The sequence below is a fragment of the Tamandua tetradactyla genome, chromosome 6, assembly GCF_023851605.1.
Source record: "Tamandua tetradactyla isolate mTamTet1 chromosome 6, mTamTet1.pri, whole genome shotgun sequence".
Taxonomy (NCBI): domain Eukaryota; kingdom Metazoa; phylum Chordata; class Mammalia; order Pilosa; family Myrmecophagidae; genus Tamandua; species Tamandua tetradactyla.
Window position 1 is genome coordinate 26,788,844 of NC_135332.1, and position 545,924 is coordinate 27,334,767.

The 545,924-nt window shown below is 47.0% G+C and overlaps 18 protein-coding genes, 6 long non-coding RNA genes, 4 other non-coding genes and 3 pseudogenes across 68 annotated transcripts; 14 read left to right on the forward strand and 17 right to left on the reverse strand.

Annotated features, from left to right (window-relative positions):
• Positions 1-4,012: 4,012 nt before the first annotated feature.
• Positions 4,013-16,137, forward strand: CCR7 (C-C motif chemokine receptor 7). The gene is made up of 3 exons (XM_077164454.1): positions 4,013-4,126; positions 11,002-11,051; positions 14,177-16,137. Exons 1-3 carry the CDS (start codon positions 4,117-4,119, stop codon positions 15,251-15,253), a joined length of 1,137 nt encoding a protein of 378 aa, XP_077020569.1. The 5' UTR covers positions 4,013-4,116; the 3' UTR covers positions 15,254-16,137.
• A 26,985-nt stretch (positions 16,138-43,122) lies between these two features.
• On the forward strand, positions 43,123-43,313 carry LOC143689215 (U2 spliceosomal RNA). The gene has a single exon (XR_013178674.1). It is a non-coding gene; the product is annotated as a U2 spliceosomal RNA (small nuclear RNA).
• Positions 43,314-49,525: 6,212 nt separating this feature from the next.
• On the reverse strand, positions 49,526-51,364 carry LOC143685898 (uncharacterized). Its single transcript, XR_013176790.1, has 3 exons — positions 51,078-51,364; positions 49,864-50,042; positions 49,526-49,707 (listed from the first exon to the last, which is right to left on the reverse strand). It is a non-coding gene; the product is annotated as an uncharacterized LOC143685898 (long non-coding RNA).
• Positions 51,365-69,125: 17,761 nt separating this feature from the next.
• Positions 69,126-73,562, forward strand: LOC143685899 (uncharacterized). Its single transcript, XR_013176791.1, has 4 exons — positions 69,126-69,380; positions 71,144-71,234; positions 72,326-72,414; positions 73,255-73,562. It is a non-coding gene; the product is annotated as an uncharacterized LOC143685899 (long non-coding RNA).
• On the reverse strand, positions 71,140-71,242 carry LOC143689207 (U6 spliceosomal RNA). The gene has a single exon (XR_013178667.1). It is a non-coding gene; the product is annotated as a U6 spliceosomal RNA (small nuclear RNA).
• A 5,184-nt stretch (positions 73,563-78,746) lies between the features above and the next one.
• On the forward strand, positions 78,747-96,319 carry TNS4 (tensin 4). Of its 4 annotated transcripts, none has more exons than XM_077164456.1 (13): positions 78,748-79,544; positions 79,727-79,968; positions 85,293-85,710; positions 86,834-87,258; positions 89,380-89,466; positions 89,789-89,914; positions 91,151-91,243; positions 91,352-91,429; positions 92,375-92,446; positions 93,335-93,503; positions 94,146-94,214; positions 94,460-94,486; positions 95,027-96,319. In XM_077164456.1, the coding sequence occupies exons 2-13, from the start codon at positions 79,854-79,856 to the stop codon at positions 95,166-95,168; spliced, it is 1,821 nt and encodes a 606-aa protein (XP_077020571.1). In that variant the 5' UTR covers positions 78,748-79,544; positions 79,727-79,853; the 3' UTR covers positions 95,169-96,319. The 4 variants fall into 4 exon arrangements, with proteins under 4 accessions (XP_077020570.1, XP_077020571.1, XP_077020572.1 ...); XM_077164457.1 differs by having other exon boundaries at positions 79,730-79,968; XM_077164458.1 differs by lacking the exon at positions 78,748-79,544 and adding an exon at positions 83,418-83,578 and having other exon boundaries at positions 79,854-79,968.
• Positions 96,320-99,667: 3,348 nt separating this feature from the next.
• On the forward strand, positions 99,668-101,537 carry LOC143686605 (splicing factor, proline- and glutamine-rich pseudogene; annotated as a pseudogene).
• Positions 101,538-111,417: 9,880 nt separating this feature from the next.
• Positions 111,418-122,448, reverse strand: IGFBP4 (insulin like growth factor binding protein 4). Its single transcript, XM_077164459.1, has 4 exons — positions 122,071-122,448; positions 115,098-115,255; positions 114,400-114,534; positions 111,418-112,694 (listed from the first exon to the last, which is right to left on the reverse strand). The coding sequence occupies exons 1-4, from the start codon at positions 122,417-122,419 to the stop codon at positions 112,560-112,562; spliced, it is 777 nt and encodes a 258-aa protein (XP_077020574.1). The 5' UTR covers positions 122,420-122,448; the 3' UTR covers positions 111,418-112,559.
• Positions 122,449-123,114: 666 nt separating this feature from the next.
• Positions 123,115-156,818, reverse strand: LOC143687472 (uncharacterized). 5 transcript variants are annotated; one of them, XR_013177544.1, is made up of 6 exons: positions 156,705-156,818; positions 155,727-155,796; positions 134,116-134,353; positions 128,576-129,944; positions 127,598-127,906; positions 123,115-123,974 (listed from the first exon to the last, which is right to left on the reverse strand). It is a non-coding gene; the product is annotated as an uncharacterized LOC143687472 (long non-coding RNA). The 5 variants fall into 5 exon arrangements; XR_013177543.1 differs by lacking the exon at positions 123,115-123,974 and having other exon boundaries at positions 127,478-127,906; XR_013177546.1 differs by lacking the exon at positions 123,115-123,974 and having other exon boundaries at positions 127,478-127,906; positions 156,217-156,817.
• On the forward strand, positions 123,216-133,888 carry LOC143687473 (uncharacterized). Its single transcript, XR_013177548.1, has 3 exons — positions 123,216-124,169; positions 125,594-125,694; positions 133,399-133,888. It is a non-coding gene; the product is annotated as an uncharacterized LOC143687473 (long non-coding RNA).
• LOC143687471 (high mobility group protein B2 pseudogene) lies at positions 136,091-137,326 on the reverse strand (annotated as a pseudogene).
• LOC143689138 (U6 spliceosomal RNA) lies at positions 153,295-153,401 on the reverse strand. The gene has a single exon (XR_013178604.1). It is a non-coding gene; the product is annotated as a U6 spliceosomal RNA (small nuclear RNA).
• Positions 156,819-157,021: 203 nt separating the features above from the next.
• On the forward strand, positions 157,022-181,938 carry TOP2A (DNA topoisomerase II alpha). Of its 2 annotated transcripts, none has more exons than XM_077164460.1 (35): positions 157,022-157,186; positions 158,058-158,213; positions 158,409-158,499; positions 158,807-158,870; positions 159,916-160,061; positions 160,276-160,373; positions 160,597-160,809; positions 161,647-161,820; positions 162,022-162,123; positions 162,234-162,371; positions 163,792-163,930; positions 164,650-164,807; positions 165,029-165,154; positions 165,445-165,555; positions 165,697-165,802; positions 165,894-166,003; positions 166,248-166,340; positions 166,748-166,862; positions 166,966-167,087; positions 168,418-168,566; positions 170,175-170,406; positions 170,559-170,693; positions 170,818-171,018; positions 171,203-171,398; positions 172,639-172,730; positions 172,826-172,990; positions 173,116-173,199; positions 174,071-174,253; positions 174,652-174,742; positions 178,524-178,676; positions 178,916-179,039; positions 179,138-179,181; positions 179,729-179,869; positions 180,313-180,515; positions 180,826-181,938. In XM_077164460.1, the coding sequence occupies exons 1-35, from the start codon at positions 157,166-157,168 to the stop codon at positions 180,952-180,954; spliced, it is 4,605 nt and encodes a 1,534-aa protein (XP_077020575.1). In that variant the 5' UTR covers positions 157,022-157,165; the 3' UTR covers positions 180,955-181,938. The 2 variants fall into 2 exon arrangements, with proteins under 2 accessions (XP_077020575.1, XP_077020576.1); XM_077164461.1 differs by lacking the exon at positions 157,022-157,186 and adding an exon at positions 157,206-157,347.
• Positions 181,939-185,848: 3,910 nt separating this feature from the next.
• On the forward strand, positions 185,849-190,524 carry LOC143687476 (uncharacterized). Its single transcript, XR_013177549.1, has 3 exons — positions 185,849-187,420; positions 188,411-188,616; positions 190,342-190,524. It is a non-coding gene; the product is annotated as an uncharacterized LOC143687476 (long non-coding RNA).
• Positions 190,525-192,621: 2,097 nt separating this feature from the next.
• On the forward strand, positions 192,622-194,476 carry GJD3 (gap junction protein delta 3). Its single transcript, XM_077163040.1, has 2 exons — positions 192,622-192,724; positions 193,555-194,476. Exon 2 carries the CDS (start codon positions 193,559-193,561, stop codon positions 194,474-194,476), a length of 918 nt encoding a protein of 305 aa, XP_077019155.1. The 5' UTR covers positions 192,622-192,724; positions 193,555-193,558.
• Positions 194,477-199,785: 5,309 nt separating this feature from the next.
• RARA (retinoic acid receptor alpha) lies at positions 199,786-243,011 on the reverse strand. 12 transcript variants are annotated; one of them, XM_077164472.1, is made up of 10 exons: positions 213,573-214,118; positions 213,406-213,477; positions 213,032-213,194; positions 208,024-208,172; positions 206,555-206,696; positions 204,485-204,645; positions 204,021-204,197; positions 202,966-203,170; positions 201,997-202,155; positions 199,786-201,410 (listed from the first exon to the last, which is right to left on the reverse strand). In XM_077164472.1, the coding sequence occupies exons 5-10, from the start codon at positions 206,664-206,666 to the stop codon at positions 201,193-201,195; spliced, it is 1,032 nt and encodes a 343-aa protein (XP_077020587.1). In that variant the 5' UTR covers positions 206,667-206,696; positions 208,024-208,172; positions 213,032-213,194; positions 213,406-213,477; positions 213,573-214,118; the 3' UTR covers positions 199,786-201,192. The 12 variants fall into 12 exon arrangements, with proteins under 12 accessions (XP_077020587.1, XP_077020581.1, XP_077020579.1 ...); XM_077164466.1 differs by lacking the exons at positions 213,032-213,194; positions 213,406-213,477; positions 213,573-214,118 and adding exons at positions 222,169-222,708; positions 242,905-243,011; XM_077164464.1 differs by lacking the exons at positions 213,032-213,194; positions 213,406-213,477; positions 213,573-214,118 and adding exons at positions 222,169-222,708; positions 235,251-235,524.
• Positions 243,012-245,227: 2,216 nt separating this feature from the next.
• On the reverse strand, positions 245,228-265,780 carry CDC6 (cell division cycle 6). Of its 2 annotated transcripts, none has more exons than XM_077164476.1 (12): positions 265,679-265,780; positions 257,734-257,923; positions 256,548-256,829; positions 256,224-256,423; positions 255,810-255,985; positions 255,090-255,196; positions 254,538-254,677; positions 253,933-254,033; positions 252,709-252,773; positions 249,403-249,605; positions 248,849-248,989; positions 245,228-248,549 (listed from the first exon to the last, which is right to left on the reverse strand). In XM_077164476.1, the coding sequence occupies exons 2-12, from the start codon at positions 257,909-257,911 to the stop codon at positions 248,460-248,462; spliced, it is 1,683 nt and encodes a 560-aa protein (XP_077020591.1). In that variant the 5' UTR covers positions 257,912-257,923; positions 265,679-265,780; the 3' UTR covers positions 245,228-248,459. The 2 variants fall into 2 exon arrangements, with proteins under 2 accessions (XP_077020591.1, XP_077020590.1); XM_077164475.1 differs by lacking the exon at positions 265,679-265,780 and adding an exon at positions 258,745-259,046.
• Positions 259,079-274,614, forward strand: LOC143687481 (non-histone chromosomal protein HMG-17 pseudogene; annotated as a pseudogene). Its single transcript, XR_013177551.1, has 4 exons — positions 259,079-259,206; positions 268,521-268,742; positions 269,838-269,913; positions 273,787-274,614. The product of XR_013177551.1 is annotated as a non-histone chromosomal protein HMG-17 pseudogene (transcript).
• On the reverse strand, positions 266,939-318,855 carry WIPF2 (WAS/WASL interacting protein family member 2). 5 transcript variants are annotated; one of them, XM_077164477.1, is made up of 8 exons: positions 318,747-318,855; positions 285,885-286,016; positions 280,209-280,341; positions 278,189-278,305; positions 277,187-277,846; positions 268,723-268,932; positions 267,302-267,403; positions 266,939-267,049 (listed from the first exon to the last, which is right to left on the reverse strand). In XM_077164477.1, the coding sequence occupies exons 2-8, from the start codon at positions 285,945-285,947 to the stop codon at positions 267,009-267,011; spliced, it is 1,326 nt and encodes a 441-aa protein (XP_077020592.1). In that variant the 5' UTR covers positions 285,948-286,016; positions 318,747-318,855; the 3' UTR covers positions 266,939-267,008. The 5 variants fall into 5 exon arrangements, 4 of the variants coding, with proteins under 4 accessions (XP_077020592.1, XP_077020594.1, XP_077020596.1 ...); XM_077164479.1 differs by lacking the exon at positions 318,747-318,855 and adding an exon at positions 318,597-318,728; XM_077164481.1 differs by lacking the exon at positions 318,747-318,855 and adding an exon at positions 318,580-318,728.
• Positions 318,856-331,143: 12,288 nt separating this feature from the next.
• RAPGEFL1 (Rap guanine nucleotide exchange factor like 1) lies at positions 331,144-344,359 on the reverse strand. Its single transcript, XM_077164482.1, has 15 exons — positions 343,486-344,359; positions 340,571-340,649; positions 339,585-339,720; positions 339,272-339,369; positions 337,459-337,571; positions 337,062-337,229; positions 336,233-336,330; positions 336,000-336,122; positions 335,276-335,454; positions 335,078-335,168; positions 334,486-334,536; positions 334,079-334,166; positions 333,780-333,844; positions 333,371-333,425; positions 331,144-333,114 (listed from the first exon to the last, which is right to left on the reverse strand). Exons 1-15 carry the CDS (start codon positions 344,003-344,005, stop codon positions 332,990-332,992), a joined length of 1,989 nt encoding a protein of 662 aa, XP_077020597.1. The 5' UTR covers positions 344,006-344,359; the 3' UTR covers positions 331,144-332,989.
• A 3,132-nt stretch (positions 344,360-347,491) lies between these two features.
• Positions 347,492-366,678, reverse strand: CASC3 (CASC3 exon junction complex subunit). 3 transcript variants are annotated; one of them, XM_077164484.1, is made up of 14 exons: positions 366,338-366,678; positions 365,917-365,944; positions 365,521-365,558; positions 357,991-358,173; positions 357,752-357,903; positions 357,032-357,208; positions 356,157-356,842; positions 351,788-351,852; positions 351,362-351,476; positions 351,020-351,118; positions 350,547-350,761; positions 349,881-350,003; positions 349,669-349,732; positions 347,492-349,233 (listed from the first exon to the last, which is right to left on the reverse strand). In XM_077164484.1, the coding sequence occupies exons 1-13, from the start codon at positions 366,566-366,568 to the stop codon at positions 349,709-349,711; spliced, it is 2,136 nt and encodes a 711-aa protein (XP_077020599.1). In that variant the 5' UTR covers positions 366,569-366,678; the 3' UTR covers positions 347,492-349,233; positions 349,669-349,708. The 3 variants fall into 3 exon arrangements, with proteins under 3 accessions (XP_077020599.1, XP_077020598.1, XP_077020600.1); XM_077164483.1 differs by having other exon boundaries at positions 347,492-349,238; XM_077164485.1 differs by having other exon boundaries at positions 347,492-349,238; positions 357,991-358,149; positions 366,338-366,676.
• Positions 366,679-368,973: 2,295 nt separating this feature from the next.
• MSL1 (MSL complex subunit 1) lies at positions 368,974-381,170 on the reverse strand. Of its 3 annotated transcripts, XM_077164488.1 has the most exons (10): positions 380,956-381,073; positions 380,333-380,428; positions 377,446-377,669; positions 376,034-376,416; positions 374,079-374,126; positions 373,567-373,631; positions 372,519-372,586; positions 371,982-372,106; positions 371,744-371,816; positions 368,974-371,331 (listed from the first exon to the last, which is right to left on the reverse strand). In XM_077164488.1, exons 3-10 carry the CDS (start codon positions 377,646-377,648, stop codon positions 371,241-371,243), a joined length of 1,056 nt encoding a protein of 351 aa, XP_077020603.1. In that variant the 5' UTR covers positions 377,649-377,669; positions 380,333-380,428; positions 380,956-381,073; the 3' UTR covers positions 368,974-371,240. The 3 variants fall into 3 exon arrangements, with proteins under 3 accessions (XP_077020603.1, XP_077020601.1, XP_077020602.1); XM_077164486.1 differs by having other exon boundaries at positions 380,333-381,169; XM_077164487.1 differs by lacking the exon at positions 374,079-374,126 and having other exon boundaries at positions 380,333-381,170.
• Positions 381,171-398,396: 17,226 nt separating this feature from the next.
• On the forward strand, positions 398,397-406,054 carry NR1D1 (nuclear receptor subfamily 1 group D member 1). 2 transcript variants are annotated; one of them, XM_077164491.1, is made up of 9 exons: positions 399,783-400,107; positions 400,532-400,576; positions 401,725-402,060; positions 402,336-402,424; positions 402,527-402,671; positions 403,046-403,689; positions 404,004-404,189; positions 404,707-404,917; positions 405,556-406,054. In XM_077164491.1, exons 2-9 carry the CDS (start codon positions 400,549-400,551, stop codon positions 405,753-405,755), a joined length of 1,839 nt encoding a protein of 612 aa, XP_077020606.1. In that variant the 5' UTR covers positions 399,783-400,107; positions 400,532-400,548; the 3' UTR covers positions 405,756-406,054. The 2 variants fall into 2 exon arrangements, with proteins under 2 accessions (XP_077020604.1, XP_077020606.1); XM_077164489.1 differs by lacking the exons at positions 399,783-400,107; positions 400,532-400,576 and adding an exon at positions 398,397-399,042.
• Positions 406,055-406,274: 220 nt separating this feature from the next.
• On the reverse strand, positions 406,275-429,177 carry THRA (thyroid hormone receptor alpha). The gene is made up of 9 exons (XM_077164492.1): positions 429,048-429,177; positions 418,287-418,645; positions 415,814-415,881; positions 415,142-415,242; positions 413,130-413,277; positions 412,280-412,485; positions 411,152-411,298; positions 410,328-410,586; positions 406,275-409,689 (listed from the first exon to the last, which is right to left on the reverse strand). The coding sequence occupies exons 2-9, from the start codon at positions 418,337-418,339 to the stop codon at positions 409,439-409,441; spliced, it is 1,233 nt and encodes a 410-aa protein (XP_077020607.1). The 5' UTR covers positions 418,340-418,645; positions 429,048-429,177; the 3' UTR covers positions 406,275-409,438.
• Positions 429,178-435,024: 5,847 nt separating this feature from the next.
• Positions 435,025-470,725, forward strand: MED24 (mediator complex subunit 24). Of its 5 annotated transcripts, XR_013177552.1 has the most exons (28): positions 435,025-435,088; positions 435,471-435,659; positions 435,744-435,826; positions 443,778-443,816; positions 444,128-444,201; positions 444,551-444,783; positions 444,928-444,984; positions 446,426-446,537; positions 446,732-446,882; positions 448,116-448,229; positions 448,767-448,814; positions 449,258-449,340; positions 449,640-449,726; positions 450,202-450,313; positions 450,822-450,964; positions 453,597-453,634; positions 454,079-454,161; positions 454,546-454,724; positions 454,839-454,938; positions 455,230-455,405; positions 456,810-457,074; positions 457,481-457,662; positions 457,862-457,952; positions 458,365-458,464; positions 459,365-459,445; positions 459,732-459,880; positions 460,057-463,274; positions 465,773-470,725. XR_013177552.1 is itself a non-coding variant. In XM_077164494.1 (27 exons), the coding sequence occupies exons 2-27, from the start codon at positions 435,530-435,532 to the stop codon at positions 460,171-460,173; spliced, it is 3,027 nt and encodes a 1,008-aa protein (XP_077020609.1). In that variant the 5' UTR covers positions 435,025-435,088; positions 435,449-435,529; the 3' UTR covers positions 460,174-464,009. The 5 variants fall into 5 exon arrangements, 4 of the variants coding, with proteins under 4 accessions (XP_077020609.1, XP_077020608.1, XP_077020611.1 ...); XM_077164494.1 differs by lacking the exon at positions 465,773-470,725 and having other exon boundaries at positions 435,449-435,659; positions 460,057-464,009; XM_077164493.1 differs by lacking the exon at positions 465,773-470,725 and having other exon boundaries at positions 460,057-464,009.
• On the forward strand, positions 453,891-453,994 carry LOC143689311 (small nucleolar RNA SNORD124). Its single transcript, XR_013178753.1, has one exon. It is a non-coding gene; the product is annotated as a small nucleolar RNA SNORD124 (small nucleolar RNA).
• CSF3 (colony stimulating factor 3) lies at positions 461,875-464,684 on the reverse strand. Of its 2 annotated transcripts, XM_077164498.1 has the most exons (5): positions 464,517-464,684; positions 464,204-464,358; positions 463,656-463,763; positions 463,382-463,528; positions 461,875-463,020 (listed from the first exon to the last, which is right to left on the reverse strand). In XM_077164498.1, exons 1-5 carry the CDS (start codon positions 464,527-464,529, stop codon positions 462,856-462,858), a joined length of 588 nt encoding a protein of 195 aa, XP_077020613.1. In that variant the 5' UTR covers positions 464,530-464,684; the 3' UTR covers positions 461,875-462,855. The 2 variants fall into 2 exon arrangements, with proteins under 2 accessions (XP_077020613.1, XP_077020612.1); XM_077164497.1 differs by lacking the exon at positions 463,656-463,763.
• A 2,021-nt stretch (positions 470,726-472,746) lies between the features above and the next one.
• On the reverse strand, positions 472,747-485,145 carry PSMD3 (proteasome 26S subunit, non-ATPase 3). The gene is made up of 12 exons (XM_077164499.1): positions 484,758-485,145; positions 482,002-482,192; positions 480,136-480,273; positions 479,307-479,443; positions 478,169-478,359; positions 477,912-478,015; positions 475,354-475,468; positions 475,128-475,247; positions 474,890-474,993; positions 474,484-474,639; positions 473,411-473,461; positions 472,747-473,208 (listed from the first exon to the last, which is right to left on the reverse strand). Exons 1-12 carry the CDS (start codon positions 484,975-484,977, stop codon positions 473,131-473,133), a joined length of 1,605 nt encoding a protein of 534 aa, XP_077020614.1. The 5' UTR covers positions 484,978-485,145; the 3' UTR covers positions 472,747-473,130.
• Positions 485,146-485,965: 820 nt separating this feature from the next.
• LOC143687493 (uncharacterized) lies at positions 485,966-525,382 on the forward strand. Of its 5 annotated transcripts, none has more exons than XR_013177556.1 (4): positions 485,966-486,106; positions 497,149-497,283; positions 501,667-501,786; positions 505,619-505,798. It is a non-coding gene; the product is annotated as an uncharacterized LOC143687493 (long non-coding RNA). The 5 variants fall into 5 exon arrangements; XR_013177557.1 differs by lacking the exons at positions 501,667-501,786; positions 505,619-505,798 and adding exons at positions 524,248-524,342; positions 525,194-525,382 and having other exon boundaries at positions 485,967-486,106; XR_013177554.1 differs by lacking the exons at positions 501,667-501,786; positions 505,619-505,798 and adding exons at positions 486,818-486,933; positions 525,194-525,382 and having other exon boundaries at positions 486,047-486,106.
• GSDMA (gasdermin A) lies at positions 501,496-525,706 on the reverse strand. Of its 2 annotated transcripts, XM_077164500.1 has the most exons (13): positions 525,651-525,706; positions 525,090-525,286; positions 512,182-512,298; positions 510,560-510,778; positions 510,209-510,389; positions 507,595-507,760; positions 506,701-506,797; positions 506,159-506,206; positions 505,195-505,215; positions 504,416-504,570; positions 503,863-503,977; positions 503,073-503,146; positions 501,496-502,500 (listed from the first exon to the last, which is right to left on the reverse strand). In XM_077164500.1, the coding sequence occupies exons 4-13, from the start codon at positions 510,771-510,773 to the stop codon at positions 502,258-502,260; spliced, it is 1,314 nt and encodes a 437-aa protein (XP_077020615.1). In that variant the 5' UTR covers positions 510,774-510,778; positions 512,182-512,298; positions 525,090-525,286; positions 525,651-525,706; the 3' UTR covers positions 501,496-502,257. The 2 variants fall into 2 exon arrangements, with proteins under 2 accessions (XP_077020615.1, XP_077020616.1); XM_077164501.1 differs by lacking the exons at positions 525,090-525,286; positions 525,651-525,706 and adding an exon at positions 512,812-512,917.
• Positions 525,707-534,597: 8,891 nt separating this feature from the next.
• On the reverse strand, positions 534,598-535,449 carry LRRC3C (leucine rich repeat containing 3C). Its single transcript, XM_077163267.1, has one exon. It carries the CDS (start codon positions 535,447-535,449, stop codon positions 534,598-534,600), a length of 852 nt encoding a protein of 283 aa, XP_077019382.1.
• Between the last annotated feature and the right edge of the window lie 10,475 nt (positions 535,450-545,924).

Below are 545,924 nucleotides of genomic sequence, written 5' to 3' on the forward strand. Positions count from 1 at the left end.
GATATCCCATGTGTATGGATTGGAAGATGACAGCGCTGCCCAAAGCAATCTACAGATGGCAATACTGCCCCAAATTAATCTCCACAATCAATGCAACACCTATCAGAATGCCAGTTGGCCTAATTGAAGAAAATGACATGCTGATCCTAAAATTCATATGGAAAGGCAAGGGATACAGAAGAGCCAAAACAATCTAGAAAAAGAAGAACTAACTTGGAGAACTCAAATTTATCAATTTCAAAACTTACTACAAAAGCTACAGTGATCAAAAGAGTGTGGTACTGCAATAAGGAAGGACAGATCAACGGAATAGAATCAAAAGTCCAGAAATGAACACCTACATTTTTGGTTAATGGATTTTTGACAAGGGTATTAAGACAATTCAATAGGGGAAAAATAGTCTTTTTAACAAATGGTACAGGAACAACTAGATATTCACCTTGAAAAAAAAAATTCATTTGGACCCCTACCTCACACCATACACAAAAATAAACCCAAAATGGATCAGAAACCTAAATGTGAAAGCTAAACCTATAAAAATCTTAGAAGAAAACAGGGGAATAAATCTTTGTGAACTTGGATTAGGCAATGGTTTCTTAGATTTAACACCAAAGAATAAGTGACAAAAGAAAAATAGGTAATCAAAATACAGGGGTGTTTGAACAGTGAAAAAAAAGTATTTGCAAAGTCCCTTTGGGTGAATGGCAAGAAAGGGGGAAAATTCAACTTTCCCATGTGTAGAATTCCTGATATTCTCACAAGCAGTGGGGACAAAAAAAAAAATAGAGGGGTAAGAAGGACATTGTATTTTAGAACTTCACCTACTCTATGAGACTAAAGGAAGAGATGTTTATTTTGTCCAAAACCTAAATTTTCTGTAGTACATAATCTAACTCAATCTGTCTGGATAGATCATTTAAACAACCCAAATACAGGGAACCCAGAACGGGAATGAGGGTTTGTAATTTTATATAGTTTAATGTAATGCCCAGACACATCCCACAGTATGTTGAGTAGATAATTAAGAAGTATTGGCAAGGCAATGCAACCATGGCTTAGTGGCAGAATTCTTGCCCGCCATGCCAGAGACCCGGGTTTGATTCTTGGAGCCTGCCCAAAAAAAGTATTGACTGAGTCCCTTGAGGGATGAGAGAAAAAGTATGGAACTATTAAACTTCCCCACCTGGGAAACCCCTGATACTGTCTCAAATATTACAGACCCTCAAGTCTCCCCCAAGGAGGCTTGCTCTTATGAAGCATATTCATATAGCAGAGAAGCTAAGCCTACCTATAGTTTTATGCCTAAGAGTTACTTCCTGAGAACCTCTTCTACTGCTCAGATGTGGCCTCTCTCTCCTTAAGCCCAATTCTGCAAGTAAACTCATTACCCTACCCCCTAGGTGAGACATGACATCCAGGGGTAAAACTCTCCCTGGCAACGTAGGATATGACTCCCAAGGATGAGCCTGGCCCTGGCACTGTGGGATCAACAATGCCTTCCACACCAAAAGGGGAAAAAGAATTGTAACAAATAAGGTACCTGTGGCTAAGAGAGTTCAAATAGAGTCAAGAAGCTACTGTCATACAAGCTTCAGCTAGATATTGTAATTTATCATGATTTGCCAACCCCCAACCAAAACCATTCCTGCCAACCCTAAAGAATACCTAGGGCTTTATCTGATATTCTACAAAGGCTTCAGGCACTATGATTACTTTCCAGAAACCTACAACCTCCAGATAGGTTCCTGGGCCATTAAGTCCTGAAACCCAGAGGGTCCAGCCTCTCCAGAGCATCAACTAGTTCCATCCCCCTATCCTATATTATTGACACCCCTTTCCAAAGTGAAAAAGTTAGAATGGGCATAGCCCAAATACCCCTAAGGATAGGGAGAAAAAGCAAAGGAAAAGGTGGAGTTATAACAGAAAAGATAGGATTTAACAAATGACTATGACTGCTGAGTCATTATATTGATATTTCTTTTAGTCTCCAGGGCCTTGGAGCAACTAGAAGGAAAAACCTAAAATTGTGGAACTGCAACCCACATCAAACCCTGAAATCTGTTCTATAACTAATTGTTATGGTGTGCTTTAAAATGGATTGCTTTCACAATACTACCCAATTGTAATGCAATTATGTTAAAACACTGAATGAAGCTGCATGTGAGGTATAGGTTTTTTGTTTTTATTTGTTTTGTTTTGTTTTCTTTCTATTATTGTTTTAATTCTTATTCTGTTGTCTTTTTATTTCTTTTTCTAAATCGATGCAAATGTACTAAGAAATGATGAATATGCAACTATGTGATGTTATTAAGAATTACTGATTGTACATGTAGATTGGAATGATTTCTAATTGTTTTGTTAATTCTTTTTTTAATTAATAAAAAAATAATAAAAAAAATGGATTGCTTTCATATGTATATGTTATTTTTCACAGTAAAAGAGAAAAAAATAGGTAAATTAGACCAAAACTTAACATTTTTGCACTTCAAAGGGTACCACCAAGAAAGTGAAAAGACGACCCACAGAATGAGATAAAAGATTTACAAATATTATATCTGATAAAAGATTTGTATCCAGAATAGATAAAGAAAGCTTACAATTCAACCGTAAAAGACAAATAACCCAATTAAAAGTAAGCAATGGTTTGAATAAACATTTTTCAAAAAAATATATACACATTTTCAATAAGTACATGAGAAGATAATGTCACTGGTCATTCAGGACAGGCAAATCAAAACCATAATGAGAAACCACTGTGAATCCTCTACAGTGGCAGTAACAAAAAAGACAGACAATATCTAGTGTTAGCAGGAAAGTGAGACTTTTATACATCGCCGATGGGAATGTAAAATGGTGCAGCCACTTTGAAAAACAGATTGACAGTTCCTCAGAATGAACGCAGAGTTTCCATATGACCCAGCAATTCAGCTCTTACGTCTATTCCCAACAGAAATGAAAACATGCCGACATAAAAACTTGTGCACAAATGTTCATGGCAACATGTTTCATAATAGCCAAAAAACATGAAAACAACTCTAATGTCCATCAACTGACGGTGTTATAACCAAAATGTGCTCTATCTATACAATGGATTATTATTTGGCCATAAAAAAGGAATGAAGAACTGAGACATGCTACAACATGGATGTACCTTGAAAAGATTACACTAAGTGAAAGAAGCCAGATATGAAGGCCGCATAGAGTATGATTGATTCCAAGAATATGAAATATCAAAACTAGGCAAATCCATAGAGACAGAAAGCAGATTTGTGGTTGCCAGGGTGGGGGAGGGGCAATGGGGAGTTACTGCTTAATGGGGCTGGGGTTTTCTTTGGGGATGATGGAAAGGAACTGGAATTAGATGGTGGCGGGAGTGGCACAACTCTGTGAATTTACTAAAACCATTGAATTGTACACTCTAAAAGGGTGAATTTTATGATGGGAGTATTATCGCAATAAAGCTGTCATAAGAAAGGAAAGGGAAGCGGGGAGGGAGGGTTGGGGGAGAAGAGAGAGAGGGAAAGAAGGGAGGGTGGGAAGAAGGAAACATCTTGGCATCTTTCTCCCCTCCTACCTTCCAACATCTCTCAGTCCTCAGCCACACCTAGCCAGAAGCTAGAAGTCAAAGTCATTAAGGAAATGAAATCCCTGTGACACTGAGTGAGGCAAGGGGAAGACAGGGACACTTCTGCCACTCTCCTCTGACTCCCCAGCACCTAACCACGTCCTGAACAAGGCATGCATGCTCTAAACAGCCCCAGCCCCTTGCCTCGGATGGGCCCCCCGTCTAGGCTCTGCCAGGCTACAGAAGGGGCTTTCTGGGTGATGCAAATGACCCATGAGTCAGGGCCCCTTGGCCAGCAAGGGAGGCTGTCGTGCTCTGTCATCCTTCTCACACCCCAGCTTGTGCAGGAGAGACCCCTGGGAGGGTGGTGGGAGGGTGCTGGGAGGGTGCTGGGAGGAGCGGGGTGGGAGGGACAGGGCGGGGAAAAGGGAGGCTCTGCTCACAACTTAAAAGGGGCTCGTACCACTTCCTCCACAGACAGGGAGCCACCAGCCAGAACGTGGGGCCCCGACACAGCTTTCCTGTGTGGTTTCAGCCTCCCAGAGAGCGTCATGGATCTAGGTGAGTGATCTTCTAGCGTGAGGACAAACAATACTGGGGCCACCTTGATCTACCTTGACCAGGAGGTGGGAGGTGGAAGGCATGGAGGAGCCTCCCAGAGGAATCGGGTTCTGGTTTGGTGTTCTCAGAGTGTCACCCTGGCCTCCCCAGGCGGGAGAGAACGCACCTGTCCTCCTCGACCAGGGGCGGGCAGCTGCTGGTGCCAGTAAGGAGAAGGGGGCTGAGGCGTCGTCTTTCTAGAACAATGGGGTCTGGAGAAGGTGGCAGGGCTGGAGCTGAAGGCAGGATTCTGGTCTGGACAGCACCTGTTCTCATCCCAGCTTGTGATGGGTGAGGTCCTCCGGGGACCAGATTCATCGAAGTGGACATTCACCTCAGAGAGCTCAGCTCCCTCCGTTCTCTCTCTCTGATTGCCCCTTTTCTCTCCTGCTAAATAGGGGTTAGAATCCCTGTGCTCTATGGGCAATGAGGAGCAAATTAAAGGTGACTGCATTTTGTGACCAGTAGAATGTGAGGTATATGCAAGCTGGGGTTGTTTTCTCTCTGTTGCACATCCCACCAGGATTGTCAATCCCTCCAGCAGAATAAGGGGGGGGTGGGCAACATGAGATGGGACAGGAAGGGTCAGTCGGCTTGGAGAAGACATAGCCAAGGTCTCCAGCGCAGCCCCCTGCCTCTGAGTAAACCTCACAGCCTTCTAGCAAGAAGAAGGACTTAGAAAGTCCTTCCTCTGGTCTAACCTCCATCCCCTGTAGGAGCCAAGGGTTAAAAAAAGACCTGCAGAATTTGTTGGAAGCAGCTGGCCTCAGGATAGCGGCAGTAAACCGTGGGGATTGTTATGTAGAGCAGTCTGGGAGGAAGAGATTGTTTACCCCAAATGGTTATGCTAAGTATGAAGAGCACTGTAAGATAAGGACTTTGCTCCCTCAGGAAATGCCTGCATATCTATTGACATCCTGTGGTATATAACCAGGATCTGGTTGAGAATAAAGTTGTCTGATGTCTGATGTAGAATTAAGCTTCAGACCCCCTGAACCCATTTGTGTCTGTCTTTCTTTTCTTCCTTTCTTTCTCTCTTTCTCATCATTCCTTAATATCCTTCGAGCTCTGTTTCAACAGGAAGCGACAATCCCCCATTGTTCTACCTCGACTAGAGAGTGCATAAGGGAGTACCAAGCTTTAGGGCTTTATCCAGCCTCAGCCACCCCATTTATAAATCTCTGCTGGGGAATCAGGCCCAGGCGGAGGCTAAGAAGGCCGGGTTCTTAGATGGCTCATTCTCACCAGCAAGCAAAGCACCACGGCGGCCTCAAAGCCACAAGGGGTTGGCTTTAAAAAGTGAAGGTTCCCTGGCTCACCCTGTGCTGTCCTCATGCCCCTCCCCACCACACCACAGCCTCCTTGCCTTTATCTCTGCCTTCCCCACCCGTCCCCCAACCCTGGACCCAGCAAACAGCTGCTCAAAGCTTAAAGTGGCCTCACATCCCCACCCACCCACCCACCAACTGTGAACTCCTGGAAGGCAGAGTCTGTTTCCTTCATTTCTGCATCCCCTTCATCTCTGCACCTGGGCAGAAAATGTTTGTGGAATGAATGAGTGAATGAATGAATGAATTGCACCAAAAACTCTGAATAGATTTCATTGTTAGAAATCTCTTCCAAATGCCTCTCCTCCCAGTGCCCTCTAACCCCACCCCCCGCCCCCTACCCCCACCGACCCACAACCCCAGAATGCAGATGTCACCCACTGGCGCCTCTGTGCTACCCCGCGGACCACCGGGAAGGAACAGGGCGCTGCCTCGGGGTTGTGACAGCCAGGCCCCCGGGGGTGAAAAGCTCCCGATGTGTAGTGCTTGCCAGTCTCCATATGGTGTGAATTCTCCCACCACCGCTGCCTTCAAGCTGTCCACATGACTGAGTGCGGACTTGTGAAGAGAAGTGCACGTGGGCTCCCGGGAGCCCTGGGGAAGGCGGCTTAGCACACTGAGCCCCCTCCACCAGACGTAGGTTTTGGGGTGCTAGACTCGTGGGCTCTGACACAGGGGTGAAGGGTGATCTCCGGCCCGGGAGGAAGAAATGCTCTCGCTGCCTCACTCAACCCGAGAGAACCCCAACGGCTGAGCCAAGATTACTGAAAAGAGGAGAAGCCACTGAGGAGCTGTGCTCAGATGGGCTCGTGGCCGTTGCTGAGCCGTTGGTGGAGTGGGTGGGACAGCAAGGATCTATTTTTCTTTCTTCGTCTGCCTAGCAGGGAGCACGAGGTGCGTGAGGGGGCAGAGTTTCTGTTACACAAAATGAAAACTCCCATCCAGGGCTGAGCTGACCTTTTTCATGATTTGAATGAGCAGCCCCGAGGTGCTACCCCCACCCCCCTCCTTCGAGAAACAGGACCTAAGATCACCACATTTCATAAAAGCAGGAAAAAAAAAATGAACCTGTGAGAGACTTGTCTTTTATAGCCTGGTCAGAAAGGGAGGCAGAGAGGGAGGTTGAAGGAATTCGGGGCCAATCCCTTCTGGCCACCTGGGAGCTCTGCTGGGGAAGTGGGGAATGTTGCCACTTGGGGTAGCTGTTGGAGAACTCTTCTTAACTGGGTGCTTCCTTTTATTCAACTATCATTGGTTGAGGAATTAAGGGATGATCAGTCTGGTGGAGGGAGAAAGACACATGTCAATAAACCTCTATGACAGAGTGAGATACAACACTGATGGGGATAAGGGCAAGGTGGCTGCAAAGCTCAGAGCAGTGAACAGGGAAGCATTTAAGCTGGGTTTGAAGAGTGTATTGGACTTCACAAAACAGACGAGGAGGAGCCAGGGGACCAGCAGATGGCAGGGATGGCAAACTCTATGACCCCCGGAGGCCAACAAGGTAAATGAGGGAAGGGGCATAAGAAGTGGGGAGTGGATGAGGGGTGGAATGAACCAGAGCGTAATTGCCCCACCTAAAGGCACCCACACCCAATGCTTTTTAAAAATCCCGTGCAGCCAAGTAGAATGTCCTGGGGGCTGAATTCAGCCTTCCCCGATGGCCAGCTCTGGTAAACATGATAGAAGCAAGAAAGAAGTAAAGGAGAGGTGAAAGGGACAAGTTGAGCCAATCTTTAAGATTTTCTGCAGCATTGCTATGGCGTTTGGGCTTTACCCTGAAAGCAGTGGGGAGCCAGCAAAGATTTTTCTTTCTTAGTTAGATGAGGTAAAGGATGAGATTTAGTTTTGGAAGGAGTTCTGTGACAACAAAGGGGTGGCAAAGCCATACGGCAGCGGACCAGCTTTAGAAGCAATCAAACTGGATGGCTGATGGGGTGTGGGAGGGTGAGGAGTTCCTCACAGCAGGTTCTTCAGAAATGCAGGGTGAGACAGTAGTGAAAGCCCAAGTCTCACAGTTCCAGTCAGATCCATCTCTTAGCAGCTGTGTGACTCTGGGCAAGTGACTTAACCTCTCTGAGCCTCTATTTTCTGGAATATAAAATAAGACTCACAAAGGGTGGCTCACAGGATGTTATGAGAGGGAGAGACATACAGATGAAAAGGCAGCACAGAGGAGTGGTGAGGACCTGTGGTTTCTGGAGTCAGGTGAGCTGGCCTCAAAGCCTGGCTCCAATACCAGCCCTGTGTGGCTCTGAGAAAGTCACCTAATCTTTCTGTGCTTCAGTTTCCTTGTTGGTAAATGGGGACGGTAGCAGCACCTACTTCAGAGGGCTTTTTAGTGAGGATAAAATGAGATGGTACATCTGAATGGCTTGGTGCCTAGGGAGAGCTCAGAGAATGTGAAAACAGTATCCTTTGTCACTGGATAAAGCAGTCGATGCCACCATGAGATTCAACTAGCTCTCACTGATCCCTGGCTATTGTCTGTAAAGGGGTCCCCCAGTCCTCTCACCTTCCCTCCAGATTCCCTATTGCTTCCCTGCTTCTTCCCTCCTCCTCTCCCTGGCCCACCCCGCAAAAAAGAGTAAGTTGGGCAGGCAGATGAGGATGTACCAAGAGGGAAAGACTTGGGGTGGTCTTTGGGGCCTGCTGATGGGCCTCCATGAGGCTCCCCGGGTGGTTTGGAGGGCCAGGAAAATGTGGGACACGGAATCCAGGGATTGGGGGAGCAGCCGGTCAGCATTCCCCTCCTCCCAGGCAGGGAGAAAGTTTCCCTTGCCAAATACTCCAACTGGCATTCTGGGGAATTTTCTTTTCATTATGATCGATCGATCCTTACCGGCAACTCAAAAATTTTGTAAATACCCAACACCCAGGTCAACCACTCCTTAACCCATGAGATTTCCAACTGAACGAGTCCCACCCTACCTGCTGCCCAAGAACAGTTACTTTATGACTTTCCAACTGACGAGATGGTCTGACTCATCGCTGCTGGCCAGGGCCCTCTGCCACCCGCCAGAGTTCCCCCAAGTTCCCCAGCCCAGTCACCTTTCTTGAAAACAGCCTGTTCCGGTCCAACATAACCCCTGACCATCCACCATCTCCAACACGCCCCGAATGAGCAATCACAAGCACGTGCGCGCGCACACACACACACACACACACACACACACACACACGTTCTCCCACCCCCACCCCCCGGGGCAAAGGGAATGGAGGGGCCCAGGAGCAGGGGCCATGGAGTAAAATAGAAACACTGTTCTCACTCCTCATATTTCACCCGTTGCGACTGATCAAAACCTTGAGGTTTCTCAGTTCTCACTGACAGTCAGAGTGGGCTTTCTCTAGAGTAACCGAAAGATATTTACGTTTTAAAGAAACCTCGAGTGCTGAACTGCAAGATGAGTCAGTGGGGAATGGGCGGGACTCCAGACTTGTAGAGAGTGTGGTTAGGGTGGGGTATGGACTCAGGGGCTCAGGGGTCATGGGGTTCTCAGCAGGGAAAGGGGAAAGGCTGTGAGGGCAGCCACGATGCCGCAGACGCCATTCCCAGCCCAGGGTTGCAAATACTCAAGGGCAAGCTGGTGACAATGGAAGGTGGGTGGCTGTCCCAGAAATGAAATGAAAGTTAGGAAGGCAGGTGTGAGTAGATGGTGGAGGGCTTGACAGCTGGGCTAAGCACGGGGCGGGGGGGGGGGGGGGGGGGGGGGCTTCCTCCTTCGAACTGGGTTGAGCCCCTAAAGATTTAGCTGGAGAGGGCTACAGGGAGTTGGCATCAGAGTTCTACTTTAGGAAGAGGCACCTAGCTGTCGCAGGAGAAATGCCCTATTCATTTTGTGACTTGATGCCCTTCCTTCTTCGCCCGGGGACTCCTCACGCAGAATTCCTCCGCCTGAGACACATCCACTAGAGCGCAGCAGCTGCAACCCGGCCGTCATGCCATGAGCTTTCCAGCAGGTGGTGCTGTGTCCCAGGACACGGCATCTCTGGCCTGGGAAGCAGGGCCCTTGCTCCAGAGGGCCCCCAGCCTCCAAAAGATGCTTGAGGTAGGGTGGCAGGCACATCCCTGTCCCTACTGTGACCAGAGCTGCGACGGGCCCGCAAGTCCTGCCCTGGCATCCGTCTGTGCTGTATGGGCCAGGCCCTGGGGAAACTGAGGCCCCATTGTGGGGAGGGAGATACAGGGGTGAAGAAGGACCTGCTCCTGCCCTGGGGTGTCCCGAGATGAGGTAGGAATTCTATATCATCACCAACCAATGGTCCTCATCGCTCAGCCTGCAGGGGAAGTCTGGCCCAGGGCTGAGCCACAAAGCACGGAGCGGTCAACAGTCTGTCCTCAGCCCATCTGGGTCTTGCACTAAACTGGGGTCCTGGTCTCATGTTCAGAGCCATCAGGAGCCTCCTGATCTCCAGAGCGTAGCCAGGGCAGGCAGGGTCCCTGTGCAAAGCTGAACATGCTCCTTTCCCCAGCCGCCTCCCGAGGCCTTGGATTAGGAGACTAGTCAAAGGAGAAAAAGCATATACAGGCACCTCAAACAGAAAGAAAAGTCTAGCATTATCTTAGGAACAGTCTTCATCCTGCCGTGGGCCACCTTGATGCTGTCTCTTGGAAGAAAGCCAAGCAAGGTATATTCGTTCATTCATGCCCTCATCAGGACACAATTCCCGGGCACCTCCTCCATTCTGGGCCTGCCCTCGCTAAAGGGGAGAGGTCCCTGCTCCCAGGGCAGGCCAGGGGCTGGAACGGACGAACCGCCAGGCAGTTCTTCAGGAGAGGTGGCTGGATGAGTGGTGTTGGGAGCTGGTGGGCCCCCAAAGCACTCTCTCTTCAGGCGGGTTAGTAAACTCACTCCTGCACCCAGCCCTGTGAAATCGCCCTTTTCCCCTCAGCTGGCCTTGCTCAGAAGACACTCAGGGCTTCACACGGAGCTGCCCGTGCGCCTGGGCGCAGGAGAAAAGCCCCCCAGGCCTGTGGTTCCCAGCACCAAAGCAGTGCAGCACCCAGATGAGCATGTGCTCATGCACATACACACGTGCACACACACATGCGCGCACACACACGTGCACACATACACCCGCAGGGCCTTGCTTCTTGCACAACATGGAGTGGGAGGGGGACGCTCAGACCCAGCATCCAGCTTCAGTTGAAGCTCAACTCTGAAGGGTGATCTTGACTGGGGTGGACGTTCTCTCTCCAGAAGAGGCCAAGAAGGGTCAGGAAAGGGTGGGGGCGGGATGTGAGGATGGGGGCAGCTGTCCTGCTTTCCGATCCTGTTTCTGGGAATTTGGAGTGGAGGAAGAAGGCAAGGAGGTGAAGGGCGACGATGCCGGGCAGCAGGCCAGGTGTTCAGAGGCACAATCTGGTTCTGATGTTCTGTTTCGGCAAACACAGTGCCTGGAGCCTGTGATGAAACTTCCCAACAGCGTCTTCCCCCTCTCCTCCGCTTTCTTTAATAAAAAAGTTGGCCCTGCCAAGCAATAACTTTCTTGCCTTGTCTCCTGCAGGGAAACCAAAGAAGAGTGTGCTGGCGACGGCTCTCCTTGTCGTTTTCCAGGTGAGGTTTCCTGCCAAGGGAAGCTCTGTTCCCTCCTCCACTGCCCCCGCCCCAAATTCACACCCCCCCCCCCCCCCCAAGCAAGGGATTCTGGCAGAGGAGCTTCTGGCAGAGGAGCTGGGCATTCGCTAGGAGGCAATAAAAGAGCCAGACACAAAACCCACCTGCCATGCATTAAGCTCACCGCCGCCACTCTCCATCTGCAGATGTCCACAGATGTTCTCTGGGCTTCCTTTACTCCATTTAAAGCAGGAAGGAAAATCAGTTACCACTCCCTTCCCCACCCCACCTCCAACATACCCCACCCAGGTGACAGAAAAGTGAGCTCTGTCTGAGTTCTTAGAAGAAGAAGAGCTAAAGAAAAAAAAAAAATCAAAGTTTTATATTTAAGGGCACCAGGTTTGCACACATGAGCACATCCACATGTATAAAACTTTGCAAGTGAGCTGAGAAAAGAGCCCCTTGTCTGGTGGCCTGGTCTCTGTCTAGCCTGTCACCCAAAACTCGTCCGCCTACCCTGTCATAGGCCCGGTTCTCTTTTGGAAATAGAGACCCACCTGAGCCCCACTGAGAGAGGGAAGGAAAGATGGAGACCCAGGAATGCTGGGGCGGGGGGAGGGGGGTTACACACTTTGACCGGGGAGCAAATTCTCCAGGAACAAAGGTCCCCCGGCTTACAAGGCTCCGCTTCTCAGTCACAGAAGTGGAGACGGAAAATCTGCCCCCATCAAGTGCCAGAATTAGAAGAAACTCTAACTTGAGGAGTCCTCTCCCCCCATTTAATGGGTGTGAGAGTTGCCCCGGGGGGTGAGGGGGACAGCTGGAGCAGAGACTGGTTGGAAACGCAGTGCTTCAGCATCTGGCTCTTCCCCAGGCCTGGAGGCCAGAGGGGCAGCTTTCCAGGAGCTCTGGCCAGAGGCAGGCCCCGAGCTGGGCACAGATCCTGAAACCCCATCCCAGAGGACCCCCGGAGCTTGGGCTGCAGCTCACAGCCTGGCCCCCCTTCCCCCCACTACCACCACTCCCTCCCCTCTCTCCCCTGTCTCTAAGACTCCAGAGGGATCAGGCTGCTGGCTGCCCAGGCTGGAAGGTTGGGAAGGGGATGAGGGACAGCTGCGGCTTGTTCTCCGCTTTCACTTGGGGTGGGGTATGGCTCAGATAGGGCAGGATGCGGTGGGGCTGTGGGCTGCAGACGCCTCGAGGCTGTCCGCCAGTGGTGGGTCTGGTGGGGTGGGGAGGTGGCGGTGAGCAGAGGAAGAGAGGAGAGAGGAGGAAGAGAGAAGGCAGGCCTGGGTGGTAGGGAGCACACTTCATAGAGGCTGGGGACATTGCTCTCCAGGAAGGTCCAGAACGCCCTGGGTCCAGGGACCCCCAGGCCCTACAGCCTTGGGCCTTTCCATGGGTGGGAAGAGAGCAGCCAGCCGCTGCCATCCCTCCCCGGCTGCAACCGCGCCCAGACCAGGGGAAAGGGGCTGCCACGGACTTTACTTCTCAGGGAAGCAGCACCCAGAGAAAAGGCTCCTGGACATGGTTCCTTCCTCCCCCTGCCCCCAAGCAGGACAGGGATGAAAGTGGGAGCTTGGAAGTGAGCGACAGAGAACCAGCAAGTGGGAAGCCTGGAAGTCTGTGGCAATGGGCAATCACATCACTTGCTTACGCTCCCTTTCCTCACCTCTAAAGCCCTCCAGCACCCCAACTGTAGGGCAGTCCAGGGTGGAGCTGCTCAAGCCTGCGCTCCCCTTGGCGGGCCTTCCCCACCCCCAGCTGGCACTAGCCATCTTTGTCCGCCCCCCTCCCTCTCCTCCTCCTCTTCTCCCTGCACACAGGGGCGCAGGCAGCTGTGCACCCTCCTCATTGATAAAATCACAGCGGGCTGCCTGAACCTTCACCAGGCCCTGCAGACAGGCTAAAAAAAGCCCTGAGCAGCTGAGCCGGAAGAGACAGCGAGAAAAAGAGAGGCTGGGGGCGGGTGGGGGGAGTGGAGAGGGGGCGGGGCGGGGGGCGCAGCATGGAGGGAGAGTGGGAGCCAAGCGCCGCACTTCCTTCGTGGTGCAGCTGCACAGGTCGCAGAGCCAGAGAGGCCCTGGGACGGGGCGCCCGCAGGACGCCTGCAATAGTCCCAGTGCTCCGGGTCCCCGCAGCGCCCGACCCCGCTGTGCAGAGGCGGCGCCGCCACTGGCTGCCGGGACCCAGGTCGCTGTCCCGGCCCCTCAGCACTCATTACAGCAGCGCGCCCCAAACCCAGGCTTCAGAGCCTCTCACAGGGAGCCTGTGCCCTCCTCTCTTCTCACTCCAGCACCTCCTCCACCTTGACCCCAAGGTGGATTTCTCCTCAAATGCTGAGGCATTTTATAGGCCCCTGGGAAGTCCCCCCTATCAGGTTCTGAAGGGGGCTCACAGAGGAAGGCCTGCATTCCCACTCTTGGGGAGTCTCCAGGGGGCAAAAAAAAAAAAACCTCCCTGTAGATGAAGGGTTGCACGCCTCTTCCAAAGGACAGCACAGTCCTCCTGCTACTGAGCACCCCAGGTGGGCCGGACCCCGGCTGAGCACCTGTGTCCTGAGCTCAAGTGTCTCTCACAAACACTGGGCCAGATAGTAGCCGTCTCCGCCTCCCAGGTGGGGAAACTGAGGCTTAGGGAACGAGGCGTGCTGAGCCAGCTCCGGGCTCCCCTGACCCGAGAGCCCGTGCTGTTCCCAGCCCACACCGTGCAAAGGCAGAGCTGAATCTCTCCGAGTTGACTAAATCGTACCCTTGCCACCTACTAGAAATGCAGCATCCGGGCCCCGCCGCAGCCTCCTGCGTCAGAATACGCGCAGAGGCCCCCCACCCCTCCCCACGCCCCATGATTCCTATTCCTAGTCATTGAAATTCCAGAAGCACTAGATTTCGTAGGAAAGAAGCGCCTGGAGGGTAGAGAAGAAAGCAAACATTCCTGGGTCCCACCCCCTGAGAGTCTCACCCGGTAGGTCTCGGGTAGGTCCTGAGAATCTGCATGTCCAACAGGCTCCGCGGTGACGCTGATGCCACTGGTCCAGGGACGGAGCCAAAGCTCTGGGTCCTTCCAGGCCCCCAAGGTTTAGAACCACCGAGCTAAGCCGGGTCATGTCCCCTCCCCCTCCCCAGGTATGTCTGTGCCAAGACGAGCCCACGGACGACTACCCGGGAGACAACACCACGGTGGACTACACTGGGTACGAGACGGTATGCTTCAAGAAGGACGTCCGCAACTTCAAGGCCTTGTTCCTTCCCATCATGTACGCGATCATCTGCCTGCTGGGCCTGCTGGGCAACGCGCTGGTCGTGCTGACCTACGTCTATTTCAAGAGACTCAAGACCATGACAGATGCCTACCTGCTCAACCTGGCCGTGGCGGACATCCTCTTCCTCCTGACCCTTCCCTTCTGGGCCTACAGCGCGGCCAAGTCCTGGGACTTCGGCGTCCACTTCTGCAAGGTCATCTTTGGCGTGTACAAGATCAGCTTCTTCAGCGGCATGCTCCTGCTTCTCTGCATCAGCATCGACCGCTACGTGGCCATCGTGCAGGCCGTCTCGGCCCACCGCCACCGCGCCCGCGTCCTTCTCATCAGCAAGCTGTCCTGCCTGGGCATCTGGCTGCTGGCCATGGTGCTCTCCATCCCGGAGCTGCTGTACAGCGGCGTTCAGAGGAGCAGCAGCGAGCAGGCGTGGCGGTGCTCCCTCACCACCGGGCACATGGAGGCCCTGATCACCATCCAGGTGGCCCAGATGGTCGTGGGCTTCCTGATCCCGCTCCTGGCCATGAGCTTCTGCTACCTGGTCATCATCCGCACCCTGCTCCAGGCACGCAACTTTGAGCGCAACAAAGCCATCAAGGTGATCATCGCCGTGGTCGTGGTCTTCATCGTCTTCCAGCTGCCCTACAACGGGGTGGTCCTGGCCCAGACCGTGGCCAACTTCAACATCACCCACAGCAGCTGCGAGCTCAGCAAGCGGCTCGACATCGCCTACGACGTCACGTACAGCCTGGCCTGCGTCCGCTGCTGCGTCAACCCTTTCCTGTACGCCTTCATCGGCGTCAAGTTCCGCAGCGACCTCTTCAAGCTCTTCAAGGACCTGGGCTGCCTCAGCCAGGAGGGGCTCCGGCAGTGGTCTTCCTGCCGGCACACCCGGCGCTCCTCGATGAGCGTGGAGGCTGAGACCACCACCACCTTCTCCCCGTAGGAGGCTCCTCGGCCAGCACCAGAGGGACCGCTCCCAGGGCGGCAGGGAGCAGGGGTGGTGACTCGGGACCCCAAAGCTGCTGAGGGAAAGGCACGTCTGGTTGTGGAGGTTTATTCCCGAGGGAAAGCCCGTGCCTTGGAAGTCAGCTTAACCCCAGCTTAACCCTGGCTACCTCCACCAAGGCTGAGAAGAGACGTGGCTGATCGGCTCACACCAGAGCCAGCAACTCACCCAAACCAAGTTGTTGTCCCTCCAAACCAAAAACCTGATGCTCCAGAAACAAGTCACACCTCCTGGAGTGGAGGGGAAGGGGTTGGTGAGAGCCAGGGTAAGCCGAGGTTGGCTGGCAAGTTCTCTGAATATACTTTCTTCCAACCTAGAGAGGAGTCCCCTCAGTCCAAAAGCTGAGGCAGAGTCTTCCAGAAAACAAGGCTTTGTCCCAAACCAGAGGTGGTGGACAGCCTTTTTGGGGCAAGGGGACGTCAGGGGGTCAAACTAACTTTCTCTGATTCTCGCCCCCCACTCCATCTCTCCTTTCCCCACTGTCCAAGCCCGCAAGAAATGGCAGCCCCCAGACCAGGTCAGCTCATCCAGCCCGGCCCAGCCGTGGCCCCCCAGCCAGGGCTCTGGGAGGGATAGGATGTGCTCAGCCCTTCTCAGGCCTGACTCTGCTGGATGGGAAGAGAAGAGAGGGCAGGGAGAAAGGTTAGGGGAAGGGATGGACTAGGGTGCTGGCTGCAAAGGCCAGTGAGCTTTTGTTTTTCCCCTTGTTGTTTGGACAGAAAAACTCCCATCGTGTTCTGCTTTCAATTCATTAAGAGAATTGAATAAAAGTTTCCCCTTGAGGAAACAACAGCTTTAAAAGAAAGGAAAAATATTTTGTAAATGGCAAATGACTGTGTTTGCATTTGGCAATCCCCTGCGCCCCCGCCTGACCACCCCCACTTCACCCCCCTCCCTCCCCAGGCTGCTTTCCTCAGAGATGCTCAGAGGTCTTCGGAGCTAGGTTCTGAGGCGATTCCAAAGGCCCAGGCCCAAGAGGCAGAAGGAGGTGGAGAAGGGGGAAGACAGAACATCCACCTTACAAATACCCTTCCAGAGCTCACGGGACACGCCCAGGCCTGTGCAGTCAGCAGCAACCCAGAGACACCATCTGAGCAAAGGCTTAGAAAGACCCCAGTTGTCCGGCCACCTCTGTGACCGGGAGCTGTCCTGCACCTCTGCAACATTTGCCCCCTGGTCTGTGCACCTGCCGGAGCTCATCCTAAAACCAGAGCCCCAGATGCTTTATCGATCCCCTGGATCTTCTACAAGTGGGGTTTGGAGAGATGTCCTTTCACTGGGCTCAGAGGCCATGGCATCCTGGATTCAGGTGGGGCCAGGAGTTCTGTGACTGGGGCCTGGGGGTGGGGAGGGCTGCACATGGAGTGTAGCTTCAGTGGATAGAGAGACACTCCTTTACACACACACACACACACACACACACACACACACACACACACACACACACGGTGTTCCCAGGCCTTCCAATCTCCGGTGGGAAGAGAATTTTATTAGACTTAAAGGGAGGTAGGGGGAGAGAGGAAAGAAATGGACAATCCTGGCATCTGGGATTAAAGGGAGCCTGGGACAGGTTGCACCCCTTGCTGGATGCTCAAGAGCCAGGACCACTCACGAACCCCGTACTGGCCACTGTAACAGCAATGGCCCTCCATGGTGGTGGTTGGGGGGGGGCAGCCACTCCCCACACAGGCCAGGTGTCCACATCACTTGTTGCCTTGACACACGCCCAAAGCCCTGACTTCTCCAAACCTAGCACGGCCAATAGCTCCAGCCACCGGGTGGCTGAAGGCTGGCTGAGACATGCAAAAGGTGATTCCATCTATTTTTCTGAAGTGAAAGAGAGCCTCGTTGAAAATGGAGGCAGCCTGGTAATGAAGCCTGTTCTCTAATCTCGTAAGCATGGTCCTGACCCTGCACCGCAGATGCACCGGGCAGGGGAGGTGTGTCCCTGGGCGCCATTCGTCTGCCAGCCTCCACGTCAGGACTGGCGCCCTGAGAGCCGCGACCCTGGCACGGACCTGGCAGCATGAAGGCGCAGCCTCGATTGTGTGGTGCGAGCCCATGGGGGAGGGGCAGCGGGGGCACGCGTGTGCCTGGGGGAGCCACCCACGTGCGAGCAGCCCGCAGGCTTGTGCGGTCCTAATGAGGTTAGGGATGGGAAAACAACCCTCAGTCCTGAAGGGGAGGCATGTCAAGGAGCATTCGTGGAAAAGGAAGTCAAGCCAACCATACAAACACGCCACCCCGGCTTCCAATACATTTTTCTAAAATAACTGGACATCTCCAGATATTTACAGAGACAACAAAACCCCCAGCAACGTTAATTCCCCTAAGTTGTATCTCCGAAGTTCTGGTCTCAGCTGCCAAGTCCCCAGCTGGCCTGTCCCCTGCCCCCTTGCCCAACACTCTCAGGCACCAACCCTGAGCTTGGGGCAGAAGGGTGGTCTGGGAAGCAGGGCCCACTGAGGAGGTCCACCAGGGCTTCTCTCCCTCTTCTCTTTCTCATCCAGTACCTATGACTGCTTCACCCCTCCCACCCCCCCCAGGTTCGTGGCCTCCAGTCTCTTGCAGTTTTCTCCTTCATTCCATTGCCAGCCCTTGTCCTCCCTCATCGTTCCTGGCTGCAACTGCAGGCCAAACCCAAAGCATTGCCAGGCCATGAATCTGCTACAAGCACCACACCTCCTGAATCATAGACTCAGAGAGCTGCAAGGGACCTCAAAGATCATTCCACAGATGGGGAAACTGAGGCCCAAAGGGAGGAGCTGAATTGCCTAAAGAGACATCACAATGCAGAGCTACAGGATCAACTTGCTTTGGGAGTCCAAGGGTCTGGCAGGGTTTCAGGAGTGGGAGGGGACGGGGGGGGGGGGGCAGGGGAGCAGCAGAAGCTCTGGAATCTGGCCGGCTTTGAATATCATCTCTACTCTTTCCCAGCTGTGTGACCTTCAGCTGTTGCTCAACTGCTCTGAGTTGATTTCTCAACTGCAAAATGGAGAGGATTTGGATAAACACTTAGCACAGTGCCTGGAATGTAGCTGTTGAGTGTAGTGGCAAAGAGCACAGTCTCTGCAGCCAGAATGCCTGATCTGAATCCCAGCTCTACTGTTTGGGCTAGTTACTTAACCTCTCTGTGCCTCAGATTCCTAATCTGTATAATGGGCACCTACCTCCTAGGATTGTTGTGAGGATTAAATTAATTTATAGATGTAAAATACTTAGAAATCCTTATGGAAGTGTTGTTGGGTAATCACTGAAAACATGTTCAAGAACTAGTACTCCCCTACTCCCCATAAAAAGTTTACCAACTACAAGGAAAACAGAATTCAATTCCTTAACCCCATCTCCAGCCCTTTACACTTTGTAAAATTGAGCCAGAGGGCAACTTTGCAATGTTAGTTCTGTCCTTCCCAACCATGGTTCAGGTGAGTCATCTGAGGCTCAGAGAGGTAAGTCACTCACCTGAAGTCTCTCAGGAGCTCTTGGGAATGCTTCAACTTGAACCCAGTCCAAGCTCTTCTCATCAGATCCTGCTGCCCTTACTTGTGCATCTGCCCCCCACACTCCCACGCTCCTCCTGGGCCAGCTAATTCTTCCCCACCGAGACCACCCATCCTGCCCTAGCCGGGGGCTAACGGAGAGCCTCCCCTTTCCCCCCACCAGCTCCTGTCCGTGCCCGTTAGTCTGGGAGCGTGAAGTGCAATCGAAATCTGGCAGCAGGGCCCAGAGGAAATCAGGTAACTGATCTTTTTAAGAAATAAAGATAGGCCCTCTTCCCTGGGAGTCGGGTTCTCGGTGGGATTTCTATGTCGAAGGTGAGCAGGTTGAAGGGAGAAGAAATGTGTATGGGAGGGACTGGGGATTAGGGCAAACGAGATGGGAGAGGCTAGGGGAGCAGTTCTAGGTGAACAGCAGAAAGCAGGGGGAGGTGGGGGAGTGGGTTCTAGGGAATAAAAAGCTAGGGTTGGACACAGAGGTTTTCTTCAGTGGGTAGAGAGCCTGCACGAGCACACAGCCTTACCAAGCCTCTCAGCCTCAGGGGGGAAGAGGGGCTTTGTTAATCTTAGACACAAGTGGGCCCCATGGCCCTCTTTGGGAAGAGGGGGGGGTTAAAATGGCCAAGTATTCTTGGTCTGAGCCCCTAAAAAATAAACACAGGTTACAAAAAGGTGGGGGGAGGGGGCAGTAATTAGAATATGCAGATTCAGAGTCAGAAACTAGAATATAGGTTACCCGGCGCTGGAGTGGGGGTGGGGAATAGGTAGTTAGTGCTTAACTTGTACAGAATTACGATTGGGGTGATGAAAAAGTTTTAGTAATAGATGATGCTGATGGCAGCACACCATTGTGAAAATAATCACCACCACGGAATTGTATGTTAAAAAGTAGTTAAAATGGGAACTTGGAGGTTATATATATGTTATAAGCATAATTTAAAAAAAAAACTGTAGAACCACACATACAGCACAAAGAATGAACCCTAATGTAAACGGTAGACTTCAGTTAATAGTACAATTATAATTGTATTGTTTCATCGATTGTAACGAAATTACCACACTCACGCAAAGTGTTAATCAAAGGGGAAATGTGTAAGGGTGTATGGGAACTCAGTACTTTCTGCATGGTTTTTCTTTAATCCATAGAAACAGAGGGTTCTCCCTCTCTTCAGCCCAGCAACCCTTAAGGCTTCAGAAAAATGAGGTGACCCAGCTCCCTCTATGGCAGCCGACCTCAGAGAGGCCCCCAGCTCCTCACAGAGGCCAATGGAAGATTCATTACTTCCGACCAGTCATTTGTTTTGTCTTGGGCACAAAAAGCTGCAGAGAGACACAAACACAAGGGGTCTGTCTGCAGAAAATGTAACACCGACTACTCCAGATGAACTGAGCTCAAGTGATCCCGTGTGAAATCTGAAAGAGGGCATGCCACTTTTCCCAAGGGCTCCTGGCGTTGTGTCTCTGCATGACCCAATTCAGGCTTCCCCACTGTCCTCAGGGTCCCAGCCTCCCATTTCACTTGGAAGATGGATATGAGGCCTTATTTTTGTCTGTTGTTCACTGACCCCAGGGAATTCGCTTGCTGGACTGTTCTGCGTGTCCCATCAGTAACCTCTCCTGCAGTTTGGCCTCCAGGTTCCGATCTCTGGGTAAATAAACATTTCCCTGCCCGGCCAGGGCGGGATCAGGCTTTGCTGGGTTCCGACCAGGTACATTTCCTCACAGTGCAGTCACTCCTGAGGTCAGACACTGAGGCCTATCACCTCGAGGGCAGGTGAGGAAAAGTTCTTGCCCTGACATCCCCTTGTGCCTGTGTCAGAGCTTGCTTAATACAGATAGTTTATATTCGTTCTAAGCAAATAACTGACAATGTGATATTCAACAGATGCTGCGGATGAAATGCCCCGAAACCCAATATTTCCCAATGTTTATAAAAAGGACTGGAAATGCAGGTGCGTTTATCTTGCCTGGATTATGCAAACTGCAGTCAAATGACTGAAGCGGGAACATGATCACAGCAAAGGCCCAGCAGGTGGGTCTTCAGGCCTGGAGGGTGTTTTCTGTGGCCTGGCCGGGGGGGCCTGTGGCACCAGGGAGCCTCCCCTGGTGGACCCAGCCCTGCCTCCTGCCGGGACGGGCAGGTGTCCGCTCTCAGCTGACTCCCTGGCCCCAGCTGTCTTATCTGCCACCTGCCCTTCTCCATGCACCCTGTTTCAGGGAAGGCTCAGCTGCCTAGGGGTGCTGCTGGTAACCTCTGGACTTGAGACTTTGGGGTGGGGGTGTGTAGACAACGGGTCCTTTGTGCCTCCTCTGTTGAGGAAGACATCCTTCTGCCTTCATCTCCCAATAGAGACACGTACCTAGACCCTTGAGTCTTTTGTTAAAGGCAGAACTTGGATTTTTGTCCAGGAACTGCACCTGCTCTGCTCCCAGCCTCCTTCCCGATACCCACCCATACCCTGGAGAGGCTGTGGATTGACAAGAGCCTGTGAGCGCACCTTGCTAGGGTGTCAAACCGAGGTGGGCTGACAGCAAGAGGAGTGTCACAGAGCCTCAGGGCAGGAGGAAACTTCAAGGAGGTGGAGAGAGACTAGCATAGGAGGGGGGTGAGGTTAACACTTATTGAGTGCCTATCATGTGCCAAGGACTGTGCTAGGGATTCTGCCTCCCACTGAATTCCTATGATGGCAAAGGAGGAAACTGAGGTTCAGGGAGCTCAGAGAACTTACACGAGGTAACAGCAAGCCATAGCAACCACAACTTTATTGGGATTTTATTATGTACGATACGCTGTACAAAGTATCTTGTCTTATTTAATCCTCACAACTCTACTTAGAGATGAGAAACGAAGACTCAGAGAGGTTATGTTACCTTGTCAAAGTCACACACCCACAAAGTGACAATTCTACTAAGTGATTTCAACCAGTTCTAACTGGCCTTCAAAATCCATGCTCTTGCTATGCTACTACACTGTCCAGCTAAATGGCTTTTTATTCCTTACCAAGGGTTTCTGGAACATCTACTTTGTGCCAGGAATTATGCTAAGTCCAGCCAATATTTCTCAAAATCTACTGGATATAGAGCTCTGAGAGGAGGAGGGAGCATCAAATCGGACACACAGAGACCCCAGCCACCAGGAGAGATGTGCCCCCCACACCCCAGCCAAACAGCAACCAGGCAGTTGCCTGACCCCCTCACCCCCAGCTCTTTGTCTCCCTATGTCCCCTCCTGGGCTGTTTCTCACCCAGGGCTGCTCCATAGGCCAGACCTGCAGGACGTGTGCTGCTGGGGGACGGTCGGACACACTCACTGGGCAGCATGTGTCCTCCTGCCCTCCCTGGGCCTCCATCCCTCTGCTGTGAGCCGAGGGGCCTGGACCAAGGGACCCTGCCCATCCCCCCCAGCCTTGATGAGCCCCAGGTGCCCTGCTGGGTGGTGACAGGAGCCCACATTCAGCCGGGCAGGGCTCTGGGCATGTTGCTGCCTGGAAGGGGTGCAGGGTGGTGGGTGAGGGGCCAAGGAGGCAGCTCCACCCCCAGCTGCGGTTTCTGGCAGGGCCGCCGAGCCAGCAGGTGGGGGAAAGTGTGTGTCACCCTCCCCACAAAGGCAGTCAGACAAAGGCCTCCCGGGGCACTCTGGGAGCAGGCGGCAAGGGCGCCCAAAATAAAACACACCTTTCCTTTGAGAGGCACCAGAAGCTGCTGAGCGGCCTAGAGTCCTGGGGATGGGGGAGGGGAGGGGGGCTCCAATTGCAGGCTCGAGCACACAGCCGCACGCACACACACAGAGTCCCATCAGGCGAGCGGGTCCCGCCGCACAAGCAGCCCACACAAATAGATGCTCAGCATTTACCCAAGGAACCCCGCTGCACGGAGTCACACCCCTCCAGGCACACGCAGGCCAGCAGTCCCCTCGTATGCACACATACCAGCAGATCCCAAAGGGACAGCCACAAGTAGCGTTCAACACACAAACAGCTCCCGTGCAGTACATTGACACAATTCCAATGGACTTCAAGTGGGGAGGGGGGGAGGGGAGGGGGACAAAGCACTGGGGAAGGGGCGTGGTGGGAAAACAGATGCGTTCCCTCTATCCCCAGACAGCCCCGCGGGCTGCAGCCTGCTTGTCTCCTCGTTCTCGGGGCCACCCACCCATCCCTGCCTGGTAAGAGAGGAATCAATGACGAGGGGGCAGGGCACGGGGTGCTGAGAAAGAAAGAGCAAGGAAGAGTCTCCAGGCGATTTAGCCCCTACAGCGGTCCCAGGAGGAGTGTAGGGGGTCTCAGACACGAACGAAGAGCAATGTCCCGTCCTCCCCCCAAGCACACTCCCCTCCTCGCCCTCAGACAGGGAGGCAGTCAAAAGACCTGGGTCTAACCCTCCACCCTGCTTCTGACATGTGGCCTTGGGTGAGCCATGGAACTTTCCCAGCCACAGCTTTGAGGTACCCTCAGATGCTGCGGCCTCGCCTTCTAGATTTTCTGCAGCACTCCTCCTCTGGTCTCCGTGTTCGGCCCTGCAATCTGATTCTTGGTTCAGGAACTCCAGCACCACCCCCCACCCCACCCCTTGTTAATGGCAGATGCTCAAAACACCTAGTTCTCACCTCTCCCTTCACTTCCCAGCCAGATGAACTTGGGGGGGTGGGGGGGGACATAGTTCAGCCCCCACCCTCCCTCCGCATCCTCGGCCCTCTCCAGCCAAGCAGGACTCAAAGGCCTGAAACTTTTCCTGCTTCCTCAACTCTCCTCCACAAGCCCTGACCTTTCCTATTTAAAACGGTCCCACAGGTGGGCCACTGTGGCCCAGCAGGCAGAGTTCTCACCTGCCATGCCGGAGACCCGGGTTCGATTCCTGGTGCTTGCCCAGGCAAAAGAAAAAACCTGTCCCAGGCTCCATTCCTTCCCTGAAGGCCCAACAATCTGTTAGGTGATGGGAGACACTAAGGGGTTCATCGGAGAAAAGAATCAGCATCTAAGGGATGCACTTCCCTGCCCCCTTCCAATTGGGAGGAAGCGGCTGCCAAAAGAACTTGTGACTACAGCATGGGTCACCCAGATGCCCCACAGCCCTCCCTGTCACCTTTGGGGGTAGGAAACCCAGGCACTAAAGGGTGAACTGATCTGGGCCAGCGGCAGGGCTGGGGGTGTGGTCTTTCTGATATGCCCCCTCCTGGAGGCAGATAGAGGCCAGCCCACTCCCTGCCCTACCCCCATCCCATCTGGCCGCCGCAGCTGGTGTCCCTTCCCCAGGGGCGGGGAGCAGCCAGGCTGGTGGGAGGCTGCTCCCCAGGTGCCCCAGTCCACCCTCCGGGGGTGGGGGGGGGAGGGGGCAAAGCAGGGGAGCTGGCGGCTGCGTTCCCCATCCTGGCCTCACCATCAATCATCTGTGTCCCTTGGACGGGGCCTCGCCCTCCCCCAGCCTCAATTTCTCTGTTCGAACAGGCACATTTCCTAGAGCTGTCAGGAGAATCGCGTTAAACAAGATAGTGGCTGCGGGAGCGCTTTGTGACTGTAAAGCGAGGTGAGAACAAGGGCTTTTTGTTTTTGGGTTGCTTGATGATGCCTATCCAGGAAACCACCTTAGGACAAGGCCTCGCCTTGCACAGCCTAAACAAGGTCTCCCGCCCACACGGTGGTCTCTGGGGAGGGTTACGATAGATACCCTTCCACCTGGAAAGGTGGAATATTCTACCCCACCCCCAACCCCCCCGTGGGTACCTCTCTCAACAGGCTAGGGGTTACATTTGCCCGGGAGGAACCAGTCTCTCTCTTTACACCTGAGGACAGAAGTCACAGGCTCTGTTTACATCGTGAGGGGAGCGCCCTCGCTGACCCCAGGTGCCCCAATATCCTGCGGTTCCCACAGGCCCCCCACTGCAGCCCTTTCTGACCGCAGCTCCTTCCAGAAAGGGAGGCTTCCGGCACCACACGTAGCAGGGACAGACTGATTGGCCGGCCCAGCCCAGTGCTTGACACATCACAGGTCAAAAGATGCTTGTCGAATAAATGTATGCAAGGTGGTTTTGGGGTCTTCCCACACCCTTGATTCATGAGTTTAAAATCCCCCCAACTGCCCCCTGCATTGCTGTTAGACACGCCAGAAGCCAGGGTGCCCTCTCAGAAATGCTGCCCTGGAAAAGTCCCCGATGGTAAGCAGATGTCCCTTGCCCTCCACCGTCCACCACAGCCTGCTGAAAGCACAGGGACCCCTGCCCTGTCATGGGCAAGCCCGCGGACCGATGCTGTTTCCATGGGAACTGAAACCCCAGTTTTTCCCTCTGACACACTTATAATTTCCAGCCCGCTGTGAAATGTCAGCCTCGTAACCCCATGGCTAGCTGTTCCTCGACTGTGTCCAGCACAGGGCAGCTGAGCTGACCTGGGAGGTCACAACCAGGCCTTCCTCCAGGAAGAGCCTCCAGAGGCCATGGGCGCCGTCCCCCTGCCTCCGCTCTGTGTGGTGTGGTGCTCGGCAGGTGGGTGGAGCCAGAGCTAAGTCCTTGACCCTCCCCAGAGGAGGCCCAAGGGGGCGGGGGGGTGGGCGGGGAGCTCATTTCCCGTAAGGAGTGGGAGGGAAGGAAAAGGTCTCAGTCTGGCAGCCCGGGGCCCAGGGAGGGCAGGCAGCCAAAGGGGGAACTGACGGTTTCTGGCTGCAGGGGGAGGGGGCGCTCTCCCAGCCAGGACTGTCTGAGCCTCCGTGTGGAATCAACCGGGGAAGCAAAGGTGGAGCAGGGAAGAACTTGGGGAGATGGGGGCCCCGGGGTTGGTTGATGGACAAGGCAAGGGTGAACCTCCGGACAGGGGTGAGAAGAGGATGTCACATCCCTGGCAAGGGGATCCTTGCCCACCCCACCCCACCCCCGCTGCTTCCCATCCGCCCTTAGGGCCCGGGGGGAGACCCTTCCCCAGCAGAGTCTAGAGGTGACCGCAGCCTCCAGCGAGACCCTGAGCCAAAGGACCCAGCGAAGCCGCCTTGGATTCCTGCTCCAAGGAGGCCACCTCCTACTACCCGCCACCTGGGGGCCAATAGGGAGTTTTGTCTTCAGCTTCTGGGAGGGGTGGCCCAGGGGGCTGCAGACCCCAGAAGGGCAGTCTGAGACCAGAGGTGGAGTCCAGTTGCCTTGGAACCAGCAATTTGACCTCTTTCTCTCTGAGCACCCTCGAGAGCACAAAGGGACAGTAACAATGACGTCCGCTCTCACCCTCTCCAGGGGCGTGGTGGGTGACAGGGGGATGCTGGTGTGAAAGTGCTCAGCCCCCCGCGATCCGTCGGTGTTATCAGTCCCCCACTGGTTCAACCCAGAGTCTTCCACACTTCCCACCCCTCTGCGGAGCTCTGGGCCCCCCTTTTCTCCACCCCAGGTCCCCTGATTCCTCATCAGCACCCATCAGGGGGGCTTTGGACCCGGCTGGGGGTGGGGGTGCGGCTGAGGCAGTGAGGAGAGGGAAAGGAATGCTGAACAGGGAACAGGATGTGGTTGGCAACGTCCTCTCCCCAGATGGACAGCCGTTTCCGCTGCTTTCAGGGGACCCCATAGCCTGGGGTGGGGGGGTAGGGGGAGCCTGGTGGCTCCAGACCCCAGCCCTCACCGTCCTGCCCCGGGCCTTAAGCCATGGAGCTCTAGTGAGCCTTGTGGTTTACAACAGCAGTCAAACCGCTGACCTGATTTTCTGCAGAAAGGAAAAGATAATAGGGCACCTCCACTCTGGCGCCACACACACACACACACACACACACACACACACACACACACACACACACACACACGAAACTTTCTCTGTCTCCCCCACAGGAACCCAGCCCTGGGAGGGAGAGGCCAAAGCGTCTTGGCTGGGAGCTTCCTCGGGGTACAGAGCTCAGTGTTTACCTGCTGTCAGAGGCATGAGTTCCCGGAGCCCTCGTGCGTGCGTGGGCACCCCCCATCCCCACCCCTCAGGGACCGCGCCTACGCTAGGGTCTGGTTTCTGTGCAGTGCTGCCTTCCCTCTGGGCAGCGAGCTCCTGACAGGCTAGCCTGTGTTCCAGGTCCCTGCAGATCCCCTGCAGCTCCTGGTACTGTGCCAAGAGGTCGTTGGTGGAAATGCTCACAAATAAACAAATGCCTCCCATCCCTCCGGTGTCTCCAAACCCAGCATCCGACAGGCCTCGAAAACAACATGGGGCAGATTCTGTCACTTATTAGAGATAAGGTCTCCCCAAGCTAAATTCTGAAGACTGCTAACTGTTCTTGTTATTAATCACCCTCAAAGGGCAGCCGCCTTCCTGCACCCGCCGGGCACAGTGCCCAGCTGAGCAGCTGAGTGGACGCTCCCCTCGCTCCTGGCCACCCACACAACACGTGGCCTCAGAGATGCACCGAGTGGCAGAACTGGGAGCGACAAAGGGCTGGAGAGGAAAGTGTCCCGCTCAGAGTTCTCAGCCCCCCGACTGCCAGGCTCCACCTTCACTACTCGAAGTGTGGACCCCCGACCCTCATCAGCATCACCTGGGAGCCTGGGACTTGCAGACTCCGAATCTGCAGAATCAGAACCTGCCTTCTAACGAGACACCCAGTCCATTCCCGGCCCAATGATGTTCGAGACTGGCCGCTCCATCATGCTGGGCTCGGGCGGGCCTGACCTTCCCAAGCACCTGGTCCAAGCCTCATGCCCAGGAGAGACGGGGGCAAGTCCACCACAGCCACCACTGCTTCCTCCTCCAGCCGAACGAGGCGGATGTGGGGGACGAGGCCGTGACCTCGAGGGTCCAGCTGCCTGCACTGAAGACAGGCAGGATGCACCCGCCCCCAGGCTCACCCTCCAGCCCCTGCCTCCTGGGCCTGGAGAAGAAGCCCCATGCCCTCTCCCACCTCCCAACCCCACCTCCACTCCAGCCTCTTCCAGGCTTCAGTCTTCTTGAAGCAAGGGGAGCCATGATGGACCATGGACAACATGCCAGGCCTCTTCTTGTCTGAATCTCCAAGGCCATCTGGCTCACCCCCTCTCCAGGAGCTGATGCTCACAGAAGTGACCCTCTGCTCCAGTTCTGCGTTCCTCTCACCCCTGGCTTGTGTCCCCTGGCTAGCTCGGTTCCTGAACCCCTTCCTTGGCTCTCAGCTCCAGACCAGTGCCCAAACTTGGACCTCTGCTCCCTGCCACAATCAGCACTCCCACTAAGCCTCAGCCGGCTCCTGGGGAGGGAGCTGCATTAAGAGGGCTTGTTCGGCTGAACCCGAAAATCATGAACAGCTATCAACACCTCAAGGGTGTGGATATCATTGATTGGTTCTGGTTGCTAACATCTCAGTGTGAATTAGTGTACTGGCTCTTTTTCAACTGGCAGACAAAGTGGGATGGGACACCGGGACTGGGACAGTTCCGTTTGGATAGGAGACATATGGCCCCCAGGAAGGGGAAAGCACAGGCCTAGCTTGTTTCCAGCCCTCTCTTTCCACTCCAGGGGCCACTCTGCCTCACCTAGCTCTCTGTGGGTCTCTCTTCTCTCTGCTTGATGTTTCCTTCAGGACTACAGCGCTTTAAAAGCAGACCGGACGGGCCACGAGGGCTCAGCAGGCAGAGGTTTCATCGCCTGCCATGCTGGAGACCCGGGTTTGATTCCTGGTGCCTGCCCATGCAAAATAAAAATAGGAACCTGACATCACAAAAAGGTTTTGTGAGGTTTTACTGCATGCATAGTCTTCTGCTAGGTGTGGGAAAGTGGGGCCATCTCCCCCCAAACACCTGTCAGATCATTGGCATGTAGAAGTCCAACCGTAGCAAGTGTAAGCAAGACTAGGAAACAAGGGGAACTTTGGGGCACTGCTGGTCGGAGTATAGATTGGTTTAATCACTTTGGGAAAATAATTTGGCATTTTCTAGAAAAATTGAATCCTGCTTGTAGTTACATTAAAAAAAAAACACTTGACATGATTCTTGAGATCAGCAGAGTCTCCCTGCTGTTGAGTCCTCTGGCCCCTATAATACATAGGGTCAGTGCTACCCTGGGCCCACCTTCTGCACTGCCCTGAGGCTGTAGGATCACTCCACGGGGTGAGGGCAGCTGGAGGTGCGTCCCAGATAAAGAGCTAGGCCACCATGGCATTTTCATCCCTCCCCTGCTCAAAAACCTTGCAAGGCTCCCCATTGCCTGCTCAATGAAATACATATCTTTCATTCAAGCCCTCCTCCAGCTGACCCCATCTATCTCGGTGGCCCCATGACGTCCCTTCACACCTATGATTCAGCTCAACTGGACTGGTCTATGTTCCCCCAATGAGGTCTGCATTTTCCTTCCTCTCTGCCTTTGAATGTGCTCCTTCTCCGTCCCTGCCCCCCACCCTCGAAATACCCTCCCGGCATCCTTCACCTATCAGAATCCTACATTTCCTTCATGACCCCTTACAATTGTCACCTCCTCCAAGTAGCATTTTAGTGCAGCCTCTCCGTCCTTTAGTTCCCCGTAGGTCTTGTGCCTCTTTAGTAGCACCTCACAAATTCAGTTCTCTCCATAATGCCTCATTCCCCTGTCCCCCATTCTGCCGTAAGCTCTTTGAGTGCAAGAGTCCTGTCTTGCTGCTCTGTGTCTCTGCCCTGGTGCCTGGCACACAGCCGTGCCTGGGACACCTGTATTGACTGGACTGTCAGAGCCTCTCTCTGGAGCAGGCCCTGTACCCAGAGGACTGGGGCGGCTCGAAAGGAGACTTGAGTTTCCTGGGACGCGGGAAGTCCTTGAGCAACACTGCACCTCTCCAAGGCTGGTGGAGGTGCCAACTCTGTCACCGGGAATCATAAGAAGTCTGGAAACGGGGAGCAGAGCCAAGGAATGTCCCACCCACAGCATCTGGAGCTACTTCCTTCCTGGAAGGAGAACAAAGCAGAGAGAGGAGATAAAGCCTCTCCCCGAGAGGAGGGATGTGGAGGGCTGGGCCTGGGAAAGGAGGATATAGGTGCTGCCAGGTGACATCTGGAGCCCAGGGGAGGTGGGAGGCCCCAGGAAGCAGGGTGAGGATGGGGTCCGTCAAGGGCGCCTTTCTCTTTCCCCTTCTCCTCTGCTCCTTCCCTCCTCCCCTCTCTGAACCCTGACTTTCCTCCCCCACCCTCTTTCCCATTCTCCTTCCTACCCTCCTCTTCCCACCCCCCATCTCTCCCTTCTTTATCCCTTTATCCCTATCACCACCCCCACTCCAGGGGCTCCACTGCTGAAAGACCACGCATGACTCCAATTTTCCACCCCTTTATCTTGACGTTTCAGGCTCTTCCGAGTGGGTTCTGCCAACACACCTTCTCACCCCTTCCCGCTTCAGACTCCCACCACCACCACCACCACCGGGTCTTTCCCGCCTCTTGACTCTGTTCATGTCACTCCTCAGCCTGCAGTGACCTTCCTACCCCTGGTTTCTCGGTCTCACGCTCTGGAAATCCTGCCCTTCCTTCCAGCCCCCCCGCCCCACCCCCTGCACCCCTTCTCCATGCAGTACCACACCGTTCCCGGGTCAGAGGACATCCCGCCCCCTTCCTCGGCCCCCAGTGCGCATTCACCTCTTGTCCAGCGCTTACCACGCTCCACCTTGGCGGGGAATAGCAATAACGGTGACAGTAACAGAAATCTTTGTCTGCCGAAGCATCCTACTTACCTTTCCACAGTACATAGAGTTGACACTGGGAAGCAGCTGCCCAGCCAGGGGCTATCTTTCCCAGCCTCCAAAGCATTAAGCCATGGAACTGGTTCTCGACAGTGAACTGTGAGCGCTTCCAGGCTAAGGCAGTGAGAAGCTGACGTGCCGTTTCCACTCTCTCTTCTACTGGTTGGATGCTGATGGCCAAATTGTCCTTAGAGGTGAACATGGCAGAGCTGTCGGCAACCTGGTCTCCGAATGGGCCCCACTGCCAGCTTGGTGCTTCCTTAGACAATCACAGGAGTAGAAACAAACTTCTATTGTCCCTAAGGCATTATACATTCTTGGATGTGTTTGTTATAGCTCCTAGCCTCTCGTGACCAATACAAACAGCTACCAGCTTTATTGAGCACTTACTATTAAGGAGTTTTATATTCATTATCTCAGTTAATCCTCCCAGCTCTTCTGTGAGGGCACGCCACATTTTATAGATAAGAAAAGAGAGGCATGGAAAGGTGAAGTAGCTTGACCAAAGTTACTTGAGCACAGAGCCACCTTTAGTGAGTTTGGTACATGCTGACATCCTCCCCAGAACATCGTCCCTGCGAGGGTCAGGCTGCTGGTGTAGTCACACCTTCCCCGCCTGCAGAGGCGTCTAACCCACAGTAGATATTTTGTAATGTTGTTGCTTCTTCGCTCCCACTTTCTGCAAGCCTGCTAGCTCCACACATGCTGGGGGACCTGCCAGGTCCCCCACGACGCATATATCAACTCTAATCCTCACAGCAACCCCGCTGATTGTGAAACAGGCCCTGGGAAGTGAAGTGACCTGCCCAAGGTATTCCCAGGGGTGCCCAGCAGACAGGCATGGAGGGAACTGGGTCTGTGTCTACACTCACCCCCACTCTGGCCCCTCCCCAGGCCTCCCTTGTCAGGTCACCTAACCCAGGAGGCAGCGCAGGGATTTCCAGCAGGGGCAGCATTGAGGGTGGAGGAATGAGTGTGTGTGTGTGTGTGTGTGTGTGTGTGTGTGTGTGTGTGTGTGTGTGAGCATGTATACGGGCCCTACGTGAGTGTATCAATGTTTTACTGCTTTCCACCCCTCCATCTGGTTTTCATTGCTTCAGGGAAGGGGTGGAGCAGGACGAAATAATGGAAGAACAGAGAATTCCTCATACTGAGGGAATACAAGTTGAGAAAACATCAAAGCTGATTGAAACTGTAAATATCATGCCCCCCCGCCCCGCACCCCCCCACCCCCCCCCCACCCCCCCGCTTAACCCCAGAGAAAACTCAGCCCAAAGAAAGGGATTTGCTTGGTGACTCCAGGTTAGTAACCTGCACTTCTAAAACGTCCCCTGTGCAATTTGTACCAACTCCTCTGGCCCACAGCTGGGGAGGGGCTAGAGCACCCAAAAGTGTCATGGCTCAGTTCATGTCACCCCCTCCAGGCAGGCTTCCTTCTTTCCCCACAGCATCCCTCTCACTCTGTATTGCAGTGGCTTACTCACTTTTCTTTCTTATCCACTTGACTATGAGGGCAAAAACACTTTCTGTCTTGGTCGCTGTTGCCTCCCCAGATCTTAGGAGACCTAGCGCATAGTAGGCTCTTAAAAGGTACCTGTGGAACTGAATGTCCAAATGAGTGAATGGATCATCAGAGAGATTATTTATGTTACTACGTGAACGGTGACCTCAAGTCTGCACCGTGCTCCCACTTCTCAACCATGTAGCCCCAATGCAACCCCATAGGACCCCTGTGACAAGAAGGGTGGCGTCAAGTTTGCCCACACATGCACACACTTAAACATGTGCACACTTACACACATGCTGACCTCCCTGAACATCCCATCTGTGAATATCTGTTAGTGTGTATAAACTAGTAGACTCAGCCCCTTCCTTTTAGCCAGCAGGAGGGTGCTATTTCCTGTTCAACCTGCAGAAGCAGAGACCTCCCCCTCCGCCACCCCCAGCCCGGACACAAACACACACACTTTGTCCCCTGCACCTGCAGTGCTGGCTTTCCTTTATAGCTGGGAGAGAACAGGGGAGAGCCTGCTGTCCACAAGGGGGCATCCAAAGACCATGGGACTCATTGTCTCAAAGCCAAGATGACTTACTTGGCTTCAGAGAGACATGGAGATCCCCAGGAAAAACTGGGGAGCCTGGTTGGGGGTGTGCCTGGCACTCAGAGGAAAAGATGGTCAGTCACTAGAGAAACAGACCCTAGGGCAGGAAACCAAGCTCCAGGGTCATTAAATAATAGAAATGGTCTTAATAATTTCCCTTACTATTTATTTATTGAAAGAAATTAATATTTCAGAAAGATTAAGCAACTTGGCCAGGGTCCTCATTGGGGAAGCTGAACTACCCTGTCCGTAGTTCACACTGTTAACTACTCTCTGCTTCCTTGGCATGAGACCTTCAGACTTCCTGCTTAGCCTAGGACTCTCCACCGTGGGCTCCACCTCTCTAGCCTCCGAGCCCCTACTGGTGCTTTCTGAAGGGCCTGGAAGCTGATTTCCTGGGAGTAATAAGTAGGAACTAGCCCCACGTACGCTATAAATTGTTGATGGTGAGTTGGTGTCTTACCTTCCTGGCTGCTAAAACAAATGACATCCAGTGGGTTGGCTTAACCAAGGGGAATTTCTTGGCTCATGGTTTAGAGGCCAGACGTCCGAAATCGAGGTGTTAGCAAGATGCAGCTTTCTCCCCCGAAGGCTGGTGTTTCTGTCACATGGTGGCATCTTCTTTTTCTTTGGGGTTCCATGGACTTCCAGCTTCTGGCTGCTCCCTGTGGCTTCCTGCCTGTGTCCAATTTCCTTTACTTGTTAGGATTAAGGCCCACCCTTCCTCACCCTGGTGACACCTTAACCTCTTCAGATGTCCTAATACAGATGGCTTCACACATGGTCGCTGAATCATTGTAGACAGTCCTTTTTGCTTTCTAGTGTGGTGGGGTAGGCAGAGGGAAATACCTGAAATCTCTGAACTGTGACCCAGTTGCCTTGATCTCTGATAATGATTGTATAACCTTTATCTTGTGCCTCTAATGCTTTTATTTGTTTGGGGTTTTTTTTTTTGTTGTTGTTAACTTGTAAAAGTTTATTAATGTAGATACCAGGGTCAGCAGATGTTTTCTTTTCTTTTCTGTTATATGTTTTTATTGTAAAAACTTGGCATACAAACATTCCATACATGGTGTACAATCAATGGCTCACAATATCATCACATAGCTGTGTATTCATCACCATGAGCGTTTTTTTCTTGAACATTTGCATCACTGTAGCAGATTAAATAAAAAAGAAAAAGCTCATACATACCATGCTCCTTACCCCTCCCTCTCACTGACCACTAGTATTTCAATCTACTCAGTTTATTCTAACCTTTGTTCCCCTATTATTTGTGTGTTTATTTATTTATTTATTTTTTGCCTGGGCAGGAACCAGGAATTGAACCCAGGTCTCCTGCATGGCAGGCAAGAACTCTGCCTGCTGAGCCACCGTGGCCCACACTATTTGTTTATTTTTTATCCGTATTTTTTACTCATCTCCATACCCTAGATAAAAGGAGCATAAGACACAAGGTTTTCACAATCACACAGTCACATTGTAAAAGCTATATCATTATACAATCATCTTCAAGAAACATGGCTACTAGAACACAGCTCTACAGTTTCAGGTACTTCCCTCTAGCCAATCCAGTACACAATAAACTAAAAAGGAGATATCTATTTAATGTGTAAGAATAACCTCCAGGATCACCTCTCGAAGTTTAAACCTTCATAATATGCTTTAAATTCAGGTAGTGTGAGGCCTTCCAGTTCATTTTTCTTTCTCAAGATATTTTTAGCTATTCAGGGCATATTGCCCTTCCAAATAAATTTGGTTATTGGTTTTTCTATTTCTGCAAAGCAAGTTTTTGGGATTTAATTGGTATTGCATTGAATCTATAAATCAATTCAGGTAGAATTGACATCTTAACTATATTTAGTCTTCCCATCCATAAACACGGTATGCCCTTCCATTTATTTAGGTCTTCTGTGATTTCTTTTAGCAATTTCTTGTTGTTTTCTGTGTATAGGTCTTTTGCATTCTTAGATAAATTTATTCCTAAATATTTTATTCTTTTGGCTGCAATTGTAAATGGATTTTTTTTTCTTGACTTCCTCCTCAGGTTGCTCATTGCCAGTGTATAGAAGCACTACTGATTTTTCGGTATTGATCTTGTACCCTGCCACTTTGCTGTACTCATTTATTAGCTCTGGTAACTTTGCTGTGGATTTTTTAGTATCATATCATCTGCAAACAGTGAGAATTTTACTTCTTCCTTTCCAATTTGGGTGCCTTTTATTTCTTTTTCTTGTCTAATTGCTCTGCCTAGAACTTCCAACACAATGTTGAACAACGGTGGTGACAGTGGACATCCTTGTCTTGTTCTTGATCTTAGTGGGAAAGTTTTCAGTCTTTCCCCATTGCAGATGACGTTAGCTATGGGTTTTTCATATATAACCTTTATCATGTTGAGGATGTTCCCTTCTATTCCTGTCCTTTGAAGTGTTTTCGTCAAGAAAGGATGTTGAATTTTGTCAAATGCCTTTTCTGCATTGATTGAGATGATCATATGATTTTTCTGCTTTGATTTGTTGATATGGTGTATTACATTGTTTGATTTTCTTATGTTGAACCATCCTTGCATACCTGGAATGAATCCTACTTGGTCATGGTGTATAATTCTTTTAATGTGCTGCTGGATTCGATTTGCGAGCATTTTTTTTGTTGAAGATTTTTGCATCTATATTCATTAGAGATCTTGGTCTGTAATTTTCTTTTCTTGTGGTATCTTTGTCTGGCTTTGGTATGAGGGAGATGTTGGCTTCACAGAATGAGTTAGGTAAAATTCCCTCCTCTTCCCTCTTCTTCAATTAGACCAGGATTGGCATTAATTCTTTCTTGAATACTTGGTAGAATTCACACATGAAGCCATTCTAGTCTTGGATTTTTCTCTCTTGGGAACTTCCTGATGACTGATTCAATTTTTTTACTTGTGATTGGTTTATTGAGGTCATCTATTTCTTTTCGAGTCAGTGTTGGTTGTTCGCGCCTGTGCTGGTTTAAAAGGACTTGTGTACCCTAGAAAAGCCATGTTTTAATCTCAATCAGTCTTGAGAGAACAATGGTTTCTTCTAATCCCTATTCAGTACTATAGGTTGGAAACATGATTAGGTTATCTCCACAGAGATGTGGCTCAACCAACTGCGGGTATTAAACTTGATTAGATGGAAATGTGTCTCCACCCATTCTACATGAGTCTTGATTAGTTTACTGGGATCTTATAAAAAAAGAGACATTTTTTGGGAGAGAATGCCTTTAGAGAGTGACGAGAAAGTCACAGCAGAGCCGAGCAGAGCCACGTGGCCTAGAGAACCACAGAGTCCACCAGCCAGCGACCTTTGGAGATTCTGAGAGAGCAGAGAAGGATGACAGAGCCATGAAGCAGATTCCATCAGTCAGTGACCTTTGGAGATGAAGGAGAGTGCCCCTGGGGGAGCTTCATGAAGCAAGAGGCCTGGAGAGGAAGCTAAGTGATGATGCTGTGTTTGCCTGTGCCTTTCCACTTGAAAGAGAAACCCTGAACTTCGTCGGCCTTCTTGAATCAAGGCATCTTTCCCTGGATGCCTTAGATTGGACATTTCTATAGACTTGCTTTAATTGGGATATTTTCATGGCCTTAGAACTGTAAACTTGTAACTTATTAAATTCTCCCTTTTTAAAAAGCCATTCCATTTCTGGTGTATTGCATTCCAGCTGCTAGCAAGCTAGAACAATGCCTTTGTAGGAAGTTGTCCATTTCATCTATGTTGTCTAGTTTATTAGCATATACTTATTCAGTATCCTATCATTACCTTCTTTATTTCTGCAGGGTCAGTGGTTTAATCTCCTCTTCCATTCTGATTTTATTTATTTGCATCCTCTCTCTTTTTCTTTTTGTCACCCTTGCTAAAGGTCCATCAATTTTATTTTCTCAAGGAACCAACTTCTGGCTTTGTTGATTTTCTCTACTGTTTTCATGTTCTCAGTTTCATTCATTTCTGCTCTAATCTTCATTATTTCTATCCTTTTTTTGCTTTGGGGTTAGTTTGCTATTCTTTCTCTAGTTCTTCCAAGTGAACAATTAATTCCTCGATTTTTGCTCTTTCTTCTTCTTCTTTTTTTTTGATATAGGCATTTAAGGCAATAAATTTCCCTCTTAGTACTGCCTTTGCTGCATCCCATAAATTTTGACATGTTGTGCTTTCATTTTCATTTGCCTCAAGATATTTACTGATTTCTCTTGTAATTTCTTCCTTGACCCACTGGTTGTTTAAGAGTATGTTGTTTAGCCTTCATATATTTGTGAATTTTCTGGTACTCTACCTGTTATTGATTTCCAAGTCCATTCCTTTATGATCCGAGAAAGTGTTTGTATGATTTCGATCTTTTTAAATTTATTGAGACTTGCTTTGTTCCCAGCATATGGTCCATCCCTGAGAATGATCCATGAGCACTTGAAAAAAGGGTATATACTGCTGTTGTGGGGTATAATGTTCTGTAAATGTCTGTTAAGTCCAGTTCATTTATTGTATATTCAAATTCTCGGTTTCTTTATTGATCCTCTGTCTAGGTGTTCTATCCATTGATGAGAGTGGGGAATTGAAGTCTCCAACTATTATGGTAGATGTGTCTATTTCTCCCTTCAGTGTTTTCAATGTTTGCCTCATGTATTTTGGAGAACTCTGGCTCGGTGCATAAATATTTGATTGTTATGTGTTCTTGTTGAATTGTTCCTTTTATTAATACAAAGTGTTCTTCTTTGTCTCTTTTAATTGTTTTACATTTGAAGTCTAATTTGTTGGATGTTAATATAGTTACTCCTACTCTTTTCTGATTATTGTTTGCATGAAATATCTTTTCCCAACCTTTCACTTTCAACCTGTTTTTGTCCGTGGGTCTAAAATGAGTCTCCTGTAGACAAAGTATAGATGGGTCCTGTTTTTAAATCCATTCTGTCAGTCTGTGTCTTTTGATTGGGGTTTAATCCATTAATATTTAGTGTTATTGCTATAAAGGCAGTGCTTTCTTCCATCATTTTGCCTTTTGGATTTTATATGTCATATCTAATTTTTCTTTCTTTTTTAACCTTTACTGATAGTCTTCATTTCTACACTCTTCTCCACACCTCTCTCTCCTGCCTTTTCCTGTCTGCCTCTAGTGCTCCCTTCAGTATTTCTTGCAAAGCCAGTCTCTTGACCACAATTTCTCTCAGTGTTTATTTGTCTGAAAATGTTTTAATTTCCCCCTCATTTTTAATGGACAATTTTGCTGGATATGGAATTCTTGGTTGGCAGTTTTTCTCTTTTAGAATCTTAAATATATCATACCACTGTCTTTTCACCTCCATGGTTTCTGCTGAGAATTCCAACCATAGTCTTATTGGGTTTCCCTAGTATGTGATGGATTGCTTTTCTCTTGCTGCTTTCAAAATTCTCTCTTTCTCTTTGGCATCTGACAGTCTGATTAGTAAGTGTCTTGGAGTATGTCTATTTGGATCTATTCTGTTTGAGGTACCCTGCACTTCTTGGATCTGTAATTTTATGTCTTTCATAAAAGGTGGGAAATTTTCAGTGATAATTTCCTCCATTAGTATTTCTCCTTCTTTACACTTCTCTTCTCCTTGTGGGATACCCACAAGACATATATTCATGTGATTCATGTTGTCATTCAATTCCCTGAGACTCTGCTCCTATTTTTCCATTTTTTTCCCTATATTTTCTTTTGTGTGTTGGATTTCAGATGTCCAACCCTCCAGTTCACAATCCTTTCTTCTGCCTCTTCTAATCTATCATTGTGGATTGCCATTGTTGTTGGTTTTTTCATCTCTTCTATTGTGCCTTTCGTTCCCATAAGTTTTGTGATTTGTTTTTTCAAACTTTTGATTTCTTCTTTTTGTTCACCCAGTGCCTTCTTTATAGCCTTCCTCAACTCATTGATTTGATTTGTGATGAGATTTCCCATGTCTGTTAGAACATCCCAAATTAGTTAGTCCAACTCCTGAATATCATTTGAGTTGTTGATTTGTTCCTTTGACTGGGCCATACCTTCGATTTTCCCAATATGACTCATCATTTTTTGCTGGCATTTGATTTCCTTAATTAGTTTATTCTGGAGATTGCTTTCACTCTTTTACCTATGATTTTCTTGCTGGATGGCTTTGTTCTCTATCTGTTCTTTGACATTCAGTTCAACTTATTCTAGACCTCTAGTGTAGGTTCTGTTTAACTGATCAGAATTTTTCAGTTCCTGTTTTTCTGTCTCTTACCCTGCCTATAGGGGGCCCTTTTTTTTTTTTTTCGAGAAGGGTCTATTCAGATATTATAGACTCCAGTGAGATTTTTCCAGACTGGACTGGCCTCCATCTCAGTAGGAAAGAGTCACCTGCATCGGTTTTCCCTGAGGGTGAGACCCAGAAGGTTGACAGAGTTTCCTATGAAGCTTCTAGACTCTGTTTTTTTCCTATCCTGACTGGTATGTGGTGCTTGCCTGCCTGTGGCTTCCCACCAGTGTAAAGTGATGCGATACCTTTAACTTCAGCAGACTCTCCCTGCTGGGGGTGTGGTTGAGACGGAGGAGGGGTTGTAGGCTGGCTTTAATTACTTTAGTTTTCCAGTCTCTGGGGCCTGAATTCCTTGAGGGAAGGATTCCACTTGAGCTGACCCCACCTTTCTCTTGGGAAAGGTACAGCTTCTAGGGAATTAATTCCTTCTACCTGACTAGTTACTTTGTCTCAGACAAGCTTAATTCCACACTTGCCTGGGGCAATTAGAGCCTGAGAAGCCCTGCAGTTGTATCTAATGACAGTTCTGTGTGGGGTCTCAGCCAGTCCAGCTTGTCCAGACTGGTGTACACTGTGTGTCCAGTCACTGATGTGGTCCCAGCAGTTGTTCTGTACTATTCCTAGCTATTTACTAGCTGCTCTGGAGGATGAACTAAATTCCACACCTCACTAAGCCATCTTGCCCTTCCCATCAGCAGATGTGTAGGTTTTTTTTTTTATTGGTATGCTGTGTGATGGGAGTTACATTTCATCCTTTTTCCATGTAACTATCCCATTATCAGCACCATTTGTTTTTGTTTTGTTTGTTTGTTTGTCTTTGGTGGGTTTTTTTTTTTTTTGAGTGCATAGACTAGGAATTAAACCCCCATCTCTCACATGGCGGGTGAGAATTCTACCACTAAGCTACCTGTGTACCCTTCCTTAATGTTTATTAATGAAGGGCCTTGGGTCAGCCAGAACTAACCCACCCCAATTCCAAAGTTATCTTGGCAATCATTTGAATCTAACCAAAATAGACCCACCTGACTTGTGCAGTAACTTAGGCTTTAACCTATAAGTCACCTAAACCTCCACCATTTTCTTACATACATTCTGTGCCTAAGCATGTAACCAATCTGCACGTGCTCAATAATTAGATCACCTCTGATCTAATTATTATCCTAAAACCTGCCCATCTTTGATACTACAAAATTATCAGAATTACTGCAATTCAGGGAAACAGACTTTTGGGCCACTAGGCTATCTGCTCTCCTGCTTCGCACCTAGCAATAAATTCTCTCTTTGAAACCCTGTATCCCAGGAATTGGTCATTTGAGTCATTGGGAAGATAATTCACTACCTTTGTCCAATATCAATTGGTGACTATGGTGGGACCAAAAGGTCCTAAGAAGCAAGGAGTCTGCCTGCTGAGATTCTGGGACCCCAGGGAAACAGGGAAGCACAGTAATTGAGTGTTGTGTGGCTGCTGGGTGTTCTCTAGTCTAGAGGCTCAGCAGTCGGGTTTTTCTCTGTTCTGCCTGCTCTCCAAACCCTTCTGGTGCCTTAAAAAACTTCAAAGAGACAAAGCGTTTCCGTTTCCAAGTCCCAAGGAGTAAAAGTGGATGGGGAAGTTTGGTGGTTCGAGTCCCCTAGACCTGGGCTTGAAGGCCTGGGTTTTGCTTCCAGAATGCTCCCCCTTGCTCTGACCTCGTCACCTTCTGTTTCCTAGGCACCAGTCTGTATGGGGTTTGAGGCCCTGACCTGAGTTTATCTGTTGAGCACACTCCTGGAAAATAAATAATCCAACAGTTAATTGGTGTTAAATGAAATTAAGTAGGCCTGTTTCACCGTTAATTGGTGCATTACCTAAGTATAGTAAGCATTTAATGCCTGTTTAATTGTTAATTGGTTTGTGATTTAGATATAATGGCGCCTGTTTAATTGTTAATTGGTGTGTATGGTCTAGTTACTCATTGGTGTGTTACTTAGATGTACAGTAAGTTTTAAGTGTCTTTAAATTTGTTACTTGGTGACTTAACAGCATTCATATTGGCCAAGTGTTCCTAATTGGTTACTGATTACAGAAATTCTTTCATATAGGAACACTTGGGCTGAATTGAAAAATTGGAAAAATTTTAGTTACGAACCTAGGAGAAAAAGGTTTACTTCTGTAATACAATCTGGCCTCAATATGATTTAGAATCAGAAGAGAAATGGCCTGAGAATGGCTCTATGGAAAGAATACTGTATTACAGTTAAAATTGTTATGCAAAAGGGCAGAAATGGGATGAGATGACATATTCAAATCTTTACTTTTTGTATTTCTGTGTTTCTGTGTAACTAACTCTCAAAAGTATTTTTGTGTTTCTGTGTAACTAATTTTCTATTTGTCTGCCTGATGTTCAATGTATATTCTCACACCTCTGGGTGGTAATAGCAAATTAACAAAGAGTCTTCAAGAGTTCTATTCTAATTGCTTAAAAATAAAAGGGCATATATATATAAAATATATAAGTTAGTACTTCTGAAGTAAAGAAAGAAAAGATAGGAAAGAAAAAGAAAAACCCTCCAGGTAGCAAGGTTCAAACCTTAGTTTTTGTAATTACTGTAAACAAACTTGGACATCAGAAATAAACTGCCCCTGGAATTTCTCTAAGCTACCAGAGGGCTGCCTCAGGGAAAAGACCAAGGCATTTCCAATTGTCCCGCTCACAGATTTAAGTGAAATAGATCTAATAATTGGAAATAATTAAAAGAAAGGCATAGAATCTCTCAAATCCTACTGCCCTTATTTACAACTTTTAAAACAAACTTCAACAGGCCAGACCTCATTTTTTCCCCCTTGTCTCACCTATTCCTACCCCAAGGGCCTAATCACCAAAAGCAGCTATGAGGAAAAGGCTAGATTTAGAAAGATGGGGAGGTATGGTTTAGAACTCTTTCAACTGGGCCTGGAGATTGGAAATGGTAGGCATAGAAAAAATGTTTCAGAATAGGCTATGCTTGTTAAAACTATTTGCTTTAAACATTTTTTAAATTGTAAAATATAACATATATATAAAGAAAAGAAAAAAAGCAATGATTTTCAAAGTACACTTCAGCAAGTAGTTACGGAACAGATTTCAGAGTTTGTTATGCATCACCATTATTTCAGATTTTTTCTTCTAGTTGCTCCAAAACACTGGAGGCTAAAAGAAATATCAATATAATGATTCAGCAGTCATATTCGTTGTTAAATCCTATTTTCTCTTTTATAACTCCTCCTTCTCCTTTGATCCTTCTCCCAATCTGTAAGGATCTTTAAGCAATGCCCGTCCTGACTTTTTCATGTTGAGAAGGGGTGCTGACATGAAAGGATAGGGGGATGTAATTAGTTGATAATCTTGGAGAGGCTGGACCCTCTGGCTTTCAGGCTTTATCTGGCCTAGGAACCCTCTAGAAATTATAGGTTCCAGGAGAGCAAACTTAATGCATGAAACTTTTGTAGAGTCTCAGTTCTAGCCCCAGGTATTCTTAACAGTTAACAGGAGTGATGTTAGTTGGGGGTTAGCAAACCATGGCAATTAGCACTATCTAATTAGCTGAAGCTTGCATAAGAGTCGCCTCCAGAACAGCCTCTTGACTCTATTCGATCTCTGTTAGTCATTGAGGCTTGACTTTATTACACTTCTTTTTCCCCTTTTGGTCAGAAAGGTGTTGTCAAGTGCATGGTGCCAATGCCAGACTCATCTTGAGGAGTCATGCCCCATGTTTTCAGGGAGATTTTCACTCCTGAATGTCCTGCCCCACATAGTGGGGAGGGTAGTATTTTCCTTGCAGAGTTGGGCTTAGAGAGAGAGGCCACATACTAGCAACAAAAGAAGTTTCCTGGATAAAATTGCTTTTCCCAGTAATACTTTTGCAATGGTAACCATAGTAATCAGATAGTTATTAAAATATGAATAATCTTGGGATAGGAGCAATTGAATAAGATCTAACTGCCAAATTTCAGGGAGCAAAATGAAAGGTCTTTGAGAACTATGGAAAATTTTTCCTAAATTTAGGCTTGGGATGAATTAAACAATTGCAGTATATTTTCCAGAGCTTGTAGTCAATATACTTTAAGATTGTTCATAGTTTTAGGATATTATGAAAACAAGATTTTTTTTTTTTTACTCTCCAATAGAAGGAATAAAAAAAAATGCAGCTACAAAATTGCAGTGGCAAAATCTAGCACGATTCCTACTTTTATGATGACTTCTGGAATTGAACAAATGCAATTTTTTTCCTACTTAAGAATGTTCTCCCTAAATTTAAGCTTACTTATAAAATAAGCTAACATTATAAGTACATTCCCAAAATTCCTCTTAAAAAGAGCCTAACTATTGCTTCTCGGCCTTTTGGCTAAGATCAAGTGTAGTATCTGTTCTTATCAGTTTAATATCTGATACGTCCTCTATCCGAGGACAATATATTAAATGGATTTTTGGAGCAAGGAGATGGAATAGGAGCTTGCTCCGTCCACTCCATGCATCGACCTGGTATTGCAGTACTTCCAGGAACGGTGCACCCCCTCCTCAATTGTGGTGTGAACTGACAGACTTGATTTTTCCTTGTTCTTCTGCTTCGCTTCTTTTCTTTACCAAACTGGGATGTCTACAGCTCTCTTCGTGTTTTTCCCTCTGAGCTGCTTGTACGGTCGTTTCTTCTTCGTCTCTTTCTTTCTTTTCTACTGACACGTCCTTTATTCGTGGCGATGGCCAACCCAAGTTTCGCGCAATTGGTAAATAAATGCTAGGAAGTGAAAAAAAAGAGCCTAACTAGACAGGTTACATAAACTGAGCAATGTATCTGGTAATAATAACATTTACATAATATGATAAGATGAGAATATGCTGATGCTTCCAATATATCCTGTTTAAGAAATCAGTTATGCCTAGTAAGAAACATAAATGAGGTTTTTTATAACCTTGATCACCTGAATTTCAGAGGATCTGGTTTTAAATTACTTTGCTATTTATTACTTCAGTATGTGGAAGAATTTGAATTAGTAGTGGCTTTGTTAATGTCAATCAGAACATTTTTGTTAGTAAGTATCCTCATGACTATGGAAGGCATAATTCTTTACTTCAAAGAGTTTATATTCTTGTTACATTATACGTGTACCAGGGCATAGTATAAGACAGTAGTAATAAAGGAATAAAAATGTTGGAAGAAATTAAAAAGCAAATAGATAAAGATTGACCTAAGAAGATCTAATATAAAAGATGACACTTGCAAAACCTTTAAATAAGAAAGTAGCATTGAATAAACAGAGCCCTAAACTAATTTTTTTAAAAGCCGTAACTTAATTTTATGAACTAACATATTCTTGATGTTATTTAGTATTTGGGAATAATGTTGAGAAAATTTGAGGGTTTTTCTGGATATGAACCCCTTAATTATTGAAAAATTGATAATATTTCAAACTTGAGCTCTTCTGATCTTTGAAGGAAGTGCTATATTAGACTGAGAGATTTTAGACATATTGTAAACTAATAACTTCTGTGTTGGAAAGTATAAAGTATATAAAAACCTGGCTGTGTTCCAACCCCAAGCATAAATTTCTTCCTTCTTCCATTGTTTTATAGTATCTCTGTCTCTTCTCCCCTTCATGAATACTGTAATTGGAAGGAAGTATACACATCCACAGAGCTTTGTGAATTTGTTATCAAATTTATTTCTGATTTTATACAGTCTGGATAAATAAAGAGTATAGATGAGATGGATAGTATTTTTAATATTTTCCATGCCAGGTGATCATATTTTCTGATTTAATATCAAAATTTCTTGATTAAAGTGAATTTTGTCTGTTGTAAAAAAAATTGTGAAAGTGAATTTTGTTGGTTATTGTAAAAAGTTTCTGAAAGTGTATTTTGTTTGTATCTGACTACGGCCCTGGATGGGTATGGAAAATTGTAGGAGGTTTATGAAAGTGAATTCTGTCATAGTCAATGCCGACCAAAATTTGATAAGTCTGTTTATAATATTTTTTAAAAGCTTTTGTGTCAAACTGTCTATTCATACAAAACTAAAGCTTAGTTTTCTCTCTGTTAAAATAATTTGAATTGTTAGTCTGCTCTTAATGAAAAGTTATAAAAGTTTTTCTTAACCATCTGAGTACTCTGTCTAGAAGACAAAGATTTTATATCAGAATAATAACTTTGTTAACATTTATGTTGACTTTATCATCCTATATTTCAGAATACAAGTCTTCTCACTTTTAAAGGGAAACTGTTACAAAGGATTTGTTCTCTCACCTTGTAAAAGTGAGGTGTTAAAATAGTTTAACATATTACGTAGGAGGTGTTTGGGAAGTATTAAAATAATTAAGAGGGATTTTCTATCTAAATGTATATGGGTAAAATGTTATTCATATATTTTGAGATTATATAAAAATTCCTAAAGACTTGACATGTTCTCACTGTCCCTGTTATATCTTGATACTGATCTGTATATTACACAATGGATGTTGTTAGTTATAGTTTTAGTTATTCTTAGAAAAAGGCTACAGAGAATAGAAGCAACAAAATTTACTTGTCAGTCATACTACTCAGCTCTAATAGTTCTCTAAAAGTATAAGTGGTCAGCTATAAGTCTTCTGACTTCACCTGCCACAAAAAAAGGGACTTTAAAAGAGAAGCAAGACAAATATATAAATTATGTCTTACCTATTAGTTAACATAACTCTGGTAAATGTGTAAAGGTGAAACAGGACAAAACCTCTGCTATGATTTGTCAATATAAGACAATTGTCAAATGTTTTTATTTTGGAAAGCTTCATTTAAAATGCTTATAAGAAAATTAGGGCATTTACTAATTTTCACATTTATTCTTGAGCTTTAACTGATATTTCTAAAATCTGAGATGCTTTGCTGTTTGTATAACCTGGTCATTCCCTGGTACTTTAGGTATCTGTGTGACACCCGAGACTCAGCATTAGAGTTTGCCTGCTCTGGAAGGCAGCCTTACTCCATATAGCAATTGTAAAAAAGCTGAAAAAGAAATCAGACTTCAAGTAAAGTGTGAATGAAGCTGATCTGGTTAAGACTAAGGTAAATCAGAGTTCAGGGAAAAAGATTTTTTTTTTCTGTACTTTAAGACTCTAACTTCTATGTGAAACCAAAAGAAGAGATGTTTGTTTTGTCCAAAATTTACATTTTCTGTAGCACACTATCTAATGTAACCTGTTTAATCAGTTTATTTAAATAATATACTTCAGCTTTATTTGATATGGAACCTAGAATAAGGAATAAAATCTTGATATTCTGTACAAGTTAATATTGTACCATGATGCATGTCAAGTATTATGGGCAAAAAATGAAAAAGTATTTGCAAAGTTCCTTAAGAGACTAGAGGGAAAGTGTAACTATTAAACTTCCCTTTCTGGGGAATTCCTGATATTCTCTTAAGCAACAAGGGCTCCCAACTTAATAAGCCAAGCCCTCAATCTTGAGGCTTGCCCTTATGAAATTTATTTCTTTAATGCCAAAGCTGAGCCTACTTACAATCAATGCCTAGGATTCAACCCCAGAGAACTTCTTTGTTGCTTTAACGTGGTCTCTCTCTCTCTGAGCCAAACTCTTACCTCCCCTACTACAAGGGACATAACTTCCAGAGGTGTAAGTCTCCCTGGCGATGTGGGACATGATTCCCAGGGATGAGTCTGGCCCAGGCATCATGGGATTGGTTAACCAAAAGGGGAAAAGAAATAAATAGAGTTTCAATGGCTAAGAAATTTCAAATTGAGTTGAGAGATCATTCTGGAGTTTCTCTTATGCAAGTTTCAACCAGATATCGCAAACTGCCACAGTACAGAAAGCCCCAACCAACTGTGTTCCTGGAAACCCTAAACGTACCTTGGCTCTATAAAAGTTTTACTTATCTAGTTTGTTTTTTGGAGACTTAAAGGTTCCATATTGTTCCAATGCCAGATAAGCTCTCCAAGTACCAGTCTCTCCAAGAACAGCAAACCATTTCATCCCTCTGTCCCAAAATCTTGACACCCCTTTTTCAGCCATGAAGAAATTAGAAGAGTCTTTGTCCAGATATCTCTCAAGATTGAGAGATAATTATCAAATGAGAGGCTGGAACTGTAACTGAGAAATTAGGACTTAAGGGATGATTATGATAGCTGAATCATTGCATAGATAGTCCTTTTTGCTTTCTGGTATACTGGAGTAGACAGAGGGAAATGCCTGAAATCTCTGAACTGTAACCCAACTGCCTGGATGTCTGATAATGATTGTATTGCCTTTATCTTGTGCCCTTGTTATTGTAAACACCTTATGACTAACCATCACTTGTACCCAGTTTATCCAGTTTCTCAACTTTGGAAACTTGTTATCACTAAAGATAGCCCCTAATGTATTTTAATGAAGGACCTTGGGTCAGCCGAGAATTAACCCACCCCAGTTCCAAAGTTATCTTGGTAACCACTTGGACCTAAGCAAAATGGACCCATCTAACACGGGCAGTAACTTAGACTTTAACCTATAAGTCACCTATTTCTCCACCATTTTCTTGCATCTGTTCTGTGACTAAGCATGTCATCAATCTGTGTATGCTCAATAATTAAATCACCTCTAATTATATCACCTGGAGCCATTGTGCTCTTACCCTAAAACCTGCCCAACTTTGATACTATAAAATTATCATAATTACTACAGTCCATGGAGACAGATTTTTTTGGCCCCTAGGGCATCTGCTCTCTTGCATTTCACCCAGAAATAAACTCTTTCTCTCTTTGAAACCCTGGTGTCTCAGGCATTGGTCATTTGAGTGCATCAGGGACAGAATTCACTGCTTTTGTCCAGTATCAACACCCAGGAGTTCACACCCACGGTACCAGGGGTTGGGACCTGAATGCACCTTTTGTAGGGGACATGAATCAATCCCCAACAGTTGGCATAGAAGCTCTGGGAAGCAATAAAGCAATTTCTAGCAAAAACCATAAAGCTGTTTCTCCTCCTTTGATCCAATAATCTCATTCGTGGGAGTTTATTCCAAGGAAATAATTCAAACAGAAATCAAATGTTATCTGCAGAAATGTGTGCACCGAAGTTCTCTAAAGGCCAAACACTGGAACCACAATAGGGAAGTGGTTTAGTAAACTGTGAGATGAACACAATGGAAAATCCAGCCAGAGACCACAACTGTATGACTGATGAGGACCATGGAAAACGCTAAGCTCTACAGTGTATCACCATCACACTCATGCTTAACTAGCTTATTCAACTAATCACACTTATCAGAAAGAGAGAGAAATCTCTCTTCTCATGTTCAGAATAGACTCTTTCCTTCTACTGCCCACAAAGAAGTGAAAGAAATCTGAAATTAAAAAAAAAAAACTACACTAAATAATTCTTGACTTTCGTGTTTCAAGGCCCCAGCTCCTGATGATTTACAGGATTTTCTGAGAGTGATTTTGATTATTCATGATTTTTACCTTTCAGACTGTACTTGTTATTAAGTGATACAGTTATTCATATTAAATTCCGTTAAAATAACTGGTGGTGTTTCTGTTGTTTTGACTGCACCCTGACTGATACACCCCTGGACCCTGAGTATGTATCACCCCCATCATGATAAATGATCAAAGAAGATTACAGAATGAGTGTGCTGGCCATGATTTCAACTTGTGTAAATATATCTGTTAAGATGGTGACAAATATGGCTGGCCTTTCTCAATCATACTTTATACCAGTTATCTATTGCTGCATAACAAACTACCTCAAAACTGAGTGTCTTAAAACAACAACACTTATTCTCTCACAGTTTGGGTGGGTCATGGATCCAGGTGGGCTGAGCTGAGGCCTCTGCTTCAGGGTCTCTCGTGGACATCAATCAAGGTGTCAGCTAGGCTGTGGAAAGCAAGGCTCGACCGGGGAAGGATCCACTTCCAAGCTCACGCAGGGTGGTTGTTGGGAGCTCTGGCCGACATGGTCCTGCCATAGCCATGTGTCAGATGGCTGGTCATAGCCATAGCAACCCAGGGCTCAACCTTTGAAAGAGGCTTGGTGGGAGGGTGGAGGTTGGGAAAGGGCCACAGGCGCTGCTCTGAGGGCATGCTCATTCCTTTTAGACCTATTTCTTAATCAGCCCGAGGCCTGGCCAGATGTGGCCTCACCTACTTTCTCCAGGCTCAGCTCACCCCTTTCTTCTCTTAACTCTCTGCACTCCAACCACACCAGCCTTTTCTCTGGCTTCAGACAGACTAGATTCTTTCCCTCTTCACTGCATCTGCTTGTGCTCTTGTCTGAATTTTCCTCCCTGGCCCAAAGCCTCACCTGCCTAACTCCTACCGAGAGTTCAGAGTTCAGCTTGGATATCACTTCCTTGCAGAAACCTTCTCTGAGCTTTCAGACTAAGCCAGGTCTCTGAGGAACACGGACCACCTCTCCAGAGATTTCTGATTCCAAACAGGAGTAGCATTTCTAACAAGCTCCCAGGAGGTTTTTTTAAATAGGGCAAGTTTGGGAAACTCTGCCCCTCATCACAGGCACTCTTAGCACCCTCACTTCTCCCATCCTACTCCTCACTTTTGGAATTGATTAGTTAGTTCTTCCCTGTGGGCCCCTGAGGGCCAAGTCTACATCTGTGTTTTCAACTTGGAGTGTCCCAAGTCCATGGGGGAGAAGTGGGGAAGGGAGAGGGCAGACGGGAGGGAAATGAACTGCCCGTGCAAAGCTGGGCTGGAGGGAATGAACACATGCTTATGATACAGGAGAGAGACAGGCTCACCTGGTTCTAGGTAAGGCTGCTGCAGCAGGACATCCAGTTTCCAATAAAAACCCAGGATTCTAGGAAAGGGCCAGAGGTCCAGAACTAGGAGAGATCTTCTACAACTTCCACAGACACAAACCAGAAAATGAGGATCCTTGGGCTCTTCTCCATATGGTATGGTTTGCCCCACTGTTTGGGATGACAACTGGGAAGTTCAAGGTTTAGGATTACCAGATTTGGCAAGTAAAAATACAAGATGCCTCATTAAATTTGAATTTCAGATAAATAAAATAAAATTTCTGCAGTATTAGTGTGTTTCAAATATCACATAGGTGTCCTATATTTTATCTGGCACACTTACCGAAGTTATGAGTTGACACTGATGCACCAAAGCTGGGGTCCATGACGCTTTCAAGAGTTTCCTAGGCAGAAGAATAAATTCCTAGGGCTTTCCTCTCCAAACATGCCAGGCCTAAGCCATGAGGCTCCGAAAAATGGGGGCAGATACCAGTGTTATGATAGTTCAACATTAGAAGCAACCTAAATACCCATCAAGAGGAGAATGGATAAATTAGGAATCAATTCTTAAAGGAAGGTCCATTATGGGTTTTGAGTGACAAATAAGAAAAGTACAGGGGAAAAAACATGACTCTCTTTTAATCTTTAAAAAAAATGCTTAGATATGAGTATCTGCGTGTGATCATCACTTATTCATTAACTCAATCAGCAAATACATACTGAGTACCCACCAGGAATACAAAAGTGAATAAGGAATATCCCATCGCTGCCTTCCTGGAGCCTGCAGTTAAGAATACAAAAACTCAGAAATGGACAGCACAATACTACCTAACTGTAATACAATTATGTTAAAACATGGAATGAAGCTGAATGTGAGAATGATAGAGGGAGGAGGGCTGGGGGCACAAATGAAATCAGAAAGAAAGACAGACAATAAAGACTGAGATGGTATAATCTAGGAATGCCTAGAGTGTATAATGATAGTGACTAAATGTACAAATTAAAAAAATGTTTTTGCATGAGGAAGAACAAAGGAATGTCATTACTGCAGGGTGCTGAAAATAGATGGTAACTAATATTTTAAAATTTTAACTTTTGTGTGAGACTAAAGCAAAAAATGTTTATTTGGTACAAAAAAAAAAGAAAGAAAGAATACAGTGTGTTGGGAGGACACACATCCACCCATTATTTCTATTTGCAAACGGGCTTGGTGGAGGAAAGGGAAAGACTGTTTCCTTTTATTTTTTTCAGTATTGCTTGAATTTTTATAACGAGCACATATTAATTTGTAACCTTAAAAAAATCTTAACTTTATTATTATTTTTATTGTCGGAAAGGCCAGCCCTGTGAGGCGTCTTTGTTATGTCCTCCTGAAAATACAGTGGCTGCGACAAATTGAATAACCAGTGGCACCATCTTGTGTAGCTATAGAATCAGCCAGAAAGGCTTTCTATGAGTGTGGATAGATGAGAATTAGTAGAATGCAGCATACAATCCAACCATTCCCTTATTAAAATTTTATTCATTTTAAAGAATGAAATACTTGAAAATGTATACCTTTTTGGGCACTCATTTGTTCTCTCCCTCCTACCAGGATGGCAGGGACGTTCCATATGGCATTCAACACACACTAGGCACTCAATAAAAATCTGTTGAATGGACTTAAGAACATCAGATCCTGGATGGTCCCTGTAGATCATCTTGTCAAACTCCCTCACTTAATAACTAACAAAATTGAGCCCTGAAAGTCAAGCCATAGAGTAAGTTAGTGGTAACCAAAACTAGAAGAGCCTCTTGTCTTTCAATACAAGCTCTTCCCTCTACCAACACAGAAAACACTAACGTCATTTTATAATAATATAAAAAAACATATAAACAACGAAACTTAGAGAAGTACTCTCTAATCATTATCCATTCTTTAAACCACTGTTTTCATCTAACCTTGGCTTTTACTACCCAGCCTAAACAGTCGACAGATGTTGGGGTTTGTGGGTGCTAGTTAATCACACCCCTTGCTTACTCCAAGTTCTGATTAAATTCAGAATAAGTCATAGGGGACAAGTAGGGATTAAAATGTCAGCTTTATTGCTGGTCCAGATGGATTGGAGCATATGGCGTAGACCCAAGGCCCAAATGGGCTTCCTATTCTTTCTCCCCTGAATTGAACTCACCCACCCACTCTCGGCAGAGCAGCTGGACTATTGAAGTTCTCCCCAAGCAGGGGCTGGGCTTGCCCGGGTGCTCATCGCTGGAGAGGCAAGAGCAGAGAGAGCACATGCAGCTTGCAGTCAGGTCAGTCCCAGAGAGAGAGCCAGGAACAGGCTGAACAATGCATGCTTGTTGCCCCTTTCCCAACCTCACCACCCCAAGAGGTCACTCCTTCCATTGTGAGGAACCAGTGAATGGGGTACCAAGAGGGTCTAAATGTTTCCTTCCAATACTTCCAGTATGTGGTAAGTTTTTGTTTTATAGGCTGATAGGAGAGTAGGGATGGGAGAAAATTGCTCCCCTCAGTGACGGCCTTCATAAACTCTAAATACTTCCAGGCTCCAGGAAGGAGCTCTGAAGTTAAAAGTTGTATCAGTTGAAAGTGAATTTGCTGAAAATAGAAAATTGACCTATAGTAACCTAACGAATAAAGGATATATTTTTCTTACATAACAGAAATTCCAGAGGCAGTTCTGAGTTGGCGTGGTGCTCCAGAATGCCACCAGGCACCCAGGGCATGTCGTTCTGCTCCACCATCCCCAGCATGTGACTTTTTCCTCATGTTCACAAGACAATTGCTTAACCTCTCGGCATCTTGTCTACATTTCAGGCAGGAGGAGGGAAGAAGGGCAAAGGAACAGCTAAGTCTGTCCCTTTATATCAGGGAAACAATAGTTTTCCTGGAAGCCCCACCCAGTAACGTGTCTTTCCATTTCATTGACCATAAGTGTGTACCTGCCCCATCTGTCTGCAAAGAAGCCTATGAAATTTAATTTTTAACTTGGCCAAACTGAATTCTGTTAAACAAAGAAAGAAGAATGAATATTGAATACAGAATGGCCGTCACAAAGGTCCTTAATGAATCTACTGAAACAATGAAAAAAGAAATAAAAAAATAATGTCAAATACTTGCTTTCTAAAAGGGGTTGAGGTCATTTTTTGGCAAACCTTTGAAAACAAGATTATTCCCTGTTCTAGTTTGCTAGCTGCCAGAATGCAACAGACCAGAGACAGATTGGCTTGATAAAAAGGGATTTATTTCATTAGTTCTTCAGAGGAAAGGCAGCTAACTTTCAACTGAGGTTCTTTCTTATGCAGGAAGGCACAGGGTGATCTCTGCTGGCCTTCTCTCTAGGCCTCTGTGTTCCCACAACTTTCCCCGGTGCGGCTTATTTCTGCATCTCCAAAGGCCTGGGCTGAGCTGCGAGTGCTGAGATGAGGTATGCTGAGCTGCTTGGGCTGTGCTACGTTGAGCTCTCTCATTTAAGCACCAGCCAATTGAATCAAACATAATTCATTACAGCAGGCACACCTTCTAGCCGACTGCAGATATAATGAGCAACAGATGAGGTTCACGTGCCATTGGCTCATGTCCACAGCAATAGAACTAGGCACCTTCACCTAGCCAAACTGACACCTGAATCTAACTACCACATTCCCTGTGATGGTATTTTCAGGACATAAAGAGACAGAAAACTTAGTTCACCTTACATATCTGACATAATACTGAATCCTAACCATAATGAAGAGAAAGCACACAGTAAATTATCTAATTAATTGACTGATTAAAACCACATACCAAGAAACTAATTTACTAAACTGTCAAAAATCCCAGTGCTTTCCCCTTTCTTGGTTTCTCCTTTGTTTTATTGCAGCCTGCCCTCCAGTTGCTGCTAAGTAAAGAGCTTGTGGGAAATGAACTTTCTTAGTCTTCATGTATCTAAAAAAATCTTTGATCTGCCCTCATACCTAACAGATGGTTTGGCTGCATATTGGATTCTAAATTGAATGTCATTTTTGAGGACACATCTCCATCGTCTTTTGGCATCCAGTGTTACTACTGAGGAATCTGGTGCTTTTCTGATTTTCATCCCTTTGTGGGTGACTTTTTTTCTCTCTGGAAACTTTAAGGGGCTTATTTTCCTAGGTATTCTGAAATTTCAAAATATCGTCAGTGTTTTTCATGCTTGGGGCTTGATGGGCCCTTTTTATCTAAATCTTGAATCTTTTTGATCTGCGAAATTCTCTTCAATTATTTGTTTGAAAATTCCATCCCCTGCTTTCCCTCTTTTCCCTGAAATGCTTATTGATCAAATATAGACCTCCTGCTTTGATTTTCTGTCTCATCTTTTCCTCACACAATTTTCTTTGCCTTTTTGCTTTATTTTCTGGGAAATTAACTTGTCCTTAACTTCCAAAACCTCCACTGAATTTAAATTATATTTTTAATGCCCATGGGCTTTTTTGCTCTCTAATCATTCCTTTTAAATAGCACACTGTTTATGATTTATAGATAGGGTTTTCTTGAATTCTTTGTTTAAGCTCTCTTCTACTTATGACTTGTCTTTGTTTTCTCAGAGGTCTTATTTTAAGTTTGTTTGTCTTGGTCTATCCATCTCATATTTCAGTCTTCCTCAAATAGCTGGTGGCCTATAGTTGCCCATTCTATTTAAGAATGAGGCAGTAGAAAAGTTTCCTGGAAACTTTGTATGCATGGATAAGAGGAGAAGAATGATGGGCTTTGTTTCAGAGTGAAATGGTCTTTATACTTTGGAACTCCTAAATGTCAGCCTGCACTGTAATTTGCTCTAGGATGCCATCTTAAAACTCAGCTGCCCTACTGTTCCTCAGTTTGATTTCTTTAAAGAAGATGCTTCATTTGGGGAGAAGGGAAAACGTGGGGGCAGGGCAAACCTCTGGCTGAGCACTCTGAATGCAAGGGTCTGGGAAGATAATTGTCCCATTTATAGACTTTCAACTAAGCCCCCTATTGTCAGTTACATATCCCTTTCCCATAATCTAATGCACCCAGCATATTAAATCCCAAGCTTCTCCAGGATTCTGTGGATAGGTCAGCAATCTCCTAGGCTGCAGACCCTGCCACGTGTATTCTAGTCTGCAATTTCCTCTGTCCTGCTTATTCAGTCAGCACTCCTCCATCGAGCCACTATTCCAGAAATGTGTTGAGATTTCTCTTGCCCATAGATGCCTCTTCCACCAATTCTCCTATTTGGTAGGACTTATATGTTTTTTATTTACTACTAAGACATTTCTGAAGGAAGAAGAAATTAGCCCATGTGTGTTTAGTCTGTCATCATGGTTTGGAAGGAAGAAGAAATTAGCCCATATGCGTTTAGTCTGCCATCTTGGTTTGGAAGTCCTATCTGCTTGCCATGGAGGGTGGTACGCATGGGGGTGTGCTCTCTTTTGCAATTTTATATGGACAGAATTGAACAGACAATGCAGAGCTATAATCGTTCTAATCAATAACACATTTACAAGAAATATTTAAAAATAGGCACAGAGGCCTCTCTCTCTTGGCCGACACAGCAAGCAAACTCAATGCCCTCCCCCTCTCTACATGGGACATGACTCTCAGGGGTGTGGACCTTCCTGGCAACATGGAACAGAAATCCTAGAATGAGCTGGAACTCAGCATCAAGGGATTGAGAAAACCTTCTCGACCAAAAGGGGGAAGAGCAAAATGAGACAAAATAAAGTGTCAATGGCTGAGAGATCCCAGAGTCCAGAGGTTATCCTGGAGGTTATTCTTATGCATTAAATAGATATTGCCTGTTTAGTTATGGTGTCATGGAGAGGCTGGAGGGAACTGCCTGAAAATGTGGAGCTGTGCTCCGGTGGACACGTTTCTTGAAGATAATTGTATGATGATATGGCTGTCGCAGTGTGACTGTGTGTTTGTGAGAGCCTTGTGTCTGATGCCTCTTTTGTCTACCTTATCAATGGACAAGGTATGGATTAAAAATAAATAAATAATAGGGGAAACAAATGTTAAAATAAATTTAGTAGATTGAAATGCTGGTGATCGGTGAAGGGGAGGGGTAAGGGGTATGGTATGTATGAATTTTTTTCTGTTTTCTTTTTATTGCTTTTTCTGAATTGATGCAGATGGTCTAAGAAATGATCATGATGATGAATAAAAAACTATGTGATGATAGTGTGAGTCATTGATTATATAATAAGAATGGAATGATCATATGATAAGAATATTTGTGTTTGTATGTGGTTATGTATCATAAATAAAAAATAAATTAAAAAAAATTAGGCACAGAGACGGAAGAAAATCTTGATTTATGTTTGAATATTTTAATAGTTCCTCTTCTCCACTTTATCCTGAACTACTCAACATAACCCACTCTCTTCAAGCTATTTCCACCTAACACCTTCTCCACCTCTTAAGTTCTTACTCATTCTTGAAGATTCACCTCCAACATCCCCACATTTACAAAGCCTTCCCCAATTCTCTAGAAGGTTAACTGCTCTGTCTTTTGTGTCCACCCCCACCCTGACATGCACCGGTTCACACTTTTATTGTAGCTCCAATCTCTCTGCAACTTTGTGCACACATCTGGTAGCAAGGGGTTCCTTCAAGTCTCAGTGCCCTCACCTTGTTCCTCAGATTCCCCTTGGCACATAGTGGGCACTCGATAAATGTTTATGGACCCAAACTGAATTGCAACAAATTGAACTGGATTATAGAGAGCCTTAACCAACTGCCGGGCTGACATAGGAAAATGAAGCTAAGACCCAGATGGACAGATTCTAACTTGTCCATAGTGCAAGCACCTTGTTCCTTTCTTGCAGGAGTTTCTGAGAGATTGCCATAGGATCTCCACCCCAGCCCTGATACTTTGCCAAACACAAGTAAACACACTCAACCCCACGAGACAGAACCTTGGTTTGGCTTGGCTCGTGCCCCACCCCACGAGACAGAGTCAGGGAAGAAAGACACTTGGATCAGACAGACATCACCTGCATTTCTGGGAACCCACTGGGTAGGGATGGGATGTTTCATTCTCAAGAATGACATGTTTAGCTCTGGGGCTGGGCTGGGGCAGGACTGGGGCAGGATACTTTCCCTGTTCTTCTTCTCTTTCTCTCCTCGGGCAGCAAACATCTTGGGCCCTGACGTCTCTTCCTCCTTCTCTCCCACCTCCACCTCCTGCCTAGACAGAGTCAGATCATTAGTCAGGCAAATATAGAGATACGATATAATCTGTGAGCAGGACCCTATTCTGGGGCCTCGAGCAGCGCCAAAGCGTGGAAGAGACACAGTCCACACTGGGAGTCATTGATCTAATGAAGAATGCAAAATCCCTGCCCTCAAAGGGCCCCCTATCTAACAGGGGAGACATCAGGTAATCCCAGCCCTCAGGGAGCTCCCAGGCTGATGTGGTCAAACCCACGCTTGGGGAACCCCCAGTCCAATGGGGGGCACAATGCACGAGCACAGAGACAGCATCCAAAATTGAGGGTACACAACACCCGTGGTTCTGCCTACTCTGACCCTCCTGTATACCAAACATCTTACGTAAATACCACTTATATGGACATCATTCACATGGTCCAGTCTCAAAGCTGTGTCATCAAAGACGACAACCGGAAAATAATCATTTTAAAATAACTCAGTCTGGTTGGTTGAAATTCGCAACCCTGACAAAGGGGATTCAGGGATCACAGCACGTTCTGGAATCTCCCTTCTCTCTCCCACTCTTTTCCCTTACACATTGCAGCTGCTCCCAAACCTCCCTCCTCTCTTAGTCCTGCCCCTGGCCCTTCTTTCCTGTCTCTTTCCTCCTGATTCTGTATCACATGTACCTAAGAACTCTTCTGACAAATCAGCACCCTCCTTAAAGAATGAGGGAGGCAAAAAAAAAAAAAAAAAAAAAAAAACTGAGGAGGCTTTTTTAATTACTTTTTTGTTGTTGTTAATTATAAGTAGGCTTTTCTCTTTTGTTCTTTAAGTGTTTTAGTACAAAAAAAGAACATCTCAGAACCAGACTGATGACTTATTAACAATGAAGCATGATATAAAAGAGAACCCCCGTTTCATAAACAAGACTATAGTATAAACAGACATGAATGGACGTGAACGCTTTAAGATGAGGTGCAAACCCTAAAATTTTTTACAACGTTCATACATGACCTCTTATCTCTAGCAATAACATTTGTATAACGACATATAAGATGTTTATACCTATTGGTTAGATTCTTTCGACTCAAAAGTTAAGCAAGAATACTGACGAGGTAGTTTTGCCAGTGCAAGGTGAGAAAACATTTTACCTTGCTTTGTCTTTTTCCCTCAAAATCTGCAACCCTTTCCTTTTGTTCTCATTTTCTCCTGAATCTGCCAGGAGGACAATGACTCTTTTCGAAATGAGAAGCCAATTCTCAAATCTCCAAGAACCAGTTTCCCCCACATGGAAATGCTGTTTTTAAATAACCATCTCAGGGTTTGTGACCTGGGCAGTCCCCACGTCGTTTCTCTCTGTCTTGAAGATGAAATAAATTCTGGCTCAACGGAGACATGCTAAGACCTGGCCAGCAGTTGTGGGAATTCAACCTATTTTCTCCTTAAATTCTATTCATGCTTTGATGATGGTCATTTCTACAGTAACCCAAGAATATTGATAAATACCCTCTCCTTGCAAGTCAGGGATGGCTTTAAATAATATATATATATATATATATTAAAGCCAGAAATAAACATTTGAAAATTTCTAGCTGGCCCGTGAAGCTGCTCACTGGGTACTACAAGCTACTGCACCTAATTCCTCATGTTTCGATTCTATTTCATAAAATCAGCACATCTTAGACCGAATGTTCTCAAATGGGACACTCACTCGCTGATCATTTTCAACCTTCCACACACATATTATCTCATTTAATCCTCACGCCAGCCTCACGAGGTTGGCCCTATTATCCCTATTTTATAGGTGAGGAGACTGAGCTTAACCAGTATTACTTGGTGGGGGTCAGGCCGTTCCTAAGTGGTGGAACCGGGGCTTGAACCCCTGTTCTCAGGGGTTCCCCAACCCTCTAGGCCTGCACAGAGCGTGGCGTGATAACTGAAGGACCAGCAGGAGCACGTGACTCCGGGCCCTCAGGGGATGCCCTATGGCAAGCATTTCCCAGGGCGTGCCGAATTTTTCTTTAATAACTCAGGAAACGTGTGTTTGCATCTGTGGGGAAGGAACATTCCCCTGGGCTGTGCCCACTTCCTACCTGCGGCTCCCGGGGTGGGAGGACAGGCCATGAGGCGCTGATGCATCCTGAGGAGGCACTGGGAGGACGAGGAAGCCGCCTGGAGGCTCTCCAAGGAGCAGAGTGGGCTGAGAGTGAATTCCCTCGTGAGCATCTTGTTAACAGGATGTAAAAGGTCTTCACAGCCACATCTCCTTTGAGCCTCCCTCCAACGACACGAGGCTGGAGGGGCAGAGAGTGTGGCCCTACCTGACAAGTTAGGAAACTGAGGCCCAAGGAGGCGTTATCGCCATAGAGGAGACAGGGCCAGGCGTGAACCCGGACCGTCTGCCTCCCCCACCCAGACCTCACTGCAGCGAGGAAGGCGCTGGCACTCCTGCCTCCTACCCCCACCTTCCCCAGCCCACCCAAAAGCGACGCCTTGGACAAGGCTCTGACACGTAACCTGTCCTTTCTGGGGCCATCAAGTGAGTGGGCCCTGGACGTCGGCTCCCTGGGGCTGGCCAGGGGGACCCTCATCGTCCTGCACGGGAGGGCACTCGGTGGATGAGGGGGTGCGGGTGGTGGCTGGCAGCCTGGGGGGGGGTGCACCCAGACCCTCCTCCTGCTCTGCGCCAAACCAATACCGGTGTAGCCGGACTTGTCCCTGCCCTCTTCGCACCTCCCTTTCTTTGTTGAGCAGGAAGTGGGAATCTGTCACGCTGCAGGGGGCGGGGGCCGGAGGATGGAGCGGCCCAGCAGTTGCAGCACCCACCTCCGCCACCTGGGTGCCCACCTCTGCCACCTGGGTGCTCACCCCTGCCACCTCCCCTTCAGCGGGATCAGCTTTGACTTCCCTGGGTCCACACTTACTAGCAAGATTCTGTATGAGGAAGAGGTTCTGGTAGCCTGCCTTTTTTCCCACAGGTATTCTTGAACCGGGTTTGTTTGCAATCCTTTTCTGCTGCTTGTATTTAAACAATGATTGTTTCCTGTACCTCTAGGAGGAGGTTCCTAAGTAGGAGAAGGAGATGGACCAGAGGAGCTGTTCTTTTCCCTTTTTTCTTTTCTTTTTTCACCTTCATTGCTCCCGGGCTCCCTCCGTTTCCTATGAGAAGTGTCAAAATCACGGTTCTCTATGAAGCCACCGCCACTGCACAGCCCCACCACACCTGAGCATCTGAATCTTCTCTCTCTTCTACCCCCAGGGGTTCTGCCCTGCCCGATTTGGATGCTATTCCCAAGGGCAGGCTACATGCCTGTCCACAGTCCTTGAAGACACAGGCTGCGCGGGGCCCTCTGATCTTCCCACAGCCCCCAGGCTCCCTGGTCCCTGGTGGTTGTCATGCTGTTGTCTCCCAGCTCCACCCGGTATCAGGGACTCCGCTTAAAATATGTTGGCAGTTAACTCCCTCTCCTCTGCCTTCGCCACCTCTGCACAGGCGCTAAACCCTACTGCAGACATCCTATTCTACCAAGCACCTGGCCTGCATTCTGAGATGGTTAGTGTGGCACCCAGAGGTGATAAGAGCAGAGCAAGGAATGGAGGCTGCCCCATCCCCAGCCCACGCTGGAGAGAAGCCTTCCCTGGCAGGAAGGGGGGGGCCTGGATTGGATGACCTGGAGCTCAGCTCAGGGGACCCACGGCTGGGCTGTCACAGGAGTCTGCTCTCCCTCGGACTTCTGCTAACAGATGACACGGCAGCTCGTGTCCTCTCTGTGCAGGCCTGTTGACAGGTAGCACGGCAGCATGTGGGGTCAGGTGGGGGGCTTAGGAGGGAGCCAGATAGAGAGGAAAGGCAGACAGGAAAATCCAAAGACCACCCCACCCCCACCACCCCCTACCCAATTCCGGGCGGGTGACAGCCTGGAGACCACGAGACCTGAACTTCACGGCGGGGGGGGCGGGGGGGGCTGGGCTTTATGGGGTGAAGTGGGCAGTGTGGGCTCTGCTGGGGAAGTACCCTGGAGGACTGCCTGTGATTGCACAGCCTGTGCTTGCCCAGCCCAGGGACCGAGCACCCCTAGAACCACCGGCAGTCCTCGGCATCCAGAAGAAAGATGGGAAGGCAGGCGCCGGGTCCCCGAACGCCCACCCCCCACACCCCCATCCCTACATCAGAGAGGATCCCTCAGAGCCCTTTTGGGAATATGCAGGGTGGGGGGGGTGGCAGGGAGGTTGCTGGCAACAAGTCTTGTGGAAGCCCAGATCTGAAAGCAAAGAAACACGCCTGTCCTCAGGGAGCTCCCAACCAGATGGAAAAGGCGCAGGCTTGTCCACGGGGAGCCTCCCACTCCAAAGTGGGGAACAGAAGCCTGACGTAGGGCTGGGGACAGGATGTCAGGCATGCTCACCGAGACACCCCAGCTCTCCACAATTCCCTCCTGCAGGGCAGGACGAGGGCCTGAAGGTAGAGGGTGGAGACACTGGTGAGTAAGCAGGTTTATGAAAGACTGTACCTCCAAGGAAAGTGAGTCAGAGGCAGGAAGAGCAGAGGGAGAAAGGAGGCTGCTGGAAGCCTACACTCCCCCAAGCCACTGGGTGGGAGGTGGGTCAGACCCCTGTGCCGTCTTGCACCTTCAGGCTCCACTACTTCTAGGAAAGGACATTTGCAGGTGGGGACAGCCCCTCGGTGGGGTTCAGGGATGATCCCTGGGACCAAGAGTAAATGACTGTGGGTAAGAGGTAGGGAAGCACCTGCCTTCTCTTCTGGTGGGAGCTAAAGCAGTGTGCCTAGGGGTAGCAGGGTCCTGCCTCTGTAAATGCACCACGGGACACACTCCATGGGACCTGCGCCCTCTGAACTTCCCCAGTGTCCTGCACTTTCAACCTGGCTGCATCTGCTTCCAGCTGGGGGCGGGAGTGGTGGTGTCCTACCAGGAAGACTGAGCTGCCTGAGGGCAGAGCCCTGAGCTGCACTTGGCACAGGGCAGTCTCATGGTAGGTGTGTAAAGAGTATTGAATGTACAAATTATCTACTAAATAGTGTATTTCTCAAAGCCGGTTACCTCTCTGCCTCTCCGCTGCACCTTCACCTCAGAGCTAGTCTCCTGGTTTCCTTACTTAGCCACCATCCACCCCACCCCAGCCCCCATCCTTTGACCATGCTACAGACAAAGGATTTTCCAAACCCAGTGTCATTGACCTTCATCCAATGCTCTGTTGCACCCCACTATTCTTGGAATAAATCCAAAATCTCTAGCACCAGCCACCTCTCCAGCCACCTCTCCAGCCTCACAGTCCCTGTAAAGATATTGTTTGTGTTCCAGCCACACTGCTCCCCTCTGCTCCTCTTGACCACTAAGGCTCCCACCTCAGGACCTTGCACTTGCAGTTTCTGGGCCACCTGGCAAGCCCTTTCTCTCTCCTTTGCCTGGCTAGTTCCATTCTAATCCAGGTCTCAGGTTGATTGCCCCTTGGGGAAGCCTTCCACCCTCTCCCAGAGGTATGCCCCCATTACACATCCTCAAGGCAACCTCAAATTTCCCTTTGTGGCATCTCTTGCAGTTTGTCATTATACATTTGCGCAGCTGTTTCATCCATGCCTCCCTCCCACCCCAAGACCACCAGTCCCTGTAGACAATGCCCAGCTCCAGGCCTAGCCGCTCCAGGCCAGAAGCCTGGAGCAGAGACACACCTGACCTAGGAATTCCTTGCACCTCCAAGGGCTGGGATTTGGGAAGAACTTGACCTAAAAGGTCAGCCCCAACCTGGTGCCAAAGATATGGGGAGGAGGAACTCAGGGCACATACTCACATGGAAAGAGAAACTTGAGGACTATTTGGAGAGAGAGAGATAAGGTGCCCAGAAAGCAGGAAATGAGCTATAGGAGCTGTTGGCTGAGGCAGGGCAGCTTTTAGAATTCAGGCTGCAGATCAAAGCCACAGGAAGTGGGCTGATTTCTTTCAGCACCGGAAGAATCTGATCAAAGCCATACTTTGTGAATGTTTGGGTGGGGTAGGCAATTCATTCACTTATTCATATGTATTTGTATGGTCATTCAACAAATATTAATGGAGTGCTTTCTGCACTGAGCTATGCCCTGGGCGTACAGTGGTGAGTGAAGGGGTCCAGGTCCCTTTCTCCTGAGTATTTAGCACCTAGTTTAGCGTCTAGAGCAGTTTTCAAACTACAGAACTCCAATCCATCTAGTTAGTCACAATCAGCATTAAAAAAAAAAAAAAGACACCTAGGGCAATATATAAGATTCTACAAAGGTTCTATGCACTAGGGTAACCCTGGACCAGATAAGTCCTGAAACCTAGAGGACCCAGCCTCTCCAGAGCATCAGCTATTTCCATCTCCCTACCCCATACCATTGACCGCCCCTTCCAACATGAAAAAGCTAGAATGGCCGTAGTCCAAACATCCCTAAAGAGAGAGATAAAGATCAAAGTTGATGGTGGAGCTATACAGAAAAGGTAGGGCTTAACAAATGAGTATGATTGCTGAATCATTAAATTAATATGTCCTTTAGTATCCAGTATCTAAGAGCAGCTAGAAGTAAAAACCTAAAATTGTGGAATTGTAACCCATGTCCAACTCTGAAATATGTTCTACAACTAATTGTTGTGCTGTGCTTTGAAATGTATTGCTTTTTTGTATATATGTTGTTTTTCACAAAAAGAAAAAAAAGTCAATTGTGATCATTAAAAATATATACTTATTCCTCCTAGCCTCCTATGTTCTGGAGCAGCTAGAAAGAAAAATCTGAAATGATGGTATGGTAGCCCATACCATGACAAACTCTGGGATCTGTCTTGTCACTACTTGTTAAAGAGTGCTTTGCAAAATATTGCTTTTTTCTTTCTTTGCTTTGTAAATATGTTATATTACACAATTTAAAAAAAAGGTTAAAAAAGAAAAGAAAGAAAGAAACAGAATAGAATAGGATATCAGAGCAACCCACATACTAAGGATAAGCATTGTTCTAGTTATATATACGTTATATGAACTGGGTCCCAGCATAAAATATATTTTTTACTGTGGGTCACAGTCAAAAAAGTTTGAAACACACCAGCCTCAACATTATTTAAATAATTCCGTAAACCTATAACTTACTCCAAATCTTTAATCCCAGCCCTAATTTTTCCTCCAGTCACAAAATCCTTATATCAGTCAACTGTCAACTGGATGTCTCCCTTTGGATGTCCCACGAGCTTCTCAAATCATCAGGTCCCAAACTTAGTTCTTACTACCCTGCATCCCCACCATCAGGCCTGTACCTCCTGTTCCTGCATTACGATGCATCGTACCCCCAATTAGCCAGTCGCCCAAACCAGAAGCCAGCTCCCTTCTCCCCACCTCCCACAACCAGCAATCACAACACCCACCCACACCGACCCCCCAATCCTGTCCTCTGCTCTCAACACAGCTGCCCGTCCTCTCCCCCTCCTTTCTGTCACTGCCCCTCTCAGGACACCAGTTTCTCACCACCCCTGCCCACCCCCCATCACTACATCAGCCTCCTGGCTACCCCCCATCCTCCATCAGGTCATCCCAGAGGCAGCCCCATGTGAACTACCCAAAGCACAGATGTGATTGTGTCCGCCTCTGCTCGATATCCTTCAATCCTCCCCGCACCCCTGAAGATCAAGTTCACGCCCCTCTGTGTGGTGTAGAGGCTTTCACGTTGGCATCAGTCCCTCACCCACCCAACAACCCCACGCCATCACTACCACTGTCCCCACCTTACACACTCCACAACTGTTCTCAGTTATTTCCAATTCCCTTACACACATCCATTCCTTTGCACTTGCTGCATCCACTTTATAAACGCAATGCCCTCTGCTTTGTCCATGTGGCAAATGACCCTTGTGGTCTCAGCTCAGGCCCTGCTTCCTATGGAAAGCCTACCCTGGTTCCCCCAGGCTCCCACGGGACTTTATGCATCCTCTATGGAGAGGCTGCCCTGACGTGGTCATGGTTTGGCCACAGAGCTGCCTCCCTGCTAGACTACCAGCCCCTTGCTAGTCAAGGGCATTCATTATTTCACTTTTGCTCTCCCCGCCCCTAGCACATAGACTGCCCCCAGGAAACCCTCCTTAAATAATTGCCAATCCAATTAAGTGACTGGGTCCACTAAGCACAGCCGGATGGTGGCAGAGCTGGAATGGAAAGCTGAGTTCTTTCCCACCCTCCCTCCTTTGCTGAACGGAGCCACCCAGTACAGTGACACATGCATATTAAGACAAGAGCCCTCTGGAGCTGCCCTTCACCTACCAGGGTGGCACTCCTACCCCCCGCCAACAGACCCTGTGGGGACAGGATGCACCAGGCCATCCACCCTCTCTCAGGACCAGAGGCAGGATGAGGCCAACAGACAGGCTTTAAATGTGGGCAAAGCAAGGAGATTCTGTCCCACTGGGCACAAAAGATGGCTTTGACTTCACGGCTGCTGGGCTTTACCCAAGGGCCAAATGACCAGAGAGAACATCAGGGGATAGAGCTGGTATCTGCCTGGGGGACTCCTACCAAGTTGCTTGGGGTCTGCTCCTGCTCAAAACTTCAGCGCCCCAAAAAAGCAAGCAGAGGCCAGGTTGGGGACCCAGTGGGAGGGCTCTGCAGAGAGCACAGCTGTTAGGGGACTGCTGCCCTCCACCCGCCTCTGCCCTTAGTGATCGCAGGTTGGGGAGTCCCTTCACCTTCCTCGGTTTCCCCACCTGTGAAAAAGGAATAATACTAGCCACACCGTAGGATGGCTGGGAGGAGAAAACACGATGAATTATTTAAAGTGTCTGGAGTGGTACCTGCCCCATAACGGATGCCATAATCGACATGGCTCCCTTTCCCTGATACGGGAGATGCCGGTGAGCTCTTGGTGCCTCTCCAACTCGGCCAGCAGAGCCCAGCGACTAGAATTTCTGCCCTTGCTCACCTCCCGCCGTCCCAGCCAGCCATCAAGGGCCTGCTCTGCGGCTTCCCTCTCGAGGCACAGCTGAGGGCCGGAGTGGCCCGGTGAGCGTGGTTAGCCTCGGACACAGCCACCCATGATCCTGCCACCAGAGGGGCAGAGCCCAGACTCAAGTCAAGGCCTGGGGGCTCCGAGTCCTGGGCTCTTGTCACAAAACAGCTGACCCCATGTGACGCAGGCACAGGGCTCACAGCCCACTCGTTGTCCAGCCACCACCACCACCCCCACTGTCCCCAGGCAACCCCACTGCATTCCTGTGGTTTGGGGTTTGCTGGTGTAGTGGAGGCAACCAAAGTCTTGGCACCCTCCCACCAGCAAGTGGGGAGGGGGCTCCAGGGGCCAAATTCCTCTTCAAATGAGATTCCCGTGGTTTGCTCGGCTAGGCCATCTGCAGAGCCGAAAACAAATAATGTAGAATTAAATTTCCCCGTAAAACAGCCTTGGCTAGTGAAGATCTAAGCCTCTATTTGGGTGTGGGGCTGATTGCTTTGCACAGTGCCAGGCTGGGCTCCCTCTACCTTCCAGGCCCAGTGGTTGAGCAATCCCAGCTCCTGAGGCCACGTGCTCCTTCCTTCCCCAGCTTCCCAACCCTGGGTGACCTCAGACCTGTTACCAGAAATTTCCTCCAGATCTTTCCAGACTTGGCTGGGGTAGCCTGACTGGAGACAGCTAGGAACCCCAAAAAAGAAGCATCCTCTGGGGACCAGTCTATGCCAGCTGTGTGTGATGCTGCTGCCGGCGACGGGCAATGTTGCAGGATCAGGTTGCAAAGACTAGAGAGCGTGGTGAGACTCACTGTCTCCCGGGTCCCCAGGCCTCAGAGGCATCTTCTAGAGTCACAGACCTCAAGGAGAAAGGGACAAGGAAGCAGGGCTACTGGTAGACTTCCCTCTACCCTCCCCTCCCCCATCCTCAGCGCAGTAATGCCTTGGATCCTGGAAAGAAAGGCCCTTGCAAATGTGGCAAAGCCATATAATGGAATATTATATCGCCATAAAAAGGAAGGAAATACTGACACATGCTGCAACATGGATGAACCTCGAGGACATTATACCGAGTGAAATAAGCCAAAACACTAAAGGCTATGCATAGTATGATTTGATTTACGTGAAGGGTCCAGAAAAGGCAAATCCATAGAGACAGAAGGCAGATTAGTAGCAGCCGGGGCATGGTGGGGAGGAGGGGGTTTGGGGAGTAACTCTTATTGGGTCCAGGTTTTTCTGGAATGATGAAAATGTCCTGGAACTGGACAGTGGTGATGATGACGCAACACCGGGCACGCACTAGATGTCACCAATGGTAACTTCTATGTTATACGTGTGTTACCACAGTGAAAACGAAAAGAGAAAGCCTCTGCCCTAGTTCCCAGATACAGAGAGACCCTGCTCTGGCCCTCCCCGTGGGCTGAGGAGCCTGTCGGCCCAAACTACCTACCAAAGCTAAATCTACCCGCTCAACTATGGTACATCTTGCACAAACAGTCCCGATTCTCTTCCCTCGGTTCGTTCTCACAAAGGCAGACCATGCCTCGGGCCAAAGAGGCAGGCTAGGAACAGCAGGGGAATGAATGGAATTTGGCGTGTCCGGGCCGGGCTGTCCCCACTTTCTAGTACAGGACGGACTTGGGGATAGGGAGAGAAGAAGGGTCAGACCTCGGACTAGGGACTGGGACCTAAGGGGCTTCCCTCCCCAGGCAGTTGCCTTGCAGCACAGAACTCCAAACTGTCAGAGAATTCTAAACTTGACCGTGGCTCTCCAGGTCATTTCAGTGATATATGTGTCAAAGGAGATGGATAGAACTTATTTGCTGTAACAGTTTACAAGCTTGATTTTTGACTTTTGAACATTTAAACTTGTGGTATCTGGGTTTCTGTATTTGTTTTCTATCACTGCATAATAAATTATAAAGCCAGAGCCAAAGTTTGCTGGCTTAGAATACTCGTTTTTTGTAGCTCACAGGTCTGGAGTTCAGAAGCCCAGGTGGGCTCAACTCTGCTTGCGTTTCCATGCACAAGGCCAAAATCAGGTATCAGAGGGACTGGGCTCTCATCTGGAGGCTCTGGGGAAGACGCCACTTCCAGGCTTATCGGGGTTGTTGGCAGAATTCAGTTTCACGTGATAGTAGCTGAGCTCTCCATTTCCTTGCTGACTATTAGCCAGGGTTGCTCCCAAATCATATCCTTCTCAGGCTTCAAATCTCTCTGACTTCCCTTCTCCCACCAGAAGGGAGAAAATTCTCTGCTTATTCAGGGCTCACCTGATTGGGTCAGACCCACCTAGATGGTGTCCCTATTTTAAGATCAACTGACTCAGTACTCTAATTACATCAGCAAAATCTTCCCAACTTACTAGATTAGTATTTGATTGAGGAACCAGGGAACAGGAATCTTGGAGCCAGAGGTAGAAGGGGATAGGGGGCAGGAATCTTTAGAATTCTGCCTACCACAGCCTCCAGGTGTAATCTTTCCACAGGCCTTGAAAATGTCAGGGGAGTGGGGGAGACACGCCAGATGGGGTCAGCTTTTTCCTGCCTCAAGACTTTACTCCTGAGAACTTTGCTTAAACTAAAGCACCCACCATCCACCATTTTTCCTTCAAGGTCAGACTGAAATGCCACCTCCTCCATGAAGCCCAGGCAGAATTTGTCTCCCCCAGGAAGCACTTTACTTGTGCCCCTTCTCCAGCATGCGACCCTGTCTGCCCTGGGTTACAGCAGGGAGATCTGGGTCCTCTCCCCCCATTACACCAGGGGCAACTTGGAGCAGGAACCACCTGCCAACGGACATTGTGCCAGGCCCATCAGGGTCCAGAGAGATGAATCAAACAAGGTCCCTGCCTTTCAGGACTCCCTCTCAGTCTAGCAGGATAGATGAACCTAGTAATAACAACTACCATTTACCGACTGCTCAGTCTGTGCCAATGACAGCATATGTCTTATGTCATTTAAACCTCCAAATACCCCCTTGACATATGTACATTTTACAGGTGAGGAAACTGGGGCTGGGAGGCATTAAGCAACTTTCCAAGACACACATGGCCTCTCAATGGGAGTCCAACTCCAGAGTCCAAATGTTTAACTCCTCCATTATGTTGCTTCCCCAAATCTGGTGACACTGGCCCTGCCTCTGGCCAGCAGGCAGGAAGAAAGCAAACCCAGGGGGCAAGGACCAGACCAGGGCGTGCCCATGGTTTACATCTCTTCAGCCACATCCACTGGCCAACACTCAGCCCGTGGCCCCATCTCACTTCCTGCAGGTGAAGCGGAGAAATACAGTCTCACCGTATTGCCCCGGAGGAGAGGGATTCAAATTTAGGGAACACACGTCATAGCCTCACCCTTTGGCCACATGTGGCTCCAGGGGTGGTGTGTGCGAAGAGCTGCCCGGTGTGGGTAGTGACAACGGAGCTGCGCTCACTCAGTGGGCACAAGAGGGGGCATGCCAGCCGAGGGCCAGGAGCACGCGGGCAGGGAGGTCCGAGAGCATGGCGTGTCCTCTTACTCACCCGCCAGGCTTGGCAGGAAGACTTCTCCTCTGATGAGCTCACCTTGGGCCTAGGGCCACGCAGGAGCGCACGGTCCCCGCCCTGACGCTGGCCAGCGACCCTCTGCAGAGGGCCTGGCTGCCTGGGTCATGGTTGCTCTCGGGCAGGAGCAGGGCACAGGCGCCAATGCCCCCGGGAGTGTCCCTACGTCTTCCCTACCCAGGGAGAACGAGAGTTACAACCAAACAAGGGAGGCACGAGGGCTGCTGCGGTAAGCCCCCAGCCTGCCTGCGGCATGCCTGCTTTTGGAAACAGGTGGCTGGTTTTCTTTTCAGGCTTAACTCTATGGTGTAAGAATCAGCGAATTATGTTCCCAGGCTAAGTACAAAGGATTTGGTTCAGAGAGCCACAGCTCTATCCCAGGTCATAGCGATCTCAATCTGTCTGACTGGCCCGATTCCATATGTGCCCTGAGGGAAGAGGGGAGGGGGGGTGGTATTTGTAAAAGGCTGCTTTGGGCCGTCTAGTGAGACGTATGCTGGGACTCACTGGGAGACAGGGCATCTGTGCTGCACCCTGAGAGCACAGAGCAGAGGTCAAGGCCCAGACCCTGTGCCCCAGGAGAGCAAGTGTTCCTAGGGCCCCAGGACCCTGGGCAGCAGGGGTGGGGGCCCGCACTAACCCCCTGCATCACCTCACACACATGTGACCTGAGTTTCAATCGGGCTCTGTCACCACGCCTGGGGACCCTAGAGAACCACCCCCTTCACCCCCCCACCCCCGCTGACCCATCTATCCAGTGAGATTTGGCCTCCAAAGCAAGGTGCACATGCCCAAGGGTAGCACAGAGTGATTCACTGGCACGTAGGAAGAAAATGCTAGAATGTCTATATTTATACACTTACGTGTATTTCTGTCTAAAAGTAAGAAACACATTCAACTCTACCGATATTGACATATAGTTAACCCAGGCATCCTCGTTCAGTCTGCTCGTTGGCCAGTCATATGCCCCTGCCTTAGTGGATTTCTGGAGGGCAGTGAGGTTGCTCCATCAGCAGAGAACCTGGGGGTGGCACCAGCACTCGGTTGCTCATTAATCCTGACATGATTGCCGTTTGCATATGCCCAGTTCACTGGAATTACAGATTATAATGTCTGATTTAAACTAAATTACCCTTCCTTTAAAAAGGACAAGTGGCCTAAAAAGATTTCTGCAAAGAAACAGCAAGAAAATAACAAAGATTCCCCTAATCCTACACTCTTGTCTGACATATCGCAAAGGAAAAACAAGGGGTATCTATTGAGTGCTACAGCAGAGATTTCCAAAACTGAAATCTGTTTTCATCAGGGTAAAGGAAAATTTAAACAATTGGTAAAGAAATAACTGTTTTGGAAGAAAAATGGTATGATAGAGCACTTAGAAATAAAGTTGGAAAGTACGCCCATTGTTAGATGATTTTGTTGCTTGTGTGTTCCCTGTAAAGCTTTGTGTGTTCCCTGTAAAAAAAAAAAAAAAAAAAAAACTCTCCTATCCACCCTCTGAAAAGGACCCAAAAAAGAATTTTTTAACTTGCTTTTAAAATCTTCCAAATGAAGAGTTTGAGTGGGTTTAAATCCATTTGCTAAGAGTATTAAAATGCAACATATTCTGATTTCTTTGCAAGAACAACTGATTGACATGCAAGAAGAAAATTTGGGAGCCAATTTTGAGCAAAACCTTTGCATAATTGGTGGATGGAATTGAAAATAGAAAAATGAATGCCATGACTTAATAAGCTGAGCCCACAGGGCACCTTGTTTGTTGGCTATAGGAATCTTCGTGAGACCTTTTTCAGCTGTGATAGCTATTAGAATTGAGTATCGAAATAAACAGAATTTAAAACCAGATATTCAATCATTGTTCCACAAAGTGTTAAACCAAGATTTTCAAAAATAACGAAGTACATTCAATCACATTGCTCTCATTGTGCGAGCAAAGATTTTGTACAATCATTAAATGAAATGCCATAAAATTACTTTACTTTTTTTTTGCAGATATGGAACGCTTCACAAATTTGCATGTCATCCTTGTGCAAGGGCCATGCTAATCTTCTATCATTCCAATTTTAGTATATGTGCTGCCAAAGTGAGCACCATAAAATTACTTTAAAATGGTATTTCTTTTATATTTGCTGTCATCTTATTTATTCCTGCTTCTATAGTTTGGTAATGTACACAATGTAATAATGGACACAATATATAGTTTATACATATATAAAACACATGAGGTTTTATAATGTACATATATGTGTGCGATGTGCATACTAATAAATATTCATGTATGTAGTTCATGTGTGCGGTGTATAAAGTTCATAAATAGATATCAAGGGTAGCTGCTCAAATATGTTTTTGCCGATAGGATGTGTGCACAATAAAGTCTGAGATCACGGATGTCAAAGTGCCTAAGGGTCCCTCCAGCTCTGTCATCAGGGTCTGCAGGGAGGAGGCATTCATAAGAAAGGTGCTCCGGGATTGGTCCTCACCTGCAGTAAAGGGGGTGCAATGGAGTTTCGGGCATGTGCATTTTATAGCTAAGGGGTCCAGACAGAGATGAGTGAGAACTGTGGTGGGGCCCCACCACCTGAGGGCAACCCCAGCTTAGTGGCCAGAATCCCTTTCCCTATGGAACAAGCAGGAATTTATTCCTCTCCTCATCATCCCTCCATTGCAACAGGAAAGCAATGACTCTCTTCCTGCTCAGAGGGGAATCCAGAGGTCATGAGAGGGTCCCTGGACCATCACAGCAAATTGGGGATGGAGTCGAAGTGTGAATGCAAGTGCTCAGAGGGTCAGGTCTGGCCTTTTACCTGCTCTGCTTCCTCTGGACCTCAGTGCAGAGTCTGGTGTTTTGGTCACCCAAGTTCTCATGACTGTCTCTGTTGGCAGTCCTTCCTCCTACCAATTTCAGATGGCATTCTACAGAAGACTAGAACGGTCAGGAGGCTAAACACCCAGGTCAGTTCTCTGCCCCATCATAGCAAAGAACATCTCTCGCAACCTTTGGTATCTGCCTTAGCCCCAGCAAAGAGCAAGGCCCAGAGAAAAGCAAGGCTGCAGCTCTGCCACCCTCTTGGGAGGCTCAGACCCCTTCTGAAGGGAAGTGATGCTTCTAGGGCACAAATGTGTTCATGTCTTTCCCTCCTTTCTCCTGCCCTGCTTTTAATCTCCCTTGTCCAGAAAAATCCAGGCCTCCACCCCTGGCCCAACCCACCTTCAGGAATCAGAAACCACATGAGCTAACTTAAGCAGAAAGGAATCTGGCGCAGGTAATTCCATGCTTACAAAATCCTTGGGAAGGCTGGGGGAGGAGCCTCCAGTCACACCTGCAAGAACAGCTCCCTGGAAAACATGGCCCAACCGACCCACTAGGGGAGCTGCCCCTCTGGGGCCTTCAGGAAGGTAGAGAACCAGGAGCTGCCCCCGCCACCATTAACTGTGACCCAAATCAGGAAGCCATGTAGATAACGATTACCAATGAAGTTAGAGAATGGATGCTAAAAGGCAGCTGCCAAAAACAAAAAACCAGCCAAGCTCTCCACAACCATGCTTACCAGCAGCAAATAGCCAAGCAGCAGAAAGAAAACGCTCCATCTTCCAAATACCTCCCCCAAGTCCACGCAGCTGACAGAGCCTCTGGCATAACCAGAACTCTAGCAGCCAGGGAGGCTGAGAAACACAGCTTGCAGCACCCAGCCCCTCTAGCTCAGGAAGCTCGCCAGGAGAAGGGTGGGGGAGGCCAGGTGCTGTGCACACACCATCTCTCCAGATTCTCCTCCCAGGACTCTTCCCATGCTCATCCTGCGTTCCACTCTAGTGTTGCTGGTTCCCACCCCCACTTTGAATACCCCTCCTCAACATGAGATGCTTTTCCTGGCTCCCTGGGGCAGGGGTTTCTGTAGCACGAACCTGTGCAACAGAAATACAATGTGAGCCGCGTATGCAATTCTAAATTTTCTAGTAGCCACGTTTTAAAAACTGAAAACAGGTGAAATTAATTTTGAAACCATATTTTATTTAACCCAATATATCCCAAATGTTATCATTTCAACACGTAACCAGTACAAAAATTATTAACGAGATAGTTTGCTCTTTTTGTTTTCTTACAGAGTCTTTGAAATTTGAAGTGGATTTTGCAACTAGGGCACATCTCAGATCAGACAAGCCACATGTGACAAATGGCTACCATAGAGGGTGTCACAGCTGTAGCCCTCTGACTGCCTGGACACTCGCACCTGCTGGGATGTACTGGCCTTGTTTACTTCTGAGTGTCCTGCACAGAGCACGGAGTATAGGCTCCTTGGAAGCCAGAACCTCCTCCCATTTATCTCTGCTTCCTAGTGCCTTAATACAGCAGGTGCTCAATAAATGCTTTCAGTAGATGAATACTGAGGTTCTCTACCGGAAATAAAAACCCTATCAGAAATACATTTTATTTGCTTGCTTATTTGCTTGATTTCCCCTCTTCTTTAGTGAGAGACACACTAGTACTTCAAAATAAAAAACAAGACCCCCTACTCTCAGGAGGGGTAGGTGCCCCCATCAGCCAGGGAGAGGGTGGGTTTTGAAGTTCTTGGGGAAGCTGTGGGAGGTGGGGGGAGCGGATGGGGCCTGGGGGCAGCTGAGGCTGGGATCGGGTTTCCTTGGACGGGTTACTTGGGAAAAAGCAGTCAGATGCCACCCAAAGCCACCAGCCTTCCCTGGCTCTCCCAGGCACAGGCCCGGCGAGGCTGGGGCTCCTCTGGCCCGGCCCGGAAGGTCTGCTGTGAAGGCGAAGCCATCCTCAGGGCCGTCCCAACCCTGTGACCTGCCCCTTCCACCCTGGAGAGACCCTGCAGGCCGAGGGTGAGGCTGCTGGGGTGGGGGGCACCCTGGTTCAGAGCAGCAGCCACCCCGAGGCTCAGAGACATGAGTGCTCACCAAGCCCCGTGCCAGCGGGCAGTGTGGACACATGGCGCCCCCTTTCCATGCCACCATCTAAAGGAGATGCCTTTTACAACCCTGCTTAGTTATCACCCTCCAAGAACGTTGCAGGCACAAGGAGCTTTAAGGCCAGAAGCCATGTCACGAGGACAGTGGACGTCATGGGGACACTGGGCAGCCCATTCCTCAGCCACCCCCCAGTTAGCCCCTGCCGGGATCACCGCGTGTCCCTGGGAGGGGGCTCTGCCAGCCCCCCAGTCCACACCAGCCTGCCTAGGCTGGCTCGGCCACCACTGTCTTTCCGCCACATGGCTGACTGGCTGGAAACCCCCACGCCCACCCCCGCCACCTGAGCGCAATATGCTTGGACCAGAGGAAGTAGGAGCCACAGAGAGGAACCACTTGAACTCTGGACCTCCTGCCATCGCCCCCACGTGGAGCTTCCACTCTGGGACCCCTGAGAAGGACACCCAGTTACAAACATGGAGGACCCTCCCGAGGCCCTCCAGACGCTCAGTGCCTCCTCCGCTGACAGAAGCCCCATTCCCAGCCAAAGGACATCACCGGGAAAGGAAAAAAGGAGAGAAACCAGGGTCCGGGCCCAGCCGTGGTTCCAGTGAGCCCCTGCGCAGGGGTCTCCCACCCGTGGCTCTCTCTCTGTCTGCCTCTCTCTCTCTGCCAGCCCACGGCCCCTGTCCCCGCTGGCACGTGGCTGAGGGTGTCCCCAGCACACCTCAGTGCAAGCAGCGCCCCGCCCCAGCCAGGCTCCCCCACACCAGAGGGCCAAGCGGGACGACTGGGGGCGGGGGGCGCTTACATGTACCTGGCCCCAGGCCACCACCCAGGACCTCACCTGCCCTGCCCAGCTGGCCGTCCCACCTGAGCTTGTAGAAATCCGTCTGGAGGGGCGGGGCCTGCAGGCCGTCAGGGCCACGTGGAGGGCCCCAGGGGAGGGAGGGCGGGGTGGGGACAGCTCTTAAGGCGGGCTGCAGGTGAAGGCGCCTCCCATCACTCCTCACCTGGACTTCGGAGCACTCTGCATCCCACCCGCCTCCGTGGACACCAGGTAGGCGCCCTCACTCTTTAAGAGGAGAGGGGCACCCATGCCCCCCTCCAGCCCTGACTCATTTGTCCTCAGCTTCTCCATGTCTCTTAGGGCCTCAGAGTGAAGGTGGAAAGAAATGGGGAGGAGGCTGTGGGTGCGCACAGATCCTGGAATGCAGTGCTTTGGGGGACCAAATCTGTACAGATGAAGGAGCTGAGGCCCAGGGAGGGGAAAGTACAGGCCTCGGGCCTCCCAGCCCCGCCTCAGAGGTCCACTCCTGGTCTTCCCTGATCCTGCGGGTCCCTGTCCCCTCTGCCACCAAGTACCGCACCTGCTGCGGCAGGTCCCACTTGGCTGGGTCTGGGAGGAATCAGCAGCCCCTCTCCTTGGACGGGGCATCAAGGGTGGAGGGTGTGGCTGCTGAGATAAAGTGCTCTTTTGGGTGATTCAAGCTTCACCCTCACCCCCCTCCCACTCCCGCTCACCAACTTGGGCTTGTAGGAAGGACAGAATAAGTCCAGAAAAGAGGTTGGCAATGAGATGGAAGAGGGGATTTGCCAAGGCACCAGGTTCCCACTGCATCCGAAGGTCTTGGGAACAGAGAGAGGTTTGAGTCTGAAGCGGGGAGGTGGGGGGTAGCCATAAGGACAGAGCTGGCAGGAGAACTCCCTACCCCCTACAGGCACCCCCATCCCTATACCAGGGACCCTCCCCTATCGTTTAGAGCAGGAAAGAAAGAGCTAGAGGAGTATGAGGTAATGGGGAAGGGGGCCGGGGGAGAGGGGCTGGCACAAAGGAACGAGGCTCAGCCTCTACCCTGGGAGATCCAGTGGTGGTCCCGGGAGCACCAAAACTGAGAAGCATTTGAAGAGCCCAAGGGGCGGCTTAATCCCTGGTCATCCCACTCAGTTCTAGAATCACAGAAGGCGCAGAGATGAAAAGACACTTAAACCTATGAAGTGGCAGCATAGGGTGAGAGCATGGAACTGGAGCCAGGATTGCCTGGGTGCAAACCCCAGTCCACCACCTGCTGGTTATATGAACTTGAGCATACATTGACCTTGACCCTTAACCCCTCAGCCCCGCAATAGTACCCACCTCACAGAACTGTTGGGAAACTGAAATGCGCACATAGAGTATCTACTATTTTTATGTCTCCATTATCCAAAAAGGGAAACTGAGACCCAGAGAGGAAAGGACGCTTGTCCAGGGTAGCACAAAAGCAGCACCCAGATCCTGGGTCTTGGTCCTGGGAAGAGAGCCAGTCCCCAGGACATGTGCTCTGTGAAGTCAGTAACCCCACCTCTTCTGCAGGCCCAGCCAGAAAACCGTGAGGTTCGCCAAGATCCGGTCCCAACAAACCCAGGTCACTTGGAGTATGTAGGGGAAAAGCCAGGGCTCTGTGTCCTCAGTTGCCCCTGGGAAAGAGCACGGAGGCCCGGCTTCCTGCCACTGCCATTTATAGACAAGCTTCCCGCACCCGGGATGTGTTGCCCGCCCCTGGGACCCAGCCAAGGGGAACTCTGGCATAGGGCCTGCAGAAGCCACAGGGGCCAGTGGAGGCGGGGGGGAAAAAGAGGAGCTGCCTCTTCTCAGTAACTTACTGCGCCACTTTGAGCAAATCACACCCCTCTCTGGGCTCTGGTGTCCGTCTGCATTGAACTCCTTGTGGCATAAGGAGGTGAGAGTCCAAAATCCCACAGCCTGGTTTGAATCTAGTTGTGCAGCCTACGCAAATTTTTAAACCTCTGGGCCTCAGTATTTCTGTCTATAAAATGGGCTGGCAATAGGGTTGCAATACTTCCTAGGATGGTAAGACGGTTAAATGTCAGTACCTGGCACATGGTGAGCTGTTTGTTATTATTTTATTATTATTATTATGAGGGTATTGTACTCTCTGAGCCCTTATTTCTTTTCTTTTTTTTTTATTTTTTTAGCTGCAAATTTTATTGAGATATATTCACATACCATATAATCCATTCAAAATATACAGTGTCTCACAGTGTCATCACTAGTTGTGCAATCATCAACACACTCAATTTTAGACCAGTTTCATTGCTCCAAAAAGAAAAATAACATAAAGACATAAAAAAAGAAAACCCCAAAACACCCCCTACCTCTTATCCCCAGCCCCATCATTGACCCCTACTGTTGGTGTGGTACACTTGTTACTGTTGATGAAAGAATATAAGATATTACTGTTGAATATAGTGTGAACCTTGCATTACATACATTCCCTCCATATACCGCTTTATTATTAACTCTTTGTACAAGTGTCATACATTCGTACCAGTTCATGAAGGAACTTATTTATATTCATGGTGTTAAACTTAATATCACCTCAAGGTTCACCGTGTTATACAATCCCATATTTTAACCTCTAGTTTTCCTTCTGGTGATACACATGACTCTAAACAACTATTTTCAACCAAATTCACCCAGAATTCACTTAAAATCCAGTAGTTTAAATTTGCATTAAAACCCTCTTGTCCTCAAGGCTCCTAACAGAACTGTTGAAGCAGCTGCTCTAGTACCGGGCGGGTCCTTTTATGTTTTTGTAATTATCCTGCACCCACCAAAAATAGTTTCATCTCAGGAAGAAGGAAGGTTCGGTGGTATTGAAAACTGCTGCTGAGGAAATGCAAGCAGCCTAATTGGGATTCATAAATCGACTTTTCAACAAGCACAATTAAGAATTCTTATTGCAGGCCAGTTTGAGATCAAGAAAGTGCTGTTCACAGGGGCAGCTTTTATATGGCTTTATTTAATGGGATTGAAGACTTGGTTTGATCCTGGCATTTCAGTTAAGTCAGGAGGGGAGCAAGTCTATGAGCCCTTATTTCTAAGCAGTATTTAGAATTATCCAAATACTTTCACAAGCAGCATCTTGTTGGCTCCACACCACTCTCTGGGCGGGCACAGAGCAGGAATTCTTTCCCCATTTTGCAGATAAGGAAACAGTCAAATAGTAAGGAACTGTTTGGGCTGGGATTTGGAATCTAAGTCTATATTCATGTCACTTGCCCCAGGCTGGTCTTGAATGCCTTTTCCTATCCTGGGGTCTAAAGCAGGTGATGGTGGGGGCATCTTGGCAAAAGGCAGAGAAGCAGAGTCGGGGCACACTGGGGTGTGCAGGCAGCGTAGCTCCAAGCAGGCAGTGGGAGTGCAATCAACATGTCCCAGGTCCACACAGTTTTTCAGGTAGCCTCTTCCCCAGCCTCACCAATAAGAAACTAGCCTGTGGCACAAAGTTTAGACAATGGGAAAAACTTTCCGAAGCAAGGTAGTGAGGCAGTTGGGACATCCCTTTCCCAGATGAGCCCCTGGGGAGTGAATATCCTCTGATGATGTCACTCTCCTGCTCAAACTTTTCTGTGGCTCCTCATTGCCCTCAGGGCTGAGTCTTCCCTCCCACGCTCAGTGTACAAGGCGCTGCAGGGTCTGGCCAGCCTGGCTCCTCTGCCCCCTCTCGCCCTCCATCCACCCCAGGTGTACTGTTTCCTGAACGTTCAGTGATGCCTCATAATTACTCTTGTCAGGTGGGCCTTCTCACACACTATTCCCTCTACTCTGAATGCTGCCCTGCCTCCTCACTCCTACCTGCGGTGCCTAGCTAGCTCCCATTTTACCTTCTTGCCTCCCTTTACATATTTCTTCCTCCAGGAAGTCCTCCATGATTTCCTCACCAGGGCCTACAAAGCCCATCTCTTCTCCTTCAAGACACTAGTTATTACTGCTCGCCTGCGTACCTGCCTATTTCACCAACCAGATCACACGGAGTAGAAGCTAAGTTCATAGACCCTGACATCATATGGCCTGGGGTCCATTCCTGCAAGTTACTTACCTCTCCATGTCTCCATTCTCTTATTATAAAATGGGTTGACAGTAGCTCCTACCTCACATAGTTCCTATGAGGATTAAAAAGGCGTTATGTGTAAACAGGAGTGCCTGCGTGCATGGTAATTACTCAATAAACACTAGCTTGTATTTATTCAATGCCTGGGACATAATAGATATTCAATAAACATCTGTCAAAGTTACTTTATTTAATAATCACTTGTATAATGTGTATTATATACCAGGCACTGTTCTAAAACTTTTACAAATATTAATTCATCTATAGATAAGGAAAGTGAGGCACAGAGAAGTCAATTAAGTTACCCAAGCTTACGTAGCTAGTAAGTGGTGGAGCCAGTAATGCAAACCCAGGCAGTGCGGTTCTAGAACCCATGCTTTTCAAAAAATAGATAAGGATGTTTGTGGGGGAGGGAGGCAGGGGCTTCGTCTATACAAGTTACTCAGTTCCCACTTTCTGGCCTCTTTCAGATGCTGGAAACTCCTGATTTGGCAGGTGATATCTCTGAGATGCAAGTGAGGCCAGTTGGAAGTCGGAGATAACCCCCCAGGATCACTGCCCTCACCATGTCGCAGGTGATGTCCAGCCCCCTACTGGCTACAGGCCATGCGGTATGCTTAGGTCCCTGCGAGGAACCCCGGAGGGCCCTGCACCAAGCACCCAGCCCCAGCCTGCCACCCCAGTATCCTTACTATACCACGGAAGGCTGGGGACACCAGACCCTGATGGTCCCTACGCCCTGCAAGGGGCCCCCCAGCAGGCCCCAGGCGCCACAAGCCAAGGCCAAAGCCAGCTGCCTCCTGCAGTCCCCCAGTGAGCAAGCCTCAGGGGCGACGGAGGACATTGCCTCTTTTATCGACTTCTCCCTGGAGAGCCTCAACCAGATGATTCTGGAACTGGACCCCACTTTCCAGCTGCACCCGCCAGGGACTGGCAGCCCCCAGGCTGCCCAAAGCACCACCTCGAGGAGAAAGAGGGAGGAACCTCCTGAAGCCTTGGGTAAGGAGTCGGGACATTGTACCAAGAGAGGGGCTTGGGGACCAGACTTCAAGAAAAAGAAGCACTTTTTATGGAATCAGGAGCAGGGGGCACTTTTCTCTTGGGAGGTGCCCTAAATGTGTCATTTAACCTCTCTGTTTTCTCTTGCTATCCAATTCTATTCTCAGAAGAGTTTAGAAAGTGATAGATATCTGTTTTATAGGATTCTTATGAGAATTTAAATGAGCTCACGCATATGAGTATTTAAATAATGCATGAGTATAAGCAAGGGCTCAATAAATGTGGGCTCCCTGGATCCTGCTCTTTGTGATGTCTCTAAGCCCTAACTGGGCCTCTGAAATTTTTGTAGGATTTCTTTCTGGGCCCCTGTCCCTGTTTAGGGGAATAACTCTCTGGGAAGAGAGACCCAAGCTGGGAGTCATGAGGCTAAAGAGACACAGAATTCCATTTGTCTGGGGCAAGAACTCTGCTGTGTTCAAGAAATGCTGTGCTGTTAAAAGTTACAACGGGGGCAAAGCAGCAGTGGCTCAGTGGCAGGATTCTCACCTGCCATGCCAGAGACCCAGGTTTGAGTCCTGAAGTCTGCCCATGCCAAACAAAAAAAAAGTTACAGTGGGTTTTTCTGGGTGGGAGGAGGGGATGGGAGCACCCACTTTATCGAGTGCTTCCTGTGTACCAGGCACTGAGCCAAACACTTTATAGATAACAGAAACTTTAATCCTCCCAATCCACCTCCGTGGGGTAAAGATGTTCATCCCCATTTTACAAATGAAAAAACTGAGGTTGAAGGGGTTGAGTAAGGAGCCAATCTAGCTGCTTATTTCGGTTCTTTGTGTCTTGGATTCCTCGTGTGTAAAATGGGGATAATAAAAGTTCTTACCTCAAAGGCTACTGCAGGAATTAAAAGAAATAGAGTTTGTTGGCTACTTATCACAAACCCTGGTTCACTCTATGTCATTAGAAATGATGGCTGTTTTATTACACATTGAGGTTGAGTCTAGGACCAGCCCCAGGGTGTATTCGGACTCTGGGGTGGAAAGGAGCCCAGCTCCCAGGTCCCCTGGCATCAGCTCCTGGCCTCCAGCCTCCCTTCCGCCTCCCCCTGATGAGCATTGCGTGCCAGGACTGTTAGAGGAGCCTCTATCCCTCAACAGTCTTTCCTGCTCGTCAAGGCCAGTCACGGGCACGTCACTGCAGGGCTGGCGTCTGGGGCCTAATGACGGTTGGCAGGCACCAGCCCTCTAACGCTCATGCCCCAAGGCCGGGGTTTCATGTGCTTTGGGCCAGCTGGGGCCAGACCAGTCTCCCTGGAGCAGCGTCCGCATGCAGGAGGTAGAGGCGGTGACAATCTGCCCTTCCTCCAAGCAGCTGATGGGCAATAGTCTGAAAAACGGTCAGTTTTCAGATGCCTGGGCACAGCCTGCCATCAGGAGGACGTGTCCACCCAATTCTGGGAAGCAAGGAGCACAAGGGGGACGACAGTGGTCGAAGGGTCCTGACAGAGCTGCTTCGCTCTGCCCAAGACACTTCTCATGGGATAAAAATCATCCTCTTTCATGACCTTTGTCTGGACACCTCCAATGCCCGGGAGCTCCTTGCCTCCTGCGGCAGCCCAGCCAGGTCAACGTCCCACTAGGTAGTTCTCTACAATCTCTAAAAAAAAAAAAAACAAAAAGCCAGTGCTTGCATGTCGCTGTGGTCCTCTGTGCCCTTTCTCATGCGCCACAGCCTCCCCAGACCTGCTGCCCAGACCACTGCTGCTGTAACCGGGTCTCACAGGCCGGTGCCCATGCCTCTAATTCTCAGCAGTGTGGTGAGTTTTCAAATGGCTGCAGGTATTTGAAGTGGAAGACCCACTCCACTTTGCAGTCTCATCCTTGCAATTTTTGGGGGTGTTGACGGAAAGGCATTCTGTCGTGTGCTAGTGGATGTCGCTGTTTCTCTTATGTCCCAACTTGGCAAAATTAAAAATTAGACATTGGCAATCCTATATTGATTCCTCCCCTAAATCTATATATTTATAGAGCGAGGTGGTTGGGTTTTGTTTTGTTTTGTTTTGTTTTTAACTAGTCCATGTAATCCACTGATCCCAGCATACCCTGTGAAGAAAATAGTAACTATTTCACAGATGAGAAAACCGAGGTTCCGGGAGGGGAAGCGATGGCCACAGTTGCACAGCTAGTTAACAACAGGGCCAGCCCTCCAAGCCAGGCTGCTGGGCTCTGAAATCTCCCTTCTTCATCTGCTTCTCTTCCTTGCAGCTAGTTCCCACCCTCTGGAGCTTCCTAGAATAATCTGTTGAGAGGCAGCCTGCCAGCTTCTCATCTGACATCCAACCTCCCCAGTTCTCACAAGCCTTCCCCTGGATTCCAGGCCCCTGCCCTCTTGCCTGCCTTCCTTTAGAGCTACTCTGGGATCCATAGGGAACATGCCCTCCTAAAAGCAAAAGTCATACCTCTTTCTTTAACCTCCCCCAGCCACATCTTTGGAACAGACCCCCACAGTTCATTTTCCAGCATTTTCTACCAAGCAAGGCTGTTTGCCAATCCGAAGAGAAGGGTGTTTAATAACTGTCTCCCTGCCCCCCACCTACATGCCCTCCCTCCACCCTTCTGGCTGATTGCTGGCGCCTGCACCCACCCAGGACTGCTCAGACTTGCCCCACAGGCCTGTAAACAGAAGCTGCACCCAGGTGATGGGGGGGAGGTGCCTCCACCTCCTCCAGGCACATCCACCTCAGGATGGCAGCGGGAGGTGACTCAGCCCCAAGACACCTCCTTCCCACCCCCACCCTGCTTCCCTTGATTGACCCCCCAAGATAGTGGGTCTGTGGGTGACACAGCGAGTAGGGGACCCAGAGGAGCTGAGTACCTTCTTGCTGGGAAAGGCTTTGGGAACAGGGTCCCAGGGAGTCTCTCTTCCTCCTGGAAGGGGCCCCCACACAGAGCACAGGAGCAAGAGTCCACTTCCCCCACTCCCCAGCTGTGTGACATTGGATAATCTACTTAACCTTTCTGAGCCCTGAATTCTCATCTGTTATATGAGATTTAATAATATTTCTTACCCCAGTACAGATGTTATGAGGATTCAAACAGCTAATGCAGCCAACAATTTTGGAAGGGTGCTGGCACATAGCACTCAATAAATACTAACCTTTATTCAAAACTGTTACATGTAAAGTGGAAACGATAATGCAAACATCATTTATTAAGATTCATCCCCTAGCACAATGCCAGTCTCACAGTGAGAGGGCACAATTTTTGCTATATTCCCACTTTTCTCTCAGCCTGTTTTCTTCTCTGTAAAACCTGTGCCTGCTTTGCCTAAGGCCTGTTCTGAGGTTCAGAAGGAATGATGGGTATAAATTATAAAATCCTATAAAAATAGAAGTCATGCTTGCCAACCTTCCAGAAGCATCCACCCTATTTCCAAGATCTTTTGTCTTCCAGAGCCCACAATACAGTGCCTGAAATATCCTCCTCTCGCCCTCATCTTCCAAAGCAGAGGGAGCCCCGACCTTCGCCAGAGAGACTGCTCCAAATAGCTCGTACTGCTCCAAAAAGGCAGGCAGGCAGGAGGCACCTTGAGGCCCACATGTGCCAGGCTCCAGGTTCCATTTGTTGTTGTATTTAATCCTCACTACCACGTTGGGAGGTTGGTTTTGGATCCGTACTTTGCAGATAAGGAAACTGAGGCCCAGAGAGGTTAGGAAAGTTACCCAGGGCCTCCTGACAGGAAAGTGGCAAGGCCAGGACCCACACCCAGGTTTGTCCGACTGCAAAGCCAAGCCTATTCCCCCACCCCTGGCACGGCAAGCCCAGGTCTGCCCTTCAGCCCCCTCGTCTGATGCAATCTGCCCCACTCCCCAGCCCGAGCAGGCTCAGACAGAGGCCGCGTCCGTGAGCAGGGGCAGAAGGCCCTACCCAGGTACGGGCCAGGGCAGGTTGGGACTCCACGGTCATGACAGGGGAGGGCTGGGGGTGCATGTGCCGGAGCCCAGGAGCGGTGGGAGGTGGGCAGACACGAGCCGAGGGGGCAGTTCTTCATGACTCTGTCCCAGTTTCTGTCCTGGGGAGCCAGAGCGGGACTCACAGCCCTCCAGAAGGGAGCAGCTTGTGAACCCCTATCTCCCCTCCCCTGTGCTGGAACAGCTCTGAGGTCCACTCCCTCCCAGGTCAGGGGGAAGGGGTTCTAGCCTCACTAGGGGAGGGACCGCAGGGCACCCCACTCCAGGGACCACCTCTGTTGGAGGAACAGGGTGCAGGAAATCCAAGAGTCCTGGATGCTCCGACTGGGGGAGGCCCAGAGCACTGGAGTGAGGGTCAGCCTCCTGGTGGATGTTCCATAACCATTCATTGTGCAGAGGTCCCCGGAGAGCTCTAAAGCACAGCTTCTCAAGCCTCGCTGTGCACCCAGTTCCCTGGGGGCCTTGTAAAAGGCGAATTCTGATTCAGTGGCCTGGATGGAGGCTGAGGGTCTGCCGGTCTGCCCAGCTCCCAGCTGAGGCGGTGCTGCTGGCTGATGGGCCACAGCAGTGAGGCTCTGAGGCACGGTTCCAGTCTTGGCTGCACATTGGAATTACCTGGGGGGCTGAAAAACAAAGCAAAACCCCGAGGCCTGGGTCCACCCCGGAGATTCTGATTTAAGGGGCAGGAGGTCTGAGCAGGGGAATTTGTCAAAGTTCTGCAGATGATTCCAGTGTGCCACTGTGGTGGAGGACGCCTGCCTGCAGTGGAGGCACAGACATAGTGAGCAGCTTTCACACACAGCCCGAGTAATAGAGGCATCCCCAGATGGCACTGGCACACTCTATTAAGCAGTCATTTCAACGTGGGGACTGGGGCACAGACCAAGGGGAGCTCTCCCAGTTATGAAGTCCCTGCTTATGTGCCAGGCACCGTACTGTGCCACCTACATTCAGCTCATTTCCTCCTTACTGGGACACCATGACCTAGGGGACAGCCACATCATTTACAGGTGTGGAAACTGAGGCTCTAGGCAGCAAAGTCATTTGGCCAAGCTCTCTGTTAGTAAATGGTGGAGCCAAGCCTTGAACCCAGGTCTGTCTGACCCCATGGCCTGTGCTCACTCCACTGCATCTCCCTGCCCTAGAGAAGATGTCACAAGAAGGGTGACATTGGAAGTAGGCCCTAAAGGTGGACCTCGGTGCTTAAACCTGATTCCAACAAGCCACTTCTCTCTGGGCCTCCATTTCCTCATCTATCCAAAAGAGGAGGACTTGGGGGTCTTGAAGCTCCTTCCAGCTTTGCTGCCCTGAGTCCAGGTTCCTGGTTTTCACCAATACTTTGCTTCTCTCCCCAAAGAGATAAAGTACATCGAGGTGACCTCCACCAGATCAAGGTGCCACGATGGCCCCCAGCACTGCTCCAGCCCTTCTGTCACCCCACCCTTCGGCTCCCCCAGCAGTGGCGGCCTCCTCCTTACCAGAGACGTCCCCCGAGAGACACGAAGCAGCAGCGAGAGCCTCATCTTCTCTGGAAACCAGGGCAGAGGGCACCAGCGCCCCCTTCCCACCTCTGGGGCGCCCTCCCCGCATCCACCTCCTTCCCCCAGCATCTCCATCCCTTGCACAGGGAGCAAGGCCTCAGGCCACCAGAGCTTGGGTTCCCCACTGGTGGCTTCTCCAGGAGCAGGGCCGGGGGGCCTGGCCCCACAACGGGGCAGCAGGGTCTCCGTGCTGTCAGCCAGCCCAGTGTCTGATGTCAGCTACGTGTTCGGAAGGTAGGTCATGCCCACTACAGATTCTGACATTGCGCCCTCCACCCCCGTTCCTGTCCTCCTAAAACACTCATACACACGCAAATCCTAAAATCATAGAGGGACACCCTGCTCTGAGCAAAATCTGGTGTGCTCCAGAAATGAACGAGTGAATGTTCTCGCTGTAAAAGACATTCAACGATTTGGATCTCAAGCTTTCCTCAAGAATTTAGAATATGATTCAATATACAAAAATCTTGACTCATTCCTACATCTTGAGTAGAGAGCTGTTGCCTTAATGAGGTTCACCTGTTTCCTTTCCTGCCCTAAGACAGCCCACCTCAAGGAAGGTTTTTTTTTTTTGGTTTTGTTTTAAAAGCCAGAACACAGAATCTGGGGGCCTGAAAGGAACATTTAGGAATAAGAATGAAAAGCCTCTTTTCCCCTTGTTGCTGGCAAAAGTTAGGGGAGGAAGGCAGAAGACCTGCCTGGCCATTATTTACAAGCGTCCCAGCTCTGTTCACTACAAGCCTCACAGCAGAACCACGAATAACTCCCCCCAGTCTTGCCCCAAAGACCAAACCACAGGACTTCTGCCCCGCAAACCAACTTCAAAGCCACTGTGCTAAGGCATTCCCTGGCAAGGAGACTGGTGGTTCCACTGCCATGCCCACTGGCATGGACCCCTGGGCACAAGGAAAAGTCTGGCAGGATGCAGAAGCTGGCCTCCATCTCATCCTCCAGATGGGGACTTCCTCCCACATCAGCTGTGGACATGACCCGGCCCAGTAGGTCCAGCCTGACTGCAAGGACCTTGGCAGAGGGGTGAAGGGCGCCCAGGGAGGAGCTGGCATAACTGCTCAGTCAAATCTGCCTGGCTGGGAAGACGGAATCTGGTCCAGCCTAAGCCCACACGGCCTGCAGGGGTCAGCTCATTGGTCATTTTAAATGGCCAAAGATCCTATAGTCCAGGGACATTTCTGTATCCTTCAGCATCCTTTGGGGAGCAGGCAAGCATGCTCTTTGCTCTGGGCTGTGGAGAATGGGGGTAGGCAATCTTCTCTCTGACCAAAGCTACAAAGCTCTGGCCCTTGACTATTCATCTCTAACACCCTAACACCCTGTCTGATGCTTTCTCCCCCTGCAGCAACCAGTCCCTCCTCTACTCCAGCATCTCCAGCCATCAGTCATCTTCTAGATCCTTGGAAAGCCCAGCCAGCTCTTCCTCCAGCCTCCACAGCCTTGGTCCAGTGTCCCTGTGTGCAAGACCCAGTGACTTCTATGTCCCTGGCAATCCTGCTCCAAGCCTGGGCCAACCTAGGGCAACCCACTCCCCAACACTGGCCAAGGAGCATGCCAGCAGCTGCCCCCCATCCATCACTAACTCCATGGTGGACATACCCATCGTGCTGATCAACGGCTGCCCAGAACCAGGGTCCTCCCCACCTCAGCAGACTCCAGGACCCCAGAGCTTTGTCCGGCCTGGAGTTGCTTCTCCCAGCAACCCCTGTCCAGCCATCAGAAGCCACTGTCAGACACCGCCGGGTGCCTTCCTCAGCACATCCCCGGAGGGTACGTTGGAAGCCAGTATAGCTGGTGTTGTAAGGTTAAGGTAGGGGGAATAACCAAGCCCCAGTGGGCTTCTTTGACAGCCAGTCAACACATTTACTGGGTACCTACTGTATGCAAAGCACCGTGCTTAGCTGGTGGAGACACACAGATGGACACAGTCTAGAAAGAGAGACAAAAATCAATAATCACTACAGAATAGGATAAACAGAGTTCAGAGGTGTTCTGACTCTTATGTGGTCACAGAGGAAGGAGTGATTCTTCTTTCAGTCTGGAGAAACTGGAAAGGCTCCTCAGAGGAAGTGATATTTGAGCTGGATTTGGAAAGTGGAACAAAAGTTTATTGCCCTAAAAGGAGAGGAAGGGGTGAGTCCACAGTCATGACGGTGTGGAAACACATGGCACATTAGGAAATGACTGGAACGCTGGGTGCAGAGTAAGGCTGTGAAGGTAATTTGGGGCCAGATTGTGAAAGACCTTGAATGCCAAGCGTCAGAGTGGATCTTACCCTTTGGGCAGCAGGAAGGGGGTGTCCTCAGATTCTCAAATGGGAGTGGTGGGGTCAGAGGTACATGTTCAATAGATCACTCTGGCAGCTGTTGAGGCAGATGGACTGCAGGAGACCCTGGGCAGAGAGAGCAGTTGCTATTTGGTCCTGTTTGGCTTCGTATCATGATATGGTCCAGCCAAGCTGTAATGAGGGCCTGAAGCAGGGCAGGGTAGTAGGGGGGCTGGAGAAGAGGAGACAGAGCCAGGAGAGCTGCAGGGTGTGCAAGCAGCAGGCTTGATGATTATCAAAGGAGAGGGAGCAGGAGAATCAGTCATAACTCTGACGTCCATGGATGACGAATGCACAAGGGTGGGTACAGGGTAACAGAGACAATGCATTCCAATTTAGACAGCTGGAAACCACAAAAGCGCAAACAGCCTCCTTCCCGTAGGTCTGTGACTGCAGGCATCCAAAAAGAACAAAACTAACCAGAACCCAACCCAGCAAACGCAGAGTCTAAAACTGAGCTCCCACTGGCTGCACATCTCCCAGGAGCAGAGCCCCTTGCCGGGTCAGCAGACACTGTTCCTTGCTCCCCGCCTCACTTGGCATCTTTGGCCTGAGACTTCCCAGCACCCCCTTGGCTGTGACACACACAGGCCACAGCAGTGATAATGGGCTATCACGGTACCTCCCGGAGGGGTACAAAACACTCACTCCAGCCCACCCACTGCTGTCTCCCACTCAAGGAGCCATGTCAGTGTGAGCAAGAGAAGATAGCAGGATAAGCAAGCCTTTGAATCTGCTCTGATCATTTTCCTAGGACAAATTATTTGCAGATTTTAGTACTTTTTTTTTTTAAATATATTGAGTTACTCTCAATTAGGCACAAGGCACCTTTTCAAGATGCCAAAATTGAAAACCACTGCTCTCTGCCTTAGGGACCCAGAAAAGTGGACATTTTAACACCTCAAAGAGCACATCTATTAAGCCCAGAGATTTTCCCACCCTGGTTGGGGGATGCCCCCTGAGACCACTAATTACACAGGGAGAGATGATTGGCTTCTGCAAAATATTCTCAATACAAAATTTTTAATCTCATAGGATGTTGGAGTGTTAAAGACCCTCAGAGGTTGCTTGGTCCCCTCTGGTCTCAGGAACTGAAACCGTTGTCCCAAATCAGAGTCAAGACAAGAATCCAGTTCCCCTGACCTCCGAGCCCAGACACTTTTCCCGCCCAGATCTACTCTTTTCCTTTCCTCCACCTTTACTTTGATTTTCTTTCCCAAACTGAATATACCCATTAGGATTATTGAGGAGGAGGAGAGTGTGAAATCAAACAAATGATGCATCTGAGATTCCCTTCAGTCTCCACTGGTCAACACTGGATTTGAGAAACTGTTTCTCATTAGACTGAGGTTTCATCTCTTCGCTTTTGATTCATTACCAAGTATACAAGCGAGCTCCCAAGTCCTTGGGGCACCAAGCCCCGGAAGTTTGGGTCAAAGTGGAAAGGGTGGTTTGAATGGGACCCCTGGGCAGAGGAGTGGGGGAGGCGCTCCACTCCTCTAGTCGTCCTCTCTCAACTACCCTCTGTCCATCCTACAGGGTCCCCCTTCTCTGTTTGTCTCTAGGTCCCCCCAGGGACATGCAGCCCACCATGAAGTTTGTGATGGATACATCCAAGTACTGGTTTAAACCGAACATCACCCGAGAGCAAGGTAAAAGGAAGTACTGGGTTTCAGGGGACAAGAGACCCAGGAATCCCATCTGGGTCCTGCACTCAGCATCAGGCTGACCGGGCCTGGGTCATGGTAGAGGAGAGAACGGCAGGTGGGAGGGACCCAGGAAGACGGTGCTGTTGACCTCATGACCTAAGGAAATGGGAACTGCAGCAAGAATGGCTGAGATTAAACAGTAGAAAGGACTTCCCGGGAACGAAAGGTGATTCTGCAAGATCTGCTCCATGAAGACCCCATGGGGCTGGGGGAAAGAAGTATCTAGGTAGGGCAGCACCTTTCTCTGACCCAAGGATTGTTCCAGCAATCGAGCTGCTGAGGAAGGAAGAACCAGGGACTTTCGTCGTGAGGGACAGTTCTTCATACCGAGGCTCCTTTGGCCTGGCCTTGAAGGTGCAGGAGGTCCCCGCGTCTGTCCAGAACCAGGCAGGTATGCATCCGTCTCTGTGCTCATGTAAGACCTCTCTGAGGCCGCAGGGTGTGATGGGCTCCTGTGATGCCAACTAACTGGCAGGATAACCTAGGCCAGTCTCATAGTGACTCCTGTGAGGAGAGCCCACCTCAGAGCTCTCCTGGCTGCACCAGCACCAAGGCGCTAGAAGAAGCTTCTTTCACTCTGCCTTCCCCAGAGTCCCCCAAATCTGTTCTGGCCACTGGGACACTCTCATTGAGGAAGATAGGGAGGAGGAAGGAAGGAGATCCCAGCCCCTCTCTTCGTAGCTCTTTTCTGGGTACCCACCTCTGTCCGCACTGGACTCATCACGCGGGAACCTAGTGTAGTAACGTGTCTGTGAGATAGCTGATCATGTGTGTGTGATAGCACATCACGTGGATGTGTGCGTGACAGCTTATCACGTGCTTTCCCGTGATCTCCCATGCTCATCTCATAACTGCACACACATTTATGGGGCCTCCACCAGTGCCAGACACTGCTTAAGACACCAGGGGTACTGGTGAAGAGAGAAGAGTCCGACACAGACGCCACTGTTCTAGGAAGATGGATGCTAACACATGTCAGCACAAGGTACCTGAATCATAGCCCCTCACCTTAACCCTGGAACTGCACCTCCCGTTCAACAGATGAGTAACTGATGCACCAAGGGTTCGTAAGCGATAGAACTAGGATTAAAACCACAACAACAAAACAAAACAAAAATACGCATTTCTATTGCCCTACATCTCTGCCTAAGAAAGTAACTTCTGTTGTGGTAGGTTATCAAGAAAACCTTGTCAGAGGCAAGGAGCCCAAAGAGAAGAGGAAGAAGCTGTGGGCTGGTAGGAGGCAGAAGGGCACTCTTCAGCCCCCCTGGGGCCAGCCTAGCTCCAGCAGGCAGGAGCTGGTGGAGAATCATAGCACCTGGGAGGGGCTGGGTAGGGGAAAATCAGACTCAGGAGCTGAAATTTGATCTAAATGTTAATCAGGAACCACCTCTGAAAGTTCCTGAGACCAAGGGAAATATTTCCTGAAGGGAGAATTCTTGAGCAAAGACAATTGGCACCTCCTTTGTAGGAAACCCTGAAGATAGGATTCTTATCTGTGGTCCTACCCAGAGGCAGGGGGATGGACAAGATAACCTCTGGAGGGACCCAGAGGAAGGGAGCTGGTATTGCGTCAGCACTGCTCTTTGCAACTCCCATTGCATATATTCTCTCTTCTTCTGCCCAGGCGAGGACAGCAGTGACCTTATCCGACACTTCCTCATTGAGTCTTCTGCCAAAGGGGTGCATCTGAAAGGAGCAGATGAGGAGCCCTACTTCGGTGAGCCTCTCCAGCCTCCAGGCCCCTCTTCAGGGCCCCACCCCCTTCTGAGGTGGGAGGATGTGCCAGGGAAGCTTGACTTATGCAGGGCTGCCCATTTCCTTGCAGGGAGCCTCTCGGCCTTTGTGTGCCAGCACTCCATCATGGCCCTGGCCCTGCCCTGCAAACTCAGCATCCCGCAGAAAGGTGGGTCTGGGGATAAGTGTCTCTAGACTACCCCTCAGTGATCTCTTCTCAACTCGTTCGTAAATGATAAATTATTCTAGTGTCACAGTTGAAAGTGTGTGCTCTGAGGTTGGTCCACACCTCCACTAACTGGCTATGAGAATTTGAATATGTTGACCTCTCTGAGCCTCAGCCATCTATAAAATGGGGCCAGTCATGATGGTGCCAATTTACAGGATGCAGTGGGCTAGTGCAGGTAAGGTTCTTAGCACAGAGCAGATGTTTGACGCTGGTTTTCTTCGAGCAGAAGAGAGGAGCATACAGAAGCCTGCTTGGAGAGATTTGCTTTTTTTCCAGGTCCAATATTTATTGAGCAGTACTCACTCATTCATTCATGCCACACCACATCCCCATGAAACAGACATTGCTGTGATCATCCCCATTTCACAGATAAGAAAATGAGGGTTCCAGGCATTCAGTAACTTGCCCAAAGGTACACAGAGCCAGATCCGGAACCCAATCAGGACGCCCCTTCCTGCGCTTGCACTGGTGGAGTAGGACATCTCAGGGGTTCAGGGGAAGGAATCAGGGCAGGTGGAGCCCCTGTGGGAATCATGGGCGGGGGGGAGGGGGGGGCGGTGCCCTACTTTCTTCAGAGGAAGGCCTGAGTTTGGGGTGGGGTCCAAAAGAAGTGAGGAGGTTGGGGCCTGTAAGGACAAGGTCAAAGCAGCTGTCAGGGAGCTGGGGGTGCTGAGGAGGAGGAGGAGGGATCAGCTGAGCCAGCCAGCTGAGTTTGGGGAGCCAAAGTGGCCCCTGATGCCTAATTATGATAATCACACCTGGTTTCTCAAAAGAGTAACTTCCAGGAGGTGGAGGTGGAGGTGGGAGATGTTCAAAGGGATTAAAGGGGCCCTTCCATTAAAGAGGGGTTCATTCACTCCACCCTATTCCTTTAACTTGGCTCAGAATTGGGAGGTGGCGATGGGGCCTCCAACCTCTCTACCGACAGCCCAGCCTCCTGCCTGAAGAAATCTGCAGGTGAGTGTTACGGGGGTGGCCTGGCTTGGCTGTACTCCCCGCCCCCCGGGACGCCACCCAGCATGGCGCACGCACGCGCACACACACACACACACACATATGCACACACGCAACACACACACACATGCGCAGGCCCACACATGCTTTCCATCATAGCTTTATTTCTGCATCTTAACAAGGTGCCACATTCCTCCCCCTGCCTATAAAGCAGGAGATGAGAGGCTGCAGGCAATAGGCCAGCAGGAAAGTGGGGTAAGAGAGGAGGAGGGGTTAGCAAGGCTGATGTCCACCCTGCACACACAGGCGCTCTCTGATGTGCTGGGGTCTCCCCAAGTCTGAGCCACTTGTTCTGGAGGTGGTCTCTGGATCCGGAAGCCTCTGTGGGGTGTCAGGTCCCAGTTCTAGGACCCTCTCCATGGGAAATGGTTCTCCTTCAATGCCCTGAGGCCAGACACAGGGCAGCACTTGTCTCAGTGACAGCTCCTATCCTGTGCCCCTGAGTGCAGTGACCACTCCCCACCTCCTGTCTTCTCTCCTTTTCCTCTTCCCTGAACCAGGGTCCAGGGGCGGAGGTCAGGGTGCAGCCATGTGGGCAGAAGGAAGGTTGACCTGAACCCCCCCACACACACACAGGGCAGTATTTCTCGCCCACACCCTCCCCTATATGGGGGCCAGGGGCGAGGGCAATGCAAAACAAGGAATGGTCCCAAAGGCCCCTGGGGCTGGCCTCAGATTGCAGTCACCCACGCACCCCCTGCCTGGTATCTCCAGGAGGGGCAACACAGGTTTCCAGAAGAAGGAAGTCCCCCTCCGCTCCCACTCTGGCTCTGGGCAGAGGGAGGACGTGGATCCTGGCAGGGGCTCCAGCGTGCTGTCTGCATCCCACAGGCTGCCACGCCCTGTACCTGAGCTCTGTGAGCGTGGAGACCCTGACGGGAGCCATGGCCGTGCAGAAGGCCATCTCGGCCACTTTCGAGAGGGACGTCCTCCCCACGCCCACCGTGGTCCACTTCAAAGTCACGGAGCAGGGCATCACCCTGACTGATGTCCAGAGGAAGTAAGGGCCTTGCCTAGCCCTGGGGCCGCGGGGCAGGGCAGGGTGGAGCTGGAGGGGATGGAAGTAGAGTTCAGAGTCTTGGGCCTCGTTGAGTCAGTGTTGTGCTAGTGACTCCAGACAAGTTCCCTGTCTTCTCCGGACCTCATGCCAGTGACCCCCTGCCAAGTTCCCCCTTCTCTGAGATTGATGGAGAGGGGCTGCCACTCTTATTCATCGGCCACTGATTAGGTCTGCGCCCATTGATGGACCATCATCTGTAGGTCGGACTCTGGTGAACCAAGGAACGAGGTCTCTCCTATCCCAAGCTCAGAAATCCACAGCCAAGCAAGAGGCTGGGCACTTTCCAGGGGGAAACAAGAGATGACTAAGATGTCATTTCTATCCTCAAAAGGTCAAATGGCATAGGAGCTGGGGGCTAGAAAATCCCAAGGAGATGACACAGAGCAGGTGCACTCCACGAGAGGAGAGAAGCACAGACGTGCAGGGCCCGGCAGCAGGAAAGGTAGCGAGGGTTGTAAGGAGTCTCAGAGGCTTCTTGAAGATGGGGCATCTGAACTTCATGGCACCAAGAAACAATAGAGTCAGAGCCAGAAACTGGGACAGGGACTCACCGGTTCCCCTTCTCTTCCTGCTTCTTCCCAGGGTTTTTTTCAGGCGCCATTACCCCCTCATCACCCTTCGCTTCTGTGGCATGGACCCCGAGCAACGGAAGTAAGTTCTAGACTCAGCCAAACTGAGATGGTCACCCAGGGCCTAGCCCCACCTTCCAACCGGGCCACCAAGGTTTCCTGCAGAAGGATTGGGGTCACAGAGAGCTTGTGAACCCCAATGAGTGAGGGGCAACAGGTGGGGCATGCAGGGGTGGGGGCATAGCTGGCCAGTCTTCCTTCTACTTAGCTGGAGGCCCGTGGGATGAAGCAAGACCTGCTCATGACTCCCTGTGTTCTTCCCCACAGGTGGCAGAAGTATTGCAAACCTTCCTGGTAAGGCCTTTCCCAAGCAGGATCCTCTTCCCTCAGTCACCAGAATAGGTGTCCTTGCAACAGGTTCTGAACCAGCATGGGGCGGGGGAGGATTAAAAGAGGGAGGATGCCCTATCCTGACCTTTGGAAGGCCATGGTTTTGATGAAAGAGCTCACAGGGAGCTCCCAGTCTGTAAGGAGAGATTTGGGTCCTATCCTCAAAGAGCGTTTAGACTGATGGGGGAAGCATGAGCCTGGGAGCCCTCTAACCTCCAGGAGGCCCCACTCTTATGGCCAAGACATATCCCTGTCCTCAGGGAGCTTCCACTCTGATGGGGGATACCCAGGTCCTGTTCTTCATGCAGCCCCCATCCTAACTGTGGGGACGCAGATCTGACATTCAGGGATGTTCTAGCCTGACATCGAGAGCAGCCCCACTCAAAAGGGGTGTGGAGCCAGGCAGGTGGGGGAGGCAGAGAAGAATGCCATAGAGACTGGGTTCTCCAGAGCCTGCTGCCTCCCTGGGCCCTGCCTCTCACTCAGGCTGTCCTCTCTCCCCAGGATCTTTGGGTTTGTGGCTAAGAGCCAGACTGAGCCACAGGAGAACGTGTGCCACCTCTTCGCAGAGTACGACACGGTCCAGCCAGCCTCACAGGTCATCAGCCTAGTAGGTGCTCTGCTACAGGACGCAGAAAAGATGTAGGAGGAAGGAGCTGCCTGTGCACCGGCCCCTGACAGCCCGAGAGGTTTTCGAGGCACCCACTTCCATCCCCTGGACAAGGGGCTTGTGGCCACACTTATGGACCCATCCACTGAACTTGAGCAGAACAGTACCAAGTTGAAACCCATTGCGACCTTCAACGTGACCTTCATCCAGACCTTCCTGGGCCTGGTTCCTCATCTGTAAAAGGAATCCAAGAGGCAGCATCTGCTGGTCTTCTCAGACTGTGGTGTGCATCTTTTGCAAACTCTCCCTGTGATTCTGAACCACACCCACGTCTGAGAACCCCTGGATGAAAATGACCTTCAGACTTTATCAACCTGGACATTTTGTCCACTGAAACGACAGTCTGAGTTAGAGACCAAATTCGACCTGTGGTCCATTCCATGGCAGACGGCAGGTGCTGGGTCAGCACCCGTGGAGGACCTTAGCCTGGGGCTGGTCAGGGAGAGATTGGTATGCAAAGGCTGAGGACAAAAGGAAGGATGAACTTATTCTAGCTCCCTCTATATCTGTTCCTTTCCACACTTGCCTAGTGCCTTCCTGGGAAGCTGTGCTGGTTTGAAAGGATGTATGTCCCCTAGAAAAGTCATATTTTAATCTAAATCCCATTTCATAAAGGCAGAATAATCCCTATTCAATACTGTGTGTTTGAAACTGTAGTCAGATCGTCTCCCTGGAGATGTGATTTAATCATGAGTGGTTGTTAAGCTGAATTAGATGATGACATGTCACCATCCATTTGGGTGGGTCTTGATAAGTTTCTGGAGTCCTTTATAAAAGAGGAAGCATTTTGGAGAATGGAAGAGATTCAGAGAGAGCAGACAGAAATACATAGCCATGAGAAGCAAAGCCCACCAGCCAGCGGCCTTTGGAGATGAAGAAGGAAAATGCCTCCCCGGGAGCTTCATGAAACAGGAAGCCAGGAGAAGAAGCTAGCAGATGATGCTGTGTTTGCAATGTGCCCTTCCAGATGAGAGAGGAACCCTGAACTTCATTGGCCTTCTTGAACCAAGGTATCTTCCTCTGGATGCCTTTGATTGGACATTTCTATAGACTTGTTTAATTGGGACATTTTCTTGGCCTTAGAACTGTAAACCAGCAACTTATTAAATTCCCCCTTTTAAATGCCATTCTGTGTCTCGTATATCACATTATGGCAGCCAGCAAAACTAGAACAGTAGCTATTCCCAGGACAAACCTGGATCTGACCTGCCAGGATTCTGTAGGCCCACGTGGCTGTGGTTGATGGGCAGCTCCGAAGTGGGGCTTGTCCCATGTCAGAGACAGTCCAGCTATCCTTGTATTCTCCGTATCTCGATCTCTCCCCCTCTTGAAATGAGTAACAGACATATCTTTTGTTTTGACTTCTTCGTAAGCAAGTGTCCTACAGCTATCACAGATGCCCTGATGCTGCTGGTAAATCGACAGATGGGAGATGAGAGCAGGGAGAGCCCTGTTCTGGAGAGCAGATACAAAGACCAGCTCTCTCTGGCTCTCTTGCTGAGTTCCCTCACCAACACACACACACACACACACACACACACACACACACACACACACGCACACACGGACACCACCCCCCCTTCCAGATGTGGCGTCAACTGGCCTGATAGCCACAGGGCGGCAGCAGAGAGTCAGGAATCCAAACAGTCACCCAGGAGGCTTGGAGAAGCTGGGAGGTCTTTCTTGTCTCCCGCCCAGCCCCCAGAAGCTGGAAGCTTTTTTCTATCAGACCCGGGGTCCTAAGGAGGCTCGAGGAAGAAGCCCACTTTTGCTGGAGAAGGAACAAGTGCTCAGCCCCTCCCAGCTGCAAATCCTGCCAGAACACCATTAATCTTAGGCCAAGATTGGGCCTGACAGGTTGATTTCAGTTCAGGAAACCAAACCAGACGGAGGCAGACCTGGGCTGAAAGGACAGGCTGAGACCAGCCCACGCAGTGCCACATAGTCAGGCCCTGCCACCTCCCCCAGGAGTCTACAGAATGCCAGACATTGCTGTCAAGGTCATATTGCCAGGCCCCAGCCTGGGGGCTGGGAGAGCCCCCATGTACCATACCCACAGGAAGCGGCCGTAGCTGCGATCACGAATAATAAAATCTCTGTCTTTGCACAGCAGTTGGTTCTGAGGCATCCGGGGCTGTGCCTTTGGAGGTGGAGGCCAGCACAGGAGAAGGGGGCCTGATTGGCAGGTGGTGGTATGTGTGTGTGTCTCATTCCAGGGGGGCCATACTCCCTCCCCCACCTCTGGCTCCAGCAGTACAGGCTCCATTGGCTCCCACTTCGTAAATCAACGCTTAAACCACTCCAAGTTCCCCACATGCCCAACACACCGTTTTTCTTTCTTCATGACCCCTGTCCTGCTACCCTGGCAGGAAAACAGGGTCCAGCATGCCCTAGGGCCCAAGGGGAGTGTGCATGGCAACCCTAAAGGGGTCACTAAGAAAGCTCAGGAAAATCCAAGGCTCCGCTCAGCCTCCTTGAGAGGTGAGGAGATACAGAGAAAGGGAGAGTCAGGAAAAGTCCCTGCACCCAGATGGCCCCAGGCTACCAGCCCAGACCTAGAGAACTGGACAAGAGCCTTCTCATCCCTGGGATGAGACTTTTTCCCCCTGATGTCTATTGCCTGGCAGACTCTCCTCTCCGGTCAGCTGAGGGTCCCTAAGCAACACCTCCTCAGACCTGTTCCAGACCCCAGTGCAGCAAGGTTGGCATGACATGAGAGGGATGCAGGGATTGTCCCCTTTCCTACGGATCCTTAGTGACAGGAGAGCCCCTCCTGTTCAAGCTAAGCTAAATGACTCAAAGGCAGGGGTGCCTGGTGGGTCTGTGAAGAGACCTTGCCAATGACCTTCAACCACACTGTTGGGTAGGCCCTGCCTCCTCACTCACTGCCCAGCTGCAGTTCCAGATTGGGGGGTCCTCTCGACCCATTGCCCAGACCCTGAGGCTCAGCAGGACAGAGTCCACAGAAGGTGGCAATCTCTGCTCCTTTTGCTGTAGCTCGTCCTTCCTCCAGATAGATTTAGCAAAGAACTTGACTTGACTTGCAGAGCAGCCAGCTCAGCAAGTGTGGGAAGAAGAGGGGAGCAGAGGGAGAGAAAAGGCAGTCACCATGCCAAGAGCCAGGAGAAGGGGCTTCACACCCATAAAGGGACATCCCAGGAGTTTTCTCCCCTGGAAGCTCCAGGCTTGTGCAATCCAGTGTTTAACAACCCCCCACCGCCGCTGTCTCTCTTCCTCAGACTTTCTATCCCCACCCCCATCTTTCTCTCCATCCTTTTCTTTCTCCACACATACTACCCATCCTTCCCTCCCTCACTTCTCTTCTCCCTCTCTTGCCATTACTCCTCATCACACCGTTCTGCCCACCCTCTTCCTCTTTCCAGAAAAACCTTCCCTCCCTCTCACTCTTTTCCAATGTAATTCCCTTGCCCTTTCATCCCCAGGTGGCTGGGCCCCCAGCAAAATCCAGGAGCTGCTGGGGTTGGTGAAACAGCAGGAATGTGGCCTCTGGCACTGCCCGACAGCGTCAAGCCCAGGTCCCCCCCTCCTCCAAACCCCACCTCCTCTCTGGCTACAAAGTGACCCCTCCAGATGGCTGCAGCCTTCTCATCCCTGCCCACACCTGACCTGCTACCTTCCCACTCTCACCTCCCACTAAGGACTGAGACTCACCTCTGCTGGCACACCTCCAGGCTCTTATTCTTAACTCTGCCCCGTCAGTAGGCTCAGGACTTAGAACCAGGGCAGGGGTGGTAACTTAAGGGCTTCTGACCCAAGGACTTGTGCCCTGATTCATGCAACAAACATTTTCTGGCCACATGCTTTGTATGCACAGACCAAAAAAACAGATAAAAATGATAGTGCTATAACAGAGGTTTATAAGTGCCATGCAGGACTGGCAGGAAAGGTAGAAATAGGGAAAGATAAACTTTACCCATTTGGAGGGAATGAGTGCCGTGTTAACAAGGACGTAACATTTGAGTTGGGTCTTCAAGCATGAATAGGAGTTTGACACGCAAAAAGGAGAAGCAATCAACTTTTATTGTTGCTCCTATGTACTAGGTATAATGTTGGCCCATTACACATGTTTAATCCCATTTTTCAGATTGGAAAACTGAAGCTCAGAGGGTTAACTTGCCTGTACTCACAGTGCATGCCCCCTCCATAGCTAGTAAATGGCAGAGAAATAACAGGATTCAAGATCCATGCCCATTCTACTACCTCAGCATTCTCAAACAAGCTGATGAATGAAAAGGTATACCACGTGCAATATGGTATATGCACACGGATATGAAAAGGTGTACCGTGTACAATATGGTTCAAGTATGTAGTACTCAAGGAAAAAGAAAGCAAGGAAAAGAGCCTTGCATGCTGAGAATGTCTAAGGAATGAAAGCTTGTTGAATGAATGAATGAAAAAGGTTGGATTCAGAGCCACACGTAGCACTAAGAAGGTTGCACAACATGCAATCGTACATGGCGGCCTGCTTGGGCTTCGTTCTGAAGGTAATGAAGAGATATCAGAGGCTTTTCATTTAGGGACTAATGGACCAGATTTGTGCTTTTAGAAACATGACTATGTGAGCAGGAGATAGGATCTGAGGCCTGGGTTGGGGAGAAGGGTGATGGAATGAGGAAGCTGTGAAGACTTGGAGCTCAGGCCAGAAAAGGGAGAAGAACCTAAGAAGAGAGGATCTCACCCTGAGACATACTGGGGCAGATTTCTTGACATGGGACTGGGTCCCTGGTTCTTTCTGACTCTCTGCCCCTCCTCCTGCAGCACCCTACCCCAGCCATGTTCCCCACTCCCAATGTCACTCCAGTCTTGGCCAGTCAGGCGCCCTCAGCCCCAGCAGAGTAAACCCTCCACTGCCCCTGAGCCCTTAGAGCCTGCCAGACCTTATTTTGTAACTCTGTTTTCTGGAAGGCATCTCAGCTGTTCACGTCTCACTGGCCAGATCCATTGAAGGGAGCCAAGTAGAGCTTTGGTTTGGAGCAGGCCTGAGGGGCAGGGAGACAATCCAGGAGGAGGGAACCCAAAGAAAGAGAATGAGGGGGGGGAGGAGAAGGGAGAGCTATGTACTCATTCATTCATTCATTCATTCATTCCCTCATTTAGGAAATATATGGTGAGCATCCATGTGAACAGGGTGGAATTAGGACACTGCGGCTTGGAGGGGAGTCTGCCTGTGCCCCAGGGAAAGATGCTATTCTCTCCGATACAGCATTCAGATTCGACACCCCATCAACACTAAGATAGGACATCCTCTTTCCCTAATTCACCCAGGACCCAGTGGCCCCAAAGGGGGCAAAATGCCAGGCAAGCCTAAGCCCAGCGGTGACCTGGGTCTAACCACTACTGGTGTCCATCTCAAACCATCACACCCAAGCAGGGGGAGCCCCGTGGAGGCTAGCACCACCACCAACCCCACCACCCACAGCCCCACCTGGGGCCCCCATCCGGTGGACCCGGCAGCCGCAGCGAAAAGGTCTCCAATTCTGAGAGATTTAAAGTCAACTTGTCTCTCTTGAGGAGGCCTAGAGGGAAAACTTACAGCCGTTGTCAGTTATTTGTTGATATCACAGAAGATGAATTCAAAAGACTGTTGCTAAATATAAGGCACCAGGAGAAGTTTTTATTAGCAAAGGCAAAGGATATGTATTTATTAAACTGGAATCTAGAGCCTTAGCAGAAATTGCTAAAGCTGGACTTGATGACACACCCATGAAAGGTAGACAGCTTTGGGATCGATTTGCCACACACGCCGCTGCCCTTTCCATTCATCTTTTTCCTTATGTTTCCAATGAACTTTTGGAAGAAGTCTTTAGCCAGTTTGATCCTATTGAAAGGGCTGTTGTAATTGTGGGTGATTGTGGAAAATCTACAGGGATAGGCATTGTTGAATTTGCTTCTAAACCAGCAGCAAGAAAAAGCGTTTGAATAATGCAGTGAAGGCATTTTTTCACTGATAACAACTCTTCGTCCAGTTATTGTGAAACCACTTGAACAATTAGTGATGAAGACAGTCTTCCTGAAAAACTTGCATAGAAGAATCCAGTGCAACAGGAGAGAGAAACCCTTCCCGGTTTTGCCCAGGATGGCACCTTTGAGTATGAATATTCTCAGCAAAGAAAGTCCTTGGATGAAAGGGGAAAACAGCAAAGGGAACAAGTCGAAAAAAACATGAAAGATGCAGAGGACAAATTGGAAAGCAAGATGGAAGATGTCTATTATCATGAGCATCAGGCAAATCTTTGGTGCCAAGATCTGATGAGACCGTTTTCCGGTGCCTGCCCATGTTAAAAAAAAAAAAAAGAGAGAGAGAGATCTGATGAGACGCCAGGAAGAATTAAGATGCATGGAGGAAATGCAATTGAGGTAAGAGGAGCAACTGCGTTGAAAGGAGGTAAAGATGATTCGTCAACATGAGCTGGAAAAGCATAGAGCCACCAAGGAGAGGAAAGCCACAGCCAAATGGGCTACATGGATCCAAGAGAAAGAGCCCTGAGAAGGGGTGGGGGGGAGCAATGAACATGGGAGATCTGTATGGTTCAGGAGGCCAGAAATTTCCTCCACCTTCTGGTGAAGTCAATCCCGGAGTTCCACCAGCAACCATGAGCTGTTCCATGATCAGAAGTGACATGAACACTGAGCACTCTGGGCAGAGGTGCAGGGCCTGTGCGTGGACAGGGTCCTGGAGGCACTGGGCTGGCACCCCAGCAGGAAATGGTGGAGGGAGAGAAGAGTATGAAAGGCCAGACAAGACAAAGCAACAGCAAAGAAAACAATTTTAGATGTGATATCTAGCTTTCACTCCAGCTTTTTTTTTTTTTTTCTTGTTTAGGTACCAACCTTTTAAATTCTTGCATTTTAGTAAGAGCACTAACTTTTTATGGATATTAGCAGTTAATTGACCGAATATTTGTAAAAACGGTCGATGTGAGCAGGTAAAATTATGTAATGCAGTGTTGGAAACAGGAGAAAATTTTTCTTCCTGTGTTTTTTTTTAACTGTATGAGAGCCTCAAGTTATGGCAGCATATCTTGTCCTACTGAATTCCCAAAGTGCACTAATTTTTTTTTACCATGTTTCAAATAAATAGAAAAATAGTTATAATATGGAGCTTCAACTTTCCCATTCATGCGTCTATGCATATTAGGCTAGGTATTCTACTTTGAAAGCATGAGAGTGTCTAAGCCTTTGAATGGCATATGCCATTTCTGGAAAATGAGTTTGGAGACTAAGCATTGCTTTCTACAGATAATTGTCCCCTTGTTGTAAAAAGAAGAAATGCATGTTGAAGCAGTTTCATGATTTGATTTGTTTGACATTACAGGAAGCAAGATGGTGCTAAGTATTTTTAAATGGTTATATAAATAAAGCTGAGCTGTAAACCTTCATTCAGGATGTGTATTAAAATTATGGAATGGATGTCAGAACTATTGGTACAAGAGAAAAGATAGATTTGGTTAAATGGATCTTTTATGGCCCTAAGATCTATCCTTCCTTGAAGGTTTTTGATGCAAAAGTGTAAAGATCATTCTGTTGATTCCCCCATCTTGTTTTTTAAAAGAATTAAAGGTTATTAAACATGGAGAATAAATTGAGATTGTGGGAAGCCTAGAAGACATATTGGATGGGAATGCTGGTTGTCTCTGCCAGAGCACTGTTCGAATCTTCATTTATAGGAGGAGTCTCCTAGGGATCTGCCATTGGGCGCTCAATCCATGCCAAGCACTGTGCCACTGGAATGGAGCTCCGTGAGAAACAGGCGAGTCCCCACCACCTAGAGCTGTGCCTGGCACACATGAGGCCCACAGTGTTTGTTGGAAGCTTAGCCATGTGTTATCACGCTTATCCTTAGCAACATGATGTAAGTATCCTCATTGTATAGATGATGAAACTGTGGTTTAGGAGAGTAAGTTGCCCAGGGTCCAACTGTAATAAATGGAAGAGCTGGGATTCCAGCCCAGGCAGTCTGGACCCAACCTGGGTAACAATGAAGACAATGAAGGTGACCAGCAGCCACTTGGAACTGAAGTGCGAGAGGCCATCAAATTCCACCCCCTGACTCCAGGCACAGGATAGGGTGGTCTGCCACTCCATGCTGCCAAACTCTTCTTGTCCCCTCGGGGATTAACCACCCTCTCTACCAGGTCCCTAGTCCCAGGCAGCTCAGGCTGTTGGAAAAGACGTCCCTCCCTCTTTCTGCCTGGAAATTGGCACCATCTTCCGCCCAGAATCCTCCATCAGCATCAAGGATCAAAATCAAATGCCTTCTTTAGAAGAATGGGGAACCCCAGGAAACCCTTCCAGCTACTTGTGGGAAGACAGGAAAAGGGAGAGCGGAAGGTAAAGAAGTAGAGAGAGAAAAAATGAAAGACAGACGAAAAGAGGCGGACAGAGCCCACAGAAACAGACCAGGAAGAGAAGCAGTCAAGAGTGTGACCCACAGAGAGAGCAGGGTGGAGGACAGAAAACCCAAACAAAGGCAAATTACCAAAACCCATCCCCATCCCTAAAATGGAGCAAATAGGGCTTCTGGGTGTGAGGGGATAGAGAGCACAGGAAGAAAGCAACTATGGGTCACAGGAGCACAGGCCTTGGAGATAGGTTTGCCAGAAAAACAACATTTGGGACATACTTATACTAAAAAGTTATTCATTATTCATCTGAAATTTAAATTTAGCTGGGTGTCCCATATTTTTATTTGCTAAATCTGGCAACTCTGCCTGGAGATATATTGATGAATAAAACTTGTTATAAGCTCATGGGGCTTATAAAAGCAAGGGACAAAGATACAGAATACTCATGCTGTGAATGCTGAAGTTTGTGTGTACTGAGAAGATGCACAGGGGCTTTGAGACTGAATACTTGAGAAACCTAGTCAGGGAAGTCAAGGAGGGCTCCCCTGAGAAGGATGATGGCTGAACTAAGAGCTGGAGGAAAAATAGCAGGTGCAGCTATGTGGCTGGAGGAGGGGTGTTGGGAGCACTGTGAGCAGAGGAACCACCACACACAAAGGCCCGTGGGTGGTAAGGAGCACGATGCAGGTAAGGACCTGAAGGACAGCCAGCAAGCCTGTGGCCACAGACAGCAAGGGGGCCTGCGGGGCAGTGGGAGCTGGTGACGTTGAAAGGGGTCAGGCCACACCAGACCTCCAGGCTACATTGGTGATTTTGATCTTGACTTTCAGAACAGCCCAGTGAAGTAAAAGACGGAAAGGACCTGGCTCACATTTTAGTAAATCTCACTGCTATCGTAGGATGAACTGCTTGGGGGTTGTGCAAGGGTGGCCATGGAAAGCCTTGCAGCAGGCAAGGGGGGTGATGGTGGAGGCTGAAGCTAAGACCCTGGTGGGGGTTATAGCAGAGAAGGGGAGAGGGAGTGGAGTAGAAAGATATTTAGAAGTGACATTTGGCTGAGGCCTGATGGTTGGGAAGGAAACAACCTTGCAAAGAGCGGAGATGTGAGTGATTCAGACAGAGGGGACAGCATGTGCAAAGGCCCTGAGGCTGGCATAAGTCAAGACTAAAGAGCTGGAAAACAGCAGTGGTTGGGTTGTAGCATGAGCCTTGTAGGCAAATGTAAGACATGAGATGGGAGGCCTCTGGAGAATCGTGAGTAGCTGCATTGGGAGATCCCTTTCTGCTACCTCCCTCTACCCCCGAGTTCAGGCATGGTCCGCTTCTCCCACCCTGGCTGCCTAGTTTTGTTGTGCTCAGCTGTCCCTTGGGTGCTCTTACATGTCATAGCTCCATCCCCTTTCATTTGGCGTCATGGCTCTTCTGCATGGAAAGTGCACGATCTTCCTTCCACCCAAGTGCCAGTCCTTATTTAGCTTCACCTTTCTGGTGCCTGACCATTTGGTTCCCGTCCTATTTGGGTGCCAGAAGACACACACACACACACACACACACACACCTCTGCTGGAAGATGTTTGGGAGAGAACCCAGCCTGAGTTCTAATCTGCTTCTGCCACAGCCCATTGTATGCCATCAGACAAGCAAGCCACAGACCCAGCCAGGCTTCAGTGCAATGGACTGGACCAGAGGAGAAGACCTTGAAGGCTTCTCACAGCCCTGATTTTCTTGGGAGTGACCTTTCTCAGCCAGCAGGCTAGAGCCATCCCCTCCATCCACCCACACACTCCACTCCTTCTCCCCCACCGTGACACTGCTTTCCCCAAAGCCTCCTGTGTGGTCCCTCCCACTCCGCCACTCCTGTCTCCCATCCAGAACCTCGGCATCTGCCTCCTGGCATCCTCTGCTCTGCTCCCACCCTGGGCCCACTCTACACTTTGATTGCGATTACCCTCCCTTCCTCGGCCAGTGCCTAGAGTCCCTCACAAGGCCACCGTCTGAAGAGACGGCCCACAGCCCGACCAGAGGCTGGCCCTTCCCCAGCCTGTAGGGCCCTCCCCGTCCCTGGAGGCCCCAGACATCCATCCCTACGCAGGAGTTTACAAGATCCGTTTGCATTTTAAAGGCAATTTCCCCACCCACCCCCACCCTACCCCCCCACCTTCCATCCACCCCACCCCCCCACCCCGCCACTGAAAAAAAAAAAGGAAACTTTTCAAAGTTTTAAAGCTCGGGTTTACATTTTAATATAAACCCCTCTGGGCCTGTTGCCTAGGATTTAGGAATCACACCCTCGCTTTGCTTGTGGGGGAGGGTGATTTGTCTTTACTGCAGCCCCTCTCTGCCTCCCAGTGCTGGGGCTAACCGGCAAAGACCCCAGAGGTCTTCTGGAAGTGGAGGTGGCCGTAGACCCCAGGAGGTGCAGGTTCCGGGCTGGCCCGGCCTGACCCCTCCCACTGCCGGCCGATCAGACCAGGGTCACCAGGCAGTCACACGTCAGTTTGAATGAGAAGCCTTGAACTGAGGCTGAGAAATGAAGTTGGGAAACAGCTCAGCCGAAGGCAATTGGGCCTTTTTTTTTTTTTCATGGTTTTTGGGGAAAAAAACCTCCATTGTCCAGCTAACCTTCCATGATGCTGGAAAATTGAATTTATTTCCTGAGCAGTCTGGTCCAATTTCCCCTGGGTGGGGAGAAGACGAGGCTGCCTTCTCTGCTGCTCCAACTTAGAAGCTTCTGGCTTTGCTCAGAGACCAGGATCGCAGAGGCTGGGACTCTGAGCCCGGGCTCTGCCTGGCAGCCCCCCGCCCCTGTGCAAGCCCGTGAGGAAGCACCGCCAGCCCCCAACCGTCCCATGACAGAGAAGCTTTTATCTGAGCTTCAAGTTTCCTCATCATTTTACTCTCTCAGTGACCTGGGTTTGCTAGGCAGCTGTCTCAGCCTTCCCTCACCCACTCTGGCCGTCCATGGGTGCCCCTGTGTGTCTCCCAGCCCCCACCTCTGTCTCTAGGCTCTCCAGGACAAGCTGATGGAGGTACAGCTGTAAAGCATTTGTGCTGCCGCCAGGCTGGCGGGGAAGCCATCTGCAGCAGCATAACTGCCAGGCCTGAAATGAAGGAAACCCTGGGCCCCCGCCCCCACCCCAGGCCCGGCCCCCAACGCAGGAGCCTCTTGGCCCACAAAGACCAAGGACTCAAGGGGTGAGGGAGTGACCTGGAGGCCACTCTGGAAGGCTGGGGGCTCAGTTTTTAGCCCCCTTTTGGCAACCTGAGCTGAGCTTCAAGGCTGGAATGGGGTGTGTCTGTTCCCAGAGGCCATCCTAAAGTAGAGGCTTGTCCACCGAAGCCTCGAAGGAAGACCTTTTCCTCCGCTGGCCATCTCCCCACTACCACCCACCACGGGCTAATTTAAAAGTTTCCAGGCCAATAGCCTAAAGAGTGGAAAGACGGGAAAGAAGCGCCCTCTCTCTCCCAGCCCTAGAAAATGGGATCTGCCCTCCACCCCAACTCCACTTCCCCTGAGTCAATACCATTTGTCCCCTCCTGGGGGAGGACACTGTGCATGGGGCCGGGGTGGACAGCTCAGACAGGGCTCTGGCCACAAGCAGACCCATCTGATTCCAATTAGTAAAGCAGGTTTCCAGATTGCCAAGGACGTATGGGGGAGGGAGGCCACAGAGGACAAACCCCCCAGCACCCCCTCTCCCAGAATGCAGCCCCTGTCTCATTTGGTTTCCTTTTGCCTTCCAGATGGGCCTCATATGCACAACCACTGGGAAACCTTAAAGGAAACTTTAAGGCACACGGGCCCCCCTTTTCCTACTCAATAGTCTGACCCCAGGCCCCAGACCTCTGTCCATAGTTAGACATTAAAACTACAGAGGAAGGAAAAAGAAGGGAAAACTGAAGGAAAGAACACCTAGAGGGGAAGAAAGGGCTGCAAACATACAGAAAGTCAGAACAAAGAAACCATCAGTTCCCAACTGGATCCTATTCTAACTGGGGAAACTGAAGCCCAAAGAAGGAAGACTAGTTGAATGCTTATTGGTCATGGCCCTGAATTATCCCTACTTGGAGGAGTGAAGGGTCTTAGCTGCCGACCTCATCCAAATTACAACTAGGTGGAAGCAAGATTCTGGAGAAGTCCGCCCTCCCCATCCAGAGCCTGCCCTGGCTCCCCCCAGCCTCACCTACCCAGTTCCAGCCTTTCTTTCCAGGCCCAGGGTTAAGGATACAGGCCTGAAAAAGCAGTCTCCCTGGCCATGGCATCTCTGGGCCTCAATTTTCCCATCAATAAAATGGACAAGGTTATCATTTCCCAGCCTATGCACCCCTCCCGCCCCCCCTCCCCCAACACACACACAAAAAGGACTGGGTTATATACAACTGGGTTAAACAGTATTCTGTAATGCCCCAACCTTTCGTTCCAATTGTCCTGAACGAGCCTAGAAGCTTCCCCTTGGCCTGGGTGGCCTTTAGGAAGGAGGTGCTGACCCCCATTTCAGTAATCAGAGCTGGCAAGGGGGCCACAGAATGTAGGGACCCAGCCAGTCATGGAAGCTGCTGATCTCCATCTCTCCCCCAGCAACTGCACTACCGCCCCCACTCAAAGCAATTTGTCATGCCCTGAATTAAGTGATTCCAACAGGGGTTTAATTTCAGTTTAATGGCTCTGTTTTTATGTGTAATTAAATACCATTGCATGGTGAAAATATGTTGTTTGCACTTTACAGACTGTGTAAGGGCCCAGGAAGCCAATCCCAGGGGGGTTTAACTAGCAGACTCCACTAGCCCCGCCCCCAATTTGGCTGGAATTGTCCAGACCTTGGGGAAGGGAGCTGGGGAGCTGGGAAAATGCAGAGAGATGAAGGGAGAGGTGGTCCTGGTGGTGCCTGCTCACTCAATAAATCATGTTTCTAATTGTCTGCAGCACCCCGCCTTTTACTCACCCACCCTAACCCTCCCCACCTCCCCACCCCCCTACCCCGGGCCCTGTGGTGGAAAGAGGCAGGTCACTCTGACAGCCAGGATCTAATTAGACCCTTGGCGGACTGGAGTTCTGTCTGCTTGCCCCCACTGTGCCCAAATGGCTGCTCCATTGTTTCTCCTCCACTTGTCCCCATTATCTCCCCTCACCCCCTTGTGTGTGCCTCTTCCCCATTGTCCTTCTCCCCTACCCCCACCGACTCGCAAACTGCCTCTCTCCTCCCAGCTGCCAGCCTGCATCCAACCCACCATCTTGACTTTCTCTTTCTAGGTCAGAGGCGACATTGCCATAGGGGTCTGGAATGCAGGGGGAGTTTCGCTGGCTGGGAATGTTTCAGGGTTCTGTTCCCCCGGAAGGAGGACTGAGAAGTCGCCCCGAGTCCTACGTGCCTCATGACATTCCTGGTGCAGCTTGGTTGGGGAATCTGGCCCAGAAGGCAGAGGGGTTGGGACAACCAGCCTTTTCCTGGAAGGAGTTGAAGGGGCAGCAGTGGAACCTCAGGGACCTCAGGGCTCTGGTAGAGGAGGGGCCAAGAGGCTTGGCCAGTTCACGGGAGATTGCTCCACCTGAATTGGATACTGGAGTTACTCCCAGCCCCCTTTTCTTCTCCCCACCCCACCCCCACCCTGCCTTCAGTGAAAAGCCGACATCAGGGCTTGATCTCCACTAAGTTGGGAAATAGAAACCACATGTCTAATGTAGATCAGTACCAGTGGGCTAGGGGATCTTGGCGGGATGCCCCCAACCCCCTGCTCCAAGTCACCGTGTGTGGTGTGTGTGTGTGTGTGTGTGTGTGTGTGTGTGTGTGTGTGTGTGTGTGTGTGGTGTGTGTGTGTGTGTGGTGTGTGTGTCTGTGTGGCTGGGGGGGGGTTGCTTTGAATAACATTTCTTGGGGAGGCAGGGAAGAACACTCAAGGACTCCAGTTCCTAAGTTCATCCAAGTAAGGTGGCTCCACCAGGACAAGAGTTTTATCCTCACATCCTCCTCCCCCCCACCTCTGCCAGAAGTGCTAGCATGGGAGCTATAGTGCCCACTTGCACATATTTGGAGCCCAGGGTGGGAGGGCATAGGTACAAAATAGGCCAGGACTTCCTACAGAGCCCAGTCCTTCCCAGGGTGAACTTACTTGGAGACACGGCCCAGGACCATTCACTTCCTCTGGCTTCACAAGTGGTGGAGTGTACCTACACTGACATGGAGTTGCTTTTTGTTTCCTTCTTTTTTGGATACTTAGGATCTGGGGCTCCAGGACCATGGGAGGCAAGCGATGGGAGCAGGGAGAGAGGGCGTGTTTCTGTGAGATATAGAATTCCCCCTCCCAAAAATGTATGTTCTCCATTCCCTGGAACTAGACAGCACCTCCCCCCCACCAAACTGCAGTGGGGACCCCTCCTGAGGGCCCACTCATTCACTCAGGAGGGAAGCACCTACTGTCTCATTCTCTCTCTCCCCTTGTATCACATACCATATAGATATTCACACAGACACATATACGGATTCATACACACCACAAACACACACACATACACATCTTAACTTCACACACCCACTCAAGCACGGCACCAGGTATACATACTTACCCTGAAATGCCCATGCTTTCACTTGTGTGTCAGATAACACTTTGCTATATTCACACACACACACACACACACATCACAAATACATATATATCACAAAGGCACACCCTAGGCCATTCATATAGCTACTTTCCAAGAAGATCCTGCTTTTTCGGAAGTTCATGAAAAAAAAAGAACCTCCTACCACCCACTGCCAAGGGTGCAAACAGGGAACTGGGAAGGGAGGCTGGGAGCAAGAAGGGTTGGAAGAGATGCTTTCCCTAATTTGGCCCAGGGACCTAAAACTTAATCTTCACCCTCCACCCAGCTCCGGCCAACACCTGTCTTGGCATCAGCCCCAGAAGGTGTCTCTATGAAGAGTGGCCCAGAGGCCAAGGGAGCAAACCTCAGCATCTCTTTGTTCTTTATCTCCTGCTGCTGGCAGTGCCATGCTGCCTTCAGAAGACCAGATGGCTGTGAGATGGTGGAGAGACAGAGACTGAGGCCCCAGACACAAGATGCAGACAACAAAGGTACCAGTGCAGAGCTGGTGAGTGTGTCAGGGGCTGGTGAGTGTGTCAGGGGCTGGTGAAACTGAGAGGCCTGGAACTGGGTGAGAACTGGGGCTAAGGCAAATTGGGTGCAGACAGTCTGTAGGCTGTGCCTGAGACCTCTGCGGAAGGGGCCTCCATCCAGGAAACAAGCTGACCCCTGAAAGTATCACAGCAGTGGGGGGTGGGATGGGAGATAACTAGGAATCTAGAATCCAGTTCTACCATGTGAACACAAATTCTGAGGCTGAGGCTGGCCCTGAAAAGCCAGCAAGGTCAAGGGTGCCCCCACTCCCAAACCCTCAGAACTAAATCTCAGCACAATCCCCCAGTCAGGAATCTAAGCAGCCAGAGTTGTGGAATGTGCTGGAGAGTCTGCCCCTTCCCCTAATTGCAGGGAAGTACACCCCCCTCCCCGCCCCTCCAATTAAATTAATAAACAAATCCAGACACAAACCCAGTCTGCCAGATGCCCTAGTAATTGCCCCAACTCCACTGGCCCAACAGGGCCGTCCTTGGTCCCTCTCTCCTTTCTGAAGCCATTTTTTGCCCACCAGGAGTCTGAGCACAGACAGCATTGACATAAGAGATGGGGAGCCCCCTACGAAGTGGCCACATGGGAAGAGGGTGAACTGGTTGGCCCTTTGCAGTTCTTTGACCACGCAGGGCTGGTATGAGGACCACGCATTGCCCACCTCCCCAAAACTGTCCCCTCTCTCCACCCTGTATGCATTCCTGTCCCGAATTATAAATAAATCAACCAAACACAATTGTCTAGACATTTTTTGTTTTTCTTCTGTTTTGTTAAAAAAAGAAAAGACATCATGGCAATTGATAGTTCCCTAAGTCTCCTTCCATCCAATCAAGCCTGAAAATGCCGAGAGGGCAATAAGAAAGTACGGGGAGAGAAGTGTAGGGAAAGGGGGTGGGGTGGAGACAGAGCCACAGGTGGGGAGCCACTGGAAGGATAGAATCATCCTTGTAATTTGGTGGCAGAGACCACAATGGAGTGGAGAGTAGGACTCCAGCCAAGCCCCTTCTTTCCCCTGCATGTGGGCCCTCACCCTCCCGGTACATTCAGTCTAATCTAGCATTCTTTTCTCCAATGCTGACTGCTCAAAGAGATGAACCCCACCTCCCCAGCCCTCTGTCCTTCAGGCCTTTCTTGGACCCTCTTCCTTCCCCACAGCAGGGTCTCCACTGCCAGGCAACCAAAAAGATGGTATCCCACCCCAACCCAAAGGTGGGCTTGTCTCTGAAGGTCATTCCCCTTGGAGAGACATGGGGAAGAAGTGTAGGAGAGACCGGCAAGACTTAGCTTTGGGAATGGGTCTGGTCTCATGACCACTGAGCACGTGCTACCTCATACTTTCCTTATAGCCCCCAACTTCTGACTAGATTGAGAAGAGGTGCCATCGTCAAGGTGCATGTCTACTATCCTCTCTCCTCCCCTGACTCTGGGAGTGAGATTTCTCTTCTCCCGCAGGCCTGTGCTCACCTTGTAGGAAAGGCCCCCACGTGCCAAAATCAAAGGAAGTCAGAATAAGAGTCCCCGGGGCTGAAAACTAGAGCTGACAGGTAGTATGTGGTCAATAAATGTTTTCAGATGGCTGAATGAATGAATGAATCAATCAATCAATCAATCAATCCAGGATAAATTTGGAAAATGCCAGAGCTCCCCATTGCCACTCTCACACCTCATGAGCTATCTAAGCCCAAAGAGGACACCCAGGCTCTGGCTCACCCCAAGAGTTATACCCATGCCCCCAAACACACATACACATATACCCAGAGGGAAAACTTCTGGACCAGAGACAGAATTGGGACTCAGACCCAGGCTCTGGGTCAGTTCTGCAGCCTCTAGGGGATGGGGATAGCAGAGGGTACTGAGCCCCCTGCCTGCTGGCAGGGCTCACTTGCGGAAGCTATCAGCCAACTGGTGGCAGTCCAGCTCCCCCTTCGGCTCCAGGCCTCCCGGAAGCTTCACCCCCGTCTTCCGGTCCACACACCAGCACTTGCCACGCTGCCCATCCAGAGCTGGGTGACACTGCCAAGACAAGGGCTTGAAAGGTCAGTTCCCAGGCAAAAAAAAAAAAAAAAAGAGATCCCAAGTGGCCTGCCCCAATCCCAGCCTGGTCCCAAGTCAAACAGTTGCTCCAAGAGAGCCTCTGAAAGCAGAAGTTCTTTCTTGATATAGGTCCCCTGAGCTCAACGGAGTAGAGAGAAGTAGGATAAGAAGAGAAGATCCAGAGAGATTCTGGAGGCAGGGCCCTAAGACATTTCCATAGCCCAGCTGGAAGGAAGACTAGAGCCATAGGATTTAAAGGTACAGCTGGATTTGAAAGACTGAGGTTCAGGGTGGAGATGTCTCAGGTGTGTGTTCTGATTGATTTGGGGACTTTGAGAATGGGAATTTGGTTAAGAGCAAGATCCTAGTGAGAGGTAAGGTTAGGATCAGGATAACAGTTGCAGCTGAATTAGGAACTATGACTAAAATGTGAGTTGGGTGAGGATTAAAACACTGGTCAGAATAGAAAGACTGAGGTCAAGATCATAACAACTAAAGATGGGTTAAATTTTGGGTCAGAATTAGGTGAAGGACAAAAGTGAATTTCAGAGTCAAAGTTGGAGTGCAGCTTGGGTCAAGACTGGTCTGGGGGTAAAAAGCCTAGTGTCAGGACTTTCGCTGGGATAAAAATTGGGAAAAGGGCAAAATTCATGTTGGGATAAGGGAGATAGGCTTGGCACAGGTTTGGCAGGACCCTCTTGTTCCTTTACTCATTCTGTATATCTCATGCCCTCTCCTCATGCTATCCTGGGATATGCAGACCCAGGAGCAGCACTTCTCCTCTTAGTTAGGCCTCTGCTTGCCCAGCGGCAGCTGACTTTGTGGATTTATCTATAGAGCATGGAGTGGGAGAGTGTGCATGACTATTCCCTTAAAGAGGTGGAGAAGAGCTGGGTCATACCCAGCAAGGGGCACCCTAGAACACTTCCCTGATCTGCTGCCCTTCCTAACAGGCCTGACCTGAAGGGTCAGAGATGGAGCTGGAGCAGTCCAACCTTGTTGTATATCCCAGCCCCCCGGGGGTGCAGGGGACCCAATGTGCCAAAGGCATAAGGGAATACGGAGGTGGGTGCCTTCCTGTCTTCTCTCCTGTCCCCTTTCTTCCTCGGCTTTCCCCCAAAGTTCCTGTCTCCAACTGTCAAGGATCTGGCTTCACCTCCATCCTTGCTGTACCGCAGGTGGTTTTGCTGCTCAGCTTGGGGGAAGGGGCAGGCTGAGGTTCCTCCTTGACTCCTCATGACTTCACCCCTCCCTCCATTCACAGACTAACTCTCAAACATTCAGTAACAAAGGTAAACTACTCATGCGGTAGCTAGAGTACTGGGAGATAGAAGCTGGCAGAGGTGCTAAGGTCTACAGCACCAATAGTAAGTACAGAGGTAGTGGAAACAGCCTAGGACAGGGAGGCAGGATAACTGGTTCTAGTTCAGGGTCTGTCATTAACTTGCTGTGTGACTTTGGGTCAGACTTGACTACTCTCTGGGTCTCTGTTTCCTCATCTCTGACATGAATGAGGTGGACAAAATCTTGATCAGAATCTAAATCTGGGGTAGGGTTCAGGGAGGGTTCAGAGGTTTGGTTTAGGTTGGGGAGCCTCCTCGTTCCTGAGATTTCCAGCCTGGACCACCCTGTGGAGAGACCAGAAATGTTCCTGCAGCCAAGGCCAAAACCAGCTGAGACCCACCTGCTTGGGGTGGAAGTTGCCATTGCGGTCACAGTTGGGAATAGGGATGATGTAGAGGTCCTCGTGGGTGCGGCTCTGCGAGGCGGCCAGCCGCTCCAGAGCCCGGTGCAGCTCACTCTGGCAGGAGCCCTGGGGCTGGGGAGAGGATGAAAGTGCTCAACAGAAAGGAGAGAGGCAGGAGGGCTAGGACTGGGGGTCAGAGTGAAATGGGCACTGAAGACCCTGAAAGGAGGGACAAAGCTGGAGGAAAGGCAGGAAATAAGTAAGGGGACCTGGTGGGGAAAGGGATTGTGAGAAACCTATGGAGAAGGACAGGGAGGGGTGATTTCTAAGCAAAATAATATAATTAACTTGTAAGACCAAGGAACAGACCCATCAAAGAGGACATTAGCCAAACCCTGGAGCAGTCCCAAGGCCCTTTGCTATGGCCAGTATTAATCCTTTTGTTACCGGGAAGGTCTGGGATGGGGGATCCAAGAGAAAGACCAAGAAACACCAGGGGAGACACTGGAAAGGAATTTTGATGCCATATACTGAGTGCTGATTCCATATACTTTGCACCCAGTAGGCATCCAAAGAATGTTTGCTGAGTGCACACTGTGTGGATCTGGAAGTGGTGGTGATGGCGATAGTGTGTGCGTGTGTGTGCGCGTAGGTGCGCCTATGCACATGCACACTTGTGGATCAGAGGTCCTCACCACAGGCCGGGCCTCTTCCCGAGGCACCCCAGCGACCTTCATCTTGCCCCCGTTGGTGTTCCGATCTCGCAGTTTGGCGAAGTGTTTCTGCAGGCACCTGCGGTCATGGGCGCTGCAAGGGCTGAAGCTGTTGTTGGGGTGGTCACCCTCATCCTTGTCTGCAGTCAGGCCGAGATGAAGAGAGGTCAACACCAGAGAACAACAGAGCATTGAACCAACCCTCAGGTCCATTATCTTGGGGTTCATCCTTCAGCCCGACACTGAGTGTGGGGGTGGGGGGGATGATAGCAACCCTCCATCTCCTCCCCACTCCCCTCAGGAAAATATTCCTTCTTGAAGTCCTTGACTCGTCCCTCACCCCACCCAATCCAATCTTCAGATGAGTCACCAGCTACAGCTGCCCAGATGTCAGGGGGTTCCCCTGGGCCCTGCAGGGAGGTCTAAGACAGGCAGGTCAGCTCCCCACTGGACCTTATCCTTCCCTACCTTCAGCTCCTCCCCCCATCTCTTCTCCATCTGTTCTTTCTTCCTGTCTTCTTTCCTGCTCTTTTTCATATCTGGCTGAACACGCAGGGTATCCCCAGGGCTGTCAGCTCTGCTAACTCTCTCGCAAATGGCCAAAATCACAGTTTCCATGAGTGATATGAAATCTGGCCAAAAGGCTCTCATATTGGCTGGGTGGGAGAGAACTAGGAGTGGGTGTGTATGCCTGCAAATGAAAGTGCATGTGCGTGGCCCCAGGACCAAGTGAACACCCTCACACATCCCTTCAGTTCTCCTCAAGTCTCTCATCCATAGCCTTGAGACCCCAGCCAAAGCCTGTGTCTGTTATCCAGAGCCAGGAGAGGGGAGGTGATGCTGGACCCTCATCCCTCCCTGGGATCTCCTGGAGGCTCTACATGAACCAAACAAAAAAACCCATCCAGACATCCAGAACTATAGCTGCTGTTCCTCACTCCAGAGAGCCAAAACTGGAATATAGAACTGAGCTGGAGAAAGAGGCCAGAATACCTCTCTACAGAGGAGAGCCACCTATGAAATGCTCAGTCTTGGCAACTCTTTGCCGGTCTGAGTGCAAGGCCCCAGCCAGCATTCCAGATGTTGGCAGCCGGACAGGAGGTTACATCTGGTTTGTGTCAGGATTTTTTTTCCTGAGGAGTTAGCAGGTTCCTCCACACATGGCAGCAGTCCCAGAGCTGCCTCTGGGTCAAATGGTATTTTTTACCCTCAGCCAAAGCTCAGGGGGTAGTTCTCTTTTGATTCTCCTAATCTTGGGGGCATAGAGGGAAGCATGTGGATAAAGAGAAACCTGACAAGGAGGAATCTAGACCCTCAGAAAGTCTTCATCAAGATTCTACACTAAAGGTTATTTATAAAATTAAGTCACCAAGATTGGGAAGGTTTTGTCATGGGTAAAAAATTGGCCTAGAAAAAGGAATCAAAAGAAGGAATAAATGGAGCAGATAGATGTGATCCATCTTCTGGATATTTAACACCCAAAGACAGTCCACAGAGAGGACTCTGGTCCCATAGATTACATCAAATTCCTGTGAGTCAACCAAGGCAAAGACACTATAGCAAAACCTCCCAGCCAGTGTGGGTGGCAAAGGAAGGAACAGACAAACTTCACAAGTCTAGGATTGTCCCAGGGGAATATGAGAAGATGGACCCTGAGCCCTCAGTTAGGGACCAAGGAAAGATCTGGATTCAGATTCTTCCCTGAAGCTCCTCCCAAGGAGCCTCTTTTGCCAAGGAGGTGGGCCACTGACTCCCCCATCTGCCACGTTGCTTAAAGCCACAAGGCTTATGGATTGGGTCATAGCATTTCAGGGATATAGGCTGGGGCTGGTGAAGGGAGAGAAGAGGGAAATGGAAGACCTAAAGCAATTAGAGGCTGAAGCTACATGTGAACAAAGGCCCAACCATGTCACCTGGGAAGAGTTAGAAAGGACCACCAGGTTGTTGGCCAACTCCAACACACTAACTTTAGGTGGCAACCTTTGAACCTGGAAAGGTTTTATTGTTTTGCTTTGAGTTTGCTTTATTTTAATGACCACAAAGGAAAGCACTACTTTGCACAGCGACACTTGTTCCCCTTGGCAAATGAGTAGACTGCTCTTGGGTTTGAGGTATAAGGAAGTCTTCTAATGAATGGGGCTGCCTCAGAAGGTAGAGCGCTCCTGCCCCTGGAGGTGTGAGGTCAGTGTGATAGAGGCCTCAAGAATCAAATGACATCTGGAGAAGGAAATCAACCACAGCTATGCTTTTCCATAGTCATTTCTAAGTTCACAAATGACTAACCATTAGGGGATTATTAATGAATATTTGGGATATTTATCCCTGATTTAGGAGATACCATTGAGGACAACTGGCTACTCTCAGTGAAACCTGGGGTTTGCATGGGGGGGGGGCGTGAGCATGCAATAATAGCTTCTGTGTGTGTATCAGTCTAGCCCTATGTCACATAGAAGAGGGTTATCTTGGAAGAGTTGAGCAGGCCCCTTTCATGGTTTCCCCGGGTACCAAAAACCCTCCCATCCCTACCCCCCATTTATCCCAAGCTCATGCCTAAACTGAGAGTAGAACATACCAGATAGGTAGAGCAGCCTACTTTTTACTCCTATGGGGATGCAGGGACACAGAGTAAATCCATATCTGCCTACTCAAACACAAGCAGGCTGGGACAGGAGAATTACAAACATATACAAACAATCACATGTCCAGGCACGCACTCGTCCATGAATACATACCCACGTGCACTTGGACACTCTGACCCTGCCCTGGTCAGAGACACAGGCCCGGGGCAGGACACACTGACTTTGCCAGTCTCCCTGCACCATGGCTTGTTGACTTTCCATTTAATCTGTAACTTTTCCTTGCCCAGCCTTGCTCAACAGGCAGACTGAGGTCTTACCCCAGGACCCACCCCTAGGCATTGGGTTTGGGGTGGTGAGGGTAGTAACCTAGGGGCCCTTGAAAGTGTTAACCTTCCCAGACACAAAACTGGCTAAATATGTGCTGTTTCCCTGCCTACACAAGAGTTCAGTCACCTGGTGTGCTCAGGCAGCTACTGCACTCTGGGAAGACCCCAATGCCTGTGGGTCCCTACCCCCCACCCTCCCGCTGAGTGGGAGTCAGAGTCACACTTATGCCCTAGAAAAATGTGACCTCTGAAGGGTTTGTTGGGAGGCGGGGCTTCCAAGGTAGACCAGGTCATCTCCTCCCACCCCCTGCCTGGAGCCAGGCCCACTGACATCCAACCACAGAGGAAACCTTGGTCTTTGCTCCAAAAAGAGAGGAAGGGAAGGAATTCAGAAAGAGAAGAGGCTTCACAACTTTGGCACTACCAGCTGCAAAGTTTGTGGTGAAAGCTGAATGATTTCCTCTTTCTTGCTGTCTTATTTCACCCCTATGATTTCTCCTCAACCCCAGCCTCCTCCCCTTGCAATACACGCAGGGTGAGGCCATGGGCTGAGCAGTCCCAGTCACCCAGACACAGAAGTTTCAGCCATGATCTGGTGGGTTGTCTACCTACCCAGCAAAAAAAAGGACTATTCCTTCTTCCCCGGGCTCTGCTAGAGGAGCCAAGACCACCCAAGCTAGGCACCAGGCCCACTCTTAGAGGTCTGAACCACAGGGTATCCCTTCACTACAATGCCATGTGCCGGCCTCCAACTAAAAAATCAAGTGAGGAAAGCTGGCCTGTCCTTTCCATGGTATGGCAGCAAAAGGTACCAAAGTCCACTTCACCCCACCCAACTCCTCTGAACATCCCCCAGCTTTGCTCCCTCGCTATACAGTCCCCAAATTTCCGGTGCAGGGAGAGGATTTAAGTTGAAACTTCTTCTTCATCACCATCCTCATCATCACTTTAATTTACTGAGTTCTTATGCCATGCTAAATATACTAACCCTGTGAAACAGATCCCATTATCATTCCCATTTTACAGATGAGGAAACTAAGGTAGACTGGATAGAGGGGAAGGAGGAGGGGCTTATCTCTGCAGCACCTGTGTCTTTAAGTGGAAAGACTCCTGATACCCAAGGCGCCGATAATTCTGGCTTTGCCAATACTAAAGAAAAAACGTCAAGCAGCAATGCTCCTCTTTCCTCCCTCCCCCAAGGCACAGAATTTCTGGGAAAGCTCTATTCCCATGACATGACTGGATTCCCAGCACCGAAGTAGGGGAGACAATATTTGCTGCATTGACTAAAAATTAACTCAGTCTACATATTCCCTGACACTCTCCCAGAAGGACCCAGACCTCAGTTTAAGAACTCCACAGTCCAAGCACTGCTCTTCCACAGTCTATTCCCCCAGATTCCATGAGTGGATGGTCAGTACCATTGATGCGGAATGTGTGGAATTCTGACGCACATGTTCCACCCCCTCACCTCTGGTGACCTCCTGTGTTAATTCACAACCTGGTTGCTGTCTGGCTCAGGAAGCTGGGGCAGGAGGGCCAATGAGGGGTCACAGATGTGGGGGTGGAGAGAGGCAGGAGGGGTCAGGGAAGCTGGAGATGGAAGGGGAGGCCTGCCCCTGGGACAAAAAGGAGGCAGCTGGACTATAGCAGCCACAAGGGACACGCCAAGTGGCTGCCCTCCCCTAGCCACCTACTGAAGCTCAGCCTCAAGAGGAGAAATCAGAAAAAGCCTGATATCCCCCTCCCAAAGGCAGGCCTCCCCTTCCATCTCCAGCTTCCCTTACCCCTCCTGCCTCCCTCCACCCCCACACCCCTGACCCCTGACCCAGCTTCCTGACCCAGACCCAAGTCTTGGGTCCTAGGAGAGACAGTGGCTTATGGACAGTGTACAGATAAAGAGGAAAACAGGGATAAGGTCAAGCCTTGCCTCACCAAAACCCCTGCAGGGCTGATGCACAATGCTAGGTGGTACCTTTCATATGATACACTTGGCCCAGGACAAGACAGGGGTTACTTTCGTGATGACCAGAAGGTGAGTGGACATGGGCATAGCTAGCCAAGGAGATACCCAGTTTCCCTAGAATCCTCCAGGCTTCCCCTTTTCCTTCCCCAGATAGTTGCATCCACTTCATGGATGGAGAACAAAGCAAGGAAGGAACGGGTAGTGTTAGAGACCTAGGTTCTATAATCCAAAGTAGACCTAAAGACACAAAATTCCTAGCCACCTCTTAAGGCCAGTTTGCATGGAGGCCAAGGGGCAATCACAAACAATTCATGCCATAGCCCCCCAAAATCCCTTGAGGATCAGATTTTCCTCCACTACAGGATGGGGTGTTCCTACCCAGCCAGGGAGGAAGGGGTGCCCAAGACCCACTGAGGGCTCTTTTGCCACAGGTTCAAGCTGAAAGAGGTATCTGGTGCCAGAAACCCACTGGCCAGTGAAGGATGGAGATACAAAGGGCATATGAACCCTTTAAACCCAGGGAGCCCAAAGGCTCAGCCCTTGCTCTAGTCAAGTCTCTTACCAGTGTCCCTCCACTCCCACTGACAGGGACTTCTCTGCTCCAGTATCAGCTACTGACTCTGCCAAGACTCCCCTTTCAGATACGCTGGGTGCCAGGCGATATTACTCTTAGAATGCTTTATGCTGACCCATCTTTCCCGGCCCAAGGGCAGGAAGGCAGAAAAGCCCGAGACCCAGACCCCTGGGGTCCACCTCCTTCCTGTTTTCCCTGCATCCTGCTCTCCTCCAGCTAACAAGCTGCAGAGGATTGAGGAAGTGGAGCGGTCTGGGACCCAGGACAGGAAGCTAGGGGCCAGAGTCCCAGCATCCGGGCTGCAACAATGGAAGTTTCAAGCACTAGGAAAAGAGACAGACACGAACAGAGGCACATAGAAAGCAAAACAGAGTCAGAGAATGGAACAAGAAAGAGACAGAGGTACAGAAAGGCACATACAGAGAGAGATATTCTGGAAGTAATAAACACAGAAACAGAGACAAAAAGAAACAGTGACAGACACAGAGAGAAAGAGCAACCTAAAGAGACAGATGAAAGTGAGTGAAGCAGAACAGAAACAGGAAAATGGAATAAGACAGAGAAAAAGAAGTTGATGTTGAGGAAAAGAATTTAAGAACATTAGTGAAACTAGAGATGGGAAGAAAGCAAAACAAAAGAAAAAGAGAAAGAAGGAAAGAAACTGAGAAGAATCTTAAGGGGGAATGGAGAGAGGTTCACTGAGAAATGGAAAAAGAGAAAGTGTAAGAAGATTAGGGCAAAGGGCCCTCTAAAAGTTCTATCTCTCTCTCTCCTCTCTTCTCTACTCTCTATACCACATCTGTTAGTTTTCTGCAGCTCCAGGCTGGGAGCCAAGATGGGCTTCTTTCCTGCCACCTCAAATGGCACCTGCCAGAAGAATGGAGCAGGGTACCTGTTACGAAGGCAGGTGGAGATACTCAGGCCTGGCAAAGAGACCCTTGTCATCTTACTTCCTCTCAGACAGTTAGGTACGCTAGCAGGTGGCTTTAGGGAAGGGCAGCTCTGAGGCCGCTCACCACCAAAGCCCCTCTAATTTGCAAGGCCCGCTCCACCCCACCTCAGTGTTAAAAGTCGAGGTCCTGGCTCCTCAGACCCCTGAAGTTTCCACCTGCAGCCAGAGTAAAAGGAAGTCCCTGGATCTGGAACAGAAGGCTGCACCCACCCTGAAACGCCCATCCTCTAGTTAGCTGACTCTAGACTGCTGAGTAGCAGGCCATCTGGACTGGGTCACTTAATTCACCACTCTTGCACCAGCATCCAGACCTACCACAGGGATAGCTCTTCCAAATGGGCACCCCCTGGGAGGTGTGAGCCAGCAGGATGGTCGAGTCTCCCTCTAAGATGGAAACAGGCTGCTAGAGACTGTAGCAGTTTCCTTGGCTGAGCAGGGCTCATACCATTGGGACCCTGCCACGTGCCTGCCTTCTCCTTCACTCACAGGGGGTTCTCAAGGTTCTTCCAGGCCAACTGTTGCATCAGGGTGGGGGTGGGTGAGCCAAGGGCACCTTACCGGAGGGCTGCAGGCTTTCCTGGATGGCCTCGATCTCCGCCAGCTCCATACACACGCCTTGCCCATGCATCAGGGTGTGCAAGGGTTTTTCCACCCCCCGGGGCGGGTAGCAGCGCAGGCCGGAACCGCAGCGCTGGGTATACACCCCACAGGGCATCCCCTTGCTCAGGGCACAAGTGGCGCAACAACCGCAGCCGGGCTCCCGCACAAGCTCCTCGCAGCCCACGGGGGGGCGGCAGCGTGCCAGCTTCTCCTCGGAGCAGGGCGGGCAGTGGATGGCTTCGTCGCCCAGGCTCGGCCCGGGCCCGGCGGCCAGCAGCAGGGCGGCCACGAGGCAGAGGGCCAACATGACCGGGCGAGGACGGGGCGCGGGTGCGCGGGCTGGAGGCAGGGGCACACGGCGGCAGCACACGGCGGCAGCACACGGCGGCGGCTCCCGGCGCGCCGGGAGGACCCGAACGGGAGGGCGCGGGGAGACGGGGCGGCCCAGCTGGCTGACGGGGACTGAGCCAGGGAAGTTAGCAAGCGGGCCGGAGGGGAGCAAGCCTGGCCGCCGAGGCGCTGCGCCGCATCCTCCGCCCGGCCCAAGCAGAGGACCGCGAAGGGCAGGGGGCTGAGCGGCTGCCCGAGACCTGCTTCCCCGGACTTTATACCGGCCCCTGGCCACACCCCCAGCGCCTTCCCAGAGGTGGGGGAGCCCGGGCGGGCGAGGGGGAGAGGCGGCGGTTAGGGGAAGGGGGCGCTGTCCTAAGTCTTCGCCGCCGCCGCCGCCGCCGCCGCTACAACATCTGAAAGTCCTTTTCTGCCGAAGAAGGAAGCTGTGCAGTTTGGAAGTCGTGGCAGGCGCCGAGAGCGGCTCTGAACCGGAGCCGGGGAAGGAAGAGGGGGAACGAAGGAGCTGCTCCTTGGCCCCCTGCCCCGACCTTGGAGGATTCTTCCCTAGCCGTACCAAAGCCGCCCGCAACCCGCCCTCACCCCATCCCTCACCCCTCACCCACCTACACTTAGAACAGGACCTTCTAGCCAGGACTCCCGAATCCGCGGATTGAGTTTCCCGGCCCAGAGTCCCGTCCACCCCCGTCTCAACCCCTGGAGACCAAATGGGGTAAGGTGGGGAAAGGGGCACAAGCACCCAATGAGGGACACGGAAGCTCCCGAGGATCCTCAGCCGTTAAAAGGCTCGGTTCTGTGTCCCCATGCCTTCCCACTTGCCCTTTCCAACCCCACCTTCATCTCCCCAGGGCTTATTTGGGCCTGAGTCCACGCTGCTTCCCCAGAATGGAATCATCCACACGCCCAGGACTGGTGCCAAGTCCTGTTCTCCTTCCTGGATATTTGCTCCTGCAGCCCTGGAAGGAGGTGACTGGAGAAGCCTGCCTCTGTCAATGTACAAGTTGTGCATTGCACAACTCCAGGGGGCACCATTCCTCTTGCATAGATTTGTAGATTTGTATAGCTCTTGTGACAGTTTTCCAGTAGATGGCAATCCAGCGTTTTTAGGAAGGGGTGCTTTTTTCTAATTCACACCGTCTTGCTTTGAGGCTAGGGTTGGGGTTGACTAGCCCCTCTGTGGCATCCCTGTTGCTTCCTGTGTGGCTTCTGGGATTAGGAGGGAGCCTAGAGTAGTATTTGCAACAGGAACCCATCTCTTATTTTCCCTCTCACGTTCTCCTAATACTCAACGCTACAAAGGTTTCAGCTACACTGGAACCCTACCCAGGGTAAGGATACCTGGCCAGGATTTTTTGGACTTGGCTACCTAGAAAGCAGACAGCCAAGTTGAAGTATGGATCTGAGATCCCTTTTTCTTCTTCCTCTCCCAGGGCAGAGGAACCATCTCCTGTTCCTTTCTGAAGTGCAGACTAACCAGGTAATAGGTGGAAAGGAGGAGCTGGAAGCTGGACCTGTAGAAATAAGACCAAAAAGTTGCAAACTAACGGCACCTACTGGCGACCATCAAGACTGCAGAGGGGCTGGAGACTGATCAGGGCCTGAAGAATGTGGGATTCTCTTCATTCGTCCTCACAGACGGACTAGGGTCCTTCTGCCGACTGAAGCCAAGAGAGGTGTCTGGAGACAAAGCAGGATGATGGGTGCAGGTGGGCGTTGGAAATCCAGAAAGGTTTTCAAATGAAACAGATGCCCACACCTCCACCCTAGCACCACCCTCACACCCCTTTAGGGCCCTCAGACCCCTCCCCTCCCTTTCTGGGATATTTCCAAGGAGGCAGGGGAATGAACAGGAGGCCTTCCAAGCACCTCCCCACCATTCATGCAACACACGTTTACTGGACACCTACTCTGTACTTGGCTTTGTAGTAGATGCTAGGGATACAGAGATGGCCATGACTATTCTCTGCCCTCAAGGAACTTACTGCCTAGTTAGGGAAGGCAGGTATGTAAATAAAGTAAGTCCCAGAAATGTGCAGATACCCTGGCAGGCATTTATATGGGGCACTGTGGGGACCCACAGGCACCGGTGGTCAGTTGTACATCCAGAACACAGAAAGCCTTCTTTGAGGAGGGGACTCTTGAGCCAACCATCTTTCATGCTAAAGGGAAAAGCACTGATTGTTAACATCAGACTGATCTGGATTCTAATCCCAACTCTGCCACTAGACTCAATGAAGAACTTCAGAAGAGTTCCTTGAGCTCTCTGGGCTTCAGAATCCTCATCTGGAAAATGGGACTAGTAATGCCTGCCCTATGGCTTTGCTATGAGATAGATGGATGGATTAATGACTGAATAGTAGCCTGTGCAAAACTCCTGGCCCTGAGTAGGCACCGAGTAAGCATTTGCTCCCTCCTTTCCATCTCTTGCTAGAAACTGTAACTTCCACATGACTGAGGACCTCCTGATGGCAAGACCTCTGTCTCCCATACCCCCAACTCAGACTAGAGGCTCTTGCCCAGGCATGAACTAAGCAGTGGCACATCAGTATGGCTGCATCCCTATGAGGGCCCCATACTCAGGGAGACTCTTTCGGCAGATCCAGTCACTCCATAGATTGTATAACACTGAAGGAGGTCTGGTTCAGCCCAGTCTGAGAGATAGAGCCTGCGTCCTTCCCTGAGGACAGGCACTTCCAGAGATCAGAAGAGCACTCAAGTAGTTGGGCTGGCCGGAATCTCTGGTCCAGCCAGCGTAGCTTCTTGCTAGCTTTATGAATACCTCCCCTTTCTCAGCCTCAAATTTACCATCTGGTAAGTGGAGTAGGGAACTCTTTGAATTGTGAGATCCCTTCCAGCTCTGGCAGTCAAGGAATCTGTCCTTTTGCATGGCCCATGGCAGACTGGCTCCCAAGCCTCCAGAGTCTGATTTAGAGGCCGATTGGCACTGACTTAGGAAATGCCTCCATTTCCTCATCTGCAAAATGGGGATAATAAGCATACGTATTGCATAAGATTGTTGTGAGACACTATGTACGTGTGGGTTATGAGTGCTAACTTCCAGTTGGAAATTGAATCATGTCTCCCAGAGAGGGGGAGTTCAAATCTTAACTGATCTCTTTCTCATTGGCAGAAGCTTGCACAGGATATGAGCCAGGTGAAAGATGTTGGGCCCTGTGAGTACTGTGTCACTGCCCAAAGAGGTGATGAGGCTCACCCAAGGGCACACAGCTGGTAAGTAATCAAATGAAGACTTACGCTAAATATATTTACAACCTGCTACAGACTTAGCCCCTTGTGCCATGCTGCCTCTCCTGCCTTAGCTGTTGCTGCAAGCCCTGGGCTCAGGACTCAGGGAAAGTGGGGTTGGGGGTAGAAGGAAGTGTAACCTGGGAGAATCTCCCCAGAGGACACTTGCAAAAGTAGAGCCACAGAGGGAACTCTGAGCAGAGAGAGGCAGATGTTGGGGTGAGAAGATCATTTGCCCTGCCCTACCCTGATAATTGCTAGGTCAAAGAACAGGGTTCCTCTGAGCCTGACAGATAAGTGACTGCCTAGAACAGACCCCTTTTCCTTCCCCCATTCCATTGTTCTTTCCCACACTCCAGGCCTTGCCTTCCAGCCCTAGGGAATAGAGTGCTACTTACCCCTTAGGAAACCCAAAGAGACTTTCCAAAGACTACCTACCCCTTTGGAAACCCAAAGATCCATCAAGAGACCTCTGAACCCAGAGGCCCCCACCACCACCACAAAAGGGCTATAGGCTTAGAGAAACCTCATAGCAGAGTCTTCAAACCAGTAAAACAGCAGAAAGAGGACCTGGGATCCAAAGAGGTATCTAACACACAAAGGCACAGAGATCCTTATTCTCCAACTGCATGCCTCCCCTTTTCCCTTCTGTTTGTCCTCAGCTTCTCTTTCTCATCCCATCATCCCATGTCCAGAGTCTTTATGCTTCATTCCCTCTCTCTTCCCCACCTCAACCGACTTCACCCCAGCCTTCCTCTTCTCCTACCCAGGAAGACATCTTAGCCTGAGAGGCTACCCAAGCTTGGTGGTGACCAGACACTGTAACCCCAGTAGGGAAAAATGGGAAAGAGTTCCCAGAAAGGGTGAATAGATTACAGGAGAGGTAGGGGGAAGGGAGCAACTATACATGCCTCCATTTCCTCATCTGCAAAATGGGGATAATAAGCATACCTATTGCATAAGATTGTTGTGAGACACTATGTAGCATGTGGGTTATGAGTGCTAGCTTCCAGTTGGAAATTGAATCATGTCCCCCAGAGAGGGGGAGTTCAAATCTTAATCCAGTTTCCTGTGGGTGTGAACCCATTTGTAAATAGGACCTTCTAAAGATGTTATTATTAGTTAAGTTGTGGCCAGATTGAATCAGGGAGGATCTTAAATCATATGACTGGAGGCCTCATAAAGAGGAAATTGCAGACACAATCAGAGAAAGCCACAGGAAGAAGAAGACAGAAAGGAGAGAGAGGTCACCATGTGACTAAGGCCTGCCATCACCAGAAGCTACCCACTCTGGGAGAAATCATGGCCTTGCCAACGTATCACTTTTGGATTTGCAGCCCTCAATACTGTGAGACAACAAATTCTTGCTGTTTAACCCAACCCATTGTGTTGTATTTGTCATATACAACCTGCCCAGCTCGGGCAAGCTAAGAGACTTCATTTAATAAATAACTATGAAAAAATATAGTGGGATACCACTAAACTCACAGCAGGTTAGTAAAAATTTTAAGTGTTGACAATACCAAGCATTGGCAAGGATATGGAATAAGGCGGCTATTATATAAAGCTAAAAGAAAACAAATTTGTACAACCACTTGGAGCAACCATCAGTTCCTCTCCTAGATCTATAGCCACACAAATGTGCATGTATGCATTCCAAAACATACAAGAATCTTCACTGAAACATTATTCATAATTGGCAAAAATTGGAATCATTAGTTGTTCTAGTTTGCTAGCTGCCGCAATGCAATATACTAGAAATGGAATGGCTTTTAAAAAGGGGAATTTAATGAGTGGCTAGTTTACAGTTCTAAGGCCAAGAAAATCTCCCAATTAAAACAAGTCTATAGAAATGTCCAATCAAAGGCATCCATCCAGGGAGAGATACCTTGGTTCAAGAAGGCCCATGAAGTTCGGTGTTTCTCTCTTAAGTGAGAAGGCACATGGCGAACACAGTCATGGTTTCTGTCTTGACTGGAAGGGCACATGGCAAGCACAGAGTCATCTGCTAGCTTTCTCTCCTGGATTCCTATGTTATGAAACTCCCCAGGAGGCATTTTCCTTCTTCATCTCCAAAGGTCGCTGACTGTGGACTCTCTGCTTCTTGGTGCTGCAGCATTCTTGCTCTCTTCAAATCTCCTTCATTCTCCAAAATGTTTCCTCTTTTATATGACTTCAGAAACTTATCAAGACCCACCTAAAAGGGTGGAGACATGACGTTACCTAATCCAGTTTAACCACTCTTGATTAAATCACATCTCCAGGGAGATGAGCTGATTACAGTTTCAATCATACAGTATTGAATAGGGATTATTCTGCCTTTATGAAATAGATTTTGATTAAAACAGGGCTTTTATAGGGTCCATACATCCTTTCAAACCAGCATATTAGTAGAATAGATAAATCTATCTTTGTACAATGAAATACTCTATAGCAATGAAAAGAGTGAACTGCTACATTCAACCACACAAATAAATCACACAAACATGTGGAACAGAAGATTACTTCTGGATGACTCTATTTATATGAAATTCAAATACAGACAAAACTAACCCATGGTTTTAGAAATCAGGAGATAGGTTACCTTGAAAAGAGTGGGGAGTAGTAAATGGGAGGGATCTTATGGAGTGCTGATAAAGTTTATTAATTGGTTATATAGAGGTATTCACTATGTGAACAATCACTGGCCTAAACATTTCTTATTTCGGTCTTTTTCTGTACATACATTTTGCTTCAGTTTGCTAAAGCTGCCAGAGTGCAGTATACCAGAAATGGTTTGGCTTTTAACAATGAAGATTTATTAAGTTACAAGTTACAATTCTAAAACAATGGAAATATCCAAATTAAGGCATCAAGAAGAGGATACCTTCTCTGAGGAAAGGTCAATGGCATCCGGGGTTCCTCTGTCATGGGAAGGCGCATGGCAACATCTGCTGGTCTCTCTCTCCTGGGTTCTGGTTTCATGACTCTTACTCTCAGGTCCTGTTGGTCCTTCTTGCTTCTCTTGGTTTCATCTCTCTGGACTCTGTCTTTTATCCTTATCAGGAGCTCCAGTAAAGGAGTAAGACCCACCTTGAATTGTGTGGGTCACACCTCCACGGAAGCAACCTAATGAAAAGTTCCCACCCACAATAGGTCTGCACAAGAACGGATAAAAAGAACATGATTTTTCTGGGGTACATAACAGCTCAAACTAGCACAACATTATTTTTCAATCTATTATTAAACTAGGTTTTTGTTTATTTTTTTAAAGGGTGCTGGCTCTCAAGTCAATCTTCCCAGGCTGTATTCCTGGCAGTTGACTTAGGATAAATCACCACACCTCTCTGTCCCTCAGTGCCCTCATCTTCCACTTTAAGTGAATATTGTATAGGAGAGTATGATGATTAAATTAACGAATCCATGTAAAATGCTTAGAATTGTGCCTGTCACATATTAAATGCCTAATGAATTTCAGTTATTAGCCATAACTAGCCAAATGAATGAGATTAAGAGTCCTAGAGCCAAAATGCCTACACTGAATTGTGGCCTTGCCATTTACGAGCTCTGTGGCTTTGGTCAAGTGACCTGCTCCATCTTATCCTCAAATGCCCTCAGTTAAAAAAGAGGAATTGTATCAGCCCAGGCTAATATGACTGTGCAAGAACCTCCTGAGACAATGCATGTAAAACACTGAGCATAGTGTCTGGCACAGAGTAAGTCTTAATACATGTTAACCATTATCCCATGGTAGCTCTATAAATCCATTTTATAGATGGGGCTCCAGGCAATAAAAAGACCGCTTAAGGATACATGCAACTAATGTGATTCAGACACATTTGTGGAAGGTTTGTGCTCCATCCATGCCCAGGCTAGCACCCTCTGCAGCTTCCAACTAGCACCCTGTTCTAGTTTGCTAGCTGCCGGAATGCAACACACCAGAGACGGATTGGCTTTTAATAAATGGGGATTTATTTTGTTGGTTCTTCAGAGGAAAGGCAGCTAACTTTCCACGGAGGTTCTTTCTTACGTGGAAGGCACAGGATGGTCTCTGCTGGTCTTCTCTCCAAGCCCCTGGGTTCCAACAACTTTCCCCAGGGTAATTTCTTTCTCCATCTCCAAGGGCCCGGGCTGAGCTGCAAGTGCTGAGATGAGGAATGCCAAGCTGCTAGCAGTGCTACGTTGCAATCTCCCATTTAAGCACCAGCCAGTTAAGTCAGACGTCACTCATTGCAGCAGACACGCCTCCTAGCTGACTGCAGATGTAATTGGCAATAGATGAGGTTCACGCACCATTGGCTTATGTCCTCAGCAACAAGACTAGGTATGCTCACCTGGCCAAGTTGACAACTGAATCTAACTAACACACACCCCCATCCCATATCCAGAGGCAACAGAGCCCTGGAGAGTTTCTCCCAAACCCAGAAAACAGTTCTTCCTCTTGCTAGGCTGCCCTGCTACCACTGAAGCCCAGTCTTCCCAGTGCCAGTTGTCAGGATTCTGTGCCCAGAGGCTGTTGTGTATTCCTGACCTGCCCACCTCTGGTACCAACCTGATAGTTCTGGTGTCCTCAGTTGGATTTTTGAAGTTGCAGACCCAGCCCCCACATCTGGCCCCAAATGTGAGAAGAGAGGGTCTCAGAGAAAAGCCACGTTGCCTTCAAGACTTTTTATACCTGCAGTCTCAGTCCTTGACCTGAGGGGGTAGAGGGTGGGACTAGTCCTGAATGACGGCTGTTGTAGGCTGGAGGGGTCTTGAGGGCAAATGTATCAAGCAGGGTGAGCCCAGAAACAAGACCATCCTGCCTGAGGCCCCTAATCTACATAGCCCCTTTCTACTTTTCTCCTGAAGCCTGGATTCCTCAGCCCTCACAGTTTCTAGAGACTTGATATGTTAGAGCCAATAAGCCTCAAGGTCTGTTCATTTCTTGCCCTCACCCAGTCATGATGATCTAAAGAGCAGCAGAAACTGGACCCCAAGCTAGGAGAAAGCCAGAGAGCCTGCAGTGGAAAAGCAGAGCAATCCCCCCAAGTTGGGATATGCAGGTTGTAGGGCAGAGAGCTTTGGGCTTGCAGTCAGGAGCCATGAATTCAAATCTCAGCTTTGCCCTTATTTACTGTGCACTGTGGGCTTGTCTCCTCACCAGTATGGACCTCAGTTTCCTCATCTGTGAAATGGGGATGTCAGCCCATACAATACTCTTGAGGGCCAGGAGAAGGCTCTCTATATATGTGAATGGTCATATATACCAGAAAGCAGGTTATAAATTATTGGAATCATTATCATGACCCCTTTGTGTCCCTTGATACTAAGATTCTATGATGCTTTGGGGTAAAAGGATAGAGAGAAGGGGAAGAGGAACTAGCAGTGGGAAGGCCAAGAGAGGGATTGAAGCATAAAAGGACAGAGATGAAAAGGTTGAGAAATATGGACAGATGTGATAAGATGAAGAACTTGGACAGATGGGAGAGATTTAGAGACAGAAATTAAACCGAAAAGTTGGGACAACACTGGGAGCTAAGGCAGAACCTTTCCTGTTGCAAAATGCTGGATTAGAAGACAACAGAGCTAGGTATACATCCAACAGAAATGTGCACACATGTGCACCAAAAGACATGTATAAGAATATTCGCAATATAAATAATATAATAATAGCAGCAGTATTTGTAAAAGTCTCAAACTGAAAGCAATCCAAATATACATCCATAATTGAATAGATAAATAAATAAATTAGGTATACTCATACAATGGAACACTAAAAGAAATAAAAATGAGCAACTTGTAGCTACATATATCAACATGGATGAATTTTGCAAAATCTTGTTGAGCAAAGAAGCCAAGCACAAAAGAAAGATACTACTATATGATTTCAGCTATGTAACGTTCAAGATCAAGCAAACTAAACTATGGTGTTAGAAGACAGGATCCTGGTTTCCTTCAGGCAGGTAGAAAGGAGTAGGAATTAGGGGAGACATGGGGTTGCCAATTGGATCCTGGTTTGGGTGGTAGTTACTTTGATATACATTAGAGGTGTGCTGGTGCGGGTTCCTATCCCCTCTCCAGAGCTGACTGAGCCCATCTCTTCCCAACCCATGCTCAGTGGTGTCCTACTGTTGGCTAGTAACTTGCCATGGTAGGTGCCATGGACATTGACAAACACTACATCCCCATCCCACCCCAAAAGCCAGTTAAACATCTACTGGCACACCACTTTGAAATTTCCCTGAGCTGAATGCTTATTATATGTACACGTTTCTGTATAAATTATACTTCAATTTTTAAAAAATAAAACAGCATAACAAATATTTAAACATATATACTTAAGTTCGTAAGAAAGAATGGGAAACCCCCAGGTCCAAAAGGGAAAAAAAAAAGGAAGTGGAAAAAGAGAGAGTGAACAAGAAGCAACAAACAGAAGTGAGTAAGAGCCAGAACAGTGAGAGTAAAGCATTCACTAAATGTGAAGGAAGCAGTTTCATGTCCCTCTACCCTACATTTCTCTCCCCTCCAGATGCACAGGCAGCACCAGCCCCCTGCTGTCTGATACAGACAGGGATCCCAGGGCTCAACTCCACCAAATAATAACTGCTGCCCTCTCCCACCAAACAGACCACTTTTCTCAAAGGAGCAAAAATTTCCAAAATCTTCTGGTCCTAGAAAAGCTGCATATTGGGTTCTGCTCAGCTGTGGGAGGGGAAAGCTGAGCTATGTCTGGGATGGGATTCTGCCCTAGCAGAATCCCACTGTCCTAACAGTGAAAGCCTCAAGAAACAAGGCAAGGGAGATGAGGTGGAGCTGACCTTAGTCTGACAGGCAGCAGTCCTGCTCAGCAGGCAGAGAGGCCAGGACCACAGAGGTGTGGCAAAAAGCCACAGGTATCTCAGTAGAGCCCAGCATGGGAAGAAACCCAAGACAAGGTAACCCCTGGATATGAACGTGGAGTGTCCAGGCCAGACTGTCTTCCTCAGTCTCCTTTTCCTGTTGCTTCTTCCCCATGGGAGAGCTCTCTGACTCTGGATGTCTGGAAATGACAAGGACATCGACTTCCTCCTAAGACAGTCTCTGTATTCATACCCAGGTACTATATTAGGACCTGAAACCTGGTAGATGATAAACGATTCTAAGGCTGACTCAATTCATGCCCCACCCCAGGGCCATCTTAGGTTTCCCAAAATGATCTCAGAACCCTGGGCAATTTCCTACATACACACTCTACTCCCTCTGGGACACCTGGGCTTGGCCATATTGCCTTCCCCTGCAAGAGGAAAATCCCCTACAAAAGTTCCCCAACCCTTAATGCACACCCCTACCTCTGTGGTTTACCTCTACCCTTCTTACCTCTCCTTCCAGGAAAAAATAGAATTGGACATCCTGGTCCCCCTGCTGCCTGGGGTCCCCAGTACCCCCAGGACCTCAGGGGCCATTGTAAACTCCCAGTGTCACCCTGAATACACTTGGGCCATTGTGCTCCCAGGAACCCTGGGGACACCAGGTCTTCTTGGACCCAAGGCTTCCCTAGCTGTCAGGGAAGGGGCTGTCAGGCCCAAAAGGGCTCCCTGAGGTCCTGGGCCCTCAGAGACCAGTGAGACAGCTGGGCCAGAGTCTCCTCCAGGACAACCAGGCCATCCAAGGCCTTAGGTGAGAAGAGACCGTCTCCTCCAAGGCTGGAGGGCTTACCTCATCCTGTGTTCTACCTGCTTCCCAATACAGGACCAAAAGGGAGCATGAAGACCCCCAAGTGTTTCAGACTTGCCAAATGAGAGAAACTTGGAGTGGCTTCCTGGAACCCCCAGCCCACATGGAAAAGTGATCTACACTCAGATAAGTTTTCCTGAGAGAGTCTCTGTTCCTAAGTCAGAGTTGCCCTCCCCTCTTTCTCTTCCACCTCCTTTTCCTCCCTGAAACATACTAAAGCATTCCTCTCTAAACTCACCTTCCACCATTAAAAATTAATTCCCTTAATATCGAGGAGGCAAGTGTGTGTAGTTGAACTTCCAGTATACCAGGAATCATATGTTCTTGGACGTGTCATTCTTATATATCAGCGAAGCATATGAAAATGTCTTCCTTCTCTCTGGATAAATAATTCCAGATGCCTTCCCCATCTTCTTTTCTCTCATCTATTTGCTTTAGATTTAAGCCATTGGCATACCCTGTCAGTCCCCTCATTCCTTCGTCTGCTCCACCACTCCTAAAATGCTCAGGCGTAAGTGCATACTCTCTTCTCTTTCCTCCAGCACCTCCAGTGTCACCCCCTGTTTTAGTTTGCAAGTTGCTGGAATGTGTTATACCAGAACTGGAACAGCTTTTACAAAAGGAGAACTTAATAAGTTACAAGTTTACAGTTCTAAGACATTGAAAACACCCAAATTAAGGCACCAACAAGAGGTTACCTGAATTCAAGGGCGGCCCATGGGTTAGGAATACCTTTGTCAGCTGGGTAGTCACATAGCTGGCATCTGCCTCTCCGGGTTCAGGCTTGCTTAACGTCTCATGGCGACATCTGCTGGGCTCCAAGCATCTCCAAACATCTGTGTCTCTGCTTTCCACATGTCCACCTTTGTGCCAACTCTGCTGTGAAGTTTCTTTCGGCTCTGAGGCTTCTGTCATTTCTGTCGTTTCTGTAGGTTCTGTCTGCTCTGATCTCTCTCCAAAATGTTTTTCTCTGTTAAAGGATTCCAGTAAGCTAATCAAGACCCACCTGTGTCAAATCTCCCTGGAGAAAATCTAATCAAAAGATTCTAACCTACAGTACTGAATAGGGATTAAAAGAAATGGTTGCTCCCACAAGATTGTATCAGGATTAAAACATGGCTTTACTGGGGTACATAATAGATTCAAACCAGCACACACCCCCTAAACACATACACATACACACACACACACGCATGCACACATGCATACACACACTTTCTGCTTCCAGGTATTTCCCGGGTAACAGAAGTACCAGAATGTCTACAGAGACCCTGCCCTGTCTCTGTTTTCAGAGGATGCACATAACCTAGTTCTCACCTCTCTGCTGAGCCCAGGTAAAGCACATGAATCTAAGTGTGACTTACACATCCTCACCCCCAGCTCCCTGTCCTGGACCTAGTTGAAGTCTTGGCCTCCTTTCCTGCTAAGGACAGAATATCTGAAACTCTGGGGAATTGGAGGAGATAAAAGGTATCAGAAACAAGTCTCTCTTAGTATGTTCAAAGAAGACTTGGTCTCCTTTTGGCTGTCTCCAAGTTTGGGGCAATGGATGGCTCACTCCCTCACCCCTTCCCCACTGTCTTCTTCATTTGTAGGCCAGCCCCCAGGAGCCTCAGATAAGGGGTCTCAAGTGATGCATAGCCATGTGGAGTAGTGGACAGAGTCTCACTTCACAGCCTGGCTCTGCCACTGACCAGCCAAATAACCTTACTTTCCTTTTACAAGCTTTGAGTTTCCACATGGGGACCACATTGAGCCATCCAGTAGGGGGGTGATGAGGATTTAAGGCTGTTTGTCAAAGTGGCTGGTGTTCAGTCAATGCTAGTTTATCCTCATCCTCTCTTCCCAGTGCCCTGCCAGTATGGCTTAATAAAGTAATGAACTTAGATGACAGAAAACTTGGGTTCTACCTACAACCTCCAGATGGGTCCCTAAACCAGATAAGTCCTGAAACCTACAGGACCCAGCCTCTCCAGAACACCAGATAGTTCCATCTCCCTACCCCATATTAGTGACAGACCCTTCCAACATGAAAAAGTTAGAATGGCCCAAACACCCCTAAAGAGAGGGATAGAAAGAGCAAAGGTGATGGTGGAGTTATACAGGGAAGATAGGTTTTAACAAATGAATATGATTGCTGAATCATTAAATTGATATCTCTTTTAGTCTCCAGTATCTTAGAGCAGCTAGAAGTAAAAACCTAAAATTGTGGAATTGTACACCATGTCAAACTCTGAAATATGTTCTACAACTAGTTGTGATGCTCTGCTTTGAAATTTATTGCTTTTTTGTATATGCTATTTTTCACAAAAAAAAGAAAGAAAGAAAAAGTTGATTGTGCTGATAAAAAAAAATTTAAGCCCTCTAGCCTCCTGTATTCTGGAGCAGCTGGAAGGAAAAATATGAGAGGATTGTATGGTAGCCCATGACAAACTCTGGGATCTGTCCTGTAACTACCTGTTGAAGAATGCTTTGAAAACTGTTGCTTTTTTATTTTTTCTCTTTGTATATATGTTATACTATACAATTTAAAAAGTTAAAAATAAAAAAAAGAAATTAAAGAAGTCATTAAATAGAAACTTCAACATCAGAAACTTTAAAATATAACTATGTAGTAGCCCCTCAAAAAGCTACAACTTGCATTTTTTTAAAAAGTGTATTTCTAAAAAAAAATCTTATCAGCTATACAAAAATCTGTATGGTTTTTATACTGAAGTTAATATTGAGCTGCATTTGAATTCAGTCTTAGCAAAACAACTGCCTGAGCACAAACGCATATTCCACACACGTCATTAAAGGATAGCCATTTATCCTTCATCTTCATACTCTTCCTCATCAGCTTCATCTTCTTCCTCCTCTGCCTCTTCATCTTCTGGTTCATTCTTTGAGCCTGTTGTCCTGCCAGGGTCCTTCTTTCCACTTCACTTTTGCCCTTGGCACCGTATGCAGCAATAGCCTTCTCATATTTCTCCATTAGCTTGGCTGCTTTCTATTCATATGGCTGCTTATCTTTGGCTGGCCGTTCAGACCACATTTCACCCAATTTTTTTGCAGTATCCCCAGTGAATAGGCCTGAATGTTCACTTTTGATCTTTGGATGATGTTCAGAGCAAAATAGGAAGGGGGCAGATGGTGGCCTTTTAGGGGCATTGGGAACTTTTTTCTTTTCTTTTGTATCACCTTTGGGAGGAATATAATTTTTCATCTCCATGTCATAATGAGCTTTGCCACTTTTGGCCATATCTTCAAACTTGAAATTTTCCTTTGCAGACATTATCTTCCATTTCTCAGAATATTTCTTGGAAAATTCAGTAAAGTTGACTAAGAGTCTGGGTGCTTCGTCTTGTGCTTTTCCAGGCACATCTGCACGAAGAAGGCATACAAGGACATTTTGCCTCTCGCCTTGTTGGGGTCTCCTTTATACATCATGAGAGCCCAGCATCTGGTGCAAACCATGGAACTTTGCCTCAGAGTCTCACAGAGTGGACGGATCAAGCAAGAAGCTTCCTCCTGAGGGCTCTGCATGAACTGGTTTATCCACCATAGGATCTTAAAGTTAGAAGGGGTCTTATAGCTCTTTGAATCCAACCTTCAGTCTGGAAAGTTCCATCTTGCAGCATATGTGGAAAATGGTTATCCAGATTCTTTCTGGACATTCCAGTGTTGGAAGATATCCTTACCTCCTAAGACATCCATTTTGGGACAACTTTAATTGGAAGCCTTTTCTTTATTGGATACTCTCTTATATCAGCACCTATTCTAGTTTGCTAACTGCTGGAATGTGATATGCCAGAAATGGCATGGCTTTTTAAAAAGGGAATTTATTAAGTTGCACGTTTACAGTTCTAAGTTCTAAGGCCATGGAAACGTCCTAACTACAGTTCTAAGGCCATGGAAACTTCCCGATTAAAGCAAGTCTATAAAAATGTCCAAAATTAAGGCACGATCAAGAGGTTACCTTCACTCTAGAAAGGCCAATGAAGTTCAGGGTTTCTCTCTCAGCTGGAAAGGCAGATGGTGAACATGGCAATGTCTGGTAGCTTTCTCTCCAGGATTCTTGTTTCACGAAGCATCCCTGGGGGCGTTTTCTTTCTTCATCTCCAAAGGTCTCTGGCTGCCTGGGATCTGTGGTTCTCGTGGCTCTAAAGCTTTCTGCAAAATATTTCCTCTTTTAAAGGATCCCAGTAAACTAATCAAGACCCACCTGGAATGAATGGAGTTACAATCAAAGGTTAATGCCCACAACTGGGCGTGCCACATCTCTGTGGAGATAATCTGATCAAGTTTCCAACCTGCAGTGCTAAATAGGGGTTAAAAAAAAGGCTGCCTCCACAAGATGGATCGGGACTAAAACATGGCTTTTCTAGGGTACATAATCCTTTCAAACCAGCACAGCATCTCTCATTAATTGTTCCTTCTTACCCATCACAGATCAACTTATCCTATTTTATTTTTGCCCTCCTTGAATACAACACTTCCTTAAACCTGTTCCTCAACTATCAGGTCAAAACTCCTTGTTTGGTTAAGAATTACTGATTATATATGCAGAATGGAATGATATCTTATAGTTTTGTTTGTTTGTTGTTAATTTTTTTTAATTAATAAAAAAAAGAATGCAAAAAAAAATCCCATTGCTTTATAAAGACAGAATAATCCCTATTCAGTACTGTATGTTTGAAACTGTAATCAGATCATCTCCCTATAGATGTGATTTAATCAAGAATGATTGTTAAGCTGGATTAGGTGATGACATGTCTCCACCCATTTGGGTGGATCTTGATAAGTTTCTGGAGTCCTATAAAAGAGGAAACATTTTGGAGAATGGAGACGATTTGGAGAGAGCAGAGAATGCTGCAGCATCATGAAGCAGAGTCCACGAGCCAGTGACCTTTGGAGATGAAGAAGAAAAATGCTCCTGGGGAGCTTCATGAAACCAGAAGCCAGGAGAGAAAGCTAGCAGATGACGCCATGTTTGCCATGTGCCCTTCCGGCTGAGAGAGAAGCCCTGACTGTGTTCACCGTATGCCTTCTCACCTGAGAGAGAAACTCTGAAGTTCATCAGCCTTCTTGAACCAAGGTATCTTTCCCTGGATACCTTTGATTGGACATTTCTATAGACTTGTTTTAATTGGGAGATTTTCTTGGCCTTAGAACTGTAAACTAGCAACTTATTAAATTACCCTTTTTAAAAGCCAAAAAAAAGCACTCCTTGTTTGGACATCCAGAAGGCTTCAAAGCAACTTCAAAACCCCATGCAGGTTTTCTCCTACTGCAGGCTCTAATTCCTCTTATGAGAAAATAACTGCCTGCTCCAACTGACAGTTTTTTCTGTTTTATATAAAATTCCCACCTTCCTGCTCCTGTAGCACCTCTCCTTTCATCATCAAGAAGGAAGAGAAATAAATGTTTAAGCAGAATTTAGCTTCAGGTCTTTGGTGAATTACATGCTCCTAGCTCTACTCCACCCCTTTCCAATCTGCCTGGTGTCTCAGATCACTCTGTGAAGGAGGTCCTGAGACCTAAACCTGCCCTTGGTGGCCATGGAGGTCACAACAAAAGGGACAACTGCCAAATTAGCGTCAGAGGGAAGACACCTCATAGATGTACTTTTTATTCCTCTTCCTAGATGGAGAATTCTGACATAGAGTTCTTCAGCGATGACCTTCCATGTTATGCTCCAGAATGACAAGATAAAAGGCACTGGAAGTGAGTGCTCAGGGATCCCAAGGACCATCAAAATACTCAATACAATTCTGCCTCTCCTTTCCTGGTTTGGGAAGTCAAGAGAGCAGAGGGGCCCAGCCTTGGCCATTGTTGTTGCTGGGAGGGACCATGGCCTCCCAGTTCTGCTCCCTTTACTGCTTCCACGATGTGGAGTACAGAGGAGGGAAATGGGGAGTTGAAGAATCTGGGAGTGGGGAAATGAGAGTAGGTTCATGGATAAGTTTGTCCAGGTCTTGCTGACCAAATCTCCACTAGGTGTAGAGGCCAGTTCCAAGCCCCAGTGCCAGCAGCTGCCATGGGTGAGTTCCAGCCTCTTCATCCCAGCCACTGGTGCTAAAGAGGGGTAGCTGAGGAGTCTTAAGGCTCTGGCAAAGAGGTAAGATCATATCAGCCATGCCACTTGACAAAGAGTTAGGAGAAATGCATGATGAATGAAAGGAATCAAAAGCCATATTCTACCTCCCCACCTACGATGGTCCAGGCCCAGTGCAGCCTTGTCTTGGGCCTTGGTGGGGAAGGGAAAGATAAAGATGCAGGCACATCCTGATTTAAACCAACTCAATGCACAAACAGTTATTTCTGGGAAGATGGTAGATCCAGTAGGGTGGGCTGATGTCACCAAAGCTTCATGAAACCTATTATTTGACCCAAGAATAGGGTCAAAATTTTTTAAATAAATAAACAATTGGGACTGTAGTTGAAGCAGAGAGACTGGGATGGAGAGAGAGGGGTGAGGGCGTTCAACCACGAGCCCACCATGGGAGGGAAGTACACTGGGGGAGGCATGGGTCCTGAGGGAGCAGCATGTTCCTCTACTCAGGCCAGCTCCCACAGCAAACTTGGAAGGTCTTCGTTTGAAGCCCCATGGCTGGGAGTTCCCACAGAGAGTCCAGAGGGCAATGGATTTGCTTCCCCTGTGCACAGGAATTGCTGCATCAGTGCATGGTGCCTGCTCCCCACCCCTGAAACAGGCTGCCATGAATACCTGGTTTTGGTGGAGACTCAGGTGTTCCCTCCCCAACCCCGGAGAAGAGGGGGATCACAGAGCAGAGCCGAACTGACAGCCAGCCAGTGAAGGAAGCTTGTGGGGTTCCAGTCCCACTTTCCTTTACTCATGGACACCTGGGGATCTTGGGCATGTCTGAGAAGGCTGGCCAAGCCGCACGCCGCCATCTTTTTTTTTTCCTGGTACACAGGCTGGGAGCTGAACGCAGATCTCCCACATGACAGGTGAGCTTTCTACTGCTGAACCACTTGTGCACCATTTTCTGCCTAGTTTTTTAAAACACGTTAAACATTTTTTTTCTCTTTTTGGTGCATAGATCGGGTTGAACCCAGGTCTCCCGCGTGACAGGTGGGCGTTCTGCCACCTAACCACCCATGTATCTTTTCTGCCTAGCTTTTAGTAGTCTCTCAAGTAGGATTTCACCCCTACATAAGATCCAGGCCTTGGTTTGGAAATTACTGACAAACCAAGTGTAAAAAAAGAAATGGCCCAGACCATATCAAAACACCAGAGGGGACACAGAATATGGAACAACTATTCAAGGATATTTAGAAATAAATGAAGGATATCAAGAAGCCACTTAGAAGAGCATAAAGAAGAATTCAGAAGATTAATAGAAAAATAGCAGATTTCACAGAGATGAAAGATACTGTAGACCAAATTAAAAATATACTAGAGTCACACAACAGCAGATTTGAAGAGGCAGAACAAAGAACAAGCAAACTAGAAGACAGAACAATTTGACTTGAGTGCACAAAAGAACAAATGTCTGGAAAGATGGAAAAAATGGAATTGGGTCACAGGGAAATGATAAACAACAAATGGCATGCAAATATGAGAATCACTTGTGTCCCAGAAGGAGAAGAGAAGAGTAAGTGGATGGGAAGGTTAGTTGAAGAGATGAGTGGATAAAACTTTCCAACCCTTATAAAAGACATAAATATGCAAGCCAAAGAAGGCCAACCCAAACCCCAAATAGGATAAATCCAAATAGGCCTACACCAAGACACATACTAATCAAACTCTCAAATGTTAAAGAGAAGCAGAAAGTCCTGAAAGCTGCACAAGAAAAACAATCTACTACATACAAGGGAACCCAACCACATAAGACTGTGTTCAGACTACTCAAGAGGCACCATGGAGGTGAGAATTTTTTCTCATGTAATATCTTTAAGATCCTGAACAAGAAAGGCTTCTAGCCAAGAATTCTGTATCCAGCCACATTGACCTTTAAGACTGAAGGAGGTATTAAAATCTTCAAAGACAAAGACTAAGAGAACTAGTCAAGAAAAAACCTGCCCTATCAGAAATACTAAAGGGAATTCTGTCCGTTGAAGAAAAAAAAAGACAAGAGAGGGAGGTCCAGAGGAGGGCACAGAATTGAAGAGTACCGGTAAGGGTAATTCAAAGGATAAAGAGAGAGAGAGGGAAAAGAATATATAGATCTCACAAATAAAAACTAAAGGATACTGTTGACTCTTAAGAATACCTGGGGCTCATACTGAGGCTCTATAAAGATTTCATGTACTACCTTTGTTTTCATGGAATCTATAATTCCAAGAGGGTTCCCATGTCAAATAAATCCTGAAACCTAGAGGAGCCAGCTTCTCCAAGATTATCGATTAATTACATTCCCCTATCTTTTGGTGTTAACACCCCTTCTCAACATGAGAAGGTCAGAATGAGCATTATCCAAAGATCCCTATAGATTGGGAGACTGGTCAAAGGAGAAGATTGAGATATAAAAGAGAAAATATGATTTAACAAGTAAGTATGACTGCTGAATCACTAGTTAATATTTCTTCTAGCCTCCAGTGTTTTGAAGCAACTAGAAGGGAAAATCTGAGATGGTGAAATGGTAACCTATGACAAACTCTGGGATCTGTTCTATAATTACTTGTTGAAGTGTAATTTGAAAATTATTGCTTTTTTCTTTTTTTGCTTTGTATATATGTTAGATTTTACAATAAAAATTTTTAAAAATTATTTTTAAAGCATTTTTGTAAATTCACCTGAAAAAAAAAACCCTAAAGGAAAAGGTGGTAGATTCAAAACTGCTTTTATAGTAATAACTTTGGATGTTAATGGACTAAACTTACCAATTAAAAAAGACAAATTGGCAGAATGGATTTTAAAAGAATGATCCATCTATATGCTGTTTATAAGAGATGCATCTTAGACGCAAGGATACAAACGCAAGGATACAAAAAAGTGAAAGGATGGAAAAAGAGGTTCTATGCAAGTTGTAATCAAGAGAAAGCAAGAGTAGCTATACTAATATCAGATAAAATAGACTTTAAATGTAAAGACAGCATATGAGTTAAAGAAGGACACTACATATTAATAAAGGAACAATGCACCAAGAAGAAATAACAATCATAAATATTTATGCTCTGAAACAAGGAGCTCCAAAGTACATGAGACAAACATTGGCAAAACAAAAGGAAGCTATAGATTTTTCAACAATAATAGTAGGAGATTTCAATACACCACTCTCCTCCATAGACAGAACAATCAGACAAAGGATCACCAAGGAAACAGACAACTTAAATAATGTGATAAATGGATTAGACCTAGTAGACATATATAGATTGTTACACCCCAAAACACCAAGATATAGTCTTCTCTAGTACTCATGGAACATTCTCCAGGATAGATCATATGCTGGGATACAAAACAGGTCTTATAAGTTTAATAACATTGAAATTATCCAAAGTACTTTCTCTGACCACAATGGAATGAAGCTGGAAATTAATAACCGCCAAAGAACCAGAACTTTCACAAATGTATGGAGATTAAACAACACACTCTTAATTAATGGGTCAAAGAAGAAATTGCTGGAGAAATTGTAAATATCTGGAGACAAATGAAAGTGAGAATACAACATATCAGAACTTATGGGATGCAGCAAAGCTAGGAATGAGAGGGAAATTAATTGTCCTAAATGCCTAAATTTTAAAAAGAAGAACAAGCAAAAATTGAGGACTTAACTGCTTATCTGGAGAAATTAGAGAAAGAACAGCAAACTAACCCACAAAATAGACGAAGAGAAATAACAGAGATTAAAGTAGAAATAAATGAACTGGAGAAAACAACAACAACAAAAAAAATCCAACAACATCAACAGAAAGAATCAACAAAACCAAAAAGTTGGCTCTTTGAGAGGCACACTTATCCACTGTTGGTGGGAATGTCAAATGGTACAACCGCTGTGGAAGGCAGTTTGGCGGTTCCTCAAAAAGCTAAATATAGAATTGCCATATGACCCAGCAATACCACTGCTAGGTATCTACTCAGAGGAAGTGAGGGCAAGGACCCAAAGGACATTTGCACACCAATGTATATAGCAGCATTATTTACAATTGTGAAGAGATGGAAACAGCCAAAATGCCCACCAACAGATGAGTGGCTAAACAAACTGTGGTATATACAAACGATGGAATATTAGGCAGCTGTAAGACAGAATAAAGTTATGAAGTGTGTAAAAACATGGATGGACCTTAAGGACATTATGCTGAGTGAGATTAGCCAGAAACAAAAAGACAAATACTGTATGGTCTCACTGATATGAACTGACATTAGTGAATAAATTTGGAGAATTTCGTTGGTAACAGAGACCATCAGGAGATAGAAATAGAGTAAGATACTGGGTAATTGGAGCTGAAGAGATACAGACTGTGCAACAGGACTGAATGTAAAAACTCAGAAATGGACAGCACAATACTACCTAACTGTAATACAATTATGTTAAAACACTGAATGAAGCTGAATGTGAGAATGATAGAGGCAGGAGGGCTGGGGGCACAAATGAAATCAGAAAGAAAGACGATAAAGATTGAGATGGTATAATCTAGGTATGCTTAGAGTGTATAATGATAGTGACTAAACGTACAAATTTTAAAAACGTTTTTGCATGAGGAAGAACAAAGGAATGTCATTACTGCAGGGTGCTGAAAATTGATGGTGATTAATATTTTAAAATTTCAACTTATGTGTTAGACTAAAGCAAAAAATGTTTATTTGGTACAAAATTTATATTTTGACTAGTGCATTTCCTAATATAACTTATGTAGACAGCTTAATTGAACACCATAAGTACATGGAACCTTGACTAGGACATGAGATTGTGTTGGTTTGTCCAGAGTGATGCCCCGATAAATCCCAGAGTTATTTGAACAGTGAATAAAAAAGTATTTGCAAAGTCCCCTTTAGGGAATGGTGAGAACAGGGGAAAATTCAACTTCCCCAAGTTGAATTCTTGATATTCTCATAAGCAGTGTGGACAACCAAAGCTATAGGCTGAGCCCCCAGTCTTGGGGTTTGTTCATATGAAACTTAACCCCACAAAGGATAGGTCAAGCCTACTTAAAATTAGGCCTAAGAGTCACCCCCAAGAGAGCCTCTTTGGGACTTCCGGAGAAGATGGCGGCTTAGTAAGACGCGCGGGTCTTAGTTCCTCCTCCAGAAAAGCAACTAAAGAAACAGAAACAATACGAAACAGCTCCCGGAGTCACGACAGAGACCAAAAAGACAGCGTACCCCATTCTGGAACAGCTGAACGGGCAGGGAGAATCTGCTGCGGTGAGATACCCGAGGGGCGCGCGTTTTCCCGGCCGGGGCGACTGGCGACTGGGGTCCCCTCCACGCACGTGGCTCCCCGGTCTGACTGGGAACGTTGGATAGCGGGGCCCTCCCGTCACGCTTGGCGTTTTGGGCCAGCTGGGCAATTAGGACCGGCACTCCCCCAAGCCGCGGTGGCCAGCGACCCCCGCCTCCACGCGCGGTTTCCCGGGCGGACTGCCGTGCAGACAGACGAGCGCCACAAGCGCCACCTACTGGGCAGGAAAAGAAAAACAGAGCCCAGAGATTTCACAGAAAAAGCTTTCAACCAGCTGGGTCCCACACCCAGGGAAATCTGATCAAATGCCCAGACACCAGCAGAAAATAATGGATGACGCTCGGAAAATTGAAGATATGGCCCAGTCAAAGGAACAAACCAATAGTTCAAATGAGATACAGGAGCTGAGACAACTAATGCTGAATATACGAACAGAAATGGAAAAATTCTTCAAAAACCAAATCAATAAATTGAGGGAGGACATGAAGAAGACATGGGCTGAACAAAAAGAAGAAATAGAGAATCTGAAAAAACAAATCACAGAACTTATGGGAGTGAAGGACAAAGAAGAAAAAATGGGAAAAAACAATGGATACCTACAATGGTAGATCTAAAGAGACAGAAGCTACAATTAGTGAACTGGAGGATGGAACATCTGAATTCCAAAAAGAAACAGAAACTATAGGGAAAAGAATGGAAAAACTTGAGCAGGGGATCAGGGAACTGAATGACAATATGAAGCGCACAAATATACGTGTTGTGGGTGTCCCAGAAGGAGAAGAGAAGGGAAAAGGAGGAGAAAAACTAATGGAAGAAATTATCACTGAAAATTTCCCAACTCTTATGAAAGACCTAAATTTGCAGATCCAAGAAGTGCAGCGCACGCCAAAGAGAATAGACCCAAACAGGCGTTCTCCAAGACACTTACTAGTTAGAATGTCAGAGGTCAAAGAGAAAGAGAGGATCTTGAAAGCAGCAAGAGAAAAACAATCTGTCACATACAAGGGAAACCCAATAAGACTATGTGTAGATTTCTCAGCAGAAACCATGGAAGCTAGAAGACAGTGGGATGATATATTTATATTACTAAAAGAGAAAAACTGCCAACCAAGACTCCTATATCCAGCAAAATTGTCCTTCAAAAATGAAGGAGAAATTAAAACATTTATAGACAAAAAGTCACTGAGAGAATTTGTGACCAAGAGACCAGCTCTGCAAGAAATACTAAAGGGAGCACTAGAGTCAGATATGAAAAGACAGAAGAGAGAGGTATGGAGTAAAGTGTAGAAAGAAGGAAAATCAGATATGATATATATAATACAAAAGCCAAAATGGTAGAGGAAAATATTATCCAAACAGTAATAATACTAAAAGTTAATGGACTGAATTTCTCAATCAAAAGACATAGAATGGCAGAATGGATTACGACCCAGCAATACCACTGCTAGGTATCTACTCAAGGGACTTAAGGGCAAAGACACAGACGGACATTTGCACACCAGTGTTTATAGCAGCATTATCTACAATTGCAAAGAGATGGAAACAGCCAAAATGTTCATCAACAGACGAGTGGCTAAACAAACTGTGGCGTATACCTACGATGGAATATTATGCAGCTTTAAGACAGACTAAACTTATGAAGCATGTAATAACATGGATGGACCTAGAGAACATTATGCTGAGTGAGTCTAGCCCAAAACTAAAGGACAAATACTGTAAGGTCCCACTGATGTGAACCGACATTGGAGAATCAGCTTGGAATATATCATTGGTAACAGAGACCAGCAGGAGTTAGAAACAGGGTAAGATAATGGGTAATTGGAGCTGAAGGGATACAGACTATGCAACAGGACTAGATACAAAAACTCAAAAATGGACAGCACAATAATACCTAAGTGTAATGTAACTAGGTTGGAACACTGAATGAAGCTGCACCTGAAATACGGTTTTTTGTTTGTTTGTGTGTTTGTATCTTTTGTTTTTGTTTTTTTCTTTTTCCTTTATATATATATATATATTATTAGTATTATTATTTTAATTCTCTTCTCTATATTAACATTCTATATCTTTTTCTGCTGTTTTGCTAGTTCTTTTCCTAAATCGATGCAAATGTACTAAGAAATGATGATCATACATCTATGTGATGATACTAAGATTTACTGAGTGCATTTGTAGAATGGAATGATTTCTAAATGTTGTGTTAATTTCTTTTCTTTTTTTTGATTAATAAAAAAATTTAAAAAAAAAAAAAAAAAAAGAGAGCCTCTTTGGTTGCTTAGATGTGGCTCTCTCTCCAGCCAACACAACAAGCAAACTTACCACCCTCCTCCTGTCTACGTGGGACGTGAGTCCCAGGGGTGCGGACCTTCATGGCAACATGGGACAGAAATCCTAGAATAAGCTGAGACTCAGCATCAAGAGATTGAGAAAAACCCTAGAATGAGCTGAGACTCAGCATCAAGGGATTGAGAAAAACCCTAGAATGAGCTGAGACTCAGCATCAAGGGATTGAGAAAATCTTCTCAACCAAAAGGGGGAAGAGTGAAATGAGACAAAGTGTCAATGGCTGAGAGATTCCAAACAGAGTCCAGAGGTTATCCTGGAGGTTATTCTTACGCATTAAGTAGATACCACCTTGTTATCCAAGATGTAATGGAGAGGTTGGGGGGAACTGCCTGAAAATGTAGAGCTGTGTTCCAGTATCCATGTTTCTTGAAGATGATTGTATAATGATATAGCTTTCACAATGTGACTGTGTGATTGTGAAAACCTTGTGTCTGATGCTCCTTTTATCTACTTTGTCAACAGACAAGTAGAACATATGGAATAAAAATAAATAATAGGGGGAACAAATGTTAAAATAAATTTAGTTTGAAATGCTAATGATCAATGAAAGGGAGGGGTAAGGGGTATGGTATGTATAAATTTTTTTTTCTGTTGTCTTTTTATTTCATTTTCTGAATAGATGCAAATGTTCCAAGAAATGATCATGATGATGAATATGCAACTATATGATGATATTGTGAATTACTGATTATATATGTAGAATGGAATGATAAAAAAAAAAAGTTGGCTCTTTGAGAAAACCAGTGAAATTGATGGAATCCTAGCTAGGCTGACAAAAATAAAAAGAGAGAGGACACAGACAAACACAATCAGAAATGAGAGGATTCTAAAGAAATTTTAAAAATCAGAAGAGGATACTATGAACAACTACATGCCAACAAATTATACAACTTAGATGAAATGGACAAACTCCTAGAAACAAATGAACTACCTACACTGACTTGAGAAGAAATAGAAGATCTCAACAAGCCAATTACAGGTAAAGAGAGTCAATCCGTCAACAAAAAACTTCCTACAAAGAAAAGCCCAGGACCAGATGGCTTCACAGGGGAATTTTATCAAACATTCCAAAAAGAACTAACACTTGCTCAAACTTCTCCAAAAACTTGAGGGAAAAGGAACGCTACCTAATTCATTTTATGAAGCTAACATCACTCCAATACCAAAACCAGATAATTATGCTACAAGAAAACTACAGACCAATCTCCCTAATGAACATGCAAAAACTCTCAAGAAAATACTAGCAAATTAAATCCAAAAACATATGAAAAGAATTATACATCATGACCAAGTGGGGTTTATACCAGAAATGCAAAGCTGGTTCACATAAGAAAATCAATGTGATACAGCACATTAACAAATCAAAAGAGAAAAATCACATGATCATATCGATTGATGGTGAAAAAGCACTCGAAAAAATTCAGCATCCGTTTCTGATAAAAACACTTCAAAAATTAGGAATTGAAGGAAACTTCCTCACTATCACAAAGGACAAATTCCTAGAAACACATGAACACATATATGAAAAATCTATAGCCAGCATCACCCTTAACGGCAAGAGATTGAAAGCACTCTCCCTAAAATCAGGAATGAGACAAGGATGCCTGTTGTCACCACTATTATTCAACATTGTACTAGAAGTCCTAGCTAGAGCGATCAGGCAGGAGAAAAAAATAAAAGGCATCTGAATAGGAAAGGAAGAAGTAAAACTTTCATTATTTGCAGACAACATGATCCTATACTTAGAAAACCCTGAGAAATCTATAACAAAGCTACTTGAGCTAATAAACAAATTCAGCAAAGTGGTGGGATGCAAGATTAGTGTACAAAAATCATTAATGTTTCTATACTCAGGTTGTGACCTAATTGAGGAGACAATTAAGGAAAAAAATCCATTCAAAATAGCAACCAAGAATCAAGTATCTATGAATAAGCTCAACCAGAGATGTCAAGGACTTGTACACAGAAAAGTACAAAACATTGCTAAAAGAAATAAAAGAAGACCTAAGTGAATGGAAAGACAATCCGTGTTCACGCTAGTTATCAAATCTTTCTGAAAGGAAAGAGACCTTGTATATCTAGATATCCTAAAAAAAGAAGAGCAAAGTGGGAGGACTAACACTTCTTGCCTTTAAAGCTAACTATAAAGCCACAGTGGTCAAAACAGAATGATACTGCCACAAAGATAGAAGTATTGATCAATAGAATCTAACTGAGAGCACAGAAATAGACCACCAAATCTATGATCAATTGATCTTCAATAAGGCCTCCAAATCCACTGCACTGGGACAGAAGAATCTTCAATAATTGGGCATGAGAAAACTGGATATCAATGCCAAAATAATGAAATAGGACCCCTACCTTACCTTAATTCAAAATTAATTTTTTCTTATCTAAATATAAGAGCCAGTACCATAAAACTCCTAGATGAAAATATAGGGAAACATCCTACTAATAATAGGAGGTAGCTTCTTAAACTTTACACCCAAAGCATAAGCAACGAAATTTAAAATCAATAAATGGGAACTCCTTAAAATCTAAAGCTTCTGTGCCTCAAAGAACTTTGTTAAAAAGATAAAGAGACAGCCAACTCAATGAGAGGAAATATTTGGAAACCACATATCAGATAAAGGTTTGACATCCTGTGCACATAAAGTATACAATTCAATAACAAAAGAATAACCGAATTATAAAATGGGAAAAAGATATGAAGATATTTTTCCAAAGAACAAATATAAACAGCTAAATGGCACATGAAGAGATGCTCATCTTCATTAGCTATAAGGGAAATGCAAATTAAGACTATGATGAGATATCACCTCACACCTATAAGAATGGCTGCTATTAAACTGAAAATACAGATGTTGGAGAGGATGTGGGGAAACTGGAACTCATTTTCACTGCTGGTAGGAATGCATAATGGTACAGTCGCTGTGGAATAGTTTGGTGGTTCCTCAGAAAATTAAATATTGAGTTGCCCCACAACCCAACAGTACCAATACTAGGTATATAGTATCCAGAAGAACTGAAATTAGTGGCACAAACAGACATTTGCCCACTGATATCCATAGCAACACTTTTCACAATTGCCAAAAGATGGAAATAATCCAAGTGCCCATCAACAGAAGAGAGGATAAACGAATTGTGGTATGTACAAATATCATGGTTCATGTGTCAACTTGGCTAGGTGGTGGTGCACAGTTGTCTGGTCAGGCAAGCACTGGCCTGTCTGTTGCTATGAGGACATTTCATGGACTTAAATCATGATTACACTAGCTGTATCCATAGTTGACTGCATTTGTAATCACTAAGGGGAGTGTCTTCTGCAATGAGTGATGCTCAGTCTCATCACTGGAAGGCTTTTAAGGAGTATTCAGAAGAGACCATCATTCTTCCTTCTTCAGAGCTTGTGAGCCTCTCCTGTGGGGTCCATCCAGACACTTCATCAGAGTTGCTAGCTTCACAGCCTGCCCTACAGATTTGGACTCTTCCATCCCCACGGTTGTCCAGCCAGCCTCTCCTGAGAGTTTGTTGCAGACTTTCACCGGAGTTTCCAGTTTGCGACCTGCCCTGCAGACCTTGGACTCTACATTCCCATGGTTACGTGAGACACTTTTTTATCTACGGATATCTCCTGCTGATTGTGTTTCTCTAGAGAACCCTAGCTAATACAACATGCTATGGAATATTCTGCAACAGTAAGGTGAAATGAGGTCCTGAACATGTGACAACATGAAAAGTGAGAACATAATGCTGAATGAAATAAGTCAGACATAAAAGTCTAGATACTGTATGATTTCTCTATTGTGACTCTGGTAAAGGTAACCTCAGAGGTTTGTACTGTGGAATTTAGGGGACGTAGAGGTACACAGAAGCTAGAGGAGGGGAAAAGATTACCCAGTGAGGGTGAACTTAAATGTAAGGGAATGTATAGAAAGGATGGTAGCTAACTAGTGGGATTATAATTAACACTGCCATATTGAAGATGAATATGATTGAAAAAGGATGTTAGTATCCTGTAATCCCACTGATTAACTCTACAATTATAAATAAATTATTGCATGAACTCCTTCAAAGATTTGATCTTGTACAAAAAGCCAATAATAGAGGTGTATAAGGGGAAAACTAATATTGTATGCTATGGCCTATAGTACCGCAGCAATATCAGAGGAAATGGTTAATGGGAAGAGACAAGAGATTAGGGTAGATTTTGATTACATATTTGGTGAGGCTGTGTTTGTTGGCTCTTTTTCTGTTTGGATCAGTGAAGATGGTCTGGAACTAAGGGTGCTGCTGATTGAATAGCCAAGTGAGGACACTGTACGACATGATTTGTTTATTTTGGACATTATCCATGATGCCTGATGTATGGAGGGTGCAAAGAGTAGAATGACTAAGAAGCCAAAAGGTGAACTATGATATATATATCATATATACATGATGGAATACTGTGCAGCTACAGGAAGAAATGACATCATGAAGCACACAACAAACAGAATGAAACTTGGGGACAATGTGTTGTGCAAAATATGCCAGAAACAAAAGAACAAATATGCTATGGTCTCTTTCAGAAAACACCTATAAGAAAATCGGAGCCTAGCTTGTAAGCTCTTATAGCAGCCATACTTAGTCCGAAGTTCTAAGTGTATTTCTGGATTCTGAGATGCTGAGTTGTGTGCATATAAACTGGCATTGCCCTAGAGTTTTGAGTGCCTCTGTGACACCCAAGTTTCAGAGCTGGAGTTCTACCGCTCTGAAAGTCAGCATTGCTACAAATAATAACAGTAAAGTAACGAAAAAGAGATAAGCCTTCAATTAGAGATAAAAATGAAGTTGATTGATTGGGACTAAGGTAAATCAGAGTATAGAGCAAAACATGGTATGTGTAAACTGGAGCTTTGCCTGCTGTATGAGACTGGGAACTGAGAGGTCTTTTGTGTCTAGAACCTAAAATTTCTGTAACATATAATCTAATCAACCGTCCAGATAGCTCATTTAGACAACCCAAACACATGGGGCCCAGAAAGGGAATGAGGCCTTAGAATTCTCTATAGCTAAATGTAATACCCAGAAATATCCCAGACTATGGTGGGCTGATAATTTAAAAGTATTGATAGAAAAAGTTTCATGAACTAAGTTTACTTTCCTGAAACTTATAACCTCCAGAGAGTTCCTAAGCTAGATGAGTTCTGAAACCCAGAGGGGCCAGCCTCTCAAAGAATATCAACTAATTGCATCCCCTTATCCTATACTGTTATCCCTTTTCAACATGAAAAAGTTAGAATGGGCATAACCCAAACCCTATAGATTGGGAGTAGAATCAAAGAAGGAGGAATTATAACAGAAGATAGGATTTAACAAATGAGTATGACTGTTGAATCACCCTAATGATAGTTCTTTTGACTTCAGTGTTTTGGAGAAACTAGAAGGAAAGACCTGAAAATATGGAATGGTAACCCATACCAAACTTTGAAAATTTGTTCTGTAACTACTCTGTTAAAGTGTACTTTGAAAATTATTGCTTTTTATTCATATGTTATATTTCACAATTTAAAAAGATTTTAAAATCTGATAAAAATAAAATAAAAATAAGTAAAATAAAATAAATAAAATTCATATTTGGAATGACACAGTATTAGAACTAAAAAGGCCCTTGTTTTAATTTCCTAGTTGTTAAAGCAAATGCCATGCAATGGTTTGTTTACAACGGGAATTTATTAGCACTATTAAGGCTAAGATGCTTCCACTTTTTGGTGGAAGGAACTACATTCACAAAGCTTACCTTTTGTGCAACACTGGTGTACAAATATCTGAGTCCCTCTTTTCAGTTCTTTTGGAATGTAACTTGGAGTGGAATTGCCAGGTCATGTGGGAATTCTATGTATAACTTTCTGAGGAACTGCCAAATCGTTTTTCTCCGTGGCTGCACCAACAACAATGTACGAAATTTCCTTATTTCTCTGCATCCATGCCAACACTTGTTATTTTCATTTTTTTTTCATAATAGCCATCCTAGTGGGTTTAAATGGTATCTCATTATAGTTTTAGTTTGCATGTCTCTAATGGCTAATGATGTTGAGCATCCTTGCAGATACTTTTTTGGCCATTAGAATATGTTCTTTAGAGAAATATCTATTCAAATCCTTGGTCGTTTTTTTTAGTTCTTTAGTTGTAGGAGCTCTTTATATCTACCTATTCTTCTTCTTCTTTTTTTTTTTTTAATATGGAACGCTTCACGAATTTGCGTGTCATCCTTGAGCAGGGGCCATGCTAATCTTCTCTGTATCATTCCAATTTTAGTATATGTGCTGCCGAAGCGAGCACTCTACCTATTATTCTTCATCTCACTTTTTAAAAACTTAACAATAAATATATGGTGATATTTGAGTATCAGTACATCTGGATCTACTTCATTCTTTTTAATAACTGCATATCATTCCATAATTTGAACATTTCACTATTTAATCATTCCCCCATTGATAGGCACTTAGATTGCTGCCAGTTCTTTTCTATTAAAAACAATATTGAAATAACCTTGTGTATATATCTTTGCACAGTTATGGGAATGCATCAGTAGAGTAAATTCCGAGGAGTCAAATTGTCCTATCAAGGGTGTGTACATTTTAAATTTTTTGATAGATACAGCACTGCCGGACCAGAGGGAAACCTCCCAGTAGATTTTCTGGGACTGAACTCTAGTCCTGTGCTACTCCTCTCTCACAGTTTTGAATATCTTTTGCTCTCTTCCCAACTCCATCTGGTGGCCCACAATGTCCCCTTGCCTGGAGCCACAAATTTGAGGGGCAAGACTCACAGCTGCCATCAGCAGGTAAAAGATACTGAGTTCTATGGGACATTTCAGACTTTTCTCACCTCCTTCAACCAAAGACTGTTATCCCGAGTAAAGAGGTCAGACCGGAACCTGCCAGTCATCAACCTCAAGGTAAACAAAGCTTGTTGACCCAGCCTTAGCCACCCAAGTACCCTGGAGCTGGCCCAGCCTCATCCAGGAATTCCCAGTGGGCTCCAGCCTAGCCAAATCCATCTACCAAATCCAGAGCCACACTTTCAGTCCAGCCCCTCTGCTTTGTCAGCCAGCAAGTAGGAAGCACACTGCCCTTTCTGGGAGAGCAACTGGACCAAAGAAGGAGACACAACCCCTGCCTTCAAGGCATCCACTCTCCCAGCCACTGAAAGGGGAGACAGGAAACACCCACCACCCAGTTGAATAGTTGTAGGAGTATTACAACTCCTTGTTGTTATTTGTAGGTTGTTATTCTTAACAACCTAAGAATACTTACAAAGGGAATGCATCCGCATATGCAAATGTACTCCTAAAGACTTGAAGAAGTCTTGATAAAATAGAGAAAACTCCCTGGAGGGGAGATATTTTGAACTAGTTTTGGAGGAAGGGACACCTGGGACTGACAGGAGAGAGATGGTCTTTTGAGGTGATAACTGCTGACATATTTCGAGCTCTTACTGTCTGTCAGGCAATGCACTAAGCATTTTACATGTGTTATCTCACTCTATGAGGAGGTACTCTCATTATCCTCATTTTAGATGAAGAAATGAAGACACGGAGAATGGCTGAATGTCATACATTCATCAAGTACTGTAGTCAGGAGACCGACTCAAGTACTCCACCACACCCATAGGGCTAGAGGAGAAATGGGGGCTATGTCAGGGTAGCTAGTTTGGGTCCCAGCAGAGTATGGGGGAGGATATGAGGATGGTGCCTGTCCCCTCCCCTACCATCGCCTCCTAGAACTAACTCCCACCTAGAGCTGACTCCCACCGCCTTCTTGCTTTCTAGGGCCAAAAGGAAACCCCCTTTTTATGGGCAAGGCCTCCCAAGGCCTATACATCCCAGACTCCCATCTACTCTTTCAAGAGCTTCCTTGTAGGTTCTGGGAAAGGGGAGGGGCTGGCAGAGAAACAAATTTGGCCAGAAGAGAAGGGAAAGGGATGGAGAAGAGAGCAGCTCTGACCAGACTACACAATGCTTAAAAGCAGGAGGAGATTTGTCCTCGCTGTTTGCATTTCACTTGGCCCTCTGTACCATTGACGAAGGATAATAATATGGGGAAACTGAGGCCAAGGGAGAATTCTGACTCAGGTGTGTGTGACTCCAAAACCCTTTTTTATATTATCGTGGTAAAATATATATAAAATAAAATTTCCCATTGTGGCCATTTTTAAGTGTAACATTCAGTGTCATTAATTATATTCACAATGTTGTGCTACCATCATCAGTATGTTTCCAAAATTTTTATTACCCAAAACAGAAACACTGTATCCATTAAGCAATAATTCCAATTGCCCTTCCCCTGCCCCGAGTACTAGTAACCTCTAGTCAACTTTTTGTCCCTATGAATTTGCTTATTCTAGATATTTCACATAAATGGAACCATACAATATTGTCCTTTTGTGTCTGACATTTCAATTTGTATAACGTTTTCAGGGTCCATCATGCTCTTGCATGAATCAGAACTTCATTCCTTTTTATGGTTGAATAATATAATACTAGGACTCGGCAGAAGCCACTGTAGGGACTTCTCTCAATGGAAAAGCCAAAGGAATTTCATTCTTGCTTCATCCTACTTCCACCCTTGTTTCCTGACATATTATACATATTCCCCTCCTCACCAGTCTTCCCTTGGGCTTTGCCAGCAGTGGGCACAGGGCATGCTGGAGTTATTTCACAACCTCTGGTTTCCTATAGAAGAAAAGGGGAATTAAATCCACAAATTGCATTACCCGTCTAAGGAAAATTCCTGCTTTCTGATTCTGATATCCTTAGCCTCCTATTCTAAATGCCTCCGCTCATCTCATATAACCAATCTTCACAGAACTGAGGGAATACCATTATTATCGACAATTTTTAGTAGAGGAAACTGAAGCACCACAAAACTTGGCAAATTAAGGAGCCAGGACTGAAACCCATGCAGAATATAGGAGTAGTGATTGGGAAGGGGGTGTTTCAGAGAGAATTAGCAATCAAATTATGTTACTTTTTTCTATCATCTCCTTTTTCTTTTGTCTTCTTAACATTGTGGATTGACAAGTATAAATCCACTCGAACATTTATACCTCAGAGTAATAAACTAAAAAGATTGTCAATTTGGCGTTTCCTCACCAAACGTGAACAGTTATTCTGGATTGCAGAATTCAGAATTTAACACTGAAGAGAGCAAAAGGAACAAGTATTCAGGCATCCCCGGGCAGTCTGAGTGAAAAGATTTGAACATATCTCGCTGCAAAACTGGCAAAACCTTGAAGCGGCAACTATAAACTATTCCTTTTATCAGTTGCAGTCCATAGCTGCTGAATGTTATACTGTTTTGTATGACCTCTCTACATCCTACTATACGAAAACTAAAAACTACAGCTATATCACAAATCGTTTCTTTGGAAATAAATTCTTCGGGAAGGCAAGTTAGATAGGCGCCGGACCCTCTTCGCTTAGCCAACTCTCTAAGGCTGTGTCCTGAAAGCTGGCGCTCAGTTTCCTCAGGAAGGTGGAGCTGAAACTCCTATTCCTTTCACTAACTACCTCAGGAGGTTTTCAGATTGCAGAGACTAGAAATAGGTTAGTGGTTCCAGAGAAATAAATATCCTCTCTACCCTCTTCACTTTCTCCTGGCAGCTTGCACCTCAGGTTTTAACCCCTTGCCGCTTCCACAGGAACTCTCTTCAGTGTTTTCCTCACAGAAAGAACGACCCCAACTCACTGGCCACATCCCCCGTCTGTCTCCCCGCTTCTACGCCTAGTGGTGCCTTTCGAAAACGCTTTAGACCCGCCTCCTTTGCCTAATTGGTTCATTCGAACAGGCTCTGGCCAACTCGGCCGTTTATAGGTGGTTTAGATGTGGACAGAGGTGATTGGTTCTTCTGGACGGCGTCGGAGAAAGCGAGTCAGGGATTGGCTTATCTGGCTTAGGCGGGCTAGAGGAGGTTCAAAGGGGAGTAGGCGAGCGCGCGTAACCGACGGCTTCTGAAGAGAAGTGGCCTGGTCTCCGGTCGTTTCGCGGCTGACGCCCGTTTAGTCACGTTCAGGGTCCTCGAGCCCCTTCACGACTGTCACCATGGAGGTGTCACCATTGCAGGTACGGCTCGCGGAAGGGCCCGGGTCGTGGAGCCTCAGCGTATCGGGGCATCCCCCCGGCTGCCGGTGAGGGGTGAGGGCTCCTGGGCGCCCGCGCCGCTTCGGAACTCCTCCACGGGCTGAGGGCCCGTATTCCCTGGACTCTGGGTGATCGTGAATGAGGTGAAACCCCTTCTTGGTGCTAACATTGAAGTATTATCGGCTAGACTGCAGTCAGGGTGTTGGTTTTGTTTTACTGTCTCTAGGGGCGGGATTCAGTTCGTTCTGTGGTAAATCTGCGTTACGTGGGCTGTGTGTGGCTTTAGTAGCACATGCTTTCCCCTCCTCCCCTCTGGGAAGAGTGCGGTTGAATGTCGCTGATCTCGGAAAGTGCAGCGCCTGGCTCAGCGTTCCCGCTGGAGTTGCTGGCAGACCCGAGTTGCTCAAAAAATGACCTTCCTGTGCTCAAAACGTGAACGCGGCCAGATGATTCAGTTGATGTCATCTCTCACACTCTGCTGCTGCAGAGCTAGAATCTGTTTATGTGCTTGGAATATAGTAGGCACTTGGTAAATAATTGTGGACTAGATGGACAAAGTGGTGTTTTTATCGATACCATCTAGAGCCGTGATCAAGGAAAATGTTTTCATGTCAGATACACTTGGTGAGATAATATGTCTATTTAAAAATGACACTTGAGTGCTAAGCTGCAGTTTACCTTGTCATCTTTGTACAAAACTATGTACATTTCACCAATACCTACCAAAAGACTGCAATTTGTTATTGTGTTGTTTAAGCATATCATTATGGCAGACATTAGTTTCTGATACATCTATGATTTAAAAGCCCTTTTCTTTAAAAAAAAATGCTTTTCTTCTGTTTTTTTTTGCTAGCCTGTAAATGAAAATATGCAAATCAGCAAAATTAAAAAAAATGAAGATGCTAAGAAAAGACTGTCTGTTGAAAGAATCTATCAAAAGAAAACACAACTGGAACATATTTTGCTCCGCCCAGACACTTACATTGGCTCTGTGGAATTAGTGACCCAGGTAAAACATGCTAATTAAGTGCAATTACTTATCCGTTAAAATATGTACTTTTCCTCTTATGTTCCAGCATCGCTGGAACTGGCCTAAGTGATTACATATGTACTATAGTATTTAATCCAGAATACTTTATAGTAATCGTGATGATAAACAAGAATATAAAGTAAAAGTAACTATACTTCTTTGCCTTATTTCTAGCAAATGTGGGTTTTCGATGAAGATGTTGGCATTAACTTTAGGGAGGTCACTTTTGTTCCTGGTTTGTACAAAATCTTTGATGAGATTCTAGGTGAGTAAATTCTTTTCATATGAAGATCTACAGGTCAAACCCTTCATAAGAAGTATCATTCCTTACCAGATCCTCTGTAGCCAGAGGTTCTATCATTTCAAACAACAGTTGGTGACGGTGGGGTAGTCTCTGGAGTCCAGGAAACTGAGTTCTTTCCTAGAAGCAGTGCTTTGAACAAAAATTTTCTAAATGAAAAACCTTGTTAATGCTATTGCTGTGCTGTCTGGGAAATTTTTTTCCTAAATCTTTGAATTAATGTTCTAAAAAGTACTTCAATTTCTTACAAATATGTTGTTGTTTTTTTCAGTCAATGCTGCGGACAACAAGCAAAGGGATCCCAAGATGTCTTGTATTAGAGTCACAATTGACCCGTATGTCTTTTGCTTAGCCTTTTGTTCGTAATATCTTGTTGTTGTCGTTATTCTTAGCTACATTTACTTTGATATTAGTGAAGTTGACCTTTTTTTTTTTTTACGGAAGTTTACAAAACCTACAGAAACGCAAACCACTAAAATGAACAACCCTTATGGTACCTACTACATAGATCAAACGGTTACTGACATTTTGTCATATTTTTTCCATCTATAAATATTGTTTAATGAATTCAAAATAAATTTACTAACATTATGACACTTAAGCCCTAAATAACTTCAGCAAGCATCTCCAATCAAGAATTAGCCTAAAATATTTTGGCGTCTGGAATTTTTAGCATTTTCACATAATGCTATTCAAATAGTAAGCCAGCAGGTGGTGGTAGAGAATAATATAAGACTTTTTTTACGGTATTGTTAAATACTATTTCGAATTAGAACCATAATGTATGCCCAGTTATAGCTAAAATGTCTGAGAATTAACCTAAAATGATAACTAAGAGATAAGTTCAAATAAACTTGCAGCATTTTGTTCGTCAGCTGGACAGTTTATAATTGAGCATGTTTTTGCCTTTTGTATTTGCTTTGTGACAAACTTTTTTTTCCATTTGTGGGTGGGAAAGCTAAGAGAACTAGGGGAGTGCACATGATCCTCTCAAAAGCAGTAAAATGATAGTTTCCAGATTTTGTCTTTTTCTTTCCATTTGACATAAATCATTTCCCTCTGTTTATGCTAACATTTGAAAATTTCCTATTTTTCCAACATTATCAGTGTCTGCCCAGATGTTGGAAAATGTTGTTTTGTTATTGCTGTTATTATTATTGTTTTATCTTCCTCTTGGCATTATAGACACTCCTATTTCAGCATTGTGGGAAAGATAGTTCATGCAGAATTTCAGAAGGCATATATAAAAAAAGAGTCGAAAGAAATTTAGACTTGTGAATTTATATATTTTAGAAATAATATCAATATTTAAATATTTAAAATGTTACACATTAGTTTAACCTTTATTTTACAATAGAATTTTCAATCTTCTCTCCTTAGGGAAAACAACTTAATTAGTATATGGAATAACGGAAAAGGTATTCCTGTTGTTGAACACAAAGTCGAAAAGGTGTACGTCCCAGCTCTCATCTTTGGACAGCTCCTGACTTCTAGTAACTATGATGATGATGAAAAAAAAGTAACAGGTAAAATATTGAGGAAACTAAAGAAGATATCTTCACACACACAAAAAAAAGTCATTTAAATGACTCACTGTGATATGAGGGTTAAAAATAAGGAAATCTCCAAAACAGAATAACGTTGCTGGAATGACAGGCCTCATCCTTTCCTGCCGGTGATTGAGAAATAAATCTGTTCATGAAATAACAAAAATATATATCTTTTTTTTTATTTGCCCAGGTGGTCGAAATGGCTATGGAGCCAAATTGTGTAACATATTCAGTACCAAATTTACAGTGGAAACAGCCAGTAGAGAATACAAGAAAATGTTCAAACAGGCAAGTAAATAGACATCTTGTCTATACCTTGATTTTCAATTGTACCGCAGCAATTTATAATGGCATTAATTGTTAGTTTAATTTAAAATAATTTATACACTATTAAATCATGAAAAAATATGAGCATCTATTAGGTTATTTTCTAGGACTCATCAGTTTGCTTTATTTCTAGTTTAAGTGGTGACTTGAGTTTTTCATCTTTTTTTGTTCTTAACTTCTATAGACATGGATGGATAACATGGGGAAAGCTGGTGAGATGGAACTCAAGCCCTTTAATGGAGACGATTATACATGTATCACCTTCCAGCCTGATTTATCTAAGTTTAAAATGCAGAGCCTAGACAAAGATATTGTTGCACTAATGGTTAGAAGAGCATATGATATTGCTGGATCCACTAAAGATGTGAAAGTTTTTCTCAATGGAAATAAGCTGCCAGTGAGTATTTTCCTAGGTATTAAGGATGATGAGGAACTTTTTTATCCTTGTCAAGTACAAAACTGATTTTTTTTCTTCCAGGTGTTTTTAGTTTATTAGAGATGTTGTGGGTTAACAATCATGCATAAAACGCAGGATTTCCACACCCCACCACCACCACCTTGCACTGGTGTGGGACATTTGTAACAATTGATGATAGTGCATTTTTATAATTGTACTAGTAATTAAAGTCCATGGTTTAACTTAGAGTTAACCATGTACTATAGTTCCATGGATTGTTGTTGTTGTTACCATATACACAATCTAACATTTCCCTTTTTAATCACATTCAGATATATTTCAGTGTTTTAATTACATTCACAATATTATGCTAACATCACCATCATCCATTACCAAAACATTTCTGTCTTTCCAAATAGAATGTACATGTTAAACCTTAACTTCTATTCCTTATCCCCACCCTGTGTAATCTAGATTCTGACTCTATGAGTTTGTTTATTCTAATTGTTTCAAATTCATGAAGCCATACAATATTTGTCCTTCTGTGTCTGGCCTATTTCACTCAACATGATGGCTTCAAGGTTCATCCATGTTGTCACTTGTTATCAGGACTTCATTCCTTTTTACAGCTGAATACTATTCCGTTGTATGTATCTACCACATTTTATTTATCCATTCATCAGTTGATGGACACATGAGTTGCTTACATCTTTTGGCAATTGTGAATAGTGCCACGATGAACAACAGTGTGCAAGTTTCTGTTTCAGTCCCTGCTTTCAGTTATTTTGGGTATATCTCCCATGTTTTCTTACACCATTACCTTGAATTTCTGTACAGATAAAAGGATTCCGAAGCTATGTGGACATGTATTTAAAGGACAAGGTAGATGAAACTGGCAACCCATTGAAAATTATCCATGAGCAAGTAAACCATAGGTGGGAAGTGTGTTTAACAATGAGTGAAAAAGGTTTTCAGCAAATTAGCTTCGTCAATAGCATTGCTACTTCCAAGGTAATTTTATTCTTGAATTATCTTGATATAACTTATCTTTTCATATGTATTCTTATTACTGTTGATATATAAAATGAACTTTAACATTTGTTTGCTTTGTTATAAAGGAAGGTAAATTAATTTTGTTTTTATTTTTTTATGTTTGAATATTATAATTTTGAGGATACAGAGCTTTATAATTTGGTATTGTTTCTTTATCAGGGTGGCAGACATGTTGATTATGTAGCTGACCAGATTGTGTCTAAACTTGTAGATGTTGTAAAGAAGAAGAACAAGGGTGGTGTTGTAGTAAAAGCACATCAGGTATGATATTTTAGCATAATTTTATTTTTCTAAAATCAAGGGAGAAGAGAAACGCTATAAATAAAGCATAGGTAGGTTTTTAGTGATCTAATAATGAACTTTTACTGCAGGTGAAAAACCACATGTGGATTTTTGTGAATGCCTTAATTGAAAATCCAACCTTTGACTCTCAGACAAAGGAAAACATGACTTTGCAGGCCAAGAGCTTTGGATCTACATGTCATTTAAGTGAAAAATTCATCAAAGCTGTGAGTACTTCCAGGGAAATAAAAATAGAAATCCCTGGCCTTATTTTTCCCATTGCCTTTCTCTCCTTGGCTGAAGCAATGATTCTTCCCATACTGCACTTCCTCCAGTTCTTCCCAGTCTGATAAGAAAATCAACTTTTGCCTCACCATTGTTGTGAGAAGCTTAATTGCTATCTATACACTTAAGTTTCCCAATGACATATTCCATTCAGCTAAAATTGTTTCAGAACTCAATCAGCCTATGAAACTGTTTACCAGACATCTTCATTTGAATGCCCTAAAGTTTGCTGTGAATGAACATATCTAAGACTGAATTCTCTCTATACTCACTGACTCCCATTCAATGAATTTCTCCATCCCCTAAAAAACAAGACTATTTCCTATCATAATAAAAGGTACCAACCAACCATTGGGTTGCATAAGAAAGAAATGATAGGAGCTTCCTATTTATTCCCCTCTCCTTTCTAATCCAACCATTATAGATCATCTCTTGGATATCTCAATAGCCTTCCAACCTCATCTCTTTTCTGGATTACTATAACAGTTCTTAACCTTCATGTCTCTTCAGTGCTTTTTCTGCAATGCTCTTGGGGGATCTTTTTGTAGTGACTTCCACTCTAGGAAAACTCCACATTCCTTTATTTGGCCAACAGTGCCCTGCCGTAATCTTAACCCCTGCCTATATCTCAAACCTCGTCTTGTGACACTTTTTCTTTTATTAGCTAAGCTTCAGTTCAGCTATCTTTCAATCACTCAAAGGCATAGTCCTCTTCCTTTCCTTAGAGCTTTTTCACATGCTAGTCCCTTTGCCTGAAAAACTTTTCATCTGATCAGATATTGTAGGTCTTAAAATGTCATTTCCTTGGGAAAGCCTTTACTTCCTAGCCTTCCCCACAACTAATGTTCTGTTGATTCCAGTAGAACATTGGACATACACTATTATTAAATGTAGCACACTTTTCACTTATCTATAACATTCATCACATTCACAATTTAGTTCTATTTCCCCAGTTGTGTCTTAAATTCCATGAGGACAAAGACCATGTCAAATTTGTTTTACTACTATATCTCCACAAATAACCCAGTACCTGGCCTGATATAAAAACATAGTAAATATTTATTATGTAAATGGGAACTACCTCCTTCACTGCTAAAACCTAAGACTGGAAGATATGCCACCCTTTATCCAGAAATTATTCTTCCCTCTTTTTTTTTTTGGTGGGGGTGCCAATGTGCATGGTCCAGGAATCAAAACACAGGTCTCTGGTATGAAAAGCAAGCATTCTACCACTGAACGACCCACATACCCCTTCTACGTCTTTTTAATCTTTCAGACTTTTTTAATTTATAGGGGATCTTTTGCGTATTCTAGATTTCTGACAGAGTCTTTCTTCCCTAACATGAATCTTCTCATTTACAGGCAATTGGCTGTGGCATTGTAGAAAGCATACTAAACTGGGTGAAGTTTAAGGCCCAAGTCCAGTTAAACAAGAAGTGTTCGGCTGTAAAACATAATAGAATCAAGGGAATTCCCAAACTTGATGATGCCAATGATGCAGGTATATGTTTAATGTTTTCAGACTTCAAATCTTGCAGTACAGTTATTCGTTTGATTCCTTTGATTTTTTTTTTTTGCTCTATAAATGTTTTTCCAGACTTCAAAAGTAACATTCTTTGTAGAAAATTTGGAAATAATAGGAATTAGTCAATTAAAATTGCCCACCATTATTGCTGTATTATCCTTCAATCTTTTCCCTAAGTGTGCTTGAATATGAGATTGAAAAAATAAAACTTCAATCATCATTGCTAATATTGTTTTGAACTTTAGTGGCTTATCATGAATATTTTTCCCTTGACGTTTAATATTCAACAGAATAAATTTGTTAAAAATGAAGCACTTCCCTGTTGTTGACCATGCTGCTCATTTCCAATTTTGGTCTATTATAAATAATGCTGAGATGATTACTTTTGTAAATATAACAAGAATGTTTATGTAGTGATCTGTTATCTAATAAATATTTTAATATAGTGTGATCAGTTGGAAATTTAGGAGCAGTATAAAAATCATAAATTAGTGTAAGAAACTAAGACTTTTTTAATTTACTGTTAACTTTAGCTGAAATATATATTTACTTACTCCATTTCACTCTTAAGTCAATTTGTTATAAATTGGAAATTATTTTGTGTTTTGTAACAAATGTATTAATGGCATATCTGAGTTAGTATGTTTGAGATTAAACTAAATAAGTTAATATTAATTTGTGGATTTTTATTTCAGGGGGCCGCAATTCCACTGAGTGTACACTTATCCTGACTGAGGGAGACTCAGCTAAAACTTTGGCTGTATCAGGCCTTGGTGTGGTTGGGAGAGACAAGTATGGGGTTTTCCCTCTTAGAGGAAAAATACTTAATGTTCGAGAAGCTTCTCATAAACAGGTAGAATATAAAATTATCTGTAATTTTTAGATCTAGTTTATAATGAAGGACTTCATGCTTATAAATTATTCTTTCATTGAGCATTTGGCTTCCTGAAGTATATAAGCTAATAACTCAAAATACTAGAGCTCAAGAAAACTGCAGCAACAATTACCGTTGTATTTCTTTGTTCTTTTGACATTTATAAGCAAAATATTTCTTTTTTGTTTTGTCCTTTTCAGATAATGGAAAATGCTGAAATTAACAATATCATTAAGATTGTGGGTCTTCAGTACAAGAAAAACTATGAAGATGAAGATTCATTGAAGACTCTTCGTTATGGGAAGATAATGATTATGACAGATCAGGTCAGATTTGTTATAAAATACTTTAGATTGTTAATAACAATTTGTCTTACTGTTGCATTGCTTTCCAGCCATGAATAGAAATTACTTAACTTGGAGCTGTATTCATTCTTTCTAATCATTATCTAATCAACTTTTATGCTTATACCTATGTATATTATTTGTACTGTAGAGGTTAAGTGAGTCAGAATTTGAACAGATTTTTATCTCCCAAAGAAATTTTTGAGAAATTGTAGTTCAATCATAATCTCTGTAGTTTCTGAACAGTTTTCTTGTGCTGTGGCTTATTCTAGGACCAAGATGGTTCCCATATCAAAGGCTTGCTGATTAATTTTATCCATCACAACTGGCCCTCTCTTCTGAGACATCGTTTTCTGGAGGAATTTATCACTCCCATTGTAAAGGTATAATAGCTTCTAAAATACTGTAAAAGATATTAAGTCCCTGTTCTGAAACCTGGATATACATATGACCCCAGAAATGTGTGATGGTAGGCAGGGGTCCTACCAGTGTGCCAAGCCACAGCAATGTGTTCTTTACCACAGGTATCTAAAAACAAGGAAGAAGTGGCATTCTATAGCCTTCCTGAATTTGAAGAATGGAAAAATTCTACTCCAAATCATAAAAAATGGAAAGTCAAGTATTACAAAGGTTTGAAATGAAACCAATATAGAATTTCTCATTTTTGTTATATACATATTGTATATATATATGAATTAACTTTGTACTCTTGAATTTTTAGGTCTGGGCACCAGCACATCAAAAGAAGCTAAAGAATACTTCGCAGATATGAGACGACATCGGATCCAATTCAAATATTCTGGTCCTGAAGATGATGCTGCAATCAGTCTGGTGAGTTTGAGTTGCATTTCATACTTACATTATATTTTTAGAAACTACCGCTTTAGCTAGTCAGTTGAAACATTTTAATTTTATATAATAGAATGTTTCTAGTAAGCATATCCCAGAGAAAAAGACCAGACATTTTAGAAGACTGAATTTTTGTTGGTGGTGTTTGTTAGCCTGTTTACTTTTTATAGAAGAGATATTTTGGAAACTATTAATACCAGTATTATCTTTTTCACCTTCCTTATAGGCCTTTAGCAAAAAACAGACAGATGATAGGAAGGAATGGTTAACTCATTTCATGGAGGATAGAAGACAGCGGAAGTTGCTTGGCCTTCCAGAGGTAAAATTTTGAAATATATCGTACAAAATGAATTCTCTTGACATTTTAAGATCAATATTACAGCAAATTAAAGTTACTAAGAAGGGTATTTTAGTAAAAAAATGTAATATAGTAGATTACTATAGAAATGTTATTTTTATTTACATAATATGCATAAATGTATTAGGCCTGAAAGATCACCAAGGCCTTGCACATTTTTTTCTCATTGTGCAGCAATTAAATTTTCTTTTATCTTTAAAAGATATAAAATAGTTCTGCATGATTCTATACTTTCGAGGGACTTAAAAATCATCTTAGAAATTCTAGTTCTGAGAGATTTGTTTTGTTTTATGTTAAGCATTGTTAAGACCAGTGGTCTTTTTTTATTTTAAACTATATCGTGTAATATAAACTCTTTGGTCCTTCAGGATTACTTGTACGGGCAAACTACTACATATCTGACATACAATGATTTCATAAATAAGGAACTTATCCTGTTCTCAAATTCTGATAATGAAAGATCTATCCCTTCTATGGTAGATGGTGAGTTCCATATTGGTAGTCTGTTTTTATCATAAAATAGAAGTAAGTGCACAAAAGTTGTTAAATTGAAAATTCTGATATTTGCTGTTTTTCCATTTTGAAGGTTTGAAACCAGGTCAGAGAAAGGTTTTATTTACTTGTTTCAAACGGAATGACAAGCGAGAGGTGAAGGTTGCCCAGTTAGCTGGGTCAGTGGCTGAGATGTCCTCTTATCATCATGGTGAGGTAAATACACAATCTGTAGTGTTTTAAAAGAGTCTTGTAGTAGGAATACATACTAAATCATTTTCTAAACATTGTTTGATGAGCGTATGAGCTGGCATAGCATGGTAAAAAGCAATGTGGTAAAATCTATTAAACTCTTAAAATGTGCATACTCTTTGATATAACAAGTGTATTTCTAGAAATAATTCTGTTAAGCCTACTCAAGTATGCAAGGATCTGTGTTCAAAGGTGTTTAGCAGTGTTATCATTTTGTAATATCAGAATTTGGACATCAAAAATGTTCATCAACTGAAAAATTGTTGTAATAAATTGTGAGACATCTGTGCATGAAATCAGTTATACAACTTATATAAATATATATGACATTGAAGAATGTCTGTGGTCTGTTATGTGGAGGAAGAAAATAGAAAATACTTAAAGCAAAATGATCGAGAAGGATCTACACCAAATTGTTAACTTTCATTATCCCTGGGAATTGGAAAAGGCAGTGTTTACTTTTTACTTTATATATGTCTGACCTGTTCGACTTTTTTGTTTTATGGTTGAATTACTTTTTTGCATTCCTTATGTAAAACATGTTTTTAAAAGTTTCTACAACTTTAGATATGATTGTCTTACTTGTTGCTTTAAATCAGAATAATGTTCCCTATCTTCAAGGTTATCACAATTTAGCCAGGGGCCAACACACATATAGAATAAAGTAATACATGCTGTAATAGAAATAAGCAGTATTGTAACATAAAGGAGGAAGTATTCTGCTGAGTCAGGAGGGGAAAGGAGACATTTGAGCTTAAGCCTTCAAAGATGAGTAGGACTTAATAGGTAGAAATTAATGCCAGGCGAGAACCCTGAACTTTGAGCCAGAAATCTTGGGTTTAGGTACTGTTTCTGCCATTAGCTTATGTGGGACAAGTCTCTGAAAATCGGAACCTTATAAAATCTTACAAGATTATAGCAATGCTTCATCATAACAATGGATATGTATTATTAAAAGCCTACAGATTGGGTGGGCCACGATGGCTCAGCAGGCAAGGACGCTTGTCTGCCATGCCAGAGGACTCAGGTTCGATTCCCGGTGCCTGCCCATGTAAAAAAAAAAAAGCCTACAGAACAGGAGGTGCATGGGTAGTTCAATGGTAGAATTCTCACCTGCCATACAGGACACCCAAGTTCAATTCCCGGCCCATGTACTCCAGGGGACAAAAAAATTCAACAAATGGAGCGTCAGTATCGGGATGTTCACATGGGAAAGGATGAACTATGACCCCCACCTACAGCATACTGAAAAAAAACCCTACAGATTAGATTAATGTATCTTTTTTCTCCCCAGATGTCACTCATGATGACCATAATCAATTTAGCTCAAAATTTTGTGGGTAGCAATAATGTGAACCTCTTGCAACCCATTGGTCAGTTCGGTACCAGGCTGCATGGTGGCAAGGATTCTGCTAGTCCTCGATACATCTTCACAATGCTCAGGTCTGTATACTTTGAGTTAATCAGAACATATGCTTTTAATGTAGATGCTTGACTCATTTAAAAAAAAACTTGGAAACTAGTTAAAGTTTAATTGTGCAACACTGCAATGAGCAGAAAGTCAAAACCCTGTTTCACTTTGATAGCCAAAGCCTTTTATATTTTCTTTTTTATGTAGAGCAGTAATTTTCAGCCAGGATAGATTTTGCCCCTAAGGGCAAATGTCTGGAATCATTTTGATTGTCAAGACTAAGGGTGTGGTGATAACGGGCATCTACTGGGCAGAGGCCAGGGATCCTGCTAATAATCCTACAAAACAAAAGATAGTCCTACCACCACCACTACAAAGAATAATCCACCCCAAAATGGTCAACAGTGCCAAGATTGAGAAACCCAGATTTAGGGATTTACAGAAGAGCTTAATTCTCCCCAAATACTACAACTGAAAATTTGACTTCCTTTACAAGTGTATGGGAAATATGTTATGAATGGTCAATTTTCAGCTCTCCTCTTAGTCAACCTTTTTTGCAGCATTCCACACAATCATTTCATCCTCCTTGAAAATCTTTATTTGTCCTTCAAGATACCAGACTCTGTTGGTTCTTCTCCTTTTTATTAATATTCTTTGCTGGGTTTTTCCCAGCTTCCCAACCTCTAAATGCTGCACTGCCCTAGGGCTCCTTCGTCAGATCTCTATCCACTATCTAAACTTCTCAGTGATCTCCATCTATCCATCCTGTAACTTTAACTCTCAAGACCTTTCCTCTCCTGAACTCCAATTTTTGTATGACAACTGCCCTCTCAACATTTCCCACTTGAATATCTAAAAATTATCTCAAACATAAGTCCAAACTAAATCCTTTGTCTTCCTGTTTAAATAAATGGAGCTCCATCCTCCTAATTAATTAATTGCTCAGACTGAAGAGTCACTCTCAGTTCTTTTTCTCCGTACTTGTGTCCAATCTGTCAGCAAATCCTATGAACCCTATATCAGAAAAATGTCTAGGATCTGACCACTCTCATTGCTGCCACCCTGGTCTAAGATTCATATTCTTCCATTCTTTCTTCATAGCAGCCAGTTTTTAAAAAAATAGGTCACTGGCTCAGAACCATTTAACTGCTTCTCTGCTATCCGAATGTGCTTACATTTTCCTCAGAACTCCCTCAGTCACTGTTTTTTTTTTTCACATGGGTAGGCACTGGGACTCGAACCCGGGTCACCAATATGACAGGCGAGAACTCTGCCTGCTAAGTAAGCCACATTGGACTGCCCTCCCTCAATCACTCTTATCTACGTTTTTTTTCTTAGCATTTATCTCACCACTGATAAAATGTGTGTTTGTTACCTGTCTTCCTGTACTAGAATGTGAGTCCCTTAAGGGCTAAGACTGTGGGGTTTTTTTTGTTTGTCTGTTTGTTTTTTTAAGACTGTATTTTATGCATTTCTCTCCCCAGTGCCTAGCAAATAGAAAGTGCTCAATAAATAACACTGAATGAAAGCAAAGGCAATTTTCATGTATGGGTATGAGATAACACATATCTTTTCCATGACAGTTATGTATCAAAGTCAGTATTTTTGTAAAATAACAATTTTTTAATTGTTTTCTTTAGTCCTTTGGCTCGGTTATTATTTCCACCAAAAGATGATCACACATTAAAATTTTTATATGATGACAACCAGCGTGTTGAGCCTGAATGGTACATTCCCATTATACCCATGGTGCTGATAAATGGTGCTGAAGGAATTGGCACTGGTTGGTCCTGCAAAATCCCCAACTTTGATGTTCGTGAAGTTGTGAATAATATCAGACGTTTGATGGATGGAGAAGAACCTTTGCCAATGGTAACTATTGAGTGCCTTTAGAACCCTGGTTTTTGGTTTCAAAAAGGACAAAAATAATTTATTTCATATTTTAATGTTAAATTTATTAATGCCATTGTGATTTTTTGCCTTTGCATCATGCTTAGAAAACTTATTTTTTAACGCCAATTTAGCTTCCAAGTTACAAGAACTTCAAAGGCACTATTGAAGAACTGGCTCCAAATCAATATGTAATTAGTGGTGAAGTGGCTATTCTTAATTCCACAACTATTGAAATCTCAGAGCTTCCCATCAGAACATGGACCCAGGCAAGTAATGTGGATTTCTTTTTTAATTTTGTGATGAGGGAGAAACAGTTTTTATATTATTGTTTGTTGAATATTCGGGAGCATATGTTTTAGAAACTTAACAAAAGGATTATTCTTTCTTTAGACATATAAAGAACAGGTCCTCGAGCCCATGATGAATGGCACTGACAAGACACCTCCTCTCATAACAGACTATAGGGAGTACCATACAGATACCACTGTGAAGTTTGTTGTGAAGATGACTGAAGAAAAACTGGCAGAGGCAGAGAGAGTTGGATTACACAAAGTATTCAAACTCCAAACTAGTCTCACTTGCAACTCTATGGTACGTCTCATTTTGTGAGAGATTTATATGTTTAAATTTATATTAAAGATTAGTATGAATTTTTAAAGGATACCTTAGGCTAATTTTATATTTTCAATGAATAAAGTCCCATCTCATAAACACTTTTAATAAAAAGTTTAACCAATTTATCTACTCTAGGCTCTAACCTTGTTTTCTGTTTTAGGTGCTTTTTGACCACGTAGGCTGTTTAAAGAAATATGACACAGTGTTGGATATCCTAAGAGACTTCTTTGAACTCAGGCTTAAATATTATGGATTACGAAAAGAATGGCTTCTAGGAATGCTTGGTGCAGAATCTGCTAAACTGAACAATCAGGCTCGCTTTATCTTAGAGAAAATAGATGGCAAAATAATCATTGGTATGTTTTTGGAATAATAATTGCCTATACTGAAACCGTAATCGTGCCAAATTTCCTTTATACAGTTTTTTTATGAGAGTAACAGTGGTAGGGCATAAAATTCATTTAGTTCAGCTGGTTACTTATAATCATTCAAAGATATGATCACATATTTATAACATTCCTGTATTGAGCGTCTTGAAAAATCAAGATTTAGTTGATATTAGATGGGAGAATAATAGATAGCTAGAAGAGGACACTGAATTCAAGAGAAGAAGAGATAATAAGTCTGATGGGGGGAAAAAAAACAGGATGAATGATTATGAATGGTTTGTGTATCCAACAGGAATGCAACTTTTTGAGAAATTTTAGAGGCAACTAAATCAGGGTTTAAGGGATCAGGAAAGAAAACCATTTTGACTAAAGCTGGAATATAAGGAGAGACTTAAAAGAAATTAGCGCAATTCTCCAGGAAATTTCAACAAGGTTATAGTAGTGGGTCTTAAGATGTGATAACATAAGCTACTGGTGATCACAGGCGAATTTCCAGATATTTTTAACTTAATAGTTCCATTTTTATGAATATTAGGAAAATGTAAAACAGCACATCAACCTTCTAATTTCACAGCTGTTATTGCTTAAGGCAAGGCTAAAATGATTAATGTTGGACATGGTTCAAACAAAAATTAAAAGTAAATGTACTCAGTTGATTGAATCTTAAGAAACACTAGAGACTATCCAGTCTTGTTGAAGAATTTAGGGGAACCAAAAGTGTAATTGATGAAAGGTGGTACTGAGAAAGTCATTCTAAAGCTAGAACTCAATTGTAGCAAAATAACTGCAGTAGATATTCGAAGAGAGGTACTACATAAAAAGAGAATGCATCATAAATGGCCATAGTCAGGAGAATCAACTTTGGGGTGGGTGGTACGAAACATTTCCCTAACCAAATGGTGAAACAAACAAACACAAAAACTAGAAAGTATAATTGAGGTAAAGGCCTGTCTTAGGAAGTTTTGGTTGTGTCGTGATGGTCTTTTGTTTTATGATTTGACTGCCCCCTTGTGGTGAATGTATTTGTCAATTATTTAGGGAAAAGAATTGTCTATGTACTGGGGTGTACACATTTATCCAAGACAGAAAAGGTTTAATTTCCAATTTTAATCTTTTGACTTAATATGTTAAAACCTCATCCCTTTCTTAAAATACTACTCAAAACCATTATCTTTGTTTATGTTTTTTTGTTTTCTTTTGTTTAAAGAAAATAAGCCTAAGAAAGAATTAATTCGAGTTCTGATTCAGAGGGGATATGATTCGGACCCTGTGAAGGCATGGAAAGAAGCCCAGCAAAAGGTAATTTCTTGGTTAGCATTTTTCCCCATTGTTCAACTCCGAATAATCTAATCTTCACGTTTCCTATGAAAGCTACAATTTAATTCCTCTTACAGGTTCCAGATGAAGAAGAAAATGAAGAGAGTGACAATGAAAAGGACACTGAGAAGAGTGAATCTGCAACAGGTTCTGGACCGTCATTCAATTACCTCCTTGATATGCCCCTTTGGTATCTAACCAAGGAAAAGAAAGATGAACTGTGCAAACTAAGAAATGAAAAAGTGAGTTGTTGATTGATTGCTTTATTATGTTCTGGTGGTAAAAGTAAAAGCTTATTCATCTTCTGTATGAGAATGCTGTTTGTGCATATAAAATAACCCTTAATTTTCTGATTATCTTATGACAGGAGCAAGAGCTGGAAACATTAAAAAGAAAGAGTCCATCAGATTTATGGAAAGAAGACTTGGCTGCTTTTATTGAAGAACTGGAGGTATGCAGTTTAGTATACCCATTTTAGAGTTTTTCTTAATGAAATAATTTATTCTATCAGTATACATTTTTGTCAGTAAATTTCATAATTGGAAATAGAAAAAAATAAAAGTGATATAAAGATACATTCCAAGATAACACGTAAAAGAACAAGTTGTTAGATTAAAGTACGTAATGCCAGGAAGTGTACTGCCCAGACATTTTCAGACAAAGAAAAGAAAAAACAGGAGTTGATTTTAGTAAAGGGAAGGACCCATTGGGACTGAGAAGATAGAGAGACCTTAAATGTGGAGGAAAACCACACCAGTGCCCCAGGTGAATTTAAAAAGATGAAACCAATTTAACTTCAGTGCTGGCCAAGCAGTTAGTTTCAAAAGAGCCTTTGTTCCCTGGATCTCCCTAATAATGTTTGGTACCCAGCATTATTTTGATGTAAGAAAAAGCATTTCATATTCAAATTTATATTATTGCACTTAAGTATGGATATCCAACTCATTGTAATCAGTTGATTAAATAACTACATTACTGATATCACATTCTTCCTTATTTGCATTTACAAAAAACAAAATGTGTGTGTTTGTGTTTTATCCTAACCTTGCTCTCCCTTTTTATCCTCAGAGAGATTAAGTAGTAAATTCACGAGTAGAACCCAATCGTCTGTCTCCACACTCCCCTTTTCAAAGTGTGCCTTACTTATACCTCCATTATTGTTGATGTATACTTAATTGTAGGAGTTTATCACAAATTCATCTTAAGATTGTAGCAAGTTGAAATTGGTGTAACTGTTGCCTTTTATTCTATCCTATAAAGTAGTATAGATGTTATAATGCCTTTATTAGCTTTAAATTTGTTTTCTTCCATCTCTTTTGTAGGTTGTTGAAGCCAAGGAAAAACAAGATGAACAAGTAGGACTTCCAAGGAAAGGGGGGAAAGCAAAAGGGAAAAAAACACAAATGGCTGAAGTTTTACCTTCTCCATGTGGCAAAAGAGTCATCCCACGAGTGACCTTAGAGATGAAAGCAGAGGCAGAAAAGAAAATTAAAAGGAAAATTAAGGTAATGCTCTTGAAAACTTTACACATAAAACACTTAAAACCAAATAAAACATTTTGGCATTTGTCCTGTAAATAGTAAAGTATTGATATTCTTAACAAAATTGAGAACTGCAGTCTAACCTATTATGCAAGCACTTTTTATCATAGATTATTGTTATTTAACTACATTATAAAATCTCTAATTCCATAGTTTAGAATTTACCCTGTATTTAGCTATTACTTTCCTTTCTTATGAGGCTGTTTTTTAATGTTCAAGTATATTTAAAATGTCATACCTGTACCTTTATTCAGAGCTCTAAACCAAAACCTAGAGAAAAATCACCAGTCACCTTTGACCATTATACATATGGCATATACATATGTTATTCCAAATAATAAGTTTGTCTTGCTATTCTTCAGAATGAAAATACTGAAGGAAGTCCTCAAGAGGATGGTGTGGAACCAGAAAGCCTAAAACAAAGATTAGAGAAGAAACAAAAAGGAGAAACAAGTAAGTTAAAACATTCTGAGAAGAATGGTATAAAGTTGAGACTAGATTGTGTTCGTTACCATCTGTTTTCCACACAGATGTTCAATAAGTTTTTATTTAGTTAAACTGAATAACATGGAAGAGTATACTTGAAACTCTCTAATACTGTTCTTAGGATATTAGGAGAGATACCTTGTAATGAAACTTTTTTTTTAATTTGGTAAACTGAATTCCTTAGTTGGACTCTAGGGAAACACCCAGTTTATTAGATTTCACTTGCAAACTAATCAAGTTCTAGTATATAAAGCTTCTTGAGGAACAAGAACCACATCTTATTCATGTTATATTATCCTTAGAATTCAGCATTATGCTGGCATGTAGTTAAAATTCACTTGGTAAATAAAGTAGAGTTGGTTATACCTTTAATGGGATCTACTTTTTTCAAACATCTCTTTACTGAGAAGTAAGTCCTATATCATAATAAAATTCATGCATTTAAAGTATACCATTCAGTAGTTTTAGTAAATATTCAGTGTTTTAGAACCTGCCACTTCCAGACCTGTGCAGACATTTTCTGTCTATAGATTTACCTCTTATGGACATTTCACATAAATGGAATCATACAATATGTGGCTTCTTTCATTTAACAGTGTTTTCAAGGGACATCCATGTGATAACATTTATCAGTATTTTTTGTTGCTGAGTAATTCTCTACTACCCATATTCTGCTTAACCTTTTCATCAGTAGATGATAATTTGGATGTCTTCCACTTTTTAACTGTTACAAATAATGCTTTGAACATTCGTATACAAATTTTTGTGTAGACATGTATTTCTGTTTTCATGGATATGTATCTAGGAATGGAATTGTTTGGTCATTGTGTTAGTCTATGTTTAAACTTCTGAGGGATTGCCCTTATCTTTCAGAGTCAATATGAGAGTAATAGAGCAAAAAGATGGGGATGACAGGCATTTGTAGGGGGAAGGAACTAGCAAAACTTAATGACTTTAAACTTCCTTACCCAACCATTAAACACCACACATGATTTGGTCCTACTGTTGTTTTCTCATTGAACTGTCTCCCTTGCCTGGACTAGAGAACCTTCTGTTGATCTCTCTGCATCTACTCCTGTCTCTTTCCAAAGTGGCTGCACCGTTTTACATTCCAATCAGTAATATATGAGGGTTCCAATTTCTCCATACCCTCACCAATACTTGTTATTACCTTTTTGGTTATAACTATCCTAGTATGTGTCCAATTTATCTGTGGATTCTTTTATCACCTGTGCTTTTTTGTCATATTTAAGAAACCATTACCTAATCCAAGTTCGCAAAGATTTACTCATGTTTCCTTCTAAATGTTATAGTTTTATCTCTTAACATTTAGATCTGTGGTCCATTTTGAGTTAATTTTTTTATGGTGTGAGGAAGAAGCTCAGTTTCATTCTTTAGCATGTGGATGTCCTGTTGTCCTAGTTCCATTTGTTCAAAAGATAGCTCTTTCCCCACTGAATTTTCTTGGCACCCTTGTTGAAAACCAACTCATCATAAATGTTTGTTTATTTATAGACTCTTCAATTGTATTACATTGATCTAATACATCTAGCCTCTAGTTTCTACTTGTGGTAGATAACATACACTCAATTCTGTAAGGAATACAAAGATGAATAAAGCTAATGGAAAAATCCTAGTGTTAAAAAAGAAGTTATTTATTAAAAAAGAAGTTATTTGTATATGCCATCTTCTGCAAAATTATATATTGTCATTATAATGCAGTACTCATTTAACTTTGAGCCTAGCTAGCAATCATTTCATATATAGTATAAAACCAGTGAATCAGTTAAGTATTTTGAGCATCCATGATCCTATCACTATGAAATATTATTGTGAGGCACAAGAAGTAGGAGAGCATGCCGTTTACGCTCAAGTTTATCTAGAAAGAAAGTCAAGCAGTTTGTACTAGTCATTTTTAAGATTTAGAGAAAGGTAAAATAAGTATGGGCCCACATGGATTACAAAGGCTTTGTGAAAGAGGTGAAAGTTGGGTTAAAGTCTTGACAATTGAGTAAGATGGAGGTGTTCTAGATTGGGGCAGGGGAGGGGTAATAAGCATTTAATATTTGTGGGACAATGAGAAGATCCTCTTAACAAATGGGAGGTTTTATACTGGAAAATAGTATAAATTAGATAGTTAAACCAGATTACAGAAAGCTAGATAACGAGGTTGTTGGGAAAGGATGGATAAGATTGGATTGGATAAAACATGGTATCATTTCATATAGATACCAATATGTAATAGATACCAAAATTCTTCTAGTATGAATATAAAGAAAGGACTGTATCACACCAATATGGAGACTACCCTTATCTTTCAGAGTCAATATGAGAGTAATAGAGCAAAAAGATGGGGATGACAGGCATTTGTAGGGGGAAGGAACTAGCAAAACTTAATGACTTTAAACTTCCTTACCCAACCATTAAACACCACACATGATTTGGTCCTACTGTTGTTTTCTCATTGAACTGTCTCCCTTGCCTGGACTAGAGAACCTTCTGTTGATCTCTCTGCATCTACTCCTGTCTCTTTCCAAGCTCCACACGGCAACAGAAAGAACTTTTTAAATAAAAGTCTAGTCATACTTCCAGGGGTGTGGACCTTCCTGGCAACATGGGACAGAAATCCTAGAATGAGCTGAGACTCAACATCAAGGGATTGAGAAAACCTTCTGGACCAAAAGGGAGAAGAGTGAAATGAGACAAAGTGTCGATGGCTAAGAGATTCCAAACAGAGTCGAGAAGTTATCCTGGAGGTTATTCTTATGCATTAAGTAGTTATCACCTTGTTATTCAAGATGTAATGGAGAGGCTGGAGGGAACTGCCTGAAAGTGTAGAGCTGTGTTCCAGTAGCCATGTTTCTTGACGATGATTGAATAATGACATAGCTTTCACAATGTGACTGTGTGATTGTGAAAACCTTGTGTCTGATGCTCCTTTTATCTACCTTGTCAACAGACAAGTAGAACATTTGGAATAAAAATAAATAATAGGAGGAACAAATGTTAAAATAAATTTAGTTTGAAATGCTAGTGATCAATGAAAGGGAGGGTATGGTATGTATAAAAAAATTTTTTTCTGTTTTCGTTTTACTTCTTTTTCTGAATAGATGCAGATGTTCCAAGAAATGATCATGATGAATATGCAACTATGTGAAGAGATTGTGAATTACTGATTATATATGTAGAACGAAATGATCAAAATAGGAACACTTGCGTTTGTTACGTGTTTTTTGGTATTTAAAAAAAAAAAAAGCCTAGTCATAAAGGTTCCTGCTAAAAAACAAATCCTTAACAAGATCATCCTCAATTGTTTCACTCTCCCTTACTTCTGCTTTCTAGACCTAATGACCTTCTTTCAATTTCCCAAATGCACTATGTTGCCTCACAGGGCCTTTATGCTTATTATTTCCCGAATTTGAGTGTTTCATCACCCACTTCCCTTGAACTAGTTAATTGTGTTCAACTTTCAAATCTCACCCCAAGCATCTCTTTCTTGAATTCTGACATAGCTACACCTTTACATATGTACCACATGCCGCATATACTAGATCAATACATTATAATTATTTACAGGGTTAGATGACTAGGCTCTAAGCTCCATGAGAACAGGGACTATTTCTGTTTCTGTTCATCATTTCATTCCCAGTGCTAACACAGTGCTCAACAAATACTTGAAGGATAGGTAGGTGATAGATGGATAAAAATCAGTATATTTAAAGGTGATTAATTCCTATCTCCCCTTTAGGTACCAAGACGAAGAAACAGACTACATTGCCATTTAAACCAATTAAAAAGGGAAAGAAAAGAAATCCATGGTCTGATTCAGAATCAGATATGAGTGATGAAGAAATTAATTTTGATATCCCTCCACGAGAAATGGAGCCTCGGAGAGCAGCAAGTAAGAACAATGGAAAAACATGCTAGATATGCTATAAGATTGGAATGGCCAGTATACTTCAGGGCATTAATCCCAGAAATTATATATCTCAGAGCAGTAATTATATTAAAAATTTGAAAAACTAAGCATCTTCTAGGAGATTAAACTGAAGCTGAAGTCTTTATAAAATGTTATACCAATCTGAATTAAATCTCTCCTATTACCCTCTTTGATTGTTTGCCTATTTATATTTTTAATAGCAAAAAAAAAGTTCACAGTGGATTTGGATTCAGGTGAAGATTTCTCAGATTTCGATGAAAACACTGAAGATGAAGATTTTATCCCATCAGATGCTAGTCCACCTAAGACCAAAACTTCTCCAAAGTAAACGTCTTATCTAATAGGAATGTTATGTGAAGTTTTTAATTATAGTCGGTGTATTCATTGTTTGACACATTTAGAATGTTATTTTTCTATTCTAGAAATGCTAACAAAGAACTGAAGCCACAGAAAAGTGCCGTGCCAGGTATGTATTTAAGTAAAAATAGTGAGATGTCTGCTTTACTAAGGCATTCAGAGGACCAACTGGGTTCTGAACTTAGCTATGTTACTAATTATGTAACCTTGGACAATTCACAGTCTTTTGGGGGTTCATTTTCTTTTCTTCACCTTTAAAATCAGAGAAGTTAATATTACTGCCTACACCCCAAGATTGATGTCAAGACCATTTGAGTGTGAAAGAGCTTTTTCAACTGTAAAGCACTGCCAAAGCAGGCACAACCATTTTCCAATTCAAAAGCATTCTTAGAATTTTTACTAATTTGGATGAAACTCTAATAATTTTCAAAGTATTACCTTTGGAAGTAAATTTAGATTCTTGTTAGTATTATATTGATGTTTATTAGCTTTAGTTTTGCACATGACAGTCTTAGTATACTAAAAGTTTATGAGCATCTTTTAAATATTCCGGAAAAGTTGGAGTTGATCTTTAAATAGGAATTCATAGGTCAGGCAAAGCAGTAAATGGATTTTCATGTTTTGCTTATGTGAACTGTTTTCCTTTCCATTTAAAGTAATGAATCTGGATACTGGTGATGCTAAGGACAATATACCATTTGCTTCGAGTGCTTCTTCTGCTAATTTACCAGCCGAAACTGGAATTGTAAACCCAGTTTCTAAAAAGAATGTGACAGTAAAGAAAACAGCAGTAACAAGTAAGCCTAAATCTTTGAGATGGATTGATATTGGGATTAACTAATTGGCTGCTGCAATTCGATTTCAATTTTTATCAACTTACTATTGATCAATTTACTATTGATATTGAAATTAAACCTTTCCAAATAGAAACAATTGCTTGTAGATAATTATAATCAGAAGTGGCAGTTAAAAGGTTTAAGTAAGCTTATTTTTCAAAATGCCAGACCTTCTCAAACCGCTTTCTATGAAAGGGATAGGATTTATAAGCAGTTGTAAATGTTTAATGTAAAGCATTTACCTGTCAGAAAAAATGAAGCTTTAATTCTCTAAAGAATTTCAGCTATATTAGATTGTCTTTTCCCATGTTAAATATAAATCATTAACAGGTTACTAAAGAAGATCCACAATAAGAAAACTGCATCTAAGTGTGGCCTTGATGAATGTCTATGTTGACTTGCAGGTCAGTCTGCTACCTCCACTGCCACCACCAAAAAAAGGGCTGCGCCAAAAGGACGGGCCAAGAAGGATCCAGGCTTGAATTCTGACATCTCTCAAAAGCCTGGTCCTGCCAAAACCAAGAATCCCCGCAAAAGGAAACCATCTACTTCTGATGACTCTGACTCTAATTTTGAGAAAATGATTTCTAAAGCAACCACAAGCAAGGTATTTTTGCTAGCCAATCCTATTGCTATATTTTGAAACACATAACCAAGCATTACTGTTAATTATGGCATATTTTTTAGAAAAGAACTTTAATTTCATAATCCATTAGCATTTGCTATTTGTGGTTTAGTTGAAATGAAGTTAAATATCCTGCTTACTTATTTAGTCAATAGGAAAGTTGCTCTATATTTAATTCTTAACTACTTAGTAGAAGGAAGAAAGTTCCTTGAATTGTAGTCTGTTGATAAATTTTTACATTAAAATAAGTTAGGTTTACATTGTGCAAATTCTTTGGGCTTTTCTCTTATAGAAATCTAAGAGGGAGAGTGATGACGTCCAGCTGGACATAGATTCAGCTGTGGCTCCTCGGACAAAATCTGGACGAGCTAAGAAACCAATAAAATACCTTGAAGAATCAGATGAAGATGATCTGTTTTAAAATGTGAGATGGTTATATTTTAAAGAATAGTCTTATTGAGCCCAAGACTAAGTTATCTGAAGCTCTTAATTTTCTCCCCTCTGAATTTAGTTTGGGAAGTTTTTTTAATTCAGAACCATCAAAGTGAACTGAGTAGAACCAAGTGCCCCTTTAACTTTTTATAATACTGTTTAAATAGTGACCAGTTTGTGGGCATTGTTTCTTTGCTTTGTCTATGTTTTGAGTATGTTTTCTTTCATCTTTAAAATCTCATTTTAAGCTCTTAGTAGACTCAAGAGATTTCTGTGGTTACTTCAGCATAATGTAATTTGTTAGGTGACCATTCATTAAGCTAAAACTAGAGAACTTTGATTTTAAATTGTCTACTGTGCCTCCTTTCCTACTTTCAGGGAATACAAAAGAGCATGAAGCATGGTTCATTTTGTTTTATCTTAATTTATAGGTAATTTTTCATCAGATAGAACTTTATAGTTCTAGTGTAAATATTCCTCGCACAGCCTCTTATACTAAATTTTCATTCTAAGCAATGAGAAATTGCTCATATTCTTCATATCCTTTTGAATATCATCAGAGGCTGAAGAAAAACATCCTAGCTCTGTCTATATAACCTCAACACAGTCAATATGATGAAGAAAATTTGTCCAATTATGACTCTCAACTTTTGACTTGTCCTCTCTGTTTGCTTCTGAGTCTGAATTTCCCAAGGAACAAACTTCTAGGGGAGCACTGAGTCACTGAAGAATGGAAACAACATTCTCTCAAGGAGCTTACATATTATATTGATGCCATGCTCAGCAGTAAGCCGTTAAATCCGTGTTAGGAAATATCTATATTTTCCATTTATAAACTTTGTAAGACCTTTCTGGATTTTATATGTGTGTAACTTAAGTGGTATTATCAATGTTTTTGTAAATATTTACTGTGTTTTTCTACTTAGCTTAAGTCTAACAATTTTGTACTTTAATAAAATGTTCTAAACATTGTAGCCCATTGATTGCCTTTTTTTTTTTTTCTGAAATTTTACCCTTTTCCCTCCTCTAAAATACAGCCCTATTCACTGCTTTTTGAGAATCATATTCTAATGGGCCTGACAGGCCCTGGCCATGGTGATAGGGCCAAGAGATGGGCATCATGACCTAATTAAGTCCAGTTCCTGGAATTTTAAACATGGGGACTAAGAGAAATAATGAAGAGCATCAAGTGAATGATTCCAAGGTTAAAAAAAAAAGAGGAACTTTATATAACATCATTTGCAGCATTCACTACTGAGGCTGACATACTATCTTAGGTTGTCCTGGGTTCTTTAGGTTCCAAAATGTTCTTTGGAGTTTTTCCACACAGTCTGCTGACACCCTGCTCAGATTTGAAATGGTGTAGTACATGAGTGAAAGAGAGGAACACCTGACACGGATTTCATAGCAACATCCTGGAGAGTAACAGTCTGGATGGGATGATATGATCCCACTAGTAGTCCTGGGACATGGGGTCTTTTCAGCCTGGGTGACCAGATATCACTTTCAAAGTTTCATTGCAGCAGGAACAGTGGAATATAAGATGTTAAAAAAGATATAGTAAGATTATTATTGAATCAATTATCAATTAATACAATTTTTGAATCCCTTATTTTCTCAATAACCATTCTTTAATGATTTTATGTAATATGTAATTTATCTAAGCAATATTACATATGCATAGGAAATAACCACATTCTATGAAGGGTGTAAATATGTATAACCAGAAAGTTTATTGGCACTAGAACTTTTATCTTCTCCTTGAATGTTAGTGGCTTAAGGAACAATGAATATAAAAGAATGTATTCTCTGGGAGTCTTCCCTATAGTCAACAAACACTATTGACCAGGAAAGACATTCCACATTTTGAAGAGAAACATTTCTAAACTTTTGCTTTCTAATGAGAGGTTTATATTTTTCTTTTTTTTTTTTTTTTAGTAAATAAACGTATAGTTACCAGAGGGGAATTTTCATCTTTGATTTGTAGGTTGCTTTCTTCTCAGCAATGTCATGAACACCTTTTAATGGCAATAAATATAATGATCATTTTTTAAAATTAATTTTATATTATCAAAAAACATGCAAACATGAACATTCTTAACATATAAACATTCTGTGCATGGTGTACAATCAATGGCTCACAATATCATCCAATAGTATTATATTCATCATCATGATAATTTTTTAGAACGTCATCACTCCAAAAAAAGAAAAAACTCATACATACCATACCCCTTACTCTTCCCTCATGACCACTAGTATTTCCATCTACTCAATAGATTTTAACCTTTGTTCCCCCTATTTTTTCTGTACCCCTCACCATTCCCTTTCATTGTTCACTAGTATTTCAATCTACTCAATTTATTTTAACGTTTGTCTCCCCTGTTACTTATTTTTAATCCATAGTTTTTACTTATCTGTCAATATCACAGATTAAAGGAGCAATAATGGTCATTCTTAAAGGGTACCTGGCATTCCTCATTTACTATAATTTAACTACATTGTCTTACCAGATAACCCTATTATTGGATGTTTAGGTTGCTTTCAATTTTATTACAGAAATTTTAAACATCTTGTAGCTTTTGTCGTGTATGTGTGTGTGTATATATATATATTGTAGGCTCACATACAGTTTTAAGAAATAGTGATCCTTTGCCCACTTTTTGCACTTTCCCTCAATGGTTAACATTTTGTAAAATTAGTATTTTCACAATCAGGATACTGTGGTTGATATAACCCGGTGATCTTACTCAGATTTCCCCAGTTTCACTTGCATTCATGTCTATGTATGTATACATAGTTTTTTGTACATGTCAGATTCTGGCAGAAACCACATTAACTAAGTGTTCAAACTAGCACCTCAAAAAATGGGACAAACTTGACTGGGCTCCTAATGTAATTCAATGGGGAGTATGTCTCATCACCCATGTAGCATTCTTGCCAAAAGGTTTAACCTGAATCTAATCATGAGCAAATAATCTCACAAATTCAGTTATAAAACAAATTCCCACTGAACACAGTTGGCTTGGCAACTTCTGCTAACAGAGCAAAGACAGAAAAGAATCAGCCGGGTCCCAAGTCTCAGCCTTGAATCTCAGGCTTGATTTTTTTGTTTAGTGATTCTCAGTCCACCTCACATGATCAGACAGACAACCCATGTTTATTTGGGTAGAAGACTTTACAATTTGCAACTATAAAGATTAAACATAAAAATGATGATGTAATCAAGCCCATAGTATTTTTAATTTTGTGTTAAATTTAGGGATGTTTCATAACCATCAGTTTAATGTGCTTGTATTATATATTCTAAATGACCCTAATGTTTAAGAGAACTTCTTATTAACCTTATAATTTCAATTTAAATGTGTAATTGATTTTTAGGTGTGATATTAATCTGAAAGTTTTAAGATTCTAACAAACTTAAATTACTACATATATAAATAAGTTTGCAGTAGTCACTTAAATGCATAGGAAAATGTTATCTGTTAGGGTTGTAAGTCTGCCCCAAAAGGCATTGGCATGTTTGGAAATTTAATTAATCAGGTTTGTATTTGGTATTTGTTGTTTAGGCAAATTTAACTTCTCAAAATAATAAGATAATTGGGTTTTAATTAAAGAGCAAGTGAAAGTGATTAGTCTTACTCTTATACCCCAATTTTTAAATGTGTAAATAGAATAACAAAATGTGTAAGTTGAACTTAGACTTAAAAGGGAAGAATGTAGGTTTTCAAAAAGTTTTTAGTGTTTTAATAAATTGAATATGAATTCAAACCCAAGGATCTTTATTTTGTGCACAAAAGGCCAAATTACCAAATGGGAAAGAGGCAGATGATAGAGGAGAGCAGGGACCCTGTGGAGTGTGGGAGAAAGAGAAGGAGATTAGCCAAAGAGGTGGAGTTCTGACACGTGTGTAATGATGGTATAGAGCAAGTCTTGCTCTATCCTCTTATCACCTCATCAAGAGATTTTCGGAGGACTTCATTATGGTTTTCTCCTTATTTCAACTTTATTGAGGTATAACTTACATATATAAATACACACATCCATTCTAAGTATATAGATTGATAACTTTACAAATGTATGTTCCTGCATAAACATCACAATCAACACGTAAAACATTTCCAGCACCCAAAAAGTTCTTACGTGCCTTTTCAATCTTAGACAAACAGTATGATCTGATTTCTATCACTGTATATTAATTTTATACTCTTAAATGGAATCAAACAGTATTTATGTTTTTGTGTCTGATTTCATCTATCACAATGTTTTTAAAATTAATCCATGCTATTCATGCATAAATAGTTGCCTCTTTTTTATTGCTGAATATTATTCCATTGTATGGATTTGTTTATCTGTTCACCTGTTGATAGACATTTGGATTGCTTCCAGTTTTGTTCTGTTATGAATCAAGTTGCTATGAACATTCGAGAACAAGTCTTTTTTTATGGCCTTTTTTTTTTTCATTTATCTTGCGTGAAGACGTAGGAGTGGAATTGTTGGGTCAGATGTTAAGTGAATGTTCAAGTTTATAAGAAACTGCTAAACTGTTTCAAAGCAGCTGAGTCATTTTAAAATCCCACTTATATTTTTCCTCAGTATTTTTAGGAGTCAGATTTTTGTTTCTTTTGAGTAAGACCTATCTTTTCCGGCCTCAAGGTGGCCCCAATACATCCTGGTGAGTGCAGAGATATACCAGTAAATGTTATTTCAGCAGGAGGAAAGGAAGCTAAATCCATAGGTGATCTTGTCCTGCCCCCAGTAAATTTCCAGGGCCTGTGTCAAACTTTGGATCCAGGAATATTGTTTTCACAGAGGGAGATGCTATGGTCTGCTGGTCAACTGATCTTGAATTGACCTAATCCCACGTTTGTCCTGCGCAGTCCTCCTTGAGAGATATTGAAAAGAAAGGGAACTTCGCGTACTCTCAATATCGTCTCAAATCCAGGATCCGTCGGCTGGGGTGATGGAGAGAGGCATCTCCATCCAGGAGACAGGCAGTGATTGTGACTGCATATACATCTTGGGATTTACAAACACGGACCTTTCAAAGCGGGAGGGGAAAACAGACTTTGAAATACGCCTTTTGGCACCTCAAACTCTGATCCTTCCCCTCCCCACGCCCCATTCCCACGTGAGCTCACTGCTCAGCTCACCCTGGCCTTTTCCCAGAAAGGAAAAGGACTTCCAAGCCCCTCAGTGGCTCAGCTGAGGCTACCGGACGGGCCCAGCCATGTTCTGGTCATGCTACTGTCCTTTGTGAAGGAGACTGCTACACGTGTGACCTTCAAATGGATGAAATGGGAAAAGGAAAAGAGGAGGTATGGGGGTCTCCAACTGATCCTAACGATCCCTCTACCCCAGAACGGGAAAGTGGGGACTGGGTTTGACAGAGGTGCATGAAGTTCATAAAAGCAGGAAAGAAGGAAGGCCCAGAGCGGAGTAATTTGGAAGGGCCAGATCACAAGGCAGAAGCAAGGGGTTGAGAGGTAACGAAGGGAAAGGCTGTTCCCTTTCCCTTAGGGAGAAGCTGGGCAGAAGCGGTTAATGATGGCATAATTGGGGTAACTGGGTGTCTTTGATAACGATTCCCCCATCTCAGGGCGGAGGGCCCAAACCAGAAGCTGACCTGTTGACCCTAGGGGCTAATTCCTCCCTTCTTGGGCGAAGGGCGACCTAGAAGAAAAACTGCATTTCCCAGCCTCCCTTGCGGATGGGTAGGGCCGTGGGAGAGCATGTTGACCAATGAAATGCGAAGTGATCGCTCACGTGACGACCCCGCCTGCCCACCTCTGACCACAGCCCTTGCCCGTTTTTTTTCTGCTGCCCTGAACCCGGAAGGCCTGTGGATCTTGAGAACAAGGGCCCCCACCAGGGCGCGGTTCGGAAAAAGCCTGTATCCCTAAGGACTCTGAGGGCGCAGACCCACCCTGCCGGCCGGACTATTCACACCCGCCTTCCTTTTCTGTGAGGGAGAAACAAGCCTCTCTCTTGTTTAAGCCACGTTTAGGTTTTTTTGCTGCTATTCACAGCCGAACCTGATCCTGTCTAGAGCTAAGGGAGGAGCTGAAACAGGAAAGCGGGTCCCAGTTGATGATAACACCGCAAAGCCTCAGAGATTTATTGGGAACCAAAGGCTGATGACCAGAATTGGGGAGTGAGAAGAAGCTTGGGTTGACCAGGGAACAGAAAGTTGTCCGGCCTGGAGGGTTTGTAGGCTGCTGGAGAGAGTTACCTGAGTGGGCTGGTGTGAGGAAAGAAACACAGGAGTGCAGGTCGGATGGCACCCCTGCCACACGTGTGGAAGCAGCACCCTGGGGAGTGCCTCTGATTTGAAGTCTGAACTTTCATTGTAGCTTCTGAGGTGCAGTCTGTTGGGAAGCTGGGGATAGACTCTTGCTGAACAAACTCACAGGAGAATGATGTATAAACCAAAAAAGTCTTGGATGTATTTAGAGGTAGGATTCCCTCACACCCCACTTGGGGTACCATCTCCACAGCATTGAGCCAAACTGGGCTCATGTTTGTATGGTGAGAATCAGGGTGAAGAGGGGTGGATGCTTCTGAACAATATCTGGGCTAATGTGCTACAGTTTCCCACAGTACGGAGTTTGTATCACTAGAGGAGCGTGAGATGCACTTAGGAGAGATGGGAAACTTTCCTAATGCCTTTAGGAAAGCATTAGGAAAACACACAGGTGGATCCAACTCATCGTTTCCCAGATATTGCTGATGACAGTAATGAAAAAGTGAGTCAACTAAAGTCGACTTTAAAAACAAGTAAAATAATAGCAGTTAGGTGGATGTACAAAAATCATTTAAGTTGCACGCATGTGATAGGAATTTGGAAACAAGCATCCTACCCCATCCACCGCAGGGCACCCCTCTCAGAGGACCCAAAGACTCCCAGGTTCTGGGTCTCACTCCCAGATGCGTCTTGTCAAAGTGCTAGTAACATCAAGAGCTGCCATGAAGCCCCCTGTTCCTCTGTCCCCCAGGAACTGTGATACAATTAACAATAATTTCTTGGTCCATCCTGGAGTGCCCTGTGGTGTCTGGCTCTGCATGTGAGAAAGCCCAGCATAAGTCTGTAACAGAGAGCCCAAAGAAACTGAACTCCATTCCCTCCCCTTCAGCCCAGAACAGTCTGCCAATTTCCTAAGGAGGCCACTAAGCACAGGCAGACATCCCCCACCCCATGCAGAAGCTCTGAGGGGGGCCCATAGAACCCCCACCCCATGCAGAAGCTCTGACAGGGGCCTGAAGGCTGGGCTCAGGGTGGGGAGGGGGCTGTACCTCGTCTCTTCTCCCCCAGGTCCAGGCATGAGGCACAGGGTAGGTCTGTCCACTCTGGATCCTCTAGTTCATTCTCAGTGTGGCCACCAGCGTAACCTTTTTCAAAATCCAGATCTGATGATGTGGCCTTCATGTTCAGTATTCTTTCCCAGGTGCTTGGGATGAAGCCCGGATCCTTCTATGCCCTACCAACCCCTGCCTGCTCTGGCCCATCTCGTCCTCCCGCAGCCAGCCGCAGTACCTGCCTCTGCTTCCTCAGGTTCTCCATGCCCGCTCCAGTGACGGGGCTGCTCCTGTAACTACAAAGCACCCCCCTTCCCCATCATGGTGTCTTCTTGCCTTCTGGCCTCAGTTCCAGGTAACCCGGGGGACCTTCCCTGATGACTCAGTCTAAGATCCCTCAAAACTGAAGATCTGTTCAAAGGGTTTAAATGATTATGTCTGTCCCACTCACAGGGCTGCGAACTCCTTAAAGACAGAAACTGTGTCATGTCTGGGCTCACTCGTTAGTTAACCGCAGTGCCGGGTACAGCTCTGGCTCCCAGCAGCCTCTCAGGAAATCCTTGGTGAATGCATAAATTGTGTGTGTGTGTGTGTGTGTGTGTGTGTGTGTGTAATTTCCTTAAGGACAGGGACTGTGCCCTCCTCGCTGCTGTGTCCCCAGTACCTGACAGGGCCAGGCGTCATATAACAGGCAAATGTGCCCATGTGTGTGGGAGACGTGTGCACGGGTGTCTGTGGGTATGTGCATAACGGTATCAGATTAGGGTCTTTTCCTGCTTGAGGTCTCAGATACGACAATGAGGATAACACTGATTGTCACACACAGGGGAACCACCCTTGCTATCTTCAACAAAGTGTAAAAGTAAAATGGAGGGGAGAGAAGAGTTCTTTGAAGAGAACTGAGACCTTGTTCAGTTCTGCTCCTCCCCCCAAACCAGAAGACCCCTCGGGGAGCTTGGATGTGTTTCCCACAGCTGGGAGATAGGGAAGTTTGCAGTCTTCTGAGGCCGGGGTGAGCCGATGCCTCAAGGACAGGGGACACAGGCTTGTCCTGTATTCCCCGGCTGTGCCAGCAGGAGAGGAATGGAGCATTCCCGAGGAGCCAGAACCAGCCTCAAGCAGTCTTGGGTCCTGACCGTAGGGCTGCCTGGAAAGTCAGAGGGACCCATATCTGAAATCAGCTGCATCCAGCCAGGTCCAGGGAACCAGAAGGGAAAACTCAGAAGGGTTCTCCAGAGAACCCTCAAAAGCAGTCCAAGTGAGAAAGGGTCAGCTTTAGATACCTGTCAGGCGTGGAGGCCACAGCCTGCTTACAAGGGCCCCAGTACTAAGACAACTTTTCCTGCCCCCTAACCTGCCTCAGTTCCCCTGTTCACCCTTGGAGTGTTACAAACGGGGCAGCAAGGTGGTGGGGGCTGGTGGGGACCAGGCAGTGGGGGAAGAAGCACAAGGCAAAATAGTCAAGAAGAACCCACCATGCTTTACCCTCCTCACGCTCTCCTTTCCCACTCAGACACCTATTCCAAAGCCAGCTGAGCTAGGGGTGAGAGATTTTGCTATAAATCCATTTTGCAGTTTTCATTTCTATACAGGATTGGACATTCTGATAACTGATCTGAGGCCAAATTCGCCACTTCTAGTGACCACAAGCCCTAAAGGAGCCCAGAGTGAGCAGCTGAGGCATGGGGCTGGCCAGAGTTCTCATCTATGAGCAGAGGCATTCCAGCTGCCCCCTTCATGCATTCAGCTGTCCAACAAGTGTTTAGTTAGCATCTACTTCATGTAGGAACTGTTCTAGGTGCTACAGGTAGAGCAGGGAAAAAAAAAAAACACTAAAATCCCTGTCCTCGTGGAGCTTACCTGCTGGCAGGGGAGATGGATGCTAAACAATCTAAGAAAGTAAAATACAGAGTGTATTATGTCGTGATCAGTGCAAAGGAGAGCATTTAAAGTTAGGGTGGCCAGGGAAGGCCATGCTGAAAGACAACATTGCTGTAAAGACTTTTAAAAATATTGAAGGGGGTGGGGTGGGGTGGGGTGTGCAGGTGGTTCAGTGGTCGATTTCTCGCCTTCCATGCAGGAGACCCGGCTTCCATTCCATGCCCATTCACTTCCCAAAAAACAAACAAGCAAAGAACGAAAGAAAAAAGAAACAAAATTCAACAGATGGTGCTGTAATAACTAGATACTCACATGGAAAAAAGACTGAAATGTGATCCCTGCCCTACAGCATACAAAAAAATAAAAAGACATTAAAGGGGCATAGGAGACGGAAAGTGCCATTGATTCTGTCACCGGGTACGAACGTGTACGTGCTACATCTGTGTGCCACTGACACGGGGAGTTGCTCCAACTGTGGCGGGCGAAGGACGGGGGAGGGGTCTGGGATGGAGGCTGGGTGGGGACCAGGCCAGGATGGGCCTCTCAGCGCAGCCCTGGACTTCCGGCATGGCTAGGAATGGGGCCTGCCAGCTCTGGGCAGTGTCAGCAACACCTTCCCCCGGGCTGGACGGCGCGATCAGTGAAGGACGATGGGCCTGGAGATTGTAGAGTCTCCTGTGTCTGGGCCCGTGCCAACAGGGGATGGGGACAGCACAGGGTGACCCTGAGCTCTCTACCCCTCACCCTGCCCTAGCCCACCACCTCTGCCGCTTTCCACCCACTCCAGGGAGACAGGGACCTGACGGGGTTTTTCCAGGCTGGACCGGTGGCCTGACCCAGCGGGGACCATGAGGATGGGCGGGGACCATTCCTGGGCAGTCAGGGGAGATGAGGTGTGTCCCTGCGCCCCCATGGCTATGGGTGGGGGGTGGCGGGTGGGAACAGGTTTGCCAGGGGCAGGTGGAGGTGGGGATGGGGAGGTCGGCAGTGCCCCCACCCCACATCCTGTTTTTGGAATGTGGGCCCCAGCACGTGCTTTTAACAGGTGGATTTCATCCAGGGCAGTGACCCCCCCCACCCCGCCTCCAGGTCTGCTCCCAAAGGAACGCTGCGCAAGGCTGGGGAGGGGTCCCCGGCACGCCCAAGCAGGGGTTAACCTTGAGTTTTTCCAGGCTGGGCTGGGGCCCTGAGCCAGCGGGGGTGAAGGCACATATTTCCCACCCTTTCCTGAAAGCAGGCCAGGGGGTCCTTGTCACAGATGGAAAACCACACAGGCGCCCACAGCTGATAGGGAGAGGAAATGTCACTGAGAAGGCAGGTGCTTTCAGGCCCTGGGACACTGCCTGGGAAGCCCTGCCAGGCTGCAGGGAGGACAGTTCCATGGTGGGCTTCCATGGTCTCTGCAATCAGCCAGGCTGGGCATGAAGACATGTGAGGGAGTGACTCTGAGCCTCCATGTCCTCTGCTGTGAATTGCATCCTCCTCCCGGGGTGGTTTCAAAGATTAAATGAACTAATTTGTGGGACGGGCTCAGCATAGGTTCCAGCCGGGAGCGGGTACACAGGTGAGGGGGTGGGGGTGGGGCCTGCCAATTGGGCAGCCTCCTAGAAAGGTAGAGGGGACAAACAGAAAATCCCAGCCTGGGAGTGTCCCCTCCCTGGCCGCTCAGCTCACATCAGTCATCCTAAGGCCCCCACCACAGCCCTTTCCGCCTCCTAGAGGAATGGGAGGTGATGCTCAATTCAGAGCCTGATGAGTGCTAGAGGAGAAGCCTTTCTATTTCTCATATTATAAAATAAGTTCATTATTGTACATTTGGAAAGTACAGAAAAGCAAAAGCACGAAGAAAAAAAAAAGTTTTCATTTAACCAACAAAGCCAGCCACCTTTAACACCTTAATATTTTTCCATATGGAATTTTTCCTGGGCATGGGTTTTTCTGTTCTCTGTGATGTGGTTGGAGCCTTGGCATTAAGACATTGAGCTGGCAGGAAACTGGGGGATTAACTGGTCCAGCTTCTTCAGCTGAAAACCCAGGAAACTCTGTCCCAGAAGCATGAAGTGACTTATCCAAAATCAAGTTCCAGGTGAAGCTGGAACCAGACCTCTTGGATGTTGCTGCCTCTCAAAGTAACAGGCCCCCGACACCAGGACCGGGTCTTCCTCCAGCCCCGAGGATCTCCTCTGGGACAGTTAACAGGGCACCTGGGCCTTTCAGCGGGGAGGGGATCTGTCAAGGAAGCGCTCCCATCAATGGGGGTATTGGCTCTAGCGAACCCCATCCCCCAGTTCCAGGTGGCGACATGCCCATGGGGTGAGGGTAGCTGAGGGATGAAGAGAGAGGGCGGACAGAGCCCAGCAAGGGGTGTGGCCCTGTGTCTGCTCCCAAGGGTGGAGCCAGCCAGCAGGGTCATCCTGTCCCTTTAAGAGAAGGGGGAGCGCTAGCCCCTCTCGGTCATCCTGTCCTATCACCCATCCCAGCCAAATCTGAAAGGGAAAATGAAAGAAGGACCAGGAGGATCAGGTCCCCAGCATCTCCTGAAGTCCTGTGCTCAGCTCTGACGGCCCGGCCACGACTGCAGGGTGAGTGAGGTCAAGTGCGGGCCTTGGAGCAGCAGGGGCGTGTAGGGAATTTAAGGGAGAAGAGGAAGGCTCTAAGGAGACGTGGGAGGCAGGAGCAAAGGGGCTCCAGGGAGGAGACGGGAGAGGGCTGGGCCTGCGTTCCGGCCAGGCTGGGATGGCGGTGGCCGCGGACACCTAGGACAAGAGATCCTGATAGACTTATGAACTGGGGGCTACATTTGTGTCACCGCCCTCCCCCCCCCAATCCTGAGAGGAGTTCACTGTACTTTATGGCAAGAGAAAGGAGGTGGGGGTCCCACTGCATCTGCTGACTCCCAGGGCTACAAAACTGAATGTGGTGTCCTGCATTTGAGGCACCACTCTTGCCCTTGGAAAGCAACCTTGAGCACACAAAGGCACCCGCTGGTTTCTGCTTCCACAGTGCAAGTCAGGGGCTGCCCTGCTGATTTCTAAGGTCCCTGCCTAAGAATCTGGAACCTAGACTCCCGGGTCTAACCAATTAAGCCCATGGGTGTCTGGATAAAAGCATCAGGGGTGCTCCTCCCCAGCACTCCTCAGCCCCAAGGAGAAGGGAACCCATATTTTAAGAATCACCTACAATAATCAGAGCCACCCCCTCAGGCGACCCCCCGACTCCAGGCTTTCCACACCTTTAACTCATATCTGCTCACAAACGCACTGCTAAAGCCAGACCTATCTGACCCCATGCCTCATTCTGAAGTTAGAGATCTAACTGACCCCTCCCCGATGGGCATGAGCGTGGGACGGGGAAGTCCCCGATCTGTCCCGTCCTCTGACTCCCCACCCCCACCCACGCCCTGCATCCCCAGCGCCATGGGGGAGTGGGCGTTCCTGGGCTCCCTGCTGGACGCCGTGCAGCTGCAGTCGCCGCTGGTGGGCCGCCTGTGGCTGGTGGTCATGCTGATCTTCCGCATTCTGGTGCTGGCCACCGTGGGCGGCGCGGTGTTCGAGGACGAGCAGGAGGAGTTCGTGTGCAACACGCTGCAGCCGGGCTGCCGCCAGACCTGCTACGACCGCGCCTTCCCGGTCTCCCACTACCGCTTCTGGCTCTTCCACATCCTGCTGCTCTCGGCGCCCCCGGTGCTGTTCGTCATCTACTCGATGCACCAGGCCAGCAAGGAGCCGAGCCCCGGGGACGCAGGCGGCGGGGCCGCGGAAGCCGGGGCGGCGTGCGCCCGGGGGCGCCCCGATGGCCCTTGCGTGCCCTGCGCCCAGCGCGCCCGCCGCGCGCGCCGCTGCTACCTGCTGAGCGTGGCGCTGCGCCTGCTGGCCGAGCTGGGCTTCCTGGCCGGCCAGACGCTGCTCTACGGCTTCCGCGTGGCCCCGCACTTCCCGTGCGCCGGCCCGCCCTGCCCGCACACGGTGGACTGCTTCGTGAGCCGGCCCACCGAGAAGACCGTCTTCGTGGTCTTCTACTTCGCCGTGGGGCTCCTCTCGGCGCTGCTCAGCGTGGCCGAGCTCGGCCACCTGCTCTGGAAGGGCCGCCCGCGCCCCGGGCACGCTCGCCAAGCCGCCGAGCGCGACAACCGCTGCAACCGCACGCACGAGGAGGTGCAGAAGCTGCTCCCGCCGCCGCCGCCGCCGCCGCTGGCCCTGCCCCCGCGGCGGCCGGACTTGGACCCCTATGCCCCGCCCGCCTATGCGCACCGGTCGCTGGCCGGCGACAGCGAGGGCGGCAGCGGCCGCAGCAAGGCGTCCCTGGCCACCATCCGCCAGGACCTGGCCATCTAGTGGCGGGCTCAGACGGAGGGTGATACCAGAGGCCGGACTACCCCCTGCCCCGGCCCTTAGAACAGACTCAAGAAGTGGGTCCGCAGGAACTGTTTGGAGGACCCCAGCTGAGCTGGAGACGCGCAGTGGAATGGCCGCAGGGGCAGCATCCCCACTTCCCTAGTACTCCAGCTGGGCCCGGGAGCCGCCCTGTGCAGCTGAGCAGGGGGCAGAGAATGAACTGAGGCAGGTGCTTGATGCCCTGATCCAGATGGAAAGGAAGGAAGCAGGGTGGCCGGGGAGAAAGTGCCCAATAGGAGGGCAGAGCAGAGTGGAAGGGGAGCGGAGGTTGGAGACCTATTGTTTTACTGGGAACAAATGAACAGCATTTCCAGGGGCCTTGACTAGGGCAGAGGCGCAGCTATGTGTGTAAGCACACTGTACACATGTGTAGGCTGAGCTGTGTGTGTGAGCATGCACATGTACACATACGTATCCTGTCTGAGCTGTTGTATATACACAGGTGCATCTGTATAATTTCTGTGAGCTCTTAGCGTGTGCACATACACTTCTTGTGTGAGCTCTTTGTGTTTGTGCAACACCCATATGCCCTGTGTGAGCTCTGTGGGTGCATATGTGCGCATGTACACATGTGCATCCTTTTTGAGCCACGTCCACACCCCTGTAAAGATGTTCACTGCCTTGGCTGTGCATGTGTGCACACACCTATATCCTGAGTGAGCTGTGGGTGTGAGCTCTGTGTGTGTGTGAGACCTGTGACGTGCACTGTATGGGTAGCCAGGATCCTGGGCCAACAGCAGCTGTGAAGGCTCCTCCATCCTGCCCAAGCCCAGCCCACCTTTGAGTGCATTGCAGGAAGGGGTGAGGAGGGGAGGGGAGGCCCCACTCACCTCCTGGGGCCAGCCTCAGTCTGGTCCGGAGGCTTGTGGGTACTCAGCACACTCTCGACCCTGTGGCCCTCTATGTGTGAGACGGGTTGGGGTGGGCACGGAGGCAGGGACAGGGCTGTAGCTCCTCTCGCTCTCACACCTGCACCCTCCCCGCCCTGCCACTGTTCTCCCAGTCTACAAACATGGCCAAGTCCCTTCCATCTCAGAAGAAACCTCCCCCCAAAACAAAACATGCTCCTAGCCCTACATCCTCTCCGCCTACTACCCTCCCCCCTCCCCCAAAGAGCAACCTACACGCTGCCTGCCTCTCCTCGGGCCCCCCACCCACCTTTGTCCTTCTCCGCCCCATGGGGCTGCTCTCCACAAATCCAGGGTGTTTCTCAGGCCGCCGTCTGCCGTACCCTCTGGGGCTTCATGGGACCCTGCCTGCCACCCACTGTGACCACCATTGTCCCACCCTGCCCATCGCCCCACCCTGCTGAGTTTCCCATTGTCTCTGGCCGTTCCCTCCCTGTCCTCAGCGTTCCTACCTGGGCTCCACACAGCAGCCAGAGAGGTCTTTTCTAAATTCCACCCTCCCTCCTTTTTTTAAACCCTTCGGGGTCTCCTTTGCCCTCAGAGTAAAGCCCAGACACCTTAACGAGGGGCCCCGCACGGTCTGGTTCTGCTTCCTCAGCCTCCCCGTCGCACGGTTTCGCTCGTACTTCTGTGCTTCAGGCCTCACCGGAGTTTCTGTTCATACCAAGCACGCTGCCCTCTTTTGCTTCCCAGGCTTTGGACATGTGGTCCCTCCGCCGGGCAGCCTGCCTCTCTCTACAGTCCCTCCTCCCCTCGCCAACTCCTCCATGCCTTTTGGGTCTCACTGTGGAAGGAAACTGATGCCATTGGGAGCTGCCTTCCCTCGCAGCCGCTCCCCCTGAGTCAGAGCTAGATGCTTCCCGAGGCAGCTCGCTTCTCCGCTGGTCCACACTGCCCTCTCCCCCTCGCTGGCACATAGTAGGTGCTTAGTAAAGATGAGTTGGAGGAGGAATTGAAGGTGCCCCGAGGCCCTCACCATCGTGGTGCCTGAGTGCCTAGCCACGTGCACTGCCTGCGTCACCGTCTCTCTGATGACGGTCAAAGATGTCCGGCTCTTTTCCAGGCCTGTTCATCTGATCAGTATTTGTTGAGCACCAACTATGTGCCAGCTAATGTTTCAACACCATCTGGGGGAAGCCGGATGCAAGCCACAATGTGTAATTCCAAGTTTCCACTAGCCACATGAAACAATTTATAAGAAACAGGGGAAATTAATTTTAGTAAAGTATTTCCTTAACCCAGCATATCCAAGATATTATCATTTCAACGCATCACTGATATTAGAAAGTATGAATGAGATATTTTACATTCCTTTTTTTTTCCCCCATACTGTCTTCAAAGTCTGATGAGCGTTTTACAGCCACAGCGCATCTCACTCCAGACCAGACTGGTTTCCAAGGCCAGTCACCACCTGGGGCCGGCAGCTGCTGTGTTGATGAGGTCAGGTCTAGATGTTGGGGCTACAGTGATGAACAAACCTGCCCTCGTGGAGCTTACATTCTGGTGAGGACAAAAAGGAGATAACAGAATATACATTCAGGTGACTGTAAGGGTAGGGTGGGAAAGTGGCATCTCCGAGGAAGTGGCAGGTCAGCAGGGCCTGGCCACGAGGCTGTCTCCGGGAAGAGCATTCTGGGAGGCAGGAGTGGCAAGTGAAAAGGCCCGCAGGCAGGAACATGCTGGGGGTAACGAGGCCTCGCAGCGGGCTGGTGCAGCTAGTGTGGAGAGAGCAACAGGAGGACCTAAAACCCAGTGCCGTCCAGCCAGGCCACCTCCCCCAGCTGAGGCTCCAGCCCTTCCTCTTCCCACCTTCTGCATCCCATCAGCCGCCCAGTCCTCCCTTTTACCAGCCAGGTCTTTCCTCTCCTCGCTCACTGCTCACTCTTCCCTGCCCCTTCAGAGCTTGCTCGGGGTCAGTCCCGACTCTAATGACATGCAGTATAACCACAGCCTCTGTTACTAACCGCAACACATCCTCCCACCCCACCCCAACAATTCCAATCAGGACACCTCACACCCTGGCTTAAAACCCTCACTGCCACTGCCCTCCAGTCGAGCCCAGCTCCTGAAAGGGGCTTGACCTTCCCAGCCTCTGCAACCATTTGTTCCATTCAAAGCCGAAAATTTAAAAAGATACTCCATCAGAAACTGACCGTTTCTGATCACAAGAAACTCTGTATCATCTCTGTGCTCCCCTAGCTAGCTCTCTCCCTTAGAGACTTAGCCGACGGGTGAGGGTGCACCTCCTCCAGGAAGCCTTCCAAACCCTATCCCAGGCCTGGTTAAATACCTCTGCTCTGCACTCCCATAGGAGCACGGGAGACTCCTCCGCTGGTCTGCCCAGGTGGCGTCCCAGTCTCCACCCTCCAGGTCTGTACCCCATGGGGAGCCTGATTCAGAGCAAAGCACAGGCAGGGCCCCCCCAGGGGACTTTTGGCAACGTCTGGAGATGTTTTCAGCTGTCACCACTGGGGGAGCAGTGCTACCTGCATTTAGCTGGTAGAGATCAGGGATGCTGCTAAACATCCTACGATGCACAGGTCAAGAAACAGAGAAGCCTGCAGCCCCAAATGTCAGTGGTGCTGAAACTGGGAAACCCTGCTCAGTTGTTGAACATTGAGGGCAACCCCTAGTCCAGAGGTTCCCAACAGGGATTGTACCACCCCAAAGGGGGCACTTTGTAAATGTGGAGGCCAGTGCTTTGGTGTCACAACAATGGAGGGACCCTGTTGGCATTTAGCAGGTAGGGTTAGGAATGCCATGAAGTCTTCCAACATCAAATAATTGTCATGCCCAGCTTTAGAGAGTCACATTGTGGAAAATCTCTTTAGGAATTACCTGAGACCAAAACCTGACTCTGTTTTATGTGTAAAAGCATTGAGTTTTGGGGGCATGTTTTATTATATGTATTGAATAGGTCAGTTTTTATTTCAGTGCCCACCCATACCTTTAATTTTCTTGAACTTTTTGTGTAGAATGGCTTCTACTCTTCATACTTCTTTCAAATCCAAAGGTATTCATTAGAAATCAAGGCTAAAAATTTAAATTAAAAAAATGGAAGCAAGCACGTGGCTCTATCATCATACCTGCTGAGTGTTTAGGCCCAAACAAGAACATGTAAAATACATTATAGGGCAGTGCAGTGGTGGCTCAGGGGCAAAGTTCTTGCCTGCCATGCTAGAGACCCAGGTTCGATCCCTGGAGCTTGCCCATGCAAAAAAAAAGGACATTATAAAGGATTTTCTCTTAACTTCTCCAATGTAATACAGTCGATAGCATATTGATTTTTGGAAGCATGTATATAGGCAGCGTATATTAGGATTTCATTTCAGATTTGTAAAAGAAGGTGTTAGAAAATATTTGCCAGGGGAAAAAAAAAGTCTGTCTTCCCGGCTCCCTCCAGCCTGGGGCAGACGAAGAGATGAGCCAGAAGCTGCTGCCACCTGGCGGCAGAAGTAGAAACAGCTGGCGGTCCCTGGTGGAAGACTTTGTCTCTTCCTATCCCTCCCACACCCTGCCTCCCCCTCCCCCTGACAGTTTCTATGGCCACCTCCCCGAATCCATCAGAACTAAGTACTTATCTGGGGGCTTCAGGGATCTAGTTAAGAGCCCTGCTCTGAAGTGAGAGCCCTGAGTACTGGTCCCTGATTTGCCACTAATGTGCTGTGTGACCCTGAGCAAGGTACTACCCTCTCTGGGCCTTGATGTGCAGGATGAAGGGCTGGTCTCTGAGGGCCCTCGGGGCCTCCCACACTCGTTCCCCTCCACCAGGGACATCCTAGGCCTCCTGAAACCTGTGGCGTTAAGGGTGGGTAGGGAGGACCAGACAGGTGTTCCTGGAGGCAGAGGGAGGCCCTGGCCTCCTAAGCTTCCAGGGCAATTGCCATGAGCCCCTGACCCCAGCCCCCATGCCAGCTGTCACTCCTGCCATGAAGGTCAAGTCTGTGATCACTCCCGACATAGAACTTCACCACCGCTGGGTGGCCGCCAGGACTCAGATTCCCTGAGAGGCAGAGCTAGCTTCATCCCTCACATTGGGGCTCCCCTGAAGACAGGGGCAGTCTCTCCTCCCCCACAGAACAGGGCCCCTCACATGGGCTGTGTACACCCCAAGACAGAGGGCTTCCCGAGGGCGGGGCTGTCTCCTCACTCAGGATCCCCAAAGACCCCAGCGCAGGGAGGAAGCCCGAGGGCAGTGCGGGGCAGCCCACTAGCCAATCCTCGGCCCCTGGTGCTCACCCCTGACCACGGGGACCCAGAGCCTGTCCGGAAGCCCCATGCCAAGCCCTCTGCCCAGACACCAGGAGAAGGGGCGGAGGCAGCGAGGTTCTGAGGCGCATGTAGAATAAATATAACTTTATTCTTTATCCAGTAGATCTCAGTGGAAAGTCCAACAGTAACAGGTGCACAGCAGGCGCCGGGGGATGAGACCCCCGCCCCGGGGCGAGGAGGGCAGGGCAGAGCCAGCTCCCCCAGCCCAGGGGTGCAGGGAGGAGGGGAAGGGACCCCTGCGGGCCTGCCCTGCGGGGCGAGGAGGGGGGCACGAGCCAGGGGCAGGCAGTGGGGTGGGGGGAGGGCGATGGACGAACTCACGCCAAGTGCCCGTCTGACCACAGTGCGTGTGTGTGTGTGCACACGTGCACACGTGCCTGGGGGCCCTGTGGGGGGTGCTGGTGGCTGTGAGGCCGGGGACAGGGGCAGCTCAGACCCTTTGACCGGCCCCTTCACAGTGGGGACTGGGGGCTTAGGGGACGTGGGCCCTGATGGGAAGGTCCGCCGGAGGACAAGTAAGAAATGCTTGGTGCGCTCCAGGGCCCCCACCCGCCCCTCTTCTCTCATGGCGGGCGGCACAGGTGCCAAAGGCCAGAGCCCCCCTTCCAGGGGCTTCCAGAAACTATCCACACCCAGCGGCTGGGTGGACGGAAAGGGAGGATGGCCACTTCCACAGCATGTAGGAGGGGAGGGCAGGCCTCGGAAAGTTACTATTTCACAGTTTGAAAGAGAAAACAGGAGAAAAAGGCTGGGGAGGAAGGCAAGAGGGGTACAGGGACATGGAGGGAGAAGGGGAGCCCCTTCTGAGCCACTCCCCTCCCTCAGGACCCACCCCCCGCCGCCCCACTCCAGCTATGGATCCAGCTCCCCCCAAATACACAGCACAAATTCCTTCAGTATAAATGTGCTTAAAATGAAAATTCTTATTAAAAAAAATCAAAACCAAAAAAAAAAATTAAAATTAAAACAAAACCAGCGAGAATTAATACCTGGGGTTTGGTACGGCAGGGTATGTACAGGGGGAAGCCCCCCACCCCTGGCCCGCCCCCTCTGTCACCAACCAAGGCAGGGGGGAGAGGTTCCCCAATTGGGACGCAATGGCTTGTGAGTTCTGAGGACGGGGGAGCCAGGTCCTGGCATCTGCTGGTGATGAAGATGTGGCGGAGTGGACGGGGGGCGTCTTGATGGACATGAGGCTGCCAGGTGCCCTGCCCGGGCCCAGGCCCACGTCCTCACTCAGGTCACTGCCTTTCGCCCCCTGGCACCCGCCCAGGCCACAGGAGTGGGCAGCCCATCGCGGCCTGAGCCTCTGTCCGAAGATTCGCCGCCTCCTCCCTCCTGTCCCCCAGGAGTAGGTCCCCGGTTCTGTCGGGGAGGACAGGTGGGGGGCAGGGCTGGAGGGGGTCTCACGTTGGTAGAAAGGCAGAGAAAAGCCGGGGCACGGGGGCAAGGACTGTGTCCATGGGGCGCGGACGGTCACGGAGAGTGGGTGGCCGGGCTGCTTCTGTTTGAGCTAGGGCTGAGGCTGGGGCTACAGCTGCCTGGCGGGGGGGCCAGGCCCCCCCCGTCCCGCCCCGCCCCGCCCGACTGTCCGCTCAGAGTGTCCAGGCCCTCGGAGTTCTCTAGCATCTCCTGGATGAGGGGTGGCATGGAGCCCGGGATCTCCATCTTCAGGGTGATCACCCGCTCAGCCCCTGCAGGAAAGGAGGGGGCAGAGGTTAGCGCCCCAGGCCTATGCGCCCACCCCGCACGGTTGGCTCCAGGAGGGCCACTGGACCTGGGGGCACAACATCATGGACATCGGACTCGAGCTGGGCTCCCTGACACCGGCCAGCTTCCTCACCCCCAACGCCGAGGGCAGAGGGTCAAGGTGGTTATGAACAGGGGCACCCACATCAGACCGCCTGTGCTTGCCACCAGGTCCTTCCTCTGTGTCGTGTGCTGTGGACACCTCAGAACGACTCTGCAAAGACTATTATTCCCACTCCTGGGATGGGAAACTGAGATTCTGAGACATTAAGTAGCGGGCACAAGGACACAGCCCCCCCATGGTCGGGGTCCAGAGCCACGCCCTTAACCCCATGCAAGGGTGATGCTGCCACCTTGGAGCAGGGCAGGAGGAGGCCACCTGGCGGGGTGGGGCCTCGAGGCACAAAGAGGTTGGATGCTGGTCCAGATGTGGGGGCCTGTCCCTGGCACACTCTCTGGGTGTTGATCCAGGTGTTGCGGGGCCCTGCCCTGGGGCATGTGGGCATCAGCCTCCAGGTGTGGGAGGCTCACCCTTGGCACTGATGCTCCGTAGGTCTGTGATCTTCATGAGCATCTTGGGGAACATGTGGGGGCGGCTGGGCCTCCGCTTCCGCACGTAGACCTTCAGCGCCTCGAGCAGCGGCTCCTGCAGCATGTCCACCCGGTCCGGCTGCTCAAGGTCCTGCCGGTCTGAGAAATGAGAGCAGAGAGAACCCCCCACCCCTTCAACAGCTGCCAGGGGCCAGCCCGGCTGGATCCCAGCTGCAGTCCCAGTCTTGGCCGCTGGGGGCCGTGCCTGCCCAGGCCACAGACTGAAGGCCAGCCCAGCACGTCCCCTCCGAGGGCCTCCTCACAGGCGCTCCCCTGTGCCCCCAGCAGAGCCATGGGTGGGGAGGGGCCAGGTGCTGCTAGTGGGGCTAGAGGTGTAGAGGCCCTATGGCTCATAAATGTGAGCAAAGAAGGGCTGTGGAGCAGTGTCCGCAGTGGGCCAGTTAGTGGGGAAGAGACCCCTGCACACAGGCAGTGCCATCCAGGGAGGAAGGATTCCCGGCAGGTCCCCTACTCCCACCCCATTCACATCCTTTTCATTTCCTCGCACCCCATTCACGTTCTGGAGGCCAGCGTGATGTGGCAGAAACCCTAATGATGTAACTACTGATGGCAGCTCCTGGTTACTGGTCTAAAACTGGGCGGCACTGCTTTTCCTCTTACCACCTCGGTCCCCCCAGCAGCTTCATGGGGTGGGGGCCATTACAGTCCCCGTTTTACTAGCTCAGAGGCACAGGGAAGTCAGCAGCCTGCCCAGGGTCCCACGGCTGCTCAGGACCCTGAACCCCTCCAGGAGGAGTGCTGCCCCAGGGAGAAGGAACCATCGCCACCCCTCACTCGGGCTGGAGAGCAACCCTTGCCCTTTGGAGCCTTCGTCCCCCCCGGGGGAAGGGCCCTTCCTGGTCTGATGCTCTTAGACTCCGGGACCCACGCCCTGGCCCCACTGCCCACCTCCGCAGATGAGGCAGATGGCGCTGAGCAGCCCCGTCTCCGCATCGTCCATCTCCAGGGGCAGCAGCTGGTTGGCGAAGGCGAAGACCAGGTCGGTGAGGGGGCCAAAGCCGGCGTTGTGCATCTGGGTCCGGTTCAGGGTCAGCCCGTCCGAGAAGGTCATGGTGTCCTGCTCGGGTGTGTACCGCGTGCAGATCCGCAGGATCTGAGGCAGAGGATGCAAAAGTTCCAGGACTCAGGCCCGACAACCCTGGATCTCCCAGCGCCTGCATTCCCCAGAGACCAGGTGTTGTCCGAGGGGACTCCCTGCAGGATGGAAATGGTCTATGTGTGCTCTCCGACCCAACAGCCACTAGCCACGCAAGACCCGGGTGTGTGAAAGGTGGCTGGCAGGGGGGAGGAGCTGAATTCAGTTTCATTTCCTATTAATTACTTGAAATACTCACACAGGGGAAGGGGCAGTGGTGTTGGGCAGCGCAGTCCTAGATCACCCTGACTCCAAGCAGACATCTGCATGCCACGAACCTGTCTCCGCCCTAAGTTAGGGAGGCCCTCTCCTGCCCCTCCTCCAGACAGAATGCCGCTCCCCTGGGACACCTTCCCTGCAGGCCTGGCCCAGGCAGCTATGGCTCCTTCTGTGGGGCAGGGGCGGTCCTCCTCCCTGTCCACGGCCAGCTCATGTCGGTCTGACACCTCTGCTTACATGTCTGTTGCCCCCACCAAGTGGAAGGTTTTGGGGAGAGGGGATCCTGTCGCATTCACCTCTGGGCTCCTGACACCCAGCGCAAGGGCTGGCCACAGAAGGTAGGTTGTAGGTGAACCTTTATTAGCAATCAAATGGGTGGACAGAGGGGCAGCTGGAAGGGCTAAGGATGGAGGCACACATGGGTGAATGGTGGACCAGTGCACGGGCAGGAGCTGAGCAGATAAGTGGACAGGCAGATGGACAGACAGGCAGACATCTGGGTGAGGAGGAGGGTGAGTACTGAGTGGGTGGAAGGATGTCTTCTTAGGACAGCAGGCTGGGCCCCGGCGGCCAGGGGGCAGACCCTCACCAGGATGTCCAGGCAGGCAGCCTTAAGGAGGGTGATCTGGTCGGCGATGGTGAGGGTGGTGAAGCCAGGCAGCTGCTTGGCGAACTCCACAGTCTTAATGATGCATTTGGTGGAGAGTTCACTGAACTTGTCCCAGAGGTCAATGTCCAGAGAGACACGTTGTTCTGAGCTGTTGTTCTGGGAGAAGAGGGGTGGATGAGGGCCTTCTCCTCCATGGCACCCCTTCTTGCTGGTCGTACCAGCCCCCACAGGCCTGCCCTCTGCCCGGCCTCCACTTCCCACTTCCGGAGAGCCCCTTGGAAGGAGGCAGGAGGAGGAGGGGGAAGGAGGGGAGGGAAGACGCCGAAACCCAGGTGGGGGTGGGGAAGGGAAAGCCAGGCCGAAGAAGGGGGTGCCCCCTGAGGGGGGCTCCTGAGCCCTGCGGGCTGGGTGCGCCCCGCCCTGCCAGCCCGGAGACGCCATACCGTAGTGTATTTGCCCAGCTGGCAGAGGGCAGGGAAGGTCTCCTGGTGCGCCTTGCGCACCTTCTCGATGAGCTCCCCCACCTCCGGGGTCAGCGTGTAGCTCTCCGAGCACTCGGGCTTCGGCACCTCCTTCTTCTTCTTGTTTCGGTCGTTCCTCACCGCTGTGGAGGGCAGAGGCCAGGGCTGGGTGAAGGGGCAGGGGCAGAGCCCACCCCAGGCCCAGGGCCTTCCCTGGTCCGAGCGCAGCTGGCCGAGGAGCCCACCTAGGAGGGTGCACACACGAGTGCACGGGCAGGCAAAGCTTCCTCCGGGACCCCTGCCCACCGCCCACCTCTGGGACCTGGAGAGCAGAGCTGTGTCCACGCACACCCAAGCCTGGCCAGTACTCCCGCAGCTACTCCAGGTGGGGTGTCACAGGCTGTGCGCATGTGTGCAGAGCGTGTCCCCCACCGAACACCGCTGGCGCTGCCGCCCTTGCCCCCCGACTCCCTTCTGTTCCCAGGAAGGACTTGCCCAGCCCTCCCTGGCAGTCTCCCCAGTCTCAGAGCAGCCCGGAGCAGGGAGTAGGGCTCCCCAGCCCAAGTGGGGGGCCGGGCGGGGAGAATCTCTCGGCCCATTAGCCAGGGAGCTGACAAATCACCGGGGGCGCTGAGCCGCACACACCACTCGGCTTTAAAGAAGCGATGGGGTCGTTACCAGCCGATTATCCCAGACACACAATCACTCACAGGGCCAGTGGTGGTGGCTGCTGACGAGGGAGGAAGGAAGGGTGGGGGGAGGGAACCTGGGGAGGGGGCAGCAGGGTGGGGGGGAGCTGGCATAATTTGGAGATCACTCATGTCGATTCTGCAAATTCAATAAAGTGCAGGGAGAGGAGGGAGAGGGAGAGGGAGAGTGGGGGGATAATTTGGGAAGAGAAAATTGCAGCTGTGACAAGACGTTTATCATTCGGAAGCTTTAATTCTATTGAAATGGCAGCTGCTCAGCTCCGGGGCACAGAGCAGCCGAGAGAGGGGAAGGAGGAGGGAGGAAAAGGGGGAGTTGGCGGTGGAAGGGAGAGGGGGTCCCCACCCTGGTCCTTCTGTGCTGAAAGGCATTGGGAGGGGAAGGTGGCAAAGGCAGAGGGAGGAGGAGGTGAGGGGCCCTTAAGCAGAGGGGCCCAGGCCTCTGGGTCCCAAGTTGTTGCTCACTTCTACAGTGGGAAGCCTCTGCCTTTTCGGGGTTCTGGGCAAGGTATCCCCCAGCCTCTTCAGGGAGGTGGCAGGATGCTATGGGTCCCTTCCATTCCTGTCTGGGGCTCCCTGCTTATCTATGTCCGCCCCCCGATCCCATTCTGAGTCCCCGCTCATCTACCTCTCCCACTGCCCTTCCCACAAAGGTCTAGGGGGTCCCATAGCCCCCTCCCCCATCTTCCATCCCCCAAGGCTCAGGCTCCATGGCAACGGCCACGCAGACAAGGAGGCGTCTGTCAGCGTCATTTATCTCTGACATCATCAATCACCGGTCACCACGGCAACACCCATGCTTCAACACAAGAGGGTCTCCTTGTCCAGCCCCTCCCTCCCTTCCTCCATCAGCCTCAGCTGAGCCCAAACTGGAAACCCCCATTCCTCTGGGATCAGGGAGGTCCCAATTCTCTCTTCCAGCACCAGGTCCCAGGCCTCAGCAGACAATGGCTTCCGCCCCTCCATATGAATACTGAACCCAGCACCCTCCCTCCCCATCATATGAACAATCAGAAGGGGCTCAGGTATGTCTCTGAGCCAAGCAGGCCATGGAAGACAGCCAGATGGGGAACAGAGCTGCGTGCACACGTGTGTGCAAGTACACACAGCCAGACACATGGTACTTAAGCACTGACCACCATCCGGTACCTGGGCACTCAGCCAGCCAGACACGCAGGCAGGTCCTTGCAGCCGCACACACCCCAGCCTTCACCACAAGCCTGGGCACCATGTGTGGGCATGTTCATGTGCACAGATGCCCGGGCACCCCCACTCCAGGGGCCTTCGGGAGGCCCTCAGGCCCTGCCTAGGGCGTGGTTGCGTGCCTGGCCCCCATGGCACTCACATTCTTTGGACATGCCCACTTCGAAGCACTTCTGCAGCCGGCAGTACTGGCAGCGGTTCCGGGTCACCTTGTTGATGATGCAGTTCTTGTCCCGGTGACAGGTGTACACCATGTTCTTCTGGATGCTGCGGCGAAAGAAGCCCTGGCGGGGGGCGGGGGGAGGGTTCAGGTCAGCCACACCCACGCCAGGAGCGCTTCTTGGCCAGCAGCCTCAGCCCGGGGGGAGGGGGCCAGGCCAGCTGTGCCCCAAAGCCTTTGCCCACCCCCTACCTGGGAGGGCCAGACAGTAGGGAGAGTGGTTCACCTCCCAAGAAGCTGCCCCGGAGAATCCCAGTACCTGGTTCAACACCGCAGGGTAGGCAGGGATCTTCCCTCAACCCACAGCCATGTTCCCACCCTCCTCCCGCCTCCCGCCAGGGAGAAGGACCTCAGGAGAAGGAGAAGGGGCTGGATGGGAGAGAGGCAGAGACCTGGAACCTCCAAGCCTTGGTTCAGAACACAGGAAGAGAGACCATGAAGGGGCCGAGGAGGGAGACCCCCAGCTGGCTGGAGGGATGGAGACCCGCGCACGTGCTCACACACACGCACACGCACGCACACGCATACACACACAGCCTCAGGAGCCAGGCAGCAAAACAGTCAGCAGGCAGAGAGATGCGCACACACACCACAGAGATAGACCCAGGCTGGTCAGAAGCTCCACCACACACAGGCTAACCAGTGAGACAGACAGACAGACAGACCCAGGACAAGCCAGGAACCACCAGAGAAGACGACAGACACACACACAGTCTGAGGCCCTGTGCTTTGCCCTTGACCTTTGCCCCACACCTGGGGCTAGCTATTCCAGGCTAAGCGGTAGCCCAGTGTCCTGAGTCCCAAAGGTAAAGCTTCTGACCCTAGCCTTGAGGGGAAGAGGCACGTACAAAGGCTGAGGGCCTGGGAAGGAGAACCCATGCCAGAGCTTAATGTGGGGGCAGGGAAATCCAGCTGGACACCAGAAGCACATGGCCTGGGCACTGCAGGGGAGGCCGAGGCAGGGCGCCCGTCTCTAACTGCCTCCTGCCAGGCTGCCATGGCAAGGATCGAGTAGGGCCGCCGGGGGCAGCCTCCTGGATCTGCAGCCAAGAGCCAGGCGGCAGCCAACTCGCCATGGCAACCCGGGCAGCGGTGGCAGCCGCAGGCATACGCCCTGCCAGCTAGAGGTCAGAGACAGGGAAAGGTGCTTAGGCAGGGTAGAAGGGGATCTCGGGTTTGGGGATCTCATCCACGGGATATGGGGCAACTCCTATCCCAGGCATTCCCTCCTCCTCCTCCAGGGCTGCTGCCACCTTCCGTACAGACACAAGAACAGCAGCCTCGGGACTCCCCCACAGGACTGCCACCCAACTGCACACTCCCAGGACACGGAAATGGGGACATCCCACTTATCTAATTGCTGTGTCCTTCCCGATGCCCCCTCCACTTACCTTACAGCCCTCACAGGCGCTGACCCCATAGTGGTAGCCTGAGGATTTGTCTTGACAGACAAAGCAAGGCTTGTAGATGCGGGGGAGGGGAGGTGGCGAGGGAGGGCTGGGCACTATCTCCTCTGAACTGCTGCTCTGGGTCTCAATGGCTAGAGAGAGAAGAGAGGAGGGGCGGTTAGAGACCCGGGTCGCCATCCTTAATACCGTGCCCCACCCAGCCTCATGGTCTCTCCCAGGATCCTCTCCCAGCCTCATCGTTGCTGGCACACAGTCTCAGGAAAGCTGGGACTCCCCAGCCAGACTCGGGGAGGGAAGCTGCCAATGAAGCTTCCAGCACCACATCACTCCCGTCTACTTCCTTCAGGACCCCATCGTCAAACCCAGTAAAGATCAGATTATAAATCATCAAATTGTATGTGTGTGGAGGACATCGATGCTGGGAGCTGGGAGTCAGCCCGGGTCTAAAGCACCCGCCCCTACAACTGCCAGGCCCCATCCTCCCCAAGTTAGGAAGGAGTTAAGGGACGGTGAGGAGGGAGGGAAGAGGACACAGGCTGGGGGCAGAGGAAACTGGGGTCAACAGGATATTCAGAGCCGGCCACTCCCCCACCCCCTCTGCTTCCGCTCTCCTCCACCCCCTCTGCCAGCAGCCGCAGCCCCTCCTCCACCCAAACAATCCCCTGGCCAGGGGGACCCAAGGCCGGGGTGCAAGAAGAAGACAAGCAAATGTTCTGCCTCCCAGCCAGAACTGGTGGGGGGGGGGAGCAGGCAGGGGCTCCCCAAGATAGACAGAGGGACCCCCTGGAGACAGGGAGCCGAGCCTCTGTGGACCTGGTAGCCCATCACTCTGGGGGCCCCCAGTCTAGGGGGAAGCGGCATGACAAAGGGGGTCTGTTCCCATCAATGCTCTGTCTGTCCTGCCTCAGTACTACGTCCGGGTTACTACCCCCCTCCCCTCCTGCTATTCAGCTCCAAGAGGGCAGCCAGGAGGGGTGACCCAGCCGGCAGGGGCAGCCCCCACTAGCCAAATCTTCCCCAGTGCCTGGCTCTGTGCCATCGCCCCCAACAGAACAGGGCTGGGTTGGGTGGGGGTTCTGTGCCCAGATGCTCTGTGACAGGAGAGGGGGCATGCACTGTGCTGGAGAACGAGGCCTGAGGCAATCCCAGATTCCCAAGGGGCCACCAAGCATCCTCCTGAGGCCCTTGCCAAGTCTCAAGGTGGAAGAGGATACATCACTGAGGAGAAGGATCTCTCGCCTCCCATACCCCAGAATCCTGTGTGGCCCCACCCCCAACTCCAGCACCCACGGTTCTGGCATTCAAAGGAGCCCATGGCTCCTGGCCCACCCACCTTAGAAGCGTGAGTCACGTGGCCCCAGAGTCTGGGCACAGAGGAAGGAAGCGCCTAGAACCTGGGGTCAGCAGCATGCTACCACCTTCCTCCTTACTTGCAGGCACACATGGTGGGGGCTGCCAGGCACTGGACGACTGGGGACCAGGCCAACAACTTGGCAAGGCTTTCCAAGCTCTTAGTAGGGCCTGGGCACCACCTCCCTGGCCAGGCTGCCAGCACGGCTGGAGCCCCACAGCCCCTTCCCTGCCCACAGACCAGCAGGCAGAAAAGGGACAGAGTCGCCTACATCCCCACCCAGACTCTTCACTGACCTCCCCCAGCCCTTCTAGGCCCCATCTCAACAGCAAAGTGTCCTGGCCTGGTTTCCCCCCACCTCATTCTCCTGGAGGCCAGACAAACAAACCAGACAGGCGGGGAGGCTTGAGAACAGATGCTGGAGGGTGGGGCTGGAGGACCTGGGGGAGGACAGGAGGCAGAGGGGTGAGTGACAAAGGAGCCCTTTGTTGGGCTAACTTTTTCCAAGACGTAAAAGCTGTAACAATAGACAATCCAGACTGCTTGCGGGGTGGGGGGATGAGAGGGGTGGAACGGGGGTGGGGGTGGGGGGGTCTCAAGGACAAGAGGGGGACCCAGCCTAGAATCCCGGTCAGCATTCCTACAAGCAGAGAACCAAGGCCTTGACCTGCCCTCCCCTCCAGATCCACCCTTTGCCCCGGCCCCGCCTCCCCCAAGGCTCCGCCTCTAAAATAGCCCAGTCTCCAGGGGGAGAAGGGACCTAGGCAGCTGCGGGGCGGCGAGCAGGGTGGAGAGAAGGGAGACGCAGAAGGTACTGGGATGAGGGAGACAGCTTTAAGGCCAGGGAGGCACTGCAGGGGCAAAGGCCCGTGGAAACTTGGAAGGGAGAAAAAGTCCTAAGGGTGTTTATAGGACTGAAAGAATGTACTTTTTAACACTAGTTTTTGGCAAGATAAAGGCGATGACCCCAGGCAGGGGCTATAGTGTCGGCTGGGTAAGGCTTCATTTGGGCCGGCTGCCTTGGAGGTTCCAACCGGGTATGCACCCCCGGCCTCAGCACACCCCCACTGTCACCAGGTAACAGCTCGGAGGGTCCCCACTCCACCCTTTGAACCCAGAGCCCTGGTCCAGTCTCCCCTTCCCAGGCCTCAGGCAGCAGCCTAAGGGAGGAGAGGCAGAGGTGGGGGACTCTGGGACCCCTCAGTCTCTGAGTCAGGACACAGCTTTAACTCTGACACATAGGTCCCTCTGGGGACAGACGGGGAGGGATTGTCATGCCTGGCCCCTCCCCTGCTAACCTCCCTCCCCAGAGGCCCAGCCCACAAATCTCTCCGCTTCCTGCAGAAGAGCTAAGGCTGGGGAAGCGCCACATCTCAGCTCAAAGTTCCAGCGCCCGGCGGAGGGCTGGAACCGGCCCAGGGAGCCAGGTGTCCCCTCCAGCCGGAGCTGCCAGGGTGCCCCTCCCCCTCCCCCACCCCCACCCCCGGCGCGGGCGGGCGGGCGGCGCAGAGCGCTCCGGATTCCCCACGCCCCAGAGCCGTTCGCAGGCTCGCACAAGGGGCTGGTTTCCTGGAGGAGATCAGCAGGAAATCGGCCGGGCCCCCAGCCAGCGGCTCCCCTCCCAACCCAGCTGGCGCCCGCTCCTCCACAGCTCCCTGCGCAGCCCCTGGGGAAGGGTGGGGAGGGGGCGCAGAGCCCTTGGTACCGCCCTTCTTCCTCCCGGGGAGAGGGTGGGGGTGGCTCAGGGCACAGCGGCGGAAGAAGGCCCCAAACCCAAAAGCATCTCCCCTCCCCCAACTAAGGGCATCCACGTGCTTCACATTCTTGGACGTCTGGGAGCGGGTGGAGGCGTGAGTGTGGAGATTGGTGGGGACAGATGGGGAGCCACATCCTGTGCACCCCTTGCCCTCTAGCGCACCGAAATGGGGGCTCTGGGGAGGGAGGCAAGATCCCCAGGGTCCTCCCACAGCCAACCAGCTGTCTCTCCCCACCTCCATGGAGGTGGCAAGAGAAAGTGGAGAATTCTCCACGGCTGGGGGGCAGCTCCAAACCCTGGAGGGCCCCACAAAGGGCCCCACAAGGAGCTCCTTCCAACGCACTGGCATGAATCCCATGCATTCTGGACAGGGTTTAATCGCCAGCCCCAGCCTTGATTGCACCTCCAGGTGGTTCCTGGGTCTCAGAAGCCCCATCCTCCACACTCTTGACCCACACACAGCCTTGGGACATGAGTCCACTGATACCCAACCAATATATACAGACCATGGAAACGAGGAACCTAGAACTCTACACCCCACCTCCCCAGACCATCATCCAGGAATGGGGGAAGTGAGGTTCACTCAACCCACCACCAGCCTCTCCACACTCCTCTCCCTCCAATTCTGGGCCAGGAAGCACCCCAAGCCGTTCTCATGGGCTCATGAAGGGGCTGGAGCCCAAGGGTTCAGATCTCAGCTTTCTCCCGGTGGAAGGGTGATCCTGGCAGCGCTGCCCCATTTATTCCACTGCAGGGGTAAGGACACTTTCTTCTAGTTCTGGGAGAATGGGAAGAAGGGTCCTGACCTCACACCTCTCACCTCTCCCTTTTCCCAGAGTCATCTGACGCTCACACCCTCCCTTCCCACCCACAGCAGCTTCCCAGCCAGATTCTGCCCCAGAGGCAAAGGTCAGGGGGCAGGACCAGAAGAAAGAGGTAAGGCTGGGGCAGAGGTGGCTCAGGGGAGAGGCAGAGATGAGGTCTCTCTCCACTGTAGGTCTCTCTCCCTAGTGCCAGAGGGTTTGGCTGGGTGGGGTGAGCGCTTTGCCCTCCAACCCTTCTCCAGACTGCCAGGCCCCCAGAGACCCCTCTGTCCCTCCTCCCTGGCCTGGCACGCAGAGGGAAGCAGCCGGGCAAGGAGGGCAGGAGAACCTCCAGGGAGAGTTGAGCCTGGGGGGTGGGGGGGCATGAGGGGGGAGAAGGGGAAAGAAACCTGAGCCCTCTAACAATGAGCCCCAAGTGCCTGCTCACCCCCACCCAGTGTGCACCGTCTCACCGAGGGATCTGAGCTAGCCAGGGGTGCACCCCACACTTTTACAGCTCCTGCAGGAGCAGAGCCCCTCCTTCAGAGAGAGAGGAACACAGAGAGCAAGGTGATCAGGACTCCAGGGTTCTCTCATCAGCTCCCCTCTTAGGAAGGGACAGCCCAGTGCCTGGCCCTATCCCCTAGTGAAGACAGGGTAACAAAAGGACATTGGGAGAGGCACGTTCCTCATTTCCAGAGTAGATCCAGACCCACAAAAAAGAAACTCATCCCCCAGAGAAAAGCCAGAGTGGCTTCTCCCCTCCACTCCTGCAGCAGGAACCTCAAAGGTGCCAGTCAAGTGTCTGGAGCCAGGATACCCCAGACGGACCAGGTGCCCCTCCCCAAGGATGGTGGAAGGATGTCCTATGAAGCTGCTGCCACTTTCTATCACACCCCATTGCCAACATCAAAGACATCGAGCACCCCCTGACACCCACTCTGATGACTGGAGAGTGAGGGCTGGGGGCAACCGCTGCTGCACAGCAGGGGGTTCTCCCCAGGCTTTGGCAGGGGTGGGGTCTAGGAAGGAGGCCCTTCCTCCTCAGCAGACAAGCCCACAGACAGGACCTTCACCCACCCTCCAGAGTGGAGAAAGCTGCTCCACTGTGAAGATACTGGATTCCAAGCAAGACGGTATAAATTGGGCAGAAGAGGCTTCATTTCCACTGGAGGAAGTGGAAGGAGAGAAGGGCGAATGTTTCCTGAAAGGAGGCACCCCTAAAGTTCCTCCGCTTTAATCCCTAATATAACAGAAACAGCACCCAGCGTTAGTTTGGGGGAGGTGCAATTGTCCAGCAAGGGCACCCGAGTTTCAGAGTAAAGTAAAGAGGTAGAGACAAGACCCCCACCAAGTCCCCAGGCCCGCATCCCGGGGTAGAAGTGCGAGCCCCCGCCCCCACCCACCCCGACCCTGCAGCTCCCACAATAAGAGAGGGGGAGGCCGGTACCTACAGTGGTTTGAGCCATTCCAAAGCGGAGTCCGGAGCGGGGTGGAGTAGGGGCCAGGAGCGGGGAGCCCCTTCTCTGGGAGCAAACAGGCCCGGTTCTGGTTATAAAAATCCACCACTAGAAAGGGGTTAGGTGTGGGGGTCAGCCCCCCCACTTCCACACTCTCGTACATCTTCCCCCGCGAAGACAAGAGGTCCAGGCGGGGTGGTCCACCGCGCCGCCTCCCTCACTCAGCCGGCGGCGCCATCCGAGGAAAGCAGCTGGGGGTGAAGGGCACGTCCCCCCACCCGGACTGGTGACCGGGCGGGGGGCCGTCCCCTGTCCTGAAGTCCCTGCGTCTGAGTCCTCCGACCGCTCCGCCAGTCCCAGGTGAAAAGCGGGGAAGTTGTGAGTACTGGGGGAGGGGGTCCCTCGGTTCTCCCAGGGAACGCCCGGCAGAGGCCCAGGGACTCAGCCGCTTCACCTCCAGAGGGCTCCCGGCTGGAGTCTCCCGGTGTCCGAGACACAGTCCGGCGGCTCCCCAAGTCTGCAGGCCAGGGGCGGGATCGGCGCAGGGCGGGGGTGGAGGAGGTCACCGAGCACTTCCTCCTCCCCTCCGGGGCTCCGGGCTTCTCCCGGGCGACGATTTCGAGTCGGGGTGGGGACCACGCGCGGCTCCGCCTCCGCCAAGGGCCCGGGCAGCCCGCAACGCGCGCTGGGTCTCCGGTGGTGCGCGCCGCGGCCCCCCACCCCCTACCCGCCCGCCCCCCTCCTCCCTGAACCCCACCCCCTTCCCACCGCCCCGCCCCGCCCAGGCACCGCCCCTGGCTTAACCCTTTGGCGACGGGTCTGGCCGCAGTTGACGAAACGCTGGGAACAGAGACGGAGGGGCGGGATGAGGGGACAGGAGTGGGGGGAGCCTGGGAGAGAGAGGAGAGAAGAGGGAAGTTAAGGAAACGAGGCACCAGGTGAGGAGTGCGCCCAGTACCGAAGGACGCAGGGGACCAGGAGAGGAAGGCGCCACGCGCAGAAGCAAGGACGGAAGAGGGGCGGGGGTCTTCCCGTATACCAGTTCCAGCTCCCAGCCTCCCCCTAGGTTTGGTCATTCCCCAGCCCGATGAAGACGGAAGGAAGTGGGGCGGGGAGGAGGGGGGTGGTCCCGGTGTCCTCCCCCCAACTCTACCCCAACCCAGTCCCGGCCTCATTTGCCTAATGCAATGCGGCTGAACTCTCGCTGAACTCGCCTGGCGGCGCCTCACCTCCGGGTGACCCACCCACCACTGCCCGTGACATCACCCGCAGGGCTTGCCCACCGGCCCCCTGCCCGGCCCGGCCCGACCAACGCCCCTAGAGATGGGAGAGAGTGGCCGCGGGAGGGGAGGGGCCGCGGTGCTGTGACCAAGTGTTAGCGCCACGAACGCGGCGTGCCGGGTGTCCCGGGTGTGACATTGTGCAGCTCAGGCGCTGTGTCGGAATGAGACACCCGGCTTGTGTCATTGTCTGTGACATCATGTGAGACTCCGCAGCCCGCCCGCCCGCCGGAACCCTATGCTCAGCGCGGGTGCCGTTCGCAGAAACACAGAGGGGGGTTTTTCCCCACACGCTGCGTGCTTCCGGCAAGCAAGGCCCCGCCTAGAGTGACTCCCGGCCCTGGAACCAGGAGGGGCCCCCACATCGTGGTGTCTGATTTATTCCAAGCAGACCACTTCCTCCCGGAAGCCCTCGGGATGCCTGTTTCATTCCAAGAAAGGCCTAGGTTAGGTAGTCCCCAGAAAGAGGGGACATCCCAATTACTCCAGCTTGCTCCCTTACTCTAAAAAGAAGGGATAGGTAATTGCATGCCTCCCAAGGATATTTTTCTAAAAGCCAGGTTCTTTATATTTGTTGTCATTTAATCCTCATAGCAACGCCAACAGTTATTCCTATTTTACAAATAAAGAAGCGGGCTGTAGCAGCTAGGTAGGTTGTCCAAGGTCATGCTACTAATAAAGGGTGGAGTGGGTATTTGCGCTTTCTGCTGCCAAAGCCCATGTTCCCATTATGCCAAGCTGATTGTTAATTCAAGAAATATTGTATTTTCTGCATGCCCTCTATGGGGATACCCTAGAGGATGAGCAAAACAGTCCCCTGCTCTTTTTGGACTTTACAGAGCAACAAAAATAAACCAAATAATAACACACACACACATAAATATGTGTGTATAACTGCAAACTGAGATGAGTGCTAATATGACAAGGTATAGTGTGCTTTGAAGGAGAATTAATGGAGGTACCTAACTTCATTTGAAGAGTGAGGGAAGGCCTCCAAGCAGAGACTGAAAGAAAGCACAGAAGTTAGCCAAGCAAAGAGTAGGAGGCAGTGAAGTCCCAGTAGAAAAGAGCCTATGCAAAGGTCCTGGGGTTTTTAGAAATTGCTAAGTTCATTCAAGGAACTGACAGAGGATGAAGGTGGCTAAAGCAGAGAATGTTGAGGGGAGAAGGGACACAAGGCCAGGCTGGAGAGATGGGCTGAAGTCAGACCAGGCAGGCTTTTTAATTTTATCCTAAATGCACTGAGAAGCCACAGAAAGGTTCCAAGCAGAGGAGAAGCAAGATCTGATTTACAGAGTAAAAAGATCTTTCTAGCAACTGTGTGAAGAATGGATTGCAGTAGGGCAAGAGATACCAGTCAGACACTACTGCAAGAAGCCAGGCAGCAGCAGTGGTGGCTTGGCCTAGGAAACAGGCAGTGGTGATGGACAGAAGAAGCTGGATTCATAAGATATTTTGAAGGTAGAATCACCTGGATGGGAAAGGAGGTAGCAAAGAGGACTCTGGTTCTGGCTTATGCCACAGCGAAGTTCCTGACACTGTGAAGCAAAGAAACCAGGCAAAGAAGCCTGGGCTGTTGAACAGGTGGGTATGGGGTATGGGCAGCAGATCCTATGCTGGGGTCTGGGGCAGGTCTTCGAGCCTTGGGGGAGTGGATGAGATTGCTGGGGGAAGGAGGGAAAGTGCTTCCATGGGCCTTTGGTGTCTTTCCTCCCAAATGATGCAGCTTCTGGGCTCCAGTCACCAAGTTCTGTGTTCATGACCATGAGGTGCTAAGGGACCCGTGACCTGTCCCTACCATCAAGGCCTCATGGTCGGGAAGAGGCCTCTCAGGTGATTATAACTCATAGCAGGAACAAGGTGGGGTATCAATAACGGCATGATGGAGAGATGAGGGTTAAAAGAGAAAAAAAAAAAATAAAGACCCACTGGCATTCAAAAGAGGGAGAGACAGCGTGGCAAGGAAGGGAAAACATCTGTGAAGGTTTCTGAAAGGAGGTGGCATTCAAGATGTTCCTTGAAGGATGGAGAAGATTTTCGGAGCAGGACAGGAGAAGAATGGGGGCATGGGGGTTGAGTGCTCTGTTGGGGCCACAGCAGGGTTGTGCGGCAGGTCAGAGCAGGTCACTGTGTTCTTGGGCAGTGGAAGAGGACGAAGAAAGACAGGCTCTAGCCAGCCACGCGGGTCCCCTCCTGTGACAGCTGTTTTCAGGCCTGGGACTCAGCCATGTCCCCCACAGCTCCTTCTCCAGGGTTTTACACTTAGCAGGCCTTCAGCAGGTATGTGCTGAACTGAACTAGCTCTACTTGGGCCAGGCAGGGCTCCCTCCTGTCCCCACCTCACCTGGAGGGGACAACAAACAGGAACCCATGAGGCCCAGTATGAGGGGGTCGTAGGTCCCAGCATACGTTGGCCATCCCCTGTGACAAGACCGGTTCCACCTGCCCCTGTCACCTCTGCCCTTGCAGGGTGTTTGAAGCCCACCAAGGCCCTCACCAGCAAGCAAATCACTGTGGCTTCACAGCAATATGCCCAGCCAGGGACAGATTATGAGGCTTGCTTTCAAGAGGAGGAAACAGACTCAGGTTAGGTGACCTGCCCAAGGCCACACAGGAATAGGGGTCCTTAAAGACTTCTGCCCTCAGGAGCCTTGGTCTAGTTCCAGCAACCTAGAAGTCTTCATGAGGAGGAGAGGGCCTCTACTTCTGATCTCGCCAGGGCCGAGTGGTCTCCAGTCTACCCTGGGAGACCAGACTCTGGGTCCCTAATCTGTGGAGGGGGAGGGGAAGGGAAGGGTGGCAATTTTTGAGCACCACCCCAAAATGATTTGGAAAAGGGAATGGCTTCCTCTTTCCTCAGATACTACCGCCCAAAGGGCAGTTAGCACAGGCATAACACCATGGACACATGTCCCTTGGCACGGGGTAGTCATGGCATGGGGAAGGGCAGGCCTCCTTCCCCGTGTCCCCACCCCCAGCTCAGACTGGGGTCCTCCCCATGAGGTGGCCTGTGCATTATCAATGCTGGAAGATAACGGTGAGGGGCTCCATTTTCATTGAAAACCCATGGAATAGTCTTTTGGCTGACTGTGCATTTTGAAAGGCATTGCTAGGTAGTACCCCTCCCCCTGGACTGTCCCTCCTATTGTCCAGGGGAAAGCATGGAAAGAAGGGAGGGAGAGAGGATGCACAAGCAGCCAGCTGGGAAGGGCCCCAGCGAGCTTCCTCCAGGATGCCCTCTCTGACTGCAAAGGGGGAGGAGGTGGCAGAGGAAAGGGAAGAGGCAAAGGGCATCCACCCCTTCTCCTCTCTGTCTCCTGCCCAGGCTCAACCAGAGACCCTCTGGCCATCTAAGCCATTCCCTGGTCTCTAATCACACATAGTAAAGATGCACAAAGCAAAGGCCTGAGCTAGCCTTGTTGGAGCTTCCATCACTGGGCTCCTCTATTGACTGCTTCCAACTTCCCTACCCTCACCCCCCAAATGGAAACAAAATAAGAATAAGAACTGTGGCTTTTACACTCTGTTCCCTCAGTGTCTGCCTGGAGATGGGGGCAGGGTGCCTGCTGAGCTCTGCAGACTCCCGTGGGCTGCAGTGGGCAGATTCGGGGGTGGGGAAGGGTATGAACAGATTGTATCTGCAGCTTCCAGGACAGGATGGGGAGCTGGCCCTGGGCCTCTTATCTCCCTTTCCCTCTAGCCTTCAAGATCCAAAACAGGGGGAGAGAGGGTGGGGCGTGAGTTATTTCTTCCACCCCCTACTGGGGGGAGACAGGGAGTGGCACTGGAGAAGCAGGACCTGAGCCATGGGGGAGGGGGTTTCAGCAAGGGCACTGAGCCTCCCAAGGATCTCCACACACAGGAGTGTCCCCCACTGCAGCACCCTATCTGGATAGTGGGAAACACCCCACCTTTACAATCCCACAGACCCAATTCTGCCATCTCCTGACCTCTGCCAGTCCTTGTTTCCTCGTATGTAAATGAGGATAATGTCCCTCTCCCCAGACTGTAAGGATTAGGGTTTATATACAACATAGTTCCTGATACACAGTAGGTGCTCCACAGACGTCAGCATCCTTTCTCTCTAAGTCTCACCTAGAAAGAACCTGAATCCCTTTTCTCTACAGTAACAGCCGGCGCCACTGGACCTATCACGTGCACGGAGCTAAGTGCATTACGCCGAGGATCTTGCCTAATGCTCAGCCATCCGAGATTGGGTCTGGTAATACTCCTGTTTTACAGACAAGGAAACATGCTCAGAGAAGTTATCAGCACACAGTCAGTGTCGAAGCCGGAGCGTGACACCCACGTCTGTGCCCTTTGCCACTAAGCCACACTGTCTACCCCGCAGCCCCCCGTCAGCCCCCTTTGCCCAAGGTAGTCCCAGGGTGAGCAACAGAAAAGGCAGGTTACTTTTCCAGTCCAGCCTAGAAGAGCAATAAGAATGGGGACCCTCCCCTCCCAAACATACCTAGGACCTGGGACACATCCCAACTGGGGCACACACACCCTTACAGGTTCAGTGCCCTAAAACACCCCCAGCACACGGCCAACTCACACTCCCTCCAGGGCTCCAATGTGATTTTCCCAAAACACATTCAACTCTGATCCTCTCTCCCAACACACACAAGCCATTAACCCCCTTCCCATCACACACCCAACCTTGACCCCCCCACCCTTAAAACACACACCACCCTGAACCCCCCTCCCAAAACACACAGCGCTGACCCTCCCCACAGCGTACACAGAATCCCAAATCCCCACAGTAAACAGCAGTCCTCAGAGACTGAGCCAGCCCCAGGGGGAGGGGTGGGGGTGGGTGGGTGCTGAGGGAGAGCTGTACTGTCCCTGAGCCTCCTTCCCCGACTCCTGGGAGACCAGGAGCAGGACAGACATCCAGCCTCCCTCCCCGCGGGGACCTGGAGAGGATTTCTGTCATCCCACAGGCCACTGGACTCTGAAGGGTACCCCTGATGCCTAGGGCCAGCCCCGTCCAGCCTGAGGGGTAGAATGCAAAGAGGAGGGACCCACTCCTTTTTTTGGTGGGGAGTGGGATGAGGAAGCCTTATCAGCTGGGCTTCCTACAATAGGGGTGGCAGAGGTCCAGAGCCCTGCTCTCTGCAGGAATGAGGGCGGTCACAGATTTCACCTCTCCTTGGAACTGCCTGACCCCTCCCAGGGCCAGCCCCAAGGCAGGGGGAGAGCAGAGGACAGCTGTGTCCAGCCCCAGTGCGGGCAGGTTTCTCAGGCTTCGCGGCCGCAGAGTTCTGGTCCCCAGGCCCCACCCCCCACCCCGACGGTGAAGAAGGGACGTGCTGGGCTTGCACAGGCCCGTGGACATCCCGCTGGTCTCCGAGGAGGGGAAGGTCAAGGAGAAGCACAGAAGCTGGGGATCAGGGTAGGAAGAGAAGTTGTTGTTTACTAGGAAGGAGGAGGTACTGGGGTACTGGGAACCCTCACAGAGGGAGGGGGCAGGAAGAGGGCATTGCCCAATCTGGGTGGGGAGAGTCAGAGGCCACAGTTGCCTGAAGAAATGTGGGTACCCCACCCCTGCCCTCACCCTGGGAGGAGAAGGCTTACCAGGGTGGGAAGCAGGGGGACCCGGAAGCCCTCCCCACCCACCTCTAAGAAAGAGGAAGCAGCTTGCAACATTTCAGGGGAAGGCAAAGCATTTGCTGGGTCTGGCACAGCACCAGGCAGGGGCAGGGACCAAGCCCAAGCCACCTCTTGCCGCCCCTCCTGCGAATCCAGGCCCCAGCCTGGGAGCTCTGTCCACATCACCTCAGTAAAGGGCAAGCTGCCCACAGGCACCAGGTTGCAGGCCCCCAATTTCTTTTCCTTCCCCCAAGTCCCACCTTGGCAGCTCCAGTTACCCAAGCCCAGAATCTGAATCCCAGTCCCTTCAGATGCAGCAAATAATCCACACAGACGGTAGAAACCACAGACACACCCCCATTCCCCAGGAACCCGGAGCCCCAGAGACTGGCCTTCCCTATCACCTGGCACAGATTGGGAGACCAGACCAAAACCGGGGTTCAATACGCCATCCACATCACAGTCCTCTGTGAGGCACAGAGAAGAGAGGAAGGAAACAGAAGATGGCGGTTCAAGGAAGGATGGCAGAGGAAACTGAGGCAGCATCTGTGTTACTTCCCTCCTCCCCCACCCCCAGCCATTAAAGTGAGGACATAAAGGAGCGGAGACACAGAGCCCTGCTGCTAACAGGCTGGTGGAGCCCGGAGGGAGGTGGCCGCGGCGGAGCTGGAGGAGGCAGTCCAGGAAGCAGTGGTGGCGGTGGGCAGACGGCCAGTGCGGGCAGTGAGGCGCCCAGCCAGGGCCTGCCCCAGGGACAAAGAGACTCCCTGGCTCCGGGGAGAGAGCACTGCCCCCACGCTGAGAAGGGGACCCTGACCCAGCCCAGCAGGGCGCACAGGGCAGTGGTGCCAGGCAGCTTGCCAGCAGCCCTGGGAGGGGCGGTGGGTGCCCGGGGCAGGATGTTCAGTCTCTGCCAGCCAGGAGAGGTGGGACACGCTTCCCAGGTCAGCAGGTGACCGCCCAGCCAGCCGTCCATGGCCCATTCTGCTGCTTCCACCCCTTCCCGCCCCAGGCCAGGCCCCGGCTCCCTCCTCCCCCCAGCCCTGGCCGGATGCCCAGTTGGGCCCTGGGGGCCAGAGTTACAGTAAGCGGCCTGGCAGGCCCCAGGCCTGGACTCTGCCAGCTGGCCATAGCCACTGCCACCTCCCACTACCTGGCTTGGCCCAGCCCGGGAAGGGTACAGAGACCCCCAGCCAGCCAACAGGCGACCCCTGTGGCAGAGGGCGGAGGCAGGGAGAAAACACAGGCCCTTCCAAGAGCACACATGAATCCAAGCCCAGAATCCATGCTGAGCACCCCCTCCTGGGGCCCTCACCGGCTCTCCAGGCGCACTCCCGAGGGTCCCTCTCCCCACAAAGGGAAGCACATGCTAGCGTGGCCTGTGGATAGAGCTGGCAAGTGAAGAGGAGGGGACCCAGCCAGCCTGCCTCTGTCTATTCCTTCAAGTCCTGTCCCTCAGAGCCCGGGCTGGGGGATGCTGGGGAGTAGGCAGGGTACCCTCTCGGTGGAGCTACCAGTTCCACCAAATTTTGAGAGGCTCATTTATCTGCCTCAGACCTCTGTGCCCAGCCCTTAGAGCTATGTATTAAAGACTTCCCCAATGGCAAAGCACAGAAGAGGGGCTTGAGGAGCACTGCAGGCCCGGGCAGCATGGGTCCATCTCTGCCCCTGCCACCTCCAACATCAAACACAACCACCGCTGAGCAGCCTGCAACCTTGGATTTTCCTCCTCAAGCCCCCCAAACGAAGGCCCCCTTGTCTGGGGAAGCCCTCACTGCTCACCCTGTCCACAGCGCAAAAGATGCACCCAGAGCCCAAGCCCTGAGGCCCTGCCCACCCTCCGCGGCCCCCTCCCCCTGAATCCTCCTGTCCCCCAGCTTACTGGCTGGCGATGGCGTGCTATAGCCGCTAACTGGAAGCTGGTGCTGGAGAGTGGTCAGAGCGCCTGGTGGGGAGAGTCCACCCAACATAGGAGGGAAGAAGAAGGCGTAGGGGGGCACCGGGTATCCATTGAGGTGCCCGCCCCCAGGTGTCGGGCAGGAGCTGCTGTTGCTGGCCATGCCAAGCGGCCACAGAAGGACAGGCAGACAGTCTAGCAGGAAGCTCTGGTGGGCTTCAGGCCGCCCCTCCCCGGGGCATGGGGCCCAGGCCCAGAGGGGGCTTGGGTGGTCAGCCCACCCCCCCTTTCTCTCCTAGAGCTGCTATCCAAGGCCAGCAGGCTAATTTCGGCCACCTGGAGCCCCCACCCAAGCTGGGGGCCGGGTGGGTTGAGGGGCGTCCCAGGTGTTGGTCCTTTGCTCAAGCAGTTCTGTGGGCTGGCACTTTCCTGGGAAGGTCCAGAGCTGGCCTTCAGGGCGCCGAAAGGGAAGCCACTCCTAGACGGGCCCCAGCGCGGCGGCTCGGGGGGGCACGTCCTGTGATGCTGCAGAAAGAGGAAAGACAGGTGAGTGGGCACTGTGGAACAGGGACACGGGCATTCCCCACGGAGCTCCCCAACCTGGGCGGCCGGAGATTTTCCCGTGGCACCCGGCTGAGCAGATACCTGGCACTATGCCTGGCTGGCAGAGATGGCCTGGGAGCAGGGCCCAGACACTGCTGGGGGTGGGAGGACAGCACAGCCAGGCTGGGGAGACAGGGGACAGAGCTGCGGAGGGCCTCTCACCACAATCCTGAGGGGAAAGGGCCCACGGTGCCACCCTAAAGGACCCCTACAGCCGAGGCAGGCAGCTGGACCTCCTTCCCCCAGTGAAGGTTACCTGAGGTCAAGATGTAAAGAACGGTGCTTGGGGGGAGGGTGCGGGGAAGAAAAGCCGCTTCCCTAAAGCATTGGCACTTCTCAGAAAAATGACTCCTAGGCCAAGGGCCTCTCTCTTACACCACTTCCCCCCTCCCCAAATCCAAGTCCCAGCACCCCAGATGGGCTTGTCCCCGCAGACCCTGGGAGGAGGCCCATTTACATATACACAAATGGGGAAATGGGAACCAAGGGCTCCTGGGCATCACCCCCTATGCTTAAGGCCTGAATGGGCCAGGGGCAGAGGGGCAGGGGGGCAGGAGGGTAGGGATGGCCCAGGATGGAAGCCCCCTTCTCCAGGCAATGCAAGGGCAAGGGAGACTCTCAGAGTTCACCCACCTACTTCTATCTGCAGAAGCAACACCCCTGGAATGGGGTGGAAGATGGGCAGGGGAGGAAAAGCCAGAGGCTCCCTCCCCCACCTAGCATGTACACAGACCTACACCCTGTTTGAACAGCTGAGGCCAGAGGATTCGCACAGATAACACCAGGGGGAGAGAGAGAGGCAGATATGAACCCAGAGTCCACACCACAGTGAGACGGAGCCAGGCAGCTCCAAAAGCAAAGAGAGGGGCAGCAAAAGAGAAACAGATCCATGAGCGGATGCTAACCCATTTTGAGCACAGGAGATTATAAATAAATACATACATATATGTATATACTATATTTATAAGAAAGACAAAAGGAGACAGACAAAAAGTGGCCAATCGAAACCACAATGAGATACCACTTTTCACCCACTAGGATGGCTATAATCAAAAAGATAATAGTGTCGGTGAGGATGTGGAGAAATTGGAACCCTCGTATGTTGCTGATGAGAGAGTGAGATGGCACAGCCGCTTTGGAAAACAGTTTGGCAGCTCCTCAAAATGTTAAACATAGAGTGACCATAGGACCCGGCAGTTCCACTCCTAGCTGATCACCCAAGAGATATGAAAACACATGTGCACGCAAAACTTGCATATGAATGTTCATGGCAGCATTATTCATTATAGCCGAAAAGTGGAACCGACCCAAATGTCCATCAACTGGATGGACTGGATAAACAAAATGTGGCCTTTCCATACAATGGAATATTATCTGGCCATAAAAAAGGAAGTACTGGTACATGCTACAACACGGATGAACACTGAAAACATTATGCTAGTAACAAAAGAGTGTATGTCATGATTTCATTTATAAGAAATGTCCAGAATAGGCAAATCTATGGAGACATAAAATAGATTAGTGGTTGAATAGGGCTGGGGGTGGGGGTGGGGGAAATGACGAGTGACTGCTAATGGGTGTGCAGGTTCTCTTTGGGGTGATGGAAATGTTCTAAAATTGATTGCGGTGATGGCTCCACAACTCTGAATATACTAAAACCAATGAATTGTATACTTTCAATGGGTGTTTTATGGTATGTGAATGAAATCTCAATAAAGCTGTTTTGAAAAATAAAAGAAGTAGGCCACAGAGACCCAAAATAAAGACTGCCTGCATTCCCAATCCTTCTCCACCCCCCTAAGCTCAGGCCACGCCAGGTTGCAGGCTCCAGGCCGAGATCTGGAGTCCGGGGGACACACACATGGCCAGCACTTGGACAAGGACCAGGCCTGGGATGGGGGAGCCCCTGCCAAGGCCAATGTGGAAGACACCAGGACTTCTGGGCCCAGCTGGGCCAGCCACCTGTGCTGGGCTGGGGAAGGGCGAGGACGGGGACAGGTACTAGCTGGGGTGGGGATGGGAGAGGGGAACGGCTCCCCCAGGAGTGGAACCTGGACCTTGTTAATGACTGGGATTTTTGCGGTTACTAAATATGACAACCACAGGGCTCCTCTCCTTGCTCCCCGGTGAGGTACCCCCTTCCCTTCCCCAGGCCCCTGCTGCTTCTCTCCCAGGCTGAGAAGGCTGATGTCAGAGAACAGGGGCCCCACCCACCCGACCAGCTGCCGCCCTGCCCCCACCCCCACCCCTATGGGGCCCAAACTAGGGGAACCTGAGCTACGGTGGGGGGGCGGGTAAGGGAAGGAGGGGTTGGCTGTACCTCATTAGTGTCGGCAGTCACACACACACACCCACACTCTTGCAGACACTCACGCATGCAGGTCTATAGAAAGTATCCGGGTGGGCAAGAGCACATTTGCACGTCCCAGCTTGTGCGTGTGCGCGGGCATGCGCACGAGGAGAAGGAGCTTGGAGATACCATCTCTCCACACCTGGGCTCCACCACACAATGAACACGGCTTAGGGTTGGCGCGCACGGGCCCCAGGACATGGCTCACTGCAAACATCGTCGCTCAAATGCACATTCCCTGGCCCCCACACAGCCAGGCTGGCCCTGAGAGTTGCCTCTTCTGCAGGAGACACACCGAGGTTCTCCCTGTGGGCCCAGCCCGCACCCAGTGCCCACCCCCAACACACACAGGAGTCCACAAACACACATACCTGTACCCCGCCTTCCAAACCATACAGGTGGATTTGCATCCAAACACTGACCTGGCCTCCCCACAGGTGAAGCCCTGGAGGCAGCTGTCCCGGAGAGTCCCCTGTGCCAAGGCTGAGCCCAGAAAGTCGTTTATTCCAGAAATGGCTGGGGTGGGGGTGGGAGGGTCAATCGGTCCAGCCTGGACCCACTGAAGACCACAACCCCTGGCCCCTAGAGGGGAGAGAGCCACAGCCACCTTAGAATTAACGCTCAACTCTGCCTCTGAAAGGTTTGAAATTGGCCCAGATTTTAAACTCCCCAGAGAGACACACCCAGGGAAAGTCTGAAGCCCCCCTCCTCTCTCTGTTCCCCACCCCCACATCAGAGCCTCCAATGTACCTAACCCAGCTCAGGCTGCAAACTTTGGTGCATAATTACTCAGCTCCCTGGGGAGGGCCTGAACCACAGGTGGGGGTAAAGGTCGTAGAAATGGGCCAAGGGCCAGGCTGGCCAGGGAACAGGGAAGGGCAAAGTCAGGGATGGTGGAGGCGGGGCTGAAGGAGCACGGGTCCTGCCTTCCAAGGCCCCTCTGGAGCCACCTGTCCTGGTGAGACGCCTGGGCCCCCAGCCCCTGAACTCAAGAGGGGGGAAGGCAACATTCGAGAATCGAAACCAACCCCAAAGCAGGAAAAACAAACTACCCACATCCAACCTCCACCCTATGCCAGCCACTGCCACTGCCCATGATTAACCTCCCTGGAGAGAGAGAAAAACCCGGCTCCCACCTCCAGATATACAGAACTCAGTCTTGACACAGTAGGTGGGGGGCAGCGTGTCTGCCACCAGCCAGCCAGTCACCCTGCTCACTATGGCCTCCCTCACCTCGAACAGGTGCCATAATCCCTTCCCCAGAGGCAGGGAGCCCAGCTGCCCATTCATTACACCCTGCAGAGTTGCACACCTAAAGAAAAAGGAGAGCTGGCTAAGGCTGAAGATCATAGGAAAAAGCAGAGGTCTGGAGGATCAAATCTCAGCTCTGTTACTCTGGGTGACCTTGGGCAAGTCACTTAACCTCTCGAGACATCTGCTTACTCGCCTGACTGGACAAGGGTTGGGTGATTTGAGAGATCAAGTCCTGGATAGGTCGTGGCATCGAGCCTAGCACACAGTGGGTCTGTCCCCTTCCCCCCCCACACCTCTCACCACCCCCCACCCCCCCACCCCACACACACACCCCCCACCCCCCACCCCCCCCACCCACCCCCACCCACCCCCACCCCCCCACACACACACACCCGCTGCAGTGCCCCGGAGTCTGCCTGCTTTTCCCTCCCCTGCCCACTGGGGCCTAGAGTCTGTTGATAGGGCAGGAAAAGAGAGTTACCCTCTCTTCCAGGATCTGCTTTCTCTGAGACAGAGAAGAAGGATGTGGGGAGAGGGATAGTTGGGGTGTGGGTGGAGGCCTGACCACAGCCCTCTCCCAAATTCTCTTCTTTCATTTCAAAACCAAAAAAGGGAAACCTCTGGATCTGGGGAGGGGAGGAGGGAAAGACAAATAGGCCATTTCCTCCCTTATCCTCAGGGAGAGGAGCCAGGGAACCCCAATCCCAGCTGAGTCCAGCCCTCTTCTTCATTCATTCTCTCCTTCCTGCTCCCTGGTCACCCCCTTGCCCCCACCAGCCACCACCACAACCAACAGCAACAATGGCTCCCAAGGAACAGAAGCCAGGTGGTCCTAGAGGGGCTGAGAGAAAGGGACAAGAACCGGGGAGCTTAAAACAAGGGTGGGACAGAGGGTTTCCCAAGCATTCTAGTAGGCAATAAATCATATGCAAATGACAGCCAGTGCTCAAGCTCAACTGGGGGTGGGGAGAACTCCAGCCCTGGCAGAGAAAGTCTGCCAGCTTTGGACCCCTACCCTACCAGGAGCTGGCAGGGCAGGGAAAATCTGAAACGAGAACAGCGGGCTGGAACTATTTATACACTTTCCAGGAAAACACACACTCGCACACACAAAGCCACAACCTCCCCTCCCCTGCTCCTCAGATGAAGGGAGGAGGCAGGACAGAGGACAGTGACGACTGCTCCCTTTTCCCTTTTACCAGGCAGCCCTCTGGCCAAGCTCTCGCCCCCACCTCTTCCCTTGCCAGCCCCACAGCACCCCAGGTCCGCCTGGCTGAAAACCAGCTCCAATCATGTGCAGATCCTGTGCTCGTCCTCAGAGGGGCTGTGGGGGGAGCTGAAGGCCAGTCTCCTCCCCCTGGGTGCTGCCTCTGCCTCAAGGTGCGGCCTCTAGTCCAGAAGAGTGGGTCAGACATCTCCCCAACTCGTGCACTGCCTCCCAGCCAAGGCTCTGCCCCGGCTACACTGAGCTGCCTGATCTCCACGTGCCACGATCTCAGCAACAACTGAGTACCAGGCAGAAGGAACAACTGGACAACCCAAGCCCAAGACAGGATAGGTCTGGGGAGGAGGAAGCGGGGTCTCTGCCGAGAAGTACAGCACCCCCAGCTCTTCCACTCCCAGTGCCTGCACCCCACAGCCCCTAGGAGATATGCTCAGGGCCTCCAAGGCTCAAGGGGGCCCACCCAGCACCATAGGTGGAGTCTCCCACCCTGTCTTCCTTCAGGGCGGAGAGTAGGTGAAAGGTCAGGGGGAAGCCCAGGCTTCAAGGAGAGGGACCAGCCCACGGGAAGGAAGAAAACAGGAAGGGGAAGAGATGATCTGGGTGAGGCCACGGCCTGACCACAGGAGTATGTGGACCATACAAAGGCAGCTCTGTCCTGGTTGGGGGGACAAAGGGACAACACAGACAGAAGGGGACAAACCCCTCCAAATCTGGAAACCACCGTCCTCATGCCCAGCCTGGCACGGGGCTTTCCCCACCCTCACCTTGGCACTGCCCCCTCCCCAGGCCTCCACCCCCACCCCTACCCTGACAGTGCAGCAACCACAACTCTCACAATGGGGGGACAGAGCACACAGAGACGAGACATGGGGGGGAGGGATGGAGGAGGGGGGGGAGACTACAGCAGTCCCCACCCAACCTCTCAGCTCAAACTCAACCCTGAGACTGCCAGATTCTGGATCTCAGGGCAGACAGACGGGCAGCAGGACTCAGTGCTATCAGCCCCCCTCCCAGCACCCTCCCCAGGGATCCAGGCTGCAGGGAAGCTGGGAACGTCCCCCCCCTCAACTCCTGCCTCAGGATATCCTTTTGGCTCTGACCCCAGACCAGGCCTGACTCAGACTGTGCCCCACCCTGTACCATCCCCCCACCCAGCAACCCCCCAGGAACTTCCTACTTCCACACACACCTACTCAGTTGAGGCTAGAACCAGGGGGAATCTGTGCCCTACTCCAAACTCAGTTGAACAGGGAGGCCCACGGCAGGGTGGAAGAATGGGTCACGGGGTCTCATGGCCTTCCCCTTAAAGAACATGGCCTGCGAGACCGGGGGAAAGCTGGTGCAGGCTGTGTGTGTGTGCAGAACAGAGGGTGGTGAGCCTAGCACCCACCTCCCTGCCCGCCAGAATCACACACAGCCCGCAATCCCACCCGGAGCTCCAGCCTGAACCCCAGCAAGCGTAGAAACTCCCTGCACAAGGGCGTTTCCATGCGAACACAGGATAGGAGGAGGCTCCAAAATTGAACAAGGGGACAGGAAGAGCAGAGGTCGGGGGCCCAGGCTGGAGGGGACCGGGCCTATGAAATCACAGTCAAGCCAGCCAGACGCGGTCACAGTCTCCACGAACGCACAGTCTGAGTAGGTGGCTGTGACTCCTTCCCACAGACAGAAGTCTGGGGGGCCCTGGGGGATCTGGGGCATCAGAGACCACACACACTCAGCTTGAAACGGTCCCCTAGTCAGGCCCCCCAGACCCACCCCAGCCGTGGGCCTTAGGGGAAGGGGCAGCTCCCTCCCCACAAGAACCAGGGGTAGTGCCCACAGCGGCATCTCCATGGCAACCAACAACAAACAGCCTGAGAACCACAGTGGGACCGGAAGTGACATCCACGTGACAGGAAGATATTTTTTTCAGTGTGTTTGTGTGGGGGGGGGTGATGAAGACTGCTAGCAGCCCCCAGAGAATCAGCTGTCCCCCAAGTATCCCCCATTTGGGGGCTGGGGGGGAAGAGGGCCAGCCCCCACCGGGTGTGAGCGGAGCCAGGGCTGTCAGGCCCTCCCTCCCTGCCTGCCACTCACAGTTCCCCCTCCAGCCCCCCTCCCTCCACTTCCTGCCGTGACTGGAGATCAGAGAACTCCCCACCGCAGCTTCCCCTTCGCGAGTCTCGATTCCTGGGCTGAAGGTTTCACTTTGGGTCGAGGGACAGAGAGAGAAAGGGCTGAGGACTTGCAGTAGGACCCAGGAGACAGAGGTTCCAGGAGGAGGGGCCAGGAGGCAGCCACTCAAAAGTAGGTGTGTACACACAGACACACAGAGAGTGGGTCACGGTGACACACCGCAGGGCGCAGTGACACACAGGCAGGCGTGTGACCTCAGAAAATCTCGGGGTAGGGGCACCAGAGAACCAGAGGACCCAGCCCCGGCACACCCCACTCCCTAGCCCTGACTCTGTGGGGAGCCTCTGGGTTCATCTCAGGCATCTCAGGAGCAAGCGGGGTCCCAACTATGCCCCTCTGCCTTTCCCTGCCTTTTGTGCTAAGGGATCCCCCTCCCTGCACCAAGGTGCCCGCCCAGACGAGGGCACCTTGGCCGGAGGTGGGGAGAATGGAACCTCCCCTTACCCCCCTCCCCTTCTCTGCAGATGTCCCAGACTATATTTAGCCCAAACCGGGCAGCTAGCCAGACCCAGACTCCCCACTGGCCCGGAGCTGAGCTCCCAGTTTTTATGCAATTAAAACATTAACAGAGAACCACCCCCATCCACACCCCTACACACACCCCCAGCCCTGCTAGGGCAGCAGAGCTCTGAAAACTTGAACGAGGGCAGCCCAGCTCTGCAGCCAGCAATGCAGGGCGTGGGTGGTCATCAAGCAATAGCAAGAAACCCATCCCCTTGCTCATCATCCAGGTCCAGCCCCCCTCCCCCCGCCCCCAGCAGGATAGAGGCATCATCCATAAGATCAAGTTGGCACTGGAGCGGGGGTGGGGGGGGGTGGCACCAGGCTCTCCTTGTTCTGGTTAGAAGGGAAAAAATGCATATGCAGTGGTGGTGGGGGTACTGCTTGGCCACAGAAATTCCACCTGTCATCTTGCAGCCCCCTCTCTGGCCAGCTCCAGTTACAGGGCTGGGGGTTGGCAACAGGTGCAGGCCAGGCTGGCAGCAGCCTAATCCCTCCACCCCCTCCCCGGGCTGACAGTGGTGCCTGGAGGTCGGGCAGGTTTCACTGCTGGGCAGGATGCTGGGTAAAAGATGGAGGCATCATTGCCCAGTGGGTGGGGGAAGCCCTGGCCCTTCTGTAAGACCTGGCCCCTGCGATGTGTGTTGGGGCATCTGAGAGAGCCAGGGAAACCTTAGCTCCACATCACCTATTTCCTTTCCCTACGATGCCAGGCAGGCGGGCTGGAGTGTGGGAGGTCTGTCTGCCTGCCTCTTCCTCCTCCTCCTCTCCAAATTCCAGGAACAGGCAAGGGAGGCTCCAGTTGCGGGGAGAGAGGGAGAGCAACAGCAGGCAGTCCCAGCTGGGGGCGGGGGGAGGGCCGGCGGGTGGACTGGAGCAGGAGGCAAGATCCAGACGCAGCAAGAGACACCCACGCCCGAGCCAGACTGGGGACAGACACACCGACGCTGACACATTCTCACACTCTGGGCCAGGTCCCCACACACCGCCCACCCTGCGGAGACACCCAGACATCCTCAGCCAATCCTGCCAATTCCCAGAACACTCCCTGGACACACACAGAGATCCAGGCCCTCCCCCTCCACCCCCACCCCCTCCTCCTCCCCACAAACCGTGTGGGCTCCAGACAGCGGCAGGAGGGTGGAGAGGGGAGCTGAGAGAGGAAAGACAGCAGGCGTCAGCGAGGATGTGCAGCCAAGGCCCTGGGAGCTGGGTGTATCAGTTGCCACACTCCTTTCCCAAAACCCAGTAAGTTAAGACAACCCTGGCCATCCTGCCAGGGTCCCTGCCAGCTTCCCACACTCCCCAAACCACCAGCACCAGAGAGGGGTGGGGAGCTGGGCAAGTGGAGATTACCCCACTGATTTGTCACAGGGATGGGATTACCTTCCCCGGATGCCCATCACCCCAGATCCGAGGCAGTGATCCCAAATATACCCCCCAGAGGCCCAAACACGCCCACCCCTCTAGCCTAGCCTAGGCCCTACCCTGCCCAGGCTCCCAGCGGACAAGGAGGTTTGTACTTTGAGGCAGGCCCCACCCTTGCTTCACACAGCTATGGGGACCATCCCACCTAAGACACTGAAGTCTGAGTGGCCTGGGGGGAAGGTCTCAGACGGCAGCACCAGCTGCCAATACCAATTGATTTAGGGGCATGGAGCTCACCCATGGGGTATCCAGGTCAATAACCCCTGAAACCGACCTGAAAGGCCACTCAGACAATGACCTCCCTTCCACTCTAGACAGGGTGGCAGAACCACGTCATGGCACGTGTGGGTGACTGCCCAGCGGAAAGGCCCGGGGGTGGTCAGGATGGGGTTGTATCGAGCAATCTTCCTTTAAGGCTGCTGCATGGTTGGAAGTAGGTGGGGGGCTAGAGAGGTGCCCCAGGGGCATTTAGGGTCAGATTGAAGAGACAGAGATGTAAGGGCTACAGAATGAGGTGGCCATGATTAAGGCACTCCAAGCCCAGGGGCTTCTCAGAACTGCTACTGCACTTGTACCGCCCTTGCCAGCTGGTGGTGACATGCCTGCAGCAACTACCTGGTGCACACTAACCCTCGCTTGCACCCTCAAAGTCCCTCTAAACCTAAGATCCTCAACTCCCAAGGGCCTACTCAGAGTCTGACCCTAGTGACCTCTCTGTCTCAGGACACAACATGGCCCAGACTCCCAGGCAGTAAAGATGTCCTAGCCCCTCCCAGTGCACTAACGTCTTTTCACAGCCATAAACTTCTTGGCTCCACAACCACCCCCTTCTTCCTCCAGGAGGAAAGAGAACTGCAAGTTGTCCAGCTCCAAATACCTCTTTCTCCTGTTCTACCCCCAGACTCATCCCCATTCCCCGGGAGAAGCCCCAGGGCTCCAAGCCACCCCCACTCCAACCTGGGGCTTCCCTGGCCCATTCTCCCCATCAAGCACAAAACCCTGGAGAAGAATGTGAGGTCTGAACCCCAACTTCCTTATAAGATCTGGGGGTCCTGGCTGACCACTGCTCTCCCAGATGGACCTTGCCCTATGAAGACTGCAACCAGGGAAGGGGACAAGACACATTCCTGGATCTCCTAAGCAGGATACTGAAGGGGGGGGGTCAGAAGCAGAAGGGAGGGTTGGGGGTACGCAGCCAGAGGAGAGGGGTGGTGCATTCTCAGAAACCATTCCCTCTGAGAACATATGCATACACACAGCAGGGAAAAGGCACTGGTTACAGGAGACAGAGTGGGGGGAATCATCAGGGGGTACACTGCCATACCAGCACACTGGGCATCCTATTCAAGAAAGGATGGAGGATGGAGTAAGGTCTGGGGGGGGGGGGGGCTTTTTGACCTAATTTCTCATGGGTTGGTCCCCACCCTCAGCCTAGCACACTGACAATGGGGCAGTGCCCAGAGAGGAAGAGAGGGGACATCACCAAACTGATTTCCCAGCACACACCCCCCACACACACACACACATATACACATCTGGCTAGCAGCTTCCCGGCCTCGTGGGTGGCACCGGGTACCAGACAACCTCAGCAGGGCAAGGACAGACAGTCTCTTTGGTCTTCCCCTCTCCCCGAAAGGGGCGCCCCAAAGCTTCCACAACCCCATGGCACACCAGGCACAGGGACACCTCCCACCCTGACGGCTCCCACACCCAATTCTGACGGCTCCCCTCACTCCACTGGGGATACCAGCTGAGTGGGCCCCGCCCCCACGCCGGGCTCCCTCTGGTGGGGGTGGGCCCCCTGGCTGGTTCTCCCCAAACCACAGAGCGGCTCAGATAACAGGAGGAAAGAAGGGAGGGGGCTAGTCCGTTGGGCATCCGATCTCTCCCCAAACAGGTTTGAAAGTCTGTTTTGCTTGTTTTTGAAGAGAAAAGAACGAGAGCACGACCAGGAGATCCCGGCGGTGGTACTGCCCCAGCTCAGGTGCCAGGGCCACGCGCAGCAGACGGTCCCAGACGCCTCACGGCCGCGCGCGAACACCCAGGCGCAGACAGACACACAAACTGGGCTTCCCCACCCTGGACCCGGCGGCGGCGGGTCTGGGAGCCCAGGAAACTCCGGGTTCCCGTTGAACCCCGCCCGGCACCACATCCCCGCCCACTGCTACTATCCCGAGCAGACTATGGGACTCCGATGCCGAAGGGAGCCGGGGGCTCCCTAGAATCCCTAGGGGAGAGGTTACCTCGCAGCAAGGAAGCTCAATTTGTCCGGGCGCCCGCGGGCGCGGCGGTGCGTTGCCCTGGCCTTATGCCTTGGTGCTGCTCGACGTCAGGGGTGTAGGGTCCTGGGAAAGGAGCCGTCCGGGGGGCCGCGGCTCAGGGGCGCGGGGCGACGGCAGCGGCCATAGCGAGTCACGTGCGGAGGCTGAAACTTTACCCGGAGCCCCAGGCTGGGGGTGGGGGGCGGAGGGTGCCGAGATAGGGGGGGAGGCCCTCTCCCTTAGGCCCGCCCCTGCCCGCCCACCGACCAATCATCTGTAAGGGGGCGGGCCCGCACGATCACGGCCCCCCGCCTCCTTAATAGACCAGGGACGGAGAGGAGTTCTTAAAGAAGCCGCGCGTCCCAGACATTTGGACCGTGGGAATCTGAGAGAATCCCTCCCTCAGCTCCAAAAGAGGGGACTCAGTGAAGAGGAGGTGAAGTTCTGCGGAAAGAATAGAAAAGGAACTCATGGAGAAAGGACCGGAACGCCGTGTGGGGTATCCTACACCCTGTCTTCCTATCACACATGCCCACACTCACAGGGCCACGGATCACACACCCGCCCCACACCTAAACCGGGAAAAAGAGGCAGCGGCAGTGTAATCTGGAACTGAATACTATGACTCCCGCACTAGCTGTCAAGCCCAGCCTCCCAGAAGCATAATCGTCCTCCAAGGACCAGTTGGAACCAAGAGCTGTGTGGCCTTGAGCAAGTCACTTCCCTTCTCTAGATCTTGATTTTCTCGGATGCAAAAAATGGAGTGCAGGAGACCTCCCGAACGTACACCTTCTGACGCAACCCAACCCCTCCCCTCTCTTAAGACCCCTTCCCGGAAAAGGGCTGCGGCTCTTGGACCTTCCAGTAGTGGGGCACCCAAGAGCACCCCTCTGTGCTAGAGGACTCAGACTCGAGCTTCTCTGTCCTGGCCAAGGCTGGAGAAGCAGGGAAGCTCGAATTCATGCTCCAGTTTGGCAGGGCCTGAATCAATCACCCTTTATCTACAGAGACCCCAGTTCCAACACAGCCACAAGACCCCTCCTAGTCTGCTGCTCCCTGCCTCTAGCGGCCCATGGGAGTGGGAGAGACGGAATCACTATGCCCCACCGCCACCTCCTCCCCACCCCTGCCTCCCTCCCCGGGCAGAGAAGTAACCACAAGTGCCCCCCACAGGACTTCCCACTGGAAGGGAAAGTGCCACAGTCCCAGGCATCCATCCCAGTGAAAAGCCTCGGCCTGGCCCGGATGGCAGAGTTCTCAGACCCACCGTCCCAACAGCACCCGCTTTGCAGAGGAGCAAACACAGGCCTGGAGTAGGCACAGGGTTTTGTCCATGGTCGCACTGGTTGCAGATCCGGGTCTAGAATTGAAGTATGACTGTCTCTCTCCCCCAGCCTTAGGGTTAGTAGGATGTGCCAGGTAGACACGCTCTGCCCTGGGGTCCTGCGTAGAGGTAGGGTGCCCGGGGCAGCTCCGGGCCAGGGCTGTCTAGCATTCGCGTCTGGATTTCCGTCTGCCGGTGAGCGCCGCCCGCCCCGTCGCGTCCCGTCCAGTCCAGATCCATTCGCAAACATGCGCTCAGCGGGCAGGAATGCGCCAATGGCTCCCAGATGTGGACGCCGCCGCTTAACCCCTTCGCCCCCACACCCCGCCTCCTCAATGGCCTCTCAGTTTAAGTCCAGCCAGCAGCAGGGGGCGCCACCGGGGCCAGGGATGAGCCCAGAAGGAGGCTCAGCGCCAGCCCAGCCCAGCCCCCACAGCCCCCACAGCTCCCCACCACCACCACTTCTGGCCTAAATCTTACCTGTCTAATTTCCAGCAGAGACTAGACAGGAAGAATCATGAACACAAAATTGCAAGTAAGCATATACACAACAACACTACCACCAACGACACTTGGCACAGGCCTATATGTACACCTTGTCAAGTACATGGGGCCAAGTACACTCATACACATGGAGACTCAGTCACCCTCATGCAAATGCACGCCCAGGGCACACATATATGCACATCCATGAGTACATTGAACAAGAACTTGCAAGACAGGCATTTGTGCACACACAAGGGCAGGAACAGGAGAATTGGGCACACCCCTGAGGGCAGGGTAATAGGGAGGAAATTCACGGACACACAGACCCACTCCCCATAGGGGTCAGTCACTCATGCACACAAGACTGGTGCCCATATACAAGCACACAGCCCACATACCTTCAGGGCACTCCCTCCCTACCCAGGGCACCCAGTGCTGATGGTCCAAAGTCCAGCTCTACCCAGGCCTTACTCCAGGAGGCAGGAGAGGTCCCAGGTAGGGAGTAAGAGTGAATGGACAGGAGTCTTCAATGTGCAGTAGCAGCTAAACTCCAGCTGTGCTGGGGCCTGAAATGGAACCTCAAAGCAGAGTCCCCCCCGCCCCACTCCTGCCAGGGACTCTCATGCAGGAGGGAAGAGCACCTAGGAGGAGGCAGGAGGCAGGGAAGAGGGAGAAAAGCCATGGCCAGGGGCTCCTCTCTCTTTAGGAAGACACTCCTCCTTGGGCCCTGTTCCTTCCCTCTTGGACACAGGAGATGGGCTGGGGGAGGTTTCCCAAGACAAGGATCCCTTCCAAACCAGAGGAAGCCAGAGAGAAAAAGTCCTGTTAAGTACCAATAACTATACAGGGGGCTAGTGAAAGCACCTGAAAGTCAAAGTTGCTTTGAGACACCCTAGGAAGGCCCATTCTTCTAAGCAAAACAAGGTGTCCCTCTTCCAGCTGGTCCCTCTCCCAGACTGAGGGGGACTCCTAAAGAATAGCATCACCACTGGTAATCTGATCAGAGGATGGGAGGCAATTGCCCTCCTACCACCACCTGGATGGGTGTGGTGAGGCCTGTCTGCCAGAACCAGCCCTAGCAGACTCCGTTTTTCCCTCCGCAGCCTCCCAGTGCTCATCCCCAAAGAGGCTCCACCCACAGGCACTGTCATGGCCCCATCGTATTTGATGCTCACAGTCCTGAAAGGTAATAATCTTGGGCAGAGCTCCTATTTCCATTGTGCAGATGAGGAAACTCAGGCTCAAAAAGGAAAATGCCTTGCCCAAGGTCACACAGCTTATCGGTGGCAGAGCTGGCATCCAAACCCACAGTCCACTGCTCTGCCCTTTCTCCTTTACTTCAGATGGCGCATGCTGCCATTTTACTCTGCCCCCTGCTGCCTCTTCCTTCACCCCCCAGTGGGGCCCTGGAGACACACCATCCCCACCTGGCTCTACAGATTTATGGGTGGGGCCAGAATATGCCAGAGAGAGATCAGAGAAGCCACTGGGGGCAACACACATAAGCCCCCGCACACACCCCAAACATGGTGCCCACCTCCCCAACCAGCACAGTCGGGTGACTCAGCTGCTTCAAGGGAAGATGCCAGGGCAGTGACTCACCTACCGAGAAGAGCCGAGCCTGGAACCTTGCCAGCCCCAAGACCAAAGCGACTTAGTCACCAGTACTCTCATGCCCAGCATGCACAGCTCAGTGATGGGGACAGGGGCCAGCTGTGCCCTCCATGGCAATATGTGCCCCCTGGAAGAACAGGCCCCGGCATCCTGGGCTGGGTGTGGCTGGCCCCGCCCCTGCCCCCTCACCAGTGCCCACCCCGTCATGACAGGCTCTGCTCCAGTATAGACAAGTTTTGTGAGACCCCTGGGCTGCCCTGACCCACCACAGCCTGCTCCCTGCCCTTCATTCACCACCCACTCTCCCACCAGCCCCACCTCCTCCTGCCACCCAAGTTGTACCCAGGCTGTGAGTCTCCTTTAACATGTCCTGGCAGAACACCTTGCCCCCACAGCCCCTCTCACCACCACCCCCACATACACACATGCACTCATACACACTTCTGCCAGCCCAGCTTCTGCCAGCAGCTGCTGAAGTTGTGGGGCAGGAGGGGAGTCAGAAGGGTGGGCTGCAGGGGTTGAGTTACCAGGGGCTGATGGGGTGGGCTGTCACCCAATCCCTTTTCCAGCTAGTTCTTCTGGGGCACAGTCCCTCACCCCCAGCCTCCCTCTCCACCTCTGCTGGCGGCCTGTTACCCTTTTAGCCCACCACCCCCACTCCTCCCAAGCTAGAAAATAAATGTTCAAGAGTATTTGTCATGCTCAGACCAGCACAATATATGAGAGAAGGGGAGAGACAGAAAGAGAGAGAGAGAAAGAGCCTTTCCTGTGCTCAGGGCTCTGGCTACCACTAAGTGTGTGTATCTGTGTGATGTTGACCCGGAAGGGGCTAGGGAACTTCCCAAGTCCCAGGAGAGTTCACAGGGCACAAGGGGAGTTGACAGGCTGAAAAGCCTCAATCCATTTACACTATCGATTTCTCACACACTGCAGCAGACCTGATGGGGGAGGGGGGCATGATAAATCAGCCCCCCAGAGACAGAGAAACTGCATGGAGAGAGAAGGAGGGCTCTGGCACCGCACTGTGTGGCCCATTGAGACCTGCTTGGTGGGGGTGGGGAGGGGGAGAGGAATAAGAGATGCTGAGTGGTGGGGGTGGGGTAAGAAGGGGGTGGCAGGGGGTGAGAATTGGACTAAGACCTATCCGGAATACCTCCTTCCAGCTGGGTCTGAAGCTGAATCAAAGAAAGGAGGTGGGGGGCGGGGAGCGTAGGGGGGCAGATGCACCGTGTTTAGCTGCACAGACGGGGCCCTGAACAACTCCAGGAGGCGCTATGTCTCATGCACATCAGAGTCTATGGAATGGCACCCCTGTAGGTGGGCAACACGGTGTCCTCAGGGATGAGGCTGAGGCAGGAGAAAGACCCAGACTGAATTCTGAGGGCTCCACAGTTCTCCCGGAACTCCCCATGCACTGCCCGCCCCCCACCCCCAACTCTCCTGGAACACCAGCTTCTGGCTCCAGAGCTCAAAAAGGACTGAAAACCTGTGGGGTCATCCCCCACTCCTCCCTCCTCCCTTGACAGAGGGATTGGCAAACCACCACCACGACTAGCACAGATCTAGAAGTGGCAGGAGCAGGCTTGCAGAGGGCTCTGAGGAGTCTGGACATCTGGGTCCTAGTCCGTGGTCTATCTCTAACTCATCCTGGGACTGTGGGGCAAATCCCTGGCCCTCCTGGGTCCCTAAAATGAGAGAGTTGGACCCAATGCCCCTTCTCTAAGGTGCTGCCAAGTCCCACAGCTCGCCAGCCTGAGAGCCTGTTGGAACCTGCCCAGCCCTTCGCGTCACACCAGTGGCCACAGGCCACCCAAACAAACCCCAGCCCCAGCCTCCTTCCAGCCTGAACACAGACTCTCTCCACATGGTAGAGACTTATAAACAAACCAAGCTGGGGTTTACCAGAGACCCTGCACAAACAAACAGAAATGGAAACAGACCAGGCACGCATGGCCTGAGGTCTTCCATGCTGCAGGACAGAGAGGGCATGACCAGGTGTGGTGAAGGCCAAGGCCATGGGTTCCAGTCCCAATGCAGCCAGTGATTGGTTGAGTGTCCTAGGATAAGTCACGTCCCCTCTCTAAGCCTTCACTCCCCCTTCTATAAGGGGAGCTGCCCAGATGTTGGCCTCTGGAGCCCCTTCCAGTTCTGAGTCCAGCTGGACAGAATCCAGCCCAGCCCGGCCCATCTCCCTAGGCCAAAACCCCCTCAGCAAGGGCCTGCCCCTGCCAGCCTGCCTCCTTACTGTATCTGCTGCCCCGCTGGCCTTTTCTCACTTCTCTGCCTGCCTGTCTTCCCTCACCTTGGCCAGCCCCTCTGCCTGCCCCGTGCTTTTCTGCACGTCCCTCCTGCCAGGGGACAGACCAACTAAAAATAGTCCCTGCAGCCTTTCTCGCCCACAGCTGCCCAAAGAGCAGGAAATGAGGGGGGCAGGGAGGCCCATGTCCTGCCCACCCCACAAACTCCTAGCTCAGAACCATGTTCAGCACTCCAGCCTGGGGCTTCTGCCAACTTGGCCATCTCGGGGGCATCCCACACCCCTTCCCAAGGAGGCCTGCCTAAAATGCCTGCAATCCAAAGCAGCCCTCTCCCACAGGAGGAGGAGTGAGGAGGTGAGCAGTTTGGAGGGAAACCTTCCCAATTCCTGACAAATCAGTGCCAACCACATTGTGGGCACTGAGAGGGCAGGGCCTGGCTCCACACGTTGGTCTTTTGAGGGTAGAGGGAATTGACCTGTGGAAGTTAGTGCCAGTTTCCCTCACCCCGGCCCAACTGGAGGCAAGATAAAATAGTGCCCCAGCCTCAATTACGCTAATCTCCTGCTCCCCAAAATGTGTGGGTGCAGACAGAGGGGTTTCGATAGCCACTCCCAGATACCGTAGGGAAAAAGGCTCAAAGGAGAGCAGAAGATCTTGGCTACCCACATGTAAAGATGGAAGCCTGGAAGAGAAGACGGCCAAACTGCCAGACCTGCCACCTGCATCTGCTGCACCTAAGCTCAGTTAGAGACTAGGAGCCGGGAGTCGGGGTGCTGCAGTGCCAGGAGCTACTGTGCCCTCACTCCTCTCCTACTGGGATTCCTGACACCTCCCAGTGCTGGGAGAAGGCCCTCCCCATACAGTAGGAAGGAACCAGCTTAGCGACTCTGGAGACCTGCAGGGGAGCCCCGTACCATGAGGCAGGCGGGAAACCCAGGAGCCCAGGAGCCCTGGCGCCTGGCCCAGAGAGTGAGTGAAATACCTCGGAGGGGAGGAAACAGCCCAGAGCCAGGTAGATGCTTGGTGTCCCCAGCAACTCCTAGATGTGACCCATAAGGAGGTGCTGGCCAAAGGCATCAGCTAGAGAAAGTGAATACACTTCTGCTGAACCAGAGGAGAGAAAAAACTGGGGTGGTGGGGATAGGAAGGAGGTGAGGCCAGCCTGACTTCCCTGTCCTCTTGTCCCCATCAGAGTCGACATACTGACATGAAGCCCTTCAAACACCTCGGTGTGTTTCCCCCGTCCCTAATTTCCAGATGCCAGACTTTTGATCCTATACTTCCCAGGGGCCAGGTTGAGGAGTTGGCAGGCTCAAGGTGGCACTCAGGAGGCCTGGGCAGTGCCAGGGGCGGCCCTCACACCATCCTCCCACTGGCTTCCCTCCTGCCAGCTCTCAGCCGCCACACATATCTCAGCTGTCAAATCCGATTAGGGCTCTCGCCCAGTGAGCTGGACACGGAGGCCACAGGACAGGGGAGAGACAGGGACAAGGACTCCGAGCAGGGATGGCAGAAGGCAAGTGAAGACAGGGCTTAGGGGAGAAGGTATGGAGTCCCAGAGGAAGAGAAGGCTGCTGGAGACATCTGTCCTGTCTTGACCACAGGCTCTCTTGTGACAGCCACAATCTACAGTAGGGGAATTCTGTAGCCCCTGGGGCAATAACCCTGCCTGGCTCCTCCATCCCTCAGATAAGCAAGGACAGGGGAAGGAACCTAAAGGCAGAGAGCTTGACCTAGATCTAGGAAGAGGAGCCCATCTGAGAGAAGCCCAGACCATCACTACCATTTACACTGGGCTTTAGGATTTACATTATTTTGTGGGGTCTTTATGGCAGTGTCCAGTCAGGCAGGCAGGGCTTGCTATTGATAGCCACTTTTACAGATGAAGAAAGAGGCTTAGAGAGTGGGGAACCCTGTATAAATGCAAATTGTTAAACATCCGGGCTGAGTCTTAAATTCAGCCCTCTACTTCCAGGCTATTGCTCACACTGAGAATCTCTACTTCCCTCCTCAGGTCAAGAGCTGAACTAAGTCTGAAGCCAGTGCTTTATCTGCCCTGTCCTCCAAGCCCAACCCTCGGGACTCTGGGGAAGCCAAGGAGGAATGCAGAGCACAGCCCACACCTAGACCGCATTACCAGGGGGCATACCACCCACCCCACCCCTACTACACTGAGAACTGCAGGGGTTCTCCCAAAGAGTTCCCACTCTCTTCTATCACCTCCCCATTCTACTATTCCCAGAGGCAATATACAGATTCACAGGCAGTTACTTAGACAAGTCATACACCCGCTCCTGCAAACCTACCGAACCAGAAGAAGATAACTCTGATCTTCAGAAAGCAGGGCCTATCAGTCCACCACGGGAGGGGAAAATAAGCCACTGCAAACAGTAGGTGTCATCTAGCCTCTCCCAGAGGCTGCAGGAGGGTGGGAGCTACAGGGCCTCCCAGCTCTGGGGTAACACCAGGAGCCAGAGTCTCTGAAGCCAAGGCACCCAAGGAACTGGCATGGCTGGGAGGTCTTCCCATCTGGTCCACACCCCCTTCCCCAGCCATATGGGCTGAGTCTGTTCTAGCCTGGGTTATACTCCGGGATCCCTCCCCTTACCATAGCCACCTACATTCAAAGCTTACAGAGCTTACAACCACATGGTCTCTCCTCACATACACACACACCCCAGGTCAGTAGGGATCTTTCCAATGGGTGTTGACATGTTGGCAATGATGAGGGGCTCTAACTGAACTTTCCCTAGAGGGAAAGGCCACCTAAATGCCGACAACCTCCACCACCCTCCAGCAAAGCCTTTGGCCACCCAAGTGTGAGATGAACCTGGAAGACCTCAGTTCCCTCACAAGGTCCCTCCTCCTGCTCCCTCCACTCTCTATCACCCCAACATTTGCCAATTTTCTTGTCTTGGTGAGGGATATTGGGCAATACTGCAAAGGTAGGTGCAAGGGCGTGGGGCCTGGGCAGACCTTCCTCCCACTTTCCAGTTTCAGCTACAGATTGGGGAATGCCTTGGGGAAAATGCAGGAAGGGTGCTGGAGGGTTCAGGGCCTCTGAGCTTTCAGACACCCCGCTGTTCCCAGACTCCCACCTCCCAAGACACAGTGAGCAATGGGGGAGGAGGGATGGGGAAAGCCTGAACTGGCAAGAGGGAAACGGTAAGATCAGAAGCAGAGAGACCTGGGTAGAAAGCAGACAAGGGATAATTGGGAAGGGGTGTGTTTTGTCCTACCTGCTCAGGTGTGTTGGCAGGGGTATGGTGGGGTTCCCAGGAGAACCGGGGAAGCCCTCTCAGCTCGATTCAGGATTCCCCCCTGCTTCTGGTTAGGCTGCTGCAAGAAGCACAGGCTCCCGTTGGGTCCTAAAGTCCACTCCCCTAATGCTAGGATCTCCCCGCCCTCTTCTACCAGCTCTGACTAGGTCAGCAGGTGCAGAGATAAGGAGCTGAGAACCGATGGGAGAGAAATAACACTCTGGAGGAAAGATGGAAGTCTGAGTCACGGTCTAGGGATAGGAAAGGTCTCAAGTCCCAAATACATAGCACATGGATGACTTAGCTGAGGACAGGATATTACGGGAGAGTAGGGAATAAACATTTCTTCTTGACTTCCCTGAAGATGGATTTGGGCTTTAGTGCTAGAGATGGGGTTAAGATCCCTTTTCTTGTTACCCCTACTAAACTGGAGCGACAAGCACTAATCTTTGAAGGGGTGGGGTGCTCATGCCTGCTTCTACCTACTATCCTTCCCTTCACAGATAGAGCAAAGGCTTTCCATCCCTCCCCACTATTTCTAAGGGCCTAAGGAGCCATCTGAGGGGAAATATCTACTTGGTTTTCTGGTAAGTAAAGTGGGCAGGATGACCTGAATTGCAGCTGAAAAAAGATAGAACTTTACATCCTGAGGGTGAGGTGTGTGCATTTGTGTGTGTGGATATAAATACGCATATTCAGGTGAGGGTATGAGCAAGTAGGGCTAGGGGAGAAGGGAGAAAACACTTTCAGCTACATCGGTTGACAGAAATGGCAATTGTAAATATCAGAACAGAATGCAGAACCTAAAAGTCAGCTAGTGCTCTGACCCAGTCCTCAGTAGGGTTCTGGATTTTTACCAGAATGAACAAATTAAAGAAAGGGAAGTTTTCCCCAGATGCCATTTGGGACATAAATGTAAGGCAGAAGAGTTGGTCAGATGAATTACTGACTTACTTTAGGATAGCCAACCTTCTCAGTAGCTCAAAGAGAAAAACTCAGGTTTGGTGGGATAGGTGGGCAAAGAAAGGGGGGGATGGGAAGTCTACAGAGGGGTGGATTGAGAACATTTTGCAAGGAGGGTTGCACATTTCTCTAGCAGCAGAGCAGGGGAAATGTCATGGGGTGAAAGGCCAGGGAAGCCAGGGACAGACTTAAGGGAGGGAGAGAGCATGGCCTTTTCCTAGAAGGGGAAAGGGCAACAGCACTGCCTCCACCTCTGTCTACAAGAAGAACTGGGGAAGGAGCTAGACAGTAAGGATGGAGGGCCCCAGGGTGGAGTCGGTGATGTGAGCTCAGGTCAAGCCTTTCACCCCGAGGTGCCTCAGTTCTCTCCCAGCTGTTAAACAGGACTCTTGGTTCTTCCCAGGCAGAGTTAATGAGTGTTTACAAAAGGGCTTGGAGCTCCTCAGATCTCAGCTGGGCCACCACTAGTTATAAAGCTCAGTAAGGGCTGAGTGTTATTTGGGGAAAGGAGGAGTAAGGGAAGAAGGAAACAGACTACTCTCTTACAAACTGAGGATAAAACCAAGCTGCAGAGAAGCACAAGGCTCATCTGCCACAGGATATCCTTGTGCCCAGGGACGGAGGTCACATACCCCAGAACCTCTAACCACTACCAAAGGCTGGCCTCCAGCTAGCTGGAGGCAGAACCCAGACTAGCAGCTGGTCTTCATTAACTCCAGCTTTTCACCCCCCACCATGAACCCACAGCTTCTACAGGCCTAGGCTAGAGGGGGCTGCCCCAGTCCAACCTTGCAGCTGACTCCAGTGGGGGCACCACAGGAAAGGCCAAATTACCAGCTGAAAAAGAAAGTTGGAGCAAGAGTCCTTTTTCCCATTGGGAGCAAGAAGAGAGGAAGGGAAGTGTGGGGGTGAGAGGGTGGAGGTGGGGGAATTTAGGGCAACAGTAGGCAGTGAAGTCAGCTGGACTGAGGCCCAGAAACCCCTACACCCTGGGGCCAAGTCTTACTCTAGCTTTGCTTTCAAAGCTCATCTTGGCTAGGCCCCAAACTAGAAGGCCCTGGCTGCCCCTTTCTGCTCCCTACCCCCACCCTTATTAAATACACATTTTATCTCTCAGCATCTTCATTATCTTAACTGAAGGAGACAAGCAGTGGATGGCGGCAGCAGAGCATCAAGGGGGTGGGGGGAGGCACGGGGAGCAGGCGCACCCTTGTTATAAAGTGCTGATCTAGCTCTTTCAGGCAGTGTGGGAAACAGAGGCGAGATCAAAGGGAGTGAGGCTGATTCAGAACTCAATTAGAGCTGTTTTAAAAAGGAGCTTGCTTTCTCCTTTCGCCAGTCTTCAGAGAACCTTACCCAGGCCTCTTGTACCCAATTAGCTTCTACTGCCTTAGGGCTGGGGTTAGAAATCAAGGGAAAACCAAAGGGCAGGCCTTCTCCCCTATAGATCTTTAGAGGGAGACCTGGGCTGTTTATGCCTATGATGGCACCTTATTTTTTTGGGGGAGGATGGTGAGATTGACAACTTCTCCAAAGTTAAAAAGCAGGAAAGCAAAGGTGGGTTCCCTCCTAATCCCTTGCCAACTGAAGGCACAGCTTCTGGCCAATCTCCAGTAACACTAGGTGACATCCAGACAGGCACCCCTCTTCCCAGCCTTCAGGTAGGACTCTCTCCTTACAGCAAAATGTCCCTGGAGCAAAATGGAAGTTGCCTCAAGCAAAATGCCACATCAGAGGGACTGAGTGGTAGGCATCTATGAGGCCAATAAATGCCCCACAACTGTGCTAAGACACATCTCATAAGATGGAACACCCTTCGTGTGCAGGGGCCTGCTCAACATCCCAATGCAAAAGCACCCACAATGTTGAACTGTTTAAAAATGGGAAGACAGGCAGCATCTTACTGGGTTCATTTATCCATTTATTCAACAATTATGGATTGATTACCCACCAGGTACCAGATACTGAACTAAGTACTGGGGATAGAGCCAAATGTGAATAAAATCTCCACCTTGGCTCTCTTCTAGGTTTTCCTCAGTTGCAGTCAAGGTAACACCTCTTGAAAAAAATGTTATTTTTTAGTCCCCAAGCTCTACCTCATCTCCACACCCCAGTTCTCATTGGTGTATATTAATATGGCACTCAATAAAAGTAGGTACCAATGGTTGGGGGGGATGGAGTAGGGAATAGGGGTCCACCAACTTTTTTTGGTATCAGAGGTGGCAGCTCAGGCTGAAACTTGCGCCAACTTTATTGTGCCTGATTTTTTCCATGGCAATACCCACCAGCACTCTAAGAAGCTTGTTTTTTTTGGGGGGGGGGGGAATATATACACACACACACACAAATCAGGACATATCCCACCACCTTCAAGAGGAAAAATGTATGTCAGCATCTCTGCCACCACTCCATGTGAAGCAGCCGATGATCCTGGCAAAAACTAGTAACCACAAGCTCAGCCCAGCCCACTAAAAATTTGACCACCTTACTATAGCTCTTAGCTATAGCTAAGTGAGAAAAGCCAGCAAGGAAAGGACTTTCTTCCTCCTCTCAACCTGCTCCCTGGCTGTCTGAATTACACTTAAGACTTTACTGACAAACATACATCGGCTTTTGCTCCCACAAGGGCAGCGGAAGCCAGGCAGGGATTCTAAGTCTGCTTCACGCATCAGTGACAGAACCAACCCTGTTCCAATTGCTGAAGTCTTGAGAGCAGCAATGACCTAGAAATTGAGTGGGGGGAGAACTGAAGGAAAGGAAACCAACAAACCAATACTCAGAAAAACCTATTTCCAAATACCAGGGGAAAGGGAGAGAAAGGAGGTAGAGAGAAATTTGGCTCCTTTGAATCTGCAAATGTGATCTTGGCTGGCAGCCACGGAGGATACATTGCAGCCCCACTGCGAGTCAAGCCATGTTCCTGACTCAAGCCCCACAGTTAAGAGGAAGGCGCCAAGCCTCAAATACAACGAGGTGGGGAGGCTGCTCCTTTTTGGGCAGGATCCTACTGTGGACACAGAACAGACAGCAGCTGCCCACAGTGTGGAAACTAACTGTAAAGCAGTCACGTCTCTTTAGGTTGCAGTATCCAATAAAATGTAATTTAAATCAAGCCTCGCATCTGTTCTCAATCCCATTCAGTCTCTGCTTTCCATCAGCCTTCGGACAATCTTGCAATTATGCTTATTAACCCTTATAACCCCAGATACTTTCCCAACTTCTAGGTATGCAACTGTGCTCCCCGCTCAAATGCTCCATAAAGGAGTGTGAAAATGGTCACAACATGTAGAATCGTATGTCTGAACTATCCTCTCCTACACACACTAGTGGGTAGTGTTCATTTCAGATGGCTCTCTCTGTTCATCCTTCTACCCCATACCACCTGCTGCAGTCCAGATCACATTGCAGGGATACAGCGGGAAGGATGAATGAAACACTGGCCAACAGATCATTTGTACACATATCGAGTTCCCAAACTCAAGCCCAAGTCAGAAAGGCAAAGGCAGGCAGAAGAGCTCAGGGGAATGAGACTTGGTCACTTGTTCTCTGACAGTCATCTCACACATGGTTTACATTTCAAGCTTGAGTTATAAAAATACAGCAATCTCTTAAATAATCAAACTAGAACTATCTTCTGCCTTCCCTCAAAAGAAAAATACCCCAACCCCAAGCCTGACTCTTGAGGCAGCTTGTGTTATAGTGGTGCCCTCTGGTGTCCCAGTCACAAAATGCCATTTAATGCCATTGGGAGATGAATTGAACAAACCCATTAAAGGGGAGCTGTGAGGAACCATATGTATTAATTTATCTAATAAGAAAAATATGTGGTTTAGATGCAACTCCAACCCCAAACTAAGGCATCTTGAAACAAGTGGCTTCATCTGGGGGTAGCTAAAACAGTGGGAATGTTTGAATAATTCTCACATTGCCTTTGGAAAGCTTGTGTTCTCTTGAATTGCGATTGCTTAAAAAGACAAAAAATGCAAAGTGAAATAAATATATATTCACAATCCTTAGAGTTACATTCTCCTTACCACCCCCACAACCTTGGGAGTGCCCAAGAAACTCAGAGTCCTTAAATTGCCACAATATGGTATCTGCAAAATGAACACAGTACACTCCAAAAAGAAATTCTTTGACCAAATTTCCGAGTGCACTTTGCTTATTTTCCTGCATCGTCTTTTTTTCATGCTTCTTACACTAACTCCAAAGTTCTTAACAAAATACACCAATGTTTGAGGACACTAAGAGGCAAACATATATACCCTCTACAACATAATTCTGCACACTTGCAAGCATTCTGGCTACAGACATATAAATGATAGAGGTAGTAAATGTTATTTTAAAAGGGTCTAGTTGGTCATTTTTATGGGTAAAAATTAAAAAGTCCCTAAGACATTATTCCGTGTTAATATATTCATGACTCTATAGATTAAAATTCATTGGTTTTAGGTAAAAAATGCCCTATTTATTTTCAGACCTGAATGTATAAAATACTCAAATGAATATTCTGTAGCTTTTTCTAAATGCCACTGGAAAGGTGAGGTATTAGTGAAAGAAAAGAAAGAGAGTTAAGCCAATCCAGTAGCTAAGATATTTCCAATTAAGGCTTTGTCTTTCAGAGCATGCTCTATTTCCTTCTCTTCAATCTTCAAAGACACCTGGAAAGAAGAGAAAAGGATTTCTCATGGTGCAGAACTCACAAAAGTAAAGCTATTATTACGCAAACTTCTACCAAGTTAAAATTTTTCCACATGAGGCAAGCAAGTTAAACACTGCTTTAATAGCCTGAAAATATCTCATTCATACTACATTTCCATCCATACACACTTAAACCCCAGCTAAAAAAGCCCATTACTCATTTAATTGTGATCATTTAAAATTTTTTACTTTAGCAAAAGGTAAGCTCTCCAAAACAGGTTAATTAAAAGTACTATCATAAAGAAGCGGTTAGTTGTACCTTTGTGAAGCGGGTTTCCTTGTTTTTCTTTAATCCTAAAATTCCCCTGGCCTCCAAGAGCCCTGAAAGTGACAAACACTCTGACTGGTCCACAGCTGCCACCTGCTGTTTGCGACAGACGTTACTATAGGCTTCATATAACTAGGACGAAACAAGAGAGAACAGATGCTGCTTAAAAGCTTGTCTCTTACCATTTCTCTAAAAATGTGGAGTTTGGATTTGTAAAAAGAGATATCTGAATGTCTTATTTCTCCCTCTTTTCAACAAAAGCCTTGAACAGGCATTCTGTAGATATTCTCAAAATGTTATATGTTTCACTGGGAGAGGCAGAAATGAAGGAGGAAAGCGACAGGTGATTAATAGTAAATTCTCAACCCCAACCCAAGGGAAATAAAGTTAGCTGCTTTTTGCATAGTACCAGTATTTATTTTTACTGTCAAACCCATTTTTAATTCCTGTCAGTTGGAAAATAGTAGACCTTTTGGAAAATATCTGCTCTATGAAGCAGATTCTCATCCCCACCCCAGCTCAATCCTCTGAGAGTTCCAACTTACCTTCCCTAGAGTGACCTCTTTGATTTTCAACTGCCTTGTCAAGAGGAGCAAAGAGCATACCAAAATCTTCTGCTGAAGAGGGAAGGAATCTTGTGCTCCCTTTTGGCTCAAAGCCATTCTGTTACCATCAACTTCTGAAATGACTTGAGATATGTGAACAAGACTGACCCGCTTGGGGACCAGAGACTCAGAAGATGATTTACCTATAAAATAAATAAATCAGGATAAGATATTTTAAAATATCAGAGTTTATGTGTGTTGGGACAGATGATACTAAGTTTTAAGCTAAAGGAAATTCAAGTGAAGCCACATGGTGACAAAGCCAGAGGTTCCAAATCTCTAACTAGAATCCAAAGGATGAGAAACAATGTTATCCTCAGAAAGATGCCAAATGGGATGACTTTCAGAGTAGGGCTACCCTTTTCCTGCACAGAAAAGTGAGCTGTTTTGTCCTGTAGAATATAATTTGTCAGAGAATCAAAATCTACCTCATCAAGGACAGAACGGAGAACTACTGTATTTTGCCAATACCCCAAATTTAAAAAAGAGAACCTTGAAACAAAGGTGATGACTGCACCTGGTAATTAGGGAAAAAAAAAAAGATGTAAAATTACCCCATCAAATAAGTGACTAAATATACACAATAAAGTCAATTCCATGTTGGTTGTCCAGACAGCCTCCCTAAATGACCTTTGAGGTTCGGTTCACTTGCCTTGGCTGATCTGCAGTAGCTAGAGAAAATTTCACAGGATATCTTAAGAGATAGTACCATCTCAAAAGCTGGAGGCTGGGAGACTGCCAACAAGCTGCAACAAACTATGGCCTCATTGTTGGAAGATTCCTGAACTGCATGACAGAGGAGGGATTTGCTCTGTAACAACCTTTGCTTAACGTTACTTCCTAAGATTATTTGCAGTTTTCTTACAACAATTCCTCTCTATTTCATTACAATAAAGAGAATGCTGCAGAGGACTAATAACAGTGAGGAAACCAAAGATCACTGATATAATAACAGAATCTAAAATTGAAAGGAATTTAGAAGTCTATTCTTGCCCCTATCCCGGCTGAATCTCCTCTAAAACAATCTCAACAAGAGGTCATTTATCTGTTTCAATGCTGGGGAACTCACTATGTTTCAAAGAAGCCCAGTTCTATTTATTAGAAAGTTCCTTCTAATAAGCTTTCTGGAACTCTTAAAAGCCGATTCCAGGTGTACCAGAAGTCAAAAGACAGGAATGAAGTAAATCTAATAATGTATGCTAGAATTTGAAAACTTCAACTTCTGTGTGAAATCAAGGGAAGAGATGTTTGTTTGGTGCAAAATTTATATTTTCAGTAGCACACTATCTAATCTAACTTGAATGGTCAACTTATTTGAACCCTATAATTACATGCAACCTTGGATAGGGAGATCTTGGTGGTTTGTACAGGTTGGTGTGATGCCCTGATACATCTCAAAGTAACCTGGGAAGAAGATTAAAAAGTATTTGCAAAAAAAAAAAGAAAAGAAATAAAAAGTATTTGCAAAGTCTCCTTGAGGGACTGGGGAAAAAGGTTAAAACATTAAACTTCCCCAACTGGGGAAGACCTGATATTCTCACAAGAATTAAGGACTGCCACTTCGATGGGCCAGGCCCTCGATCTTGGAGCTTGCCCTAATGAAACTTATTCTTACAGAAGAGAAGCTAAACCTACTTATGATTATGCTTAGGAGTCACCCCCAGAGAACCTCTTTTGTTGCTCATATGTGGCCTCTCTCTCTCTCTAAGCCAACTTGGTAGGTGAATTCACTGCCCACCCTCCCTCCACATGTGACATGACTCCCAGGGATAAGCCTGGCCCTGGAAATGTGAAAGAAAGCCTTCTTGATCAAAAGGGGGAAGAGAAATGAAACAAAATAAAGTTTCAGTGGCTGAGAGATTTCAAATAGAGTCAAAAGGTCATTCTGGAGGTTATTCTTATGCAGTATTTGATACTCCTTTTTAGTTTTTGGTGTACTAGGGTAGCTAGAGAGAAACGCCTAAAACTGTCGAACTGTAATCCAATAGCCTTGACTCTTGAAGATGACTGAATAATTATATAGCTTTTAAGGTGTGACTGTGAAAACCTTGTACTGACACTCCCTTTATCCAGTATATGGACAGATGAATAAAAAAAAAAAAAAGACAAAAAAAAAAAAGCAATTGAGGATGAGGGTATGGGATGTTTTAGGTATTCCTCTTTTATTTTTATTTATTTCTTTGAAGTAGTGAAAATGTTCAAAAATTGATTGTAATGATGAATACACAGCTATATGATGATACTATAAACCAGTGACTGTACACTTTCGATGATTATATGGTATGTGGATATATAATATATCTAAAAAAAAAAAAAAGAATTAGAAAAGAAATGTATGTCCGGAACTAACAAACTCTCTGAGCTGTGTGTGCTAGTGGTGGTCAGGAAGGCCACTGACAAACCTAAATATTATTGGTAGGGGAAAAAGTGAAAAGATAAAAGTTGAGGAGGAAGAAGAGACCAGTATCTGGTCCATGTTTTAGCATATATTGCCTAGCAACAACCTAAGCACAAAGTTTGGCTACTTTTGAAATATTTTCATTAATTTTCTTTTAACAAATTGATTAAAAAAAAGTGTTTTATGTAGAATTATAGTACTAGAAACAAATTTATTAATGCTTGACCAGTGCAGGAGTACAGCAGTGAAGGAAGAAACAATCAAATCAGGCTGTTCTGTTTCTAAAGATTAATATTGGAAATTAAAAACTGAGCTTTGTAGTTCATGGCCATTTTACCTCTGCAATGGCTAAGAGTGCAAGGCTGGGGAAAGGAAAATTTTGTCATCTGTAATAACCTGCAGTCTACTGCAGTAACAACATGATCTTTGTACCTCCACCCTTCTGAACTTGTTTAAACGCTTGAGATAGCTCAAGTCAAACTCTCAATTCCTTCATCCAACTCTCCCTTATTAACCTGGCTTTAACTTTACCTATATCAAGATCTAAAGTGCAGTTAACATAAGCAGCCAGAGAGAAGCGGATATGACCATATTACAGTATTCATTCATAGAATTTGGAAAGAAAACTTACTCCGTCCCAGCCACTTATGTAACACCATAGGGAATTTATTTCCAGTAACGCACGGCAAGACTACAATAAGGTAGGTGAAAATGACCAAAGACAGACACCACACCAAAAAATGGGGGTCTGTGGATTTAACTATGTTCATTTCATCTTTCTACCTCTTTACTCAGAAAGGTTAAGCTCCCAGTCATAAAGGAAGGCAGGAAGGAGAAAAACTACTTACATTCAGACAGTGGTTTGAGGATAGTCTGGCTTTTGACATCTGACTCTACAATTTCAATAGCTCTCCTATAAAAAAAAATGCTATAATTAATTTAAACTGAGCCAAAACAAACACCACATCAAACCACCAAGCTTTCAACAACAGGAACATTAGCTAAAAACAACATGTTTTATAATTTTAAAGCCCCAAACCAAACTGGGCTATTTCTCAGCAAAAGGGGAATTGTCTTGAAATAATTCATGGACCAGGGAATTTGAGACACTTCAACAGCACATGGTTTCCTTTTATAGATGCCATGTAGGTCACCATTCATTGAGCCAATGATGACATTTTAGATGAGGAGAAAATAATATGGATAGGTGAGATGATATGCAGGGTGAGTAGATGACTAGAGAGTAAGCACCACTCCCACAGTCCAGACCTAAAGGGGGAGTCCTCAGTTATATATCCACAGGTTATAGGAAGGCTCAGCCGCACCAGCGTACATGACTACTGCTAAGAGCTGCCGTCTTTACCAAGTAGTTTCTTGACTAGGGGAGACTTTCAAGTCTAGGATCATGCCATCTAGCAATGGGAAGTGCTTACTCTCCCACTGCTCTCTCCAAAGTATTTTGCCCACAGGAAGCCATGAGCCAGACCTGTATCTTCTGCATGGCAGTAGGGGGAGGTTGGACCAGCAGGCCAGCACAGCAAGTATCATTTTAATGGACCCAGTGTCCCTACTGGGAGGAAAGAAATTTCATCAGTCAGCACAGAGGCTTTCCCCAGCAGGAGGGACAGGGGGATGGGAAGGGAGAGCATGGTCTGGAGTACAACTGTGGGGGACCACCAACTGGAGGGAAGGGGTGCTCACAAAAGCAAAGGAAGGGGGAAAAATGTTTAAAGGCAAAGATGGTTCAGGTCCATAAATAAACCTGCTTGAAACCAGCTAATGGAAAAGTAAACTGGAGTCTTTTTTAATACAAATGTAATTAACCAATCTATAATCACCACAGGGAGTGCCAGCAACATCTCATTTGTTTCTCCCTCTGTAGGTAATGGACTGATAATGTTTCGACATTAACACGGTGGAAATGCAGAGCTCCCTACTGAGGAACAAGTCCTCCTTTCTGAGCATAAAAAGTAGCAGAATGGAGCCTCTTAAGTCACATTCACTTGAGTTACACGAGACAATTAACAGCAGTTTTTTTTTTTAATAAAACCAACCAAAATGCCACAACTCACCTGCAAACATCTAGTGCTTTGCGAACATCTCCTGAAACAGCAGACACTTTACGAGCACAGAACTGAATTGCAGCATTGTCCAGAACCTGATCTCTAGACACCTTCAGACAGAGAATATGACAGTTTGAACTATAAGAACCCCCTGTCTGTTATCTAGGTCTAACTCACATAAATATTTTCACACTACAGTCTAAACCTGACTGGCCACCCTGTAGGGTCTAAGAGATGCCTTTTCTGTTCATCAGTAAATGGAGATATTTGAGAGTTTTCTCGTGATTAGGATTAGTAGAAATATGCTGGAAGTTTGCAAGTGAAAAAAGCAATTAGGACTGAGAGATAGTTTTTCATTGGCCCTATTTTTAAAGGCGGTTAAGGAAACTTTGAGTACTTCCTCTAACTCCTATTTTTATTTCAACACTGAGTCTTCAATAAATGGAGCCATATGTAGAAATACATATAAGAATGATCTCACCAAGGCCCTGAAAAACTTCCTGCTCCACTAATAAAGCAATTAAATCAAATACTTTAGAACCATCATTCTAAATATGTGGATCCTACCAAGGGATTCACAGAACACATAATTTGGCACAGTGCCTGATACTTACCTGATTCAGTCGATCCTGCAAGATAGCAGCTATCTGATTTCTGGTATAAGGTGGGAAGTTCAAAAGTCGTGGTTTGCATTTTTCTCTAGCTTGAAGCCTAGGCAGAATTCTATCTGTGAGATCCAGAGTATTAGCAATACCTGAAGGGGCGATAAAATAATACTATTCATCACTGGCCAAATCATCCCAAAGGAAAAGTAAGCTCTTTGAAAGCTAAATTAAATTTTCAGTTATAATCCAGCTTTCTAATTGCTGTTTCCCATTTGGCCCCAATACTCATAGGTAAGATGTACAGTCATCACAGGCATAGAACTGTCCCCTGATAAGCAAGAGCAGATACTTCAAAAATTGAGACTGTCCCTAAAATGCAGTATTATGTCATTTCTATTCAGAATTAACAAGACTGATTTGCCTTAAGTTAAAATTACTATTATTTTATAGCAATTATTTTATAGCAAGAAGAAAGCTGATTTAAGATCAAATAACAGGTGATCAATAAGCTGAGAAGGAACGCTTAGAACCACCATATAACATTAATAACTGAGCACTAACCAATCAACACCAATCGAGAATTGCTTAGCCATGGCCATTCAAACAATGTGTACAATACATCCTGCCCTTTGCTGTCCAGCTGATCCATCTCGTCCAACACTAACACGCTACAAATAAAGACAAACAATTAGCATCTGTGGTCATCTTTTTAAATTTGTTATTTTTTTAGAGCAGTTGTAGGATTTCAGAAAAATCACACAGAAGGTAGAGTTCCCATTTACCTTTCCCTCATGCACAGCTTTTCCTATTAACATTTTGCATTAGTGTGGTACATTTGTTACCATTAATAAGCCAATATTATTATAGTTATATAATTAACTAAGGTCCACAGTTTATATTAGGGCTCACTCTTAGTGCGGTCCTCTTAAATCTTCAATCTATGTGATTTGAACTGATTTTATGTCACATTCCTAAAGCTAAGACCAGTTTGAAGATCATCATCTGTCCTATCTTTAATCACTATTACAAAAGACATCCCGATTATGAACAAGTAACATTCAGGTATTTTCAAGCAATTAGTTTAAAAGCATTTTTTTCTAATTTACAATTAGAAGCTATATTTTTCTTTCCTTTTTTTCTTTTATGTAAATACTTCAAATATATCAAACACAGTACATGTTCTCTAGGAGCAAATGGATAAATTCAAGAGACTAGAATAAGGTTTTGGACAATAGACTTTGCAGATTTTCAGAAAGTATCATGCAGTGGAGAAATACTTACATCATGGGGCCCTTTTCAGCAGTCATGTGCTTTTCCAACTTCCTCATCATGTCCTTCCCTGCTGTCCTGGCTACTTCTTCCTGACAAATCTCCTGAGCAATAGCTGGGAATACAGCCTGAGCACTCCTCAAGGACATGCAATTCAGCATGATAGTTTTAAAGCTTTTCAGTTCCTCCTAGAAAAATGTAAACACAAGAGTTATTCTGGCCTCAGATAAAGATCTAACAGAACCTGGAATGTCTGAGCAGCTGACAGCACATAGGAGAAGCTCTACTTTCATTTAGAAAGACAGACAGTGAAATTAAAAATGTTCCATTTTGGGGAAATCCTCAATTCTCTAAGCACTCTTACTCTTTCTTAACTCTTAATAGACAAGTGTCATTTTAAGAAGAGCATTCAGACCCTCAATGTACCTTGAGGTCTTGCAGAATTCGGCTTAAGCAGGCAGTTTTTCCAGTTCCAGGAGCACCAGAAAGATAAAGACTTCCAGCTTTTTTCCCACAGATGTGTTCCCTCAGAAAATTCCCTATGACATCCATCTCCTTTTCCCTGGCAGGCAGCCGATCTGGGACAGCTGTGTTCAGGACTAGCTTTGCCTGTTGGTAGCAAGTGCCTGTGCAGACATGAAAGGACAATGAGACACAACAGAAGGTGACTGAGAAAACCCACTGGGTTTCATTTGAAGTCATCAGCTCTGTTTACAAAGCTGCACTAACAGCTGCCATATAGAAACGAACCTTCCTGCTTAAAGAGTCTCACACATGCAGATTCTTTCTCCAGTGGACACCTCTGCTCAGAATTAGTTGTGATTTCTTGACCTTTTTGAACTGAGGAAAGCATTTTACTTTGGTGAACTCTGGCTTGTTCTCTTTTGCTAGGAGACTTGACTGTTAGCTGATTGTCAAATAGCAGTCTGCGCCCCTTAGGTGTATGTGAGCGGGAGAGACCATTCTCTTTCTTGCCTTGCTTTGGTGGAGAACAAGGAGGTAAATGGGGAGTGTTGCACAAGTTGTCATCACCTGAAACATATGGAAATCAAAATGTGGTCATTCATGACAGTGGAAAGTAAAATGACTTGCAAAGACCTCTGGCTCCCCCCAAAAGCAGTGAATTTCTACCTGTGACAGTATGACCAAATAGGATGTCTTCTTGTGTATTGGCCATATATTGGCCAGCAGATGGCACCACTGAATCTTAATTAGATTAAAATCAAAAGGTTTTAGTGGGAAAAAATTCTAAGACTATCGTAAAACTGAGTTTCTCAACCTCAGCACCACAGCACTGACATCTTGGATCAGATTATTATTTGTTGTAGGGGGCTGTCCTGTGCATTATAGGATGTTTAGCAGTGGGACCTCTACCCACTGTGCCAGCAGCATGTCCTCAGTCTGAGCAACCAAAAATGTCTCCAGATACTACCAAATCAAACTCCGTTAAAAACAATTGCTCTAAAACAAGAAAGATCATCAACCACTGTACTAAAACAAGAAAAGGACTGAAAATAGCTATATACCATTTTTTCTTAATTTCAAAAATATTGAGGCAAGTTTCATAACACATAACCGTAAAATCAGTTAAAATGCTGACAGAAGTAGTGTTAAGGAAACAAAGACCAAATCTATTTTTTTTTTCACATGGGCAGGCACCAGGAATGGAACCCGGGTCCTCTGGCTGGCAGGCGAGCACTCTGCCTGCTGAGCCACTGTGGCCCGACCAAATCTATTAAACAGTTCAGAAAGTGATCTCTATAAGTGTCCTAACTCGAGTTCAATAAGCACTTAGTACCCATTCTGAAAATAATCAAAATGAACAAGAAGTCTTACCTGAACATAGAAAGCTGCTTCAAATAGACATCTTATCAAAAGGAAAAAGAATTCAAGAACTATTAGTCCAAGAGTTGTACCTATAAAAAGGATAGCTTACCTAGACGTTTTCTGGGGCTGAGAGGCAGAGTTTTCACACAAGGAGAACAAGGGACAGCTTGGACATTAATCAGTTCTAGTTTGGTGTCATTACAATTTTTAGCTTTGCCCAATGTCTGAGATAGCTTCTTTTTTGGAAAATTTATTGTAGCCTGTGACTGGGATCGGGTTCGAGGCATGATGGCAGCAAGCTGGGTATGAGAAAGAGAAAAGGACAGCCAGTCAATACGTAAATATGAAGGGAAAATAATTAATGGAATATTATACTGTTGGTCACTGGAACTCATAACCAGCATCCATTTCATAAGTATGTTATAGCAGTATTTTAGCATTCAATTCTGCTTCACATCCAAATCTATAGACACCGCTGCAAGCATTTTACATATATTAATTCATTTACATTTTACAACCACCCTGGAGGTAGGTATTATTATTCCTATATTATAGATGAGGAAACTGAGGCATAGGAGCCCAAAGTCACAGAACTAAAAGTAGCAAAGCAAAGATATAACCCCAGGCTTTTGGTTTCAGAGCTCACGTTCTTAATCCCTTGAGCGATATTGTTTCTCATGCAGTAAGAAGTTTATTTTAATTGATTTTCATAGTACTTCTAATTCCCTCACTCAAGGCACAGGGGATATCTTTATCTTCAGTTTAGCCCAGCACCCTTCCACATTTACAGCCTTCCTTTAGTTCTTCCCTGTCCCTACACTCAGTTCCCACTCTACACAACTCTCAACCCCATCCGGAAAATCCTCCTTCCACAGCAGTCACCTCCTTTACACAAACAACTGCCTGAATTCCTCCGGGCGCGGGTCTTCCCCCTCCCCCGACACCAAACTTAGACCTCCCAGCATCTCAGCTCTCCTCACCTCACTTCACCTCCGGTCTCACAGCAACTCGCGGCCCTCCCCTCAGCCCTTACCTAACTCCACTGCCTGCCAGACCCCAGGCTTCCCGAGCACCCTTCCTCCCCGAAACTTCTCCTTTCCACCTCAATGGGTTGCGTCACCTCGGTACAGGATCGTTCTCACGTCTCTCTCAAGCGCACGGCCCTAGGGATTCTCCTCGACAAGCTCCCGCAAAAACCACACACCGGCAGCAGCAAAGCCCAGACGCGCTCGCGCCAAATTCGCACCGCAGCAGCGTTCCCGCCTTCCGCCAAAGCCAGGCCAGGCTTCTGATTGGCTGTCACTATAGCGCAGAGCTCCTCGGACACCACACCCTCTTCTGCGTCCAGGGCCAGCCAAAAAGCCCACAGCCAGTAAGAGCGCCCCAACTATCCGCCTCACAGTGAGGCCACACCCACCAAGCGAAGACGTCTATATCCGGGGCCTCTAAGAAAGGACGCGCAACTGCGCTGGGGCCGGCTTAAGTTAAGGTGGCCCGGCTACGCCGCAAGGGCCCCTGGGAGCTGTAGTCTTTGCCTCACGTAGCTATTTCCCCGTCCTTCTTTCGGTGGAAGGTGTAAAAGGTAGGGTTGCCGTTTCTCACAGCCCAATATACTTTTTTTTTTTTTTTTAATCCGGACGGGGTTGATTTTCAGAGAGCTTCTATGTAATACCTATCATTTACTGAACGGCTGTGTACCGGCATAGTGCTAAACCCTTTACTTATTTCCAACCGAGCAAGGCACAAAAGCAAATGTGCAGAGGGTAATTACTGATCACAGCATCTCGCTAACAGTGAAGGGCCTGGGGCTCAGATTTCCTGACCCCCAAACCAATTATTTTTTTAACGACACTTCATCATAGTATTTCACTGATTTGTGCTTCAGAAGTGAAAGGTAGGACTAGGATTTTGCTTTTATATATTTGAGGTAAGAACAATTATAGTCTGTGCAGATTACTAATCCCCTTAATTCACGCATTATAGGGAGTGGAACGAATTATGACCCTTTAATTTTCAAATCTTTTTTTAATGGCCAAACAATAGGTTTTCAGGGCCAGGGAAGACAGCAAAAGGCTGAGTTTTTAATTTAAAATATAAATTAGAGCAGTAATTTATGGACCAGGTTCCAAAGCTAATATAACCTTTGGAACCCATATAAACCTGAGGTTCCTTTAAAGGCTAGAATCCAATTCTAGGTGAAGGCAAACATTTATATCCTTCAATATCAAATGAGATAATTTCTGAAGCCAAAAATTAGGAAAGTAGTAATATTACAATTGTCAGTTACTTGCAATTAGTTCATATAGGAGATAGGAGCCAATATGGAGTGCTTAAGTGTACGCCAGGGACTGGATTCAGTATTTTACCTTTACCACTTGATTAATCCTCATAAGCACCCCCATGAAGTTGGTATTACTTCCATTTTACAAGTGAGAAAACTGAAGTAGAGGGGGTTGAGTAAACTTGTGCAAGGTGATATACTAGTAAGTGGAAGAGCTGAAATTTGAACCCAGGAAGTCTGACAGAAGACCAAACTCTTGACCACTTAATCATAGAAAGAGGATTAGAAAAACGTTACAAAGTGATATTCTCAAATGCTTTCTGGCAGCTGCAAACTACACGAGTGAAGAGAGTAGCCTGCCATGAATGGAAAAACAGTTAACACAGGATAGAGGTTGTTGTGCATCTCATAATAGGGCCACAGAACCCAGGTTTCTGGGTTCATAACCTGGGCACTGAAAATTGTCCTTAATAACCTAAAATGGTAAGGTGTGTCCAGCCAACTTTAAGGGATGGTGGTGGAATGCAACCTATCTCAGTTATGGTAGAATACAGGGAGCAGATTGGGTACTCAGTATTCATATTGGAGCCTATGAAAATGCTTACCAGGATATACAGCCTTTTCTTGTCCAAGAAAAGCCTACAGGAGTGTGCTGGTTTGAATGGAAGTATGCCCCCTAAGAAAAGCCATGTTTTAATATAAATCCCATCTCATAAAGGTAGATTAATCTCTATTCAATACTGTATGTTTGAAACTGTAATGAGATCATCTCCCTGGTTGATGTGATTTAGTTAAGAATGGTTGTTAAACTGGATTAGGGCATGACATGTCTCCACCCATTTGAGTGGGTCTTGATTAGTTTCTGAAGTCCTATAAAAGAGGAAACATTTTGGAGAATGAGAGACTCAGAGAGAGCAGAGAATGCTGCAGCACCACAAAGCAGAGAGTCCATGAGCCAGCAACCTTTGGAGATGAAGAAGGGAAACGCCTCCCGGGGAGCTTCATGAAACCAGAAGCCAGGAGAGTAAGCTAGCAGATTATGCCGTGTCTGCCATGTGCCCTTCCAGCTGAGAGAGAAGCCCTGACTGCGTTCACCATGTGCCTTTCCAGATGAGAGAGAAACCCTGAACTTCATCGGCCCTCTTGAGCCAAGGTATCTTTCCCCGGATGCCTTTGATTGGACATTTCTATAGACTTGTTTTAATTGGGACATTTTCTTGGCCTTAGATCTGTAAACTAGCAACTCATTACATTCCCATTTTTAAAAGCCATTCCATTTCTGGTATATTGCATTCCAGCAGCTAGCAAACCAGAACAAGGAGTAAATTACCACTGTGGAAGAAGGCAGAGAATCACAGAATGTCAGGATTGAAAGGTTACCTACTTGAAACTTCCATTCCTGGTACTCCATCAGGTGTATGCCCCCTACTATTTCTCACTTGTGTCCCTCTTGTCCATGCTGTTTCTTCTTTCTGGAATGCTGCTCACCATTCTCCCACCCCTAGCTATTTTCCATTAAGCCCTTTAATAACCTGCCTAGCTTCGTGAGGTAGCTGTCCAGGAATATTGTACTAGACCATGAGCATTCTAGAGGCAAAGACTGTATCCTTCTCATCTTCATATTGTATAGGTGCACAGAGTAACCATGCAATAAATGCTTACTCCTGCCAAGTGGATCTCCACCCTTTGCATAAAAACTTTTTGTGGTCAGGTAACATGTAATCTTTTAAATCTCACATATACATACCCCTAAAAATCTAAGAGTGAAGAATGAACTCAATTATGTGCAAAAACTATCCAGACTGGGTTCCAGTAATATCAGAAGTGAAACATTTCTCGATAGTTATGCAGGACCTTGAGGATGACATTTTCGTACTCTAACCTCTGTGTCAGAGACAGGTAACCTTCTTTCAGTGAGTTGCACAGTTCACGGCTGGGGTGGGCAGGACAAGGAAATAATTAAGAGGCATATTCACTGCAAACAGCTGTACCTCAGTAATAATTAGAGTGAGCAAACTAGTGTCCTTAATACCTGCTAACTCATACAGGTGGGGGAGGAATCAAATCATACCGGAAAGACTTATCTGGCATCCTTTTATGTGAGTGCATGCATGCACACACACAGTAAAGCCATCCCAATGAAACAGAGAAAGCACAGAGTTAGGAAGTTGAGGGTCACTTGAGCAAGCTCCATTTGAGAACTATTTAAATTCACAGGAGGAACAATTAAATCAATAAATAGGTAGTTTATTATTCATATTAATAACAATGATGACTCAATCATAAGGAATTCAGCCAATCTGATAAGTATGGATGAAACTGAAAGGCGGTCTTTCTCCCCCCCAATAGGTTTTTATACCTAAATTATGTGAGAGTGATACATACACACACCCATTATGAATGAGTAGGGGAAATAATTTCAAGACTTTTGCTAGTGATGAAAGTGCAAGTTGAGCTCATTAAGCCTTAGTGTCAGCTGACCATAGTAAGCAGAGAATGTGGGTTGAATTTTTACACTTAAAGTCAAAGTGTAAGATAGCCAGCTAAGATTTCATCTAAAAAGCAGTGAAGAAAAACAGCCAACCCCCACAGAAAATAGACACAATCTGTAGGTTCTGCCCTTATTTTTTCATCCACTCCTCAATTTGTGAACCTGCCATTCAACCCAGGAAGAAAGAATCATAAGGGGTATCAGGAGAGCATACAGGCCAGAGGGCCTCCAGTGTTCCCTTGAAATCATGGGCAAAAGGATGTTAAGTGGCAAGTCTAAAATAATGTCCAACTCTATGAGAATCACCTGCTCAGCATGGCTAACTTGAATTGTGATTTTCAAAAAACAGCAGGAAAGGAGGAGAGAAAAAAACCCTGGGAAGCTGCAGAGGTATCTGCTCAAGTCTGAACATTTCTTTTCTAAGGGGCCTAGAGTCAAACCATGACAGTAACCTGGAATATGAGGCAACATATTTTCTCCCCTCTCTACACCACCACTTGAAGTAGTATTCCAGACAAGAGTACACAATTTTCAGCGTTTTGGTTTTTTTTTTTAAATGAAGTTTAATTAAACTGCACAGTATCCAGAAGAAGGAAATGTACCAAAGACGCCAACCTGAGACCAGATTATACATCATAGAGGAAAGGGGAGGATGGGGGAATGAATGCGATTTGGGAGAGGGAGCACCGTAATCAGAATATAAGTCCAAAGTAAATCATATAATAAATTATTTTTTTAATGAAATTGGTTCACAAGCAAACAGACACAGACAGACACATACACACAGTCTCTCTCTCTTCACACGTTATTGTATGTAGTCTTTTATTCAGTGTTGACTATGACTTCCATGCTCATCACCCCAAGAAAGGACAGAGGTTAGAAGTGGGAAAAGAAGGCTAGCCACCTCTGCCACTAGTGGAATGAGATTTAAGATAATTAAAGAGGAACTCACTAAGTTATAAGAAACAGGAAGAGAAAGAAGGAAATAGCAGTTATCAAGGATGATTTTAATTGTGTCAAAGAGGAAGAGAGGAAGAAAACACAGAAATCTTAACATAAGTAAAGGCACAATGAATGTGGAGTTGAATGGAACCGAACTCTTCCTTCGGTTAGACATTTTTTTGTACATTTTCAAGGGTGATTGAATTTTCGCTTCATTTTGTCTTTAAGAGATGAGTCTTGAAGGCAGAGTTGTAACAGCCCATCATTCTCCCCTCCCATTCCTAAAAGGTGGCTGGCAGGAAGCCACCATGACCACACAGCCAGGGACTGAGAGTCAAGAGGGAAAGAAAGACTATGAGTGGAATGTAAAATATTTGATTTGCAGCTGATTGTATGTTGGGCTTCCAGAAGGACAGACAGCTCAGTGTAGTGCCACTAAAAGGCCTTAGATGCCCTATACTCCACCCCCACCCCCACCCCAAAACCCCAGAGCTTCACAGAAGGAAAGGACCCTGGAGTCATGCTTCTCCCCCACTCACTTAAGCACTCAGCCTACAGATTATTTCAAGTGATCAGGAGAATTAAAACACACCCCAACCCTGAGTTGTTCTGTAGTAAGTCTATTTACAACCATTTTCTTACCTCCCTCTGGAGGTTTCAAGTTGGAAGGCCATAGGGTAAGGGGATTCCCCTGTGCAATGGCCAGCAACTAGTCTCCTTACCTTTGCCAACTGGGAGGGCTGGGATGAATTCCTAGAGACTAGCAGCCTGGTGTCCCTTTGCACAGGTACCCTTAGGGATCTCACTCTTTGAGTCCAGGCTGCAGAAATAATGGGTTTTTGCAGCAGGAGCAAATCCCCACAATACATAAAACCACACCTGGAATATCAAAGTGCTTTGGTCCAGGTTCAGTGACCAGGGAAGAAGGGGAAGTGGGGGATCAAGCTCATTTAAAAACCTGGAGGTCACTGTCTTCCCCTTCCCAGATAGAGCAGTAAGAATTAACTATTAAGTTTTTCCCACTAGGGAAAAACAACACAAGCCAAACCCACACAGGGGCTTATAACATAGCTTCCTGATGCTTAGCTGGGCAATGCCTCCTCCTTCTGGGAGGGGGCAAGGGGGTTAATGGGACTGGGCAATAGCCTCAACATGAGACCACCCATTCTTCCACTGAAGAGTCAACATTCCCACAGGCAGATAAAAAGAAGTTTAAAAGGTGAGAAGTTTTAGTGCTCTTGCAGCAAGCCCACCTTAAACCTATATTACAAACTTTTTATAACATACAAAATAGATCAATAACTATAAGGATCACATTCCCATTCTTCAATAGTAAATATACATGATAAATCTGTTATCAACAGCGGGACCAAATAGTGTGTAAGGCAAAGACATTTAAATAGATATCGTGTCACCAACACGCTCTGAAGAAAACCCATCTCACTAGATCTAGGCCCAGGTCTTTTTTTTTTTTATAAACGGCCATGATAATGAAATGCAATCCATACCGATGTGACACAGTCCAAATGCTGGGGGACATGAGGGGCAGCGGATCATAGGGCAAGAAGACATCAGCCCCACTGAAAAGCTGGAGTTTGGCTTTTACTCGTTATACTTACATTTTTATGCTCTATGTTTGAGTAAAGGAAAAAAAAAGACACACTTTGATAACATTGTACAAAAGGCATCAATTCCCATTTCAAAAATAAATGGGAAGACTTCACAGTCAAAGTTCAGTAACTTGTCAGCATCTACCCTGGAACCCTGCTGCAGTATCAACTCTTGTACTCTCTCTTTTCCCCTGCACCAATGCCCCTCTCTCCATTCTATTCACTTCAGATGCTGGGGATACTTCTGGGAGATAACTGCTAACAGATTTGAAAATAAGAATGTTAAATAAGAATGATTACAAAAAAATTTGGTAACTGACCTAATCATGGTTTGTTCCAAGAGTCATGTGGTCCAGAAGATGGTAGAGGAAGCAGACATTAGGTTATGTGTTGAACAAATAACCTAATCTGAGCACTCCTTCACCCAGCATCGGGAAGACTTGGAGTTTCACCTGGCAATGCACAGATCCTTAGCCTGTGATCCAAAGACTAAAAGGTTCCTAAGGCAGTTTAAGCCTGTGATGTGGCTGGTGAGAAATTTTAACCAACTTTGCCCCGCCATTTCAAGGAATAGCCATGGCCTCCCTGCTCTCATGCCAAGCTTTGAGCAGCCTCTACATTCAGCAATGGCAGTAACAAACCAAACCATTGGGTATGTGAAACCCAGGAGATCCATCCTGCTGTTGGAGAAGGGGAAGTCCCTGTCCCATCGCTCAAGCTCATTTCCTACCTCAACTATGAGGATCACAGAACCTTCGTTTTCTCTGTGCTCTTTAACTAGGGCCTGCAAGATAAAGAAACAAGGTATTATTGGCTGCCAAAGATCTATTGGACTGAGCTACATCTCACCAAAGTATCTGTGCTTCTTGGTATGGAAGGATCTTTACTCCCATAAGCTTCTACTTGCTGTCTTACCCTTCTCTACTCTGCTGTGCTGGGCCTGCACTTGTGGGAAGGTGTTGGTGGAGAAAGTTAGAATAAGAGCCTGCTCAGTCAGATGGGCTATGAACTCTGGATCAAGGAGGCCTTAAAATCTTCTGGAGCCCCATAAAGCAAGTCCCTTCCCTAAGGTGCTTCACCTTGCCCTTCTTTGTTGTGTCCACCTACAAGTGCCTGAAGTTCCTGGACAAGAATGAAAGAGCCACTGACCTTCAGAGCTAGTCAGAAAAAACTGAGGTGGACTCGAGGTCAAAGCCAAGGCCCTATCTTCCTATCTCCCACCAGAGATTTTCTGGGTTTGTGAATTAGGAATGAATGATGCCCCCCACAAACAATTCTTTTCTTGAGGGGACAGTGGATGGGAGGAGTAAAAACACCTATTACCTCGGCATCCTGAGGACTCAAATGGCTCCTGGTCCCTTTGCTGCAGAAGAACTGACTAACTCTACAAGATCTCCAGTTTATTTCACCCTCTCTTTTTATTAGATGTTTAGTTTGAATGATTAGTATTTAGTGTATATATCAAACTTATTCCCAGAATTGGGGATGGGGGGACAAAACCAAAAATACCCCTAAAAATAAAGCAGACACATTTTTTTGCCCTTCCTCCAAACCTTTTTGACCTTTAAAACAGATCACTTTTCTGCAAACTCCTGTCATTTCATTGAAAATGCCAATTCTCCAGAAGTCATGGCCATGCCAACCTCCTAAATGATGAAATATAATATACCTGGCACTCTTCCCACTGTGGGAGGAGGTAGGAGTATCCTTCTCTACCCTGCCCCCAAAATGAGTTAACTCATCACAACAAGGCACCTTTCCCCAAGAGGAAATCAGGAGACATGGAAGTTTTTTCCTCATCTGGCTAGCAAGGCTTGCTAGAGGAGGGATGGATGCAGGGCTTGAAACCCTACTGCCAATATAAAGAGTCCAATCACCAAGTCCAGAGACAAGATGTATAGGTGGAGGTGAGCTGGGAGGATGCTTGGAGTCTAGGGGCTGGTTGCACTGGAGAAACACATTAGGAGCGCTCATGCAGGTTTCAGGGGAATGGAAGGGACCATGTGAGAAGAGGAGAAGGTCCATCCTTTTCCTGAGGAACAGGAGGAACAAGTCAGGCTTCACCTGAGAATGGGTGGCAGAGGCGGGGCTCCACGGGCAGCTGGAAAACAAAAAACAACAACAAAAAAAACCACACACAGAGGTCACCCATTAGCACCTGAATAACCTAAACATTCCTGAAATGAGAGGTAGGCCCTTTAAGCTAATCTTTAAATTTGGGGGCCTGCCGTTTTGTAGCTGTTTGTTTTTTTAAGAAAATGAAGGCAAAGAAAAGCAAATTTTCATCTAAGAAAACGCAAAACTTTTACATTCTATGCAGTTATGGAAAAATACTCAATATTCATCTTCCCACCTCTGTTTGTTTTACTGGGATATATCCTCTGAAAGTGTTTATATTCTTCTGGAGCAGGAAAATCTTCTACTGGATGGAAGGAATACTTTGACTCAAAATCATCTGTGAAAATAATAGAATATTAATTAATGTCACTCTTGCTTGCGCTTCTACAGACCTCTGTACCACTTATAACCCTCTCTTTACCAGTCTCCCAGGCATTCTACTGTACAGTAAGGGTCTGCCTCGTCCACTAAACCCAAGTTCCTGAGGACAGGAACAGGGTTATCCTTTGTGCTTGACATGTACAGAGAATGTGTTTAGAGGCTCTTTATATTAAGGAATGAATTACTGAGCTGATTATTTAAACCTTTCCACCAAAATTCAGGGACAAAACAGGAAAAAAGCACAGCTATCTGCCTGGGAGCAGGAAATACAGTTCTGTGTTTCAATAATATGGTCATCTTAGAGACTATCAACCTGGGATCCAACTGAACTGAATCCACAAATAGGTAAAAATTAACATAAAATGGGAATACTTGTCTCTAGATAGTGAGAGATTTGACCAGATAATCCCTTTTGGCCCTGGTTATCTTCATTTAGCTCTGTAACACAGCTAGGATAGCCATCTCATGGCCAGTTCCCATGGTGCCTCTAAAAGAAGGTTCACATTTTCTATGCATGTGGCTCAGTCACATTCCAAAGGTTTCCACCCTAAGGATGTAACTTCAAGGCAAAAACCCTGGTCTATCAATAGGAACAGGTTTGGGGGCCAGAGGGGAAAGACTCTTGAGTGTCAGACCTTACAGATCTATTCCAGGGGTCCTCAGCAGAGTGTATCAGTATCCTCTGGAGAACTTTCCTTGCAGCTCCATCCCAGACCTTAAATGAATTAGAATCCCATAGGTGGGGCCCCAACATATACAATATTGGAAAAGTTATCTAATATACTCCTGATTTGTTCTAACCTCATTTTACAGATAAGGGAAGTGAGGTCCAGAGAAGTAAAAGTGACTTCCTCAAAGCAACACAGTCAATATGTGGATCTGGATTACTGAATAGTGTGTTGGATTTGTTTTGTTTTTAAAGAGCCAGAAAGGAGTCCTCCTTCCTAAGAGAATATGTAATTCCTGTCTCTGAATAATCCTAAAAGCCAACCACAAATACTGATATTTGGGGAGCAAGAAAGTGGCTAGAGTTAGCCTACATGTGCTAACTTTTACTTCAATCTATTCCAAAGCAATCATGCCTAGAATTCTCAAGGAAATGATGTCACTGAAAGGGGTCTAGATTCTGTCTGAGGGGACAGTCCAGGAGAGGAGCTGCTATGAACACATGGTATCGTGTGGCCATTCCCAGTCTACACTACATCTGGCAGCAAAGCCACTTGAGTTAGTGAAGTCATCACATGAACAACAAGACCTGAATACCCAGCTACTCACCCAAGAAGGACCGGACAGTGGTAATAGAATCTCTGTGGCCATTCCTCAGGGGTGGAGGAGGAGGAGGGGGTGGCCCAGCTGGAGTCCTCGAGGGTGGAGGTGGGGGTTTTCCTCGGCTCAGGGATTCTGACCCATGCATTCGGTATGGAGGTGGGGGAGGGGGAGCATCCCTGGCACCATTTCGGATCATGGGTGGTGGGGGTGGAGGAGCTGCAATCAAAATCCAAAGTAGTTAGGCTTGGATGTGGAAAAGGCAAGTGGTAGAGGGATTTGAGAGACATGGGGTTAAGAGTGCCTTGGTACAGGGCGGGCCGCGGTGGCTCAGCGGGCAAAGTGCTTGCCTGCTATGCCGGAGGACCTCGGTTCGATTCCCGGCCCCAGCCCATGTAACAAAAACGGAGAAACAGAATACAATAAAACAAGAAAATGTTTAAAAATGTTTCCCTTTCTTCCTTCCTTCCTTCCTTCCTTCTCTCTAAAAAAAAAAAAAGAGTGCCTTGGTACATTCCCAGAGAAGCAGGTTCTTTGAGCCTCCGCGTGGTATGTCAAATATCATACTCACCCACCCCCCCAACCCTACTTCTTTAACAGCATCTGTTCTTCCAGATTCCAAGGCTTCAGAATAAATCTATGACCCCTTTTCATTCCCCACAACAAATAATCAAGAATCCTACTTATTCTTAATGATTTTTTGCTGCTTTTCCATGTCTTTTCTACAATTCTAATTCAAGTTCTTCCTCGTATCTAGCCTGATTATTGCAAAAGCCTCCCAAATATCCTCACTGCTTTCACTTTTACCCCTCAATCCATTCTGTACACCACTTACTCACCAGTCTCCCTAAAACAGTGCTCAAATTTTTTTCCAGGACTTTGCATTTCTTGCATCAGAAAACCTCAAATCCTTAGATTCTATCCCAGTCAGGTCTCACTCATTTATCCTCTTCTTTTCTTACACAGTTATCTACCACATCAGTCAGTTTGATCTTACCTTCTCTTCTCTTCCTTTCTAATTCCTTAGGCTGGGTTAGGTCCCATCAATTCTGCACTTCTACTGCATATCTTACCCCTAAACTTTAATGTATTATAATTGTTCATTATATGTGCTTCTTCCCCAGTATACTAGATACTCCTTGAAGTCAGAGCAATGCCATTCACTTGGATCCCCAAGCTCAGTCAAATGTATAATATATGGTAAGTACTCAATCAATGTTTGCTGAATAAACTGAATCTATTGATACTGCCATTTCTTTCTTGTGGCTCCCCACATAATACCCTGAAATCTCACTCCTATCACCTTACTACCAAATCCTACCTAACCTTCATGTTTCAATACAAAGTCCACCCTTCACAAGGCAAATCAGCCCACAGCATATACAGATAAGGCCACTTACTGTGGCACTTAAAAGTACAGACTAAAGTAAGTGATTTTCAAAAAATATACAGTACATTCATCTTGGGCGGTTACCTGTTCTCCAGTGATACTCATTGCTCAAAAAAAGTGGGAATGCCTCTTTTGGGTTTGGTTTAAAACCAAAAAGTTTTAACAGACAGACTCACAAATATCATTATAGGATGGTCTCATCTCATTTTTGAGGTTGTACCAGCACCAACAAAAATAATTATACCTAGATGTGACACTGCTTTTTGGCCATTTTCAAAAATCAAATTCACCCTTAAAGGACAAAACTTTGCCACTAAATGGAAAGTAATGTCAAAAACATGTTTGAAGAAATGGCAGTATCAATAGATTAGGTATAAAGCCTCCCAATGATAATATCAACAGAATAGATTCTGATGTGTTTAAGTTGTATTTTTTTGTTATACTTTGCATTAACTAACAAATAACTACCACCATTTACTGGTCTCCATATATTCCAGGCACTATCCTGGGTACTTTATGTGCAGTGAATCTTTTAAAATTCTTACAATCACCCCTGTAAAATATGTGGTATTATGCCCATGTCAAAATAAAGAAATGGGGACTTGGGTTGTTTTTCTGAGGTTAGAAAACAATAACTATTCTAAACAAGAATTAATAATAATAAACCCACACACTATGAAAAGAAAGAAACTACCCCCACATCACTTTTCATAACTATCTCAAGTATTATGTATCTTATCTCCCCACACAGATTTATAACCCAGTGAGTTGGAAGTGTGTTTTTTTATATCTAGGCCTTATTCAGTAAATACCTGTTACCTAAACAGTACAAGAGCCTAATCAATGTAGTTTCTGAATTACTGAACTGAATAATGCCTGAATTATTGTTGGAATTTCTAGAGTGACCAGTTAAGCATGTAACATAGTAGCAGAATGATATGCGTGTATACACGCACACACACACACACACAAGTCTGGCACAGTAGGTACAATAAATGTTAGTTTTCATTTCCCATAAAGTGACAGTGAGAATGTTACCTCTCCCTCACTCTTTTCAAGGTCTGTTTAAGTACAGACAGTATCCATTAAGGGCAATTACTAGATAGAATCTCCTTAACACTTCCCAGCAGATCTCATTCCAAACCTGTCCAGATCAAAGCTCTTTCAGGTCATCCTCATAATATTTCCCTAAAACCTGTATTTCTCCCGGCCTGTATCTACTCTCAGGACAGGGTCAGGAAAGCACGCTGTAGTGTTCACTAGGCTCAAAAAGATACCAGGGGTATCACTGGCAGAGAGCCTTTCAAATAGAGTCGAGAGGCTACTCTGGAGGTTGCTCTTATGCAAGCTTCATGTTAGGTAGACCTTGCTACCTATCATAACCTGCCAACCCCCAACCAGGACCATTCCAGCCAATCCTAAAGAACACCTAGGGCACTATATAAGATTCCACAAGGGTTCCGTGCACTAGAGTAACTTTCTAGAAACCTACAACCTCCAGATGGGTCCCTGGTCCAGATAAGTCCTGAAACCTAGCCCAGCCTCTCCAGAACATTAGATAGTTCCATCTCCCTATCCCAAATTAGCGACAGACCCTCCCAATATGAAAAATTTATAATTGCCATAGCCCAAACACCCCTAAAGAGAGGGATGGAAAGATCAAAGTTGATGGTGGAGTTATACAGAGAAGATAGGACTTAACAAATGAATATGAATGCTGAATCATTAAATTGATATCTCTTTTAGTGTCCAATATTTTAGAACAGCTAGAAGTAAAAACCTTAAGTTGTGGAATTGTAACCCATGTCAAACTCTGAAATATGTTCTACAACTAACTGTAGTGCTGTGCTTTGAAATTTATAGCTTTTTTATATAGATGTTATTTTTCACAAAAAAAGAAGGAAAAAAAGTTGATTATGATAAAAAAAATATTTAAGCCCTCTAGCCTCCTATATTCTAGAGCAGCTAAAAGGAAAAATATGAGAGGATCATATGGCAGCCCATGACAAACTCTGGGATCTGTCCTGTAACTACTTGTTGAAGAGTGCTTTGAAAACTATTGCTTTTTTATTTCTTTGCTTTGTATATATGTGGGCAGGTGGCAGTGATGACAGCCAACATGGGTAGCAAAATAGGGCTCCCTCACTGCCTGAAAATATGGAGTTGTGCTCCAGTGGCCATGTTTCTTGAAGATAATTGTATGATGATATGGCTGTCGCAGTGTGACTGTGAGAGCCTTGTGTCTGATGCTCCTTATGTCTACCTTATTGACAGACAAGTAAAACATATGGATTAAAAATAAATAATAGGGGCAACACATGTTAAAATAAATTTAGTAGATTAAATGCTGGTGATCAGTGAAGGGATGGGGTAAGGGGTATGGTATGTATGAATTTTTTTGTTTTCTTTTTATTGCTTTTTCTGAATTGATGCAGACGTTCTAAGAAATGATCATGATGATGAATATACAACTATGTGATGATAGTGAGTTATTGATTATATAACAAGAACGGAATGATCATATGATAAGAATGTTTGTGTTTGTATGTGGTTATGTATCATAAATAAAAAAAAAATAAATAAATAAAAATAGGGCTCCCTCACTGAGGGTCATCCCACTCAGGTCCTGCTACGTCAATAAGTTTTCAAGCTTTTTGTCAGATCCAGTTTTAAGACTGTTTCAAATGACAGAGTAAACCAAGATAACCCGAGTTACCAGAAAGCATGATGGTATCAATTCCTTAAAAAAGAAAAAATAAATCCCTTTAAAATGAGTAGGTTCTTATTCTGCAAAGGAAAAATTCAGGAAACCAACTCTATGGGCCAATAATGGGGAAATTTCAGAAGGCAAAAGACTCTACACCCTTTCAAATGTAAATACTTCATCTAGAAACAAAAGTACATTATTACATAATATTATAATATGATTTAATAATAAAGATAAGTCTATGAACTACCTGGAAGCCCTCTGTCTAAAACCACTAACATTCATCAACAATGCAGTTTGCAAAGCACTTTCACACATCATTTTTTATTTTACGGCCACTTCTGAGAGTACTTTTGACACTTTTGCAGATGAGGAAACAAACTCAGAGAATCAGAGCAATCTGTCCAACGTCCCACAATAAACAGAGTCAAAAGATCTCTGATTAAAAGTTTATCTATTTTTAGAATCACTGCTCTGGTTACTGCTTTGGAAAGCAGACTGAGGCCTCTACCAGGTTTCAAAGTTGGATATGGCTAACAGACAGGAGAACAAGGCTCATAACTTCAAAATTTTCTAAAGAAACCACAGAGAAAAAACTGAAAAGTAGGAAGCAAGAAGTCTGCAGACATTTAAAACTAATCAGCTCAACCCACAGAAATTGCATTTTTCTCTACTTCTATTCCTGGATGACAAAGATACAAGCTCTACTTAGACAACAGATCTTTTAAAAAAATCATTGAATTAAAAAAAAAAATTAAAAACCTGACCTTTGTAGAATCAATGGCCATTTTAGGACTACATCTTCAGGGGCTAGAGCTAGGACATTACAGGGATAGGAATATACCGTTTGACCCATGTTAGACTGCTAGCTCCCCGATTACAAATCTCTAAGTACTTAAAGTAGCACAAGTAAAAGGGCTTTTAGCACATACTTTTTGTTTACATAACTTCTTAATCAATGTTCTGTACCTTGCAGGGACTGATAAAATAAAAGTTCAAAAGCCGGTCATGAAATTCCAATGATCTGGGGAGCCAAAATCCCTGGGTCTAAGTCCCCAGAGGAGTAGTGTGAAGAGGCGAGAATGACCCCCAGGCTGACCAAAGCCAGCATGCCACTGCATCCCCATGGTCCAGTGGCCTATGTCCCACTGCCATCGCCACCATGCCCAAGAGAAAGGCTGAAGGGGTGCTAAAGGTAATAAAGCCAAGGTAAAAGATGAACCGCAGAGAAGATCTGCAAGGTTATCTGTTAAACCTGCTCATCCAAAGCCAGAACTCAAGCCTAAGAAGGCCCCTGCAAAGAAAGGAAAGAAGGTACCCAAAGGGAAAAAGGGAAAAGATAATGGCAAGGATGGGAATAACCCTGTAGAAAATGGAAATGCCAAAACACACCAGGCATAGTAAGCCAAAGGTACTGGATATGCCAAGTGAAGTGTGTGCATTTCTTTTTTGTGTGTGTGTTTTTGATAACTGTACTTCTGGTGATATATAGCTTGAAATTATATTTTTATCAAGTTTTATAAAAATGCAAATTTTGTTTTACCTTTTTTTTTTAAAAAAAGTTATGTTGTTAGCATACAGAACACTTCATTGTTTTGGGGAGAAGGGACAAATATCACTAATAGAACATCTTCTATGCTGGATTAATATGGGAGAAAACACTTTCCCCTCTAGTTTCGAGAGACTTTATCTTTACTCCCAGGATATGGAATTCCCTAACGTTAACACACATTAGCCACCTTGGCACAAACACCTTGTGGTATGGTAAAACTACAAAATTTGTTTTTATGTCCTCTTATTCTCTTCTCCCTCTCAGCCTTCAGCATAGACTTGATGCCCTTAAATCTGTTGGGGCTTGACCAAAAAAAATTACCAGAATGTCAGGCAATCTGAACTTTCCAGTGATACCACTGAGATGGCATCCCACAAAAGAGCAGCAAGTCCTTGTTTAGGCTGTGGATCTTCAAACTGGTAATTCTGCCGTTTTCATTTCATTTCCTGAAAGTCAGGGTCGGTTCATGAAAAGTTGTCAAACAACATGCTAAATGTGAAATGTCAACCCTCGCTCTAAACTTTCCCTGTTCGAAGCATCAAATGAAGACTTCACTGGTTTTTTATAGTGGCTTTCTGTATTTTGGTAGTCCACTGAAGAAGGGAGTTTGAAAGTTGTCATATACTGTTAAAGATTTTTAGCCCATGTTCTGCCTGAAATACCATAATTGTTTATGAAAAGTATCTTTAATAAAGCTGGACACGGTCTGGCTTGGACACAAAAAAAGGCCCCAGAACATTGTCATGGTCTCCCTCACTAATTTCCAATTTCAGTCATGTTATTTTTTAGAAAGATTATACAATCTCTTTTACCTTTCCTAGGGTTCTCTTGGAAGAGAGTCACAACCTTAAATCTTTCCTATCCAGCTTAGTTTCCATGGACCATAAAATCATTCCCTTACATATACCCTCAATTCCCTTGTCCTTCCTTTAGTCACACGTGCCTGGAAAATGCTAACTCTGGTTCAATACACCTCTGTACCTCCTTTCACCTGCATATATACAACTGAACACATACCTACCTACTGACTAGTATCACTTTAATGTCTGACCCCTAATCTTAAGTGGACCTGTGGTATTGCTGGCAATCCTATCACATTTCCCTGGTCCCTTCACTTTCTCATTCTCCCAGATGACCAGTTCACATCTTTTTTTTCTTTTCTTAAACCTTCCTTTCCTTCCTTCGCCTCACTCACAACTACTGAAGTCCTCACTTTCTTTTCCACTGAGAAAACAGAAGCACATCAGAAGACGCTTTCCACATGCTTCTACCACTACACCCACCTACCCACTTGCTTCTAAGCCTACATGCTCTGCCTTCTCTCCTAGTATTATGGAAAAACTATCTGTGTTCCCACCTAAGGCCAACCTCTTTTCTATGGATCATATTCCATCCCCCTGCCTACTCAGGCAATTTTGCACTTTCTCCTGAGTCATTTTTTTTCTTCTCTCTCTCTACTGAAGTATTCCATCGGCATACAAATAAATGCTATAATATCTCCCATCTTGGTAGGAGAAAAACCCAACCCTTAACCCCACATCCTCCTCTAGCAACCACTCCATTTATCTGCACCCTCCTTACAACAAAACTCAACAGATTTCTATATTGCATTCTACAATTCTTCCCCTCCTATTCCTGCTTGAACCCACTCTTACTGGGCTTTCACCTTCACCATGTACCACTCCACTGAAAAAAATGTTCCATGTTGGGAAGACCAAAGTCAGTTCTCAGTCTTCACCTTGATCCGTCTGTAGCACTGGACAGTTGATCATTCTATCTTTCCTGACTTTCTTCACTAACTTCTGGGACATTCTCTTAATTTTCCTCCTTCCTTTCTTAGTAGAGACTCCTCCTCAGTTTTCTCATTGGGTACTCCTCATCTCTTTTACCTCTAATGTAGGTATGCCTTAGGCCTCAGAACTCTTCTATCTATACTCACTCCTTGGGTAGTCTCATCCAGAAAGTCGTTTTCAAAACGATTTAGATTTATCTCTCTAGCCCAGACCTCTCCCCTGAACTTCAGAGTTTGTTAGTAAACTGCCAATTCATTATCTCCTCTTGGATGTCTAACATCTCAAATTGAGCTTGTCCAAAAATGAATATCTCTTCCCCCAAAACCTGTTGTAGTCTTACCCATCTGCTAGTGATCTTTTAAAAGGTAAATCAAATTATGCTATTCCTAGGCACAAAACCCTCCCATTTTTGTGGGAGTAAAAGCCAAAGGCTTTATAATGTCCTGAATTGTTCTCCAGTAGAGGTCCAGTTCTCTGACCTCCATGTCCTACAAGTCTTCCCCTTGCTCATTCTATTTCTGCCACAAAGGCTTCCTTGCTTTCCCTAAAACATGTCAAGAACACTCTCACCTCAGGGTTTTTGCATCTGCTATTCCCAAAGTCTGAAGTAACTATTCTCACAGAGAACTGATTTCTTGCTCCATCACTTTGTCTGGCTGTTTGTTAAATTGTCACTTATCAGTAAGGCCTATCTTGATTGAGCCTATTCTCCACCAGTATATCCTATTTTCATTCTCTGCTTTGTTTTTCCCTAAAGCATACTACACATTTAGCATACTACATATTTAGATATTTTCCTAGTTTGTTTGACTGCCCATGAGAACAGAAATTTTTTGTCTTTTCTATGTACTGCTGTTTCCTTAACACCTATAACAGAGCCTGACATACAAATGGAACTCAGTAAACCTGATGAATGAATAAACTCTTATTTTGTTTAATCAAGAAACGGGAGTTTTAGAGAAAAGGAAAAAGAGAAAATATAAATTCAGCTCTTAGGATGGTAGGGAAAAAAAGCACTTCCAGGCACTCACCTGGTCCCCGACTAGGAGGGTCTCGGGCTGGGGGAGGTGGCCTATTACTCTGTAAAGAGGGGGAGGCTGAGGAGGGTGGAGGAGGTGCTAGGCCTCTAACAGGCCCTGGTGTCTTCCTATGCAACGAATTGTGTCTCTGTGGCAGCTCAGGGGCTGACTCAGTAGTGGGACTGGAGGGTCCATTGGGAACCCCAGGAGGCTGGCGGTAAGGCGGAGGAGGAGGAGCCAGAGACTGGCCACTTGGTCCTGTTCTGATATTCACAGGGGAAGGAGGTGGTTTGACTTGGGGTGGAGCAGGGGGTCCTTCTCGACCCGGATGAAGTCTTTGTCCAGGTGTTGGTGGCAAGGGCTTCTCTCTGTTGTAGGGTGGGGCTTTGTTGCTATGCATTGAAGGCAGAGGTGTAGGGGGTGGGTTGGCACGCCTTCCTGGAGGTGGTGGAGGAGGAGCAGAGGAGCTGTGCTTCATGCCTGTACTGCTGGTGGTATTAGGTCGGGAGAGATCCGGTAAAGAGGGTCTTTGCATCCGAGGCAGTTCTGGGAGTGAGGCTCGACTGCTGTCTGTATCATCTTGAGGGCGGCCACTGGCTGTAGACATTGGAGGCCTTGGGGCAGCAGCTCGAGAACTGGGGACTTGGAGGGCTGGCTTAGCAGCTAGGTTCTCTACAAATACACCAGACAGAACAGGGTCAACAGAACTAGATATATGTTGGTTAGTATCTCTCCTTCACCCAACCTCCTTAGTGCAACCTGCATGGCAACAGGGAAAGCATCAATATAGTTCTGGGTTTTAATCTGGTTTCAGGCTTATTAAAAATATGAGTACCAGCAATATTTTTCATTTAACTCCTCAGCTCTTGCTTTATTTTATCTTATAACTTCTCCCCTGCTCTCACTCCTCCTTCCTCCCATATCTACCACATTCTTCCATCCGATATGGCCCATTTGGGACCAGTCAGAAATTAACGTGTTGGGAAATATCCTAAGAAAGTACTTATCACGTACCTGAAACATCCTTGGCTCCCACAGGTCTGAGCTTCGGCACTCCTCCTTGGAAGAAACCTCCCTTGGGCTGCAGGGCAGCTGCTCCAGAACCATAACCACCACTGCTTCCTTTGGGCTCTGGAAAGCATATCATTAGGGTTTTCATTTCATATGCTCTGAGCCGGTAACCAAGTCAATCTTGAGGAGAAATTTCATCTGAATTTTAATTTGTAAACAGACTATCTTGTTTTTTCCTTTCCATTACAAAGAAAAAGCTAGACCTCTCTGCTCCATAGTTTCATCTGGGGATGAAACTTTGCTTTGATGAAAGAGAAGGAATAAAAGGAACAAGGAGCCACATCTTCCTAACATAGGATAAAGGGATAAGTGGGATAAAGAAATGTTATCCCAGAGCACTCAGGGTTCTCCTCTCCAAGTTCCATATGATAAAGGGCTAATGGCTCAGTTACCTAGGTGTGTTCAAACTCTTCAGAGGTCTATAGGAATGGACACTAGTAGCATTTATTAAATATCCTTGCATCCAGGCGAGAGGTTTCTAGGAATATGGAGACCTCCTTAGAGCAGCCAAGGATGTGCCCCTAACAAGCACTAGATACAATAGGAGATGGGAGCCTTTACCCTAAGAATGTTTCCCAAGGGTCAAGAAGAAACTTGTAATGTATTCAAATGAGCAGGTGGGAGAGAGTCCAAGGACATGCCACAACAAATCTCTCCCACTTACCCCTGAACTAGATAAGTCCTGAAATGCAGAGGGACCAGCCTCTCCAGAACATCAACTAGTTTTATCACCCTATCTCATATTATCGACAGCCCCTTTCAACATGAAAAATGTGCTGGTTTGAAAGGATGTAGGCCCCCTAGAAAAGCCATGTTTTAATCTAAATCGCATTTTGTAGAGGCAGAATAATCCCTATTCAATACTGTATGTAATTAGATCATCTTCCTGGAGATGTAACCCAATCAAGAGTGGTTGTTAAATTGGATTAGAGGAGATGTGTCTCCACCCATTTGGGTGAGTCTTGATTAGTTTCTGGAGTCCTATAAAAGAGGAAGCATTTTGGAGAAGAGATTCGGAGAGAGCAGAGAATGCCGCAGCACCACAAAGCAGAGAGTCCACGAGCCAACGACCTTTGGAGATGAAGAAGGAAAACGCCTCCAAAGCTTCATGAAACAGGAAGCCAGGAGAGAAAGCTAGCAGATGACGCCGTGTTCGCCATGTGCCCCTCCAGCTGAGAGAGAAGCCCTGTGTTTGCCATGTGCCTTCTCACTTGAGAGAAAAACCCTGAACTTCATCGGTCTTCTTGAACCAAGGTATCTTTCCCTAGATGGATATCTTTGATTGGACATTTCTATAGACTTGTTTTAATTGGGACATTTTCTCGGCCTTAGAACTGTAAACTAGCAACTTATTAAATTCCCCTTTTTAAAAACCATTCTGTTTCTGGTATATTGCATTCTGGCAGCTAGTAAACTAGAACAAAAAAGTTGGAATGGGCATAGCTCAAATACCCCTAAAGAGTGGGAGAAATACCAAACGTGACATGAAGTTATACAAAGAAGGTAGTATCTTAGAGCAGCTAGAAGTAAAAACCTAAAATGGTGGAAATATAACTCATACCAAACTCTAAAGTTTGTTCTATAGTTAATTGTTGTGATGTGCTTTGAAATTTATTACTTTTTTGTATATGTTATTTTTCACAAAAGAAAAAATACATATTTCTTCAAGCTTCCAGTGTTTTGGAGCAGCTAGAAGGAAAAAACTGAAAAAAAATGGAATGGTAACCCATAACAGACTCTGAAACCTGTTCTGTATCTACTTGTTGAAGTGTACTTTGAAAATCATTGCTTTTTCTTTCTTTTCTTTGTATGTATGTTATATTTAACAATAATAAACTTTAAAAAAATTAATAAAAACTCTCCCACTTAACACCCAACAATAATAATATTAACCTAGCCAAACCTCCAAGTGAATTCTGGGATCCTGGTGGTAGACAGATCAGAAAATGAAGCTTAGACTCACTCTCAAGGATGGGAGCACTCCGATCATTAATGTTGGTCACCTTCTTCAGCTTGGTCCCTTTGCAGATGTCCTGTAAGAGGGCGCCTCGACCTCGCTGCTCATCTCTACTCAGCTTGGGCTGCTCTGTGTTTGCCTACAAGAAGAGGCAAATATAAGTTCATCCTAAATAGTCCCCTTCACCAAGCTCAGGATAAATGACTTCAATCAAACTGGTTCCATGAGAAGGAATGCAGTCTCTTTCAGCATTCTAACTTAACTAGCCTGTCTGACCTAATTAGATATATGTGCTAAGTGGCAATATCAATGTACATTATTTTTTTTTGGTCCTTTTTCTCCTTTTCTACCATCTGTGAAGGGGACAGGTCACCCACCCACACAGACAGGGAGCTTGCTATAATATTTACCAAGTACCTATGTACTAAACATGATGTTAAATACTTTGTATGTATCATCATCATCCTCAAGGAAAACATTAATTGAGTCCCTGCTATGTCTCACGCATTGTGCTAAGCACATTACTTGCATTATCTCATTAAAATCTTGAAATGTTCCTATGAGATAGTATCATCATCTTCATTATCATCCCCATTTATAAACTAGGGGCCAGAAGCTGAATAATTTCCTAAGGCCACACATCAGTAAATGGTACAGCAAGGATCCAAACGCAGACAGTGACAATAAAACTCTCATCTCAATTAACATACCCTATTCTCTCCTTATTATTTCAATTTATTCTACAAATGATGTTATAAAATAGACTATATTCCCATTCTAAAGATGAGAAATGAAAGTTTAGAAAAGTTAATGTTACATGATTGGTAAAAGCACAATGAGATTTTAATCCTGTCTGATTATCTCCATTTTCCTACTGCTTCTTTCACCGATACATATTTCTTTTCAAGCCCCTCTTCCTCCACCTACCTCTTAAAAGTCATATCGCAGAGTTCTATCTTCAGCCTCCATCTCAGTCCCAGGGTCTATAAGCCTCCAAATATCAAATCTTTCTAACTTATCCCTATATATTTTTTTCATTCCCAGACTTTTGACTTGACCTTTATACTCATAATTACCAATGTAAAAAAGGACATCTCCAAATGAATATCCTACATGTACCTAAAATGCAATGCATCAACACCATGTTTCTGGATGGAAGGACTACATATTATACACTTGCTAAATCATATACAAAATTATAAATGTAGAGCTTTATAAATTAAATTAGAATTTTTTTGAGAAATCATAAAAAAAAGATTCTAAAATTCATCTAGAAGACTAAACATATGAAAAAATCTAAAAACATATGACTTATATTACCAAAAGCCAAGACCAACTACAACAGTACAGGGACAGAGAGCTAGCTATATGGAACAAAAGAAAGTCCATAAGGTCTATATAAGAAATAATAAATAAAAGCATATTTCATCAGTGTAGAAATGTTGATTATTAGATAGTATTAATTATTATTATATAATATAATTATTATTTAAAATTCAAGGCAAGTTTTTATAGTAAAAAAAAATCCTTACTTCATATCTTACTGTCAAAAAAATTCTAGCTGAATTATAAAATTTAACTGTAAAAAAATAAAACCTTAGAGGTACTGTTAAAAAAAAAAAAAAAAAGGTAAGGGGAAAGCCTTCCTAAGCATGACAACTAAAATATAGGAAAAGAATGACAGATTTGCTTATTACAAATAATTTACTCAGGAATATAAGAAAATGAGTAGATAATAAACTAGGAGGAAAAACATCTGTGACAAATGTAGCATATGATAGACACAAAGGTAGTGTCCTAAATCTACAGAGCATCAACACATCAATATCATTAAGGAAAACAAAAAAAAAAATGAGCAAAGGACAAGAACAATACCTAGCAAAATAAATCAAATAGCCAACATATATGAAAAAATTTTTCAACTAACTACACTAGAAATTTAAAAATGCAGACTAAAACACAATATTTATGTATGAAGTTAGTAAAAGTTAAAATTATAACTAGAGAGACTATAAAGCTTCACGAATGCAGGACCCACTGTCCACTGTTTTAACATACTAAAGATGCTCAACATATTTATAGATGATGCAAAAGTTTTCATAATGGATGGTGGTGATGGTAATAAACCCTGTGAATATAGGGTTTATATAGGTAAAATGGGAAATTTTATGTTGTGCATAAAATTAAAAAAAAAGATCAGTGGTTGGTACGGGTTGGCTGGTGACGGAGGGATGTATAGGTGGAATATAGGGCAGAGAAAACTATTCTGTACGATACTGTAATGGTGGCTAGAAGACATTACACATTTGTCAAAATCCATACACAGAAAGACTGAAGCATAATGTAAACGACAGATTTTAGTTATTAATAATGTATCAACACTGGTTCATCGATTCTAACAAATGTACACCAATGCAAGATGTAATGTGCTAGGGTGAGTGTACATGGGAACACTCTGCACTTCCTGTGCAATTTTTCTGCAAATCTAAAACTGCTATAAAATTAAAATTCATTATTTAAAAAAATAAAATTGTAGAATGAATAACCATACCATGTTGGTCACAAGAACTCAGAGAATCAAGTACTCTTTTGTACCTGGGGTAAGAAACAGGTATGTTCTTTCTAGAAGTTAATATAGTGATAGCAAAAGCCTTAAAAAATCTGGAAAAAGAAGTCTTAATTTTTTAAGAAAATTGAACAAATGCACAAAGGTGTTAATAATAGCAAAAAAACTATTTGACTAGCATATGACTAAAAGTAAAAGTTCAATTAAAAGGAACAATGATGGTGCCACTATACACTGAGATGCTGGTTAAGCTTTTAAAGCTATAGAAATAAATCTCTTCTCACAGAAGTAAATTTTGTCAAATGAAGTGAAAATTATTATAAAACAATATACAGCATGAGCCCAAGTTTTCTCCTTCATAAAACAAGAGTAACAATAGAAGCTATCTCATTTAATTTTGAGAATTATGAGCTAACATTTTTCACACAGTACTGCTGTATTAAAAAAACTCAATAAACTAGCTATATCATCTTCAGAAGAAAAAAGGGTGCACACATATAGAAAATGTCTGGAAGGATATACACTGAAATGCTAACAAAAGTTAATTTCAGGTAATAATTTTCTATATTTTCTAGTGTTCCTACAATAAATATTAAAAAACATAAACAATGTTACCAAAGGTTAATTATATAGAGATATTTTAACATTTTCTACATTTATTCACATTCTCTAATTTTTTCACCAACATTTCTTGTTTGATGCAAGTTTTTAAAATGATATTAACCTTACAAGGCATTCATAATGTATCAATGACTATGAAAACAAGGTAAAAATTAATATAAATATATAGCACAAACTCTTTTTCAAAAAAAGTAGGAAGGAAGGGAGGGACAAGAGGAGGGAAGGGGTCAGGGAAAGCATATAGACTAAAATGTTATGAATGGTTAGATTATTGCTCCTTTCTAGAAGCAAATCTAGTTTCTAAATCTAGAAGCTTATCTAGGTTCTAAATTCTTTAATGTACTACTTTTGTAAAGAAAAACTATTAAAATATTATTAAACACGTCCAAAATCAAGCTCCTATCTCTTCCACCTATCTATTTCTCTTTGTAAATAGCACCATTATTCAATCAAGCCCCCATACCTCTGCGTAATTCAAATCTCCTTCCTCTTTCTCGTTATTCCTTCAATCATCAAACTCTTTAAAAAGATATTACTTTTTAAAGGTCTCTTGAATTCTTCCCCCACTCTTCATTCTCACTTCTTTAGTCCAGACCATCAACTTTCAATTGCAAGAGTCTTTGTTTCCAGTCTCAACCTCCCTGTCTTCAGTCTCAGCCCCCAACTCCCCAATCCACTGTCCACATAGTTAAAAATGACCTTTCTAATACAAACCCAATTTAATATAAACCTGCTGCTGAAAATACTCACTACCTCCCCATCATCACCAGAAAAAAAAATCCAAACCCTCAGTCTATACATCCATCTTCATCTCCCATCAAACTCCCTCAAGCAATAATATAAACTTCTGCATGCTTTCTACAAACCATCACCCTCCCAAATTATGCTTCCTGGACTTGAACTGCTGTTCCACCCTCTTCTCTTTCTGGCTCAACTCCATTCATCTTTTAAGACTCAGTTCAAGTATCGCCTTTCCCCTACAAGCCTTCTCTGACTGCTTCCTCTCACAGCCGCCCTTCTTTGCAGCCCCATTTTTCTCTGGCATAGCATAGAAATTTCCTCTTGAGTTTTCTATTTTACCCATTTACCCCGAGATATTGAAGGTAGAGACTGTGTCTCATTTTTGGGTGATGGGATTAGAGATTGTTTTTGTTGTTTCTTTTTACTTATCTGCATATTTTTCTTTTAATTATATAAATATGTTCTTGTTATAAAAGAGACAAGCTTTAGAGTAAAGTATAGAGTAAAGTTACCTGGATTTTCTAACTTATGTGTCTAGCCAAGACCCTGACACAGTAAACCCCAATAAAAGGCTATGGAGGGGTAGGCAACGGTGGCTCAGTGGCAAAATTCTCACATGCCATGCCAAAAAAAAAATTATTCAGTGTACGACTAAGGCAGCATGATACAGGACAGTAACTCAAGATGTCAGAGATACAAAGTGACACTGTGGGTCCTTAAAGCCCACTATAACTAGAGCAGCTCTGCTTGTATCTACTTCAATTACTAGACCTCCATATAAAATTCATCCAAGAGGGGGTTCATATTCTCAAAAAAAATGTCTAAAAACCAAAGGTTATGAAAAAACAAACAAACACTGGAACAGAAGGCAGCAGACCTGAATTCTAGTCCTAGCTCTGAAACAAGTTAACTAGGTTAGTTGCTTTTCCTCTTCAGGGCATTAGGGTATAATTTCTCATCTGTTACACACACACAGGGGTTATTAGTTCTCTAATGTTACTTTTACTTCTAAAATCTTACAAAAATGATAGTAAATACACAGATGGTTCCTTGTCTTTCATATAATATCAGGTGTCACAACCCAAATATGGTTAAAATGGCTGCCTCCTTGATTGGGAATTCATACTGCTCTTTTTCTCCCATTATCAAACCTGTAAGCCTTCTTACTAAGATAACTCCATAAACTCCTTTCTTTTTTGATGAGGGAGTCAGACTTGATGGGCTTGTCTTTAAAATGAACTGATCTGGGTAGAAGAAAAGAAGATGAAATGGTTGCAAGAAACAATCACCAGGAATCCCCTTTCAAGGACACTGGAGAAATGACAGTTACCCTTATAGAGGAAATAGTTTTAGGGGAAACATTGGTTCCTGATCTGATGCCACCTGTCCAAACCTCCACTTAGACTAAACAAGGATAAGGAAACAAGATAAGCCATTACAGGCCTAAAAGGACCTCTCTAGACTCAAAACCAGGTGACAAGGATAGACTTGACTCGTTTATTCTCCATCTGCCTACACCCCATGTTTCTGAGTACCTTGTGTCTTACTTACATTAAGAAGTCTAAATATCCATTAATACTAAGACCAAAAACCTGGGATGTTGAAAACTGAAGATTAAAGAGCAGTTTCAGAATAAGAATGCTATGGGCAGGAAAATCTAGAATCTTTAACCAAAGGAGGTAAAAACATAAATGAGGGCCACTGATCTAATTACTCAAAGGTTTTGAGTCAGCCTGGTGGAAGGATTACCTTACCTGATTGAAAGTAGGAGGTGGAGGAGGACCGGGTGGGGGCGGAGGGGGAGGAGGAATTGGCATCCTTTCCCTGTTCCCAGTTGGCACTGCTTTTTCTCCGTTTTACTTTGCAGCTTTAGGTCACTCATATACCTGTAAATGAAACGCAAATTGTTGAGAACAACTTTAAAATTAAAGACACTGCCCCAGAGAACTAGAGGAATGGACATGACACCACATAGAGACAGAGCACCTAATCTTCTAGTTCCACTGTGAGCATGGTCTGGTGTGGGTCTTGACAAACTCATTCAGTAAAAGGCCAGATAATAAATATTTATACCACATATGGTCTCTATATCATATGTGCTGGTTTGAAAGGATGTATGTCCCCTAGAAAAGCCATGTTTTAATCAAAATCCCATTTCGTAAAGGCAGAATAATCCCTATTCAGTATTGTATGTTTGAAACTGTAATCACAGCATCTCCCTGGCGATGTTATTTAATCAAGAGTGGTTGTTAAACTGGATTACGTGACGACATGTCTTACCATTTGGGTGGGTCTTGATAAATTTACTGGAGTCCTATAAAAGAGGAAACATTTTGGAGAATGAGAGATTCAGAGAGAGCAGAGAAGAACGACACAGCCACGAGAAGCAGAGTCCATCAGCCAGTGCTTTGGAGATGAAGAAGGAAAACACCTCCTGGGGAGCTACATGAAACAGGAAGCCAGGAGAAGCTAGCAGATGACGCCGTGATTGCCATGTGCCCTCCAGATGAGAGAGGAACCTTGACCGTGTTCTCTATGTGCCTTTCTACTTGAGAGAAACCCTGACTTCACTGGCCTTCTTGAACCAAGGTATCTTTCCCTGGATGCCTTAGATTGGACATTTCTATAAACTTATTTTAATTGGGACGTTTTCTCAGCCTTGGAACTGTAAACTAGCAACTTATTAAATTCCCCTTTTTAAAAGCCATTCTGTTTCTGGTATACTACATTCTGGCAGCTAGCAAACTAGAACAGCATGGTATTCTTTGTTGTTGTTGTTTTTCTTCTGTTTTGTTTTTACAAGCTGTTAAAAAAAATGTAAAAACCAATATCTGTTTGTGAGCTATAAAAAAACAGGTCATGCACTGGATTAGGATCACAGGCCATAGTTTACCAACCCCTGGTACTGTCACATCTCTGGAATCTAATCAGAGCACAAATACCATGTGAGAATTCATCCACTTGTCAATATCTCAGAACAATTAGCCCTCAAAACTGTAGAGCTGGGTTCTCCCAGTGTCCCCTCTGGGTCCCAGCAGTTGAGGTGGCAGGAGTGGCAGCAGCCAGCAGCCCGGCTTCACAAAGACTCTCAGAGTGCTGCGGCCTGCAGCACCCAGTACATTCCCTCTCTCCTGCCAAAATGCCCAAGAGGAAGGTAAGTTCAGTTATAGGGGCGGGAAAGGAGGAGCCCAAGAAGAGGTTGGTGAGGTTATCAGCTAAACCTGCTCAGGCAAAAGTGGAAACAAAGCCAAAAAAGGCAGCAGGAAAGGATAAAACTCCAGACAAAAAAATGCAACCAAAAGGGAAAGGGGAGCAAAGGGAAAACAAGCTGAAGTGGCTAATCAAGAAATAAAAGAAAATTTATCCACAGAAAATGGAGAAACTAAAAATGAGGAAAGTCCAGCCTCTGATGAAGCAAGAGAGAAAGAAACCAAGTCTGGGTAATAGCATATACCATGTCTTATATAGTGGTGCCTGTTTCTCCCTTATACAATTCAGAAGAATATTTTTATCACATAGTTTGTAAATGCAAGTTTTTTAGTAGCTCTAGAAATATTTTTAAGAAGGAGATTAGAACCCCACCTCATTTTACTTTTCAAGTATAAATGCCTTTTTTTAAAGAGGGGAAATAATCTGTTGTTGTTTTGTACAATCAGAAAAGAATGGGATATTGAATTATGGGAGGCTTTTGACTGTCTTGGATGTCAACATTTCATAGGGTAAAGGGTGGCAGTTTTTATACCCTATAACATAACACATACTAAATGGTGATCTGGAGTCACAGTCATACATTGAATGTGTTGAACATTAAAAATCATTCTCATCTTTTTCCATTCTCATGTTTTTCAGTAGAATTGTTTCTTCTGCTCCCTTATTTTGGCTCTACTGCCAGGACTGTGTGCACTCTGTAACATCCCCTGGTTGGACTGTCCCGTTTTCCTAATAATTTTGTTAAGTGCTGTGAAAGACTGGAAATGTTGAGTATGTAACATATATGATGTTAAATCATGAACTGGTAACAGCTTATCAACATTTGAAGATACCGGTACTTGATATCCTCCTAAGTTTCAAAAACTTGAGTCCAAATTTTAAGCTGGAAAGTCACTTGAATAACTTTTGAAAAGAATTACAACTATGGGGCTTTTTAGATTTTTAGTAAGTACATTCAGAACTGTCTACAAATTGTTAATAATGTCTGTGTTGATCTTCAAAACAACCAATTAAATCTCAATTATGAAAGAAAAAAAACTATACAGCTAACCCCCTAGTAGATGAGACACAAATCAGGAAACTGATGTACCCTAAGACATCAAAATAGGGGGCAAAGATAAAACCAGGACCCAAGAACACAATAACTACCCCCAAAACCTGTTCTGAGGAAATCCCATTTCCTATTCAAAAAATATAAGACAAAATAACATGACCATCATGAGTAAATTTACTCACAGATAAAAAGAAAAGTTTAAGATAAAGTAATTACCCTCGCCAATCAATCCACAGAAGAACTGCTACTGAGCAAGGTGATTAATGAGATAGGACACAGAAGAAAATTCACAGGTAGCACCTACCATAGGTGTGAAACCATGTGTACCAAGACAAGCCCAAAAGACTAAACCAGCATGGCAAACCACCAGGAAGGTTCAGTTCTGAAATTCTTACAGGGGTGATCAAGGCTTCTCTGCGAATAAATGAATAACCACTTAAACACATCTCTCAATGACCTGGGAATGATGAAAGGAAAGGAAAACTTTCCAAAGTTTCTATAAAACTAGGAACCCTAAGGGTACATGGGTACTTCAGTGGTAGAATTCTCACTTGCCATGCAGGAGACCTGGGTTTGATTCCTGGCCCATGCACCCTCAAAAAAAAGAAACAAAATTCCCTATGTGTGTGAGTATGTACAGATACAGAAATACATATATGTAGGAAGACACATTTAAAAAAAAAACAAAAAGGAACCTTTTTAGGGGAATAGAATTTGATCAGAAAAGTAACTGTGAAGGTCTTCAAAATCAAAACCCCTCCCACTATAATATCTCTATATGCTGACTACCCAAACTACAAACAAAGAAATGAATAGTGCTTTGGCTAGGTAACTCCCATGGGGATGGTGTTTGAACTCACCTCTAGAAATGAGCAGCTAAGACCCCCACTGCTTCAAGGGAAATACCTTCCTGTTTCTGGTTTCAAAGCTAAGTCTAGTCTCTTTGCCAGGGATCTAACAAAATAGAGTTAAAAAATTTATCAAAATAGTAAATCCTCATAAGCAGAACACCTATCACCTGGTGGGGGTAGGGGGTGGGATTTAAAATAAAAGAAACATAATGAGAATAGAAAAACTTTCTTTCTGAATTCTCTGAACTATCCATGACCATTCCATCCCACTCCATTAGCAGAGCACAAAGACCCCATAAAATTCTCAAAGGAAGCTAGCAGAAACCAATGGGGAAAATAATAGCCTATTGAGAAACATTTTCAACTACTTCCAGTCACCTCTGTTCCTGCCTTTTCTGGGTTCCCACTCTGTCCACCTTTGACCATTGCCACTGTTGAAGTGAACTGCTAGAATGACCTAGAAAAGAGACTCAGACAAATCCCTAATTCTTTTCACATCCACAGCTGTTGCAATCTGCATGCTACAAAGCAAATCATGACCTAAAGAAACATCCGTATGCCTGACAGTGGGTATCTCTTACTAAGCAAAGCAGTAATTCTCTAGCAAGCCAAACCTCTTTTTTTTTAAGCAACCCATCAGAAAAGATCACTAATATATTATATAGTTAAAGACATCTTCTCAATTCAAATTCCAATTTTAAAACAGATCCTTCAAAGAAATACCACCTTTAATGTTGACTACTGGCAGTGGCTCTCAACCTTTCTCTTGTGTCCATGAAGTCTGCATGCACAGCATACACCTATCAGTAGCATTTATCATTATAATACCATACACTACAGTGGGGTGCTGGCCTTCCATTGTACAGTGAGGACACTCAAGCTCCCAGAGTGGGAATGCATGCAACTAGAGAGACAGTATGTGACGCTGACTGATCTTAGGAACAACTTGCTCAGGAGTAAATTGCAGAGCTATTCCTCAAAACGCAGGCCTTCCGATTCCTATCCATTCCACTAATCAATCAAACAAATTAACAAAAGTATCCCTTGAAAAATGGTGTGGTTTAGCAACTTCTTACTCTTTTTCCTCAAATGAATATTTAATCACTCCAAATTTCTATCTTACTGATAGAAAACAGTTTAATATATACTCTCTAAGAGCAGTCCAATTTATGTGAATTTGAATTAAAACAACTTTCCATTCCCTGAAAAGTCCCAAAAAAGATTTTTTTCAAACCAATTTAGGATTGATATTCATGCTCTCTATACCAATGCAAAGGATCTGCTTTGAGAACACCTTCTAGCTAAAAACAAATGAAACAGAATCGTTCATAAAGTTTTGTGGTAGAAAGACAAATTTCAGTGACCAGCCATTTTTTAAAGATTTTTTTAGTTGTATATACTAGTACATTTTGGACAGTCCATTCAAGGAAGATCACTCAATTCAACTTAATGAAGCCCATTTCTTTCTCATACTGAGACAAGTAGATACAGTAAGAGCAGGAATTTCTGCAGGTAGCTCCATTGGGCTGGCGGCCCATCTTTCATTCAGTGACGCAAAGAGGCATCCTGACCAACTATTTTTAATTGAAGGACAAATTCAGGACTTCTGGAAGTACTGTCTATTGCAACTGTATGAACCCAATATTCCTGAGATTAAATTTTAAAAGAAGAAGAAAAAAAAAAGGGTTCTAACAGAATTTTTAAGTTTTTTCTGACCTATTAAATTACAAATACAAAACTCATGATCTATGCTCTTCAGAGTCCTTGATTTTCTGAATTATTTTGAGTTTGGCTTTAGTTCAGCAACACAGTAATTCTCATTCCTTTCCTTAAGCCCTTTCATCTTAAAAACCATGATATAAGTTTTCTATATCCTCAGGAATAAGTTTCTTTGAAATAAAGATCAGAGAGCATTATTTTCCATCTTCCCAATGTCAAATTTATCGCAGAATTCAGACATAAATCTTCATAAAACTCAAGAAATGCACTTTTAAGTAGTGCTTTCTTCAAAGCCCTGAACAAAATGAGGATCAAGATGACGGAGTGATATGCTTCGGGCTCCATCCCCACCCCCACCCTACACCCCCACACACAGAAGTTTTGAACACAGCAAGAACTGGCAGAAACATCTTGCTCAACACTCCAGAAAATAGTTTCAGGGCTGCAGTAACAGGGCGAGACCTGAATCAAGAAAAAGGCTACTTAAAAGTGTTAGGATCTCATGTGGCCCCAGTAGGGAACTCTGGTCCTAGTTCTAGAGGGAGCAAGGTAACCCTCCTGCACATACTGGTAAGATAAATAACAGGCTCAATCTGTCTGGTTGTGGACTGAGGGCCTCGCTGTTCCCGACCTTGCCCTGTGTGTAGAAGGCAGTTCACCTACTTCTACAGAAAACGCTGTGAGAGAGCAGTCAGGACGTGCTGACTGAGGCAAGGAATTGCTAGCTATAAGACATACAGTACAGTGCCTGAGACTGTGAATAAACGGTCTCCTAGGGAAGAGGGGACATTTGAAACCACAAAAATGAGGAAATTCCCAAGGCCACATGTGCATGCCACCCAAGACAAAATCAGAAAAGATCAGGGAGGCCCCTATGCTTGGCATGAAGTTGTTCTCCAAACTGTCTAGATAAGCCCTGAAGGACAGCACTCACACAGCTCAATTTGCAAGGTCTGGGAAAGGTATTATCTTTTTTCCTTTTTTTTTTTTTTATTAGCTCCAAGCATTCAAGGAAAGGTCTGTCCTAACTGGATATAAGCTTAAGGAACAGAAGACTCAGTGTCTATTAGTGTTAATGCACTAAAATATCAAAATGTCCAGGTTTTGACAAAATGTTATGAAACATACAAAGATATAGGAAGATCATGATGGCCTGGGCAAAGGAGAAGAGTAAAGCATTAGAAATCATCAGTGAGAAGGACCAGATCTGGGACATAACAGACAAGTCCTAAATATGCTCAAAGAGCTAAAGGAAAGCATGGGCAAAGAACAAAAAGAAATCAGGAAAACAAGAGATGACACAAAGAGTATCAACAGAGAGACAGATATTATGTAAAGGAACCAAACAAAACTGAAAACCACAGCAGGAGAAATTTAAAATTCCCTAGAGGGGTTCAACAATAGAATGGCAGAAGAAAGAATAAAAAAACCTGAAGATAAAACAATTGAAACCATTCAGTGTGAGAAGCAGAAAGAAGAAACAAGAAAGAAAGAAAAGTGAACAGAGCCTAAGAGACCTGTGGGATACCATCAAGCATGCCAATATACACACTGTGAGAATCCCAGGGAGAAGAAAGATAAAAAGGGGCAGAGGGAATATTTTTTTAAAAAATGGCTGTATGATCCTGCAACCCTGTTGCTAGGTATATGCTGGAGAAACTGAGAGCTGGAACACAAATGGACATTTGCACAATGGTGTTTATGGCAGCAGTGTTCATGATTCACAATTGTTGGAGGTGGCCTAGGGTACAATGACTGAGGAATGGAAGGGGGAACTGTGGTGTATACATACAACGAACCACTGAGCAGCTGCAAGAAGTAATGAAGTTGTGTGACATGCAACTAGGGGAATGAACCTTGATGACAGTATGTTGAATGAAATGCCAGAAACAAAAAGACAAGTATTATCTTGCCTCGCTCATATGGACTAACTGTAATATACAAACTGGAGAACTGAAGTTGAGAGCACAGGTTATCCGCTTGGGGGCTACTGTAAAGGGTCCTAGATTATATGCTCTTACAGCAGTCACATCTCTTCTGGAACTGTAACTGTTACTTCTAAATTCTGAGATACTGAGCTATTTGTGTATAATCTGGTCATTCCCAGAAATTTAGGGTATTTATGTGACACCTGAGACTCAGAGTTAGAGCTCTGAAGCGATGAAAGTCACCATTACCCCATACAGCAACTGTTAAAAGAACTGAAAAAGTGATCAGATTTCAACTAGAGATACAAATGAAGCTGATCTGGATAGAACTAAAGAAAATCAGAATACAGAGTAAAGGATGATATGGTCCATATTTTAAAACTTCAACTTCTTCCCATTCCTATCCATTCCACTAATCAATCAAACAAATTAACAAAAGTATCCCTTGAAAAATGGTGTGGTTTAGCAACTTTTTACTCTTTTTCCTCAAATGAATATTTAATCACTCCAAATTTCTATCTTACTGATAGAAAACAGTTTAATATATACTCTCTAAGAGCAGTCCAATTTATGTGAATTTGAATTAAAACAACTTTCCATTCCCTGAAAAGTCCCAAAAAAGATTTTTTTCTTTTGTGTGAGACCAAAGGGAGAGATATTTATTTGGTGCAAAATTTATATTTTGGGTAGTGTACTAACTAATTTAACTTCTATGGTCATTTTATTTGAATACCATAATTACATGGAATCTTGAATAGGGCGTGAGATTTTACTGTTTTGCACAGGTTAGTGTAATGCTCTGATATATCCCAGAGTAATTTGGGAAGAGAATAAAAAAGTATTTGCAAAGTCCCCTTGAGGGACTGGGGAGAAAGGAGGAAATATTAAACTTTCCCATTTGGTGAATTTCTGATATTCTAGCAAGCAGTGGGGACAACCAATTCAATAGGGTGAGCCCTCGATCTTGGAGTTCGACAATATGAAACTTATTTCTGCAAAGGAGAAGCTAAGCCTACTTATAATTATGCCTAAGAACCACCCCCAGAGAAGTTCTTTTGTTGCTCACATGTGGCCTCTTTCTCTAAGCCAACTAAGCAGGTGAACTCACTGCCCTTCCCCCTACACGGGACATGACTCCCAGGGGTGTAAATCTCCCTGGCAATGTGGGACAGACTCCTAGGATGAGCCAGGACCTGGCATCATGGGATTTAGAAAGCCTTCTTGACCAAAAAGGGGGCAACAGAAAAGAGACAAAGTTAAGTTTCAGTGACTGAGAGATTTCAAACAGAGTCAAGAATGTATCCTGGAGGTCATTCTTATGCATTATATAGATATCCCTTTTTAGTTTATGGTGCACTGGAGTGGCTAGAGGTAAATACCTGAAACTGCTGAACTGTATTCCAGTAGCCTTGATTCTTGAAGACAACTGAATAACTATATAGTTTTTACAATGTGACCATGTGATTTTGAAGAACTTATGTCTAATGCCCCTTTTATCCAAGGTATGGACAGTAATAAAATAAGGAAAAGTAAATAAACAAATAATAGGAGGGAATAAGGGGTAGAAAAAAATTGGTTAGATTGAAATGCTAGTGGTCAATTAGAGGGGTAAGAGGTATGGAATGTATGAGGTTTTTCTTTTTCCTTTTTATTTCTTCTTCTGGAGTGATGCACATATTCAAAAAATGATCATGGTGATAAATACACAACTATGTGATGATACTGTGAGCCACTTATTGTATATGTTGGATAGAAAGTATGTTTGTGATCATTTCTCAATAAAAATATTTTTTAAGAGCAGGCCATGGTGGCTCAGCAGGCAAAATTCTCACCTGCCATGCTGGAGACCTGGGTTCAATTCCTGGTGTCTGCCCATGCAAAAAAAAAACACCAACTTTAAATAACAATAATAATGGCTGAAAACTTCCCAATTTTAACTTAAAACAAGAATATATACACTCAAGATACTCACTGTGCTGGTTTGAAAGGAAGTATGCCCCCTAGAAAATTCACGTTTTAATCAAAATCCCATTTCATAAAGGTAGAATAATCCCTATTCAATACTGTATGTTTGAAACTGTAATCAGATCATCTCCCCGGGTGATGTGATTTAGTCAAGAGTGGCTGTTAAACTGGATTAGGTGACGACATGTCTCCACCTATTTGGGTGGGTCTTGATTGGTTTACTGGAGTCCTATAAAAGAGGAAACATTTGGGAGAATGGGAGATTCAGAGAGAGAGCGGAGAATGCTGCAGCACCAAGAAGCACAGAGTCCATCAGTCGGCGCTTTGGAGATGAAGAAGGAAAACACCTCCCGAGGAGCTTCATGAAACCGGAAGCCAGGAGAGAAAGCTAGCAGATGACACCATGTTCACCATGTACCCTTCCCCAACACAGAGAAGCCCTGACCGTGTTCGCCAGGTGCCTTCTCACTCGAGAGAGAAACCCTGAACTTCATCGGCCTTCTTGAACCAAGGTATCTTTCCCTGGATGCCTTTGACTGGACATTTCTATAGACTTGTTTTAATGGACATTTTCTCGGCCTTAGAACTGTAAACTAACAACTTATTAAATTCCCCTTTTAAAAAGCCATTCTGGGGCGGGCCGCGGTGGCTCAGCGGGCAAGAGTGCTTGCCTGCTATGCCGGAGGACCTCGGTTCGATTCCCGGCCCCAGCCCATGTAAAAAACAAACAAACAAACAAAATATAATAAAACAAGAAAATGTTTAAAGATGTTTCCCTTTCTTCCTCCCTTCCTTCCTTCTATCCTTCCTTCTCTGTCTTTCCTTCCCTTCCTTCCTCCCTCTCTTTAAAAAAAAAAAAAAAAGCCATTCTGATTCTGGTATACTGCATTCCAGCAGCTAGCACACTAGAACACTCATGAATTCCAAAAAGGATAAACCCAAATAGACTCACAGCACAGCATATTATAATCAAACTGTCAAAGGTCGAAGATGAAAAGAGAATTCTGCAAGTTGCAAGAGAGAAGCAATGTTTCACATAAAAGGAGCCTCGATAAGATAAATGATGGTTTCTCATTGAAAACCACAGAGACAAGAAGGCAGTAAGATGATACATTTAGAGTGCTGAAAGCAGAATACTATCAAAGAAGAATTCTATATCCAGCAAAACTGTCTTTCAAAAAATGAGGGAGAAAGTAAGATATTTTGAGATAAACAAAAGCTGAAGGAGTTTGTCATCATTAGATTGGCCCTATAAGAAATGCTAAAGAGAGTTGTGCAGGTTGAAAGGACAGGACAATAGACAATACATAGAAGCCACATGAATAAATCAGTATCTACAGGGAGGGTAACAGCATGGATAAATAAAAATGTCAGTATTGTTGTATTTTTTATTTGTAATTCTACTTTTTACTTCCTACAAGATCTAAAAGGCAAATGCATTCAATGTAATGACAAATAGTGGTTTTGGACTCATAATGTATAAACATGTAATTTGCGACAAGTACTACATAAAGGTGGAGGGACAGAGTATAGAAACATAGTTTGTGTGTACCATTGAAGGTAAGTTGATAGCAAAGCAAACGACACTATTAGAAATTTAAGATTTTTAATGCATTGCTATGGTTACCAAAAAGAAAATATCAATGGATATGGAAGCTTATGGAGACAGAAATTAGAGTACAGGTTGTGAGGGGCGGGGGGCAGGGGGAATGGGGAATGGGGAATGCATAACAGATGTATGGTTTCTGTTTGGAAAGATAGGAAAGTTTTAGTAATGGAGGATGGTGAGAGTACCGCAATATTGTGATCATGATTAACCCTAGTGAATGGCATGCTTGGGAGGGGTTGAGAGAGGAAAGTTTATGCTGTATATGCTCCCATAATTTAAAAAAGAAGATTGCCAAACCCCAACCGACATCATTCCTGTTAACACTAAAGAACACCCAGGGCTCTATATGAGATCCTACAAAAGAAGAACGCACTAAGTTTACTTTTCAGGAACCTAAAACCTCCAGATGTTTCCTAGGCCAGATAAATTTCGAAACCCAGAGGTGCCAGTCTCTCCAAGAACATCAACCAGTTCCATCCCCTTATCCCATATTGCTGATACCCCTTTTCAACCTGAAAAAATTTAGAATGGGCAAACCCAAATATCCCTAAAGATTGGGAGAAGAATCAAAGGAGAAGGAGGAGTCAAAACAGAGAAGTTAGGGTTTAGCAAATGAGTATGACTACTGAATCACTATATTGATATTTCTTTCTAGTCTCCAGTGTCTTGGAGAGGCTATAAGGAAAAATCTAAAGTTGTGGAACTGTAGCCCATACCAAATTTTGAAATCTGCTCTGTAACTACTTGTTAAAATGTACTTTGAAGTATATTGCTTCTTTGTATATATATTTCACAATAAAAAGTGCTAATTTTTTTTTAGAAGAAGAGCAACTAAAAAGACAATGACAATTAAATGCAATACATGATCCTAATGGGATCAAGCAATGTAGGAGAAAAGGCTCCAAGGAACATTACTGGAACATATGGAAAAAACTGGAATATAGACTATAAGCCTTATAACAATATTAAATTTCTTGAATTGATAACTGCACTTAAGGTGGTTACTTAAGTGAATATTCTTGTTCTAAGGAAATGTACATGGCAGTACCAAGTATTCAAGGAACATGAACTTGAGACTACACTCAAGTGTTTGGAAAATGGATTGATAAACAGGCAGACAAGATAGAAAGATACTAGACTTTCTTAGTACAAAGACACCAACTACTGCTTTTTACATTTGATAAATGAAGAATCCAATTCAGTGGTCGTGTTTTTCATTTACTTAAAAGGATCTAAGATGTATCCTAGTTACCACTATAATTTGGGGACTTTATTCAAATGGCATTCTGCTGCTATAAACTCAGGTTTTAATTGCAAGCTATTTTTAAAATTAAAAAGAAAATCAAGAAAAATTCTAAATCTTTATGCCACCTACTTTCATGCTAAAGACCTCAGGTCCTGTGACTGGATCATTTTCCTTTGATCTCAGTTGTTATTCCAGAGTAAATTAGAGTTTTTGTACCAAAGTACTCAAGAAAATCCCACAGAAGAAAAAAGAATTGGCCCTAAAAATGTAAGCCCCCTCTCTCAGCAAAATCTCAAGGGCCTCAGTTCTACCTCACAACAAGCCATATGAATAAGAATCTAGGATGTCAACAAGAAAATTCTATCTTAAAAACATGTTCAATATTTTAATATCCTATTAAACCTCTTTCCAAAATAAAGAAACAAAGAGATAGATAAAGCAGTCATTTAAGGACACGTTCTCAAAGACAAGAATACAACAACAATTATCTAGAGATTGTCTACTCAGTCTCTAGTCAATCTAAAGAGAAGTCAGTTGTGCCTTCAAGAGGAAAGAATTCCACATGCTGTCTTACTAGAATTCTTCTCAGACCATAGTTCAAATCAAATGAAATTCCTCTAACTATGTCAGAGATGGAACATAAATGTTTGGCAGAATAAGAAAGTCAGTTTCTTAGGACAAAGTCACATAATGGAGAATGGGGTTTTATTTGGTGTATTTTAATCCCTGCCAGAAGGAACTGCAGCCGTGTCTGATACGGCTTCCACAACTCAGTTGAGACAGCTAGACTTTTCAAGCACGGACATTAAAAGCCCACCAATGAATCAATTGTTTATAACCCTTCAAAAAACAACCTATCCCAGAAACATTCATAACAAACAAAAAGTCCAAACTGATCAAGTCCATTCTGTATATTTCCCAACCAAGTTTTTAGTCAAACAGAACTAACAGCAAGAAACAAAGTAATTTGCAACAAATGAAAATAAGTAAAAACTGAATGAATGGATTTTGGTAAAAATTGGATTCCAAATTCAACAACGTCACCTCACTCTGATAAGAGTTACTCCTACTCCTGGTGGGTGGCCTGTTAGTACCAGATTAGACATCACTATGGAATAAGAATTCAACTTCGGAAAAACATTTCATATATCTATGTTCATTTTATCCAATGAGCTCTTAAGCACACACAGCACCATATTTATAGTTCCCCCCTACTATTCTATAGCATAGAGTTAGTACTCAATAGTCACTTATTGACCTGAACAAAAGTAAATTAAAGAGTAAGTTAAGGGAAGGCCATGGTGGCTCAGCAGGCAGAGTTCTCGCCTGCCGTGCCGGAGACCCGGGTTCAATTCCCGGTGCCTGACTATGCAAAAAAAAAAAGAGTAAGTTAAAAAGCAAAGAACACTGTCTGAAAGATAAAGCAAGTCTGAACAGAGGAAAAAAGTTGCAAAAAGTAGATTAATGTGCAAGTAACAGATAAGACATGAAATATATCTATGGAAAGATGAAAACAAGAAACATGAAGCCATGCACATAGTTCAGTGTTCAAAAGTTTTTAACTTGCTTTATTCATTCATTTCTGAATTCATTCATCATCCAATAGATATTTATTGAGCACCTACCACTTAATTCATTCAACAATTTTTTATTAAGCACCCACAAAGTCTCAATTGCAGACAATATTGCTCCCCAAGAGATATTTAGCCATGTCTAGAGACATTCTTGACTGTTATGACTGGGGGTGCTACTAATATCTAGTAAACAGAAACAGGGATACTGCTAAACATCCTGCAATACACAAGACAACCCCCACAATTTGTCTCTGGTGGATTAAACTGTGTACCCTAGTTTGGACATGTTCTTGGTCTTGGTCCAAATTTTGATGGGTGTGGACCCATTGTAAAGAAGATCTCTTCAAGACAGTATACTTCAATTAAGAGTGTGGCCCAGGGCGGGTCATGGTGGCTCAGCAGGCAAGAATGCTTGCCTGCCATGCCAGAGGACCCGGGTTCGATTCCTGGTGCCTGCCCATGTAAAAAAAAAAAAAAATTCATTGAAAAAGTGTGGCCCAAGTGATTGAGAAAATCTTCTCGACCAAAAGGGGGAAGAACAAAATGAGACAAAAGAAAGTGTCAATGGCTGAAAGATTCCAAGCAGAGTCAAGAGGTCATACTGGAGGTTATTCTTATGCATTAAATAGATACCACCTTGTTAGTCAAGATGTAATGGAGAGGCTGGAGGGAACTGCCTGAAAATGTAGAGCTGTGTTCCAGTAGCCATGTTTCTTGAAGATGATTGCATAATGATATAGCTTTTACAATGTGACTGTGTGATTGTGAAAACCTTGTGCCTGATGCTCCTTTTATCTACCTTATCAACAGATGAGTAAAACAGACGGCATAAAAATAAATAATAGGGAGAACAAATGTTAAAATAAATTTAGTAGACTGAAATGCTAATTGTCAATGAAAGGGAGGGGTAAGGGGTATGGTACGTATGAATTTTTTTCTGTTGTCTTTTTATTTCTTTTTCTAAATTGATGCAAATGTTCTAAGAAATGATCATGATGATGATATGCAACTATGTGATGATATTGTGAATTACTGATTATATATGCAGAACGGAATGATACGTTAATATTTGTGTCTGTTGTTATATATATATTTTTAATTAATTAAAAAAAAAAGAGTGTGGCCTAAATGAATCAGGTTGGGTTTTAATCCAAATTACTAGATTAAGGTAAAAGTCAGACAGAGAGAAAAGCCACAAGGAGCAGACAGAAGCTGGAAGTCAACTGGCCCCAGAAGAGAAAGGAGAAGATGTTGCCATGTGTACGCCATGTGACAGAAAAGCCAAGGACCAAGGATCTGCAGCAGCCACAAGGATCTGCAGCAGCCAGTAGAAGAATGCCTCAGTCTTTGAGGGCTTTGCCGACACCTCGATTTTGCCAATAAATCCCATAAATACTTAATGGTATTTGTTTTAGCAGCTGGGAAACTAACACAGGTCTAAAATAGCAATAACACTGGGACTGAGAAGTTCTGTTTTAGAAGATTTGAACAAGTTTCTACACTCTTGGGGATTACATTCTAGTGGAAGAGATAAAGAAGGAAACAAATATAACCTCAGTATTTCAGTTAGTAATAAAAGCAATGAAAGAAAATATAGAATCATAAACCATAAAGGAAGATGCAGGAGAGAGGTGGAGTGGTCTTTTAAATAGGGTTTCCAGGGTGGGAATGGGGTCTACCTGGAACTTCAAAGAAGGCTCTTTCTCTCCATGAGCAGAACAAGCTACATGAACATCTGGGGAAAGAGCATTCCACACAGAAATAACAGCAAGTGAAAACTTCTAGAGGTAGGAATGAGCTTGATGTGTTAGAGAGCTAGTAAGAAGGTCAAGATGATGAGAACAGAGTGGGAGGACATGAAATCTGAGGCCCTAAAGGCCATCCTCCAAATCTAAAAATAGCATTCTTTACCGTCCAATATGCCTAAAAGACCAACGAATCCTAACTGAATCAATAGTTTCAGGCCCCAAATAAACCAGAAATTCAATCAGTTATCTCTATAATTCCACATTGTTCTTGATCTCCTGGCTTAAGTGTAGCTAGAGATCAAGGTACTTAGGTGGAAGCCTTCCAGGGCTAAAAGTTACTTAATGACAATGTGCCTGCCAGTCCACTGGTCCTTCAACTTTGCTTCCGAAAAGCATTACAGTATGGTGGCAGGGATGGGTGGGAGCTTATCACCACAGGGACAGAATGGCATCCAGTTTCTAGGCCAAAGAATTCCAAAAAGGAAGAAGAGCCAGGAGCTGCTTAAGAGTATTCACATTCACATGCCACTCCAGGAAACTAACAAACACAGGAGCCAAACAGGTTCCTATGATTTTGTGGAATTGATGTCAACATAGACTAAGAACATACCTCCATGTGTTCTAGGATATAAAATAGTAGGGGGTTTCAACTTAAAGCATGTCTGGTTTAACTAAAATACCAAGTAACAGACTAGAACAACTTTTAAATTATACATATTTTACCACTCTCACCCCCCAATAAAAAGGCTGTATATAGTTTGAAAACAATCCACAGCCTTCTCTTCTCAACAAAGAAGGTGCTACCGCCTCCTTGAAATTCAATTCAGTCAAACCTCTGGTGAAACAGATTTCTATCATGGCAAAGACAGTATTAATTAAAAATTCCAAAGTTACTTGATGAAGGAAAAAAAGATATTTTTCTAACAGCAGGCATTCTTCATCATGGAAATTCAACAATGCAGCAAATTTGATCAATTCAACAAGGAATAAGAAAATAATCACACACCTACCACGAAAAGTTAAAATGAAAATCCCAGGACTTCTACGAACTAAACCTGTACGTTTACTCTTTAGAACAATGATTGTTCACTGTTACAAGCATCATACAACTCTGGAAGAGGAAGAGTCGGAGGCACAAGAAAGATAAATAACTATATGATGAAATCCTTTCAAATATAATTCTTCTAATAAAAACATGAGGGTGCATCCCAATAATGCAGTTTACTTATTTGCATACTACTCTATGTGACAAATATTAGGTTATCCCCAGATACAGGGCAACCTAGGAGCCAAGTCCTCTCATCTATAATGATGACAAATCAATGAGAAGTCTACCCTTGTGTTCATTTAAATAACCACCGCTGCAAAGAATGGCTTCATTAAAAAAAAAAAAAATGACTAGAGATAACCAGTGCAAGAATAAATGACTGAAAATCATCTTAAAAGAGATGAGGGAACGACCCCACTAAATGTCCCCAGCCCCCACCCCCAAAGCAAAGTAAGGAGAAAATCCTGTTATCCTAAAAGCACAGTATTGGGGGAAGGGAGGATATGGGTACAGAAAAGAGTCCACAGCAGTAAATCAGTAATAGTGCAAAGTGGTGCCTAATAATATAGTCAATTATCAATAATCAATGAGATACACACTTGTCGTCCCAACAAAACCGGCAATGACGCCTTCCAGTACAAGAGGTAAATGGATTAGACCTCCAGCCATCAATCCGTGCCCAGTTCTTCTGTAACTCAAAGGGCAGAAATCAAGGTCCTTATTCCTCATGCCCAGTTAATAACTCTTGCTTTTTGGGGCCAGGGTAGAGGGGTCAAGTTGCTTAATCTCTTCACACCCACCCCACTCCCTTTTAATACTATCACAGAAGCTTTGGAAGACTGAGGAAGTAGTGCATTAGTGGGGACAGGAGGGAGGGAAAATATAAGCACTGCTTCCATTTAAATCAGGTGTGTTTGTCTAGTAGGCATAGTCCAGTCTGAACAGAGAACATCTGTGTTTGTGAAGGGAGAGCAGGACTTTTTCTGTGAGGTTAGCTGAAGGAGAGGGGTGCCTGACTTACTCTGTAGTTAGCTGAGAATATACACTCCCCTGCCCTTGGTGGGGAAGTTCCATTTTTAAAAAAGACTTTAATCAACTTTTCTTTTGAAGTGGGAATTAGTAGAGAAGGAAGGGTTAGGGAGATTAGGAGGGAGATGCCCCTGATCTCCTGCAGGTTCCTTCACTTGAGGCTAAATGCCCTAGCCTGAAGACAAACCTCAGAGTATTAACGGACGGATGGCCCTACCTTAAGAAGAAAAGGTTCCTATTGCTTGGTCCTCCATTTATAACATAAAGCAGAGTAGTACTTTTATATTTAAATGTATAAAAACAACAAAAAAATTATACATATGGGTGTGTGGATATGTGTATTTTTCTGAAGAAGAAAACCATTCTAATCACCGGGAGGCAAATTTGATGCAAGTAGTCTGGTTAAGAAATAAGGATCTCCTTTTGAGTGGAGGTAGGTGAGGTATTGCTTGAAAAGTTGGCTACTGGGCCATTATTCACTCCCTAGCACTTGGGAAGTTTCACTGTGCCCTGCCCACCCTTCTGAAGGCAGGGTTGACTGGTCCAATAACATGGGGAAGCAGGTTGTTAGCAGCAGCAGTCGCATGAGCCTGATGACTCTGGTTTAAAAGACACACATGGGGCGGGCCGCGGTGGCTCAGCGGGCAAAGTGCTTGCCTGCCATGCCGGAGGACCTCGGTTCGATTCCCGGCCCCAGCCCATGTAAAAAACAAACAAAACAAACAAAATACAATAAAACAAGAAAATGTTTAAAGATGTTTCCCTTTAAAAGACACACATGTACTTACACACAGGGGTTTAGCAATATGAATTGGCTGGTCAACTGAAGATTTATATATATATATCTCAAAAAGAAGGTTAAAAACAAACTTCAAATCACAGTGCTTTAATATGTCCAAAAAAGATGCTGCATAAATCCAAGGCAAATGATTACTATATCTGTTTTTAAAGCCTGTATCAATTTTCCATTTCACCAAAAACAGTAACAGGTTCCTGGATTAAGAAAGTGAAATGATGCCGTGAGTAGTTCAATATTCTTAACTAATGTCTCCTTCCCACTCACATACCCCAGGAATCAATCGGTTTAAAGATGGTTAAAAAACTATAGTCACACAAGGCCAAAGTTATTACTATCAGCCAGCACTTAACACTGTACTAAAGAAGAAGGGAGTTTGTTTCAGTCTGAGGTCCTTAGGCAGAAAAATAAATGTCCAAATCACATGAAGGGTAAACATTCTAATTTAGAAATCCAGACCAAAGCTGGATAACTAAAACAGAGTATGAACAAAAGAAATTTTGGAGGAAACCTAAGGAATTTACCATGGAGACTTAAGATAGCAATGAATGGTTTAAAAGAATCTTCTACAGCAGGGTTTCCCAAACTTCCCTGAAGATAAGACACATTTAGGGCTTAAAAAAAAACGAAAATGATTCCTGGGCCCTAATCCAAACTTACTAAAATCAGCAATTTTCCAAGAGGGATATCAAGTAATCTATCTATTCAACAAGCAACCTAAGTGATTCTTGGTGTTAGAGAAGTTTGGAAAACACTATTTTAAAGGAGAATTAATAATCAGCTGTACAGATGTTATGGTGTCTGAGTGGATATCAGCAAAGAAAAGATGATGACCATGTTGTTTAAGCATGACAGACTGAACACATACATTTATCAATGTTCCTTCATCAAACACCACTAAAATACAGTAAAGGTATTTTTTAAGAGATATAAACCTAAAAAACAAAGAAAATAGAAAAGGAGACAAGAGAGAAAGAGATTTCAACAAAATTTTGGAAGCTGGAAAGAAAATGCTCTAGTGATAACTTTGCAGAAAGGAAAAGCTAAATGCCTGCAGTGAAACGAAGCCAAGCAGATCTCCACCACAGATCTCAGAAAAGGGTCAAAAATTGGAGGAGGTACCTGGTAACTCTGGATGGGTGGGTAGGGGAAGAGGCTAAAACAAAAGGATGTGTTTAAAGTCTGTACACCAAATAGATTCCTTCATCCTTTCCCCTTCTTTTCCCCATGCCAGGAGGAGATTGGAGGGTCTGGAACCAAGGGATCAGGCCCATTGAAGGGCAGGAGTGCCATACTAAAAATAGGAGGGATCAAGTGACAGTCTAGCTGGTAAACCTCTCTCCCCTCCCTTCTCTCACTTGGTTCCAAAAACGCCTGCAGTCAGACATACTCAAATAATTGCCACTAGGCTTATAGAACAGGCAGGAGACTGAAGGAGTCCTCTCTGAGGAAACCGACGAGCCTGCCATTTCACCTTCAAGTGGTGCCCACCACTTGATAAGCGAGGGCCCCACACTCAGTGTCATTCTTAAAAATGAACAGATGGCCAAAAATTCTGACATCTGAAGAAAATCTCTAACATAAAAAGACAGGAATCAAAATAAACAGAACTACTGAAAATGTGCAAAATATTTATATATACATAATTTAGAGAACAATAAAAAGAGCTCTTGGAAATTTAAAAAAAACTAACAAAAATAAAAAATACATCAGAGGAATTGGAAGAAAAAGCTAAAGAAATCTCCCAAAAATAGAATGAGGAAAAAAATGAAGAATTGGTAAGAAAAGAAAACAATTAGAGCACTGGTCTAGGCGGTTCATCATCTGGATAATAGGGACTCCAGAAACAAAGAAGAAAAAAATTATCATCAAAAAGGGAATACATTATCAAAGAAATAATACAAGATAGACAATGTAAGCTTCTGAACTAAAAAAGTTCCACTGAATGACCTGCATCAAGAATTTTAAAATATCCATGCCAAGACACAACATCATTGTGTTTAAAAATACTAGGGATAAAGAAAAGATCCTGAAAACTTTCAGAGAAAAAAAAGAGATCCCATACAAAGAATCCAGAATATGAATAGCTTCAAATGTCACAACATCACTGCTGGAAGAGAGAAAAGCAATGGCTTAAAATTTTTAAAGAAATATGATCTCCAACATAAAATTTTATACCTAGGTAAACTAACAACAAGTGTCAGGGTAAAAAGAGAGACATTTCAGATATGCACAACCTCAAAAAACGCACCCCCGACTTCCGGAGAAGATGGCGGCTTAGTAAGACGCGTGGGTCTTAGTTCCTCCTCCAGAACAGCAACTAAAGAAACAGAAACAATACAAAACAGCTCCCAGAGCCACGACAGAGACCAAAAAGACAGCGTACCCCATTCTGGAACGGCTGAACGGGCAGGGAGAATCCGCTGCAGTGAGATACCCGAGGGGCGCGCGTTTTCCCGGCCGGGGCGGCTGGTGACTGGGGTCCCCTCCACGCACGTGGCTCCCCGGTCTGACTGGGAACGCTGGATAGCGGGGCCCTCCCGCCACACTTGGCGTCTCGGGCCAGCTGGGCAATTTGGACCGGCACTCCCCCAAGCTGCGGCGGCCGGCGACCCCCACTCCACGCGCGGTTTCCCAGGCCGACTGCAAGATTCGGATTGGCAAGTTAAAGGACCCACAGCATCTTTTACTGGTGGGACCCGCAGACAGACGAGCGCCACAAGCGCCACCTACTGGGCAGGAAAAGAAAAACAGAGCCCAGAGATTTCACAGAAAAACCTTTCAACGAGCCGGGTCCCACACCCAGGGAAATCTGATCAAATGCCCAGACACCAGCAGAAAATAATGGATGACGCTCAGAAAATTGAAGATATGGCCCAGTCAAAGGAACAAACCAATAGTTCAAATGAGATATAGGAGCTGAGACAACTAATGCTGAATATACGAACAGAAATGGAAAAACTCTTCAAAAACCAAATCAATAAATTGAGGGAGGACATGAAGAAGACATGGGCTGAACAAAAAGAAGAAATAGAGAATCTGAAAAAACAAATCACAGAACTTACGGGAGTGAAGGACAAAGAAGAAAAAATGGAAAAAACAATGGATACCTACAATGGTAGATCTAAAGAGACAGAAGCTACAATTAGTGAACTGGAAGATGGAATATCTGAATTCCAAAAAGAAACAGAAACTATAGGGAAAAGAATGGAAAAACTTGAGCAGGGGATCAGGGAACTGAATGACAATATGAAGCGCACAAATATACGTGTTGTGGGTGTCCCAGAAGGAGAAGAGAAGGGAAAAGGAGGAGAAAAACTAATGGAAGAAATTATCACTGAAAATTTCCCAACTCTTATGAAAGACCTAAATTTACAGATCCAAGAAGTGCAGCGCACCCAAAGAGAATAGACCCAAATAGGCGTTCTCCAAGACACTTACTAGTTAGAATGTCAGAGGTCAAAGAGAAAGAGAGGATCTTGAAAGCAGCAAGAGAAAAACAATCTGTCACATACAAGGGAAACCCAATAAGACACGTGTAGATTTCTCAGCAGAAACCATGGAAGCTAGAAGACAGTGGGATGATATATTTAAATTACTAAAAGAGAAAAACTGCCAACCAAGACTCCTATATCCAGCAAAATTGTCCTTCAAAAATGAAGGAGAAATTAAAACATTTATAGACAAAAAGTTACTGAGAGAATTTGTGACCAAGAGACCAGCTCTGCAAGAAATACTAAAGGGAGCACTAGAATCAGATACGAAAAGACAGAAGAGAGAGGTATGGAGTAAAGTGTAGAAAGAAGGAAAATCAGATATGATATATATAATACAAAAGCCAAAATGGTAGAGGAAAATATTATCCAAACAGTAATAACACTAAAAGTTAATGGACTGAATTTCCCAATCAAAAGACATAGACTGGCAGAATGGATTACGACCCAGCAATACCACCGCTAGGTATCTACTCAAAGGACTTAAGGGCAAAGACACAAACAGACATTTGCACACCAGTGTTTACAGCAGCATTATCTACAATTGCAAAGAGATGGAAACAACCAAAATGTCCATCAACAGAGGAGTGGCTAAACAAACTATGGCGTATACCTACGATGGAATATTATGCAGCTTTAAGACAGACTAAACTTATGAAGCATGTAATAACATGGATGGACCTAGAGAACATTATGCTGAGTGAGTCTAGCCAAAAACTAAAGGACAAATACTGTATGGTCCCACTGATGTGAACCGACATTCAAGAATCAGCTTGGAATATATCATTGGTAACAGAGACCAGCAGGAGTTAGAAACAGGGTAAGATAATGGGTAATTGGAGCTGAAGGGATACAGACTGTGCAACAGGACTAGATACAAAAACTCAAAAATGGACAGCACAATAATACCTAAGTGTAATGTAACTATGTTGGAACACTGAATGAAGCTGCACCTGAAATATAGTTTTTTGTTTGTTTGTTTGTATCTTTTGTTTTTGTTTTTTTTTTCCTTTTTTATATATATATGTATTTTTTATTAGTATTATTATTTTAATTCTCTTCTCTATATTAACATTCTATATCTTTTTCTGCTGTTTTGCTAGTTCTTTTCCTAAATTGATGCAAATGTACTAAGAAATGATGATCATACATCTATGTGATGATACTAAGAATTACTGAGTGCATGTGTAGAATGGAATGATTTCTAAATGTTGTGTTAATTTCTTTTCTTTTTTTTGATTAATAAAAAAAAATTAAAAAAAAAATGCACCCCCTATAGATTCTTTTCAAAAATCCTATGTGGATACATGGGTAGTTCAGTAGTAGAATGCTCACCTGCCATGCAGACGACATGGATTAGATTCCTGGCCCATGCATTTGAACGTATTGATGAGAGATTTATACTTATGTCAGAGTTTAGGGATGAATTAGTGATTGATATTCAGTAAACTGGGGGGGGGGAGAAGAAAGGAGCAATTATTCTATCTAAGGAAAACAAAAAAAATACATGGAAGGAAATGTAATTATAATATACAGTCATTATATTGGGTGCTGAATTCTTTTCTATTGGTAACATTCATCTCTATTTCCTTCTAGATTTTCCTCTGTACTTTAGGGGCTGGAGGCCTGGGAACTACATCTCTTAGACTCCTTGCCAGTGGATCATGATTTAGATTCCACTAATACAAGTAATTCATTCAAGATGTAAATGATGGAAGAAAGGCAGATGCCATAATTCTTCTTCCAGTAGCAAAGAGCAAGTGTGTGGCCTTGAACACATGGCAGATATGGTTTGCAGTAGCTCCCAACATTCACCTGCAAACTGCCTGCTTTGATGCTTAAGGCAGCTAAAATTATTGGCAGCAATGTCTTGGAATTACTGAAAGGTGATTTTCCCTGAGCTATGCTCCCAATGGTTTTGTTTTTTGTTTTTTGTTTTCACATGGGCAGACACCAGGAATTGAACCCAGGTCTCCAGCACGGCAGGTGAGAACTCTGCCTTTTGTTGAGCTATTGTGACCCATCCCAATGGTTTTGTGAGTCTCTATTACCCTGTATTAGATGTCTTCCTGCTTGAAATACCAAAAATTGTTTGTTTTCCTAATTTGAACCCTGATAGATAATATATAAAAATATATACCTCTGAGTGTACAGGTGATTCAGTGGTAGAATGCTCGCCTCCCATGTGGGAGACCCGGGTTTGATTCCCAGACCAGGCACCAGCACCCCCACACACAAAAAATATATATATGAGCCACTGATTTAATCAAGGTTGTAATATATCTACATTAGGAGAACAGGCAGGAAGTGCTGAGGGTGGGTAGCACTGTAAGAAAGCAAAAACTTCATCTTTTATAGTAGAAATTGAACAGATAATATCTAGGAATTGAAAAATTAAGAAATAACAGTATAAGCACACAATTTAGAAATATGGAGATAACTTACATCAGGAGGAAAAATAAACCACTAAAAGTATTAAAATGGTAGTTTCTGAGGACAAACAAGGAGAAATGGAGCACCTGGGCTTTTTTAACTAAAAGCCTAGTAATAGGGTGCACATGTGGTTCAGTAGTAGAAGGCTCACCTTCCATGCAGAAGACCCGGATTCAATTCCCAGACCATGCACCCAAAAGACAAAACAAAAAAAAGGTCTAGTAATGGGGGAGGGTGCAAGTGTAGTTCAGTGGTTGAATTCTCACCTCCCATGCAGAGACCGGGGTTCAATTCCCAGTCTGCGCACTTTCCAAAAAAACAAACAAACAAAAATTCAACAAATGGTACTGCAATAACAGGATACTCACATGGAAAAATAATGAAATGTGACCCCACCATACTGCATACAAAAAAAAATCTAAAAGCCCCGTATCACCACTAGACTCTTTAAACTACGTGTACTAAAAAACAAAATAAACTGTGCTTACTATTTTGGTTTAAAAAAATATCAATTATTTTTTAAAAATCTTAACACTGTATATGCTAAACCAAGCTTTAGACAGATAAAAATTTCAAAAACTAGATCGATACTGGATCTGTCACAAGGCAGTTAAAGAGGGAAGAAAATTCCAAGCAAACAAAAAAATTAAACAGCAACCACGCTTGATTCTAGAACTTGTGTCTCAGATTCAACTCTAATGGAAGCAGGGTCTGATGTGACCTGAATCTCTGCCACAACCTGGGTGAAACCAAATAGTGTTCACCACCTCCAAGGTTACAATGCCACAGGTCAAACGTGAGGAACTTCCAAGGCCACTACAGAAATCAGGGCCAAAATTTAACTGCAAAGGTAAGCACAAAAACAGGGGTATGAATCTTAAAATCAATTAATTTAGCCCTTTTTTTAGATGTTGTTTTCAATTTAATACAACTGAATAACAGAGACAATCAACATCTGTGGCAGAAATATCTTTAGAAGTTCCAATAAACTGTTAATTAGATTAAAAATGCTATTACATGGTACTTTGAATAGGATATGAGATTTTGTAGGTTTGTCCAGTGTGATGCCCGGATAAATCCCAGAGTGATTTGAACACAGTGAATAAAGAAGCATTTGCAAAGCCCCCTTGGGGGAATGGCGAGAGAAGGGGAGGAATATTCAACTTCCCCATTTGGAGAATTCCTGATATTCTCACAAGCAGTGGAAACAACCAAATCAATAAGTTGAGCCCTCAATCTTGGGGTTTGTTCATGTGAAACTTAATTAACCCCACAAAGGATAGGCTAAGTCTACTTAAAATTAGGCCTTAGAGTCGAGAGGTTATCCTGGAGGTTATTTCCTACATGTTATATAGATATATCCTTTTTAGTTTAAGGTGTATTAGAGAGGCTACAGGAAATTGCCTGAAACTGTAGAGTTGTGTTCCAGTAGCCATGTTTCTCAAAGATGATTGTATAATGATATAGTTTTCTCAGTGTGATCATATGATTATGAAAACCATGTCTGATGCTCTTTTTATCTACGGTATGGACAGATGAGTAAAACATATGGATTAAAAATAAATAAATAATAGGGGGAACAAACATTAAAATAAATTGGGTAGACTGAAATACTAGTGCTCAATGAAAGGGAGTAAGGGGTATAGAAAAAAATAGGGGAACAAAGTTTAAAATATATTGGGTAGATAGAAATACTAGCTGTCAATGAGAGGGAGGAGTAAGGAATATGATATGTGTTAAGTTTTTTTTCTTTTTATTTCTTTTTCTAGAGTGATGCAAATGTTCTAAGAAATGATCATGGTGATAAATATACAACTATGTGATGATATTGTGAGTTATTCATTATATATGAAGAATGGAACGTTCATGTTAAGAATGTTTATGTTTGCGTTTCTTGAAGATGATTATATAATAATACAGCTTTCACAATGTGACTGTGTGATTGTGAAAACCTTGTGCCTGATGCTCTTTTTATCTACCTTATCAACAGACAAGTAAAACAGATGGCATAAAAATAAATAAATAATAGGGGGAAAAATGTTAAAATAAATTTAGTAGACTGAAATGCTAGTGATCAATGAAAGGTAGGGGTAAGGAGTATGGTATGTATGAATTTTTTTCTGTTGCCTTTTTATTTCTTTTTCTGAATTGATACAAATGTTCTAAGAAATGATCACAATGATGAATATGCAACTATGTGATGACATTGTGAATTACTGATTATATATGTAGAACGGAATGATCGTATGTTAAGAATGTTTGTGTCTGTTAGGTTATATATTTTTTTAATTAAAAAAAGAATGGAACCTAGTTGTTGATTACAACAAACTGTTGTTGTCACTCTAGGCTAGCCGTATCTCATATAATTAGTCCCCAAATTCCATGTGCCAGCCTTCATTTGTATATCCTAAACATAAACATAGAAAATCACATATAGAGAACAGTCAGAAGTAAAGAGAATTCAATGATGATAGTTTCCATTAAGAAAAAGCCTGGTAAAATGCTCGCCTGCCATGCAGGAGACCTGGATTCAATTGTCCGTCCATGCACCAAAAAAAAAAAAAGAAAACTTAAGCAGATTCTTCAAAAAATACTGATTCAGACTTCATACAGAGAGAAGTGCCATGCCTTGTTCAAAGATAATATATGAAAACCCAACTGACCAGACAATCTAATAAAAAAAGCTGTGACTTTCACTATCCAGGAGTCTCCTCTCTCTCCCTCTAATACCCGGAAGCCATTTGAAACACAGCTGCTCTATCATGAAATGCTACAAAAATCTTTAGATTTTCATTCCACAATCACTAGTGTTAAGTGGCTAAATCAAGTCTACTTAAAGAAAACAGGGCAAGCTGACCGGTATATAAGAAGAAAAAACAAATCAAAGAGGGCCAACTGGGCTTTGAGGAACAGTACTATAATTTCCTAACAAAAGTCAACATACTTACAGATAAAAATGCTTTCAAATATTCAGAGTATAATGCCCCTTGGGCTACTAATTCATTTGCATGTCCAACAAGACTTATGCACCATGCTAAGGAATATAGCCTACAGGTGCACAGGTCGATCAGTGGTAGAATGTTCGCCTGCCATGCAGGGGACCCAGGCTCAATTCCCAGCCCGTGTAACTCCCACTCCCCCCTAAAAGGACATATGGCCTAGATGACAGGTTATGACTGAATATTACATTCACCAGCTCACAATAAGAGCATCTGTGCTCTCTTCCCAGCCCCAGAAGGAAGATTTAAAAAAAGTCAGTTTAAGGAAGATAAAAAAAAGTCTCTAAACTGTTTCTTAAACAACAGGTCTCGCAAACAATCTCATCATCCCCCATAAGTAATAACTGTTCCCCAAAAATCACAAATCATCAAACCATTTTCCAAGATCCTAAATTTTAAGAACTAATCCAGCTATACCACTTATATTTGTGGGAAGTAAAATAAATCAAGACTAAACTAACAGACATTATCCAGGAAAGTTCTCATAGAAAACATGTTTAACTGTACAAGCATCATTATGACAGTGATGATTTTAACAATTAACATTAGTGAACTAACACCTGTGGAAAGAACTGACAAAAGAATTTCTACTGTAAAGGTTAAGCTCAAAATTCACTAAGCTATTTATCCATTTTTTAGGAGCCCACAATTTCTGAAGCCTTGTCTCCTACCTCTCTGCTTCTTGCTCCCTAAGCTCCAGTCACACAGGAATGTCTTTCAATTCTATAAATTACCCCAGGTTCTTTCCCTCCTCAGGACCTTCACCTATGCCTTTTCCTCCACCTAGAAAAGTCTTTTCTCCTCCCATTCAAGGCCTTTAAAAGCGGCTTCCAGGAGGGCGATGGTGGCTCAGTGGTAGAGTTCTCGGCTGCCATGCCTGAGACTCGGGTTCGATTCCTGGTGCCTGCCCATGTACCAAATAAATAAATAAATAAAAGTGACTTCCTCGGTGACTTTCCCTTACTTCCCTCCCTTCCAATCAACTTGGGCTCGGCTTCCCATTAGCTATGTCCACAGCATTTATAAGTTAACAGTAAATTATTTAAGGGAGATCTTCCCACTAGATCATAATTACCATAAGGGCAAGGACTGAGTCGAATTTTCTTCACTGCTGTTATCTCCAGCACCTAGCATAGGGTCTGGCACACAGTAGGAGCACAACTTAGTGAATAAATAAATAACAGGGTCAAAGAAAATCAGCTTCAGCAATTCTACTTCTATCAATTTTTCCTACAGATAGAGTCACACATGCAAAGGGTCAAATATACATGGCTACTCACTAGAGGATAATTTGTAACAGCAAAAGATTAGAATAGTTTAAGTGTCCATCAGCTTAGAGCAGGTAAATACAATGCTGGACCTCTTCATTTCAAATACGGGATGACTGCCAAAATATGTTAAGTGAAAAAAAAAAAAAGATGCAGATAATATGAACAACGTGTCAACCTTGTTAAAAAAAAGAGAGAAGAAATACATATTATTTGCTTTACATGTATATGGTATCTCTAGAAAGGCTCTTAAGAAATCGACAGTATTAGTTGCCCTTGGGAAGACAAATTGGGTAGATGGGTAGACAAGAGTGGAAGGTACATTTTTCACTGTATATACTTTCTAACCTTTTAAATTCTGAACCATGTAAATGCATTACTTATTCAAAATATAAATTTTGCTAAAAATAGTCCTGTCCTTATTCTAAGACAGTGATAGAAAGAGTTTAAATATCTCATACCTAGATCTGAGACAACTGACATCCTGCCTGCTGGCTGAGCACTGAGAATTCACTTATTCACAAATCTCAGACATCTTGCCCCATATTAGATTATACTAACTTTACAAATAAACTTCATTTTTTAAAACCAACTGTCCTTTGCTCTGGTGCATTAAAAAATAATAACAGTAATCTTTTTTTCTTTTTCTTTTTTTTTTTTACATGGGCAGGCACCGGGAATCGAACCCGGGTCCTCAGGCATGGCAGGCAAGCACTCTTACCTGCTGAGCCACCGTGGCCTGCCCAATAACAGTAATTTTTAAAAAAAGGACCTAATCTGAATAAATATGGAAAATAGTTTCACATCAGAAGGGATTACTGGGATCGGCAGTCATTTCTATAAGCACAAAAAGTAGGTCAGTTAATTTGTACTGAACTGATATCATAAATACTGACTGAAAATAGAAATTATTTTCACTGAGGAGCCTCAAAATCTAAATGGAGTTTAATCTGAATCTACAAAGTTTAAGAAACTGAATTTTTTTTTAATAAGATGGGGAAGAAACCTATACACGTGCCAAACATTCATAATGCTCTTCAGAAAAGAAAGACCTAAGACTGAATTTAAACAATAACTACAATAATCAATTTGTTACCACAATTGAAGCCTTAGGTAAGAATCAAAACTTCTGGGATCTGAACCTGCTGGTTTCCCAAACCTGCCTATCAGAAACAGACTATTTTGAACTCATGATGGCAGGAGAAAGCTGAATGCAGGGTGACCAGAGATAGGCTTCATTTCTTGGTTATTTCCAATGTTATAAGGGCCACTGTCATACATTGCAAGAAATGATCTTCATAATTCATTTCCCAAACTATTGGAGACACAGTTATCTTCAGTGAAATACCCCCTGAAAAACAGAAGGGTATTTACTAAGTCAAACACAGTCGTACAGCCATTCTAAAATGTCATAATTTTGCCAAGCCTGAATAGCAAGTTAGGAGTAAATTCCGGGCTCTTCTGTTTGATAACCTCTTTGCCTCCACAGGTTCTTTCTGCATGCTAAACTAAAATCTTAAGAAATCTAAGACTGACATAGACATTAGCAAACATATCCTTTTTTTTTCCCATTAACATTATTGTCTTTCCCCATGAAGTTCTATTCAGCAGATTTTTTTTTTAATACCCCACTGTAGAAGATATCAAAAAGAGCTTGTAAGTATAGACTGTGCCTCCCTAGATTCAAAGGCTTGGGAGTGAGAGTAGGGGAAAAAATGTTGGAAATACTAAGTCTCTCTCCTTCAACTCCTGGACTACCAAAGTTGGGCAGTCAAAAACAATGATTCTGTTTTTAATCACCAGATGAATAAGAAACAGATTTGTTAGGAGAAACATAAAGGAATGAAAGAACATTCAGTAGAGGGTACTGCCTCTATTTCCTTCCAAAGCAGCTCTCAGAATCTGCCAATGAACCTCATTTTGACACTGAATGCCCCATCTACTCTAATCCAGGGCACATCCCTCAAGAGGATAGTCAATAGGAACTCTGCCAACTTCTGCTCAGGAGCTGTGTAAAGAACTGCAGCAACAAGAGCCTACTTTGAGAAGGAGATCAACAGCCACACTCAAGAAGAAAAGAAGTTACTTGGCAAAGGGATGCATGTTTCGAAAATGTTAGTCACAGCTTCAAGGTCCGGGTTTGTCTCTGCAACTATTCGCTTTGACAAAATCCATCTTCTGGCCCAGGAAACCCAGTTCAGCTTCTGTCATTCTTCTAATTTGGAACAATCAAGAATCCTTTCAATTTGTTGATATCAAACTGTGACACAGACAAGATGACCACCAGAGACTAAAAAAGGAGAAAAGCTGTAATTTGCTGTTTCCTATTTATGAGTGGCTCAAATAAAGCAATGAAAAACATGACAAAAGAGGAAAAATGAAGAATCATTAAAAAAAAAAGCAAACTATAGTAAAAGTCTGCCCAGACTCTAAGCCTCCATAACTAATCTCAAAATCATCTTAAAACCAAAAAATATATACTGCAGATTAAATTGACAGCATAATATTAAGCAAGTTTTTACCTCTGGTGTATGCACGTCATAGCCTGCAGTTCATCCTGGTTAATATGAAGACTACAGTTTGCTGAAACAGCCTGAATCAACAGCCCATGAATTTCAGAATTACTTCAGAGCAACAGGAAAACAGACTCAAGTATGACAGGTCACCCTCTCAATTACACAGTCCAAGGAGTCAAGAAAGAACATCTGACAATTTTCTCATTAGGAACAAGGACTCCTCTCTCTTCCATTCTTAAAACCCATCAATAAAATCTGAGAAACCCACTGTTCAAGATACCTTCCACTCTCCCCAGTATTTCATCTTTGACATCACAGAACTAATCAGTACCAACTTGGGTAAACATTAGTCTGATATCAAGTGTGAAGCAAAATAGAAACTGCCCCCTCTTAAGCAAATCCATGTCAGACCTCTCAGAAATGCCAAGACTTTCAGGAACACCATGGGCAAAGAATGCTATACCCAAAGAAAAAGCTAGAACAGTCAAGATTTCAAAGGACTGAACAATAAAGAAGCTAAAATTGTCCACAAGTACACTGGTCTCCAGTGACCAGCAATGATGCCAAAGTGACTGGACCAAAGCAACAGACTCAATTGTCTATTTTTCCTTAAACTCTTAAAGGTTTCAAAAGGAAAGTCAGTGTTTGTCAGGAGTAAAATACTCTGGCAGCTCAAAAATAAAACACTATATTCTCCTACAGTCCTCATCACCAACCTGATTCATTCCCAACTCTAACTGCCCCATCTTCGTCTTGATGGCAATCAACATGACGCAACATAACACAAAATTTTGACTATTAAAATTGATGTTAAGAGAGTTTAAAACTCATAGATGTGCATCAGTTCAAAAACACCTCTTCCTCAGCACATGAAAATACCATATAGGCTGAGAAGAAGAAACTGAAAAAGGATATCAATATTTTAATTCTGTCTTCAGACATCACTTCTTTGCAACCATTTTAAACATCTGATTTGGTTAACACAATCTTTTAGGGGTAAGGAGGAATCAGATCTGATATTTCAAAGGGGAAAAAATGAAACGCTTAGTTTAATGATTTGCCTCAAAGTTATTCAGTAAATCAATAGATGGGCTAGGAACAGTCCTTAATTCCAGAGGTTCTCTTAGGTTGGTTTGTAAAAGGGAATCTCAAAAACACTCTATAAGTCATTCAGAAATCAAAACTGTAAGGCACAAATAACAGTATGAAAAAAGAGGGTGCGGCCTGGGGAAGGCCAAAGCAGGAACAAGTCATTCAAATCCCTCTGAAAATATGAATTACAGTACACACCGGCTGCTTTCAGATCCTCAACCTAACGTTATTAGGTTGAAAAAGAATTTTCCTTTTTGATTGGCAAGTCAACCACACACACTGTTCATGTTTAACGCTTTAAGACAGGTATCTTTCCTCACTTCACACCATTCCAAACATGAACCCTCAAACTAGCGGCGCTCCCGGGCACATCTCAACATTTCTCAATCCAACCTTTAGCTCAGTTCTGATTCCCTATCAACTAACGCTCTCAAGATTCTCTCTACTGTAAGTAGTTTTCCCAGTCATCCTCCCAACCATGGGTTTTCATCCAACTCAACCCCGAAAATGTCACACCGGCCTCCTCACCCAGAGCATCCTGGTAACTACCTGTTCCCAACAGGTCTTCCCTCCCCATCTCCCTTTTTGCGCACGGTTACCTCGTTCCTCAGTCGGAGTTCCCGTCTTACTCACCTCACCCAACCCTTCAGGATCCCTGATTTCCTGTCTCTCAATAACCTTCCTCTCCATTTTCACGGTCCGCGCTCGCTCCAAACCAAATCCCGACCACTCCTCCTTAGATTCTCCAAGCCCCCTCTCCTCCAAGATCTTCAGATCCAGCCCCTGTCCCCCTCTCCTCAGACCCCTCCTCCAAAGCCCCTCTCTCTCAAGCCCCGCCCCAGTCCCTCCTCCCCTGGCTCTCCCTCCTACTCAGGTCCGCAGGTCACCTCAGCGGCGGTCCCAGCCACCCTGGCCTCTTTCGGACGTGGCCGCAGCTGCGCTGGGAGCGAATCCACCACCACTCCGCTCCGGTCTCGTCCCGCACCACTTGCACCCGCCGCCCCCGCCCCCGTCGGCCGGGAAGCTCCCTTTCTCACCGCCGCCTCCCCTTTCGCCAACCCGGAAATGGATGTGCTCCCACCGTCCCCAGCATCCGCGAACAAAATGGAGGCGGGGGGAAAAAGGAGGAGGGAACAGAGCGCAAATAGACGCTAAACGCATGCGCCCTGGATGTCCCGCCCCCTGGCGGCTCACGTAAAGACGGAAGCGGTCGGATCTGCTGCCATCTTAAGAAGGTCGCAAAAAAATCCGTTTACCAGCTAAAAGCAGGCTTTGCAACTTTGGCTGCAGTTGGAATCACCTAGGAAGCTTTCAGTAAACTGATGTCTGGGTTTTAGCCCCAAAGATTCTGATTTAGTTGATCTGGAGTGCAGTTTAGGCATAGGACCTTTTAAAATCCCGCAGGTAACTTTAACGTGTGGACAATGTGGAGAACTACTGAGCTAAGGAGAAGGTTTCTTGTGTGTACCTCTTTTTCTTTATTCTATCGCACCACGACCCGAACCGCCTAATAATTTTTTTTCTCTAATCCCGAGTTAACGAAGAACCCGCCTGAGCCAACCAAGTACCGGGCCAGTAATGAAGCTCCAGTTGTCATGGCAACAGAGTGGCAGGCCCCTGCTAACAAGTTATCCTTTACGTCATCTCAGCATCCTGATCCGAACACCCGTCCACTGCTTCACAGGCCAAGGTTCCCCAGCGTCCAGGACTGAAGAATGATGCTGAGGCCTTCTCCAGCTGCGTGAGCCCGGGAGTGGGATGCTGCGCCCTCCCTAGCGGGGCGGTTGTTAACTCTGACCCAGCTAGCTGCTGATTTCTCCTTATTCTACCCACAAAAGCGCTTTCCACTGCAGCCAAACTCATTGCCTTGTATCTTCGAAATGCTCCCATTATCCTTCCTGGCACTGAATCAGAAGAAAGGGGATGGGATTGGGATTTAGGCCCCACTACTTAATAGCTGTATGGCTTTGGACCTCAGTTATCCTATCTGTAAAATGGGGCTAATAGCACCCACCCAGTCTCTCTCATAGAGTTGTTGGAGGACACCAATCAGGTAATGAATAGCAAAGCACGTGATAAATCATGGTTGTTTTTTCCTTCTGCTCTGCCATAAGTCAAGAGAATGGCACAAGCATTCATTGAGTATTTGCTATGGGCTAGGCACCAGAAGATGGATACAGAGGTGGTTAAGACAGAGACTCCACCCTCAGAGAACTCACTGTGTGATGGGCAGACTGGCATATAAACAGCAATCTGAGATACAGGTCAGTCTGTGATTAGTACCATTGGGACATATGTGCTGCAGGATGTCAGACAAGGCAGTGACTAATTCCTGCTAAAAAGTGGGCGAAGGTTTTGTAAATGATTTTGAACTGGGCCTTGAAGGATGAGTAGAATTTTATTACTCATCAGAAAAGGCAGGGAACACATTCCATGCATAGGGATCAGTGAGCAGAGATGTAAAGATTTTAAGGTATGGAGTCCTGCATGCCCAAAGGTAGGGTAATCGGGCTAGGGAGATGAAAGACCTAACTCCTTACCAGAGCCACTCAGCTCTTCAGCCTCTTCTCCTACCTGTTCGTTGGTGCTCACTAAACACTACATGGACCTGTTTTCTGTGGCTGCAATGCACCAAGCGGCTTTTATATTGACTGTTCTCAGTCTCTTCTTCATATTTCAGGCCTCAGCTCAAATGTGCCCTCCTCAGGTGGGCATTTCCCACCACTCTTTAAAGCATCACTGTGTAACAAGGGCACTGTACCGATTTGAATTTATTAGGTACCCAAGAAAAGCCATAGTTTAATCCTGTTCCCATCTTGTGGGGCAGCTGTTCCTTTTAATCCAGATTCAATATTGTAGAGCAGAAACTTTTGATTAAATTATCCACACAGAGATGTGAGACACCCAGTTGTGTATGTGATATTTTGATGGAGATATGATGCCACCCATTCAAGGTGGGTCTTGATTAGTTTACTGGAGTCCTTTAAAAGAGGAAACAACTTTGGAGAAACGGCAGAGCCAACAGAGAGCCGATGTAGACATTTGGGGAATGAGACAGAAATAGCCCAGGTGCTAAGCAAGGACTCACAGAAATAGCCAGAGCCTAAAGAGAAGAAATCTTTGGCCCCTGGCAGATGCTAATCTAAGAGATGGAACCCAGAGTTTTGTCCTTGAGCAGCTAAGTGAATACCCATAGATGCTTTGAGAGGAAATCACTGGCATCAGAAGCTGGAAACAACAGGAACAAGGACCAGTAGATGCCAGCCATGTGTCTTCCCAGATCACCCTTCCTTGAGCCAAGATATCTTTCTCTGGTTGCCCTAGTTAGAACGTGCTTATGGCCTTAGAACTGTAAACTCGCAACTTACTAAATACCCTTTTAAAAACCTGTTCCATTTCTGGTATATTGCATTCTGGCAGCTTAGCAAACTAATACAGGAACCCACTGGGATGACTCCATGGACATCTCACCTAGACTTAGGAAGATAGGGGTGGGCCTCATGAAGAGAGTAACATCTATGTGAGACCTGGGGGTAAGTTGGAATGGGCCAAGTGAGGAGGGGAGGGAAAAGCAGTCCAAAGCAGAGGGAAGAGTATATGCAAAACGAGAAGGACCATGGCACATTCCAAGACGTGAAGGCGTTTTGATGTGATTAGAGCTTGAACTTAGGAGAGAGGCAGAAATTAGGCCGATAAAGTAATCATAACATCTGGCATTTATTAAACACTTACTACGTACTAGGCGCTGTTCTAAACACTTTACATGTCACAACTCGTTTAATCATCACCATAACTTTCTGAGATTAGTAGTAATACCCGCATTTTACAGATGAAGAAACTGAAATACCTCTTACCGAAAGTCAGGTACCTAGAAAGTGACAGAACTGTTTCCAGACTTTGTGCTCTTAACACCTGTGGTAGTGTGAAAAAGCCATGTTATTTTAATCCATCCCTGTGGGTGCAGCCATATTATAGGTGAGACCTTTTGATTAGGTTATTTCAATTGGAGTGTGACCTACGCAATTCCAGGAGGGTGTTAATCCCCTTAATGGAGTCCTTTGGAAGAGGATAATGAACAAAGAAAAAGCCCAGAGAGCTTAGCTCAGAGAAGCCCCAGAGAAGCAGAGAGTTGAAATTAAGAGAAGCTTATAGAGAAAAGCCCTGGAGATGCTAAGAGAGGACCCACAGAAGCTGAGACAGGAGGCCACTGAAACCAGAAGCTGAAAGCAATGAAACCTAGGAGCGAAGAACCAGCAGACACCAACCATGTGTCTTCCCATGTGACAGGGGTGTCCCAGATACCAGCAGCCTGTCTTCAGAGTCCAGGTATCCCTGTTGATGACGTGAGTTGGACATTTTTAAGGCCTTAGAATTGTAAATTTATAAGCTAAGAAATCCCCATTATAAAAGTCAAGTTACTTCTGGTATCTTGAATTTTGGCAGCTTTAGAAATGGAAATAACATCCATATCAGTGACTCTGCATCCTATTAGACCCAATGCTCCTTTTTAATAACAATTATTTGGAACTCAGTTTTACTATCTGAAGTGAAATTAAAAGATACTATAACTTACCCAGACAATTTCAAAAAACAGATCAATACAATGCCTTGCCTATAAAACAGACAAATAAGAGGAAAGTATTTCAATATGCAAATGTTCAAGCACTCCTCCACAGGAAGATATTGCAAAATCTTAAGATGCTTGCACCTGTACCTAGAATCATTAAGAATGCAACGGATACAAATACAGACTGATCTAAGGGTCTTGAGCAGCTTTGCTGTTGGTGATGTGATTTTCCAAAGCGGTGACCAACTCTCTAAAGTTCTGAACAATTTGCACAGTAGTTGCATTTCTGGAAAAGACAGGTTATATTAAGTGCATGCAAAAGTATTTTGTTTGTGCTTTCTTTTTCAAATGTAACAAGCTATGTACTAGGAAGACCCTCTCCCTAAAATAAAAAAATTAAAAATCATGGATAAAATATCTCAGAAATCTTAAATGCCTCAATGAGCTGCTAAAAATGTAAGGAATTTTCAGGGCAAAACTGTGAAAATAGGGGACTTGGAACAGGCTTTTGCATTGAAGGCACTTGTATAACTGGGTCAACTTGAGCTTTTGTCAGTGTCTCATGGGAAAAGGAAGCACCCCAGAACCTCTTCAAGAAGGCGAGTTAGGAGATTTTCCCTCCACAAAGATGGGACCCCGAAGGATTATACCCTCATTATAAAAGGTGTACCAGAAATAAACCTGTCTCCTCTTCCTTGAGTTTAGGGTTAATGGAGATAGATTCTAGGCTGAGATAATTATAAATAGATGTTTCACATAGAATGTCCAGAAGAACATTCAAAAGTCATGTGGAAGCCAGGAACTTTCTTGGTTGTGTGGAACTACCCCTTACATTGCAGTATTCTAGTGTGCCTGACCCTTGCCCACCAAATGCCAGCAGCATGTTCTCATCGTTGCAAGCAACAACAAAAAGGCTTCCAGACATTTCCAAAATGTTCCCATAGAAAACCAATGTCCCATGCCACACTGTCAAGTTGACCTGAGCCAACTGTGGAGAACTTTGTTAACTATTGTTTAAAAAGTTAGATTTTATCTTGAAGACCAGAGAGAGAACAGCATTGAGAGATTTAAACAGGGAAGTGCCATGAACCTCTTTGCATTCTAGAATGATCCCTCTGACTGTGACATGGAAGCTGGATCCCTCTGACAGGCTGGAGGCAGAAAGTCTTGTTAGGAGGCTGCTGTGGGAGATGATGGTTGTCTGAAATGAGTAGCAGCTGGGGACTAGCTGGGCACAGAGGCTTTGGAGGCAAGGCTGCCTGTCTGCTTCGAAGCTTGGTTCTTTTCCATCGTGAATACCTTGAGACCTCGGACAAGTTATTCAATCTCTACTGGCCTCAGGCTCTCATTTGCAAGATGGAGATAAGTTTAAATGGAATGCATTGGAAGTATTTATACATGGAAAGTTCTCACTGTGTCAGCCATGATCATTATTAAGGGGTGGATAGAAGGAATTCTAGAGAAATGTAAGTGATGATGGAATGTGGGAGCTGAGGAGACAGAGGAGCCAAAGATGATTCCCAAGCTTTTAACTTGAACTCCTGTGTAGAGGTGATGCTCACACTTAGCTGGAGAGAATCAAAGAGGAAGAGTAGGGACTGGGGCAGCCTGAGGAGGCTGGTGGGACATCCAAGAAGAGACATCGAGTAGGCCACTGATGTTTGGGTCTGGAACTTACAATATCCTGGAGATGTGAGAATCATAAATTGCAGTAGCTAATCACTAAAGATGACCTCCAATGAACCAGGACTCCTGGTATTATCCATTGAATTCGGGATGGCCTCTGACTTCCTTTAGCCAATAGAATACAGCAGAAATGACGGTGAACCCGATCCAGACCTAAGCCTTAAGAAGACTTAGGAGCTTTCACTTTTGTGCTTTTGAAATACCCTGAATTCTCATGTAAACAATCAGCTACTCTGTGCAGAGACCCCCTGAATTGAGAGGCCTTGAGACTGCATGAAGAGAGAGAGAGAGATCCAGCCATTTCAATGTTCCATCTGTTTCCGCCAGGACACCAGACATGTGAATGAGCTGTCTTGAACATTCCAGTTCCCATCACCTTCTGAAAGTAGCCACATGACAGACCCCGGTGAGAAGAGAACTGTCTAGCTGAATTCCAGTCAACCTACAGAATCATGAGAAATTATTAAATGATTGTAGCTTTGAACCACTGCATTTGGAATAGTTTGTCATGCAGCAATAGATCCCCAAACAGAAAGAGAATGTTGAAACCAAACTCAGGTTTATAAAGCTTAGGACAAACCCAAAGAATACCACATGCAACTACCAGGCCGAAGGAGACGACCAGCAGGAGAGACTGAGAAGGAGAGAACCGAAGAAAACCCTGAGAGTGTAGCATCCTAGAAGCAGCAATGAGTGTTTAGAGAGGAAGAGTGGTCAGAAATATCAAATGCAGTGAAAGGAACAATAACTGTTCCTTGGATTTGGTAACATGAGAGTCATTGGTGACCTTGACAAGAGCAGTTTCAGTGAGTATTGAGGGCGGAAGCCAGTTGTATTGGGTTGAAGAACGAAAGGGAAATCGTAGGGCAGCAAAAATAAATGAACTAGAGTTACACATATTGACTTGGATGAATCTCAGCATAATGAGAGGTGGGGAAGGGGGGGTTGCTTAAGAATCCATTCAGAATGATAGTATTTATATAAAATTTTAAAACATGCAAATATAAAGCACTCTTGTAACTCAAGAACAAAAAGACAATACAATTTAAAAATCAGCAAAGGCTCTAAGCAGACATTTCATCAAAGATGATATGAAATGTCCAATGAGCACATGAAAAGATGCTCAACATCATTAGTCACCAAGAAAATGCAAATCAAAACCACAATGACTGGTAGAATGCTCACCATCCATGAGGGAGACCCGGGTTCGATTCCTGGACCATGTATCCTTCCCCCCTCCCCCCCAAAAAAACACCACAATGAGACTCAATACACAAAAAGTAAAATATCTCAATATTTTTTATATTGTTATATGTTGAAATATTCTTTTGCATGAGTTAAATAAAATATATTATGAAAATTAATGTCACCCACTTCTTTTTATACTGTTTGTAATTGACTACTAGAATATTTTAAGTTACATATGTGGTTCATATTACATTTGTATTGGACAGCACTGCTCTAGACAGCTCACACCGTACAGCGGGGATAGAGATGCAACACCATGCAGAAGCAGGACAAATCAAGGATTTGCAAGACAATTGGCCTGGACTGCAAAATGCTAATATCTAAATTAAAAGCGACTAAAGTGATATAACATCCAATGCAATGCATAACTCTTAATTGAACCAGGACTTCTGGGGGTAAGTTTTTAAAAGACATTTTTGAGACAACTTGGGAAATTTAAATATAGTCTGGATATTAGGTGATATCATAGAATTCCGTTGATTCTCTTAAGTATGATAATGGTAGATATGTAGAAGACTATCCTTATTCTTAGAAGATTACTGCTGAAGTATTTAGGAGTGAAGGGATATAATTCTTGCAACTCACTTTCAAATAGTTCAGGGAAAAAAGTTGTGTGTGCATGTGTGTGTGTGTATGTACGTGTGTGGCGAGAGGGAGGGAGGGAGGGAGAAAGCAAATTTAACAAAATGTTAACTGTGGAATCTAGGAAGGTTAAGAAGGTTTATTGTACAAACCTGTCAACTTTTCTGTTTGAAATTTTTCATAATAAAAAAATGGGGAAATAAGACAACATTTTTTAAGTGAATGGGAGATGAGGAAGTGAAGACAGTGAGTGGAGTCACTCCTATGAAGAAGTATGGCCATAAACTGGAAGTGAGAATGTAGCTACATCGGGCATGTAAGGTCAAGGAAAGTGTTTTTAAAAATAGAAACCTAAGAGGGTTTAGCTGTTAAATCTGGAGCCACTAGACAGGGAGAGACTGAAAGTACAAGTCATTCTGGTCAAATATCTAACTCATGCTTGGGAACAGAACCTCTCAGCAGCCAAAGGGCTTCAAGACTCCCAAGAAATGCCCTGCATCTCTCCATGGCCTTCTCCTGTGGCCTCCCGCCTCTGTGGCGGGCTCCGACCATCCCAAGCAGGGTGAGAACGCAATCTTGGTGGTGCCACCTAGTGGACCAAAAGGGGCACTGCCTAGACACCTCGCACCTTGGCACACAACCCAGTAAGAGGGCTTCTTACTAAACTCATCTTCAGACCACTGTAGGTTATTTCCACCCTTTTATTCAATTCTAGACCAGCCTAGAAGATGTACTGCTACTAAGTAAGCGCCTCTTCTCTCCCACCGTCCACCCAGCCCCTTTACCACCTCCCATGTCTCCCCACAAAAGGAGGGAGCAGTAGGACACAGGAGAAACCAGCAAAGGTAGTCCCCCAAGCCTCAGCTGGGCAACCACTGCAGCCTGGTGAGTTCAAGTAGTCGTTTCTCAGCCGTTCTAATCCATGGGTTTGTACTGAGGTTGAACTTGGCCTCTGGAGTCAGGATAACTGGGTTCAAATCCTGGTGCCTCACTTGCTAGCTGTGGGACATTGGGCTGGGAACTCGGCCTCTCTGTGCCTCTGTTAATCTCTCATGACCTGAACTCCTCATCTGGAAAGTGGAGTTGACAGAACCAACCTCATGGGTTTGTTGGAAAAATTAAATGAGAGAAAGTACATAAAGCCAAGGACGTGCGTGAGTGACCAAGTGCCCCCTCTCAAATGTCAGTTATTCTATCCTGAAAGGCAGTTGACAAATGATGGGTCTGAAGGTGACCTGAGATAGGGATGAGGGGACTAATTCATACCACTTCCTCTGACCTCCTGGGGTGGGAAGGAGACAAGGAATGGGCCCTCCACAATCCTCCTCAGGGGCATGGTTTCCTTGAGGGTGTGGCCAGCACCCTCGGAGGAGAGCAGAAACTGTCCAGCCTACACACTCCCAGCTCTTCCACCGATAACTCCAGTGGGAGTAGGGGCACCTGTTGGTGCTGGGCAAGGTCCCCCATTCCCAAGTACCTCACCCCCAACTCCTTACTTCCATACTTTGGCCATCAAACCCTATCTCTACATCAAGGCCTGGGTCATTTCTTCCAAGAAGTTTTTCTTTTATTCGTCTTCCCATCCCTAGGCCAGAAGTGAATCTCTTTGGCTTAACTCATAGAGCATGTGTCATCTTGTGTCTTGTCCCAGTCTTATGGCTCCTGTTTCGGGATAGAATAAATAAACCTAATTTATTCATTCAACAAATATGTATTGAGTGTCTTCTCTGTACCTGGTACTATTCCAGGCACTGGAGAGTGAACAGGACAGACTCAGAGAGCTAACATTCTGCTGGGGGAGATAAACACTATACAAACACGAAAATAAACACATGACACCAGGTAGTGGTGAGGGCTTGGAAGGAAATCAAGGAGGATAAGGGGGTAGAAATTGAGGGGTGAGGTGGGCTCTTCTCTGCAGGGTGGCCGGGGAAGACTCAGGGAACAGCAAGGGTTAAATTCCTGAGACAAGTAAAAGTGGTAAGTGTCTTAGGGACAGTAATGTGGTCTCTGTGATCCAAGGTGAGTGAGTGAGGGGAGACTGGGACTGGAGTTGGGGCTGAATTTTTAACAAGGCATTATATATTTCTACAATAAAATGTGCAGATCTTACCCAGACAATTCAGTGAACAGACATGCACATATGTGCTTGTGTCACCACCACACAGATCAAGATACGAAGCATTCCTATCACCCCTGAGGGCTCCTTTATGCCCTATCCCAGTCAATAATCTCTCCCATCCCATCAAATAACCACTGCTTTGACTTCTGTTTCCATAGACTAATTGTATTTGTTCTTGAACTTCAGTGGAGTAGAATCATAGAGTATGTAGTCTTTTGTATCTAGCTTCTTTCAGTCAATATTTTGTCTGTGAGATTTGTTCCTGCAGTACTTCCTTCTTTTTATTGCTGTATACTATTCCATTGTATGAATATACCACAATTTTTTCATCCATCCCCTGTTGAAGGACACTGGGGTTCTTTCCTATTTATTCATCATTAATAGAATGGCTATAATCATTGTTGTCCATGACTCTTGGTGGACATAAGCGCTGATTTCCCTTGGGTAAAGACTCAGGAGTGGAAAGGCTAAGTCATTGGTTAGGAGTTAGTTTTAGGAGATATTGCCAACCAGTTTTCCAAAATGGTTTGTATTAGTTTCCTAGAGTTGTGGTAACAAAATCCCACAGGTTGGGTGGTTTAAAACAATGAAAATGTATTCTCTCACAGCTTTGGAGGCTAGAAGTCCAAAATCAAGCGGTTGGCAGCGTCACGTTCCCTCTGAAATCTCAAGGGGAGAAGACTTCCTTGCCTCTTGTTTGGGAGGGCAATCCTTGGAGGTCCTTGGCTTGTAGATGCATCACCCCCATCTCCACCACCCTCACGTGTGGCTCTCTGTGGCTCTTCTCCTTCTCTTATAAGGACACTTGTCATTGGGCTTAGGGGCCATCCTGATTCAGTATAACTTCATCTTAACTTGATTAGAGTCTGAAAATACTCTATTTCCAAACAAGGTCACATTTCAAGCTGAGATTTCTACATACCCTTTTGGGGGGACACAACTCAACCCATAAACTGGTTTTACCAATTGACGTGGCCACCGGCAAGGCTCCAATAGCACCACATTCTCAATGACCCTTGATATTACCCGTCTTTTTAATTTCAGCCGTTCATGATCTGATTTGAGTTTTCAGAAGAGTGCCCTATTGGAGTTCTTTGTATGGGGTTTGCATTATTTTTTTTGTAAATATTCTGTTGGTTTGTAAGTATTTCAAGATAAAAAGTTAAAAATAAATGGTGCAACCACTGTGGAAGGCAGTTTGGCGGTTCCTCAAAAAGCTGAATATAGAATTGCCATACGACCCAGCAATACCATTGCTGGGTATCTACTCAGAGGACTTAAGGGCAAAGACACAAACGGATATTTGCACACCAATGTTTATAGCAGCGTTATTTACAATTGCAAAGAGATGGAAACAGCCGAAATCTCCATCAACAGAAGAGCGGCTAAACAAACTGTGGTATATACATACGATGGAATATTATACAGCTTTAAGACAGGATAAACTTATGAAGCATGTAATAACATGGATGGACCTAGAGAACATTATGCTGAGTGAGTCTAGCCAAAAACTAAAGGACAAATACGTATGGTCCCACTGATGTGAACAGACATTCGAGAATAAATTTGGAATATGTCATTGGTAACAGAGTCCAGCAGGAGGTAGAAACAGGGTAAGATAATGGGCAATTGGAGTTGAAGGGATACAGACGGTGTAACAGGACTAGATACAAAAACTCAAAAATGGACAGCACAATAATACCTAATTGTAAAGTAATCATGTTAAAACACTGAATGAAGCTGCATCTGAGCTATAGGTTTTTGCTTTGTTTTGTTTTGTTTTGTTTTGATTTTACTATTATTACTTTTATTTTTTTCTCTATATTAACATTCTATATCTTTTTCGGTTATGTTGCTAGTTCTTCTAAACCGACGCAAATGTACTAAGAAATGATGATCATGCATCTATGTGATGATGTTAAGAATTACTGATTGCATATGTAGAATGGTATGATTTCTAAATGTTGGGTTAATTTCTTTTTTTCCATTAATTAAAAAAAAAAAGAGAGAAGGGGTAATTGGAGCTGAAGGGATACAAACTGTACAACGGGACTGGATATAAAAACTCAGAAATGGACAGCACAATACTACCCAATTGTAATGCAATTATGTTAAAACACTGAATGAAGCTGCATGTGAGGTATAGGTTTTTTGTTTTTTTTTTTTCTTTCTATTATTGTTTTAATTCTTATTCTGTTGTCTTTCTATTTCTTTTTCTAAATCGATGCAAATGTACTAAGAAATGATGAATATGCAACTATGTGATGTTATTAAGAATTACTGATTGTACATGTAGAATGGAATGATTTCTAATTGTTTTGTTAATTCTTTTTTTAATTAATAAAAAAAAAGTTAAAAATAAATAAGAGCACCCTTATGAGAGCATAAAGGACCAACTGATGGGCTGGGGTGGGGTGGTAGGGATGGGCTGGTGAGAGGAAGCCAGACCAGGTCAGAGCCCAGTATAGTCGTCCAGGGAGAACATGAAGGTGGCTGGGACAAGAATGGTAATAGCAGAGTCATAGAGAAATGCACTAACTCGGGATCCGTTCTGGAATTGTAGCTGACAGTCTTGCCAAAGAGATGGGCGAGGGATGAAAAAAGGAGCCATTGGTGGGGGGTAGGGGGGCAAATCCTAGGTTTTTGCCTTGAAACACAGGATGGATGAGAGGACCACTTTCTGAGATGGGGAAGACTGAGAAACAGATGTGGTTCAGGGGGTGGTATTGAGCTGTTTGAGTATTTGACATCTCCAGGAACGGAGGCCATCATTAGAGCCTGTTGTGAGGCTCCTTATGCCCGTATCTCACCATAACTGATAAATACTGGTTGTGAGAAAAATTCTCAGGGGGTAGTGGATGATGCCTCCTGTCTGTAATGCATGATCTGGGCTGGCGTACCAGCTCTGCCCTCTTGCTCATGCTGTAGCTTGGACTTTATATCACAGAGCCTCCATCTTCTACTTTATAGGGTTAGAATTAAATGAGATATTCATGCTACCTGGAACATGCCTGAGCTAAAACACTCACTCTTCCATGTTCCAGGCATGATGTAAAGCACCTTTTCCTCTCATCTACACTTTCAAATCGCCTCAGGCCCCAAGATCACCTGAGCCATCACTGCAGCAGAGCCCTGCCCAGGGTGCTGGGGGGTGGGGCAGCTGTCCCTCTTCCGTCCCCCCTGGGCCTTCCCCAGCCTCAAAGGAACAGAGTGGAGAACAGCAGGCAGGTTGATTCATAGACTTTATCAGCTTTTTCTCCACTGAGCATTTTCTGCAATGACACCTGAGCCTATACAGTACACACGGTTCACGCTATTAAAGCTGCGGGGTGCAGGTGGGGAGCAGGAGGCCCCCGGGAAGCAGCAGGACACGGGGAGGTCCCTGGGAAGCAGCAGGACAGGCAGCAAAGTTAGGGGTGGGCAGCAGCCAAAACTGGACCAGTGGATCCCAGGGCTCGTGGAGCGCAGTGGGAGCTGGAATGAAAAGGCTGCTGAGAGGGGTCCGGAAGAAGGGTGGCCGTCCAGGGCTGCAGGGAGAAGAGTCGCGAAGGAAGCAGGAGGGGCACCATGGTCACTATAAGGGGTGGAGGGGATGGGACACGCACTTGTGTGTGGCAGGGGTGGGGTAAATGGACCTTGATTTGCGCAGGAACAGGACAGATGGCTGTCTGTATAAAAGGGACTGTACAACATAACTTATGGTACAATGTTTACATATGATACAAGACTCTTTCCCTCTTTGAGTTTTAAAAAATAATGTACAATTCCAGAGCTTTTGGTAAAAAATATATACATCCTCAGAGCAGGAGTCGCAGCTGCTTTTTCCTGCTGCTGCTGCCTCTACAAAAGAGAAAGAGGTGGTGCCAGAAAAGAGGGTGAGGTTGCGCCAGGAAACCTCACCCAGTAGCTGCCAGGAGCCCCTGCACCCTCTGCCCTGGGAGCCCATGATGGGAAGGGAGGGGAGACAGAAGTAGTAAAGGTACCCTAGAGTCCAGTTTCACCTTTGCTGTCTCTGCCGCCCCCTCTCCTCCCACTTTTAGGAGCTGCCTGACCCAGGTACAGAGCTCCACCCCACTCCACCTCTGATGGGGAGGAAAAAGGTGAATCAAATAGGGAAGGGTCAGAAACCATGTTGCGGGTGTCAGATACAAGGGCCAAAAGGGGGATGACTCCCTTCTTAGCAGCAGGACACCCCAAAAAGCGAAAGTGTGGGGAACAGGTCCCCCTAACTCCTGATGCTGCCGCACTGCAAGGGAGAGGGAGGGAGGGTCCTGTAGGCAGCTTAGGCCTGTGTTTCCCTGAGCATCTTTATCCTCTCACCGGAGGCCACCCAGGGACCTTCTGGAGACCTGGGGGTGGGGAGATTGCAAGGGCTGATGGGTAACCCATCCCACCCACTGCTGCTCCCTGCCCTCAGGAGCAGCTTCACCTACAAGCTGCAGCACGCAGGGCGGTGCAAGGGAGCTGGGCAGGAGAGATGGGGGTGGGAAAAGCAGCCTGCACAGTCTCAGGGGCAGAGTCGACAAGGGTAGCACCAAACAGAAGGGCCCCCACAGCACATACCAATTCCCAGATGCACTCCTGCTCCTTAAAAGGAGACGTGTGCACACACACACAAGTAACATAATATTCCAGGGGATATTTCCAGGGGTCCAACCCAGCTGAGGAGAAAGCAGACAGGTGGTGGGGAGTTCGGCTGCCAAGTCCTCCTACAGTTCCTCCCAGAGAGAGGGAGGCTGGGCAGCGTTCCTTCCTGCTTGGGAAATGGAGGTTTGAAACTCCATCTCTGGAACAGACCTTGATGGGACAGGACAGAGGAAGGAGATCTCTGTCTCCTTTTCGGGACGAGGGCAGTAGCCAGAGTGCAGTTTTTTGCTTGGAGGAGCAAGAGGGAGAGGACTTCAACAGGAGGAGCAGACTTAGGAGTCCCGGGATAAGTCCATCCAACTCTTTCCTGGGAGGCAGGAGGGTGGTTCCAGGGGAAAGATGGCGATTGAAGGTTGGGAGAGCGCGCAAAGTGCTTGAGTGCCAGGGGCCCGTGGACCCTGGTGGAGGTCTGGCCAGCACCTCTGTTCTCACTGACTATTAGCCTCCAGCTTGTAGGACAGCTCGAAGAGGAGGTTCTGGTTATCGATTACCTGGAACTGGCGCACATAGGCTTTGATCTGCAGGTGCTGAGGGGACGCCTCCATATCCAGGCCTAAGCGTGGGAGGAGGGAGAGGCAGTCAGCTCCCCAGGCTCCCTTCTTCCTCTACACACACATGGGACAGAGGATGGGGGTGCAGATTGGGAGAGGTGCTGGGCAAGGGCCGGGGCGGGGGGTGGAGAAGATCAAGGAGAGGACGGAGAACTGACAAGCTTAAGAAAATGAATATTTGAACAGGGATTTTCTCCTATGAACCACTCCACGCAGTCAGAGCTCCGCCCCAATGCTCTCAGAGCCCCGGGTACTCACAAAGGGGCCGACTCCGGTATTTGCGGATTGTCCTCACTTTTTCCGCCACGGAATGCTGGGAGATGACAAGAACTGAGCTCTGAAAAGGGCACAGGAAGATGCTTCCCCCCATCTAAGTGCCTCTCTCCCCCTAGCTCTGTTGTTTTTACTCCCTCCAGTCCCCAATTCTGGAGGGTCTCTGAAGGCCCAAAGGAAGGAGTGCAACAGGGTGCCAGGTGAGGGGGAGGGGGAGTTGCCCCCAAGCTGCCTGTCAGCTTTGCCACCCGTGGGCGGTTGCCAGAGTGATGCCTCCAGGGAGACAGTGGGGAGTCTGTTAGGCAAGCTGGGCAGCATGGAGGAAGGTGACAGGAGAGAGGGGGAGGGTGCCATCCCTCCATCACAGGACTGGGAGGTGGGCAGTGTCACTCACCAGCTTCTCGATGTTCACCAAACCATCTACAAGGGTCTTACTCCCCTCGTGCAGGAATGTCAGGTCTAGGGAATGGGAAGGAAATCAAATAGAAAGAAAAAATAAGAGAGGAGGTCCAAAGAACACACTGCATCCTCCCTCAATCAGAGCAGCTCTTCTGCAGGTGGGCACTCAGAGCTCAGTTGTAAAGTACATGAAGAGTAGAACTAGGGGTCAGGAAACGGGTCAGGGTTTGGGGCCTGGGATTAAGGAGGAGAATGTAATAGAAGAGTCACAATCTGGGAGTGAGGGCTCCTCACCTTTGAGGATCAGAGGCACGAAGGGAATCACAGGAGGTTTCATTTTGGAGATCACTTCTCGGTAGCTTTTGTGGTTCCTGCAGGGGTCCTAGCATTCCACAGAAGAATAAGTGAGGGACGAATAAGACTAAAGCACACGGGAAAGATGTACCCCCACCCCCATCCCCGTGCCCTAGAAACCCACCAATCAGATAGGTGTGTATGGGGGGGGGGTTGACTAGTTCTTCCTCTCCTCCAGGGAAAATGGGATAGGATTCCTTTCACCCTCCCGCTCTGTGGATGGAAGGGGGCAAGGAGTCCCAGGTACTGGAAGCCCTGAAAGGGAAGCTTGAGGAAGGGGGTTTATGGGAACAGAGGGTCTCTGGGGTACAAGTCCAGGGGCAGATAAAAGAGCTAAACCCACTCACTGTCAGGTTCTCAAATTTGCGGAACAGGTTCTTGAATTTCCCTGGCAGCTTCTACAGAGAGAGTATGAAGGAAGAAGAAAGATGTCAGAAAGGAGATCCTAAGGTTTCATGGAGGCTTCTGACTAATACACACACACACACACACACACACACACACACACACACACACCGGTGCTAGAGAGGGAAATGGCCTGAGTGTCCCAAAGAGGATTGGTGGACAGCTTAGCAGGGTCAGCTCTTGGCTAGGTCTGGGGACCTTGAAACAACACTGAGGAATTAATGATTCTGGGGAGAGCCAGGCCTCTGTTTACGCATGTGCCATGAATAAGATTTTCCCATCCAGTGCTGGCTGGATTCCAGCCGCACTCTTTAGCCAAAGCCTGCAACCTGGCCACAGGCTGCCTGCCTCCGCTGGGGCTTTTTACTACAAAGACAAGGTCCATGAGCCAAGCTGTGTGCCCTGGGGCTGTATCTGCCAGAAGAGGGAGCTTCTTTCCAAGTGACACAAGGGCTCCGGGTTCCCGAGGAGGGGTGGCTACGCCAGCGCAGGCGGGAGGTGAGGGAGGAGAGGAAGGCCCGGAGTTCTCATCACCTCCCAAGTGAGCCGCAGGCGGCTGACCGCCGCATTGTCCAGCCCCATGACCACGGCGTAGAAGGACAGCAGGTCCTGGTTCTGCTTGCAGCTGCGGGGTGGGCGACAGGGTCAGTGGGCGGCCAGGTGGCGGCGCCGCCGGCCATCCCCGCCTCCGCGCTGCCCTCCGCGCCGCCCTCCGCGGCCCGCGCCGCTCACATGGCCGCGATCTTGATGAACTTCTTGAGCAGCTGCGCGCGCTTGCCCGGGGCCTCGCAGAGCAGCACCTCGGTGGCCACCCAGTGCGTGACCTCGCTGCAGCGCTGCAGCAGCAGCTCTAGGTTGGCGGTCTCCCGACGCCCGCGCTCGCCGTGAAACACGTAGTCCACGAACTCCAGCTGCACCCGAGGTGGCAGAGGGGCCGCCAGGGCGTCGGGGATGTGGGTGGGGAGATGGCAGTGCAATTCGGTGAGGAGGGAAAGGCAGGAGGGTGGGGGCGGAAGAGGTGGAAAATAGAAAATCAGGAACAGGACAGGATGCAACAGAGATGGGGGTTGGGGAGAGACACAAAACAGTAATATTATTTCACCGTCTATGGCGCAGTTCTGGGTGCCAGCCCTGCGCTAAACGCTTTATGGCAGATTTATCGTCCAGACAACCACCGGCTAGGTATTATTAGGGCGGCTTTGCTTTATTTCTTTAACAGAGAATATTTATTAAATACTAACCATTGGGGCAGGGACTGGGTTAAGCTGCACTTGGACCCTGAACCACACTAAGCTATGGGGGCTCTCGCTATTTTGCAACTGAGAGACAAAGGCTTACAGAGGTTAGAGCCTTACGTTGCTCAAGGGCATGCTGCAACTGAGCCGCCTAAATAGGATGTTCTGCTGCAAGCACTGCCTCCCGCTGGCCCCGCTCCCCCACCAGCCTCAGCTCCCACCTCGTGCACACATCGGAACAGTTCCCAGTGGAAGGCGGTAAGGTGGTTAGCAACATCCTCAGGCTCCACTCGGTGGATCTCTGTGTCGCCAGGGGAGACCTGGATCTCCTCGGGGAGGGGAACCTAGTGGTGGGCAGGGGTACAGAGGCTGGGCTCTGGGTAGAGGGGGAGGGACTGCCCACAGCCCCCCCTCAGCCCCCTCTCCCCGCCAGTCCTCATGAAGGAGTCCTCACCAGGGCCTCGTAGCTATCCCGGGTGCAGGCAAACAGGTGGCTGTTGATGCCCAGTGTGGTGAAAACACAGTCCTCAGTGGGCTGGAGAAGGACTTTCTCTGCAGGAGGACAAGCTGCTCAGCCTCAGCCCCAGCCACCTGCACAGTCCCCCCTGCAACCCCAACCACTATCGCCATCTCATCTGGAAACCCCTAACCCCACATCGGCACATTCTAGGCTAATGAGACTTATCACCAATTTATGCCACATTTATCTGAGATTTCTCACACAATGATTTCTTTGCATTGACATCCTCATTTTTACCCCCAACGTTTTTTTGACAGTTCATCTTTCCTTCTGGCATCTCTGTGACAATGGAAGGCAAGAATTTTTCTCCCATTTCAAAGATGGGAAAATATGGTCAAGGCTACATTGCAGGCTTTCTGCCTTCCACCACCTCCATCCTAGAGAATGGAGGTCCGCCCTGTGACTTTCACCTGAAAGATGCAGCATCCTTAGATGCTCAGGGATATTAAAAGACCAGAACACTATCCCAAGGTGACTAAGAAGCAAGACTCATATTAGAGCCCAGATGTCCTAGACCAGTGCTTCTCAAACTTTAATGTCCCCATGAATGACCTGGGGATCTTGTTAAAATGCAGATTCTGATCTGGCAAGTCTAGGGTAGGGTCTGACATACTGCATTTTTAAAGCGCTCCCAGGTGATGCTTCTGTGGCTGGTCCCAGGACCACACTTTGAGTAGCCAGGGCCTAGAAGCCCTGCCCCAGGCCACTAGGCTTATGAGTTCCTCCTCTCCTGGCTCTCCAGCCCAGCTTTCCTGACCCTCACCTCCAGAGGATGCCACAGCTACCAGGATGAGAGAATCCTCACGTCCTGCAGGCTCCTCCGAGTACTGCAGCTTCTCCGTCACAGAGCCCAGGATGTCCTGCACAGATGCTGAAAGGCGGCTGCGTATGGTCACGTAAGAGTGGTCAGCCATGTAGACCCGGCAGAAAACTGGTCAGAGATAGAAAGGCGGCTGTTCATTCATCAAAAGGCAGAGTGGCCTGCAGGGCACCTCTGTTCCTCAGCACCACCTGACCCTAAATTGGTTGGTCTATAAAGAAGGTGCTGTGAAAGGAGCTGGTTCTACAACAGAGGATGCCCCAAACCCAGAGGTCCCCGAGCCTGCCTCCCATCCCCGAAACACCCAGGAAGCCCTGCCCATCCTATTGCTCACACTCACTCTCATCAGAGCCCCGGAAGGCCACTCGGGTCTGCAGACAGGAGTCTATCCGGCGGAAGTGGCGAAAGAGTGGCTTCACCTGCTTGCTGGGTGGCTGGCTCTCCTCTGGGATCCTGGCATGGATACAGACGGACAACAACAAGCTCTGTCAGGCACATGGAGCACCAGGCAGGCGGAATCCAAGCTGAGATATGACCACAGGGTCAGGCATACACTCAAACACGTTTCAAAAGGTGTATAATGGAGTCAGAAGAGAGGACAATGACCAGTATGGTGAAGCTACCCAAGTAACCCACACCAAATGCCACCTGTTCCATGAATTCTCTGATCTACCCCAGATCCCTACAGCATAAACTGCTGTAGAACATTAGGATAATATTTGTTTGTGTTCATGTCCTCTTTCTCCTACAAGATTGAGAGCTTTTGAAGACTGAGATTGGTTCTTACTGAATTTTTTTTAATCCCCCCCAAGGCCTAGGACACCACTTAGCCCACGGTAGTAGGTCATTAGATGTTTGCTGAATCTTGCTGACAAGGACTTAACAGTCTAGGAAGGAGGCAGACTTGCACACAGGTACTTCTAACACAAGGCAGGATGTGTTAGGTGATATAACAAAGGTACGGGAAGAATTCTGTCGATATGGGGGGGGGGGGAGAAAGTTATTCTTAAGAGAAGGATCTGAGAAGCTTTGGTTTGAGATGATATTTGACCTGAACCTTGAAGGACAACAGGAAGAGAAGGGGGTGGGGGGAGGGCATTCTAGCATAGACAATATAAATGAGAAGTAGGAAGTTGGGAAACGCAGGAGTTTGGAGAGTAGTGGGGGGTCTAGGAAATGTCACTGGTAGAATGGGGAGGTCAAAGATGAGATGGGAAGGATTAGCAGAAGACAGAAAGGAAAGGGCATTGGATGCTGTGATAGGATGTTGCAACTTTGTCTTATAGGCATTGGGAAGCCGTGGATGTTTTTGGAACAGGAGCATGATGTGGTCATTTACATAAGTTTGAAAGACCTCTCTGGTGTCAGCATAAAGAAGGGAGAGGAGGATGCAAGATCACAAGCTGACTTTGTGATTCAGGTGAGAGACAATGAGGCCTAAAGGAAGGTTGTAACTGTGAGGATGGATAAATCGAAAGGGCTGGAGAGATGAATGGATTCATGCATGGATGGATGGATGCATAGACGCAGTGGTGTCCTGGAGCTGGCTCACGTTGTTTCTCGAGACCTGACTGTAAATATTGGGGAATTTTGCCAATTGGTTATTAAGTATAGCCATTTCATATATACATTATATATATATGTATACATATATATAATTTAACCTTATAGGCAAATAAATTATTACAAAGGTAATTGGTCTCCTTATTATTTTACTACATTTTACAATTATTTATGCTCCTGAGGTTACTTATGTCAGTTGGATCTGTATATCTGTATAGGAGAAATATATGTAAAGTCCTGCTACCATGCATCTCTTCCCAACTCCACATTTGCTGACATCATCTTGGTAGCTTGAAATCAGCCAGGGTAAAAGAGTTGTTTAAATCATGGAAATTGGCAAAAACTACAAATCAGGGCTCTTTTTCCTGAAGTGTCAGTTGTTAAATATTTACCAGTACACCACCACTGGATTGATAGACAAATGGAGGGGCAAATGGGCAAAAGAATGACCGGAGGCAGTGCCTTGTACTACCCTGTAGTGAGCAACAGGGGGCTAAAATTAAAACAAACATATTACAGCCAAAAGGCCAGAGGTAGCCTCTGTAGTAGAGAAACTTGGGGTTCCCCTGCCTCAACACACCCCCCCTCACTTTAGCTCTACTGTCTCCACAAGCTGGTGCAGCCGCAGTGTGTCTTCTCGGAGGTCCTGGTAAAGGGACTCATCCTTCATAATCAGCAGGTACAGATCCTGGGGAGAGGAGGAAAGAGGTGAAGGCAAGGGTCTCACCCCAAGGACCACTCTCTGCGAGGGCTGGGGCAGGTCTGCATGCCTCTGAGCATAGCAGAATCATCGTAAGCCAGGGCCCATTCCAGGTCCCCAGCCTAAGGAATTTGGCTCCCTCAAAATGCCCCCCTTCCAGAGACAATAGCCTGCTCACCCACCTTCCCTTCTCCCAGGCCCACCTTGATAATGTGTCCAGCCCCCTCTTCCTCCTGCAGCAGCCCCTGATAGGTATCCAAGAAATGGAGCAGCATTGCTAGACAGGCCTGCTTCTGGCCCATCCCCTCGGGACCTTCCATGCCCCCTGCCTGAACAAAGCTGACCCCAAAGTTAAGGAAAAGCCCTGGGTAAGCAGACCTGTGGAAACCATGAAGGGAATTAGGAGGCCATACACTACCAGGCTAAACTACTCCCAAATATTCTCTAGGTTTATGGCCAGGGAGAAAGGAGACCTGGGGATCTCCAGAGCCAAGACCCCCATCATGTTCCAGTCCAAGATTTGGCTGGAGATTTGGTGGAGAGGCACCCATTTAACTACAGCCAGCTTTTACCTGTTAGAATTTCACTTCGGGATGCCTTGCCCTGGTACCTCCCAGGTTTGCCTACAGCCAACCTGACTATTCCAACAGCCAACCTGACCATGATGTTTACAAATAGGTCCTAAAGTAACTCGATGAGAAGCCTGTACTTACCAGCACCCAGTGAATAAGGTGGCAGCCAGTGGTTTGTCTCTAGCAGACTCTACTAAAGCACAATTATCACCTGATGTTTACATCAGACCCTGTAGTAACTCACTGGGCAATCGGATGTTCTGAGCATTAATTCAGTGGGCAGAGAGGCACTTTTAATAGAACAATAACACCTTACATTGTACAGGACTCTGCAGGCTCCAAAGCACTCCTGCATCTGCTGTCATATTGATCTTCATAACAACCCCATAGGTAGATAGGCAGGGGCTATTTATCCTCATAGTATAGAAGAGGAAATTAAGGTGCCAGGCGATTAGGTGATCTGCCCACGGTCACACAGCTGGTGAGGCGAAAAACTGGGACTGAAACCCAAGTGTGTTTTCTACTGGGGGTGGGGGAGGCTTAGGAACTGACATCACATCGGGGGTAGGGAGGGTTCCTTCCTGACCTCCCTTTTTGCAAGCTCCACAAAAGGATATTACTGGTGTAGCTCCTGCAGAAATTTCTCCGTGGGAAGGAAGAGAGAGTGGGTGAGGACGATGTCATCCAGCAGGACATCTGTGGAGATCGATGGGCACCACTGTTTCAGGAGGGTATGTCCAGGACCAGACTAGAGGTTTTGCCTCCAAGGGTGGATTCTCTTTAGCCAGGCTGGAGCCCCAGCCACCTGTCCAATCATGCTCTGCACACATGCACGCACACACAAAGACACCCATGAAGGCTCTGGGCAGCCGCTGCGTGGGTGGGGTTGGCAGCTGCCAAGGCAGCTGGAGGGAATGGGGAGGGGCCTTTGATGGCCATGCCCACTTCTCTTCAGTGTGTGTGGGAAGCTAGTCAGAGAATACACCAAGCTTGAGCTCTGTCCAAAATAAGACCCTTACAGAAGACAACTTCCAAAGACACAGATATGAGAGTCAGCGGTGTGTGTGTGTGTGTATGTGTGTGTGTGTGTATGAGTGTCTGTCTGTCTGTCTGTCTCAAGATCCCTCGGACCCTCCCACTCCCTACCTAATAGCTTTGACTTCCAGCTAGGCAAGTGGGAACCAGCCCCATTAAAAGGATGAGGGAGCAACTGCCGACCTTTTGATCCCAAAACCTGTGTCCTCTGGGTGCCCAGAGATGGAAGGGTTAATGATGGAAGGGTGGATGGGTGTGGCTCCTCTCACCACCCTTTCCCCTCCACACCCTCATCATCTGGTCCTGGCTCAGCCAGTCAGCCAGGTACAAGGTCGCCCTGACTTGCAGCCAGCCCTGGGGTGGGGCAGGGCCTCCTGGCACACACAGACAGGTCAGGCACAGAGAGGGAGCCAGGTGTCCTCACCGGGACAGGTTAGGGCCAGGTCCCCAGGCACTGCCCCAGGTAAAACCAAGGCTTCTGATGGCCCTGGATCACCATTCTTGGCCTCCAATTCTGCTCATGATGGACAGAGCAGGAGAAACAACTCAAAATCATCTAATGCAACTATTTTGTTTCACAAATGAAACACTGAGGCTCAGAGCTGGGAGGGACTTTTGTGAACCCAGGTTCCTGGGTCGTTGTCCTTTTCTCAATATGGCTGATGCAAGCAAAATGTCAGGGTAGAGCCTAATGGTCAGATGGGAGTATCAGCTAGGTTGGCAGCACCTTCTGTAAGTCCCCTCTCCCCACAAACCCTGGGTGGAAACCACGTGGCTTGAGAGGATTGGATATATGGGGAGATATCAGAGTGGTGGGTTATGCTGATTCTGGTTCACTCTGGAACTGGTTTGGGACACCCCCCGCCCCCTCCCCCCCCCCACATACACAGAATGGTTACTCGGGAATTCAGGCTTCCTGGTCAAATAATGTGGGTAACTATCAATTTAGGAGTCTTACTGGAGGGAAGATGGAGCAGAGCCTGTGACACCAAGCCCCTATGAAAGGGGAAAGACTGTCTCTCCATTTTTCTCTGTGCCCAGCAGTACCCTGCTGTGCTGTTTTTCTGGGGTGGTGGTGATGGTGGTGGTGGTGCATGGGCTGGGAAATAACCCCCTGCTGTGCTCTTAAAGTGAGTCAGAGAGTCCCCAGCCCTGACTCCCAGTTCCAGGGATGGGACTAGGAATAGGGACGCCTGATATCCCTCCTAGACTCTATCTCACAGGAGTGCTAGGCCAGAACAAAGGAAGAACGTGGGGCAAAAAGGGAGAGAGGCTGATACGGGGGCTCCAGTTTGGCATCTGTCCTTCTAAGGCGGGCTCTGGTCCAACGCACAGCCTCCCCAGGGAATGTGTCATAGAGACACAGGGTGTGTAGTGTAGGCGGGAAGTTATGGTTAGAAGAGCTGTGTGTGTCTGATATTTTTCTAATTAAATCCAAAAGGTGTCAGCTCCCCAGGGCAACTGCAGATTGAGCCAAAGGAGGGGACCCAGGTCTCAAGAAGAATCTAGAGGAGTGGAGCTTCACTCCACACACCCAGGTGAGAGCTCTCTGCAGAGACCTGAGTGGAAAGTGTGAAAACCTCCATCTATAGGCCCCCAACGAGGGGGTCCCAACCCTTAGATCCTCCTGGGCTTAGAGAAGTGTCTGGAGCTAGATCTAAAGATCTCTAGGTCTCCTTTCTCAGCCACTAACCAGCAATTTGGGACCTCAGTTTCCTCAAAGGCGACTTAGTAGGGGTGCTGGTGGGGAGTGGTGAAATAGCATCATCGTTTAGGGAATAAGCCTTGCAGGGTGTGGTTATTATGTTTTAAAGAGGCCATGTGCTGGGACCTGGCACCTGAACGGCAGGAGTTGGAGAGGCTCAGATCCCCCCTAGATAACTCCCTAGGGCCCTGAGGCCTGGCCACCTCTCCCATTACAAACACCTTCTGAGTTCACCACAGGAAGAACCCACCCCCACCCCTCCCCAAGCTTCTAGAGACAATGCAACCATTTGCCTAAGACCAAAAGGCAGCTTGGGCCCTGTGCCTGCCTGGCACTGCCCCACAGAGTGGACTGGCCGGGGCACTGGGCTTCTAAGCAGAGTCAGGGACTTCTGCAATGTCTTTCAGGGCTTTGGGCATCTCTAGAGGGTTGCACAGACTGTTTTGGGCAGCTTCCATCTTGTGTGTCAGGCCCTAATTTGGGGCCACAAGAGGAAGCAGTCAACATCAAGCACCCATGGAAGTCTGTGGAAAAATATCCAGCGGAAAGGAAGGGTGGCTTAAAGAGAGAAAGGGATTCAGTTTCGCTAGCCATGAATGAGGAAGATGGGCACTGCCACGTCTCTTCCCCAGGAAGGTTCATGCCTCACATAGGCACCTACCCCACTTCAACTGGCCACACATCCCCCCACGGAGGCTCCAAGACAGCACCACCCCCATTCCCCAAGGGCAAGGAAGAGGAACCAGGATGCAATCCCCTTCTCCGGGATGGATGAGCCCGCTGAGTCCTTACCTGAGGCGGCGCTGTCCCTGGTGGCCCCTCCCGCCAGCCGCTCCAGAACCCGGTTCAGAAGATGCTCCGGCCGCTCGGGGGCGCCCAGGGGGGCCCAGGGCGGTGAAGTCAGGGGCTCGCCCGGGGACAGCTCGTCTGATGAGTACGAGGAAGGGGAGCGCAGGGGACCCCCTCCCCCGAGCGGCCCGGGCCCCGGCACCTCCTCCAGCTGCAGCCAACAGGGCCCCCCGCCGCCCAGCTCCTCCGCGACCCCCGCCAGCTCTCCCCCTTCCTCCTCAGCGGGCGGCTCCAGCCCCGGCTCGGCAGGGGGCTCCCGGAGGAAAGCTGGGAGCAGCAGGCGAGACACGCTCTGACGCCGCTGCAGCGGCCGCGGTCCCCCGGCTGGACCGCCGCCCCCGCCAGGTCCCCCACCCCCTCCAGGCCCCCCGCAGCTTCCCGGACCCCCACCGGGACCTCCCGCCACCGTTCGCCCCGCCAGCTGCGATGTCTGTTTCTTCAAAAATTTCTCCAGCGGCTTCATGCCCCCCCCCGCCCCTCTCCTCGGGCCCGCGGGAGGACCCAGGTGTCCCAGGCGCGGGCGGGGGGGGCGGGGACACGATGATCAGAGCCGGAGGGGCAGAGCAGAGGGCCGTGCCAGGCGCCGGACTGAGGGTCAGAGGTACCCGAGATTCGGTGGCCGGAGTCCAGTGGCCAGTGGCCGGGGGAGGTGCCAGAGGGAAGGAGTGAAGGTTCTCAGCAGCCCCCCATCCCGGCTACAGCCGTCACGCGGCCCGAAGGGTGGGCAGGCTGCAGGGCTTGTGCCCCCGGCTCTGCGCTCCTGGGCCAGGCTGCAGCGGCAGAGGCAGCGGGCGGAGTGCAGGGCTGCGAGGACGCGGCGGCGGCGGCGGCGGCGGCGGCGGCGGCGGCGGCGGCTGCGCTCCTAGCCCGGGGGAAGGTGGCAGAACTGAGACCGCGCCCCCTTCTCCCGGCCCCGCCCAGACCCCGCCCCTACCCTCCTTGGCCCGGCCCCCGGGCCGCTTGAGGCGTGGACACCCGCGCAGGGGCTGACCGCGAGGGAGAGAGTAAGGGGCCGAGTGGGATTGGATTCTGAGCCGACACAAAAATTAAGGGCAACAGTGAGGGAATGACTCGCCAATGGAGAGGGAGTCCCTGGTAAGAGACTTACCAGGACTCTTAATATCTCAAAGAGCCAGGGCAGGTCTGTGGCATGCACAACTTAACGCATCTACCTGTACCCAGGTGAGACCTATTACAACTGCTGCTTGGGTGCCCATCGGTCCGAAACTCAACAGTATGTACCGCTGCCACACTTCTGTGTGGGCTTTATCTTCCTTCTGTTGAGAAGGGCTGGGAAGGCCTCTTGGGTGGATTGGCACTGGCACTGGCACTGGGGGCGGTGCCCAGCTGCCCTCTCTGGTAGGGCATCAAAGGTGGTGTGGGCCTGGCCTGTGAGAGGCAGGTACTAGCAGGCAGGTAGAAGCCAGGCAGGGAACAGCAGGTTGTGGCAGGTCTAGCCGAAGTGAGGAGATAGTATGCAGTGGGGAGGAGACCAGAAACACAGAGCACCTCTGCCCCACTGGTAGCAGAAAAAACCAAGGCGATGGAGATGGGTGACAAGACCTGAAACTGCCAATCAATATAATCAGGCATAGCACCAGAGAGCCCAGAGCTTACATAGCCACGGAGTAGTACATGCGGTGCCAAACTTGCCCTTCAAATAATCCTTACTCCTGATGTCTGCACCAGCATTCCATCCCCCAGGGCACACTGCCTCAGTAGGACCGTATAGAGACATGCTCAGTGTGAGTGACAACCAGGTAATGATTACAAGGTGGGGGAGTGGCACCAGGTTCTGGATGGGTTGAGGCTTCTTGAACAATGCCCCACCCCTGTTTACTGTGCACTGGCCAGGCAGGAGCATGAATTCTAAAGGCTGGGAGTGGTGGTGGAACTGAACAGGGTGTGTACTGAACATGCACTGTGTGTTCTTATATGGTCCTATGTATGCTAGAGCATGTGTTCATAGAAACAGAGCTTTGCACACCCATCTGTTTCTGGATTTGGGGAAGGAACAGTCTAAAGAAAAGAGAGCATAGTTTTGGCTAAGAAGGTGGACTAGAGGTCTGAGCATCAATTAGACTTCCCAGATTCCCTTTATTGGATGCCCCAATGCACCCACGGCCGAAAGGGAAAACTGGCTGGAGTGGTTCAGATCTCCCCAGGCAGCATTTTATGAACTGATTGGGAAGCAGGGAGGGCTCCTTTTCCAGCACATGCCACAGTTACCAGATTAAACCGGTTGCCTTGGTAACCTCCTCTCTGGGCAGGATTTGGGATTGTTGGTTAGGGGGGGAAATGGGGGGGGGTAGGGGTGGGCAAAGGGTGTGGGGAGTGGAAATAAAAGCGGAAGAGAAAACTTCTGGAAACTGAAAGCTTGGGGAACAGGACCTGCCACTCCTCCATTTCTCAAGGATATCAGGCAGAGACTAGTTTAGACCTTGAGTCAGGGAGGAAAGCCAGCACCAAGTTCTGGTCCTCCTTGAGCAGTACTTCATAATCTGACTGCACACTAGAATCACAAGGGGAGTTCAAATTAAATCAGGTCCCTGAGGCCAGGCCAAGGCCAGTGTTTTATTTTTTCCATATGGTATTTTTGAAAATCAAATGGGATTTTAGTAACCAGGGTCAGAATCATTGTCCTAGAGGGACAGCCCAAACCAAGTGGACTACAGATGCTGGGAGACAACTTTAGGATTTCAAGTCTGTGTTTTTCTGAGTCTCCTACAAGGTGGCAGTCCTGGTATTGACCTTTAGCGGGACGAGGTTGGGTTGGCAGAACATTCTCACTCCATCACAGAATAAAGGGGAAGAGAAGGTGGTGTAAATAATGACTGTGAGGAAATGGGGGCAAAAGCTTTAACTAAGAGAACCCAGCCCATGGGTTTCTAGAAAGGGTTTGGGCAGGGCAGAGAACCTGGGGGCTTTGCTGAGCTTGAGTTTCTTTTTGTTGAGCTGGTTACCAGGGTAACAGAGAGAGCAATAGGATCTAACTGAAGGACTGGGGAAGCAAGAGGCAGGAGTGAGGGAAAGCATCTCTTACTTTCATTCCTCTTGCCAGTAACCCACCCCCAAGATTGACTTGGCATGACCCATAGTTAACCGTCACCCTGTAGGGATGTGAGGAGCAAACTGATAGGATTTAAAGAGGAATTAGGGATGGGGCTGGGAGAGTTATAGTCCTTCAGTTGTAGTGGTAGCACTTAAGGGTGTGGAGTCTCTGTCATTTTAAGATGCAACCTGGTGCCCATGTCCTGTGTGAACACTCGTGAGACTCAAGAATAGGTGCTGCCAGCTCCACATTAAACTCAATTGCTCTCCCACGTTGGGGAGTCTCTGTGGTAAACTTCCCACCCCACCCAAGGCTTAGACGAAACAGCTTAAAGCTGGGACTTGTTCTGTGTCCATAGGGGTCAAAGTTATCTACAGCACAAGCCACAGCTGGTGGTCTTTCAATTTCCCCTCACCTTTACTTGTACTAAGATAGGAGCCTCTCCCTTCGATTGTGGTCCTTGATACTTAGTGCCAAATGTCTTTACTTTTCAAGGGGAAGACCTTTCTTGGCAGAAGCAAAGCTACCTGTTCCTCCCCCTTGCCCAGGACCTAGTACAGTTGTATTGCCACTTGGTGGCACATGACCCCAGAAAACTTACTTGCCAAACAAAAGGCAGGCATGAGGGAAACTACACGTTCATGTGGGTGAACCACCAGTATCCCATTTTTTTTTCTGTCCCCGACACTTCCAGTCTAAGGGACTCCATGATATCCTGGTGTCTGTGGCAATGTGGTTGGGCAAGATAACTGGTGGCGAATGCAGATATGTAAGGCCTAAGAGAAGCTCCTCACCACTATGGGCTTCCATTTCACAAGACCTGGCTCAAACTGTGACTGTGTGGGGAACTAGGGAGTTGCCTTCCCTCCCTCCCAAAGAAAGACCCATGCAAAACAGTGGCAAGGGAGCCAAATTTAGTCTAAATTTTATTATCTCCAAGTCACAAAGCTGATCACAAATGTGCACCTTTTAAAACAGTAACAAAAAAAACCTCCAACAACACACATGGAGAAATCTTTGCAACTAAACACAGGGGAACAACAGAGACAACTGTCACAGTGTCTTAAGGTCTGGGAATCTGGGCATGCTGCCCACAAACTTAAGGAGACAACTTCAGGTTTAAGGCAAAGGGAACAACCTACAAAGGCACGACCACCAGTTACCCCTAGAAGAATCTCTTAGTTATTTCCTCCTTGGAAGTTACAGCTTGAGTGCCTCTCCCCTCCATTCTATCCCACCCCTGTGACTCAGTGGTTAGGCCAGCTGCCAGAAAAGAGGAATAGAAAAAGATAGTGACATTACTAAGGGAGAAGACACAGCCACCACCTACCACGTTCTCCCCTTCAGGTTCTGTAGCAGGACAGGGACAGCAGCCAAGTCACCCTTGGCAGACACAAGTGCTGCAGTAAGGAGAATCTCTTCTGCAGAGGGAGCAGGGGAATGGTTCAGTGCCATGGGTTAGACGGGAAGAGGAGAGGAGCCCCTGCTCAGAAGATGACTTGTTTCCATAGGCCTTAAGCCCAGGTGTGGTATCTACTTCTGCTTGCAAGGACAGGAGTAGAATTTGGGAAAAGTAAGGTAGCAACATTTATAACACACGTAGCAGGAAAGACATGGAGAAGAGCAATTGCAAAGGGAAGGGTAGACTGCTCGCTGAATAATACTTGCCTCTAGAGAGATGCATTGGTCCACAGCAACTGAAAAGACGAGTGGTAGGAATGATGGAAAGAAGAGAAGCAGGGCCCTCTAATTCCACTAGCCTCAAAGATAGCCCTGAGGACTGTGTGAATACAAACCCCTAAATTGCAAAAGGCTCTCACTCCATCCTTTCTCAGAAAAGCACCAAGTTTGCCGTCTCTTTCCACAGTAGATAATTTGCCCTCAGTAGAGGACTTTAGCCCACCAAAAATACAGGGATTGATGGAATGGCTCAGACTCCCTAAGCCTACATCATAAAGGAGAGCCCCTACGCACTCAGCCTGAGCTTTACTCCACAGTGTGGCACTGTGCAGACAGCTATGCTTCCACAGGGTTAGAGGAGTTAAGAGCATCCAAGTATACAAAAGTATAACAAAACCAACCAAAAGTAAAAGGTTAGCTCTTTGTAGACCTCGTAGGAGAAAGCTGATCAGTACATTCTCCACTATCTGGGATGCAAAGACGAGCCAAAAGGGGAACCAGAGGAGCAAGCAAATCAACAGAATGTGCATGTTTCATGTAAAGAGAGACAGAGAGAAAAAGAAAAAACTGAAAGAGTATTAATTTAAGAATAGCAAGTCAGGTTTTAAAATGAACATCTTTGGACACAAAACAGAAAGGAGTTTCCCTGGGGGCAGAAGACCCTTGAATTTCCTGGGAGAAAGTGAAGAAGACTAAAAGACGTGGGCTTCTAGATCTAGACTCAGAGCTTGAGCTGTCTGAATCTTTCCTCCCCTGAGCACAGCCAACCCAGGTAAAAAGTGGAGGTGGGAAGGGGTCCTCTTGCTTCTCCCCTTCTCCAAGAGAGGCTGTCCGCAAAGGAAGGTAAGGGTCCTCCTCCTTCAGCCACTCGCTGGTGGGAGCCACCCTATTATCTTTGAAGCTCTCTTGGTAGTAGATTGCCAGTTGTATTTCTCTTCTCTCCTGAGTTCTCACCTCTGCTGCTCTGACAGGGGTAGAGAAAAGGGAAGAACCACCAAAATGTTAGTGGACCTTCTGGACATGTACAGATGTTTCAGGAAAGTCATATTTCTAAAGAACGTGTTCGAATGTGCCTAAACAGAACAGTATCAACAACAACAAAAGACTCTACGACTTTTTTCCTCATCTTCAGAACTGGCTCTGCCAGAACACCTCAAATTTAGATTTTCCCTCTCCTTGATCAAGTTAGACTACCCCCTATATTTTTTCCTTCCCAAATGAAATTCTGGCAAGTTAATGGCAAAACGAAGAAACTGGCAAATTTCATAACTCTTTAAGCCTGCCCAAGATATATCACGATTATAACTTGCATTAATTAGGCAATTGTGTTTATTTGTTAAGCATAAGAACTAGTTTTAGGAATGTTATAAGAGTCACAGTACGTAAACACTTACTTTTATATAATGTTAGATTTAAAATATTCAGGAACTCAAATTAACTGGAACCCCTGCTTACAACCTGAAAAAATAAAGTTGGAATTTGTTATCAGGTCATGCAAAAAACTGTTTTCCATAGAAAACACACCCAAGAAAAGAAAGGAATTATCCAGGAAAAGGAAAGCCCACCAACACAGGGTGTGGCCCACGTATGGGACGGGGTCTCATACCTCAGGGGGTGGGGGCTTGATGGTGACTGGCTGGGGAGTCCTCCGAGGTGGGGAGGGCTTTGGCTGCACCTGTTGCTGGGCGGGGTTATAGTAAGTCACTCCTCCATAAACCTGCGATGGGGCCTTGGACCCCATAAAGTAGGAAAAGCAAAAGTGAGGAACTAATTCATCCAAACTATGATGAAGAACAATGAGGAATTTATAATTTAAAAAATCTTTAAACCTTTAAAATAAAAGTGGCCCCTCATTTCTGCCTTAATATGTCACTATTATGTCTGGTTTCCACTTTTTCAAAGTACTGACCAGCTTTCTCTACTTTTTACCATCAGCTGACAAGTGGAGAAGGGCTAAGCTCAGTGGTGACACTCCAGACACTAGATGGTGTCAACCTTTTTTATGCAGCTGAATAAACAGCAGACATGCCTGCCTGTGGTGGACCCAAACACTCGAATGATACACCATTAAAAACCAGAAGAGAATGAACAGATGATGGGCATTCTATAAACCTCATTTCCAGATCAGGACACAAGAGGTATCCTGGTACAACATACAAATCAGTGGCACTGAGATGTTCTCTCACATTCTTTAGTATTTTCTCCATACCCCACATTCTTGTCTGATATAAAGGATATGTACCTAGGAAAATCTGTTCATTAGCCATCTCACCTGTGTATTAGGATATAGATGAGGAGGTGGTGGAGGAGGCAGTGCCCCTGGTGCATAAGGGTAACTGGGATTACCAAAGTTCATGACGCCTGGAGCAGAAAAGTAAGTAGGAGCAAGCAACTGTTGAGGTGGTGGCTGTCCGGGAGACATGGACACTGGTGGGGGATAGAGGCCTGGATTAGGCAGAGGTGCCGGTGTCTGGTGGGGATGTAAACCTGGATAAGGGAAAGAAAACAAAAAATGAAATAGAAGATAGCACTATTTCCGTGGGATGGCCTGGCTGGACTGCTGAGCACAAATAGGCTCAGGATGGAACACCTCAGGATATACTCAAGAAGAGTTTCTGTTACCCAAGCAGCCAGGGTAGTCAGCCTCACAGGCAAGCAGCATCAAGTTCAGAAAGATGGGATTTACAAAGCCCCAACACACATCCTCACATATTAAATGCATACAAGCAGAGATGAAGTGCTTACCTGGGTGGGAAAGGTGCATTTCTGGCTGCACAATCATGCCCTGAGGAGGCAGTGGGGCAGGGCTGTCACCATGGGTATAGATTGGTCCCTGGAACTGCACTGTAAGATACCACAATGGGACTCTCAGAAAGCCTTACTCTTTATATCACATGGACAAGTCTCCTTGTCTCCCAAACCCTTTAAAAGATGTTCTCAGTTTTACATATAAAGAAAATAGCAACCAGATCACATGGATAACTACTGTGACAGATCAGAATGTAAATACAGAAGGCTGGAAACCGGTCTTTTAGTTCACAGCACCCTGCTAAGAAAGGTTCCCCAACAATAAAAAGAAAAACTCACGTGGGTCATAGTAATGTCCCTCCATGATACTGATATGTACAGGAGGGGCAGGGGGCTCTGGCACAGGTCTTTGCCGCTGTGATGAATAGCGTTTGGCTCTACCACCCTGGACACCCTGAAATAAAGAAAAAGGCCTGAGCAAGAATACTTTCAGAGTAGTGATTCTCACATCACCTAAGTCCTATCATCCTTCGGATACTATAAAATACCTGGTATATGGAAGGTGTTTAATAAGTATTTGCAAAATGATAAAAAAAATCAGTGATTTGTTATTTGAACCTAAACCCTCTACCTGTACTTCTGAGATTCAAAGTAAAAGAAACCACCAATGAGAAAACTGACTTCAGAATCTTAACTTTGCTTAAAGAGTAAATACGCTGTACATGCAGTCCCTTCCCCCAGTCCACCCCCTTTCCTCTTCTGTACCATTTCTTCCATCCGGTTAAACTGAGGTGGAGGTCCTGCTCCCATGTGTATGTGATTGGGCATACCTGCAATACAAAAACAAACAAAAAAGTCACGGTTGAAGAGCAGATAGACATGAGTGGGACTCAAAGATGCCACCAAGAAAATGACTGGTTGAAGAACCAAATAATGTCTTTCTCTTTCTAAATCTGCTTCCTGTTAACACCTGCATTTGGAAACTGGGCTTGACTCCCTGCCACCTTAATAAAATAAAATACAAAAAAATAAAACCCCTGAATAGCCTCATGAAAAATGTTAGTGAGAAAACCCAAGTTCAAATTTCTCTTATCAAATACTTCCTTGTACAGAATCCCTGTGAGGCTACAATCAGTTCATTACAGCATCAAACATGTTGAAAAATCCCAGCCCCAAAATTTCTGAACAGGGGAGGGATGTTTCTCTGTAAATCTACCTGATTATATTCTGGTCAGAAAGGTCTGGACTGGAAGTTTGGGAAGAGTCTTATCAGGTTGAAAATGACTCAGAATAAAAAAGGAATGTTCTAGAGATTGTCTTCCTATGGTAATAAGGTATCAGTAGGTATAAGATATCCAGAGATCAACTCCAGGCCCAGTTTTGACAACAATGGTTTTTGTTGTTCAAAATTCACCCACACCAGAGAAGAATGCTGAAATTCCTAGTTCAAATGAGAATTTCTAATCTTTAAATTAGAGTTAGATTTCAGAAACTAAAGAAAAGATCCCTCAGTCTATCTGGCTGGTGAAAGATAAAACAGAATGGGCAAAAGGGGTGGTAGATAGTTCCTAGGAACTGTGCTATCTACTGTAATAGCCACTGGCTACTTAAAACTTTAATTAGTTAAAATTAAAAGTTCAATTCCTCAGTCACTCTAGCCTCATTTCTTCTTTTTTTCCTTTTATTTATTTATTAAATATAACCACATACAAACACAAACATTCTTACCATAAGATCATTCCATTCTTGATATATAATCAATAACTCACAATACCATCACATAGTTGTATATTCATCATCACGATCATTTCTTAGAATATTTGTATCAATTCAGAAAAAGAAAAAGAAAAAAACTCATCTCCCTTTCATTGATCACTAGCATTTCAATCTACTAAATTTATTTTAACATTTGTTCCCCCTATTATTTATTTTTAATCCATATGTTCTACTTGTCTGTTGATAACGTAGATACAAGGAGCATCAGACACAAGGTTTTCACAATTACACAGTCACACTGCAAAAGCTGTATCATTATACAATCATCTTGAAGAAACATGGCTACTGGAACACAGCTCTACATTTTCAGGCAGTTCTCTCCAGCCTCTCCATACACCTTAACTAAAAAGGTGATATCCTATATAATGCATAAGAATAACCTCCAGGATAACTTCTTGACTCCGTTTGGAATCTCTCAGCCATTGACACTTTATTTTGTCTCATTTCTCTCTTCCCCCTTTTGGTCGAGAAGATTTTCTCAATTCCTTGGTGCTGAGTCCCAGCTCATTCTAGGATTTCTGTCCCACATTGCCAGGAAGGTCCACACCCCTGGCAGTCATGTCCCACATAGAGAGGGGGAGTTTGCTTGTCTTGTTGGCTGAGAGAGAGAGGCCACATCTCAGCAACAAAAGAGGTTCTCTTGGGGGTGACCCTTAGGCCTAATTTTAAGTAAGCTTAGCCTATCCTTTGCAGGGAATAGTTTCGTATGTACAAACCCCAAGACTGAGGGCTCAGTCTATTGCTTTGGTTGTCCCCACTGCTTGTGAGAATATCAAGAATTCTCCACTTAGGGAAGTTGAATTTTCCCCCTTTCTCGCCATTCCCTCAAGGGGACTTTGCAAATACTTTTTTGTTCATTGTTCAAATCACACTGGGATTTATCAAGGCATCACTCTGGACAAACCTACAATCTCATGCCCTACTCAAGGTCCCATGTACTATGGTATTCAATTAAGCTGTTCACATAAGTTATATTAGGAAATGCACTAGTCAAAGTATAAATTTTGTGCCAAATATTTTTTACTTTAGTCTCACACATAAGTTAAAGTTTAAAAAATATTAATTACCATCTATTTTCAACACCCTGCAGTACTGACATTCCTTCATTCTTCCTCATGCAAAAACATTTTTAAATTTTTTAAATTGTACATTTAGTCACTATCATTATACACTCTAGTTTAGTCTCATTTCAAGTGTTCAAAAGCCACTATTTCTATCATTGCAGAAAGTTCTATTGGGCAGCCCTATTCTAGAAGACTAAGACTAAGAAAAATAAAGAGATCTTCCTTTCAGAGATGAGAGAAAATTCTGATTCAAATTCAAATGATTAAGTTTCTGCCTTCAAGAATTTAACCAGTATTTGTACAGAGTGATGCCCTGATAAATCCCAGAGTGATTTGAACAGTAAATAAAAAAGTATTTGCAAAGTCCCCTTGAGGGAATGGCAAGAAAAGGGAAAATTTCAACTTCCCCAAGTGGAGAATTCTTAATATTCTTGCAAGCCGTGGGGACAACCAAAGCAATAGGCTGAGCCCTCGATCTTGGGGTTTGTTCATATGAAACTTAACCCCGCAAAGGATAGGCTAAGCCTACTTAAAATTAGGCCTAAGAGTCGTCCCCAGAGAACCTCTTTTGTTACTCAGATGTGGCCTCACTGTCAACACAAGCAAACTCACCACCCTCCCCCTCTCTATGTGGGACACAACTCCAAGGGGTGTGGAACTTCATGGCAACGTGGGACAGAAATCCTAGAATGAGCTGGGACTCATCATCAAAGCATTGAGAAAACCTTCTCGACCAAAAGGGGGGAGAGCAAAATGAGACAAAATACTGTCAATGGCTGAGAGATTCCAGAGCCGAGAGGTTATCCTGGAGGTTATTCTTACGCATTATATATATATCAGCGTTTTAGTTAAAGTGTAATGGAGAGAATGGAGGGATCTGCCTGAAAATGTAGAGCTGTGTTCCAGTAAGCCATGTTTCTTGAAGATGACTGTATAATGATACAGCTTTTGCAATGTGACTGTGATTGTGAAAACCTTGTGTCTGATGCTCCTTTTATCTACGTTATCGACAGATGAGTAGATCATATGAATTAAAAATAAATAAAAAATAGGGGGAACAAATGTTAAAATAAATTTAGTAGATTGAAATCTAGTGATCAATGAAAGGGAGGGGTAAGGGGTATGGTATGTATGAATTTTTTTCTGTTTTCTTTTTATTTCCTTTTCTGAATTGATGCAAATGTTCTAAGAAATGATCATGATAATGAATATACAACTATGTGATGAAAAAAAAAATTCAACCAGTAGATCAACTAATAAGAACAGTGCCTTCTTGAGGTAGAAACAGGGTAGATAATGGCCAATTGGAGTTGAAGGGATACAGACGGTGTAACAGGACTAGATACAAAAACTCAAAAATGGACAGCACAATAATACCTAATTGTAAAGTAAACAGGTTAAAACACTGAATGAAGCTGCATCTGAGCTATAGGTTTTTGTTTTGTTTTGTTTTGTTTTGATTTTACTATTATTACTTTTATTTTTTTTCTCTATATTAACATTCTATATCTTTTTCGGTTATGTTGCTAGTTCTTCTAAACCAATGCAAATGTACTAAGAAATGATGATCATGCATCTATGTGATGATGTTAAGAATTACTGATTGTATATGTAGAATGGTATGATCTCTAAATGTTGGGTTAATTTCTTTTTTTCCATTAATTAAAAAAAAAAAAAAGAGAACGGGTAATTGGAGCTGAAGGGATACAGACTGTACAACGGGACTGGATATAAAAACTCAGAAATGGACAGCACAATCCTACCCAATTGTAATGCAATTATGTTAAAACACTGAATGAAGCTGCATGTGAGGTATAGGTTTTTTGTTTTTTTTCTTTCTATTATTGTTTTAATTCTTATTCTGTTGTCTTTTTATTTCTTTTTCTAAATCGATGCAAATGTACTAAGAAATGATGAATATGCAACCATGTGATGTTATTAAGAATTACTGATTGTACATGTAGATTGGAATGATTTCTAATTGTTTTGTTAATTCTTTTTTTAATTAATAAAAAAAAAAGAACAGTGCCTTCTTTCATTCTTTCTACAGAGAGTTGTAAAGGATTCTGTACTCAGGAACTCATATTGACCACTGATCAGTTAATAGTAGACAAAGTAGTGGAACAGTCTTAGGTAAGAGATAAAGCAGGGCTGGAGACTATGGATGAATCTAACTAGGACTCAGTATTTTATTTCTCAGTTAATGAAAAGATAGACACTCAACCCTGAGAGACTAAAGTCCCATGCCTTAAACCCAATGAAGCAAAGGGAAAAATGCTAGCTAGAGTACCTACCCCGCAGTTCTCGTGGTTGTAGGAATGAAGGCTGTGCTGGATTCCAATTCTGTTCTGTTATATTCAGTTGTGCCACATCTTGCTCAAGTCCACCTGTAGTAGAATCCACTGGAGCCTCCCAGTTTCCAGTCTTAGTAGTTGGAGGAGGGGTAGCTTCTGGGACCGCAGGTGTTGGAGTCAGTCCCTCTGGCAAAGGTGGCATCTCCTCAGCAACCTTAACTGCATCTCCAGCTTTGGTTCTGGTTCTTCTTGCCCGGGAATATGATTTCTTTTCAATGGGCCGGTCAGGGGCTGGTGGTACAGCATCAGGAGCAGGAGCTGGTGTCTCAGGGGCTGCCTCTTCCTTCTCAAGACTGCCAAGCACTTGAGCATCTGCTTCTGGAGATGGATCCCTCAAAGGAGTCTGCTCCAGACGCCGTGACCGGTAATTTGTCTCATGCTTAACAGTTTCACCAGATCGGCCACCATGCTGCCCACTAGCCTCCAAAGACCTAAAACCAGCACGACCTTCCTTGAAACTCCCAGATCGAGAGTAATTCCTGGGTGCAGGCATGCGGCCAGTCCCTGCAGCATTCCTGTTAATAAATGTCCTTGGTGGCAGGGTTCCCCCAGGACCCTGGTGGCGATGAGATCTGTTTGGCCGCTCACCAATCCAGTTTGGATCTCTTTGTGTAGGACTCCCAAACCTAAAAAAAACAGGATGGAGAAAGTTTTAAGGAAAAAATAACAAAAGGGACCACTAGGGATACAAACTGAGTATTAGAGAGACTTCCCCCATTTCTCATCCACTCAATAACTGGCTAGAATGGCATTTTAAAAAGTCGGGGAGTTCTTTTCAAAAAATATCAACAGTCTGGGCTCCAAAATTTCCTCACCTGGGTTTCCGCATTCTTCGGGGTTTGATGTCATCAGGATTGTGAGCTGAGCGAATGTCATAGCCATAAAGAGCAATGAGCTCCTGTCGGGACTTTGGGGCCTGTTCATCTTCCCGGAACTTGTCATGTTCCCAGCGACCCTCATCTTTCCACAGCTTTCGCTGACGTCCCTTGGGTCTAGACAAAACAAGGAAAACTGTTTTAGGCTGGCAGAATCTGACAAGCAGAGATGTTCATGAAACAAACAGGGCTGGGGAAGGAGACAGTAGGAAGCCTGTATAGTCTCCAACCAGTCAGATTATTAAAAATGGGCATCCCAAAAGCAAGAATGAATCATAGCACTTCAGGCCCTGCTAGGCTCAAATGAAAGAAGGACAAAAGACTTCACTTCAAACTACTGGGTACTGCTGAAATATTAGCTCTTCCCCACAAGGCAGCCTATGCAAGTACTTCCTATTTCAGAGGCCTTGAACCTCAGATTATGAGAGCAGGGGCTTTGGAGACAACTGCCTGGGGCTGAATCCCAGCATCTGCACCAAGAGTTATAAATATTCTAAACCTCATTACCCTCATTTGTACCAGACAGATAATCACAGTAGCATCTCAAAATGTTTCTGGAGTGGTAAATAAGATAAAACAGGCAAAGGATTTAGTATGATGCCTAGCATACAGTAAACACTAAAGACATGCTAGATAAAAGCAGGATCAAGTGTCTGTTACCTGACTTCCTCCTCCTGAGTTTGCCCTCGAAGATCATGCTCAAAAAAGAGCCCCTTCCGGGGTATGTAAGCTGGATTCTTCCGATCTTCATCATCATCCAAATGCTTAGGTCCCTTTTTACCCATTTTGTTCTCCACAGGCTCTGTGCTCTCCTGGAGGAAAAATAAAGGGCTCCTTACTCCCTCCAAAAGAGAGAATCCCTATTTCAGCCCAAAATGGAAGCTTTTGTGAATACTGACCTGTCCATCCCCACTCTGTCTCTCTCCAGTCACAGTGCCTTTCGTGTCAGGCTTTTCTTCTCCCTTCTCTTCTTTTACTGAAGAATTAACAGCATCATTGGCTTCTGATTTCAGCTCTACTTTGGAGTTTTCCTCTTCACTGTATTCTCCTTCTTCACCCTGAAAAAAAAGTTTTGGGGTCAACTGTGGAAGTAAGATCGAAATGGCTCCTTTTAATGTCATTACTTAGGAAAACGTTTCTGGCAAATTTTTATAACAGCATAAGAATTAAAAGCAAACCGTTTAATATCCTTACTCAATTTTCTAGATGCTAGGTGTGCTATTAAAAATTGGCACATGAAAAAAAAAACTGGCACATGATACTCTATATATTCATGCACATACATACATATGTATATATATCTCCATATAGGTTTCCAGGAAGATATTCAAGGAACTGTTAACAGTAACAACCTCTGGGAAAGGGCTCTTGGGGGTATGGGTGAAAGGGATACTTTACAATGCCTGGCACATAGCGCTTAATCTTTGTTGATAATTTCTTCCTCTCCATGAACTATCTCTCTTTTTTTAAACCATGAATCATCTCTTAAGCATACAGTGCCTAAGAACTACACTCAGACCTATGTTGTGAATTATCCATATCAAAATGGCTTCGGAGCAGGGATTCCTAGTCTTTTAGATTATATGACCCCTTTTTTAGGATCTAAAACCTTCATGGATCCCCATGAGATAGTAACTCAGTACAGTAACCACTGACTGAGAAAACATATAATGCCAAACTATCGTACATTCACTAATACCTTAAAATAAATTTAATTTTATTAATTTACATTTATTATGAAATAGTAATCTACAGGTGGGAGATATACATTTAGTCAGCAGATGAGAGCTGAGTTAGTGGATTTGCAAACTCCTTGTAATAACTCCATGATTTCCCAAGGCACTATTAATAGTCTTCAAGTTGGGATATACTGGCTTACCCTTTTGATGTCGATGATTTCATTACTAAATTCCCTGCAGCATGAAATCCCCTTAGCCAACAACTCTATCCAGAATCATAAAATTATAAAATTTTACATCTGGAAAACCTTGGAGAATCTGTACCACTGCTCCTTATAAATGAAAAAAAATTAAAGCCCAAACGCTATCTCTCCTCCATACCACTCTCTTCTCTCTCTTGCCACAATAAGATTGGCTCACGACAGAGAAAAAAGTCTTGGGTCCTACAAAAGATGGTCATTAGGCCAGCCTCTAAATAGGGACCACTGGAAAGGGTCATGTAATAGAGGTGTTGCTAGTTAAGCTAGGGAAAAGAACAGCTAAGGCTCACTATAAGGGGACTTGCTTTAGAATAGGGTTACACTCATCTCCTTGTCCTCTCAGGATTTAGACCTAAGAAGGCAGAGCTACGGCCTAGGGAAGGGGTTTAAGAAACCTGGGAGGACACAAAGAAATGAGTTCAGGGAAAAGTGGTCTAGTCCCCCTTACTGAGTTAACACATCAAGGACATGCTGCTCTCTTAATTCTCCTACTGGGTCAGATGGGTTGACCTAAACCAGACTACCCTTTTTTATCTCCAGACAATAGGTGTGCCAGGAATCTAGTCAGAGACTTAGTGTGAGAGCCCCGATTGAGGTTCGACTTAAGTTTCTGCACTTTCCAGTGTTCTTCAAATGGCAATGCATCTGCTTGACTGATTCTTCTCCCCAACCTTTACTGTTTAGCATCTGGGCCTTTTAGGTTAGGATTCTGAGAAAAGTGACACTCGTATGAAACCCAAAGAATTGAGGGATATTGCTTGATCACCCTTTACTTTGAGAATAAAGCCTTTACCCACACCTTTTTAACAACCACACAACCTTAACTCTTCCTATTTCTCTCAATTACATGAAGTTTTCCCCACTTCTAAGATGAGGATGGATGGGTGGGTAATCATTCAGTTCTCTCCCTGATCCTGTGCTCCCCCTGATTTTAGAGCAGAAAGTAAAAGAATCTTGCTTGATGTGTGTGATGTGAATATGATCTTAATTCACTACCCCCTCCACCCCCACCACTGACTGAATTCAAACATCTTAAAACAGTATCAGCATGATTCATGAGGGAACTTTAGTTTTATGCTCTGTCCCCTCTAGTCTGTGGTGATATGTCAAATGAGGCAACTCTTTTATTCCAAATGAAAAATAAATTTTGTTTTCAAGGTAGGACAGAAAGATGCAAATAGCATAGTGCTGAGGGAACAAGTTAGAGTCAAAGCCTGGTTTAACTGAAGTCAAGATGCTGCCCTAGGATCACAGTGCTTTGGCTCAAGGCTGTCATCAAAATCCTTCTCCACAGGAGACAAATTCCCCTATCTTATCCACCACTTCAGTGAACTCTCTTTCCAATTCTGAAGCCTAGTCTTCCCTGAAGAAAAAGCTTCCCTTACAAAATTCTTACATTTAAGTTTTAACTCATTCTTCTACGCTCCACACATTTCAGAGTAAATGGTGTACATACTGTCTTCTTCATTCTCAATGTTTCCTCCAGATCTTATTCCTCTAGCCTCCTTTAAATCCCTGCTCCTCTGAAGCTCCTCTCACCTGGCTACACTTCTAAAGCCTCGGTCTGGGCTCAGCCCGTCATTGACTTGAAAACCTGAACACTGAGCTTGCAGTGTTTACTTCCACTTCAGTCATGATACAATAGTTAAAATTTAGTTAGTAGTCCTTTCATTTCCATGGCCACATATCAAACCACAGTCTTACCTGAAACTGCTATGTGTGTGTGTGTGTATTAAATAAACCTGCTCCATTTTTAGAATCTTAAATTTAAACACTCTAGTCTTTGATAAAAACTGCCTGTCGTTCCTGTTCTCACTCAGTTACTTGCCTTAGCCTCTCATCTCCAACTTCTTAAGACTATCTATCATTCAGTCCTTGTCCACCTTCACTTCCCTTTCTCTTTAATGTAGATTCGAAGGCTCATTCATTTCAATCACAACTGACAATTCCACTGCCACTTCCACGTGCCCAGGTCTGAATCATCTCAAATGTCTGCTTTCTCTAGACCTATAATTAGGCTCCTGGCCATTGCTGAAGGGGGTTAAAAAATAATCATCATCATCAAATAACTTCACAGATCACTGCCACCTCCAATCTCAAAAGTCTGACAATACTTTCAAATTTGCCCTGCTTAATTCCTGTTCCCTTCTCCCTAACTACTTAAACATCCTCTATCTCATAAACCATACCCTGTTCCTCCACCAATTCTCCTTCTTAAAAGCAGATGTCTTTCTAGTTGAAAAAGAAACAGAGGAAAATACCAGCTTCCTCCCCACACACCTTTCCTTCCCACACATTCTTTATTTCTCTCTAGAATTACCGTGGAAGATGTTCCCTTCACCTTGGCCTAGTAGTTCCTATTTCTTCTCACGTACTCAGTAAAGGATGTCAATCTACTTAGTATCTATCCCCCCCCCCGACCTTTTCTTTCCCTTTCTACTCCTCTCTTCCCATCAATCTTTAACCATATTGAAGACTCTCCTAATTTTAGTAACTAAATCATCTCGACTCCAAAGCTTTCTGTCCAGCTACCATCTTTCTGGCCTCCCCTTCATAGCCATGTTTCTCTTAAAAAAAAAAAAAAAAAAAGTTTTTTTTGGAGGATTTCTGGGAAAATGCAGCAGCAGTTTCTAAATCTCTCAAATCCCCAGATGAAAAGACAGCGTTTCCAGACGGCAAAACTGGAACCCTCTAGGCAATGTTTACAACAAAACTAGGTTACAAGATATCCCCAAAGCTCCAAAATACAAGCAAGAACAAAGCACTAGCAGCCACACAACCCACACTGGTATCAGAGTGGGAGAAATCTGAGAGAAACAAATGGATTTGAGACCAGGAGAACCCCAAAATAATCAAAAGGCATTCACTGGAAATTACAGCAGGCAAAACTGAAAGCAGAAAAAAAGTACAAGAGCAGTCCTCAGACAATGAAAGCATGCCAGAAAAACATGCACCAATTGTATCAAAATTGCAACTTCAATTTCAAAATGTGCTAAAAGAATTCAGAAAATTATATGAGAGTGAAAGACCACTGATCAGAATTTTAAAACTCAGAAATGAAATGAGAGAACTTAGGAAGGAATTAGAAACCAAAGAAAATACAATTTCAGATATGACATCTCACGAGAAGAAATACAACAAATAATGCCTTAAGAGAAATAAAAGTTCCATGAAAAGGAGGAAAGTATTTAAAAATAAAAAAGAAGAGATAAAAAAGATTAGGGAGAAGGGGTCAAATATCATTTGCCAGACAAATAATACTTGGATAACAGTAGTTCTATAACATACTGGGGGGCACCACATACGTGAAAACACTGACCCTAGAGTGAACAACACTAAGACAAATTCAAATAAAATTACTGGACTTCACAGAAAAAAAGAATTCTCTGGCCATCTAGGCAAAAATAGCAATAACTTGTAAGGGAAAGAAAATTAGATAATCATCACTCAGTTTTGCTCAATATAAAATCTTTGACTCACAAAGATTTTGGTTTACAGATGATTTCTATGAATCAGGAAATACCAATATGCAGGAAATACAAAGGACAGAGTAATATGTTGAATTGCATCGTAAGCGTGTAACCATCAAAATCTCATCAACAGATAAACTGTAAGGAAAAGAAAGGAATAGAAGACAAAATGTAGACTTAAAAGATAGATTAAATTTTATGAAATGGGTGAAACTAAACCATAGTGTCTATATATGCACAGGTGGTAGCTAAAAAGAAGTGCAAGGAAGGGTTTACTATGAAAAGCAGGATATCCAATCTCTTTCTCTAATTTAGACAAGCACTTTTTGACAGAACTTTCTGGACAATGGAAATGTTCTTTATCTGTGCTGTCCTAGAGTAGCCACTAGACACATCTGGATGGTGGGACTAAGGAACTGAAGGTTTAATTTAAATTTAAACAGCCATATGTGGTAGGCAGCTACTGTATTAAATAAACAGAGCAAATCTAGTCCTCTCTCTTAAATTTCAGACGACATACACTAGTCATTTTCACTTGAAAGTCCCACAGGTTCCTTGATCTCAAAACATCCAAAACTTAACTCAATACCTTGCTAAAATCTCCTCCTCTTGTGGTCCTTTTCTTGGTGAATAACACCATGCTTCAACTTGGAAATCCCTTTGACTCCTTAATTCAGGCTCAACACTTAATCAACCAAGAGGTTGTTAGTACCACCTAAATATCTCTCAAATTTGCCCATGTCTTGCCAATCTCACTGCTATGTCCCTTCCTTTAGACCCATCATATTCAATCGACTACCCTAACTACCTCTTAAAAGCTCTCCCTGCCTCCAAGTCTTGCCTCTTCCACAATTCATTCCCCACACTTAAACCTTCAGTATTCTTTCTTTCCTTGCCATCAGGATAACATTCAAACTCCCTTACATACAGAATGGTAAGTCACTATAAATTCATAATTATCAAAGCTCACTGAACACTCTATACTGCCTGGCAGTCTTTTCAATGTGTTCGTTCTCTAACGACTAATGCAGACATTCCCCATTTCCAAAGCCCTCATCTCTCATTTACTCTTCGCTGATTTTATTACCTACTTCAGAGAAAATAAAAGCCATCTTATCAATTACACATCCTGTCAATTCCACAGCCTAAGTAACTTTCAGTTCTACTTCCATTTTCACTGCTTGACTCAACCTTCACAACGGCTTTCTTAAACTAGTTTTTCTCTCATCTTGGCCCCTCAGCATCAATTTTCCCCACAGCAAACAAAATAATTATCATAAAATAACCCTAAAAAAAAATAAATAACCCTCAAATTTTACTGTGCACAGGAATCAACCTGGGATCACGTTAAAATGTAAATGTCTGAGTATCATCCCCCACCCCAGAGGTTATTTCAATGGGGCCTAGCCAAGGAGATTTTCTGATGCAGATGGTCCCTAGAACACTAAAATTTAAATCTAATCACACCATACTCTTGTTTAAAGCCCTTTTATAGTTTTCCACCTCCTTACAATAAAATCCAAATACTTCTTGATCTGACTTACAAAGTACCTTAAGATTTTGTCTCAGATTCATCTCTTACCCCTTCCTCCCCTCCCCTCTTACGTGTCAGCAAACTAAACTTTTTATATCCTCCAACTTGCCATGCAGGCCAACACTTCTAGATTTTCTTTTCACACAGTTTTCCATCTGCTTACCAAACTCTTTGCCTGGATAACTACTACTCATTCTTCAGGTCTCTGTTTAAACATCCCACATCATAAGTGTTTACAAACATCCTCAAGTGAGATAGGTGCCCCTGCTATGTGCTACCAAAGCATCCAATATTTCCAATATTATGGCACTTATGAAACATTATTGTAATTATTCTTTTAACTATTCCCCCTCTGACCCAAAATGTAAACTCCATGAGGGCAGAACTATGTCTATCTTTTTATCTCAGTGCCTACAATTCCTGGCACACACTAGCACTTTATTAATAGAGAATATGTAAGAACTGCCATGACCTAGCCTTTGCTCACCAATTTACCTTTACTTTTGGCACCCACCTGTCCTAACAATACTCCAGCCACATCAAACTACTTACAGTTCACAAATGCTATGTCTTTTCTCCTGTCTGTGCTTTCTTGCTTTTTATTTTCTCCACCTAGAACACATTTCATCTAGCTAATGCCAATTGATCCTGCAAGTCTTAGTCTTTCCTTGTTTGTCTGAGATTAGTTCAGTCCCCTGCCATACACTCTACCGAATCCTATCCTAGCAGCTGTCACCAAGTCCTAAGACTGAATATTTGTTGTACTTCCTTACTAAGTCATAAGATACGTAAAATCAGAAACTTTGTTACTGTTCAGTACTGCAACTAGAGTTAAAGGAAAATCTAAGATATAGTTACAAGTTCTAAAAATTTACTATTTCTTTGATTCACAGTCTAAATGCCCCCTGTATATAACCCTATCACCAAAATCTGACACTCAACACCCTACTTAAGAACCCCAGGAAACAATCACTCTAATGACCATCTTTTAAAAGGTAAGCTCACAAAAGCCTGCTTTAGAAAAACTGATTTTCTCCTAAAGATAGTTGGAGGAAACACTATCTATAAACTGTGGGATGCTTTTGGCACAATCACTCAGCAATCTTGCTCTTTCGAGGTCTTCAGTTTTTTCAGTTGGGGAAAAACATGCACTGGTTGGCTTTTCTACCTAGGCAGCATGAAATGAACTGTCAAACATCTTGTGAAGGGTTTCAGAATATTCTCATTCTCTTATTTAGGACCTTATTTTTTTTCAGATAGAGAAAGAAACCAACTACTAAGTATGTAACACATGTGGCTTGAAGAGGCCTGCCCCAAGTTTCCCTCACTTTGTTAACTTGTATTTAACAGTTTTTCAGAAGCACAAATGAACAAAGTAGAGAGCAGTAACAAGTAGGTCATGGTACTTTTGCACTTTAGGTGTGCACATGTGTTTAAAATACATCTTCCAACCTAAACCATAAGAAAAAGAACCTATCACACTCACTTCTGAGTCGTCTGCACTTTCATAATCTGAGAGAACAGCTGAAAGAAAAGAGATATGCGTGAAGAAAAATGCAACAGAAATCATTATAATTACATTTTTTGCCTGCTTATTGTATGTCAGTGTAAGACTCTTATTTAATTTTGAGGTAAACCTATAAAATGGATAAAATTCTAGTCCCCATTTTACAGATGAGGAAACAGGCTCAGAGAAGTTAAGTGACTTACCCAAGAACCTACTGTTAAAACCTATGCTCATTAACAACCATGTTACAAAGGAGCTTTACTTGTAGTACCCTTCCCCAAATCCGTAACTGTCTTGAGAGGATATTGTTGGGGAAAAATGACCTGAGTTTATGTGCAAAAACTCTTCTCATAGTGGATAAAAGATGATACTCACCATCGCCCTCGATGCCATCTTCACTCTCCTGAAGAAACAGAGAAGACATGGATTAGTGGTGATTTCCAGAGGGCGGACAGCCCAGTAATGAAATGTGGGTGGTGAGTTGAAAACTCAAAACAAAATGGTTTAAAAGAGAAATGGGGAAAGATGCTATCTACGACAAGCAGCATCTAAGGGAGGTCTGTTTCTTTGCTTCCAGTCCGTTCGTGAATCTACATCCGCTTTCCATCCCCCAACACCTCCTGTTCCCCTGGGGCTCGGATGCAAACTCGCAAGGGGATAACTCTTTCTTTAACACAACATGCCCCAGCATTTGCCAGAAACCTCCACTCCGCCCACCTCCAGCCCGTCGCCCCGCCTGTCCCCACACCAGGGCGCCCGGCCTCCGGCCCGGCCCGCCCCACCCGCTCGCACTCACACACTCCGACTCCTCGGCGCTCTTGGCACCCCCGCTCTCCACTCGCCGCAAATGGAGGGCCCCGGTTCGGCCTCCGCGCTGAGAAAGCAGAGAACTGCTGCCGCCACCTCCACCGCTACCGCTGCAGCTCCCACCGCCCCGCGCCGGAGAGCCGCCACTGTCCGAGCCCGAAGCGCCAGACTCCTCGTCCTCGGTGTCCTGCGAAGCGCGCTGCCGCCGCCGGTCCGCCATTTTACGGAGAACGGCCGCCGCCGGCCTGCTACTTACGCACCGCGCCCGTCGCAGTGGCCGCTGGGAGGCGCGCGAGAAGTTCCCGGCATGCTTCACGTGCGGGACTAATCGCCCCGCTTCCCAGCGGGCAGGACTGAGGGCGGTACCGGCGCCCTGCGGCACGTTCGCGGGCGAGCGGAATTACGTACGTCAGTGACGTGCGGAAGGCGTGGTGCGGCCCCGGACTGTCCTGGGCAGGCCCAAGGCTAGGGGAACTGGACTCGGGCATCCTCACGCGGTTCTTCTCCCAGCCATTTTGAAGTTTCTGAGAAGAAGCCTCACTGCAATATTGAGACTGTTTTCATGGTTTTCTATTTTGATTTCTCGTTTCTATCTTTGAGGCAAATTTTACTGCATTCATTAGCTTGGTAAAATCACGAATCAAGATAAACCTAAGAAGTAATGTTGCGTCAGATTTGCCACAACAGCCTATTTTAAACTAAAGGGCTAAGGGAGAAACCAGTTGTTTGCCGTAAAGCTGGAGGTCTTAGTGCTGCAGCGTTTTCTGTGTTATCATTTCCTCTTCCTGTTTCTTTCCACTCTAGCCATCACCACTCCCAAAATGCTGGCTGGTTTGATGCTAATGTTAGGCAAGATTCTTTAAACGATTTAAAGAGATGAATGGGTCCTACAGGAGCACATATCAATATCAGAGAAAGGCCACTATGTCCTAACACAGAATTCTGACCTGAGCATATTTTTTACATACGATGTGGTTGAGGATCCAGACAGTTAGAAGTTGGAAAGCATTATGAATGCCTTTAGAGAAAGTACAACATCTAGACATCTCTACTGGTTAAACCAGTGGCCAAATATGACAACTTAGAATGTAAATCCAGACCCAAAAACTGCTTGGGTTTAAAATGGAGGATATATGATTTAATAAGTGTTAAAAAGAAAGGGGAGTGGAGCTGAAGGGATACAGACTGTGCAACAGGACTAGATACAAAAACTCAAAAATGGACAGCACAATAATACCTAATTGTAAAGTAATCATGTTAAAACACTGAATGAAGCTGCATCTGAGCTATAGGTTTTTTTTTTGTCTGTTTGTCTTTTTTTTCTTTTTCCTTTTTTTACTATTTTTTTTTATTTTTTCTCTATATTAACATTCTATATCTTTTTCTGTTGTTTTGCTAGTTCTTTTCCTAAATCGATGCAAATGTACTAAGAAATGATGATCATGCATCCATGTGATGATGTTAAGAATTACTGATTGCATATGTAGAATGGAATGATTTCTAAATGTTGTGTTAATTTCTTTTTCTTTAATTAATAAAAAAAAATTCCGTTTTAAACAAAAAAAAAAAAGGGGGGAGGGGCGAAGCCAGGAAGATCTTATTGATCACAAGCTAAATTGGTGTAAATGAGACTGCCAAGTTTAGTGTCTAAATAAGGAAAGTGATAGTCTGCCATTTTGTCTTTGAGTTGTTTGGCCTGGTTCCAATTTTTAAATGGACATGGGCAAATTGTTCACTCATAACATAGAAGGAACTGAAAAATTCAAAATGCTGTATATTCAGAAACAATGTTAAAATCTCTGGGGCCGGCCACAGTGGCTCAGTAGGCAGAGTTCTCATCTGACATGTCAGAGACCTGGTTTGGTTCCTGGTGCCTGCCCATGCAAAAAAAAAAAATCTCTGAATATTTAGCATGAAGCAAGAATTGGGGATAGCCACAGCAATCTATTAGAGGGATGACTATGAGGAAAAGGAAGGATTGAATTGATCTTTTTTCATCACCCTGGAAAGCAAAGCAAGAACCGGTGGGGTTTGGGTTACAAGAAGTTAGATTCTCTGGAGGTAGAATTTTCTAACATTTAGGGGGGAAAAATGTTTAAGAAAAATGAGGTGCTAAAGCAGAAGCTGGACTTCATCTGTCTAGAATGTTGTCAAGTGAAAATTATGTATCAGGAGTCAGACTAGATGACCTCTATTGTTTCCAAGTATGAAATTGTATTAACTTAGAAACAAGGCATCAAGTATCCTACAATCTCGTTTTAAAGTTGTCAGTTATGTGTGAGGAACATAGGGCAAAGAGGGTAAAACATACATTTGTGTTCATGCACAAATGGTACGTTAAAGAAGAAATCATGTATTTTTCTATTTGTTATGAAAATGGGTTTCTTTTCCAATCTTATAAAATATACAAGCAGATTTGTTTAATGCTTCACAACAGATCTAATAAACTGAAGCAGAAGTTCAAAAACTTTTAACAGCCACAATAGTTTATTTACAATTGAACTCTTTATAAGATATTTACAAGACAACCAATTTTACACATCAGAAATGGTATCAAAAGTATGAATTACAACACAGACAACAATATGAAATGGGCATAAAACAAAGCTGAAGTGGACAGACAAGCAATTTCTCTTTTTAATTTATTAACACTAGTTTAAAGTTGTTAAAGAAAGAAAAACAAAGAACTATGTTTTAGGAGAACTGCAGGGCCTTCAATTGAAGATCGAATTTCACAGTGTTGTATCCCATGTAGGGAAAAATAAGACTAATTTCCCCCCACACTCTAACACACTGTAATTTCACTCTTGGAACTTAGCTAATTTATTCTCCAACCTCCTTCTCAACAAACCTCATCATATTCGAACCAAAGGAGAACTGATCTAGAAAAGTGAACAATAAAATAAGAGGTCATCAGGGAGAGGGAGAACCAAAGAAAAAGAATCCACTAAGTCTGGCCAAATAGCACCTCATGGATTCCTCTCAGTAGCTCAAGTTCAGAATCTGGGGGGTCCCCTGGGTAGGGCACAAATAAGGTTAAACCTGTTAACCCAATCCAAAATTAGGAATCCAATGAACGCTGAAAATCAAGAAACTGAGAGGGATCAAGGAACAAAGTAAAGAGACACTGATGATTCTTTCTTCTTTTAGGGCACATCATGAACGAACATAACATAGGTAAAAGTAGAAAAGCTAAACAACTTGCCATATTAAAGTGATAGAGAACAAAGAAAAGCTGGGCCAGTTTTTCTAGAAATCTCCTTCCTCTCCTTAAGGTATGAGATGAGAGCCCCTAGTCAAATAAGTCCTATTTCTCTCTACATCCTTGCTCCAATGAAGTTCACAGCAGGTTCCCTTATGGAGAGCCCACTCTCCTAAGCAGATGGGAGTAACAAATGAAAACCCATAGCCACACACACACAAAAAGGAGAAATAAGAGCAGCAAGATCATCCAAGAATACTACATGTGCTGCCGGAATAATTCCTTTAAAAGTCAAGCCCAGGGAGCACAGATCAACATGTCACAAAAAGCTTTAGCAGTGGGAGGCCCCTGAGGAACTTTTCTTCTCTTCCCACAATGGTATCCCATTCTCTCTTCTGCTCCACTGATGGGCCGGCCACACACCCTATATACCTTGGCTTCTCCTCTAAAAGTGCTAATGATTTGGGGACATAGTCTCTTTAAGGATAAAAGCCCCTACCTTCTAGGAGATTAGACCCCTACTTGTTTTCAAGCAATAGTCCTGAAGACTAAAGAAAGGCAATTCCTATATATTTAAGACCAGAGGTCTTGGCTCTATTTTCTTTCCAGATAGTTACAAGAATCTTACAATGAGACCAAAGTGGCCTGGGAGGGCTGTACTGAAATTTTTTTTAACAAAACAGGGAGTTAAAAAAAAAAAAAAAGAACCAAGATTGTACAAGTATGAAACGATTTTTATGAAGTAAATGGAGAAGCTCAATAGGTACAACTGTTTTATTTCAAGATGTAGACATTTGCCTAGCCAAATGAAGCACATATTTCCACACCCCTCACCCTTCCTAACTCTCGACCCCACCACCAAGAGCTCAGCTAAAAGAATAAAGCCCAAATAAGGAATACTTGAGAAGTGATATGACACAAGGACATCTATATAAGTTCTGGCATACCACCCCCAAATACCAAGTGCTTTTGTTTAGGACCATAATATGATCGTCCCCACCCTCTTTTCCAAAAGTCTTATTTTTTGAGGAGGAGGGGAAGATATTCACCTACCACGTTAACCAAGAAAAAAATCACAGCCAAACATCTCTTTCCACATAGCTATAACGCAGACTTTAAGAGAACTGTTTTTTCAGATATTTATCTACCAACTCTTCAATTTCTTTTCTACTCTGTGAGGATGAGTTCCTTCATCACTTCAGTTGTTATTCCTCATCTGGTCTTTAAGCTCTTGGTGAGGTGTTTTGTTTTAGGGTAAAAACCATTATACCCAAACTATATGGAAGGAAATATCAGGATGAGAAAAGTACTTGCAGGCACAATTCTAAAGACAAGGATTGCTTCATCTTCCACAAGTCTAATGAAGACAGCCCTTTAAAACAGGCGAATGTGTAGGAGCAGACCCCTGAAGCTTCCAAATCTGACATCCTACAGCTTTAACTTGAGAGCTCATTCCCTCAAAAAGGGAAAAGAAAACGCAATCACTCTCCATAATTCACAATTAGTCCAACGAAAGAGTTTTTGTGAAATCAGAGTGATGAAAATAAAACCCAAATCAAGGGAGTATGGAAGGGCATTATCAGCGAATGATAACATACATGAGGACACAGGTCACATATACAGGTCTCTGCCACTCTCTGGGAATGGCATGCTACAACTATCTGAAGACAGAGGGTTCTTGCCAGCACATCTATTTCCTACACGTCCGGTGAGGTGTTTGCTTCTTCTGGATCTCCAACCTGCATCGGCTACGCTCATCCAACCAGGGTAGCTCAAAATTTCTGGCAAAAAAGGGTGAAGAAGTCAACTTGCAAGACTATCAGTAATTCAGGGTAGATATGACTGTAACTGCAGTAACTCCAAAAAAAGTCATCTTGCCCGTCTTTACTTCTACTCTTGACTCTTAAGTCCCAAGTTTGGAGTGAATTTCCTGCCTCAAAGCCAGAACAACAATATGCCATTAAAGTGACTCAAAAATCTGTTTCTAACCCAAAAAGCAATCTTCCTAATTCCTGGTTTAGGAATCCTATCACTGCAAACGTTTCCCAGGGTTGCCTCACTTCTGTCAAAAAAAAATCATGGCTGCTACCAAAGAAATTCCCAAATCAGCTGTTCTATCTTTTGTCTATGCTTTCATGAAGTCTGCTAAAGAAATGCAGGCTATCTGAGAAGGGAGAGGGACTTTATACTTACTGTGGAATTAATTTTGGTAATGGTCGTCCAAATGCTACAACAGGCAAGAAGGGGGTAATCATCAAACTTTCAACTATGGAAGAAAGTCATATAAGACCTTGTTAGTGCCATGAATAGGAAATTTGTAGCAACTATACCTATTCCAAAATATAACTCTCTCAGAGTAAGCTGTACCCTTGAGCTCTGCACCCTTTTTCTTCTTTGAAAAACCCACTATTTTAGATAAGACAGAACTCACCATCATCTGGCTCAGGGAAAAATGAGGTAACCTCAGGCTCAGATTCCTGAATTCCTTTCTTTTTATACATTCTGAGCTGTAGTCGCTGTAAAATTCTTTGTTCCCTGATCCTCTGAATATCCCATCTGAAAAAAACAAACCAGACAAACAAAACAAAACAAAGCCAACATTACTGAAACCTGCTCTACAAAAGCAATGTGTATAGTTCAGACACACTCAGAAGATCCTTACTGACTCCTCCAGATGGGGTAAAGAGAACTGACTACCAAGTTAGGGAAGAACTGTTCAGTCTAGCAGTATCAAACATGTATTGGCATTTCACGGAGAGTAGAACTGAGGAAGGACATATATGAGGGGAAAAAAAAAGACAAGCTTGTTCACCTACAACAACTACCACTTCAAACTAAGATACACAACCAATTGAAAAAAACAGTAATTAGAGAATGTTAAGAATCCAAGGACTGTCCACAGTGTGGAAGGGAGAGATTTAGGGTCCTAGGGTTCAGTGGTCCCCAGGACAGACACCTCTGGTCTTACCTTTTCCTTCTCTTCTCATCTAGCTCCAGCTTTGCATGCCGCTTCGAAAACACACTGTCATCCAGGTTCTGTATAAAGAACAGTAGCTGATAAGCTATTTATCACCATTTAATACACATATACTAATTCATTTCCAACTTCAAGTCCCACTTGAGTGTATGAATTCTATGGATATCATGTGAACTTCCCTAGTGATAGGATCAACAAAGCACATACTACCTTCCAATTCCCACCCTTTCAGAAATTCCAAATTTCAAAACCATTTCCATAGCTTTCCAAGGTACATCATGTCAAACCAAAACAATCTTTGAGGCTCCATAAACCCATCCCCTCTATACTTTGCAAGAATCTGAGTTTAAACTAAACATCAAATTTTCAAAAAAAATTTTTAATTGAATCTGTAGGTCAATTTGGGTAGAAAAGACATTTTAAAAATTTTATTTATTAAACATACCAACATACAAACACAAACATTCCTACCATATGATCATTCCATTCTACATATATAATCGGTATCTCACAATATTCATCACATAGTTGTATATTCATCATTTCTTAGAACACTTGCATCAATTCAGAAAAAGAAATAAAAAGAAAAAAATTCATATGTACCATACCCCTTACCCCTCCCCACCCATGATTACTACCATTTCAATCTACTAAATCTATTTCAACATTTGTTCCCCCCAACTATTCATTTATTTTTAATCCATTTGTTCCACTCATCTGCTGATAAGGTAGTAACCATCAAAATTTTAAAAGTTAAATCAGGTTGGAATGTGTAGATTTGTCGCTGAGTGGTACATGCTAACTCTTCCACTTAACGTGAAATCTACCTTTGTTTTGAATACTACTAGGTATGTATTTTTGAGTAAGTAACTTTCCCACTTTGAATCTCAGTTTTTTTCATCTATAAAATGAAGGAATTAGACTAGAAAATCTCTCAAGTTCCCTCTGGCCTTAAAATTTTATTTAATCATCCATATGTTTACTATGACATATTCAAGTTATACCCCATGTTCTTTTCAGTCTCTTATTTGATACCTACCTCCAAAAGGTCTGAAGGATTTGGGTCCCTTAGAGGCTCTACTGAGTGGTCCCTCCAAGAAGGAACTGGAAAAAAAAAAAAAAAGGGAGGAGGGGTGGAGCCACCCTTAAATCCAAGGTCACAAAACACTCCTATATTCATTAAGATTAAGAGGTTTCTCCCCAGATGAGACAAAGTTACCAAATGGTAGGAATCCATTCTATGGCCTCACCTGAAGCCATATTCAGTGTCCTCGCTATGGTATAAAAGAAACTAAAATGCCATTGCAGTTTGCCAAATTCAGGATCACAAAAAACCCTAAGCCAATATCTGATAATTCATATAATGGATGCTATTGTAGTTCCTGAAAAACAACTGAAATTTGTTGTCATTTTGAAGTCTATAGTAGTATAATCATATACCAAGGAACCTTATTCTCCCACATCCAACTGACAGGAATGCAGCTCCCAACCATCCACCATCCCACCACCCCCAACCCCAGACCCAGCCAGCACAATTCCTATTCTACTCACCAGCCAAGACTGAAGTTTCTCCTGCAACACTTGATGGCATCAGACACCCTAAATAATGCAGGAAAGAAGAATCATCTCAGTGTAAAAAGAAAAAAAGCCCACACCCAAAATGGAGGAAAGGAGCATCACTGAAGTTTTCACTAGGAAGCCATTTTGTTTTTTGAGTTGTTCTTTTGAGAATTTCTCTCTGGGGGAGGGGAAAAGGGAACAACAGACAAAAGAAAAGAAAATAAGCCCACCACTTTTTTTTTTACACTGAGACGACTTCTTTTCTTCATTATTTAGGGTGGTTTCCCTGCAACAGTTGATGGCCAAGGATATCAAACCTTAAACTCAGAACATGGCAGGTGAGTAAAAGTTGACCCTATTTTTCAAATAAAAGATCAGTGTTCTCAAAACTTACATATGTAGTCTTCTTAAACAGCTCCCTCCTCCCTCCAAACAAACTACCTTGCTGGTCCAGCCTGAACAACATGCACAAAAAGACTTTGGCTTCCTTAGAACAAGCCATTGAGACTTTCTCTTGAGATAGGGGTATCAGAAATAAGGATTTACATGTTTTTTCACAACTCAGGCTCCTCAAAGAGCTGGGATTCCCCCCAGTCAGACTCCATCTTTACTGCTATACCCACAATCTCAGAGGTGTTTGAAATTTTCTGTACTAGGACAGATATGGTTTTCAAAAACAGCCAGCGACACAGAACAGCTCCGGACCAAGGCATTTCCCAATCCCGGATGGGAAGTTGCTTCATGGTTTCTCTTAAATTGTTACACAGCATTGCCATGGCAGTAAGAAAGTTAACCATTAAGGATGAACCTGTTCAACTGACTGAACCAACAAAAAATCTGAGCCTAGATCAGGACCCTAGTCTATCTCATGTACTCAAGTGTGAAGCCTAGTGAATTTCAGATAATTAAGAAGAGTAATCTATCTTCCCCACTTAATTTTCTCACCAGAACAGCCAAACAAAGCCTAGAGAAAGCACTTATCTCGTTGGAATGAATTCCCATCCCCATCCTGGCTAGGGCTGTCTTGGCAAAAACCCTGGGATGTAACTCTATCCAAAAATGCTTCCCCCACCATCGCCCAGGTGCACCCGCAGTGACTGTCACAGACTAACATTACATGATTGAAGGCATATTCCAGTTACTGGTTGATGTAGGAGGTAGGGAACACCTCTGTGTGGAAGCCATAAAGAAAAAAAAGGGAAGGAAGATTAAGGTCTCACAACCCACACCCTCCCCAAGCAGCTCAGATATCCCAAGATAGTCCTTATTGTTTGAAAAATAGTTTGTAGACCATTTTATTTAAATATATGAACAACCAATGGGCTACTGCAATCCAAGTAAACTCTTCACATTTTAGAACCTTTGTGAAGTATAGTAAGATAAAGTAAGACTGTTGGTCTTTGGCAGATTCCTCCTGCCCCCCAGACCGGGACATAGAGATACAGATAAATGTTTATATAGTTAAAGAGCGGAGGCCCAGGTGAAATCCCCACCCCAAGCTGGCTCCCCAACCCCAAAATTACCATTGGCCCCTGAGAACACCCAAAGACCACCCTCCCAGGTTTCACACAATATCAATTGCAGGAACAGTCGTGCATGGCAAAGTATAAGTTCTATGCATTTCACAGCACAGAAAACCCTTCTTTCAGAGGGCATGCAAGTTGCCGGAGATTACACCCCCAAGTCTGGTGCTCTTGTGATGAGCAACTTACTGGCAAACACATCTCCCAGTGTTGTAAGCAGGCAAATACATTGAGCACATTTTGATGTAATTCCATCTATTTTCAATGCCTGCACAGTGTCTGTCTCTGGCTGTTAACTTACTCAATCTTGACAGAACTCTGCTTTATTGATTGCACTTTTTAAAAAATGCCAAAGGCATTTTCACACTTGTTAGCTTGACCGCCACCACTAGGGTATAAGAGCAAGTGTTCTCTATGCCTTACTTGCTACAGTCTCCTCCTTCTTTGGAGAGGATTCCCGTAATGGTAACGGTGATGGGGGAGGCTGGTGCCAACGACACAAATACATTTCTGTGGTGGAAAGGTACGGCAAATCTTCTATCTCACTTGAGAAGGCTTTCTCCTTGGGATGGGAACTGGGTCCCTTCTGGGGAGTGGAGAGTCTTGGTGGGGTATCCACTGAAGACCGGGGCTTTTCTGGAGTTTCTTGGCTCCTCAATTCACGTTTACAAACAGTTTCAGATAAGGAACCACAGGGCTCCTCTTTAATGGGAGAGTGCTTAGGAGTTTTTGTTTTGACTTTTGAAAATTCAGGAGCCAGCTTTTTAACAGGAGTCTTTCTTTCTGTACTTCCAAATGGGGATTTCCTATTGGGATAGGGAAAAAAAAATTTAATCCATTGATTCCTGAATAAAATTTGATTTGGTTACATTTTGGAGCAAGAGAACTAGCTTATTCCCTTACCCCAAAATGACCAGTATTCAAGAATCTACATATCTGGTATTTGTTTGGCATCTGAGCAGGAACAGCCCCATGTGTAACAGTATACATAACAGGCCCTCAGTAAATATTTGTTGAACATATGAGTTTTCATGCTCACGAACCTCTAATGGTGTCCTTATTCTCTATTAGATCTAAAGAGGTTCCTATTTTATTCCATGCCCTTTAGCTAACATTAGGTGCCACTACTCTGTGACCTATTTCCTTCATTCCTGTCAACCAGAGACTGGTCTGTTTTGCCCCTAACTCTTTATCATGTTAATTACAATCTCTATTTCTTTTTTCTTGCTGTCTGCTGGCTTTCTTTCTCCCCTCACCCCAGTCTGCCATCACCTTTCCTCTTTACTAACCTAAACTCTGTATTTCTTTTTCAAGATCCATCTCCTCAGTAAAGTGTTCTCTCACTGTTCTAATTTACAATCTTTAATATCACTGAATTCTAAATAATTTAGTTTGTATCTGCATAATTTATTGTATTTCATCTGAGTTCTGAGTTTTCAAAATGTATGGCCATGCTTACAGCTAGACTAATCTTGAGTCCAAGGCCAGTTACCTTTTACTTTTTTATATTTACCAGTACCTAACACAACAAAGGAATTTAACATTTCCTAACTTGAAGTGAACAGCTATAGCTTTCTTTATGAAACTCAACTGTTAAATTGGTTGCCCATTCTCTTTATAATGCACTCTGAGTTCTGTAATTACTAACATGACCAAAATGTGCCTAACAGACTTTTATAGCCTGAGCAAGAATGTTTCAAGATAGTTTCTCAGCCTGGAAGAGACCTCTCATAATTCAGGACATAGAAATTAAGTAATAAGTCCCAATCCCCTACTCTCTGTCACTGGTAACAAGTGTCCTCATCCTGTCCAGTGTAATGAAGTTATCAGCACACCTTTTGTGTCCCTTTCCACTCCGCCCACACGAGAAAGGCTTGGGAGGCAGAGCCTGGGATGTCTCAGAAAGCTCTGGCTGGCACTCCAGTTTAATTTTCTCAGATAGCTCCGTTTCCTCTCTCTCTTCTGTTTCATAGCCCTGAAACAGCTTGTGTCTTTCTTTCTCGTTATCCTTCTTTACCAGCTGCATTCGCCTTTCCATACGTTCAATCCGAGCAAGGAGCTAGAAAAGAATGGCAAAATGCAGACTTAATAAAAAAAAAAAAGTTAAACACAGGTAGTTAACCCCATTTAGGAATCAGTATAGTCTTCTGACTCTTTCCCTGGAACCTATCAATTCATCTTATTTTTAATAGGTAGACATTAATCTGAACAGTTTTCCTTACACATAATAAAGAACACATGGAACCTTGCTTAATTTTAGAGATTAAACTAGATGGGGAGGAGCATGAGCGAATCTGTAGTTCATTTTTCTGAAAGAAGATCCTGGCTACCAGGAGGGGCCACAGTGTGCCTTTCAATGGTATGGTCTCTGCTACTGCTAACCATGTGGCTCCAAATCAGTTTGAGAGTTCCCGGAATTAACCTTATGTCCTTTTAGGAGGCCCTAAGATTCTCCACATCCTAACCTCTCTACTTCAGCTCCAAAACTCTATGCACAAAGGCAAAGTCCATACAATACAAAGAGAAGGAATTAAAAGCTCACACAGTGCCACTAGGGATTGCAGTGTCATTTGAAAGGGATGTGGGGGTGGGGGCACACTCCTAAAACAATGAATACTCCATTTGGAAGAATTAGAATAGAAACCAGTACCCATAAATCTCAACGATCATGAAACAAGCTTTGCATTTGCGACAACAGACAAATTATACCTATTTATCCAAATACTGATTAAAATCAAAGTCCTTTAATTCTAATTAAAGGGAGAACTACATAATCAAACAGAAAATGGAGGTCTATTATCATTGAAAACTTCATATTAAAGTGTTTTGAGAAAAGGTGCCAACTATGCTACTTATATACCCTATAGCAAGAATTTTACCTGGGCTAGACAGTAATATTAATGCTGCCTTTATTACATCCATTTGGCTGCATAGATTTCAGCTGAGGCCAAGCAACAAATGGAATGAGAAACAAGCTTAAGCAATGCTAAGACTGCAATACACAACAGAAGCAGTGAATGCCAAGTTCAGACTGAATCTCTATCCTTAATTCACCCCACTTTTCCTGCCTAGGAAATCCTGCAAAGGGGCCATTACCTCAAGAACTGAGCTGAAACCTCCACAATCAACAGAGAGCCCCTCTTGTCAGCCGTAACTCTCATTTCATCCCCCTACATCTGCTTTGAGTCACAGCCTTAACATTACTTCACCACGGTTTGTAGGAGACATGTCCTTGATTTCTTCTCCTTCCCCACTCCTTCTCTTCTAGCCCCCCACCCCGAAGGCAAGGATATGTGTTGGAATTACAGTACCATCACACCCCTAGACTGCAGTACAGTAGCTGAGCAGTGCCACCTCCATGTTGAGTAACTTCCACAAATCAACACCAAGAGATATTTTAATGAAACCTGCCCCAGCTTCCATTCCACCTTGCAGACAGTATTCTCCAATAAAACAGACCCTGCTCCATGCAATTCATTTGAAAAGCAAACAAAATGAATAGCCTCTGCTTCCTTGCTCAGCCCTTGGCGCACACAACACCAGAGAGAGGAAGAGAGGGAGAAGGAGAGGGAGAGAGAGAGAGAGGGAGAGTGAAAGAGAAACACACAGGGAGAGGGAGAGGGAGAGAGAGAGAGAGAGAGAGGGGAGAGAGAGGGAGAGAAGGAGAGAGGGAGAGGAGGGAGAGGAGGGAGAGGAGAGAGAGGAGGGAGAGGGGGGAGAGGGAGAGAGGGAGGGAGAGGGAAAGAGAAGACACTGAGGCTGACTGCTGCAGACTGAACATAACAATTGTAGAAACCATGTTTATTTTTAGGCAGCTGTAAGGTATGCAGGGTGTTACCAAGCCAGACAGTAATACCAGACCACCCCAGCTTTCCTGATATGTAAAGGAATATGTTTTAACTTTATAGGTACCCTTAACTACTGCTGCAGTAAAAATAAGCCTATACAGTGGTACAAAGAAATAATAAATGACTTTCCTACTGTTTTAAGATTCTAAGATAGGGATTTGGGGGGCTTATTTAATACATTAAATAAGCTTACTTTCCCCTGATGCCTTAAAATCTTTTGGCTTCAAACACCAATCTAGCACTCATGCTTATACAAGGGACCTGGTCAGTGTGGTCATGTTTTATAACTCAGATTCCTATTACAAACTGTTGGAAATCAAAGGCAGTGATTCTCTTCACATCATTTAAGAAGACTAAAATAGGATTACACCTATTAAATCAACTCTACCCCACTACCCATTAAAAGGCTTACTTCCCTTCTCTCTAAAGATGCTGCAATGCTCAGAGCAACAGCTGCTAAGTTCTTCTCTACAATGCATTTCTAACGCAATAGCTCTTTAATTTAACCCCTTCCATAAAGCCACCACATATGCACCCCACCCTTTTATTTTTAACCCTTCTCAAATCAGGTCTTTCCCCACTTTAAACGTCTTTCCCAGAGTCTGGGGCTGTCATTTTAAATTAACCCTTTGGTACCTGAAACTCCCCTCCCCCACTCCCCACAAGGAGGTTGCCCTTTAACCCTTCCCTCCAACCTAGCCTCAGAGATTGGTTCCCAAGGACTACGGGCCCAGCACCTATGACACCCTCTTTGCGGGTGGCCAACCTCTTTTACCCCCAACGAAGGGGTACCTTAACCTCCTACGGTCCCCCTTCCCCTGAGCATGCGCACGACTCGCACCTCGACCTGAACAGAGATTAACCCCTCCCGTACCGTGTCTCTCTCTGACTTCAGCTCTTCGATTTCCTTTTCCTTGGCCTGCAGCTGCTGCTGCTGCTGCTCGATGAGGTCCAATTGCAGCAGAAGGATCTGTTTGAGGCAGGCGGCCTGACTGGAGGCTCCCGAGCCGCCGCCACCCCCGAGAGGGCTCTTCCTCATACCCTTCCATCTGCCCTCGCTGGCCGCCAGGGTCCCGGCAGTGGTGGTGGGCGCGAGGGGTGGCGGCCCGGGCAGAGGTAGTGGTGGGGCCCCCGCCGGGTCCGAGGCGGTGGCAGCTGGGGGAGCCGCCCCACCCTTGTCCCCAGCCCAGGGCGTAGGCTCTTTGGCCGCCGCCACGAGAGAGCCCGTCTGAATGGGCAGCACCGCCTGATACTTGGGTCGGGGGCTGCAGCCGGCTCCGGCTGCCGCAGGTTCCCCCCCAATGCCGGCTTGTTTTGTGGCCGGGGGCGGGCAGGGCAAGGGCACCGAGCCGCCCCAGCTCTCTTCCTGCTGCCCAGGGGCCGCTCCGGCCGGGAGTAACAAGCCCCGGCCCTTGCCGCTGCCGCCACAGCCGGCCGAGGAGGGCGCGGGGCTCCCGCCCTGGGAGACCAGCGGGGGCCCCGGCTCCTTGAGCTTACGGTGCCGGGGGAGGAAGTGGGCTTCGGCCGCCCCGGGCTCGTCTTCAGGCCCGCCCAGCGCCGCAGCCCGCTCGGCCCGCTCGTAGTCCAGTCGCTGCTCAGGGTTGCCGCCGGCAGGAGCCGCGGCCGCCTTGAACACTGCGGATCTCATGGTCATAGTGGTCCGGAGCAGCGGCGGGGACGGAGACGGAGGGGGGGGGTGGGGAAGGGGCGAGGTGCGGGGGGTCGAGGACGGAGGAGGGGGAGGGGAGTTTGGCGGGCCCGCCTTAGCAGCGCGGCAGCAGGCCTCGGCTAGCGCGACTCCTCCGGGGACCGGGCGCCATCCCGCCGGCGTGCGGAGAAGTGGAGGCCGCGGCTGAGGCCTGCCGCCGGCCCATGGGGGCCTCGCCGCCGCCGCCGCCGCTGCTGCCGCCGCCGCCGCTTTCGCCTCAGAGGCAGGAGCTCGCACCCAGCCGCCCCCGAGCTCATCCCCGGAGCTCGCTTCGGCCCCCCCTGGCCCGGCCGGGCCCGCCTCGTCTCCCCACCCCACACCCCCCCTTCCCCGCCCCGGCCCCCCGCCCCGGAGCTCGCCTCAGCCGCCCCGAGCCTCCATTTCCCACCCCCTCCTCCTCAGGAGGGGGTGGGGGGGAAGAGTCCGCCCAAAGCCCTCCTACTCCGGGAGGGGGGATCTGTCGCCTCCCCCGGGGGTCTCCGCAGCTCGGGGTCCCCCTCCCCCACAGTCACCCCTAGCGCCTTAGCGTTTCCCTTTAAAAAAACGGAGCCGCTCGTAGCCGCCACCGCCGGAGCCGCCGCCGACTGGAGGGCGCATGCGCCGGGAGGGAAGCGGGCGGGAGCGAACCCCAAGTCGAGCGGAGGGAGGCGGGCCGTGCTATTGTGAAAGAGGCCGCCGCCGCCTTGAGGGAAGCTGGGAGGGGGGTGCAGGAGCCCGGGGCGCGGGGGCCGGCGAGGGGAGGTCGGAGATAGGGGGCGAGGACCGAGGAGCCAGCGGTGGAGCGGGGCGAAGGTGGACTGCCGAGGGAGGGTCTGGAGGAGGGAAAAATAAAGCGAGAACAGCGTAGTGTAGATCGGAGATGCGGAGTCCCCGAAGGAAAAAGAAGCTAAGGAGAATGCAGTTAGGAGGGAGGAAGTGAGGTAAGAAAGGGGCTTCAGGAGGCAGATACTCCCTTCGTGGAAGTGTACTGCGTCCTCTGTGTACGCTGCCTGCGCGGGGCGGCCCCTGCCCCCCGCACCTTGGCAACCGGCCGGACCACGCGGGAGGGGCACCCGGCCCCCACACCTCGCACGCCTCCTGGATCAGGGTCAGGATTCAGGCTCCTGTTCGACCCTGTAGGGTGTTTCATGGGGGTAGAATTCTAATTCCTCCACCCCCCTAACGTCCCCTGCAGTCCCACACTGGTATGAGAGAGAATGAAGTTCTTTGTCTCTAAGGGAGTTCAGACCAGAAAGGAGGGACCTCGTTCCCAGAGAGAGGAAAATCCATGATGTCTGCTGCTTAGGGAGGAGTTGTTGCCACAGTCTCCCTGGGATAAGGTATGGCCAACTACCAACAGTGCTTTCCCAACGGCCACTTCCCCAGCCTTCTTAAGCCACTCGTAACATCTTGAGGGTTATGAAGCGTCAAGGCAAAAGAAATCTCCGAAGGGATTTATACCATTACTGGATGTAGGAATGCTTTAGGATATTCACCTATGTTGAGACTTCATATCTCTTCATGTTCACTCGTGTGTGTATGTGTGTGTGTGTGTATTTTAATTTCCAAGTACCCTTAGCCAGCAAGTCATCTTGCTCACAGAATTCTTTGTGGAAAAACTTTTAAATAGTTTTGATTGTTTTTCTTTTTTGTCTGAGGTGTGTATTTTTTGTCTACATAGAGATAGAGAAGCCTAACATTCTTTGGCTTAACGTGAAAACCCCTAATTAAAACTGAGTCTCCACCTCTTGGACCCAAAACATCACAAAGGCCTGGAAATTTTAAACAAATCAGTGTGAATGTATTAAGCCAAGAAAGCCCCAGTCCTCTTTCACCAGACAGTATAATCTCATAGATCTGCAAGGAAAGTATTGGGCTTAGGGATACCAAGGAAATGAGGGAGGGAAGTGTGGCACACAGAAGAATATGGTGATTTCTTCCAGTGTCAAAACATTCAATATCATCCCTACACTGACAACTTCCAAATTTATATCTTCTTCCCAGACTCATTCCCCTAATTCCAAAATCGTATATCCATCAGCCTAGTAGACATATCCACTGAGATGTCTGGTAAGCATTTCAGACTCAAAAGGCATCCAAAATCAAGCTTCGAAATTTCCCCCACCTAAATCTTGTTTCTCTGACAGGCTTCCTCTCTTTCTCTCACCCTATATCCCATCAGCCAGCCAACCTTGTTAATCTTCAAGATACATATCCAGACTCCTAAACCTTCTCAACGCCTCCACAGCTTCCAACTTGCTGTAAGCCAGCATCATATCTCACTTTTATTGCAATAACCTTGTAACTGGTCTCTCAGTTTCAACTTTTGCTTCCTCCACTTAAGTCTGTTCTCAACACATCAGCTATAGTGAGCCTGATAAAATGTGAGTGAGATCAGAGGGTTCTCCTCAGAACCCTCCCATGGCTTCCCATTTCACTTGAAATGAAAGCAAAGTCATCATAATGGCCTATAGGATCTGCTCTCCTGGCTCTGCTCTCTGATTTTGGTTCCTACTGCTCTTCTTATTCACCTCTTCTCCTGCCATACTGGCCTCCTTGCTGCTCCTCAAACACACCCAGCATATGTCTGCTCTGGTCCTTTCATTTGCTGTTCCTTCCACCTGTATCACTTTGTTCGGATATCTACATGACTTCCTCCATCACTTCCTTCAGCTATTTACTGTCACCTCAGTGAGACCTTCCCCAGCCATCCTATGTGAACTCATAACTCCCCTTTTCCTGCTTTCATTTTCTCCATAGTCTTACATAGTCTTACTACCGTTTAAATGCAATTTAGGTCGTTCACCTTGTAACCTTGGCCCTGGGCGGGGGGCGGGGCAGAGGGCATTGGGACAAGGATTTTTGTCTGTTTTGTTCACTATTGTATCCTCATCACCTGGAACTGTACCTAGCACAAAGTAGACACTTAATAAATATTTGTTGAATGAGTAAATAAGCAGCTTACTACGAGAAGACATCTGAAGGCATCCACTCTTTACTTTTAGTTTGGTGAGGGTGGCACTCATACAAACTAATATAGTATAAAAAATAGTGAAACCTTAGGGAAGAAGAAAGTCACCAAGAAGCACAGAGAAGATAGAACAGACCACCTGGAGGGGACAACCGAGATGAGTCTTAAAGATTGAGATCATAGGAAGGTAATTCAGGTAGAAGTGAGAACGTTGCAAAAGCATGGAGTAAAATAATGTATTGGAGGAAATGGGAAATGGCTAGAAGGTAGACTAGATAGTGGGGAATGTAAGGTTTAAGGCAAGGAAACTGGGTGGGGGCCAGATAATGAAGGTCTTTGAAAGCCCAGTTAAGAAATATATAACTTATCCTTATAGCTGTGATGAACCATTAAAGGATTTCCAGCAAAAAGCACAATAATCTGGTTTGATTTTGAAGGCTAACTTCAATATTGATATCTCTGCATCCAAGGCAGGAAGCCAATTTGAAGGCCATTAATCTATGTGTGAGATGATCGAAGTGTTAATCTAAGGTGCTAGTGATATGGGGATATTGTGGGAATGACAGGTAGGAGACTCAATGAGTAAGAGCAGAGACTGATGTGAGACTGAAAGCAGCAATCACAGTTCCACCACTTGTTGCTGTGTGCTATTTAATCTTTCTACCTCGGTTTCCTCTGTAAAATGACGATTATGATATTTCCTCAGGGTTATTGTGAGGATTAAATGAAATAATCCATGTTTATCATGATGTGTGGGACCTGGTAATGCTTGATAATGTAGTTATAACTTTATTATAAATCGGCAGGATCAATCAAAAGGGGGGCGGGTGAGGAGGATTTTGTGATCAAAGTTTCTGAAGCTGGACAGATGACAATTCCATGAGCAAATCACAGATGTTTTCTTCGTTTCCAGACCAGCATCACCCTTGTCTGAGAATACCTTAAAAATGCAAATTCTCAAGCCCCACCCTAAACCTACTGAATCCAAAACTCAGGGGTGTGGGTAGGAAACTCAGCAGTCTGTCTTGTTTTTTATTTTTAAACGCAGTTTTATCCACACACATACAATCTATCCAAAGTATCCAATCAACAGCTTTCAGCATAATCACAGAGCTGTGCTTACATCACCACAGTCAATTTTAGAACATTTTCATAGCTCCAAAAAGAAAAACACATGCCCCTTATACCCCTCTATTATTGACACTTAGCTTCAGTGTGGTACCTTTGTTACAACTGATGGAAGAACATTAAGATATTACTATTAACTTAGTCCATCGTTTGCATTAGGTAGCAATCTGTGTTTTTAAGCTCTCCATGAGATTCTGATTCACCTCAAGTTTGAGAACCACTGCTGTCTGAAACCTAGACCAGGGATTGGCAGATAATACTCTTAAAAGGGCCACATAGTAAATATTTTAGGCTTTGAGGGGCACAGGTTGTCTGACCCATTACTTGACTCTGCCACTGTAGTGCAAAAGCAGCCACAGACAATAAGTAAATAAATGAGTGGTCATGTTCCAATAAAACTGTATTTATGAATACTGAAGTTTGAATTTCACATGATTTCCATGTATCATGAAATGGTATTCATTTTTTCAACTATTTTAAAATGTAAAAACCATTCTTACCTTGCAGCACATACAAAAAAGGCTTTGGGCTGGATTTAGCACTTGGACTGTAGTTTCCTGACCCCTGATCTAAAGACCATTAGTCCAAACTGTAAGCAGCCCATGATAAAATGGTGGTAGGGGGGAATAAAGGCAGTATATAATAGTACACATGTAAATCAATGTAGGGTGCTGAGAACTGTTCTGAGATTATATGTTTCCTATGTTGTGCATGTGTTAAAATGTCTTTTCTTTTGGGCGGGCCGCGGTGGCTCAGCGGGCAAAGTGCTTGCCTGCTATGCCGGAGGACCTCGGTTCGATTCCTGGCCCCAGCCCATGTAACAAAAACAGAAAAACAAAATACAATAAAACAAGAAAATGTTTAAAAAGATGTTTCCCTTTCTTCCTTCCTTCCTTCCTTCTCTGTCTTTCCTTTAAAAAAAAAAAAATGTCTTTTCTTTTGTGAAATGATGGAGACAATAAATAGCAGTTGGTGGTGGTAGTTTTTAAATGCCCTTACTTGGAAGAGTAAAAAGCTGGCAATCCTACATCAGTGCCCCCCCCCCTTTTTTTCTGGAAACTTTACAGCTCTGAAATCCAAAGTCTAGAATTTCACTGCTCTAGACTAAGTAAATATGTTTTTCTCCCCAAGACTGGAATTTTTTACTTGGAGGTCTCATCTTCTACATCTCAATTCACAGAGTGAGCTGGATAAACCACCAGATAACTGAAACCTGGGAAAAGAAACGCTTCTAAGAAAGGAAGGGAATTCTTGCTTCCAAACCCTTTAGTTTTAAACTATGGCCATCCCTAGACTAAGACATATAAGGAAGCGATCTCAAAGAGTAAAGGCCAAGAGGGAGAAGGTGTAGCCGCAGGCTGGGAGGGAACCTAGAAAACCCTGTTTAGTCTCCATAAATTAAGTTTCTAAATACTCTCTATTTCATCCCTTTCATCCCTAATGGAACAAAAATAATTCCTTTGACCCTTTGGATAAGGGTTTGGATGGAGTTAGAGGTGAAACTTCCCCCTTCCTCTAGCTATGGCTTACAGAATGGCGGAATTCCATTTCTATGACCTACATTTTTTTAAGGGAATGCCGGTGGTGTGGTGCAAAGAGCAGACAGCAGTCCCTTTTACCTGTCTGGGTCTTGGTTTCCCCAGAACAAAAAGAAAGTAGAAATAGATCCTCTTTAAGGTCCCTTCCAACTTTAAAATTGTATGAAGCTGTTTTCCTGCTAACAGTAGGGCAGAACTAGGTTGTAAAGAGGCTTGTTTTGGCTTCTGCCCAGGGAGGGAGACTTCATCTGGGCCGCTTCCTGAAGCTCTTGGAAAGGTAAATAAAGACGGGGTTGCACGACTGGCATTAGCCCAGCCCCACAAAGCACTGAAATGAGACCAAGGGTGGAGAGGCCACCTTTCCCTTTTCGGGGAGAACAGGGGATGGGAAACCAGCATGGAGCCACAGAGATGTCAGGCTCTGAAGCCCAGCGGGAGCTCTAAGCTCTTTCTGGCAGAAACTCTACCCTGTGTTCCAGGCCTCCCCGGGCAGGATGCTTGTGTGCCGCTCCCCGTCTCCCCTCTGCAGGGGCCTCTCTGAGGACAGGACACACCCTCCTCACTGACTTCTATTTATTTTTTCAGTAAAATCACAACTCAAATTTGGATAGTTTTCTGCAGCCCCGCCAAAACTTTCAGCGGGCTCCGCCCACTCCACGTGGACCTCCCTTCCCTATCCCAGCACCCCCTGCGAGAACCTCTACCCGCCCCCCGAACACGTGACTAATTGTTATGTTTCCTTCCTGGGGCCCCCTTTTGGCAGGCACCAACTAAGGACTGACCAAAAGTGCCCCCTTCAGGGTGAATGTGGAGCAGCAACCTGAGTTGGGGAGGAAAGTTGATCAAGGGCTGTAGTAAAATGATTTCATTTTACTTCTACTTCTACTAAAAGGGCTGCTTTTTTAAATGATTTCAGATCCACATAGCTCCTTGGTTAATAATTACAAGGATTATACAAATTCAAATTCAAGAGAAGGGATATCATCAAAGGGAACTACTCTGGGGGTGGCTTGGATAAAATTTGGAAGCTCCATTTCCCCTAGAGTACATCATGATGTTGGCAGAGCTGTATGACAGCCTCTGATACAAGACAAGAGCTAAGAGTTCCCTTAATTATGGACTGGATGATGGGAACAGGGCCTCTCTCCTAGGGCGGATGTTTTGCTTCTTGCCTTCTCTACCTGGCTCCCCTTCCCCAGTACTCTGGAAGCAGTTTCTCACCCTGGGTTCAGACTTCTCAAGCTGACATAATTTGTTTCCGAAACAGTATCTCTCCCTCTCCCAGCATATAGGGAACATTTGCCCTGGGTTGGAAGAGTCTCAGGAGATTATGATGTGGGGAAGGGGAAGTGAGTGGGCAGGACAGCAAGAATTGGTCCGGTGCAAACACTTGGCGCACAGAACAAAGATTGACTGGAGGAAGCTAGACAATAAGTCAAGTAAATCCAAACAGAAGGCACTAGTTTCCTTGGGGAAAATTTGACCTAGGCTTTGTCCATTTTCCATCTCACCCTTTCCCCAACATGAGATGTGGGATTGAGAGGTTGAGTGGGGGAATTGGGGTGATGAAACGTATGAGGTTGGAGGCTGACTGAGGCAAAGAGTTGTTCATTGGATAGTGCTCCGAGAAGGAGGGGTAGATCTAAGTAATGTGGACTGGGAAGGGTAAATTTAAAATCAGGAGCCATACAGAATTAACACGGGGCTATTTGTCCCTCCAAGGTCATAGGGGCCATGAGTAGTAGATGGCCCAAGAGCTACAAGCTCTGGGCCCAAGGAGGGGGATCTCAGTGTAGCCAAGAAGTCTGCTACTCAGGGGAACCTTAACGAGCAATGTGTGTGATGGAATGAGAAGAATCTTGGGGCATCTACTTTCAAGGGGACAGCCCCAAAGCGATCAAGCTAGAATGCTGAGGACTCTGGCTGAGACACTTGCTGTCCTATAACTCAGCATCTGTCAGCGCTCCCATTACCATGTACTATTTCCAGAGTCCAGGGCCTTGGGGGAGGAAAAGGGAGGGGCAGAGTGGGCAGGCCAGAGAGACACCAGATGGGCTCCTCCCCCAGCCCAGCTGCAGTTCCCACCTTTAACCACTCAGGGGCTCCAGAGCTCAACCACAGACCCAGAGAAAAGGGGGGGGGGGGAGAGAGGTGCTGCCAGAGGAGGACAATTTGGGACATCTGGGATGACCCTGAGCAGAGAGGCTGACCCAGGGGTATGTACCCTGAGCCTGCAGACCCTTGTCCCTTGGGAAGGCATCCGGCCTCAGCCCTTCTCTTTAAAAGGGCCTTATGGAACTAGCTCCAGGCCTCTAATGCTTACCCCCGTCTCAGTGGTCATTTCCTCCCCTGAGTGCTTCCTTCCCCTCCCCCGTGGCTGTAGTCAGAACACCACCACCATCCCCCAGCCTGTCAGAGTCCTAAAGAATACTCTCTCCCTGGCTGGGAACCAGGCTTTGGACTTTCTGGGCTTTGGAGTAGGGCTTGGCCAAGGGAAAGCCCTTTGGCCAGGACAGCCACCCAGACCCAGACCCCCTGCGTGCACTCTCTCTCTGTTAAGCAAAAGCCTCATCTATTGCTCATCTATACCACCACCTAACTCACACCCGCCCCCCCCCCCCCCCATAGTATTTCCTTGCCAGGACAAAACATCCACAATCTGTTGGTGGTGGAAATCGTAAAACATTGTGGTTTATAGTGGGAGAGAGGGAAAACAACCCACTTCAGAACCTGCCTTCCTTTGCTCCAGAAAGCCTAGAATAGCTGGAAGGAGGGATTCAGCTGCCAGGGTCCTGAGGTAAGGGGTTTGTAAATGGTTATTCAGCTCTGGGGGAGTGCTAAGCCCCTAAGACTGGATGCTTCTTAGAGTCTAAGATAAACTTGTGTTTAAAGAAGTACATGAGACTCTGCACAGTAAAGCCTGGGACTGGATTTCTGCATATCTGACTTCTAGTCAGCCTCCATTTCCTGAAATAAATCATCCAAAATCTGAACTTCTGGACCACATCAAGGCCAATAAAATCTTTCTCGTCAGCTGCAGCAGGACTGCAATGATTCCAAAAGAATGGGGAGCAGGGAGAAACCATGCCCAAATCTAATAAATAGAGGCCAGGCCTGCAGGGAACCTCTGGCTCCTCTCCAAAAGGTCACTGTTCAGAAATGTTTTTGCATTCGGGAGAGGAAAGTCTTCTGTTATTGACCATAAGAGGGCCTCAAATGTTGAAGTGAGAGCTCACTCCTGTGGGGCTTTCCTACCTCTAGGTCCCTCAGTGCCACTTTTGCAGCTTGTCGGCCTGATGTCATCATCCACTGACCTGTGCCAGATTCCCAAGTTCCTATCTTGAACTTCAGCCCCCACAACCGAGGCTTAGTGGGGAGAACCCATGTAGGTCACTGCAGCTGAGCCTGCAGGGCTGTCTGCAACTTGAGCCCAGTGCATTTCAGGGACAGAGAGGAAGCTTTACAGAGAAGCAAGAGAAAAGACTCTATGAGAATCAGAAGGATATTCCTCAAAAAAAAAAAGAATGAGAGAGGTCAGACTTAGCGTTGTGAAGGACAGTCTCTAGAGTGGCTGCTCCCCCCAGGCATAGGGATAGAGGAGGGAGGGATGGCCAGAGGAGAGGGGCTGGGGCACATCTCTATCCCTTTCCCATATTTTCTCTGTTTGCCTGTATAAGGAAACCCTTTGGATTTGGTGTCCACCCCCTATTCTCCAGTCGTCTTCCCAACTCAAGTTTCACTCTCAGGAGCCTTTGTGACTTGCTTTAGGGACCCCTTGCTTCCCCTGGTTTCTGGGTCTCAGGAAGCTGGAATAGGCCAAGGGTTGTCCCACCCTCCGGCATTGAAAGACTTTTCCTGCTTGTTTTCTGTAAAACTCATTTTGCCCTGGGTACTTCCAACCCTCTGGGATCTTATTCCTTTTCTTGGCTCTCCCTACCCCTTTTCCTGAGACACCAAGGAGTATGCGTTTGTGCATGTATGTGTGATGCTCATATTCTTTTAGTTACACATGGAGAGTCCCTGTGGCCAGCAAAAGTTGTCAAGGGACCAATTTCTACCTCCAGCCTCAAAACAATTTAAACCACAAACAATTGTTCTAATGGGAGCTTCAGGACAAGAAAAAAAGCACATAAGATGGAGGAAGGATGAACAATAATAATCTTAGCCTTCTCTCTTCATTCTTCTCCCAGTACCTTCCCCTTACTTTTGAAATCTCAGCTACTCATCTTCCCACTACTGCTACACCATTTGCCCTCATTTCCCTAGATCTGTTCACACAGTGGCACTCCATAAATGCTTTTTATGCAGAGTCGAACTGAATCTGGTAACACTCTCTGACTAAACTTTGAGATGATGGAACACAAAGGAGGAGGGTGGCCACCGGTGCAGATCCTGGGCTAGGTTTTCCTACAGAACTGACAGGTAAGGAATGAAGCCCTAAAGCCATAGTTCTCAGATTTCAGGATCCACCAGAATCACCTGGAAGGTTTATTACAACTCAGATTGCGAGGCTCTACCCTCGGAGTTTCTGATGCAATCCACCTGGGGTAGGGCCTGAGACTTTGCATTTCCAACAGTTTTCAGGTGATAGTAATGTGTGCTGATCCTGGGAACACATCTTGAGAACTGCTGTCTTAGAGCACCTTAGCCCTCACCCCAACTCACCTTGCAGACCTGATTGGCTCCAACTTTACATAGTTTAGGAGGAAGAAACAGCTAAGAACGGTGAACACGACTCTTGCTTGGCCCTCCCCCCCCCCCCCCCCCCCCCCCCGCCCCGACCCCGATACCCCCAACATGTACAGGGAGTCTCTAAGCAGAGTGAGAAGATGCAAGTAAGAAAGATAGGGCAAAGACAAGCATAAATTGGTCTCAGACAAATTATCCATTCTACCTCTTTTTAAATTAGTCTGTTGACTCCATCCATATTGAAAGTCACTTCCCAAAAACATGTTTTGCAGTAGCATCAGAGCACTAGGAATTTCCTGTGGCAAGGCAGCACCAGTGTTGGGGAGGGGAAGAGGCAGTGCTGAGCGAGCGCCTTCCCTTGGCTCGGGCAGGGCCACGTGCCCCACCCCCTCACTTGCACATGTCTCTGCTGCCACCGCCGCAGCAGCCGGGCTGTTTATGAGCGAGTTGTTGTGGTAGAAATGGAGCAGGCTGCACATGCCCAGGCCATGTGACCCCAGCAGCCCGCGTGAGCCCCAGAGCCGGTGCAAACACTCGGCTGTCCTCCACTGGCCGGGGAAATACGAGGAAAGCTGAGAAAAGAATAAAAGGGCACTGGGCTGGTTCTCCTTATCACTCGCCTCTTTATCCTTTGTCTCTTCTGAGCCACCAGTGGGGCAAACACCCAGGAAGGAAACATGGTTTCCCAAGGCTTACTCCCCTCCCAGGCAGCCCCTTGCATTTACACCAATCCGCAGCCTTAAGTCCCAAGTGAACAAAGAGCCTCCCCAACCCATGAGCCCAGAATGGCCAGCCTAGCCCTTGTGTGGATGCGCTGATGTCAGACCAGAGCCAAGATGTGACTTCTCTGCTTCCTGGGACCCCAAATCAGACTGCCAGCTCCCCTCTTTCTAGGAAGGAGGATGTCACACACAGATGCAGCAAGTGCCCATCTCATAATTGGAACAAGGAGAGTTCAGGGATGTTCAGGGCTGGGGACATGGAGCAAGGGTTCTCTCTGTAGCAGTGGTCTGGTAGCAGAGGTTAATGGACAGGAAAGGGAAGGTTCCCTGCCTGTTAGGGATGGGAATGAGCTGATGAGTTGGTGTCTTCTGGGCTGGGGGAGATTTGGAAGGGCTTCACACTAACCCCTGTCCAGCTGGAGATCAAACTTGGGCATGAAAAACAAGCTCAGCTTCCATCCCCTATTGAAACATCTCCTCCTACCTGCCTGGCCTTCCAAGCCCCGTGGGTCCTTCTCTCAGCATTCTGTCCCCAGACCCCCCACTTTCAGCCCTCTGCTCCACCCCCTCCCCCCATGACCCCATTTCTGAGCGGCAGTGCTTCTTGCTGGGATGTGACTGTGCTGAAGTCAGGCGGACAGTAGGTTAGCAGGAACAAGCAAATGAAATGAGCACGACCCACATTTCCTCATCACACCAAAACTTTGCAGATCCTGCATTGCAGAGCTAGCGCTTTTTTTTTTTAATCTCTGCTGGACCCCTACACACGTCTGCATTTTTGCAACCAGCACAATTTTTTTTTCCAGGGTGCAAACTGCGCATTCTAATGAGCCGAAGCTCCTTCAAGTGGCATTGAAAATCTCTTTGGCAAATTGCTTCCCCCCTTCCCCAATTTGGAAGGGGAGGGAGTCCAAATTTGTGAAGTCGCATCCTCTCTCTCCTTCCTAGGTCCCCCCCTCCACCAAGATACCGCAGTCTTTCCAGTCCAACTAACAGCTGCAGACCAGGGAAGAAGGGTGGGAGGAGGGGAAAATGAGCCTTTTCCTTCTTTCCACTCAGGCTGAGCTGGAGGGGGGGTGGTTGCTTTTTTCCTGGGCAGCCCATTGCACCCCCCTTTCCCTCCCATCACAGCCAGTGTTTATGTAAGCCTCCCAGAAGCTACACAAGGCCCCTAACGCTTGCCCAGGCTCTGGCTCCTCCGAGGTCCATACTGCTCACGAGGACTGTCATGAGCCTCTGGCCGCTCCAGGCAGCTTCCTGGAGATCAGCAGAGGCCCCAGGAATGGGGAAACACTGGATATAAAGAGGGGTCAAGTTAGGGTTTGGGGTAAAGGGTAGAGACAGAGACAGGCACACAGACACTTCCTTAACCCCCCACCCCTACCCACTTATTCCTCTGTATCTCAGTTCTACAGAGTCTCAGGGCAGCCAATGGGCAGGTAACAGATCATGGAATCCGTTACCACCATGGCAAAGTTGGACAGATGGACTCAGGATAGCATGTCCTAGAGGCCACTACCTCCTCCCCCAATCCAAGAGGAGTGATCCCATGCCAGAAAAATAGCAAGCTAGGACTTAGACTTCCATTACCAAGGATAGTCCATGGTAGCTCCAGAATTCTGTGATGTGGTACGCGGTCCTGGCCTCTGAAAGGAGAAACCTTCCTTTGGGTTCCCGAAAGCTTATGCTGAAGAAGCACTCATCCAGGACAGTGGCTTTAGGAAGGGCTGGTTTTAGAGGTGGACATTCCTCAAACAATTCATTGGCGAATCAGAATGTTGTCTCCTTAGGGCTTTTTGTGCAATTTATGTCTGTCCTTGATGGGTTTTCACACTCTCAACTAATCCATTCTTAGTATATCCCCTGGAAGGAAGCACCAAGATCCTTGACAAGACAGAAGCAGAGAGTCTTTAATGGGTTCTTTAAAGGATCCTGGCTGCCCCTCTCCCCTCATCACTAGCAGCAGACTCCAAAGCCAGGAGATTGGGCACAGAAGAGAATTCAGATGCTTGCTTCAGTTACTCACCTCTGTAGTGGTCTATGCAGAAGTGTTTTTGTTTGCGTGTGTCTGTGTGTATGTGTGTGTGTGTGTGTCTTAACCCTATTCCACTCCCCTTCTACCATTATATCTAGAAGAGGTTAATGTAGGGAGAGAGGAAAGAGTGAGGAGAAGAGCAAATGAGGAAATGTGGTTGGATTGATGACAGGTTCTGGAAAGTGGAGGTTCTTGTGGAGCAGGAGTCAGGGGTCCTTCAGGCTTTGCTCCCTCGCTTCCAAACAACATCATTGCTTGGGAAAAAACAGACGGGGCTTGGTGCTCAGACATGACCTGGAGTAAACATTCTCTCTGGGGAGTTCAGTGCTGCTAGTGCAGTTTTAACCTCAGGACTGGGTTGAATCCTTAACACTGTCATTTTCACTGTGACAGTAGTAGTGGTAGTTCCAAGGAGAGCTGAGGGAGGTCTAGCCCCTTCAGTCATCTCCATTAGCCCCCACTGTTCTTCAATGTGGTATCTTCTCCATCTTAAGCAAATAACAGCTCAAGACACATCCCCTAGTATCTGTAGCATCCTGGGCAAGTTAGTAGACCTCTGTCTCAGTTTCCTTAACTCGAAAGTAAGAATGAGACCTACAGCATAGCGTTGTGGATATTACGTAAGATAATGTGTGTAAAGCACTTAACATAGTGTCTGGCTTACAACTGGTTTTTAATACATATTATTTCCTTTCCTTGTAAGGAGTTTGTGAGTGAGGTAAAGATAGAATCCAAGGCAAAACACATCTGTGGAACCCAGTCCTGGGTCATGCCTCACACTTTCCTTCTCCAACTCTCCCAAATAACAAGTTATTCAGACTTTATCTCTCCTGTGGCACCTTCTTGAAATTCTCTCCAAGACATCAGGGCTTTGGGAGGGTGAGGAAAAGTTAGCTGGCCTTTCAGAGAATAGGAAAAGGATAAAGGAGGGCAGAGAATGGGTCTCTCCTGGGCACATGGCTGGTTACCTGATTCTGGGACATGCTCAAGATTTCTGTCCCGGGTTTGCATCACCTGGGCAGGCAGGTTTATACCCTAAGAAGTGGTTTACTTGGTAAGAAAGGAGGGGGATGGGAAGGCACCGAGCGAAGCCTGACCTGGTTTTCAGCGAGGACCCACCCTCAGTCAGTCAGTCAAGCAGTCTGCCCAAGATTCAGGCCACCCAGGATTTACACAGGGTGTTGCCCTGCTACCCAGAACAACCTGCTGGCAAGGAATATAGATTTAGCTCAAACCCACACACATACTCATGCCATTCACACTTATGTACTTGCACATGCAGTTTTGCATACACAATCATACCATCTCTCTCTCTCTCTCACACACACACACACACACACACACTCTCTCTCTCTCTGACTGGAGCTCAAAACTTTCAAACCCTTTTCCTTCCTCTATTTCTTCTGTTCTCCTTTTAATTCCAAGAGAATTAAAGACGTATTTGAAGGGGAAAAAAAGACAAACTACACACACACACAGAGAATCCAACTCTGCCCCTAGATGGTGAGATCAGTCCCCAGAATCCCAGACTCTGAGGAATGTGAGTGGAAGTAGTTGCAACATACAGCTAGTGCTGTGCCTTGCATCCATTACATATAGATGCAATCTGAGCATTGTTTGTTAAGCGTCCAGTCCCGTTTTGGGCTGAATCTATGGGAGGAAGAGAGAGGGAGGGTTGTGTGCGGGGGGGGGGGGGGGGGGGGGGGGGTAGTGTGTGTATGTGTGAAGAAGTAAATTGGGATTCCAAGCTGGTGGGGGAGGGAGGGTTATGTTGTCATGTGCTGTTGCCTTAAGGTTAAAGTTGAGGAGAAGGAGAGGTGAAAGATTGTACTCCTGGTCCTCAAAGACCAGACACCCTAGCTTCCCCCTCCCCTAACCCCCTTTGTGGCTTTGGGTCCTACAGCCTCTGCCCTTCTTCCAGAAGCTTCTGGAGGAGAGAGGAGCAGGGTGGATGGACTAGAAGCCTCTGGAACCAAGGGAGAGCCTTGCCTCTTCATTCTTCTGTATTCTTCTTTCCCGTTGTGGAAGGAAAACTCCAAAGTTTCTTCTTTGTTAGGGAGAAAAGGAGGAACCCTATTAGATGTGCAGAGAAAGGAAAGAGCAGAGGTAACCCCCTCCTTTGCCATCTCTTTCCCAGCCTCAGCCTTCACAGCACACACAGACTGCAAAACAACCCAGCTTCTTGCCAAGAGTAGAGTTAGGCAGACTGGATTTCAGCTTTCGCTGCCTCTGCTCCCTCCTCCTCACTGGCTGCAAAACTCAGGGAGAGAATCTTGACCCCAGGTCCTTTCCGTATGTGTTTATAGGAATAAATATGGAGCAAGTGGAACAGGGGGTGTGCAGGACCACCACAGGCATAACACAGCTATGGGTCTTGTGGATGATCTAGGACCACCAAAGGGAATGTGCCAGTGGTGGTGCCAGGGCTGGTGGGGAACTTGAGGTCATGCCTCGTCCAGGTCCTGGCTCTGAGGAAGAGTCAGCAAAAGCAGAGAGGGTAGGCAATGTCAGGGCATTCACCTCCCAGCTTTCTCTCTAGAGCTTGGCAAGAGGAGGGAGAGGGGATGGAAGCTGGTTCAGAGCTGAGTTTTCCTGAAAAGCCTCTCCCCTTGTTTGTCCTAGCCCCTCCCAGCTCCTCCCATACTCTGTTGTAGCTTCCCAGCTCTGGGCCAAAGGGCCAGCAGGCAGGATGGAAAAGCCCACTGCCCTTTCTCCCCTGCTTTCTTGGGGGCAGGGAATAAAGCTAAAGCCCAGCCCATTTTAGGGAGCTCATTCTAGGGAGTCAGCAGTCCAGCTACCTCCCTTCGATTAACCTCAATGTCCTCTCAGAAGTGCCTTCCACTATTCAGCTTATTCCTTCCTTGGTGCCCACATCCCTCCTTTTTGCCACCTCTTTGGTGATTATCATGTTTCTCTATATTCATCAGTCCTGCTCCAGGATCGGCTGTGAACAAGTGAAGGGCTCCTATGTGTAGAAAACCCTCCCCAGAAGTACTGGGGCCAAGGAAGAATTAGCAGGAAGCAGCAGGTGGCTCTGGTTCACTTGGCTGCTTAGAGAGCAAGCTCCCATCTGTCCCTCCAACCCAAGTCCTTTCACAGTTGAGGCCTCAACTTGAGACCTGTTTTTACTAATGGGGCAACTGCTGCTGTAAGCGAGATACTGGCCATTTCAAATCCCTTTCGTGAGAAAACAACAACAACAACAAATCCCTTGCCTGGTGTTTCCCTTGCTCATTTGCCCATCTCCCTGATGTTCAGGGTGGTCAGATGAAATTAGCAATAGATATCTGGCCTTGGGTCAGTCACTTCTAAGTTTCATTTTCCTCATCAATAAAGAGAGGGAGTGTTACCATGATCATCAAGTTCTCTCTGAGTCATGACTTTCTGTGGAATCCACATACTACCCTGAAGCACAGAGGGGGGTGGGGAAGTAGGGGTGCTATTCTAGGCCCCTGCCTCACCTCTGGTCCCATTCATTTAGGAACTCAAAACACTTTCACCACACAGTTCTCCCTTGTCCCTTTTCTTCCCAGACAAAGGGAAATGACTCACCCCAAAGTCACCTCAAGTGGGTGGGGTGGTATCATACAAGCAAACGGAGTCCCCAGGGACATCCCCACCCACATGGCAGCTCCTTTTCCTGGGGGTGTTCTCCCTAAGGGGCATAAAAGGGAAAAGGGGTCACATTTTCCTTTGGTCTCAGGACTTAGCCCCTGGAGCAGAAGGCAGGGTAAGCTCCTGACTCCGGGGAAACCTCCCTCCCCTGTTGTTGCCTTTCCCGTGTCAACAGTAACCTCAGGCTGAGGTCAGTTCTGCAATCACGTGAAGCCCTCACGTTTGCAAGGTTTGCAGAAAGGGCCTGCTAGCTTTGATCTCCTAGGGAGCAGCCAAGATTGCCAGTCATTCCCCAGGAATTCACATGCCCCTGCCACACAGTCTTTCCAAACACGCCACTCTGACTATTCAGGGCACCTCACCCCACCCGCAACACTTCCCCGATCCCAGAAGGAGCTTCTGCAAAGCAGAAAGAGAGAAATATACGCAGACGCGCCGTTTCCTCAGTGGACTACAAATCCCGAAAGCCTCCGCGTTGCGCACGCGCACGGAGCTCAACGTGCCTGCTTCTGGAAAAGTGTGTCACTGGGGCACGAGGCGCTCCCTGGGATCACATGGTACCTTCTACAGTGCCGCGTGCGGCCCGGGAACCCGGGGTTGCTGGCGCCTGCGCAGAGCCCGATGTCCCAGGGAAAGCGACTTGGGCAAAAGGCGGCTGAGATTGGCAGAGTGAAATATTGCTGCTGAGGGAACGTAGCAGGGCACACGTCTCTCCTCTTTGCGCTTGGGTGCCCCTTTTTTCCTCCATCACCTACTTACTTCCTGGCTGCAACCTCTCTCCCCTTGGGACTTTTGCACCTGGAGCTCCAGATTCTCTACGCTGCCGCGCTGCGGAGCCTTCAGGCAGTGGCTCTTCGTACACTGCAGAGACCCGACCTTTCCTGCTACCTTCTAGCCAGAACCACTGGCTAGTTTCCACCCCTCTCCCCGCACTCTCTGTGTGCTCTTCCCATGCAAAGCAGACCTCCCTTGCCTCAGCGTCCTCCGCTTCTGCAGGGCTGCAGTTCGGTCGCCCCAAGACCTTGTTGCAGAGTGCCCCGGATCCTGCTTGTGAGCCGCGGGGTCCACTCCCCGCCCTCAACCGGTGCCCAGGGGGCGACAGCGGCTATCGCAGCCTCCAGTTTGCGTCAAGGTCCAGTTTGAATGACCGCGCTCAGCTGGTGAAGACATGACGACCCTGGATTCCAACAACAACACAGGTACTGTTGATTCCTTTACTATCATCACCCCTGGTCTGTCACTGTCTTCCCAACTCTATCTACGCCTTATAACAAGAGGAACTTTATAAGGACCTGGGGACTTGCTCTGCCGGGACTCGTTAGTGTGCTGAGGTGCTATAGGGTGGGATTTCCAGAGCGGGTTGTTCGGCTGGGAATGCGCTCTAAGAGCCCTACCGCCACCCCCTGCAGGGTCCCAAAGCTTCCTTGAGTCTGAAGGACCCGAATTAGAGGAAAGACCCGGGCTGGAGGAAATGGAGAGAGGGTGCTTGTGCGAGGAACAGTTGAAGGGGACTGAGAGCTTTGAAGTAGTGCCCCATAACGCCCCCATCTGTCCACCCGTAGCTGTGGCATGCCTGGCCTTCTTAGAAAAAGAAACCCCCTCTCTCCTCCCTTGCCCTTTTAATTCCCGCAGGCTCGCGGGAATCTGAGACGCTTTGGGGCAGTCGGGGCCCTGAGCGGGAGGGGCGGGGAGAGCCGGCCGGATCTCTCCGGAGAATCCTCAGTGCCAGTAGGGAGCGGCACTTGAGGAGCCCAGAGAGTGGTGCGAGCAGCACTGCGCCCTGGCTGCCGGGAGGGCTCACATGGCCGCGGAGCCGGGCCCACGTGCTGCGTTTGTTTTCATTCAGCAGAAGCCTCGGCCGCCACCCCATTGGTCGTTGCCTCTCGGCCCGGTTACATAATGAGCTCCGCCCCTCCAGTCGTCCCGGCAACGCGTGTTCCCTTCTCTGCCCGTCTGGGGTAGTCCCGACCCAACTACTGTTCCGGGTCCAGCCCACCACCCGGCCACCGCGGAGGGGTGGGGCGGGGGCGGGCCTTCTGCTCCCAACAGGAAGCGGAGAGGGCGGGGCCTAGAATTCCGGGGTTCCTCGTTGGGGAGCCACGTGCGAGAGGCACACGTGGAGCCGGGACGTGAGGCCGGCTGAGGGCCCGGCTCCCGCCCCGCCCCGCCCCGCCGAGATCTGGGTGAAGCTGAGCTGACTCACCGCCCCCGCCTGCCTCCTTTTCCTGTCCGCGCGCCCATCCCTTCCCAGTCTCCGAGGCGGAGTAAGATGGAGCCATCCCTGACCTTTTGTGGCCTCATGTTTATACACCCCATAGAGGCTTCACAGTTAGCCATCCTTCCCTTCACTCCTTTATTCATCTGTTTGCACCTACTTCGCTTACTGCCTTCAGACTCAGCTTCTCCATATTCCAGAATTTTTCTGTTCCCCAGGCGTCTCTATCCTCAGTCCTGCAAGCACTCTCTTCTCCCCACCCCCACCAAACAATAAGCAGTTTGCCTCCCAAGGACCTCCCCGAAACAACTGCATCCCAGAATGAAAGGATCTTAGGTCTCTTTCATCTTACTCCCCCCACTCCCCAGAGAGAGGAAAACTGAGACCCAGAGAGGGCAATTGACTTCTTGGAGGTCATACAGCAAGTTAGTAATAGATCTAGAACTACTTCTGAGTATGCCCCTCACTTCCAGGTCAGAAGTCTCTTTGGATGAGGTTCTCACTCCCCTTTTTTGCGGGTGGGTGAAATCGATCAAGTTCATTTACTGCCAATAAATATTCCATCCCTCCACCCCAGGTTTGAAGCTGTAGGAGCTGATCTGTTGTGCAACTATTTTAGAGGGAGCTGGATTCACCCTGACCAACCTTGAGCTATTTTAGGGCCATCCCTGCCCAGCTGAGTGTGTGTCAGTGGGTGAGCGAGACATGTGCTTCTGTAGACACAGTAGCATGGCATGTGTCAGCTCACACGTGTCCTAGGATCCTCTCTTTTCCCACCCCACCCATTGCAGGCCGAGCTAGGTCCTTGGCAAAGGTGTGGCAGGCCGGTCAACTTTTTTTCCTGCAAATACCACAGGAACAACAGCCACCTGGTTGGCCAAAGTCCCTGAGTAGCTAGAGGGCCAAGGTCCTTGTCACTGGCTAAGAGATCTGGAAGGGGGAATTCCAGCACCCTAGGCTGGACAATTTGTACTTTGTTTCTATCTTCTGTTTGTACTGTTAAGTCCTTCTTGGACTTGGATGTAGAGTCCACTCTGACCCTCTCTCTTGAAGGCCAGGAACACTAGACTGGGCAGGTTTTTCCCTTCAGTATCTTTGGAGAATATGCCTCCCAATTTGGGAGGGTAGTGACTGACTGGGTTTTCCATCCCTCTCGTAAGACCTCCAGTCTTCTCACTGCTGGCTAGCTGCTTCTCTGTGGTTTCATTTCTGGAATGGTCTTGGTATTAAAATCAGCAGCTATTTTTTGTTTGTTTGAGGACTGGTCACTGTGAATGAGTCTCAGCGGCTCATCCCAGCCCTAGCTTTGCCACTGGCAACTAAACCATTAGCTGCGGTAGCTATTCCAGAGGAAGGCCTCCAGAGCACACGGGCATGTGTGTGAGATGCCCACAGGGGCCACGCCTCCAGGGAGGGGCCTCACACCCGAAGCAGAAGCTGGGTAGTATCCTTCAGAGGATCCTGGGTGTTGGTTGACATATATCTAGTATGTGTTGGGGATTTGCTTATTGTGGCTCTTCTGGGGACTCCAAGATTAGCTGCTCCAACATGTTAACTCCTGAGAGCCCAGCAGTGTTTTGGAGAGGCAGGTGGGGGATGAGCAGGGTGGTGCGCTAGGACCAAAGGCATGGTGGCTGACACCCCTTCCCTTGCATTCTTTTGCCAGGTGGTGTCATCACCTACATCGGCTCCAGTGGCTCCTCCCCAAGCCGCACTAGCCCGGAGTCCCTCTACAGTGACAGCTCCAATGGCAGCTTCCAGTCTTTGACCCAAGGCTGCCCTGCCTACTTTCCACCATCACCCACTGGCTCCTTCACCCAGGACCCGGCTCGCTCCTTTGGGAGTGTTCCACCCAGTCTTAGTGAAGATGGCTCCCCTTCTTCTTCCTCATCTTCCTCCTCCTCCTCCTCCTTTTATAATGGGAGTCCCCCAGCGGGTCTACAAGTGGCCATGGAGGACAGCAGCCGAGTGTCCCCCAGCAAGAGCACCAGTAACATCACCAGTGAGTAATTGTCCAGCTGATTTGGGGAAGGAACAGGCTCAGGCTAGGTTGGGATGTGGTTTTCAAGTTGCACACTTACTCCCAGAGCCTGTCCTGGCCTCAGAGGTTTCTCAAGCTGCAGCAGCCCCTCTCCAGCCCAGCATGGCCATTTGAGTTCCCCCTAGATCCTGGAGCTCCTTCTCAACTTTTCCCTCAGAATCTTGAGCCCAGGAGGACCCATGTCTTTGGCCATTCAGGCAGCCCTCCATTCACCCTCTGCCCCTGTCTTTCCACAGAGCTGAATGGTATGGTGCTACTGTGTAAGGTGTGTGGGGACGTTGCCTCTGGCTTCCACTACGGTGTGCATGCCTGTGAGGGCTGCAAGGTGAGGCAGGTTGGGGGTAGGGCTGGGCAGGTGACCCCTTACCCCTAGGACAGGTATGCTCGACCAAAGTGGAAGTGTTCAATAACTGCCCCTGCCCTCCAGGGCTTTTTCCGTCGGAGCATCCAGCAGAACATCCAGTACAAAAAGTGCCTGAAAAATGAGAATTGCTCCATTGTCCGCATCAACCGCAACCGCTGCCAGCAGTGTCGCTTCAAGAAGTGTCTCTCTGTGGGCATGTCTCGAGATGGTGAGGCAGCACCGTTGCCCCACAAGCATCCCCACACCTGCCCACCTCCTTCTACCCAAAGTTCCTGTATTTATTCCTCCTTAAAAGAAATCATAAACTGAGGTATATCATATTGTGAACCTCATTTGTATAAGGGATGCCCATACTTCATCTTCCTGGGTAAACACTCATTTCTTTCCCATTGGTCCCTCTGGTCACCCCCTACTCCAATCCCCTACCTAGAAAACTCTCTCAATGGGCATGAACTTGCTGGTTTTAGTTTTTTGCTTTGAAACTCCAGGCCTTCAGGGTCTTGCCCTTACAGGAGGAAGGAAGGAAGAGAAGCATGCAGGTATGTATGAGAACTTCCTGACACTGCTCTCATCCTGCCACAGCTGTGCGTTTTGGGCGCATCCCCAAACGAGAGAAGCAGCGGATGCTCGCTGAGATGCAGAGTGCCATGAATCTGGCCAACAACCAGTTGAGCAGCCAGTGCCTGCTGGAGACTTCACCCACTCAGCACCCCACCCCAGGCCCCATGGGCCCCTCACCACCCCCAGCTCCAGCCTCCTCACCCCTAGTGGGCTTTTCCCAGTTCCCACAACAGCTGACGCCTCCTCGATCCCCCAGCCCTGAGCCCACAGTGGAGGATGTGATATCCCAGGTGGCCCGCGCCCACCGAGAGATCTTCACCTATGCTCATGACAAGCTAGGCACCTCACCTGGCAACCTCAATGCCAACCATGCATCAGGCAGCCCTCCGGCCACGACCCCACATCGCTGGGAAAGCCAGGGCTGCCCACCTGTCCCCAATGACAACAATGCCATGGCCACCCAGCGTCATAATGAGGCCCTGAATGGTCTACGTCAGGCCCCGTCCTCTTATCCTCCTGCCTGGCACCCTGGCCATGCCCACCACAGCTGCCACCAGCCCAACAGCAATGGGCACCGTCTATGCCCCACCCATGTGTACCCAGTCCCAGAGAATGAGGCGCCTGCCAACAGTCTGCCACAGGGCAACTCCAAGAACGTTCTGCTGGTGAGGACACTGGGGGTGAAGTGGGCAAGGGGCCTGGAAGAATGGACTTGACTCAGGGTAGCTGGGCAGCTGGGTTTGGCTGAAGGCTAAGTCTAGGGATATCCTCTTCCCATGGGAGGATGCCCTAACCCGTGGGCAGAGCCTAGCTGGGAATCCCTGATCTCCACCTGGTACCTGTTGCTACTTTACCTGAAAGATCCATCCTCCAGGGCCCCCGCTCCTAGCCTAGGCAGAACGTGGGGCCTAGCTCCGTAAAGAGCCTATTTGAGCCAGCCTGGTTAATATCCCCTTCCCAAACCCATCTCCTCCTCCAGGCATGCCCCATGAACATGTACCCTCATGGACGCAGTGGGAGAACTGTGCAAGAGATCTGGGAGGATTTCTCTATGAGTTTCACGCCCGCTGTGCGGGAGGTGGTAGAGTTTGCCAAGCACATCCCTGGCTTCCGTGACCTTTCTCAGCATGATCAGGTCACCCTGCTTAAGGCTGGCACCTTTGAGGTGAGTGATCCTTCATACTCCTGCTCTTGACTTTGGGAAGGAAATGAACCTAGATGTCTGGGGTGGGCAGGGGCGTTAAAGGCTTTGGAACACCAGTATCTCTATGTTATGGGAGAGGCAGAATCCCTTCCACTCCTGCCTCCACTCTTGCCTCTGGATGGCTGGGACCTTTGCTATCTCAACTGAAGTTTAATCACAACCCATTACATCAAACGAATGCCTTCAAGTACACTGCTACCTGTATTCTCGATATGAACAAACTGACTGTGGTGCAGTGCCTTGCCCAAGGTCAAAATAATTGACAAAGTTGAGACTCAGATCCAGGCCTACTGGACACCAAGGCCAGCAGGAGGTTCTACCTGGCCTCCCTCCCTCCCTCCCCACTACCCATAAAAAAACTGTCTCCACTCTTTCCTGAGAAGTCTAAAGCAGCACGACTCAACTCCCCTGCAATTTTGGGGGTGGTTTGGCAAGTGCTCCTCCCACCCCACCCAGGATGACTGTCCCAACCCTTCAGGTGCTGATGGTGCGCTTTGCGTCGCTGTTCAACGTGAAGGACCAGACGGTGATGTTTCTGAGCCGCACCACGTACAGCCTGCAGGAGCTCGGCGCCATGGGCATGGGAGAGCTGCTCAGTGCCATGTTCGACTTCAGCGAGAAGCTCAACTCCCTGGCACTCACCGAGGAGGAGCTGGGCCTCTTCACCGCGGTGGTGCTCGTCTCTGCAGGTAGGTCAAGCTCTCACCTGACCCGGGGGCAGGAGGCGGACGCAGTTCAATTCAACACACCTTTTATGGAATACCTACTCTATGCCAGGCCCTGTGCCGGGCACTGGGGATACAGACATGATTAAGACACAGTCTAGCTTGGGAGACAGACTCATGCCTGACTAATTATAAAACAGTGAGATAAGTGTCACAGTAGAAGCATGAACCAAGGGCTTTGGAAGCACAGACTATTTCTGCCTGGGGGAGCTGGGAAAGGAGGTGACACTTGAGTGGGGCCTTAGAGGACAAGTAAGATGTTGCCAGGCAGAGAAAGGGGGAAGGGCATCCCAGGCAGAGGGAAACTACAAAGCAAAAAGCAAGGGAGCATGGACATGTCTGGCCTGGTCAGGCGAGGAGAGGCCTTGTGGGATGGGAGGGGACCAGCCCCGCTGAGCCCATGCTCCCGGCTCTCAGGCACGTCCTGCTCTGCGGGCAGAGGCCTGGGGGAAGGGGTTGCCCTCCCCTTTCTCCTTCTTCCCCCTGGGCCCTCTGAGGGGTGTCAGGCGGAGGCTGTGTGGCCCACCAGGTCCTTGGAGACCTCTGGTTCCTCGTCAGAGGAGCTCGAGGAGCCTGCCTCACTGCTGTCGTCTTCCCCACAGACCGCTCGGGCATGGAGGATTCCGCTTCGGTGGAGCAGCTCCAGGACACGCTGCTGCGGGCCCTTCGGGCTCTGGTGCTGAAGAACCGGCCCTCGGAGACTTCCCGCTTCACCAAGCTGCTGCTCAAGCTGCCGGACCTGCGGACCCTGAACAACATGCATTCCGAGAAGCTGCTGTCCTTCCGGGTAGACGCCCAGTGACCCGCCCGGCCGGCCTTCTGCCGCTGCCCCCTTGTACAGAATCGAACTCTGCACTTCTCTCTCCTTTACGAGACGAAAAGGAAAAGCAAACCAGAATCTTATTTATATTGTTATAAAATATTCCAAGATGAGCCTCTGGCCCCCTGAGCCTTCTTGTAAATACCTGCCTCCCTCCCCCATCACTGAACTTCCCCATCCTCCCCTATTTAAACCACGCCTTCTAATCCTCCCCCCTTTCCTTCTTGTCTAGCCCCCTGATTTGTTCTGTTCTTGTCTCAAATCCAATAGTTCACAGCTGAGCTGGCTTCTGTGGTGTGTGCTCGTTTGGGGGGTGAGGCAAAAATACTGCAAGACTGGGGGGACACCTCGCCATCTGGTCAGTTTGTGGGGCAGGTACTCTGCCAGAGATGGGAGGATACAGGGAAACAGCACACGAATCTAGGGGGGAGGGGTGTCCAAGGGGGTTAGTTTCATCATATATTTATTACATAAATATATAGTAAAATAGACGAGCAACAATTACCATAAAAATATCTTTCTTTAAAATCCTGACCCAAAACACAACGGGGTGAAAAATCGCACATGACAGACATACTGATTGTCAACGTGGGGCAGGAGTAGGAGGCCCCCAAGTCACCCCTGACGGTCCCACCCCTCCCTGGGGAAGGGGCCTACCTCCTTCCCTGTTTCTGGCCACAACCCCCCTCCCTCCACCCCAGCACCAGCTTCTCATACATTCAGTAGCGCCTCTGGGCAGTGTCCCCCTCCCCCCCACCCAGGAGTTTCCAGGGCAGGAATTCCTGTCCCCCTTATGGACGGTGTCTAAGTCACACGCCCTGCCCTCTCCCAGCCCTGTAGACCCGCCACCAGGGGAAGGGATAGGGGCTTTTCCTCCCCCACCCTCCCCAAGTCTGAGCAGGGAGGAGGCTGGATGAGGTATGTGTGTTATGAGTGATGGGAGGGGGGAATACTGAGATGGAGAGGTTGTGGTGGGGCGGGGTAGTGGTCATGGCTCTGGCACCCCTTTGTCCTGGCCTGCCCCCTCATCCAAACCCCAGCAACCCCTCTTCCTGCCAATACTGCACCTGCTGCCCCACCCTTCCTGCCCTAGTGCCCCGGGCCAATACTGGGGGAGGCTTGCTAAGCACCCATGTCAAGGCCATCCCCCTCATTAGCACCAATGGCCCCCAGGAGAGGGCCCTGTCCCCCACTTCCTCAGCAGGGACTGGGACAGCTGCCTCTCTAGAGCAGGTGCGTGGCGCTCCTGAGTCTCCCTGGCTCCTCCCCCACCACGTGCACTCACTCACATTCACACAGAGAATTGCAGACATAGACCCCATATCACCGAGAGTGGGGAGCGGGGGGCGGTCAGAGGGTAGATTGGGGGCATCACAGCTCATATGACTGGGGAGGGGGTGAGGCGGATTCCCAAATGCCTGGAAAAGGCCAAGCCTCTTTATGGCCCTTTCTCCACCGTGTTCGTGGCTGAGAATAGGAATGGAGAGGACTGGGTGGGGATGGTGTGATGGGGTGACAGCAGACGGGTCAGGAATTCCACTGGGCCCCCGGGGGTGGGAGGAAGGTACAAGAGGGCTGACCTATGGGACTGGAGTAATACAGAATCAGTACCCCAGGAGAGAGAGAGAGAGAGGATAGAGACAGACAGAGACAGCGGGGGTGGGTGGCCCTTGGGCCCAGAAGGGGTAGGGCAGTCACATGCACTGGTGAGGGCAGATGCTCCTCCAGGCCCTCCGCTTCAGTGGGAACCCCTGGACGGACAGGGCAGCAGGGTGCCCGGATGGGCAGCATAGCCTTGCCTTCCCTTAAGTGCGTGTGTGCGCACGTGTATGTGTGTGTGGGGGGGCGCTGGGGGGTGGGGACTGTGGCAGGCTGAGGGCCAGGGCGGGGTGGCAGGTTCCCCACTGCTTAAGACATTTTTGCCCCAATAGTGCAAAGCGCAGGAAGCTCTGGCACCCCTCCCCCCACCCGGCCCCATTCCCCATGGCTTCCGGGGGCATCTATGTCCACCCATCCATCCCTGCCGACATGCAGCCCTGAGCCAGGGCCCTCTGGTCTGCTCTGTCCCTCCCCAGCCTCACCTCCTCACCTCCCATGGGAGGGCCACCTCCTCTCTCCCTCTCTCCCCTGAAGAGTGGGCGATAGCCAAAGGGAGGAGGAGGAGGGCAACTCGCTGGGTGCAGACCAACAGAGCACTCCTCCCTGGGAGGGTGGGAGGGGGCTCAAGCCAAAGTCCCTGAATTAGAGAAAAGAAGAGAGGAAAGGAGTCCCTGGGGCAGAGGGATGCCTGGCCTAAAGAGCTTCAAAGAAAAAAGGAGGAGCACCGACCATCCCTCCCCTGGGGCCCCCGACTAAGCACCCTCATTGAGGTGCCCACCCACCCAGTCTGGGTTAGTGCATCAAGTGGGAGTGGGGAAGGGGGCAGAGGTGTTAGAGAGAGCCCAGAAGACAAATGGGAACCAGGGTCCTAAGGGGTGGGAGGGCTCTGGGAGATACTCGCACACACACCCCCACCCCCCACCCCCAACGCAGCAGCATCTGAATTGTAGCTAATACTGCAGGATGTGAGGAAGGTGGGGAGCTTGAGCTACAGTCTTTCCTGTGGGGGTGCCAAGGTGCGGAGGGGATGAGGGGACTGGGAGAGGCCCCTGGGGGCTGGGCACTTGAAAGGGGAGCTGTGCGGCAGCAGGGCAGGCTGGTGAGGGGCCAGCTGGCATCCAGCATGAGAGGTAGATGGAACTCAGCGGGCACGAGTGGCAGAGAGCAGAGGGGTTACTGGGGTGGAGGCAGGGGCTGGGGGTGCCAAAGGGGCACAGAGGGAGGGGGCAAGGCAAAGGAGGGGAGGGGTAGCCAGGACCCTGTTGTGTTAACTCCCAGCTCTGATTGGCAGCCCTACTCTTGGGGATCTGGTGGGGGTTGGGGGGGCATTTCTCTCTGATTTAGGGGGAGGAGGGGTAGCTCTCAAAGTGCATGGGGGTCGTAAAGGGGGTCCTCCCCTCGGGCCAGCCTCGGTTAATAACTTAATATCATCTCTCTCTCTCTCTCTCTCTCGATCGCTTGCTCTCTTTTTGTCTTTTTTCTCTCTGTCTAGTTTTTCTTCATTTATGTCCTTTCCCCCTTGCTTGGTTTCCAAAGTGCAGTTAGAATGACTATAATTTTTAACCTCCAGAGGAGGAGCCAAGCCAAGCCCTTCTTTGCACCCAGGCATCTGGGGAAGTAGAGAGGCCCTCAGCCTGGAGGGGAACCTAGGCCAAGGAGCTGGGTAGGGGGCTCTCTCTTCTGTGTGTGTGTGTGTAGGGATGAGTTGATGGCATTTTCCCCATCCCACATTCCTCCTTGTCCTACAGTCAAGATGGCTTGCCCCTCCTAGTTCCCCCTTCCTCCCCCTCCCTTATTAGAGGGGGTCCTGGAACTGCAGGACATGTGTCCCCCTGGCCTCCCATGCTGTCCTTTTTATAGCAAGTTCATTTGTTTGCCCTGTTCCAGGGCTGGAGGTTCTGAGGAGGGACCCGGGCAGGGTGGGGGTGTGAGTGGGAGCTGAATCTATCCAAGGGTGAGAGGGAGGAGAGAAGAGGTGGGGGGGGGTCTCCCTCAGCCCCCAGCTCTGCCCCTTCTCTCCAGGCTCCTCCCCACCAGCTCCGCACACCCTCTGGCCGCCTGAGGCTTTAGACTTCCTGATCCTCAAAGACCTCGAGGAAGAGTGGGGGGAAGAGTTCGGTGGGGCACTCGACTTTCATGTGGAGGAAGCGGCTGGCGTGGCAGGCCCCAATCATGCGGAGGTCAGTCACCTTCATCAGCAGCTTGGGCCAGAAGTGCGGAATGTTGTGTTTGCGGTGATTGACGTAGTGCTCGAACGCCAGCAGGTACGCCTCCTGACTCTTCTCAATCTTGTCCACACACAGCAGGCCCGAGCGGTCTGCCAGGGAGAAGGGTGTGTGGGTGGGAGGCTGAGGGCCTGGGCAGCGGGGAGGGGGAGGCAGGGGAGGGGGAGGCAGGGGAGGGGGAGGTGGGGGCCTAGAGAAGAAGCCATGTGTGCAGGAGCCACCAAGGGGGTGGGTGGGGTGGGAGGCGAGGGGCCTGGGTGGGGTGATGTGTAAAGGGACAGAGGGCAGGCCTGGGAAGAGAGCAAGCGAAGAGGGGAGCCCCGGGGTAGAGAGGGATGTGGGGGACAGAGTGGGATGGGAATGGGGGGAGGGCAGAGAGGGGATGAGGGACAGAGAGAAGATTGGGGAACAAGAGAAGGAATTGAGACAGGGAGGGTTAGGGGACAGCAGATGGATGGGGACAAACTGGGAGCTTGGGACAGAGAGGGGGGTAGAGGACAGAGAAGTTTGGAGCCAAGAAGAGGCAAGGAACAGAGAAGAGGAACTGGGAGACAAGAGATGAGCCTGGGAAACAGAGGAGGATCGGTGATAGAGATGGGCTTGGGGGACAGAGAAGCTGAGGGAGAGAGAGAGACTGTAGGATTAAGGAAGGAGGCGGGCGGCAGCCCGAGGCCAGCTGAGCCTAGGCCCCCTGGAAGCTTCTCAGTGCTCCCAAGCAATGAGCAGGTACCTGTTGACATCAGCAGCACAGCCTGTAGCAGAGCCACTTCCGTGTCATCCAGGTTAAAGGCAGAGAGTGACTTGCCCAGTTCAAAGATGGCGTCAGAGACTACACCCAGGCCGCCATTCTTGAGCTGCTCCCGTTTGACGGCCATCTCCCCGCTCAGGGTCAAGGTGTCGCTCTCGGGGTCATAGCGGACCGCTGCCCGCAGGGACATGATCTCCATGCAGCACCCCTTTAGGAGGATGATCTGGTCTTCGCAAGGCAGCTGTGGAGCAGCAGGGCCACAGGGACCTCAGCACACCCTTTCCCATATCCCTGAGTATCGCCCATGGGTGCCCTTTTGGAGCCGTAAGGCTGGCCACCCAGCAGTCTGAACCCTTAACCTTGTGCTGAGCCTAGTACATGCACTACTTCATTTAAGCCTCACATTTATGCCAATGAGTTAGCACCCATTATTATCCCCACTGCACAGATGAGGAAACTGAGGTCCAAGGGGCTAGGTTACTTGACCAAGTCACATAGTAGGGCAGTCTGTCTCCAGAGTCAGTGCTCATGGAAATGAGGAGAAGCTTCCAGGCCACACAGGCTTGAGGGGCAGGGGGCTGGGAGAGCTGGGGGAGGCTGAGCACATGAAGCCAGCTTCTTCCTTAGGGCTCAGCTAGGGCAGTGTGTGACCACGTGTGTTGGGTGTGCGTGCCCGTGTGACCTACAGGAATTGCTCCCCATCCAGAAAACCTCAGATAAGATCTGCTGGGACTGGGTAATCTGGGAAGCAGCCCCAGGTTTCCCTCCAGCATGGCACCAGGCCTCTCTTCCCACCTGCCACTCACCTCGGAGAACATGGGCAGTTTTTTGGCAAAGTCCACCACGCGGGTGATGGCCGGGGTGATGATCTTGGTAAACTCGCTGAAGGCCTCCAGGTCCACCTTGTCTCCATCTGGCATGGAGACGATGGGTGACTGGCCAATGTCATCCGGCTAGAGGGAGAGATGGGGGTCAGCTGGGGCTGCAGACCCCTTTCAACATCTCACTGAGGTTCCCTGCCCACCAGGGGGAGCTCCAAGGCAGTGTGGGGGGAAGGGGACTCAGGTATGGTACCCAGGAAATGCAGTTCTCAGCCTCAAGGATTTTCTTTCACCCTCAGGCCAGAACCAGAACTCCAAGTCTACTAATAATAACAGTGAGAGTGGTAGTAGAAGAAATAATAATAATAATAGTAATAATAATATTTAATGATAATGGCAACTACCTTTATTGAATACTTAATATATGGCCAGGCAGTAGGCTGTTTTACATATATTATCTCATTTAATCCTCATCACCACCTTATAAGGAAGATATTATAATTATCACCATTCCTAGGAAACTAGGGCTCAGCACAGCTAAACAAGTAAGTAATAAGCACAAGGTCACATGACCTGCAGTGATAGAACCAGGATTCGAACCCAGGCTACCTGACTGCATCTGCTTGGTACTGGAGCACAGGTTCTAGTGCACCCACCCACCTTTGGGCACACTCCACTGGGAACCAGGCCCCAGTTTTCTGCCCTCCCCCACCAGGTAAAAATCAGTTCCATGTGCTCCCACGCTGACCGTGCACTTGACACTCACTTTTCCCAGGGCCTGGCACCCAGCAGGGGCTCAAAAATATCATGACATGACTGTGTCCTCATTCTCTCCTCCCCATGATGGTGGGCAGGAAAAAAGAGGAGAGGCCTCCCCTACTCACTGGAAATTTGATGAGAAAAAGCCCTGTCCTCATAGAGCCCCCAATCAGACAGAAAGGAGAGGACCTAGACACCCACGACAGATGCAGGTATACAAGCAGGACCGCCAAGGTATGGGGAGAACAACCTTTGGGTCGCATTAAACCACAAAGGCTTTCGGGAGGAGGCAAGTCTCACCCTCCGCTCCCTCCCACGCGGCTGCCACTTCTCCCATAGCCCTTCTCGCCTCACCAGGAATTTCCGCCTCTGCTTCCAATGGCTGCCCTGGGCATTGGTGCTGCGATGGGCCTCTGTCGCCACGTGGATCAGATCCCACTCCTCAGGGGTGGGCTCCGGTCGCTGCTGCAGTGATCGGATCATCTCCTCCTTCCGCCGCCGCTCCCGGTTCTGCTCGATCAGCTTGCGCTTGGCCACTCGTTTCGAGTCATCTAGAACCACTGTCAGTGGAGAGACACGGTGCCCTTTGCCTCGCTTCCCTCTCTCCCCCCACTCTCAGAAACCATTCTTCCTGGGGTACAGGCTGGGGAAGCCGAAGCCCAGAGAGGTTAAGTGACTTCCCCCAAATCACCCAGTAGGTGGGGGGCACAACCTGGGCCCTGACTAATCAATCACTGGGTCACACTTCAACCCCCAATTCTGGCTGACGCAGAAGAGTAAAACCCTGAATACCATGCTCTGGTCAAATGGGTTATGGTGGAGGGACAGCCTGTTGGCACAACCCTGCTGCCCACTCCCTAGCCAACGAGAGATGCCCTCTCCCACCCACAAGTGGGGCGCCCTCCCTGGGAGCCTGGGAACACTGAGCTGGGGTATGGTGTGTGGAGTTCTTTCTACCCACTACTCTTTCTTTAAGGAGTGGTGAAAGGCAGGTGGGAACTAGGGCCCACCCTCAGGGCCCAGAGAGGAATCCTCTGTTTCCTTTTCCCCAGGGTTGAGGGCAGCAGAAACCGAGATTCTGGGCACCCTGGCATTAGCCTGGCCTGGATTGTCACTCTGCCCGGTGGGACCTGAGGGTACCCTGGAAGGGAGCTGCCAGCCCTGAACCCACCCCAGCCCCACCCCCTCCACCCATGCCCCTTACGGTCCATGGCCATGCCCACAGCGATGCACTTCTTGAAGCGGCACAGCTGGCACTGATTGCGGGTGATCTTGTCGATGACACAGCAGCTGTCATATTTGCAGGAGTAGGTGGGATGGAGGTTCTTCTGGATTGTGCGGCGAAAGAAGCCCTGGGGTGGGGTGGGGGAGACAGAGCATGCTGTGATCATGACATTCCCCTTCCTGAACCAACATGCAGGTCACTAGAGATGGGGGAGATGAGTGAGGGCACCTGGCACCCCCTTACACTGCAAGCTCAGAATCACAGGGCTCTGCCAGGCCTAAGGGCCTTGGAAACAGATGTCCTTGGCCCCCAGGCTGCCGGAGTGGGGATGGGTGGTGACAAAGGAAAGAATGAGGATTGCAATGGAGAGACTGGGGTCTGGGGATGGTGTGAGATGCTATGAGCCCTGAGGACTAGACCTTTGTTAAGTCCAACGAATATCTTATTTTCCATATTGCTAAATGACCCTACAAAACCTGACACCCAAGCATCCTCATTAAAAAAAAAAAAACACCAAAGAATAAGTAACAGTCTCATACCTGCTGCCTATTACTATAACCCATGCAAATGGAATTCATGAACTAGGGGGACCAAAAAGTCGAGAAAGGATGTTGGGTAAGAACTCTAGCAGCTTTAAAAGAAAACTATCAATTCTATACCTTAGGCTTATTCCTGGCTAAAAAATCTCAAAGATTTCGATGGTAATAATAGTCTGAAGAGCAAAGAACTGTTGAAGGTTTATGATGTGCCAGGCACTGTAATAAGCCTTTTCTTTTTCATGCATTATCTTGTTTAACCTTCATGACAACCCTGTGAGGTAGAAACTGTTAAAGTACCCATTGTATAGAATAGGAAACTGAGGCTTGGGAAAAAATGAGTTACTTCCTCAAAGTCTTATGGCCAAATGAGTGGCAGAGCCAGAACTTGGTCTCAGGTATGTGACACCAAGGTCTTAGTTCTCAGATACTGGCATGTGTTAAAATTACCTACCAAAAATATAGGTTCCTGGGCTCCATTCCAGACCTACTAAATCAAATTTTCTAGGGGTGGGGCCAAGGCATTTACCTTTTCAAGATGCTCTCTAGGGACACAGATGTCCTCAAACATGAGGATCCTTGCTCTATGCTACTGCCTATATTGCTTCCAGGAACACTGCTACAAGCCTCTCAACCCCTGATGGTTTCAGCTTGGTTGATACTAAGAAAGAAGGGAACTTCAAGCCTTAACATATTTTTAAATAGTTTTGTTTCTTGGACGGTCTTATATTTTCAGGAAGTGGTGATTCTGGAAAAGTCACAGAGGTTGAAATGACTGAAGTGAAATTTAATTAAGCCTCTCCAAGTTTGCCCAGGGAGAACTTGCCATCCTCTTCCTCTGTGCTCTCACATATGTCCCACCAGCAGGTTCTCACCCTTTCCAGTCCATCTGAAGCAACTGGAGAATGTGTTAAAAGGCAGGTTCCTGGGCCCCACCACAAGAGGTTCCTGATTGTGTAGGGTTGGGATGGGGCCTGGGGGTTTGCATTTTAACTAGCACCTTAGGTGGTCCCTGAATCATAATTTGAAAACCACTGATGCTTTTTTTCGGGTCTGTCTCCTTCTGGTACGCCATGAGCAGCTTGAGGGCAGGGTATATGCTGCAATCTCATACCTAATCCAGTGCCACAAACACTGAATGGATGGACAATAGCTGACATTTATTGAGTGCTTCTTACCTGACAGGCATTGTTTTAAACAACTCTATCCCCATTTTATAGATGAAGAAACTGAGGTGCAGAGAGGTTAGGCAATTTACTTATGGTCACATAACCTGTGAGTGGCAGAGCAGGGATCATGAATGAATGGATGAACAAATGAATGAATGAGTGCAAGAGCAATAATGGTACACCAGATGGGCTTGGAGGTTATGTGTTTATAGAACTTGTCTGTCTTGCCAGGTGCTGAGGGCCTTAAAGGGAGTGAGATGAGGGGCAGGAGCTGGCTGGTCCATACCTTGCAGCCCTCACAAGTGATGCAGCGGTAGTGATAACCGGTTGCCTTGTCCCCACACACGACACACTGCTCGTCTTTGTCCAGGTAACTAGGGATATACCCTGGGAGGAAGGGAGGGAGGCAGGCAGGCATGGCTTGGGGCCCCAGCAGAGAGGCTCTTATACTTTTCCCATCCCACAGCTTTTCCTTCCTGGTCCATCCCTTAGCCCAGCCTCCCAGAGGGATTCTTTGTCTCCAGGTAGAATCTGAGAGATCCATCAGAAGCCACGCCCTTCCCTAAGAATATGGAGAATCCCAGTTCTTCTGCCTGCCCATTTAGGGCTCTTTTTTTTTTTCCTGCCTTGATTTCCAAGGGGCATGGGATGGGACAAGGGAGAAGCAAATGCCAGCAGCTCCTCTCAGGAGAATGTAGCCCTACAGCCCTTCCACCAAGGCCCAGATTCTGGTGGGAGCCTCAGGCAAGGGGGTGATGGAGACTCAACCGACTTGATCCTCAGAGGCTGGGGCATGCCCCATGTCATTTCCACCCATTCAGACAAATCCCTCCCAAGCCCTCTGGGAGGCTCCCCCTCAGGATACAGGAGCTGCTAATGCATGCCCAGCCCCCAGAAGATGCCAGCCTGGTTCGGTGGGGTGGGGGATAGAGAGGAAGGGCACATGGAGCCGGCTCACCTGACATGCTGGTTTTCAGGGAACATTGGCCGTTCTTTCTTTTTCGCTTTCCATCTGGTGACCTGGCACTGGATGGGGCAAAGTGGGCAGAGTCACAAGCAGTCTTTGGGAAATCCCTTTCTCATTCCCCAGGCCCCACTTCCTCCATTCTTTGTCTTCGTTCTAATCTCCCACCCCCAGGTCCGCTGACAAGGGTCCAGCTATCTAGAAGCTACAAGGAAGAGACAGATGGTGGATTGGCTGGGGCACAAGCACGTTTGAGGGCACCAACGCACAGGCACACACATGTACACATTATAGAACCTTAAGCACCTAGGTTGAGTAATCCATAGGATATCCACATATTTAAACCTTCAGTACGTGACATATGTTAAAACATGCTTAAAATTATATAACCTTTAGGAGACACAGGCATATATATGTAACATAATGCCAGGGCATATGAATAACTATGCAGCCTCCATACCCAAATATGATAAAGATCTACATATCTACACAATTTTCAGGCATCCTCGACGGTGTTTTATGACCTCTAAGATATGCCCATGTGTTATACAACCCTCTGGACAGGCATCTAATGTTACCATCCCTCCTCCCCACAGGGTAAACATGTGGCTTGATTTCCAGGTCATGCTAAATAACCCACCCTGATTGAATACATTCAGCGTCTAAAGCTCCTAGAACTTAGAGAATAGGAAGGGACTTCCAGAGCCACCCTGCCCATGACCTCCATTTAAAAGATCAGCAAACAGAGGCTCCACTTGTGCTTACTGACACTATACTGGAGTCAGAGCCAGGACAAGGACCCTGAGTCCTTCCATTCAAGGTATTAGCAATCTTAAGGCACGGCACACATAGGTCAGGGAGGCTCTCACATACATGTTACATAACCCAGCACACGCAGGTTACATAAGCCCTTCCACTCACATGCATGCAATGCATAACCTCCACACCCACCCTGACATGTGGCATGTTGCAGGGCCCCTCCTCCTAGAGCTGGGTGTATCTCCCAGCACACTGACACAGTGACCTTGGCCAGGGTCACAATCACAGACAGCCCTGTGCTCCCTGGTCCCTGGGGATTACCTCTGTCTGGTTCCAACCAGGTTGTAGGGTCTGGTTTCCCTCCCACCTCCCGGGGGAACAGGTAAGCGTGGGGGCACCTGGGGCTGCCTAGTCAGAGCTGGCATCCTCAAGAGGTTACCTGGGTGCAGTCCCAGGAACAGCCACAAGGTGGCGCAGGGACATGGGGGAGGGGAGAACCACGGGGGAGGGGCTGCCGCCCTGGTGGACCGGGATCCCGCATTCCCGCCTTTCTCCAAGTCTTAGGGTCAGATTCTCCCAGATACACAGAAGTCTGGGCAGGGAGGTGCAAGAACTATAAGTCAGAGTCACACAGTGACAGGCCAGATCTTCCATCTCAGAGTTCTGTATGGGATGAAGTTTTTTTGGGGGTATGTAAGAGGGGCAGGGAGTGATGGGGTTGGGGGGGTAGGAATACTGGGGACCCCACCCAACTGCAAGCCCCACCCACTTTCTCCACTTCTTTAGGAACCCAGTCTTGGCCCCAGGGTTTTGCCTGGCCAGGCCTCCAGCCTCCTGGCTCAGGATCTGGTCTCCTAGGCAACAGCCACACTGCTCCCCAGAGCTCCCCTCCCCCACCCCCTTCCCAGCCATAGGCACAGGCTGTACCGAGCTCCTGGGGCACCTCGCCAACTGGGACAGAGCTCTGTGCCACTTGGAGCAATGGCAGAGGCAGAGACCCTCAAGGGCCATGCAGATGGCAGGTGACCATTCCTATTGGTGAGTGCAGGGCTGATGCCTCCCCAGTGTGTAGACAAAACCTTCAGGCTTGGCATATGCTTCCACTTCCTGGGAAGAGCCCCATTGCAGCATCCGCCCTTGTCCATGAACAAGGAAGAGCTTGCGGGGTTCCCAATAGGTTCCATATATCAGCATGGGCTATAACCCATAATTACCAGGGCACGTGCCCTAAAGTGTCATGCAACATGCACCAGGGCATGTGCCCTAAAGTGTCATGCAACATGTACCAGGGCTTGTGAACAACACACACCTGTGGCCAAATGGTACACTGGTCGGAGAGGGGAGGAGGAAAATGGCAAGGTCTTTGCATTCCACATGCTCAGGTGAGGGCAGCAATGGTAGAGGGAGCATGGGGGCCATTTAAGCCTGCCCAGCACTGTCAAGAGAGGGGGCCATGGGCCTGCCTCCTGCCATCATGCTGCTGCAGAGCATCCCGCCAGCAAAATGGGCATCTCTCCATCCAGGTGCCCGTTTCCCTGCCCCATCTGAACATGACCTCATCTCCTGGGCAAGGCTAGGCAGCAGACTTGCTGGCCTCATGCCCGTCCCCAATAGGTGCTTAAAAGGCCCCAGCTCAGACAGGTGACCATGCCAGGTAACCATTCCTGCTACCTGGGAGTTGGCACAACCCAATTGCCAGACCCCTTACCTGTTCTCCTCTGGGTCTGACCCACACTCCAGCTTGCTTGGCTTCTGTTCCATTCACTTCAATTCCATCCAGGATGCCCTCCAGCACGCCAAGAGACTGGGGTGGGCACACTGGCCCCCCCGGCACGCCCACGGGCCACCCACCCCCTGCCACCCAGGCCCTAGGGTACAGCACCCATGGTGCCTGCCTCAGCACTCGGCCTTTCACACCATGCCCTGTGCCCCAAGGGGGGGCGGGCGGTGGGAGGGGCCAGAGAGTGGCACGTGGGAGGGCTGGAGGGGCTGCAAGTTGGATCTGTGGGGGGTCCTTGGCTGGGGGCTGGGGCAGTAGCTTTAGAGTCTTGTCCCGTCCCGAAGTCCCTGCAGAGAGAAGAAAGAGGCAAGGGTAAGAAAGTGCCATGGTGAGGAGCGGGTAAGATTCCTCTGGTGGCAACACAATAAGGTGGTGGGGGGCATGAAGGGCAGGCCCAGTGGCCTCAGCTGTGCTTCCCCAGGGAGAAAACTAAGGTAACCCCTTAGAGCAACAGGTACAACAGGTAAGATTGGAGATGAATATCCTAACCTCCACAGACAGACAGGGATGGAAGGAAAGAATGAGGTAATCCATGTACCATGTCTCAATCCTCACATTTAATCAAGTGTCTAGTCCCTTAACAAGCGTATTAAGTGTTAGCTATTGTTACCGCGCCTCTGGCCAAGGTTCCCCAAAACTCATCAGCATTACAGGGACAAAGGGGAATCAGAGATGAGAAGTTTTCAGCATGGGCCTGGGGAGTACAAGGGATGGGTGGGAGGGAAATGGGGCCAGCAGGCAGGGACGCCAATGCCCATCTTATTGCTTAGGGAGAAGGAGTGAAAGCAGTGGGAAGGGGACCTCCCTGCCGCTGGCCAAGATACGAGTCCCAAACACCACCCCGGCAGGAACTCCAGAGCTTCCTGTACAAGATCCCAAGTGACGCTTCCCTGTCTGAGGACCAGACTGCCTGGGGGGTTCAGCTGATGGTGGCAAAGGGAAGAGACGAAGAAATGAACTCGTATTAACTGACTAGATCAAAGTGTCCTTCGAAGTGGGCATCAGAACTTTACAGAAGAGGAAACTGAGTCTCAGAAAGCTTGATCATTTACTCAGGTTCACATGGCTAGTGAGCAGGTGGCTCGGGGATCAAGACCTAGCAGCCTGGCTCGAAGGCTGCCTTTGCTCCGTCCGCTCCCCGGAGTCCAAGGCAGTGCCGCCCCGGGCCCAGCACTCCCTCTTGCTGCCCCACTGACCCCGCGCTGCAGACATGTGGCCTACTGTCTGTGCACTCAGGGGCAGGTGTGGGTGTGCGGGAGGGGGACAAAGGGTGCCGCTCCCCACATGTAATCCCCATCACTTGGCTGCTGCACCGGAGGCTTCCCCCTTGGGCCCCCCACCCCTCCCCCAGGAACTGATAAGGAGCCAGGGTGGGAGGAGAAGGGAGCGATAAGTCGGGGCACTGGCCAGGGCAGGGCAGGGGACAGGGCTTCCGCACCCAGGCAATCCCCCAGCGAGGTGGGGTGTGGGGAGGAGTGCGAAAGAGGGGACTCGTTCTGCCTCTGATAACCCCACAGACCAGGACTGGGCACTGGGGGCTGGACGGGAGACCTGGGGTGGGGGGAGGAGTGGGGAGCCTTAGCCCAGGGAACCGTCAAGAAAGTAGGTCAAGTTTTTCTTGGCTTGTGGAGAAATTCCTGTTATAAATTTATAATGGCGGAGCCAGCCCTGAGGGGTGGAGGTGGGGGAAGGAGTGGGTGGGGATGCCCAGGGGCTGGGCAGTGAGGGGCAGGGTCCGGGCCTGTGAGGGGGTTGGGCTGGACAATAGCAGGGCTATTTTCTATCTGTCGCCTCTGTTTCCACTTCCATTCGAGCCCAGCAAGGCCTCATTCAGTCGGTGTGTCTGCATCTGAATGTCTCTCTCTCTCTCTCTCTGGGTCTGGGTGTCTCCCTCTCTCCCCCCAGGCTGTGCCTCGGTGCTTGGCACACCCTGGTTGCGGTGCTGCCCCCGCCTGTCTCCTGCCCGCCTGGCATGCTGCCACCACTTGTTTACAGAAGCTGGAAAAATCCACTCGCCAGCCGGAGGCCCAAGTGCCCCCGGGGAGGGGAGGAGGCCGGCACAGGAGTGGGCACGCCGAGAGGGGCAGCCCCAGGGAGCAGGCCCTGGGGGCTGGTGTGCAAGGCCAAGGGGATACAGGAACGGGTCCTAGCAGCTGGCCTGGGCAGGGCGGGAAACAGCAGCAGCAGCCACAGGGCACAGACAGCTCCTGCCCCCAAGCCCCAGCTCTGGAGGACCCCCTCCACCCGTTCCCCCGCCACCAGTTGCTACGGGGCAGACCTGGGGCAGTGCCAACCTAAGCTGCCATGTTTTTTCTCCCTTCCCCCTCCCCACCCCAGCCTTAACTCCAAATGTGTCTAGGCACTGCCAAGAGGTTGCACGTGCCCTCTGGGGGAGGGGCAAGCTCTCTCCCTGCCCCACCCCTGTGCTGAGCTGAATTGTGCCCTGGTGCCAGTCTGGTGCAGCCAGGCTATGGTTAGCCCCGGCAGAGGGCAGAGGAGCAAGGGGCTGCCCTCGCTGCCCAGGGAACTCTTGCCTGGCTCCTAACATGAGGCTGGAACCCCTGGGGATTCCTTGCTCTCTCTCCAGAGATATGCCTGGGCTCCTGAGGTGACACAGAGGCCAAGCAGAGGGCCCGGCATGCAGGGAGGCATGGACCACGTGCTCGGCCAGCAGGGAACTGGGGAAGGGCAGGGATGCCCCCCCCCCCCCCCCCCCCCCCCCCCCCCGGCAGGGCAGCCTCTCTCCCCACCTCCTCCGGAAGTCCAACTTCATTCCCTAAGCTTCTTGTCAGCACATCCCCTGCAGAGGCGCAGAGATGGAGGCTCATCCCCGAGGAGGCCGAGGGGCTTGGGGCCCTGGGGTTCAGAATCGAGGCTGGACGGGAAGACAGCAAGACACACCTGTCGCCCGGCCTGGCCAGGCCACCCACTCCCTCTTTGTCAGCTAAGAGCTGCCGAGTGGCAGCGTGGGCAAGGCACCCGCAGAGGGGGAAGCGTTTCATTAAGCCTAAGTGATTCTGCGATGGAGGCACAGGGACAAGAGGCCGATGCGGCATCCTTGGGCACCACGCCAGGTTCCAATTGTCAGTGTGTCCTGCTCTGCAGTTCTGTGGACCCAAGGGACTCCCCCAAGGACTCCTAGGGCTGCCAGAGGGGCTCCCCCTCCAGGATCTAGCCCCCTGTTCTACACTCATTATTCCCCTGAGTGTCTGCTCTTGGCTGTCGCCCCACCTTCCTGGGGCCTCTGAACTTTGTCCTTGTGCTCGGAAGAAAGCCTGGTCCTCCTCCTTGCCATCCACAGGAAAACAGAGTCATACAGAGGGGGCTGAGAAAGGGGAGACCGAGGGATGAAGGGACGATGGGGAGAGGGGAAGAACAAAGAGAAAGAAAAGAGATGGGGCAGGTATGGGGGGGGGCGGGAGGCAGGGATGACAATGAAGTAGAGGGGAAGGAAGAAAGAGAGTAATGAGGTGGGGGTGGAGGAGAGAAGGGGTGAGGTAAAAAGGAGGATAAGGGGAGGAGAGACAAATGAAGGAGGGGGAGACAGAGCGACAGAGCGGGAAAGGTAACAAAGGAAGATGGGTGGGGGGTGCTTCATGCCCTGCCTAAGTCCCACCCTGTCGAGGCTGGGGGGAGTAGGAATGGTTTCCACGGTGACAGCTGGTTCTTGGTGGCCTGGCATGTGGGCTATTAATAGTGCTGTGGGTAGGTTCACACCTCCCTCTCCCCTTCCCCTCTGCCTGCTGCTAGGGTCGGGGGAGCATCCACTCCCAATTTTCTGGCACTGATGCCCTGACTCACACCATGGGAGCCAAGAAGGATGATGTTAAGGGTCGCAGGAGGTTACTTGAGCCCAGCCACACGCACACACAGGTACCCGCGGGCATGCACAGGCAAACCTAGGCACCTGTGTGCAAACACTGCACACGTGGGCTCCCACGGGCAGTGGTGGACGCTGCAGCCAGCAACACGTGCCCCCTGTGGAGGGACAGCTACCTCCCTAGGACTAGGACTCATTTCTCCTTCTCAGAACCACCCCCTGTTCTGTTCTCAGGTAAGGACTGAGCAGGCCTGCCCCACCCGGCGCGGTAGTCCTCGCGCCAGGAGAGGGGAGTGAAGGTGGGAAGGAAGGGACTGTTCGGCAGGTGTGAGATGGCAGAGGAGAACACACAAGGGTACACAGGTGCTGGCCACCAGCTTGGCCGGCATGGGGAAGGGGAGGGTCTGGGAAGGAAGGAGGGAGGGATGGGGCGCGGCACTCTTGGTGGGCTCTCTCTGAGACCCCACGAGATGGGATTCTAGAATTTAAGGACAGTGAGCCAGGAGTCTGATGTCTTAACCATGTGAAGCCTCAAAGGCTAGAGAATGGGGAGCGCAGTGGGGGGTATGACAAAAGGGAGAGATTGGGTACTTGAGCTAGGGACCCCCTCCCTTCTCAGAAGAATATAACAGGAAACTCCCCCTTGCAGGTCAGAGACAGAAAGATCCAAACAGCAGCCTTGACTTGGGCCAGATGCCCAGTATTAACATCAAAGACTGTGCTCCCCACCCCCATCACCTCACCCAGCTGCGGCTCTCCTCTCCCTTCCCCCCCCCCCACTCCGGGCCAGCGCCAGCAACGTGGGCACCCAGGTCTAGGGATCACCTCTCTAGAGGGTACCATCCCAGTGCCGGCAGGTGGATGGATGTGCCCACACCCCTGCTCGAGAGCTAAGCCCCGTGCCACAGCCCAGAGAACTCCGTCCCCCTGCCCCAATTCCTCTGAGTAATGGAGGCAGGAGATCCAAGCAGCCAGGAAGCCAGAGTTAAGAGCACACGGAGCTGGGCATGGCACATTCTCCCCACCCTCTCTCCCCACAGCCAGCCGGGTAATCGGAGCTGGGAGTTGGGAGCTGGGGCAGCTGAGTGCTGGTGGCATGAATGTCATGCAGATGGCATCATGGGCCCAGGGCATGGGGTCCTCCCGCCCCAATCTCCTCTTCCCAGTTGCCTGCAAGCCCTGGGGGTCATTGCCTTGGAGGGAAGGGAATGGTTGAGAGGAGAGGAAAAGCAGGGCTGGGGGAGATAGGCCCTGCCCATGCAGAAAGGGCAGAGGCAGAAGCAGAGGGAGAGAGGGAGGGAAAGAGGGAGAGAGGGAGAGAGAGGGAGAGAGAGAGGGAAGGGGGAGGGGAAAGGGGGAGGGGAGAGGGGAAGGGGAAAGGGGGAGGGAGAGAGGAGATTGAAAGATTGAGAGAGACTGAGAGTAAGAGAGAGAGTGTGTGTGTTAGTGTGAGTGTGAGTGTGTATGTGAGAGAGAGAAAAAGAGAGAGAGAGGGAATGCAGCTGAGTCTCCGGCACACACACGGACACGTGCAGGCACACACACTCACCCCGCATGCGCAGAGAGGCAGGGCTCGGATACTCTGTTCCTGCAGATATTCAGAGCCCTCCCAGCCCACACATGCACAAAAACACTCACACATGGATGCGCGCACAACACACCCACTCACTGATGTGTACAAAACTGCCGACAGCCGTCAAAGCCTCGGGTCCCCCTTCCCTCCCCCGCCTCCACGCCTGAGTGAAAAAAAAAAAAAAAAAACCCGAAACAGGCAGCAAAGGCTCAGGAGCTCAGAGCTCATCTCTTCATGAAAAGAGGAGGAGGAGGTGGTGGGCTGGGGGCTTGGTCCAATCAGGCTGCTCTTTGCCACTGCTGGGGGATGTAACTGTGCCTTTGGTGCCAAGCCCCAGCCCCTGGTGTCCAAACTGAGTGAGTGCCCCAAAGCAGGGGCGAACATGGCAATTCCTAGGCACCAGTAAGTTCCATCTCGTTCCCTGTGTCTACACAGCACACTCTGATCCATCCCTCTGGGCCACCTCCACAATGCAATGGCTTGGAGGAGGGTGATCCCCTTTGATAGCCCAGCCTGTGCCTGCCAGGGAGGGTAGGCAGTGCTAAAGTGAAGGCCACATGGCCCCCACTGCACATCAGCCCCAGATGCCTCGGTGAGACCCTGAGAACTGTCTCTGGCTCCAGGCAGCACATGTGCTCCCCACCGTGAAGCATGCCAGGCCCTGGGAGAAAAGGGAAGAATCCCCAGTCATTGCTTCCTATGCCAGGATGCAACATTTATCGAGCACAGGTGTCATGGAAGGCCCTCAACCTTCCATAAATAATGTTATGTTATTTAACCCTTGCTCAGAGTGGGGCAGGCAGCATTGCCTCCGGAAGAAAACCTAGGCCCAAAAACCCGGTCTCCCAACTCCCAGCTCCCAGCTGGTCAAGATTGCCTCCCTCCCTAACAGCAACAAAAGTTCCTCAAGCACCTTTGCAGCCATTGAGAAAGCACTGAGACTAGCCCCCCACTCCACAGGGCTCCTTGGTGCCCTGCCTCAGAGCAACCCCATTGTCCTTGCTTCACCTTGAAGGGGAGGGCTGAATAAAAGGGATTTGGGGGCGAGGGAATTCTCATCATCAAACTCACAAGGAAAGATGCAACCTGGCTCAGACCCTGGATCACAAGTGCCCACCGGACTGGCCCTTTCTCAGTGCCTCAGTTCCCCTTTGCTGCCACCCTTCACATAAATGCGGCCTCTGTGCAGGGGATAAGGAATCTGGTCTGTCAGCCAAGACTGGGTCCTACTTGAGCAATGGTAGGCAGCTGGGACACTGGGTCCCCAGGAGAGAAAAAGGGGGCTGGAGAGAGGAAGGACCCTATCTCCTCCCGGAGCTGGGGGTTGCACTCTATCCAAGTAGGGAGAGAGGAATGGAAGAGGGGCCCGCTTCCCCTGCTATTTCTCCCCCACCCCCAGTGCTCAGAGTTGTCCCATCAGAGATGCAGTGATGCCCAAACATTCAGCAAATGCCCCTAGCTGGTAAGGTGCATCCCAAGCTGAGATGCCAAGGCTCCTTTTAAGAAGCAGCTAAAAGATGATCACAGAGGGACGCGGGCATCGGGGCCTGCTTTGAGCTCTTTTGCATACACTGGCTCTAGGCTGCAAAAAGTGGGTGTGTTTGTGAAATGAAGGTTGAGGAGACTAGAGATTGAAGGTCCACTGCCCCCTCCCCACAGACCCATCTCTATGATGTCCAGGAGATCCAATTCTCTACATGGCTTCTCTAGGAAATCTGGGGAACCCCAGACCCACAAGTTTTGTCCTCTTAACAGCTAACACATACAGCACTTTTCAGGCACCAGAGACCTTTCAAAGTGTTTAATATTCTAACTCCTTCAAACTTCAAAAAAGCCAAATGAGATAGATATTATCATTCCCAATTTACAGATAAGGCAAGAAAGAGCTTAAATTGTTTGTCCAAGGTTATACCCAGCAAATGCCAGAACTGGGATTCAAACCCAGGCAGTCTAGCTCCAGGAAAATTCCTACTCTTAACCATTATTCCATGTTACCTGCTAGAGGAAGGATACCTTGTTCTTTCACCCAGCTAAGTGTGTGCTATGGTCAGATCTCAATTTCCCCTTTTGCCACAGCCCATGGATTCCCATTGTAGAATGACTACCAGGGCCTGCTCATCCATGTATGCCAAAGCTTGGGGGTGGGGGGTGGAGGGCATGGCCAGAAATGCTTGGTCCCCTGGGCTGTGGGCTTCCTGTACCAGTGTCCCCTGCCCAAATTCCATCTCCCAAAGAGTTGCCCTTCCTGCCCAAGCTGGGTGAGTAGGCCTCACTCGACCCCCACACATGGCCTGGGCAGCTGTACCCTCAGAACCAGGCCCGAGGCTGGGCAGAGAGAACACAGCTGTTGGGCATCTGTGAGCTGCCAGGGGTGTGGAGAAAGACCATTTTGAGTCCTGCCGTGAGCTCAGCTCAGCCGAGTCGTGCCAACTCCCGCCACTACCCATAGGGGCGATTGTTTTCTAGCTGGGGTCGGTGTGGTGGGGTACCTCTCAATGGCTTTTTGGGAGCCAGCTAGCTGCAGCCTGCACACCAAGGGCTTCCACAAAGCTGGTGTCCCCTGGCTGAGCCTGCCAGCCTGAGGGGTCAGCATGGGCAGCAAATGACCCCCTTCCCTGCCCTCCCCTATTCCCAGCCCCCAAAACTCACTGGCCGCAGCTGCAGCACTAAGGAAGCGCAGGATGTCCTGAGCAGCCAGCTAAGCACCCCCCCCCAACCTCTTGCTGACCCCAGAGACAGGGCGGGAGGGGCAGTGGGGCGGAGTTTGCGCATTAACAACTGGAAAAGTATGAAGCCCATTACCGCCAGTGTCCAGCTCTGAGACAGGAGGCCGTAGCAGAAGCAGACAAGGACAGGGGTAGTCAGACAGGGGGAGAGAGAGTTACAGACCAGCATAGAAACAAGGAGAGAGAGAGGGAGAGTCAGACACAGCAAGACAGCCACAGAGAGACAGAGTCAGAGAGAAATTCCAAGTCAAAAATACACATTGCTCACCCAGATACTCACTAGCACACGTTTCCTAAGGAGAGCTTCCAAGCCGGGACAGGAGAGCAGAGGTGGGAAAAGGGGCCAGACTCTTGATAGGAGGCAGAACTCAAATGGGACTAAGTGATTGTCCCCAGGAAAGGCCCTAGCAAATAACCCATGGCAGAGACAGCTAGAACCCCCAGTTTGCTTTTAAGGTGGGGATGAGGCCGCTCCCAAGGAGCCAGCTCTCCCCCAAACAGCTCTTCTTCCAATAGTCAGGATAATCCCAGCTGGGAAGTCACTGGACATTGCTTGGGGCCCATAACTCGGCCCTCTGGAACCCCCCTGCTCCCACTCTCTTTGCTGTTGATGCTCTCTCCATCTCTTAAAAAAAAAAAAAGCCCATCCTCTTAGGACTCAGAGGGTGAGCCTAGAGGAGGAAGCTTCAGATAAAAAGTCTGTGATTGTGTATACGTCTAAGTGTGTGCCTGTCTACATGCACGATATACAATGTGTGCATTTGGGGCTGTCTGGACACCACTGTCAGTGTGGATCTGAAACGATGGACACCAGGGTCCGTGGGACTGTGTACAAATGAGTGCACCTGTGTCTAGAGTGCCCAGCGTCAATCAATTAACAAATGTTTACAGAGCACCTTTTGTGCCAGGCTCTACGGGGGATCCCAGAGCAGGTTAAGGAGCATACACTTAGCAGGATGGTATGACAAGCCATGGAGACAGAATGTGTTATAATGAATGCATGCCTTGCACCATTATGCAGAAAAGTCTTTTCACATGGGCAAATTTAATTTTCTTGACATCAGGTTTTTTTTTTTTGTATACAGAAACTCAGAGCTACACCATGAGAGTCCAGGAAAATACTTGTTGCTAAGTTGTGTATACATGTGTTGATGTGTAACTGCAGTTATGTTTGACTGAGTGTCAGCGACTGTCACGGCAGGCGATGATGTCTGTATGAGTGGGCTCATGCGAGCACGTGTGTGCCTGTGAGTGACAGGGTCTTTGTAATTGTGTGGCTGTGTGCAGTTGCTCTGTGTGCGTGCATGCATGCGAGGTGCTACAGAGGCTCCCTCTTGCCCCTGAGTGTGACAGCATCTCCCTGTGACTCTGTGCCTGGGTATGTGCATGGATCAGTTTCCCTGCTCTTGGTCTCCCGTGGGTGTGTCCTGCCCTCTGAGCTTCTACCATGCAGCAGCAGCCTGCCTCTTCCCTTGTCCCGGTGTGGGTGTGTCCAGCAGCTCCTGTCCTTGAATCTGCCTGGGTGTCCCTGGGTGTGCATGTGGCTGTCTGTGGTCATATCTCTGTGCTTGCATGTCACACTCGCTTACCCCCTCATCTTGGACAACAGCCCCCTTCATCCCCTCCCCCTCCTGGGGCCACAGCCAGCATTGAGGGGCAGGCTCCCATTCCACTGGCTTTCTTTCTATGTTCCCCCACTCATGAGGCTAATGGCTCTCTCCAGTACCCCATTATCCGTCCCCCTCTCCGCTACCGCTCACACTGAACCAGGGAGGGCCCAGAAAGAGAAGGGGCACCAACCAGAGACACGTTGCAGGGCGGGGAGGGCGGAGAGGGGAAGAAAGGAGGGGAAACACAACACAGGTCCGTTCCTCCCTCTTTTCTAGCCACTCTGCTTGCAACTCTCCATCTCATAGGGACCCTCAAGTACACCCCACTACCACACACACACACTCACAACGCTCCCCCCTCCCGTCGCGTTTTTGCAAATAGGAGTGTTGCAACCAGAGAACCATGTTCAATTGGAGAGGCGGGCGGAGTGGGGGGTAACTTCCCTCACCCCGGGCCCGTGCAAGCCCATCCCATCCCACCCCCACCGGACCCATACTGCCCTCCGCAGCCAGAGGCAGCTTTGCAAAAGCCACTCAGCCTCGGAAGCTAGGGTTGGGGGGTGGGGGGCAGGCCTCCGGCGCACCGTAAACAAACCGCGGCGCGGCGGGCGGGGGAGCTCCGGCCGGCCGGCAGCGGGGCCCGGCCCGGGAATGCGCAGAAGACCCGCCAGACAGAGGCCGGGCGGGCCCTCGAGGGGGAGGCCCGGACGCCATCTCCGCCGACGAACCCCGGGGCCCACCGACCTCCTAGCAACACCTCCCTTCCCCAGGGCGTTAAGTTGCATGCTCCCGGGCTGTGACAGGGTCACCCGCGCGCGGGGGAAGGCAAGGGCTGGCAGCGCGTACCCTCTGGGCGCCCCCAGTCCGCCCCAGAGCTGGCTATAGAGCCCCGCGGCTTTGCATAATCAATCGCGAGACATTTGCATATTAATGCCCCCCCCACTGGCTCCCTCCCCTTACCTCGGCGTGGCGCGCTGGACGGGGTTGGGCAGCGACGCGGGGGTCTCAGCGCCCCGTGCCGGGGGCGTCCATGGGGGGCCGATGGGGCCCGGGCCGCCCGCCTCCTGCGCCCGGGTGTGAGTGCGAGTGTGCGCGGGGGGGCGGGGGGCGAGTGTGGCGGCCCCGCGGCTCCTCCGGCAGAGGCGGCGGCCGCTCTGGCTCCTCCCTCCCCCGCCCCACTCCGGCTGGGGCTCGGGCTCGGCGCGCCCGGCCAGCTCGCGGCTGCTCCCTGCAGGCCGCCTTGCCGCCGCCGGCCCCCGCCTCTCGCCCCCCGCCGCGCCCCGGGACCCTGGCCAGCGGCCGGGCCGCCCCTCCGCCGCTCCTGCCCCCGCCCCCGCCCCTCTCAGGCTCGGGCCTCCCCTCCACATACACACAGCAGACGTCTCCGGGAGGAGTGGTACTTGCTGACATATTTGGGAGAAGATGTTATTTTAAAAATAGCCTTTGCTGGGAGATTTGGGGGTTTTAGGGTTTGCACGGGGGCGGGTTACTAACGTGCCACCTGCGCGTTATAAGTCGGAGCTTATAAGCTAAACGCTTAGAGGTTCAGAGTTTGTTTCGGAGTTCGGGTCCCTTCTCTGCCAGTAACTCACTGTGTGACCTTGAATAAATCACCACCGCTCTCAGCTTCCTGCACCTTAAAATGAAAGGAATGGGCAGGTGACTCCTGATGTCCATTTAACTTAAGTCATCCTGCTCTCAATCTTTTTGGGGATTATCACTACATTCCCCATGTTCTCCTCCCCTCCCATTTCTAACATCATTACGGGATCTGCTGGTTCCCCTTTCAAATGTCACCCTCCTCCATTATATATTTTTATTCATTGTCATCAGCCTTCCCCCCCCCCCCCCCCCGACAATCCGCAATGCCTCCCCACCTCCCCACAGGTTGAGCTCCAGGAGGGGGCCAGACTTGCCATACACCTGAACTCCCAGCTTGACAGGGGTGGTATTTCCTCCCATGTTTGCCCCCAACAAAATCCAAATGGTACCAAGCGAGTATAAAAGGAGGGTGGGCTATATAAACATGGACCCCCTTTTCCAGAAGGGAGGTCTCTATCGTGCCAGCCCCACCCCCCATAGATGCACACACACACACACACACAGACACTTGCCTTAAGGACCATCCCGGTGACGCCAGAGCCCCTTTCATGTCAGGATCTCCCAGAGCTCGGCAGAGCTCTAATTACCCCAGCACCCACCCTGGCCCCGCCGGTTCCCCTGCTGTCATTAGCCCAGTTTTACCAGCGGGGGCCACAGCCATCCCACAGCTCCCAGGGCGGGGCCCTTTCTCCACAGTCTGCTCTCGGGGAGTTTGTGTGTGTGTATTAGGGGCAGCAGCTCTGTTTATTGGGCAGAATCACATGCTGAGGTGTGGGGCTTTGACCAACAACCCAGTGAGGTGGGGCCACCTTTGCACATCTTAGTCTCAGCCCCTGGTACCCCTAGCTCTGTTGGAACTATTCCTCTTACCAGGGCTATTGGGGTCTGCAATGCATGGGGGTGGGGCCACTCTTGTGGCTCCCAGGTCCACAGGGTTGAGAAAAGCAGCTGAGATGAAATCCATGGAGTACATAGTGGGGGTGGTGTTGATGGCGGGAGTACAATGGGCAAAGGGGACCTGCAGTGTGCAATGTGGCAGCTGCAGTGAAGAATTAGGCTGCAATGTGCTGTCAGCACACCATTAGTGAACCTGTGGGTTCCATCTGGACTTCCAGTGGGTATGCAGAAGCTGCAGTGTGGGGCAGGAGGCTGCAATGCAGAGTCAGCATGCAGTGGAATTGCAGTGTGCAGTGTGAGGCGCACTGAGGGTGGCTGTCTGCCAGTTGCTGCCACCTCCTCCAAGTTCAGGTTTGGTTGAAACCCTAGGGAGCTGGGCTGCAGTGTGCAACCCTCAGGGTGCAGTGCTCTGCCCTGCATGGAAATTGTCCCTTGGGATTGGGCTGCCTGAGGATTTGGGAGAGAATCCCAGCACATGAGATACACTTATACTCTGCAGTGAACCAGGCAGACCAGGAGGCAGTGAAGCGGCCCCAGCAGTAATCGGGCTTAGGGGTGGAATAAAGGGGTCTAGAGGGAGAAGAAGAAGGGCTGTGGCTTTGTCTTTATTCCATCCTGGCTTGCTTACCACATCTCTCTTTGAGCCAGTTCCTAAAGATGTTGGGTAAAGGAGACATTTTTAAATCCTAGAGCCAGAGCTGTAGAAAGGAAGCAATTCCTGAGTTACCTTTCCCCCTTGCCCCCCCCCCCCCATCTCAGGGGCAATGTAGGGCATCTTGAACTCAAACACAAAGAACTCACCATTCCCATCTTTTCTTCTTACTTCTCTCTCTCTCCTTGGCTCCCAATATGGGCTGGTGGCAGACTTAGGCAAAGGCAAGGTGAAGGACACACTGCCTCCAAAGCAGGCATCTTGCCAGGTGCCAGGAGCCAGCCCAGGTTGGGTTTACAGCCCCTGCCCCTGGTTGCACTATCCCCCTTCCCAACCCCACTCTCTTACCCACTCCCAGTTTCTTGAAGCTTCCAGCTCTTCTCAGATTCTGTTCAGTCCCAGCTCCTGTTCTCTACTGGCCATGAACCTCACACCAGGTCTCCATTGGCACCATCCCCTCCCATCCCCCTACTTCGCTTCACAGCAAGCCCTGGGTCTGTGGGGAGAGAGGGAGGGTGGAAAATGAGTGAGAATAGATAGGGACCCTCAAAGGGGATTTGTCTGACAGCCCCCTCCCTCTTAGATTTTGGTTGCCAAGGAGGCAGCAGGAACAGCCTGTTCTCTGGGCTCCCACTGAAACAGCATGCCCAGACTCCTCCCTCTCTTCCTCCCTTCTTTCCTCCCTCCCTTCCTTTCAGCTGTTGCTAGGAAGCACCCCAAGATTTCTTGAGGGTCCCACCCCTAGGAACCAGGGGGTCCAGATATCCTTCTCAAAGCTTCTCCCCAAAACTGGCATCCAAGCCCGCACACAGTGTCCTCATCCCTGCCAAGAAGCCTTGCACATCCCAAGCAGTTTAGGGGAGCAGGGACAGGCCCTCTGCCAGTCAGCCCTGGAACGAGCTCTGTGGCCCTGGCCTTGGCGATTTCCCTCCTCCACCCCTTCCCATCTCGCTTGAACCTCTTAGGCTCTGGGTGATGTCAACATGTGGTAAGGAGGTGTACAGCAGATACCCTTTGGCTCCACAGACACAGCCCCACTCATTGGGGTGCTCTGGAAATGAGACACCATCAGCTAAGAGAACCCCAAACCCAGATGTCTCTCTCCATTAGTGTTCTCCAAATCAAGAAGAGATGATGGAAATGGAGAGGAGAGGGAGAGGGAAAGGTCGAAACAGTTATGTGGAGTTGAGAATCAAAGGTCCAACAAAGATGAAGGACTGGGAAATTAGCAAGCAATCACGCAGACAAGAGGAAAGTCACAACTTTACACTTAATTCCCCCCTTTCAATCACCTTTGTCCCATCAGGCACCCTGGTCCTGGCTCATGAAGAGGTGCCCAGGGAAGGGATTTGGGTCTTGCTGAGCCTTGTTTTTTCCCTAGCTGAGGTGAGAAGTGGAAAAAGAAGATAATTTCTCAAGGCTGCCTTTCAGATTTATCCCCCTGTATTCATTCACTGAACATATTTTTTGAGTGTTTAATATGTTCCAGATATTGGATCCCCCAAACTTTCCCAACTTCTGTTTTTGCTTTCCCAGAGAGCTCCCTTATCCTTCCCTTTGCCAGCAGAAGAAAGAAGTGGCGGGGAGGTCTCTATTTCCATCAGGGTCTGCATCCCTGCTACAAGAGTTGAAGGTGAAGATGAATCACTTTGGTGTTGAGGCAGAGTTTAAGAAGAAGAGTTACAAGGGCCTGGAGGGAGGGGTGGTGCAAAGAAAGTAGCAGACTGGCCCCCCTTCCCTATCACTCTCCCCCTGTGTGCTGGGGGCGTGGAGGGAGAAGGTGTCCTCCAGGGTGTTAGAGAGGAAACAATTCATGATTAGTTCAAATTCTGCCTTTCACTGTCCTGGCCAGTCTCTTTCTGGACTTCTTGTGGGAAGTCAGGGACAGGGAATTGTGGGGAATTCAGGGGCTGTCCTTGAGATGGAGCCACCTTTTAGGCCCCTCCACCCTCATCTTTTCTCCCAGATAGCTGGAAAGCTGTGATTTGGATTTGGGAACTGATGGGGGAAGGAAAATGGTTTGGAGCCAGCTGTGTATATAAGTGTGTGGGATGGACTCGTTTTCTCTTCCCTCCACCTGCTGCCAATTAACTTCCTATAGTGGTGAGACCCAGGCAAGCTTCTAAAGAAAGATGTTCCTGTTAGGGGAGGGTAATGGCAGTTTTCCGATGGAATGAAAGTAAATGAAACCCTCTGTGCCTTGTATGCTTGCCAAGTATTTCAATCTTTCTTGGGCTTTTGGGGCTAGACACTTGGTTCTTTTCTCTACTAGCCTAAAGTGTTTCCTTTCCCTTGGATATCCCAAATCCCTGGGCCTCACAGCCTTTTCCCCCATCCCACCCCCACTTTGATCAAGCTCCTTTTCTGCCATTGCTCCAGATGTTGCCATGTTATTCTGCCTTGCTGTCCCCTCTTCTCCAGCCAGATCCATTCCCCCGCCAGTCAAGCCAACAAGATGAGGAAGTTGGGGCTCAGGGCTAGGGAAGCAGAGGTGAGAACACAGCCACTATCAGAGCTGAGAAGGAATGGACAGCCAAAGAAAGAGCTCCCCCAGATTCATCCTCCAGGGAAGTGATTTTTGCCTAAGGGGAGCTAAAGGATGGCTGTTGGGAAGTTTGGATAGAGCTTGGATGATTGCCTCCTCAAGGTATGGGATAGTGGGCAGGAAAGAGGGGTGACAGACCACTGACTGGGGGTCTACATGTTTACTCTAGTTCCTAGTTGGAGATGTTAGGGACAGTCTTGTCCATAGGATAAGGCAAGGCTGAAGGCTGTTTACAGGGTGCGTGGCATTTGCTTTTGGCCTTCCCACTGCTGGGAAAGAAGGGCTGGACATAATTATCTACAATAGTACTCCTTAAGATAAGTGAGATATCAAAATTAAAAAAAATAATAATTAACTTTTAATTTTAGAATAGTTTTAGATTTATATAGAGATTGCAAAAATAGTACAGCAGGTTCCCACATAACCTACACCCATATCCCCTTTTATTGAGTCTTACATTAATATAGTACATTTGTTACAATTAATGAACAAATATGGATCCATTATTTGTAACTAAAATCCATGATTTATTCAGATTTTCTCAGTTTTTACTTACTGCCCTTTTTCTCTTCCGGAATCACAACCAAGATGCCACATTGCATTTAGTAGTCATATCAACTTAGGCCCTCTTGGCTGTGACAATTCCTCAAAATTCTAGTTTTTGATAACCTTAATCTCCGTTTCCATCTTCCTTTCCTCTTTACCCCCTATATTTAAGGGGTATAGATAGAGGGTTAGGAGATTCTGAAGACTCTCAGATTTGGGGGGTGAAATGGGTATGTTAGTGCAACTAGCAGAACTTCAGTGTCGCTTCTGGGATACAGGCGTGAAAACGAGAAAACTTTGGTAACCCAGGAGCTTAGAGGGAAAAAAAAAGATAAGGAAAGCGTTGGAACCTATTGCTGAACACTAACACCTCCACTATGCCTATGAACCAGTGGGGGATGAAAAGGTGGCGGAATCTGATTTAAATACCCTGTCGACAGTGACGTCGTTGGGCGACGCCTGACTGCTGGCAAGTTTTCGAGAGCCTCCCACCCTCCACGTTTCTGTGATGCCCAGCTTAGAAGTTCTCCTTCAAAGGCGAGAAACAAAGCAGGCCTTTTAGATTAGTCCTCAGCTTCATCTCTAGCCCGGACAAAGAATTTCCCAGTCCCGGGAACTACAATTCCCAGCAGACGTCGCGGCGGGCCTTTCGCTTGCTGCATTCCTGTTGGCTCATACTTGTTATTCCCAGCAAATGAGAAACGAGCTCTTTGACATGTGCCAAAATGGCGCGATGTGGGCTCTGAACTGGCTTGTCCGGTAGGTTTAAATTGGGGGAGTTAATGGATGAAAAGGAAACAGTGAATTACAGTTTCGGGGCTGGGGAAGATGGGGCATATGAAGTGTCTCTTTTGGGTGTACTAGTGAGTGACGGTCGCAGTCGGAGCTAAGGGTATAATTAAAACAACCGGAACTGGCCGAACCCCTTACTGCTCTGGCTTTACTTCTTGTATTGACTCCTAGTGCCTCAGTCCAAGAAAGGTTAGGTTGGGAGGGAAGAGCCTAACAGGATCCCTACTTTGTCTCCTTCGCTTTTATCCTTCTAGTCCTGCTGTCCCTTCTATCTTCCTGGTCTTGTCTATTTCGTTTAACTCTGCCCTCCCCTTCATTTTCCTCAAGAACTTCGTCTCTTGTTCTGTAGCTCGGTTTATCCTACTTCGGAGGGGGCCGCTAGCGGCCGCGCCTCTTCAGAGTGAAGTTATGAAGGTGGTGAATCTGAAGCAAGCCATTTTACAAGCCTGGAAAGAGCGATGGAGTGACTACCAATGGGCAATCAACATGAAGAAATTCTTCCCCAAAGGAGCCACCTGGGATATTCTCAACCTGGCAGGTCTGAAGTGAAATATGAAGGAAGGAAGGGTGGGATGAACCCAGAAAAATTGTAACCACTCAGTCTTTGTTTTTCCCCTTGCAGAAGCACTGCTGGAGCAGGCTATGATTGGACCTTCCCCCAACCCTCTCATCCTGTCCTACCTGAAGTACGCCATCAGTTCCCAGGTAAACTGCCTTACCTACTTCAAGGAGTGGGAGATTGGAGGTAAAAAACTTGCAATACCATGGTCAGCTCACATTTCTAGGTGAATTTGTCTGAACAGATCACTTTTCTGAGTCTCAGTTTTCTCGTGAAAATAGTAATACTTCACTAGTTGTTATGAATATTGCATTCACTATTCTGTCAATAAATAATGTGCTGGACAATGGATAGGCCTTGGGGATTTAGTTGTGACAAGACCTGATAAAGGATCTCAACCCACAGCACACGTTTAGTGGGTTATATAGACCAGTAAATACTGTCAGTCACAGGATGAGTTTATTAAAGAAGTGCTGCGGGAGTATGTGGGAAGGCACCTAATCCAATCTCAGCAATCAGGGAAGGCTTTCTGAAGGAGGGGGTATTTAAACCAAGACCTGAATATTGAATAGGAGTTAAGCATACTGAGGAGGCTATGCAAAGGGGAGAGAAAAGCATATGCAAAGACTGAGAGGCAAAAATCATATGATGTTGTTTAAGAACAGAAAATAGTTTGGTATGGTTTGGCTAGAGCCCTGGTTCTCAAACTTTTTAGTTTTGGGGCTGCTTTACGTTCTTAAAAATTATTGAAACCCACCACAGAATTTTTGTTTATGTTTATTGTATCTATCCATATTTACCATTTTTGAAATTAAAATTGAGAAACTTAAAAAAATGAATTCATTTAAAAGTAACAAAATAAATTAATTACAGGTCAATATAAATATAACAATATAAATAACATCTTTTTAAAAAATAACCATATTTTCCAAAACAAAAAATGTTAGTGAGGTGAGTGGTATTGTTTTACGTTTTTGCATTTTTGCAAGTCTCTTCAATGTCTGGCTTAACAGAAAACAGTTGGATTCTCACATCTGCCTCAGTTGTCATGATATGCTGCTTAGTTAATGTATAGAAGAAAATATGGCCTCACACTTATAGGTATTTAGTTAGAAAAGGGAGTATTTTAACAAGCTTTTTGGACAACTTGTATATTCTTTGAAGCTACACTAAGATTTAGTAGGTGATGTGAAACCATACCAATGAACTTTATACTGTTACATTAAAATACATTGGGCTCTTCCCTCCCTTCACCTCACTTTGAATTATCCTCTGCTCATGTGTGATTTTGTAATATCATGAATTGGTCATTTAGAAAGTACAGGTTACTGAGTTGTAGAGGTATTCCAATTGTTGACACATTTTGTTATATAATATATGTTATGGAGTCTCTGGTAAACTCCACCGTACAGTTGTGAGGGAATGCGAGTTAAAAGGGCAAATAACATCTTAGTAGTATTTTAAAAAAGGGTTTTGACCTTTAGGACCCCCTGAAAGGGTCTGGGAAACCCCTGGGGGTCCCTGGACCATACCTTCAGAACTTCTAGGCCAGAATATCAAGTTCAAGAAGGAGACTGGTTTGGAGAGAAAGATAGCAGTTAGGTCAAAAAGGACTTGGTGAATGATACTAAGGAGTTTGTACTTTATCCTAGGATAATGGGTAATCACGTAAAGGGTTTTAAGTGGAATTGTGGTAAGATTTGCATTTTTAAATTAACATACAATAAAATACACAGATCTTATGTTCAATTTGATGAGTTTTTTTATGTTATTGTGGTAAAATCAATTGGATGAGTTTTAAAAATTGTATATACCCATGTTACCAACATCTAAAAATAAGACCTAGGATATTTCCATTCTCCTAAAAAGTTTTCTTGTGTCCCTTTCAGTCCATTACTTTCTCCCACAACCACTAAATGATTTCTGTTACCATAGATTATTGTTGGCCTATATTTGTATTTCATAGAAATGTGAATACTCTGTCTTCTTTCACTTAATGTGTTGGGAGATTCACTTAATGTGTTGGGAGATTCATCTATATTGTTGCGTATGTCAGTAGTTTAGTTTTTTCTTTATGCTGAATACAAAGTTCTTGCATATCCTTTTCCCGCTTGGCATTATGTCTACTTGTTAGTGCATTTCCATGTTAGTGCACATCCAACTACCTTATTCTTCTTAAAATGCTGCATGATGTTCCATCTGTACTGTGATTTAGCAAGTTCCCCAATGATGGGCATTTAGATTGTTTTTAATTTTCTATTGTTATAAATAGCACTATACTGAACATCTTTATATTCACCTTTCTGCCTGTCTTGGAATATTTTTTTATTATAGAAATAGAATTGCTGGTTTTAAGAGTACACACGTATTAAATTGTAGTAGATGTTGAAAATTGCCCTTAAAAAAGGATTGTGTCAGTTCACACCCCCTCCATAGTGTTAGACAGTATTTTCCCACACCTTTGCCACACTGCTGAATAGAATCCTTTTAATTTTTTCCAGAGAAGAAAAAAAAAATTAAGTCTTTTAATATGCATTTCCATGATTGTGATGTTGAGCATAATTTTTTCTCATGTCTATGGGCTTTCTGTATATCTTCTGTGAATTACTTATATATATCACTGCTCATTTTTCTATTGTTTGTTTTCTTAATTGATTTTTTGGTAACAGTTTTAGTGAGATATAATTCTAATATCATACAGTTCACCTAATTAAAGTGTACAATTCAGTAGTTTTTAGTTTATTCACAGAATTGTGCAACCAGCACCACAATCAATTTTAGAACATTTTCATCACCCCAAAAATAATTCTTTTTTTTTAATTAGAGTGTTAGGCTTACAGAACAATCATGCAGAAAATACGGAATTCTCATATATCCTCCCACATTTTTAACTTTTTGCATTAATGTGGTACTGTTGTTACAATTGATGAGAAAATATTGTTATTGTACTATTAGTTACAGTCCACAATTTACATTAGGGTTCACTGTTTGCATTGTTTGTTTTCTTTTAAATTCTAGAAACATACATAACCATTTAAATTTTCCCCTTTTGCCCATATTCAGATATATAATTTACTGGATTTGGTAATTAGCAGGATGAGGGAGTAAAGGAGAAGAAGAAGCCAAAGGCTAGGTTTCTGGTTTGAACAATTGGATGACTGATAGGATCATTAGGAAATAGTGGAAGTAGAGTAGGAGTATTGTTAGGGTTGGGATGCAAGTAATGGGTGGGGACGGCATGTTTAATTTTGGCTTTGTTAAATTTAAGATGCCCGTGTAATTTATCAAAGAGAAGATTCTTCGTAAGGAGTTGAACATATATGTCTGGAACTCAGAAAAAGAGGTTCAGACTGGTGATACTGATTTAGGAGTCAATAGTTGCAAATGATGATTGAAGGTATGGACACAGGTGTAATTGTTCAGAGAGAGTATGGAGAGTGAGCAGAAAAATCACCTAAACCAAATTCCTGAGGAACCAATCGTATTTAAGGAACTTGCATAGGAGAGAAATCCCCCATAGAAAAGAAGAGGTCAGAGATGGGAGAAGAAAAGCAAGAGTCTTCTGTTAAGAGAAGCCAATGGAACAGAATTTGAGCAATGAGGGAGGAGTATTTAGTGGCATCAGATGCTGGCAAGAGGTCAGATCAGACCAGACTGAGAAGTTCCCATTGGGTTTAACAACAGCAAATTAGTTGAGAGACTTAATGAGCAGGTTCATGGAGTGTTGAGGACAGAAAAGTGATTAGAGTGGGTTGAAGAGTGAATAGAAGATTGGGGAGGTAGAGACAATTGAGTGTAGAAAACTCTTCGATATGAGAGAAAGTGGTGGTTAAATGAAAATGTGGGATCTACGGGAATACTAGAAGAATCTTGAGATGTGTGAACACTGATGGAAAAGGCAAGAGGGAGAAACAGTGTGAGAGAAATAAATATATGAAATATATATATGAGAGACCTCTATGACCTGTAAAGTGCCATGCAGCTATTTATTTCTTCCTGTGGAGTTAAGAGGCTCTTTGGTCCAGTGCTGTGCATGTAGAGGGCACTTAGGAGTATTTGGGGGTGTTGAGTGTGAGGAAGAACAAAGATTAGAAGGCAGCTGTGGGGTCACTCTGTTACTAATACTTGGTCCAGGCCAGGCACTCATGGAGTGAGCCTCACAGATGATCTCTAGTCTCTGGTCTCTGGGGCCTTGTGACAATTTAGAGCTTGTAGGTTGATGGAAATACTTAGGCTGGAATAGGTTAAATCCAACTGTGAAAAACAGCTCACCATGTGGAAAGTATTTTTAGGTCTCTCAAGTAGCAGTGCTTTATTGATATGGTTAGCAAAAATCCACTTAACAGAATTCTGAATTTGAAGACCATAGATTCATTTTAACGAACAGTATCCCTCAGAACATACAGAATTTGGGGTTTCTATTCTAGTAGTTTGGGGTCAGTTTCTAGTGGGAACATGCAGCTCCCCCTACAGGTTGGTATCCAGTAAGGTTCAGTTCTTTGCCAAACTCTTGCTATGGGGACATCAGTTATAAATAAACAAACACTCGCCTGGAATGTTATGGTCATCCTGCCCAGGCAAGCTCCCAACTTTCTGATCACTGTCAGACACTAGCTGTAGTTTCACAATATGTCCCGCTGATAGTGGCACTAAACACTAATTGTATATGTAAGCCTTCTCTGTGTTTTGCTTCTGTTCATCCAAGAATACCAGTTAAAGATGTCTGAAGGGAGAAGCAGTGTTCATGTGAGGAAGAAATTATTCATGGAGGGAATTACCAGGCTTGTAAAATCCACCATAATGAGGTCACTGAGGCTGACTTAGCTTTCTTCAGGCTTTGGGGATTGTCACTTCTCTAGCAGAGCTGGCCCTCGAGGCAGGTGATTAGCTTAACAGTTTCTGTCATTGTACTCTCTTTTTTTTTCCCTGGGCAGGCACCGGGAATTGAACCTGAGTCTCTGGTATGGCGGGAGAGAGCCACCATCTTACTGCCCTGTATTCTATTTTGTTTTGGTATTTTTACCTCTGATTTTGAAAACACTGTGGTAACTATTTTATACAGTATTTTTCATATTTTATCAGCACGCTATAGTTATTTTTAAAGATATGACAATTTAAAAAGATTTTCTGTAGGATTTAATTTCATTCAAGACAATTTTTTTTCCCTTTGAAATAGATCTCTAGTCTTATGAGGGCAATGAATAGGTTTTATTAACAGAGATTTGCTTTCACATAACGGTTTTCAGAGTGCATTTAGTTACGAGACTCCATGAAGTCAAAGCAATTAAAAACTTACTAAGGAACACCTACTATGTGCCAGACCCTGAACTGTGTGCTAGAAAAACAGAAATTCAACACTGTCTCTGTCCTCAGGGTGTTCACTGTTCAGATAGAATTTCCCAAAATGTATTTTGGAAATACTAGTTAAGTGAGACTCCTTTTTAAGTTTGAAAAGTATTGCTTGCTTTATTTTAGATATTTTCATTGTATACAGGTGTATTAGAGTTCTCAGAAGTCTAACAGTAAAGAAAGCTGTTAAATGTTTTTTTTCAATGTTTTATTTTTTCTTTTATAAAAGTAGTATTGCTTTTTATTTATTTTTAAAAATATTTTTATTGACAAATCTTCACAAACATATAGTCCATACATGGTATACAATCAGTGGCTCACAATATCATGACATGGTTGTGTATTCTTCATCATAATCATTTTTTTTATGAAACATAACCACATACAAACACAAACATTCTTACCATATGATCATTCCATTCTTGTTGTATAATCAATAGCTCACAGTATCATCACATAGTTGTATATTCATCATCATGATCACTTCTTCGAACATTTGTATCAATTCAGAAAAAGAAATAAAAAGAAAACAAAAAAAACTCATACATACTATACCTCTTACCCCTCCCTTTCATTGATCACTAGCATTTCAATCTACTAAATTTATTTTAACATCTGTTCCCCCTATTATTTATTTATTTTTAATCCATATGTTCTACTCATCTGTCGATAAGGTAGATAAAAGGAGCATCAGACACAAAGTTTTCACAACCACACAGTCACATTGCGAAAGCTGTATCATTATACAATCATCTTCAAGAAATATGGCTACTGGAGCACAGTTCTACATTTTGGAGACCTCCAGCCTCGCCATTACACCTTAACAGGTGATATCTATTTAATGTGTAAGCATAACCTCCAGAATAACCTCTCGACTCTGTTTGAAATCTCTCAGCCATGGATACTTTATTTTGTCTTATTTCTCTCTTCCACCTTTCAGTCGAGAAGGTTTTCTCAGTCCCTTGATGTTGAGTCCCAGCTCATTCTAGGATTTCTGTCCCATGTTGCCAGGAAGGTCCACACCCCTGGGAGTCATGTCCCATGTAGAGAGGGGGAGGGCAATGAGTTTGCTTGTAGAGAGGGGGAGGGCAATGAGTTTGCTTGTCATGTTGGCTGAGAGAGAGAGGCCACATCTCAGCAACAAAAGAGGTTCTCTTGGGGGTGACTCTTAGGCCTACTTTTAAGTAGGCTTAGCCTATCCTTTGTGGGGTTAAGTTTCTTATGAACAACCCCCAAAATTGGGGGCTCAGCCCATTGCTTTGGTTGTCTCCACTGCTTGTAAGAATATCAAGAATTCTCCACTTGGAGAAGTTGAATTTTCCCCCTTTTTCACCATTCCCCCAAGGGGACTTTGCAAATATTTTTTTTATTCACTGTTCAAATCACTCTGGGATTTATCAGGGCATCACTCTGGACAAACCTACAAAATCTCATGCCCCATTCAAGGTTCTATGTACTATGGTATTCATTAATTCTGTTAAATGTTTAAGCCAAGGTTTCTCAGCTTGATTTCACGTGCAAGCTGCATATGTGGGTATGTGTGTGTGTGTGCGTATGTGTGTATGTATGTAAAATCTCTTTAACATCTTAAGGAACCTTTGGAACAGCATGGTCTTATAGCACTTTCTGTGATAATAGCAATATCCTATATCTGTGCTATGCAATGCAGAGTTCATTATGTAAGGGTATAGCACTTTGCAAATAAGTATCCAGGTTAGTTGTAACGAAGCCCTGCCTACAAATCTAACTAAATATATAAAAAGATTAAATACAATTCTCTGAGCTACTGAGCACTTGAAATGTAGCTAGTATGACTGAGAAACTGAATTTTTTACTCTATTTAATTGTAATTAACTTAAATATAAACAGTCACATGCGGCTAGTGACTTCTGTTTTGGATAGAGATGCTTTGGAAGATACTTTGGGAAATGGTGAGCTAAGAATATGTTTTATTTATCCAGTCTACAAACATTCATCTATCACAACAAGTTTGTGATGATCACAGAGTAAAAGAGCCCTTGTTCTTAGGAACTCCTAAGGTAGGCGACAGGCACTTTCATGTATGGTGAGTGTAATGCTGGGTGTAAGGGGATTTCTTAGAGTGCATAGGAAAGATTTCAGCTTCAGGTGGGAGGTTGGGGTGGGAGTTGATCAGGGAAGGTGTTTGGAGGAAGTATAATTAAGTCCTAGAGAAAGAATAAGATTTTATGTAATGAAATTTACTACCTTGAAATATTTAGTATGAGAAATGTTTGTCTCTAGTTCTTGTCAAAATAAAAATCACTCTTATTGACAGCAGCTATAGAAGGAAAGTAATGCATCATCGCTTTTTTTAAATTAATTAAAAAAAATTTTTTTAAATACTAAAAAACACCAAACAAATGCAAATATTCGTGACTTTTGATCATTCCATTCTACATTATATCATCTCTCTTGCCCACTCTTCTACTCACCAGCAGACAATAAATCCTTGTTTATGGGCAGCAATGAGTAGCATATAAATGTGAAACCCCCAACTAAGCTTCTCAGTGAGTTTACACTGATGGTTTCATTGCAGTGAGTCTGATGGGAGCAGATTGGGGACAGTGCATAGTGTTACTGTTTTTCTTTTAATGAATTGTGGAAGACCTTCTGGTGGGGTTGAGGTTTTAGGAGAACTGTGGCCTCAGTGTTTATTCTTCTCCACCTTGGGTATAGTTGTTTGGACATTACTTGAATTAGTGCTTTGTCTTTTTTCCTTCCCTCCAGATGGTGTCCTACTCCTCTGTCCTCACAGCTATCAGTAAGGTATGACTGTTGGGAGATGGGGAAGAAGGACAGAGATGTAGTAGTGGTGGACAAGGCTCTCCTTGATCGCCTCGATCATGTGACCTCTGAGGCTAGATAGGCAACACATACCTCTTGCTGACATTGCTGACTTCCCCTTGGAGGGAGGAGGATCTTGGGATGTGCGACTGGCAATTAGGAGCCCATTTCCACTGCTAGAAAGATACTGAATCTGAAATGTGGCAGAAAGATGAACAAGAATCCTGAACAGTAGTGTGAGTCTTGGGGGTTGACTGGGACATTCTGTAATATCTCTGCTATTTTTTCCACAGTTTGATGACTTTTCCCGGGACCTGTGTGTCCAGGCTCTGCTGGATGTCATGGACATGTTTTGTGACCGACTGAGGTAATAGCAGGGATGAGGGACTCCCAACCATCTGGTATTGTCTCAGTGTAAAGGAGCAGCTCCTGGTACATTGACTGAGGCCAACTCTTTTGAGTTCCCACGTTTCTTATTCCCACCTTCCCTCTGCACACACCCATCCCCATCCTTTTTGTTTATTCCCTTAGGACAAAATGCCCGTTCTCTATTTGAAATCTTGTCCAGCAAATTGAATTAGGGGCCTTCCCCAGGACTTTGCTTGCTTCCCAGCTGTATTCCCTAGCAGGGGAGTGCCAGAGACTCTGGGGGATAATGGCGTGAGTCTGATTTCAGCCCTTGGAGCGGAGACACATATTGCATCCTTTCCCGGTAGCTGTCATGGCAAAGCAGAGGAGTGCATCGGGCTGTGCCGAGCTCTTCTCAGCGCCCTCCACTGGCTGCTGCGCTGCACTGCAGCCTCCGCAGAGCGGTTCAGTGAGGGACTGGAGGCCAGTACTCGAGCAGCTGGGGAGAAGCAGCTTGCCATGTGCCTGCAGCGCCTGGAGAAGACTCTCAGCAGCACCAAGAACAGGGCCCTGCTCCACATCGCCAAACTAGAGGAGGCCTGTATGTCCCCTAAATCCCCTGAGCCCCATCTACCACTATTCCCATAGCCAGTTCTTAAATTGAGAGGGGAGAGGCAGGATGCCATCCCACTTCTTTCCAGGAGGATCTGAAATCATCCCACTTCCTTTTTTTTCTCCCCATAAGCATTGCATACATCCCAGGGACTTGGGCAGGGTGGCACCCGAGCCAGTCAACCAACAGGTATTTACTGAGCATTATCGTATGCCCAGCACTGTGCCAGGTGCTGGGGGTGGGGGGAGGGGGGCCACCTAGCAAGCATGTGGTAGGGTCCCTGCCCTCAACAAGTATATATGCTAGTTGGGAAGCAAGACTAGTATATAATATACCTGGGAAAATTAGAGGACCAGCTAAGCACAGTCTGTCCTTGTGTTTGTCTCTATATTGCGCATCATTTAAAAGGAAATGACTCTTTTGAGTGTTATCTAAAACATTCCTTTAAACATAGTGACTGTCTGCTGTCAGGCCTATTGTGCCATATTCTTCTTGAAAGTTCAGATGCTAAATATTGGAACCCTCCAGAGCCTGCGAACTGACAGATCACCTGATGGGAGGGAAGACCCCAGTAATTCTGGACTGAAGGCCACAGTCTTGCTGTGACTTGGGACAGCTAAAGGGTCTCTTATTTTCCATTATCTAAAAAATGTTAGACCGTAGCACACTTGGGTCTGTAGGATCTGATTGTAGGACTTACTATAGGGTTTGTATATTTATGACTCCTCAAAATATGTTTTATTGTTTGTGAAAAGTTCAGAAAGATGCCCACTACATGAAAATGGGTTACATTAGCAGTTTCTTACTTATTTTGAGCACTTGGTAAATGTTTATTGACTGAAAAATGAATAGATGCTTAATTTAATTTTAATGGAGCTCAGATTTTATCTTTTTTGTGTGTTTTTTCTCCCTATGCTACATGGAGGTTAATGGGCTAGTTGGTGCCATAATTCATCATTTGACCCTCTGGAGTTGTAACTAGGATGAAGGACTAGTAATTAAGTGCTAAGTAATTTGGCACAGACCATCGATGCAGGCATTTAGGAGGCAGAGATCAGTGGGTTAGGCTAGTTGGGTAAATTGTTAATGGAGCTGGGGCTTGAACAGAACTGAAGGATGGGGGATTTTGAGAGATGAAGGTGAGTAGGAAAGGCATCTCAGAAGCAGGGAGGGCAGCAAGAGCAAAGGCCCTGATGATGGAGAGGGCAAGCATGGGAAGAACATTTAAGAACCCAGCCTGACCAGGTGGGAGAGTGGATGGCTACCTGCAAGGTTGGCTTTTTGGATTGGCCGACTCCTGAAGGGGCTTGTGGATACCCTCCCTGTTCCAGCCACTGGACTCTCTCATCTTCCTCTATCGCTTTCTTCCACTGCTTGTGCTATATTGTAGCTTGTTGCTAAAGTCCACTGGGTACATCCCCACAAAATCAGGCTCTTGGGATTAGTTTCTAGGGGCTCGCTGCTTTTCTAGAAAAAGTGCATGCTGCCCTTCATACCTCCATGTCATCCTTAGGGGAAGCCTCCCAGCGTGGTTTTGTGGGCCCAGAGGGTACCAGGGCCTAGGCACTTGGGGCCAGTCTCTACCTCTTCTGTTTGTCATCATGTGTCTGTATTTCCTTTTCTTCACTAGCCTCATGGACTGCCATTGAACACTCACTCTTGAAGCTTGGGGAGATCCTGGCCAATCTCAGCAACCCCCAGCTCCGGAGCCAGGCTGAGCAGTGTGGCACTCTCATTAGGAGGTACTGAGCAACCAGGGTGCTCTGTGGTGAAGGGAGAGAGAGGAAAGGCCTTGGGGTCTGAGTGGGAAGATGAGATACCTGACTCTTTCCCCTCCTCTCCCCTTCCCTCCCCTCTCCCTTCCCCTCCTCTCCTCTCCTCTTCAACTCTTCCTAGCTCTACAAACACTGTTCCCCTGTGTTTCTCTTTCTTTTAGCATCCCCACAATGCTGTCCATGCATTCAGAGCAGCTGCATAAGACTGGCTTCCCCACAGTCCACGCAGTGGTCCTGCTTGAGGGCACCATGAATCTGACAGGCGAGATGCAGCCCCTAGTGGAGCAGCTGATGATGGTGAAGCGCATGCAGGTGGGAGGCTGCTGTGGCTACAGGGGGCGGAGTTGCTTCTCTCTCCCCCATCTGGGGAGGATTCTTCTGGTCCTTCTTGGGGGACAAAGGATTTCTCTCTTGATTCATGGTGTTAAGTGGATCACAGTCCTGTTCAGTTCTGTCACTTCACTTTATGTGCTGGGTTTTTTTTGAGGGTGGGTAGGGGGGTGAGGGTGACGGCCCATGGGCCAGGAATTGAACCCAGGTTTCTGTCATGGCAGGCAAACATTCTACCACTGAATCACCTATTAACCCTATATCCCTGGGTTTTTTTGTTTTAACTTTTTTAATTTTGTAATATAACATATATACAAAGCCAAGAAATAAAAAAGCAATAGTTTTCAAAGCACTCTTCAGCAAGTGGCTACAGGATAGATCCCAGAGTTTATTATGGGCTACCGTATGATCCTCTCAGATTTTTCCTTCTAGCTGCTCCAGAATATAAGAGGCTAGAGGGCCTAAATATTTTTTTATCATCACAATTAACTTTTTACCCTTCTTTTTTTGTGTGTGAAAAATGATGTATGTGCAAAAAACGCTATAAATTTCAAAGCATAGCACCACAATTAGTTATAGAATATATTTCAGACTTTGACATGGGTTGCAGTTTCACAATTTTAGGTTTTTACTTCTTGCTCCTCTAAAATACTGAAGACTAAAAGAGATATCAATTCAGTGATTCAGCATTCATATTCATTTGTTAAATTCTATCTTCTCTGTATAACTCCATCATTATCTCTGATCTTTCCATCCCTCTCTTTAGGGGTGTTTGGGCTATGGCAATTCTAAATTTTTTTTTTTTTTAAAGGAAAGATAGAGAGAAGGAAGGAAGGATAGAAGGAAGGAAGGAAGGAAGAAAGGGAAACATCTTTAAACATTTTCTTGTTTTATTGTATTCTGTTTCTCCGTATTTGTTACATGGGCTGGGGCCGGGAATCGAACCGAGGTCCTCCGGCATAGCAGGCAAGCACTTTGCCCGCTGAGCCACCGCGGCCCGCCCCAATTCTAAATTTTTGATATTGGAAGGGTCTGTCACTAATATGGGATAGGTAGCTGGAACTATCTGATGTTCTGGAGAGGCTGGGCTAGTAACCCTGGTTTTTAGTATTAGAGCTGGGGAGGTGACATGCTGTGTCTCGTTCCTAGGAGCCTTGAGAATGATGAAGGGGTTGTGGGATACTTTCTTATGCCTCCCCTTTGGATCTTCCACAGCATATCCCCACCCCCCTCTTTGTCTTGGAGATCTGGAAAGCTTGCTTTGTGGGGCTCATTGAGTCTCCTGAAGGTACGGAGGAGCTCAAGTGGACAGCTTTCACCTTCCTCAAGGTACTTAGGGAATAGTAGCAAGCCAGTCTAGAAATGGTTCTCAGGAAAACCAGTGACACCCTCAACCTCCACCCATGTTTCTGCCATGTTTCTCCCTGTTGGCATTGTGCCTAGCCTTGCAGATCCCCCAGCATAAGCTCCCATCGATTATTTTCTCTGGAAGTCTCAGAGCTACATTTAGCCCACTTGGCAGGACTCGTGTTTCTTACCACGGAAGTGCTCTTTATCTCAGTCATCAGCCAGGTTAGTGTAGAGGAGTGAAGCCCAGGGAAAGTGGGCTTCAGTTTTCCATAAAGGTGGGATTTGCTTCTGTCCTTTCCTCGTTGAACCAGTAGAGTTGCAGTGTCCCGGAACCCTGTAGTCTGAGAGCATCGGGCACTTGGTACCTCTCACTTTCTCATTTGGCTCGAGAAGTGTCTTCACTGCTAGGTCCAGAGTGTTCATCTCTTCCCAGAACAGGGGAAAGGAGAGGTTCCCTTCAGTTCTAGGTAAAAGAAGAATTGAACATCTTGTTTTCCCTCCTACTTCTTCCCCTAGATTCCACAGGTTTTGGTGAAGTTGAAGAAATACTGTCATGGGGACAAGGTGAGTTGAAGAAAAGTGAGGGGGTGGCATAGAATCAGATAAGGACCTTTCTGCCATAGAAGAACAAGAGCAGAGAAAGGATTTAGACCCTAGCTGGTCAGTAATGCTCCTTGTACCTGGGAGAAGGCTGGAAGTGTGTGTGTATACCTGAGCATCTGCGTGCATTTGCACACACACTTCCGGGCTCCAGAGAGGAGGCAGCCAAGCAACTCAGGCAGAGCTGTCAAGGAGGCAAGGTCGAGCCTGAGATCTTCAGAGCTGGGAATCCACACAGGGAGCAGCAACACCTTTTACCTCTCCCTGTTCAGCTGCTGGAAGCTGCTGGGGGAACATGGCCAACCCAAAGGCTATTACATCTATAAAGGTGTTTTTGTGACCTTGTGCTGCACGATGAGTGGAGTTGAGGACCTTGAAAGCAGATGGAAGTTTCTGATTCTTTCTAGGACTTCACTGAGGATGTCAACTGTGCTTTTGAGTTCCTGCTGAAGCTCACACCCTTGTTGGACAAAGCTGACCAGCGCTGCAAGTATGAGACCCCCTGTTCTCCCCAGCCTTATTGGAAGTGTTGTGGGCTCTTGCCCTGCTCTTCTGTGCCAGATGATGCCTCAGGGGACTCTGTCTCCATGTTCCTTCCCCTTGGCAGGGGCAGAAGGCAGCAGCCGTATAGTTGCCAAGTACCCAGAGCCCCTCTACCTTCCCTCAGGGACTTCAAGAGTCTCTTCATCCTGATGATGAGGGGAGAATACTGGCCAGGGACCATTGCTGCCATCCCTCAGAAATCCCAGCAGCATGCCCATTTCCCTCCTCATCTTTTTTTCCTTGCAGCTGTGACTGTACAAACTTTCTCCTCCAAGAATGTAGCAAGCAGGGGCTTCTATCTGAAGCCAGTGTGACCAACCTTGGGGCCAAGCGGTAAGTGTGAGCTTACTGCTTGTTGGACCACGCCAAAACCCTTTGACCCCTTTCTTGTGTCCAGGTCGGACTGTTGGGTGCCTTTTCCCCTCCTATCTAGAGTTTGGGTTACAAGTGCCATGGGCCATGCTGAGGGTCACAGGAAACAGGAGGGAAAAGAAGACACTGGTTTCTTTAGAGCAGAGCTTGGCACTCCTGATTGTTGTTGAACTCATTCCCTTCTTTGTGATCAAAGTAAAAACGCTAAATCTTCCTTTAATCTTAAGTGAACTTTCAAAATGGATATGATGACTAATGATAAATTGAAGTGATTGCAATATTTAATATGCTTTCTTAAACTTCCACTCCAACCCTAAAGACTCATTTATGCCTCCCACCTTCCCTGTGTCTCTACTTTGGGGTTGAACTACAGAATGTGTCAAGAACTTATCTCTATTCCTGTTCCCTTCTCTTGGCTAACTGGTTATGGCCCCAGCACAGCAGACCGGGAACACGCACCCCAGCTGAAATCAGAAGAAAATGCCAACATCCAACCCAACCCTGGGCTGATCCTCCGGGCAGAGCCCACTGTCACAAACATCCTCAAGGTGAGCCTGCCCTTCCCTTGCTACCAGGATTATAACTCTCCTTTTCCCAGAATCCCGTCTGCTTCTAGAAAAATAAACAAAAGCTTCAGACCTCTTACTCTTCTGCCTTTTATACATAATTGCTTTGGAAGTAGAGGAAGGGGGCAGGCAAGGGAAGCTACCATTGAAAACTAACACCTGTTGTGCATCGCTTGGATACCACAGACCATGTTAGATGCTTTCGCTTATGTTACCTCATACAGAAACTATAGAGAATCTCACAGCAGTCACCTCTCCCATCCCAATCCCACCACTGTCATCCCAGTTTAGTTGAAAGAGATGGATCGGAGAGCAAGAGTAGACTTTAGGAATGATTTTACAGACCGGACTCACAAAGAGGTAGTTTAAATTGCAGGTCACAGTGTCTCATTTAATGGAGACATGCAGCGGGAGAAATGTGGTTAGGCTGTACCTGGGGGCGGGGCGTCTTCAGAATTCTTCAGGACTTGGTTTCTTGACCTGTCCCCAGACAATGGATGCAGACCACTCCAAGTCACCAGAGGGCCTGTTGGGAGTCCTGGGCCACATGCTGTCTGGGAAGAGTCTGGACTTACTGCTGGCTGCTGCTGCTGCCACTGGGAAGCTTAAAACCTTTGCCCGGAAATTCATCAGGTAAGGAAGGCTGTGCCCCTGAACAGGGTGGGGGAGGCCTTGTCTGAAGGGAGGAGATAGCAGGATAAAGGGGATAAGGCTCGGGCACAGCACTCAGGTCTGGGTCCCACCCAGAGACCATAGGACAAAGCAGAGCATCTCAGCTAAAGACCTTAGAGGAAGTGCTGGTTCTCTTGACTTGAAGTGCTCTGTTTTCTTCGGCTGAGGGTGAAGTGGAGATGCCCATTAGGGCCCAGGGTGTTGACCAGCAGGCATAGAAAGCTCAAAGAAATATTATAGTGACTCAGCAGTCATACTCGTTTGTTAAATCCTATCTTCTCTGTTCTAACTTCTCCTCCTTTCATCCTACTCACAATCTATAGGGATCTTTTGGCTATGCCCATTCTAACTTTTTCATGTTAAAAAAGGATGTCAACAATATAGAGTAGGGAAATGGAATTAACTGATAATCTTGGAGAGGCTGGCCTTTCTGGGTTTTAGGAGTTATCTGGCCTAGGAACCCTCTGGAAGTTATAGGTTTCAGGAAAGTAAACTTGGTATGTGAAACTTTTGTAGTCTCAGTTAGAACCCTAGGTGTTCTTTAGGGTTAACAAGAATGATTTTGTTGCCTTTTTTTGGTTGACATGGACTTTTTAAAAAATATTTTTATTAACAAAACAACATACAGACACACAAACATTCTTAACATGCAAACATTCCATACATGGTATACAATCAGTGGCTCACAGTATCATCACACTGTTGTGTATTCATTGCCATGATAATTTTTTTTGAACATTTGTATCACTCCAGAAAAAGAAGTAAGGAAAGAAAAAACTCATACATACCTTACACCTCACTCCTCCCTCTCATTGACCACTAGTATTTCCATCTACCCAATTTATTTTAACCTTGGTTCTCCCTATTATTTGCTTATTTTTTATCCATATTTTTTACTCATCTGTCCATACCCCAGTTAAAAGGAGCATCAGACAGAAGGTTTCACAATCACACAGTCACATTGAGAAAGTTCTATCATTATACAATCATCTTCAAGAAACAAGGCTATTGAAACACAGCTCTACAGTTCAGGTACTTCCCTCCAGCCACCCTAATATACCATAAACTAAAAAGGGGTATCTATATAATGCATTAAGGATAACCTCTTAACTCGGTTTGAAATCTCTCAGCCACTAACATTTTATTTTATCTCACTTCTCTCTTCCTCCTTTTGGTCAAGAAGGTTTTCTCAGTCCCTTGATGCTGGGTCCTGTCTCATCCTGGGATTTCTGTCCCAAGTTGCCAGGTTTACACCCCTGGGAGTCATGTCCCACATAGAAGGGAAGGCAGTGAGTTTATGTGCCATGTCAGCTTAGAGAGATAGGCCACATCTGAGCAACAGAAGAGATTCTCTGGGGGTGACTGTTAGGCATAATTTTAAGTAAACTTAGCCTATCTTTTACAGGAATATTTCATGGGGGCGACCCCCAAGATCGAGGGCTTGGCCTATTGATTTGGTTATCCCCACTGCTTGCGAGAATGTCAGGAATTCTCCAAATGGGGAAGTTGAAATTTCCCCCTTTCTCGCCATTACCCCAAGGGGACTTTGCAAATACTACTTTATTCATTGTCCAATTCTCTCTGGATTTTATCGGGGCATCACACTAACTTGGACAAACCAATGAGACCAATCTCATGTCCTATTCAAGATTCCATGTACTTAATGGTGTTAACTAAACTAACCATACAAGTTGAATTAGGAAATATGCTACCCAAAATATAAATTTTGCACCAAATAAGCATCTCTCCTTTTAGTCTCACACAGAAGTTGAAGTTTTAAAACATGGATGATATCATCCTTTACCCTGTTGTCTGATATACCTTAGTCCTATCCAGATCAGCTTCAGCTTCATTAATGTCTCTACTCAATGTCTGATCAATTTTTCAACTTTTTAAACAGTTTTTTATATGGGTTAGTGCTGACTTTCATAGCTTTAGAGCTCTAACTCTTGAGTTTCAGATATCACATAAATACCCGAAGTTTCTGGAAAAGACCATATTAAATACAAATAGCTCAGTACTCAGAATTTAGAATTAACAGCTATACCTCCTGAATATATGTGACTGTTGTAAGAGCTTACAATCTAGGGCCCTTTACAATAAGCCCAACCTGATAACCCTGCTCTTGACTTTAGTTCACCGAATTTTTATATTATGGTTAGTCTATATGATTGAGGCATGATAATATTTGTCTTTTTGTTCCTGACATTTCATTCAGCATACAACTCTTAAGGTTCATTCATCTAGTTGCATGTTATCACGACTTCATTCCTTTTTGTGACCACTCAGTAGTCCATTGTATGTATACACCATAGTTCCCCCTTCCAATCTACTGATGTGGAATTTGATGTACAGAATTTTGTTTCATTTGGTGAGCCATTCTCTAGCCCTTGGATGTTTTTTTGTTTTGTTTTTGTTTTTTGCATGGGCAGGCACCGGGAATCAAACGTTTTTAAAAATAGATTGAATAACTCTTTTTGTAGCAGTGGTGTTCATTTTAAATTTAACTTGTAAATGAGGTGCTGGTGACTGCTTCTGAGAGTGTGTAGTCCCCAGTCTCTCTTGATGTGACTTGTCTCCATTCCTTCCACAGTTTGAATGAATTCACTACTCACGGCAGCGGTGAAAGCAGTAAGTCATCTCTGTGTACCCCTAGACCCCTGTGGTACTGAAGGAGGAGCGTGGAGGGGGATTGGGAGGGGGGAGGACTCTTTTGCTCATACTGAGGAGGCTGAGTTGTTTCCTCCCTTGAGTGATGACTGACTGAAGCTTTGGGGAAACTTTGAAAGAGGGGAATGCTGAGAAAAGTATTCATCCATTTGTCTCTGTCCCTCCTGCCCCTTTAAGATTTGTTTGTGTATGGGAGAGGAGGATATCAGGAGTCTTTTGATTCTAAGGAAGGGATGATGTTCCAGTTGAGTCCCAAGAAAAGGATCCTGAGTCTTAGCACTTTGAAGGAGCCACTTGGTCCCTGACCTTCCTTGATGTGATTCCTGGACCCCAACTAACCTAACAAGGATTTGGGGTCCCTTGCCTGAGGCTGAGGGGTCAGCATTTTTCTTATCCTTCCCATAGCCAAGGCAGCCTCCGTTCGTGCCTTGCTCTTTGACATCTCCTTCCTCATGCTGTGCCATGTGGCCCAGACGTATGGCTCAGAGGTGAGTGAGAGGACTGCAGGCAAGGTCGGGGGCACCGAAGAGGAGGTAAAGGGGAAGGAAGCAACCAGGAAACAACTCTCTCACCTACCCCCCACCGGCCCTCATGAGTCTCCCAAGCTAGTTGGCCTGCTGCCCTTAGAAATCAGATTTCCCACCTTGAGCAGAAGTAAATGGATGTCCCTTGTTCATAGCTAGAATCCTCAGCGCCACACTCACATTGACCACTAGGTGGCAGCAGAGCCACTATCTTCCTCCTCTAGACCAGTTTGTCCCCATCAGGCGGGGAAGAGAAATGCAGCGTGCAGGTAAAGTTGAGGAGCAGTGGGAGGCCAAGGCTGAGCCCCCCCCCCATCAGTTGCTACCTCTCCCTTCCCCCTTTTCCAGGTGATTCTGTCCGATGCAAGCTCAGGGGTGGAGGTGCCCTTCTTTGAGACCTGGATGCAGACCTGCATGCCTGAGGAGGGCAAGGTCCTGAACCCTGACCACCCTTGTTTCCGACCAGACTCCACCAAGGTGGAGTCTCTGGTGGCTCTGCTCAACAACTCTTCAGAGATGAAGCTAGTGTCAGTGGCCTGGGTACCCATTTCAGGGGCAGTGGTCGGGCAACATCCTCTCTTCTGAGCCCTTTCCAAGCTGCCCTGTGGTAATCTTTCTCCTACCTCCTCCCTACCCTGTAGGCACATGAAGTGGCACGAGGTCTGTCTCAGCATCTCGGCGGCCATTTTGGAAATCCTCAATGCCTGGGAAAACGGAGTACTGGCCTTCGAGTCCATCCAGGTAGCTGCCTTCTCAGCTCCACCTCTCCAACAGCCTTCTCTCTTCACTGAGACCAGAGCCTGGCTTTGATAGCTCGTTATGTTTTGTAAGAACAAGGAGACCCTTGATCCTCCCTGTAATTGTAGTCTTAGCCTCTCCCTCACACCCATAGGTAACTGAGAAATTCAAACTTGTGGTGGAGAGTGTGGCCCAGGGCCCCTCCGCTGCTCTTAGCTGCCCACAGAGGCCAGGGAAAGTAATGGCCTTGGAAGGGGCAATTTAGCCCCAGTTACCGTTTTTCCCCTTACCCAGAAAATCACAGATAATATCAAGGGAAAGGTTTGCAGTCTGGCGGTGTGTGCTGTGGCTTGGCTTGTGGCCCACGTCCGGATGCTGGGGCTGGATGAGCGTGAGAAGTCACTGCAGATGATCCGCCAGCTGGCAGGTCCACTGTATAGTGAAAACACTCTACAGTTCTACAACGAGAGGTCAGTAACCCATCCCCTCACTCCCTGGACTCCACACATCTCTCCTGAGAAGTCAGTAACACCAATAACCAACATCCTTCTCTCACCTTCCCGAGCATGCTTCTTGCTTGCTCACTGACTCCCTTATTCACTCCCTTTCTTATTCACACATTCACCACTAACTCAGCAAACATTCATTGTGTGTTTCTGTGCCAAAACCTGCTGTGTGCCAGGCATACAGGCCCCAAACTTATGACTCCTTCCTTCAGAGAGCTCACGTTCTGGAGAGCTAGCTTCCCAGAGAAACAAAGCAATTATCCTAGTTAGAGTTCTGTTGGGACCTATGACAGGCCTCTTCTCCTCCCACCTCCCTCCCGTCCCAGCTGTCTTTTGTGTGTCCATGATCTGTCCCTCCCGTGGCTCTTTAGGGGCATACAGGATCTCCACGTCAACTGTAGCTGTGTTGAGTTCATTGCTTCATTCACCAAACCAGTAAGCTGTAAGTGACGATTCACACGATAGCTGTAGAGGATGTCTTACACAGGAAAAGGTGAAATATTTGACTGAAATGAAGTTTGAGGAGAGTCTGTAAAATTACATCACCTGTTTTCCCCCAGCTTCTTTCTTTTTTCCTTTATCTCCTTACCCTCCCCCCATAAGTAATGGAGAATTTGCTCTGACATAATCCATTCTAAGTTCCCTAAGCCCCATCTGGGTGAGGAATAGTGGAAATTCTATAATTCCATCGTGCAGGTGAGAAAAGTAGTTCTGGAAAACTTAGCAACTTCCCCAGAGCAACCCAGCATTCCAGAAATGGTTAGCACTCAGATCCAGGTCTTTATTCATAGGTGAAGGAAGATCTTTTCATGGGAAAATTCCTGGATCTACATTTCTTATGTTTGCCCAGTTACCAAGGGCTGGGAAGAGTCCTGCGGGGCAACTCTTGGGCTTCTCTACTGGAAGTAACAGTTTATTTTGGGAGGAGGCCAAGGCTGAAGGGAACTCCCCCGAAGGACTCAGTCCAGGGGGAAGTGATTGTATTTGTTTATGCCAGAGGCTTGGCAGGGCCCCAGGCTTGGGACATGGGAAATGGAAAGAGGGAGGAAGAACCAGAGAGAAAATAAGAGTGACTTGCTGAGGTGATCTGGGGGAGGAAAGCCACCCCCCTGCCTTTGTCCCTTTTAATAGGCTTTATGCAAAGCAGGTGGAAGTTGTGCCAGGAGCTGGTCCTGGCCCTGGTGGAGTCCAGTCTCCTGGGAGTTTGCAACTTCCTTTTGTCCCCTCTTCTGACATAGAATGAGATTACTTCCCCAGGAAATTTTTCCGTAACCCATGTCTCAGGGAAAGTCTGGCTTGGACCTTTCCTTCCCCTCCTCCCGTTGGCATGTTGTCCACCTGAAGCTTGGGTCCCCTTCCCTCCTGCAGGGTGGTGATAATGAGCTCGATCTTGGAGCACATGTGTGCTGACGTTCTGCAGCAGACAGCCACACAGATCAAGTTCCCTTCCACGGGCGTGGACACGATGCCCTACTGGAACCTGCTGCCTCCCAAGCGACCCATTAAGGAGGTGCTGACAGACATATTTGCCAAGGTGCTGGAGAAGGGGTGGGTGGACAGCCGCTCCATCCACATCTTTGACACCCTTCTGCACATGGGAGGCGTCTACTGGTTCTGCAACAACCTGATAAAGGTACTTGGGGTGTGGCCTGACAGATGGCTGGGGAGCAGGCATCCTCAAACCCAGGAGAGATCCTGAGAAAATACCTGTCGGGACCAAACCCAGTGCTGTCCCCTCGCTTCCCATTGCCCTGATCAGCCAGGCGTCTCTGAGAGCCCACTGAGAGCTGGGAAGCTGCTCAGAGCTGTGAGAAGATACCTCAGAAAACTGAGAAAAATCTCAGAAAGATCTCACTTGTTCCCCAGTAGCTCCCTCTTCAGGGGAATTGCCTCCTCGGGTCTGACCAGAGGCAGCCCAAAGTAAAGGAGCTGTGCTTAGTCTGTGCATCTTCCCAGAGAACGAGGCCTGGAATGGTGTGGATGTCGAGACCCTGAGTTTGGGGCTCCAGCACCCCCGTCCCCCCAATCTGTCCATCCAGGAGCTGTTGAAAGAGACACGGAAGGAGCACACGCTGCGGGCGGTGGAGCTGCTCTACTCTATTTTCTGCCTGGATATGCAGCAAGTGACTCTAGTCCTGCTGGGCCACATCCTCCCTGGCCTGCTCACTGACTCCTCCAAGTGGCACAGCCTCATGGACCCCCCTGGCACTGCTCTTGCCAAGTAGGATTCTCTTCAGGGCCTGCCCTGCTCTTCCACCCCAGGGCGCCCAGTATGTGTCCCATAGAGGCCAGCACGCCTCGCCTGGTATCACCCCAAGATTGTAGGACAACCCTGTCAGTTGGGTCTCATCAGCGTGGGCATAGGAACCCCCTTGTGGGCCCCTCTCATATACCCTCCTTTCCTTGGACCCCGTTGGCAGGCTAGCTGTATGGTGTGCCCTGAGTTCCTACTCCTCCCACAAAGGACAGGCATCCTCCCGCCAAAAGAAGAGACACCGTGAAGACATTGAGGTAGAGATCCTTGCTCAGCAAATGCTTTTTGCTGAGCATTTACTGGTCAGAGGTACCTTATTAGGCCAAAGGAGATTGACATGGTCCCTGCCCTTGGGGCTTAGGACTTGGTTGGTCAAGGGTCTCGACAGGGGAGTTGCATAGGCAAGTCTGAGTAAGGGCCCCAGACTGCCCTTTGAGTGCACAGGTCTTGTAAGAGGAGAGCACATTGCTCTTTGTGGTTCCTTACTAGAGATTGGGGAGGGTGTGAAGAGGGGACTGAGACTCAGGGAAAGTGACCCTGCTGGAAGTGCTGGTTAGTGGCAGTAGGGAGTTGACACTTCCCCTCTCAGATCCTAGCTCTGATCCTATTCCTCGGTGACTGGGAATTTGGGGACTCAGGAATGGCAATAGTGACTCTCGCTCCTCTCAGGATTACATCAGCCTCTTCCCTCTGGATGACATACAGCCATCCAAGCTGATGCGATTGCTGAGCTCCAACGAGGAGGATGCCAACATCCTTTCCAGTCCTGGTGAGCATGTTGACAGGGACTGGGCTGGCTGTGTCCTTTTCTGGGAACTTACTTCTCCCTAAGAAAGTTGTGTTGCTCTGTGCCCCAACCATAGGCATCTTTGCTGACTGGGTGGAGAGGGTGTGGCGGGGGTTGGTCTCATTCTGTCCCCTGAGGGGCTGTATTGTTTCCTATCTTGAGGAAGAGATAGTTCTATATCCCTGAGAGATCCCATCCCATCCCATTCCACAAAAGGATGCCCCACACATACACCAGTGAGTTCATGGCCTCAGGCACAGTCTGTGCCATTGACTCACCAGCTCTGACCTTCCTGTGCCCTGCACATGCCCTGAGGGCTGGGCTGGGACCTGAAGTTACTGCCCCCTCTTCTTGCCTGAAGAGTCCCCTCCCTGACTCTGGACTTCCCTAGATGTCATATGTCCTTACCTTCGCACTTTCCTCTCCTCCCACCCCAAGACGTCCTGCATAGCTCTCTCTGCTAAGGGCTGTTTTTGAAGTATTTATTTTTTTTTGTTTCCAGAAATTTCTCCTGCGTCCTTTTGGGAATAAAGGGACTAACTGCCATCTATAACCATGTGGCATTTAACTAATTGCTTAGTTTATCTGAGTCTCACTTTCTTTGTGTGTAGAATGGAGCTTCTGGGTGGAGGAAGTGCTTTGCTCCTTGGGAGGCCGCTGGGCTTGCACCTGGTGCCTAGTGGCGCTCACAGGTGTGGCTCATCTCCATGTTTCCTCCATGCGATCTCTACATTCTGGCCCCTTCATGACTCTTGAGCTAAGGCTCTTCTCTGGGATTCCCAGGCACCATTTGCCCCACCTGATTGGTGGACGCTTGGGGGTGATGGAGGACTGTGGGTGAGGGCTCCCTGCCTCAGGGCTTCCTCTGCTTTGATTCCACAGCTGACCGGTCCATGAATGGTTCCCTCTCGGCCTCCCAGCTCCACACAGTCAACATGAGAGACCCTCTGAACAGAGTCCTGGGTGAGTGCCTCCCCAGGGAGGTGGGTGACCTCGTCAGCTGGGAGGGGCCCTCCTGGTGCCTCTTTGCCTCCCTCTGCCCCACCTCTTCCCACCATCTCTTCGGTTGCCAGCTCTCCTATCTCCCCAAAGAATTTTCCTTTTACGCTTCCTCTTGATATCCCCATTTGGGGGGCATTCTTGGCACTTTTTTCTTTTTCCATTTCACTCCCACCTTCCCCTGGGGTCTAATTGTTCCAAATCCTTCTCATGGGATTCTTCTCATCCTACTGTCCCTCTTTCTCAACAGCCAATCTGTTCCTGCTCATTTCCTCCATCCTGGGGTCGCGGACTGCTGGCCCCCACACTCAGTTTGTGCAGTGGTTCATGGAGGAGTGTGTGGACTGTCTGGAGCAGGGCAGCCACGGCAGCATCCTGCAGTTCATGCCCTTCACCACGGTGAGCACCTCGCCCCCGCCAGCTAGATCAGAGGGGTCAGCGGCACTCAGCGGAGTTTGGGGTTCAGGGGCCAGCCTCAGAGAAATCAGGGGAGGCTCCTTTCCTCCTGGACATCACACTTATGTGAGATGGCCCCACTAAACAGCTCCATCTGTCTGTCTGTCTGTCTGTGGCAGGTGTCGGAACTGGTGAAGGTGTCAGCCATGTCCAGCCTCAAGGTGGTCCTGGCCATCACAGACCTCAGCCTGCCCCTGGGCCGCCAGGTGGCTGCCAAAGCCATTGCTGCACTCTGAGGGGCTTGGGGTGGCCACAGGGATCACTGGGGAGGGCCTCCCAGCCCCAGGCACCTCAGAGGGGAGCAGGGGGGAAAGATAAGGCATCATTGCTCATATCCACATGATGTAAGAGCTCTTTGTCAGTTTCCAGATCCTTCTCCTGCTTCTCTGACTTCTGACTTCTAAGACATCTCCCAGTTTCTTTCTTTCATAATTTCCTCTCCCCTCTGCCAGTACCTGAAGAGAGTGAGCAGCCTGGTTCCTTAGCCCCAAGGCAGTCACCTTCTGTACTCTCCTCTTCCCAGTCCAAGGCTCAATTTACCTCTGAAGAATAGTGTAAATGCATTGTGTGTGTGTGTGTGTGTATGTGTGTGTGTTTTTTTAATAAATGGGGGGAAGTTCACCTCCTGTCAGCTCACTTGTAAATAAAGAACACTGTGGAATCCTTTGTGGCTATAAGTGGCCCCTCCTGGGCCTGACTGGAGACTGGAACAATGTCTTCCCCTGGGGAGAGGCTTAATCCTTTAGCTGAGGAAGAGGGAGGAAGAGCCAGACCCTCTTTCTAAGGAGGAGGAAGAGGAGAGGTGCCAAGAGGTACCAAGGAGGGCTGGGCTCAGGTTGCTCTATTTGTTCCCTCTCTAGTGGAAGGGACAGGGGGATGAGAGCAGCTGCCCCGCCCCAGATCTGCTTTGGGTGATGTTAAGTGCTGGCCTGGTCCACCCCCTGCCTCCCATCAGACTTACCCTGGGGAGGAAGGGTTTTGGCCGCCAGCCCCACTAGTGTAGGGGAAGGGTGTCCTGCGCTCCCATGGCTCCCGCCCAACCCCACCCAGAGTCTGCTAGCCCAGAGTTCAGTCTCTTCTTTGCACAGGAGGATGAGGGGCAGGAATTCCATTTAACCCTTCCTTGCCTGCTCCATATTTCTCCAAGCCCCTAGCGATTTCTTCAGGACCATTCAGAAATGGAAGACCCTGAGCCGTGCAGCAGGGAATTCCAGCCCTGTTCAGCCAGACCCTCTTTCTAAGGATCCTTATGGAAAGAAAGTGACTAAGCAGCCAAGGCTGGAGGTTTGGGAGGGTGGTAGAACCTGTCTGGGTCTGGTGGGGCAGTCTGGAACCAGACGTGAGTTTTGGCTGGAGGGCACACAGAGATTTGCTTGGTACCTGAGCTGGACACTGGCCTCTTGCATCTCCACATTTCCCCATATCCCACCCTCCTCAGGGGTGAGCTTAGGTCACTTTTCAGCCTGTGAGGCTGAGACAAGCAGGAGAATGGGAAGCTGGGATGAGATCAGATCAAAGGCAGTCTGATGAGAGGGAAGTGCAGAGTCCAGAATTTGAGTTCTGACCTAAGTTTTCATCTTGAACTCGGCTTCCTAATCTGTAAATGGCACTTCCTAATTATGTCTTTGTGGGCAGTTGTGAGGGTGAATGAGCTAATGATGTTCATGGAAGACAGTAAACTGACCAGCCCAATGTGAAACACCCCTTGCTCAGGCCCAGCCTGACATCATCTGGCCTTTGGAGGCAAGGGATGGAGGCCGGGTGGGGCTGCCCGCTCCCCTAGCGCTCTCCTCTCCCAGCATTGGGGACCAGTCTGATCTGTCATCCCCACCAGACTGCGGCACCATGAGGGCAGGGTGGGTCCTAGCACTTAGCCTAGTGACTGCACAGAGTACATGCTCAAGTGAATATGGACTCTCCCAGCACCTTCTCTCCCCCTCCTTCCGGCCTCCATCATTCACCACCCCCCCATCCCCTGGCCAGGCACCAGCTGGACTCAAGAAGGAGGAAGGACATGCACTGGAGACAAGCACTTTATTATCCTCAAGTTTGGCTACAGTGAAAGTGAGGGCTGAAGTAGAGGGTAAACAGTTGAGATGATTCCCTTTTATTCTCCACATTGAGCCCTCATCTTTTCCCTCCCACATTCCCAATCCCAGCCCAGAAAGGCAAGTGCACAGTCGTCTGCTTGGCCCTAAAAGGACTCAGCATCCTGGCCCCCTGGGGGCCGGGGCAGGCGTCATGATCTTGTGGGTATCTGTATAGTACATCCAGAAAAACGCAGGGAATGCCGGCAATGCCTGAGCTCCCCATGCCAGGAGTCAAAACAGGACTCCCAAATCTTTAAGAAACACACAACAAATAAAAGTTTTTCAGCAAATTCATGGGACCCCAGAGTCGAGCCTCCCAGCTCTTGCTGCCTGCTGGTCGGGGTCTCAGTGTTTGTGGGGGAGGGGCACACAAGGGAGACAGGACCCGGCAGGCCTGGTGAAATGCAAGCCAAGTTAGACCAGAGCCAGGAATACAAGGACCCAGTTGGGGAACACTGCTGTTTAAATATTAAACAGGGGTGGCTTATCTCCCACATGGGAGACCTCCTGATGCCCCCAAGGGCTCCCGGATGGGTACCCTTGGGGCATGGGCTTCACTGTGGCTCCTGTCAGTGCCCACCATTCAGGCGGGCAAGAGAGCAGCCATAGGAATAAATACTTGGTATTTACCTAGCTACCTCCCGATCCAGGGGACAGGAGGACAGGAGCCTTTCTCCCTGCTATAGGCAGGAGAATGGAACTCAGAGATGGAGGGAAGGACAACCCAGAAGTCTGGGCTCTTCACCACTCCTCCCTTTCTTTAAATATTAGGTTTAAATAAACATAAATATTAAATAGTGATAAATACACCAGGTAGGGAGGGTCTGCTCAGGGCTGGTCAAAGTAGCGCAGCACACGGTGCGCCAACTCCAGGAAGCTCTGCAGGTTGGAGGCAACCAGGACAGCCCCTGCACGGTGCTGGAAGGCAGAGGTAAACGTTGGCATGGAGTCCTGGGTGGGCTGCACTGCGGGGGCCACCCCCAGATCTTCCATCTGTGGGGAGAAAGATGAGGTCAGTAGTCAGGCCCTGCTGAGTGCGCGTTATTGCAGACGAGGAAGCTGTGGGGGGTCACATGGTGAGCAATGCAGCTAGGGTTTGAACCCGGGCCTTCTGTTTCAAGGTCCAGTGATCTGTCCTCTGCTCTCAAGTAGGGGGAAATGGAGAAGGGCCAGCCAAGGAGAAGAACAAGCCTTCAGGAATGCTCCCATCCCAATCCTGAAGAACTTTCAGGATCCTGAAGGTTCAGGTATGCACCACCCTGTGTGCAAGTGGCTCCGGCAGGACCTTTGGGGATCCGTTCCGACTAGGCCCTACTCCTTGCCTTTCCCAGCTCTGCTATCAGAGGAGGTTCACCTGCTGCCAGACGTTGGTAGCAAAGTCAGTGACATCCAGGCGCAGCATGTCCAAAGTGGGGTCTACCTCGGGGGAAATCCCTGCCAGTGCCTGCAGGAGGCCCTGGTAGAGGGAGAGGCCATGGTGGAGTTGACTCAGGCAGTCTGTCTGGGGAAACAGAGTAGGAGTTAGTGGGTGGCCAGCTGGGGACACTCCTCTCAGATAGGGGGTAGGGGGCCCAGCTTGGAATCTGCTCTCCCCCCTCCTCCTCCTGCCTCTCCCTCCACACACTCACCAGCTGCAGGGCTTGGCTGGAGCAGCTGCCTAGGGGCGCCTGGGGGATGCCTAAAACATGCCCGAGCAGCACCAACTCCTCAGGGTGGCACAGCTTGTAGGTGGCACACTGGGGATGGGAAAGATACTGAGTGGGGGGCCCTCCCCAAACCAGGCTGCTCCTCCCTCCTCAATCCTCCTCTCCTGTCTGAGTCTTCTCTTCCCTCCAGATCCTGCCAGACTTCTCAGCCCTCTCTTGCCCTGTTCTCCCAGCACCTACCCATCACTGTCCCCACGAGAACTTCTCTTCCCCAAGTCCCTTCCCAGTCATCCAAATCCCTGACTCCTAATTGTCTCCATTTTCCCCTGTGTCTTCCCCTCCCATGCCCCTCTTTGACGTATCTCCTCTGAGGTCTTGCCCATATCTCTTGTCTCTCTTCCCCTCCCATGGCTCTTACCCCTATTCCCTCACCCTACGGCTCTCCCCACCAGGCTTGTCTTTCTCCCATGTCTCTTCCTATAGCACCTGTGTCCCCCTGCTTGGCTCCCCACCCCACCCCTCTCACTCACCAGCCTCTCCTGCAGCCCGGTTCCATCGGCCTGGATCTTTCTCATTTGCTCGAAGCACTTGAGCAGGAAGTTCTGGGGCAGAGAGCTGACAGGGCCCAGGGGGGCGGCTTCTCGCACCGTCCAGAGTGCACTGGGCCAGAGCAGCAGCAGCAGGGCTGGGAGCAGATGGGAGTTTAGGGGACGTACTTGTCCATCCCACCCAGGCTGCTCTCTGGGGCACTGGGAGACCCTCGTGCCTATTCCAGCCCCTCTGCCTCTGCAGCCCTCCCATGCCCAGGGCCAGCAGCTCCCCGATCCTGGGCCGGCTACTCACCAATTGGCTTCATGGGTGTCTAGGCAGCAGACTCAGCTGTTGGGTCCGGGGGTTCTGGGCAGCAGGCTCTGGTCTCTGTCTGGGACTAGCTCAGGAGGGCCTTTATACCCTCATGGAGGCCTGAGAGGAAATTACCTGGTGCTGAGACTAGGGCTTAGTAATAACTTCCCAGGCTTTATGCAAATTTGGTGTCCAGGACAATACAGGGGGTTGGAACAAAACGTTTGCGAAAGTTTTGTGAAATTATGGAATCTCTCTGATCCCTCTTTGACGTATTGTCCCCCGCAAACCCTCTGCCCCCCTAGGCCCTCACCCCACGGGTCTGAATTGCCCCAGGAGGTTTGAATAGAACAGCTGAACAAAGTCTGAGTTTAAAAGCCATGGAGGCTGGAGTCTTCTCAGACTGATAGAGAAGAGGCAGGCGTCAAGACTCTCCCTCTCTCCTCTACCAGATATGCCGGGGCAGCCCCCTTTGCCCCTCACCCTCTGGAATTCTCAGGCCATCTGCTTTCAGACCCTCAAATTCTGAGAGAGAACAAAGAAGAAAGTTTCCCCCTTTTCTGTCCCACAGACTCCCACAAGTCTGTTTCCCTGGGTCCCCTCCTGAGGGGCCAGGGGACTGAGAGACATTGGGGTCTCCCTGCCCCTACCCCAGTTTTGATAGGCACCATCCCAGGTGCCAGAACTTCCAGAACTGGTTATCTGGGAACTCCCCAGTCACCCCCATGACTCATTCTTGTAAGCCCCCGGAATCCTGGCAGAGGCCAGAGGAAACCGGATGTCTGTCCTGAATGAGGCAAGACCCTTAGTGGCTCTTGGCCTACCTGACCTTACCCTTCCACCTCCTCCTGCACTCCCCTTCCCCCTCCAAAGGTCTCCAGCGTTTTAGAATTGGGGGACTGGGGCACATGACTTCCCTCGCCAAGGTCTCTGCCCCTTAGAGGAAGCTGCCTGTCAGAGTGTCTTGCTCTGAGGTGGCAAAGGGCTGGGAATGAGAAAGGAGAAATTTTCCCTGTCTTAGAGTCCTGGAACAGTGGAATATTAGAGCTGGAAAGGGCCTGGGTGTCTGCTCCAACCCTGTGAACTGGGCCAGAGAGGGAGTGACTTCCCAAGGTCACTGGTGGCAGAGTCAGAGCCAGAACCCAGGCCTCTGCCTCGGCCCTTGAGGGCTTCCCCCAGGCTGTGTGTACTGTGCGGGACAATCGAACAGACCTACACTCAAGGCTCTGATTTTCTGTCCCACTTTACCTCCCAAGGTCCCAAGGAACAGAGATCTGTCTGGATGAGGTGTGGCTGTGTCCTGGCTGGCCAGGGGCCATCTCTGGGGCAGGGGTGCCCCCTGGTGGCCACAGACTACAGGAATCTCACCTTTCAGTATGCTGACATCCTGCCCTCTGGTTCTCGCTTGTGTCCCCCACTCAACCTCAGTCTGGGCGATTGGCTACCTGGCACAGATTGAGCCTAGCTTCATGTCCAGCCAGCTTCATGTCCAGCTCCTCTGAGGTATGGGGTTAGGTGGGGTGGGGTTTAGTAAAACTGTGGAGGGCAGGAGATTCACTTTTTTTTTTTGCATGGGCAAGCACTGGGAATCGAACCCAGGTCTCCGGCATAGCAGGCGAGAATTCTGCCACTGAGCCACTGTCGCACGGCCCAGACAGAGATTCACATTTAAAAAAAAAATTTATTTATTAATTAAAAAAAATTTAACAAACCATAAAACATCAACATGTATCAGAGATTCACATTTTTAAACAACCCCTCTTGCTCTTTGGAAAGCCTCCAAGTAGCAACAAGTATCAAGTACTTTGCATATGCCAGACATTGTGCTAAATAAGCATTTTCTCTGCATTATTTAATTCATTCCTTCCCACAAGCCTATGAGGTAGGTATGAGAATCATTTCCTTTTTTACAGAAGACTAATCTGACCTCAAAAGATGTTAAGTAACTTGCTAAAGTTGCAGAACCAAGGTCTGCCCTGTGCCAATCTTTAACTCTTAACAATTGCATCTCTTTCTCCTTCTCAAAAAAAATTTTTTTTATTGTGTAACATATATACAACATAAAATTTCCCATTTTAACCACTTTCAACCATTTAATCTCTTAACCAATGAATGGCCTTCCTCCCATGTGGCCAGGTCAGCTTTGGACTCTTACTTATGTCTTCACAGACAATCCACGTGTATTGGAGTTTTGATTCAGAGAATGTTAATTCTAACAAGGATGACCAGAATGGTGAAAGGACTCAGAATCATGATTTGAAGAAAACAGGCTGGTTTGCCTGGGAAAGAGAGGGATAGGGTTGTTGTTCAGATTCAAAGGCTAGAATTGGGACAGGTTGGGATAGCCACAGCAAGTCTGTTTTCAGCTCAGCCAAAGGAAAGCACTTTTAACCATCAGAAGTGTTAGGAGATGGAATGGGCTTCTTCCAGAGGAAGTGAGCGTCTGTTCCAGGAAGTGTTCTGGCATCCATCTAGCAGGGAGGAAATCCGAATGTTGGCTGGCATTATTGGGCACTCCTTGTGTGTCAGGCACCCTCCGTTACACTCTCTCATTTCACTTTACCAGCTAACTTCTAGGGTGTGTGTTATTCCCATTTACAGATGAGGGAAGGCCTCATTCCAAGGCATAGCTAGGCAGTATTTACAGCCAGGTCGTCTTCTCAAACCCCAGTTACACTACTTTCTGGTCCAGATGGCTGACAAAGCTTGGATAACAGCTCAATCCAGACTTCGCTTCACCCAGGGGAGAGTGAAGACAAGTAGAGAGCAAGGGCCTTCTTACTGGCCATGACACACAGGGACTGAGCTAGACCAGATGCTCAGAGACCAAAATGATCTTCCAGCAATGGAACTGGCTCCAGAGACCCCTGACTGTTATTCACCCTTCCAGCTTCCTACAGGCTTTCCCATTAAGGGTTTTCTTATGGCCAAAACTGGCAGGCAACTTCCCTTCAGTCTTCCTGTTTACACCAGGCACTGAACTTGGAGCATCCTTGTAAAGACTCTAGAGTAATTTTCATTTGTTGCTGAGGGGTGTGCAGATTGCAACACCTGTTTTGTTTTGTTTTTTTCTTTTAAAATATACATACAATGAAAATAAAGAAAAAGCAATAGTTTTCAGAGTACACTTCAACAAGTAGTTACAGAACAGATTTCATAGTTTGGTATGGGTCACATTCCACTATTTCAGATTTTTCCTTCTAGCTACCCCAAAAGACTGGAGGTTAAAAGAAATAACAATATAGTGATTCGGCAGCTGTACTCCTTTGTTAAATCCTGTCTTCTCTGTAATAACTCCTCCTTCAATCCTTCTCCCAATCTATAGAGATCTTTAGGCAATGCCTGTTCTGACTTTTTCTTATTGAGAAGGGGTGTCAGCAACAAAGGATAGGGAGGTGTAATTAGTTGATAATCTTGGAGAGGCTAGTACCTTTGGATTTCAGGATTTATCTGGCCTAGGAACCCTCTGGAAATTATAGGAAGCAAACTTAGTGCATGAAATTTTTATAGAGTCTCAGTTCAAGCTCTAAATGTTCTTATTTTATTTAAAAAATATTTTTATTGATCTATGTTCACAGATAGTCCATCCAAAGTATACAATCACTGGCTCACAGTATCATCACGTTTGTGTATTCATCACCATGATCATTTTTAGAACATTTTTAGAAAAAGAAATAAAAAGAAAAAACTTGTACATCCCATACCCCTTACCTCTATCTCTCAGTGACCACTAGTATTTCAATCTACCCAATTTTTTTTCACTCCTTATCCCCCCCTATTATTTATTTTTTATCCTTATTTTTTTTACTCATTTGTCCATACCCTGGATAAAAGGAACATCAGACACAAGGTTTTCACAACCACAGAGTCGTATTGTAAGAGCTATATATTATACAATTGTCTTCAAGAATCAAAGCTACTGGAATACAGTTCAGCAGTTTCAAGTACTTCCATCTGGCCACTCTAATACACCATAAACTGAAAAAAAATCTATATAATGCATAAGAATAACCTCCAGGATAACCTTTCGACTCTGATAGAAATCTCTCACTCACTGACACTTTATTTTGTCTCATTTCTCTCTTCTCCTTTTTGGTCAAGAAATCTTTTTCGATTTCATGATGCCAGGTCCTGGCTCATCCTTGGGAATCATGTCACACTTTGCCAGGGAAATTTATACCCCTGGGAGTCATGTCCCCTGTAGTGGGGAGGGCCATGAGTCCACTTGCTGAGTTAACTTAGAGAAAGAGGCCACATCTGAGCAACAAAAGAGGTTCTTAGGAGGTGACTCTTGACTCTTAGGCATAATTATAAGTAGGCTTAGCTTCATCTTTGCAAGAATAAATTTCATAGGGGTGAACCCCAAGATTGAGGGCTCAGTCTATTCAATTGGTTGTCCCCATTGCTTGCAAGACTATCAGGAATTCCCCAGATAGGGAGTAAAACTTTTTGGAGGACAATTTGGCACTATCCATTACAACATGTAAATGTACGTATCCTATGACCAAATAATGCTAACTCTCAGGCGTGCATTATGGCAGGGATCAGCAGACCCAGACTGAGTTAAGAATGGGTTTTACATTTTAAATTAGTCTATGAAACATACTGTACAAACAGGCTATATAATAATTACTTATATATTTTATTTAAATATGCCTATAGATAAGCTAACTAAAATATCCATTTTAGGTGGTTGAGATTTTCATATGTTAATTGTAAAAATATTTGTATCTTCATATTTTCCTGAAATCAGAAAGTGTTTAGTTACATAGGTCATTACTATACAATGTAGATATTTGTAATAATTTTCTACTTGTTATTTTGAGAACATTCAGTTTTGACAGCTGATCAAATGGTATTTAAGTTAGTGTTTAATATTTAGAATTTAAGAAGTTTGCTATCTGAATTTGTAGTTTTTTTTCTTTGTTGCCTTAATATCAAATTGGCTTATGAAACTTACTGTGCAAACACAGGTTTTACAATGATTATATGGAGACTTTATTTAAATTTGCCTATAGTTAAGCTAAGATATGGTAGTTCTAAGTGTATTGTTTGTTTTCTTAAATAAAAATATTTTTAAAAAACCAGGTTTTACATTATGAGATGGCTTGTAAAAAAAGTCAAAAGAGGAGTATTTTGTGACCTGTAAAAATCATGTAAAATTCGAATTCTGGTGTTCACAAATTATGGCTGCTGCTTTTGTGCCAAAGGCAAATCTGAGTAGTTGTTATGGAGACCGTATGACCACAAGCCTAAAGTACTTATGTGCCAGTTTGAATCTGTGGTGGACCCCAGAAAATCCATATCCTTTAATCCCCATTCAATATTGCTGGGTGGGATCTTTTTTATTGTTTCCATGGAGATGTGACCCACCTAGTTGTGAGTGGTAACCTTTTATTAGATCGTTTCCATGGAGATGTGTCTCCACCAACTCAAGGTGGGGGTTGCTTACTGGAGCCTATTAAAAGGGAACCATTTTGGAAAGAGCCAACAGAACCAACAGAGTCCACATAGCTGGAGACCTTTGGAGATGCATAAAGAAAACGTCCCCGGGGATGCTGTTGAAGAAGCCTGGAGAGAGAGCTAGCAGTCGTTATCACCAAGTGACTTTTCCAGCTGAGAGAGAAACCCTGAATATCATTGTCCTTCTTGAGTCAAGGTATCTTTCACTGGATGCCTTAGTTTGGACATCTTCACGGCCTTAGGACTGTAAACTTGGAACCTAGTAAATTCTTTTAAAAAGCCTTTCCATTTCTGGTATATCACATTCTGGCAGCTTACAACTAAAACAACTATCTGTTCCTTTAAGAACAAGCTTGCCAACTACGTTCTAGGACAAGGGGACACTGGCAGAGATGTTCTTTGCAATACTGTTTGTAAGAGGAAACATAGAAATGTGTTAAATGCCCACAAGTAGGTAAACGGCTAAATAGAGCGTGGCCTATTCATACCACATATCCTTCTCCACCCTCCAAGGATGAAAACTCCGAGAGGAAAGGGCCTTTTATTGTTTTATTGTTGTGCCCTCATTGCTTAGAACTGTGCTGGGCACACTTATCAATGTGATTCGATTTCAAAAACAATACTGAGCTAAAAAGAGCACATTGCAATCATGTAATATGCTGTTTACACAAATTTAGAAACCTCAAAGCTGTATTACATTTTGTAGGAAAAATATAAAAGTATAAACTGGAAGGCTATGCCCTGAATTCATCGGAGGGACCACCTCCAGGGAGGAGGGGAACCAGGTAGAATTCTACCTAGCTGTTATGTTTTAATTCTGCTTTGATGCTAACTTTACTAAACTTAGGTATAAGGATATGGGTATTTGCTGTTATTCTTTGTACTTTTCTGTAGTTTAAACAAACAACAATCACACAATTGGGTGGGGAATACAGTGAACTCAAAAGCATGAAGGTGACTTAGCTTTTCCAGGAAATAAAAGCCAGACCAATGGGGGTGAATACAAGAAGCTTTAAGACAGTGAACAGATAGAGTCAATGTGGGCAAGAACCAAGAAATGATGGCAAATGACCCAAACTCTGTAACAGGGTGATAAACTCTTGCCGATTTATTACCAATCAAGAAGGTCTGAGGCACTCTGGGTTACAGGACTTCATTAAGATTTACAAGCTCAGCAAGATTGGTACCATAGGGAGGAACATGAATTACAACCAGAACCGGGAAGGGGGCTAGAAAGGGCCTCGGGCAGTCACACCTCACCTGCCCTACAGGTCTCTTTATCACACACTCAAAAAGAAAGTCACAATTAAAGTTCAAGTAAAACATCAAGGGCCAGGACAGAGCCACATGGAGACAAAGAAACATAAGAGAGCACAGACTGAGGCTGGAAGAAGGCAAGGCAGCTTGACGGAAGAAAGTGACTGCATCTTGGTATCACTTAAGTATGGGCTCAGTTCCCAGCTCTGCCACAACGACTTGTTTAAATGAGTGGGACCTGTCCTAGCCTCCAAAAAATATATCTATTAGATTTTTTAATTGATCTGTAAAATCAAAACATAAAATGGGCAAATGGATCAGAATCCTTAAAATAATGAAGTTTGGAAGCTAGAATAGAAACTCCTCCCACGGAGATAGAGGGTTGAGTTTGGGGAAAACGAGAGGAAGTGCTGTCTCACAAAGAAAGTTTAAGCGTTGGATTACATCAAGGGTTGGCAGAAACTTTAAGTGGGAACCAACGTAACACGAGTCCAGAACATGTGCTGAATGGAAGTTAGGAATGTTGGGAGATGAAAATCTGTAGCTGGTGATGAGCACACCATACCTTTCCTAACACTTTACTGAATGCATATGGTGAGCCAAGTACTGGGAAAGGCCCCAGGAGGCCGCTAAGTTTACAAAATGCCTGGTGCTCTTTAAGAGCTTATGCAGTTGTTGGCAAGATAAGGCTTTTATACAGTCTTATTTTTTTTAAGAAAAACCAAGTACTACAGAACCAGGGATGGGGGATTGCTGTGGGTCAGGAAAGCATGGAATATGTGGGATGAACCAAATCTAGAAGGATGTTGGAATTCAGCCAGGTGGGGAAAGAGCATAACAGGGAGAGGGATCAGAGTTAAGGCAGAGGCAGACTCACAAGATAGCTTTCAGATAGCACAGGTTGGCAGTAACAGAGTACATGTCCAACCTCCTAGATGCCAGCCAGAGAACACATGAATAATTTAAATGACCCAATACAGGGAGCACTGTCTTATGGCTGAGAGGGAGATTCAGGCAGGTACATTCTCCCATCACATGCAGTCAAAGGGGAGCCCCCTCCTACCTCACCCCGTCAGCTTTGCCCTTGCTGAGAAGTCCATCAACCATTCCATAAGGGCGAACTGGGCAAACCCCGTCGTCTACTTGCAGGGACCCTTTTCTCTCTGACTCTCACGTATTTCTAGAACTCAAGTGTCCGAAAGTTCAGATTCTAAATTTTAAACCTAGGTCATTGATTCAATCCTTTATTTTACGGATGCGGTTAAGGAGCGTGAGCAGTTTAGTGATTTGCCCAATATTTGACAGCCAGTTGGGTAAAAGAGCAAACCTGATCTGGCTCTTCTGATCCCAACCCAGTCTTCCTTCACCTTATCTTTATGCCTTCTCCTTGTCTACAGATACACTAGGCCACCAGATTACACTGGGGGGGCTAATACTGCAAGACCAGAAAAAAATCAGGGCCTATGAACACTGAAGGTATGAGAGTGAAGTATAGTAACTGATGCATAAAGAGCTTTGGAGAACTTTTTATTGTTTAAAAATCATAATTGAAGCTTCAAAAAACGTACAACCCAACACATGTCCCAATTTCAGTCCCCCACTCCCTAGAGGAGAGCACATGGCTGTTCTCTCCCATCCTGCTGCCCACACCACTAGCCAGGACCCTGCCCTGGGAGGCCACCTGCCCACCCACCATGTGTTAAGCTGCCGGCTGGGGAGGGGCCCTGGGGGGAGGGAAGTGAGGTGGCTGGCTCCTTGCACCCCTCACCCCCTGCACATACACAGTCCATGAGCCATGTGTAGGAAGAGGGGGGCGACTCCTGGCAATGGATCCCCAAGGGGGAAAGAGAAAAGAGCCAACCCCACTCGTCCCACCCCTCCCCAGCCTCCCGGCTCAAGGGAAGCTGTCATCATCATCTTCAGCCATCTCCTTGGCAAACTCCAGGTCTTGCTGCTCTCGCTCACGCCGCTCCTGGGGAAGGAGGTGGGGTGAGGGCCAGGCTGCTGAGGACTGGTCAGGTGTTCTCACTTGCTGCTTCATCCAGCCAGACCCACCCCAAACTCAGGGACTGCCAAGACTTTAGTGCTGCTCCCAGCCCTTCAGACACTTCCCCTCTTCCTGTTGTGCAGGGAATTTTAATCTTTGAGTTTTCCCTAAACAGAAGGAAGCTCACCTCTGCAGACTCCAAATCCTTGTTGTACGATTTGGGAGGAAACCTCATAGCCTAAAGACAGTAGAGAGAAAGAAGGCATTAATTCAACATACATTTATTATGTTCCTTCTATGTATCCCAGACACTGAGATGAAAAGACAAATCTGTGCTCTCCAATTTAGCTAGGCAGGAAACTAATTATTATACCACCATGTGGCAAGTGCTAAAAAAGTAAGAGAACTCAAAGAACTAAGTGACTAACACTCTCGATTGGAGGGAGAGGTCTGATGATGAGGAAGAGGAGAAAGATTGGACTGGTTGTAGGAATGGAGGAAAGGCACTCTAGGCAAATAATTCAAAACGTGGGAAGGCCTGATTTCAGTGGTGCTAGAGAAGAGAGAAAAAGAGAGGTTTGGGGTAGGGGGTGAGAGGGTGAGAGTGTGTGTGTACCGGGTGGTGGAAGAGAGGCTGGACACTCAGGAAGGGGCCACATCACAAAGGGCCTTGTGTCAGGCTGAGCACAGCACTTCCCAGATGCTAAGAAAGGCAGTAATATCCCAGGTTTCGTGGTGGGGAAAGAGATCAGGAAGAAACATGGTGGCCAAACAGTAACAACACCTAAAGCAGTCCCTGACTCAGAATAAGGGATTCATAACTTTTTGTGGCACTACATACCAACTTCACATTTTACAATAATTTAAAGTTTTTAAAGTGCCTTAATACTGTGATTTCATCTAATCCTATCAACTCTGTGAAGGAAGGCAAGGCAGGTGACACCCTTCTGTCAGGTTCACAGTTGGAGAAACAGAGGTTAAGAGAAGTTAAATGAAGTCCTATTAGCAGTGGAACCAAATCCAGGACCCTGAACTCATAATGCCGCTCTATTCCTCCTTGCCTGCCATACCCCTTAAAAGCAATGGAAGCAGCTATATTTCTACCACTGGCCATGGAACCAGCGCAAAGCCATTTCCCACTTCTGGGTACCCCGTCATTTTTTAGATGGGGCTGAAAATTCTGCCACCAATCTTCCTCTGAGGAGTCCCTGGGTGTGGAGGAGGGGCCTGCTGCTCTCCCCGTCAGCTGAGAGCTCCCACCTTGACAGACATGTTGTGGATGTCTAGGCAGAAGGAGATGCGCTGGTGGAAGGCTAGCTGGGGCTCTCGGGTGGAATAGATGTCAATCATCTCCTTGGACTGCACGTAGCCCTTCTCGTGGTTGATGCTGGCCTCAATGACGCCATCCCGGATGGCCTATGGATCCGAAAAGAGGAAGAAGTCATCGGAAAGCCCATCTTGTCCATCCATTCCTCTATGCTTCTTACACTCTCACCCACCCACACACATTCTGGTAACTTCCCGCTTCACTGCTATTTTCTCATAGAAAAGACAATGCCACTGCTTTATCTGTTCTCCTCCTTCGCCAATCTTCCCACCACTGCCCCCACCCGAAATAAGGCCAGAGGTGATAACCCGGGCCACTTCAGTTCTGAACCAGCCTCACCTTGGCAACAATGAACTCCGCATCCTCAGGGCTATCCAGCTGCAGCTTCTGGGCAATGTCGGCCAGGGAGATTCGGGAATAGGAGAGACTGATCATGCGTACACCTGGGGGGAAGGAGCGGTGGGCAGGGTAGGCACAGACCCCTCAAGCATCCAAGCATACCCATGAGGCTGCCCTGTCCCTTGGAGAAGCCCAGTCTGCGCTGCTCTTCAGCAGCCCTGCAGTCCCTGACCCACACCTGTCTTGATCACATTGTGCCGCAGTCGGATGATCAGGGTATAGGTCCCATCTGCTTGAAACTTCTCTCCGAACTGATCCAGGACCTGGTTGAACTTGGCTAGGTTTCCTGTCCTGACAGCTGGAGGGAGTAGAGGAATGGATCAGATACTGCACATGGGTACATATATCAAAGGGGTCACAGTGGTAAAGGATATGGTTGGCTCTGGGAGGGAGACCAGGCTTACCTTGGGTCAGAAGGAAGTAGGGCATGAGCGAGCGCTTGAGGGAGGGTTGACGGAACTGCAGCCGATCCGGGATCTCTCCCAGTAACAGCTCAACCACAATGAGAAGCTTGTGCACCTGGACAGTGTCACACAGAAACACAGTGGGCAGGGAGGCCCACCAGAGGGAAGAAGGAAATGAAATGGGGCTTTGATTTAGTTAGACATACCGGGAAATAGAGAAAGGCGGTACAGCAATTAGGCCCACAGACTATGGGGGAAAAGACCCAAATCTGTGTTGGGCATGGAAACAAATTTTTGCTTCTGGAGCCAGGTACCAGGGACCACTGCCCTTTTGGCTACACTTAGCCCTCAGATCAAGTTCACCTGGCCTACCTGGCCAGACAGGGAACCCAGTTTTTATGGATCAGAAATGGCGGAGGGAACAGAGACCAGAGGTCTAGGGAATGGAATGTGAGTCAGTCAGAGATGCTGGTTAGGGAAGAAGGCTGTTGCCAGGGGACAGGAGGTGAACAATGTGTACAAATAGATATCTGGGTAGAGGCTGGAACTTAGGAGAGAGGACTAGAGAAACCTCAGTGAATGACCAGAGGTATGTGGAAGTAGAAGGCTGGATACTGTGGATTTGGCACCATGCAAGGAAAACAAAGGGGGAGGTGACAATGCTTACAATCAAGGAGCTGATGTAGTGGGTGCTATGAGAAGGGTGCAAGGGGCTGTGGTGATCATGCCCACACCAGGGAAGGGAGAAAGCAGGGGGCAGGGTGGTTAAACCTCCACCCTCCACATATACTCATTAGGATGTCCTTGTCCCCTGCAGTAAGCTATATACAGATGGTGGCATTTAATATGTGTCTTAAAGATTATGACAAAGCAGAAATGGAGGGAGGATGTTTCAGTCAACAGAACAGATAAAAAAAAAACGCAGGAAAATAGGGAGACCAGGGGATAAAGAGATGAAAAGCAAAGGGAAGCAGGAAGTAGGAGCAGTAAGCAATGGCAGAGATGGCTTCGTGATCTGTAGGTCTGGGCCTCACAAACAGGGTCAGAGTTAGTAATGTACTTTGATGATGCATCATGGAGGGGAGAATTAAATCTATGAAAATAGACAAAATTACCCAAGAAGAGAAAGTGAACTGAAGACAGAACAGTTTCTGTTCAGACAGAAACTCAGGGAAAGCTAAAAGTAAGGGATGGACAGAGAAAGAAGTGTCAGCTAAGGAAACCAAGGAGGGTGTCAGGAAGGAAAAAGGCCACAAGAAAGAGGAAGCCGTCACCAGTATCAAAGGCAGCAGAGCAAGGGTCAGGTCAGAAACCTGGAGGCAGAGCTTCAGGGCCTAGGACAGAAGTCACGCTGGTAGGAGTCAAGGAAAGGGCAGTGAAGAAATTCAGAGAGCTGATAATGTTGGACTTGCCAGGAAGGAGATAGAATGGTTACTTAAGAAGGGAGGAGGGAGGGTTGGGGGTACTTTCAGCCTCAAGAGACTTAAGCAAATAGGTGATGGGCCTTGGAAGAGAGAGGTAAGAAGGGATAAAGAGCAGAGGTAGAAAAGCAACTTTAAATAAAGACAGATAGTAAGAGTGGGTAGAGAAAGGCATCACATTTTAAGTGAAGAAGACAGCTACAGTCATGCATGCTAGAAGGCCTGAATCTATCCCTGAGGCAGCCAAGTTAGGGCCCTGCTGCTCAGAGTACGCAGTGCCAGCACAACCTAGGAGCCTGTTAGAAACGCCAAACCTCAGATCAGAACCTGCGTTTTAAGAAGACCCCCCCAGGTGATTCATCCGCCCATTCAAGTTTGAAAGCACTAAGCAGGAGATATGTGTGGGGTGGGGAGGGGAGTATGGGCAGAAGAAAGTAGCATCCAAGAGGGCTGATACACGGATTCATGAGGTGCTCCCTGCCCTCTCTCTTCCTTGGACTTCCCTCACCCACTGTCCACTGGCCAAAGACGTCACTCCAGCAATCTCTTTGCTTCTTTCAAATCCTTACCAGAAAGTGCTGTTATGAGGCTCAAGTGATGTGACCTGAATGACAAGCTTTTGTAGGAAGGGCAGGGCTACATATAATACTCGTCTGTTGGTAAGGACTAAAGCTCTTCAAAGGCAAGTACTATTTCTTACCCTTCTTTACTATCCCAAAGCTAACCCTCAAAAAATACCTAGTGCCTGACAGCTATCAGTGGTCAAGGTTTATCCCCACTTGAACCAGTCAGCCTCATGGAGATTTTCTGGGTTCCCTGGCCACAAACATTACCACTCCCAACTGGGCATGGGAGGGATCAGGTAAGAATATGGAGGTTATACTCAAACTGGGCCCACAACTGGAAGACTGCAAAGAGTACTGGGAAATCAGAAATATTGTAAACCTATCTACCAAGGAGAATACTCTGAACATAAGCTGTGAGAACTGTCTTTTAATGTCTGCTTGATATGCCCTGAAAAATCTCATCCATGATACTACTGTTTAGATAATGAAGATGAAGGATGCATTCCCTAGCCCCTTCCGCAGGGAAACAGAACTAAAGTGGTACGAGATGAACATGACAACTGCCGCTCACCGTCTGTTTAAAGCCCACAGCTGTGTGCTGTGGGGCCTTGCGGAGGGCATTGGTCATTGTTCTCCGGGCCTCTGAGTATTCCAACTGGATGGCTTTGATCCGCCCTGGGAGTAAGAGAGGGAGTTAACAGTTAATATCATCCAACCTGCAACCCCAAAACAGAATGGCAAATGTGCCTTTCATGTACCACCCCCTAGGAAATTTACACCAGGTGAGCCCAAGGCACCTTCTGACCTGTGGGTGGGCCTTCTGCTCACCTGTGTAGTAGAGGTACCTGGCCCACTCATTGTTGTTGGCCTGCTCAGGGAACACAGACTTGGACACCAGCTTCTCTGCCTGGTCATACAAACTGTAGTGTAGGTAGTTACGCAGCAGAAGGTTTAGGAGGGTGGCCTGCCCATCTGCATCATGCCGAAGGGTGGCTGTCCGGAGCCGAGCATGCAGGAAGCTTCAAGAAAGAGAAAAAAAGAGGTCAGGGCCTCAAAGCACAACTCTTTAAACTGCCCCTAACCTTTCCATTATCCCTCAATTTCTAAAATAGTGGTACACACTACCTTTCTGTTTATTCACTAAACTATCAAATGCTTACTGAGCTAGCCTCATTCTAGGTGTTCAAAAGGGACGAAAATCCTGCCCTTAGGAAGCTTACGTTCTAGTGAGGCAGACAGACAATGATCATGAAAAGTATACCATGCAGAGACAGCGATAAGGACTATGGAGAAATCGGGGAAAATTCAACGGGCAATGTCATGGGAAGGATGGAATAGGGTTACAATTCTAAATAGCTTTGGTCAGGGTAGGGCTCATCAAGAAGGAAACAATCAAGCCAAGGCTTGAAAGAGGTAGAGAAAGGAGTGCTGTAGGCAGTGAGAAGAGCAAGTGCAAAGACTCTGAAGAGTATGTCTGGCATGCTCAAGGAAGAGCACAGAGGCCAGTACGGCTGAGAGGAGTACCGGGGGAGAGCAGCAGGAGAGGAAGTCAGGGAGGGAGCAGAGGGCCCAGATCACATCAGGCTTTATAAGCCATAGTGAGGACTCTGGCTTTTCCTTAAGGGAAATGGGGAGCCAGTGCAGGTTCTGAGCAGGAGTGGCATGTTTTCCAGCCTGGCCCCTTCACAAAGACTCATCAATCAATCCTTACCTGATGTGGGATGAAGGAAAGCCTGGGGAATAGTTCTTAACGGTCCAATGATTATCTCCATTTCTTCATCTAGATTTATAGTCTCTATCAATAACCTCTGCCCTGCCCCCTGGCTCAGGGCAATTTAACCATTATCCCTGTTTCCTGGGATACATTTATCAGCTCACCTCCCTCCCCAAGTCCACAGCTTTGTGGTGGTGGCTGACCAGGTCTTTGACCCCAAGGACTGCAACTGAGACCCCTGAGCACCTGTACCTGCGCACCACATCCAGCTTGTCCAGGAACTCATAGACCCGCGCATGGTAATAATAACACTTGGCAGCCACGAGGTCCAGGGCCCGGCGGTTCTGAGTACTGATCTTCTGCATCAGGTCATCAGAGATTTTCTGGGCCTGGGGACAAAGCCAAGAAAGAAAAAACAGAAATGAAGACAGGAAAACAATAAAACATAGAGTTGAGGAACAGTGCCATTTCAGCTTGAGAACTGTCATTTTTTGAGTATGAACTTCTGGGGCGGTGGCTGTAACTGATAAGGAAGCTGGCCCAAGCTAAAGGGAGTGGAAGAAATGTAGTATCCGAAATGAAGCTGTTCATCCCCAAATTGCAAATAGCTGGCATTTATTAAAATATCACAAAGGTTTACCATATGTGGGCCATTATGCCAAGTACTTTTAAACATGTCATTTTATTTAACACCAACAATAATCTCATAAGGAGGCCATTGCTATCCTCATTTTATATCTAGCTGGGAGAAATTCACCTAAGGCATCAGCTGGGATTTGAATCTAGGTCTTCCTATCTCCAAATTCCCTATCCTTCCCAAAAGAATACACCATACTGGCACTGTACCATTGACAGGTATGAATGCCCACTGCCAGTTCTTTATCTTTCCCATGGTGCCCAGAGCAGGGGACAAGGGTCCTCCCTGGATGTGAGGTTAGCACATACCCATGGCAGGGGAAGAGTCACAGGGATGGGTTTACATAACCCTTTGATTCCCTCCATCTCTTCACTAGAAATAATCTCCCCCAGAAGCCCCTAAGGTGCTCAGAGCACATTTATCATCTCATTGTGCCCTGGATACCTCTTTGTAGCGCTTGCTGTTCATCAGGAAGATGACCATAAGGAGTTGTAAATAGGCTTCTACTTCAGGCAGGAGGGGTGCCGATGCAGCTTTTCCTGTCCGGGGACGGAATTGTAAATCCGCTTCTGTGTCCATAGGCTAGGAGAAGATGTGAGTTATTACCACAGAAAAGCCTAGTTATAGCAATCAACAAAGAATTTATTGAGCACCAACTATGAGATGAAACTACAGTTTCATCTTCAACTAGAGATGAAAGCAAGAATAGTGATATAAAAAAATTGCTTTTTGTTGGAACAAAAGAAATTTGGGAAAAACGGACATACATAATATGATGGTTAAGTGTCAACTTGGCTAGGTTATGGTGTCCAGTTGTTTGGTCGAGCAAGCACTAGCCAGATTGTTACTGTGAGGTTATTTCATGGATTTAAATCGTTTGTTGTTTGACTGCATCCCTGGCTGATTACAACTACAATCAATTAAGGAGGTCACCTTCAATGAGAGAATCTCATCCAATCAAGTCCCTTTAAGGTCTTCAACTGATGACTTCAGCAGTCAGAAAGAAGAATGTCTTTCTCCTGGAGAATTAAAAGCTAACTTTTCGGGCGGGCCGCGGTGGCTTAGCGGGCAAAGTGCTTGCCTGCTATGCCGGAGGACCTCGGTTCGATTCCCGGCCCCAGCCCATGTAACAAAAAACGGAAAAACAAAATACAATAAAACAAGAAAAAATGTTTCCCTTTCTTCCTTCCTTCCTTCCTTCTATCCTTCCTTCCTTCTCTCTGTCTTTCCTTTAAAAAAAAAAAAAAAAAAAAAAAAAAAGCTAACTTTTCCTGAAGAATTCATTGAAACCTTCATTAAGCATTCCCAATTTGTGGCCTGCCCTACAGGATTCGGACTTGCAATCCTCAAGGTCACATGAACCAAATTCTATAAATCTCTTGGTAGTTATACACACATGCTCATATTTATATACATACACCTGTCAGTTCTGTTTCTCTGGAGAACCCTAATACATATATAGTCCTTATTTTCAAATCTAGTCATTGTAACTGGAAGAAATAATGTATTACTGTTAGCTCAAAAGAGGCTCATGTTTGGTGAATTTAGAGCTGTGAAGGCTAAAAAGATACGTGTGGGATGATACATTTTTCCCCTTTCCCAGACAATAAACTCCATTATTCTACCCAAAGGGATTTTCTGAGTTTTCACATCTGAGACACACTGGAAGGGTCAATACAGTTTGAGAAAGGGCAGGACCTGGACTGTCCCCTGAATATGAGGGAGATTTTATAGCAGAAAGGATAAGGTCTCTCCTGCCATGGAGACACCAGCACCACCACTGAACTGACTTTATCAGCATTCACTATGGGCCAGGCAGTATTCTAACTGCTTTAGGCATACTCTACTCCCCCAAATCATTTATTCTTCCTATTTTACTAAAGAAGAAGATGAAACACAGGGAGGTTAAGTCACTTGCCCAAGTCTTACAGGGTCAAATTGGGATCCAAATTCACCACTACATGCAAAACGAAGCTTTAAGGCAAAGATGGCGGTGGTACCTTCTACGACAGTGGGCATGTAACCTGACTGGAACAGCTGTTGGTAGGCAGTGAGTAATGAATTTGACTGGATGGATTCTGACTCCTAGCTCCTTTTCCTGACAAGGAATGATACTACAGGCCAGAAGGATGGTTTCTGTGGGCAGAGTGGGGTGCTGTTAATGGGCAAATGAGTATTAAAATGGGCTTCTTTGGCTTTGCTCCTCATTGTACAGAGGTAATAAATCAGGTCTAGGGGACAGAAAATAAAGCTGCATCCTAGAGGTCTGTGGCCGAGCCCACATGCTTTAAGCTGGCCTGACCCACTCACCTCTTCCAGGAAGGATAGCAAGAAGTCTCGAGTGGCATTATTTGAGGTGAAGAAGCCATGCACAGCCTTATACAGAACATAGTGGTTGAGGCGACGTGAAGTAGAAGGAAGCATCCGCAGGGCCCTCAACACAAATCGTGGCTCCTTGCCCGAAACTGCCTTTTCCAGCTGTTTCACATGCTCCTTGATGTCTGCGGAAGTCCGGAGGAGAAAAACTGACATGTTATCTCTAACTCTTCTTACTTCTCCAACACTCTAGTGAAGTAGGTCTAGGGAGTCACCTTTTTTAACCTAATAGGATGAAGCCAAATACGTATGGATTCCATATACTGATTTTAATACACAGCCAAGTGACGAAAAACAAAGCTGGAGTACAGGGTGACAGGAAGAAGTGGAAGAAATGAAACAAAATGATGAAAAAGAAAAGAAATACATAGGGATTTTTCAGATCTCTAAACAGGAGAAGACTTTCTAAACTTAAACAATGAGGAAAAAAGACTGATGAACTTGATTCCATTTAAAAAAATCCACAAACTTTTGAATAATTTGTAAACAAAGGAAATTTTTTTGCAACAAATGTAACCACAGATAAATGCCCTTATTAGATAAAGAGCCAGTACAAATGGTTAGGAGCTCTACTGCATAATCTGAATTAAAATTGGGGCACAGACAATGCACAATAGAAAAAAGACATAGCTAACTGACACGAAACATATATTCCACCAGTACTCAGATAATTACAAATGGAAGTATTTTTCAACAACCAAATTAACAATATATTTTTTAAAATGATAAAATAGAGTTTAATCAAAAGGATATTATTACATTCTGTTGGTGTAATGCAAATCAGTACAGTTTTTTCTGGACAACATCAAAAATCTGAAATGCCTTTTTGTTTAGACATTCATCTTCTGAGCATCTATTACTGAGGAACTAATCACAAAAACAGATTAAAAATCTGGGCACAAAGGTGACTGTTACACAGCTAACTATAACTGGAAACAAACTAAATGTCCAACAATAAGGGAACACAGCTGGTAGTTTATTAGTCACCTCTGTAAACCCAACACATAGCACAGGGTGCCTGGGGCATAATAATATGATTACAGTATAAAAACAGCAGTTATTACTTTGAAATTTATTGGGATTTTTTTTGTATATGTTATATTTCAATATATTTATATATTGAAATAAAAACATTAAAAAAAACCACAGTTATTGATCACAGTATTTACTAAAGACTGTTTTCATCACATGCCAGGCACAGTTCTAAGCATTTTAGTCTTCACAATAACCCAATGAAGTAGGTACTATTACTCTCATTTATATAGTTGAAGAAACTATTCCCAGGGCTTGTACTTTTAGCTACTATATTATGTATTCCATAAATGTTTCTTGAATAAATTGAATGCTGACTGTGTTTATGGGTGTGCTAAATGAAAATACACATATTACAAATCCTCCGTCCTTTGTTATATCTTGCCATGTTCCAAACTGCATATATAACTTGATTTCAATTATGGAAGAGCAGCTCAGAAATTCATTGAAAAAACGTTAACCATGGTTAATTTTCTTTTCTGCTACTTTAGACTTCTTATACTTTCCAAACTTCTGAATTATTTATAAAAAATGAAGTTTATATTATATGCACATATACTTATGTGTATACATTTATGTGTGTCCATACAAACACACCTACACACACTCAGGAGGCATTAATGAATGGCACCTCTTGCCACTGTATGGCTATAATTATTTTAATTAAAAGGGTCTTTACTAAAGACTGCTCCTGTTTTCAACTTTAGAGTAGGAGCTGATGCAGTCTACAATACCACATCCTCAAAAGCAGGGGGAGCTTAACACCCAGGAGTTTTGCTTAGCTCAATATTTTTGAGCTAGTTTTTTACATAGTTAGGAAAAGAGAAGACTGATCCCACTTGATTAAGGACCAAGAAAATAGCAATAGGGTCACAGTGGGAAGCTCCTGTTCTGCATAATCCAAATGTAGACAGGATGCTCTAAGTAGGAAAAGTAAAACATGAACTTGGAGGAACAAGAAGGGAGATAGAAAATTGGGAACATGTATCCAGGAGAAAAGAAACGGGGAGAGGAGACTGGTATACAGGAGTTGAGGCTGAAGGTAGCAGGAACTCAAACAAAGATAACACCTAAAAACCTGGAAGTGTCTGTGTGTTCACATCCTTAAGAACAGTGAGAATAAAAACTTGACGGGAGAGGAAAAGAGCAATGGGACCGTTTGGGGACTTCAATTAACAAAAGAGGTAGTTAACTAGGTAAAAATGGTTCTTCTGGGGATTTTGCTAAAGGTCAAGACAGCAGAAACGTTTCGTAAGTCTTAAAACTCAGGGATCGGTCTCTGGTATTAACCTGGCCCCCTTTACACACACACACACACACACACACACACACACACACGCAGACACAAACACTGGTTTCCAGAGGGACTAATCATATACCACGGTAGCTAGAATCAGTCCAGTGGTATATAAATAGGAAGATAGAGGTTAGAGAGAACTTCAAAGAGGGGATCCTCAGGGAGGAGTCCCTAGCTTGGAGAGAAAGTTCAATCACTGGGGCTGGGGTCGAAAGTGTCAGGGTGGTAGGGACGGACTTTTTGGGGTAAACCTAAGGAATCCGGGGTGGTGAAGCCGGAGCTGGGATCCCAGGGAGAGGCTGGATTCCCAGAGGCGCTGTCACCCTGTATCGTGCTCCGTCCCCGGCCCAGGGTCCCGTACCCTCCAAGGTGACGGTGTCCAGCTCTCGCTGGGAGTGCTCAGCCGTCGCCGTCGCTGCCTTGCTGTCCGCCTCCGCTGCGGGCCCGCCACTCGTTGTCGCCTCTTCTTTCATCTCCACATCCTGGGGGGCCGGCGGCGGGGGTGGATCTTGTTCCCCTCCGCCGGGCGGCGGCTTCGCTTTGTCCGCGCCGCGCCGCCGCGCCGAGCCCTCCTGCTTCATGGCGCCCGGGGCCGCGGCCTACTCCGGAGACCGAAGCCGGGGCCTCGCGTGAACCCTCGCACAGGGGACCAGGAACCCGGCCGGGCCTGGACGCGAGCGCGGGCTCGCGTCGGACCGCACGATGACGGAGCAGCTGCAAACCCCTTCCCGGCGCTGGGCCTTCTGGGAAACGCTAGGCCCGGCGGGCCGATGACCGAATCGACAAAAGGAAAAGAAATCAAGAGTCGAGGTGCGGGATGGAGGCGGATCTTCGAGGAAGGAGCAGGGAGGAGTCTGAGCTGACTTGTGGGGCTTTCTTTGGAGTGCTTACATGTGCTGAATTTGTTTGCCTCTTGGGTGCATTTCCATGGATGTCCACGAGAGGGCCCCTCAGGCTACAATCGGGGTTACACCACCTGGACTGTAAGAGCGGAGCACCCCAACCTGCTTGAAGAGGGGAAGGGCTGTCAGAGCGCAAGACCTGATGACGTCACGGGTTGCTGGGCGGGTTTCTTGATCAATTAGCTCCCCAACTCTCAGCTCCAGGGTAGCTTTCCGGGTCGCAAGACTCGACCTCCTCCGCTGCGTGGTTCCTCCAGGTTAAGGAAAGAAAAAGTTGCAAAGGAGGGACGTGGAGCTAGACTGTCGGGCTTAAAATAAAACTGAAGACGAAGAAATAATAGGGGAAAAAAACTGGTATATTTAATGAAACAATACACTTATGGAAGGTTGTATGAATAAGGAAGTATTATTTAGCCTGCTTTGGGCAATTTGAACATGGAAAGGACTCTCTACGTTGGTGGATTTGATTTCCCGTTCAAAATACACGTGTGTTTATTGAGAGGAATGAATGATTGAATGAATGAATGAAATACAAATCAAAGAGTAGCATAGGGAGACCCCTACGGAGTTAGTACTAACTTCTTAGATTTTAGGTTTTTTTAGTGCTGAAAAAATAAGGCATAAAATTTCTCCTGCCTAGGAGCGTGGATAGGAGGGAGGGTGCGTTTGTGAAGAAACACTCCAGCTTAGTAAAGGAGTAGGGGTTCGTTTTGTTTATGACTCATGAGAATTAAAACTAAGTTCTAGAATTTAGTCAACGAGAGTAGGATGGAATGGCCTGGAAGCTCTGCGCTGGCTGTGGTGAACTGTGAGGCTGGAGGGAAGGGGGTGGAAGGCCTACAGAACCACCAGGGTGGGGGGAACTTAGTGCATCCAGACGTCCATTCATTATGAAATGGGGAACAGAATAATGGTGAACCTTAGGGGAGCCTGAGACTCTGAAAGGGAAGGAAACGGGACCAGAAATTCCTTCCACCTATTTTCCACAAGAATCCCCCAGTGATTCCGCAGGATGGGTGAAGTCAGGGAGACACAGGTCCCACTTCTTAAGACACATAAAAACACTTCCCACCCTCCCTTGGAGCATTCATTGTTTTCAAAGCTGGAATTTCTGAGCATTAGGCTGGGCAGACCCTACAAGACCATCTAGCCCTGTTGTGAGGTTTCCTAGAGGGCAGAATATGTGTTTTGAACCCTTGCATCCTTTTTGTACTATTGCACCCAATAATTCCTTGCATTAAACTTACTAGATGGAAAAGTGTGTGTTCCAGTTTTAAGGAGCATGCCTTGTTCAACTGCTCCCTAACTGACCCCTCCCTCAAGACAGGGGGATGGTTAACTGGGCACTTGAATCATCCTTGGAATAAGCTTGTTAAAACGTCTTCATAACATCATATCTGTAACTGAAGGTGGGTGAGAGTGGTAAAGGAAGGAAACAGAAGAGCTTTGTTGTTCATCTTTATAATCAAAAAAGTTACTCTTCTGGATTGTTAGGCTATTAGTTCACCTCTCTATTAAGTTTACATCACCAGGGGAAAACAATCAAGTCAGCAGATAACAACACAGTATGTCCATGAGCAATACAGTGAGGCCTTGGAAGATGCCCCAGAATGGGGGAGGATGGTTTAACACAAGGTAATTGGCAGTTGGTCATGAATTCTTGGTGAGTGAGGGAACTGGCTTGGGAAGAGGGTGGATGTGAACTGGGAGACTTTGACTCTTGGGTCCAAAAGCTTTGGAGAAATTATTCTACTGGTAAAACTATTTTAAAAGAGATTTAGGTATATATTTGGAGGTGTGCTGGTTTGAAATGATGTATGTACCCTAGAAAAGCCATGTTTTAATCCTAATCCCGTTTTGTAAAAGCAGCCATTTCTTCTAATCCCTATTCAGTATTGTATGTTTGAAACTATAATTAAATCATCTCTGTGGAGGTGTGATTTAATCAAGAGTGGTTATTGAACTGGATTAGGTGGAGGCATTGTCCACCCATTCGGGTGGGTCTTGATTAGTTTACTGGAATCCTATAAAAGAGGAAACATTTTGGAGAGAGATTCAGAGAGAGCAAAGCAGAACGACATAGCCACAAGAAGCAGAGTCCACCAGCCAGTGACCTTTGGAGATGAAGAAAAAAAATGCCTCCCAGGAGCTTCATGAAACAGGAAGCCAGGAGAGGAAGTAGCAGATGACGCCGTGTTGGCCACATGCCCTTCCAGATGAGAGAGGAACCCTGACCGTGTTCACCATGTGCCTTTCCAGATGAGAGAAAAACTCTGTGTTCACCATGTGCCCTTCCACTTGAGAGAGAAACCCTGAACTTCATCGGCCTTCTTGAACCAAGGTATCTTTACCTGGATGCCTTAGATTGGACATTTCTATAGACTTGTTTTAATTGGGACATTTTCTTGGCCTTAGAACTGTAAACTAGCTACTTATTAAATTCCCCTTTTAAAAGCTATTCCGTTTCTGGTTTATTGCATTCTGGCAGCTAGCAAACTAGAACGGAAGGCAGGGACACAAATAGACATTTGCACATCAGTGTTTATGGTAGTATTATTACTCAAGATTGCCAAGAGATGGAAATGGCCCAAATGTCCATGCGATGGAATATCACATGGCTGTAAGACAGAATAAAGTCATGAAGCATGTATCAATGTGGATAAACCTTGATGACAACTTGTTGAGTGAAATTAGCCAGAAACAAAAGGACAAATACTGTATGTTCTCGCTAATATGAACTAACATTAACGAGCGAACTTCAAGAGTTAAAGTTAAGAACACAGGTTATGTATCTTGAGGAAAAAAAACGAAGCTGGAGGTCTCACGCAAAAGAAAAAAAAGAACACAGGTTATCAGGAGATAGAGATCCATGTATGGATAGCACAATACAGTGCAATCCTCTGATGGCAGCACAAGAATATAAATACACTGAATGTGAGTGTGGTTGAGGGAGGAGGGCTGGGGCATGTATGATAGATATTAAAAGGAAAGATAGGGGATAAGAACTGGGATGATATAATTTAGCAATGCCTAGAGTGAACGATGATGATGATTAAATGTACAAACAGGAATGTTTTGCATGAGGGAGGACAAATGAAAGTTAACATTGCAAGGTGTTGAAAATGGGATGGTATGGGGGGCAGAATACAATCAATACAAACTAGGGCCTTAAGTTAACAATAACATTGTAATATGCTTCCTTTGAATGTAACAAAGGAAATAAGACAAAGTTAAATATCAGGGGGGATGTGGGGAAGGGGCATGGGATTCTTTGCAGAAGAAATGGAAATGTCCTCATATAGATAGTGTTGGTAAAGGCATGGCTATGTGATTACACCAGGAACCATTGATTATTTTTTTCAACTTTTTTATTGTATAGTATAAGATATATACAAAGCAAAGAAATAAAAAAGCAATAGTGTTTTTTTGTTTTTTGTGGGTTTTTTTTGGCTTTTACAATGAGGATTTATTAACTTTACTGGGAAGATGTCCAACTCAAGGCATCAGTAGGACGATTCCTGGACTCTGAAAAACTGGCTGCTGGTATCGGGACTCGTCTTATCATGTGGGAAGGCACGTGGCTGGCCATCTGCTGGTCCTTTGTTCCTGGGTTTCATTGCTTTCAGCTTCTGGTTCCAGTGGCTTCCTCTCTTAGGTTCTCTGGGGCTTTTCTCTATGAACTTCTTAAATTCCTCTCTTATAAAGGACTCCAGTAAAAGGATTAAGACCCATCTTGGGACATTGCAACTGAAATAACCTAATCAAAAGATCCCACCTACAATAGGTCTGTACCCACAGGAATGGATTAAGAGCACATGGCCTTTTCTGGGGTACATAGTAGTTGCAAACCACCACACCTGGCCTACTTCCCACCCCTCAGGCTTCACTCTAGCTCCAGCTGTGTGCCCCAGAGCGAGTTGGAGGAGGAACCTCCAGCAAGATGGAGGAACCCAATCATATACAATGGTTCCAGTGCAATAGTTTATTAGAGAGGTGATCAAACTACCAGAGAGGGCAAGGAAGAAGCTGAGAGATCAAAATAAGTCTCCTTACAGTAATTCAGGTATGAGGTAGCGTTGCCTTAGTCTGTGGTGATGGCACGGCAGTGGAGATGATAAGAAATGGTCAGCTTCTACATAAATTTTGAAGGTATAGCCGACAAGATAGTGTCATGCATTTGATGTATATGTGGGCAGGGAAGAGAAGAATTAATAGTGACTAACTTAGCCAAACTGCTCATCCAAAGTTCAATTCTGGCTCCGTCTTTTATGTGTTTTTCCTATTCACTTGAATTTACGATTACTTCTTTCATCAAACTTCTAGCGAGTATGTTCAGCTTGGCACTTGGCACTCAGCACAAGATGCTATATACAATGAATTCTTTCATTAGGGTTAGTTTCCCTATCTAGGTGGTGAGCGCCCTTTTACTTGATCATGCTGAATTTATGAATCTATTCAGGGATTAGTAACTTTCTGAGTGGATTGTGGGTATTTAGTAAATATTGGTTAATTGCTTACTTTTCTTGAGAACAAGAAATGAGAAAAACTCAGCCTATTGCTTTTGTTGTCCCCCACTGCTTGTGAGAATATCAAAAATTTGAATTTTCCCCCCTTTCTCACCATTCCCCCAGCAACTGTTTTCGAAGCACTCTTCAAAAAGTGGTTACAGGATAGATCCCAGAGTTTGTCATGGGCTACCATACGATCCTCTCATGTTTTTCCTTCTAGCTGCTCCAGAATATAGGAGGCTAGAAGGCTTAAATACTTTTTTATTATCACAATCAACTTTTTTCCTTCTTTTTTTGGTGAATAATAGCATATATACAAAAAAGCTATAAATTTCCAAGCACAGCACCACAATTAGTTGTAGAACATATTTCAGACTTTGACATGGGTTACAATTTCACAATTTCAGGTTTTTACTTTTAGCTACTCTGAAATACTGGAGACTAAAAGAGATATCAATTTAATGATTCAGCATTCATATTCATTTGTTAAGTTCTATCTTCTATGTATAATTTCACCATCAACTTTGATCTTTCCATACCTCTCTTTGGGGTTGTTTGGGCTATGGCCATTTAAAATTTTTGATATTGGAAGGATCTGTCACTAATACGGGGTAGGGAGATGGAACTCTCTGATGTTCTGGGGAGGTTGGGCTAGGTTTCAGGACTTATCTGAACCAGGGACCCATCTGGAGGTTGTAGGTGTCTGGCAAGTTTCTCTGGCGCATGGAACCCTTGTGGAATCTTATAAACTGCTCTACGTGTTCTAGGATTGGCTGGAATGGTCCTGGTTGGGGGTTGGCAGGTTATGATAGGTAGCAATGTCTACCTGAAGCTTGCGTAAGAGCAACCTCCAGAGTAGCCTCTCGACTCTATCTGAACTCTCTCTGCCACTGATAATTTATTAATTACACTTCTTTTCCCCCATTTGGTCAGAATGGAATTGTTGATCCCATGGTGCTAGGTCTGGGTTCATTCCCGGGAGTCCTCTCCCATGTTGTCGGGGAGATTTTTACCCCTGGATGTCATGTCCCACGTAGGGGGAGGGCAATTATTTCACTTGCAGAATTGGGCTTAGAGAGACTGAGGCCACATCTGACCAACAACAGAGGTCCTCCATAAGTTAACTCTTAGGCATGCCTATAGGTAGTCTAAGCTTCTTCGCTACCTACATAAGCTTCACAAGAGTAAGCCTCATGATTGAGGGCATGGCCTATTGATGTGGGTGTCCCTAAAGTTTGACACAGTATCAGGGGATTCCTTTATGGTAAGGTTTAATAGTTCCATAGTCTTTCTCCCCTCCCTCAGGGGACTTTGCCAATACTTTTTGATTATCTGGTTAGTATACGCTAGGATGTTTCCAGGTATTACAAAATCTATACAGGATTAAAGGACCTCTTTCTTATTCTGGGCTTCCTGTGTTTCAATTGTTCAAATGAGCTATAGAGATAGGTTGAATTAGATTATGCACTACAGAAAATTTCAGTTCCAGTTCAAATATATCTTTCCTCCATTGGTCTCAAAGAATATGTGTGGTTCTAAAATATAGACACTGTCTTCCTTACCCCTATGTTCTGAATTACTTTAACCCCACCCTGTTTGGCTTTGCTCTTATCTCTAAATATATATATAAAACAACTTCTCAAAATCCAGAAATAATAATCACAAGTCCAGACTTAACATGTCTGCTCTAAAAGATCTAGGCCCCTGTTTTCTTATAAGCATTTTCTAAAGGTGACCGTACCACTGGTGTTTTGTTTCTGCCTTATTTTGTCTCATCAAATATCCCACATGTTCATTCACGTTGTTGCGTGCCTCACGACAATGTGCCTTTTTGTAGCAGCACAGCCTTTGTTCATGAATATACACCATCATTCACCAATCTACTTCTCCGTCAGTGCATCCTTCAGCCACCTGCATTCATCGGGCATCATGTAGAGAGCCCAATGTCCACCAACATTCTCAATTTTGGATAATTCTGTTGTTCCCAAGAGAAAGAAAACCAATAAACACACCCTCACTAAATAGGAGATCTAAACCTCCTCTTAACTCTTGCCCCTCACCCCGTTATTTACCTCTGCTGTTGCTGTGGTAGTGCTGATGGTTTCCTTTTGAACATAGCTCATAGCATGCAATAGCAGTTTCCCCTTGTTCCCTGGATTTAAACACTCTTTGTACAAGAATCATATCTTTGAAGTAATTCTTACAAGAACTCATTCATGTTTCTAGTGTGAGTCAGTGGGATACGTAGGTCTATACAACCCCATTCAATCTTGTAATAATCAATATAGTAATATTACTTCTAGACCCACTAGAGAATCACCTTCACTCCTATCTATTTCCTTACATCAGAGTTCAACTTCATTAGCTAACGGTTCACCCATTTCTACTGTTTATGTATCTCTAAGTCCTCTCTATTCTACATTGTAAGTCTCTGATTATACCTTTATGCTGGTCATAAAAGTGGAATCATACAGTATCTGTCCTTTTGTGTCTGGCCAATTTCACTCAGGATTATGTATTCAAAGCTCATTCATCTTGTCATGTGCTTCAGGATGTCATTTTGTCTTACTGCTGCATAATATTCCATCTTATGTATATACTACATTTTGTTGATCCACTCATCTGTTGATGGGCATTTGGATTGTTTCCATCTTTTAGCAATTGTGAATAATGCTGCTATGAACATCAGTGTGTAAATGTCTGTTTGTGTCATTGCTTTCAGCTCTTCCGGGTATATACCATGTAGTGCTATTGCTGGGTCATAGGGCAGCTCGATATTTAGTTTCCTAAGGAACCGCCAAACAGTCTTCCATAGTGGCTCCATCATTACACATTCCCACCAGCCGTGCATAAATGTCCCAGTTTTTCCACATCCTCTCCAACATTTATGGTTTCATGATGGAACCACTGATTTTTAACTTAGGTTGGATTGTATGATGTGTGAATAAAACCGTTTAAAATGAACAGAGAGCTAACAGTTCTGGAGAAAACATGGAGAGAGAGATGTACCTACTCACTGTTGGTAAAGAAGCAGAGTGGAGCAGTCCCTCTGGAGGCCACTCAGTGGCTCCACAGGAGGCTAGGGGTGGGGTTGCCATATGATCCTCCTACCCCATATATGGGTGTATACTTGGAGGAACTGAGAGTGGGGACAGGAATGGGCATTTGCACATTGGTGTTCAAGGTGGCAGTTTTGGTTTGCAATGGATGAAGGTGGCCAAGGGTGCATCAATTAAGGAATGAAAAGGAGAACTGTGGTATATACATACAATGAACTATTGAGCAGATGTGAAAGGAATTCAGTTGTGGGGCATGCAACTAGGTGAATGAAACTTGAGGACAGTATGTTGAATGAAATAAGACAGAAAAGAAAAGACAAATATTATAACACTTCACTAACATGGACTAACTATAATGTGCAAACTCTGAGAATTGAATTTGAGACCATGGGTTGTCAGGGGAAGACCCAACGTAAAGGTTCCTAGATTGTAAGGTCTTACAGCAGTCACATCTACTCTTAGTTGTAACTGTTACTTCTGAAGTCTAATATGCTGAGCTCCTTGTGTATAACCTGGCTGTCATGGTCAGATTCATGTGTCAACTTGGCTAGGTGGTGCTGTCCGTTTGGTTGGTTGGGCAAGTGCTGGCCTGTCTGTTGCTATGAGGACATATCATAGAATTAAATCATGATCATGTCGGCTGCATCCACAGCTGATTCCATTTGTAATCAGCCAAGGGGCATGCTCTTCTGCAATGAGTGATGTTTAATCTAATCAGTGGAAGGCTTTTAAGGAGGATTCAGAAGAGACACTCTCTCTTCACTCTTCCTGCTTCGGCCAGTGAGCCTCTCCTGTGGAGTTTGTCCAGACCCTCCATCGGAGTTGTCAGCTTTGCAGCCTGCCCTGTGGATTTTGGACTCTACGTTCCCATGGTTACATGAGACCCTTTTATAAATTTTACATTTACGGATATTTCCTGTTGATTCTGTTTCTCTAAAGAACCTTAACTAATACAAAAGGGGGAAGAGGGAAATGAGACAAAAATAAAGTTTCAGTGTCTGAGAGATTTTAAACAGAGTCAAGAGGTTACTCTGGAGGTTACTCTTATGCATTATATAGATATCCCTTTATAGTTTGTGGTGTATTGGAGTGTCTGAGGGAAGTACCTGGAACTGTTAAACTATATTCCGGTAGCCTTGTTTCTTGAAGATGATTGCATAACTTTATAGCTTTTACAATGTGACCCTGTGATTGTGAAAACTTAGTGGCAGAAGCTCCCTTTATCCAGGGTATGGACAGATGAGTAAAAATTAAGGACAAAAAATACCTAATGGCAGTGGGGGGAGATAAGGGGCAAAAAATAATTGGGTAGATTGCAATACTAGTGGTCAATTAGAGGGAGGAATAAGGGGCATGAGTTGTATAGGGTTTCCTTTTTATTTCTTTTTCTGGGGTGATGCAAATGTTCTAAAAATGATCATAATGATAAAATACACAGCTATGTGTTGATATTGTGAGCCATTAATTGTATACTTCTGATGGACAGTGTGGTACAAAGATATTTAAAAACAAACATATCTGGGCCTTCCCATGTGAAGCGGAGCCATGTACGTTGCTGCTAGTGGGTCTGGCAGGGAGAAGGGGTGTAGCTCGGTTACTCCCAACACACACAGACATTCTCCCCCTCAGACGCGAGCCCCACCCCTCTGCCCACCCAGCCCACCTCGCGGAACTTTCCCAAGCCTGGGAGGCTCTGGGCGCCCCCCAGCAGACCCCCAGTGTGGCAGCCAGAGCTTCAAGGCTCTGTGGGGTGATGTGAACGCCAAGGAGGCAGCTGGGGCTTCTCCAGCCAAGGCCAAGGGACAGGGAAATGCCCACGTGAAAAGCAATGGAAACCTATCCCCTAAGGGGAAAGGGTGATTTCAGTAGAGGAAGGTTTTAATAATCAAGTGGATAAGATGACCTGCTCTGTAGATAGCAGTCAGCCTCTTTCCCCAGCAAGTCCTGTCATTGCCCAATGGGCTCATGAACAAAGTGGTCATGGTGGTAAGAGGTTATGCATGGGCTCAGCAACATGGACTTCCACTCACCGGAGCTGACCTGGCTACAGCCACTGCTGAGTGCCCAATCTGCCAGCAGCAGAGACCCACAGTCAGCCCCCATATGGCACCATTTCCTGAGGTGATCATCCGGCTACATGGTGGCAGGTTGATTATATTGGATCACTCCCTTCAAGGAAGGGAAAGCGATTTGTTCTAACTGGAATAGATACATACTCTGGATATGGGTTTGCTTTCCCTGCACGCAATGCTTCTGCCAAAACTACCATTCATGGACTTATAGAATGCCTTATTCATCGTCATGGTATTCCACACAGCATTGCTTCTGATCAAAGAATGCACTTCATGGTAAATGAAGAGTGGGAATGGACACATGCTCATGGAGTTCTCTGGTCTTACCATGCTCCCCATCATCCGGAGGCAGCTGGATTGATAGAATAGTGGAATGGCCTTTGAAAACTCAATTACAGTCCAAACTAGGTGGCAATACCTTGAAGGGCTGAGGTAATGTTCTCCAGGAAGCTGTGTAAGCTCTGAATCAGCATCCACTCGATGATGCTGTTTCTCCCATAGCCAGGATCCATGGGTCCAGGAACCAAGAGGTGGAAATGGAAGTGGCACCACTCACTATTACCCTTAGCGATCCTTTTTTGCTTCTTGTCCCTGCGACCTTGAGCTCTGTTGGTCTACAGGTTTTAGTTCCAAAAGGGAACTAAAAAAAAGGGGGGGAGTACTTCCACCAGGAGACACAACAATGATTCCATTGAACTGGAATCTAAGACTGTCACCTGGTCACTTTGGGCTACTCATACCCCTGGATCAACAAGCCAAGAAGGGGATCACGTTACTGGCTGGGATGGACTATCAGGGGAAATAGGACTACAACTACATAATGGAGGTAAAAAAGAGTTTTCCTGAAATATAGGAGATCCCCTAGGGCGTCTTTTAGTACTACTGTGCCCTGTGATTAAAATCAATGGAAAACTGCAACAACCCAATCCAGGCAGGACTACCAGTGGCTCTGAAACTTCAAGAATGAAGGTTTGAGTCACCCGACCAGGCAAAGAACCACAGCCAGCTGAAGTGCTTGCTGTGGGTAAAGGGAACATGGAATGGGTAGTGGAAGAAGGTAGTGACAAATATGAACTATGACCATATGATTAGTTACAGAAATGAAGACTATAATGCTGTTTTGTTCATATTATAGTATTTAAGTTGTAAGATATCAAGTTTAAGAATGAATATTACCCAAGGACTTGCACCCTATTCTGGGGAGATTTAATGTGTTTCCCGTTGTATGCAGGACAGTTAAGTATCGTTAGGTAAGGAAAAATGTGTCTTTTATTGTTTTCTATTTAGAAATTAAGTATGGTTTAAGGTGATGTGTACAGTTGCCAAGTTGACAAGGGGTGGAGTGTCATGGTCAGGTTCATGTGTCAACTTGGGCAGGTGGTGGTACCCGTTTGTCTGGTTGGGCAAGTGCTGGCCTGTCTGTTGCTATGAGGACATTTCATAGATTTAAATCATGATCACATCAGCTGTATCCACAGCTGATTCCATTTGTATCCACAGCTTATTCCATTCAGCCAAGGGTCATGTCTTCTGCAATGAGTGATGTTTAATCTAATCAATGGAAGGTTTATTTGTTTGTTTGTGGGTACATGTTCAAAATTCTTTATTTTATTTTATTTATTAAACATACCAACATATGAACACAAACATTCTTACCATATGATCATTCCATTCTACATATATAATCAGTAACTCATAATATCATCACGTAGTTGTATATTCATCATCATGATCATTTTTTTAGAACATTTGCATCAATTCAGGAAAAGAAATAAAAAGAAAAGAGAAAAAAAAACATACATACCATACCCCTTACCCTTCCCTTTCACTGATCACTAACATTTCAATCTACTAAATTCATTTTAACATTTGTTCTACCTATTATTTATTTATTTTTAATCCATATGTTCTACTCATTGTCGATAAGGTATATAAAAGGAGCATCAGACACGAGGTTTTCACAACCACACAGTCACATTGCAAAAGCTAAATCTCAATGGAAGGCTTTTAAGGAGGATTCAGAAGAGACACTCTGTCTCTTCCTGCTAGAACTGGTGAGCCTCTCCTGTGGAGTTCACCCAGACCCTCCATCAGTGTCGTCAGCTTCACAGCCTGCCCAACGAAATTTGGACTCTATGTTTCCATAGCTACGTGAGACACTTTTATAAATTTTATATTTATGAATATTTCCTGTTGATTCTGTTTCTCTAGAGAATCCTAAAATGCACTGGCCATTCCCTCGAACTTCGGGTATCTGTGTGACTCCTGAAACCCAGAGCTAGAGTTCAGCAACTATGAAAGTCAGCATTACCTGATACAGCAACTGTTCAACATGCTGAAAAAGTGGTAAGACTTCAATTAGAGATATGAATGAAGCTGATACGGATAGTACTAAGGTAAATCAGAATACAGGGTAAAGGATGATATTGACCATATTTAAAACTTCAACTTCTGTGTGAGACCAAAGGAAGAGATGTTTATTTGGTGCAAAATTTATATTTTTGGTAGCATGCTATCTAATTTAATTTGTATGTTTAGCTTATTTGAACACCATAATTTCATGGAACTTTGACTAAGGAGTAAGATCTTGTTGGTTTGTACAGGTTGGTGTGATGTCCAATACATTCCAGAGTTAAGTCTAGCTCATTTATTGTAATATTCAAATTCTCTGTTTCTTTATTGATCCTCTGTCTAGATGTTCTGTCCATTGATGAGAGTGGGGAATTGAAGTCTCCAACTATTATGGTAGATGTGTCTATTTCCCTTTTCAGTATTTGCAGTGTTTGCCTCACGTATTTTGGGGCATTCTGGTTCAGTGCATAAATATTTATGATTGTTATGTCTTCATGTTGAATTGTTCCTTTTATTAGTACATAGTATCCTTCTTTGTCTCTTTTAACTGTTTTACATTTGAAGTCTAATTTGTTGGATATTAGTATAGCTACTCCTGCTCTTTTCTGGTTGTTATTTGCATGAAATGTCTTTTCCCAACCTTTCACTTTCAACCTATGTTTATCTTTGGGTCTAAGATGTGTTTCCTGTAGACAGCATATAGAAGGATCCTGTTTTTTAATCCATTCTGCCAGTCTATGTCTTTTGATTGGGAAATTCAATCCATTAACATTTAGTGTTATTACTGTATGGGTAGTACTTTCTTCTGCCATTTTGCCTTTTGGATTTTATATGTCATATCTAATTTTTCTTCTTTTTACACTCTTCTCCACATCTCTCTCTTCTGTCTTTTTGTATCTGTCTCTAGTGCTCTCTTTAGTATTTCTTGCAGAGCTGGTCTCTTGGTCACAAATTCTCTCAGTGATTTTTTGTCTGAAAATGTTTTTTAATTTCTCCCTCATTTTTTGAAAGAAAATTTTGCTGGTTATAGAATTCTTGGTTGGCAGTTTTTCTCTTTTTGTAATTTAAATATATCATCCCACTGTCTTCTCGCCTCCATGGTTTCTGCTGAGAAATCTACACATAGTTTTATTGGGTTTCCCTTGTATGTGATGGATTGCTTTTCTCTTGCTGCTTTCAAGATCCTCTCTTTCTCTTTGACCTCTGACATTCTGACTAGTAAGTGTCTTGGAGAATGTCTATTTGGATCTATTCTCTTTGGGGTACGCTGCACTTCTTGGATCTGTAATTTTAAGCCTTTCATAAGAGTTGGGAAATTTTCAGTGATAATTTCTTCCATTAGTTTTTCTCCTCCTTTTCCCTTCTCTTCTCTTTCCGGGACACCCACAACACGTATAATTGTGTGCTTCGTATTATCATTCAATTCCCTGAGTCCCTGCTCATATTTTTCCATTTTTTTCCCTATAGTTTCTGTTTCTTGTTGGATTTCAGATGTTCCATCCTCCAGTTCACTAATCCTAACCTCTGTCTCTTGAAATCTACCCTTGTAGGTTTCCACTGTTTTTTTCATCTCTTCTACTGTAGCTTTCATTCCCCTAAGTTCTGTGATTTGTTTTTTCAGACTTTCCATTTCTTCTTTTTGTTCATTCCTTGCCTTCTTCATATCCTCCCTCAATTCATTGATTTTGTTTTTGATGAGGTTTTCCATGTCTGTTCGTATATTCTGAATTAATTGTTTCAGCTCTTGTATCTCATTTGAACTATTGGTTTGTTCCTTTGACTGGGCTATATCTTCAATTTTCCTGGTGTGATTTGTTATTTTTTGCTGGCATCTAGACATTTAATTACCTTAATTAGTTTATTCTGGAGATTGCTTTCACTTCTCTTACCTAGGGTTTTCTTGCTAGATGAATTTGTTGTCTATCTGTTCTTTGACCTTCAGTTCAGCTTTTTCTGGACCTCTAGCTTAGGTTTTGTTTAACAGAGGATAATTTTTCAGTTCTTGTTTTCTTGTTTCTTGCCCTGCTCGTATGGTGCCTTTTCCCTCCCCACCCTTAGGAGGGTCTACGTAGGTATTATAGACTCCAGCCCGGTTTTCCCAGACTGAACTGTCCTCCTCTCAGGGGGAAGGAGTCACCTGCGTCAGTTTTCCCTGAGGGTGAGACCCAGCAGGTTAAAAGACTTCCCTGTGAAGACTCTGGGCTCTGTTTTTCTTATCCTGCCCAGTATGTGGTGCTTGTCTGCCTTCGGGTCCCACCAGCAAAAGATGTTGCAGCACCTTTAAGTTTGGAAGACTCTTCCTGCTGGGGGCATGGTGGAGACAGAGGAGAGGTTGTAGGCTGGTTTTAATGGCTTCAAATTGCCAAGCCCTGGGTTCTGAATCCCTTGAGGGTGGGATTCCACCTGAGTTGGCCTTCAACCCTCCCCTGGGGAAGGCATAGGTGGGAGACAGCCCTGAAAGCCGTCTGCTTCTGCCTATGCTTGGGGCAACTGCAGCCCGAGAAGTCCCGCCGCTGAATCCAGAGGCAGCCAAGCCTCCGTAGAAAGACAGCCACAAAAACCTCCATTTCCTCCCCTTTCCTCTTTTTCCATTAGCCCAAAGAGCGACCTCTGCCTTGACCAGGTTTAGTGTCTCTTTCCTTTCCCTCTGGGAAACAGTCTGTGGGGGAGGGGTGCCGGCCGCCGTGGCTTGGGGAACTCACGGTTTTGGGGAGGCTTGCAGCCGGTCCAGACTGGGGTACGCTGTGTGTCTGGTCACTGACGTGGCTCCGGGAGCTGTTCTGTACTGTTTCCGGTTATTTAGTAGTTGTTCTGGAGGATGAACTAAAACGTGCACATTGCTAAGCCGCCATCTTGGCCCCTCCTTGTACATTCCAGAGTAATCTGGGCAGAAGATTAGAAATATTTGCAAATTCCCCTTGAGGGAGTGGGGGAAAAGGTGGAAATATTAAATTTCCCCAACTGGCAAAGACTAGATAGTCTCACAAGCATTGGAAACTGCCAATCTGATGGGCCAGGCCCTTGCTCTTTGGGTTTGCCCTTATGAAACTTATTCCTGTAGAGGAGAAGCTAAGCCTACTTATAATTTTGCCTAAGAGTCACCTCCAGAGAACCTCTGTTGTTGCTCAGATGTGGCCGCTCTCTCTAAGCCAACTGTGCAGGTTAACTCACTGCCCTCCCCACCACGTTGGACATAACTCCCAGGGGTGTAAATCTCCCTGGCAATGTGGAGCATGACCCCTGGGATAAGCCTGGCCCTGGCATCATGGGATTGAGAAAAAGGGAAGAGAAATGAAACAAAATAAAGTTTCAGTGGCTGAGAGATCTCAACTAGAGTCAAGAGGTCATTCTGGAGGTTGTTCTTATGCATTATATAGATATACTTTTCAATTTGGGGGGTATTGGAGTAGCTGGAGGAAAATAAGTTGAAATTGTTGAACTGTAATCCAATAGCCTTGATTCTTGAAGCTGATGGAGTAACTATATAGCTTTCACAGTGTGATCATGTGACTGTGAAAGCCTTGTGACTGACACTCTCTCTATCCAGTGTATAGACAGGAAAGAAAAGAAAAAAGACAATAAATAAATAAATAAATAATAGGGGGAGGGGGTGGTATGTCTTGGGTGTTCTTTTTTACATTATTTTTATTTTTTTTTTTATTTATTTATTTATTTTTTTTTTTTAAAGGAAAGACAGAGAGAAGGAAGGAAGGATAGAAGGAAGAAAGGGAAACATCTTTAAACATTTTCTTGTTTTATTGTATTTTGTTTCTTTTGTTTTTGTTACATGGGCTGGGGCCGGGAATCGAACCGAGGTCCTCCGGCATAGCAGGCAAGCACTTTGCCCGCTGAGCCACCGCGGCCCGCCCATTATTTTTATTTTTATTGGGTTTTTTTTTGAGCAATGAAAATGTTCAAGAGTCGATTGGCGAATGCACAGCTACATGATGGTATTGTGAACCACTGATTGTACAATTTGGATGATCGTATGGTGTGTGAATACATAATACATCTCAATAAAATTGCATTAGGAAAAGAGATCGGTGAAAGATGTTAAAGCCCTGCTTTATGCAGAAAAGGACCATATGAACCTAGCAGTTTCATGTGATTGCAATATGCACATTAGCAGGGCTGCATCCCAAGTCCACCCGCAGTCCCTCCTCTCACGACCACCCTGAACTGAGGACAGAAGACAGAAGGGTGAAGTAAGGAGACAGGTTGCAATTTATTTTTTGTTTGGAGTCAGTCTTTTTCTAGGGCTCCATTACTTTTTTAGACCCATCTGCATTTTCTTTTCATTGTGAAACACACTTGAAAGTTGTCCTACTCTTGTTTTCGGCTTCTACCATGGATTTCTCCGTCTTTCTCTTTCCCAAGCCTTCAACACAGGTCCGGAGGATCCCAAAGTTTCCTCTTTGAAAGAAGCTGCTTTGATGACCTTTTTCACACCCTCTTAGTTCTTCTAGCATTTCCCAGAAGGCCTGAGGCAGTATAGAAGTAAGTATTCATGTACATATGATCTGTATGGAGGATGATAACGTCTATTTTTTTCCTGGCAGAAATTAAGAGTTTCTTTATGATATATTCTTTAAAGAGAAAACACCAAAAGACATCTCATCTGAAGTAACATAATATTTTGCATTCATTCTGGTAAAGTTTGTTTTTTGGAAGTACAAGTGAAAGAGTTTAGGGTAGGAAATTAATTTATGTTTTTCCCCCCTTTTGTTGGAATGGTTTATAGTTTTTAAAAACTTGAAAACTTCTACTTCTAGAGGATTTAAGCATCAGTAGATGGGCAGAGAGGATTGTAGAGCTAGGGGGAAATACGGTTGGGCAGGTGGAAATTGCTTCTCAGCTAGGGATTCTATGACCTGTTTGGTGTTTCTTAAATACTCTTAGGTGTTAAGGACCTGGTGCAATGAAGTAGGGGAGGCATTAGGGAAGCAGGGAGCAGGAGGAAAAGGCAAGTTAGGAGGTCTCAGTCAGCAGCTGCAGGAAGGAGAGGCCAGCGTAAAGGGCACAGAGGCGGGGTAGTGTGTCTGGGTCCCACATATACTGGGGGCCAGATCTCTGTACTTCCAGGCCACTCAGCCCCACCAGGGCCTCTGTGAGAGTAAGTTCCTCATCCCCAAGGGAGGAGAGCAGCTCAGGTCGCAGGGGGAAGACATCCTCATTATCCTGCAGGAAACTCTGTTCCATTGTGCATTCCACCTGGAAGGAACCAAACCAGCATGAAAAGAAAGAACTAGGAACCTTTCTTCCTCTTTCCTAATTCACAAAAATTACCAAGAGGACTACAGTCCCCTTATTATTATTATAACTCTTTTCATTTGCAAATGTTTTCCAGCCATTCCTCCATCTAGGCCTTTGGACAGCCCTGTACAGTGGGACACACAGTTATTTTTAGCCCCATTTTGCAGAGGAGTAAATTGAACCTCAAGACCAGAAACAATAAAATATTTGCTCAAATAATTTGGCTAGAAATAAGCAAAGCAGGGTTGTTGTTTTTTTTTCTCTTTGCCCAATATCAGGCTGCAAAACCCAGACCAGCAGCTGCAGGAGGAAGAGGCTAGTGTAAAGGGCCCTGAAAGTTCTCTCTTCTTTCTCCCATTGTGAAAGTAACCAAAAGGAAACAACATGCAGAGAAATGAGAAGTGGGCATGAGCTCCTGGGATAGGCAAGGGGCCTTCTAGACTGTTCTGTCCTTAGGCCAAATCTGTATCTTTCTATTGGTCCTAGCTGTCTCCTCCCAAACTCTTCTGGGCATCTGCTGTTTCTCTCACCAGCTTTAGCTGCACAGGTAGGATCTTCTTCTCCATGGATTTGATCAGCAGCTTCTGTTGGGCTTCACTTAGCTCTGGAGAAAAAAAGCAGAGAAAGGATGTGTGTGCTGCTGGTGTAGAACACTACAGACCCCATAAGGTGCACTCCCAAAATGTCAGCGTTCATTTCGTTCATTCATTCATTCATTCATTCATTGTTGCATGTCTTTCTCTATGCCAGACACCTTCCTGGGTGTTAGGTGAAAAACGTCCTCCCTTCACTCAAGGAACTTGCAGTCAATTAGGGAGGAGAAAATAATCTGTAATTACAACGTGTTAATGGAGCCCCAGCTTAGGGATCTACTTTGGTCTTGCCATTTGAAGATAAGTTTCCCAAGGGAGAAAACAGCTGAGCTCACACCTGAAGGAACAGGGAATTTTTCTAGGTGGGAGAATGTTTCATGTAGAGAGAAGAGGAGGCTTTAGGGACAAGATCAGGAGATATTACCCTCTGAAATTTGCTTAAAGCTAACAGGTATCAGTGTCGAAGTGATGAGTTAAGCTATTTGCAGAAGTTTTCAGTAGGTTTGGGAGATAAAACTAGGGTTATTTTTCAACTTATATTAGCAGGCTGTTTTCTCAGACCGTCCAAGACGACCAAGAGAATCCTTAGGAATGAAGCCAGTTTTTAAAAATGTGCAAACTACCAAATTATACCAAACCATGGTATAATTTGCCTGGCATTCATTCATTTTAGAAATAGTCCAATCACAGAGAACACACATAGACAAAGACCTTATTCCCCACTTACCTGTTAGGGCTCCTAGGAAATAGAGGACAGCTTCCGATGCCTCCTTTGATAGCAAGACATCTTTTGGGAGTGCCTCCAGGCTCACTTCATGTCCCTTGTCTAGAGCCCCTTCCAGCTGTGAGAAAAGACAGGTGGCTATTTAAGATAACAAGGTTAAAGGGCCAGCGAAGTACCTAGCACATAGGGAGTCTTCAACATGTGTTAACTCTCTCCATTTCCCTATTTGTCTTTTAAAGTAACAAGTCCTGAAAAGTTTTGGATCCCTGGTTTCCTTGGTCCCTGAGCCTGGGACCACTGAAAGGGAAGGTTCCAGTTCCCTTCCAGTAGAGAGCCTCTGGCCTGCTCCTTATCCTCTGTCCATCAGGAGGGAGAATATGTGTTGGCTGCATCTGCATTGATTGCCCTTTTCCAGGGGAGACAAGTCTGAAGGGTACTGGCCCAGCTTTGGAGAAGCCATCCACTATTGACTCCTGGAAACTCTCAGATCTCCCCATTGGCTTTTACCAAAAATCTTCCTTCTCCCACGTCTCCCACCCTTCCACTAGGACCTCACCGTGAGCTCAAGGTCTTGAAGCTCCTTTTTCTTCCCTAGAAGTTTGCTGAGGGAGCAGAGCAGGGAGCGTCGCCCCACTTGGCTCAGCTTCTCCATTTCTTGGGCCTCTCTTTGAACCTCTTCTTTCAGTGTCCTGAAGTCCTCGTGTACCTCCCCTGTGTGAACAGTAAATACAGCCAACAACCAGCCCTGCATCTGGCTTCCTCCCACTCAGTAAGCATCTCCCTGCAGGGCCCCTCACTTAGCCCTCCTCGGGTCCACTGCTCTGCTCCCAGCTTGAGCTTGCCCTATCTTTTTTCCTTACCAAGGAAGGAGGTCATGATTAGAGGTATTGGGGCCAGGATCCATATTATCATCTAACCCAACAGCAAATCCTCCCTGAGGTCCTGGTCCCATCCTGTATCGGTAGACAATGGATCCCCTTTTCTCTAAGATTCTACCTAGTAGTTGAGAGGGAAGGTCTATTTGCCCTCCTTATGAGTTAGTTGACAAAGAAGAATGACTTGGGTTAGTGGATGAAGGCCAGGGTAGGAATACTCCAGAGGCCGGTGGGTCTGTATCCAGGGATGTGCGTAGATCAGGGATGGCTTGAGCCATCACCTGGACCTCCAGGGGGTTGGCATTCTAGGAATACATCCAGCCTGCTTTAGAGAGAGTGGTTTCCTGGAAGTGTGTCCAATCCCTGGTCCCCACCCTTGTCTTTTGCGCTCTCTGCCCCCATGCTTCTCCCACTGCCAAAGCCTTAGGGGGATATCTGGAAATGTCACAAAATTCCTTACCAGTATCAGATGCCTGGATAACTGATGATAAAAGAAAAAAGAGAAGAAAAAAAAAACCGTTAAGAATGTAATCCTTCAGAGCCTAACCATAACCAGGAGGTAAGAGAGACACTAAAGAGGGTTGGGAAATATGCCCTGTCCCCTGGGAAATCCCAGGCATGCTAAGGACACTCCTGCCCCATTCCTGGGAGGCAGGAATAGGTCAGGAGAAAAGCCAAGGCAACATGAGAAGGGGTGTCTGATCCAATTGGCATCACTGACTCAGTGGCTCTGATTCCAGCTGCTGGGTGGCAGTGCTGCAGATGTGTGGGGAAAAGGTTATAATATTCACACCGTTGAGGCAGAGGCTGGAGGCATTGGATGACCTGGGCATCTCCCCTCAAATCCTTTTTCCTAAGCTATTGGAATTTCTGTTGCATTTCAGGGACAATTATTAAGAAATGATTGAGACCCATTTTGCCATGCTCCCTGTCTGTGCCAAGGAGAAGGAAGAAGAAGCATTGGGACTTTAGAATTCTGAGTCAGGAGAGTTGCAATGGAATGAAAAGAAATACTTACGGATGAACTTCTCTTCTGTCTTTTCTGAAGACAGAAACAATGCACGTAGGTCAGCATGAAACCTATTTCTGCTTTTTAATCTAGAGCAGTTGCCAAGGCAATTTTATCGGCGATCATTAAAAAACACATGGAAGTTATGTCAGCATATCCACCTGTACATTTTTAGAACACTCACTGTCTCCAAGTCTTATTTCTGCTTCCAGTTGTGCCTCTGGTCTCTTTCTATTTGTCTGTCTGTCTCTATTTGTCTTTTTAAAAGTTGAGGATAGATATTTGTAAGGGCTTGGAAAGCAAAACTAGTTGCTCCTTAGGGGATAATAGTATGTGATATGAGAGGGTAGAAGGTTTTAGAGGATAATGTCATAATGTTAGAGAGTGTGGGGAGCCAGTAAGCAATTCCACTCACCTCCAGGAGGGAAGGTTTGCATGTCGTCATTGTAAATATGTGGAATATCTGTAAGGAACAAGAAAGTGAGAGCTGGAGGACTCTAGAGTTGCCTCACCCTTCCTTTTCTAGTCTTAGGCCCATGGGCTCAACCAAGGGCTAGGACCCTGCCCCTCAAATGCCTCCCCTTATCTCCTGTTCTAGCTCCATTGCTAGAAGTAAACATCTCTTCCTCTGTAAATACTCTCCTATGATCATTATAGTACCAGTGCCTAAATCCGTTTTGTTCTATTGGCCATAGACTTTTCTAGAGGTGAGGCCGCACTTGTTCATCTTTGTACCCCTTTCCTCTAGCTAACACAGTCCCTAACATACAGGACCCAGGAGTCCCATCTCCCCCTTCCCCAGAGCAGCTCCTGTGGTTCTGTGGCCTTCAAGTGGACCACAACACAAAACACTCCTTCACTTGTTCCTTGACATCACCACAAGAGGGGACCAGGATGTCTTGGTTTTGGTGAGGGTAATTCTCATCTTGTGTGGAGACGGTGCTGTTCTCTGCTCACCCCACTCATCTTTGCCTTTGACCATCAGCTGTCTCACTCGAAAGGCCAGGACGCAGCTCTTGGGGATGGTTATGGCCTCCTTGTGGTTTATGGATCCCTAGGATAGACAATGAGGATTCATGAATCTACAGATATCCTAAGAAGATGTGGGAATGTGGGGTGGAGAGGCAGGTGAATGACCAGGCCTGGAAGCCTTTTGGGAGATGAAAAGATGGGAACCCTTCATGGTATCCCTGCTCATCTTTCCACACAATCTCGGTTCCATGAACTGGGCTTTAAAGCCCTTCCACTCATTTCCACTGATCATCCCTTCAATGTCTTCCTGGGTCAGACACATGACAGGAATTGGGTGGACCTGCTCCATCACCTGTCTGTGTCATCTTAGAGCTGTCCCATCTTTAGAGCTTCCTCCCAGGCCTTGGCTCTTCCTTCTTTGCCATCTGTCTCATGCTCTCCTCTTTCAGGAAGTCTTCCATGACTAACCCCTACCACTAGCTCCAACTCATGTCTTGAATATTTATACAAATAGATATAGGTGTGTACAGCTTTACTTATTTACATTGAATTTTTCAAGCAGGAATTATTCCAAGCATCTGTCTTCTCCACGAGGCTGAGAACTTCCTGAGAGCAAGGATGTTTCTCTTCCTTACCATAACTATGAGTTTCTCCCTCCCTGATATTTCGGCATCTAGCACAGGGATTGGCACACATTGGGTGCCACTGATCAGAGAGGGAGATTGTATCTGGCCAGCTGGGGCCTGGATCTTGAAGAGTGGAAGAATGATGGGGTCCTTCTCGGTACCCTGGGTGGGCACTGTCCGGGCAAAGTTAACTCAGCCTCTCAGGAGAGGCCGAGTGTGAGTGTGTGCATGTGTACATGTGTGCGAGCCATACCTGTAGACCCAACGGGGCGAAGAACGGGAGGGAGAAACAACCATCGGCCTTGCCGGCTTTCTCTAGAGTGACCTCTTGGACGGTCTCCACCACCTCCATCACCACATACAGGTTCTCGCCTCGACTCTGCATCTCTTTCAGGAATGGGTGCTCTGCTGCCAGCTTTCTGTGGAAGGAGAAACATAAGAGAACCCTTCAGGGCTCCTCCCTGCACTGGGTCTTGCCCTTCTCTTTTTTCCTTTCATTCCTAGGAGCTAGACACTGTGATGTCAGGGAAAGAGTGAGGCCTGTGGAGTAAGATTGGGGTTGGAAACCCAGATTTACTGCTTACTAGCAGAGCAGCTTGTTTGAAGTCTTGGTTGCCTCATCTATAAAATGAGGATAATGATACCTACCAACAGGGTTGTTGAGAGATAAAGGCATAATCATGTGGCAGAGCCCAGGCCCTCCTGTGAACTTCCTTCTTCCTTCTTTCCTCAGTTCAGGGGCGGATTCCCCTCTCTTTCTACTCTCTTAGCTCTGTTCACCCTTCTGGGATCTTTTCTTTCCACCACTTATCCTCTCTATTGCTCCTAAAATCAGTTCTCCCCTCCATTTGCTTACAAATATAAACATGTCCCTGACCCTAAAAAAATGGAGTTGATCTTTGATCTTCCTCCTCCTTCAATTACCGTTCTGTTTCTTTCTTCCACTTCATTGGCAAATTGCTCCAAAGACATGCCCATACTCATTGTCTTTACTTCCCCATGGTCTGCTACTCCATTCCTTATAATCTGGCTTCTGTTTCCACTACTTAACTGAAATAGTAATGCCCTCCTGCCCACCAAACCCAGAGACCTTCCCTACCTCTGTGCAACATTAGACCTTGCTGTCCAGACCCGCCATGCAGCTGTCTTCTCTTGACTTCCTATTACACTACTTCACCCTGCTTCAAGTCTTAACTTCCTGGCTTTCAAATCATACTTTTCTGTCCTCATCCCTTTTCCCAGTTTCTCTGGTTCCCTGAAATTTTATGTTTTTAAAATTCTGTTCTCACTCCTCTGCTTTCTGAACTCCCCCTGACAGTTTTCCTTTTTCCTATAGTTTTAATCTTTATGCTGCTGACTGCCATCTATGAATCCTCACCTTGATTTATCTCCTGAGCTCCAGGCCCTTGCTTCCAACTCTCCCTTGAGTATGCTCAGCTGATATCTCAGTGGCACCACATACTCAAAATGTTCAAAAGGCACTCAATCTTTCCCTCCAAATAAACTTCAAATCTCTGTCTTCCCGATTCTGTTAAAGGTACCAAGTCCAGCTGGTTCTATCTCGCCTCCCTATAGGCCTTGCATCCATTCTCCCCTCTTCATTTCACCTGCACTTCCCAAGCTTAGGGCTCATGTCATCTCTGATAGATAATGGAACAGCATCTTACCAGGTCTGTCTTCTTCAAAACCCTGTCCTACTTTCTTTATTGACGCACTTCCTGTATCTGGCCAGATTAGTCATGACACACATCAACGCTTTGTCAGGGTTTCCTTGGTGCCTACAGAATAGTTCAACCACCTTGGCCTGGAACCTGGGTCCTTCACGATCTGGATTCAACCTATGTTTTCCATTTGTTCCACTCATACCTGTTCTGCTCTTGCTAAACCGGCTATTCATGGTCCCTTATAGATTCTCCTTAAGGTGAACCTTTGTAATGGCCTTCTCCCAGCCCTGCATGTCCGATTTCTACTCATCTTTCATAGCTTAGATCATAGGCTGCCTCCTCTGAGAAGTCTTCTCTGATTTTTTTCCAGCAAGAAGTACCTCTGATCCATCACAAAACTTAGACAAGCCCCTCCTGTGGCATTTTCCCTTTCTTGCCTTGGACTATAGCTACTGATGCATGTTTTTACCACTCCTAGATTGTAAAGTTCTCAAAGATGTTTTAGGTGTACCCCAGTGTGTAGTAGGGTGCTTTGCACTCAGCGAGAACTATATAAATGTTTATTGAATGAATGTCTAAGCACCCCAGTCCTTCCTACCTGCACCCCCTGTCCTCATGGCTTCCTTTCAACTACTATTTAACCACTTAAATGGCAGCTACCGCTGTCAAGTCAAACATCTGAGGGACCCAGTATCAAAACTGCACCTGCCACACCCCTTGTGCTGCTCGGGGCAGTGCCTAGTGTGTGTTCTGGGACACACTATTTCATTTATGGGAGCAGACCACTGTGCTCAAGCCACAGTGGAGAGAAGGCAAGACCTCTTCCCTTACTGGCTCACTTCAGAGAACCCTAGAATTGCAAAGAACTTTAGAGATTATCATTCAAGCCTATCATTTTGCAGGAAAGAAAACAAGTCCTGAGAAGAGAAGTGAATTTCCCGAGGTCACACAGCAAGCTGGTGTGAACACACTCATCCTCATGTGCATGAGGGGAGGGAGGTGGTGATGGAGGTACTGGAAGGCTGGGGAGGAGTGGCTAGGAAATGGCCTGCTTATGGCCATAGGCCAGAAAGGTCATTTTTCAAATGCTACCCTCTTGAGGGTCAGTGTGAGGGCCCTGTCCCTCAACTCCAGGCCCAAAGCACTGGTTCCGCGCACTGTCCCTCGTCCATCCCAACAGCCCCTGTCCCTGTCCACTCTCACCTCTCCTCTTGCAAGGCCTCCAGGGCCTTAGGTGCCACGCTGAGTGTCTGAACCTCCAGGGTGCTGCTCCGGGAGAGCCCGGCAGCCCCTGTCACCTTCACCGTCCTTGGCACATCCACCTCTCCCTTGACTTGGGCATCCAGCAGATTCTTAAAGCTAAACTTCCCAGTGTCTGTTGGATCTGCAGGAGGGAACAGAATAAAGGGGCTGGGCTGGGGGTGCATCCCTCTCCTCCCTGCCTGCTCAGCTCCTGCTCAGGACTTCCGGCTAGCTGATAGCTGACCGTGTCTGGGCAGAGGGAGCTTTGGGGCCTCCCATCCCTCAGTGTCCAACCCCAGGCCCGAGGCTGACCTGAAGGGGAGCTGCCAGGCTCAAGCACATCCAGGAGGGTGTAGTCAGTGCGGAGGTACCGGGCTCCCCAGAACAGGGTGCTTTTCCTCTTCCTCAGCACCAGGCAGAAGGGGTGGAAGCGCTTGAAGTCAATGAGGCTGTCGAGTGGGGTCAGGTCCCCGCGGGGGTTCAGCTGTCTGGTGAGTGCCCGGGTGACATTTTCAAATATGGTCATAGTGTCTGTGGCAGGGGGACAAGAGAGGGTCAATACAGCTGCTGTGGTGACCAGGACATGGCAAGGCCCTTGGCAGGGATGTCCCCTGGCCCTGGGGAAGGCCAGCTCTTCAGGATGCCTGGATTTGTAGAACTGAAAGGAAGCAGAGGAGGCCTCACTGAAGAGGGGAGCTCTAGGGCTCAGGAGATGAAACAGCTTGCCTGCAGCTGGCCTCCCCTTTCTCTGCCAGGGACTCCTTTCTCACTCCACATTCCCCATAGACCCCAGAGCTAGGAGTTCTGTTTCATTAGCAGCGGAAGCAAAACTTCCTCTCACACCGCTCTGCCAACCTCATTTTCCCCAGAGAACAGTGTCAGCAAAGGCCTGGGGATGCCAGGGAAGGGAAGCTGCCCCCAGCTGTCCTCTCCTTGGGTGGGATGCATGACAGTGGCCTGTGCCCTGGACTCGTGCCCAACTCCTGACCCACTTCCCTTCAGGAACTGCCCAGTTGCCCCAGGCACTTCCATGCTCCTCGCCTGAGCATACACTGCCTCTTCTGCCTGGAACACCCTCCCAATCGGAAGAAACTCTACTTCTCATTTAAGACTCAGTTTGGGGTCACCTCCTCTGTGACCCCTTCCCTCACTTCTTCAAGCAGTTAGTGACTCCACCCTGCATTCCCAAAGCACTTCGTCCATCTGCCTGGGAAACACCTGCCACTTGCTGTTATTATCTGTTCCCCTGACTCTCTCGCCTACTTGACAGTGTCCCACCCCCACCCCCCACCCCCACTCCCACCCCCAGAGGGCAGGCACTGGGCCTTAGTCATTCCTGTAGCATCAGCACCAAGCACAGGTACAGAGTTGGAGCTTAGCCAATGCGCATGGAAAGAACAAATGAACCAATGAATGAATGTGGACCTGGAGACACACGCTGGGGTAAAAGCTGCATGAGAGCTGAGGTTCCCTGTCCCCGGCCTCCTCTCTGTCTCTGAGGTTCAAGTCTAGGTGCTCTGTCTGGGCATCCAGTTGACACAGCTGGATTATCCCCGTGGGTGAAAGAGGACACAACCAGCTGGCCCGGACCAGCCTCCCCTCCCCTGTGGGGATCTCACGGGGGCAGGGAGGCAGGAGGCATATGCGCAAGGGCACAGGCCCCTCTGCCAATCCCATGAGCTCCGATGCACTGTTCTCAGCTCATGCCTGGGAGGGCCAGGAGGTGACAAGACGGCCTCCTGGCGCCAGCTGAGTGTCACTGGGAAGGGCTCGGGCCCTCTCCACCAGGGGCTCGCAGGGCCACCTCAAACTTCCTTTCCCCAAGGCCTATCAGGATACCTACCTCAGTGGCCTTGAGGGTAGTCCTAAGTCCTTCTTGTCCCACTTGCCTCCCCTCCATCCCTCAAGACCCCCTGCTGTCATCGAGTTCTCACCAGGGAACAGTGCTGGGTCCTGTCCCGCAGCGGTGTCTGGGGTGAGGGCCTGGACTCACTGGGTCTGGAAGGTTGAGAGTGTGGCTGCTCCTCACGGGGACAGGCTGCTTTATGCCTCTGTGGAGGAGGGATGAAGGCTCAGGGACCCGCCTGCCCCAGTGACCTCAGCCCCTCCTGTTCCACTTCCGGGAGAACAGCATCAACCTGTTCCACGTGTGCCCTGCCCCAGGCCCCGGGCCCTGGCCTCCTGCAGGACTGAGGAGGAGGAGGGAAAGGTGCCAGACAGGTGCCAGCGTGGGTGGGTGGGGGAGTCAGGGCCCACAGAGAGGTAGCAGTTAAAGGTTGGTTTGATGGGCAGACAGGAGAGAGGCCGAGGGAGAAGTAAGTGGGTGTACATGTGTGTATGTGTGTGTGTGTGTGTGTGTGTGTGTGTGTGTGTGTGTGTAATGAGGGAAGGCATCACTGTTGGGTCATTGATAAGGTCAATCGGAAGAATCTAGGATTCATGATGAGGTCTGGTTGGTGGGAGAAAGGGATAAGAAGCCCCGCAGCTTCACAGATCCCAGCAGAGAGCAGAGCAGCTGAAAAGTTCTCCTCCATCTTCCTGTTTTTCAATCCATGTATTCTTACCTCAGTCCATTTCTTTTAGCTACATACATATATCTATGGTTCCACTCTAGCATATGTCTGTGTAGGCAGAGATGGAGACAGAGAGAATGGTTTTCTGTGCAGTGTTCAGCAGCTCTGCTCCTCAGGGGATATTGTATATATACACATATATATATATACCAAGGAATAGGCTTAGTAAAATTCATGGAAAAGTTCAAGATGCTTGTCTGCCATGGGAATTCAGACATCTCATCATGGGTGACTCAGATCTGGTTCTTAAGTCCCTGCCTGGAAGGAATTTTAAAGGAGACTTTAGACTCATGGTCAGGTCTCTAGATGTCAAATTAAGACAATTACAAGCAAGACTCTTGATGTATAGCTGTGCATGGGGTATATGCGTATTTGGACACATACCCCACATCACATTACAGAAATAAAACTGAGCCTTCATGCTCCATCATGACTCAGCTGAAAGAAATCCAAATTTGATCTCAAAAACCATGGAAAGTAAGGCAGATCTTTACTGGAGATTTTCTTTTTTTTAAAATTAATTTATTTATTAATTAAAAAATTAAAAACAAACAAACAAAAACATTAAACGTTAACATATAATTCTGTTCTACATATATATTCAGTAATTCTCAATATCATCACATAGTTGCATATTCATCATTTCTTAGAACATTTGCATCAATTCAGAAAAAGAAATAAAAAGACAACAGAAAAAAGAAATAAAACGATGACAGAAAAAAAAAGATTATACATACCATATCCCTTACCCCTCACTTTCATTTATCACTGGCATTTCAAACTAAATTTATTTTAACATTTGTTCCCCCTATTATTTATTTTTATTCCATATGTTCTACTCGTCTGTTGACAAGATACATAAAAGGAGCATCAGACACAAGGTTTTCACAATCACACAGTCACACTGTGACAGCTGTATCATTATACTATCATCCGCAAGAAACATGGCTACTGGAACACAGCTCTACATTTTCAGGCAGTTCCCTCCAGCCTCTCCATTACGTCTTTTTTTTTTTTTTATTAATTAACAGAAAAAAAGAAATTAACCCAACATTTAGAAATCATACCATTCTACATATGCAATCAGTAATTCTTAACATCATCATATAGATGCATGATCATCGTTTCTTAGTGCATTTGCATTGGTTTAGAAGAACTAGTAACACAACAGAAAAAGATATAGAATGTTAATATAGAGAAAAAAATAAAAGTAATAATAATAGTAAAAAAAAAAACTATAGCTCAGATGCAGCTTCATTCAGTATTTTAACATGATTACTTTACAATTAGGTATTATTGTGCTGTCCATTTTTGAGTTTTTGTATCTAGTCCTGTTGCATAGTCTGTATCCCTTCAGCTCCAATTACCCATTATCTTACCCTGTTTCTAACTCCTGCTGGACTCTGTTACCAATGACATATTCCAAGTTTATTCTCGAATATCGGTTCACAGGGTGAGACCATACAGTATTTGTCCTTTAGTTTTTGGCTAGACTCACTCAGCATAATGATCTCTAGGTCCATCCATGTTATTACATGCTTCATAAGTTTATCCTGTCTTAAAGCTGCATAATATTCCATCGTATGTATATACCACAGTTTGTTTAGCCACTCGTCTGTTGATGGACATTTTGGCTGTTTCCATCTCTTTGCAATTGTAAATAACGCTGCTATAAACATTGGTGTGCAAATGTCCGTTTGTGTCTTTGCCCTTAAGTCCTTTGAGTAGATACCCAGCAATGGTATTGCTGGGTCGTATGGCAATTCTATATTCAGCTTTTTGAGGAACCGCCAAACTGCCTTCCACAGTGGTTGCACCATTTGACATTCCCACCAACAGTGGATAAGTGTGCCTCTTTCTCCACATCCTCTCCAGCACTTGTCATTTTCTGTTTTGTTGATAATGGCCATTCTGGTGGGTGTGAGATGATATCTCATTGTGGTTTTGATTTGCATTTCTCTAATGGCCAGGGACATTGAGCATCTCTTCATGTGCCTTGTGGCCATTTGTATTTCCTCTTCTGATAGGTGTCTGTTCAAGTCTTTTTCCCATTTTGTAATTGGGTTGGCTGTCTTTTTGTTGTTGAGTTGAACAATCTCTTTATAGATTCTGGATACTAGACCTTTATCTGATATGTCATTTCCAAATATTGTCTCCCATTGTGTAGGCTGTCTTTCTACTTTCTTGATGAAGTTCTTTGATACACAAAAGTGTTTAATTTTGAGGAGTTCCCATTTATTTATTTCCTTCTTCAGTGCTCTTGCTTTAGGTTTAAGGTCCATAAAACTGCCTCCAAATGTAAGATTCATAAGATATCTCCCTACATTTTCCTCTAACTGTTTCATGGTCTTAGACCTAATGTTTAGATCTTTGATCCATTTTGAGTTAACTTTTGTATAGGGTGTGAGATACAGGTCCTCTTTCATTCTTTTGCATATGGATATCCAGTTCTCTAGGCACCATTTATTGAAGAGACTGTTCTGTACCAGGTGAGTTGGCTTGACTGCCTTATCAAAGATCAAATGTCCATAGATGAGAGGGTCTATATCTGAGCACTCTATTTGATTCCATTGGTCGATATATCTATCTTTATGCCAATACCATGCTGTTTTGACCACTGTGGCTTCATAATATGCCTTAAAGTCAGGCAGTGCAAGACCTCCAGCTTCGTTTTTTTTCCTCAAGATGTTTTTAGCAATTCGGGGCACCCTGCCCTTCCAGATAAATTTGCTTATTGGTTTTTCTATTTCTGAAAAATAAGTTGTTGGGATTTTGATTGGTATTGCATTGAATCTGTAAATCAATTTAGGTAGGATTGACATCTTAACTATATTTAGTCTTCCAATCCATGAACACGGTATGCCCTTCCATCTATTTAGGTCTTCTGTGATTTCTTTTAACAGTTTTTTGTAGTTTTCTTTATATAGGTTTTTTGTCTCTTTAGTTAAATTTATTCCTAAGTATTTTATTCCTTTAGTTGCAATTGTAAATGGGATTCGTTTCTTGATTTCCCCCTCAGTTTTTTCATTACTAGTGTATAGAAATGCTACAGATTTTTGAATGTTGATCTTGTGACCTGCTACTTTGCTGTACTCATTCATTAGCTCTAGTAGTTTTGTTGTGGATTTTTCCGGGTTTTCGATGTATAGTATCATATCGTCTACAAACAGTGATAGTTTTACTTCTTCCTTTCCAATTTTGATGCCTTGTATTTCTTTTTCTTGTCTAATTGCTCTGGCTAGAACCTCCAACACGATGTTGAATAATAGTGGTGATAGTGGACATCCTTGTCTTGTTCCTGATCTTAGGGGGAAAGTTTTCAATTTTTCCCCATTGAGAATGATATTAGCTGTGGGTTTTTCATATATTCCCTCTATCATTTTAAGGAAGTTCCCTTGTATTCCTATCTTTTGAAGTGTTTTCAACAGGAAAGGATGTTGAATCTTGTCAAATGCCTTCTCTGCATCAATTGAGATGATCATGTGATTTTTCTGCTTTGATTTGTTGATATGGTGTATTACATTAATTGATTTTCTTATGTTGAACCATCCTTGCATACCTGGGATGAATCCTACTTGGTCATGATGTATAATTCTTTTAATGTGTTGTTGGATACGATTTGCTAGAATTTTATTGAGGATTTTTGCATCTATATTCATTAGAGAGATTGGTCTGTAGTTTTCTTTTTTTGTAATATCTTTGCCTGGTTTTGGTATGAGGGTGATGTTGGCTTCATAGAATGAATTAGGTAGTTTTCCCTCCGCTTCAATTTTTTTGAAGAGTTTGAGGAGAATTGGTACTAATTCTTTCTGGAACGTTTGGTAGAATTCACATGTGAAGCCATCTGGTCCTGGACTTTTCTTTTTAGGAAGCTTTTGAATGACTAATTCAATTTCTTTACTTGTGATTGGTTTGTTGAGGTCATCTATGTCTTCTTGAGTCAAAGTTGGTTGTTCATGTCTTTCCAGGAACCCATCCATTTCATCTAAATTGTTGTATTTATTAGCGTAAAGTTGTTCATAGTATCCTGTTATTACCTCCTTTATTTCTGTGAGGTCAGTAGTTATGTCTCCTCTTCCATTTCTGATCTTATTTATTTGCATCCTCTCTCTTCTTCTTTTTGTCAATCTTGATAGGGGCCTATCAATCTTATTGATTTTCTCATAGAACCAACTTCTGGTCTTATTGATTTTCTCTATTGTTTTCATGTTTTCAATTTCATTTATTTCTGCTCTGATCTTTGTTATTTCTTTCCTTTTGCTTGCTTTGGGATTAGTTTGCTGTTCTTTCTCCAGTTATTCAAAGTGGACAGTTAATTCCTGAATTTTTGCCTTTTCTTCTTTTCTGATATAGGCATTTAGGGCAATAAATTTCCCTCTTAGCACTGCCTTTGCTGCGTCCCATAAGTTTTGATATGTTGTGTTTTCATTTTCATTCGCCTCGAGGTATTTACTAATTTCTCTTGCAATTTCTTCTTTGACCCACTCGTTGTTTAAGAGTGTGTTGTTGAGCCTCCACGTATTTGTGGATTTTCTGGCACTCTGCCTATTATTGATTTCCAACTTCATTCCTTTATGATCCGAGAAAGTGTTGTGTATGATTTCAATCTTTTTAAATTTGTTAAGACTTGCTTTGTGACCCAGCATATGGTCTATCTTTGAGAATGATCCATGAGCACTTGAGAAAAAGGTGTATCCTGCTGTTGTGGGCTGTAATGTCCTATAAATGTCTGTTAAGTCTAGCTCATTTATAGTAATATTCAGATTCTCTATTTCTTTATTGATCCTCTGTCTAGATGTTCTGTCCATTGATGAGAGTGGGGAATTGAAATCTCCAACTATTATGGTATATGTGTCTATTTCCCTTTTCAGTGTTTGCAGTGTATTCCTTACGTATTTTGGGGCATTCTGGTTCGGTATGTAAATATTTATGATTGTTATGTCTTCTTGTTGAATTGTTCCTTTTATTAGTAGATAGTGTCTTTCTTTGTCTCTTTTAACTGTTTTACATTTGAAGTCTAATTTGTTGGATATTAGTATAGCCACTCCTGCTCTTTTCTGGTTGTTATTTGCATGAAATATCTTTTCCCAACCTTTCACTTTCAACCTATGTTTATCTTTGGGTCTAAGATGTGTTTCCTGTAGACAGCATATAGAAGGATCCTGTTTTTTAATCCATTCTGCCAATCTATGTCTTTTGATTGGGGAATTCAGTCCATTAACATTTAGTGTTATTAGTGTTTGGATAATATTTTCCTCTAACATTTTGCCTTTTATATTATATATATCATATCTGACTTTCCTTCTTTCTACACTTGTCTCCATACCTCTCTCTTCTGTCTTTTTGTATCTGACTCTAGTGCTTCCTTTAGTATTTCTTGCAGAGCTGGTCTCTTGGTCACAAATTCTCTCAGTGACTTTTTTTTTTTTTTTTAATTTTTTTTATTAATCAAAAAAAGAAAAGAAATTAACACAACATTTAGAAATCATTCCATTCTACACATGCACTCAGTAATTCTTAGTATCATCACATAGATGTATGATCATCATTTCTTAGTACATTTGCATTGATTTAGGAAAAGAACTAGCAAAACAGCAGAAAAAGATATAGAATGTTAATATAGAGAAGAGAATTAAAATAATAATACTAATAAAATATATATATATATATATATAAAAAGGAAAAAAAAAACAAAATCAAAAGATACAAACACACAAACAAACAAACAAAAAACCATATTTCAGGTGCAGCTTCATTCAGTGTTCCAACATAGTTACATTACACTTAGGTATTATTGTGCTGTCCATTTTTGAGTTTTTGTATCTAGTCCTGTTGCACAGTCTGTATCCCTTCAGCTCCAATTACCCATTATCTTACCCTGTTTCTAACTCCTGCTGGTCTCTGTTACCAATGATATATTCCAAGCTGATTCTCGAATATCGGTTCACATCAGTGGGACCATACAGTATTTGTCCTTTAGTTTTGGGCTAGACTCACTCAGCATAATGTTCTCTAGGTCCATCCATGTTATTACATGCTTCATAAGTTTAGTCTGTCTTAAAGCTGCATAATATTCCATTGTAGGTATACGCCACAGTTTGTTTAGCCACTCGTCTGTTGATGGACATTTTGGCTGTTTCCATCTCTTTGCAATTGTAGATAATGCTGCTATAAACACTGGTGTGCAAATGTCCGTCTGTGTCTTTGCCTTTAAGTCCTTTCAGTAGATACCTAGCAGTGGTATTGCTGGGTCGTAATCCATTCTGCCATTCTATGTCTTTTGATTGGGAAATTCAGTCCATTAACCTTTAGTGTTATTACTGTTTGGATAATATTTTCCTCTACCATTTTGGCTTTTGTATTATATATATCATATCTGATTTTCCTTCTTTCTACACTTTACTCCATACCTCTCTCTTCTGTCTTTTCATATCTGACTCTAGTGCTCCCTTTAGTATTTCTTGCAGAGCTGGTCTCTTGGTCACAAATTCTCTCAGTGACTTTTTGTCTATAAATGTTTTAATTTCTCCTTCATTTTTGAAGGACAATTTTGCTGGATATAGGAGTCTTGGTTGGCAGTTTTTCTCTTTTAGTAATTTAAATATATCATCCCACTGTCTTCTAGCTTCCATGGTTTCTGCTGAGAAATCTACACATAGTCTTATTGGGTTTCCCTTGTATGTGACAGATTGTTTTTCTCTTGCTGCTTTCAAGATCCTCTCTTTCTCTTTGACCTCTGACATTCTAACTAGTAAGTGTCTTGGAGAACGCCTATTTGGGTCTATTCTCTTTGGGGTGTGCTGCACTTCTTGGATCTGTAAGTTTAGGTCTTTCATAAGAGTTGGGAAATTTTCAGTGATAATTTCTTCCATTAGTTTTTCTCCTCCTTTTCCCTTCTCTTCTCCTTCTGGGACACCCACAACACGTATATTTGTGCGCTTCATATTGTCATTCAGTTCCCTGATCCCCTGCTCAAGTTTTTCCATTCTTTTCCCTATAGTTTCTGTTTCTTTTTGGAATTCAGATGTTCCATCCTCCAGTTCACTAATTGTAGCTTCTGTCTCTTTAGATCTACCATTGTAGGTATCCATTGTTTTTTCCATTTTTTCTTCTTTGTCCTTCACTCCCACAAGTTCTGTGATTTGTTTTTTCAGATTTCCTATTTCTTCTTTTTGTTCAGCCCATGTCTTCTTCATGTCCTCCCTCAATTTATTGATTTGGTTTTTGAAGAGTTTTTCCATTTCTGTTCATATATTCAGCATTAGTTGTCTCAGCTCCTGTATCTCATTTGAACTATTGGTTTGTTCCTTTGACTGGGCCATATCTTCAATTTTCCGAGCGTCATCCATTATTTTCTGCTGGTGTCTGGGCATTTGATCAGATTTCCCTGGGTGTGGGACCCAGCTGGTTGAAAGGTTTTTCTGTGGAATCTCTGGGCTCTGTTTTTCTTTTCCTGCCCAGTAGGTGGCGCTCGTGGCGGTCGTTTGTCTGCGGGGCAGTCGGCCCGGGAAACCGTGCATGGAGGCGGGGGTCGCTGGCCGCAGCTTGGGGGAGTGCCGGTCCAAATTGCCCAGCTGGCCCGAGATGCCAAGCGTGACGGGAGGGCCCCGCTATCCAATGTTCCCAGTCAGACCGGGGAGCCACATGCGTGGAGGGGACCCCAGTCGCCAGCCGCCCCGGCCAGGAAAACGTGCGCCCCTCAGGTATCTCACCGCAGCAGATTCTCCCTGCCCGTTCAGCCGTTCCAGAATGGGGTACGCTGTCTTTTTGGTCTCTGTCATGACTCCGGGAGCTGTTTCGTGTTGTTTCTGTTTCTTTAGTTGCTTTTCTGGAGGAGAAACTAAGACCCGCGCGTCTTACTAAGCCGCCATCTTTTCCGGAAGTCCTCTCAGTGACTTTTTGTCTGAGAATGTTTTAATTTCTCCCTCATTTTTGAAGGACAATTTTGCTGGATATAGGAGTCTTGGTTGGCAGTTTTTCTCTTTTAGTAATTTAAATATATCATCCCACTGTCTTCTAGCCTCCATGGTTTCTGCTGAGAAATCTACACATAGTCTTATTGGGTTTCCCTTGTATGTGATGGATTGTTTTTCTCTTGCTGCTTTCAAGATCCTCTCTTTCTCTTTGACCTCTGACATTCTAACTAGTACGTGTCTTGGAGAACGCCTATTTGGGTCTAATCTCTTTGGGGTGCGCTGCACTTCTTGGATCTGTAATTTTAGGTCTTTCATAAGAGTTGGGAAGTTTTCAGTGATTATTTCTTCCATTAGTTTTTCTCCTCCTTTTCCCTTCTCTTCTCCTTTTGGGACACCCACAGCACGTATATTTGTGCGGTTCATATTGTCCTTGAGTTCCCTGATACCCTGTTCAAATTTTTCCATTCTTTTCCGGATAGTTTCTGTTTCTTTTTGGAATTCAGATGTTCCTACCTCCAAATCACTAATTCTATCTTCTGTCTCTTTAAATCTATCATTGTAGGTATCCATTGTTTTTTCCATCTTTTCTACTTTATCCTTCACTTCCATAAGTTCTGTGATTTGTTTTTTCAGCTTTTCTATTTCTTCTTTTTGTTCAGCCCATGTCTTCTTCATGTCCTCCCTCAATTTATCGATTTCGTTTTTGAAGAGGTTTTCCATTTCTGTTCGTATATTCAGCATTAGTTGTCTCAGCTCCTGTATCTCATTTGAACTATTGGTTTGTTCCTTTGACTGGGCCATATTTTCAATTTTCTGAGTGTGATCCGTTATCTTCTGCTGGCGTCTGGGCATTTAGTCAGATTTCCCTGGGTGCTGGACCCAACAATTTGGAAGATTTTTCTGTGAAATCTCTGGGATCTGTTTTTCTTATCCTGCCCAGTAGGTGGCGCTCGTGGCACACATTTGTCTGCGGGTCCCACCAGTAGAAGGTGCTGTGGGTCCTTTAACTTTGGAAAACTCTCGCCGTCGGGGAGGTTTGCCAGCTGAAGTGGCTTGGAAGAGTGCCAGCCGGCCCAGGGTCCTAATGCGGGGAGAGTCGCCGGCCGCCGCAGCCCGTGAGAGCGCCCATCCGAATTTCCTAGTCGGCCTGGGGCGCCAGGCGTGGCGGGAGGGCGCCATCCGCTGCGGCCCGGGAGAGTGCACTGTTCCCAGCTGGACGGGGAGTCATGTGTTTGGAAGGGGCCGCCCCCCGTCACCGTTCTCCGCGGCCTGGGGATTTCCGATCCAATTCTCTCAGTTGGTCCAGGGGGCTGCACGTGGTGTGGGTGCCAGCTGCCGCAGCTTGAGGGGACCGCCTGTCCAATTCTCCCAGCTGGCCCGGGAAGGGGGAAGGGAGGAACTCCGGCCGCCCCGCCCGGTGAAGCCCGCGCCCCTCGGCGATCTCACCGGAACGGGTTCTCTCAGCCAGTCAGCCATTCCAGGATGGGGTACACTGTCTTTTTGATCTCTGTCATGGCTCTGGGAGCTGTTCTGTATCGTTTCTACTCCCCTAGTAGCTGTTCTGGAGGAGGAACTAAGATCCGCACGTCTTACTAAGCCGCCATCTTCTCCGGAACTCTCCATTACATCTTGAATAACAAGATGATATCTACTTAATGCATAAGAATAACCTCCAGGTTAACCTCTTGACTCTGTTTGGAATCTCTCAGCCATTGACACTTTGTCTCATTTCACTCTTCCCCCTTCTGGTTGAGAAGGTTTTCTCAATCCTCTGATGCTAGGTCTCAGCTCATTCTAGGGTTTTTCTCAATCCCTTGATGCTGAATCTCAGCTCATTCTAGGATTTCTGTCCCACATTGCCAGGAAGGTCCACACCCCTGGCAGTCATGTCCCACACGTAGAGAGGGGGAGGGCAGTGAGTTTGCTTGTTGTGTTGGCTGGAGAGAGAGGCCACATCTGTGGAGGTTTCTTGAGGGGAGCTTGGTGAATGGGGAGATTAGACCATTCCACACAGCAAAACTCCCCAAAGACATCATTACTCTACGTGTGTCCCCAAAGTCCCATTCAGTATGACAGCTGTCTCCCAATCTCTCTTTTCTGTCTTAAAACAAAACAAACCCCTGCCCCTGCTGGGTCTCTGGTCCCTGCTCCTGATATTTTTGCTTCTCTTCCTCCTGAGCCACCCTGGCGATCTACTTCCTTCAGTTCAACAGTTCTAACACCACCTTCATCAAACGTTCCTCCTCCAAAGGAGGACCTTGGCATGTAGGAACGTTGTCATTAATTGGCCTCAGTCACAGGCACACATGCAGGCAGAAATGTGTTGAATGAGTTGTAGTCTCTCCATCTCTCTGTTTTCCTGGATCTGTGTTGTCCGCTTTGTATCTCTTCATTAGCACCTTGATGTGACACCACTGCAGCACTTCATCCTAGGACCGTGCCATCTCCCATCCCTTCTTCAGCTCCAGAGAAGGTGGCCCCATCCCCATGGTGCTAACCAGCCCACCAGTTCCTTCGTCAGGCTCCTGGGAATTTCTTCTTAGTGTCTATCCTCTACCACTGGCTGCGGGCCAAGGTACCCAGCCCAGCCCATCCTCCAAAGATCTGGAGAGCATTGGTTTCGACAAGCGATATATTTATCTCCGCTCCCTGAAGCCCCCAAAAGTCCACCCACCCCATGTTCTCTACTTTGACTCAGAAGCCTCACTTCTTTCATTACTCTTCTCCTTCACCATTCACTCTGAACTCGGAGCACTGTACCAGCTTGTGCTCATTCTGCCCCATTGCACCATTCCCCCAGACTGCCTAAGGCTGCTCTGAGCAGGGGGTTTTGAGGTTCAGAACAGAAAGGAGACACAAGGGCTTCTGGGGCCAGCCAGGTTGAAGGTCTTTCCTCATTCCTTTCGTGCCTTTGGAGTGCAAATATCTGTGTCTAGGCTTGTCCCTGTGCTGCTCCTCTCTCCCAGAATCCAAGATACCCTTTCTTTTTCTCGTCCCCCGCTGCTCCAAGTCTTAGGGATAGAAAGGTCATAGAATGCCTTTAGGTCCACAGGCTCCTTTTCCTAAGTTAGGGACTTCTGGAACAGAATATAAACTGCTCTGGAAGAGATTTAAATTAGACTCAACATGTAAGAGCTCTTTAAGTCAGTTAAAAGCAACTTAATAACGAGCCAGTGCCAGGGTGCTTCTGCAGGGAATGGAGAAGCCCTTTACAGGCAGGTGGCTGAGCCTTGCTCTATTGCCCTCTGCTGGCCACTTGGAGCACGTCATGGGCGAGAATCATCCCTTTCCTGCAGACCAAGTTTATGATTTGTGTGTAGTTGACGGGAGATGGGGGTTAGGGAAGGGACCTGAGTTAGGAGAGGAAGCTCCAACCACCTGTTCTTGCAGAACATACTGTCCCTCTGACCCACAGAGTGCACTGCAGACTACAGATAGATAGACACTGGCACAGGGAATTATTTTCTTACCCATTTTTCTTTCTATTATTGTTGTTTTTCCCCCCTGGAAGGGGTCGAAGAGTAAAATTCCAGTAGGCTACTGGAATTTCAAAGGGTGGAAATCATTGACCCTGACAAGAATGAGAAGGAGCTTGCATTCTAGGAGGTATGAGGGCAGAAAGAAGGTTCAGGAGGCAGAGACAAAATAATGGAGCCCACTTGTAGGGTGTGGGATGGCTGGAGCATCTGGGGGAAATGGTTCCTTTACAGACTGCCAGACCTCCCCTAAATAAAAGGCAATGAGAAGGTTAGAGATGACGTCAGGCTGGAAGGGGCACAGGGAATGGCTGTCTGGTAGAGAGGCCAGAAGAACGTTCCCCAAGGGTGTGATGTTTTATATCTCACTTGGGAGGTTGAAAGTTTTGGGGTGCAGGTTTTAGATTGTAAGCTATACTTCCACAATTTCCACTTTCTAAATAGAGTATAAACCTGGAATCCTTTCTTATCCCCCCCAAATTTTTGAGGTTTCCTCCCAAATTCCCAAATCAGTCTTGGAGCCCAAGACACCCCCTAACTCCTGACTGAGCAGACACTAATGTTCAGCTTGGATTGCATCAAATTCAGCATCAAACTCCAAGTTGTCAGCCCTGACTATCTCCAAGCCTCCAGTGATGATCCCCCTACCCATCAGGCCGGTGCAGGCAAGCAGGCCACTGCCAGCCCCCAGTCCAAACCCAGAGAAGCCTTCTTTGTCAACTGAAACCAATGTTGGAGGCAAAGTTCCTCTCCATTTTCACCAGCATTCCCGGCACAGCCCCAAGCCCCACTCTGCTTTTCCCAGGGCTTGTTGGGCCAGGACTGGGAATCCATGGTGGAAAAAGTAGCAAGACAGCCAGGTGTCATTGGCCAGCACCTGAAAGATGTCAAGGACAGTAGAGATGGCACAGGTGGCAGCAGGGCACTGGGCTCTGGGTGTAGAAGGCAGTAGAGTCCCATCAGGGCCTGTATCCCCTTTAGCTCCTCATCCCAGAAGTCGCTGAGCAGCTTGCAGTGAAGACGGAAGGGCCCTACCTTCCCCTGGAGGAAGTTCTGGTCCAGGAGAGTCTCAATCTGCACAGTGGAGAATCAACATCACAGGATGCTTTGCATTTGAGGAGCTGCCAATTACAGATGTAGTCTGTAGTAAAAATTTAAATCTCAGCTTCTGGTCCCATCTTAGCCTCTCTGCCTGTTAGTGGTAGAGTCAAGCAGAACTGGGCATGGGTTAAGAATCTGGAGACCCCAGTTCTGTTGTGAACTCTGCCAGGAGCTGTGTGGCCCTGGGGAAGTCTCTTACCCTCTCTGGGCCTCAGAGTGCTCATCCGTGAGTGAGGGGGTGGAGCTGAATGAACTCCAGGATCCCCTGTAGTGCTCAAATTCAATTTGATCCTACTATCACCCCCCACCTGTATCCTACAACCCCAAGACCTCTTACCAGCTTCATCCATCGGGGCAGGATCCCCGTTTCCACAGACATGGCCTGCAGCTGCTCCTGGCTCAGCTTTGCAGAGGGTAAAGGACAAGCGAGGGCTTGAGAGACAAGAGAGGGCTTGTGCCCTCTCTCCCTCTGGTAGGCCTGGGAATTGTAAGGCAGTTCTGGGAACTGGGTCTGACTTGCTGGGAGTAGCAGCAGATTCACTCTCCCCCAGGAGAGGATGAGGTATGTTCCATTTCTTCTGGGGAAAATGGGCAGGGATAGATGGGCTTGCACCGCTTGCCTCTCCTTGGAGGAGGGAACGCCAGGGTTTGGGCCCTGATTCACTGTGCCTGTAGCTTGGTACCAGGGCTGGTTTGGGAGTGTGACCTGTGCAATGGCACTGGGCCCACTGTGTGTGGTTTAGTGCTCGCCCACAGCCATCTTGAATAATAATTCTTAGTAAGTTTTGAAGAATGTGCCCATTTTGCACCAGGTCTCACAGATTATGTTGTCGGACCTGCTTGGTGCCATTGGGCCTAACCCAGTAGGCCCATCTCATTAGGTACTGCCTGCCCAGACCCTCACCATGCCCAGCCCCCGGCAGGTAGATGTTTCCAGCCAGCATGGGGTGGAGTTTGCCAGAAGTCTTGCAGCCATCCGAGGAGTCGGTCAAAAACCAGGGCCCGACCCAGCTGACAGAGAGGTGGGAAGTAATCAGCTAAATATCCTAACAGTCAGAGACACTGGTAGCTGCCTGGATTGGGGGCTCCTTCAGGGCAGGGGCTCAGTCTCTCCCTCAGCCTGGAAAAGAACCACCCGTGGGTGGACAGACCAGCCTCTGCTGGTCTCCAGGGTGAGAAAGGCCTGACCCGCCCAGGAAACCAGCCCAAAGCCGGCCCCAGTCGCCCGAAGCCCCGCCCCGCGGCCCGCCCCGCGGCCGTCTTAAGCCCTGGCCCGCTCCTGGCGCGCGCATCCCGCCTCTCGCCTCTTAAGCTCCGCCCCCAGCTGTCTTAAGCCCCTCCCCCAGCTCCCAGCCGGAGGGTAACCGCCCCCGCGCCGCCCACACGGCTCTCCCCGCCCCTGCAGCAGTGGCTCCCAGCGTGGCGGCACGGTTCGTCCCTGCAATGGGGCGACCTCGGCCCCCAGGTCTGGCTCTTCAGCGCCAGCAGTTCCATTTCACCTCGGCCCGAAGCGTCCGAAACCCTGGTGCTCCCGGGGGGCAGTCTCAGGCCCGGAGTGCGCCACACCCGCCTCAGCAAGACTTCATCCAGCGGCCCCACCCCCAGAATCCCCTTTTTCGTACTCGGCGACCTTTCCCCTTCCTGCTGTGTAGGCACGTTCCCCAGGGGAAAGGCTTGCGGAGGCTCGGGTTTGCTCAGCTCCTTACCAGGTTTTCCGCTGGGCACGAAGGATCCTGCAGAGGGTAAGGGACGCACCCCATCACCATGGTAACTGCGAGAGACAGAGGTGGAGACGCCTAAGCACCAGGACTCAGAGGCCCAGGGAAAGACACCGTCTTATGGGCTGGGCAGATGTAGCCTCAGCCTGCCCACAGCCGCGGGGTGGAGGCTGGGAGTGGGGATGGAGAGGGGCGCTTCAAGAGCCCAAGAAACCCGCGGCTGGGGTCCCAGTCATTACCACTACCTGCCAAAGCCTGAGGAGTCCTCTGCTTCCCACCCTCTGACACCCCAGGGTTTTGAGAAGGAGCTCTGGGCTTAAGTTCCTAACTTGACCAGTTTCTTTCCTTTGCTGGAGGAGGAAGTCTTTCTGTGCCTCTGTCCTTGCAAGGCTTTGTCTACCCTCACCCAGCCCTTAGCCCCTTATGGAGTGGGGAAGGAGAGAAGAGTCTCTGGGCTTCTCTCACCTTTGGGAAGGAATGTTTTCACCTTCTTGTCCTTGAGTGGGGGAGGGGATGTCTAAGGGGTCAGAAGTAGGGCGTTTGTCATCACGGAGTCTTCCTTACCTTCCCTGGCCTGCTTCCCCCTCCACGGTGAGACCTTGGGGAGAGGGGAGGAGTGGGGGAGGTGTGGGCATCAGGGAGCATCACAGGAGGATTCTAGGCTCACCAGTTGATTTGGGGGCAGGACCTAAACAGGAATGGAAGACCCCAACCTCCCAGATTTCCGCTTGGCTCCAAAGGTGGGGCCCCCTTCCCTTGCATAACTAAATAGTACCTCAGCTATTCTCCCCAGTGAGTAGCTTCTTGAGGCAAAAGGCCAAGATGGCACCAGAGACGGGTTGACCGTGGTGTTGATACTGAGGGAGCCCTGGGGATACACAGGTGGTCAAAGAAGCAGGGAGATAATGGAAGAGAGGGGAAGCCTGGCAGAGGGTGGGAGAACTCTGTCCTGGGGATGGAGTTGAGAGGGGAAAGCTGGGAGTGGGAAACATGGAGTTTCCTCACCGGTTCACAAGTAGCTGGTGACCTGGGTAAGTCACTGGGCTTTTCTAAGGTACAGTTTCCTAAACACTGTGAGTTGGGGACTGAAATAGCAATTTAGTCTACCTCACAGGATTCATGTGAGGTAATAGGTGGAAAGGTCCTTAGAATTTAAAATGAAGGTGCTACCAGTAGAGGAGCTGGAGGAGAGGCATACTGATGGGCAAGGATGCAGGGGAGAGTCAGGGGCTCTGGGAGGGAAGGTGAGGGGCCAAGAGTGTGCATGGTGGGGTGGGGCAAGAAGGCTTTCTTGGAGATTCCCCTCCTTGAGCCCCACAGCAGTGAGAAGGGGACAGGAGATGCCCCCTCCGGCCTTGCCACCCTTCTCCAGGGTGGCTTCCCTCAGCATCTCCACCGTCTTGGAGATGTACAAGTTCCCCCTACACATCTGCAGCTTCTGCAGGAACAAGGGTCTGGCTTCTTCAGTTTCCTGTGGCAGAGGGGTCGAGCAAGGCTGGGTTCAAAGGCTCCAAAGTGGGCAAGGTCCTCTTCCCGTATATGTTAGGGCCACCTCAGCTGCACCCCTGGTCCTCCTTACATCTTCCTCATCCCATCCCCTTGGAAGGAGGAAAAGAGAGAGAGAGAGACAGAGAGAGTGTGTGTGTGTCTCAGAGTAACAAGGGCACTAGGGTCTTTAGTCCTGGTTCTTCTCTGGCTCTCTATGTGACCTTGGACACTCGCTGCCCCGCTTGGGGCCTTTTTGTGAAATGAAGATACTTGCCAACTCTGGCAGTCTGTGTTGCTCTTGCCAGCCCCCTCTCACCTGGCCTGGAATCTTCAACCTGCCTCCTCACCCTACCCCTCAACTTTTATTTAGATTTTCCAGATCATTCCCAATGCTGGTTTTTTGGATTTCCAGGAGCCCTAGGGCAGTCTCCACCCCTGCTGTCATTTCTCCATTGCTGTGATCTTGGAGTTCTTTGTCAGTTCTGCAGGATGGAGACACTTGTAGTCTGCTCCACAAACCGCTTGCAAGAAACCTTTCTTGACTGACTCTATGGTAAATGGCCCCCAGCCCCCAAAGTGAGTGTGAATTGAGGGCTGCCCGCTGACTGCATCTGTCTTAGCGTGGGCACTTACTTTTTTTTTTTAATGTTCTAAAAGAGGAAGATAGTAATTGTCCTATTGGCGGAAATGAATCTTGTGACCAAGAGAAGATTTGAGCATCTAAGGAGCCTCATTATCTACAAAAGGACATGAATAGAGAGCCAACTGAGCACACTGGAGCCAAGGGGCAGTCAGGAGTGTGGTGCTAGGGTCATGTTAAAGGGGACAGAGAGACAAGCACAGAGAAGAACTATGATGTATTGACCCAAGGCAGGCTGATGGGTCAGGAACTCCTCTGTCAGCTGGGTAGTCACATGGCTGCCATCTGCTGGTCCCTGCTCCTGGGCTCTGATGCCTTCAGCCTCTGTTCCTGTGGGGGTTCCTCGCTTTACCTCTCCAGGGCTGGCTTTCATCTCTTGGCTTCCTTTGGCTCGCTCCAGGTTCTGGCTTGCTTAGAATCTCATGGCAATTTCTGCTGGGCTCCAAGTATCTCCAAATATCCATGTCTCTGTTCTCCACATGTTTACATCTGTGTCAGCTCTGCTGTGAAGTTTCTGTCAGCTCTGAGGCTGACCTCTGCAAATACCAAAGGGCTGCCCTGTCCAGGAGAGATGGGGCTGGTTCTGCATAGCCCGAGGGCCAGCGCTTGCAGATGGAGGGATGTCTGGAGAACGTCCTGGTCTCGTTAGACTGGGAACTCTCTAAAAAGAAAGTGCCTGTGCCAGTTTGAAAGTATTATGTTCCCCAGAAAAGCCATGTTTTAATCCTGATACAGTCTTGAGGGAGCGACTGTTTTATTTTTTAATCTTGATTCAATACTATAGGTTGGAACCATTTGATTAGATATCTCCACGGAGATAGGGCACACCTAGTTGTGGGTGTGACCTTTTGATTAGTGGAGATGTGACTCCACCCATTCCAGGTGGGTCTTGATTCGTTTACTGGACTGATTTTGGAGACAGTCAGAAACGACAGATGCCTCAGAGCTGACAGAAACTTCACAGCAGAGCTGACACAGATGCGAACATGTGGAGAACAGAGACATGGATATTTGGAGATATTTGGAGCCCAGCAGACATTGCCATGAGATTCTAAGCAAACCAGAACCTGGAGCGAGCCAAGGGAAGCCAAGAGATGAAAGCCAGGCCTGGAGAGGTAAAGCGAGGAACCCCCACAGGAACAGAGGCTGAAGGCATCAGAGCCCAGGAGCAGGGACCAGCAGATGGCAGCCATGTGACTACCCAGCTGACAGAGGAGTTCCTGACCCATCAGCTTGTCTTGAATTAAGGTGTCTGTCCCTGAATGCATTAGTTTGGACAATTTTATAGGCTTAGAACTGTAAACTTGTAACTTATTAAATTCCCCTTTTGAAAGCCGTGCCAGTTCTTGTGCATCACATTCTGGCAGCTTGCAAACTAACACAGTGTCCACTTCTTTTATTAGACTGGGAGTCCCCTGACAGCTGGATTCCCTTCTCCCTCCTAGACTGGGTGCTCCCTGAGGGCAGTGTCTCCTTTCTCTGCCACCCTGGGCCTGTGGGTCGTAGGACAGGAAGAACTGGCAGTGGAGGGGCTGACTGCAGGACTTCTGTCTCCTCCCACCGCTATCCACAACCCGCTGGCTCCGGGATGCTACAGTGTAGATGATAAGCTGGGGCTTGCTCCAGGCCTCTCGTGTTCCTGGAATATGTGCCCATCTCTCAGCCCCAAACCAGCCCGGCATCTGGCCTTGCTCCCTCGGTACCTGGAGCTTTGTTCCTGGCTGCAGAACAAAACCTCCTGGAGGCAGAAGTCAGCCTTGATAGGCTGTGTCCCCTGGGAAGAGCATACCCTTTCTCTTCCTATGGGCAGAATGACCCGAAACGGGCCGCATTGGTGAGGTTCCCCGATAGGATCTGCCTCACCAGGAACCGGGTAGCATTCTGGAACACAAATCTCATGATACCTGTGACTGGGTACCATTCCAGAACACAGGTCTCATGATACCAGGGACCGGGTAGCATTCTGGAACAACAAGTCTCATGATCCCTGGGTCCTGGCAGAGCTAAGAATGGGGGTGAAGCCAGTTATGGCCTCACTCCTTCTGACTACCCAATGGACGGATACAACCCAGAGCCAGTGTGCTGCTGTTCTAGGCAGGGGCCTCTTTGAGTCTGTGGGGGGCCAGCTCCATCCAATCTTCTATGATGGAATGAGGTGACATTACAGCTTCTGACACTCTCCTTCCAGCAAATTCTGATTCAAGGGCTCCAATGAACGTTTCTTCTGAGGGGTTGGGCTGGGGTGGGGGGCAATGAACCATCTCCTCCACCACCTCCCCAAGTCCCTCACCTCCTGCCTCACTCATCTTCCCTCTTCCTTTCTTCCTGGCCTAGCTCTAGGGAGGGAAAGAAATCTGAGCCAGAAGAAAGCCATGGGGATAACTGGTGCAACACTTAATCATCCAGGGTCAGGATAATCCAGGAACCCTCCCCATCTGAGTTCCCCTCCTGGATCCTTTCCCTCCCTGAGCTTACCTCTGAGAGCTGGAGTTGGGTGTCAGGAGAGGGGAAACTCTCTCTCTGCAGATCTTAGAGATGCCGTCTTTGCTGTTGAGGATGACAGGTTGTCAAATGAGGTTCCAGGAATGGGCACCTAGTGATAGAGGCACAGTTCATTTCCCAGTGAGCTGAGTCACAGCCCGATTCCAGTTGAAGAAGGACAAGCAGAATGGAACAAAACTTGAGAGTAGCAGGGAAGGGACCGACAAGCTTTGAAAAGGATGGGGCATTGAGTAGGGCATGAGATTTTGTAGGTTTGTCCAGAGGGATGCCTCAGTAAATCCCAGAAGGATTTGAACAGTGAATAAAGTATTTGCAAAGTCACTGCCCTCACCCCTCTACGTGGGACATGATTCCCAGGGGTATGGACCTTCCTAGCAACGTGGGACAGAAATCCTAGAATGAGCTGGGGCTCAGCATCAAGGGACTGAGAAAACCTTCTCGACCACAAGGGGGAAGAGAGAAAATAAAGTGTCAATGGCTGAGAGATTTCAAACAGAGAGGTTATACTGGAGGTTATTCTTACACATTAAATAGATATCACCTTTTTAGTTAAGATGTAACAGAGAGGCTGGAGGGAACTGCCTGAAAATGTAGAGCTGTGTTCCAATAGCCATGTTTCTTGAAGATGATTATGTAATGATATACCTTTTGCAATTTGACTGATTGTGAAAACCTTGTGTCTAATGCTCCTTTTATCTACGTTATGGACAGATGAGTAAAACGTATGGATTAAAAATAAATAAATAATAGGGGTATGAATGTTAAAATAAATTTAGTAGATTGAAATGCTAGTGATCAAAGAAAGGGAGGGGTACAGAGTATGGTATATATGAATTTTTTTTTCTGTTTTCTTTTGATTTCTTTTTCTGAATTGATGCAAATGTTCTAAGAAATGATCATGATGGTGAATATACAACTATGTGATAAAAAAAGAATGTTTTTTTATTGTATGTTGTATTGTATGTTGATTGGTTTTATTAATAAAAATTTAAAAAGAAAAGAAAAGGATGGGCCTGGATTCCAAGGTCCAGGCCAGGCCAGTCAAAGCTGCAACCTGAAACTTCCCACCCTTTAGGTCTTTCCCCTATCCCAAGCATCCCTGGAGTGGGGGAGGCCCATGTCTCTTGAGAAAAGAGGATGGAGTCCCAGGATTTTCTGAGATGGGTCAAGATGGTACTTCCTGGATGTTATCAGGGAGCTCAGACTTGGAGAGGGGGAAAGAGGGAAGGAGGCGGAAGGGTGAAGGCCCTGGAAGGGAGACAGAGAAGGCAGTGTGGGGCAGAGAGACCAGGAGAGGCCATGGATTCCTCTCTACCATTCGGGCTGCCCACAGTTCTCTACCCCAAACTGGTGGAACATCGTTCAGTGGTTCTTCAGTTTCTAACAGGGCTCTTGTGCACTTTCCAAAAGCAGATCTCTTTTCCATGGAGTCCAAGTGGGTGGACATGCCGTGTGGACGCAGGGGACAGGGTGTGTTGACCCATATGGGTCCCTGGAGAACTCTATGTGGTAGTAGGGATTGCTTATATGGCCCCCTCCTTCAGTCTTTTTTCCCTCAGGAGTTCTTATATTAATTTTGAACACATTTGGTTTATCCCAATCCCCTGCTTAGACTTCTACCGAGAGAGAGGAGGCACATTGCCAGGAAGGTAGCAGTTTCCTCCTCTTTGTGCTTCCTCTGAACCCCTCTCCCCTCCCAGGCCGAGGGAGACTGGCTGGCCCTGCAGGCTGGAGACTGAAGTCCTGCTGACTCATGCCCGGACGCTACCCTCCCTCCCTCCTCCTTGTTGGTCTTCCTTCCAGACCCCCTTCCACTCCCAGCCTTCCAGTTCCATCATCATTTATTCATGGATGCTGGCTTCCCTGGAAGATAAACACTGGTGTCAAGCAGGGGAGGGGGGAGGGGAGAGTGGCTGACGCTGGCCTGCAGCAGCAGGCGCACCCCACCAAAGGGGTTTGGGGGAGGTAGTGTGGAGAACTCCACACCTCTCCTACCCCTCCTCATCGGCAGGCCTACACAATATGACACCAATCAGAGGAGAGGAGAAAAGTGACTTTATTGAGTTGTTTGGGAATGTCCCCCCTCCTGCCCCACTTCTGTAGTCACCCATCCTCAGGTCAGTCACAGAGGAAAACTTTTCCACTCTTCCCCCAATGGTCGGGGGGTTCAGAAAGCCCTTCTGCATATAAAGGAGAGGGCAGAGAGATGGGAAGTTTCTGGGAAAGGAAGTAGGGGGCCCTGATAGAGGTGACCAGGAGACGGACCTGGGGGCAAGAGAGAGGCAAAAAGGTGGAGTGGAAGTTCTCAGTCAAGGCAGAGGGACAGAGAAGCAAGGAGTCCACAGAGTCCTTCACCACCTAGGCTTACCCTGCTTTCTGTTTCATCGCCACGTCAGTTCCACCATCCCCTCACCCCACTTTGCTCCCTCTATTCCTGCTCTGAGGTGGGTCTTGCCACTGCCCAGATGTTCCATGTTGCTTTACAGCTTCCTTGCCTTGGAGTAGGGTCTTCTTTCAGGGCCCTTCCCCCTTTTCTGCCCAGAGTTTTCCTTGTCCTTTGAGTCAGTTCACACGTCTCCTATAGAGATCACTCTCAGTCAGGTAGAAGCCATTGCCTCAGTGCTCCACGTGACCTGCTCCTACCCCGAGTTGGCAAACCCTCCACCTACTGTCATGCTCTGTTGTGTCATTCCTCCCAGGGTGGTGGAGTTGGGGGCTTTGAGTTCTCTGAGTCTAGTGCAATCCAGGTGCCGAGTAGGTGATCTAAGGTGGCATTGGTCGAAAGAGAGAGAAATGAGGAGTTTGAGGGAGACAAAGTAGGGAAGGAGGGGTGGGATGGAATTTGAGGGATGGGGTGGGGCTGCAGGAGAGTCCAAGGGGGTCAGAGGAAAGGAGAGGGTGTGGGGTCGGAGTGTGGGGTATGGGACAGGAGGTCATCAGACAATGGTGCTGAGAGTGGAAGAGTCCTCAGAGTGCACGGGCAGCACCGGGGCCTGCTTGAGGGGACGCCGGGCCTCCTCCCGGTTCTGCCACACGTAGTGGGCCAGATAGGCCACCACGAGCACCAGCCAGCCCCCTGTGATGACCAGCAGGGCCACATCTGTGCTCCTCCGGGCCCCGCCCCGCCCCGCCCCACACAGCTCTTCCTCCCCTGCCAGGGGCAGGAACTCCTGCCCCACAAGGTCTGGCCGGGCATCTGGACCACACACAATCCCCGTCCCAGTGCCCGGCACCAGCCTCACCCGCCTGAGCACCTCCTGGAGGGCACAGTCACAGCGCCAGGGGTTGGCAGAAAGGTTCACTTGGATCTGCAGCCCCACGAAGGCCTCCACGGGCACCGAGGCCAGCTGGTTGGCAGAGAGGTCCAGGTGGTGTAGAGTGTCTGCCAGGCCCTTGAAAGCGGCCCCTGAGAGGTGGGCGAGGGCATTGTGGGACAGGTCCAGCTCCTCCAGGACAGGCAGGTGTTGGAAGGCACCAGCTGGCACCGAGGCCAGCCGGTTGGCATCCAGGTAGAGCTTGCGGGTGTCGTTGGGGATGCCAGTGGGCACGGCATTCAGGCCTGCCTGGCTGCAGCGGAACGTCCGCTCGCCAGCTTCCTCTGCCATGTAGCAGCCCTGGGGAGGTAGCCGGGGGCTGGGCATGGCACCCCCCATGCCTACCACCAGCAGGAGGGACAGGAGGCAAGTGGCTGGTGGGAGCATGGCCATGGATTGGCATAGTCCTGGGCTGGAGTAGGATCTGGGGAAGAAAATACCCCATAAAGGCAGAGTGAGTGAAGAAAATCCCATTTCCCTTCCTGGGTCTCTCTTCCTGAAATCCTTTTATGTATTCTCCTTGGGCTGGGCCCCCATCTTTAGTCTCAGGTCTGGGTGGCTTTCTTAGGTCCCCCTTGGTGTCTCTCTGAGTATGGGGCTCCTCAATAGGGCCCTCTGGGTAAAGTAAGGGTGCCCCAGGCTTGAGACACTCTTGGGGTCTTTGGTTCTAGAGGTCTAATCTATGAAGTCTCTTGGTTCAAGTTCCTGTTGGTCATTCTGAGTCTGGGGACTTTTAAGTTTCTGCTTCCTCCATGTATTGATTTCCTTTCATTGGAATCAAGTCTTTTTGCCACGCCTACCTGGGTGGCTGCCAGGCGGGCCAGGTAGGCACCAGATGGCCTAGTTGGCATTAGTGTGAAGGAGACAAGGGAGGCAGATCACAACAGGACCTCAGGGCACCTGCCTAGGCTAGGTGACTAGGTAAGGCACGCCTCAGACCTCACCTTCTGGGTCCACCAACCCCCTCCTGAATCAGCACTCCTCCCCCACCTGCCTCCTCACTGTCCTCTCTGCCCTGTTCTTCCTCCCTCATCCTCTCCCTCTTCCTCCCAGCTTCTCACCCTGTTGGTGGGAGAGCCTTCTCCTGTGCTCCTCTCTCCCCGGAAGTAGTCTCCCTGCTGCTCGGTTCTGGAGACCTGCTTCCCAAGTCTCGCTTGCCTGTAGCTGCTGGAGTTGGGGGCTGGGGCTCAAGAGTGTTGGGTTTCTTGGCGTGTGACTCTGGGCCCCAGATGTCGGTGTCAGATACCTGAGCCATGGCCTGGCCAGACGATGCCAAAAAGGGCAGATACCAGACCTTGAAGAGCTCTCTGCTGTGGGGAGACCAGACCCCAATTCTATTCCCTGCCTTGGGCTCCTCCCAAAAGCCCTGACATTGCCCCTTTCCATCACCCCTCTCCCCAGCAGGAGCTGAGACTCTGCCTCCCCAGAATCTCTCTCCTTTGTCCAGAGCCTGGATGGGCAGAAGGACCCTTGTTTGGCAAGCCTGAGCGGGGGTGGGGTGGGGGTACAGAACTGGGGTGGGCTTCATCCCACATCTGTTGCCTCCAGCGACACAAGTTGTCTGCCCCAACTTGACCCTTCCCCCACTCTTGTTCTCTGACCTCCATTATTTCCTTTTGGCACCTTCTACCATGGTCAGCACAGTTTCCTTCGCCTTTTCCTCAGAAAATGTGTGGCTTGGGAGGCCATCATCTCTTGGTTCCTTCCAGGTACCCAACTTCTTGCTTGCCAGGGGTGCTGTGGTCCAGTTCCAGCTTGTACTCTGCATTGTTGGAATGCAGGTACCAGTTCCAGCTTGTACTCCTCTGGGAATTGGAAGAGGTTCTTCCAGGCGCTTGGAGTCAGATGCGGTGGCCTGTGAACTTCCCCACTGCTTTATATTCTGAATTGGAACTGACGCATGTTCTCTGTTTGCTGGGGCTCTGGACTCCCAAGGTGGCACCTTTGACTTTCCGAGGAGCTCAGGAGGCCTTGGACAATTTATTCCCAGGGTCTCTCCCTTTTTTTTTTTCACTTCACACACATACAGTCCATACATGGTGCACAATCAATGGGTCACAATATCATCACATAGTTAAATATTCATCATTGTGATCATTTTTAGAACATTCGCATCACTCCAGAAAAAGAAATAAAAAGAAAGAAGAAAAAACTCATACATCTCATATTCCTTACCTCTTCCTCTCATTGACCACCAGTATTTCAATCTATCCAATTTTTTTTACCCTTTATCCCCCCACATTATTTATCTATTTTTTATCTTTATTTTTTTACTCATCTGTTCATACCCTAGATAAAAGGAGCATCAGACACGAGGTTTTCACAAACACATGGTCACACTGTAAAAGCTATATCATTGTACAATCATCTTCAAGAATCAAGGCTACTAGAACACAGCTCAACAGTTTCCAGTACTTTCCTCCAGCCACTCCTGTATACTACAAACTAAGAAGGGATATCTATATAATGCATACAAATAACCCCCAGGATAACCTCTAGACTCTGTTTGAAATCTCTTAGCCACTGAAACTTAATATTGTTTCATTTCTCTCTTCCCCCTTTTGGTCAAGAAGGCTTTCTCAATCCCATAATGTTGTGTCTCATTGGCTCATCCTGGGAGTTCTGTCCTACAATGCCAAGGAGATTTGCACCCCTGGGAGTCATGTCCCATGTAGGGGGAAGGCAGTGAATTCACCTGCTGAGTTGGCTTAGAGAAAGAGGCCACATCTGAGCAACAAAAGAGGTTCTCTGGGGGTGTTAAGTAGGTTTAACGTCTTTGCAGAAATAAGTTTCATAGGGATGAACCTAGAATCGAGGGCTTAGCCTATTGATTTGGTTGTCCCCACTGCTTGCAAGAATATCAGGAATTCCCCAGATAGGGAAGTTGAATATTTCCTCTTTTCTTCCCCGTTCCCCTAGGGGACTTTGCAGATACTTTTTTATTCACTGCCCAAATTATTTTCCTAGGGCCTCTTGATCCTGCCCATGCCACCCCATTATCCCACCCTCTCCTAATGTGCACAGAAAGGAAGGGTTTGAGGTCAGAAGATGAGCTTTGTGTGTGACTTTAGGCATGTCATCCAATTTCCCCAAGCCTTTGTCTGAAAATGAGAATGTGGACACAGGGTTGGGTGGATGGGAAGGCACTTTGAGAAATGCTATACAAATGTTACTTGTTATTGTTACTGCCTTCCAGAACATGCTTTGGCCTTCCTCCATGATTTTAGCATGTGGGTCAACTTTTCCTTTCCACCATATCTCCTGTGGTCTACAGGGGCAGGAGCCAGGGATGGGAATAACTATGTGGCTGACCCAGTTTAGTGCCAGCCACATCAGCTGTCTTGACCTCCCCATAGCCTCATCCTCCTGTGGCACCATCCTACAATATCTCCAGTTTGGTGCTAGAACTTACAGACTCAAAGATTGATAGATCTTAAAGGAAGGGACCTTTGAGACCGTCTAGTCCAACCCTCTTGGATTTCAGGTAGGTAAACTGAGATTCAGAGAGGAAATGTGACCAGCATTACACAGTAGATCAGTGACCCAACTTAGATGAGAGTCCCAATCTCCTGACTCCTTCTCCAGCCACCTCCTATCACAGTTGACATCTGTGTTTCCTCCATGCCACCCTTGCCAGTACCCTGCATTCCCTTGCCTTTGTGCCCCCCACGATATCCATAATGTTGTATCGAACCCTGGATCACTTCTACCATCCAGAAAAAGAGAAGAGGAGTAAAGTCAGCGAGGTGGAAGAGAACAGGAGAATAGGGTGTCAGAGTGGCCAGGGAAGGGCAACTTTCACAAAAGAGGCTGAAGTGATGTGCAGGGGAGGAGTTTCTGAGAAGGAAAACATTGCTGAACTTGATAAGAGATTATGGATAACCAGGAAAAATAACAAATGAAAACTGTTAAGAATTTCAAGATGGGGACAGTAGAACCTAAAACCAAGCGTGGGGACCTTCTGAGCAACGGGCCCTATGTGACTACACCACATTCCTGAGAGGCTGGCCCTGGGGGTGACCTTGGAACAAACATTTTAAGGACTGTGTTGGGGCCAGAACCAGATGGTAGGATACCAAAGATGTCATCCCTGGGCATGTACTTATCAATGACTCATTCTTGTAACATCAACACGGGTATTTCTCAGATTCCCCTTTGTGTGAAATCAGATGAGATGCTTTTTCCGCATTTGGCACGAGAAGTGACAATTTTCTCTTTGGGTTGCTTGTTAGGTGAGGTACTGAGTGACTGAACACTGAGGTGCCCATTTCAGGAGTGTGGCTGAAATTGGGATAGAAAGCACAGGGGCCCCTGCACCCTGCCACTGCCTTATTATCTCACACTGGGCAGGGGCTTTAGTTAAGGCACAAGAGCTGAGACTGACTGTTGATGGAGAGAGTTTTCTCTTTCTCTGACTAGGGGAATGTCTAGGAAAGAACAGGACTGGGGTATGCAGCACAGCAGCTGTGGGAGAGGTGGGCGCTCTGTCCACACAGGCAAATCCAGTTGGAGCTGTGGGCGTTGGTCAGATGAGGGTGGCTAAGTGCAGGGAGCAGTGAAGAAAGGAGGGCTATGGGGTGGGGGAGTGGGGAAGGAGGAGCTGCAGTCAAGACAGTGCAGGGTGGGGGTTGACAGAAGTTGGACGGGGAAATTCTTTTGTGACATTGATTCATTCACTGAATGAAGATTTCCTGCCAGCCTTACGTGCTAAGTACTGTGCTGGTTGCAGGGACTACACACCCTGTTCTTAAGGTACTGCATCTACAGCAGTGGTTCTAAAAGCCCAGCCTGCACGTTAGAATCACCTGGGGAGCTTTGAAAAATTACTTAAGCCTGGGCTTCACCGGGACTGACTAAATTACAACCTCTGTGGGTGGGGCCTAGGCACTGGTATTTTCTAATGTGCAGCCTGAGCTGAGAACCGCTGGTTTAGAGGGAGATAGTCATGTAGATGCCTGTCTCTACAATGTGCTCACGTGACGACTGCTGCAACAGACAATGACTTTGAAGGACAGAGAATAACTAACCGTGGCCAAACCTGCTAGCTGGCTGCTGGGTAGCCATTCTGTACCTCCTTGCTCAATATCACCCCCTGCCTTGGGAGTAGCAAGGGACTCAGTGCCTGATAGTAGATCCCAGTTGGTCTCTCAGCCTATCAGGAATCACACTGCTTACTTTTCCAGCCTCCTTTGTAGCTGGGGGTGGCCCAGTTCTGATCAATGGCATCTAAGTGGAAGTCTGTGGAAGGGATTTCTGGGACAGTATTTGATTTGCTCATAAATCAGACACTGGGCCCTCCCCTCCTCCCTATAGCTTTGTCCCTGCTTTCTGCATGGAGACTCATCTTGTGACCGTGAGGTAACAAAGCACAAAGGAAAGGATGTTGGCTTCAACCAACACCAGCAATCGCCTACCTCTAGACTCATATGAGAAAAATAAACCTCTACTTCAGTGCTTCTTAACTTGGCTGCATGTTAGAATTCAGGAGGGTTTGAAAACTAATGATGCCTGACTCCACCCACAGAGATTCTGATTAATTTGCCCTGGCATGTGTCCTGTGATTGGGATTTTTAAAAGCTCCTTAGGTGATTCTAACGGCAGTCTGGGGTAAGAACCATTGCTTTATTTGGTTTTCTGTTGCTTTCAGAACTGATAAACTCACTTTTCCAGGGTGTCAGGGAAGGTTTCACTAAGGAGGGACATTGGACGGGGCCTTTAAAGTTTGGTTCAACAGGTGGATAAGCAGAAAGTGTGTGTAAGATCCAGGGAGCATGAAATAGCTTGGCTTAATCTAGACCATAGAGTGCAAGCGGCTGCTGGTAAAGGCTAAGATGAAATAAGTGGAAAAGGACCAGATCCTTCTGTGTCTTATATGTCTGTCTTATATATTATATATATATGAGAATTGGTACTTGATTGAATGGCTTATGGATAAAGAGTTTTAAAATTAGATTATTGTTTGAATCACTCTGTTGGCTGCATGGAGGACGTATTTGTAGAAGAAAGGCCAGCTACTGCAACAGTCCAGGTGGCAGATGATAAGGGCCTAAGTAGAAGCCATAGGGTAGGAATGGAGAAGGAGACATGACAGAGGTGTTTCATTCTTCACCATGGCCTGTGGGATGCATGGGAAACCTTTGGTCTAAGGCCCTTAAGACATCAGACATGTGTGCCATTGGGCACATCCTTCCCAATCCTCTTGAGTCTTCAGTTCTCTGGACCACACAGTCTCTGAGATCCCTTCCAGCCTGATGTTTAATGTGTCTATGATAGTTGGGCAAGGGAGAGGCTGGGACATGGCAGGGCTCAGGCTCCCAAGTTCAGGGGCCAAGAAAGTAAGCTCCTTCAGGCCCCCACCCTGGGAAGGCTGAGTCACAGCTCCTCCCTCCAAGTGCAATAATGCCATGCCCTCAAGATGTGATCTTGGGGAAGAGAAATTTAGCAAGCCTTCAGGCCCTTCATCTTTGTTGTTGGAAGTGCTACATCTTCCGTAGGGGAGGAAAAGTGAGAGGAAAGGAGGAGAGCTAGCTACTTCACCTCCCAGGTAAAGTCCTCTCTTGTTTGTTCAACACACATCTCCTGAGGTCTAGTGTGCCCTAGGATGTGGTAGACATTAGGGATGCAGAGAGAAGTAAAAAATCCCCAGCCAAGATGGGAGGACAGGCTTATGTACAAATACAGTCACTTGGTAGCCTAGGGGTGGGCTCTGTCCAAGCCATTTGCAGGGGGCAGAGGAGCTTAGAGGATGAAGCAAGGGACTCTGCTTGGACAGCTGGGAACGCATTACAGAGAAGGTAACAGATGAACTTGGCCTTAGGGATGAATGGGGTATACCAGATGGAAAAGGAGAGGCGGACAAGTATTGTAGGCCAAGATAAGAGCAAGAGAGGGTAAGGTATGTTTCATGAATCAGTGTGGCTATAGATGGGGAAGTGTGGTTCAGTTATGTACTTCAGCTAATATTTACTAAGAATCCGGTATTTGCAGGAAATGCAAATAAGAGTAAGACATGGAGTAAACAGCCCTAGATGGGGGAGGAGATAGTGAACAGATATAGCATCTTCAATGCAGTGACAGAGGTGTTAACAAACCTCTTGGAACAGGAGGGCCAGTGGGGTGGGCAGGAATGGCTTTTGGGAGAAATGCCACTTCCTAGACTTGTGACCTTTAGCAAAACATCTAAACTCATTGTGCTGCAGTTTTCTCACTTATGAAACGGGAATAACAAAAGTACTTCACAGCGCTGTTTTGGAGTAAAAGAGTTTATACAGGCCCAGTGCCTGAAACACAGCCAACACCTAATAACATCAGTTGTGATTGTTTCTGAAGGACATATAGGTGTTAGGCAGGGGAAGAAGGAGATAAGGGGCAAGGGCCACCCAGAATTTCTAAATAGGTGCAGCCTACTAGGGGTACAGATGCAATTGAAAGGGTGCTGGGGGTCCTGTTTTGAAACTGTCAATGCAGCAAGCATACTTTTTAATACCCATTGCTCTTTTGATCCGTAACATTCGTCATTTTCTAAACTGCTTTTGGTCATGGGAGAAATGCCAATTGTCCACACCAAAAAAATAAGCAGATTGAGTGGTTCTTCAAGTTCTGCATTGCCCGTGAGTCCCAGAGGGAGGTCTCCTTCCCAGGCTTCGGCTCTGGCTGCAGAGGCCCTGGCCAGTACTGCCCTTTCTTTCCACAGCCCCAAAATAACCAACCACAGGGACCCGCAGAGAGAGGCCAGGCAGGGCACTGACCTGCGACGTGGCCAGTCCCTGCACACCCTCCTTGCTTCTAAGCTGCTCTGCAGCATTCAGGAAGTTCCCTCAGTGCTCCTTTGTCTGCTTAGCACCCGCCCCTCACGTGCCCCAGGGTGCTCCCCTACCACCACCACCCCCGCCCCCAAACAAAAACAGAAACCCAACTGCCAATTAAATAAATAGCTCTTTCCTTCCTTGCACTTGCTCTGGGTGTGACATCAACCCCTTCAGGAAGGGGGTAGGTCAGAGCAGGCTAGGAGTGAAGGGGTATCCTTCTCTTTCCCAGGGTCGGGGGAAGGGGCTCTGCTTCTTGACGCCCCACCTCCCTCCCCACTGCCCCGGAATCTGCTCTCTGTTTATTACCGTGCCCTCTGTTTGCTATCTCAGCTCAGGCCGGTGTATCTGTCGCAGGCAGAAGCCGTCCCACCCCGCCAAGTGGTAACACCCCAAGGCTGGGGAATGTGAAGTTCTCCCAAGATTGCAGACCTGGAGCTCCCAGAGCGCAGGGAAAAGCTGTGAGGGCAGCTCACTCTGTTTTGTTATTTATTTATTTTTTTGCATGGACAGGCACTGGGAATCGAACCGGGGTCTCCGGCATGGTAGGCAAGAACTCTGCCTGCTGAGCCATCTTGGCCCGCCTTTACTGCTTTTAAAACACATTTCATAAAAAAATGTAAAACTGTGTAGGCCACAATGGCTCAGCAGGCAGGAAGGCTTGCCTGTAATGCCAGAGGACCCGGGTTCGATTCCCGGTGCCTGCCCATGTTAAAAAAAAAAAAAGTAATACTAATAATATCACATTACACAAAGTTTGAAACTAGAGAATGAAAAAGATCACCCCTGATCCCTCTATCCTAACACAAGGTCTGTTTCTGTTTTGTTGACTTTCCATAGCCTAGTAAAGTAGATGCTCAAATATTTGTGGAATGATTTAATAAAAGAGACCCCCATTTTGTTTCTTTGTTTATTTAGTTAGTTGTAGGTTTACAGAAAAACCAGGTAGAATGTACAGTTCTCATATCCCCCCACCCACTCCCATCCTACATAGTTTCCTCTATTAACATTTGGCAAGACTCTATTTTTGCTTATCTTAAATGTAGTATATATACAGGTTTTTACAAACTTTTTTTTATTGTGGACAATTCCAAACATCAAAAAAGTAGATATAATACAAGGAACCTTTTGTTCCCATTACCCAGGTTCAAAAGTTATCACTTCATGGCCAGTAGTGTTTCTTTTCTTCTACGCCCAGATTATTTTGAAGAAAATTTAGTCATAGTATCATTTTGCCTACAAATATTTGGCATATATCTCTACACAGGATTTTTATTAAAAATATTACCACACTACCATATCATGCCTTAACATTTATAATTCCTTAATGCAATAAAATATTTAGTCAGTATTTGAATTTCCCTGATAATTCAATAAAATCTTTTTTTGTTGTTAAGTTGGTTTGTTCAAATCAGGGTCCAAATAAGGCTTTTGGCTGATATATTAATTTTACATCTGTAAGTCTCTTCTCTTCCTTTTCTTCTTCCAATTTCTCTTGAACAGCCCTGTTCCCTTCATGCAGGATTTTGCTAACTGCATCCCTGGGAGATGCTTCTGTTATTCTGCATCCTGATCTTTTCATATAACTTAGCAAACATTTTCCCATACTGCTACATAGATTTCACAACCATTTATTAAATGGCTGCATATCATTCCCTCCAATGGATATCATAATTTTTTTCTTGGGCATTTAGGTTGCTTTTAGGTTTCCACTAACAGGAATAATGCCTAATGAACATCACCACACAGTGTAGCTTTTCTTGTACACGGGAGGATTTCCTGAGAATATGCTACCAGAAGCGTAATTACCTGATTGCCCTTCCAGCCACGTGGCACATATTGCTACTTGCTTGTCCAGGGGGGTTGCATGTCCCTCGGTACCTCGTGAGAGCTGTGCACTCTGAACGGCGCCAGGGCCATTTGTGGCCAAAGGATGTTTGGTGAAAATGGGATAATTATGAGGGCAGAGAGCTAGAGGAGAAATATGATGACAGGGACTCGGGCTAAATAAAGTAGAAAGCAATCCTCAGTTCACCACAAATCCACAGTTTACATGGCACGGCTAGTAATCTCTCCGTTAGAGTCTCTATCAGTCACAACCTTACCCGAGATGTGGATCCAGTGTGAGGAAAGTAGCAAGGATCCAGAGAGTTTGAGCAAGTCGAAGGACAATGGAAGAATCTCAGAGTAAATCAAAGGAATCAAATGGGCTTTTTTTTTTTTACATGGACAGGCACCGTAAATCGAACCCGGGTTCTCTGGCATGGCAGGCGAGCATTCTTGCCTGCTGAGCCACCGTGGCCCACCCTAAATGGGCTCCTTTTGAGAAAAAAGGAAGAGGTTTTCTTTTTCTTTCTTTCTTTTTCTTTTGTTTGCCTCTATGGATGGTTTTGTGAAAACACTTAGTCGTTTCCTTATGGCTGCAGAAGGTTGGGTCTAAGGAAAGGAGCCTTCACAAAGCAGGAAACACTTCTCTAAGACACAGGAAGAACTTGTTCAGACTCTGGGGTGATTATCTAGATTTTGGGATTGAAGCTCTTGGGCCACTGGGCATGCAAATATTCGAGGAACCACATGTTCTCTTGCTCTGGTTGGTTCAAATATTCACTTGCCCAGGTGCCTCTGGGGGTCCCACCTTGTGACACCTTGTGACAACTGCTTCCTAACAGTCCCCTGGGATGGGTTGGGAAGTAGGCAGAGGAAAGTGCTCCCCAAGTTTCCTGGGCCAGTGCTTTCCTCCTGTCCCCTCGTTGTCATTTTAGGATGTGTTTGCAGTCAGTCAGATTGGTACATCATGCTGTGGTTTGATCCCCTATTCCAGCCCTGCCACACATACAGTGGCTTTAAAGAGAAGCTATGTGGGGGAGTGGAAACTACCCAGAGAAGGCCCTTTTGGGGACCTGGAAAGTGGAAATGAGTTAGGAGTCCTCAAAAGTTGAACCTCCTACAGAAATAGCTTCCTACAATGCAACAGGTGTTTTAGAATACATTCTTTTGAATTCACACAAATGCTGAAGGAACGATTTCACAGGTGCGGAATTGGTGAGATTAAGACAAATGAAATAATCTGTCCAGGGTCCCGCTGCTGGTACAGAAGTGCCTACACTACCTCAACCTGGCAGTAAATCTGGTGCTTTCCCTTTC

What these genes read in the sequence shown, in the direction of transcription:
- CCR7 (XM_077164454.1), top strand. An exon ending in CTCTCCTTGTCGTTTTCCAG is followed by an intron (nt 11,052 to 14,176) that starts GTGAGGTTTCCT and finishes CCCCCTCCCCAG; the next exon opens with GTATGTCTGTGCCAAGACGA.
- TNS4 (XM_077164455.1), top strand. Translation starts at nt 79,536, where the DNA reads ATGTCGCAGGTGATGTCCAGCCCCCTACTGGCTACAGGCCATGCGGTA. An exon ending in CTGACTGATGTCCAGAGGAA is followed by an intron (nt 93,504 to 94,145) that starts GTAAGGGCCTTG and finishes GCTTCTTCCCAG; the next exon opens with GGTTTTTTTCAGGCGCCATT. An exon ending in AAGTATTGCAAACCTTCCTG is followed by an intron (nt 94,487 to 95,026) that starts GTAAGGCCTTTC and finishes CTCTCTCCCCAG; the next exon opens with GATCTTTGGGTTTGTGGCTA.
- IGFBP4 (XM_077164459.1), bottom strand. Translation starts at nt 122,419, where the DNA reads ATGTTGGCCCTCTGCCTCGTGGCCGCCCTGCTGCTGGCCGCCGGGCCC. An exon ending in GGAAAGCCTGCAGCCCTCCG is followed by an intron (nt 115,256 to 122,070) that starts GTAAGGTGCCCT and finishes GCCTGACTGCAG; the next exon opens with ACAAGGATGAGGGTGACCAC. An exon ending in GCAACTTCCACCCCAAGCAG is followed by an intron (nt 112,695 to 114,399) that starts GTGGGTCTCAGC and finishes TTGTCTTGGCAG; the next exon opens with TGTCACCCAGCTCTGGATGG.
- TOP2A (XM_077164460.1), top strand. Translation starts at nt 157,166, where the DNA reads ATGGAGGTGTCACCATTGCAG. An exon ending in AGTTGCTTGGCCTTCCAGAG is followed by an intron (nt 166,341 to 166,747) that starts GTAAAATTTTGA and finishes TTGGTCCTTCAG; the next exon opens with GATTACTTGTACGGGCAAAC. An exon ending in AGATGGCAAAATAATCATTG is followed by an intron (nt 171,399 to 172,638) that starts GTATGTTTTTGG and finishes TTTTGTTTAAAG; the next exon opens with AAAATAAGCCTAAGAAAGAA.
- GJD3 (XM_077163040.1), top strand. Translation starts at nt 193,559, where the DNA reads ATGGGGGAGTGGGCGTTCCTGGGCTCCCTGCTGGACGCCGTGCAGCTG.
- RARA (XM_077164466.1), bottom strand. Translation starts at nt 222,346, where the DNA reads ATGGCCAGCAACAGCAGCTCCTGCCCGACACCTGGGGGCGGGCACCTC. An exon ending in GCGCCTGTGAGGGCTGTAAG is followed by an intron (nt 206,697 to 208,023) that starts GTAAGTGGAGGG and finishes GCCCCCCGCCAG; the next exon opens with GGCTTCTTTCGCCGCAGCAT. An exon ending in AGCTGGGCAAATACACTACG is followed by an intron (nt 204,198 to 204,484) that starts GTATGGCGTCTC and finishes CTCTTCTCCCAG; the next exon opens with AACAACAGCTCAGAACAACG.
- CDC6 (XM_077164476.1), bottom strand. Translation starts at nt 257,911, where the DNA reads ATGCCTCGAACCCGATCCCAGTCACAGGCTACAATAAATTTTCCAAAA. An exon ending in GAATTCTGCAAGACCTCAAG is followed by an intron (nt 255,986 to 256,223) that starts GTACATTGAGGG and finishes ACATTTTTCTAG; the next exon opens with GAGGAACTGAAAAGCTTTAA. An exon ending in CCTCAAACCACTGTCTGAAT is followed by an intron (nt 249,606 to 252,708) that starts GTAAGTAGTTTT and finishes TTTATTTTATAG; the next exon opens with GTAAATCATCTTCTGAGTCT.
- WIPF2 (XM_077164477.1), bottom strand. Translation starts at nt 285,947, where the DNA reads ATGCCAATTCCTCCTCCCCCTCCGCCCCCACCCGGTCCTCCTCCACCT. An exon ending in CCCTCCTAGTCGGGGACCAG is followed by an intron (nt 268,933 to 277,186) that starts GTGAGTGCCTGG and finishes TTTTGATTGCAG; the next exon opens with CTCCTCCACCCCCACCACCC. An exon ending in CACTGTCCGGTCCTTCTTGG is followed by an intron (nt 267,404 to 268,722) that starts GTGAGTAGCTGG and finishes TTATTTTCACAG; the next exon opens with ATGATTTTGAGTCAAAGTAT.
- RAPGEFL1 (XM_077164482.1), bottom strand. Translation starts at nt 344,005, where the DNA reads ATGAAGCCGCTGGAGAAATTTTTGAAGAAACAGACATCGCAGCTGGCG. An exon ending in CAGGGACAGCGCCGCCTCAG is followed by an intron (nt 340,650 to 343,485) that starts GTAAGGACTCAG and finishes CGATCTCCACAG; the next exon opens with ATGTCCTGCTGGATGACATC. An exon ending in GGGCTGGACACATTATCAAG is followed by an intron (nt 339,370 to 339,584) that starts GTGGGCCTGGGA and finishes TCCTCTCCCCAG; the next exon opens with GATCTGTACCTGCTGATTAT.
- CASC3 (XM_077164484.1), bottom strand. Translation starts at nt 366,568, where the DNA reads ATGGCGGACCGGCGGCGGCAGCGCGCTTCGCAGGACACCGAGGACGAG. An exon ending in GACAGAGTGGGGATGGACAG is followed by an intron (nt 357,904 to 357,990) that starts GTCAGTATTCAC and finishes TTTTTCCTCCAG; the next exon opens with GAGAGCACAGAGCCTGTGGA. An exon ending in TCAAGCCCCCACCCCCTGAG is followed by an intron (nt 349,733 to 349,880) that starts GTATGAGACCCC and finishes TTATTTTTTCAG; the next exon opens with GTTGTAAGCAGGGGTTCCAG.
- MSL1 (XM_077164486.1), bottom strand. Translation starts at nt 381,112, where the DNA reads ATGACCATGAGATCCGCAGTGTTCAAGGCGGCCGCGGCTCCTGCCGGC. An exon ending in GAAGGAGGAGACTGTAGCAA is followed by an intron (nt 374,127 to 376,033) that starts GTAAGGCATAGA and finishes TGCATTATTTAG; the next exon opens with GGTGTCTGATGCCATCAAGT. An exon ending in GATGAGAAGAGAAGGAAAAG is followed by an intron (nt 372,107 to 372,518) that starts GTAAGACCAGAG and finishes TGTTTTTTTCAG; the next exon opens with ATGGGATATTCAGAGGATCA.
- NR1D1 (XM_077164489.1), top strand. Translation starts at nt 399,012, where the DNA reads ATGACGACCCTGGATTCCAACAACAACACAG. An exon ending in GGATTCCAACAACAACACAG is followed by an intron (nt 399,043 to 401,724) that starts GTACTGTTGATT and finishes TTCTTTTGCCAG; the next exon opens with GTGGTGTCATCACCTACATC. An exon ending in ACTCCAAGAACGTTCTGCTG is followed by an intron (nt 403,690 to 404,003) that starts GTGAGGACACTG and finishes CTCCTCCTCCAG; the next exon opens with GCATGCCCCATGAACATGTA.
- THRA (XM_077164492.1), bottom strand. Translation starts at nt 418,339, where the DNA reads ATGGAACAGAAGCCAAGCAAGCTGGAGTGTGGGTCAGACCCAGAGGAG. An exon ending in TCAGACCCAGAGGAGAACAG is followed by an intron (nt 415,882 to 418,286) that starts GTAAGGGGTCTG and finishes TGCCCCATCCAG; the next exon opens with TGCCAGGTCACCAGATGGAA. An exon ending in TGTGGGCATGGCCATGGACC is followed by an intron (nt 412,486 to 413,129) that starts GTAAGGGGCATG and finishes CTCCACTGACAG; the next exon opens with TGGTTCTAGATGACTCGAAA.
- MED24 (XM_077164494.1), top strand. Translation starts at nt 435,530, where the DNA reads ATGAAGGTGGTGAATCTGAAGCAAGCCATTTTACAAGCCTGGAAAGAG. An exon ending in CCGAGCCAGTCAACCAACAG is followed by an intron (nt 444,985 to 446,425) that starts GTATTTACTGAG and finishes TTTCTTCACTAG; the next exon opens with CCTCATGGACTGCCATTGAA. An exon ending in TCTGCAACAACCTGATAAAG is followed by an intron (nt 457,075 to 457,480) that starts GTACTTGGGGTG and finishes CTGTCCATCCAG; the next exon opens with GAGCTGTTGAAAGAGACACG.
- CSF3 (XM_077164498.1), bottom strand. An exon ending in CCAGCCAAGCCCTGCAGCTG is followed by an intron (nt 463,529 to 463,655) that starts GTGAGTGTGTGG and finishes CTGTTTCCCCAG; the next exon opens with ACAGACTGCCTGAGTCAACT. An exon ending in CTACCAACGTCTGGCAGCAG is followed by an intron (nt 463,021 to 463,381) that starts GTGAACCTCCTC and finishes TTCTCCCCACAG; the next exon opens with ATGGAAGATCTGGGGGTGGC.
- PSMD3 (XM_077164499.1), bottom strand. Translation starts at nt 484,977, where the DNA reads ATGAAGCAGGAGGGCTCGGCGCGGCGGCGCGGCGCGGACAAAGCGAAG. An exon ending in CAGGTACCTCTACTACACAG is followed by an intron (nt 478,016 to 478,168) that starts GTGAGCAGAAGG and finishes TCTTACTCCCAG; the next exon opens with GGCGGATCAAAGCCATCCAG. An exon ending in TCCACAACATGTCTGTCAAG is followed by an intron (nt 473,462 to 474,483) that starts GTGGGAGCTCTC and finishes TACTGTCTTTAG; the next exon opens with GCTATGAGGTTTCCTCCCAA.
- GSDMA (XM_077164500.1), bottom strand. Translation starts at nt 510,773, where the DNA reads ATGACCATATTTGAAAATGTCACCCGGGCACTCACCAGACAGCTGAAC. An exon ending in TATCCAGGCATCTGATACTG is followed by an intron (nt 504,571 to 505,194) that starts GTAAGGAATTTT and finishes CTGTTCACACAG; the next exon opens with GGGAGGTACACGAGGACTTC. An exon ending in TTTCCTAGGAGCCCTAACAG is followed by an intron (nt 503,147 to 503,862) that starts GTAAGTGGGGAA and finishes TTTTTTCTCCAG; the next exon opens with AGCTAAGTGAAGCCCAACAG.
- LRRC3C (XM_077163267.1), bottom strand. Translation starts at nt 535,449, where the DNA reads ATGGGATTTTCTTCACTCACTCTGCCTTTATGGGGTATTTTCTTCCCC.